The sequence below is a fragment of the Mauremys reevesii genome, linkage group 9, assembly GCF_016161935.1.
Source record: "Mauremys reevesii isolate NIE-2019 linkage group 9, ASM1616193v1, whole genome shotgun sequence".
Lineage (NCBI taxonomy): Eukaryota > Metazoa > Chordata > Testudines > Geoemydidae > Mauremys > Mauremys reevesii.
This window is the reverse complement of record NC_052631.1, coordinates 55,517,727-56,073,735: the sequence shown is the minus strand read 5'-3', so window position 1 is coordinate 56,073,735 and position 556,009 is coordinate 55,517,727. Positions and strand designations below refer to the sequence as shown.

General features: G+C 49.4%; 8 protein-coding genes and 1 long non-coding RNA gene across 30 annotated transcripts; 5 read left to right on the top strand and 4 right to left on the bottom strand.

The window, feature by feature from the left end:
- Positions 1-51,970: 51,970 nt before the first annotated feature.
- Positions 51,971-68,789, top strand: LOC120372609 (allantoinase, mitochondrial-like). 2 transcript variants are annotated; one of them, XM_039489852.1, is made up of 12 exons: positions 51,971-52,136; positions 53,371-53,528; positions 57,553-57,704; positions 59,115-59,229; positions 60,298-60,444; positions 61,271-61,316; positions 61,682-61,775; positions 62,833-63,019; positions 65,149-65,287; positions 66,325-66,497; positions 66,914-66,946; positions 67,421-68,787. In XM_039489852.1, the coding sequence occupies exons 1-12, from the start codon at positions 52,103-52,105 to the stop codon at positions 67,583-67,585; spliced, it is 1,443 nt and encodes a 480-aa protein (XP_039345786.1). In that variant the 5' UTR covers positions 51,971-52,102; the 3' UTR covers positions 67,586-68,787. The 2 variants fall into 2 exon arrangements, with proteins under 2 accessions (XP_039345786.1, XP_039345787.1); XM_039489853.1 differs by lacking the exons at positions 51,971-52,136; positions 53,371-53,528 and having other exon boundaries at positions 56,081-57,613; positions 67,421-68,789.
- An 8,963-nt stretch (positions 68,790-77,752) lies between these two features.
- AGXT (alanine--glyoxylate and serine--pyruvate aminotransferase) lies at positions 77,753-117,918 on the top strand. 2 transcript variants are annotated; one of them, XM_039489751.1, is made up of 11 exons: positions 77,754-78,177; positions 79,400-79,592; positions 81,370-81,434; positions 84,358-84,458; positions 89,052-89,122; positions 109,813-109,897; positions 111,713-111,808; positions 112,757-112,826; positions 113,553-113,648; positions 114,083-114,211; positions 116,827-117,918. In XM_039489751.1, exons 1-11 carry the CDS (start codon positions 77,914-77,916, stop codon positions 116,932-116,934), a joined length of 1,278 nt encoding a protein of 425 aa, XP_039345685.1. In that variant the 5' UTR covers positions 77,754-77,913; the 3' UTR covers positions 116,935-117,918. The 2 variants fall into 2 exon arrangements, with proteins under 2 accessions (XP_039345686.1, XP_039345685.1); XM_039489752.1 differs by lacking the exon at positions 113,553-113,648 and having other exon boundaries at positions 77,753-78,177.
- A 1,578-nt stretch (positions 117,919-119,496) lies between these two features.
- Positions 119,497-140,710, bottom strand: MAB21L4 (mab-21 like 4). The gene is given in 9 exon segments (XM_039488847.1): positions 119,497-119,510; positions 120,069-120,162; positions 120,940-120,980; positions 120,983-121,156; positions 122,240-122,393; positions 124,630-124,783; positions 134,142-134,364; positions 140,240-140,485; positions 140,488-140,710. Coding segments are annotated over 9 exon segments (1,323 nt in total).
- Positions 140,711-149,762: 9,052 nt separating this feature from the next.
- On the top strand, positions 149,763-289,424 carry CROCC2 (ciliary rootlet coiled-coil, rootletin family member 2). Of its 3 annotated transcripts, none has more exons than XM_039486945.1 (36): positions 149,763-150,194; positions 165,662-165,812; positions 166,646-166,791; positions 182,335-182,508; positions 183,712-183,795; positions 185,870-185,976; positions 188,864-189,029; positions 189,730-189,836; positions 191,503-191,730; positions 193,463-193,559; positions 193,697-193,786; positions 195,536-195,751; positions 197,064-197,263; positions 198,807-198,989; positions 199,447-199,570; positions 202,103-202,249; positions 203,281-203,511; positions 203,972-204,165; positions 205,228-205,355; positions 205,584-205,753; positions 225,761-225,940; positions 228,033-228,167; positions 237,822-237,965; positions 248,255-248,493; positions 249,105-249,264; positions 250,404-250,571; positions 251,080-251,431; positions 251,997-252,181; positions 260,344-260,464; positions 261,121-261,284; positions 266,256-266,696; positions 268,732-268,881; positions 275,766-275,966; positions 286,904-287,035; positions 288,104-288,253; positions 288,680-289,424. In XM_039486945.1, the coding sequence occupies exons 1-36, from the start codon at positions 150,141-150,143 to the stop codon at positions 288,761-288,763; spliced, it is 6,003 nt and encodes a 2,000-aa protein (XP_039342879.1). In that variant the 5' UTR covers positions 149,763-150,140; the 3' UTR covers positions 288,764-289,424. The 3 variants fall into 3 exon arrangements, with proteins under 3 accessions (XP_039342879.1, XP_039342878.1, XP_039342880.1); XM_039486944.1 differs by having other exon boundaries at positions 199,447-199,591; XM_039486946.1 differs by lacking the exon at positions 275,766-275,966 and having other exon boundaries at positions 199,447-199,591.
- A 462-nt stretch (positions 289,425-289,886) lies between these two features.
- On the top strand, positions 289,887-432,603 carry SNED1 (sushi, nidogen and EGF like domains 1). 5 transcript variants are annotated; one of them, XM_039487511.1, is made up of 34 exons: positions 289,887-290,515; positions 300,681-300,779; positions 351,967-352,254; positions 360,552-360,692; positions 362,326-362,488; positions 366,087-366,212; positions 367,485-367,598; positions 379,636-379,749; positions 381,401-381,514; positions 381,698-381,814; positions 382,692-382,817; positions 386,085-386,189; positions 386,973-387,086; positions 387,927-388,043; positions 389,647-389,763; positions 389,847-389,963; positions 390,590-390,703; positions 393,409-393,582; positions 399,066-399,179; positions 400,651-400,764; positions 401,257-401,370; positions 401,568-401,681; positions 402,509-402,805; positions 406,561-406,744; positions 409,269-409,381; positions 411,870-412,148; positions 412,778-412,922; positions 417,328-417,410; positions 418,876-418,974; positions 419,331-419,447; positions 422,605-422,692; positions 424,427-424,510; positions 425,115-425,152; positions 432,050-432,603. In XM_039487511.1, exons 1-33 carry the CDS (start codon positions 290,441-290,443, stop codon positions 425,149-425,151), a joined length of 4,317 nt encoding a protein of 1,438 aa, XP_039343445.1. In that variant the 5' UTR covers positions 289,887-290,440; the 3' UTR covers position 425,152; positions 432,050-432,603. The 5 variants fall into 5 exon arrangements, with proteins under 5 accessions (XP_039343445.1, XP_039343444.1, XP_039343443.1 ...); XM_039487510.1 differs by lacking the exon at positions 289,887-290,515 and having other exon boundaries at positions 300,125-300,779; XM_039487509.1 differs by lacking the exons at positions 289,887-290,515; positions 300,681-300,779 and adding an exon at positions 315,538-316,127.
- A 2,965-nt stretch (positions 432,604-435,568) lies between these two features.
- On the bottom strand, positions 435,569-449,174 carry MTERF4 (mitochondrial transcription termination factor 4). Of its 5 annotated transcripts, none has more exons than XM_039487516.1 (4): positions 449,148-449,174; positions 438,393-438,924; positions 437,103-437,287; positions 435,569-436,226 (listed from the first exon to the last, which is right to left on the bottom strand). In XM_039487516.1, exons 1-4 carry the CDS (start codon positions 449,166-449,168, stop codon positions 435,870-435,872), a joined length of 1,095 nt encoding a protein of 364 aa, XP_039343450.1. In that variant the 5' UTR covers positions 449,169-449,174; the 3' UTR covers positions 435,569-435,869. The 5 variants fall into 5 exon arrangements, with proteins under 5 accessions (XP_039343450.1, XP_039343452.1, XP_039343449.1 ...); XM_039487518.1 differs by lacking the exon at positions 449,148-449,174 and adding an exon at positions 447,057-447,076; XM_039487515.1 differs by lacking the exon at positions 449,148-449,174 and adding an exon at positions 446,901-446,936.
- A 3,052-nt stretch (positions 449,175-452,226) lies between these two features.
- LOC120371608 lies at positions 452,227-458,448 on the bottom strand. Of its 2 annotated transcripts, none has more exons than XR_005584485.1 (4): positions 458,383-458,448; positions 457,921-458,026; positions 453,293-453,957; positions 452,227-452,704 (listed from the first exon to the last, which is right to left on the bottom strand). It is a non-coding gene; the product is annotated as an uncharacterized LOC120371608 (long non-coding RNA). The 2 variants fall into 2 exon arrangements; XR_005584486.1 differs by lacking the exon at positions 458,383-458,448 and adding an exon at positions 458,250-458,380.
- A 2,768-nt stretch (positions 458,449-461,216) lies between these two features.
- On the bottom strand, positions 461,217-509,177 carry PASK (PAS domain containing serine/threonine kinase). Of its 6 annotated transcripts, none has more exons than XM_039489347.1 (19): positions 508,984-509,176; positions 508,488-508,580; positions 505,613-505,814; positions 503,415-503,650; positions 501,443-501,613; positions 498,861-499,001; positions 498,129-498,263; positions 497,490-497,783; positions 496,948-497,116; positions 492,475-492,646; positions 490,052-491,358; positions 489,230-489,411; positions 485,863-486,030; positions 485,249-485,374; positions 483,758-483,892; positions 482,333-482,532; positions 471,125-471,258; positions 462,478-462,624; positions 461,217-461,610 (listed from the first exon to the last, which is right to left on the bottom strand). In XM_039489347.1, the coding sequence occupies exons 3-19, from the start codon at positions 505,773-505,775 to the stop codon at positions 461,462-461,464; spliced, it is 4,029 nt and encodes a 1,342-aa protein (XP_039345281.1). In that variant the 5' UTR covers positions 505,776-505,814; positions 508,488-508,580; positions 508,984-509,176; the 3' UTR covers positions 461,217-461,461. The 6 variants fall into 6 exon arrangements, with proteins under 6 accessions (XP_039345281.1, XP_039345284.1, XP_039345282.1 ...); XM_039489350.1 differs by having other exon boundaries at positions 483,758-483,856; XM_039489348.1 differs by having other exon boundaries at positions 508,488-508,557.
- A 7,056-nt stretch (positions 509,178-516,233) lies between these two features.
- Positions 516,234-544,223, top strand: PPP1R7 (protein phosphatase 1 regulatory subunit 7). Of its 4 annotated transcripts, XM_039488822.1 has the most exons (11): positions 516,257-516,390; positions 518,178-518,242; positions 518,399-518,521; positions 526,615-526,715; positions 527,752-527,817; positions 529,095-529,225; positions 530,350-530,512; positions 535,642-535,758; positions 539,190-539,294; positions 540,459-540,545; positions 543,843-544,223. In XM_039488822.1, the coding sequence occupies exons 4-11, from the start codon at positions 526,638-526,640 to the stop codon at positions 544,017-544,019; spliced, it is 924 nt and encodes a 307-aa protein (XP_039344756.1). In that variant the 5' UTR covers positions 516,257-516,390; positions 518,178-518,242; positions 518,399-518,521; positions 526,615-526,637; the 3' UTR covers positions 544,020-544,223. The 4 variants fall into 4 exon arrangements, with proteins under 4 accessions (XP_039344754.1, XP_039344755.1, XP_039344756.1 ...); XM_039488820.1 differs by lacking the exon at positions 518,178-518,242 and having other exon boundaries at positions 516,234-516,390; XM_039488821.1 differs by lacking the exon at positions 518,178-518,242 and having other exon boundaries at positions 516,234-516,390; positions 526,615-526,670; positions 543,843-544,019.
- The last annotated feature ends 11,786 nt before the right edge of the window (positions 544,224-556,009 follow it).

Sequence of the window (556,009 nt, the reverse complement as noted above, 5' to 3'; positions counted from 1 at the left end):
AAACTCTGCCCCTCCCAGGGACTCCGAACCCACCAGACCCCACCCCAACTCTTGCCTCCCCAAGGATCCTCAGCCCACAGCCCCCATCCCAAACCCTGCCCCCCAGAGACCACTAGCCCATCAGCTCTCATCCAAATCCTGCCTCCCAGGGGCGGCTCTAGGATTTGCGCTGCCCCAAGCAGGGCGGCACACCGCGGGGGAGCGCTCTGGCAGTCGCCGGTCCCGCGGCTCACAGTGGACCTCCTGCAGACATGCCTGCAGAGGGTCTGGTGGTCCCGCGGCTTCGGTGGACCTCCCGCAGGCGTGCCTGCGGATGCTCCACAGGAGCCGCGGGACCAGCGGACCTTCCGCAGGCATGCCTGCGGGAGGTCCGCCGGAGCCACCTGCCGCCCTCCCGCAGAACGCCGCCCCAAGCGCGTGCTTGGCGCGCTGGGGTCTGGAGCCGGCCCTGCTGCCTCCACAACCTCCAGAGACCCCCACCCAGCAGCCCTTACCCAAATCCTGCAACCCCCAGCCCTACTCCAAATCCCTCCCCCCTCCACCACACCACCCAGGCACAGCCCTATGCAGATCCCATCCAAAGCCCTCAGCCCAAATCCCACCCCCAGGACCCCCAGCCCAGCAGCCCCATCCTAAATCCTGCCCCTCCAGACCCACAGCTCAGCAGCCTCCACCCCAAATCCTCCCCCCACACTCACCACCCAGGCACATCCCCTGCAACTGCTGCACCTGCTGGAGCCCCAGCATAATCCCCCAAGACCCTCAGTCCAGCAGATCTCACCTGCTGCCCCAATCCCCCATGGAGACAGGGATGGTCTCGCCCCCGCTTCCCTCTCCCAGCCCTTAAAGGAGAAATAGCCTCACAGACACATAGCTGTGTTGTTAAAAAGATGCCTGTATGCAGGGAGCAGCATGATCCAGTGGATGGAGCACTGGGCTAGGATGCAGAAGACTGGACTTCTGTTCCCAGCACTGCCACCCACCTGTTGTGTGACCTTGAGCAATTTCCCCTTTCTGGGCCTCTTTTTCCCTGGTGTATTTAGGCTGTATGCCCTGCCCTGAAGAACTTGTCTCTCACTATGTGTATAGCATCTAGCGCAATGGGACCTCTAGGCCCCACTGTGATACAAACAATACTTTCCTTGGTCTGCTCATATCCTTCCCCCTTTCTCTACCTCCTCTCTTCAAGTTTCATCACCTCACCCTTACCCCAAACACTCTATTTCAGTGGTCCCCAATGCAGTGCCTGTGGGTGCCATGGCACCCGCCAGGGCAACTATGTGCACCAGTGTACTGTCTGGCGGATGAGCATCCGCCGAAATGCCGCCCACAAGCAGTGTCATCCAGAGGCGTCGCCGCTGAAATGCTGCCGTTTTTCGCCTATTGACGTTGCCACTTCTCGGCAGCATTTCGGCGGATGCTTGTCCGCCGGCCATGGTGGCTCGTCATCCAGCACCTGCCAGACAAAAAAGGTTGGGGACCACTGCTCTACTTTAATTCCACCTTGCCAAAATCTCTGACCTTGTCTCTATCACATCCCCCAATCACTAATGCCCACCTACCTTTGTGTGCACCGTTTCAGTGCCTTCTTCCATACCACTCCCATCCACCCAATAACTCCTCCTCATTCTCATTCTTTCTAATGATTCACCTCATCCATGCTGCCTGGGAGAAGTGAACCAAAGAGAACTACTAGTAGGAAATAAGGTTCATGCTTTTAAAGTTCTACTCTACCCTAGGGTTCTGCTCATTGCAATACCCCCACACACACTAAGTCTCTCCTCCTAGGGGAACCCCCAACCCTCTCACCCACCTTGCCTCCGTGGCTACTGCCAGTCATCATCTAGCCCCCACTCACTGGGGCAAACTGCAGTCTGTAAAGACCATTCATCATTGGCAAGGGGGGGTTGGACCTGCTGCCTTTGCCTAACCCCAGGCTGCCCCTCTAAAACCCCTGTACTGGCTTTGGCCTTTGGCAAGGCCTGCAGCCTGGGGATTTGCCAGGCTGGAGTTCCCCAGCTTTTCTTGCCTTTCCCCAGCCCTGCTCTACTTCCCATATCCTGAGTTCCCAGGCAACCATATCCTGAGAGAGACTGACTCCCTGCCTGCTTGCAGAAGCCCTTCTTATACCTCAGGTTTAGAGGTCAGCAGTAAGTGCTTCAGGGCAGGGAACCTGGCTTTTTATCTGCAGTGGCAGGACTTGGTTGTGCCAGATGCTCAGCATTCTGTCCATGCCCTGTACATGAATCATGTCATGGAATTCAGTGGTCACATCCTTAAAGCTGAACATCTGTGCAAGGGTTCTGGAACAATTTTTATAGCAGGGGTGCTGAGAGACATTAAACCAAACTGTAAACCCTGGATATAACGGAAACCACTTAAATCCAGGGGGTGCTGCAGCATCCCCCGCAATCCTAGTTCCAGCACCTATGCATCTGTGTCAATGTTTTACTGGCTCAGGCCCAGCATGCTCAGCACCTGGCAGGATAAACCCCTTGTTGGGAGACTGGCTGTGTGCTTCTGGCCTGCAGTACCACCTAATGGCAATAGTTTGGGGCATAACGCCTAACAGTGAGAGTCCAAGGGTCGGTTCCCCTGGCAGTTGCGGCTTGGGGTAGCATCACCCCTGCTGAGAGTTCCAAGGCTGCCCTGCCTAGCGGCAATAGTTTGGGGTAGCATCACCCCTGGCGAGAGCGGGGGTAGGGGAACCTGGGCCTACCCTACTCCACTGGGTTCCAACCCAGGGCCCTTGAAAGCAGTATCCCTTATACAGGGCCTGAGGCCTGATACCCCTAAACATGCTCCTTGAGTCCCTTCCTACCCTATCATCTTGGGCTAGAATTGGGGTCCCTCCTGTGTACCCTGCTGAGCTGCCTCCTCCACTGGCAAAAGCAAGTTGTCACCTTCAGCTTCCATGGTTGACAGGCTTCCAGTGGCTTGGGTCTGAGGCTCAGTCTTGGCAGCATGGAGCCCTGGTGGCTTCCCAGCAGGGGGCTGCCGCACCCAATTGCTCTCCTCCTGGGCCAGCCCAGACTGAGCTGAGTTGCTCCGCTTTAATTCTCCCTCCACCAGGAGCATGCCCAGCAGCAGCAAGGAGGCATGGCCTCCTGGGCCCAGAGTAGGTCTTTAACCCTTGCCTCACCAGTGTGGGGCTGGTATACCCCATCACATCCCTACAGCACCTAGGCTCTGGGTTCTGTAAATATAAAATAATTATAACAGGACTCCTCCCCAGTACAATCTCATCTCTCCCTACTTGCTCCAATCAGACACAGACAGACATCTTAGGAGCCTTCTTTCCCTGCATTCCTTCACTCAGTCCCAGTGAAGGAGGCAGTGGTAGCCTGTGATTAACCAGCTTGCACATAGGCGGCAGGTTTGTATAATTTTTGGTGGGGCCCAAAATGGTGGTGCCCCCCCGCTCCCGCCCTGTAAGCCGATATAAAATGAAGCTACAACGCGTCAGTGCCACAAGATTACAAGGGTCAATTAAAAGTGGATAGTCAGAAGCAGCACTTGCCTACTTCAATATACAGTATTATATTTTGTTGCATCTGTTGTGATGAAGTGGGAATGTTCTTAATATTTTCTCTGAATACTGTGTGGGTGCCTCAGTTTCCCCTGCAAGATGCCAACTGAAGGTGTTGGGGACAAAGAGATCAGGTGGCCTCCTTGTCCAGAAGAGACACAGAGGCCAGAGGAGGGAGTGTCAGTTTGGAGCTGGCTGGGGAAATTGGGAGAGACCCAGAACTTGGTTCTGGGCTCCCCACCCCCCAAGATGGACCTGACAGAGGGGTTCTGTTTTCTGTACCAACAAGCTCTGTTTAAACTGTGTTCCCGTCATCTAATAAACCTTCTGTTTTACTGTCTGGCTGAGAGTCACATCTGACTGCAGAGTTGGGGTGCAGCGACCTCTGGTTGCCCCAGGACCAGCCTGGGCAGACTCACTTTGGAAAGTGCATGATGTGGAAGGGCATGCTGAATGCTCCGAGGTCAGACCCAGGAAGGTGTAAGCTTCTTGCCCTGGAGACAGTATGCTCCGAGAGAGGAGGCTCCCCCAGAGTCCTGACTGGCTTTGTATGGAGATGTTCCAAAGCATCACAGCATCCCCTTCCACACCGTGCACTTCCCAGAAGTCCGCACAGGCACTGACACTCCCTCCTCCGGCCTTTGTCTCTTTTCCAGGCATTAGGAGGCCACCTGATCTCTCTGTTCTCCAACACCTTCAGTTGGCACCTTGCAGGGGAAACTGATTTGGGAGAAATGAAGTAAAAGCTGCCCAAACCGAGCTTGAGCATTTCTGAATTTTGAGGTGTTCAAATCTGGAAGGCAGGTGCTGGGGGTGGGAGAGGGCTGTGGGCTCCATGGGGGAGCATGGCAGCAACTGTCTGGAGCTGCATGGAGCCAGATACGCTGGTCTGAGTGGCACAGTAAGCAGTTTGGGGGTTGGAGAAGAGGTAGGGACTTCGGGGGGCAGTCAAGGGACAAGGAGCAGGAGGAGTTGGATGGGGCAGAGGTTCGAAGGGGCAGTCAGGGGACAGGCAGCAATTGGATAGGCATGGGAGTCTAAGAGGTTTATCAGGGGACAGGTAGGGGGTGCGGACCTGGCAGGGGCGGCTCTAGACACCAGCGCGCCAAGCAGGCGCTTGGGGCGGCCGTTTCCCGGGGGGGCGGCATTTGGCTCCGGTGGAGCTCCTGCCGGCATGCCTGCGGCAGGTCCACCGGAGCCCGGGACGAGCGGACCTGCCGCAGGCATGACTGCGGCGGGTCCCGTCTTCCCGCGGCTCCGGTTGAGCTCCCGCAGGCATGACTGCGGCAGGTCCGCTCGTCCCGGGCTCCGGTGGACCAGCCGCCGGCATGCCGGCCGGAGCTCAACCGGAGCCGCGGGAAGAGGGGACCCGCCGCGGGACCGGGGACGGGCGGCGCAGCGCTCCGCGCTGCTTGGGGCAGCCCGATTTCTAGAGCTGCCCCTGGGTCCTGGGGGGGGGAAGTTGGGTGGGGTCTCAGGAGGGGGCAGTTGGGGACAAGGAGAAGGGAGGCTTAGATAGGGGCTGAGGTCCCAAGGGGCAGTTAGGGGCAGGGGTCTCGGGAGGGGGTAATTGGGGAACAAGGACCAGTGGGGCTTAGATAGGGGGTGGAGGTTCTGGGGGGCAGTTGGGGCAGGGGTCTGGGGAGGGGGCAATCAGCGGACAGAGGCTGGGATTCAAAGGGCTCTGGGCTGCTGGCAGCCGCGGGGATCCCAGAGCCCTTTAAATCCCAGCCGGGGCCGGGAATCAGAGGGCTCTGGGCTGCCCGCTGCGGCGGGGAGCCCAGAACCCTTTAAATCTCAGCCGCTGCTGGGATTTAAAGGGCTCTGGGCTGCCTGCAACCGCGGGGAGCCCGCAGCCCTTAAAAACTCAGCCGCGGCAGGGATTTAAAGGGCTCTGGGCTGCCTGCAACCGGGGGGAGCTGAGACCCTTTTAAATCCCAGCCGCGGCCGGGAATCAGAGGGCTCTGCGCTGCCCGCTGCGGCGGGGAGCCCAGAGCCCTTTAAATCTCAGCCGCTGCTGGGATTTAAAGGGCTCTGGGCTGCCTGCAACCGCGGGGAGCCCAGAGCCTTTTAAATCCCAGCCGCAGCCGGGAATCAGAGGGCTCTGGGCTTCCCGCTGCAGCAGGCAGCCCAGAGCCCTCTGATTCCCGGCCGCGGCTGGGATTTAAAGGGCTCTGGGCTGCCTGCAACCGCGGGGAGCGCAGAGCCTTTTAAATCCCAGCCGCGGCTGGGATTTAAAGGGCTCTGGGCTGCCTGCAAACGCGGGGAGCCCAGAGCCTTTTAAATCTCAGCCGCTGCTGGGATTTAAAGGGCTCTGGGCTGCCTGCAAACGCGGGGAGCCCAGAGCCTTTTAAATCCCAGCTGCAGCCGGGAATCAGAGGGCTCTGGGCTGCCTGCTGCGGCGGGCAGCCCAGAGCCTTTTAAATCCCAGCCGCGGCCGGGAATCACAGGGCTCTGGGCTGCCTGCAACCGCGGGGAGCCCAGAGCCTTTTAAATCTCAGCCGCTGCTGGGATTTAAATCCCAGCGGCGGCTGGGATTTAAAAGGCTCTGGGCTGCCTGCAACCGCGGGGAGCGCAGAGCCTTTTAAATCCCAGCCGCGGCCGGGAATCAGAGGGCTCTGGGCTGCCTGCAACCGCGGGAGCCCAGAGCCTTTAAATCCCAGCCGCAGCCGGGAATCAGAGGCTCTGGGCTCCGCTGCAGCAGGCAGCCCAGAGCCCTCTGATTCCCGGCCGCGGCTGGGATTTAAAGGGCTCTGGGCTGCCTGCAACCGCGGGAGCGCAGAGTTTTTAAATCTCAGCCGCTGCTGGGATTTAAAGGGCTCTGGGCTGCCTGCAACCGCGGGGAGCCCAGAGCCTTTTAAATCCCAGCCGCCGCCGGGAATCAGAGGGCTCTGGGCTGCCTGCTGCGGCGGGCAGCCCAGAGCCTTTTAAATCCCAGCCGCGGCCGGGAATCAGAGGGCTCTGGGCTGCCTGCAACCGCGGGGAGCCCAGAGCCTTTTAAATCCCAGCCGCCACCGGGAATCAGAGGGCTCTGGGCTGCCTGCTGCGGCGGGCAGCCCAGAGCCTTTTAAATCCCAGCCGCGGCCGGGAATCAGAGGGCTCTGGGCTGCCTGCAACCGCGGGGAGCCCAGAGCCTTTTAAATCTCAGCCGCTGCTGGGATTTAAAGGGCTCTGGGCTGCCTGCAACCGCGGGGAGCCCAGAGCCTTTTAAATCCCAGCCGCAGCCGGGAATCAGAGGGCTCTGGGCTTCCCGCTGCAGCAGGCAGCCCAGAGCCCTCTGATTCCCGGCCGCGGCTGGGATTTAAAGGGCTCTGGGCAGCCCTGGCGGCGGCGGCGGCGGCAGCGGCGGGGGGGCGCTCCAAGCAGGGGAGAAAAAACATTGGTGGGGCAGAGCCCCTGCTTGGGATTTATTCATGGGGCTAAAGCCCCAGAGCCCCATATAAGTTGGCGCCTATGAGCTTGCACTGTAGTACCTGTAGGAAACACCATGGCCAGGCCTTTGTATGAGATTCATTTACCACCAAGCCTTTCATTCTCCTATCCCTGGCATAGCAGAACTGTCTTCCTGACATAGTTTCATAGATTCTAGTACTGGAAGGGACCTCGAGAGGTCATCGAGTCCAGTCCCCTGCCCTCATGGCAGGACCAAATACTGTCTAGACCATCCCTGATAGACATTTATCTAACCTACTCTTAAATATCTCCAGAGATGGAGATTCCACAACCTCCCTAGGCAATTTATTCCAGTGTTTAACCACCCTAACAGTTAGGAACTTTTTCCTAATGTCCAACCTAAACCTCCCTTGCTGCAGTTTAAGCCCATTGCTTCTTGTTCTATCCTTAGAGGCTAAGGTGAACAAGTTTTCTCCCTCCTCCTTATGACACTCTTTTAGATACCTGAAAACTGCTATCATGTCCCCTCTCAGTCTTCTCTTTTCCATACTAAACAAACTCAATTCTTTCAGCCTTCCTTCATAGGTCATGTTCTCAAGACCTTTAATCATTCTTGTTGCTCTTCTCTGGACCCTCTCCAATTTCTCCACATCTTTCTTGAAATGCAGTGCCCAGTCACAGTCTGTCAATTCCACAGAGACATGAATGGGAGATACAAAACCCAAGGAATGACAAATATTAGCTGGGTCTTTTTACTTAAAAACTTGAGTTTTTCACACACATCTGCTTTTCAAAGTCTCCAGAGATCAGATGTGCCATAAACAACAAGCCACAATGGAGCTTCATCCACAGCCCAGTGAAATCAGGAACCCCTGTCCATTCACTCTGCTGGGCTTAGGAGCAGGCCTCTGCCACCTAGTGTTTGCAGATGCAAATTCCGAGGGAGGGTCAAGTTTCTTTGGAAATTTATATCAGTCTTAGTTTTGTTTCAAAGGGCTTTAAAACAAGAGGCAGATCTTCAGCTGTTATAAATCAGAATTGCCCCATTGATTCCAATGGGCTTTGGAGGCCAGGGGCTATGGACCAGATTTCCAACACATCTCAGCACCCACAAGTGCAGCTGGATTTTCAACAGAGATCAACTCCCCTTTGACACAATCGGAGATACTGGGTGTAAGGCTAGATTTGCACATCAACTAGGAAGTGAGTGACCCACAAAGAGACAGTCCCAACAATAGAACACGATGCCATTGTACTTTGATTGTACATTCTTACTTAGGTTTCAGAGTAGCAGCCGTGTTAGTCTGTATCCGCAAAAAGAACAGGAGTACTTGTGGCACCTTAGAGACTAACAAATTTATTTCAGCATGAGCTTTCATGAGCTATAGCTCACTTCTTCGGATGCATAGAATGGAACACACAGACAGGAGATATTTATACATACAGAGAACATGAAAAGGTGGAAGTATGCATACCAACAGGAAGAGTCTAATCAATTGAGATGAGCTATCATCAGCAGGAGAAAAAAAACCAAAGGTTAGCTCATCTCAATTGATTAGACTCTTCCTGTTGGTATGCATACTTCCACACATATATTGGAATTGGAAAAGGTTCAGAAAAGGGCAACAAAAATCATTAGGGGCATGGAACGGCTTCTGTATAAGTAGAGATTAATAAGACTGGGACTTTTCAGCTTGGAAAAGAGACAGCTAAGGGGAGATATGATTGAGGTCTATAAAATCATGACTGGTGTAGAGAAAGTAGATGAGGAAGTGTTGCTTACTACTTCTCATAACACAAGAACTAGGGGTCACCCAATGAAATTAATAGGCAGCAGGTTTAAAACAAATAAAAGGAAGTATTTCTTCACACAACGCACAGTCAACCTGTGGAACTCCTTGCCAGCAGATGTTATGACGGCCAAGACCATAACTGGGTTAAAAAAAGAACTAGATAAATTCATGGAGGGTAGGTCCATCAATGGCTATTAGCCAGGATGGGCAGGAATGGTGTCCCTAGCCTCTGTTTGCCAGAAGCTGGGAATGAGTGACAGGGGACGGATCACTTGATGATTCCCTGTTCTGTTCATTCCCTCTGGGGCACCTGGCACTGGCCACTGTTGGAAGACAGGATAGTGGGCTAGATGGACCTTTGGTCTGACCCAGGAGGGCCATTCTTATGTCATGAGCACTTTATCCACCTCCACATCCTTCCTCAGACCAGATCTTTGCTGCGATGCCTACAAAAAAATTATGCTGACTGATAGTGTCTCATTGTTTCCTTGTACTCTCCTGCCTGTCTTGTGTATCCAGGTGTCCTGAATCCCAGTCCAGTGCTCTATGCACTAGCCCTCCTCACCCCTAACTTCTTGTGGCTACACTGAAAACAAAGTGTACACTTTTCTTACCTGCAAAGGGCACTTCTTTGCTGGACACAGCCAGGTTCTAGATGGGGTTTAAAACTGGCTGAAAAAAAATTATTTTTTTTAAACAAAAAAGCTAGGGATAAATTTTTCATGAAAAAAAGTCTCTCTTTTAAGCCAGCTGTAAGTTTCCTTTTTATAGCACTTGATTAGATGAGTGTGTGACCCAGGCATAATTGTAGATTTATTAAAATATTATTTAGATACCAAAATAAAGATATTTTTATCCTGGGAAACGTCAAATATCTATTAACTGAGAGCACACATTGCCCATGAAGCAGAACTGATACTTCTTGAGAGTAATGTCATACATACAGTTTGGTACTAAAAAGGATATAACCTAAGTTTATGGTGAGATGATGTATGTGGACTTCTATTTCAGAGCAATCAATGTGTGTCATTAGTATACCCATGTATAAATAAATGAATATTAGCATGTAGGGACAAAATCAGGAAAGCCAAGGCAAAGAATGAAATACCGACAAGGAATGTTAGAGACAACAAGAAGGGGTTTTTCAGATAACACAGACAAAAAAGAAAGATCAAGGATCAGGTGGCTTTGCTGCTCAGTGGAGAAGACAAGCTGGTAACGGAAGAGGATAGGAAGGCAGAGCTGCTCAATGTCTACTTTGCTTCAGTCTTCTCAAAAAAAAAAACATTTGACTGCACGACTGGTGAAGTTACCACAGATAATAAAAGGGAAGTGATGCTGATTGGAATAAGTAAAGAACACATCAGAGATATTCTGACCAATCTGAATTATATTAACTGACTGCTGAACATAGCTCAGTGGTTTGAGCATTAGCCTGTTAAATCCAGGGTTGTAAATTCAATCCTTGAGGGGGCCACTTAGGGATCTGGGCAACATCAGTACTTGGTCCTGCTAGTAAAGGCAGGGGGCTGGACTTGATGACCTTTCAAGAAGGTCATCCTAAATAAATAGGATATATTTATTTATTTATTTATAATTCAGATCAGTGGGGCCTGATGCTATTCATCTCAGGGTACTGAAGGAATTAGCTGAAGAAATCTTGGAGTCACTGGCCATAATTTTTGCAGCCTCATAGATGACAGAAGAGGTCCTGGAAGACTGGAGAAGGGCTAACATAGTGCCCATCTTTAAAAGGGGGGAAAAGGAGGAGCTGGGGAACTATAGACTAGTCAGCCTGATTTCGATACCTGGGAAGCTACTAGAGCAATGTATAAAACATTTGCAAATATCTGGAGAATGAAGGGGTGATCACTAGCAGCCAGCATGGATTTACTAAGAATAAATCATGCCAAACCAGCTTGATTTCCTTCTTTGATAGGGTAACTGGTTTGATGGATAGGGGGAACACATAGGATGTAATATACCTGGACTTCAGCAAGGCTTTTAACACAGTCCCACATAGCTTTCTGGTAAGACAGCTGGAGAAATGCGGGCTTTGCAGAACTACCATTAAGTTGATACATAATTGGTTAAACAACTGCAAACAAAGAGTAACTATTAGTGGAATGATGTCGGACTGGAGGGAGGTCTCAAGTGGTGGGTCTGGTGTTGTTTAATCTCTTTATTAATGCCCAGGATGTAGGAATAGAGAGCACACTGATCAAATTTGCAGATGACACAAACTTGGGGGCATTCCCAACACTTTGGAGGACAGCTAAAATTCAGAGGGATCTTGATAAACTGGAGAACTGGGCTATAGACAACAAAATTAAATTCAATAAAGATGCTGATGTGCTACACTTAGGGAAGAAAAACCAAATGCATGAATACAAAATGGGGGCTAACTGGCTTGGCAGCAGCAGTGCTAAGAAGGATCTGGGAGTTGTGGTGGATCACAACCTCAACATGAGTTACCAATGTGATGCTGTTGCAAAAAAAGCAAATGCAATTTTAGGTTGCATTAGCAGAGGCATAGCATGCAAGTCACAGGAGCTGATAGTACTTTTGGCGCTGGTTAGGCCTCACCTGGAGAACTGTGTCCCGTTTTGGTCACCAATGTGTATAGAAAGAATGTGGAGAAACTGGAAAGGATCCAGAGGTGAGTGACAAAGATGATCAAAGGGATGGAATGCAAGCCATACGAGCAAAGGTTGAAGGAACTGGGTATGTTCACTTTGGAAAAGAGGAGATGAAGGGGAACATGATAGCAGTCTTCAGATGCTTGAAAGGCTGCCATACAACAGATGGAGAAAGGTTGTTCTTTCTTGTACACAGGGCAGGACAAGAGGCAATGGGGTCAAACTACAGCACAGTAGATTTAGATTAAATCTCAGGAAACACTTCTTAACTGTAAGAACAGTAGGACAATGGAACAGATGCCTAGAGAGGTCGTGGAATCCCCTTCACTGAAGGTTTTCAAAAGGAGGCTGGAGCCATCCGTCTTGGAGGCTTAGACACAACAAATCTGGCATCTGGGCAGGGGGTTAGACTAGATCAGGGGTGTCCAAACTACGGCCCGCGGGCCAACTGCGGCCCGCGGGTCAGTTTTTATTGGCCCGCAGCAAATTCTGAAAATATAATTGAATATGGCCCGCACATGGCGCTTGAGCTCAACTCTGTTGCACTTCTCAGTTTCAACACTAGATGGAGCCAGTCACAGAAAAGGTGCTTCTCCACTAAACAAAATTAAGCAAAGAAAAATAGTTACCACGAGTCACCAGAAATGGCAGCACCGAAGAAACGCAAGATAGCAAGTGAGTGTAGAACAGGGGTGGGCAAACTATGGCCTGCAGGCCACATCCGACCCACGGGACCGTCCTGCTGAGCCCCCGAGCTTCTAGCCCGAGACGCTCGCCCCCGGCCCCTCCCACACTGTTCCCCCTCGCCCACAGCCTCAGCTCGCTCGCTCGCTCGCTCCACTGCCGGAGCCGGCACAAGGCTCTGCTGTGAGCTCCTTGGGCAGTGCAGCTGCAGAGCCAGGCCTGACCCAGTGCTCTGAGCTGCGCGGTGGCGGTGGTGGCATGTCCCGGCTCCAGCCGGGTGGCGCGGCTGTAACACTGCCAGCCACTGGTGCTCCAGGCAGCATGGTAAGGAGGCAGGGAGCAGGGTGGGTTGGATAGAGGGCAGGAGAGTCCGGGGTGGTGGTCAGGGGGCGGGGGTGTGGATAGGGGTTGGGGGGAACAGGGGGTTGAATGGGGGCAGGGGTCCCGGGGGATAGTCAGGAAGGAGGGGGGTTGGATGGGGTGGCAGGGGGCAGTGAGGGGCAGGGGTTCTGGGGCAGTCGGGGACAGGGAGAAGGGGTGGGTGGATGGGGCAGGGGTCCCGGGAGGGCCGTCAGGAATGAGAGGAGGGGTTGGATGGGGCGGCAGGGGCCCAGGGGCAGTCAGGGGACAGGGAGCAGGTGTGTGTGGATGGGGCAGGGGTCCCAGAGGGACCATCAGGGAATGGGGCAGTTGGATGGGGCAGGAGTCCTGGCCGGGGGGGAGTGGTAGATAGGAGGTGGGGGCTGGGGCATGACCCCCTCCCCTAACCGGCCCTCCATACAATTTACGAAACCCGATGCGGCCCTCAGGCCAAAAAGTTTGCCCGCCCCTGGACTAGATGATCCTTGCGGACCTTCTAACCCTGTGAGTCTATGTTTCTAATACATTTCAGTCAAGACTGGATGTTTTTCTGAAAGCTCTGCTCATAGCACAAGAACTAGGGGTCACCCAGGAATTGTTTTGGGACAGGTCTCTGGCCTGTGTTATGCAGAGGTCACACTAGCTGATCACAGTGGTCCCTTCTGGCCTTGGAATCTGTGAATCTATGAATGTCTATGGATCAAACCAGTGCATCTGACCTGAGTTGGTCTGCCCAGCACAAAGAAGATCCTGAACCCAGTTTTTCAGGCTAATAGAGGGGTCCTGCAGTGTTGGTATAGGGCAGCCACAGCAATTATTATGCCACTTCCCCTCTCAGACCCCACTGCAGGGGATGGCTGTTCCCCAAAGGGAAAGAGGTGTGGCAGGGCTAGGGCCAGGGCCATGGCATCCTGATGACCTAACAATTTTGGCTGCTGGAAGAGTCCTTGGAGGCCACAGGCAGTCAGCATACTTCAGAGCAACCCTGAGGCTGTTCTAAATTACACCGAGAACCTGGCTACCATAGAGGGATCAGGGGTGCAAGCAGCTTCTTTCCACACTCACCCATCTCCTCTATGCCCAGAACAGGCTGGGAACTGCTGAAGCTCAGGCCCTGTGATGCTGTTTCAGAAGGCTTTTGTGCAGCGTTAATGCTTTGAGACAGGCGGCAAATTGTATGGGCCTATGGTGCCTGGGCTCCAGGGTCTGGGGGCCCGGCTCCACCAATGTTGGGAGACGGGTCTCTCCCCTGGCCCTGCGTGCCACCCCCGCATGCCTCCCCTTGGCCCCAGAGCGTCCCTGCCTCAAGCGGGCAGCTGCCCTGCCACTCCACACTGTGCTCCCTCACTGCCGGCGCTGGCCACTGCTGCCTACAACACAAGAGCGGTGCCAGCCGCAGGCTGAGGTGGCTGCTGCACCAGCAGAGGGCAGAGGGGAGGAGGCGCACACATGGCAACCCTCCCCTCCTCCGGCACCCACCGGGAGGCAACGCTGAGGGGGTTTCTGGGAGACGGAGTCTGGACCTCACCTGAGCAGCTGCTGGGGCTTGGGTGAGTGTCCAACTGTGTGATCCGTGCCCCCCACCCCGACCCACCACTCCTGCCCCACGCTGGGCAAGGGGCAGCCCCATCCCCTGTGAGGCTATGGTGAGGGGTAGCAGGCTGCAGCAGGGGAAGAGGCCACAAGTGATGGCAGCCCCTTCCCCGCCCATCACCCACCACAGGGGAGGTGAAGGGGCTTCCTGGACCTGAGAGGGACCCGGCCCCTAGGAGCATGTGCAGTGACACTGCCAGGTGAGTGTGCTGCCAGGAGGGAGATGAGGACCCCTCCCTGGGAGCTTGCTGCTGCCGGCGGGGAGAGGGCTGGGAGGACTGTGGAGTCCTCCTCTCTGGCCCCAGCCCTGGCGCAGCCTGCCTGTACCCCAAACTCCTCATCCCCAGCCCCGCCCCACTCCAGAGCCTGCACCACCAGCCAGAGCTCTCACCCCTGCACACCAACCCTCTGCACCACCCGGAGCCCCCTCCTGCATCATGAACCCCTCATCCCCTGCCCCATCCTGCAGCCCTCACCCCCTCACCTCAACCCTCTGCCCTAGCCCTGAGCCCCTCCCACACTCCAAACCCCTCATTCCCAGCCCCACCCCAGCGCCTGCACCCCCAGCCAGAGCCCTCATCCCTTCACACCCCCCACATTGTGCAGTATAGGGAAACTGTTAAATGCTTACTGTTTCCAGTCCATGTTTACGTTATTTTATATATGTAAGCCTCTCTCTCTCTCTCTCTCTCTCTATATATATATATATATATAAGGCAGGTGTGTGTCAGTGGTGGGGGGACTTGGACCCGTTCTGGGCACCCTCAAAAAATTATACAAACCTGCCGCCCCTGCTTTGAGATGCTGAGTAACTGGCTGCGTTTGTTCTGCTTCCAAGTGAAGGCTCCATTCCTGCAAACATGCACACAAATAACTGGATGCACCTGAGAGAATAGCATGGCCTGGCTAACTGTGCCCGCTGCAGAGCCCTGCTTCGTGTGATGGGCACAGTCACCATGTAGGCAAGGCAACACACAGGGATGTATTGTACAGGACAGCCCAGCCCACCTGCAATCCCCAGTGCTGGCAACAAAAAAAGGCCAAAAAAATAAGTCAGAGTCATGACTAAAGCCTTGGTTTCTAATGAGTGCCTGACCCCTGCATCTCAGCACCTCCCAGCCCAGCACCCCACCGCTCTGTTTGCCCCAGCCTGGTGCCCCACTGCTCCGTGTGCCCCCCAGCTCCACATGCCCCAGCCTGACGCCCCACCGCTCCACGCACGCCAGCCTGGCACCCCAGTGCTCTGCACGCCACACAGCTCCATGTGCCCCAGACTGGTGTACCACTGCTCCACACACCCATAGGGTTGCCAGGTGTCCAGTTGTTGACCGGAATGCCTGGTCAAAAAGGAACCCTGGCAGCTCCAGTCAGCACTGCTGACTGGGCCGTTAGAAGTCCAGTCAGCAGCGCAGCAGGGCTAAGACAGGCTCGCTGCCTGCCGTGGCTCCACATAGCTCCCAGAAGCAGCGGCATGTCCCCCCTTCAGCTCCTATGCATAGGGACAGCCAGGGGGCTCCATGCACTATGCCCGCCCCAAGCACTGGCTCAGCAGCTCCTATTGGCTGGGAACAGTGGCCAACGTGAACTGCAGGGCAACGCCTGTGGATGGGGCAGCGTGCAGAGCCGCCTGGCTGCAGCCTCTGCGTAGGGTGGAGGGTGGGGACATGCAGCTGCTTCCGGGAGCTGCCTGAGGTAAGCACTGCTGGGAGCCTGCACCCCGATCCTCTCCTGGGCCCCAACTCCCTGCCCCAGCCCTAAGCCCCTTCCCCCCTCCAAACCCCTCAATCCCAGTCTGGAGCAACCTCCTGTACCCCAAGCCCCTCATCCCCAGCCCAACCAAAGAGCCACACCCCGGGCTGGAGCCAACCAGTACCTGGCTTCCTGCTACAGGTTTAAAGAAACTCAGACTTTCACACCACTACCATGTTCACTCTTCTCCAATGCCCCTTCCTGAGTTTGCAACCCCCTCCTCTCCCTCCTGGAAGCACACTCACCCACCCCGTGCTCTCTACCCAATCATCCAAACAGCTCCCTTACTACTGCACTCTTCCTGGTGACCCCTGCACCCCAATGCACCTGCTCAGGAACTCCCGATTTCCAAGCTTTTGCCAAGTTTTATCCTAACTCTTGCAGGCTTCCCAGGGGTTGCTTATTTAAACATCAAAATCTGGAAGAGATTTTCCCACTTCAGTAATTGCTATGGGCCTGATTCAAATCTCCCTTACACCCGGTATGATTCCATTGACTCATGTGGAGTTACTCCTGACTCACACTGATGGTAGCAAGATCAGGCTTGAGTCTTTAGAGACTTATCTCCAGCATAAGGAGATTTCCTTGCCTTTTTTGCTCCTGTTTTCAAATTAAAAAGACCTAGCAGCCAGGCCATCTGAAAGTATTTAGACCAAAGAAGACTGTATCGTAGCTGACAGCTGTTTTAGGCAGCATATCTTGGACCTTCTGCTTGCTAGAACAGTATCTGCAAGTTTTTGCATGTATTTTCAGGGTTTTTTTAAAACCTTTTAATGATGAACTACAAAGGGGAAATAAAATTGTGTGCTCTTTTTTTCTCTATATATAATGGACAGAAGCTCAAAAGAGGGTTTTGTTTTGTTTTTTAAGAAAGGTTTCTTTTCTGCTTGCTTTTTATCTTCGAAATATCAAGTTTTTTCTCCCTTGTTTTTTTAAATGGAGATCTCCTTGGAGGACTAGAGATCTGATTTCTTGGCTTTCAGCTGAACGAGTGTTGTTTAATCTTTCAAAAAAAAAAACATTTCCGCAGTGTATTTATTAGGAATTTGAATGGTTAGCAATAATAGAAACCAACGTGTTTTTAACAGTCTGGATAAAACTACTTACCCTATGCCACTGCTCAGGTTTCAGTCTCTTACTAGGTCATAATCCTACTGGTTCTCCAGAATCCATGATCGGGCTAAGACACAGACATGCAGCAGTTTAGACTGGGAAAGGACTTTTCACAAGCATGTTAGAGAAGGATAAGAATATTGTAATCAAAATAGTAAAGATGCAAGACTAACAATGTTATTGGCATAAAATATCATCCTGGGCAACACAATATAGGGAGGAGGTGAGCAGCCCTCAATGGTGAAAGAACAGGTTAAGGACTATTTAGAAAAAACTGGACATGCACAAGTCCATGGGTCCAGATCTAATGCATCCGAGGGTGCTGAGGGAATTGGCTGATGTGATTGCAGAGCGAGTGGCCATTATCTCTGAAAACTCGTGGCGATTTGGGGGAGGCCCCTGATGATTGGAAAAAGGGAAATATAGTGCCCATCTAGAACCCGGGGAACTACAGCCTCACCTCAGTCCCTGGAAAAATCATGGAGCAGGTCCTCAAGGAAACCATTTTGAAGCACTTGAAGGAGAGGAAGGTGATCAGGAACAGTCAACATGGATTCACCAATGGCAAGTCATGCCTCACCAACCTGATTGCCTGCTGTGATGAGATAACTGGCTCAGTGGATATGGGGAACGCAATGGATGTGATATACCTTGCTTGACTTTAGCAAAGCTTTTGACATGGTGTCCCACAGTATTCTTGCCATCAAGTTAAAAAAGTATAGATTGGATGAATGGACTATATGGTGGATAGAAAGCTGGCTAGACTCAACGGGTAGTGATCAATGGCTTGATGTCTAGTTGGCAGCCGGTATCAAGTGGAGTACTCCAGGGGTTGGTCCTGGGGCCAGTTTTCTGGGATAGATTTAACCCTCAGCAAGTTCGCAGATGACACTAAGCACTCAGTCCTGCACTTAGGATGGAAGAATCTCATGCACTGATATAGACTAGGGACCGAATGGCTAGGGGCAGCAGTTCTGCAGAAAAGGACCTAGGGGTTACAGTGGATGAGAAGCTGAATACGAGTCGACAGTGTGCCCTTGTTGCCAAGAAGGCTAATGGCATTTTGGGCTGTATAAGTAGGGGCATTGCCAGCAGATCGAGGAAAGTGATCATTCCCCTCTATTCGACAGGTGAGGTTTCATCTGGAGTACTGTGTCCAGTTTTGGGCCCCACATTACAAGAAAAGATGTGGAAAAATTGGAAAGAGTCCAGCGGAGGGCAACAAAAATTATTAGGGGGCTGGAGCACATGACTTATGAGGAGAGGCTGAGGGAACTGGGGATTGTTTAGTCTGCAGAAGAGAAGAATCATAGAATCATAGAATCTCAGGGTTGGAAGAGACCTCAGGAGGTCATCTAGTCCAACCCCCTGCTCAAAGCAGGACCAAACCCAACTAAATCATCCCAGCCAGGGCTTTGTCAAGCCTGACCTTAAAAACCTCTAAGGAAGGAGATTCCACCACCTCCCTAGGTAACCTATTCCAGTGTTTCACCACCCTCCTAGTGAAAAAGTTTTTCCTAATATCCAACCTAAACCTCCCCCTCTGCAACTTGAGACTTTTACTCCTTCTTCTGTCATCTTCTACCACTGAGAACAGTCTAGATCCATCCTCTTTGGAACCCCCTTTCAGGTAGTTGAAAGCAGCTATCAAATCCCCCCTCATTCTTCTCTTCTGCAGACTAAACAATCCCAGTTCCCTCAGCCTCTCCTCATAAATCATGTGCTCCAGCCCCCTAATCATTTTTGTTGCCCTCCGCTGGACTCTCTCCAATTTATCCACATCCTTCTTGTAGTGTGGGGCCCAAAACTGGACACAGTACTCCAAATGAGGCCTCACAAGTGCTGAGTAGAGGGGAATGATCACATCCCTCGATCTGCTGGAAATGCCCCTACTTATACAACCCAAAATGCCATTAGCCTTCTTGGCAACAAGGGCACACTGTTGACTCATATTCAGCTTTTCGTCCACCATAACCCCTAGGTCCTTTTCTGCAGAACTGCTGCCCAGCCATTCGGTCCCTAGTCTGTAGCAGTGCATGGGATTCTTCCGTCCTAAGTGCAGGACTCTGCACTTGTCCTTGTTGAACCTCATCATATTTCTTTTGGCCCAATCCTCTAATTTGTCTAGGTCCCTCTGTATCCTATCCCTACCCTCCAGCGTATCAACCACTCCTCCCAGTTTAGTGTCATCTGCAAACTTGCTAAGGGTGCAGTCCACACCATCCTCCAGATCGTTAATGAAGATATTGAATAAAACCGGCCCCAGCACCGACCCTTGGGGCACTCCACTTGATACCGGCTGCCAACTAGACATGGAACCATTGATCACTACCCGTTGAGCCCAACCATCTAGCCAGTTTTCTATCCCCCTTACCGTCCATTCATCCAGCCCATACTTCTTTAACTTGCTGGCAAGAATACTGTGGGAGACTGTATCAAAAGCTTTGCTAAAGTCCAGAAATAGCACATCCACTGCTTTCCCCTCATCCACAGAGCCAGTTATCTCATCATAGAAGGCAATTAGGCTAGTCAGGCATGACTTGCCCTTGGTGAATCCATGCTGACTGTTCCTGATCACTTTCCCCTCCTTTAAGTGGTTCAGAATTGATTCCTTGAGGACCTGTTCCATGATTTTTCCAGGGACTGAGGTGAGACTGACTGGCCTGTAGTTCCCAGGATCTTCCTTCTTCCCTTTTTTAAAGATGGGCACTACATTAGCCTTTTTCCAGTCATCCGGGACCTCCCCCAATCGCCATGAGTTTTCAAAGATAATGGCCAATGGCTCTGCAATATCATCGGCCAACTCCTTTAGCACCGGCCCCATGGACTTGTGCTCGTCCAGCTTTTCTAAATAGTCCCGAACTACTTCTTTCTCCACAGAGAGCTGGTCACCTCCTCCCCATACCGTGCTGCAGAGTGCAGCTGTCTGGGAGCTGACCTTGTCTGTGAAGACAGAAACAAAAAAAGCATTGAGTACACTAGCTTTCTCCACATCCTTTGTCACTAGGTTCCCTCCCTCATTCAGCAAGGGGCCCACACTTTCCTTGACTTTCTTCTTGTTAAGAACATAAGAACATAAGAATGGCCGTACCAGGTCAGACCAAAGGTCCATCTAGCCCAGTATCTGTCTACCGACAGTGGCCAATGCCAGGTGCCCCAGAGGGAGTGAACCTAATAGGCAATGATCAAGTGATCTCTCTCCTGCCATCCATCTCCATCCTCTGACGAACAGAGGCTAGGGACACCATTCTTACCCATCCTAGCTAATAGCCATTTATGGACTTAGCCACCATGAATTTATCCAGTCCCCTTTTAAACATTGTTATAGTCCTAGCCTTCACAACCTCCTCAGGTAAGGAGTTCCACAAGTTGACTGTGCGCTGCGTGAAGAACTTCCTTTTATTTGTTTTAATTTCATTTGGTGACCCCTAGTTCTTGTATTATGGGAATAAGTAAATAACTTTTCCTTATCCACTTTCTCTACATCACTCATGATTTTATATACCTCTATCATATCCCCCCTTAGTCTTCTCTTTTCCAAGCTGAAGAGTCCTAGCCTCTTTAATCTTTCCTCATATGGGACCCTCTCCAAACCCCTAATAATTTTAGTTGCCCTTTTTTTAACCTTTTCTAGTGCTAGAATATCTTTTTTGAGGTGAGGAGACCACATCTGTACACAGTATTCGAGATGTGGGCATACCATGGATTTATATAAGGGCACTAATATATTCTCAGTCTTATTTTCTATCCCTTTTTTAATGATTCCTAACATCCTGTTTGCTTTTTTGACCGCCTCTGCACACTGCGTGGACATCTTCAGAGAACTATCCACGATGACTCCAAGATCTTTTTCCTGACTCGTTGTAGCTAAATTAGCCCCCATCATGTTGTATGTATAGTTGGGGTTATTTTTTCCAATGTGCATTACTTTACATTTATCCACATTAAATTTCATTTGCCATTTTGTTGCCCAATCACTTAGTTTTGTGAGATCTTTTTGAAGTTCTTCACAATCTGCTATGGTCTTAACTATCTTGAGCAGTTTAGTATCATCTGCAAACTTTGCCACCTCACTGTTTACCCCTTTCTCCAGATCATTTATGAATAAGTGCTTGTATCTATCCGTAGGGGCAGACTGCTGAGCGGGCAGCCGAGCCCTGAGTAAGGGGCGGAGCTAGGCTGAGGAGGGGCCTATAAAAGTGGCCGCCCAGCCAGGCAGCGGCACAGGAGCTGGCGAACAGGGCTGCTAACAGGGGAATTTGAGTGGGAGTTTACAGGGGGAGGCGGAAGGGGGCGGCACCGTGTTTCCTGTGTTCCCCAGGTAGGAACACCGAGCGAGGCCGAGACAGCAGCAGCCATGAGCCAAGCAGCAGAGGATACACTGAGGATGATAGCATGCAGCAGCTGCGGTATGTACATGGTCCTAGCGGGGGACCCAGAACAGTACTATGTATGCATGAAGTGCTGCCTAATAGAGCTGCTGGAGGAAAAGATCCAGGGTCTAGAGCTGCAGGTAGAAACCCTGGTAGAGCATAGAAGGGGGTTCGAGCAGCTGATGGAGCAATGGCAAGCAGTGGCTGAAGGGGAATGCCCAGGAGTACAGGGGGCAGCAGGGGCTAAGGCCAGTGAGGGGGGACTGCCAGATGAGGAATATGGGCAGTGGAAGCATGTGACCGTGAGAAGCAGGAAGGGGAAAAGGAGAGCCAGTGAGGGAGAAATAGAGCTAAGGAACAGGTTTGAAGGTTTGGAGAATGAGGAAGGGGTACAGCAGGTGGTAGCTGACGGTGGGAGGGCAAGGAAAAAGAGAAGAGTGGCTAGTCCAATAGAAAGAGGGGAGGAGTCGATGGAGGCAGCACCAAGTTTGGGCCCAGGGAGGATGCAGGATGGCTTAAGGGGAACCACAAGGGATGATAGGAATGGAAGGAGTTTGCAACCAGGGGGGATGGAGGATAGGTTAGAGGACCGCACTGTCCCCAGGCAAAGGCAGGTCTATCTGATTGGGGATTCCATACTGAGAAGGTTGGACAGGCCTGTGACCAGGGCCGATCCAGAGAACAGAAGGGTGTGCTGTCTACCGGGCGCTAAAATACGGAAGGTGGACCTGAGTTTGAAAAGGATCCTAAGAGGAGCAGGTAAGAACCCTTGGATCATCCTTCATGTAGGAACGAATGACACGGCTAGATTCTCGCTAGAGAGGATCAAGGGAGACTATGCCAGGTTGGGTAAGACGCTCAAGGAAATTGAGGCTCAGGTGATCTTCAGTGGGATTCTACCTGTCCCTAGGGAAGGGCGCCAAAGGGGTGACAAGATCGTGACGATAAATAGTTGGCTGAGGGAGTGGTGTTACAAGGAGGGCTTTGGGATGTATGGGCACTGGGAGGCTTTCGGGGACAGAGAACTGTTCTCATGGGATGGGCTCCACCTAAGTAGGGAAGGAAGTAGAATTCTAGGAGGGAGGCTGGCTCATCTGATTAAAAGAGCTTTAAACAAGACATTGGGGGGAGACGGTTGGGAGAGGTCCAGGTACTCTCCACGCCAAATTTATACATTGAGAGTGAGAACAACAGGATAACAACAGATATAGCCAGAGGGGGAGGGTTAGGTATAAGGAAGAGGAGGGGGACGGATACTAGACCGACAGGTCATACTGGTGGTACTGTGTCCCTACCAAGTTGGGTGAAAAGGGTGAGAGGAGCCAAACAGCAAAAATTAGTATGTTTGTTCACCAATGCGAGAAGCTTAGGTAACAAAACGGAGGAACTGGAGCTCCTGGTCCGAGAATTGAAACCGGATATCGTAGGAATAACCGAAACATGGTGGAATGGTAGCCATGACTGGAGTACAGGTATGGAAGGGTATGTGCTGTTTAGGAAAGACCGAAACAAAGGTAAAGGTGGGGGAGTAGCATTGTATGTCAATAATGAGATGAAATGTAACGAAATAACTAGCAATGCAATGGATAATACGGAGTCTGTTTGGGCAATGGTGACATTGGGGAAGAAAACTACTAGAGCGTCCTCTGGGATAGTGATTGGGGTGTGCTATAGACCGCCGGGATCTAGCCTGGATATGGATAGAGAGCTCTTTAATGTTTTTAAGGAGGTAAATACTAATAGGAACTGTTTGATCATGGGAGACTTTAACTTCCCGGATATAGATTGGGAAACAAATGCTAGTAATAATAATAGGGCTCAGCTTTTCCTAGACGTGATAGCTGATGAATTCCTTCATCAAGTAGTTGCTGAACCGACGAAGGGAGATGCCATTTTAGATCTGATTTTGGTGAGTAACGAGGACCTTGTTGAGGAAATAGTTGTAGGGGACAACCTTGGCTCGAGTGATCATGAGCTAATTCGTTTCAAAATAAATGGAAGGATAAACAAAATTGCATCTGAGACTAAGGTTTACGATTTCAAAAGGGCTAACTTTACTAAATTAAGGCAACTAGTTAGGGAAGTGGATTGGACTAACATATTTAGGGATCTAAAGGTGGAAGACGCCTGGGGTTACTTCAGGTTGAAGTTGCAGGAGCTGTCAGAGGCCTGTATCCCGAGAAAGGGAAAACAGTTCGTAGGTAGCAGTTTTAGACCGAGCTGGATGAGCAAGCGTCTCAGAGGGGTGATTAAGAAAAAACAGAAAGTGTACAAGGACTGGAAAATGGGAGGGATCAGCAAAGAGACCTACCTTATTGAGGTCAGAGGGTGTAGGGAAGCAGTGAGAAAGGCAAAGAGCCGGGTGGAGATGGACCTAGCGAAGGGCATTAAAACCAATAGCAAAAGGTTTTTTAGCCATATAAATAGGAAGAAAACCAAGAAGGAAGAAGTGGGACCGCTTAAAACTTTAAACGGAGTGGAGATTAGGGATAATCTTGGCATGGCACAATATCTAAATGAATATTTTGCCTTGGTCTTTAATGAGGCTAATGAAGGGCTAAGGAATAGTGGTAGAGGGACTGACGGGAATGAAGATATGGGGGTAGACATTACGGTATCTGAGGTAGAAGCCAAACTTGAACAGCTTAACGGAAGTAAATCAGGGGGCCCGGATAATCTTCATCCTAGAATATTAAGAGAATTGGCAAGTGAAATTGCAAGCCCGTTAGCGATGATTTTTAATAAATCTCTAAACTCGGGGGTTGTACCGTTTGACTGGAGATTAGCTAATATAGTTCCTATATTCAAGAAGGTGGAAAAAAGTGACCCAGGTAACTACAGGCCTGTTAGTTTAACATCTGTAGTATGCAAAGTCATGGAAAAAATTTTAAAGGAGAGAGTGGTTATGGACCTTGAGGCCGATGGCAACTGGGACAAATTACAGCATGGTTTTACGAAAGGTAGATCGTGCCAAACCAACCTGATCTCCTTCTTTGAGAAAGTAACAGATTTTTTAGACAAGGGAAATGCGGTGGATCTAATATATCTTGATTTCAGTAAGGCGTTTGATACGGTACCGCATGAGGAATTACTGGTTACATTGGAAAAGATGGGGATCAAAATTAAAATCCAGAGGTGGATAAGGAGCTGGTTAAAGGGGAGACTGCAGAGGGTCGTATTGAAGGGTGATCTGTCGGGTTGGAGGGGGGTTACCAGTGGAGTTCCTCAAGGTTCGGTTTTGGGTCCGATTTTATTTAATCTATTTATCGCTGACCTTGGAACCAAAAGTAGGAGTGGGCTGATAAAGTTTGCGGATGACACCAAGTTGGGAGGTATTGCCAATTCGGAAAAAGATCGGGATATCCTCCAGGGAGATTTGGTTGACCTTGTAAACTGGAGTATTAGTAACAGGATGAAATTCAATAATGAGAAGTGTAAGGTTATGCATTTAGGGATGACTAACAAGAATTTTAGTTATAAGCTGGGGACGCACCAGTTGGAAGTAACGGAGGAGGAGAAGGACCTAGGAGTCCTGGTTGATCGTAGGATGACTATGAGTAGGCAATGTGATGTGTCCGTTAAAAAAGCTAATGCGGTCTTGGGATGCATTAGGCGAGGTATTTCTAGTAGAGATAAGGAGGTGCTAGTCCCGTTATATAAGGCGTTGGTGAGACCTCATTTGGAGTATTGTGTGCAGTTTTGGTCTCCCATGTTTAAGAAGGATGAATTCAAACTGGAACCGGTACAAAGAAGGGCCACTAGAATGATCCGAGGAATGGAAAGCCTGTCGTATGAAAGGAGACTTGAGGAGCTCGGTTTGTTTTCCTTAACCAAAAGAAGGATAAGAGGAGATATGATTGCACTCTTTAAATATATCAGTGGATAAATACCAGGAAGGAGAGGAATTATTTCAGCTCAGTGCTAATGTGGACACGAGGACAAACGGATATAAATTGTCAGTCAGGAAATTTAGGCTTGAAATTAGACGAAGGTTTCTAACCATCAGAGGAGTGCAATTCTGGAACAGCCTACCGAGGGAAACAGTGGGGGCGAAGGACCTCCATGACTTTAAGATTAAGCTGGATAAGTTTATGGAGGGGATGGTATGATAGGATAACGGGTTTAGTCAATAGGTCAATAACGTGCCACACTGGTAATTAGTACAAAGGGTCAATGTTGGGATATTGTTAGCCTTTTCCAGAGGGTCTGGCTGGAGAGTCTTGCCCACATGCTCGGGGTTCAGCTGATCGCCATATTTGGGGTCAGGAAGGAATTTTCCTCCAGGGTAGATTGGCAGTGGCCCTGGAGGTTTTTCGCCTTCCTCCGAAGCATGGGGCAGGGGTCGCTTGCTGGTGGATTATCTGCTACTTGAAGTCTTTAAATCATGATTTGGAGCATTCAACAGCAGAGTCAAGGGAGAGAATTAGTTCAGGAGTGGGTGGATCGGCTTATGTGGCCTGCATCTTGCAGGAGGTCAGACTAGATGATCATAATGGTCCCTTCTGATCTTGAATTCTATGATTCTATGAAGTTGAATAGGATTGGTCCTAGGACTGACCCCTGGGGAACACCACTAGTTACCCCTCTCCATTCTGAGAATTTACCATTAATTCCTACCCTTTGTTCCCTGTCCTTTAACCAGTTCTCAATCCATGAAAGGTCCTTCCCTTTTATCCCATGACAGCTTAATATACGTAAGAGCCTTTGGTGAGGGACCTTGTCAAAGGCTTTCTGGAAATCTAAGTACACTATGTCCACCGGATCCCCCTTGTCCACATGTTTGTTGACCCTTTCAAAGAACTCTAATAGATTAGTAAGACACGATTTCCCTTTACAGAAACCATGTTGACTATTGCTCATCCAAAGACTATTGTCTACGTGTCTGACAATTTTATTCTTAACTATTGTTTCAACTAATTTGCCCGGTACCGACGTTAGACTTACCGGTCTGTAATTGCCGGGATCACCCCTAAAGCCCTTTTTAAATATTGGCGTTACATTAGCTAACTTCCAGTCATTGGGTACCGAAGCCGATTTAAAGGACAGGTTACAAACCTTAGTTAATAGTTCCGCAACTTCACATTTGAGTTCTTTCAGAACTCTTGGGTGAATGCCATCTGGTCCCCGTGACTTGTTAATGTTGAGTTTATCAATTAATTCCAAAACCTCCTCTAGTGACACTTCAATCTGTGACAGTTCCTCAGATTGTTGCTAACATACCTGAAGAAACCCTTCTTGTTACTCCTAACATCTCCGGCTAGCTGCAACTCCAAGTGTGATTTGGCCTTCCTAATTTCACTCCTGCATGCCTGAGCAATACTTTTATACTCCTCCCTGGTTATTTGTCTGGAGAGGAGATTTGATAGCTGCTTTCAACTACCTGAAAGGGGGTTCTAAAGAGGATGGATCTAGACTGTTCTCAGTGGTACCAGATGACAGAAGAAGGAGTAATGGTCTCAAGTTGCAGTGGGGGAGGTTTAGGTTGGATATTAGGAAAAACTTTTTCACTAGGAGGGTGGTGAAACACTGGAATAGGTTACCTAGGGAGGTGGTGGAATCTCCTTCCTTAGGGGTTTTTAAGGTCAGGCTTGACAAAGCCCTGCTTGGGATGATTTAGTTGGTGTTCGTCCTGCTTTGGGCAGAGGTTTGGACTAGATGACCTCCTGAGGTCTATTCCAACTCTAATCTTTTATGATTCTATTATTCTATAAAATATTGGAGATTCCAGGGTAAGTGTTAAAAAGAAAAAACCTCACCAAACTCATAGCTTAAAGGTACAGTGTTATCTGCACACACTGGGTTTGTTGTGTTAACCACGGGATTGTGAAAGCAGAGGGGCTTTCCTTTTGTGTTTCAAAGGGGGAATACCTGCCCAACACCCAGGCCCCTTGGCCAGAGCATGAGCTTTCATAAATTTGGAACAAAAGATGACTCTGGTGAAGGGCTGTGGCATAGGGCTGGGAAAAGCGTTGTCTGGAAAAGTTGTTTTGTGCAATCTTTTTGGCTTGAGAACCTGAACACAGAGCTGAATTTCAGTTGGTGCCCTGTGTGACCAGTCATCTCCCCCAGCATGCCCCCTTGGGGCCCGGGGTGCTGCTGTAGCAGTCCTGCCTCAGTTTCCCCTGCTCAGCCCACTGCAGCAGCTGTCATGGCTTGCTGTTGTAACCTGATGCAGCGAATAGCCCTGTGGCGAAGTCTTTAACAAAAGTCCACCCCTTCCAGGGAAACAGAGTTTCTGTGTCCAAGTTCAAAACAAAAGATCTTTGTTCTGTCTCAAACTGGGCCCAGCCCCTCTTTCCCAAGGATTTGTCTTCTCTCCTCTAATTCTTCTGCCTACCCTCTAGGCCAGGGGTGGGCAAACCACGGCCCACGGGCCGGATCCGGCCCCTCAGGGCTTTGGATCCGGCCCATGGGATTGTCCCCCGTGGTGCTGCAGGCCCCACACCGGTCTCAGAAGCGGCCGGCACCACTTCTCTGCAGCCCCCCAGGGGCGGGGGGGCAGAGGGCTCCATGTGTTGCCTTGCCGCCAGGCACTGCCTCCCGCAGCTCCCATTGGTTGGGAACGGGGAACCATGGCCAATGGGAGCTTTGGAGGAGGTACCTGGAGGCGCGGCAGGGGCAGCGCATGCGGAGCCCTCCACCCCCCTTCCCCCAGGGGCCACAGCGCTTTCCGGAACGGCGCAGCGTGGGGCCAGGGCAGGCGTGCAGGGAGTCTGCCCTGGCCCCGGTTCGCACTGCTGCCACCCCAGAGCCGCTTTAGGTAAGTGGTACGGGCCGGAGCCCGAACCCCTCCTGCACCCCGCCCCCCAACTCCCTGTCCTAAGCCCTCTGCCTGCACCTCCCACCCCTCCTGCACCCCTGCCCTGAGTCCCCTCTCGCGCTCGGCACCCCTCCTGCACGCCAACCCCCTTCCGAGCTCCCTCATATGCCCTGCACCCCTCCTCTGCCCCAATCCCTTGCCCTGAGCCCCTTCCTGCACAGCACACCCCCTCCCACATCCCATACTCCCTCTTGCACCCCAACCCCTGCCCCGGCCCCGCATACAATTTCCCCACCCAGATGTGGCCCTCGGCCCAAAAAGTTTGCCCACCCCTGCTCTAGGCTCACCTTTCAGCTCTTCCTGGGCTCTTTTCCATCTCTCCTCTCAGCCCCTCCTTTGGGTTGCTTCCTGCTCTTTCCCATGCAAACCCTCCCAGGAGTCATCCACAGCTCTCAGGCTACCTTGTGCTCTCCACTGGCTCCACACAGCCTTTCTGTGGTGTCCTCCACCACTTCCTCTTTCTTCCCAGGGCCAAGCCTCTGGGCTAGGTAAGGGAGAGGCCTGACTGAGTCAGGTCAGATGACCCACCAGTCACCAGACCATCTTCATTTCCCCCACTTGGAGCCAGCCCACCTGTGCCACCCTGCTACATGGCTCCATGGGCAAGCTGCCTCGCTGCTTCTAGTGTTGCAGCTGCCACAGTTCAAGGCAAACAGGCTTTGAGGTGTGTCATGACTAAATCAGTCTAGGTGGCTGACATTTTTGAACAAAAAGTGTTTAGTTGAACATCACCTTTTCCCTGCCTTGGAAATGTTCTGCCCCAAAGGGCCATTTGATGACATATTTAATGAAAATGGCATCTAGGCTTTGTCATCGTTTTCCATTTAGTATTTTTCAATTCTTAAAATTGCCCACTGTCCAGATTGATGCCTGTTATTTCAAATAAACCAATTTTGAACCATCAGCAACAACAAAAAATAGTTTGGGTTTTTTTGCTTTTATATATATATAAATATAAAATAGCAATAAAAAAAGCTTCTTGGGGAAAAAAATCATCCCGGTCAGAAAAAGAACAAAACAAAAATTAGTCTGAAAAATATTGAGAGCTTTCCCTTTGTTTGACTAGCTTTAGAAAGCAGCCTAAGGAGAATAGCCTGACTCTGCCCCTCTTTTCCCTTCCAATGTGAAATTAACCAACTCCAGTGTGATGGGTTCAGTCACAGATACCGCCTTGGGACTGTCACCTGATGTGCTGAGATTATCCCTGAGCCCGTTTTCTCTGCAAGCTTGGGACTTCCAGAACCCTGCCTTGTTGAGCCAGACACTCTAGCCTGCTGCAACACAGATCCAGGGTCCAGGCCACGCCCCCAAAACTGTAGTCTTTAAGTGAAAACAGCTCTGCAGGTTACCTGACTCCAGCACCCAGACAACTAACTCCCAATGGGATCCAAACCCCAAATAAATCTGTTTTACTTTGTATAAAGCTTTACAGGGTAAACCCATAAATTGTCCATCTTCTATAACACTGATAGATATGCACTGCTGTTTGCTCCCCCAGGTATTAATCACTTACCCTGGGTTAATTAATAAACAAAAGTGATTTTATTAAGTATAAAAAAGTAGGATTTAAGTGGTTTCAAGTAATAACAGACAGAACAGAGTAAGTCACCAAGCAAAATAAAGCAAAAACACACAAGTCTAAGCCTAAAATACATTAGGAAACTGATTACAGATAATATCTTATCCCCAGAGATGTTCCAATAAGCTTCTTTCACAGACTAGACTCCTTCCCAGTCTGGGCCCAATCCTTTCCCCAGTACAGTCCTTGTTAGTTCCAGCAGACATCTTAGGTGGAAAACAGGTGGGAATCTTTTGTCTCTCTGGGTCCCCACCCCTCTTTCTAAATGGAAAAGTACCAGATTTAAGATGGATTTCAGCCTCAGGTGACATGGTCACATGTCCCTGTGAGACCTCATTCTTCATTACCATGGGCTGGCCCACATGTACACAGGAAGGCTTGCAGGTAAATAAACCCATTCACAGCCAATTGTCCTAGTCAATGGGAGCCATCAAGATTCTAAGCCACCATTAATGGCCCACACTTTGCATACAAATAGGATGAACACACTTGGTAGATTATAAGCTTTGTAATGATACCTTACAAGAGACCTTTTGCATAAAGAATATTCCAGTTACATCATTCACATTCATAAGCATATTTTCATAAAGCATATGGAATGCAACATCACATCCAGATCCTTCTCCACTGTGTGCTTGGAGACTGAGCAATACCAGCTGGGATGGTGGGCTTCCTGTCACCAGCTCACTAGGGGCTCACCTCATCTCCCTGCCTAGTATCTGTAAAAGTAGATGGTTGGATTCAGGGGAGAACACTGCAAAGTGTCTCCTGCTCACTCCACTGGAGCAGCAGGCAGAGGGGGCTGTCTGTAAAGAAAGGTCTCATCAAGAAATAAGGCATTCCCAAGGGAAGCGGTCTGAGGTGTCTTGACAGGGGAAAGCTGGCACTGTTCATCAGAATACAACCAGGGCAACAAGGAAGGGAAGTCATAAATCTTTAAAGCAGTGTCCATATCTTTATGGATCGCAGCACTTACAAGTTCAATAACTAGCCTGTTTCTCCCGTTACCATAACAACCACAGGATATGCATCTCCACTCTTCTTATTTTGGAATTTGACTGCATTTTGTCAGAAGGCCAGTCGTCATGGTAACACAGGCCTGCAGTTTCTGGCTTTCTTGCTGAAAAGCTCAGCTACCTGCCCTTCATTCAGAGGGGCTGAAGGGACAGATTGGGCTAGGAAAACATCTGGAAGCAAGTGAGATCCCTCAGCTGGGGTCAGCGTGGGATGGATGGGTCCCACCAGAGTGAATGGTGGTGCCTCAGTACAGCATCACGTGCACAGAACTCACTTGCCTGTTCTCAGCACAACCATGCTGTCCAGCTCCTAAAGTCTAAGTACTTTTTGTTAAACCCAAGACCCCAACACCCACATGGGCTTGATTCTTTGTTGCCCAGCATCTTTACACCTGTAAAAATACACCACCACTCCGACTTCATAGCACTTCCCCCACACACTGTGGTAAATGAGTACATGAGGCATCGGGCAACAGAGAATCAGATCCATAGCCATTGTAATGACATCAAACAGTGCCTGGCTGGTTTTCTTTATATACTCCACTTTGTCAGCCACTGGCTGACATGCCTGTGGCATGAATCTGATAGCAGGGATGTGCGTGTCACATACATGCCAGCCAGGATACATTTGATGAAATGGAATGTTTGACATGCATGTGTCTCTGCTGTACCAATTCCACACTTCATAGAATCACAGAAAGATAGGGCTGGGAGGGACTTTGAGATCATCAAGTCCAGCCCCTTGCACTGAGGCAGGACCAAGCAAACCTAGACCATCCCTGGCAGGTGTTTGTCCAACCTGTTCTTAAAAACCTCCAGTGATGGGGATTCCACAAGCTCCCTTGGAAGCTTGTTCCAGCGCTTAAGTACCCTGAGAGTTGGAAAGTTTTTCCCCTAGTATCTAACCTGAATCTCCCTTTGCTGCAGATTACGCCCAGGGGCGGCTCCAGGCCCTAGCACGCCAAGCGCGTGCTTGGGGTGGCATGCCGCGGGGGGTGCTCTGCCAGTCGTTGGGAGGGCGGCAGGCAGCTCCGGTGGACCCCCCGCAGGCATCCCTGTGGAGGGTCCGCTGGTCCGGTCCACCGGAGCCGCGGGACCAGCGGAGCCTCTGCAGGCACGTCTGCGGGAGGTCCACCAGAGCTGCGGGACCAGCGACCGGCAGAGCACCCCCCGCGGCGTGCTGCCGTGCTTGGGGCAGCGAAATGGCTAGAGCCGCCCCTGATTATGCCCATTACTGCTTGTTCTACTTTCAATGGACATGGAGAACAACTGGTCCCCATCTTCTCTATAACAGACCTTCACATATGTGAAGACTGTTCTCAGGTCTCCACCCCCCCGCCCAGCCTTTTTTTCTCAAGACTAACCATGCCCTGTTTTTTTAACCTTTCCTTACAGACCAGGTTTTCTAAACCTCTTATCATTTGATAAGAATTTATCATTTCATAGTCATAAGGAACTTCAGACTGGCTCAATAATCCACAAGGGGCTTATTTTAAGCATGGACTTCAAAAAGTTCCCAATTCTGGGACTGGAGCACAGGATTTTATTCAGAGAACACTGTGTGCCCACATTTCCACCTGTTTACACCACGCACCAAGACTGCCCAGCACCAACAGACGGACAGGTCATCCTTTGCCATGTTCCTTTCCTTCTGTACCAATAGCTGTTCAGGTTCTAAAAGTCACATACATCAATACTGAGGCTGCCATGGGGGAGAGAAAGAGAGAGAGAGAGACCTCATAATGGAAAGGTGCCAGAATTTGTCTTTACCTTGACCCTGCCTCCTATGCAATCTGTGCATTTGGTGTTGAGGACTGCATTCCCTTCTGTGCTTCTCCTAAAGCCCCACCCTTTGTAGTTCAGGGAGCATGGTCTCCACAGCCAACCTCCTGTCTCTCTCTGAGAAACAGGACCAGTGACCTTCCCTGGGTCCTGGGAAATTTCCCTACTGGTGTCCAAAATGTTCAGAGGATTTCTATACCATGCTTCCTAATCCTGCTCCCCCACAGCCTGAGCCAAAGCTCATTGAAATCAATAGGAGTCTTTCCACTGACTTTGATGGGCATTGGATCAGGTCTCCAGCTCTGCCCAGACCCTTTCCGTTCTTTCCCCTTGACTCTTCACAGGACTCTGGGGAAGTGATTCACTACTGCTCCCTGATTTATGGCCCCTGTGGCCATTTTGCCTCCAAGCTTCACTTCAGCTTACAATGGACTCTGTGTCATGGTGCAGTGAATTAAGCGATACACAGATAAACAGTTTTATAATATAGTTCAGTCCCTCTGCAACAGAGGGAAGTTTTTAGAAGCTGAGTGAGTAACCGTGGTCTTTTGAAAAACTGGGACTGAAGACTGAAAATGTCATTTTCAGTCTAGAGGGAATAAGATTGTTCTTCTCATTGCTTCTCCCTCTCAGAGACTTGATGCCCAGGGGCATGGCAGGACACAGGGATTAGCAACTCATAAAGGCAAACGCATTCTTCTCAAAATAGATCAGTAAACCACGCTGACAGGGATATCAGTTGGCAAAGCTTCTTTTTCCCAGAGAGTCATTTTTGTCTTGGTTCAATATTACCCAGGAATGTTGATGTGATTCAGGGGTGGACTTGGATGGAATGGGTTTCTGAGAAACAATTCTCAGCATTCATTGAATAACAGAACACATCTCTCTTATCCAGCACTTTTCACCCATAAGTCTCAAAGGACTTTGTAAAGGAAGATAAGTATTACTGTAGATGGTGAAACTGAGGCACAGAGAAGCCAAATGACTTGGCTGGTTCTGTTCTGTTCTTCTGTTCAGGTACTTTTATCATGGCAATCACCATGGCATGTGGCCATTTTCTAGAGTTAAGAGTAAACAATGACAGGAACATCTGTCCCCATTCTAGAGGAATGAAACTGGGTTATTAGTATGTATTTGTATTAGAATAGCACCTAACGACCCCAATCAAGACAAGGCAAAACAAGAGCCTTGTTGTGCTTGGTGCTGTACCTGCCTTAAAGAGCTGGAAGGAAAATCAGAGTTGTCACTTGCCCAAGGTCTCACAGCAGATATGAGTAGGGTGACCGTATTTCCCTATGCTGAATACGGTACACCTGGTAAAATAACTTGTATTCAAGCAAGTTCAATGGCAATCAGAACTATGTAGTACAAACATTCAAATTAACATCAAGTTGACTGAGCCCCCGGTAAAAAGAAATACTGAGTAGTTGGATTCTTTTTATTTATCTTAGTATTTTTAAGGCTTTAGGGTTCATATGGGGAGAGGTGACACACACACACACTCCCATTCACCCCTCACATAGAGGGAGGAGAGGGGTGTGATCGACCGAACTGACCCTCTCTGCCTGCTCTCTTCGCTCTCCCATGCCCCTGGGATGGACCCGCATCTCCTGGTATCTGGCACCACATCTTCCTGAGGCAACATGTGGGGGGGGGCACTTTTTCAGTACGGCACTTAGCCATGGCATCCCATTGGCTCCTTTGCTGACAAAAATGCGCAGAGCAGAGGTAGCTCATGGTGCTGTTTTCCATTTGTGGCTGGCCAAGAGACAGCTGTTTTCACCTTAGCACTTGTCACACTTAGCCTAGCCCTTTCCTTTGCATGCTGGGTTACTGAGATGCCCTCTCTGCACAGCCTTATGGAGCCTCTGCAAGCTGCTGGAGGACTCAGGAATGTCTGTTGTTAGCAAACAAAGGAATAGCTGAAAGACAGGAGAATCATAGGATATGTCTACACTATGGGATTATTCTGAATTTACATAAACGGGTTTAGTAAAACAGATTGTATAAAATCGAGTGCACGCGGCCACACTAAGCACATTAAATCAGTGGTGTGCATCCATGGTCCGAGGCTAGCGCCGATTTCTGGAGCGCTGCACTGTGGGTAGCTATTCTGTAGCTATCCCATAGTTCCCACAGTCTCCCCCGCCCCTTGGAATTCTGGGTTGAGATCCCAGTGCCTGATGGGGCAAAAATCATTGTCGCTGGTGGTTCTGGGTAAATGTCGTCAGTCATTTCTTCCTCCGGGGAAGCAACGGCAGACAATCATTTTGCACCCTTTCCCCCTGGATTGCCCTGGCAGACGCCATATCATGGCAACCACGGAGCCTGTTTTGCCTCTTGTCACTGTCACCGTATGTATACTAGATGCCGCTGACAGAGGCGATTCAGCAGCGCTACACAGCAGCATTAATTTGCTTTTGCATGATAGCAGAGATGGTTATCAGCCGTACTGTACCATCTACCATGCCATTGTAAATTGGCAATGAGATGACGGTTACCAGTCCTTTTGTGCTGCACCATCTGCTGCTGTCATAGGTGCCCCTGGCTGAGATCAGCCGGGGGTGCAAAAGACAAAAAGGGGAATGGCTCCCCGAGTCAATCCCTCCTTTACGGTATCTAAAAATAGAATCAGTCCTGCCTAGAATATGGGGCAAGTGCACTAGAGAACCAGTGTATCAGAGAACCAGAGAGCACAACCGCTCCGTGTCAGATCCCGCAGAAATGATGAGCTGTATGCCATTCACAGGGGGTGCCCCTGCAACAACCCCACCTGTTGATTCCCTCCTCCCCCAGCCTTCCTGGGCTACCGTTGCAGTGTCCCCGCATTTGTGTGATGAAGTAATAAAGAATGCAGGAATAAGAAACAGTGACTTGTTAGTGAGATATGAGGGGAAGGCAGCCTCCAGCTGCTATAATAGTCCAGACAGGACATTAAGCAGTGTGGGGGAGAGGAGCCCAGCATCCCGCTGCTATGATAGTCCAGGCAGAACAGAATCTTTTCTTTACACATGAAGGGTGGGGGCTGATGGAGCTCAGCCCCCTGTTGCTATGATGAAGATGGTTACCAGCCATACTGCACCATCTACCGGGAATGATCAGGAGTTTTTTACCCAGGCGCCCCCAGCCGACCTCACCGGAGGCCAGCCAGGAGCACTCACGGGCTGATGATGGGGACAGATACCAGTCCTTTTGCACTGCACCATCTGCCACAAGGCTGATGATGACAATGGATATCAGCCATATTGTACCATCAGCCACCCATGGGGGTGGGGCGAGGATGCTGCCGTTGACTGCTGCAGCATCGCGTCTATCAGCAGCATTCAGTAAACATAGGGTGACATTTAAAAGAGTCAAGAGAGGATTTTTTCCCTTTTACTTCTGGGGGTGGGTGAGGGGAGTAAATTGATGAGCTATGCCCTGAACCACCACGGACAATGTGTTTGACACTACAGCCATTGGGAGCTCAGCCAAGAATGCAAATGCTTTTCGGAGACTGCAGGAACTGTGGGATAGCTTGAGTCCTCAGTCCCCCCTCCCTCCCTCCATGAGCGTCCATTTGATTCTTTGGCTTTCCGTTACGTTTGTCATGCAGCAGCGTGCTGAGTCCCTGCTGTGGCCTCTGTCTGGAGATTTTTTAAAAATGCTTTGGAATTTCGTCTTCTGTAACAGAGCTCTGATAGAACAGATTTGCCTGCCCAAACAGCGATCACATCCGTACGGTCCACTCTGGAGATCTTTTTGGATTTTGATTTCGGACTGCATCGCCACCCGTGCTGATCGGAGCTCCACGCTGGGCAAACAGGAAATGATATTAAAAAGTTTGTGGGGCTTTTCCTGTCTACCTGGCCACTGCATCCGAGTTCTGATCTGATTGCTGTCCAGAGCGGTCAGTGGTGCACTGTGGGATACCGCCCGGAGGCCAATACCGTCGATTTGTGGCCACACTAACCCTAATCCGATATGGCAATACCGATATTAGCGCTACTCCTCTCGTTGGGGAGAAGTACAGAAACCGGTTTAAAGAGCCCTTTATAAAGGGCCTCTTAGTGTGGACGGGTGTGGCGTTAAATCGGTTTAATGCTCCTAAAACCGGTTTAAACGCGTAGTGTAGACCAGGCCATAGAAATTAGAGCGAGAAAAGAGGCAGGGAAGTGGGGAGATTTCAGTTACTCAGTTCCCTCCAGCCACTTTTGCAACCGAGTTCATCCGACAAGCTTTATTCTTTATGGCCCCAATTCAGGAACATATTAAGCACATGTTAGATGCTGTCCTGAACAGAGAGAGTTTTATTATCCTCTATGTAGTTACAGATTTTTCCTTTCGATATGTTTTCCATTATTGTTTTACAAGAGCAGAAGTTAGAATGACTGGACAGTAGTTGCCAGGTAACACTTAGTTCCAATTTTTTCTAAATAAAAGATCTTAATTGTGATGCTGGCAGACCAGGTGCCAGCTCATGCCAGAGCCCCAGGCCAATTCTCTTGTGTATCAGCATAGACCAAAGAGGTTGTTAAATGAATGAGAGTGTATTTGGTGTTTGAACTTCATGAAAACTAGTGGGAAGTTACTTGCATTGTTTTCACTTATCTGTATCTTCTTATAATGTAGTCACAAACAGTTTGTAGCCCCAGCACCTCTGGGTTTGCCACATCAGTTATGAATGTAAAACAATTGCTTGAGCCCTGGCACATCTTGCATTACAAATTAAGCGCTGGTAACAAACATTTACATTGTGCATAACCCTGTAACTAAATAACCCATCAAACATGAAAGCAGCTTTGTGGAATGCAAATGAAGAACTGTAACAGAAATGTGCTAATGTCAATGCAAGTGACAAATTCAAAGCAAGTGTGTGTAATCATTGGAGGTCACAGACTCTAAGTGCATTCCTCACTCACCGTCATCAAAGGCAAGGCCCACATGTGAGTGATGCTGTCAGCTTGTTTTCTGGGAGAAGCAGCTGTAAGTATGGATTCAAGGATGGATCCTGCATCTCTGGACTGTTTGGACTCTTATTGGGAAGGGTACCAGATGCAAAGCAGGGAGCCCCAGAGACAATCTGGGTACCCTGAAAAGTCTATTGGGAAACTGGCAGTTTATTACATCACTGCCACCATTTGGAATTACAACTGTGACTCACTTGTCCATATATTTTACCTGCTTTAACCTCCCAATAACTTCCATTTCCTTTTCTTAGCTAATAAACTTTTAGTTTGTTTACTATAGAATTGGCTGCCAATGTTATCTTTGGTGTTGGATCTCGGGTACCAATTGATCTGGGGGAAATGATTGGTCTCTTGGGACTAGAAGCACCCTGATGTGGTGTGATTTTTGGTTTAAATGACCTTTTGTCACAAAGTCCAATTTGTCTGGATGGCAAGATAGGCTGGAGAGTCTACGGAGACTGTGTGTGATTCCATGGTGAGACTGTTACAGTGATCCAGAAGTTCACATCTGTACTGGCTTGAGGAAATCTAGTTGTAGAACACACCACCAGCTTGGGGTGTGTGCCCTGCTTACTGACAGTCTGCCCTGAGGTTGGCACTCACAGTTGTGAGCCACTCCAGACAGTGTGACATCAATAATGTACTGGCTTTTCTGGTATCTCCCTGGCTCTCAGTGACTTTTCAAAAATAATTGTCCAGATTCTTCAAGTTCATTCATTCATTAGCTACTAATGCCCTCCACATTCGAGAAGGAATGATTCCTCCTTTAGAAGAGGGGCTTTATTATGTTTTTAAAAAGACCCAATGGAATCTCCAATCTTGAAATAACTAATGAAACAATTAGTATTTTGGGGCTATTCTCCAAAGCCCAAAACCAGCAAAGCACTGAAGCACATGTTGAAGCCCCAGTCTGAAAGGACTGAAGCATGCGCTGACTTGCTTTCCTGCATAGGGAGGGATGGAAGATGATAAATGCTTTGCCAAAGTGGGACTTAATATATTGTAGTAAATAGGCAGCAGGAGAACTGTGCCTGGTACAATCTGATCATGGGAGCAAAGCATGGCAAGGCCTCATTTCAGATTTTGCAGAGATAGGAAGCTTGGAAGCTTTTTATTTTGTCTCTGGCCAGGAAGGGATTCTCTTAACTGCTCCAACCGTTCATATCAAAAAATCCCAACATATGCCTGAAGCCCTGCTCTCTATTCTGTCCAGACCTCCAGAGCTCTGCAGGACTGTGCTGCTGCTTTAATGTGATCTCTTTTCAGGGTCAAGGTCAAGCACAGCCTTTGTGGGCTAGACTCTCCATCGCCCTGCACATTGTGTAATTGTGTAAAACGCTACTGAATCAGTCTTTGCCCCTGTGCAGTGTGAAAAGACGACACAAGGTGTGGGTGTCAACGTGCCTGTTCTGTGTATCTCAATACACTTTTGCAGCATCAGATGACAGATGCTGTAATGCCCTGGAAAACTCTCCCTATCCCACCTCTACACTGAGCCCAGAGTATGTGGGGACAGCACTGTGGGCATTTAGCTATGTTTAGTTTTGGGGCAGATTCTCCCAGGCTCTGCCCCTTGTGCAGCCATTTGTAAAGCCAATGTAAAATGCTACCAAATCAGAATGTCAAAAAGTTGCCGGAGTATGACTAATTATTCACATTCAGTGGCCTCTCAGCGGAAGCCTGGGAATGGGAGTGTTCAGCACTTGCTGCTGGTGGGAATCCCATAGTTTTACTTTTATTGCAGATCACCTTTGATTACTACTGAGTCAGGCAAAGGAGAAATCTGGTCAATAATGTGTGGTAAAGGTCTGGGCAAAGCTGCATTTGTAGGAGATAATAAACAAGAGATTGTGTTTCTGTGGGGAGGGCAAGCTGCCAACCACAATTAAGTCAGCTGCGGCTAGCTCCTGGCTCAGGAAACCATCTTTGGGCATGAATACCCTTGCTGATTACCCTCCCACCTCAAATATTTTGGAGAAGGTGGTGATGGGGCCACTCCATCTATAACTGGATCCTATAGATAAGACAGAAGAGCTCCATCACAATGTTATCAAGCAGCAGCAGTCTTTGTGATATAGTTGTTCTGGCTGTGGGATCCTGACACTTCATATCCCCCAAGGGCCCCGATATATGTGGGTTCAGCAGGGTTCATTTGGCCATCCCTCCTGTTCAACAAGTCCAGTGACTATGGGTGATGATGATACGCTTTTGGCTTCAGTATCATCCACCTGATGCCAAGAGGTGCTCAGATGCCATGGGAATGATATAAGTGGCTAACTAGACAGATGAGTAGACAAAAACATCAATGGTACTCTCCTCTACATCTCCTTTTCATTCCACTCACATTCTGCAGCTTCCTGGCTTTCCTGCTGCCTGAGCACCAGACAAATTTGCCTGTGGCTTACAGAAGTGATGGCTTTTGGCAGGGGATATCAGTAAGAGGAATGGGCAGAGGCAATGTTTGCACTGCCTCTCAACGATGCGTGTCCTTCTCCAGGGACCTCCAGAGTCCATTGCAGCACCTGGAGTCTCAGGCTGTGCCTCTCTCATGTGGATCTTCCAGTGACAACTCACATCTTTGTCACCCACAGACTAATATAAATCTACCCCAGGCCCAGGTTGTGCAGAACACCACAGTCTGTCTCCTAACCCCAGGGCTCTTAGTTGTGCAGCACTAGCTTCCATCACCTCCTGGATGAATAGTCTAGGGAGTGGTTATCTGTACCTCATCCGTTACTGCAGCTAACAGATCCTCTGGCCTAGACTGGCTGCTACAAGTCTAGCAGCAGGACCTCCTCAATACAGGGCTTCCAGCTTTGAAATTCACTCCCCGTGGCCAGCTGCCAGAGTCCAAGCTGCATGACCTTTAAGGGCAGGATGCGCTGCATATCTATTTGCTTTGGCTTTTGTTTGCTTTTTATTTCTTATTTGTTGTACTCTGGTTTAATCTCTTGTCCTGGCAATAGGATAGCTAACATTTCTGAAGGCAGCAATCATGGGTTTTAAGTGCTACCCACTGGGGATGGCTTTGGGTATTTTGTTTATGGTTAGCTTTGTACATGAGCGTGTAGATGCTGTGGTGATAGGCACTGTAGCGGGCCGCTGTGGCTCCCCTCCTCCCCAGAGAGGGTTGAGCCCCGGACACAGGAAGAGGCGGGGTTACAGAGTGGTGAGCCCGCCCCTCAAAGGGTCAGGCGGCGACCCGGAAGGATAAAAGCCAGCCCATCCAGCTCAGTCAGGCCCCAGCCACCACGGGGAGCAGACCTGCCTGAGGTTGCTCCTGACGGGGAAGCCGCTGGAGCCCAGAGCCCTTGCCCGGACTGGCCGGAGATACCCCCGACTCGCTACTGGGAAGACCTGCCGGAGATTCCCCGCGCCACCTATGAAGAGGAGCCGCTAGGAACCTCCCCACCACCGTGCTGTTACCCTGAGGAACCCCCGGAGCAGAGTTGGCCGGACTTCCCCGAGGACCTACCCGATCTACCCCCCAGCCCGGGGGGTGAGGAACCCATGCAGTGGGACTTCCCGGGACTGGACGCCGAGGTCCAGGTAGGACCCGAGGGGGATATTGGAAGTGGCCCAGGGGCAGCCGATCTCAGCCAGGCTGCTGACCAGGCAACCCCCATGTCAGTGTGTTGCGGTCAGGATCCCCACTGACCGTCAGCGGTAGCAACCGCTGCTTAGGGCCCCGGGCCGGGACACAGTGGAGTGGGTGGGCCTGTGTCCCCCCTGCCACCCCACTCACGGGTGGCAGTTATCCCCCTCACGTTTATTTCTCAGCCCTGCTGCAAGAGGCCTGAGCTCCCCTGTACTGTTTAGTGCTCAGTCCTGCCACAAGAGGCCTGAGCCTTCCTTGAACTGTTTATTGCTCAGCCCTGCTGCAAGAGGCCTGAGCTTCCCCCTGTACTGGTGGTTGCTCAGCACGGCTATAAGAAGCCGGAGCCGTCCTTGTACTGCTTATTGCTCAGCCCTGCCACCAGGGGCTCGAGCCCTCCTTCTACGGTTTACAGCCCGCCTTGTAGCCCAAGGCCGGAGACTCTGACTCTGTCGCCTAGCCTTAAAGGGACAGGACAGAGCCCCCCCCCCCCCCCCCGGTGAGACCAGCGGGCCGGTGTGGCTCCCCTCCTCCCCGGAGAGGGTTGAGCCCCGGACCCACCTGTTACAGGCACATATATAAAATATATAGTAGTTCTGCGTTTATTATAATTTAGTGATTATGGCCCTGATTCTCATTACACTACGATTTCTTTACACTTTACAGATACTGAATGGCACTGCATATAGACGTACAATAGATCTTGTAGCTGATTCTACAAGGACCTTTGTAAATGTAAGCAGAGTCTGAATGAGCTGACATCTAGTGATGAGCTGTGGAAGAGGACTTCAGGAGCTGATCTCGTTTGCATGGGCACACCCACCCTGCCTAGGTGCTCAGCATGATGGGATTGCTTGCCCAAATTATCACTTTTGGCTGGTGTTGTATCCCCAGTCTCCTTTTTATTGGGGCAGGAGAATAAAGTGTTGTTATCCTTATTGTGTGAATCGAGGGCAGCAGAGCTGTACTTGGCATATCCATATGGAGGGACTCCCCCTCACTTAAACAGCACTTGCTAGGCAGGTGGTGGTGGCTGACAGGGTATTTGTTGTGTTGCAGCCCTGCTTAAGGACCTTAGGTACAACTTGACCCATCCTCTCCCCATTGTGTAATAAAAGAGGTAATTTATACTCAATTGAGAGTCTTGTTACATACCACAGAGCTGAAATCACTGATATCTAGGTCTAAGCATTAGATCTGCTGTGGGACAGAGTCTCTGATGCAAGAGACTGTGCACCAGCAGTGAGGCTCCCCCACTAACAGCAGAAATCACTGAAAGCTGTATTAAGTGGTAGGACCTGAAGACATCTTGGTGATCATCTGGCAGGGTGGCCAGTGGAGAGGTGTGACAATTAGCTGGCAAGGGAGCTAGTGGAGAGGGCCAGAGCAGAACCCCACAGAGAGGCTCTCTCTTGATCGGAGTCACTCCTTTAAGAGGCCACACTGGGCTTTCCCCAGCCATTGGGGCCCCCAAGTAGCCTAGGAGCTAGGCTGTTCTCAGTGGTGGCAGATGACAAAACAAGAAGTAATGCTCTCAATTGCAGTGGAGGAGGTCTAGATTGAATATTAGGAAACACTATTTCACTAGGAGGGTGGTGAAGCACTGGAATGGGTTACCTAAGGAAATGGTGGAATCTCCAGCCTTAGAGGTTTTTAAGGCCCAGTTTGACAAATCCCTGGCTGGGATGATTTAGTTGGGGTTGGTCCTGCTTTGAGCAGGGGGTTGGACTAGATGACCTCCTGAGGTCTCTTCCAACCTGAATCTTCTATGATTCTATTATTCTAATTTCCCCTTTCTCTCACAGCCTTTAGCTGCATCCCAACTGTTTTCCTGGATGCAAACAAATTTGCATCACCACTCCCAGCAATGCAGCCTGAACAGTAACCTGTAAATGGTGGGAGATGGGCAATGCTAATCCATGTAGGTAACTACGAGTGGTGCTTAGGAAATAGAAGGTCTTACTTCAAAGCCACAGTGATGGCCTATTGTTCACCCAAGGACTGCATGCTGTCAAGAGCCTGCAAGAGAACTATACAAGGAACTCTTGGGCCCTGATCCTGTTATCTCAGATCTGCTTAAGCTTCGTCAGGGGAAATTTGAGTCACAAGCCTGCAGTCCTCAGCTCCACACTGGGTCACCCTGATATTGGATGTTGGACTATGACCCCTGGAACTAATTCTGAAAGAACTCTTTGCAACTCTAAAGCGCACCATCTATACCATGAAACTGACCTAAGAACTTTATTCATGTCTGTATGAATAATGATCTTTTAACCAATACTCATTTCAGACAGACACATCCCTTAGCGGAGGATTTATTAAATGGGAGACTCTATAGTCTAGTAAAGAGGAGAGGATAGAAGTCGACAAAATACAGGTAGGAGCAGAAGAGAAACAGTCATATGAAAATGTTCCATTCAATGACATCACATGAAGGCAGACAACTAAATATTGTCACATTTTATAAGTGCTGCATACAAATGCGAGAAGTCAAATACTAAGATGGGTGAACTTGGGTGCCTGGTATTTAAGAAGGATATTGAAATAATCACAGAAACTTGGGGGAATAATGATAATCATAGACTCATAGGCTTTAAGGCCAGAAGGGATCATCATGATCATCTAGTCTGACCTTCTGCACACTGCAGGCCACAGCACCTCACCCACCCACTCCTGTAATAGACCCCCTAACCTCTGGCTGAGTTATTGAAGTCCTTAAATCATGATTTAAAGACTTAAAGTTACAGAGAATCCACCATTTACTCTAGTTTAAGCCTGCAAGTGACCCATGCTGCAGAGGAAGGCAAAAAAACCCAGGGTCTCTGCCAATCTGATCTGGGGAAATTCCTTCCCAACCCTAAACATGGCAATCAATTAGACCCTGAGCATGTGGGTGAGACTCACCAGCCAGACACCTAGGAAAGAATTCTCTGTAGTAACTCATTGCTGTGTCCCATTGATGGGACATTAGATGGGGAGGGCTCTATCAGGGTACAAAAAAATATAGGAATGATAGAGTCATGCTGGTGGAGGATTGGCACGTTACGAGACAGAAAGTATCAAGTCAAATATAGTAAAAATCTTGAATGAACCAAACTGTACCTTAGAATCTCTCCAGATAGAGACTCTGTGCTTGAATAATAGGAGTAGAACAGTAGGAATAGCCTACCAACCACCTGACCAGGATCATGATGGTGATTCTGAAATATTCAGAGAGAATAGAGAGTCTACAAAAATAAGAAAACCCAACAATACTGGGGGATAAGAAAACCCCATACTGACTGGGAACATGTCTCCTCAGAATGTGATGGAAAGATAAGATTTCTAGACAACATAAATGACTGTTTCTTGGAACCCTGAAACCCACAAGGAGTGAGGCAATTCTTTATTTAGTCCTAGGTGGAACACAGGATCTGGTCCAAGAGGTGAATATATCTGAACCATTCAGTTTTAGCAAGCATGATTTTATTAAATTTAACATCCTTGTTAAGGGGCATATACCAAAGAAACCCACCAGAATAGCATTCCACTTCAAAAAGGGGAACTATACAAAAATGAGGAAGCTAGTTAAAGAGAAATTAAAAGGAACAGTCATAAGAGTGAAATGCCTGCAAGTTGCATAGAAACTATTTAAAACAGCATAATAGAGGCTCAAACTAAATGTATACCCATAGCAAAGTGAGACTCACCCGTGTGGCGCCTCCTGCTGATTATTCTGGGAATTAGCTCAATTTCAGCCCAGAGCACCCTCTGCTGGCCAGTGGCTCACTTGCCTCAGGCCCCATGTCCCACCCAGACCCCGGTGCCCTTTACCTCAGGGTTCTTCTCCTGCAGTATCCCTGCTCTGGGTCTCCCCTCCCAGGGGAACCCCCACCCTCTAAACCCATCTTGCCTCAGTGGCTACTGCCAGTCATCATCTAGCCCCTGCTCACTGGGGCAGACTGCAGTCTGTAAACCACACTGCCTCTGCCTAACCCCAGGCTGCACCTTTGCAACCCAGTTTTGGCCTTTAGCAAGGCTCGCAGCCTGGGGATTTACCAGGCTAGAGCTCCCCAGCTCCTCTTGCCTTTCCCCTGTCCTGTCCTGTCCTGTCCTGTCCTGAGAAACTAACCTAGCTCCTGGCTCACAGCCCTTTTATAGGGCCAGCTCTCTCCTAATTGGGCATGGCCCCAGCTGTGTCTGTCTTCCCAATCAGCCTATTCTTATTGGCTCTCAGCCTCAGACCTCGCCAAGGGCTGGCTTTTAACCCTTTCAGGGCCAGAGTGGCATGACTGCCCCACTATAATACCCCAAATCAAAGAGAGAGTTAGAGGACCAAAAAATGTCACCATGGCTGTTTAGCCATGTTTTAGAGTAAAAGAGGTGGTTAGAGGCAAAAAGGCATCCTTTAAAAATTGGAAGTCAAATCCTACTGAGGAAAAGAGAAAGGAGCATACACTCTGGCAAGTCATGGGTAAATTTATAATTAGGCAGGCCAAAAAAGAATTTTAAAAGCAACTAGCAAAAGACACAAAAATGAACAGCAAATTTTTTAAAGTACATCAGAAGCAGGAAGCCTGCCAAACAATCAGTGGGGACATTGGACAATCTAGGTGCTAAAGGAGAACTCAGGGAAAACTAGATTGTTGCAGAGAAGCTAAATGAATTCTTTGCATTGGTCTTCACTGCACAGGATGTGAGGGAGATTCCCAAACCTGAGCCATTCTTTATAGATAACAAATCTGAGGAACTCTCCCAGACTGAAGTGTCAATAGAGGAGGTTTTGGAACAAATTGATAAATTAAACAGTAAATCACCAGGACCAGATGGTATTTACCCAAGAGTTCTGAAGAAACTCAAATATGAAATTGAAGAACTACTATGTGTGGTGTGTAACCTATCGCTTAAATCTGACTCTGTACCAGATGACTGGAGGATAGCTAATGTGAGGCCATTTTTTTTAAATTCTCCAGAGGCAATCCTGGCAAATACAGGGTGGTAAGCCTAAATTCAGGCAAATTGGCTGAAGCCATAGTAAAGTACAGAATTATCAAAGACATAAATGAACACAATATGTTGGAATAGAGTCCACATGGCTGTTGTGAAGGGAAATCATGCTTCACCAATCTATTAGACTTCTTTGAGGCTGTCAACAGGTATGTGGACAAGGGTGATACAGTGGATATACTGTACTTGGACTTTCAGAAAGCCTTGGACATAGTCCCTCTCCAGAGACTCTTAACCAAAGTACGCAACCAGGGGACAAGAGAGAAGGTCCTCACATGGATCAGTAATTGGTTAAAAGATAGGAAACAAACTTTGTTTTGACAGTTTTGACAATGAGGAGGAATAAATAGCTGAGTCCCTCAAGGACCTGTACTAGGACCTGTGCTGTTTAACATATTCATAAATGACGTGAACACTGAGGTGGCAAAATTTGCAGACAGTATAAAATTACTGAAGACAGTTAGGACCAAAGCTGACTGTGAAGAGTTACAAAGGGATCTCACAAAATTGGATGACAAAATGGCAGCTTTAATTCAATGTTGATAAATGCAAAGTAACGTATATTGGAAAAAATAATCCCAACTATACATATTCGGTGATAGGGACTCAACTAGCTGTTACCACTCAAGAAAGAGATCTTGGAGTCATTGTGGATAGTTCTCTGAAAACATCTGTTCAATGTTTCACGGCAGTCTAAAAAGCTAACAGAATGTTAGGAACCATTAGGAAAGGGATAGACAATAAAACAGAAAATAACATAACGCTGCTATATAAATCCATGGTATGCCCACACCTTGAATACCACATGCAGTTCTGGATGCCCCATCTCAAAAGAGATATATTAGAATTGGAAAAGGTGCAGAGATGGGCAACAAAAATCATTAGGGACATGGAACAGCTTCCATATGAGATGAGATTAAAAAGATAGGGACTGTTCATCTTAGAAAAGAGATGACTAAGGGGAGATATGATAGAGGTCTATAAAATCATGAATGGTGTGGAGAAGATGAATAAGGAAGTGTTATTTACTCCTTCTCATAACACAAGAACCCAATGAAATTAATAAGCAGCAGGTTTAAAACAAACAAAAGGAAGTACTTCTTCACATAACACACAGTCAACCTGTGGAGCTCATTGTCATGGGATGTTGTTAAGGGCAAAACTGTAACTAGGTTAAAAAGAAGAATTAGATAAGTTCATGGAGGATAGGTCCATCGATGGCTATTAGCCAGTATTGTTAGGGACATGCTTTGGGTGTCCCTAAACCTCTGACTGCCAGAAGGTGGGAGTGGACGATAAGGGATGGACCACTTGATGTTTTGTTCATTTCCTGGCACTCATCACTGTTAGAAGACAGGATACTGGGCTAGATGGACCATTGGTTTGACCCAATGTTGCCGTTTTTATGTTCTTAATAACAAGATAATTAAAGCTAACAGTTTTGGAGGGGGTTCCCCAAATTTTAGTTCTAGGTACTACCACAAGTTCAGTATTGAATATAATTATACACACGTACATACATACACTGTCCTAGGGCTCTTCTCTGGGAGGAAATATTTACCCTTCACCGTCTCTGTGGAGTGGTATTCAATCCTTCTGTAGGGCATGCTGGCTCTTTAAAGTTGAGAAACAAAGGAAAGCCCCACAATCTCCTACAAACTCCCCTTGAGTCTGTGCAACAACAGTCTGCAATTTGCTCAATCTGCAGCCATCCTAGTCTTCATCTTCTCCAGAGGCGTTAGGGAGCCTGCTGTCTAATTCAACAAAACTGGCAAAGCCCCTGAATCCCAATCCATGCAGCAGCACTCTCGGGTCCTTGCGCTGCTCCACCACTGAGATTTCCACTCTGGTTCCCACCCTTCCTATTTATGAACTCCCCTCCCTCCCCTAGAATTCTCATTCATTCTCAGAGAGGGACTCAGGCAGTATCCTGTCAGGCTACTTACCCACAATGGAAATCAACCAAGCAGTTTCAAACAGCTAATGAGCATGCCCTGTGCTCACCATACCCTGTGCCTGCATCATTTAGGCCCACCCGGCAGAGTCACCAAGTGGCTTAGTCAAGTCTTCAGGCACCTAGAGCTCACCCCAAAAAACAAAACCAAGAGCCATTTGTCCTCCCCACTGTACCTCCTCTTATTCACACCATTACATGTTGCGACGCAAGCAGGAGGGTGACAGAAGGACTTCACAACCCAGCCCCTAACACTTTTAGCTTCTATCCTTCTGGAGAGTCTGGAGGTGGAAGGTGAAAGAGAAGCTCCTCTGCTGGCGTGACAATCAGCTAAACTCTTGCTAAACTCCGCGGTTCTTTTTCTAACCTGTCTCTAGATCTTTATTAACAATTGCTCCAAACTGAACCACTAAGCATCTCCCTGCACTAGGCAAGTGCCTGCTGTGCATATATTGTTGGAGCAGTTCTAATGAATAGCCATTTCCAAGTCTGTCAATCAGCCAGTTTCACAGAAGCCTTCAGCTGCCTTTGCTTTTAAAAAAAAATCATCAAAAACACAAAGCAAAAAGGGAAAGCTGCCAAGATCATTTTATAATTTACAATTTACACGGAGCCAATTGTTTGCCACCCACCTCAGCCTTCTACAAACAGATATTAACCCTCTCCAGCCCAATCAACCTGGAACACTCACTAAATATCTATGTCTCTCTATCTGTCTGAGCTGTCACTTTAACATCTATCAGCAGTGTATGGCGTTCTGAAGAGGTGAGTTATTACTGGATGGGTCCGTGACAATAAATTATAAACAGAAGCACAATATAAAAAAATCCAGCACACGTTTCTCCTTTGAGAGCACCGGTTCCAGCCGCTTTGCCTAGCGCAGCAGCACCACGGTGGGCAATGGGGCATTTGCACAGGGAAATGGCGCAGAGGAACTGGGCTCCACAGGAGCTGTCTCTGGCGTAGCCCAGCAGGAGAGATGGACAGGCGATGGGTCAATGGATAGGTTCACATGTAGATGCGCTGCACAACCCCCGCACCCATTGAGAAAGGGTGCCAGAGCTAGTACTGCAGTCCAGGGATCACACTAGCAAAGCAGCAGCTAAACTGATGTTCTGTGCCCTGGTGGGGAGGATTCCATCTCCCTCACTGATGTGAAAATCCTCAGATAAAGGCTGCACTCAGGGTTCAGGATTTAGGCTGTCAAACAGACTCAGCTAATAGTGTGGTCAGTGGATAGAGCAGTACAGTGGGACTTGGGAGACCTGAGTTCTGTGGGAGGGTGAGCTTGGATAAGTCACATCCCCTGCCTGTGCCTCAGTTTCCCCATCAGTACAATGGGGATTATGAGGCTTCTTACCTAAAATTGGGCCAGCTAGTAAGCTTAGGGAGAACTAATGACCCACCAGAGTTTGGAAGAAAGCAGCACGTTTATTATACTGATAGCTAAGCTCAAAAGAAGCGGGAGGGGGTCACACTCATATATTCAAGCTCCCAGGACAGGCACAGCAATGGAGATGTCAGGATCCTTCAAGGTAAGTGTCCCACGCGCAGCAATGGACGGTGCAATGGAGGTAAGTTTTCCTGAGGTATGATGAAATGCAACGCAGTGAACCACTGGCCAGGCAGTCCGGGCGAAGGGCCTTTATGGGAGGTACAAGCTTGTGAGTGCACTCCTGAGCACATGGCCCCTTCCCCTTTTAAGGACCTACTCCTCATGGCCTGCGACTAGAGATGACTTGGCCGCATCTGGTTGGTCACACTCCACCTCGGGCAGTGTCCATGCACTGGGTGTGTGAGCGCTGCCTAATTAGAGTCCCAGATACCTTGTCTACCTGGGAGCTCTTCTGATCTTCCAGCTGTTCAAGCAGCCCATTCATTCCACAAGCATTCCAGGAGGAAGGGGGAGGGAGAAAGCCACTTCATGGGTATTCAGAGAGGGAGAGGAGACAAAAGGTGGGGGGAGGTGTAACAGATCCTTTGAACATACAGGTTATACAGAGCATACCGATCACTGCTGCTCCTACAACAAGGCTGACCTCCTTTGCAAAGCACTTGTGAGATCTACTGATGAAAAGAGCTACATATTATTAACTTTTACTCCTGTCCAGTATCCTATACGCCAGGGATCGGCAACCTTTGGCATGCAGCTCACCAAGGTAAGCACCCTGGCGGGCCAGGCCGGTTTGTTTACCTGCCGTGTCCGCAGGTTCAGCTGATCACGGATCCCACTGGCTATGGCTTGCCACTCCAGGACAATGGGGGTGGCGGAAAGCGGTGGCCAGCACATTCCTCGGCCCGCGCCACGCCGCTTCCCGCAGCCCTCTTAGCCAAACCTGTGGACGCGGCAGGTAAACAAATGGGCCCGGCCCGCCAGGGTGCTTACCCTGGCCAGCCATGTGCCAAAGGTTGCTGATCCCTGCTATACACTAATGGTATATGAAATGACATGGAGACGTTCTTTTAAGAGGGACAAGGATTTTTTTTAATGTCTCCATATTTTAAGGCTAAAAACTGTAGCACAGTTCAAATGAAGGCATCAGCTGGGGATGGCGATGGTGCTTTCTGGGGGAGTATGGGAGGAGAGGGGTTGGTAGGCTGGTTTGTTAATTGGATTCTGGCCCATCAAGGGAAAGTACAGAGCTACAAAATCATTTGTATTTTTGAGAAACGCAAGAGCACAGCTCCTCAGCTGGTGCAGATCTACATCGCTCCGCTGATTTCCATGGAGCTGTGCCTGCTTTTATGATATACTTTCTGACTTCTTATTAACGGCCAGCAGGATGCAGTAGCGACGCAACATGGTCCAGTGGATCAGACATGGAAAATCAGGGTTATACTCCCCCCACCCAGCCTGTCATGGGTGGCCTTAGCCAAGGTATGTTGCCTTTGTCTGGTGTATTTATATTGCAAGCACCTTGGGGATGGCCCTACATGGTTGTACAGCATGTACTACAATGGGGCCCTGATCTTGTTGGGGCCCCTTTCTGCCACTGTACTAATTACCGTGAGAAAGGATAAGTAGGTCAGCTTCAGTATGGCTTTCCGGGGTGTTTTAAATGCTCATTTTGATTTGTTAGGCCTGGGTATTGCTTGTGTTAGACTCTCTCTTCCTACAGTTGGGGAAATTATTTGCCTAACTAGGGGGACAGGATAAAGCCTAGGTTGGAGGTTTATTATTAATTCATATATTTCCAAATCTAGACTAACGTGGCATTAGGGCTGAACGTGCTTTTGACATTATGGTTGCTTAATAGTGTAAGAAGAGAGTGCAGCGTTTATGCAGTATTGGTTTCCTTGCCATGCCAAAAAAAAATCAATAAAAATAAAGCAAAGGCACTGGATGGTGCAGGTGCTAGATAATGGGATGTAGTGCCTGGAGTGCTTTTATACCATGTAATGTTTTTGTCTGCTTGCTTTGCCATATCCCTGAAGCAGCATTGCACCTAAGGAATTATTCAATCAGAGAGACTAAAGGAAGTAAACAAACATCATCAGTGACATGCACAGCTTCTAAAATGATAGTTAATAATCAGCATTTCTCCAAGATCTAACTGCCTACAGAGTCAGTCAAATATATTGTGGTAGTACATAGGAACCTCAGCCATAGCCCAGGAGCCTGTGTGCATGGTGTTGGACAAACACAGAACAGTCCCTGCCCCAGAAAGCTGACAGTCTAATCAAGAACTTGATCTCAGAAAGTTCAGATTCATGTAACCCTCTGCAGCCGTCTCCAAAGAATGTACAATGGAAGACCTGGATAAGCAGCAAGGCTGAAGCACTCCTGGAGGTGCTCTTCCCAGAACGTGCTAAGGCTCACTGGCTGGGCTGCGAGGAAGCTGGCACTTGTCCCCTGTTGCACTGTCATCAGTTCAGGGGCTTTCCACAGCACAAAAGTTATGCTAAGAAATGAAACAAAATAAATGAGTTCAAAGGTCAAAGCCATGGAAGTACTGAGCCTGCACTGGGTAAAAGTGGCTGTCTGTTTGCAAAGCTCAGAGCTCATCAAATATTAACTATCCCCTCCCTGCCACATCCCTGATGAGGGAGTGAGGAAAATCCCCACTGGGATCATTTGGAAAGTTTCTCCTGCTCGAGCTTCACTGAAAAAGGAGCCATTCGCAAGTGTGAGACAGGGAAGCGGAATCAACAAATCAACATCGAGGAGGTGCCAGGTAGAAGGGCAGAGCTTAGGATGTCTACAAAACACGGGGAAGCTTCCCAAACAGGTGAGTAAGGAACAGATCCAGCCTCCAGGTGAAAGAACGCTTAGGACTAGCTGGCAGAAATCCTCCTCCAGTAGGGCTCTGTTCGTAGGATTAAAGGCAGCAATTCCACAGGGATAAACTGCCAGTGAACATTCTGGTCAGGGAGCTGGGCCTCATCAATCCCTTTGGACATTAGCCAACCCCACTGGTCTCTCGTGGTTCCCTGTCCTCACGCTTGAGCTGGATTGGTAGCCAGTTTTAGCTCCTCAAGCTTCCAACCACACCCACTGAGCACTAGGAGGAGAGGTCTCTGTGTCATAGGCCGCTTGAGCTGTTGTCTTGGGTTCTGCATGCAGTTAGCAAGTGGATGGGGTGAGAACCCCCAGCAGCAGTGCAATGGGATGAGAAGTCTTCAAATACTGTTTTCCTGGGGGCTAGAAGAGGTGGTCTCCATTGGATAAAGGCCTGCACTCACACACACACATACACACCTGCATATGCACACATCCATGAGAAGAAAAACACTTCACAAGGAAAGCGAGAGGAAAATCTGCAACTGTAAAGGGGTGGGGCCAAATTCTGCTCCTATTAAAATCAATAGCAAACTCCCACTGACTTCACTGGAGCAAGACTGAGCTGTAGACATAGGAAGGAATTAACAAGCACCACTTAGTCTGGCCGGGTGTTTGGGACTATGCAGGGGGTAGAGGTGCGCAGAGAGCAGAACTTTAGAAAGGAAGGGCGCTTGGGCTTCAAGCACTAGCCTCAGAGCGCTGGCTCAGTTCAGGGTCTGCCTGGCTTACTAGGTGACCTTTGGCAAGTCACTCGCTCTCTATAGCTCCCCATCCATACAACAGCGATAATGCTCCTCCCTCTCCTCCCTACCCCCGTGCCTTTCTGGTCTATGGAGATGGTAAGTTGTGGGGACAGGGACAGTCTCTGACTCCATATATGTTCCAGGCCTTGTTCCATGAGATCTCCAGTTCAGGATGGACCTCTGGGCTCTGCTCTAACAATAAAGACCATAAGCAGGCAGAGGAGGGAATCAAATTGTGTTTTATCTCATATATAAGCCCCCTCAAAATGGCTTACTTTGGGAGCAACTCCCTTCTCCCCAGCCTGCCCCCGACAACAATATTCCACTGTCAATTTACTTCTCTTAAACGCAAAGAGTCCAACTGCCTGGTCTTCTCCTTAACTGCACTATGTCCTTGGATTCTAAGTATGCTCCCCTTCTCTTCCCCATCCCACTAAGGGGCAGCCAAAGTGGAGGTGGGCTCGGAGGTCATGGCTGTGAGAAGTAACAGGGTGGTGCTGGATAATACCATCTGCCCAGCTGAAATCATCATCTGCAATGGCAAGATAGCTGACATTCTGCCCAAGAGGAGCTGGGCTTGTGCCAGCAGAGAGAAGGCAAGTATGGGCCAAAGTGCTAGATGAACTGGTATTGAGGAAACAACCATGTATCAAAGATGAGAGAGAAGGCAGAAGGAACAGCTATCAGGGATAGAGTAGTTGCATTTAAAAATCATTCCAAAAAGTGAAATCTTGAGGCAGATCCTCAGGTGAATCCACAAGACTCCAAAGACTACAGAGGTATATGTAGATTTACACCACTTAGGGTCTAACCCAGTGGATTATACTGGTGGAAGTGAGATCAGGCCCCTGGAACTTGGGACAAATAATGTAGAGGCAGCCCCTGAAGTACCCATCCCTAACTGTAGGAAAGATGCTGGGCCATTTTATTAGTTCCATATAGACGGCTAGCCTGTGACCTCCGTGACCTAAGAGTAACTCCATTCATTTGAATGGAACTACTCCAGAGTTGAACCAGCATCACTGAAAGTAATCAAGCTGTTCTTTCTTTACTTCAGTGCTGACCCTTAGTGTAGTGAGCCAGGGCTCTCAGAGACCAGAGTAATTGGTCAGCACACATTTCCTTTCAAGTTTCCATAAACATTGTTAGTAAATACTCTAGTTGTGCTCCGTTATCACAATTTCAGGTGTGTGTAATGGGGGAAAACAGATGTGTCCTTGTTGCCAAGAAGGCTAATGGCATTTTGGGCTGTACAAGTAGGAGCATTGCCAGCAGATCGAGGGACGTGATCATTCCCCTCTATTTGGCATTGGTGAGGCCTCATTTGAAGTACTGTGTCCAGTTTTGGGCCCCACACTACAAGAAGGATGTGGAAAAACTGAAAAGAGTCCAGCAGAGGGCAACAAAAATGATTAGGGGGCTGGAGCACATGACTTATGAGGAGAGGCTGAGGAAACTGGGATTATTTAGTCTGCAGAAGAGAAGAATGAGGGGGGAGTTGATAGCTGCTTTCAACTACCCGAAAGGGGGTTCCAAAGAGGATGGATCTAGACTGTTCTCAGTGGTGCCAGATGACAGAACAAGGAGTAATGGTCTCAAGTTGCAGTGGGGGAGGTTTAGGTTGGATATTAGGAAAAACTTTGTCACTAAGAGGGTGGTGAAGCATGGGCATGAGTTACCTAGGGAGGTGGTGGAATCTCCTTCCTTATAGGTTTTTGTCAAGTTTGATAAAGCCCTGGCTGGGATGATTTAGCTGGGGATTGGTCCTGCTTTGAGTAGAGGGTTGGACTAGATGGCCTCCTGAGGTCCTTTCCAACCCTTATATTCTATGATTCTATGCTTACTGATGTCTGGATAAGGAGAGGGAAGCCAGAAAACTTGACTGCTTTGGGCTAGATCCCCAGATGGTGTAAGTTAGTGTAGCACTGTTTAAGTCAACGGGCTATGCCAGTTTACACCGGTGGAGTATCTGGTCCAGAGATTGGCCTGAACCAGAAGAGACACAGAAATCACACCCACACACAGATCTGGTGAAGTTCACAGCGTGGGCAAGCCAGCTGGGCCCAACTCATCAAGATCACCTCTGTTCTGTCAGGTAAGTGCTAGAGCATGCAGAGGGGAAATCCTCCTCAGAGGGGACAGGGTCCCTCTCCCCCCAGATTTGCTGCTTGAACACGGCTGAAGCCGCTTGCCCTCACTCCGCCCCTCCCCGCACACTATCAGCAGGCATGAGTCACCTCTGGTCCTCCTTAACAGTGTATTTTCAAACATGCTGAAGCCAAGCCTCCCATTCTGTAGGTGCAAATTGCACTTACAGTGTTGTACTTCTTAGATGAACTGAAGGTGCACATCAGAGCACTTGCACCTCTAAAGTAGAGGTGCGAACTTGGCCAGTGCAAATTTCACCCACAATTGGAAGAACACCCTTTTGTAAGTTTGGCCCTTGGTATCAGGGACATGAACATGTGAAGTCAGCCATAAAATCTGTTTGGCATATTTTTAATACCTGATTAAAAGATCTTAGCAGGATCTAGTGCACAGGAGCAAACTGGACACATGAAAAGAATAGCCAAGTAAATCATTGATTAACTGGGACCATCAGACTGGCATGTCTGAGATTAGGGAGCTGTTTTGAAAGTCTGTAGGAATTGTACCTGGGTGCAGATGACCTTTAGAACATTTGCTACTTCACTGCAGGGCCGCCCAGAGGGTGGGGCAAGAGGGGCAATTTGCCCCAGGCCCCGCGTCCCGCAGGGGCCCCCACGAGTGTTTTCTGGGGCCCCTGCGGTTCCGGTTGAGCTCCCGCAGGCATGCCTGCGGCAGGTCGACCGGAGCCCGGGACGAGTGGACCTGCCGCAGGCATGACTGCGGAGGGGGCGCTCGTCCCGCGGCTCGGCTGGACCTCCCGCAGGCATGACTGCGGCAGGTCAAGCGGAGCCGCGGGACCACGGCACCCGCCGCAGTCACTCGTCCCGGGCTCCGGTCGACCTGCCGCAGGCATGCCTGCGGGAGCTCAACCGGAGCCAAATGCCGCCCCCCAGGTCTTCGGCGCGCTGGAGTCTAGAGCCGCCCCTGAGCGGGGCCCCCCGCCGCCGAAGACCCCGGGCCCCCGGAATTCTCTGGGCGGCCCTGCTTCACTGGCCTAGTATATCCATTGGAGGTATTCACAGTAGCCGTTGGGAAATCCACATTTTCCCATCACTCTGGAAGTCACTTCCTTACGGTGAAGCCCTGCACGGGACTATTTTTAAAATCCTGATCAGCGCCCCACCCTGTAATACACTCCCACCCACTCCCACATAGTTTCTTGCATTTTTATCCCACTCCCACCCGCAAAAACCTTAGATCCTGCAAAAGAGACAGATTTTTTATGCTACTAAAACAACAATTTTACCACTAAAAGAATAAAACAAATCTTGCTTAAACCATGTAAAAATACTTTAACTCCCGTTATAAGAGACATCAAATCTCTTTCTATCCCTTGCTTAAATTTAAGTATTAAAACCTTTATTTTAAAAAAGAAAAACTTGCTGTACATTGCTCAAATTCTATATAGGACAAGGTGACGAGAAAGTTAGTGTTTTCCTGAAAACCCCCCCAAAACTGGATTTTTTCCTCACCCAATCCCAACCGCAACAAAGTACATTTTACCCACTCCCACTTATGGCAGTAGTCCTGGGATCCACGGGATCCCACCCAGTCCTACTGCAGGGTTCTAGCCTGCATACAAGAAAGTGAGTTTAGCAGGGACATCACCTCTAGAGTACCCGCTCATGGTAAAGGGTGGCCCTGCAGGCACCCCGCATTCCCCTCCTGCGCCTCCTCATGACTTTCCATAGTCTAGAGTATTTAATATAAAAGGTTCCCCTTCTGGAGTCCGATTTATTGCAGTTGTACAGTTTCCAGTAGCCCTCTCCTTTCAGACCACTTCTAGCACTGCCTGAAGTGTGTGTGTTTGTGTATGTATGTGTGTGTTTGTGCATGTGGGGGGAGCAGTAATGATAATCTGGAGGCAGCTGCTGTGGTAACACAGTGCTTAAAATGCACCCTCAGTAACCCAGCTCAGTTTGTATTTGCTTTGCCAGGTCTGCACCATGCCCTTGAAGCCCGGCCTCCAGGCCCAAAGCCTTCCCGCTTTGCTAAGAGACTCCACCACCCTCCTGCCATAGTTACTTCTGTGCTTCTCCTTGCCCTCCAGCAGCTCCGCCATGGCGGGCAACAAAGTCTTGCAAGAAACAGAAAGAAACAAAATCATCCTGACAACAGGGCTTCCTTCCAGACAGCTCTCCTGGGGCGCCCGCAGCCTGTCAGCTTAAACACCCAGCCAGCAGCCTCCCCGGCTAGATCTCTCTGGGACTCCTGCAGGAGACTTTAGCTCATCCTTGGCTCCATCCAGACAATCCCTATCTACCCCCAAGATCTGATTGGGTCACACGGCTTACCTCATCTCTCCTCTCCCACCAGGAGAGTGGCTGGGGCTGAACCCATCTCCCCATAAAGGGCCAGCCACCCTGGGACACTGGGCCTTTTCAGTGCTAATCGCAATGTTGATGTGGTGCTGAGAGGATTCTAACATGACCTCCCCCCCAGGATTGTCTGTGAGTTCCTTTCTCCCCGCAGGTGCTGGATGTTGGCGATCTCGTGGTGATGCCTGGGATCATAGACACTCATGTCCACACATGTGAGCCAGGGCACACAGACTGGGAGGGTTACTCTTCTGCAACCAAGGCTGCTGCTGCAGGAGGCGTCACAACCCTGGTGGCTATGCCGCTGTACGGTACCAAAGGTGGGGTGGGAGCAGCATTACTAGGGTGACCAGACAGCAAATGTGAAAAATCGGGATGGGGGTGGGGGGTAATAGGAGCCTATATAAGAAAAAGACCCCAAAATCGGGACTGTCCCTATAAAATCAGGACATCTGGTCACCCTACACATTACTGCATGCACCTATGGGTTACCTCCTTGTTGCCATGCATTGGAAGGGGCCCATACAATGATAGCATGACCTTTGTAAAGGGAAGGATGGAGCGGAGAGTGAAGTGGCTCCTCACTGTGCATTGCACTGGGTTTGATGGGTCTTGGAGACCTGCCTGTCCTGCGTGTGGATAGTTAGGCGCACGCCATCTCCCACTGAAATCTGTGGGCATCTTTCCATCACCTGCAATGGGAGGTGGATCAGGGCCCCTGCAGAATGGGGCAGACCCTCCGTTGGTATAAAGGATGAACCTAAGCAAATTTACACCAGCTGAGGATCTGGCCCCAGGACTTCAGCCCACTCTTTGCAGGTGTTGAACATGTGCTGTTTGGGTTGCCCTTTCCCTCTGCAATGCTGCTGAGTTATTCTGTCTGTGAAGGGTATGGGGTGACAAAAGAATGGGAGCTCAATGGGTGCATACTATTTGATAAGCTCCTGCCAGGTCAGGGAAAGCCCAGCCTTTGCTGGGGGAAGCTATTCTCCACCACCCCACGCAGCTTGGAATGCAGGACAAATCCCCTACAAACTGCAGCTCAGAGCTTCAAGGGAAATAAACTGCATCCAAATCTGCCTGTTCCCAGCAAGCACTGCCACTTGGCCCAGCTCCTGAGTGACAAATGTGGTCTAACAGTGCTCTCTACTGGCCACACCTAGTACCCTCAGGACGAAAAGAAAAAGGATTTATAAGCAGAAGTTTATTCTGAGAGGAGGGGCAAAGATCCTCATTCTGATGTCCATCCCAAGGCTGACCTAGCGGAAGTAGGGATCCAGGCATGGAGGGTCCCAATAGCAGAAGGAGACCATCTACAGGGGATGAGAACATAAAGGGGCTTGTCGCTGTCAGGGGACTAGGAAGTATAATCCATTTGTAGGGGCTGAGGGCTTTGGAGGAATTGTCTGGTGGGGACGAGTGATCTAGGAGAGCACCAAAGTGTTGGTAGCTCTGGTCCCCATTTTGTTTTAATCATCCTCTGTCTACTCCCATCCCACTATATTATTACCCGCTTTTGCTCCCAGCGCCACACCGGGAAATGAGATCTGCCTATGATCCTCTATGGGAGCTAGCTGCGCCCCTGTCTACCCTGCACTCTCTTCATCCCACATCCCTTGTGCACTCTTTCTCTATATCTCTGTAGCATTCTCCCTTCCAGTCGAGAAACGGTTCTGGGCCTCGCTAAGCTGCTCTCTCTCTCTCTATGCCCTCCAGGAGCTATCTTCCCCCAACCACAACTCTGGCAAACTTTGAGGACAAGCTGCAGTCTGCCGAAGGGCAGTGCTACGTGGATGTAGCCTTCTGGGGTGGAGTCATCCCTGGAAACCAGGTCAGTGGCTGTCATTCAGCAAATGCAACAGCATGAAATACCAGCTGGAATGGTGCAAGGGCAGATACCCAGGACTCATCTCCTCTCTGGGGAGTTTCAGTGCTAGGAGCTAACGGGCTTAGTGCTTCTGGAAACCTGGCTGCAAGTCACTAAAAAATTGCTGCACAGTCAGTACAGACTGCGAAATAATGCAGAGGAAACTGATCAGTCCAACAAAGTTGTGGTGAATGCCTCCCACTCAGCTGATCTGCCTAACCACACTGGGGTCTCTTGGGGAAGGGACACAGAACAACGTCCAAGGGATGCTGCTAACGAATCTGCAACCACTGGCAAGGCTCCCATTGACTTCAATGGGGCCAGAGTTTGGCCCTGGCTCCTGTGAGGCTGATGAGAGAATCCCAGTCCCTGCTGTTGTTAGAAGGGGCACCTGGGCTGGGTCAGCTTGCAGGTGTTGGGAGGTTTGTGTTGGTCCAATCTATTAGCAATGGGGCAGTAAATATCATAATAATCATAGAATCCCATTGTCCTAGCACAGGGGTCAGAGGTTAGCGGGCATTGGCTGAGCAAAGTTGTTGGGTAACCACTAGCACAAATACAGCTTTGATCTGTTGAAATGAAGGATTTGCCTACTAAGGGGCATCTTGACCTTCAAAGTCCATTGGAATTTGACCTTCTGTGGAGGTAAATGTTGAAGAAACTGATGGCCCTATCCACTGTGGAGCAGAGCTGTCCCATATGCATGCTGAGTTATTGGCTAGGACGATGCCTCGTGAGGCATATGGACACTAGTTTAGGTGCTCGTCCTTTGGCAGATTTTGCTTAAATGTGGCTCTCATAGCTGGAGCCATCCAGAAGGGCTGGCTGAACCTGGTGCCTGATAACCTGCAAATGTAGAACATAACATCTATCTCAGTCACTGCCCTACTTTCATCATCTCAGATGGCTAGGCTATCATTCTGCAGCAAATGCTAGGGTTGGAATGCACTCCCTGCACAGGCTGCATTAGGCAGAACTGGTGCATAGTGGGATGTCCAGGCCTGAGTGCATCACTTCTGTTACCTGCTTTAGGATGAGCTCCTGTCCATGCTGCAGGCTGGAGTCCCAGGCTTTAAGTGCTCCCTGATTGCAAGTGGAGTGGAGGAATTCCCCCATGTCAGCCTCCAAGATCTGCACATGGCAATGAATGAGCTGCAAGGCACAGACTGTGTCCTCTTGGTAAGTGTCACTGCTTATGCTCAGCTACCCTGGTCCCATGAAGTTCAGGTCCCTGCTTTCTCTCTTCAGATTCAAGACCCAGTGCTACTGTAACCCACACACCTCCTGGGCGTGGTGTTCTGTCCCATCGAGTGGCACCGAGATCACTTAGAGAGAGATAAAATGAGTCTGCTCTACAGCCATATGCCTTTTAGCTCATGCAGTAGAGGCGCATGCATTTAGCTCCCGAGGTCCCAGGTTTGGTCCCGCCCACCAACGACCGGGGTCTGTCGGTGTTACACTACCAAATCAGAACAGCAGCATCTCCTATGCACTTGGCATAGGTGTAACTAACTGCACAAAGGGAAGGGCAGGGGAGGGCTCACATAGTTCAGTGGGCAGCATTCCTGCCCTGGAAACTAAAAGCAGATACTGGTTTCCAGCTTCCTCCTTCAAATATTACCTTCACAGACAACCATCCCCATGACAAGCCTCTCCCTCTGTGTGATCCCATGTGTGAGCACATGGAGACCCGGGGGACAAGCATCCCAGAAAAGCCATTGATAGATTAGGCAGAGCCAACCTTTCCTGGCACCCCAGAAAGGGAGGAAGTTGCCATCATTTGTGTGTCATCTCAACCCCCCAGGACAGGTGGTTTCTGAGGATTTTCAATCCCCAGGAGACAGCAGGGCTCTTCTGATATATGGCTCAGAGTGTGACCCACCAGGCCCTTCCATTTCCTTCCACAAATGGGAAAGAAGGGTAATGGGAGGAGTAGCCTTGGAAAGGGCTTACCTCCCCAACCTGTTAGCATTAACCCTTCCCTCCATTTGGATTCGCTTTCCAGTTCCACGCAGAGCAAGAGCTGGGCCAGTGGAAGCCGGCACTAGAGGGTACGTGGTGACGACTCTGGGATGGAAACCTACGGCAAGCACATCTCTCTATGTACACAGCCTGCAGGAGACATATGGGCCTGACTCTCACTTTACGCTGCCAGGGCAGGGCACACACAGACACCCCATGACATCGATGAATGTTGCAAGCAAGAGCCTACTGACAGGGGAGTCACGGAATAAAATTCCCCTAGCTGTTACCCTTTCTGGGCAGTTAGCCACTCTGTACACATCCCGGGCCAGGTCCTCCACTGGTGTAAATAGCCCACAGAGTCCAGGAGCACATCACTATGTCCCTTAGGCACAAACCTCCTGCACCTCGAGATGCAAACCTGACTCTATTTCCTTCTCCGGTGTCTGTGCAGACCCCACAGAGTACAGAGCACTCCTGGACTCCCGCCCCGATACAATGGAAGTGGAGGCCGTCCAGACCATTGCTAATCTCTGCCTCCAGTACACGTAAGGAACCATTCTCCTTGGGGTTGGGAAGCAGGAGGAGACATGTGAGTGCTTTAGTGGGAGTGACCTTTGACCTCCAGAAAGTTGCTCTCTGCAGGCCCCCCCATCTGGCTCTCTGCTTTCATTGCACAAAATGGTGTGTGGCCCCTATCCGTGCCAAGAGAGCTGTGGCAATGTAAACTGAGGGCAACCCGTCACTGGGCAGAAAGGTGCACACACACCCGGGCTTCCCCTCCAGCAGGGAAGCCAGTGACCCCCTTCCCTCACCCATCTCATAGGTACGGTGAGTTGGCGTACGCACGTGTCCTTGCCTCTCGGGCACCCCCCCCCCCCCCCGTCCAGATGCAGTGTTGCCTGGGATGTTGCCTCTCATACCCCTCTGGTGGCCACTTCCTGTGTTGTGGAGGCCACGCCCAGCTGCTCTCTTCCCCAGACTGCCTTGCTGGGTCTCCTGTGGCTTGGCTCTCTGGCCAAGTCACACGCTGGTTCAGTCCCCTTCCAGGTATCAAAAGGCCCAACTAATAGTCCTCCTGCCCTTCTCAGGTGCCACTAAAGGCCTCTGCTTCTTGGCCTCTTCTCCTGGCCCTGCAGAGCTTCTCCCGCAGGGTTCTCCTGCCTCCTTTCCCCAGGGATCTCCCTGTTGCAGAACTTCTCTTTTAACTCACACACCTCCTGGGCGTCTCCTCTATTCCCTCAGCCTCACACACCCTAGCTTGGGGCTCCCCTCTGCTCCTTGTGCAGCTCGCATGCTGGCTTCTGCAGGCTCTTCCCAGAGGGGACCCTCCTCCTTAGCTCTGGTGCTTCACCACCACAGCTGGGGTCAGTTTCTCTTTAAGCCTCAGGAGACGGAGCTGGAGTCACTAATTATCACTTGTGTTGCCAGCTCATCAGTGAGGCTGAGGACAGTGGCTAAGTCATGGGCAAGGCCCTCCCCCTAACCCACAGGTGGTGACATTTCAGCTCTGCTCTCAACCATCACGAGATGAAGAGTGAAGTCACGAGCCTGAGGACAGCTGCCCAGCCAGCAGGATAACGGTCTCATGCTCTCTCCTAATAGGGTGCCCTGCCACATCCTCCATCTCTCCTCTGCTCAAGCCCTGCCCATCATCAGAGAGGCTCGCCAGAAAGGGGCACCACTCACTATAGAGACTGCCCACCACTACCTCACCCTGACCTCTGAACGCATTCCACCTGGGGGCACCTACTACAAGTGCTGTCCTCCTATCAGGGCCAAAACCAATCAGGTAATGAGACCTAGAGGGGCTCCAGAGGGGAATTTCAGCCCAAGTCATCAGATGCCATGAGCATAACCGGGGCTGGGGGAAGGGGGCACCAGCAAAGGAGGGAAATGAGGCCACCATCTAAGAAGATACATTTCAGGAGCAGCAAAAGTCAGACTGGCCCAGCTCTTCAATCTCTGTGGAGCCCATCCTCTTGCCCCTCACTCCCATTCTGCAGAATCCAGGCAACTTTGTCAGTCATGTCTCCTCTGCTTCATTCACCTGGTGGTGAATCCTTGAGTGTGGCCTCGATCAGACACGGTCCACTCTTGGGATGGGCTGTTGTGGGACATGGTGAGGTTCGGAAAGGAGTGGCCAAGGCTACAGTGGCCAAGGCTCTAGGTGACCAAGGCCCAGACAAGGGGTTTAGTCGCAGGAACAGAAAGGAATGGGTGGGGTTTGGACATGTTATGGAGGGAGAGTGGCAGGGGTTAGAGATGGTCTGAACAGACATGATTGCTCTTGCTCTGAACAGAGGACAGGAAGGTAGGTCTGAGGGTCACCAGCACAAAACTCTCCTAGCTAAACCATGTGATTGGTGCTGAAGTTACGTGGGATGGAGCAGGCCAAGGAAACTAACAGAGGGAGGAGGGGAGGTACTGCCAAAGGAAGTACCAAAGGAGCCTCAGATAAGCAGTAGAAGCAGGAAAGTGCAGGCTCTGCAGCCTCAAGAATGGAGTGCTTCCAGGAAGCTGAAGTGCTCCATGGTGCCAAAGGCAGTGCTCCCTAATGGCTAGAGCACAGGCTTGGGATTCAGAAGACCTGGGTTCTAGTCCCAGTCAGCCTCTAGGTGACTGGGGGCATGTTGTATCCCCTCCCTGTGCTTTTGTTTCTCTCTCTGTTCGATGGATGTAATGATGTCCCCTCCTTTGTCAAGTGCTTGGAGACTAACTGGTGACAAGTGTTGGCTAAGAAGTGTTACGATTATTGTCAGTTAAAAGGACACAAATGAAGAGGCCATGAGCTCTGCGTTGGTGTCAGCTCTCTTGAGTTTCAAGATATCTGGTGTGTTTTGTAAAGCCCAGCTCGGGAAGTCAGAGTCTCACAGGAGAACAGTGGCTGTGGGTTGTGGTAGTTCAGTTTCTAGCCCCCGAGATTGTAGAGGAAAGTTTGAAAATGTGAAGCAAGTGCATCTGACGGGTTCAGAGATCAAGGACAAGTCAGCAGGTCCCCGAATGGATTGGGGCTTGGCCACACTGGATTTGGCTACAGAAAGGTAGCTGATGACCTTGGCAAGGGTGGCTGCTGTGGAGTCAAGGGAGCAGAAGCCAGACTGCCGGGGCCCCAGGAGAAAGGCAGGGCTGGGCAGTTACCCGTCTGGCTAGAGCAAGGTCCAGGTACTGAATAAACCAGCCTGGGTTGTGGGTGTCCAGGACGGGAGGCTATTAAAGCTGTGATAACCAAGGCCTCTCTTCAGTCAGTGAGGGATGTTTCCTAGCTTCCGTCTCCACACTGCTCAGTTCACAGCAGCCCCCTGGAAGATGGTGGAGCCCATCTTGGCAAGCAGGATGTCCCATTTAATGTTGTCAGGTGGAACCACTTCACTGTCTTATGAAAGACATCAGATGAAGCTTGTCAGGCCAGGAACATTCCAGCCCTCCAGGACAGAGCATGAAGGGCAAGGGGGTGTGAAGAGTGCATGTGGCTCGCTGCTCCTTCCGGTGGCTCTGGCAGGGCCTGGTGTGCCATCAGCTAGGGGGAAGCTGGCTTTGGACAGTTGCAATTAATTGCTATGGGATGAGATGTACTGATAAGCTATGGGGCTGTGTGCTATTCAGCCACTAGCTGTTTCGTACACTGGACACGGGTCCAGGCAGGGAAACAAAGCTGGAACAGGAGCTGTGTAGAAACCTTCTTGTTTATGTTTATATTTAGTAGTTTAATTTAATCAGTGTCTGTTATATAAGTCCATATCATGACTGTAAGTCCATATATCATGACAGGATGACTCAGACTAATTTAAGATTTTCTGCACATAATAATGGTCCTGTCAGACTAGCTGGCAGAGCAAATATCCTCTTCCGTACAGGAAAGAGTCCTCCACCCATCCCAGCCTGCTGTGAGGTTAACCTCTCTCTTTCTCTTGCTTCCAGGAGCAACTGTGGAGTGCTCTGCAAGAGGGGCTGATCGATATGGTGGTGTCAGCCCATAACCCCGGCTCACCAGATCTCAAAATCTTGGATGATGGAGACTTTTTCCAGGCACAGGCAGGCATTGCCTCACTGCAGTTTGGTAAGAGGGGTGGGTCAGACCAGACTGGCTGTACTGAGTGTGCGAGATATGGTGTGCAGCAGGGCTTAAATTCAGCCAGAGCCCTCCAGAGCAGAGCTCCGGTGAATGTTTTCAAAACCTTAGGAGCCCTGGTGCTTCCCCACATGGGGCAGAAGCCGTGAGTCCCAGTGCCTAATCCCCATCTAAAGCCCCAAGTCACCCTGCCCTGCAGTTGAAGCCCCGAGCCCTCAAGGTGGGAGGGGGCAGAGGTTCTGGGAAATAATCTCTGAGAACTTAAGCCCTGGTGTACACTCATGGCAACTCAGTGCTTGGTCATCTTCCGAGGGGATGGGGGCTGCTGCAGACTCCAGTTCTGACCCTCCCCCCCGGTGGTTTCATTAGCTGTACTGTGCCTTATCTACGGCCCAACCCCTCCAAGCCTCAAGATGACTAGCCCAGTCCTTCTGCATTATTCTATTCATGTTCTCCTACCATGTCTGTCACTCTGGTATCTGAGCACTTTCCAGTAGTGCATTAAGCGACAGGCCTAGCATCTGCCACATGTGGTCCATTCCTTCTTCCAAGTCCCAGGGGAAATAGTGCATGTGGCTGTTTTGTTGTTTAATGTTCAGTTCTGGGTATTGCATTGTCTGTTTTTATCAGCAAAGGCCAGGCGGAAGGAGTGCATCTTGCACTTGAAGGGGACAGCGATGAGAGTCGTGGGCATGCATTCCACACAGCCTCTGTTGGCTAAGGCATGTGGAAGAAGGCTGCAGTGGCTGTCCAAGCTCTGGCTAGCTCTAGCCCCTGTTATCAGCCCCTGTAGTGTAATGAGAAATAAATGCACTCACACTTACAATAAACAGAGACCCTTGTTCCCACTACTGATGGAGAAACATGGAGGGTGACTCTCAAATGTGGTAGAGACCTCTCCAGCTTCAGTTGCTGAATCTCAGGAGCCATGTGTGACCTTCCATGAGCAGGAGATAGAGCTGACCCATCAGTAACAGCCTTGACCCCCCTACACATGTCCTGATTACTGTTGGAACTACACGCAGGGCTTCCTCTGTTCTGGACCTCAGCAAAATCCAAGGGATTCTCCCTTCATGACGTGGTGCAACTGATGTGCAAAAATCCTGCCAGCCTGAGCCGACTGGATGACCGCAAGGGGGCGCTGTGCACAGGGATGGATGCTGACTTGGTGATCTGGGATCCAGACAAGGAGTTTGAGGTAATGATGGGAAAGGTAGCACAGAGTTGGAAATGCCCAACATTGGGTGTGTGCACTATAATAATCAATAGGGAATTAGGATGAGTCTTTGGCTTGATATGATCCATGACATAGGCTGAGATATACAATAGTATATACATAATGAATGGAAGGGCAGTCTTGATAGACTATGATCGGACACTTGTAGAATAAAATTTCACCTAACTTTTGGTTGCCACTTTCGTTCATCTCCTGTGACCTGTTACCCTGAAAAGGAACACGAGCCTCTGTTTATTTCCCTACTTGGGTAGGTCCAGGATGATGCTGGTTAAAAGAGTCCCATTCGTAGGTGGTGACAGGGGGCAGGCCATATTTGAAGACATTCTCAATTCAGCAGCCATAAAATTCATTGGTTTTTTTGTTGTTGTTGTTTTTAGGTGAAGAAAAACATGATTCAACATAAAAGCCAGGTACAAGAACAGTTCATACTTTCTATATTCACACAGTACATCCTCTTTCTCCCAACCCCCTCGGGAAAGTAGTAAGACTTTAAACTAACCCCCTTTTATTGTTGGTAACTTGCACCCTCACCTACTGTAGAACACACTGCTCCTTTGGCTTCTAGTTGTAAGAAAATCTTACAGAAGTACAAATGGTGTCTCAGACCCTGTAGGGATTCTAATTGCCATCTCTGTTTAGTCAGGGAGTTCCTTACACTGCCCAACAATGCACCTGAAAGGACACTGTCTTGTAGCGAGAGGATATTCAACCTTCATGTCGACTGTATCATTGGTTTCCTCTTGCAGAGGAAGATCCATAGCAATGGCCTACAGGAATGAGCATGGGGCTTGGGAGTTATGTCAATATCTGGCAACCTGTGGCTTGTAAATGGAAACTTGTGGTAAGAGTTTGCATTGCAATGGCTGGTGTGTTTTTTCTCCTAGCTGACCCCATACCTTGGCTTCCAGCTTCGTGGAGAGGTTTTTGCCACTCTTGTGCATGGCAGGTTGGTTTATCTGAAAGGAAAGTTCTCACCCAAGCCGGAAGGAGTCCTGCTTGTAACTCAGAGAAAGATGTCCACAACAGTCTCCTCCTCACCCTACTACTGACTAAGAATGGAGGAGAGAACATGACCATGAGACCAACCAAATTATTGAGAGCCCCCTGTAGACCTGGAAAGAGAAGAGAAGCATGTGGGGGTGGGGGTGGGGAAAACAGTCATGGAAGCAGAGGGCATGGCCCATTCCCTAGTTCACTTCCATAAACTCACGCTTGCAGGAAAAAGGGTTTGTGGGTGGCTGTAGAGACACTGCCTGATCTTTGGCTCAGCTGCTGGAGGAGGTCTCCAAGAGGAGAAGAGAAGTGAGACCAAAGGCGGTCAATGGAGAACAAAAAATTCCTCTCCTCTTGTTGCCTAGCACTGAGCCCCACACATCCAATTTACAACCCCAATGGGCAATCATTTTGCGGGGAGTTTCAAAGGAGCCTAAGGGGCTTAGGCACCCAGCTTCCCTTGCCTTTCAATTGGATTTGGGTGCCTAATTCCTACAGGATCCTGTTCAAATCCCAGCCTTGATGTTGCAATGACCTATGATGGCAATGGACTGAACTATGCCATGTATGTTAGAGTGACATTCTTTCCCCTTTGGTGCAATGGAGAGCTTTGCAGAACCACTGGAGTCCACCCCAAAGACAGAACTGTAAGCCAGCAAACCAGACCCTGAGGCAATGCTTCTGGCTGAGCTATGGAACATTGGACTTGTATATGAAAGCTTTTATTAAAGCAGCATGCCAACCTGTGGGTGTGTGAAGAGGTGTATTCAGTAGGTATTGGAATGCTTAGCTTTGGGCCAGAGGCAACAGCTGTGCCAATAGAATGTAATTAGTCCCTTTAGTCAAATACAGCGAAATCTAACTCTGCTGGGTGTTGCTAGAGGGCAATGGTAGAAGGAGATCCAATGGCTGGAAGCTGAACTCAGCAAAGTTCACAGAGGAAATACAGAGAAAAATGCTTAGACGGGAGTTTAATTGACCCAGAAACAGATTCCCAAGGGCTGGGGTAGTAACCCAAGTCCAGTCAAGCTCTAAAAGACACCGTTCTAAACAAGACAGCCCTTAGTTCCTCCTCAAGCTCCGGGACTTGATGCAGGAACCGCTGGGGGGAAGTTCTACAGCCCTCAGGCTATGCAGGAGGTCAGGCTAGATAATCACTGGCCTCCCTTCTAGCCTCAGCAGCTCTGAACAATCCACCGGTTTGTTGGCTAATATGAAATGTAATTAGCCTTGACTTGCTTTAGGCCTCTGCCGTACCAGTGCCTGGGATGCAGCGGGCTAGCCTGCTGGCCTTCTCCATCAGAGGGGCAGCTGTTGATTTGGGGTGGGGCTGGCTCTCCAGGGAGAGCTGGCACATTGCACATGGGAGAGTAGATATGTGAATTGCTCCCCCTCTTTGTACGGGCCAACCACACTCTTTCCCTTCATGTTGAGGATGAGGAAAGCATGAACAGAGATCTTTGAAATAGCACTGCCCATTGTATGATCTTATTCATCCCTATTTTCCTATGCTAGGCCTGACCCAAAGCCCCCTGCAGACAGTGAAGAGCCTCCTACGGACCTTAGAGGGCATTGGAACAGGGCTGTGCTGCTGCTCTCAGGAAATAGAGCTGGCTGGAAAATGTGGGCTTTTTTCTCATGTGGACATTTTCATCTTTTCATCACAACACTTCCCCCCAATCCCCACCCCCGGGGGTTCAGAGTTCAGGTTTTTCCTGGGAAGCAGACTTTTTCCATACACATTTTTGTTTAGTCAAACCCCCAATTTTCCACCAAATTCACAGTTCCCCTGGAAAAATTCCCACCATACCTCCTGAGTACGTAAAGCCCCTTGCACAACTGTCCCATCGGACTGTGACCATTGCATGGTCTCTGTCCTGCTGGATGTCATCAGCAACTTACACAAGATCTTCCCAAACACAGCCTAGCCCAATGCAGTCTGCTCAGCCTTCACCCTCCTTTTAAAAACCATCAGGAGCAGAGTAAACTGACTTTGGTGCTGTCATAAGAGGGAAGCAAACACTGGTAAAACATCAGCCAGTCTCTCAGCAAGTTATTTTAACCTTATGACTGTGGGGTGGAGGGGGGCGGTGTGTGCGTCTGCATGAGAGAGAGATCTATGCTTGTTACTTGTGTGTATGTATCATTTGAGTTAGGCAATAATTTTTCTTGCCTAGATCACTCCCTCTTGCCAAAAAGCCATGGAGAGGAGGGGAACAGCAGGGGAACTCCATGAAACTTCCCGGGCAGAGTCCGCCCCTGCCCCGCTCACTCTCTTCAGGGGTTTTCTGGCTGGCCTGGGGAGGGGTGTCAGCCCTGAAAACCTATTAGCTCCCAAAGCTCACCTGGCTGCTCTCCCTGGAATCCCTCTAAGGACATCCAGGGGCTTTGGCTCAGCACCTCGATAGTGGCCCCCTAGCTGAGAGGGGGCCCGGCTGCTCAGTGAATTTAACCTGAGGCTGCAGTAAATTAAATGTTGCCCAGGGAATCATGTTAAAAACAGACACTCGAGCATACAAACCCAACAACATGGGATCCCCACATGCACAGCCAGCCGCCATAGGGGCACCTAGGGGAACTCCCCCAGAAGAATTCAGAGACAAGGGGACATGATGATCTCTAGGAACAGCCCCAAACCCCTACATGTGCTCTGTGAAGGAGAGGGATGGACACAATAAGATGCACCAACTTTGCCTGCTCATTCCCGCGCACACCTGAAGGCAGAAAAGAACACCAGGCAGGCATCACTGCTGTTCACACTGCCCACACCACACCAGATGGGATAGGCTGGAGCAAGAGGGCTGATTGCTGGCAAAACCTCATGCATCCTGTGTTGGTTTTATAAATGAAACACCTTGTCCTGCTTTGGATTCACCGGGTATAGGGAGCAGTGCAAGGCTCCTCATCCAGTGAGGCAGAGATTGGTTCTAAGGAAGGTTCTTGGGCTCCCAAGAAGCAGCAGACCATAGGACTCTCTCGCAGATGTAGGACAGCATTAAACCTTCTGCTACAAACAGGTAGGGGAAGTAGAAGTGGGTGGCAACCTGCACAGCAGTGACCATGATATGGCTGAGTTCAGGATCCTGACAAAAGGAAGAAAGGAGAGTAGCAAAATATGGACCCTGGACTTCAGAAAAGCAGGCTTTGACTCCCCCAGAGAACTGAAGGGCAGGATCTCCTGGGAGGCTAATATGAGGGGGCAAGGAGTCCAGGAGAGCTGGCTTCATTTTAAAGAAGCCTTATTGAGGGTGCAGGAACAAGCCATCCCGATGTGCAGAAAGAATAGCAAATATGGCAGGCGACCAGCTTGGCTTAGCAGAGAAATCTTCAGTGAGCTTAAACACAAAAAGGAAGCTTACAAGAAGTGGAAACTTCATCAGATGACTAGGGAGGAGTATAAAAATATTGCTTGAGCGTGCAGGGGTATAAACAGTAAGGACAAAGCACAACTGGAATTGCAGCTAGCAAGGGATGTGAAGGGTAACAAGAAAGGTTTCTACAGGTATGTTAGCAACAAGAAAGTGGTCAGGGAAAGTGTGGGCCCCTTACTGAATGGGGGAAGCAACCTACTGACAGATGATGTGGAAAAAGCTGAAGTACTCAATGCTTTTTTTGCCTCAGTCTTCACAGACAAGGTCAGCCCCCAGACTGCTGCACTGGGTAACACAATATGGGGAGGATGTGAACAGCCCTCAGTGGTGAAAGAACAGGTTAAGGACTATTTAGAAAAGCTGGACATGCACAAGTCCATGGATCCAGATCTAATGCACCTGAGGGAATTGCCTGATGTGATTGCAGAGCCATTGGCCATTATCTTTGAAAATTCATGGTGATCGTGGTAGGTCCTGGATGATTGTAAAAAAGGCAAATATAGTGCCCATCTTTAAAAAAGCAAAGGAGGAGAACCCGGGGAACTACAGACCGGTCAGCCTCATCTCAGTCCCTTGAAAGGAGCAGGTCCTCAAGGAATCCATTTTGAAGCACTTGGAGGAGAGGAAGGTGATCAGGAACAGTCAGCATGAATTCACCAAGGGGAAGTCATGCCTGACCAACCTGATTGCTTTCCATGATGAGATCATTTGCTATGTCGATATGGGGAAAGCGGTGATATACCTTGACTTTAGCAAAGTTTTTGATAACAGTTTCCCACAGTATTCTTGCCAGCAAGGTAATAAAAGTATGGATTGGATGAATGGACTATAAAGTGGATAGAAAGCTGGCTAGATCATTGGGCTCAATGGGTAGTGATCAACAGCTTGATGTCTAGTTGGCAGCTGGTATCCAGAAGAGTGCCCCAGAGGTTCCAAAGAGGATGGAGCTCGGCTGTTCTCAGTGGTGGCAGATGACAGAACAAGGAGCAATGGTGTCAAGTTGCAGTGAGCGAGGTCTAGGTTGGATATTAGGAAAAACTACTTCACTAGGAGGGTGGTGAAGCACTGGAATGGGTTACCTAGGGAGGTGGTGGAATCTCCATCTTTAGAAGTTTTAAGGCCCGTCTTGACAAAGCCCTGGCTGGGTTGATATAGTTGATGTTGGTCCTGCTTTGAGCAGGGGGTTGGACTAGATGACCTCCTGAGGTCTCTTCCAATCCTAATCTTCTATGGTTCTATGACTTTGGAGACATTGGACTAGTAGGTTCACTAGAGGACTCTGTGAAACTGAAGAAGGCTTCCCTTCTTACCCACTCTCTCCTTGTGGTGCAGTGGCCCCACGTGGGCCTGCAACTGGAACCCTGGGGGGCAATGAGTATTACTGCATGGTTTCACCACCATCATGGGCCCAAACTCACAAAGGATCTGTAAAGATTTTGGCTAACCCAAGCTGGAAAATAAGCCCCCGGATCCTGTGAGGTAGGTTTTTAACTCACACTAAATCTTTGTTCCAATCTGGGTTCCCCGACCCAGCCTTGCTGCACACCCAATCCTTGCATGTGGATTCAAGAGCTCAACTATGCTCCATCTCTACTGGACATGCAAACACATTACATGATCTTATAAGTAGATGCAACTGTATCTTCTGCATTCATAAATCAGCCCATTGGTTTGTGCTGACTGAGGCAGAGAGTGTAGTGGAACATAGTCTCATTATTGCCCAAACAAGAACTGTACTGTCCCTTATGAGAGAGGCCAGACAGGTCTCCAGTGCAGTAAACACAGAGGGGCTGTGTTAGTTAAGATGCTGCTGGACATGCACATCCTCTGTAGCTCTCAGACAGGAGACTGTGCTGGGGTGATGGCTGCAGTCTTGGCTGATGCATCCGGGATTGACCTGGGGACCACCAGAGCTGAAAGTATGAACCTTTATAGCCTGGCCAAGGCTCTGTGGCTTGAGGCTACAACAGCCTGACAGCCTTTCTGGATGGGGACACACAATACACACACTGACCAGTGTGTTACATGCTTCTTCCAGACAGAGGAAGCTCATCCTAAGCATCTGACACCCACTGCAGTTTGACTCCCAAACCAGCTCCTACCTCTGTGATGGCTGCCAGCTTGGCCAACACAATCGGCATTGAACCAGGGGGCTCCCATGCTAATTGCATGAGCTGCTAGAAAGCAACCTTTTATAGTCTGGTCAAGTGGCTTCCATGGAACTGGCATGCTGGAAACCTGGGTGAAGCAAAGTGAAGACTCACCAGTGCAGCAGCTCCTGCTGGTTATCAGCTCAATTCCAGCTCTGGAGCACCCTCTGCCGGGTAATGTCTCACCTGCCTCAGGCCCTGTGTCCCTCCGAGACCCCAGTGTCCTTTACCTTGGGGTTCTGCCCAAGCAGTACCCCACCACACTCTGGGTCTCCCCTCCCAGGGGAACCCCCAGCCCTCTCACCCACCTTCCTTCAGTGGATACTGCCAGTCATCATCTAGCCCCCACTTACTGGGGCAAACTTCAGTCTGTAAAGGCCACTCATCGTTGGCAAGGGGGTCGGACCAGCTGCTTCTGCCTAAGCCCAGGCGGCAGCCTCTGCAACCCCTGTACCTGTTTTGGCCTTTTAGCAAGGCCTGCAGCCTGGGGACTTACCAGGCTAGAGCTCCCCAGCGCCTCTTGCCTTTCCCCAGCCCTGCTCTATTCTCTGTACCCTGAGCTCCCAGGCAGCTGGGTCCTTCTCCCTCCAAGGCTGGAGAGAGCCTGTCCCAGCTTCTCCCTAAGCCCTTATAACAGGGCCAAGTGTGGCCTGACTGGAGCATGGCCCCAGCTGTGGCTGCTTCCCCAATCAGCCCAGCCTTTTTTCTAGGAGCGGGATAACTGCCCCACTACACTGGGTTCTAGTCCTGGCTCCACTACTGGCGACCTTGGGTACGTCACGTAACTGCCGTGCCTCAGTTTCCCAATCTGTAAAATGAGGATAGTGATCCTGATCCCCCCCTTGGTAGAGTGCACTGAGATCTACTCAGGAAAAGCCTTGTATAAGAGTTAGATATTATTATTATAGCCAAGAGCTGCACCAGATCCATCTTTTCAGTGGCTCAGCCCCAGCTGCTGCATCACATGCATTGACCAGTGGGTTGACACAGTGAAACCTCACCACACAGCTCTGCCTAAACACTAAATTGCTTAAACAATCCTGGATGGGAGGGTTGGCTCCAACACCATGCTGATTGGGTAAGTTATTGTACACAAACACCCATGCAGTTATCCAGTCAGCTTTCACGTCAAGGGAGCACTCTTTCAACTACACTGTTGCCTCACAAGAAAAAAACACACAGCCCAGCTAAGTCAATAAAGTACAAAAACAGCTGGGGGTCTGACAGAGACTGGCTGTGGTGCTGCTCGAGGCACCATGTCAGCCTTCCCCAGCTGGGGTGAAACGGAGTCCTCCACAAGTCAGTTACACACTCCGTATATTCCATGTTGGCCAGGAAGATGCAGAAGGACCAGGCAAAGGGGGAACTAATTAACATAACAGAGTGAATTCTTGTCCCATAGCCTCACTCTTACAGCCACAGTCTTACATGCACGTTGGGCATGGCTGCCGGTATGACTCTTTGTGATGGTGGTAAATTCCACCCCCACACACCATCATCTGGGCATGCAATATCTTTCCCCAGAGCCAGTCAAATTGGGGTCCTGAGGAAAACAAAGAAAGAAGACTGGTTCCTACTCTTAGCTACCCCAGGATAACTTGGGGGAGATAATAGCATAGGGTATGGCCTGTGGAAAGAGGTGTGGCCAGGGCATCCTTGTATCACATTGATCCCCAGCTGCTTAACTGGCAGTGTAATTGAGAGCAGCTCCCAGGATGCTCTAAATCAGCGGTTCTCAACCAAGGCTCAGTGACTCAGGGGTCTGTGAGCCATTTCAGGGGGTCCACAAGCCCCGTGGCCCCAGCGTCCTGTGGATCTAAAGCCTCAAGTCCTCCTACCCTGCGGGGCTAAAGCTGGGAGCCCAGAACCCCAAGTCCCAGCGCCTCACATGGCAGAAGCCCCAAGCCCTGAGCTCCCCTGCCAGCAGCTGAAACCCAGAGCCCTGAGCTCCCCTCCCACATGGTTGATGCCCAGAGCCCCAAGACCCCCACTCTGCCCCACAGGGCTAAAGGTCCAAGCCCTGTGTCCCCCCTGGCACCTGAAGTCCAGAGCCCTGAGCCTCCCTGTGGCTGGAGCCTGGAGCCCTGGCCTCTCCTGTGCTGGGCCCTGGAATTTTGGGGGTATATTGAGGGGCCTCAGACAGAAAGAGGCTGAGAATCCCTGCTTTAAATTATGCCAAGGCCCCAGTCAAGCACATAGGTGGAGGAGGTCAAAGGCCAAGTTTGTCTCCTACATCCTAAACTGTACTGTGAGCTCCTTGGACATCATAGAGGCTCTGACTGGGCCCATACTCCTAAAGTGTGAAGCAACTGGGCAAAATGCTGTGCACAGTTAAACTGGTGTAAATCTGGACTACACTTGGTTATGCCAGCGTAAGCCCTGAGCGGCTCTAACTCAGCTGAGTTACTTTAGATTTGTACCAGGAGGACAGAGCAGCATTTGGCACCTGATGGATCATAAAAAGGGAAAGAGCTTTGGGCCTGCAGAGCTAAGAGTTTCAAATCTTGTCTTGAATGTTGCTCCTTTCTTCATCCCCTTCCTGCACGACCGCTTCTCATCACTGCCTGCATTACCACTGCGACATCCCTGTCTCTTACTATTGCAAGCTGGGGGCTCCTGTCTCCTGTGGGGGATTATTAGCCATTCTAATGCCACCAGCATGGAGTTCTTGCCATAAAGAGAGCAGAATACAACAGCACTGGTTGCCATTTCTGATCCATGATGAAAGGAAAGAGCCTGGCTTTTAAGCATTTAGAGGAGCCCCCTGGCCTGTGAGAGTGACACCACTCCAGGCTGTCCTCTTGTCAGACAGAGTAGGTTGGACTTGGATGGGTGACCTCTTGGAAAAGCCAGAAAGCAGCAGGAAAAGTTGCTTCCCCAAATGTGGCTCTACCTGTGGACCGAGTACTGAATCAGTGCCACACCATAGTGCTCGGAGCTGGCTTTCTTTTGAGACACACAACTGAGGTCCTGGGGTGCATTAAAGATCCATGGGGATGCATTTCTGTACAAGAGAACATGTGCATTAGCCATGCAGCCCTAGCCAAGTTCCAGGTGGTCTAGTTGCATTCTGCCTTTCTAAATTCCCCCTGAAGGTTCAATGCATCTTTCTTCTTCACTGCTTGTGTATTTTTAAACAGCTGCTATGTTTCAGCCCAGAGACAACTGCATGTCAGTGGAGAGTGACAGGAGTCCTATATACTCACTGAATCAGCTTGTAAAGTGTTTCTGGATGAAGGGGAAAGTACCTAGCCTCTACACATTTTGGTTTCTCTCTCTTTTGTTGTTGTTGTTAAATCCAGGATCCTGCAAAAGGACTCGTATAGAAACTATACAGATTAGTCGACAGTAAATGAGGATTGGGACTTGAGTGAGCAAAATGTGGCAGCATCCAGGAAAATCACAGAAACACAGAGGCACAGCACTGGGGAGGGGACTCATCCAAGAGAGGGAGGCGGCAAACCACATGGGGCAGCTATTGCTTGTGCACTGGTTCATGGAATTTCACTACCAGTAAGTTGAGATCCGAAGACCTGAGAAGTGCACTGATATGGCCAGCTATTAACCCCAGTTAATCCTGCTTCTCCACCTGCTAGTCTTGGCAAACTAGTAATAGTGCTAATTCAAGGTCCTAATCATGCACTACTGAAATCAATAGTAAGCATCCCATTGATTTCATTGGCACTTGATGAGGCCTAGGGGCCTGATCCCAAATCAATGAAATGACTCCTGCTAACTTTCCCAGGCTTTGGTTCAGGGCCCAAGTGAGGCTCAGAGGAAGAGGGGAGGAAGGGAAGGAAAGCAGAGGAAGTGGGGGGAAGAGGGAGAGTAGGAGGGAGAATGTGAGAAGGAAAAGAGAGAGAGAGAAACACCTCATGAGAGTTCAGAGCTCTCCATACTTCACACTCCTCCTCTTCGACAAGCTGTGCTGTGGAGTTCAGGCCACAAACCCACTGCAGCATCTAGTACTTCCCGGGCAATGTCTGTGACATCCCTGACTACAGGATAGGGACTGGATGTCACAAACACATCCCTGAAGGGAAATGCCAGGGAAGAAGCCTGGAACTGTTCACACACCAATATCTGAGTAACCCACAGTGATGAAAAGTGACTTCTTGAACAGGAATGGGACTCGGGAGAGCTGGGATCCATTCCCAGCTCTGCCATTGCCCTGCCGGATGACCTGGGACAAGACTCCCTCACCTCTCTGTGCCTGTTTTCCTTCTCACCCTCTGTACATCTCGGCTATTGAGACTGGAAGATCTTCGGGGCAGGGCTTCTCTGAGTGCTCAGTAGCATGGCTGCAGCCTCTCAGAGCTACCAGAAACCATGGCATGGTAAAAAGGACATAGGACAGGGAGTAAGGACCGGGCCCCAATAGGGCAGTCTGGCAGAGTGCAGCAGTGTATTGTTATCTCACTGAGCTTTAGGGAAAACTGGTCTGACCAAGCAAGTTAAACAAACATGGGGACTTTCTCCTGCAGCAGGAAATTATGTGGCTAAAGCAAGAAGCAGCAAAGCTGTTAGTGCCACATGAGCAGCGGCAGTCAGAGTGCCAGCTCCTACCAGGTGCAGAGTTCACAGGCCAGGAGGGCCAATGGGGCGGGGGGTGTTTTCAAGAGGAGCTCTCTGCATCAAGGAGGAGCCAGGGAGCTGCTGGGTCATTGGGAGGTGGGCTCAGGCTTTTATTGCCAGGACTGTGAAGGTCAGTGTGACAGGAAGTGGGGTTTGACAGGCTTTGAGTCACCACTGCCGGCAGAGGCTCTGTCAGAGAGGAACAGGAGCTTGAAGGCTAGTGGCAGCAGGCCCAGGGGCTGGTTGCTGTCAGGGCGAAGGTTCATTTTGTTATTTCTGGCCCAAAAGATGCACCGAGCAGTGATGGGCAGTGCCTCCCGAGTGCTCCAAGCTACGGCTCGGGCTTCTCTCTGTCTGCCTGTGCTCCCAGCTCCACGTTATCGCGCAATGTCTTCGCAACAGCTGCTGGTGCCACCCCCTGCAGTGCTGCAGCAGCCCCTGGCCGTTCCAGACAGGCTGCTCCTGGGGCCTGGGCCCTCAAACGTCCCTCCTCGGATCTTGAGTGCAGGAGGTCGGCAGCTAATTGGACACCTCCACAAGGAAATGTTCCAGGTGAGGGCTACAACTCAACTTTTCCAGAACATGGTCACTGACTCATTCCAAGTGTTTCCTGCAATCTGCAGCCTCCCCCTCTCCTCAAGCACCAGTGCAATGTTTTAGATAGCAAATGAAACCCACTTTCCCTTGCTCCCGATCTTCTTTTCCCCTCTTCTGGGTTCCATTCCCACATGAGGTCACTTTCTGAGTCTCCTAGGGCCCAGGTACTAATTGTAAATCACTGTTGGGCTGTCATTTCTCCTGGCCTCTTTCAGCTTTTGGTGTCAGTGTGTTTCTTGATATCTTTCCTCTGTGCGTGTGCCTCTGCCCCCAGGGCCACTGGGATGACTCATATGCTTCAGGCTCTTGCAGACTCAGAGCCACAGCTCTGATTCCTCCCCGTTCACCACTCTGGGGCTACTCCAAAGCCCGTGACCCTTTCAGTCAGTGGAAAGATTCCCACTGATTTGAATGGGCTTTGGATCAAGCTGACAAGCAGTTTGGAGAACTGCCTAGAGGACCACCGTCCACTGCCTGTCAGATTCCCAGTTCTCCCAGCATTTGGAGAACTCAGGGGTAAAAACAAAATCCTTTCCCTAACCTCCTTCAGTGCTTCCATGGCAAAGCTCTCCATGAGCGGTGCCAGCAGGGTCTGGCATTGGTTGCGTCTAGCTGTTTGGTGTGGGTCTCTAGCTCTTTAAATTGCTTTCAGAACTGAGTAGAGTATCTGTCTAGTTCAGTAGTGCCCCGTGGGCACCACAAGAGAGGCCTTCCACAAAGGGAGGGCTAGGGATCAGTTTTATTTTTGGTAAAACCAATTTCTGTAAGAAATAGCTAAAAGCTGTAAATATAGTGTGTTTGTGTCTCACAGTCAAATACTCTGCAGTAAGTGACAGCTCTGCTGGATCACATCATGAACTCCGTGATTTCTGCCTATCCCTGTTTCATTAGAAGTACTGCATGTATATCGCCTAGCACAGAGCAGAAACAACAGCAGGCAGACGAGGGCTGGAGCTCTGCACATTCTAGCTCCCCCTTTGATGGCTGATTATTTCCTCTGTATAAGAGTCACTGGAAGGGTGTAGATGTAAACTTTGGCCCACTACCAGCTGCCACATCCTAGTTGTTTTCCTCCTAGCACACAAAGTGTCACTGTTAGTGGGTGCCGATTTCAATGCAGTTACACTGCCAAACTGCAGGTGACTGCTTTAACTCTGATCTTGTCCATTCTCCTCAGATCATGGATGAAATCAAGCTGGGAATCCAGTATGCCTTCCAGACACAGAACCCACTGACTCTGGCCATCAGTGGCCCGGGCCACTGTGCCATGGAGGCTGCGCTTCTGAACACAGTGGAGGCTGGAGAGGTGGTGTTGATGGCAGTGAATGGAATCTGGGGCGAGCGCGCAACAGACATCTCCAAGAGACTGGGTATGGGACTTGGCCCCCTTCCCGTTTGCTGTGTGAGGCCCCCAGCTACAAACAGCTCCAGGATGGCTCAGACCAGGGACTAAGCTAGACTCTTGGTCACCCCGAGTGGCTCTCAGTAAAATGTGCGCCATGGCTAGGTCAGAACCATTATACAGAGACATGCTGCATCTTGACACACAGGGCCAAATCGCTCTGTCCAACTCTGGAGTGATTACACTGACCTAGTGTAACTGATAGCTCACCTGGACTCTCACTGCTCAGATACAGCATGGTCCTGCTCACTCTGTCCCAGATGGGCACTTGGCAGGCCTGAGAGAATTTGGACGAAATAGCCCTCTCTCCCTTTCCCACTGACTGTCTTCTGGGAACTCATAGAAATCAGGGAAGCTTTGGCAAATGCAGATTTGGTTAACAAGGGGCTTGCTGCAGAATAGAGAGAAAGCTTTCAGGCACTGAAGGAGAGAAGAAGTTGGGCAGGACTGATAGTATGTAAGATCCACGAAGACATATATTTCCCACCTGATTTCAATGGGAGTTAGGTGCCTTTGAGGATCTGTCATAAGGCCTTGTCTACACTGGGGTTCTATGCATTGGTGTAATTACACTGGGGTAGCTGGACCATTGTAAGCCCCTAGTGCAAATGCCTGGTATAGACACACTACACTAGGGTAAGCCATGAATTTTATCAGTGGAGCTAATCCCAGTTGCAAGCCTGGGTAAATTAAACCAGTGCAAGTGATGTATTACACTAATACAAGCATCACTAAGGGTTTGCTTTGGGCACATCCATCACTGTAGCTACCCTGCTGCAAAAACCCCAGTGCAGAGCAGCCTCACTGAGTAGAAGTAGGTCCAGGGGCCCTGCCATCAATACAGGCCTTTGGGGGTAGTGAAGGGGAACTGAATCCACCCAGGAAGCCTTAAAAAGAACAGACATCTCACGGAACCGTCACCCTTGCCTTCCTCAGAAATGCATGGAGTCCCTGTATGTGATATCCCAGTGGGAGCCATGACAGCTGCAGTTCTCGGTCTCTCAGTGAGAATCTGACTGCGCTGTGTAACACTGACACAGTCTTTGGGCTCCATGCAGGGATTCCTGGGCCAAACTCTCTGGCCTGCATGATACAGGAGACCAGACAAGATGATCCTGATGGCGTCTTCTGGCCTTTAGGTCTCTGACCCACACAGAGAAGCTTCTATTTCCCCTATTTCTAGTGAGCCAGTGGTTGGGACGGGGGATAGGGAGGCTGCTACCCAGGAGCACAGCAAGTCCAAGTTTAATCAGTGATATTGGGAGGGCTTTCAGCATTTTCCCAGTTTTCAACTGGACAAATTCCCATGAGGCCAGGCTGGACTTTGACAGGCATCTCCACTTTCCAGTTAATACATGACTTATTACATACCCAGAACAACAGCTCGAAGTTGGTCATGGTCCATCCGCTGATGAGTGGAGGCTTGGCACCATGGTGACCCCACCTCCCCACCCACCCCCTTTGGGGAGCTTTGTGCAATCAGACATGCTAATTCTCCCCAGGTCATTGCACCAACCCTAGGATGCTGGCTGCACTGTGCCAAGGTGCCCATGGGGAAGGGCTCTGTGCAGCCTCTCCCACACTTGAATACCGCAGCACAGCCAGCACAATCTGTCCCTCATTGTTTAATGTTGGGGGTTCAAGGCTACTGGTGCTATTCAGGGCTGTTGTTAGAGATGGGACTGCACAGCAGGGTCTGCTAGGGCATTTCTGTTAGGTCACTGACTCTGTCCCACCCCTTTCAGGAGCTGATGTCCACCAACTGGTGAAGCCCCCTGGAGAATACTTTGCACTACAGGAGATCGAGGAGGTGAGTGCTGCATGTATCAGAGCAAGGACGGTGGGACTAGACTGCAGTGTACAGGCGCTGGCTAGAACAGCCTGGGTGACTGTGGCCTCCTGGGACATAAGGAGAGGCAGGAATCCTTATGTTGCTGCAATGGCAGGCAGAGAAAGCAAGAATGGGCTATGCGAAGAGGAGAAACCATTCTCAATAGTCCCCTGATTGCATCCTCTGGGCTTACGAGTAGCTGCCCTGCCCAGGAGAACCCTGCAGCTCACCAAGTGGAGGGCGGGCAGCTACTCATACTATCAGAGCGTGTCTGCAGAGCCTCAGCTCCCTGCCCATCTCTGCCTACAGCCCTGAGAAATGTTGGGAAAAGGAGCATTCCCCATCCTAGCAGACAGTCAGGGGCACTGTGCGTCTCCGCTGGCTCCTGCCAAACGCAGCCCTCATGTGGGAACTCGTCCTGCACTGCTAGAGGGAAAGCAAAGGGCTGAGCCCCAGCTTGGTGCAATGGAAGCAATGCTGGTTTACACCACCTGATGACCTGGCCCTAAATCTGTTATGCTGCCACCCACACACCCTTTGCTTTGTTGTATAAGTGTTCGGGGCTGAGGGTTGTCTCCTTGGCTCTTCAGAGGAAAGACATGAGGGAGTACAGGAGGAAAGCATGGAGAAGTAAGAGAGAGAACCATGCACTGTTTCCACTAGACGCGCACGTATTTAACTGCAAGCGTATACAGTGAGCATTTTCAGGCAGGACTCCTTCACCCTGAGATTGCTGTGTAGCTTCCTAGCAGACCTGAATGCCTGGTACACCTACAGTGTCCAGAAGAGGGAGAGCGTTCATCACTAACAAGCCCACCTGGTTTTGTAACAGCATTATTCATTTGTGTTGTGTTAGCACAGGGATCGGCAGCCTTTGGCACGCGGCCCAACAGGATAAGCACCCTGGCAGGCTGGGCCGGGCCGGTTTGTTTACCAGCCGCGTCCACAGGTTCGGCCAATCGTGGCTCCCACTGGCCGCAGTTCGCTGCTCCGGGGCAATGGGGGCTGCGGGAAGTGGCAGCCAGCACATCCCTCAGCCTGTGCTGCTTCCCACAGCCCCCATTGGCCTGGGACGGCGAACCACAGCCAGAGGAAGCTGCGATCGGCCAAACCTGCAGATGCAGCAGGTAAACAAACCAGCCCAGCCAAAGGGTGCCAAAGGTTGCCGATCCCTGTGTTAGCACCTTGGAGCTGCCATGGACCAAGATCCCACTGTGCTAGGAGAGGTACAAACACAGCACAAAGAGAGCCTTCCCCAAAGAGCTGACAGTCCAAGTGTAAGATAGGAGACAACAGATGGCTACAGAAGGACAGGGGAGCACAAGGAAACAATGAAACAACAGGCAGGGTCTCGGCTCACCAGCCATCCCCAGAGTTTTGGCAGGCCCCACAGCAAAGGAGAGTTATAAGGTGGATTATGAGGTGTCTTTGTAGGGGTTTATAGGGAGCAGCCCCAAGAGTCAGAGGTAGGTTGGAAGAAGCATGAAGGCGCTAGTTTGAGGTAACAAGTGGGAGATGATGATGGCACATGCCTACAATAAATAGGAGCACCTTGTGGCACTGCTCTCATTGCACAGACACACCTGTCTTCCAGCAGGTGTGCCACCTCTGCAGCCCACCAGTACCTACACCTGACAGCAGCCACAGGAGAGCTCCCAGTGCACCACTGCCCATGCAGGCATCTGACAGTGTCTTTGCCAGCCAGTGCCATCTCAGTGTGGTGTTGCAGAAATTCTGCCTCACTTTCCCGCAACAGTCATTGGCCTTGTGCTGGGTGGCTGCTCCTATGACTCCAGCCTAGTTATTTATAGTCTCTCCCCTGCTGGGGCAATAAAGAGTCTGACTGACCAGGAGTCCAATGAAGGGTCAGTAATTCCAGGCCCCTGGGGGAGCACTCTGACCCCTTTGCTCCAAGAAGTTGCTGGAACCCCAGCCTGCCCACCCACTCCTCCAGGGTTCAGTCCAAGTGACCATACATTAAACAGTGGGGACTGTCTCCTCACAAACCCTCACTGCTTCCCTGGGCTGCTACCTACCTCAGCTCTCCTGGAAGCCTTTGCCAGACTCACACTCTGCTTCTGCCTCTCTAGAAGTCCAGTTTCCTGCCAGTCTGCAGCTGAAGGCAACTCCTTCTCTGTAGTCCCTCTGCAGCCCCCCTCTCCTTGGCCCTGCTTGCCTTCTTATCCCCCAGCTGTTGCCGCAGCTGAGAAGATGGCTAGCCTACCCGTTAACCCCATAGTGACAGTGGTAGAATGGGATCTCTACACCCCATGACAGCAGGTTACTCTCTTGGTGTGAGGACTAAGGGGGCTGCCCTTGCCCGCAGGCACTGCCCCTCCTCCCCCCGCAGCTCCCATTGGCCGGGAACAGAGAACCACGGCCAATGGGAGCTTCAGGGGTGGTACCCACAGGCCAAGGCAGCATGCTGCAAAGCCGCCTGCCCCACCCCACCCCCAGGAGCCACTGCGGGGATGCACGAGGTAAGCGGCACCGGGCCAGAGCCCACACCCCGAACCTCTCCTGCACCCCATACCCCAACCCCTGCCCTGAGCCCCCTGCCACTCTCCAACCTCCTGTCCTGAGCCCCCTAACCTCCTGCCTGGAGCCCCTGCCACACCCCTCCTGCACCCCAATTCCCTGCCCTGAGCCCCCCTAACTCCGTGCCTTGAGCCCCTTGCTGCACCCCTCCTGCACCGCAGCCCCCTGCCTGGAGCCCCCTCCCACACTCCGCACTCCCTCCCGCACCCCAACTCCCTGCCCCAGCCCTACATTCATGGCCCTGCATACAATTTCCCCACCCAGATGTGGCCCTCGTGCCAAAAAGTTTGCCCACCCTTGTGCCAGAGCCTCCTCAGCTTGGATGGTGTATTTAATTCTCTCTCTCTGTCTCTTGCCCCTGTAGGCTCTGGCGCAGCACAAGCCCTCACTGTTCTTCATCACACATGGAGAATCATCCAGCGGGGTGCTTCAGCCCCTGGATGGCTTTGGAGAGCTCTGCCACAGGTCAGTGGGATCCCCCACATGGTGCCCTGTGGCTGGACAGACTGTCTGGGCCATGGAAGGCAGGGATATCAGGGTGTGTTGGGAAACTGAAAACAATCACTACACTTAGGCCTGGTCTACACTAAGGGGGAGGGTCGAACTAAGGTACGCAAGTTCAGCTACGCGAATAGCGTAGCTGAACTCAAACTACCTTAGTTCGAAGTACTCACCTATCCAGACACCGCAGGATCGAAGTCCGCGGCTCCCCCATCGACTCCACCACCGCCGTTCACGGTGGTGGAGTTCCGGAGTCGACGGGAGCGCGTTCGGAGTTCGAACTATCGCGTCTAGATTAGACGCGATAGTTCGAACTCCGAGAATTCGAACGCTACGCGTCGACCCGGCAGGTAAGTATAGACGTACCCTTACTAACAACATCCAATGAGCATCATGCTCTGTAGAAACCACAAAGCTCAAACACCACCAGGTTACCACACCTGCATTTTATTCTTGTTCTAAGTCATGGGAGAGCAGCAAGTGGCCCTGTGAGAGCCCAGGGAACACACATTATTGTTTGCTAAGTGCCGCAGAGAAGAGATGGGTGACAAAGCAGCAGCAAGGGGAGCAAACGTCTATCAACAGCCTCTACTCAGGGGGACTGAATGGCGGGGGGGGCAAAGTGTCAAACAGCGCATTGGTCAGGAGATGGTTCTGCAGTCAGGCACAGCACAACAACCATCAGCCAGGTCATTGCCAGGCATATAGGCGCCGACTTCCCCGCTTTCCCCTGGGTGCTCGACCCATGTGCCCCTGGCCCTGCCCCCACTCCACCCCTTCCATGTGACTCTGCCCTGCCCTGCCTCTTCCCACCCCTGCCCCACCCCCATTCCAACCTCTTCCCCAAAGTCCCCGCCTCAACTCTGCCCATTCCCTGCTCCTATTCCGACTCCTTCCCCAAATCCCCACCCCAGCCCTGCCTCTTCCCTGCCTCCTCCCCTGAGCGCCCCACGTTCCCACTCCTCCCACTCCCTCCTGGAGCTTGCTACGCTCCAAACAGCTGTTTGGTGGTGGCTGAGTGGAAGCACTGGGAGGTAGGCAGAGGAGCAGGGACGCAACATGCTCGGGGGGGAGGTGGAGGAGGAGGTGGGGCGAGGGGAGGGGAGCTTAGCTGCCAGTGGGTACAGAGCACCCACTAATTTTTCCCTGTGGGTGCTCCACCCCCAGCGCCTATGAACATGGATTCACCAAGGGCAAGTCATACCTGACCAACCTGGTTGCCTGCTATGATGAGATAACTGGCTCTGTGGGTATGGGGAAAGCGGTGGATGTGATATATCTTGACTTTAGCAAAACTTTTGATATGGTCTCCCACAGTACTCTTGCCAGCAAGTTAAAAAAGTATGGATTGGATGAATTGACTATATGGTGGATAGAAAGCTGGCAAGATTGTCGGGCTCAACAGGTAGTGATCAACAGCTCAATGTCTAGTTGGCAGCCGATATAAAGCAGAGTGCCCCAGGGGTCAGTCCTGGGGCCGGTTTTGTTCAACATCTTTATTAATAATCTGGATGATGGGATAGATTGCACCCTCAGCAAGTTTGCGGATGACACTAAGTTGAGGGAAGAGGTAGATACACTGGAGAGTAGGGATAGGATACAGAGTGATCTAGACAAATTGGAGGATTGGGACAAAATAATTCTGATGAGGTTCAACAAGGAAAAGTGCAGAGTCCTACACTTAGGAAGGAAGAATCCCATGTACTGCTACAGGCTGGGGACCGACTGGCTAAGCAGCAGTTCTGCAGAAAAAGGACCTGGAGATTACAGTGGATGAGAAGCTGGATATGAGTCAGCAGTGTGCCCTTGTTGCCAGGAAGGCTAACGGCATATTGCCTTCTATGATGAGATAACCGGCTCTGTGGATGAGGGGAAAGCAGTGGATGTGCTATTTCTGGACTTTAGCAAAGCTTTTGATACAGTCTCCCACAGTATTCTTGCCAGCAAGTTAAAGAAGTCTGGGCTGGATGAATGGACGGTAAGGCGGATAGAAAACTGGCTAGATGGTCGGGCTCAACGGGTAGTGATCAATGGTTCCATGTCTAGTTGGCAGCCGGTATCAAGTGGAGTGCACCAAGGGTCGGTGCTGGGGCCGGTTTTGTTCAATATCTTCATTAACGATCTGGAGGATGGTGTGGACTGCACCCTTAGCAAGTTTGCAGATGACACTAAACTGGGAGGAGTGGTTGATACGCTGGAGGGTAGGGATAGGATACAGAGGGACCTAGACAAATTAGAGGATTGGGCCAAAAGAAATATAATGAGGTTCAACAAGGACAAGTGCAGAGTCCTGCATTTAGGACGGAAGAATCCCATGCACTGCTACAGACTAGGGACCGAATGGCTGGGCAGCAGTTCTGCAGAAAGGGACCTAGGGGTTACAGTGGATGAAAAGCTGAATGAGTCAACAGTGTGCCCTTGTTGCCAAGAAGGCTAATGGCATTTTGGGTTGTATAAGTAGGGGCATTTCCAGCAGATCGAGGGATGTGATCATTCCCCTCTATTCAGCACTGGTGAGGCCTCATTTGGCGTACTGTGTCCAGTTTTGGGCCCCACACTACACGAAGGATGTGGATAAATTGGAGAGAGTCCAGCGGAGGGCAACAAAAATGATTAGGGGGCTGGAGCACATGACTTATGAGGAGAGGCTGAGGGAACTGGGATTGTTTAGTCTGCAGAAGAGAAGAATGAGGGGGGATATGATAGCTGCTTTCAACTACCTGAAAGGGGGTTCCAAAGAGGATGGATCTAGACTGTTCTCAGTGGTAGAAGATGACAGAACAAGGAGTAATGGTCTCAAGTTGCAGAGGGGGAGGTTTAGGTTGGACATTAGGAAAACCTTTTTCACTAGTAGGGTGGTGAAGCACTGGAATGGGTTACCTAGGGAGGTGGTGGAATCTCCTTCCTTAGAGGTTATTATGGTCAGGCTTGACAAAGCCCTGGCTGGGATGATTTAGTTGGGTTTGATCCTGCTTTGAGCAGGGAGTTGGACTAGATGACCTCCTGAGGTCCCTTCCAACCCTGAGATTCCATGATTCTATGATATTGGGCTGCATTAGTAGGAACATTGCCAGCAGATCGAGGGAAGTGATTATTCCCCTCTAATCGGCACTGGTGAGGCCACATCTGGAGTATTGCGTCCACTTTTGGTCCCCCCACTACAGAAGGGATGTGGACAAATTGGAGAGAGTCCAGCAGAGGGCAATGAAAATGATCAGGGGCTGGGGCACATGATTTATGAGGAGAGGTTGAGGGAATTGGGCTTGTTTAGTCTGCAGAAGAGAAGAGTGAGGGGGGATTTGATAGCAGCCTTCAACTACCTGAAGGGGGTGTTCCAAAGAGGATGGAGCTCAGCTGTTCTCAATGGTGGCAGATGACAGAATAAGGAGCAATGGAAACACTATTTCACTGGGAGGGTGGTGAAGCACTGGAATGGGTTACCTAGGGAGGTGGTGGAATCTCCATCCTTAGAGGTTTTTAAGGCCTGTCTTGACAAAGCCCTGGCTGGGATGATTTAGTTGGTGTTGGTCCTGCTTTGAGCAGGGGGTTGGACTAGATGACCTCCTGAGGTCTCTTCCAACCCTAATGTTCTATTATTTTCAGGTTCTCTGTCTGGCACATCCCTGCTCCCCAGCTCAGCTTGGGCCCCTACCCTCTTCTTAGCTCGGCCCCAGTCTGTTCCAGGCAATTCCAGCTCACTCAGAGGATGGGAGCCTCCCCTGTTCTCCTGACTCCCTCATTGGCCTGCCTGACTTTTCAGTCAGACTCACCTGGAGCATGGGTCTCTCCCCATTGCTCCTGGGGACTGTCAATCTCAGGGTCCTGGTTTCCCATTGGCCCTTCCCCTTACATTTAGTACTGGGAGCTAGCCAACCACAAAAACCTCACTGAGTTTTAGTAAGGGACTAACAGTCCCTTACATATACACTGAAATGTAAGTATAATATTTATATTCCAATTGATGTATTTGATAATTATATGATAAAATGAGGCAGTAACAATGTTTCAGTACTAGTGTGCTGTGACACTTTTGTATTTTTATGTCTGATTTTATAAGCAAGTAGTTTTTAAGTGAGGTGAAACTTGGGGGTATGCAAGACAAATCAGACTCCGGAAAGGGGTACAGTAGTCTGGGAAGGTTGAAAACCACTAGGGTTAGGGTTCCAGAGGGTAGGGCTACCTGGGCTTGGGTTAGGGTTCCAGGGCCCTCCCAGGCAGCTGTTGCAAACGTAGATCTTCTGTGGATCATTTGCCCAGAGGGGTGCTGAATACTTATCGAACAGTGGGGCATAATAGCATTCCCAGGTAAGGAAAAATTGCATGTTTCTCTTTCACCACTGCCCAGGGGCAAAGCAATGGGCCAGTTAGTGACCCTGCTAGAGCTGTTGCAGTGGTGCTTAACACATTTCAGGGGGTCCTGGGAAATCCAAGACTCTGGAAAAATATTGTTTGGTGAGAGAAATGATAAGAACCAGAATGAATGAGAAGCTTTCAGACACCAACACAAACAGGTTGACATTTGCTAAGTAATATCTGCTCTTCCTTTCCCTCTGCTAGATATAAGTGCTTACTACTGGTGGACTCTGTGGCATCATTAGGTGGAGCTCCCATCCTCATGGACCAACAGGGTAAGGAGCAAAGAACTCATCTTCTTAACTAGAGTATTCACCAGCCCCATAGAATAAACAAGAAAAAAAGTATGTGTGGCTAGAAAGTTCCCCTCTACAGGGGAGGCTGGGGAAAGGGTAACTCTGATTGCCTTAAAAGCCAGAGCTCTTGGGCCATTCCAGATGGTGCGTGGGGGCGGGGAAAGTTAGCGGAAGGTTCATCCTGAACCATATTCTCTAGAGTCATTTCTTTTGGGAGAAACTGGGTCTAGGGTAGTGATGAGACCTTCCACTGCAGATGCTCCCCCAGCTATGGTTAAGCTTCCAGAAGGTAGTGCTATGGCCAGGTGCTGAACCTGAATGTCCAAGGGTAGGACATCTCGGGGTAACATTAATGTTCCACATGGTAGGACCGTCTGGGCTATAAGAACGATTCCAGAGGACAAGGCTCCCAAGCTAGGGCTATGTTTCCAAGGGTAGGGTTACCCAGGCTTGGGTTAAGGTTACAGTGGAGAGGACTCTCCAAACTACGCTTAGGGAAACAAAGCATGGGGCTCCTTGAGCTGTGGGTAGGGTTTCAAAGGGTAAGGCTCTGCAGGATAGGGTTGGTGTTTTAGCACTTTGGGTTGCACAGGCTAGGGTAGGCCTCCCGAGGCTCAGGTTAGGGTTCCAGAGGGTAGGGCACCCTGGATTTGACTTAGGGTTGTAGAGCCTAAGGCTACCAGGGGAGGGATAGCCATTCCAACAGACAGGGCTCCCCGAGCAGGGGTTAGGCTTCCAGTGTAGGGCTTCTCGGGTTAGGATGAGGGTACAAATGTTAACAGGCAAGGGTGAGCGTTCAAGAGAGTATGACTTCCCTGTCTAGCATTAGGGTTTCAGATGTTACGACTCCCCAGGCCAGGCTTAGGGTTTCAGAGGGCAGGGCTCTCCGGCCTAGGGTTTGGGATCCAGAGTGCAAGGCTCTCCCTTCTAGGGTTCTGGTTCAGAGGGTAGGGCTCTCCGGCTTAGGGTTCGAGATCCAGAGGGTAGGGCTTTCCGGCCTACGGTTTGGGTTCCAGAGGGTGGGGCTGTAATAGCATTTCCGGTTCATAAGAACATAATAGTGTCCATGCTGGGTCAGAAAAATGGTCCGTCCAGCCCAGTATCCTATCTTCTGACAGTGGCCAATGCCAGGTGCTTCCAAGGGAATGAACAGAACAGAGCAATTTATTGAGTGATCTACCCCCTGTCGCCCTGTCCTAGCCTCTGGCAGTCAGAGGCTTAGGGACACCCAGAGCATAGGGTTGTGTCCTGACCATCTCAGCTAATAGCCATAGATCGACCTATCCTGCATGAATTTATCTAATTCTGTTTTTAATCGACTTATACTTTGGCCTTCACAACATCCCCTGGCAATGAGTTCCACAGGTTGATTTTTTGTTGTATGAAGAAGTACTTCCTTATGTTTGTTTTATATCTGCTGCCTATTAATTTTATTGGATTACCCCTGGTTCCCGTGTCATGTGAAGGGGTAAATAACACTTCCCTTTTCATTTTCCACATCATTTATGATTTTATAAACCTCTATCATATCCCCCCGCCAGATGTCTCTTTTCTAAATGAAACAGTCCCTGTCTTTTCAATCACTCCTGTCATAGGTTTAGTCCCCACTTGGAACTTTAGCATCCACAAGATGGGGTCCTGCATGGGGTCCTCTAAACCTAAATCCTAGTTTAGATCTGGTAATGCTGCCACCAGCTAGAAATTCCAGTGTCTAGCACATTCCCTGTTTCCCCAAAACTTTCCCGGGGAACACTGATCCAAACTCCTTGGATCTTAACACAAAGGGAAATAGCCCATTCCCCCACCTCTCCCTCCCTTAGCCGTCGGGAGAGATCACCTTGATTCAAACTCCTTGAATCAAAACAAAGAGGGATTCACCTTCCCCCCCCCACTCCTCCTCCCCTGAGGTTCCAAACAAGGGAAGAAATCAATCAGGTTCTTAAAAGGAAAGATTTTATTAAAATAAAGAGAGAAAGTAACACTATCTCTGTAACACCAGGATGAAAAATATTACAGGGTCTAGCTTATAAACCTAGAGGAACTCCTCCTGCCCCACTTTCTCAGAATAATCAAAAGTAACAGCAAACAGAAATAAAGATATTTCTCCAGCAAACACACATTTGCAAATACAGAAATTAATCACAAAACTAATCCACCTTGCTAATACTCACTATACTGAAAAGAAGGAAATATTTCAGGAAGCTTGGAGAGCCTGGATGTACGTCTGGCCTCTCTTAATCCCAAGAGAGAACAACCCCCAAAACAAAGAACACAAACAAAGACTTCCCTCCACAGAGATTCGAAATTATCTTGTCCCTTGATTGGTCCTCTGGTCAGGTGTCCGTCAGGTTACTGAGCTTGTTAACCCTTTACAGGTAAAAGAGACCTTAACCCTTAACTATCTGTTTATGACACGCCCCCCAAATCGCAGACAGTGGGGGAAACCACATTGGCGGCGATTTCTTCCTAGAACTTTAAAATAAACAGATTAATAAAACACATGCACTGTTACATATACTACTAATTATGTAAACAACAAGATTTTTTTACATTTCAAGAACACTTTTTAACCATTTGATTCTGGGAAACTCTCACGAGAGAAAAAAAAACAAAACAGGAGTACTTGTGGCACCTTAAAGACTAACAAATTTATTTTAGCATGAGCTTTCGTGAGCTAAAGCTCACTTCTTCGGATGCAAGTGAGCTTTAGCTCACGAAAGCTCATGCTAAAATAAATTTGTTAGTCTTTAAGGTGCCACAAGTACTCCTGTTTTGTTTTTTGTTTTTTTTTGCGGATACAGACTAACACGGCTGCTACTCTGAAATCTCACGAGAGAGTGCATCAGCTACTTTGTTGGAAACTTCTGAAATGTGTTGAATTTCAAAATCAAAATCTTGGAGAGCTAAACTCCATCGAAGCAGTTTTTTGTTGTTTCCCTTGGCAGTATGGAGCCATTTTAGCGCAGCATGGTCGGTTTGTAGCTGGAACCGACGTCCCCAAACGTATGGACGTAGCTTTTCCAGGGCATACACAATGGCGTAGCATTCTTTTTCACTGATGGACCAGTGGCTTTCCCTCTCAGACAGTTTCTTGCTGAGAAACACGACAGGATGGAAGTTTTGATCTGGTCCTTCCTGCATTAAAACTGCTCCCACACCATGCTCAGATGCATCGGTGGTTACAAGGAAGGGTTTATCAAAGTCCGGGGCCCTTAGCACAGGGTCAGACATGAGCGTTGCCTTAAGTTGGGTAAAGGCTTTCTGACACTCATCAGTCCACTTAACTGCATTTGGCTGGGTCTTTTTGGTTAGGTCAGTTAGTGGGGCAGCGATTTGGCTGTAGTGTGGTACAACTCACCTGTAATACTTGGCCAAGCCTAAGAAGGATTGGACCTGTTTCTTAGATTTTGGGACAGGCCACTTTTGGATAGCCTCCACCTTGGCCTGTAGGGGGTTTATGGTTCCTTGACCCACCTGGTGCCCTAGGTAAGTCACTCTGTTTTGGCCTATTTGACACTTTTTGGCCTTAGCAGTGAGTCCGGCCTGCCTGATGTGCTCAAAGACCGTTTCCAGGTGTTCTAGGTGTTCGGGCCATGAATCAGAAAAAATGGCCACATCATCGAGGTAGGCAACTGCATATTCTCCCAATCCTGCTAGTAGACCATCTACCAGCCTTTGGAAAGTGGCAGGTGCATTTCGCAGTCCGAACGGAAGCACATTAAATTCATACACCCCTGCATGGGTGATGAAGGCTGACTTTTCTTTAGCGGGTTCATCTAGTGGTGCTTGCCAGTACCCCTTGGTTAAATCTATTGTAGAGATGAACTGGGCACGTCCCAATTTCTCCAATAGCTCATCGGTGTGTGGCATTGGGTAGTTGTCGGGGCGAGTTACAGCATTCAGCTTACGGTAGTCCACGCAAAAGCGTATTTCCCCATCTGGTTTGGGAACTAGAACCACTGGAGATGCCCATGCACTGGTAGAGTGGCGGATTATACCCATCTGTAGCATGTTTTGGATCTCCCGTTCAATAGCAACTTGGGCATGAGGAGACATCCGGTAGGGTGGGGTTCTAATTGGGTGAGCAGTACCTGTGTCAATGGAGTGGTATGCTCGTTCAGTCCGTCCTGGGGTGGCTGAGAACAAGGGGGTGAAGCGAGTGCACAGCTCCTTGATCTGTTGCCGCTGTAGACATTCCAGGGTTGTGGAGAGGTTCACCTCTTCCACACCACCATTACTTTTTCCTTCGTAGTAGACACCTTCAGGCCACTCAGCATCATCTCCTCCCTGGGCTGTAAACTGACAAACCTGCAAGTCTCTGGAATAAAAGGGCTTTAGAGAGTTAACATGGTACACTTTAGGCTTTAAGGAGGAATTAGGAAATGCTATGAGGTAGTTAACAGCTCCCAGGTGCTCTTGGACCGTGAATGGCCCTTCCCATGATGCTTCCATCTTATGGGCCTGTTGCGCCTTTAAGACCATAACCTGGTCTCCTACCTTGAAGGAACGCTCTCTGGTATGTCTATCATACCAGGCCTTTTGCTCTGTTTGAGCATCCTTTAGGTTTTCTTTAGCAAGGGCTAAAGAATGTCGGAGGGTGCTTTGTAAGTTGCTTACAAAGTCCAGAATGTTAGTTCCTGGAGAAGGTGTAAACCCCTCCCATTGCTGCTTCACCAACTGTAATGGCCCCTTAATTTCGTGGCCATACAAAAGCTCGAATGGTGAGAACCCTAAACTGGGATGTGGTACAGCCCTGTAGGCAAAAAGCAACTGCTGCAACACTAGATCCCAATCACTGGAGTGTTCATTCACGAATTTACGTATCATGGCCCCTAAAGTTCCATTAAACCTCTCCACCAGGCCATTGGTTTGGTGGTGGTAAGGGGTTGCAACCAAGTGATTCACCCCATGAGCTTCCCACAGGTTTTTCATGGTCCCTGACAGGAAATTAGTTCCTGAATCTGTAAGGATGTCAGAGGGCCAACCTACCCTGGCAAAAATGTCAGTTAAGGCCTGGCACACAGTTTTAGCCCTGGTGTTGCTTAGAGCTACTGCTTCTGGCCATCTGGTAGCAAAGTCCACGAAAGTCGTTATGTACTGCTTTCCTCTGGAGGTCTTTTTGGGAAAGGACCCATAATATCCACAGCTACTCGCTGAAATGGGACCTCAATTATGGGGAGTGGCTGGAGAGGGGCCTTGACCTGGTCTTGGGGCTTTCCTACCTTTTGGCATACCTCACAAGACCGGACATAATTGGCAACGTCCTTGCCCATCCCCTCCCAGTGGAAGGACTTCCCCAACCTGTCTTTGGTTCTGTTCACCCCAGAATGGCCACTGGGATGATCATGGGCCAAGCTTAAGAGCTTTTCCCGGTACTTAGTTGGAACTACCAACTGTTTTTGAGGATGCCAGCCTTCCTGGTGTCCACCAGAAAGAATCTCCTTGTATAAAAGTCCTTGTTCTGCAACAAACCGGGATCGGTTAGAAAAGCTGAGAGGCAGTGGGGTGTTCCATGCCGCCGCCCAAGCTTTCTTAAGGCTGTCATCTGCTTCCTGCTCAGTCTGGAACTGTTCCCTTGAGGCTGGAGACACCAGTTCCTCCTTAGACTGTGGACTTGGGCTTGGTCCCTCTGGAAGCGATGTAGGTGATGAGGTTGTTTCCGTTGACTGTGAACCGCTCTCCGCTGGTGCACTAGGTGATATTTCAGGCTCTGGTTGAGCCTCTTGGGTAGGGTTGTCTGCTGCTTCTGCCAGTTCAGGCCCGCTGGTGCCCTCTGGTGATGGGGTTGGAGACAGGTTTGCAAGCTCTGGCGTCAGTGCTGGCAATGGTTCTGCCGCTGGTTGCTCTTTCAGTTCCAGTTCTGGGACTGGATGTACTATGGCGGTTTCAGTTGTTGGCCTGGAATCCGGTTCCACCACCTCTGTCTGAGTCTCTGGTAACACAGACGGGGCCCTGGTGGACGGCTCAGGAACAGGAATGGGAGTGGAAGCTTCTTTGGCCTGGCTGCGGGTGACCACTCCCCCGCTCTTGGCCAGCTTCACATGGTTGGCCAAGTCGTCCCCCAGTAGCATGGGGATGGGATAATTGTCATAGAGAGCAAAAGTCCACCTTCCTGACCAGCCCTTGTACTGGACAGGCAATTCAGCTGTAGGCAAGGTGACAGATTTTGATATGAATGGGGAAATTGTTATTTGGACCTCTGGGTTGATGAATTTTGGGTCCACTAAGGACTGGTGGATAACTGACACGTGTGCCCCGGTGTCTCTCCACGTGGTAACCTTCTTCCCACCCACTCTCAAGGTTTCCCTGTGCTCCAGGGGTATTTGAGAGATATCTGGGCCTGGGGATCCTTGGCATGATGGTGGTGTAATGGACTGTACTCGATTGGGGTTCTTGGGGCAGTTGGCCTTTATATGCCCCAGTTCATTACATTTAAAACATCGCCCAGCTGACAGGTCACTGGGCTGAGGTGGGTTGCTGGAGACTGGTGAGGTCGGACCATGGGTAGTCTGGAGCTTTCCTTGGGTTGTAGCTGGGGTCTTGGATGGCCCCCGGGGGTAGGGTTTATTGTCAGCTGGCCCCTTGTTATATTCACTCCCTTTGATAGTAGCTTTTTTCTTTTCTGCTATTTCCACCCATCTGCCTCCAATCTCCCCTGCCTCTGTTACATCTTTGGGCTTTCCATCTAGGATGTACCGTTCTATTTCCTCCGGAACACCATCTAAGAACTGTTCCATTTGCATCAGGTGGGCCAGGTCTTCTAGAGATTGAATCGTTAGTCCTGACATCCATGCATCCCAATTCTTTCTAATGTAGTAGGCGTGTCTGGGGAATGACACATCTGGTTTCCACCTTAGGGCTCTGAACCGCCGATGGGCATGCTCAGGTGTTAGCCCCATTCTGATTCTGGCCTTTGTTTGAAACAGTTTATAATTGTTCATGCTGTCCTTAGGCATTTCAGCCGCCACCTCTGCTAAGGGTCCACTGAGCTGTGGCCTCAGCTCTATCATGTACTGGTCTGTAGGGATGTTGTACCCATGGCAGGTCCTTTCAAAATTTTCTAAGAAGGTCTCAGTGTCATCACCTGCCTTGTAGGTGGGAAATTTCCTGGGATGGGAAACAGTGCCTGGAGAAGGGTTGTTAGGGTTGGCAGGAACATTCTGCTTAGCCTTTTCTAATTCCAGGATCCGCTGGTGGGCCTCCCTCTGGAGCTCCAACGCCCTCCTGTGGGCAGCTTCTTCCCTGGCCATTTCTGCATTAATTAGTTCTATCCGTCTCTGATGTTCTTTGTCTTTCTCTGCTGCTTCCAGCCTAGCCAGTTTGAGTTTGTCAATTGTTTCACTGATGAGTATCAGTGGTGAGCTCCAGCCGGTTCGCAGCGGTTCGCGCGAACCGGTTGTTAAATTTAGAAGCCTTTTTAGAACTGGTTGTTCCAGGACAACCAGGTTCTAAAAAGTTTTTAAATTTAACAAAGCTCAGGCAGCTGTCCACCCGGCCTGCAGCCCCAGCTCACCTCCCCATCTCCCCTGAACACTCCGCCCTCCTTCTCCTCCCCCTCCCCTGCTTCCCGCGAATCAGATGTTCGCGGGAAGCCTGAAACGAGGAGCAGGCAGGTAAGCCAGGCGGGGCGGATGGCGCGCGTGGCCCAGTCCAGCTCCACTTTGAGCGGCTCCCCCTGGCCCCGGCCAAGCTCCCCAGCCCGGTCCCGACCAAGCACCCCTGGCTCAGTCTGGTCCCGGCTGAGTGGCTCCAACACGGCCCAGCTCAGGACCCGAGCGGCTCTGGCCCCGGTGCCAGCCCGGGGAGTTGGGCCCCGCTGCTGGCCGAGCGGCTCTAGCCCGACCCGGCCTGGAGAGTCGGGTCCCGCGGCTCCGGCCGAGTGGCTCGGCCCCGGCCCGGGGAGTTGGGTCCTGCCGTTCCGGCCGAGCGGCTCCGGCCCCGGCCCGGCCCGGGGAGTCAGGTCCCGCCGTTCTGGCCAAGCGGCTCCGGCCCCGGCCCGGCCTGGGGAGTCAGGTCCCACCGTTCCGGCCGAACGGCTCCAGCGGAGCCGCTCGGCCCCGGTGCCGGCCCGGGGAGTCGGGCCCCGCGGTTCCGGCCGAGCGGCTCCAACCCGACCCGTACCGGAGAGTCAGGCCCCGCGGCTCCGGCCAAGCGGCTCGGCCCCAGCCCAGCCCGGGGAGTCGGGCCCCGCAGCTCCAGCCGAGCGGCTCCGGCCCCGGTGCCGGCCCAGGGAGTCGGGCCCCGCAGTTCCGGCCGAGCGGTGCCTGATCTGGTCCCACCGGGCTCGGGGAGTTGGGCCCCGTGGCACCGGTCGTGGTCCTGGCGGAGTGGACTCGGTCCCGGCCCCAGGCAGTGTGGTAAGGGGGCAGGGAGGGGGTGGGTTGTGGGGGGGTGGATAGGGGTCAGGGCGGTCAGAGGGCAGGGAACAGGGTGAATGAATGGGGGCAAGGGTCCCGGGGAGCAGTCAGGAAAGAGCAGGGTTGGATGAGGTGGTGGGGGCACTCAGGGACAGAGAGAAGGGGTGGTTGGATGGGGTAGTGGTTCTGGGGGACCATCGAGAATGAGAGGTGGGGTTGGGTGGGTGGCAAGGGGCAGTCAGGGGACAGGGAAGGGGTGATGGGTCAGGGGTCCTGGGGGGTGTGTGACAAGGAACATGAGGGGTTGGATGGGGCAGCTCATCACTGATACTCATGTTTGTGTGCTTTCTGGTGCTGGCCACACCCCTCTGCAATTTTCTGAACTGGAAGGTTTCAGCTCAGGCTGTGTGATTTCACAGCTTCCTAATCTTTCTCTTCCCGATTGGATTAAAACAAAACAAACTTACTTATTTGCAAATGTTTGCTGGCTGAGAAAGGACCAGAAAAACTCGTTTGTCCTGTCTCTTGCAACTTGTTAATTACCTTCCAGCTTAGCCCAGCTGGATCCAAACTCCTTCTAACAATACCTTGTTAGAAAAACCTCTCTCTCTGCCCCCAGGCTGTTTTTCCAAACAGCCAAAAAGGAAAAAATTCTCTGCTTTGGTTTCTAAAAAAAATCTCCACCGCTGCCTACCATGTCATGGGTTTATTCCCCACTTGGAACTTTAGTGTCCACAAGATGGGGACCTGCATGGGCTCCTCTAAACTTAAATCCTAGTTTAGATCTGGTAATGCTGCCACCAGCTAGAAATTCCAGTGTCTAGCACATTCCCTGTTTCCCCAAAACTTTCCCGGGGAACACCGATCCAAACTCCTTGGATCTTAACACAAAGGGAAATAGCCCATTCCCCCACCTCTCCCTCCCTCAGCCGTTGGGAGAGATCACCTTGATTCAAACTCCTTGAATCAAAACAAAGAGGGATTCACCTCCCCCCCCCACTCCTCCCCTGAGGTTCCAAACAAGGGAAGAAATCAATCAGGTTCTTAAAAGGAAAGATTTTATTAAAAGAAAAAGAGAAAGTAACACTATCTCTGTAACACCAGGATGAAAAATATTACAGGGTCTAGCTTATAAACCTAGAGGGACTGCCCCCCCCCCCGACTTCTCAGAATAATCAAAAGTAACAGCAAATAGAAATAAATATATTTCTCCAGCAAACACACATTTCCAAATACAGAAATTAATCACAAAACTAATCCGCCTTGCTAATACTCACTATACTTAATAGAAGGAAATATTTCAGGAAGCTTGGAGAGCCTGGATGTACGTCTGGCCTCTCTTAATCCCAAGAGAGAACAACCCCCAAAACAAAGAACACAAACAAAGACTTCCCTCCACAGAGATTTGAAATTATCTTGTCCCTTGATTGGTCCTCTGGTCAGGTGTCCATCAGGTTACTGAGCTTGTTAACCCTTTACAGGTAAAAAAGAGACCTTAACCCTTAACTATCTGTTTATGACAACTCCTCATACAGAAACTGTTCCATACCCCTAGTCATTTTGTTGCCCTTCTCTGCACCTTTTCCAATTCTAATATATATTTTTTGCAATGGGGAGACCAGCTCTGCACTCAGAATTCAAGATGTGGGTGTACTATGGATTAATATAGGGGCATTATGGTATTTTCTGTCTTATTGTCTCTCTTTCCTAATGGTTCCTAACATTCTGTTAGCTTTTTTGACTGCTGCTGCACATTGAGCAGATGTTTTCAGAGAACTATCCATGATGACAGGGTAAAGAATGTCCATGAAGCCAAACGGCAAAAATTAAGATGTCTGTACACTAATGTGAGGAGCCTAGGTAACAAAATGGAGGAACTAGAGCTACTGGTGCAGGAAGTGAAACCGGATATTATAAGGATAACAGAAACATGGTGGAATAGTAGTCATGACTGGAGTACAGGTATTGAAGGCTATGTGCTATTTAGGAAAGACAGAAATAAAGGCAAAGGTGGTGGAGTAGCATTGTATATCAATGATGAGGTTAACTGTAAAGAAATAAGAAGTGATGGAATGGATAAGACAGAGTCTGTCTGGGCAAAAATCACACTGGGAAAGAAAGCTACTAGAGCCTCCCCTGAGATAGTGCTTGGGGTGTGCTACAGACCACCGGGATCTGATTTGGATATGGATAGAGACCTCTTTAATGTTTTTAATGAAGTAAACACTAATGGGAATTGTGTGATCATGGGAGACTTTAACTTCCCAGATATAGACTGGAGGACAAGTGCTAGTAACAATAATAGGGCTCAGATTTTTCTGGATGTGATAGCTGATGGATTTCTTCACCAAGTAGTTGAAGAACCAACAAGAGCGGATGCCATTTTAGATTTGGTTTTGGTGAATAGTGAGGACCTCATAGAAGAAATGTTTGTAGGGGACAACCTTGGTTCAAGTGATCATGAGCTAATTCAGTTCAAACTAGATGGAAAGATAAACAAAAACAGATCTGGGACTAGGGTTTTTGACTTCAAAAGGGCTAACTTTAAAGAATTAAGGAAATTAGTTAGGGAAGTGGATTGGACTGAAGAACTTGTGGATCTAAAGGCGGAGGAGGCCTGGAATTACTTTAAGTTGAAGCTGCAGAAACTATCAGAAGCCTGCATCCCAAGAAAGGGGAAAAAACCATAGGCAGGAGTTGTAGACCAATCTGGATGAGCAAGCATCTCAGAGAGGTGATTAAGAAAAAACAGAATGCCTACAAGGAGTGGAAGATGGGCAGGATTAGCAAGGAAAGCTACCTTATTGAGGTCAGAACATGTATGGATGAAGTGAGAAAGGCTAAAAGCCATGTAAAGTTGGACCTTGCAAAGGGAATTAAAACCAATAGTAAAAGGTTCTATAGCCATATAAATAAGAAGAAAACAAAGAAAGAAGAAGTGGGACCGCTAAACACTGAGGGTGGAATGGAGGTTAAGGATAACCTAGGCATGGCCCAATATCTAAATAAATACTTTGCCTCAGTCTTTAATAAGGCTAATGAGGAGCTTAGGGATAATGGACGGATGACAAATGGGAATGAGGATAAGGAGGTAGATATTACCACATCTGAGGTAGAAGCCAAACTCGAACAGCTTAATGGGACAAAATTGGAGGGCCCAGATAATCTTCATCCAAGAATATTAAAAGAACTGGCACATGAAATTGCAAGCCCATTAGCAAGAATTTTTAATGAATCGGTAAACTCTGGGGTTGTACTGTACGACTGGAGAATTGCTAACATAGTTCCTATTTTTAAGAAAGGGAAAAAAGGTGATCCGAGTAACTATAGGCCTGTTAGTTTGACATCTGTAGTATGTAAGGTCTTGGAAAAAATTTTGAAGGAGAAAGTAGTTAAGGACATTGAGGTCAATGGTAATTGGGACAAATTACAACATGGTTTTACAAAAGGTAGATCGTGCCAAACCAACCTGATCTCCTTCTTTGAGAAGGTAACAGATTATTTAGACAAAGGAAATGCAGTAGATCTAATTTACCTCGATTTCAGTAAGGCATTTGACACGGTTCCACATGGGGAATTATTAGTTAAATTGGAAAAGATGGGGATCAATATGAAAACTGAAAGGTGGATAAGGAACTGGTTAAAGGGGAGACTACAAAGGGTCGTACTGAAGGGTGAACTGTCAGGCTGGAAAGAGGTTACTAGTGGAGTTCCTCAGGGATCAGTTTTGGGACCAATCTTATTTAACCTTTTTATTACTGACCTTGGTACAAAAAGCGGGAATGTGCTAATAAAGTTTGCGGATGACACAAAGCTGGGAGGTATTGCTAACACAGAGAAGGACCGGGATATCATACAGTAAGATCTGGATGACCTTGTAAACTGGAGTAATAGTAATAGGATGAAATTCAATAGTGAAAAGTGCAAAGTCATGCATTTAGGGATTAATAATATGAATTTTAGTTATAAATTGGGGACACATCAGTTGGAAGTAACAGAGGAGGAGAAGGACCTCGGAGTATTGGTTGATCACAGGATGACTATGAGCCGCCAATGTGATATGGCCGTTAAAAAAGCTAATGCAGTTTTAGGATGCATCAGGCGAGGTATTTCCAGCAAAGATAAGGAGGTGTTAGTACCATTATATAAGGCACTGGTGAGACCTCATCTGGAATACTGTGTGCAGTTCTGGTCTCCCATGTTTAAGAAGGATGAATTCAAACTGGAACAGGTTCAGAGACGGGCTACTAGGATGATCCGAGGAATGGAAAACCTGTCTTATGAAAGGAGACTCAAAGAGCTTGGCTTGTTTAGCCTAACCAAAAGAAGGTTGAGGGGGGATATGCTTGCTCTTTATAAATATATCAGAGGGATTAATATTAGGGAGGGAGAGGAATTATTTAAGCTTAGTACCAATGTGGACACAAGAACAAATGGGTATAAACTGGACATTAGGAAGTTTAGACTTGAAATTAGACGAAGGTTAGACGAAGGCACAAACGCTGCCAACTTAAGTGCAAGAGTGTAATAAGAAAAGCCAAAGAGGAGTTTGAAGAACGGCTAGCCAAAAACTCCAAAGGTAATAACAAAATGTTTTTTAAGTACATCAGAAGCAGGAAGCCTGCTAAACAACCAGTGGGGCCCCTTGACAATGAAAATACAAAAGGAGCACTTAAAGATGATAAAGTCATTGCGGAGAAACTAAATGGATTCTTTGCCTCAGTCTTCACGGCTGAGGATGTTAGGGAGATTCCCAAACCTGAGCTGGCTTTTGTAGGTGACAAATCTGAGGAACTGTCACAGATTGAAGTATCAGTAGAGGAGGTTTTGGAATTAATTGATAAACTCAACATTAACAAGTCACCGGGACCAGATGGCATTCACCCAAGAGTTCTGAAAGAACTCAAATGTGAAGTTGCGGAACTATTAACTAAGGTTTGTAACCTGTCCTTTAAATTGGCTTCGGTACCCAATGACTGGAAGTTAGCTAATGTAACGCCAATATTTAAAAAGGGCTCTAGGGGTGATCCCGGCAATTACAGACCGGTAAGTCTAACGTCGGTACCGGGCAAATTAGTTGAAACAATAGTAAAGAGTAAAATTGTCAGACACATAGAAAAACACAAACTGTTGAGCAATAGTCAACATGGTTTCTGTAAAGGGAAATCGTGTCTTACTAATCTATTAGAGTTCTTTGAAGGGGTCAACAAACATGTGGACAAGGGGGATCCAGTGGACATAGTGTACTTAGATTTCCAGAAAGCCTTTGACAAGGTCCCTCACCAAAGGCTCTTACGTAAATTAAGCTGTCATGGGATAAAAGGAAAGGTCCTTTCATGGATTGAGAACTGGTTAAAGGACAGGGAACAAAGGGTAGGAATTAATGGTAAATTCTCAGAATGGAGAGGGGTAACTAGTGGTGTTCCCCAAGGGTCAGTCCTAGGACCAATCCTATTCAATTTATTCATAAATGATCTGGAGAAAGGGGTAAACAGTGAGGTGGCAAAGTTTGCAGATGATACTAAACTACTCAAGATAGTTAAGACCAAAGCAGATTGTGAAGAACTTCAAAAAGATCTCACAAAACTAAGTGATTGGGCAACAAAATGGCAAATGAAATTTAATGTGGATAAATGTAAAGTAATGCACATTGGAAAAAATAACCCCAACTATACATACAACATGATGGGGGCTAATTTAGCTACAACGAGTCAGGGATAGATCTTGGAGTTATCGTGGATAGTTCTCTGAAGATGTCCACGCAGTGTGCAGAGGCGGTCAAAAAGCAAACAGGATGTTAGGAATCATTAAAAAGGGGATAGAGAATAAGACTGAGAATATATTATTGCCCTTATATAAATCCATGGTACGCCCACATCTCGAATACTGTGTACAGATGTGGTCTCCTCACCTCAAAAAAGATATTCTAGCACTAGAAAAGGTTCAGAAAAGAGCAACTAAAATGATTAGGGGTTTAGAGAAGGTCCCATATGAGGAAAGATTAAAGAGGCTAGGACTCTTCAGTTTGGAAAAGAGAAGACTAAGGGGGGACATGATAGAGGTATATAAAATCATGAGTGATGTTGAGAAAGTGGATAAGGAAAAGTTATTTACTTATTCACATAATACAAGAACTAGGGGTCACCAAATGAAATTAATAGGCAGCAGGTTTAAAACAAATAAAAGGAAGTTCTTCTTCACGCAGCGCACAGTCAACTTGTGGAACTCCTTACCTGAGGAGGTTGTGAAGGTTAGGACTATAACAATGTTTAAAAGGGGACTGGATAAATTCATGGTGGCTAAGTCCATAAATGGTTATTAGCCAGGATGGGTAAGAATGGTGTCCCTAGCCTCTGTTCGTCAGAGGATGGAGATGGATGGCAGGAGAGAGATCATTGATCATTGCCTGTTAGGTTCACTCCCTCAGGGGCACCTGGCATTGGCCACTGTCGGTAGACAGATACTGGGCTAGATGGACCTTTGGTCTGACCCGGTACGGCCTTTCTTATGTTCTTATGTTCTTATGTTTCTAACCATTAGAGGAGTGAAGTTCTGGAACAGCCTTCCAAGGGGAGTAGTGGGGGCAAAAGACATATCTGGCTTTAAGACTAAGCTTGATAAATTTATGGAAGGGATGGTATGATGGGATATGAAGGTCTCTTTCTGGAGTATGTATAATTGGGATTATGTTTTCTAATATGCATTACTTTATATTTATCAACATTGAATTTCGTCTGCCCAGTCACCCGGTTTTGTGAGATCTCTTTGTAACTGTTCACAGTCATCTTTGGACTTAACTATATTGAGTAATTTTGTGTCATCTGCAAATGTTGCCACCTCACTGTTTACCCCTTTTTCCAAATCATATATGAATATGTTGAACAGCCCTGGTCCCAGTACAGACCTTTGGGGAGCCCCATTATTTACCGCTCTCCATTGTGAATTAAATTCCTCCCAAAACTGGAAAAAATGTAGTCAGGACTGTAAACCCTCATAGTTTGTGATCAAAAAGAGCCTTAACTCTGACCCATAGCCCTCTCCTCAATGGACCTATGATTAGTTTGTCATGTCACTATGGTTCACTAGGGATACTGTCTTCTGGTGTAGTTTCTATTCACTTTCAGGAGTAGTTTGAGCCAGATCACAGGGTGACTAAGAGGCACTAATGGGATATTAAAACCACTCTATCCTTAGGATGATGGCTGATGAGTTGAGAATAGTGAATTGTGCATTATGCAGATTGGCCTGGTTGGCTGGCAATGGAATAGTCATTCTAATGTAACATATGTGCAGCATGAGATGAGATGTCCTGTGTCTTGCAGTGAGTGGTTGAAGTGCAAGAGGGTATGTGTTGGAGCTGCTGGCCCATATGTAATGAGACATGAGGCATTTTTGAGGAAATGATAGGGTGCAGACAAGCCTGGATTAACACAGGGGCTTTAGGGGCAGCAGTCCAGGGCCTTGGGCTAAGGGGAGTCCCTGCAAAAATAAATCCATAATTATATACATGAAAATATATATATATAAAAAATGTATGATCTATGGTTTGGGATAGAACAAATCTATTTTACTAACATATCTTATTAAAACAACTTCCTGATCATAATTATCATGTGATAAAATCCAATCATGTGCCATTTCTTATTGCTTGGATCTGTGCGCCTGTGCAGTGGTTTTATAAAAATGTCGGATAATGGTGCATCTAGAAAATATGACAGCGGAGCTCAAAAGAGGAAAGTGCAGAAGTTAAAAATGATTCGTCGGGAACAGTTGTTAAACAAAATACCAAAATTGACAGGCTATTTCAGTAAACCACCAACAAATGCACCAGATATTAATGATTTGGAAAATAAGTCAACGAGCGTCACAAATCCATGCGAGCAAACAACAGCAGCCACAACAGCCAGTCCAGACACAGTCAGCCAGTTTTGGATGAGAGTGAAATAGCTGCATGTGATGAAGGCAAAAACGCAGCTAACTTTGACCCATACAGCACTGATGCAGCACGTTGGGCCCAATAAATGAAACAGCGCACTCTTATTGGATCACAAAGGGGCCAACACTATATCAAAACAAACATTGTGATTTTTCAGTGTCTGAAAAACAGTACAAACACCAGAAATGGTGTTTATTGAAAACCCTCTTCACACATACTCTTCAAAATGGGGAATCTGTACCTCTTGAGTGGCTTCTTTATTCTCCATCGACAGAGTCTGGTTTTTTGTGTGTGTGTGTGTCGATTGTTTGGAGATTCATCCTCTCATACAAGGGCATTTAGTGGTTGTGGCTTTAATGACTGGAAACATGATGCAGTTTGTGTTGTCGAGCATGAGAGTAACATTTGTCACAGAAATGCAATGCTTACCAGGATTTCTCCGACACAAGCCAAAAGGCAAATTGACTCGGAACTGGAAAAATAGTTTAAAACTGACCTTGCTTATTAGAAAAAGGTCCTCAGACGGGTTGTTGCAGTTGTTAAGTTTCTGGCAGAGTGTGGGCTTTCTTTCAAAGGAGACAATGAAACTGTTGGATCCCCCAATAACGGGAATTACTTGGGCGCCTTGGAATTATTGAGTCAGTTTGATCTTTTTCTAAAGGATTAATGATCTGGATGATGGGATGAATTGCACCCTCAGCAAGTTCGCAGATGACACTAAGATGGGGGGAGATGTAGATATGCTGGAGGGTAGGGATAGGGTCCAGAGTTGGAGAATTGGGCCAAAAGAAATCTGATGAGGTTCAACAAGGACAAGTGCAGAGTCCTACACTTAGGAAGGAAGAATCCCATGCACACTACAGACTGTCTTAGCAGCAGTTCAGCAGAAAAGGACCTGGGGATTACAGTGGACGAGAAGCTGGATATGAGTCAGCAGTGTGCTCACGTTGCCAAGAAGGCCAATGGCATATTGGGCTGTATTAATAGGAGCATTGCCAACAGATTGAGGGTGTACAAGTGTTCACCAGGGCTCGACCCTCTCCGGGATGAAGGGGAGCCACACCAGCTCACTACACACCGGGGAGTCCGGGGAAATAGTCCGGCCGGGATCTCCCTCGGCAGTCCTTGCGGCAGTCGCCTGCCCTGCGGGGCAAGAGGCTCAGACCCTTCAGCAGGGCTGAGCCGTCACAAGAGCTATGACCCTGGCCCTAGGTGAGGGCGGGGCAACAAACGCTGAGTCAGGAAGCTCAGGCCCTTAGGCAGGGCTGAGCAACAGTAACAGGCTTCGGCCTCCTCAGGCCAGGGAGAGGGGGAGTCTGCGACCCCGGAATGGGGTGGCAGGGGGGATGCAGGCCCTCCCACTCCACTGCGTCCCAGCCCGGGGCCCTAGCAGCGGCTGACGATCCGCTGGTCAGTCAGTAGGGATCCTGGCCACAACACACTGACATAGGCTCCAGTAATGCTGCAGCCAGACTGGGGTTGGCTGCCCCCGGGCTACTTCCGTACTCCCCCTTGGGACCTACCTGGGTCCTGACATTGGTCTCTGCAGGGTCCAGGAGCATGGACTCGTCGCGGCTGGGGCTTAGTGGCAGGTCCGGCAACTCCTCCGGGAAGTCGGCACAGGGTAGCTCCGGCAGCTACTCCGGGTAGCGGGCGCGGGGGAGCTCCGGCAGCTCCTCCGGGTAGCGGGCGCGGGGGAGCTCCGGCAGCTCCTCCGGCTGCTGGCGCCTGACTGAGCTCTGAGGGCCGGCCTTTATAGTTCCGGGTCGCCGCCTGACCCTTTGAGGGGCGGGATCAGAGCTCCCTAGCTCCGCCCACTCTGGCCTCCGGCTGGGCTCTTCCTCCTCTGGGCTGGAGTGGAGCCACACCACCTCACTACAGAGGTGGTTATTCCCCTCTATTCGGCACTGGTGAGGCCACATCTGGAGTATTGCATCCAGTTTTGGTCCCCCCACTACAGAAGGTATGTGGACAAATTGGAGAGAGTCCAGTGGAGGGCAATGAAAATGATTAGGGGGCTGGGGCACATGACTTACGAGGAGAGGCTGAGGGAACTGGGGTTATTTAGTCTGGAGAAGAGAAGAGTGAGGGGGGATTTGATAGCAGCCTTCAACTACCTGAAGGGGGATTCCAAAGAGGATGGAACGCAGCTGTTCTCAGTGGTGGCAGATGACAGAACAAGGAGCAATGGTCTCAAGTTGCCGGGGGGGAGGTCTAGGTTGGATATTAGGAAACACTATTTCACTAGGAGGGTGGTGAAGCACTGGAATGGGTTACCTAGAGAGGTGGTGGAATCTCCATCCTTAGAGGTTTTTAAGGCCTGGCTTGACAAAGCCCTGGCTGAGATGATTTAGTTGGTGTTGATCCTGCTTTGAGCAGGGGATTGGACTAGATGACCTCCTGAGGTGTCTTCCAACCCTAATATTCTATGATTCTATGAACATTAAAGAAATACGGGAATGCTGGTAAGGAAGGCCTTCATACCTTTCTTATATGATTTGTGAGGAATTTATAACTTTAATGGAACAAAGGGTGCTTTCAGAAATAAACAGTCAGTTGCAGACTGCAAAGAACTTTTCAATTATTGTAGATTCCACTTCTGACATATCCCACGTAGATCAACTTATGTTCATTGTCCGCTATGTGTCACAAGAGGGGCAGATTCAAGAGCGTTTTCTTAAATTTCTCGCAATAACAAGTCAGTTTTGACAGTTTTGCAGAAGATGGACATTGACATAACAAATTGAGATGTCAGTGTTATGACAATGCTAGTAACATGTCAGGGGCATACAAAGGACTGCAATCACAAATTCAGGAGATAAACCCTTTAGTAGAATGGGTACCTTGCACAGCTCACACTCTCAATTTGAGCTTATGCTCAAATAAATGTGTTAGTCTCTAAGGTGCCACAAGTACCCCTGTTCTTTTTACTCTCAATTTAGTTGGGGTTATGAGCATAAACTGCTGCTTGGAGGCAAATACTTTGTTTTGTTCCGTCACTTTTAAATTTCTGCTTGAAATCAACCACTCGCTGGCAAATTGTTACTGCAAGATTAGAGCCAAATGGCAATAAGCGAATCGAAATGTGAAAGCTCTTTCAGGTACAAGGTGGTCAGCACATGCCCAGGCTACAAAAGCACTACAGCTGAATTATGAAAATATTCAGGAATCTCTCCGAAAACTAGCAGACAATCCAAATCGGAACCCAAATATGTGCAACGATGCTCGATTACAGGTCATGAAAATGGACAAAGCTGGAAATTGTTTTTCTTTGCAACCTCTGGAACACATTTCAAGCAACAAGCACTGCACTTCAGGCTTTTGACCTTGACTTGCCTAATGCTGTAAAGTTGGTGGGCTCTTTAAAGGCTTGTGTGGCTGGTCTACAAGTTCAGTTTGACAGCTTTGAAACTACCACTAAACAAATGACACCTCGAGTTTCTCAACAGTATAAATCGGAAAAACACTGTGAATTGAAGTGTAAAAAACAACAGAACGAGTCTAGGGAGCTGGACTGTAAGCTGTCAGGCCTAGAGAAATCTTGCGTGGAGCTTTTCAATGTTATTATTGATAAATCTGTTGCAGAGCTGCATTGCAGGTGTAAGGCATACAAAGGGGTATGCGGCAACTTCAGATGTATGAACTATCTTCATCTACTTTCTGCATCAGAACTAGATGATTCAGCTGTTAAACTACAAAACAAATATAGTACCAACTTACAAGAGGATTTTGCAAATGAACTGGTTCAATTTAGGGAGTTCACAAAACACGAGGAAAACAAAATAGCAAAGACACTACTTCTCAATGTAGATATTGCCTTACGGATTTTTTTGACACTGCCGGTAACTAGCACTGGAGGAGACCAATCGTTTTCAAAACTGGCGCTAATAAAAAACAAGCTGAGGTCAAGAATGGATCAGATGAGACTGAATAATTTGACTCGAATGTCAATAGAGTATGACTTGCTTCATCAGCTGGATTTCAGTTACATCATCGAGGATTTCTCAGCCCTGAAGACCAGAAAGAAACTAATATAACAGCTGTTCTAAGGTAAGAAGTAGGCTATTTTGAATTATCTTAATGATATTCTACATGTTTTAAGACTGAAATGTAAACACAGAACGGCTTTATGTTAATTAAAAGGCAAGTTTAGTATAGAATGAATAGCTTCGATGCCATAATTGTGATCCTTTTCTTTTAAATTAGGATAAAGGCTTGTATACAGGGGCCCCACAAAATCCGGCCCTGGGTGCAGAACTGGGCTCCTAATGGAAAGCTAGTTGCTAGTCAGGACTGGAAGGATGGTGTCACTGCCTTTCCTCCACAATCAATCTTAAATGGCTGGGTTTCTAACACTACTTTTCCATTTAACACAGGCATTGACATCTTGTACTCAGGATCTCAAAAAGTCTTGAATGCTCCCCCTGGCAGTGCCCCTATCTCCTTCAGTGAGCGAGCCAGGTGAGGACAACACCGCCATCCCTGTAGATTGTGAAACATGTGCACGGGGCCAGGGAGGGGTGCTCATGTACACAACACCAGGGCGAGGCAGGCTAAGCAGCCGGTGACTCAGGTCCACAGATGTGTAGAAGCACCTGCACAGGTTGAACAATGTCCCTGTGATGGGTCTGACACCCCAGCACCCCCTTGTGGCAGGGGCAGGCTGGGGGCCTAGCGCCGTGCCACTCACTTGTCCTTCGGTCTGCCCCTGGCAGCCGGCGTATTACGGCCTACCGGCCGGAGTCCATAAACACCCCCTTCGGGGCGGGGCAGCGCGGCCTAGCGGCCGGAGTCCATAAACGCCCCCTTCGGGGCGGGGCAGCACGGCCTAGCGGCCGGAGTCCATAAACGCCCCCTTCGGGGCGGGGCAGCACGGCCTAGCGGCCGGAGTCCATAAACGCCCCCTTCGGGGCGGGGTATTAAGGGGTGGGGTAGGGGGACTCGGGCCCGCCCTCTCCACCGAGCCCCGACCCAGGGCCCTGATTGTGGCAAGCTCTCCTTGCCACCTGCTCGGCGGGGATCCGCCCGCAACACGCCGAGCGGTACTGCAGCTTTAAGGCTGTCAGTCTCTACAATCCCCTGGGTCACTTCCTACCCTGTCTAGCCGGACGTCGGCGTTGTGGGAGCGGTTCCCCCGTAGGTCCCCTCCGGCCGGCGTCCCTCTCCGGGGTCTCCGGTACGGCCTCTGCTCGGCTGACGTCCCGGTCCAGGCTCACTGGCTCTCCTCCCGCAGGAGCTGACGGTCTGCGTCCTTCTCCCCCGGTGGTCAGCCCAGACTGAGCAGACCTGCAGGCTTTTATACCGGTCTGCCAGTTGGAGCATGCCCAGCAGAGCTTCCTGGGCGTGGCTTCCTCTGCTAGCAAAGAAGGGTTAACCCCTGCTGTACCAGTGCGGAGCTGTCCCGCCCCGTCACAGTCCCTGAAAGAGGGGAAAGGTGGCCCACATTCAACCCTCTGTTACACATGGGCAAGTCCAGCCCAAGGTGTTCAAGCACCCAGAAATACCCTCTCTCCCAGTGACTGAGACCATTGATTCCTAGGTGTACAGAAGGGTGATCACTCAGCCCTCCAGCAGCAGGGCTGTCACCCCTGGGGGCAGTGCCGCTGGAATCTAGGGGACCCCTCCCATGAGTCAGCATCACGCCACAGGAGGAAGGGTGGCAGGCTCGGGCCCTATATCATATGAGGGGGGGAGTAAAAGCAGCCGCTGACCAGGCCTGACAACTTCCAATTAAGCCTGAGGTGCAGGCATTACCCCTGCAGCCCCAGCCTGTCAGAGCGTCCCCAGTACACAGGAGCTCTCTGCGCCCGCAGCCGGTTCAAGCTGCAGGAAGTCAGGCACTGGCACTGTCTCACTGGGTCGGTTCTGGCCGGTGCAGTGGCTGCCTTTTTCCCCATGGAGCAGTCAGCGGGATTCCTTTCCATCTCACCATTATCTAATCTGTTGAATCGATCTCGGTCCCAGCGGTTCCTCCGTCAATGTCACATCTGCGTGCTACCCAGGCAACCCCTCCCTTCCCTAGCCAGTGGGAGTAAGCGCGACTAGTTAACAATAACCATATCTACCTCATATATAGCACTTCCCTTGGCAGGTATCAAAGTGCCTTACAGGAGGGCAGTATTGTTATCCCCATTTTACAGGTGGGGAAACTGAGGAACGGAGGGGCCAGGAGTGTATCTGTGTGGTGCATGTAGTGGGAAAACTAAGTAAAGGTTCTGGCTGGAGGGCAGAACTCCTCAGATCAGTTACTCAGCTTTGTCATATCCATGTTGTCAGGAAGAAGATTTTCAGCAGGAGGACGAAGCCACCTTCCTTCTTCCTGGACATGGGCTGGCTGGCCAATTACTGGGGCTGTGACGACAAGCCAAGAATGTGAGGGGCAAGCTTTGGGGTGTCCTGGAAGCAGCTCTCTGACCAGGGATTTAACACACCACGACCTGAGTCCAGATGGGCTTTCATCCAAATCACAAAGCATTTCCACTTCAGTCCAAATTGAAATCCCACCCAAATCCCATCTGAACCCAGCACTCACCCCGGCTCCATAATTGACATCCATTCAGACCTCACAACTTACCTACTTCTCATCTAAACTTCAACCTGACCCCAAACCCCTTGTGTCCACCCTCACCCTAACCCTGAGCTAATCCTCATTCTTCCCCCAAAACTAATTCATGCCCCACCCCCATTACCTCACTAGAAGAGGAGAGGTGAACCAGCGAACACAGTACTTCTCACATAGCACCAACTTACAGCATCCTGCTATCTGCATCCTTGGCATCAGCAGATTCTGGGCTGCTGCTTAGTCTTCATGCAGTTCCAACCTCTGATGTCAGTGTAGTGCCAGGGCCGGCTTTAGGCCAATTCCCCGGAATCAGGCCCCGTGCCTAAGGGGGCCCCACTCCAGGGGTCTTCGGCAGCATTTCAGCAGCGGGGGCCTGGTTCTGGGGGTCTTCGGCAGCATTTTGGCAGCAGGGGGCCTGCTCTGGGGGTCTTCAGCGGTGGGGGGTCCCTTCGCTGCCGCAGAAGACCCAGAGCGAACCCCCCGCCGCCAAAGTGCCCCAAAGCCCTGGATGCCGAGTATTCGAATCGGGCCCCGCGGGTCATAAATCCAGCCCTGGTAGTGACCTCACTTCATTTCATTTTCCCCTTGCTATGATGGGATAGAAAGAGGAGGTCAGGCTGAAGTATGGTTTTTGGTGGCTTAGCCTCCAGGATCTGTCTAGGTTTCAGTATTGATTGTAATGTATTGATGTGATCCAATAATGTATTTAGTCAATGTGGTCATGAGGCCTTCTCCAGCATGTCGCATGTATATTACAGATACCATCATACTGCACCGATCAATAGCTTCTTCAGCCTGAGGGAAGGCTTGGCAATCCTTGCGGAACAGGTGAGCAATGGCAGGAGACACTCGGGCCAGGCAGGCTGGGGAAAAGCAAAGAGAAGGAACATGAGTGGGAAAACGATACTGGGACTATCATCACCGAGCTGGTTGCTGGGATTGCTATTTAGAAATGCAGTTGAAGATAACACTGCTATTTTTTTAAAGTATTTAGGTGCTTAAAGATGCAAACGTAGGCCAGGTGGGATTTTCAAATGGAGCTAGGTATCTGTCTGCCTCTGTAAGCACCTAAATGCCTTTAAAAATCTGTGCTTGGTGCTTATGGAAGAAACCAGCTGGACAGCCCTGGAGACTGAAGTATTTTATTTAACCACAGTATGGGCAGCTGCCAGGCAAACATCCAAGTGTGTGCCTAGTGCCTCTCCAGTTCAATCTCCACCGCCATTCAGTCCTGGCCTCTTGGTGAGCCTGCCAGGCAGGAGACCAACCTTGGGGGAGCTGCTTTTTGTTTTAGAGACGCCCCCAACGACTGGGCTCGGTTTGTGCAGCCACGAGCGGGTAACAAATTGTGGTCATTCCAGACATAGGCTAGATGGAACTGGTGCTTGGGAGGTGAGAGGCCCCATCAAGGGTCACTTGAGCTGCCTTCTCCCCATCAAGATGAAACGTTAAATCGACCTATCTGACCCGGGATTTGTGTCTGCCTGTCACATGCCTGGCCCTGGGATAGTAACCTCCTAGCTAATGGCTGTGCTCTTCTCCCCATTGGCCCAGGGGCTGGAGAACTCCTGGAAGCGTCACAAGGAGAACAGTCTCTACCTGTGTGCAGGGCTGCAGGAGCTGGGTCTCCAGCTCTTTGTGAAGGAACAGGTAGGACTTGGGCTGATATTACTGGACACTGTATAGGACCTGCTGGATCTCACTGATGTTGGTAGATTGACACTGTGGATGAAGTGTCGTCTAGCTGGGCTACAGAGAAAGAGAGCTAAGAGGATAGTTTGGGACAGATGAGGCCAGATCCTCAGCTGGTGTAAATCTGTGTAGCTCCACTGACATTGGCAGAACTACACTGATTGACACCAGCTGGGGATCTCGCCCAGCTCTGAATTTCTCAGGAGGTTTCACATGCTGGGAGATTCCCAGCCAACCCAGGATGGAAAAGCAGGATCGTCCCCATAGAAAGGAATCTTTGTTCCAGACGGCAAAGTTTGCAGCAAGGTACAGAAGGAGTGGGGAAGAGTGGGAAGAGGACTGTTTGCACATGCTCAGAGGAGACCTCCTGCATGGATCTCTCTATTTTTCAGGAGGTGCGGCTCCCGACAATCACCACCTTTGTACTGCCTGAGGGATATGACTGGAAGGAGGTCACAGAGTTTATTATGAATAAACATGCAATTGAGATCTCAGGGGGCCTGGGACCATCAGCAGGGAAGGTAGGTACAAGCTGCCAGCCAAGGTCTGCGAGTGTCTGTGGCTAGTCAGGTACTTGAGCTTGCTACAAATGCTCATATGGATCTCAACAGATTATGGGCCAGGTTCTTTTCTCAGTTCCCTCTGTTATATCTAAAGCAGCTCCATTGACATCACTGGAATGATACTGGTGGAACATCACCCTAGTGCTACATTATATGTGTTTTATGTATCCAACCAAGAACTTGCCTTGATCCTGATAGTACCACCAGTGCCATCAGCCTCCTGGTTCCCTCCTTGCTGCTTAATAAGAACCTCAGGATCCATTGCCCGCAAAGGAACTCCCAGTCTGGTGTCAGGAAGGTACCAAGTGAGCCAGTTTCCTTGACAGAAATGGGTCCTTTCACGTGGGGCCAAGGGATGATTTGGTATCTGAGGATTTCCTTTGCCTTTCGTCTGCCTTTGCTGAGTCCCAATGACTTTCAGCACTGGTCTGGATAGGTTTGTGAAGAGTAGAGTCCAGGAGATGTGCTGAACTCCCAGCTCATCCAATCACAGACTTCTTTCCAAATAGATCCCTCGGGCCTTCCATAGGGAATGCCGCCCAAGACTGATACAAACTGCTGCATCAGGGCTTCATGCACTGAGATCCAGAAACAAGCAAACTTGGAGAAAAAGCTGTCTCGAGATAAGGCCTGGTATGCTGTGCTCTTACAGCCACTTGCGAAATAAGCAGTGACTATTGGGAACCAATAGCAGGGTTTACCACCCTTCTGTAGCAACCACAGTGATACAGATGAGTTGTGCTCCAGTTTCCCTCATGATCCCCAGGGCTGGCCAAGTTGCTCTTCTTCACCTTCCTGCTGCTGCTTCCTACTCCCCTTTCTCAACTGCTGCCAGGGTCTCTATAGAGGTCAGGTGCCCTCCATCAGGCAACTAACTAGACACAGGTGAACTGGACCGATTTCCTCTTAAAGAGGCCAGTTGCTCTGTGAGGGAATTCTAACATAGACATCTGTTTAATTAGGGGCTGTAATAACAAACAACCTCCTCCCCCCCCCCCCAACATACAACATTATGTATGTGGTAGAAGGTGTGTGGCAGAATAGAAGGTGTGTGGTAGAAGGTGTAGCATTTGTAGGTCTTTCCAAGAGAGAATGGAATTGCTTGTAGAAAAAAATTGTGTAAGCAAATTTCGGAGGAGAAGAAAAGCTAGTCTTTGTTCTTTCCATGTTTTCCTTGTTTGTGTCAATGAATGCAAATTAAAAGAGAATACCTAAGGGCTAGTCTACACTTACCTGTCGGGTCGACACGGTGAGTTCGACTTCTCAGAGTTCGAACTATCGCGTCTAATCTAGACGAGATAGTTCGAACTCCCCGCGCGTGCCGGTCGACTCCGGTACTCCACCACTGCAAACGGTGGTGGCGGAGTCGACCTTGGAGCCGCGGACTTCGATGCTGCGGCGTCTGGACGGGTAAGTAGTTCGAACTAGGGTACTTCAAGTTCAGCTACGCTATTCACGTAGCTGAACTTGCATACCCTAATTCGACCCCCGCCCTTAGACAGCTGCATTGAAAAGTCTTTTTCTGTAGGCTTGTTACTAACCAGTCGTTACCCTAAACTGGAAGAGACTAGGGAAAATGGGAAAGTTCAAATGCAATCATTTATTAGAGGAGAGGGAAGCTCCAATAACAGCATGAGATTTATGCTGGCTTTAGGTCAAGTGCTCTGAGCACTTTTTCCAAGCCTCAGTAGAAAGTATACCTTGTTCTGGATTGGGCATAACACTTGTGAGAAGCTTGCAGACTTACAGGGATGAGTTTTTAAGCAAAGCTATTCTTGCAGGGCCTTGGCTAGGAGGACCTAGGTTGACCATTGGTTCCTTATTTTAAGAGCTGTTCCTTATTGGAGGCATGATCCAACTCCTACTGAAGTCAATAGAAAGACTCCCATTGATTTCAATAGGAATTAGATCAACCCAAGTCAATATATGAGGTACTTTTCTCCAGTAGTCATAAGGAATAGTATAACAAGATACAAAGGGATGAATAAAGCATTGGGAGGGGCGGCTCCTTACAAATAAGCTTTGTTTTAGTGTTCATATAATGTCATTTATTATCTCTAACTGTAGGTGGTCACCCTAGGAGGAAAGTTGCTCCTAGGGTGTATTTTATCTTTGGCATACTAGCCAGCAGAGCTAAAGCAGGTGCCACCAAAGAAACTGAAGATTTCTTGTGTTTTCATTTTACTTGTATTTGCTTAAATTACTGATAACAAAAACAATTACATCTACGTGGTCTGATTCCCCCACTGCCATGCACCTTCTGCAGCGTACACTACTGCAATGTGGCTGTGAAGGCAGCTTGACTCCATTTTGATCTGCTACCTTTTTACACCTCCTTTGCATTCACTTTGCCCAGGCATAAGTGACCATACATAGTGCAGGGCACTGGAGAATCCAGCCCATTGTATGGTATGTGTTTAGGAAGTCACTGGTATGGGTCTCACCTCCTCCATGAGCCTTGCATCCCCTGCAGACATGCAACCTGACGTGTCACTGGGCCAACCCTGGAGAACCAATTTGATCTCATCAATATTTACTACATTCTACTGAGTTTCTTTTTTACTCAATTTCAGGTTCTTCGAATAGGACTCATGGGCTATAACTCCACCAAATTCAATGTGGACCGAGCCCTCCATGCCCTGAAAGATGCCCTCCAGCACTGCCACAAGAACAAGCTGTGAGCAGCTCCTAGTGCAGCTGCAGACACAAGTACAGAGAGATCATTTCAGGCCTTGCTAATGCCACTGTCTTCTCCTGAACTCAAGCAGGAGGCTGAAGTGGGGCCACTGCTCTCATTTCCCTCATGTCTGTTGTACCTGTTGAAATATTGATGAGTGCCTGACCAGCTGCAGCACCCTACAGGGGAAAAATGAACCATGCCATACCCAGGGAGCCATGCTCCATTGAGAATTGACTATTTGCAGTGTCAGGTGGATCTGCACATGGATATTGAGAGTTTTTGCTTTATTGATGAATGACCAAGACGTGATCTGGCAGCATTCAGGTGAAGGATGAGGCAAAAGGGATGTGGAGGACTTGGGAGCACAGTGGAACCTGAACCTGCATCAGTGAGAGTGCTGCTGGACACCTCGTTGCTCCCGCCTAGCAGAGACAGCAAGGCCAGAGAGGTGAGCACCAAGCTAAAGTTAAGTCCTGGTCTCCTCAGCCAGGCCCATTCTCTTCCTATGTCCTCCCCCTTTCACACCCTGCCCTCTTTTAAGACAGCAGACATGCAGGCGTGTGCTGAGTGCCAAGGGCTGGCCTGGTGTTTATCTATGCCCTCTGTGCCTGCTCTGTTCACACCTGCCCTCCAGCACAACAGCTTTGCACTCCCTGCTGCACACTGACTTGCAGGCCCATGGATTCCTGGGATCAAGGGTTCATATTCCTCCTCCTTCTTGCCCTCTGCCATGTTAGTCCTTTCAGCATGAGCACAGCAGCCTGGACGGCCTCACAATCCTGCTTACAGTGGTCCCACAAACAGGAAACTACATCATCAAAGCAGACATTACAACCAATCAGGAACTTGGAAGCTCCCTTCAACAGCCAAGCTCTACTGGCACACCCATGCAAAAGCATATGCTATATACATGTGTAAATTCACTGGTGCACAGGGCATGACCCCAGAATAGATCATACTGTGTTAATAAACAGCGACATATGGCACAGCACAGCTTGTGTGTGACTCTGATTTGCTACAGAACAGCATACTTCCCATAGCAGAAGACACGGTACAAGTGACCAGCAATACTAGGAGTAATTCCAGGGGTCATGGCTTACCCTGCACTGACTGGAGCTCAGCTATGCAGCCATGTGGTAGTAGTGTATTTGAGTGTGTCATACACAGAGAACTGTCCTGTGTCCATTCACCTAGCGATTCAAAGGCAGAGGACTGAAAAGGGTCTATGTGCCATGGGTAGCCCCTTCACCTCTCCTGTTCTGGTGACACTCTGGTGTCAACACCTGGCCTCCACCACAAGCTTATTTCAGCTCTGTCCCAACTGCTCTTTTTCCCATTTGTGCAATGTGAAACCAATGAATGTTGGGTTCCCAGCACAGCTGCTGTGATCAAAGCAGTAAAGGCAAACATGGGGGCAACCCATTCAGTTTATGGGTTCAGGGCGTGATCATGTGAGATGAGCTGGCTCAGCTCTGGTCATTAACCACACAGGGCCGGCTCTAGGTTTTTTGCTGCAACAAGCAAAAAAAAATTTGGCTGCCCCCCGTTCCAGCCCTGGGCTCCCCCCTGCACTCCCCTACTGCCCCAGCCCTGGGCTCTTCCCCCCCACACCCACACCCCCTGCCGCCCAGCCCTGGGATCCCCCCTTCCCCACCAGTGCCCCCCCCACACCTCCTGCCACCCCAGCCCTGGGCTCTCCCCCCCCCAAACCTGCACCCTCCTTCTGCCGCAGCCCTGGGTCACTGGTAACTCGCTCCCAGGGTGGGTCATTCAGCAGGAATTTTGGATGTGCGCAAAACACAGACAGGATTGGTTCCCATATGGTTACAGAGCTGCAGTAAAGTGGAACAATTTTCAGCTTGTGTGATTGGAGGATATCTGGATGCATATTATAAGACTGTCCTCCATAAATGAGGAAAAGTTGAGGTGCCTTCATTATTCTTTTGTTCCACTCTTTCTTTCCATGGGGAATTTGCCAATGCAATATCACTGTCTTCCTTTTAAACAAACAAACAAACAAACAAGGTAATGGCTGTTGAAAATAACAATTCCAGTCCTAATAACCCCTGGGAAGCATTTCTTGCTCAATTTTATCCTACTTTTTCTACAGCAAGTTACAGTGGATCAGTATATTTGATTTGGGAGAAATGAAGTAACAGCTGCCCCAACTGAGCTTGAGCACTCCTGAATTTTGAGGTATTCAAATCTGGAAGGCAGGTGCTGGGGGGCGGGGGCTGTGGCTCCGCGGGGGAGCACAGCAGCATGTATGCAGCAGCGTGTCTGGCGCTGTGCGGAGCCAGACACGCTGGTCTGAGTGGCATGGTAAGGGGGTTGGGGGGTTGGAGAAGGGTAGGGGTTCCGGGGGCAGTCAAAGGACAGGGAGAATGGGGGTTAGATGGGTCAGGGGTTCGGGGGCAGTCAGGGTCAGGGAGAAGGGGGTTAGAGGGGTCAGGGGTTTGGAGGGGCAGTCAGGGGACAGGCGGTTGGATAGGCATGGGAGTCCCAGGGGTTTGTCAGGGGACAGGTAGGGGCTGGGATCCTGGGGGGGAAGTTGTGGCGAGTCTCAGGAGTGGGCAGCTGGGGACAAGGAGAAGGGAGGCTTAGATAGGGGGTGGGGTCCTGGGGGGCAGTTAGGGGCAGGGGTCCCAGGAGGGGGAATCAGGGGACAAGGACCAGCGGTGCTTAGATAGGGGGTGGGGTCCTGGGGGGCAGTTAGGGACAGGGGTCCCAGGAGGGGGTGATCAGGGGACAGGGAACAGGGGGGTTGGATGGATTGGGGTTTCTGTGGGGGGCAGTCGGAGGGAGTGGATGGTGGCAGGCTGGGGCTACCCTCCCTCCCCATGGAGTGTCCTGTTTTTTAAATGTTAAAATATGGTACCCCTACCATTCACAGTGCAACTCTCCACTCACAGCACGCTGCCGCATGAGGGCCCCCTCCTTCCTTTCCAGTTGGTGGTGGTCACGGGAATGCTGGGAAATGTAGTTCTTTCCCTGCTCCAGGGCTGGCTCTATAGGCAGGGAGCTAACCAAGGAACTACAGCTCTCAGAGCCCCCTGTTGGTTCTCAGCTCCCATGCTGGATCCCTGCTGCCCCTGCAAATGGGCTGCCCCAAGCACCTGCTTGCTTTGCTGGTGCCTAGAGCTGCCCTTGTAACCACCTTCTTGGCCTTTGACAAGATGTCCGACAGAGCAGAGATTCGCTGTTTGTCCTGCATGTGATAGGCCTGGAACTGAACAGCAAGGAAAGAGGAGGAGTTAGATGGAAGGCCCACTCTGATCATGAAATGCTGCCGATCAGAGGCATTTCTCAGCCCCAGAGAGCTATGTGTGGCTCTAGAGCAGTGGTCCCCAAAGTTGTTCCGCCACTTGTGCAGGAAAAGCCCCTGGTGCGCCGGGCCAGTTTATTTACCTGCCGTGTCCGCAGGTTCGGCCAATCGCAGCTCCCAGTGGCTGTGGTTCACTGCTCCAGGCCAATGGGAGCTGCTGGAAGTGACAGCCAATACGTCCCTCGGCCCACACCGCTTCTAGCAGCTCCCATTGGCCCGGAGCAGCAAACTGTGGCCACTGGGAGCCGCGAACCTGCAGACATGGCAGGTAAACAAACCGGCCCGGCCCGCCAGGGGCTTTCCCTACACAAGTGGCAGAACAAGTTTGGGAACCACTGCTCTAGAGCCACAGGTTAAGTGCTAGCACTCTAGCACCATGCTGACCTATTTGGATATTTCGGAGGAATCCTACCTCTAACCACACGACATGTGTGGGCATGGCAAGGAGCTTCAGAAATCCCCAGCTGGTGGAAGTTTCTCTGAGGACCACACTCAGCTAGCACAGATTAGAGCATCTCCTAACCCACTCTATCTTGCACCCAGGGCAGAGAATCAGGGAGCTGTAACCAGCTTTCTTCTCTCCTTGTCAGCTTCCCCCCGCCCACTGGGTCCAGTTTATACTACAGACAGCTGAGAATCCAGGCCTCCAGCTGTTCCGGCACTTTAATGGGATCCTTGAGCATGATTCTGAATTATCTTGCTAAGCAGCACATCAAAGTAGGTGTGTCCCAGTAGGCTCCAGCCTGAGCTGGGAGCTGCAGCCAGGTCTTGGTGCCATTGTCTACCCACTGGTGATTGTTCTGCCCTGCTTGGGTGAAATGGCACTTGAGGAAATGCTCTGGTGAGCTGGCAATCCCCTCCACTCTGTGGTACAAAGCACTCGGGTCTAGATCCTCTCCTTGTATGATGATGCTGCCCATGGGAGCCAGCTGAGGTCACTCAATTAGGGTGAACTGCAAACAGAACGGAGCAGACAAACCCCAAAAGCTGGTGGATATTCCAATACTTAGATTTACCAAGCCAGCACAAAACAGCTTCTATATTATCTCACTGGTTACTCAGCAGTCCAAACAATGCAGTTCCCTTAAAGTACCCAGCCTCAGGCCTCCATCCAGACGCACATGTCAGATATGATGATGATTACTGAAAATCTTATCTCATCATATAAAAGAAAAGGTTCTCCTGATCCCAAAGGACCAAGCCCCAAACCCAGGTCAAATGATAACTTAGATCTTACCCAAAATACATGCTTATAGCCAATTCTTATTAACTAAGCTAAAATTAATTAAAAAAGAAAAGAGAGTGTTGGTTAAAAGATCAATATACATACAGACTTGAATTCAGTTCTTGAGGTTCAGATACACAGCAGAGATGAGCTTGTAGTTGCCAAAAGTCCTTTTAGATATAGTCCATAGGTTATAGTCCAATGTCCATATTCAGGGGACGCCCCAGGGTGACTGGGGATCTCAATCCTTATGGCTTAAGGTTTCCCCCTCTTGAAACCCAAAGCAGATCTGAGATGAAGAAGGACCGTGTCCCAGGGTTTTTATACATTTCCTGCAGCCTTTTGGCCTGAGAAAATAATAGCTTTCCTTCTCCTAAACATCATGGCAATTAGCATGGGGTAATTAATCCTTTAAACAGTTCAGATACAGGTTACCACAATCTTCAAAGAGACATATAGACAATAATACTATTTCACTCAAGTATCTTCCTAAATATTAGTACTCCTTTTTTGATCTTTGAATCAGAGCTATAGCAATAGACAAGACTTGCTTGCTTATATCACAAGACCTGAGCAAACATTTACCCTTCTACCTCTAACAATACAGGCCTGCATTTCAAAGCTGTATTCATTTACATATCTTCCTAACCAGTATTTGAAGTTCGGCCATGGGTCAGGTCAGTCTGTGAGTTAATTAACTCTTTCTGGCCCTTTCACCTTTCAATGAGATATTATATTACACTCATAATGCCACACCTTGGAAAAGATTTTCTTCTGGATACAGGAAGTGGGGGAGATTTTTGGTTGCTAAGCAACAAAGCAGGATCACCAGGAGCTGATAGACTGACCCTTCCAGGTCCTCCCAATCCTCAGGGGAAGGGAACAGCTCAGTGGCCCACAGCAGCACCATCTAGAGGAAACTGAAAGGATTTATTCAGAGAGGGAGAATACAGAATATGCAAACTATCAGGGGTTATACAGCTATGGCTAGGATGTTCAAAGCTGCCAAAGGGATTTAGGCACCACTAACGTTAATGGGAATTGGGCATCCAAATCCCTCGGCAATGCTGAAACTTCCATCCATTATTTATGTTTGTAACTGTGGTAGCCAAATGCTTAATGAGGACATTTAAATGTGGACAAACTTTAGTTTTCATCCCATTGACTTGACAGGTGCAGTTCTGTCTCCCAGAGCTGCAGACTCCAGCAGACATCAGCACATCAGGGACACTCGGTTCATATTCTTAAGACTTTCTTCAAATTAATAAGTATCTTAATTTTTGTCTAATGAAAGCTTGATTCAAATTATTCAGCAACTTGAAAATAATCAGCACTACTGTGGCAATTTACATGGAGGCATCATCACATTGAAACTATCAGCAAGGCCAGGGCAGAATTCCATACCAGCCATCACTGGCAGGTTACTCCTCTACTAACACTCTTGTGTCTATAATTAGCATAGCATAGCCCTATCGCCATGCTGGGATACTGAGAAACGGAGCACTGGTCACAATGGCTAGTACCTTCCAATACCATGCTATAACATGAAGCATACACAAGTCATAAAGGTTATCACTGCCCAAAGTGGGCACCCCAAACTGCTGTGGAGTGGTGTATTAACTGGGTTCAAATCTGAAGAACAAATTCCTCAACACCATCCGCGGTTCTGGAGGACAGAACGTATCCCAACCATGAAAGGAAGCACATCCAAGAGCATGGTGCCTCGTAATACCTTAGCTACGGTCCTGTGAGATGGAGCATGTCCAAATTATTAAAGATGGTACTGCCACTAGCACAACATCCTCAGCACCAGGCTGCAATGTTAGCAGCTGGTGCATGCTCAGGCTGTGAAAAACAAATTCAGCAGCTCAATCTTCCCTTTCCTAAGGTGTTGAAAGATGAAGTTTGTCCAAAGCATGACACATGACCCTCCTAATGGCATGTTGGGACTTGGTAGAAAAAGCAACATCTCAAGTTGTAGTAGGATTCTCTTGTACCAAATCAGTAGCCACAAAGAATTGACACTGCAGTTGCTGGCTGAGCCCAACATGTGTAACCCCCATCTATAGAGCCTTGGCTGTTTAGCTCATCTCGTGCTCTTAGTTCTGGAGGTCCCTGGTTCCATTCCCCATGTATCAAGCATCACTAGGGCTGAACATTTGTCACAGTATTTTTTATCAAAAATCCCAGAGCAGTCACAGTAACTGTAGTAAAAGGCATGGGTTGCTATACTTCCAGTACCTGCTCCCTGATTTTTTAAAGAGCAAACTCTCCTTACTGCCCCACCAACAGGGCCCTGACCACCACTGCAGCACCCTCTGCCCTGGTACTGCAACCCTAATCTTGGCCCACTATAGAGGAGAGTCCCTGGGGGGATGGAGGCTGGAGAGTGAGCCTGCCCTGCACTCCCCCAGCACTGAGCGCACTCTGCACTCCCCCAGCTGTGGCGGCTCCTGCGGTTCCTGTGTTCCATGTGGCTGGGCATGGTATTGTGACCTGGTGTGTGGGGTCACGGTGCTGCTCAGGTTTGGGCCCCCTCCCAATCATTATGGAGGGTCAGGTGGGCCAAAGCTGAGCAGCGCTGCAACCAGATGCACCAGGTTGCAACACCTGGAGCGGCTGCAGGAACAGCTGTTGTGGGGTTTGTCATAGACATGGAGAAAAGTCACAGATGAACAGGAAAATCACACTCTCTGTGACAGTTTCCCAGCCATGACAAATGTGCAGCCCTAGCCATCACACATGGAGCACAGGGAATAGAACACAAGATCTTCAGGGCTGGAAACACAGGCCCCTGTCACATGAGCGGAACAAGAATCACTATTAGCTTTAGTAGTATTAAGGCTTATGTACCCTCTCTGGCTCATGGGCACAAGAGAGTGACGTATTCTGATACACCTAACCAGGCCTGACATTCTGTTCAGCATAAGACAATGGTACAAATACACACCTAGCTATATTATTCCCATCCTGTTAGGTTCATATGCCAAGGTTAATTGAATGTTTCTTTCAGTAAAGATGTGTAATGTGCACAGTTCTCATAGAGTCAAAGTGACCCAGGTTGGAATACGGTGCCATACACCAGAATACGAGCTATTCACAGTCACAAGTACAGTGTCCCTAGCTGGTCTCTCAGGAAAACATACCTTCAAGTAATTAAATGTGAGCCCTCCTTTCCTGCCCTCTTCTTTCCAGTCCTCACTGTTGACCTGGTCCAGTAGGTGAAGGCTGTCCAAATGATGGCCCTTCAGCATTCCCACAATATGGAGTAGTTTCATGACAGGGCGATTGGTGGAGTACCTGGTGAGAGAAATGTATAGGCTGCAGCTGAACCGCTCATTGCCTTTTCAGGGCTTTTCTAGAGCTGGTATGGATTGAATCGACATTAATATGAGCAGGTTTGCCCTTTCTCCTGGATCCTTCCAAGCAAGGGGAAGATGCCAGGGAGCAGTGGAGGCCAAGGAAGTCTACAGCACCATGGCACCCTCTGTTAAGGTTCCTCCTCAGATCAGGTCACTATGTGAATTGTTGTGCTCATCCCTGCACTTGTTTATACTTTGGTGTCCCTAAAATGGATTTTGGAGGGCATCTTTCTGAAATAAAAAAAGTGCATTAAAAAGTGCCGTCCTTTCAGAAGAAGGCCATCAGCCCTGTGAACGTCACTTTGGTCCTGCTAATAGGGCTGTCGGAGAAAATTGAAATCCCCTTCAAATCCCTGTCAGTTCTTGCTCTACTTCCACAGGGTAGTAGGCCAATTGGAAGTTGTCTTCTTTGACCCCACCCTTTTTGGCAGAGGTGAGTCAATTTCTGGCAAGTTTCATCCTTTAGTTGTTCATCACTAATTTGCTGAAGTGAGCTGGCTGATGCTGGAATTGCTGCCGGAACAAGTTCAATGTAGACTTAAACCAAAGTGGCCTGATCTGAAGGAATTTGAAAACTGAATGCTGAAACAAAAATTCAGCAGAAATAAAACTTCAGTGTTCAGCACAGAAGGAAAGCACTGCCTGAACTGAGCCCAGGGAACAAAGTGTAGATAACAGCTCCTCACTTTTGGAACTGTTCAAAACTCAGCAGGAACTCCCAGATCCTCCCAAGTGGAGACTCCAAAAGGACTTCTCCAGAGCAATTGGGTTCACTCTCAGTATTCTCCAGCACAACAAAGAGAGGCTCTAAAACTTGCAGGTACTCTGTCAGGAACTAAGCGCTTTCCTCAGGGAATGCCACACAGGAACTCAGCCAAAGTGAGAACAAGGTTTGGAAGGCTAATGAGAATCCCCGCAAGATGTGATCTATAGAATAATGTTCAGGGCTATTTAAATAGAATGGATAAGGGGACATACATGTGTAAATAGTATTAAGGAATTTAAGTTTATTTTGGGTTGTGGTGTGAGTACACACATTGGTTTATAAGTTAAGTTTTAATCTTTTATCATAAAGGGAGATGTGGAGTGGCTATAGCGTTCCTGGTCCTCCACAGTTACCAGAGAGGACCAGGATGTGTTGCAACAGGAAGCTTAATAAACATGAGTTCTTCCTGGTTCAGGGAGGTCTCCAGTTGCTGCTTAAAGCATGGCTCTTTGTGTTTCTTCTCACACTGCAGAGCCATTCAGAACTGGGAGACCCAGCCTTGCCCAGTGCTTCATTTGTAAAGAGGTGCTGGAGCTCAAGCAAAACAAAATGGCAACTTCTCCACAGCATGACCTTTCACACACTGTACGTGCAAGGTCATGCCTTGCATGCAAGTATAGAATTTCATGCCTTACTAAAGGCCACTGACAGAAGAGGTGCCAAGGCTGTACCCTGGCATGAAAAGAGGTGCCGGGCAGAGCCCTGGCAAGCCCCAGCTCAAATTAAATTCTGGCCATGACAAAACTCTAGCCAGAGGATGATCCCACTGTTGGGGATTCGGTCACAGAGATCCCTTTGGGACTGTCATCTGATGTGGTGAAGTTACCTTTGAGCCCATTTTCCCTGCCAGCTTGACACTCCAGAACCCTGCCTTGTTGAGCCAGACATGCTAGCCTGCTGCAATACAGACCCAATCTGGTCCATGCCCCCAAAACTGCCAACTTAACTGAAAACAGCTTAGCAGATTCCCTGCCTCCAGCACCCAGACACCCAGCTCCCAATGGTATCCAAACCCCAAATAAATCCATTTTACTCTGTATAAAGCGTATGCAGGGTAAATTCATAAATTGTCCACCCTCTATAAACACAGCTGTTTGCTCCCGCAGGTACTAATAACTTACTCTGGTTTACTAATAAACAAAAATGATTTTATTAAGTATGAAAAGTGGAATTTAAGTGGTTTCAAATAATAACAGTCAGAACAAGTAAGTCACAAAGCAAAATAAAACAAAACACGCAAGTCTAAGCCTAATACATTAAGAAACTGATTAGAGGTAATATCTCACCCTCAGGGATGGTCCAATAAGCTTCTATCACAGACTAGACTCCTTCATAGTCTGGGCCCAATCCTTTTCCCTGATACAGTCCTTGCTAGTTCCAGCAGACATCTTAGGTGTTAACTAGGGGTTTTCTTATGACTGGCCGCCCCTTTGTCCTGCTCCACCCCCTTTTATAGCTTTGGCACAAGGTGGGAATCTTTTGTCTCTCTAGGTCCCAACCCCTCCTTCTAAATGGAAAAGTACCAGATTTAAGACGGATTCCAGCATCATGTGACATGGTCACATGTCCTCTGAAACCCCAGCCTCCATTCTTCCTGGGCTGGTCCACACATACACAGGAAGGTTTGCAAGTAAACAGAGCCATTTATAGTTCATTGATTCTGAAGCACCCTTAATGGCTTCCACTTAATATGTTTACATTGGTAATACAAGTGTGTATCTTATTCTCCTAACTCCAGACATAGAAATAATAAATGCAAACAAATAGAATGAACACACTCAGTACATTGTAAGCTTTGTAATGATACCTTACAAGAGACCTTTTTCATAAAGCATATTCCAGTTACATCATATTCACATTTATAAGCATATTTACAGAAAGCATATGGAGTGCAACGTCAAATCCACCCTCTCAGAGGGGAGGCAGTCTGGTGGCTTTGTGGCACCAAACTTCTTGCCTACCCCTCTGTGGCATCTGAGACCTCAATTCCCAAAAGAGCACTGGAGCTAAGACTGGGCTGGTGGTGGATCTCCAATATCCCCGTCTGAGAGGGGGGTTCCTGTGGTTGGCAACAGGGGAGACAGAGCAGGATAAGTAGCCCAAAGAGAGACCCTCACTAACAGCTCAGTAACAGCACTCCCAGCTGGGGAGCTGACAATGGCCACCAGGAGAGGATCCCCCCATGGAGATGTTCATTGTATTTATTGTTTTTAATGTACAAACCCCTTCTGGCTGTTGTGTCTCCCAAAACATCTGCCCAAGCTCTATGGCCTGCAGGAGGTGAAGGGCGCCAGGAGGTGCAGAGAGCAGCTTATGGTTCCTGGCAATGGAGCAAGCCTGAAGACCTTTCATCCTTCTCCTCTTCTGCACCACTCATAGGTCCCGCCGGGCTGGTGTGGGAAGAGGTCCTAGGGGAACAAGGCACCTTTGTGTAGCAGGGCTAGAGACTTGGGTCCTTGCCTTTATCCAGTGATGTATTAATAATAGATCTGTAACAGACACACCAGATTTAGCCCTGCCTCTCCAGGAACAGAACTGGTTCGATTCCTCTCACACAGGACAGTCGCACCTTGTACGTCCCTAGATTAGGAACATAGCAACAGATTTAAAAATAGTGCTCGGTTCTGTTTTTAAATGAGCACCATCTGTGCAGCCAATGCTCTTCCAGAATTCTTACCAGCCACAACTTTCCCAGGCAGAAAAAGCTGGTGGATCCAGCCCACTGAGGCAACAGAATCTGCCCTGTGCTCCAGGGTGAAGCTAGTAGTGATCATGACAACTCCATAGAAGAACCCAGGAGTGGCCAGCATGGCATGGCAGCTGAACTCAGCAATAGATCTTGTGGTTCACAATGTGTTACACTGGTAATGAACTCCATTGCAGAGTCCTCATTTTATGATGACTTTTCTTCCTAGTGAAAGGCTGAATTTTATTTAGAGCTGTGTAGTGAGGCGGCCTGGCTCCCAGCCGCGCCTGAGACGGTTGAGCCAGAACAGATGCCAAGGTGGGTGGAGCCACTGCTGCCTGTCCCCGCCCCCCAGAAGTCAAGGGGCAGGACAGGAAGTATAAAGGCCCGGCCCCAGCACTCAGTTGACAGCTGGCCGCCAGAGAAGCCAGACGCTGGTGCCCAAGCTCCCGCTGGGCCGAGCCTGCCCCATGCTCGCTACTCTGAGGAGGACTGGCCGAGCCTGCCCCGCGCCCGGTATCGTGAGGAGCTGCCTGAGCTTCCCCTCACCCAGTATCCTGAGGAGCAGCCCGGCTTACCCAGAGCTCAGTACCCTGAGGAGCCCATGGTGTGGGACACTGCGGAAGACGCTGGGGATACACAGGTACCAGTGGAGGGGGAGATTGGAAGTGGCCCGGGGGTAGCTGACCCTAGTCTGGCTCCAGGGGACCCCGAGCCAATGTCGGTGTGTTGCGGCCAGGATCCCCACTGACACAGCAGCAGACGGCCTGCCTCTGTTAGGGCCCCGGGCTGGGACACAGTGGAGTGGGTGGGCCTGCGTCCCCCCTGCCACCCCCACTCATGGGTGGCAGTCTCCTTCTCGCCCCAACACTCAGGGTCTGAGCCCTGAACTGCTTGCTGCCCCGCCCTGCCCAAGGGCCTGGGCTTATCTACTGTTTGTTTGCTCAGCCCCTGCCTAAGGGTCTGAGCCCTGAACTGCTTGGTGCTGTCGCCCCGCCCTGCGTTAGGGCTCGGGCCAAAGTATTGACTGTTTGCTCAGCCCCTGCCTGAGGGTCTGAGCCCTGAACTACTGTTTGTTGCCCACCCTGACCTAGGGCTTGGGCTTAAATTACTGTTTGCTACTCAGCCCCTGCCTGAGGGCCTGAGCCCGGAACGGCTGTTTGTTGCCCACCCTGACCTAGGGCTTGGGCTTAAATTACTGAACTGTTTACTCCGCCCCTGCCTGGGGGTCTGAGCCCTGAACTGTCGCTTGTTGCCCCCTGTAATGAGGCGGCCTGGCTCCCAGCCGCACCTGAGACGGTCGAGGCCCCAACACTGGACCCTTACAAGCTGATTGAAATTTTTTAAATTTTGAAGATAAGATTTTCAAATTTTGATGAAAATTTTCACTGAAACTTCAAATTTGGATGAAAAACAGCAAACAAATTCATCAAAATTTACAGAATCAAGATGTTCCCTCCATTTTTCAGAGTGGTAGCTGTGTTAGTCTGTATCAGCTTAAACAACTAGTACCTGTGGCACCTTAGAGACTAAAAAATGTATTTGGGGATAAACTTTCGTGGGCTAAAACCCGCTTCATCAGATGCATGGAGTGGAATATACAATAGGAAGGAGGTTGACAGACAGACCCCCAACCTGAAGCAAATACTCACCAACAACTACACACCACACAACAAAAACACTAACCCAGGAACCTATCCCTGCAACAAACCTCATTGCCAACTCTGTCCACATATCTATTCAAGGGACACCATCATAGGACCTAACCGCATCAGCCACACCATAAGGGACTCGTTCACCTGCACATTTACCAATTTGATATATGCCATCATGTGCCAGCAATGCCCCTCTACCATGTACATTAGCCAAACAGGACAGTCTCTACCCAAAAGAATAAATGGACACAAATCAGATGTCAAGAATTATAACATTCAAAAACCAGTAGAAGAACACTTCAACCTCCCTGGACACTCAATAACAGACTTAAAGGTGTCAATTCTTCAACAAAAAAACTTCAAAAACAGACTCCAACGAGAAACTGCAGAACCACAATTAATTTGCAAACCGGACACCATCAAATTAGGCCTGAATAAAGACTGGGAGTGGATGGATCACTACAAAAACTAAAAACTAATTTCCCCATGCTAATTTCCGTCTACTGTTACACATCCCAGCAATCCCTGTTTTTCCGTCCACGTTTGGCACCATCTTGACTCTCTCAACGGTTTCTGTGCAGCGCGATTTCTGTGGGAAATGGAGCCCGAACTGCTGAGGAGTATGCTGATGAATCTCGCCAGCACATCACGTTTGGCAGTTGAGCTATTCCTTAAGATCCAAAGTGATGAGGAGTCTGACGATGATAGCGAGTCGCCTGACGCGTATGACACTAAATTGCTTCTGGCATTCACGGAAATGCTCAGCACCGTGGAACGCCACTTTTGGGCTCGGGAAACAAGCACTGAGTGGTGGGATCACATCGTCATGGAAGTCTGGGATGACGAGCAGTGGCTGCAGAACTTTCGGACGAGAAAAGCCACTTTCATGAGACTGTGTGCTGAGCTCACCCCCACCCTGCGGCGCAAGGACACAAGACTGAGAGCTGCCCTGACGGTGGAGAAGCGGGTGGCTATTGCAATCTGGAAGCTGGCAACTCCAGACAGCTACCAATCGGTTGGGAACCAGTTTGGAGTGGGAAAGGCGACCGTTGGAATCGTGTTGATGCAAGTTTCCAGGGCCATTAATCGCATCCTGCTAAGAAGAACTGTGACTCTGGGGAACGTGCAGGACATTGTGGATGGCTTTGCACAAATGGGTTTCCCTAACTGTGGAGGGACGATAGATGGGACACATATTCCTATTCTGGCACCACCCCACCTAGCATCCGAGTACGTTAATCGGAAGGGGTATTTCTCTATGGTTCTCCAGGCACTTGTGGATCACCATGGGCGTTTCATTGACATTAACACAGGTTGGCCTGGAAAGGTGCATGATGCACGCATCTTTCGGAACACTGGCCTGTTCAGGAAGCTACAGGCAGGGACTTTTTTCCCAGACCGGAAGATCACAGTAGGGGACGTTGAAGTGCCCATTGTGATCCCTGGAGACCCCTCTTCCCCCTTAATGCCGTGGCTCACCGTGGTATACAGGGAAGCTTGACAGGAGCAAGGACCGGTTCAACTACAGGCTGAGCCGGTGCCGAATGACTGTGGAGTGTGCTTTTGGCCATTTAAAGGGGCGCTGGCGATCTCTGTATGGGAAGCTAGACTTGGGGGAAAGAGACATCCCCGCAGTTATATCCGCGTGCTGTACCCTCCATAATATTTGTGAAGGGAAGGGTGAAAGATTCAGTCAGGCATGAACCTCCGAGGTTCAACGCCTGGAGGCTGAATTTGCACAGCCAGAGAGCAGGGCTACTAGAGAGGCCCAGCAAAGGGCTTCAAGGATTAGGGATGCCTTGAGGGAGGAATTTGAGGCTGAAAACCAACAGTAATGTTTGGTGCCTTGCACGGGAGTGAAGTGCAGTGGTTGCAATGTTAGTAGGAATCTGTTTTTCCTAAGCTGATTTGCAGTGCCTGTTTCTTTCCTGGGCTAAGGTATCTTTGACTTTCTGCAATAATAAAGACTGTTTTCAAAGCCAAGAATTCATTTATTGAAAAGAAAACAACTTTATTGACAGACACACAACATTTTGGGAACCTAAAAGGGCAGGGGGGTGGGGTGGGGAACTGTGCAGTCACAGGTTTGAATATGTCCTGTCTGGAGTGCTGTGCAATGACTGCTGCACTTCAGGATGCCTATACTTCATGGTGATGGGGGTTGAGTGCAGAGGGTAAGGGTCGTAGTTCTCAGGGCTGGTTGGTGAACGTACAGGTGTTGGAGGCAGCTGGTGCTGGTAAGAACCTGGATGCTGGAGAAGGGGGTTTTGAGCTGACATTGGGGCACAAGGGTAAGAGCTTTGGGATGGAGGGGAGGCTCGGTAGTGCTCTGCCTGCATGGCTACGAGCGCCTGGATAGAGTCCGCTTGGCGCGCCAGGATGCTTATCAGCTGCTTTGTGCTTTTCTTCCTGGCCGCTGCGTTTTTCTGGCGGATCCTGCTTTCCCTTTCCCTCCAGTCCTGCACTTTTTGATTTTCTCTGGCAGAGTGATCCATAACTGCTTGCAGCAGGTCTTCTTTGCTTTTTCGCGGCTTCTTACGGAGGTTTTGGAGTCTTTGAGCTGTTGATAACACGGGCAGCCCAGAACTCAAGGTTGCTTGTGGAAAGGCAAAAAAGGCAACACTTAACAGAGGCAGCATTGTTTATATCTCAGACAGTTATTCCCACACAGTGAAGGAGTAACATTCTTCACAATAGCATAATTTTCCCATACCAAAGAGAGCACACATAACCCACAGGAGCCCCAAAATGGTGAGTAAGGGGGACTGATTGCTTCAGGGCAGTACTGGGGTTTCTGTGCGTTGGGGGAAGCAAACAGCTGCAGGGGGCACCTACACTGAACACTCTCCCAACATTTTCCACAGGAGTTGATCCTGGAAGATATCTCGCTGCTGCGGGTCACCTGGGAAGAGCAGGAGGGTCTTCTACAGCAATGTGGATTCCGCCCTGGCCCCTATGCAGCTTGCCTGTGTGCAGCAATGGTCCCCCCACCCCTCGCAGCACAGTGGCGCGGATGCATTAGCCTGACTGGGACAAGGACCACGGTGGCTCTCCCAATAAACTTGTGCAAGCGCATTGCCCACGCTCTGACTGAAACTTTTGAAGAGATTACCGAGGCCAATTACCACGATGTGATAGACCACATCAATGCGCTATTCCACATCTAGGCATGCATGCAGAACCCTCCCTCCTCTCCCGAAAAATTTCCATCCTGAAAATAAAAAGCCGCTTACCGGGAACCCGCTCCTCCGTTTGTCCTCCACCAAGTACCGACTGCTGCGACAGGCTACCTTCCTCCTGGCTTGAGAAGAGCTCCTGGCTGCATGCTTCCAGGGACTCCGGGGTGTCTCCCCTCACCCCAGTACCCTCACTCTCGGTTTCGTCCACCCCCCTCCTCCTTCTCCCCCCCCCTCTGAAGTGTCCATCGTGGTCCTTGGATTGGCGGTGGGGTCACCCCCATGTATCGCGTCCAGCTCTTTGTAAAAATGGCAGGTTGTGCGGGCAGCGCTGGAGTGGCGGTTTCCCTCGCGGGCTTTGCAATTAGCACTTCACAGCTCCTTCACTTTAACCCTGCACTGCAGCGCGTCCTGGTCATGGCCCCTTTCCAGCATGGCCTTTGATACCTGCCCAAACGTATCGTAATTCCTACGGCTGGAGCACAGCTGAGACTGCACAGCTTCCTCCCCCCAAACACTGATGAGGTCCAGCAACTCGCCATTGCTCCATGCTGGGGCTCGTTTGGTGCATGGAGGCATGGTCACCTGGAAAGATTCACTGATTGCACTCCACACCTGGCTGAGCAAACAGGAAGGGGATTTTTAAAATTCCCGGGGCATTTAAAGGGCGGGTCACCTGAGGCCAGGGCAGTAGAGTTCGAACTGATGAGCAGAGTGGCTGAACAGGCATTCTGGGATACCTCTGGAGGCCAATAACAGCGCTTTTGGTGGCCACACTGGCGGAGCAGTGCTGCATCACCAGTGCTGCCGTCGTTATTCCCCAGGCCGAGGTGGAGTACATGCAGCGCTGTAGCCAGGGAGATACAGCGCTGTATGTGCCTTGCAAGTGTGGACGGTGAGTGAGTTGCAGCGCTGTAAAGCCACCACCAGCGCTGCAACTCTCCAGTGTAGCCAAGCCCTCAGTAAGGTTTCAGGAATGGGTGTGGATGGCAGGAGCATAGCTTGGTGTTTACCTCCAGTGATTGTAGCTGCTGGGGATGAAGTCAGCCCACTGTGTTACTTTTTGCAGGCTGCCTTCTGGAAAACCTCCTTCTCTGCGTCTGCTGTGGAGTTTCAGAGCACCCTGCTTTCTCTGCACCACAGGGATAATGTTGAACCTGATCATTTTCCAGCCACTGGACACCAGCAGGGACAGCTGCAGACCTTCTTCCTTTAGGCTCTCAGTGCTGAGGTCACCTGGGCAAGGGCAGAAGTTCCTTTTAGAAAACAATAGTCAGAGATCTCCCCATCCTCATCTCTCTCCCCCTGTCTTTAAGCCTTGCCTGTCTTGGAGACACGTCCCAGTTCAGCTGAGCAGGACCCTCAGACTGGTAGCTCTTACCCTGTTCTTTAAAATAAAACCTCCTTTCCTGGATGGATGCCTAACAGTTATCCAGTCTTCACTGCATACCAGGGAAGACCGTCTGGGAGAGAATGAGAATTCCCCTTGTTTCAGCATCTATGTGCAAGGGCAACATACCACGGCAATGGCTGCTGCTGGAATGAGATCAATGGATGAAATTTTTAAAAAGTTTTGAAATGAAGAACCTGGCATCTCTGCTTGGATACCTGTGAGTTCATTCTTCCCCCTCCAGACATCATACAGTGGCTGCTTGGTTTGTTAGTTAAAAGGACCCAAAACTAATAAGCAGGTCAACATTTCCTAGATACTTATCACTGGTGCAGAGCAGGAGACAGGGGACAGGGCCTGTAGCACTGAGGTGGTCTTTGCTCCAGACACTCCCTTTCTGTATCTGTCCCCCTATTTGGCAGACCAAGAGGCCAGGTTTGAATGCTCCCCTTTCTGAACACTGGGCTGTGACTGGGCAGAAGAACAAGGACATAATGCTGGTGATGGGGTCAGAGAGGCAGGAGCAATCAGAGTGATAAAGAGTACAGTCGGGAGATGGACATAGCTGTCACGCTGCCTGCATGACTCAAGAGCATGAGTACCAACCACTGCGCAAACTGTTAGGAACCAGGGCACAAACCCCAAATTGGTGGTGAGTTCTATGCTTAGATTTCACCAACCAATTATCAATTGTGAGCTCCCCAGGCACTACAGCACTTAACACGGAGCAACAGACAGTTCCCCTGGGTATGCTGATCTGTTTAGCCACCCAAGTGAGCGTACATTTGTGATACCTGGTCTCTTACACCAAGAATCACAGCAGTATTCAGAGTACTCCCAGTGCCAAAGGACCAGTCACTTACCCCAGGTCAGTTGCATCTTATATCTCACACCAAAGACAACACTGATAGCCTAGCCTATAATAAACTACATAAAGATTTACTAAATATGAAAAGGAAACAAGAAAGTTATTTACAAGGTTAAAGCGGGTAAACAATAGACACACAAATGAGTTACAATCTTAAATTTCAAAAGGTAATAGAAGCTTCTTTAACCAGCAAGCTCTATACGTCCTTTAGGGCTAACCCAGGATAAGCAGCTGGGGATCTCTTGCTTATCCCTAAAAATATCTTGCCCCTCACAGTCCAAGCAACATAGAAATAATCAGTCCCTTCTGGATAGGGGTTTTATTCTCTTCTTCCCACATACTTTCCATTGCAAAGCTCAGCTGATGGGAAGAGTCATCTTCATGGGGAGGATGCACAATAACAAGGAAAGTCTTTTGTCCTCTTGTTGGTGGTACATACGGAAATTCCAGTTGCAACATCCCACAATGGTCTATCTGGTATTGATTGACCTTCCTTTTGGGAAGGGTGTAACACCTTCTGTTGGGATCAACCCTTCACACTAATTAATGTTACTCTCCTGTCTGGTGATTTACACAGTCACAGAGGCTCACGATACAACTGCTCAAATATAACCTCACACTATGGGATACAGATGTGATAAGTAAGATTAATGCACACAGCAGCTCACCAGCATTCCATAAAGTCTAAAAACTAAACACATTCTTAGCATTGTAGCCCCTGTTTTTTAACCATACTAACTCCCAGGTGAGCCAGACTGATTCCAGCTCGGTATTTGTCAGTTTTCGAGTGAGCGAAGGGGCTCTTGGCATGAGCTGGCACCTGACAGAAATGTGTGTTGTTGGAAACATGGAGAAGGATGCTTAGCTAGACAGATAGGTGGGTGTTTGGTGAGTCAGATGGTTGGACAGACAAATGGTTGTTTGGGTGTGTGTAGAGGAGTGACTCACTGGCTGGCAACCCCTTGTGGCTGGGCACAAGATAGCAGTCCCTCCTCCTCTAACACCCCTGCCAACAGCAGCTTCGGCCTTGCAGCAGTCTGCCTCATCATATGACTTGGCCCTCTGACCGGGTAACATTCAATCCCAGCCCTTCGAGGGTAACATAATTCCATGAACAACTGTCCAGTGACCTTATGCCAGGTCCTCTGACCCAGCCAGGCTTGTCACCTCTGAGGTACAATCAACTGGGACATCTGAACCATTTCATCCGTATCTGCTACCTCAACAAAGGGGCAATCCTGGGAAAACCTGGACAGGTGGCAACCCTGGCCCCAACTTTGGGCCCAGTTCTCCTTACACCCCTTGTCCCCAGGGCTTCCAACAGTCCTTACCCCCTTGTATCAGATAGGTTTTCATAGCCCCTTCCTTAGTGGCTGATAGGGGAACCTGGGCCCTCCCTCTTCTCTAGGGTACAGTCCTGGGTGCTCGTGGTAAGCAGCTATGTTTTAACTGCCTTCCTGGACCACTTTCTGCCTCAGCCTGCCGCTAGGCCCTTTCCCCAACCCCTGCCTGGGCTCACCCTCTGCAGACTCTTTGCCTTTTCCCAGACCCTGCAGAGTTCCTTCTGGCTCTTGTATCAAGTGATTCCCCCAGCACCTTCTCCCTGCAGGCCCAGCTCTCCTTAGATTCTCTGTGTGTGCCTGGCTTCTTCCTCACAAGCTGACCTGCTCAGGCTGACTCCAGGAGGTCTTACCCTTTTGTCCAGGTTCACCACAGGAGCTTGCTCCATCTCTGTGGCTTCCAAGTGAATCTCCTGGCCTTTCCCAGGAGGCGCTCCCAAGGCCCACTCTGCCCCCAGGCTTCCTGCCTCTAGTTCTCCCTGGCTGCTGTGTGCTCCTCCCTTTCTGAAGGCCTAGCAGGACCCAAGAGATTTTGTTTGTCCTTCAACAACATGAGGAGGAAGTGGGATTCTTTATTTAAACCAGATGCAAAACTACAGTGGAACAACTGTTTTCTTGCAGCACAGCTATGTAGGAACCTCCAGCCCTGAGATAGGATTGCATTACTTCCCCTGTGTTACTGCACAACATCACCTCCAGCAATAAGAATCGCATCACTCTACACCAGAATGACATAAAACTCCCTGCACACAGACACAACTGCATTACTATTTCACAGGTCATCCAGGATTACCTAAAACCTGGTAAAAAGAACAGGAGCACTTGTGGCATCTTAGAGACTAACAAATTTATTTCAGCATAAGCTTTCGTGGACTACAGCTCACTTCTTCGGATGCATAGAATGGAACACACAGACAGAAGATATTTATACATACAGAAGCAACAAAGAATCCTGTGGCACCTTATAGACTAACAGACGTTCTGCAGCATGAGCTTTCGTGGGTGAATACCCACTTCTTCAGATGCAAGTGGTGGAAATTTCCAGGGGCAGGTTTATATATGCAAGCAAGAAGCAAGCTAGAGATAACGAGATGTCTCCTTATTTCCTCAGTGCAAATAATTGATGGACACATTAACACCACTAAGGAGATCAGACACACAGCCAGACGTGTACCCCAAGCCCTCCTACTGCAAAGACAAACCAAGAAAGAAACCAAACAGGACTCCACTGCATCACATACAGTCCCCAGCTAAAAACCTCTCCAGCATCATCAGGGATCTACAACCCATCCTGGAGAATGATCCACTGCTCCCAACCAAACCCATGCAACAAACCTCGATGCCCAATATCACCACACACTACACCACCAACACCACCATCACAGGATCCCACACCATCACACACACATTCATTCACCTGTCCACCCACCAAAATATATGCATATATATGCATGCATGCATGCCCTCTGCTGTACACTCGGCCAAACTGGGACAGGAGTCTCTAAGGAGGATAAAAATGGACACAAGAGATTAGAATGGCAATACATAAAAAACCTGTAGAGGAGAACACAACCTCCCCTGCACACACACAGATCTTAAGGTGGCCATCCTGCCAGCAAAAAAAAAACAGACCAGACTCAAAAGAGAAACTGCTGACTCCAGTTTAAATAAAGACTGTGAATGGCTTGCCAATTACAGAACTCCTGATTGAAAACCTCGTTATCTCTAGCTTGCTTCTTGCTTGCATATAACCCAGGTGTGAGAGAGAACATAGGAAAACTGCAGGAGAGAGGTGTTGGGGAAATGCACTTGGTTAATGCTTAGCACAAGCCACATGTGGTGAGGTTCAAACCAAGCCCCCTGGCATGACCACATGCTGAAGAGGCTCTAGCCCTGGAGTTGGCGGAGGATGACTAATGATGCCTGTGATGGATATAATGAGAATATGATGCTGAGTTGTTTTCTTTGAAAAATAAATCTTTATAAGGAAGAGGCAGTGGAGGTCACCAAAGAGGGATTTGCATCCTGGTGACTTTCTTATATATCGGTGGATCTCCACTGTAAACACTTTCTTCTCCCTCTCTACTGCTTGCATTTCAAAAAGCAATGTGCTGACATGCAGCCATTCACATTGCATGTGTCATACCCAAGAAGATGGACTTGTTGCTCAAGTTAGCACTGGATCAGACAGAGGGGTGAACTGTAGCCTGAGAGTCATTCTCCTTTTAAGGAAAGACTGGAGTTGATGTTGATCTGACAAACTCATGTAATCACCCTGTTTTCAGCCCTGCTCTGCCAGGGATGGGGGTAGCCTGGAACAAGTGTCCTGCTTAGCTGAGCTTGTAGTAAGCCCACTTTGAACTGGTCCCACTCATAGTTCTATTTCACAGAACAGAGAGGTCAGCAATACCTCACTAGCCTATGACTAACTTCAGCACAGTCACTTCTTTATCATACCACTAGCAGTGATGTTTTTAATTCAGAGAGCAAGACCTGAGACCAGGACAGTGTCCACAGTTTAATAGTCATCTGATCATTGAGAAGCCTTTTATTAGGACATCCTTAGTTACAGTGGGGAAACCCTGGCCCCTTTCAAGTCAGCGGCAAAACTCCCATTGACTTTACTGGTGTCAAGATTTCACCCAGCAACTTTATTTCAATGTGGTAGTGAATTGTAATCAAATGGCATATCTAGCCCTTTCCGCCTGAAGAATCCCAAAGCACTCTAGACTATAGCCACTCCATGGGGCTTTCTCACCTACCACTGAAATGCAACCACCTCTAGAGTGAAACACTGAAGATATCCTGTGCCAGGAGCATTGCACAAATTGAAGAAATTTACCTCTCTAGGTGAAACCTAGGGGTTTGGTTGGTTTGTTTGTTTTTCCCACTCTGCAGAGTATGTAACTAACTAATTCAAAGTTTGGACAGACATTGGGATCCAAAGTTGGCAACCTCTTGTTTATGTCTCCATCAATGGGCCACTCTGTTCTCAGTGGACCAATCAGTGCATCTTGGGATGAGAGGGGAACTGAGTTTCTCTGTTATTGCTCTGGCTTGTGCTTCACTGATAGATTACAGTTCTGACTGAATAGCTTCTCCCTTTTCTGGCATAGGTGGGGGTTCAGAATCCAGCCTTTCAGTTTATGTTCATTTTGGGGTAACAACAATCACTTCTATATAGTTTATTGACCCGTTATCGATCTGAAACCTATCAAAGACCTTTCTTGTCATATCACCATTTAATATGGTCTGAATAACCTGATGTGTCTTTTCCAACTTGTTCCATCTTCTTCCTCTCCCCTTCTCCTCTTCCCATTTCCCCCACCTCTCAGCCTCTCTCTGTGCCTCTCTTCGTTTCCCTTTTTGTCTCTTGCCATCTGCATCTCTGTCCCCTTTCCCCCTTCTGGGACAGGAGCAAAGAGGTAGCAGGCCTCTAGTGAAACCACAGAACCCCCTGCGATCCCTCTGCGCCCTGGCCCACACCCCCGTGGATGCAGTTGGCATACAGACCTGGCTTGATGAGGAACTAGTGCCTGCAGTGGACAATGGCAGCGACAATTAGCTCTTTCAGGAGCCTGAGGATCTTGCCTGGCACTATGTGCACCCTGCACTCAGCGCTGTCCACCACACTGGTCCAATTCTCCCAGCCAGTTCCTTCTTTGGGCACTCCTAGGTGGCAGCAGCCTGACATCTGATAGTGCCCATTGGTAACTGTCTCTGACTGACCCTGTTTACTGGAGCACTCCTGCAGCAGGACAGGGGAACCCCCACAGTTACTGCATCCTCTGAGGTGCAAAGGGCAAATTCAAAAGCTTCCAAGTTTCTTGAATAATCAGCTATAAATCTGGGGTCCATGGCAGTGATTTTCTCTAGCACAGTCAGCAGGATGTTCTCTGCCTTCTGGAAGTGCTCCATCCTCTGACCTTCGCAGGACAGTATCACTCACAGATAGCTGTGCCAATGAGAAACCTTCACAGCCATGGCTACAAAGCCAGGGCAAAGACCCCCTCCTGTCTGCAGAGCTCCTTTGGTGGTGCAAGCCACACCCTCCCCAGTACAGCCAGGTATGCATGCAGGTGGGAGGGGAAAGGAAGAGAGGGCTGGGAGCAGGTGCCCTGTGGGAGAAGCAGCCAGTGGAGAGACATTCTAAAACATTAATAAACCCAGTGTTTTTCTCCTACATAGCTGAAAGAGTGCCAAATCCTTCTGAACTATTCATTGCCAAGGTGGCTGCCATGAACATACAGCTAAGGGTAGCATAAAATCCCTTATTTACCTGTAAAGGGTTCAGAAGCTCAAATAACCTGGTTGGTACCTGACCAAAAGGACAAATAAGGGGAGAAGATACTTTCAAATCTGTGGGGGAAGGTTTTTGTTTTGTGATCTATTTGTGTGTTCTCTCTGGGTCAGCGAGGAACCAGGGCAGGGAAAATACATCTCCTAAAGCCATACCTGACCTAAGCATCTAAGATTACAAATTATAAGTAATAGTAAGGAAATGCATTAGATTATCTTTTGTTTTAGCTTGTGAATTTTCCCTAGGCTAAGAGGGGCAGTTTATTTGTGGTTTTTGGGGGGGGGGGTTGTAACTTTAAAGTTTTGCTTAGAGGGGAATCCTTTGTGTTTTGAATCTGATTACCCTGAAAACTACCTTCCATCCTGATTTTACAGAGGTGCTTCTTTTACTTTTTCTTTATAATAAAGTTCTGCTTTTAAGAACCTGATTGGTTTTTAGTGTCCTAAAAACCCAAGGGCTGAACCATGCCCACCTTGTTAACCTATTTGGTTGGTATATTATTCTCAAGCCTCCTCAGGAAAGAGGGGGAAGGAGCTTGGGGGGATATTTTGGGGAAACAGGAACTCCAAGTGGCCCTTTTCCTGAATCTTTGTCTAACTCACTTGGTGGTGGCAGCGATACCGTTCCAAGGACAAGGAAGAATTTGTGCCTTGGGGAAGTTTTTAATCTAAACTGGTAGAGATAAGCTTAGGGGGTCTTTCATGCGGGTCCCCACATCTGTACCCTAGAGTTCAGAGTGGGGAGGGAACCCTGACAGTGGCTACTTAACAATCAGATGTATCCGGCAAGAGACCCAGCCAGGCAGATAAGTCTGAGGCATAGCACATAGCTATCCTGCTCAGCAAACAGGAAATGGCCGGGCCAGATCCTCAGCTGGTGTAAAGAGACATCACTCCATTGATTTCAGTGGAAAGATACTGATTTATACCCTGCTGGGGATCTGGCTTCAATGGAGAGATGCTGATTTACATCAGCTGGGGAGCTGACTTAGTGTCCATTGCAGTGCGTTGTTTGCAGTATTTATATGAAACACAAAGAGGCAGTGAAGGATTTCCCTGTGAGCTCAGTTGCAGAACAGCCCTCTGTCACTAGGGAGAAGGAGCAGGGGTTCAGTACACACAGAGGTTTGCTTGGGATGTTTTCTGTTCATTTGACTAAGTCACGTGTCTCCTCATGGCCGCAAGGCAGCCAGCCCACTGATCACTTGGACTCTGTGCCCATCCATTTCCTCATGCACCATTTAGGAAGCCTTGGTGTCAGATGATGGCAATCTGAGGTCCTACCCACAATCCATGTGAGACCCCCCCCATTACCCCTCCCCCCTTGTTATGGCTCTGCCCCTCCCTGGGATGGCAGCAGGTGTCAGAGTTAAGATGAATCGGCCAGTTTATACCTCTGTTCCAGGCTGTCTGCAGTCATCAGTTATTCTCAGAACATATTTTCAAGTTTTCTTTGCATCTACGAGGGCTCGAAGCATAGTTGTTTTTTAATGCAAACAGAATTCCGATCTCATCCTGTAATTACAGGAGCTGGGGCCCCAGGCATGGGCCTACCGAGCCTATGCCTTAATCCAGACTGAAAAGCCTGCAGATAGCTCCCTATGATTTAGGGAGTATAACAGGGTCAGCTGCCTCCTGAATGCCCCTTGTGACCTGGAGTGGCTGTGCAGTGCACTGCCTCAGTTTCCTCTCTTCAGGCTCCTCAATAAACTCCACACGCAAAGGACTTTCGTGAGTGCAATAGCAACAACCCTTCTTGGGGTCTGGCTGATTAACATAAAGGTCAAAAATAAATACAAAAAGGTCTTTCACTCCAGCCCCTGTTCCCTGAGAGCTGTCTCTTCCTCCTCTTCTGAGCAGCTGGAGAAGACACAAGGCCTGGCCTGTCTTCTTTGCCTTCTCCCCAAAAGGAAAACTAAACTTCGAGCCAGGGGTTTCTTTCTACCCAGCCACAACTCCCTTCCTCAGGGACCATGGCAGGAGATTCTCTCTTCCTGCAGCCTCACTCTGCCGTTCCCCCCTACCTCTCCCCCCCCCCGTCATGAGAAACTGGTGGGCTGGACCAATTCCCTCAGAAAGGACCCAGTCCACCCCCCTGACAGGAGTTTGGAGGCTGTGTCATCACTCCACTATGGGCCACATGGGTAGGAACCTGTACTTTTCACTCTGGAAAATGTCCATGCTCTGTTTCCTCCTGCCACAGACTGTATGGCAGGGGGTATGAGCTGCCCTGCAGTTATCCACACTGCCCACTAGTACAGTCAGTGTTATTTTCTATTTGCTAGTCTAAATCTGTGAGCAAATGAAAAAGAAAAGCTTCTGCTCCTGCCCAGAACTGCATTGGGCCCAGAGTAAAGTTCAGAGCCTGATCCAATGCCCATTGAAAACAATGGAGAGAGTCCTGTTGACTTCAGTGAACGCTGGATCAAGTCCCCAGTGAGCACTGTGCTGGGGTCTGCTCTCTTGGAGTGCTCTGTGGTTGAGAGGAGGAAATACAGTCAGAATCCAAGACCTGGGGCCTGTATTAGTGAGCAGCCTTGAAACAAACATCCCCCAGTGTGACATGCCAGACTTCACTCTTCCATTTGCCACTGGCAAGTTGCCATTGATGCTTGCTGCTTTAAAACCACTTCAGGCTGGCTCTCTGCCAACCAGCCCCACAGCTGGTATCCCATCAAGGCAAGAAATGCCTTTGAGGTGAATGTTCATTGAGGACTCTGGCCAACCCATTGCATAACAATGAGATGATTAAAACACCAAGCATGTCAAAAATTAGCATTGGATGCCATTTGACATCCTCGAACTTGAAAAAAAGTCAGGTGGTCCCTTCAGAACAGGGAGAGTTTCTTCTCTTCATGTCGTCTGTCAGCTCACTCTGATACATTCTTTCAGTGAAATTAATCTCTGTTGCACAGATCATCCATGCCCCATATGCCAGACCAAAAATGCACTGAACTGTCACCTGAGTACAATTCCTGGGTTTTGTACTGACAAGTAAATGTAAAGTACTTTGAGATCCACTGATGTAAAGCACCATGTCAGAGCTAGGTATTGTTCCTATTATATTGTATCTGCCTCTCTCTCTGCCAATTTCTAGTTCTTGCATCTTGGTCAATGCAGAGGCTGGAAGCAAGGCCATGATTAACCCACTAGCACTCCATCTAGAAAAATGATGTGCAGTGTTTTCCAATATGTCCTATGTGTCCTAAAAAGATACCAATCATATAAGAAAAGGCACTACAAATTAAAGGGCCTGGTTCTCATTTACACTAAGGCCCCTTTCTGTTCACCTTTCCGGCAGTGAAAAGAGGGTGAAAATTACAAGAAAAAGAAAAGACGAGGGAAGGGAGGTGCAAATGCATATTAGCAGGGTCTGATGCTGCACTCATTCTAAGTTTCCAGTTCACTGCCAGAGAGAGGCCTTAGTGTAAATGAGAACCAGGCTGTAAAAAATGTATGTCCAACTTTCATATGAAAACAAAATGACCTAATACAGTCAGCACAGAAGTATGTATTAATATTATTCCAGCAGTGCCTGGCAGCCCCCATCATGTTCAGGAGAACATTACATTAGGTGCTGCACAAACAGAACAAACAGCTGCTCCCTGCCCCAAACAACTTGCAGTCTTTCCGAAGGACCCTGAAGGAGTTAGGCACCCACACCCACTGAAAGGTTCAATTGGGTCTGGATGCCTAAATCCCACAGACTCCTTTGAAAGTCCCAGCCTTATGGTTTAATTATCATTACTACACTGACCCATGACAGAAAATGTCTTTAGATACCAGCTCATACTTTTAAAGCCAGATTTTCAAAAGAACTCTGCTCCCCTTTAGTCACCTAATGTAATGGCCTGATTGACTGTAGTTCTCAGTGCCCCATTGTTCTCTTTATTCTCTCCTGTTGACCACTATATTTAGGTGATGAGCTCTTTTGAAAATCTGATCACTGATTTAGAAGTCTAAATGGGAACTCTTGGGTCTGAGCTCTTCTGCAAATCCATTCCTTTAAGTATATTTCCAGATGAAAATCTATGTTCCTGCTAAAAGCTATGGGCCCAAATCATGCCTCTCTCTCTCTCTCATGGGAAAAGAACCATGGGACTGGGCTAGAAGGGAAGGAATACTAGCCACTTTGCAGTTCTTTACAAAGTATCCCTCCCCCTATTGTGTAATATAAAAATGGCAGTGGAGTGAACTCACTCTTTCCAAAACATTCGCCTTTGGGAGCAAATCAGTTACGGGTTTCCTTGCAAAGGGCAAACTTTGCAGAAGTTTGGACCAAGTGTAGATAAGGGTTAGAGTGCAAGCAGATTTGCAACCTTTCATCATCCCAACCAGCACAATGAGCAACATAATAGTACCGCAAGTGTAACGCTGACAGACCCCAGCAGGATCGAACATGGGATTTCTGGAGCTTAGTGCATGAGCCTCTACTGCATGAGCTAAAAGCCAGCTGGCTGTTAGCTAAAGTTGTAGGGCAGACTCATTTTATCTCTCTCTCTAAGTGGTCTCAGTGCCTCTAGATGGGACAGAACACCACACCCAGGAGGTGTGTTGGTTACACAAGTCCTGTCTATTATTACGCCACACTGCTCTTTGCAGTCACACAAGCTGATGAGAGGAAGATTCAGGCCTTGTCTACACAGAAACTTCTACTGCAGGGATCTGCAACCTTTGGCGCGCGGCTCGTCAGGGTAAGCGCCCTGGTGGGCTGGGCCCGTTTGTTTACCTGCTGCAGGTTCGACTGATCATGGCTCCCACTGGCCGCGGTTCCCCATCCCAGACCAATGGGGGCAGCGGGAAGCGGTGGCCAGCACTGGCGGGCCGCGTGCCAAAGGTTGCCAATCCCTGCTCTATATCAACATCAGCTAAACCGAAATAAGCCTAATTAAACTCAAAAAGAGGATCCACCCAGCCTTCATAGAATCATAGAATTTCAGGGTTGGAAGGAACCTCAGGAGGTCATCTAGTCCAACCCCCTCCTCAAAGCAGGACCAAACCCAACTAAATCATCCCAGCCAGGGCTTTGTCAAGCCTGACCTTAAAAACCTCTAAGGAAGGAGATTCCACCACCTCCCTAGGTAACCCATTCCAGTGCTTCACCATCCTCCTAGTGAAAAAGTTTTTCCTAAAATCCAACCTAAACCTCCCCCACTGCAACTTGAGACCATTACTCCTTCTTCTGTCATCTGGTGCCACTGAGAAGAGTCTAGATCCATCCTCTTTGGAACCCTCTATCTGGTAGTTGAAAGCAGCTATCAAATCTCCCCTCATTCTTCTCTTCATTCAACTATGTAAAGTCACACCTTTAGTTAAACAGGTGTAACTCTGTGTGGACAAGCCCTGGAAGAGACCTCCTCCAAAGGGTTACCAATTCAAAGGCACCAAATGAGAATGAAGGCCTGATTCCTTTGTGCAATCATTTCCATCAGTGCAATGTGGATGTGGAATGGTGCCAGATCTGAGCATTTTATGCTCACTCAGCTCTGGTGGGAACGACCATACAAGGAGCAGAGCAACAGCAAACTATGTCCACAGGGCCCAGTCCCATTACCGCTGAAACCATTGGCAAAAATCCCATTGCCTTTAGTGGGATCTGAATGGGGCCCCAGCCACTCTTTGCTATGTACTGTATGTCTGAATTCCATATTTTATGTGGCTCCAGGGTTCTTGCCCCTTCTTCCCCGCCCCACATTCTCTTTTAGCAGAGTAAATAGGGGACATTAAACACAGAGTGCAAGTCAATAAAGGCTTCCTCTGTTCTGTGTCATGGTCCCTCACTTTCACCTTGGGGCATAGATAAGCAGAGCCAGGCATGCAGCCCCATGGCATTCCTTCCATCCCAGATGCAGACTTCAGCTACTGCTTCAGAGTTACTATTCCAGGAAATAGAAGCACCTTTGTCCACTAACTACTCTGGAATAACACCCCAGCTTTCCTCACATCCTGCTCCCCTGCCCCTCCAGAGCAAACAATCCAGCTGAGTCAGCTCTTCCATTAATTAGCAATCCATTAACTCACCAAGGAATGGCAGATACCCCTCCCCCCACAACCCCATGCACCACCAGTAAGCAAATATTCAATCTGGGAAAAGGGTTGGGAAGCTTTTTAGAGTTCAAAAGAACATGCTTGATTTAGCAGTGTCACTGATTCTGGACATGTTTTTAAGGCTGGGATCAGGTCCCAACTCTCAGCCATAGTATAACTGAGGTTATCAAGGGCCTCTTGCTTCCATTGAATTTAATGGCAAAATTTTCATTGACTTCAGTGGGAACTGGATCAGGCCCCAAGAGAGCAACAGAACCAGATAAAGGAAGAGAACAAGAAAAGTGAAAGAGGGGAAGAAAGAAATATCAGCAGGTGCCTACTTTTTCTTCATAGACAGTGCAACCCTGTTACAGATGAAAGTGTATTGGGAAGGCCATCATCTTAGGGACTGAACTGGGGATGCCCAAAACTGAAAGAAAGAGTCTCTAGGGCTTGAGCTAAAGAGCGAGCCCCTGTCAGGAAATGTGATTGGAGTATGTGTAGGCAGATCAAAGCTAGCTCAGGTTACATTACACCAGTGGAAGCCACTCAAGTATGTACCCAGAATCTTAGGGGGGTGGGGCTACACCATGCTGCCACAGCTTCACTGCTGTTGCTCTGTCTCCAAAAGGCAGCCATGTCCCCCAGTTGCAGTGCAGGTGTACCCTGTAGCTGGGGACTGTCACAGAATCACATCCTTTGTGAATCCAGCACACTAGGGGAATGTGTAACATACACTGCCCATTGGGTTACACAGAATTCAGCTTGGAGTACTGGTCTGGCCAAAGACTGTCCACAGTACTGCTCTGACAGTTTGTCTTAAATCTATTTGAATCCAAAGTGAGGCCACTAAGCCTTCCTGGAGTATGTGTAGCATGGCCAACTCCTCTGCTTCAACACAGATTGAAGTTCTGTGTTGTGAATAGTGAGGTTTGTAAGTGGCAGGAGAGGAAGGATGTGGCAGCCTTAAAGATGGGGTTGGAAATGTAATAGTGAATGGCCTGACTTTCGAGTGTGTTGTTTAAAGGACAACTTTTTAAAATTCTTTGTCTAAGAGTGAATAATGTCCAGAATACTGATCATTCCCTTATGAGTGCTCATTTCAGGCCAGGTTCCAGGGATATCCTCTGAGACAGGGTGCTGGAGATCCAGATAAAACTATCTATCTCAGTAAAGAATCCCCTTTATTTTCATTACAAGCCTTATCTTATCTTGTAAATACTAACTCCACCTTAGTCAGAAATTGTAGTATTGTTGGGACCTGACTCCAGTCCCTAAAACCACATAGACAAGGCTGGTCCTTGGCAGATAAACAACTCCATTGGGTTTCATTGCAGTGGGGTGTAGTCTGATCTAAAGGAAAAGGTGTGTTCCTATGCAAGTCTGATCAGTGTGGGTGTAGGAATGTAGTTATGGCTCCTGCAGAGCTGCTGAAGATAGCTACTTTCTTCTCATGAGAAGACACAACTTTGCGTTAGCTCAATTTTAGGCTTGTCTAGTCTAATTAATGTGCATGTGGATACAGGGTGTAGTATCTTTAAAGACAAATTATAGTAACAGATTTTACTATGTATATTTTGTATAAGAATTTTACATCCATTTGCAGATTATTTAAGACAAAATGGAGAGGAAAGGGTGAGACTTGTGTATGGGAAAGAAATGTATTCACCTCTTTGGAAACTCCAGTGGACATTACTCATGTGGAAGGAGGGTCCATAACAACAGAGCAGCCCTTGAATATCTGTGGGCTAGGAGGAGTGAAAACTTCCACATTAGAGACATCCCAGATACCATGATTATCTCACATTTATTATGCACCCAGACTGACTGAAGAGGTTCAGATACAGCAGGTACAATAAAGGCTGAGTAGGCAGATGAGCTGGAAATATGCTGACTGCTCGAAGAATCGACTGAAGAGGAGGCGTCTATAGCAGTTGGCACTTGTGTGCTGCTGAGAGGCAAAGCTACCAAGCAGAGCCTATGTCTGATCCAAGCCAGTTATTCTCTCACTCGCAGAGGAACAGAAGTTAGGATTCCACCTACTCAGGTTTATAGGGATCCTCTTGGATTTCTGACAAATATGTGGAGAGTGAATGTGATAAAGGAGCATCTCTGGCCTATATTTAGGGTTTTTCTACATGGTAATTAGACACCCACGGCTGGGCCGGGGCCAGTTTGGCCTTGAGGGGCTTGGGCTAAGGGGCTGTTTAATTGCTGTGTAGGGCAGGGATTGGCAACCTTTGGCACGCGGCTCGCCAAGGTAAGCACCCTGGCGGGCCGGCCCCTTTGTTTACCTGCCGGCGCGTCTGCAAGTTTGGCGGATCGCTGCTCCCACTGGCCGCGGTTCGCCGCTCCAGGCCAATGGGGGCTGTGGGAAGTGCTGGCCGCCAGTGGGAGCTGCGATTGGCCTAACCTCCGGACGTGGCAGATAAACAAACCTGCCCCGCCTGCCAGGGTGCTTACCTTGGCCAGCCGCGTGCTAAACGTTGCCGACCCCTGATCTACTTCTTCCCCCCCCCCGCCCCCGCCGGTCCCCGAGTCTCCAGGAGACAGCCCGGGCCGGGCCGCGCCGCGTCCTTTGGTCCCTACGGCAACCCCGGGCCCGCGTTCTATTTCCATGGCAACTCTGGGCCTCGGCGTCCCGGTTTCCACAGCAACCACGGCCGGGGCTTGCCGCTTCCGCTCCGCTCCAGGGAGATACAACCGCGGATCCCGAGTAGCGACCAGCGGGGGCGCCTGGCTTGAGCCTCCCTTCCCCCCCCTCCCGGAGCCCGATCCTCCGGGCCTGGGACACCCGCCTTCCCCCGGGACCCCTGTTCTCAGGCCTGTGGCCCCCAGGACCCCAGATCTGTGACATCCTCCATCCACCCAGGACCCCCGTCCTCTGGGCCTGAGACCTCTCTACCACCTCCCCCAGGTCTGAGATCCATCATCTCCTCGAGACCGTCCTTCTCCCCATTTCCACAAGCCTGAGACCCCGCCGCTCCCATCGGCCACTCCGAGCCATGCCCTCTGTGTTGCATTAGGAGTTGCTGTACAGAGGTTAGAAAGCCCGGCATGCGTTTGAGTTAGACTCCGACTTTGAGCGATGAGTGAGTGGGCTGACAAGAAGCCAGGACTGAGGCTGGAGGCTGCGATCCAGGTCAGTGTGTGGCTCCCCGACCTCTACTCTGACCCCCGCCCCCATTGCAGAGACCAGTGTGGGGAGGAGGAAAGGGTTAAAGCAAGACAATCCCCCGCCCCTCCCCCCTACAAAGATCAGAGCTAGGCAGGGGGGGAAAAAGAGTTAAATCTTTCTATTCCCCACTTCTCTCCCCAACTGCAAAGACTGGGCTGGGGAGGGAGAGTTAAATCAACCTCATATCCCAAAGTACTGCAAAGATCAGGAGATGGGGTGAAAAGTTAAATCAATCTCTTCCCCCCACCCCCAATCCCAGCTGTTGCTCTCAGCTGAGCTGTTATTGAGAGCATAGCACTCCTTTGCCAAAAGAGACAGGCTGTGAGGACACTCTAGGAGTAACACAGCAAACATTTACCAATTTAGGACAGCAGAAAATAAAATGAATTTAATGTCAATAACACTGGGCTGGAGTGAGGAGTATTGATAGTGAGAGGGCTGTGGGGGAGAGGGGTGGAACAATATAAGGCTGTGGCTCTGCTGCATGGTTTGGGCATCTCTTCCACCTAACTTTGGTTTAAGGTGCCACATAATGCCTTGTGTGGGGCCCTGGGGCCCTCAACAGGAAAGGGAGCCAAAAGAAGGTTTGACTTTCCCCAGCTGAGGAGATGGAGACTCACCAACTCTCACTTACCTAGAGGGAGAACCTCATTTTGTGCTCCTTTTGAGGCCATTAAAGGAGAATTTCCTGTGTGTTTTGGTGAGTCTTGCTCAGTCTGATCTGAAATATCCCTCCTCCCACTTGCTGTAGATTGGCAGATGGGCACTCCGAACAGACACTTGGCAAAATTCGCCTGCATGGGCACAGGTAGGGAGAAGAGTCTGAGCCACAGCAGCTCCTCAGACAGCTAAGAGCTCAGGCCTGTCTTCCCCTGCAGCCCATTGCCTGTGGCCAGTAGACCTACATGTTGGACCCCTTGTCATGTTTAGTGCTGTCTGTTGCATAGATGCTGCTGTCACTAGTACCACCTACGTTGACTTGCACATATTCAAGCTGCTGTTACTAGTACCAACCTACGTTGACTTGCTCAGGTGGGTTGTGGGTCATGTTAAATGGTTTTGGCTGCAAATACAGGACCTGGTGTTACATCAAGTATGTTTGGCTTGAGAGCAGATGCTGGGATGGTGGTGCCTAGTGGCCCAGGTGCCAAAATGGATGTGGTGTAAGCTAAATAAATGCAGATGCTTATCTGATAATTCATGCATGTCTCTGGTGCTGCACTGAAACTTTGCTTACATTCCCCTGCAAGCCCTTTGAATGCTTTCTGCATAAATGTTTGGATTATGGCATGCAGAGTGAGGCTATGTCTACATTACACACCTTTTAGTGACACAGCTGTGCAACTAAAGCTGTGCCACTAAAAGGCGTGCAGTGTAGCCGCTGTTTGTCGGCAGGAGAGAGCTCTCCCACTGACAAAAAAACTTCTACCCCCCAATGAGCGGCGGTAGCTTTGTCGGCAGGAGAGAGCTCCTGTTGACAAAGCGCTGTTCATACCAGAATTTTTCATCGACAAGACTTTTGATGTTCGGAGGGGTGTTTTTGTTGTTCAGGTTCCAGTGTAGACAAAGCCTAAGAAATAAAATATCAGTATAATGGACACCGAGATTTACGTTGAAATAACTGAAAGCTGCAGAATTGGGGAGGTGGATGTTTTTTAGAGCAGTCATCACATCCAAAGGCCACTAGAGGGCAGTAAGATCTCAGGAGGAGGAAAGGAAAAGATGCTCAGGAGGCAACAGGATTCAAGAGGAGTTGGGAGCACCCGCTGAGGTTTAGGCTCTAAGGGTGAGCAGGGCAGTGATGTGCTGGGGTGGCTAAAATTCTGCCACAGAACTGAAGGGAATGTTGAGCTAATTTCTCTGCTTGTCTTGGGGCTCACACCTTTGGCTGGATGCTGCTAATCTGCCCCTGCCAGGGAGAGCTGATCACTGGGATGCATCACAAAATTTTGCGGATCAGTCAAGGGCCAGGTTGTTCCCAGTAACTGATTTAAAACTGAATAAATATGGTTAAAAATGAAACAATTGTATGAGGCTCTTATGACCATCAGCACTGCCAGCCTGCGCTCTGCATTTTAACGGACAAGCTGCAATGTCTTTGAAATCCTGGAACCAATCTCAGAGGCTTTGAAATAGAAGCTCCACTACCTGCACTAAGAGATGCAGAAGAATCTTATTCTTGTGTTGCTGGCTGTGGCCCTGACTGCTAATATGTGTGCTGGCTCAGGCTGCTGTGCCTGCCTAGAGCCCTACTGAAGTCAGTAGGAACCCATGCTAGCAAGGGGTTGATATTAGCAGATAGATTTGCAGGACTCTGATTGTGCTGCCCCCTAAGAATGTAACACTCCCTCGGTACAAGGTGTCACTGTCCTTAGGCAGGTTTCAGAGTAGCAGCTGTGTTAGTCTGTATCCTCAAAAAGAACAGGAGTACTTGTGGCACCTTAGAGACTAACAAATTTATTTGTGCATAAGCTTTCATGGGCTACAGCCCACTTCATCAGATGCATGCAGTGGAAAATACAGTAGGAAGTTAGGCAGTTTCATCTCGCTCCAATGGATTGCTCTGTCCTCCACTCAGTGTCAGCTCTGTCCCTCTGTTGTTTTCACATGGTTATCAGTGTTATGATTCTATCACCCGTTGTCAATAGCACAGCAATGCCCCGCTCACGCTGCTGCTGGTCAGACCTCTTTAGAGCACTGAAACTCCCTAGGATCACCAAAGCAATATGCAGGAGTCCTGCAAGAGACTAAACCACGGGCAACATTCCCCTCAAATCCTGATCTTTATATTGTCTTTTTAAATAAAACATCCCCCTGTTCCTGAAACTCCTGATGATCCTTGTGTTCTAGGCAGCTGGGTCTTTTTAACAGTGGGGGGAATTTAGGTCTCTTTGGACTCTGGGGCTGTAAATTCTGGGATGTCAGTTCACACCCTTGAGTGAATCTGGCCTGTAGAAAAGGGAATGACTTGGCCAGTCAGCTGAGGCTTGAATTTGAAAGCCAGGGTAAAGAGATGAAACTCTATCAAAAAGTGGCCAAAGTTCAAGTTAAGACAATTTCCTGCTGGGAGTAAATTCTTGGGCTCACTACTGAGAAGTCCCTGCTTCTGAAAGCCATCACCTTGACCCCTGGATGCTTAGATCCTGCATCCTGGATGAGCAAAGGTTGGACAGCACCTAGGCGATGGAGAGTCAGTCTTTTAGGGGCCACAGCCATTTAGGACCTTGAAACTGGTGGCCAGCCCTTAGACTTTCATTTGGGAGTCTCTTTGGCAGCCAGGCGAAAAGAGTGGAATCAGGCAAGCTGCCTGCCTCATTCAAAAGGAGAAGGGTTGCATTGTGCCCAAAGCCGACTTTCTGGGGGGCTTTGGTGGGTAAAGCCAGGCTAAGCCCATTGCAGTAGCCAAGCTAGAGGTAAAGAAGTCATGGATAGCTGAGAGGAGGAGGCATCATCCCTGCAGGCTGAGGCAGTTTGTGGTCATACTTAACTCTTTACAACCACCTAGGAGAGGAAGTAGGTACAACTGGGGCTTTGTGATGCAGAGGGTCCAGTCCTGTAAGCTGCTAAGTGCTAAGCAACCTCAGCTGGCAGTGAGATCAGTCTCCCAGAAAGTGCTCAGCTCCTGGCAGGATGGGGCTGAGCATTTGCTACCCTGCACTGCTGATTTAGGACACTGACATCTTTCCCTACCACAGCAAACCCCCTTCATGTAAGTGAGGGTCCCTGTATTCCAGCCTGCTTTAAGCGCAATGGCAATGATAGTTTGAAAATGACCTCACTTGCCCTTGGCCCTGTTGGCTGAAAGAAGTGCAGCATCAGCTCAGCACAGGACACATCCACCATCAGGGCCTCGTTTCCTGGCTGTGCGAAGAAGATGGGATCAAGGAATCCATTTTGAAGCACTTGGAGGAGAGGAAGGTGATCAGGAACAGTCAACATGGATTCACCAAAGGCAAATAATGCCTGACCAATCTGATTGCCTTCGATGATGAGATAACTGGCTCTGTGGATATGGGGAAAGCAGTGGACGTGATATATCTTGACTTTAGCAAAGCTTTTGATACCGTCTCCCACGGTATTCTTGCCAGCAAGTTAAAAAAGTATGGACTGGATCAGGGATCGGCAACCTTTGGCATGCGGCTCGCCAGGGTAAGCACCCTGGCAGGTGGGCCGGTTTGTTTACCTGCTGCATCCACAGGTTTGGCCGATCGCGGCTCCCACTGGCTGCCGTTTGCCATCCCAGGCCAATGGGGGCTGCGGGAAGTGGTGCGGGCTGCAGGATGTGCTGGCCACCGCTTCCCGCCACTCCCATTGGCCTGTAGCGGCGAACCGCAGCCAGCGTGAGGTGTGCTCGGTTGAACCTGCGAACATGGCAGGTAAACAAATGGCCTGGCTGTCAGGTGCTTACCTTGGCGAGCCGTGTGCCAAAGGTTGCCGATCCCTGGATTGGATGAATGGACTATAAGGTGGATAGAAAGCTGGCTAGATTGTCGGGCTCAACGGGTAGTGATCAATGGCTCGATGTCTAGTTGGCAGCCAGTATCAAGCAGAGTGTCACAGGGGTCGGTCCTGGTGCTGGTTTTGTTCAACATCTTTATTAATTATCTGGATGACGGGATGAATTGCACCCTCAGCAAGTTCGCAGATGACACCAAGCTGGGGGGAGAGGTAGATACACTGGAGGGTAGGGATAGGGTCCAGAATGACCTAGGCAAATTGGAAGATTGAGCCAAAAGAAATCTGATGAGGTTGAACAAGGACAAGTGCGGAGTCCTACACTTAGGAAGGAAGAATCCCATGCACCGCTGCAGGCTGGGGACCAACCGGCTAAGCAGCAGTTCTGCAGAAAAGGACCTGGGGATTACAGTGGATGAGAAACTGGATATGAGTTAGCAGTGTGCCCTTGTTGCCAAGAAGGCCAAAGGCACATTGGGCTGCATTAGTAGGAGCATTGCCAGCAGATCGAGGGAAGTGATTATTCCCATCTATTCTGCACAGGTGAGGCCACACCTGGAGTATTGCGTCCAGTTTTGGTCCCCTCACTACAGAAGGGATGTGGACAAATTGGAGAGAGTCTAGTGGAGGGCAATGAAATTGATTAGGGGGCTGGGGCACATGACTTACAAGGAGAGGCTGAGGGAACTGGGGTTATTTAGTCTGGAGAAGAGAAGAGTGAGGGGGATTTGGTAGCAGCCTTCAACTACCTGAACAGAGGGTTCCATAGAGGATAGAACTTGACTGTTCTCAGCAGTGGCATATGACAGAAAAAGGAGTAATGGTCTCAAGTTGCAGTGGGGGAAGTCTAGGTTGGATATTAGGAAACACTATTTCACTAGGAGGGTGGTGAAGCACTGGAATGGGTTACCTAGGGAGGTGGTGGAATCACCATCCTTAGAGGTTTTTAAGGCCTGGCTTGACAAAGCCCTGGCTGTGATGATTTAGTTGGGGTTGGTCCTGTTTTGAGCAGAGGATTGGACTAGATGACCTCCTGAGGTCTCTTCCAACCCTAATATTTTATGATTCTATGAGTCTGTGATTCTCAAGCTGCTAGTTTTTGTCCTTCTCTCTCCTTCTGTGATTCACCCTGGCAGAAGGGAAAAGGCAGCGTCAGGCAGAAACAGCACCATTCAGATACTGCACCCAGGGCTGCTCCTTCTCCAGTTGCCCCAGCTGTGTTGATATCCCTGGCACCAATGGGAATCCCTGTCTCCTTGGGTCCCCCCATTCACTGTACTGCAGCAGCCTCCAGGCTCCAGCTGGAACCCATTACCCAGCCGGTGCCAAAGTGTTTGCATCAGTTCTGGAGCTAAGAGGTGGCCTGAAAGTTATAAATGACTCAAGTTTTTGTGTGTCTTGCAGTTTCCTTGCTACGATGTGGCATGTGTGTGTTAAAGGGGAAACCCCAGAACAGCTAGGAGTGAGTTGAGGAGGGATGGGATTGTTGTTAAAGGGACACCATGAGCCTAAAAATCACACTGCTCTCTGCACATTTTTTACCTGCTGTTGTTACTGACGATGCCTCGGGGCCCCAGAACTATAGGAGATTAGGGGGGAAACCCCATATTTATCTCTCTAGATCACAGTTTGGTTGCTACATGCCTTTGGCAGAGAAATTTTAGAGTCAGTTTAACTGTTTCCCTCGAACAGCCAGCCAGGCCCTGATCCTGCAAACACTGAAGCATGTGCAGAGCTTGACTCATCTGAGCAGCCTCCATGACTCCTAGGGGCTATTTCCATGAGTAAAAGGTTAGGCATGTGCTTAAGTGTTTCCAGAACTGAGGCCTTAGTCAGTCTGGTTCCCCTCATGTTGTGTGGGTCCCTAGCTATTAGAACAAGCAGCTGCTGGTGATGAGAGATGAATGAAGTGCTTGAACTATTCTGGGGGCCTTTGGCCTGCTTCCATTTCAGCCTCTAGAGGGTGCAGTTGCTAGTTTCATACCCTGCTTTAGCAGAGATTTATATTTGTGGGGGGTGGATAGTCAGCTGACCATGAGTCTCAGTGCAAAGCTGTGGCCAAATGGGCTAATAGGATCCTGGGCTCCATAAACAGGAGAATTGCAAGCCAGAGCAGAGGTTATTTTACCTCTATATTTGACACTGGGGTGACTGGTGCTGGAACACTGTGTCCAGTTCTGGTGTCCACAAGTCAAGAAGGATGTTGATAAATTGGAGAGAGGTCAGAGAAGAGCCACAAGAATGATTAAAGGATTAGAAAACCTGCCTCGTAGTGATTGAGTTCCTGAGGTCTATCTATTTGGCTTAACAAAGAGACTATTAAGGGGTGATCACAGCCTATAAGTATCTACATGGGGAACAAATATTTAATAATGTGATCTTCAGTCTAGCAGACAAAGGTATAACAGGATCCAGGGGCTGGAAGCGGAAGCTAGACAAATTCAGACTGGAAATAAGTTGTACATTTTTAACAGTGACAGTAATTCGCCATTGAACAACTTACCAAGGGTCATGGTGGATTCTCCATCACTGGCAAGTTTTAATTCAAGACTGGATGTTTTTCTAAAAGATCTGATCTAGGAATTATTGTAGGGCAGGTCTCTGGCCTGTGTTATACAAGAGGTCAGACTAGATTATCACAATGGTCCTTCCTGTCTTTGGAATCTAGACTAGCTGGCATTTCCGCGTTGGGGAGGTTTTCTCTCATTTTGTAGCAATTCTCGAGCCCTTCTCAGTCACAGGTTGCTGTTGAATGGGGCAGGAGGACTGCTCTGAGGGCTGGGTCACAGGTAGAAATGGGGATCCCTTTGGATCACGGTTCAGTTCAACCAGTATGAGTGAGATAAGTCTGGTGGCCTAAGCTCAGTGTCAACAAGAGAAATGGCCATACCAGCAAATGCCATTGGGCAAACTTTACTCCACAGAGTCGTGGGACTGACTTACGAGGAGAGGCTGAAGGAACTGGGGTTATTTAGTCTGCAGAAGAGAAGTGTGAGGGGGGATTAGATAGCAGCCTTTAACTACCTGAAGGGGGGTTCCAAAGAGGATGGAATTAGGCTGTTCTCAGTGGTGGCAGATGACAGAACAAGGAGCAATGGTCTCAAGTTGCAGTGGGGGAGGTCTAGGTTGGATATTAGGAAACACTATTTCACTAGGAGAGTGGTGAAGCACTGGAATGGGTTACCTAGGGAGGGGGTGGAATCTCCATTCTTAGAGGTTTTTAAGGCCTAGCTTGACAAAGCCTTGGCTGGGATGATTTAGTTGGGGTTTGGTCCTGCTTTGAGCAGGGGGTTGGACTAGATGACCTCCTGAGGTCTCTTCCAACCCTGAGATTCTATGATTCTATTACTGTGCTTTCATGAAGGTGCAGAGAAGGGGATCCTATGGGGTGGTGTCCAGGAGCAGGGCAGCTAGAGTTGCCAATGCTCCATGGAGTCTCCAGGAATTAAAGATTAATCTTTAATTAAAGATTGTCATGTGACAAGACCTCCAGGAATACATCCTACCAAAACTGGCAACTCTAATGGGCAGCATGGGCAATCTCATAGTTCATCTACACAGGAGCATGCCCCTGTCCATTGCTGCTGGGTTAGTAGCCTTTAACAGCACAGAGGTCTACTTAGCAATTCTGGGGCTTGATGGGGGCCTCATTGGAGGCCTCCTTTTCCTGCCACTTCAGCCCTGAAAAGTCTTCTGCTTGTGACAGCCATTTTTAGCTCAGCCTTGTGCATTAGTACAAGGCCTTCACTTCTCCCTGGGCTACGTGCAGGCCCAGGAGTGTCACTGGAGCAGTACTGGTTGTTTTATAATATCCTGTAACTATAAAATTCCCTCTGTGATCACATCTGCTGGTACAGTTTTTAAGGCATTGGAAGACAGTAGGGAGGTATCTTTAAAGTACAAGATTCTGCTCTTGGAAACTTGAGTGTAAATCCTGAGTTGACTCCAGCAGAGTCACTCTGGTTTTACACCAAAGTAACAGAGTAGAAAGTGGCCTTAGCACCTGTTTGTTGAGCTCAACACAAACTAGGGAATTGTTACTGTCAGTTTCCCATTACAAACATACAATTCTTGCCTGTTGCAATGGAAGGAAGAGATTTACAACTTCTGAAGAGGTATTTTGTAAGGAGCAAACTTTGTGGTACTTGTGTCTGTCTACCTGCAATGTATTTTGCCCTCCTTCTGCATGCGGAGCACTGTAAATCAGCAGAACGTGTCCAGAATAACTGAGCTTTCTGTCTGAAATATGCATTGAATCAAACATAGCTGGTTTGGGAAATCTCTTTGGTGACTCTGCTATAATTGGTTGTCCTTTATAATCACACCCATTGCTCTAAGCAGAGTGCTCTGCTGACATCAGCCCAAGGAGTCTTCTCACTCATCTGTCCTCTTCCTTATCACCTTCCCAGTCCCCTACCTGCTCTCATGGTATGAATTATAAGGCTAAAAATATTATACTGGCCTGAGGTCTGTGACTCACTATGCTAAGTCCTAGGCCTGGGTCAGAATAGTTCTGCTGCTCCATGGACCAGTGATCATTGTATGTTCCAGTCTGTAATAGAATCATAGAAATGTAGGGCTGGAAAGGACCCTGAGAAGTCATCAAATCCAGCCCACTGCGCTGAGGCAGGATCATGTAAACCCAGACCAAGGGTACGTCTATACTACCCGCTGGATAGTGTTCGATGTATCGGGGATTGATTTATCGCGTCTTATCTAGATGTGATAAATCGATCCCCAAATCGATGCCCGTACTCCTCCTCAGCAGGAGGAGTAAGCGGAGTCGATGAGGGAGCCGCGGTGAGGACAGCCAGGTAAGTCAAACTAAGATACTTTTACTTCAGGAATGTGAATAGCATAGCTGAAGTTGCATATCTTAGTTCAAACCCTCCCGCTAGTGTAGCCCAGGCTTTCTTAAAAACCTCCAGTGATGAGAATTCCACAACCTCCCTTGGAAGCATGTTCCAGAGCATAACCACCTGTATAGTTAGAAAGTTTTTCCTGGTATCGAACCTAAATTTCCCTGGCTGCAGATTAAGCCCATTACTTCTGGTCCTGCCTTAATTGGGTATAGAGAACAGTTGATCACAATCCTCTTTGTAACAGCCCTTCATATGCTTGAAGATTGTTATCAGTTCCCCCCCTTAGTCTTCTTTTCTCAAGACTAAACATGGCCTGATTATTTAACCCAGGGATCGGCAATGTTTGCCATGCGACTTGCCACGGTAAGCACCCTGGCGGGCTGGGCCGGTTTCTTTATCTGCTGCGTCTGTAGGTTCAGCCGATCACGGCTCCTGCTGGCCGCGGTTCACCACTCCAAGCCAATGGGGGCGGCGGGAAGCAGCGGCCAGCACATTCCTCAGCCCGTGCCGCTTCCCGCTGCCCCCATTGGCCTGGGACGGTGAACTGCGGCCAGTGGGAGCCGCGATCGGTCAAACCTGTGGATACGGTAGGTAAACAAACGGGCTCAGCCCACCAGGGTGCTTATCCTGGCAAGTGGCATGCCAAAGGTTGCCGATCCATGATTTAACCTTTCCTCATAGGTCAGGTTTTCTGAAGCTTTTATACTTTTGATGCTGTCCTCTGGACTCTTTCTAGTTTGTCCTCATCTTTCCTAAGGTGTGGGGCCCACAGCTGGACACAGTACTCCATCTGCAATCTCACTAGTGCCAAGTAGAGTGTGACAATTACCTTCCATGTAACACTCCTGTTAACACACCCCAGAATATTAGCCTTTTTTGTTACTGCATCACATTAAGTCATTTTTGATTTGTGATCCATGATAACCAACACAGAGCTTTCTCAGCAGTACTAACCACCTAGACAAATAGTTCGCCATTTTGTAATTGTGCATTAGATTTTTCCTTACTAAGTGTAGTACTTTGCCACTTATCTTTATTTATTTCATCTTGTCGAAATTCAGACCAATTCTCCAATTTGTCACGGTTGTTTTGAATTCTAATTCTGTCCTCCAAAGTGCTTGCAACCCCTCCCATCTTGGTGTCTTCTGCAGATTTTATAAGGTTACAGTCTGCTCCATTATCCAAGTCATTAATGAAAATGTTGAATTGTACTAGACCAAGAACTGACCCCTGTGGGATCCCACTGAATATATCCTCCCAATTTGACAGCAAACCATTGATAACTGCTCTTTGGGTACAGTCTTTCAGCCAGTTGTGCACCCACTTTATAGTAATTTAATCTAGACCACATTTCCCTCGTTTGCTTATGAGAATGTCATGTAGGACTGTGTCAAAAGCCTTATTAAAATCAAGATATATTATGTTTCCTCCTTCCATCCATCCATCCGGTCAGTAATACTATCAAAGAAGGAAATGAGGTTGGTTTGGCATGATTTGTTTTTGACAAATCCATTCTGGCTGTTCCTTATAACTGTTATACTCTGGGTGCTTCCAAATGGATTGTTTAATAATTTGTTCTAGTATCTTTCCATGTATTGAAATTATAGGTACTATGTTGGCCCTTCTTCAATCCTCTGTGACCTCACACATCCTCCATGAGTTTTCAAAGATAATTGCTAATGGTTCCAAAATGGTTTCAGTTAGCTCCTTCAGTACCCTAGGATGAATTTCATCAGGCCCTGCTGGCTTTAATACATCTAATTAATCTAAATATTCTGTAACCTGTTCTCTCCCTATTTGGGCTTACATTCATTCCCCCTTGTCATTAATATTAATTGTGCTGAGAATCTGGTCACCATTAATCTTTTTAGGAAGACTGAAGCAAAATAGGCATTAAACACCTCCACTTTCTTGAAGTCATCAGTTATTAGGTCTCCTTTCCCGCTAAGTAGAGGACATACATTTTCCTTCATCTTTCTCTTGCTCCTAATGTATTTAATGAACCTCTCCCCATTGCCTTTCATGTCCCTTGGAGGTGTAACTCACTTTGTGCCTAAGTCTTTCTGATTTTCTCTCCATGCTTGTGCTATTCCTTTGTACTCCTCCTTAGCAATTGGTCTGTGTTTCCACTTTTTGTAAGATTTCAAGAACCACCAAGTCTGGAAATAAATGGTATGTCATGAGAAGGGTGGACTTCCCAATTCTTCAATGCTATAGCATCTCTTGAATTGGAAACAGGAATGCCTCATGAATCTCCTCAGGAGCCTGAGACTCTGACAGTCTGTCTTGCTTTGCTGAGAAAAGGAATCCGAGCAGAGGCACAACGTTAACTACCCTTTAATGTTTATAAAACTGTCCAAATTTCCCATGTTTAATATATAGGCCTTAATTCTGCAAGTCTTTCCATGATGGTCCAGCACCACCACCACCGGTAGAGGCAGATTGTGGTCTTGAACAATCCATAGTCCTCTGCGCTGAGCGGCTCTGAGGCCTAGTCTTCACTGCTCCAAAAGGTTTATTTTACCTCAGGGTAACTAAGGGCTAGTCTACACTTACCCGCCGGGTCTACGCGGTGAGTTCGACTTCTCGGAGTTCGAACTATCACGTCTAATCTGGACGCGATAGTTCGAACTCCCCGCGCGCTCCGGTCGACTCCGGTACTCCACCACTGCAAACGGCGGTGGCGGAGTCGACCTTGGAGCCGCGGACTTCAATCCCGCGGCGTCTGGACGGGTAAGTAGTTCGAACTAGGGTACTTCGAGTTCAGCTACGCTATTCACGTAGCTGAACTTGCATACCCTAGTTCGACCCCCGCCCTTAGTGTAGACCTGCCCTAAGGTGTTTGAGCTGTCCTACGGTAAAAAAACACAGTGAAGACCAGGCATTGTAGTTTTACTGTGGAGTAAACCAGGCAAGTTCAACCTCAGACAGGGTTTTTCTGCCCTGCAGAAATGTCAAGATATCAAAATAATTTCCCATCCCAAATCAGTACAAAAAATAGAAGTCTTGAAAAATGTTGTGACTTGAAAATCTGTTAAAAGTTGGTTTGGCTCAGTCAAAATATTTTGCTTTAATAATTTAGAAATGTTTCATTTTGATTTTTGACATTTTTAAATTAAAAACTTTTTTTTTACTATAATTACCTTAAATTTTGTAACAAACATGCATTTTGAACAGGAAAACTGGAATTTTCCATTTTGAACATGTCACGAACTATTTTAACAATTCCAACCCCCCCCCCCCAAAAAAAAACCCCAAACCCTTTTGAGAGCAGAAAAATTTGTTAAAACTGACCATTTCCTGCCAAAAGTTTCGTTTTGATTAATCAGCATTAATCAGTTTTTGTTGGAAGATTCCCAACCAGCTCTAGTATTTTTTTTACCTCCGGGTAACTAATGGTGGGAGCTAGCATAAGGGAAAACACAGTGAAAACCAGGCCTTTCAGTTTTACCACTGAGTCCTATACTATACCTATACCTTTGTCTGGGGTTGACCTTGCCTATTTTACCTCATGGTACAACTAAAGGGCATGGTCTTCACTGAGCTTTTTCCCTCAGGATGGCTCACATGCATTAGTTAACCAAGGTGTGTTTTTTACCTCAGGGTAACAGTGAAGAAAAGGGTTGAGGCCTGGTCTACACTTAAAAATTAGATTGACCCAGCTACTTTGCTCAAGGCCGTGAAAAATTTTGCGCCCTGAGCACCGTAGTTAGGTTGGCCTAACACCCCAATGTATACACAGCAAGGTCAATGGAAGGTTTCTTCTGTTGACTTAACTACTGCCTCTTGGAGAGGTGTATTGACTACATCAACGGAAAAACCCCTTCCATCGATGCAGGAAGCATCTACGCTACGCTGCTACAACAGCACAGCTGCAGCGCCGTAACTACACCACTGTAGAGTAGACATGGTCTGAGGCTCCCAACACCCTGCACGTACACTATCAAGAGTGGGGTGCGTGGGAGGAGCTCACAGGTCTGAGGTGATGTGGAGTCAAGTGTGACACTTATCATGCTAATAAGGGCCAGATTTTTAAAGGCATTTTTGGCACCTAAAGAGGCAGACACCTAGTAGTCTCCTTCAAGTGCTTTAGGCACTTTTGATATCCCACCAGGTGCCTATTTCCACTTTAGACACCTAAACACCTTTAAACATATGGCCCTTAGCTACATGTTCCTCAGGCTGGGCTTGATTCTGGCCTTGTTCACCTTGAGGATCTCACTCAGGGCTAGCCTATGATTAGCCCTTGCTACAATGGACTGGGGAGCAAGGCTTCCCCTGGTGTGGCTGCATTATAGCCACCAGCTATGTGCACAACCCGCCTGCTGGGGGTTGTGCACCAGATGCTCCCTTTAGGGGAGCAGCTCAGTAGGTGGAACCATGGGCTGCCCCAACATTGGCCTGCCAGTGCTGCTGGATGAAGGTATGGTGAGAAGCGAGCTTCACCCTGAAAAGGGGTATGTGATGGGGTGAGACTCACCACACTAGTGCCTCCTGCTGGCTGTCCTGGGAATTAGCTCTGCCAGCCAGTGTGCCCTCTTATGGTGGTGTCTCACTGCCATACCTCTGCTGCAGCACCCATGTCGCTCCAAGGACCATGGCATCCTCTTCGTGACACAGCCCTCTGGCCCTGTCATGCTCTGTTCTCCCCCATTCCAGGGGAACTGCAGTCTGCTGCCCAGCCATTTCCCTCAGTGGCAACAGCAGCCAATTGTCTGGCCACTTCCTCCCTGGCAGGGTGAGATGGGGGGACCTGGGCCCTCCCACTACTCCAGGCCCTGACACAGGGACCCTGTAGATGACCGCCACTTGCTACATCCACTCCAACTCCTCAGATAATTTCTCTGGGCCACCTCCCAATGGCCCCCCAGCACCCTTTTTGTTCTTGCCTCAGGGCCTCAGCCTGCAAGTCCCTGCAGCCACCCAGGAGCAGTCTTTAGCTCCCTGCTCCCTCAGTCACTGCTAGTAGCACTGCTTTGTCCAGGGTGCTGGCACTCCTTCTGCCTGCTAGGAGCCTGATATTTCCTTCTCAAACTCCAGGCAGCTACTGAGGGTGCTCTCCCCTGCCGCTCTTCTTATATGGGCCTGCCAGGCCCTGATTGACTACTCCTCTCAGCCCTTCTCTATTTGGCTGCCTCTTACGCAGCCTCCCTAGGGCTCTATTAACCCCTTAGAACCCAGTGTGGGGCAGGCGCCCCATTACAGGCTGTAACAGATGACCCAAACCACAGTGGTATAGGGGTGCTCCCAGAGCGCTCCCTGGGACAGTGCAGCTACACCCTCCCCCAGCCCAGGGTGGTGTCCGAAATGCACCGTCTTGATGTAAACAGGTCACCCCACTGATCTCAGCAGGAGGATGGCAGAAACAATCTCGTAGGCCTTACTGCTGACAGGATGGAGGGACTAGGTAGTCATGCAGCAGCGCTTTTGCCAGTGCAGCATTGGGGTCCCCTGCCTTCCCTGTCCTGCCCAGCCCTTTTACATTGCCGCTGTATGCACAACACTCGGCCCCTTCGCTGGGCAGCATCACTTCAATTGAGCTTTAGGCTCTGATATCGTGCGACTTGCTTCGACTAGAAATCCTTTGCTGGGCCAGTGATCACAGACCCCTCCAGTTCCAGGTGGAATAAAGGGTGTGTATCTATGGGAGAGAGGAATCTGGGCCAGTGTTACACCCGTTAGAGCCTTCAGCCTCTGATGGCCATTGCTGCAGGGGAATGAGTGCCTCTAAAGGAGATCTCCTCCTCTCCAGAGTTGTCCTGGGCCAGGGGGGTGGCTGTGCCATGCCAGAATTGCAAAGGTTCATGGCCTCTGCTGCTGCTGCTCCTGGCAGTGTAAGGCAAAGGCCCCCTTAAAGGGGCAGACCTGCAATGGAAGGGAGCAGCTTGGCTGGAGTCACCCCGAAATTGTAGCCCCCGCTAAAGAGCTGCCTATGTGGACTGCTGAGGGTGTGTGATGGAGTATGCGTGTTTCTCAGCCAGGGTATGCTAGCATCCATTGACAGTGTGATGGGCTCTGCCAGCCCCCTGCACTCTGGTTTGGTTAATGTCTACTCAGTGTGAATGATTGCCTGACCAGGAACCAGCCAAAGGGTAATATCCACCTATGTTGCAGAAACTAGAGGACACGGTCCTGAGCCCAGAAGCCAGCAAGGAGGATAAGACATTGACTGTGCGGGGAGAAGGGGACCGAGCCACGCCCACCCCAGTTCCAGCCAGGATTCGGCAGATCATCACTGAGAGCCTGACAGAAGAGTCATCCCAAGGTACAGGATGGGCATGAGCTCTTCTGGGCCAGGGGAGGGGCCATGGGGTGCCCAAGAAGCATCCGTCTTAGCTCTGAGAAGGCATACAGGGAAGTCAGCATTGCAGTGGGGAATGGATTGAGTGAGCAATGGGGCTGGTGGAGTAGGAGAGATTGTTAAGGGGTCCATTCAGCTAGCTGGAATAATAATAAAAAAATAATTTTTAAATGATCCAAACCTGCCCCTTGGATCCTGCAGAGAAATGCTTTAAATGTTAAATAATTTAACTGAATTCAACTCTCACTATCCCAGGTTAGAGTAACCAGCCAGTTTATTCTGAGTGTGTGGAAAAAACGAGGGAAGTGTTTTTAGGTGGTTTGCTGCAGGGCTGGGAGAGTCACAGGATCAACTTTGTACCTGATTGTCAGCAACATTGTACACAGGAGAGTGACAGCAAACAGTAAAAAGGGAGCAGGTATCAATCACCATTGTAATATGTATATACTGTCGCATGTAGGGGCCCCCAGGTGAGATCAGAGCCCCACTGATGTAGGTGCTGTACATCTAGTTCCTGCTTCAAAGAGTTTGCAATCTAAATAGACAAAGGAAGGATTATTCCCATTTTACAGAAGAGAAACTGAGGCACAGGGAGATTAAATAACTCACCCAAGGGCGGGCATGAATTCTGTGGCAGAGCTGGACAATGACCCCAGATCTTCTGATTCCCAGTTCAGTAGCTTAACCACAAGGTCATTCTTCCTGCCTCGAAGGCTGATGCCACAGCTAGCTCTCCACGTGGCCTGCTTGGTTGGGACCTTCTCACACTACTAATCCACATTTCTTGTTCCTTCCAGCTCTGTGGGAAACAAGCTCTTCACTCAATATGCAAGAAGAAAACCGTATGCTGCAGAAGGAGCTCTCACGCCTTGAGGACCTGCTGGCACAGACCCGGGCAGAGAAGGATGAGCTGGCAAGTAAGCACCATGCCATCAGTGAGAGGGTGAGTGCTTGGCTTAAATCCATCTGAATCCCTTTGGGTGTGGAACAATCTCTGCGGCTGGCCAGCTGGTTTCTGGGGTGGATGCCCCATCTTTATATGGCATTTCATGAGTGCTGATGGGCAGCCACTGAGAGACAAATAGGAGGGAGGTGTGGAATTCATTGTGGGTACGCATAACATTGAGGCAGATTGTGAACTGGTGTGAATCAGAAGCCAGTGGAGCTACACTGATGCACAACAGCCAAAGGTCACACCCAGGGCCGCCCAGAGGGGGGGGCAAGAGGGGCAATTTGCCCCAGGCCCCGAACCCCACAGGGCCCCCAACCAGAGTTTTTCGGGGCCCCTGGAGCGGGGTCCTTCACTTGCTCCGGGGGGCCCGGAAAACTCTTGCGCGGCCAGGCGCAGGAGCTTCTTCTGCTCCCGGTCTTCACCGGCGGGGGGTCCTTCCGCTCCCGGGCGGAAGGACCTCCCGCTGGCAAATTACCGCCGAAGACAGAGCGGGACCCGCTGCCGAGTTCAGCTCGGTCTTCGGCGGTAATTCGGCGGCGGGGGGGCCCTTCCCTTCCGGGACCCGCCGCCGAAGTGCCCTGAAGACCCGCGGCGGGGGCCCCCCACCGCCGAATTACCGCTGAAGACCGGGCTGCACTTCAGCGGCAGGTCCCGCTTCGGCGGTAATTCGGCGGCGGTGGGCCCCCGCCGCGGGTCTTCGGGGCACTTCGGCGGCGGGTCCCGGAACGGAAGGGCCCCCCGCTGCCGAAGACCCCAGGCCCCCGGAATCCTCTGGGCGGCCCTGGTCACACCCAGCTCTTACATTTAAACTACCCATTGACCACACCTCCTGTGGAGCCTCCGGCAGGATGATTTCTCCCCAGTTCTTTCAGTGCGTGATGATCAGTCAGTTTATGTCCATGGATGTAGGCACCCGGCTCTCAGACTGGCTTGGCACAGTAACTGTACCTGCAGCTAGCACAGGGGAGGAAAAACTCGGGACAAAAATCTGTGCACTTACCTGATTTCCTGAGACTAGTCTTTCTAGCTCTGCAAGGAAATGTATCATCTCCCTTATCCTGGCAGAAGGGTATTCTGTAACCCTGAGAGTCATAGAGGCAGTCACTCCTCCCTGCAGAGGCAGCAAGTACAGCTACTGGTGAAGATGGGAAAAACTATTGGATAGATCAGGGAGTGATTTTTAGGGCTTTTGGTGGCTACTGCTGTTCTGGAAGTGCAATCAGAATAAGACAATCAGCAGGAGTGGCCTTTTATCCAAGATCTCAGCACTGACATTCACAGAATGGTAGAACTTTAGGCCAGAAGGGACCATTGTGGTCAGCTCATCCTAGCTCCTGCATAGCACAGGCCAGAGAACTTCACCCAGTAACTCTGCCTCAAGCTGCTCTCCAACTAGTAGCATCTTGGATCCTCAAAAAATGGGATTACATGCTTGCTGTTTAGGAGCTCTCAGTGCCCTTTGGGGCTTGTGAGCCACTTAATTCACTCTGGCAATTGGTTCTCCTAACTCCCACAGCCTGGCATTTCCTTGGCAAGGCCTGGGCTTTGAGAACATTGGAGCAAGACCTCTGTGAGCTCTCCTTTTCAAAAGGCCCTTTATGCAATTACCCACCGTCAGAGCTGTCTCCTCCCCACTGTTAACTGCAGGGGCAGGGCCTCTACTCAGCAGAATGCTCCCCAAGACCACCCAGGGAGGAGAGAGGGGCATTCCCATGGTGTTCCTGGGACCTGCTCTCCATGCCTCTGTCTCTCTTTGCTGCAGCTGAGTGGAGTGGGCATTTTAGCAGGGGGCAGACACAGAAAAGTGCCCCGTAGTGGGTTCATCACAGATTCCATAGCTCTGGTTCCCATGGTCCACGGGGGACCCATGTTGCCCCAAAGCCCCAGGTCACTAATATGTGAGTGGTGCACTGTCATGTGCTCATCTGGCCACACACTCCTCCCGTTGCCAGGCACTGGTTTATTCAGTGTGCTGGGACTAAACCAGGCCAGGCTGTTCCTGAGGGCTACACACCTTTCATTGTCCCCCAGGCACAGGCTCAGGGAAGGAGAGAGACACATGTGGATCTGCAACAGCAAACCTGCATTTTCCATACAAGTGAGAGTCTCTGAACCAGATCTCCATCTGTTCCCAAATCAAGGAGGGGAGTGTGGGGGTAAGAGATGGAAAGGAAGAGCAGCTTTGTTGGAAAGCATCTAGCCATGTTCCACAGCAGCAAAGGCCTCTCTCTCTCTCCCTCCCGCCCCCCCCCATCACAAAGGGGAGAGTTTTGGGGACTTCCGGGAACCACATAGTGATGTGCAAAGGTTGGGGATTGCTGCTTCCAAGCATGGCCCACTGATGTCTCCTCAGGCATGCCGAAGCAGGAGGGACAATAGCTGTTGGCCACCCTCTGGTGCCCGAAGGTCCAGCTGGCCCTGTGCAGAGCTATCCTGCCCCTCCCCAGGAGGAGACGCTCTGTGCTGTGCTCCCTGCTCTCAGTGTGCTGTGACATTCTTCACTAGACAAAGGTCCCCACCAAGAAGAGCAGAAATAATTGTAACTCCAAATAATTCCTATTACTTTCCTCCACAAACCTGGTGTGTTAGACATAGAGCTGCTGGCCTGGCCTCAAGACGTCCCCTCTGAACAGCTACTCAAACAGACCCATGACCTTCCCCATTGTGCTAGGCTCTGCTGGTGGCTGTCTGTGGAGATGGAGCTGGTGAGGATGTTGCCAAGGGAGAGAAGGTGTCAGGAAGGGAGGTGCTGGAGACCTTTTTTCTATTCGCTCTTTGGGTCACAGCTCCTTGGCTGCTGCTGCAGAGCTACTAGTCTCACGTGCAGATTACCTTACACTGGGACATGGCCAGCACGCTCTGATTGGGATCTTCAGAGGAGCCTATGGGAGCGAAGCATCCAACTCCGCTGTTCTAGCCTCTGTATCTATCTGCCTCCCTGGAACGTTCATGGTCCAGCTGTCCTGAAAGGCATTTGATACGGTCTTGCATGATATTCTTATCAATAAACTAGGCAAATACAATTTAGATGGGGCTACTATAAGGTAGGTGCATAACTGGCTGGATAACCATACTCAGAGAGTAGTTATTAATTGTTCCCAATCCTGCTGGAAAGGTATAACAAGTGGGGTTCCACAGGGGTCTGTTTTGGGACCGGCTCTGTTCAATATCTTCATCAACGACTTAGATATTGGCATAGAAATTATGCTTATTAAGTTAGCAGATGATACCAAACTGGGAGGAATTGCAACTGCTTTGGAGGACAGGGTCATAATTCAAAATGATCTGGACAAATTGGAGAAATGCTGTGAGGTAAACAGGATGAAGTTTAACAAAGACAAATGCAAAGTGCTCCACTTAGGAAGGAAAAATCAGTTTCACACATACAAAATGGGAAGAGACTGTCTAGGAAGGAGTACGGCAGAAAGGGATCTAGGGGTTATAGTGGACCACAAGCTAAATATGAGTCAACAGTGTGATGCTGTTGCAAAAAAAGCAAACGTGATTCTGGGATGCATTAACAGGTGTGTTGTGAGCAAGACAGGAGAAGTCATTCTTCCGCTCTACTCTGCGCTGGTTAGGCCTCAACTGGAGTATTGTGTCTAGTTCTGGGCACCGCATTTCAAGAAAGATGTGGAGAAATTGGAGCGGGTCCAGAGAAGAGCAACAAGAATGATTAAAGGTCTTGAGAACATGACCTATGAAGGAAGGCTGAAAGAATTGGGTTTGTTTAGTATGGAAAAGAGAAGACTGAGAGGGGACATGATAGCAGTTTTCAGGTATCTAAAAGAGTATCATCAGGAGGAGGGAGAAAACTTGTTCACCTTAGCCTCTAAGGATAGAACAAGAAGCAATGGGCTTAAACTGGAGCAAGGGAGGTTTAGGTTGGACATTAGGAAAAAGTTCCTAACTGTCAGGGTGGTTAAACACTGGAATAAATTGCCTAGGGAGGTTGTGGAATCTCCATCTCTGGAGATATTTAAGAGTAGGTTAGATAAATGTCTATCAGGGATGGTCTAGACAGTATTTGGTCCTGCCATGAGGGCAGGGGACTGGACTTGATGACCTCTCGAGGTCCCTTCCAGTCCTAGAATCTATAAGGGGCAGAGTCTGTCCTACAGGAACTCAGTGTTATTGAATTGACAGGCAATCGCTAACAGCTCAGGGAAAGCCCAGGCCGCCCAAGGGACAAGCTTGTACTTGAGGCTCTGGACAAGGAGCCAGCAGGCTTGAGTTCAATTCCCAGCCATGGACTCCCTGTTTGACCTTTGGCAAATCACGTTATCTCTCCGGGTCTCAGCTCCCCACTGGTACAATGGGAATGAGACTCCTTCTGTTCTGTCTTGTCTATTGAGGCTGACAGATGTGTAGGGCAGAGACTCTCTCCCGATGTGTAGGCACAGTGAGGATGGATCTCAGCTGGACTGATAATACACATACTCAATAGTAATTCAGCGGTACTGTCATGGTTATGGGGTTAGCTGCACCTCTGTCCCCTTTCTGCTCTCTCTGAGGGCATCACCTCAGGTGTTCGGCTTCTTGCCCTTACCTGTCTAGGGTGTGATCTCATGATTCTCCCACTCTGAGACCAGGAAGCAGCTGCACCACCTTGTGAGTAGGACCAGTGGCTTATCCCACTGCAGGGCCAACTGGGACTTGGGCTCTTGCATTACCATAGTCTTCTCACAACAAAGTGTGTGATTTAGCAGCGGGAGCAAAGCACTGAATAGCGACCAGCCTACATGCACATTTAGTTTCATCTAGCCTTGTGCTTCACTCCAAGCTCGATTGGCTTCCCTCTTCAATCACAGGACCAGAACAGAACCAACTCACCTTCTCCTAGCAGAGCCCAGATCCATCTGGGTGTCAGTCTGTCTCTCCCAAAGGACATGCTTGTTAAGAAATCCCCACCCCGCAACCCCCACGCCTGTCTGGGCTCAGTTATAGTGTTGCTTAATAGTTCTTTGTTTTGTACCTAGAGTGGACGATAATTCCCTAAACTGAAAACAGGACACTGGGAGTAAATATAGATCCTTCTGCCTCCATCCTTCTCCCTCCTATTTTATCTCATCCCCTCCTCTCTGTCCTTCTCTCTGGCCCACTCTGCTCCTATTTCCCTCCTACCCTGCCCTCTCCTCACCTCTCTGCATTGAGAGAATATGAGCCACCTGGTGTCACCACTCGCCCGAGCCCCACCATGTGAGTAGTCCTTAATTTTTGCTGGGGCTTGCCAGGGCTGAGCCCCAGCATCTCTAGGCTTGGCAGTTCATAGCTCTGGCACCTCTGGGTTCCTGGACAGCAGCTGCCGCTCTCCAGCTGCCCAGCTCTGAAAAGGCAGTGCCACTGCCAGCAGCAACACAGAAGTAAGGGTGTCAATACCATGCCCCCCTCTTACTTCTGCACTGCCGTATTGCCACCCTTACTTCTGCACTGCTGCTGGCTGCAGCGCTGCCACCACAAGTCATCAGTTGCAAGAGCAAATGGGACAAAAGCCCAGTTTCCCCCCAAAAATTATGATGTCCAGGACAGAGGTTAAACCATCCCAGCCAAAACAGGACATATGGTCACCCTATTCATATCCCAGGTGTGAAGTTTCCTGATGCCTGAAACAAAGCACCCAGCAAGCCCGATCTAGAAGAATGCCCCCCAGGGGGAGGGGAGACATTGTCTGGGCAGTTAGACCCATTCAGTACCACTGGGTTATCATCATTGGCCTGAGGGCTGTGTGTCCCCTATGGGTGAGGCTGATGAAACTGTCTGATCCCTTGTGTTAGTCTAGCACAGAAGTCAAGCACATCTTCCCTGTCACTTCTTAGCACTGAGGTGTATTAGCCAAGCCATGTGGAGACCTATGCCTCCATCAGGAGAGGCATTCCACCTCTGGGTGGAGAATCATTGGCAGAGTAGTGTGTGGGAGCAGCTAGCAGAGTGCCTGCCTGCATTATGCCTGTCTCCAGCTAGTGTGATCAGCCCCTTGTTTTCATTAGCACGGCACATAAATCTTTAAGCAAGAATTTTAAAAAGATTATTTATAACAGGCCCAATTCTCCTGCCCCAGCTCTGCCAATAGCCCTGCTAACTCACAGTGTTCTCCATGAATCTCAAGGAGTCAGCAACTTAAGACCACGAGTGCCAGCCTCAAGAACAGGGCACAAACCCCAAATTGGCGCTGAGTTCTGTGCTTAAATTTCACCAACCAATTATCATGTAGAAACTCCTCAGGCACTATAGCAGCCTTAACATAGAGTGACAGACAGTTCTCTTGGGCACTCCAATCTGTCTAGCCACCCAGGTGGTATTAGGTCCCTTATACCCAGGATCAGAGCAATAAGGATAAGCGGGAAGGTGCTCTCATGGATTGTTAACTGGTTAAAAGATAGGAAACAAAGGGTAGGAATAAAAGGTCAGTCTTCAGAATGGAGAGAGGTAAATAGTGGTGTCCCCCAGGGATCTGTACTGGGACCAGTCCTGTTCAACATATTCATAAATGATCTGGAAAAAGGGGTAAACAGTGAGGTGGTAAAATTTGCAGATGATGCAAAACTACTCAAGATAGTTCAGTCCCAGGCAGACTGTGAAGAGCTACAAAAGGATCTCTCAAAACTGGGTGACTGGGCAACAAAATGGCAGATGAAATTCAGTGTTGATAAATGCAAAGTAAACATCCACTCAATGTGCAGCAGCAGTCAAAAAAGCAAATAGAATGTTGGGCATCATTAAGAAAGGGATAGATAATAAGACAGAAAATATCATATTGCCTCTATATAAATCCATGGTATGTCTACATCTTGAATACTGTGTGCAGATGTGGTCGCCTCATCTCAAAAAAGATATATTGGAATTGGAAAAGGTTCAGAAAAGGGCAATAAAAATGATTAGGGGTATGGAACGGCTTCTGTATGAGGAGAGATTAATAAGACTGGGACTTTTCAGCTTGGAAAAGAGACAGCTAAGGGGGGATATGATTGAGGTCTATCAGATCATGTCTGGTGGGAGAAAATAAGTAAGGAAGTGTTATTTACTCCCCATAACACAAAAACTAGGGGTCACCAAATGAAATTAATTGGCAACAGGTTTAAAACAAACAAAAGGAAATATTTCTTCACACAGTGCACAATCAACCCGTGGAACTCCTTGCCAGAGGATGATGTGAAGGCCAAGACTATAACAGGGTTCAAAAAAGAACTAGATAAATTCATGGAGGATAGGTCCATCAATGGCTATTAGCCAGGATGGGCAGGGATGATGTCCCTAGCCTCTGTTTGCCCGAAGCTGGGAATAAGCGACAGGGCGGGGATTAATTGATGTTTACCTGTTCTGTTCATTCCCGCTGGGGCACCTGGCATTGCCACTGTCAGAAGACAGGCTACTGGGCTAGATGGACCTTTGGTCTGACCCAGTATGGCCGTTCTTATGTTCTAATATTCAGGTTACTCCCAGTCCCAAAGCACCGGTCACTTACCCTGGTCAATTGCACTTCAGATCTCACACCAAAGACAACACTTGTAGCCAGTCCTGTAATAAACTATCTACAGATTTATGAACTAGGAAAAGGAAATAGAGTTATTTACAAGGTTAAAGCAGGCACACACACAAATGAGTTCCAGTCTGAAGTTTCAAAAAGTAACAGACACTTCTATAATAACCAAGCTCTATATGTCCTTTAGGGCTGATCCACTTTGGATCTTTTGCTTATGCCGAGTAATTCTTCCCCCAGAGTCCAAGCAGCATAAAGATACAGTTCCTCTTTGTTAGGGGGATTTATTCCCTTACCCAAAGGTGATGCGGGAGGGCATGCAGGGGCATGTAGCCCTCTCCCCCCCCCACCCCCCGCAATTTCTACAAGCACTGAGCTGCCTTTGCAGGGTTTGTTATGCTCAGCCTGCTGGGAGGAAGGGAGGCTCTGTGCTTCTCACGCTGCCCCCCTCCCGGCACGTTTCCAGCTCACTTGGCTCCTCTCCCTGGCAGCTGCACCCAGGCAGGGAGCGGAGAGGGCGGGACAGAGCTGCTTTTCCTGCAGGATGAGGGTGGCTGCTCTGGGTTGCTGCCTCTGTGCAGCTGCCTGCTAGAGCCCGGCTGGGGAGGCGGCAATAGCCAAAGTGGCAGGTAACCCTGGCGCTGAGAGCATGGCAGCCCTGGGCTGGGTGCAGGGGGTGAGGTCACTGGGGAAGGCACCGGAAGCAGGTTCCCTCTGCTCAGCTTCAATTAGGGGCATTGCCCACACCCCTCCCCCTGCTGAGATGTCCCCGAGGGTATGGGAGCTCCGGGGAGAAGCTTTGTTGCTGTGAGTCCTCTCCACCCAGGGCTGGGGCTGGCCCAGAGGTATGTGCTCCCTGCTCCTGAGGCCCCAGCTCCCTGGGATCCGGCAGGATTGGCTGCTCTGGGCCAGAGAGGTGGGGCTGAAAGGTTCCTGCACCCTGAGTCAACACGTGGGGTGGTCACATGCTCTTCTCCAAAAAACTTTAAATTGTGGCCCCCACTCTCAACAGTTACATGTAGCCTGTGCCCTTACTCACTTCTGCTTTGAGCTGCAAACTCAGCTGGTGGGAGGAATTCACTTGCAAGACTCATCTTCATGGTTGGAGGGAGAGTAAAGAACAAAGGCTTTTGTCCTCTTTAATGCTCCACTCTAGTCTGTGTGATGTCGATGGGCCTTTGTTCTCTGCCAGGACGTAACACCTTCTGTTGGAGACCAGCACTTTACACTCATTAGTGGCTCTCTCCTGTCTGGTGATTTACACAGTCACAGAGACTTACAGTGCAAACACTCAAATATTACCTTATAACACAGGATACAGATGCTAGAAGTGAAATGAATGCATGCAGTCATTCACCACCAGTCCATAAAGTCTAAATACTAAACACATTCTTTTCATTCTAGCCCCTGTTTTAACCATACCAACACTCAGCTGAGCCAGACTGATTCCAGCTCAGTATTTGTCAGTGTCCGACTGAAACAGGGGGACCTTGGCATGAGCTGGCACCTGGTCTGCCAGCATCACATATAAAGGGCCCAATTCTCCACCCCAACTCTGCCAGAACCCCAGCTAACTCATGGTGTTCTATGTGAATATCAAGAAGTTGTGGGGCTTCTCTCAACATCCACCACCAACAGATCAAATCCAAATTCACAGAAGGCAAAAATGCTTCATTCCCATCACCTTGTGTGCTAATACTGTAAATATTTCCGTCGATATGGGAGCCTGGTCCCTGGGGTGAGGCAGGAATCCTCCTGGCATGTGGAGGATAGTGTCATCAAAGGAGAGAGGATGTTTATAACAAGGTTCAGTGGATATAGAAGCCAAGAGAACCTTATAATTGGGTTACTGTGCCTTGTGAGTCAGACTCAGCACTGCAAAGTACACTGCACGCAGACGAGATCAGATCTGTACCGCACAGCTGGGAAGACACATACACTGATATTCAAGGGGACCTGCAGCAATATGAAAACAAATTTAAAGATGAGTGTGTGGCTATGTTCTACTAAACCAGGATTGTGTCCTTCTGCTCCTCCATCTGTTCATCTAGCTGTAGCCACGTGTTGTTTCTTAGGCTATGTCTACACTAGAGACCTTACAATGGCACAGCTGTACCACTGGCATAATTAAATCACCCTCAACAAGCGGCGGTAGCTCTGTGGGCAGGAGAGTGTCTCCCACCAACATAGTGCTGTCCACATCAGTGCTTCTGTTGATGAAACTTAGGTCAGTCAGGGGGGTGTTTTTTCACACCCCTGAGCTACATAAGTTTTACTGACAAAAGTGCCACCATAGACATAGCCTTAGACATACTTAACTTGTCAGCTTTTTGGGACAGGGTCTGTCTTTTTGTTCCTTGCTTGTAGAGCACCTTGCACTGGGGGCCCTGGGTGTTACAATAATAATAATAATAACAACAAATAACGTATAAATCATCAGCTCCTCAGTGTCTGTACAGCAGCATGCGCAAGGCACTAATAAACAGGAGACACTGCAAACATTGTCTGCACTACAGGGTTGGTTTGTACAGCCCCTAACTCTGCACCCTTCCACCCACACAAACCTGTCACCCATTTTGTGGTGCTTTCAGCCCAGACTGGCCGGCCTGGCTGGATTATTTGTAGAGACCTGTCAGGGTTCCTTCCCCACTCTGAACCCCCTAAGCTTATTTTTACCAGCTTAGGTTAAAAACTTTCCCAAGGCACAAATTCCACCTTGCTTGAACAGTACGCTGCCACCACCAAGTGATTTAGACAAAGAATCAGGGAAAGGACCACTTGGAGTCCTATTCCCCCAAAAATATTCCCCCAAGCTCCACACCCCCTTTCCTGGGGAAGGCTTGAGAATAATATCCTCACCAATTGGTACAGGTGAACACAGACCCAAACCCTTGGATCTTAAGAAAAATGAAACACCAATCGGGTTCTTAAAAGAAGAATTTTAATTAAAGAAAAGGTAAAAGAATCACCTCTGTAAAATCAGGGTGGTAAGTACTTTACAGAATAACAAAAGACTCAAAAACACAGAGGATTTCCCCTCTAGGCAAAACTTTAAAGTTACAAAAACAGGGATAAACCTCCCTCTTAGCACAGGGAAAATTCGCAAGCTAAAACAAGAGGTAATCGAACGCATTTCTTTGCTATTATGTACTATTTTAGCAAGACCAGATGCTTAGTTCAGCTGTGGCTTAGGGAGATGTATTTTCCCTGCCCTGTTTTCTTGTTGACTCTGGGAGACACAGACAAAAAACCTTCCCCTACAGATTTGAAAGTATCTTCTCCCCTTATTGGTCCTTTTCGTCAGGTGCCACCCAGGTTATCTGAGCTTCTTAACCCTTTACAGGTAAAAGAGGAATTAACCCTTTACAGGGAAAGAGGGATTTTATGCTACCCTTAGCTGTATGTTTATGACAAGGCCATATGCTGTTTTCACTGTGATAGCCACCCACTTTGCAGCAAGGATGCAGGCTAAATCCCTCAGAGCGATGACAGTCCTTCAGTGCCTTCCCACAATATGGGAAAGTAGAAATGGGTGGCAACCTAGGTAGCAGTGACCATGAGATGGTTGAGTTCAGGATCCTGACAAAAGGAAGAAAGGAAAGTAGCAAAATACAGACCCTGGACTTCAGAAAACCAGACTTTGACTCCCTGAGGGAACTGATGGGCAGGATACCCTGGGAAGCTAATATGAGGGGGCAAGGAGTCTAGGAGAGCTGGCTGTATTTTAAAGAAGCCTTATTGAGGGTGCAGGAACAAACCATCCTGAAATGAAGAAAGTATGGCAAATATGGCAGGCGACCAGCTTGGCTTAACAGTGAAATCTTCGGTGAGCTTAAACTCAAAAAGGAAGCTTACAAAAAGTGGAAATTTGAACAGATGTCTAGGGAGGAGTATAAAAATATTACTAGAGCATGCAGGGGTGTAATCAGGAAGGCCAAGGCACAATTGGAGTTGAGCTAGCAAGGGATGTGAAGGGTAACAAGAAGGGTTTCTACAGGTATGTTAGCAACAAGAAGAAGGTCAGGGAAAGTGTGGGACCCTTACTGAGTGGGGGAGGCAACATAGTGACAGATGATGTGGAAAAAACTGAAGTACTCAATGCTTTTTTTGCCTAGGTCTTCACAGACACGGTCAACACCCAGACTGCTGTACTGGGCAGCACAGTATGGGGAGGAGGTGAGCAGCCCTCAGTGCTGAAAGAACTATTTAGAAAAGCTGGATGTACACAAGTCCATGGGTCCAGATCTAATGGATCCGAGGGTGCTGAGGGAGTTGGCTGATGTGATTGCAGAGCCATTGGCCATTATCTTTGAAAACTCATGGTGATTGGGGGTGAGGGGTCCCGGACTATTGGAAATAGGCAAATATAGTGCCCATATTTTAAAAAAGGAAGAAAGAGAACCTGGGGAACTACAGACGGGTCAGCCACACTTCAGTCCCTGGCAAAATCATGGAGCAGGTACTCAAGGAATCCATTTTGAAGCACTTGGAGGAGAGGAAGGTGATCAGGAACAGCCAACATGGATTCACCAAGGGCAAATCATGCCTGACCAACCTGATTGCCTTCTATGATGAGATAACTGGCTCTGTGGATATGGGGAAAGCGGTGGATGTGATATATGTTGACTTTAGCAAAGCTTTTGATACGGTCTCCCATAGTATTCGTGCTAGCAAGTTAAAAAAGTATGAGCTGGATGAATGGACTATAGGGTGGATAGAAAGCTGGCTAGATTGTCGGGCTCAACGGGTAGTGATCAATGGCTCTATGTCTAGTTGGCAGCCAGTATCAAGCGGAGTGCCCCAGAGGTTGGTCCTGGTGCTGGTTTTGTTCAACATCTTTATTAGTGATCTGGATGATGGGATGAATTGCACCCTCAGCAAGTTCGCAGATGACACTAAGCTGGGGGGAGAGGTAGATACGCTGGAGGGTAGGGATAGGGTCCAGAGTGACCTAGACAAATTGGAGGATTGGGCCAAAAGAAATCTGATGAGGTTCAACAAGGACAAGTGCAGAGTCCTGCACTTAGGAAGGAAGAATCCCATGTACCGCTACAGGCTGGGGACCGACTGGCTAAGCAGCAGTTCTGCAGAAAAGGATCTGGGGATTACAGTGGATGAGAAGCTGGATATGAGTCAGCAGTGTGCCCTCATTGCCAAGAAGGCCAATGGCATTTTGGGCTGTATAAGTAGGGGCATTGCCAGCAGATTGAGAGACATGATCATTCCCCTCTATTTGACACTGGTCAGGCCACACATGGAGTATTGCGTCCAGTTTTGGTCCCCCCACTACAGAAGGGATGTGGACAAATTGGAGAGAGTCCAGCGGAGGGCAATGAAAATGATCAGGGGGCTGGGGCACATGACTTACAAGGAAAGACTGAGAGAACTGGGGTTATTTAGTCTGCAGAAGAGAAGTGTGAGGGGGGATTTGATAGCAGCCTTCAACTACCTGAAGGGGGGTTCCCACAGAGGATATAGCTCGGCTGTTCTCAGTGGTGGCAGATGACAGAACAAGCCATAATGATCTCAAGTTGCAGTAGGGGAGGTTTAGGTTGGATATTAGGAAAAACTATTTCACTAGGAGGGTGGCGAAGCACTGGAATGGGTTACCTAGGGAGGTGGTGGAATCTTCATCCTTAGAGGTTTTTATGGCTCGGCTTTACAAAGCCCTGGCTGGGATGATTTAGCTGGGGATTGGTCCTGCTTTGAGCAGGGGGTTGGACTAGATGACCTCCCAAGGTGCCTTCCAACCCTGATATTCTATGAATTCCCCCTGTGTGCCCAGTACGACAGACATGGGAAGCAATCATAGAGCCACTCAGCTTAGTGCAATACTAACAACCATGGGCTGTGCCCCAGCAGTCCGAGCAACACCCACGGGAGCCAAGCACCAGTGAGGACCCAGTAACCAGAGTGTGGCTGCTCACACCTGCCCTATAGACGACTTTTGCCTCCCTATACTGGGGGGAAGGGGCAATCTAAAGGGGAGGACATGTGACTGCCCCACATGTCTCCTCTGCCCAGAGACCCCCGCTCTGCGCCCAGCACAGGGCCGCCATGCTCTCCTCACCCCATTGTACCTGTGGGGGAGGGAAATGGGGGCTCTGTCCTTCTCCTGCTGCGTCCCCCCAGCACATTTGGTCGCTCTCCCTGGCAGCCAGGCCCAGGTGGGGAGCGGGCCCGGCTACCAGGGACCTCAGCTGAGCAAGCCGGAAACATGCTTGTGGGGGGGAGGGGATTCCAGCTCACTAGTCCCCTGTCCCTAGCAGCTGGGCCCAGCCAGGCTCTCAGGCAGCCGCGCATGGAGCAGCGACCCAGAGTAGCCAGCTTGAGAAACGGCTGCTTCTGCCACCTCCACTCCCCACCTGAGACGGGCTGAGCATGTCAGAGGCAGGCACAGCAGGAGGACAGAGCCCCTCTCCCTCCTCTCACCCCCCAGCAGGCCAATCTGAAGGGGCATTTGACCCCACATGTTCCCCTATGCTTCACCTCTGTAACATGGGTGCAGATGGCCTGGGCTAACTCTGCAGTGAAGCCACACCCTTTGGCACATGAAGTACCTTTATGCCTATGAGTGGTCCCACTGTGGGAAAGTGTTTGCAAGCTCAGGGCCTTAGTGTGTTGATGCCCCCATAGCAAAGCAGAAGGGGCTTTCAGCACTTAAATGGTTCTAAATGGATCTCATTACCTTTATAGGTTCCCCAGAGTCATGAATCACTGTATGAAATGCCCCAGAATACCACTATTACACACACACATCGTCAAACTCAGCTGTTGCATGAGGCTAGCCGATAGGAGAGGCTGAGTGTTTCAGGAAATTACTGCTGGTTACTCCATGGTGCCTACTTGGAAAGTTTGTAGTAGTAGCATTATGGTCAGCACCAAAGGGTCTTGCTTTATGATGTATTTTTCTAAAAATCTCCTGCTCTGTGGTGGTAAAAAAAAGAACCCAGCTCAGTTCCTGCCTCCCACAGGTCAGGCCGCACATGTTCTGCACATGGCTTATGCTTTCCTTACCCCTTGCAGGGCACCTTGAAATCTAAACCCCCCCAAGTCTGCTGTGTCTGAGTGTGAAACACTTTGCTAATAGCTCAGCAAGGAGTAGCCATGTTGTTCTGGCCACATGCAAGGGAAACATTCTGATGCCAGAGACTAGGCATGCAGGAAATTCCTGGTTGTTAATAGTGCCGCATGTATTCATGTGGGCAGATACAGAGATTGGAATAGGGTGAGGGATCTGAGCTGGAGAGTTGTCAGGAGACCTGAGTTCTGAGCTCAACTCTGCCAGTGGCTTGGTGAGTGGCCTTAGGCAAGTCCCGTAAGTTCACATGGCTCTGCCTGTGGAATGGAGATAGTGACATGAACCCATCTTGGAGCTCTACAGAGAGATGCACTACAGAGAGGCTAAGAATTATTATTATTACTAGTATCATTTCATGGCTATTGCAGTCCTCTGAATTACAGCACTGCCCGTCTCTGGCTGAATTCCTCGCAACCATCATTCCCTGGTCCTCAGCAAAGACCAACTGTAAAGAGGCTGTTCTCCAGCTCCCTGCAAGAGTGGCAGTTTGGGGAGTGCTAGTACTGGAATGGCTGGGGGAGGGGAGAGTTTGGCCTTCTCTCCTGCTGCAGAAGAGCAGGGAGTGGGGGGATGGTGTGCTAGACCCTTGCGGAGGGTTCAGCCAGAGGATTAAAGGAGCCAACACAGGTCGACCAGCCAGCTGCACCAGTGAATCCTACCCCCAGAGCTCTGCAAGAGGAAGCCACCTGCCTTGCACCAGGGTGGGGAGACCATGCAGTGTCTGAGGCCCAGGGGAGCTCCTTGAATCAAAGACCGAGACTGAGGATGGCTACCTGTGGTAGGGACCAGGCCTGCACCGGGAGGGAGTGCACACAACTCTGGCTGTTTCCTTCCTATCCCTGCTGCCCCCTGGAGGGGTTTATTATTCACGTGGCTCGCACAAAGTGTCTACCCATGTGCTGCTGCCTCTCCTTCTGCTGTGGGGGCTGCCAAGGGCAGAGCAGAGCTCAGTTCTCGGGCGTCTCTGCTTTTCCAGCTGGAGAAGGCGCTGCAGGTGGAAGCAGCCCAGCGGGAAGGGGATGGTAGCCTGGCCCTCATGGAGCTGAGGCAGCGGTTCGAGGATGACGAGAAGGCGTACAAGTGCAAGCTGCAGGCCTATCAGGAGGGGCAGCAGCGCCAGGCTCAGCTGGTCCAGAGGCTCCAGAACAAGGTAAGTACCTGAACCCGTGCCAGCCTCTCAGTGTGCAAACTACAGGGTACCTAGGATGGGGCACAGAAAAAACTGACTGTCTAGCTTGCCCAGCCATTGCTTTGGGTATCTGGTCTGAATGGGGTAGCTGTGGTGCCACCCCAATTCACACCACCTGGGCGCTAGGCTCAGTCTGCTGAATGTCCAGGCTGTGACACAGGCACGTGTTGGGCAAGGAAGGAGCAGGAAGGGATGTGCATCATACTCTTAATTTCTGTTAGTGTTATGAACAAGGCAGCCTTACCTCTGGGCAACTTCCACCCCACTGCACCTCTGAGAAACCCCCCACCTTGTTGCACCTCTGGGTAACACCCCCATTGCACCTCTGGGCAAACCCCTCCACTGAACCACTGGGCAACCTTCCCCACCCTGGTGCACTTCTGGGTAATCCCTCCTACTCCCACTGCACCTCTGGGTAACCCACCCCACTGCACCTCTGGGCAACCTTCCCCACCCCTGCTGCACCTGTGGGTAACCCCTCCTGCTCCCATTGCACATCTGGGCAACCCCCCCTCCACTGCACCTCTGGATAACCCACCCCACCCCCCAATGCACCTCTGGGCAACCTCCCTGACCCCTGTTGCACCGCTGGATAACCCCTCCCATTTCACCTCTGGGCAACCACCCCCCAACTGCACCTCTGGGCAACCTTCCTCACCCCTGTTGCACCTCTGGCTAACTGCCCCCCCACCTCCCCCGTATACGTCTTGATAACCCACCCACCCCCCCACACACACACTGCACCTCTGGGTAACCCCCTGCCCTGCTACAACTTTAGGAAGGGAATATGCATTTCTGAGACAGAGTTTGCTTGGCACTCTGCTCGGCTGTGTGGGACTGGATTCTATGTCACATTAAGATGCCTCTCCTGTCTTCCAGGTGACAGTTTCATATTGCATTAAAGGCATGATCCAAAGCCCACTGAAGTCAGTGGAGTGATGTTGATGTTAGTGGGCATTGAATCTGACCCTCTGTCAGCAGTAAGCGTCATGGATTGACAGAGTAGTAGCCCCATGGGTGATCATTTTACCCTGAGTGCCTGTAATGCTCCAACTAATTATCTTAATCCAGGCTTCTCTTGCCCTCTTTTCTCGCTCTCATTTTCTGTTTTTTCTAAATCTTTCATTCCCTTCCCCCAATTCTCCTTTCTGCCCCTCGGCCTAGGTACTACAGTATAAGAAAAGATGTGGGGAGCTGGAGCAACAGCTGCTAGAGAAAACATCTGAATCCAAGCACCAGAAACAGATGGTCAGTACAGCTTTCATTGTCCTGGCAATGCAGAAAAATGGTATGACAAATCATGCAATGGTTTTACTCTGAACTTTGCAAGAAATTTGCATAGTAGTATCTCATCATGCCTTTGTGTTTAATTTCTGTGTTCTTTTGGCAGTCAGCCTCACCTAACAAAACAGCTGTTGCAAATGCCCCTTTGTATATGGTTCTCTTAGTAAAAGTGGATATAGTTGAAAAGGTTCTAGGGGCTTTCCAAGCAGCCTGGTGTGGTGGCGTGACAACCGGATCCCATCACCATCTTTCGAGCAAACAGCCCAAGCACTTCAGACAGGGCAGTGCAGAGCGGGATGGGTGACAATGGGATTTCACTGCAGTTTGAAAACCACAAAGCCCTGTGCATTTGAGATCTGCGAGAGAAGGGGATTGCAACCCGCAGAGGAGACAGCACACAGCAAGTCACTCTGCTCTGGGACTCACCATTCCCCAAGGAGTGCTGCTGGACTGGGCCTTTCTCAGCATTTCTCCAGGAGTTCTGGAAGAAGGAAAGAGATCACAGCACGGCCCTGTGGTGGCCCATGGAAACACAAGAAAGCTGCAGGATTGGATGTGTTCCCTTTCTCCCTTTTGGAAAATGGGAAATATGGTCAGTCCCCAGCATATCATAGAATCATAGAATATCAGGGTTGGAAGGGACCTCAGGGGGTCATCTAGTCCAACCCCCTGCTCAAAGCAGGACCAATCCCCAGCTAAATCATCCCAGCCAGGGCTTTGTCAAGCCTGACCTTAAAAACCTCTAAAAATGGAGATTCCACCACCTCCCTAGGTAACCCATTCCAGTGCTTCACCACCCTCCTAGTGAAAAAGTTTTTCTTAATATCCAACCTAAACCTCCCCCACTGCAACTTGAGACCATTACTCCTTGTTCTGTCATCTGGTACCACTAAGAACAGTCTAGATCCATCCTCTTTGGAACCTCCCTTCAGGTAGTTGAAAGCAGCTATCAAATCCTCCCTCATTCTTCTCTTCTGCAGACTAAATAATCCCAGTTCCCTCAGCCTCTCCTCATAAGTCATGTGCTCCAGCTCCCTAATCATTTTTGTTGCCTTCCGCTGGACTCTTTCCAATTTTTCCACATCCTTCTTGTAGTGTGGGGCCCAAAACTGGACACAGTACTCCAGATGAGGCCTCACCAGTGCCGAATAGAGGGGAATGATCACATTCCTCAATCTGCTTGCAATGCTCCTACTTATACAGCCCAAAATGCCGTTAGCCTTCTTGGCAACAAGGGCACACTGTCGACTCGTATTCAGCTTCTCATCCACTGTAACCCCCAAGTCCTTTTCTGCAGAACTGCTGCCCAGCCACTCAGTCCCTAGTCTGGCAGTGCATGTGATTCTTCCTTCCTAAGTGCATGACTCTGCACTTGTTCTTGTTGAACCTCATCAGATTTCTTTTGGCCCAACCCTCTAATTTGTCTAGGTCCCTCTGTATCCTATCCCTACCCTCCAGCGTATCTACCACTCCTCCCAGTTTAGTGTCATCTGCAAACTTGCTGAGGGTGCAATCCATGCCACCCTCTAAATCATTAATTACAGGCAGCATCACAGCATTAAGTCCCAGTGACATGGGGGCAGAAATGGGAGCCCCAGAGTCCAGTCAGGGGTTTCTGGGGCAGATCCTCACCTGGTGTAAATCGGTTTAGCTTAACTGATTTCAGTTGAGGTATGCCTATTTACACCAGCTGAGAATCTGGCTCTTTGCATTTATCTGGAATGGACTCTGAATGCAGCTTTGGGAAGAAAAGACCTTAAATAAATGACTCTGGCTCCCTGTAAATGCAGGTAACAGTCTATCCAAGGTGGCCCAGTTGGCTGGGAGGCACAGCCCCCGGCTTTAAGGACCAGAACTGGTGTTCTCTGTCTCATGGAAGGTCTCTGGTTGTACCAGCTACTGGTTCTTTTCCATTTGTCTGTTGGTTTGTGTCTGTTTATCAGTTTGTTTCTGTCTGTCCTGCGTAAAGTTCTTTGTCCTCTGGGAGCCATTCTGCTCCCTCTCCTTGCCCTTTTGATGTGTCATTCCTCTCTCCCAGCTGCAGACTCGGCTGGAGTCCACAGAATCCCGCCTGTGCGGCTCAGAGCACGACCACAGCACAGAACTGGAGAACACTCTTATCCGCCTGGAGGAGGAGCAGCAGAGGTGAGGCTGTCATCTGTGTCCAAGGAGCACCTGGGGGTCCTCGTTATCCCTTGTACAAAGGAAGGGAGAGAGCAGGTTACACTAGAGCAGCGGTTCTCAGACTGGGATCTGTGGGGCCCTGGGGATCTGTGAGGGTACTCCAGGGGTCCACAAGTCATGTCTGGGATCACCAGCCCCGCTGATCAACTCCCCCCTCCCTCTCAGTGCTTCCTGCATGCTGCTGAACTGCTGTTCCATGGCATGCAGGAGGCACTGGGAGGGAAGGGAAGGGAAGGAGCAGGGATAGGCTGCGCTCGGGGGACGGGGCGGGAAGAGGAGGGGCAGGGGTGGAGCAGGGGTGGGGAGAGGTGGGGCAGGGTGGAACCTCGGGTGGAGTGGGGGCAGGGCCTGGGGCTGAATGGGGGTTGAACACCCCGGGCGAAAATTAGAAGCCGACTTGGGGGTCTGTGAAAATTTTTAAATCAAAATGGGAGTCCTCGGGTTGCTAAAGTTTGAGAACCGCTGCACTAGAGCATTGCATAGAGCTGGGTGTTACTCAACTGCCCTCTGATGGTAACAGCTTGCAGTCGCCTGAGCTGGATTTGAACTGGGGACCTGGAGGCAACAGGCTCTGTATCCCATTAGCTGTCCCTTGAACTCTCCAGCCCTAGCTGTAATTTTGGATGCAGGTGTGCAACATGTTTTCAGTTTGAGATTTCAGAGCCTGGCCATGTGGTGCAGCGTGGTGCTTTGATTTCTTTGCTCAATTCTTAGCTCTTTGCTATTCTCTGCAGCAGACGGATACACTCACATGTGTCTTTCCTCTCCTCCTACACTGCAAAGCGGCTGGGGAGGTTGTTGTTGTCTGTGACTCAGCCCTGCTGTGATCTTGCCCAGGGAGCTGAGTCACCCAGCAAACGCAAATGATGGGGGGTTGCTGTTCAGAAATACCCCCACACATACAACAGTCTCCAACCAGATCCATCAGCCAGCACCCACTGAGATCCCTTTCTACCACCTGCTGCCTTGTAATCTCCAGCTATCAAAGGGCTCATCTTCAGAAACTAGGAGATGAAGTAGTGGCTGTTTTGGAGGCATTGTGGGGGCCAGTCCTGCGCATATTCCTACTAGGCACCATGCTCAAGTACCGCCTTTCTCAGTGTGTTTTCACCCAGGATCCCAGATCTACCTGTGGTTTCTTGCTGGGACCCATCAAGATGTGGGGTTGTGTCTGTGGTGGGGCTGTAGCAAGGTTCCCTGGGTGGAGTTTGGATGGGCTGCTGGTGGGAGGTGGCAGAAGGGAGGTCCTGGGGGATCCTAAGATGAGAGAGTTTAGCAGCTGGAGGAGGCACCTAGAGAGCATTGGGAAGCATGAGCCAGCACAGGATGTGGTTACCCATTCATAAATGGGGTGTGTCATGCTGCAGACACATAGCGCAGGGGGCCTGAGGTCTGCCCTGTTCCCTGCTGCTTTCGGAAACGACTTCAAGGCATTGATTTAAACGTATACGGGGTTTGGAGTGATAGTTGTCTCTGTGCCAATGTGGGGTTTGGGGTGACTTCTCTCCCCATGCCAGAGTGGGGTTCAGGGTGCCGCTGACGTCAGTCCCCCTGCTGATGTTGGGTTTAGGATAACCCATGACTGGTGTCCCTGTGAGGATCTGGAGTTTGGGGTGACCACTGACCGCTGTCCCCATGTGGATGCGAGGTTTGGGATGACTGCTGTCCCCGTGCCCAGGCAGGGTTTGGGGTGACCGCTGACTGCTGTCCCCATGCCGATGTTTGTTTGGGGTGAAAGCTGACTCTTCTCCCCATGCTGATGCAGGGTTTGGGGTGACATCTGACTGCTCTCCCTGTGCTGATGGGAGGTTTGGGGTGACTGCTCTCCCCATGCTGATGGGCGGTTTGGGGCGACTGCTTTCCTCATGTCATACTGCTGCTTGTGGGATGTGCAGAGATGGGTCCCGTTGGAAAGGTGCTGCAGGCAGGGTGTTCTGACCTCAGCTCCAGAATGTGCTCCTTCCTTGGCCCCGCGGAGTCAGGATCTGTGAGCCTCTCAGGCCCACTGCAGAGCCCGGCTCTTTCCTCAGGCACTTGAGGATAAAGATGTCTTTCTAAAAATGTGCTCTAGCTCAACCGGAAGTCGTGGGCTTGCTACAGGAATCACTGTGTGAGCTGCTCAGGCCTGTGCTCTGCAAGAGTTAGATTAGATAGCACGACGCTCCCATCTGGCCTCAGTGTCTATACATCTGTGAGGACGCAGCTCTTGGGCTAGCTGAGGGATCCCAAGTTGGGTCGTTGTCTGAGCTGTGGCCACTCCATTTAGTTCTACGAATAGTGTAATATTTGTATACAGGCCCCTGAGCAGGGGATGGTGTTTCTCAATTGTAGCCCAAAGAAATTAATTCTCATAATGAGATGGGGATGATCATTCCCTACTTCCCAGGGCTGAAGGGAGGAGCAATGTGTTAACGTTCATACAGTGCTTTGAGAAATGCAGTGCTCTATACAGGTGCTAAGCATTATTATTGCCTGATGTCCTCTGACTGTGTGGCCATTAGCTCAGGCCCACTCAAAGGGCCTGGAACGGTAAGTGCAGTGAAATAGGTTTGGCGTCGCCACACCTTTGCTTCTGAAGGATGGTCTGTTGCTGGAGCAGCACATGCCACACAGCTGTGCTCTGGAGATCAGAATCCAAGGCATGGAGACTATTCTCTTCATCTCCTTCCATAGGGGGGTAAATGTCCAATGGACTGAGCCTGGAGACGGAGTGTCCCACGCAGGAGAGGGTGTTCCTTCTACTGGGGCAGGATTGCTGGAGCACAGGGAGTACCTGGAGATCGGAGCTGCCCTCTAGTGCCAGTGCTGCAGTGCTGAGGAAACCAATGTCTGGCTTGTTCTGCCCTAGGAGCACCAGCCTTTCCCAGATGAACATGCTGCTGCGGGAACAGCTGGACCAGATGAAATGCTCCAATCAGAGACTGGCTGGGGAGCTGGAGAAGGCAACATCAGACCTGCACAGGCTGAGAGGCGAGCTAGAGCAGAGAGCATCCCAGTGGGGCAACAGCAGGGGGGTGAGTTCTTCTGCTGGGCATTGTGGTTTGTTTTTTTATTGTTGACTTCAGGGAGTGATGCCAGTTTAGACCAGCTGGGGGTCTGGCCCCCTGACGTCAATGGAGCTGTGCCGATTTACACCAGCTCCATTTCTAAATCTGCCCATGTAGCCTGGTACTAGTCTAGCTTAAACACAGCAGGGTGGTTCAAAGAGGGTGACTTCCCTGGAGCTGAGAGCTGAACGTTCTGTTCTAGAGCCAGTGCAGTTTAATAGATGTATTAATGACTTGGCGGGGGGTGCAGACCAGTGAGGGACACAGTCTGCAGATGACATGCAGTTATTTAGGGCAGTGAGGAGCAGAGAGCAACGTCAGAGAGACCTGAAGAAGCCAGGGGAGTGGGCAGCGCAATGGGGGATGAAAAACAGTGCTGATAAATACAAAGTGATGTACATTGGGGGGAAGATGGAACGGCGCGTACACCTTGCAGGGTTCTCCATTAACTGTATCCACTCGGGAAAGGGGGCTGGACGTCACTGCTGACAACTCAATGGAAACCTCAGTTAAGTGTGCCATGGGGGTGCACACACACCGAGTTAGGCTGCAGAAGGGATGTGATGGAGCCTGGGCCTCAGCCATGATGCTCCCTTGGTAAACTCCTGAATTCTGAGACATCACCTCTGCCCTCACAACCCATCATGTTCTGCTCTTATTTCCTCAGAGCTCTGGCATATACTTAAGCAATGAGCACAGCGGGATCCTGCTGCTATGGCGCCAAGCTGCCACGCTGCGCAGTAACTTGGCGGAGCTGCGTGCCACAGCAGAGCGGTGAGTACTGCCTGGGCGATGTTCTGCTGGGAGATTTCCCCGCTATCCCTGATGGCCCTATAGGTGGAAGCAGGAAGATGACGAGTGTGTGGATCTCGATAGCTGGTTCCAGCGCCGGCTCTGAGTAACAGGGCCCTAACCTGAATCCCCTCTAGAGGGTATGTAAATCTGATCCCGGGGACTGCCAAAGAGGAACGATACCAGCTAACCACAGCCAGAGGGTCCTTGGATCTCTCAGCTGACCTAAGCAAAGTCAGAAAGTGCCTGTGCCAACTAGGCATGATCTCTGCAGCAAGTTCCCAGGATGATAGCTGCACAGCGGTAATGATGCGGCCTCGGGTGGAACACTACTGAGAGTATCAGCTCAGGACAAATTGTTTAGAGCAGGGCAGTAACAGCCCAAAGCTGGAGTTCCTTTACTATTAAGGCAAACCAAACCAGCCAAACAGAGAGGACTTTGGTTATACCCCACTGGCTAACTAGAAGTCATACAAGCAATTCCCTCAGATACTCCAGTTCCCTTGTATCACCACCAGCACCGCTCCTTATGAGGATGAATGGCTATGAAAACCAATAATCCAATAAAAGAAAAAGGGTTCTCTCAATCCCAAAGGACCAAGCCCCAGGACCAGATCAATATACCAATTAGACCTTACCCACAAATCACACTGCTGCCAATCCTTTAGAATCTAAAATCTAAAGGTTTATTCATAAAAAGAAAGAAATATAGATGAGAGTTAAAATTGGTTAACTGGAATCAATTACATACAGCAATGGCAAAGTTCTTGGTTCAGGCCTGTAGCAGTGATGGAATAAGCTGCAGGCTCAAATCAAGTCTCTGGAGTATATCCACAACTTGGATGGGTCATTCAATCCTTTGTTCAGAGCTTCAGTTTGTAGCAAAGTTCCTCCAGAGGTAAGAAGTAGGATTGAAGACAAAATTGAGATGATGCAGCTGCCTTTTATAGTCCTTTTGCCATGTGACTTGTGCTTGCTTTGTTCCAAAGACAAGATGTCCATCACATGGCATGGAAAAACCTTAGAGTTCTGTCCATAGGCATGTCCCTGCATGCCTTGCTGAGTCACAAGGTGTATCTGCTTCTTTCAGTGGGTCAGTTGTATAGCTGATGGTCCTTAATTGGCTATCAAGCAGGCTAGGCAGTGCTGACGCCAAATTGTCTGGGGTGTCACCCAGAAGCGTAGCACAAGTTTGACATACAGAGAGTATAGAGCCAATACTTATAACTTTAAATACAAAAATGATACATGCATACAGATAGCATCATCATAACCAGCAAACCATAACCTTTTCATGGACACCTTACGTGACCTCCTTTGTACAATATTTGGTGCCACTATAGGACCTTGGTTGCAACAATGATCTATATGGTCACAGTTCATATTAATAACGTCACAACAGCCAGACAGGGGATTGAGCTTCCAAAGGAGAGGCACTGGATCTGGTGCCCCCAGGAAGTGAGTCATGCCAGGCTGTCCTGAGTAGGTTTCCATTGCTGGGGCCCTGGTAGTTTCTGGGAGGAGGCTCAGACAGCTGTTGGCTGGCTGGGTGCTAGGAGCCCTGGCTGGGCTTTCAGGTGACGCTCTCTAAAACCACAAGGATTTCTGTGTGATTCTTCACATGGGGCGATTTCTCTCTTGTTGCCAGAGGCCTGGCTGAGACCCAGAAAGACATGGCAAGGACTGCACGCCGCCTTCAGACTGCCTGCCTGAACCTGGACTCGAACCTGCGTCTGTCCGAGAGTGGCGCAGCTTGCTCACTGGAGAAGCAGGCTCTGCAGAGGGCACGCTTGGAGCAGCAGCTTCGGGAGAAGGTCTGGGAGATGATTCAGCTCCAGAGTCGCTGGGATGGCGAGAAAGTAGAGCTGAACTCCAGGTGAAGATGTGATGGGACCTAGTGAGCCAATGGGGTAATCCTTGGAGAGGTCTCCAACTGGGGTCGTGTTCCGGCTCCCTGCCTCTGGCTTTTCCTAAGAGCTTCCAAGGAATGGCCAGCTGCAGAGCTGATGTAAATTGGCATAACTCCATTGAAGCTCATGGATCAGCTCCCCAGCGGGTGTAAATCAGCATAGCTCTGTTGAAGCTAAAATGCCCAGTCATCGGTTGGTGTCAGTTCTTTTAGCATCATTGATGTCAGTGGGACCCAGGGGGCTGGGCTGATTTAGACCAACTGAGGATCTGAGTTCAGAAAGCAAAATCTCCTCTCACCCAAGGAAAAGGTGCTCTGCCCAGGGCAGGAGGGGTTCCACTTCAGGGGCATGGTGGAGCGCCTGGGACTGACTTTAACTAAAATCAAACACCAAACCCTCCTTTGATCCTGTTGTTTTCATCATCCTGTTGTTTTAAATAACCAACACAGATTGAAAGGGGAAGGGGGGCAGCGGTTCACGCTGCAGGCAGGCGTGGGAGTGATCTTGGCTGCACTCTGCATGTAAATAATGCCACTGGTCTGTCAAGGATTCTTCTGAGATGCTGATCACTAGGTTAGACCCAGGAAACAAGTCAGTGACAGGATGCCATCTCATCCCCTCCCCCTCTTTCAATGGCATGTTTTGGGGACCCAAGGTGAACTTGCAGAGGCTAAGAGGGCCATATAACCACTATACCTAGGTAGACAGGTTGTGATGCATTAATGGAACCCGACTTCTGCTCAAAGTGATGCAGCCACGAACAGATTAAACCCACAGAAGTGTTTTCTAAGAAGTAAAAGGCCCCAAACTAGAGAAAATAAACACCCCTAATCCATTGGTTAGAAGCTGAAAGCCAGAGCTGATCTGGATGACTGCAGAGCCCTCCCCGACTGCAGAGCCCCAGGGGGACAGCTGTCCAGTCAGGAGTGGGTTTTGTATCCAGGTCAGGGTTGGGATCACCAGTGGAGCTCTGAGGGGAAGCCTAAGACTGAAAGGTGTTGGGCCCAATCCTGCAACTGACCCAAAGCTCGTGTGGAACGCTGCTAAAGCCAATGGATGGCTCTATGCTAGCACAGAAGCCTACCCACGCCCAACAAATTGTGGGGTTGGGGCCTTTGAGACAACGTTCCCCTCCCATTCTCAGCCAGCCAGGCCAGGGCTCCCAAGCTTAGGGAAAGAGAGTGAAGAATGATATTGGCTGCAGCTTCTTCTTATTCCTCTGATATTGATGTTGAGAAATGTGCTAGAAAAATAACTCAGTAAACACCATGGAATATTTAACACACTTCTTCTCATGTTCCTGGAAATGACACAGTAGATACCCTGGAAATAGCATTCTGTGGCCCAGGAGGTTGTTGTTCAGCAGAATTATGGTAAATCAGTGACAAATTTCCCAGCTGTGTAAAGCTTTAACTCTCCTCATTCCACCCTCCCTTCCTATCGCTCAACGATTCTCCTGGCTGGGTGCCTCTTGGGTTCAGGTCATTACCTCTGAAATGTGTCAGGTGTTCACCCCATCCATCCAGTTCCTGTGTGTAGATCTTGTCGTGTACGAGCAGCTGTTCTCTGCATTGAACTGTCTCTGAATGCCCTGGAGGGACTGAAAGGTGCTGGGGAAATGTCAGCTTTGCCATTGAGCCCCTGGTGCTTTCTTCACTCTGCTCAACCTGCTCTCTGTGCCCGGCTTGTATCTTTCAGGATAACAGAACTGACTGCTTTAGGACAGAAACTTAAAGAACAGAATGCAAAGAAAGAGAAGACCATCTCTGCTCTAAAACTGGACATTCAGAAACTGGTACACATATCCACAAACTCCTCTCTCTCAATTAGTCAATCTCACACGCACACACACACACACACACTCTCTCTCTCTCTCTTTCTCTGATCTTTCTGTATGTTCATCACTAAGAAACCACTTCTCTTTGAACACAGGAAATCATTAAAACTGGAGAGCTACTGGAGGTGCAGGACCTGAAAGATGAAAGTGAATCTTTGCAGCGAATCATGAACAGCATCACACAGGTGTGCTATTTCACTCACAGCAAAGTGCAAGGATGTGGCTAAGGCACTCGCCTTGGACTTGGAAGATCTGCATTCAAGTCCCTGCTGTGCCATAGACTTCCTAGGTGACCATGGACAAGTCACTTAGCCTCTCTGTGCTTCAGTTCCCCATCTGTAAAATGTGGATGCCCTGTTTCAAAAGGTTGCTCAGCTACTACAGTAATGGGAGCCATGTGTACCTTAGATAAATAGAGAACTAAATCCAGTAAGGGCCCCTTATGTCTATATTGTGAATGGTTTTAATTTGGTGATTCAGACCATATGGCTCAATAGTGGAAATTTGATGACTAATTGTGTATTAAAAACAACAGTCTAGTTGATGGTACAGGTTCTTTGCTTACCCATGTGTCGGAAAGGAGTATGTCAGGTATCTAAGAGAAGGCACTAGAGCAGAGTTGTTAGTACAGGTTCTGTTATTGTACACTTTGTTCTTCTGAAATTTGACTCAGTGATTGTCTGAAATCAGGCCTCCCATCTGGTGCTCAGCTCATGCTGTTGTTAATCTGATGCATGCACTATGTCGTTCCACAGCTCTTCAGGCTCTGATTGTCAGTCTCGTTTCTAGAGCTGGTGCTTGCTTTTGTAACAATAGGCCGTGATTCAGCAAAGCACTTAAGCGTGGGCTTAAGTCCCATTGACTGCACTGGTATTTAATGACTTTGCTGAATTGGGGCCATCGTACTGACGCTCTTATGCAGGCACCAGTCACAATTTCAACAGCTGTCCATGGAACCCTAGCATAGGAACTCTATGAGGCAGTGTTGCCTAGTGCATAAAGCACTGGACTAGGACTCAGAAGACCTGGCTTCTATTCCTAGCTTTGCCACTGACTGGTTGGGAGACCTTGGGCAAGTCCCTGTCTCATTCTCAGCCTCAGTTTCCCCATCTATACAATGGAGATAATGATACTAATCTCCTTGGGAAAGTGATTTGAAATCTCTGAATGAAAAGAACTAGGCATTATTATTTTGAGCTGCCCATCTAGCAAAGCTACAGATGACTTTATGCATGTACAATTGTGTGCCTAACTGAGGGCCTCCGGACTATGGATGTTACTGGGAGTTGCAGATGCTCAGCGTGTCTCGTGATCGGGTGCTGAGAGCGCGGTTAGGTTGGCAATTGGGGATGCAGAATCTCTTATCTCCATGTGCACTGGACACTAACGTTGCTCCTGGTTTGGGTGCACAGTTCTCTTCACCGCTTGTGTTTGTTTTGGGGCTAAAGTGCATTTCCTGATGGTGTAGCCAAGGTCAACATTTTCAAATGTGGAGCCCCAAGAGCTGGGCACTAATTACATAGGGCCTGATGCAGGAAACCATTTCAGCACATGCTTCACTTTAAGGTCATTGACTTCATGTACTTAAAGTTCAGCACATGCTTATGTGCTTTCCTGGACCAGGTCCTTCTGTAGGCCGCAAGTGCTCATGTCAGAACCAAATTAGGCTGGTTAGTGCCTAGGTCAGCACGGAGATGTCTACAATAGCGATCTGGGTTTAAATAGCTTTGAGGTCCTCCCATTCAGAAATACTGAGCATCCTCAGCTCCCGCAGCTGTCAGCAGGAATGGGGGTTCTCGGCACTCGGGGCCTCATTTCAGGCCTCCCACTTGGCAGTGGTGGCTGGGTTGCTCCAGTATAGCTGGGAGGTTGAGCGCAGAAGATAACGGCAGTTTGGCTTTGTTGGGATTAACCCCCCACCCTTCTCTCTCCAGCTGGCTCTGGCCGATGCTGAGAGTGCAGGGCCCCTCTCACTGGACAGTGTGAGGGCGACAGGTGCAGAAGACCTTGGCAGACAAACCTCCCCTTTGCGCTCTAGCTCTTCACATCACCGGCGGGCGTCGCCGTCCCGCGCCCACTCCCCATTGCACCAGGATGCTGTGCTGCAAGCCGTGCAGAGTGCCCTCCAGAGGCGACAGCAGCGTGAGCAGGTGAGGACACTGCCTCAAGCTCTGGGCAGCCCCTCTCATTCCACTCAGAGTCAGCATCCCAGGAAGTCTCTGCCGACAGACTGGGGCTGGTTTCCCTGAGGAGCAAAGTGATGGCATTGCATCCAGTGGACGGCTGCATCCCAAAACGTCTGGGGGGGATGAAAAGAGGAGAGGCAGCTCCGTCAGTCTCAGAGGCGGGGGCTGGGAGGGCAGGATCAACAGCTAACGGAAGGGCAGGCATGAAGGGAATGAGCGTAGACATGATTTCTTGGAGTGTCGTTACTGTGCTGGATGGACTGGCCAGCCACAGCCTTTAGTAGTGGACCAGGCATATTGACCTGCAATTCCTTGTCATCTCCAACTTCCCTATGTTCACCCACAGAACCACCCACAAGGGAAACTGGGGAGCTCAGGAGCGTCTCTCCAGATAAGAGAACCTGCTTGGGGCCTTGTGCTGCTTAGGTGCTGACAGGGGGACAAATAACATGGGAGGAGCAAAGGAACACGCCAAAGGAGAGAGCATGAGATGGAGAAGGAAAAGGAAAGGCCAGAGCCATGAGGGTGCCACTCCAAGGGGCTGTGGAGAGCCAGAAGATGGGGCACAGAGGTGTCAGTTACAGTAGACTGGGCCCAGCTCCTGAGTGTGTGGCTCCGTCAGCCCCCACTCCCTTTCGCACCAGGGGCAGGTGTCAATAGACATGCAAGGAGGGTCTACTTTACAGCACCTTGCAGGCCACCGATGACCTCAGCCTGAAGGCTCCAGCCAGGGTTGTCTCAGCATCTCCATGTGAGCCCCAGCCCTAGTCTCTTGTTGCCTGGAGCAGCAGGAGTGGGAAGCACCAGCCCAGAGATGGGAGCGTGTGCTGGGTGGGGCTGGGCTATCCCATGAGTGGTGATGGAGCCCCCAGATAGAAGGGTAGTGGTTGTACCACCATGCCGTGAGGGTGAGGGGATGTAACACTGGGGCACAGGGGAGGGTCTGGGGGACTTACTAGGGGTGAAGAGGAGCCATGGAGCAGCCCTTCAGCCAGTGCAGCTTATTGTTTGGGCCTGGTTTGAAAGTGGCATCAGGCCTGGCCTTGGAGGGGAGAAGGTCAGCAAGGCACAGCTGCTAGCTCAGGGGTCGGGGGGGCTGAGTTTAAGCCATGTGATGCAGCCTTGAGTAAGTTAGGTACCTGCATCTCAGGATCTGCCTTTCACTCACTCACCAGGATAGCTGGGCTCTGGCCCTGTGTGCGCATGCACTGTGCCATATAAAGCAGCGTGTAATTTGCTCTTTACCCTTGTGCCTTATTTTCCATTCTGTGGCTAGGAATTGCAATTGCAACTGGAGTCCGCCCAGGACATGCTGGGGGCCGTCAGGAAGCAACTGTCCAATTGCCAGCAGGAGGTGCAGGTGGCAGAGCAGCAGCTGCAGGAGCAGAGGCAGGAGCGTGAGGAGCTGGCCAGAGCCCTGCAGGATTGCAGGCGGGACTTGCAGCACTGTAAATCCTCAGTGGAGATTCTCAGCAGGTGCACATGGGAGCAGGATACGGGGGATCAATAATTACTGTCAGGAGCCACCATACCCCTGGCGTGGCCTGGCTGAGGACGGAGTCACTCTTCCACCCCCAAGAGTAATGCACGTGACAAGCCTGTGGTATGGTCCAGATTGGAAAGGGTGTCACTCCATAGTGCTGTGTTCAGGATTAAACAACCCCTGCAGATGTTCAGCCTTTGGAGTCTCAGTCCAAGCAAAAGGGAACCGGCCCATTGCAGGTCTCTGGCATTTTGGGCTCACTCAGACTGCTCATATTACTGGAGCTGGTCTAAACATTTTGCTCCAAACTTTTATTGGACAAAAATATGGCTGTCTTTGGAAATTAACATTTTCACGGAAAAGTTTTGTTTTCTTTTATTAATCTTCTGGGTTTTTAACCAACAAAATCCAGTTATTTCAGCTTTGGGGCTTTTGATTTCTTCCTTTCCCCTTCTCTCCTTTTCCCCATATGGGGAAAAAGGGGAGAGAAAGGGGAAAAACCTCCAACATCAAAACCTCAGCTTCCTGCTTCAAAAAACAAAACAAAGACATCATTTTTGTTCTTTGTTTTTGACAAAAAAGGAAAATTTCAGATTAATTTGTGAAACACGTTTCAACATCCATTTGTGAGCAGCTCTCCATTTTAAGGAGACATAGGTAATGAGACCCAATCATGTATACAGACATGCACTGGTGAGCAGGCAGAGAGGAGAATGAGTCCTGTCCTCCATGCAAGCAGAAGGTTCTGAGGAGCTTCCAGTCTGAGGACTGGGGCTGCAGATGTGACTCCACCAGATGTTGCATCCTCGCAGACCCTCCCACCTGCCTCCTCTGGTCACCAGCCCGTAAGAGAAGGTTCAGAATAGTCATGCCACTGAAATTCCTGATGGGAAGAGCAAAGAGATTGAAACCAGGATGTTTCAACAAAGTTACCCTGCATGGTTTCGTTGTGTTGGGTACTCAGAGCGATCTGCACAACAGAGCTGAGACATAAGGATGTTTCTGTAGGTTCTTCCTTTGTTCTGGGGAGCCCAGAAACCTCACCAATCCTGGATCTCGGAGAAACGGCAGCTCTGTGCAGTGCTGGGATGCATCATTCTCTTATGTCTGGCTTGTGCACCAACCTTTTTTCCAGGGTGAAACTGGTGGATGCTGATTGTTCCAACATTTAATTCTGTGTCAGTGTCACGGGCCCGTGGATGTGTTATCAGCTGGGATTGAACCTAAATCCAAGGGGATGTCTTCACTGCAATAATGGGGTGTGACAGCAGTCGAGCAGACATCCCCATGCTGCTCAGGTACAAAGGTGCAAAGCTGCAGCAGCACACATTGTACAGGCCTGCCCAGGGTTCTGGGTAATTACTCGTGGGGCTAGCCTGTGCTGAGCTTCTAACACCGTTGGTCTGGAAGCAGCAGGGGAATCCAGGACTCTTACTTGGTCCAGCCACTGGGGGGGCAGAGAGGCCCACCATCGATGTGGGTGACATTATCACAGGGCCAGATTGGTGACTCACAGTTTCCCTTCCCCCCCCTCAGGGAGAAGGAGACCAGAGAGGCCATGGTGGGAACTCTGAGCGAGCAGGTGGACTCCTCCCATCTGGAGGTGGAAAGGCTGAGGACACGCACCATGGAGCTGCAGAGGCAGCAAAGCCTCCTGGAGGAGCAGAAGGAGGAGCTGGCAAAGGAGCGGGAGAGAGTGAGAAAGGAGCTGGAGCAAGGGTGAGGTGCCTCACATCTGCCCACATTACTATGGCATGCAGGGCAGTCCTGCTAGGCGGAGAGGGTGCTGATTCCCCACTCCACGCTGATGTAATGGACAGTGCTAGGGGAGATGGCCCAGCATCCCCCTGGTAGGGAACCCACTTGGAGCCATGCCCACCTGACACTGAAGTGATGCAGGACTGGGGCTCAGCCTTGACTGAAAGGTAGCAGTGAAGCAGGCGTGGCTGGGGAGCTGCTCACAATGTACATGACTGTAGGTTTCATTGCTATGGGGGAGTAAGCCCAGCTAGTCATTTACAACGATGCGAAGGAAGCGTAAACTCCTCCCAGATCAGAGTGGCAGCGTTCACAGCCACACAGCGCTCGCGTGGCAAATGGCGCAGGCCAGCGGAGAAGTAAGGCCCTAGACTTCGCTGGAGAAATCATTTTCCTCCCTTTTGCATGACTCCTGTAGGCAGAGGTCCCTGGAGCAGTTAGAAGAGAAGACCTCAGCCTTGAAGAAGGAGCTGGTGGTGGTAAAGGAGTCCTTGAACCAGGCCATCCTGGAGAAGGACGTGCTGGAGAATGAGAAGGAATGTGTAAGCTGTGCTCTGTCTAAAGTAAGAATGGCGATGGTGTCCTAGGAGCTTGGCTAGCAATCAGCTGTTTCATGCACTTCACAGGCCAGTGTGTTCCCTTACCAAAGGCATTTTTCCTCATCTACCCCACTGTTACTTCTCCTGTCAGTTCACCTCCTCTGGGGAACCGAGTTTGGGTTTGTACCGCACTGTTCATGCTCAGCTTTTCCAAAAGCACTTAGAAGTGATGAGCTAGATCCTATTGCCAGGCCGTGGCCGGCAGGCAAACAGAACAGCTGTAACTTATCACCCAGAGAGCCCTGGGCCTGGGGTCATCAACCTGTGATCCCATCTCCAGTGGGAAAATGCCAGTGGATCCTTACTTCCCACCTGGATTCCCACTAGAACGTGACTGATGGAATGCTAATGTGTCTGGTATGAACGACAGCATCTCTGACGGCGAAGCATCACTCTGTCTCTGAACCGCATTATCAGCACAGACCATGAACCCAAATCCTAGTAGGAGACCTGAATCCATGGAAGTGGGATTTTCAAACCACCCACCTGCTTTAGGAGTAGGAGTCCCATTTCCTTTCAGTGAGACTTGGGCTCCTAAGTAGAACCAGATGGGTTTTTTGTCTGAAACTTGTTTCAGAAAAAAAAATGCAGATTTGCTGACGCCAAAATGATTTGCAGATTTGTGTCAGCGACGCTGAATTGCTTGGGCTTGAAATATTTCCTTTTGAAAAAGTTGAAATATTTTGTTTCAACATTTTTGAAGCGAAACATTTTGATTGTTTGAACTGAGTTTTCACTGAGAAATTTTGTTCAATTTAATTTTTAAAAGATTAAAAAATGTGAAACATTCAAAATGCAAATGAAATGTTTCATTTGACCAGAAATGAATTTTTCCCCCCACTTTTCTTTTTGTCAAAAAAATTTCATTTTTGGGTCAACCCAAAACAATTTTTTTTCTGATTTTTTGGAACCTAAATGAATAGGTTCCGCCCTACTCTGAAGTCACTGAGGCTATGTTGGAATCCCACCCAGTCTTCCAGCCTGAAGGCGGGAGTGACACCGGCTGAGTTGTATGGCAAGCAGGAGGCGCAAAGTCCTTGTCCATTGGCATTAGTTTCTCACACAGCCATAGGGGCTGGGAGGACAGGGCTCTGGGAGAGTGGTGGGTGAGATGCCAGTGCATGGCATGACATCATTAGGAGCTGATATTTCAAAATGGAAAATGTGTTACAAGTTCATTTCTTTGCTTGGAAATAACATGCCCACCACAGGCATGACTCAATGCCTGTTGAAGTCAGTGGGTGTTAAACTGGGCTCCAGTGAATAACTACTGAGCAGCAGCCATCCCTATGACAATAGCAGAATTATCTGCCCAGAGCTAAATCCATGCACCAATAATTCTGTTAGGCAGCATTTTCAGAGGTACTAACTTTTCCAAACTAGTATATTCCTTGCCACATAATAATAGCACTGGCTTGCAACAACTGTGTCAGATCACACTTCACCTTCAGTGGGGTGGGGGATGTCCCGACTGGGGAACATGTTTTTTTTCCCAGGAAAGAAGGGTTTCCCTGTCTCACTCAATAGTGTTCGCTCTTCTAGGAAATCCTAGAGAGCAACTAGCAGTGAGCTGAGGGTAGAATGGGTGGGAGAGCTTTTTAGAAATGTCCTAACCCCAGATGAGTAACATCATATAGAGCTTGCTGTCAACAATTCCTTTGCAGGGGCTGAAGTACCGTGCCCCATCACTGTAGGTGCAGTCTGCTGGATTGCTTGCTGACCCAGCAGAGTGGACCTTACCCAAAGGGTCCGTCAGGAAGCATGTGCAGGTCTAACTTATGGCACTTAGTAACAGTGGCCGGGCTAGCGAAGGAGTCTGGCACCCATGTGCTGGTCTTGTCTGTGGGTGAAATGAGCTATAGGGTTCAAGTGTGGCACAGCTGGCATGGGAGGCAAGCCCCCAGGAGGAATTCTCGTTAATGTATCAGTAGCCATTGGCCTGGCTGAGAATTTCAGAGGCTCCACAGTGACAGTAGGAACCTGGGAACAAATCTTGTTAGTATTTGATACAGCCTTGCAAAGACCAGAAAGCTGTAGCATCCCAGTCCGAACTGGCACTGTTCAGCCCCCATCGGGATGTACCCTGTTGTGGGGACATGAGTTGCAGGAGGCATTGGGCACTCATTGGGGTGAGTTCAATGGGAGTTTTGCGTGAGGATGGACTGTGGGATTTGGCTCACAGATTGCCCGGGTCTGCTCCCTATGAACCACATAGTGGGATCTGCAGCTGTAGCAGCCTAACCACTAGCTTCCCACCAGATGAACTCAGAGCATCCCAAACCCTTCTGATATCAGTGCTTCAACCCTAGCGTGAATTGCAGAGCCCAGGCCAGAGACTTCCTTGCACTGTGCCTCAGTTCATCACTAGAGTGGAGCAGAGGCGCCTGAATCTCGGGGACAAGGAAGGTTTTACCTCACTGTGGTTGGAAAAACTCCCAGCCAGTGTTTAAGTGCTGAGGTCTCCCTTCTCCCCAGGCCAAGACCAACAGTGCTAAGCTAGAACTAGCCATAAACAAGCTGAGATCGGAGGACTCTGAGCTGAGAGACTCACTGGCCAAGATGGGGGCTCTGGCTGAAGGTCTTGCCCAGGACAAGGTCAACCTCAACCACCTTCTCTTGCAGGTAACAGACCTTACCCTGCCCATGGCCTCCACAGCAACACCTACACTCACCTCACATGCGCTCTGCCCCGTGCCCCTCACAAACACCCCAGCCTACACCCTCCATGCTACCCCTGTGTCCATCACACAGCCCTGCCCACGCACCCCCTGTGCCCATCACAAACATCCACCTACATCCTCTGTGCTGCCCCTATGCCGCTCACACACCCCTGCCCTGCACTCTGCCCTGCACTCTGCCCCTGTGCTGCTCACACGCCCCCGCCCTGCGCTCAGCCCCTGTGCCCATCACACACCCCCACCCTGTGCTCTGGCCCTGTGCCCATCCCAAACACCCTAGCCTACGTCCTGTGCTCTGCCCCTGTACACCTCACACCCCCACCTGCACTCTGCCCGTGCCCCCACATGCTCCTGCCCTGTGCTCTGCCCCTGTGCCCCTCACATGCCGACCCCCAGCCCATGACCTGCGTTCTGTCACTCAGCACTGGCCCACAGGAGCTGGTTCCATTATTCCATGCCAGAGCACTGTTAGGTACCCAGCCAAGATGTGCCAGCTGCAGGGCATCACCACAGCCCAGCCCAGGGAAGTGCCTCTCACTCCTTTGAAAGGGGCAGTTCCTGAACTTGGCTACAAGGTGCATGTGTCTGGGTGGGAAGGGTTAGGTCCCTTTGAGTGGGCTGTGCCCCTCCCTTCTCCACGGGCCCTCCCCGCCCCCCCCATCCCCCACTCCCCAGAGCATCTCCCCTCCCTGCTCTCATTCAGCTCCTCTCTCCCTGGCCTCCTTCTTGCTTCTCCCACTGCCAGGTCTGAGTTAGGGTTGGGGATATATTCCCTATCCAGGGAACATCCCCAGGCTGAGAACGGATCCCTCATGGCAACAGCAACTGTCCTCTCTGCAGCTGAGCTTCTAACAGCAGGCTAGCTCCAACTCTAGACCCCCCTGCCCTTCACTCTTGTCAAGTCTGTAGGGTATTTCCTCCCGGGGCTGGCCCCTTATCCCACTGCCCTCTCTTTGGCTTTTGGGTGTGGTGAAGCTGGAGGAGGAGAAGAGCTCGCTGCTGGAGCAGAGACGGGAGCTGGAGCAGGAGCGAGCTGGCCTACGAGAGCAATTGGCACACCTGGAGCAGGAGCTGGCATGGATTAGCGCAGCCAGGCAGGAGCTGGAGCAGAGCTTCCAGGTGGCAGAGGAGAGGCAAGAGGCACTGGGGGAAGAGATGAGGTTGCTGCGCAGGGAAAAAGCCCAGCTGCAGGATCACCTGACGCAGGTGAGAGCAGGCCCAGGTGGGGACCTGCCCCAGATAACGCTCCCTCCCTGCACACTGCTGTGCAAGAGCCAGGCTTCCCTTTGTGGCAAAGGTCTTCCTCCCCCATGCCTGCTCTTCTCCATTCCTTGCTCGTGGTGGCTTTGCTGTCAGCCAGCTGGTTCCTGGGGAAACTGTGAGCCACAGGAGCAGACTGGGAAAAAGTTGGGGACGCAGAGAGCAAATCCCACCAAGAAATGACCTACCCCACCTGTATCCCTGGCGCAGAATACTGTCCTGGTGTGCCTGGCTGGCAAGGTGAGGAGGGTCCGAGGGGGACTAGCCCTCCCATGGGCATCTGCCTCCCTCCCTCTCTGCTGCCTGCAGTAGGGGTAGCCAGCAAAAGGGACTCCGGGAGCGTGGAGGGCCCAGTCACACCCTTTGCTCTCTAGCTTTGCTCACCTTCCTTTCTCGCTCTTCCAAGGCGAGCAGCCAGCAGCACACTCTGAGTGAGCAGCTGGCGCACAGTCACCAGGAGCTGGAGATTCAGGCCGATGCCCTGCTCCGCACTGCCCAGGAGAAGGAGGAGCTCGCTAAGGAGAAGGCACAGCTGGCTGTGGAGTTCAGTGTACTGGAGAGGCAGAGAAAGGGCCTGCTGGAAGAGACAGACATGCTCAGGTACCCCCTCGTTGCTCTTCAGATCCTGGGAGACTGGCAGAGTCCTGTGGGTCACCTGGAGGCTGGCTAGTCTCTTATTTTGGGGAGGGAGGGCTGTTAAGGGGTGCCATGGCAGGGGAGAGAAGGTCTCTTCTCTGTGCCAGGAGCTTCTTGCTCTGGTGCTCCCAGGGCTACCTGCTGGTAAGAGGCTGGGAACAGCCCAGATCAGTAATGGAGATAGACCAGAAGGGGCCATTCCCGATGGGGGAAGGCAAGGAATGCCAGGAGCCCCGCTTCTGCCCAACATGCTCCCCATCCCTGCTGCTGCATCCACTCCTCTCCCTCCTGCTGAGGGGCACAGGGGGGCAACTGGTACCCAGCAGCAATGCAGAGCAAGGGAGAGAGTTTCCAGCTAAGCCCACACAGCCAATGGCCAGCTGGGAGGGTGGCTGTTCTCAGCCACTACCAACCTAGGTGGGGAGACATGATGCCCACACTCCCTTGGGCTGGTGGGAATGCCATGCCAGCTGGCCTGAGCAGTCATTCACCATGCAGAGGCCTCGCTCCAGCTTCCTAGGCAGTTTGAATGAAAGGATTGTTAATGCTTCACAGTCCTGGTTCTCCTCTGCCACACCCTGGTGGAAATGAAGCCTCACCTGCACAGGAGGAAGTGGAGTTCTGCCCCCCAACCATAATCTCTGGGCGAGGAGAGCCAGCCCCGTGCCCTGGTTCTGCCCAGACACGCTGACACAGCCATCACATGTGTGACAGCCAGTATCAGCCACGCTCATGTGGAATTGCTCCCATACTTAGTGGCTGGGGGCAGCTCCACAGGGCCTGCTGCTGGGAACACATGTGGTGAATGGAGAACAGGAGAGAGGCCCCAAGGAAGCCTGTTTGTGGCAGATGTTCATACAGGGCACACACGGCATTCAAGCTGTGGCTGGGACAGCGCTGCATGGCTCATAGCTGAGCCATAAAGGCCTCGGGGCTCAGCACAATCAAAGCTCCAACTAATTCACTGGAGATCAGGGAAGTGATAGCCTCCATCACTGGCCCTGATTCTTTGCTGTTGTGCCACAGAGCTGAAAAGGACTCACTGGAGATCAGCCTTTTTGAGATGCAGGAGCTAGCAGCACAGCTGGAAGTCCAGAAGGAAAAGCTGGAAGGGGAGAATCAGAGCCTTGACCAGACAAGGCACATGCTTCAAGGTAAAGTGTATGTTACTGCCAACCCCCATTTCCCTTCTGTCTGTGGCTTCAGCTCCTGAGCTCAGTACCCCGCCCAAGTGGAGCCATGCCCATGTCCCCTGCCTTGTGGTATCATGGAGCCCCAGGCCCCATGGCCTGCAGCAGAGAGTAATGCCCGCATTGCACACCTGAGTGCGCTTTACGCAAGCAGGACCCTGGGAGCCTCACAAGGGTTTCTTTGGTCCACAGTGGAGGTGGAGAAGGCCCAGCAGGAGCTGGAGCTGCAGGACACCACCCGGAGGCAGGATATAGAGTCACTGAAGCAGCAGCTGGCGCAGATGGAACAAGAGACTCAGCTGTCTCTGAAGAACCAGAAGAAGGCCCATGAGGAGGACCTGGCATGGCTGAAACAGGAGAAGGTGAGAGCTGCAGCCTCCAGCCTCAGTGAGAGAGGAGCCCTACTGGGCTGCAAACTGCAACTAGACATATTTGCAGTAGAAATGAGGCAAACAGGTAGCATCGAGGATAACGTAACCATGGGTTGTCTTACCCAGGGCATGGCGAACCCTGGGTAACGTATCATCAGGCTCCCTACCCAGGGCATGGTGACCCCTGGTTAACATACTATGGGACTCCTTATGACAGGCCCGGCGACCCCTCGGTAATGTACCATGATGCGCCTTACTCAGTGCACAGCGACACATGGGTAATTTACCATGGGGCACCTTACCCACGGCACGGTGACCCGTAGGTAATGTACCATAGGGTGCCTTAGCGCACGGCGCCTCCTCGGTAAGGTACTATGGGGCCCATTACCCAGGGCACAGCAACCCCTGGGTAATGTACTATGTGATGCCTTACGCAGGGCACACTGACCCCTGGGTAACATACCATGGGGCGCCTCACCAGGGGCACAGTGCCCCATAGTTTAGGTACCATGCTGTGCCTTACCCAGGACACGACGACCCCTGGGTAACATGCCCTGGGGCACCTAACCCTGGGCATGGTGACCCCTGGGCAACGTATCATGGGGCCCTGTAGTGAGGCTGAGTGGCCTCCCTCTGAGCAGGAGAGAGAGAGGGACGCTTACACGCCCCTTGGAGGGCAGAGCCTAGATCGCCCCGTCCCCCTCACCGGAAGTACCGGGGCGTGGCTGGAAGTATAAAAGGCCAGCCCTGCAGCACAGTTGGGGAAGAGCCGGCGAAGGACGACGACGCTCGGCCTGTTCTCCCGAGGCCCCAAGAGGAACCTGCACCTGGCTGTTCCCGATTTCCAGACGCGGCCAAGGACTGGCCCGGACTACCTGCTGCGGTTTACCCTGAAGAGCCGGAAGAGGCCTGGAGGCCGCAGGTATCAAACCCCGGGGAGGCAGGAAGTAGCACACAGGCAGCCACAGAGCAGCTGACTGCAGAGCCCGGCGTGGCTCAGTTGGTGGGTTGCGGCTAGATCCCTGAAGGCGCAGGGGCAGCCAATCCTGCCCCTGCCAGGGCCCTGGGCTGGGATGCCATGAAGTAGGGTGGGCCCGCGTCCCCCTGCCACCCCACCCTGGGTGGCTGACCCCCGACACGGTGCAAGGAGGCTCTAGCCCAGGACAGGAGCCCCCTTATCACTCACCTGGAAAGACTGTTTGCTGGCTGCCTGGGCCCCGCCCAGGCTAAAGCCAGCCCTGTATGGACTGTTTGTTTGCTGGCTGCCTGGGCTCCACCCAGGCCAGAGCCAACCCTTAAAGACTGTTTGGTTGTTGGCTGCTTGGGCCCTGTCCAGACTGGGGCCACCCCTGATAGACTGTGTTGACGGGCAGACTACTTGAGCTACCCTAGCCCAGGCCAAAGCCTGGTAGTGACGGTTGGTCGCCCAGCCCTATTGTGGGCTCCAAACTAACCTGCAAACCCTGGTCCTGACCAGACTGAGCCAACCTGAGTGGCCTCCCTCCGAGTGGGAGAGCAAGGGACGCTTACACGTGGTGGAGAATGTGGGCATTGTCCCCTCCCCTGAGATAAGGGGACGAGCCGACTGCAAAACTTCATAGAACACCTCCACCCTCCACTGGTATATAGAGGATGGAGGTGGAAAAGTTAATCAAGTGGCTAGCTGAGAGCCAGCAGCAGCAACAGCTGCTGCAACAACTTGGCAGCTGATCCGGGAGTTGGGGGCCCAAAACTGCGAGCAACAACATCAATGCCTGCAGCAGCTTGCAGCTCTTTGGCCAACTCTGGGACCACCCAACCCCAGTGGGGCTACCGGACCTCCTGATCCCGTGGTGTCTGTTCGCCTGACCAAGATGGGGCCTGACGATGACCCTGAGACATTTTTAATTACTTTTGAGAGAGTTGCCCCTGCCACTAAGTGGCCACTGGCCCACTTTGCTGGCACCGTACCTAACGGGCCCGGCCCAAGCTGCCTATAGGGCGCTCCCTGTGGCCGAAGCCCATGACCACACACATCTGAAGGCCGCAATTCTCGATGCCTTGGAGATCACTCTCGAGACATTCCGGAGGCAACTACACAAAAAAACACACACGCCAGTAGCCCGACCTAGGGTGGTCACCCAACAGGTGAGAGGCATGCGGGCGGTGGCTACAACCTGAACAGCGTACGGGGGCTGAGGTAGCTGAACAAGTGGTGCTCAAACACTTTCTGCATATCCTTCCAGCACGTGGGAGGGCTTGGGTCATGCGCCACCAACTGACTACGCTAAGCAAGGCTGTTGCTTTGATGGAGGACTTTCTGGTGGCTGAGACCCCTGTAGGGCCAGGGGCCCGTCCTCCAACCACCAAGCTGGTCCAGTCTCGTAAAGAGAAGACCCAGAGGAGCAAGCTCCAACCTGGCCTAAGACCCTTGGATGGATGGGAAGTTGGCCCAGCCTGACAAAGGCCCCAGGGAGAGTGGGGCCCACTGCTAGATGCCCCCACCGAAAGGAGACTCGAGGCCACAGAGGCGCCAGCCTCAGCAATCCCTGCACTGGACCCGCCCTGACACCCTGGACTCGGCCCCTGCTTCACCTGTGGTCGCTTTCGACACCTCCGTCAGGAGTGCCCGATGATGGACTGTACTTCTGGGCAGGTCTGTTTGGGGAAGGCCTGGGCCCATAAACAACCCTTGGGTAAGTTGACTGTTCTCATTACAGTGAATGGAGCAACCGTCTCTGTGCTCATTGACTTGGGGTGTGGGCAGACACTTGTCCGCCAGGGTCTCACCCCCCTGCCCGAATCACCCCTAGGGGTCATTCAGCTCCAGTGTATCCACGGGGATGTTCCCCCGAGAGCAAAATTATGCAGTGGTTGAGAAGGAAGCACTGGCTGTCAAGTGCCTTAAGATATTATCTTGTAGGCGGCCCCTTCATACTAGTGACTGACCCTGCAGCCTTATGTCTTCACATTTTGACATCGAGCAGGTAAGGACCATGTCAATGCAGACTTTTTCTCCCAGCTGGGGGAGGAGGAGGGTGCCATCTCCTGGTTCCCAGAGATGGACTTGGCAGGGGGGGTGTAGCGAGGCTGAGTGGCCTCCCTCTGAGTGGGAGAGAGAGAGGGACACTTACACGCACCTTGGAAGGTGGAGCCTAGATCTCCCCATCCCCCTCGCCGGAAGTACCAGGATGTGGCCGGAACTATAAAAGGCCGGTCCTGCAGCACAGTTGGGGAAGAGCCGGCCAAGGAAGACGACGCTCGGCCTGTTCTCCCAAGAGGAACCTGCACCTGGCTGTTCCCAATTTCCAGACATGGACAAGGACTGACCCGGAGTACCTGCTGTCTGGCCCGGAGTACCCCCAAGAGCTGGAAGAGGCCTGGAGGCCGCAGGTACCAAACCCCAGGGAGTCAAGAAGTAGCCTAGGGGCAGCCACGGAGCCAATCCTGCCCCTGCCAGGGCCCTGGGCTGGGACACAGTGGAGTAGGGTGGGCCCGCATCCCCCTGCCACCCCACCCCAGGTGGCTGACCCCTCTACACGGTGCAAGGAGGCTCTAGCCAGGACAGGAGCCTCCTTATTACTCACCTGGAAAGACTGTTTGTTTGCTGGCTACCTGAGCTCTACTCCGGCGAGAGCCAGCCCTGTGAAGACTGTTTGCTCGCTGGCTGCCTGGGCTCCACCCAGGCCAGAGCCGGCCCTTAAAGACTGTTTGGTTGTTGGCTGCTTGGGCCCTGCCCAGGCCGGGGCCACCCCAATAGACTGTGTTGACGGGCGGACTTCTTGAGCTACCCCAGCCCAGGCCGAAGCCTGGTAGTGATGGTTGGTCGTCCAGCCCTATTGTGGGCTCCTGGCTAACCTGCAAACCCTGGTCCTGACCAGACTGAGCCAACCTGAGTGGCCTCCCTCCGAGCGGGAGAGCGAAGGACGCCTACACGCCCCTTACCCAGGGCATGATGACCTCTGGGTAACGTACCATGGGCACCTCACCTGGGGCACGGTTGTGATGGTTTCAGTCACAGAGACCCCCTTTGGGACTATCACCTGATGTGCTGAATTTACTTCTGAGCCCGTTTTCCCTGCCAGCTTGGGACTCCAGAACCCTTCCTTGTTGAGCCAGACATGCTAGCCTGCTGCAACACAGACCCAGGTCTGGTCCATGCCCCCAAAGCTGGAGACTTTAACCAAAAACTGCTCAGCAGGTCACCTCTCTCCAGCACCCAGCTCCCAATGGCATCCAAACCCTAAATAAATCAGTTTTACTCTGTATAAAGCTTATACAGGGTAAACTCATAATTTGTACACCCTCTAACACTGGTAGAGAGATATGAACAGGTATTAATCACTTACTTTGTGTTCATTAATAAACAAAAGTGATTTTATTAAGTATAAAAAGTAGGATTTAAGTGGTTTCAAGTAGTAACAGACAGAACAAAGTAAGTTACCAAGCAAAATAAAACAAAACACACAAGTCTAAGACTAATACATTAAGAAACTATTTACAGGTAAAATCTCACCCTCAGATGTTCCCATAAGCTTCTTTCACAGGCTAGACTTCTTCCTAGTCTGGGCCCAAACCTTTCCCCTGGTACAATCTTTGTTAGTTCCAGCTCAGATGGTAACTCGGGGATTTCTCATGACTGGCAGCCTCATTTGTTCTGTTCCACCCCCTTTTATAGCTTTGGCACAAGGCGGGAATCTTTTGTCTCTCTGGATTCCCATCCATCCTTCTAAATAGAAAAGCACCAGGTTTAACATGGATTCCAGTATCAAGTGACATGGTCGCATGTCCTATGAGACTCCAGCCTCCGTTCTTCCAGGGCTGGACCACACACACCCAGGAAGGTTTGCAAGTAATCAGAGCCATTTACAGGCAATTGTCCTACTCAATGGGAGCCATCCAGATTCCAAACCACCATTAATGGCCCACACTTTGCATAATTACAGTAGGACCCCAGAGTTATATTTCATATTCCTAGTTTCAGATACAAGAATGATACATTCATGCAAATAGGATGAACACACTCAGTAGATTATAAGCTTTGTAATGATACCTTACAAGAGTCCTTTTGCCTAAAGCATATTCCAATTACATTATATTCACTCATTAGCAAATTTCCATAGAACATATGGAGTGCAACGTCACAATGGTAACCCCTGATTAACGTACCATGGGGCGCCTTACCTGGGGCACAGTGCCCCTGGGTAATGTATCATGGGGTCCCTTACCCAAGGCATGGCAACCCCTGGGTAATGTTGTGACAGGTTGGATCACATGTGTACCTTAGCTAAAGGTGCAAGGACTTTGTAACCTCCCACCAGTTCTAATTCTGCCATTTTCCCTGGCAACAAATCCTTCTCATGGATCAGGTCCCTCCAGACCACAGATATCTCTGCACCTGTGTCCCTCAATCCCAGGAATACTTTCCCATTCAATTTAACAGCATGCATATGCTCACTGCTTGGTTTTGTAGAAGCAACCTTTACAAATCTTGTGTGGAAAGAGGCAGCCTGGCTCAGAGAAGCAGCAGCTTCATGTGTTACCTGCTGCCTATTCCCATTCAGCTAGGGAGATTTATTCCTCAGGTGGTCAGTGGATTTACAATTATAGGCCCTCTAGGGCTCCTCTGCTTGTACAGGAGATTTGGGATGAGTAACAGAGGAATGGGGAGGTGAACGCCCAGCCTCCTTTTCCCCCCAGGGGGTAAAATGGTGATTCTGCTTTCCACTAACCCTGTACCCCTCTGCCAGTGGTTTATGTTTAATTGCAGATTGTGACTGCTCAAAAGAATTGCAAACTCAGTCAATCCACCCACTGCATCCACCTTTTTGTCTCACAAATACTGTTTTACATCATCATTACACATATTCAGGACTTGTTCCCAAGTAACCAAATCACACATTTCTTCCAAGTTGATAATGCCTTTTCCCCCTCACCTACTTATCTAACAAATCTCTCATTTCATTTACATAAGCCACATTACTCAATCCAGATCTGCTCTTAAGACTCCTGAATTTACACCTGAAACTTACAGGGTTAATCTGAAACTGTATCAAAACCAGTTCCTTAAATTTACTATAGTTTGAGGCATCATCAATAGGCATTTTATTGAATATGGCCAGAGCTCTTCCAGTCAATTTTTGCTACCAATGTGGTCATTTTTTGTTTGTCAGGAATTGTATGGAGGGTGCACAGTCTCTCAAAGGTGATGAAATATTTGGCAATGTCACTGGATTCATCATACCGTGGACATAGTTGTTCCCATTTGTGGATTTTTGGGGGAAGTGGGGCCAGCTGCTGGAGGGTTTTGTCTCTTCCACTCCATAACAGCCAGTTCATGCTTCTGTGCCTCAATCTCAGCCTGTATTTCTCTGTCTCTTAACTCCGGGGCTCTTTTGTCCCTGGCTGCCTCTGCTTCCATAGCTCTTTTGTGAGCAGCTTCCTCCCTGGCTGCCTCTGCTTCTTTGAGCTTCAATTGAAATGCCTGGTCCTTTGCCTTCTCTTCTGCTTCCAATCTGGCCAGCTCTAGTTTAGTAGCTGCCTCACTGGTTGTCATTTTCCTGCTTTCTTGTGCTGGGCCACACCCCTCTGCAGTTCACTGAAACTGGGCTGCACTCAGCTCAGGGGCTTCTTACTTAACAGACACTTGTCTAGTGCCCAGTGTTCAGCCTTTCTGGGCAATTTACAACTTGTGCAGTTCTAGTTTCTTCTGATCTTCACTCTTACTTATTTTGCCTATTTTTCTGTCCCTATTGCCCTTATCCGAAATAAGCAAACAGAAAATAACAAACCACTTTGTCTGTTCTCCAGCCAACACACTTAAAACTCACTTAAAATCACTACCAGTATTTCAAAGCAATCAGCTGTGCACAGACCCAGCTCGGTGCGCCACTATAACAGGTTAGGTCACAGAAACCCCCGTGGGACTGCCACCTGATGTGCTGGGACTACCTCTGAGCCCGTTTTCCCTGCCACCTTGGGACTCCAGTACCTTGCCTTGTTTGAGCCAGACACGCTTGCCTGCTGCAAACACAGATCCAAGTCTGAACCACGTCCCCCACAAGCTGCAGGCTTAACTGAAAACAACTTAAGAAGTGCTCCTGTCTCCAACACCCAGACACCCAGCTCCCAATGGGATCCAACCCCCAAATAAATCTGTTTTATCTGTATAAAGCTTTATACAGGGTAAACTCAAATTGTTCGCCCTCTATAACACAGAGAGATATGCACAGCTGTTTGCCCCCTCCCCCCCCCCACACACACCCCGGTATTAATACTTACTCTTGGTTAATTAATAAGTAAAAGTGATTTTATTACATACAAAAAGTAGGATTTAAGTGGTTCCCAGTAATAACAGACAGATGTAAAATACCAAACAAAATAAAATAAAATATGCAAGTCTAAAGCCTAATACAGTAGGAAACCAAATGCAGGTAAATCTCACCCTCAGAGATGTCCCAATACGCTTCTTTGACAGACTAGCCTCCTTCTAGTCTGGGCCCAATCCTTTCCCCTGGTAGAGTTCTTATTCCAGCTCAGGTTGTAGCTAGGGGATTTCTCCTGACTGCAGCCTCCTTTGTTCTGTTCCACCCCCTTATATAGCTTTGGCACAAGGCATGAATCTTTTGGCTCTCTGGGTCCCCACCCCTCCTTCTAAATGGAAAAGCACCAGGTTAAAGATGGATTCCAGTTCAGGTGACATGATCACATGTCACTGTAAGACTTCATTGCCCACTTGCCAGCACACACATATACAGGAAGACTTACAAGTAAACAGAGCCATCTACAGTCAATTGTCCTGGTTAATGGGAGCCATCAAAATTCCAAACCACCATTAATGGCCCACACTTTGCACAATTACAATAGGACCTCAGAGTTATATTTCATATTTCTAGTCTCAGATACAAGAATGATACATTCATACGAATAGGATGAATACATGCAGGATAACATAACCTTTGCACAGATATGTTACATGGCATATCTAGCATAAAACATATTCCAGTTATGTCATATTTACACTCATAAGCATATTTCTATAAAGCATTATGGGGTGCAATGTCACAAACACATCATGGGGCACCTTACCCAGAGCACGGTGATCCATGCGTATCATACAATGGGACGCCTTACCCGAGGCACAGTGCCCTGTCATGTAGGTACCATGCAGCGCCTTACCCAGAACACAGCAACCCCTGGGTAACGTACCACGGGGAGCCTTATGCGGAGCACTGTGACCCTTGGGTAACGTACCACGGGGTGTCTTATGCAGAGCTCGGCAACCCCTGGGTAACGTTCCATGGAGCGCCTTACACGGGGCACCACGACTCCTCAGTAATGTACCAGGCACACCTTACACAGGGCATGGTCACCCCTGGGTAACGTACCATGGGGCACCTTATTCAAGGCACAGCGACCCCTGGGTAACACACCATGGGATGCCTTACTCAGGGCTTGGTTACTCTTGGGTAATGTACAATGGGGTGCCTTACCCGCCACACGGTGACCCTGGTAACACACCATAGGGTGCCTTAGACAAGGCATGGGGACTCTTTGGTAAGGTACCATGGGACGCCTTACCCAGGGCACACCGACCCTTGGGTAATGTACCATAGGGAGCCTTACACAGATCTTGGCAACCCCTGGGTAATGTTCCATGTTACACAGGGCACCGAGACCTCTGGGTAACATACCATGGGGCACATTACATGGGGCACGGCGACTCCTGGGTGATGTAGCATGGGACACCTTACCCAGGGTATGGTGACCGCTGGGTAATGAATCATGGGGTGCCTTACAAGGAGCATGGTGATCCCTGGGTAACGTAGCACAGGGCCCCTTACCCAGGGCATGGCGACCTATAGGTAATGTACCCTGTGGCACCTTACCTGGGGCACAGTGCCCTGTGGGTAAGGTACCATGCGCACCTTATGCAGGGCATGGTCACCCCTGGGTAAGGTACCATAGAGTGCCTTACCAAGGGCATGGTGTCCCCTGAGTAATGTACCATGGGGCGCCTTTCCCAGGTCTCTGTGACCCCCAGGTAACGTACCACGGGGTTCCTTATGCAGGACACGGAAACCCCTGGGTAACATACCATCAAGCGCCTTGCCCGGGGCACGGTGACCCCTGGGTAACTGTGACACTCCTCTCTAGTGTTATATGGACCCATGATCTACTAGGTCACTCCAATTGTTTACTCTGGGAGCCAGCCTTACCCTGCTTTGCTGTGAGAACCCCCACTCCTGGGCTGTTCACACACAGCCTCTGCCATGTAAGCTGCTCCTTGGATTGTGCAACCGAATGACACCAGCCAATATCTCCGGTCCCAGACAAAACTCTAGGAACTTCTGTCTTGCAGTGTCCAGTTATGCCCGCTGGACGCTGCAAGCTTATATGAGTTTGTCAATTTAACAAAGAAATTGATATGTACCAGGCTTGTTATCCCAAGGGGAGTCTCTGACATGCTTTAAACCAAACACACTGCTTCAGGTAGAATAAACAAACACATTTATTAACTACCAAGATAGATTTTAAGTGATTATAAGTCAGAGCATAACAAGTCAGATTTGGTCAAGTCAGAGCATAAGAAGTCAGATTTGGTCAAATGAAACAAAAGCAAAACACATTCTAAGCTGATCTTAACACCTTCAATCCCCTTACACACTTAGATGCTTCTCACCACAGGCTGGCTGGTTGCCCTTCAACCAGGCTCTCCACTTTGATCAGCGCTTCAGTCACTTGATGGTGATGTCTGTAGATGGAGGTGGAAGAGAGAGGAAGCATGGCAAACATCTCTCCCTTTTATCATGTTCTCTCCCCCCGCCCCTCCCAACTTCAGGGTCAGGTGAGCATTACCTCATCAGAGTCCCAAACTGACCAAAGGAAGGGGGGTGACTCACTCGAGAGTCCAACAGATCCTAGTCTAGTGTCCTTTGCCTAGTCCAGTTGCCTAGTCCAGTGTCCTTTGTTCCTGTGAGGCTGGGCTGCGTTTGTCCCATACATGCCCTGATGAGGGGTGAACTGACCCTCTGCTTCTGGAGAGTTTTTTCCTGGGCTTGCTTTAAGCCATGAGGACACATTTTCAGCCTCAACCACTGCCATAGACTTTGATCTGGGGTCTGGTTCCACCACCTCTGGCTGGGTCCCCAGGCCAGTGGTATCAGGGGACACAGACTGAGTCCTTGTAGGAGGCTCAGGAATGGAATTACTTGTGGAGGCCTGTTTAGCCTGGCTGTGGGCGACCATCCCCAGCCTTTTAGCTAGCCTCAGATGGTTGGCTATGTCTTCTCCCAGCAGTATGGGAATGGGATAATTGTCATAGCCTTCAAAAGTCCATATTCCTGACCAGCCTTTGTACTGGACAGGCAACTTGGTTGTAGACAAGTTAAAAGAGTTGGCCTTAAAGGGTTGCACCATCACTTGGGCCTCTTGGTCGATGAATTTGGGGTCCACCAGGGATTGGTGGATAGCTGACACCTGTGCTCCAGTGTCTCTCCAGGCAGTAAATTTCCTCCCACCCACACTCACAGTTTCCCTTCACTCTGGGGGTATTTGCAAGGCATCTGGGTCTGAAGGCTCTCAGTTGGACCCTGGGCTGATGAGTTGCAGTCAACTGGTGCTCTTGGGGCAGTTGGCCTTCACATATCCTAGCTCATTACATTTAAAGCATCGCCCAGCTGACCATGGGCTGGGGTGAGGTGGGTGGTTGGAGAGTGGGGTGGTGGGATGAGAGGGCATCTGAGGTCTCCTTGGATCTGGGGAGGGGTCCTCCTTGCAAGGTGGGGCCTTGGGCTGACTCTGATGGTATTGTCTCGGGTTGCACCTCTAAGAACTGCTCCATTTGTATTAGGAGAGACAGATCTTCCAGAGACTTAACATTTGCTCCTGATATTCAGGCATCCCAATTTTTTACAATGTGGTAGGCATGTCGGGAAAATGCCACGTCTGGTTTTCACCTTAGGGCTCTGAACCGCTGGCGGGCATGCTCAGGTGTTAGCCCCATCCTAATTCTGGCCTTTTGTTTAAAAAGTTCATACTCGTTCATGTGTTCTTTAGGCATTTCAGCTGCCACCTCTGATAAGGGTCCACTGAGTTGTGGCCTCAGCTCCACCACATTTTGGTCTGGAGGGGTGTTGTACCCAAGGCAGGCCCTTTCAAAATTTTCTAAGAAGGCCTCTGTATCATCGCCTACCTTGTATGTGGGGAATTTCTTGGAATGCAGAGTGGTACCTGGAGGAGGACCGTTAGGGCTACCCACGTAGCCCTTTCCAGCTCTAAGCATTTCTGCTCCATTTCCGCCTCCAAGCGCTTTGCCTCTGTCCTCCACCTCCAAGCGTTTCCCCTTTGCTCCTGCCTCCAAGCACTTCGCCTCTCTCCTCTCCTCCCACTCCAAGCACTTCTCCTCTGCTTCTAAGGACTTCTCCGCCACTTGCACCTCCAAGCACTTCATCTGTAGGAAGAAATTCTTGTCTTCCACAGTTAGAACTTGGTCTGGGTTAAGGGCATCCCTCCATCTTGGCACCTGGATCTTGGGTTGAGGAGAGCTATCCATTCCCTCAGGGAAATTTCCGGTCCCCCATTCCCTCCCTGCATTTCTGTCATGGAGGTGGATGTCTGGGCTTGACCTGAGTCTCTCTTCTCTGTGGCGTGCTGCTTTGGGAAGACTGATTGCTCTAGATTTTCAGTGCCCAACCTCATGCACAAGGCTGCCCTAATCTAGCCTAGCTATTCCGTTGCCACAAAGCTAAGAAAAAAATCCTGCTCATTGGACTCCCTGGCTTTGCAGGATGAACCCTTTGTGTGCCTGTTCCTCCTCAGGCAGAAAAGGAAGGAAGGAACTCCCTGATTTTGCAGACTACCAAAAGGAAAAATGTGTCCTTTTAAAATCCTGAGGTCTGTGCTTCTGGTTCAGAATGATCCCACCGCTCTACCACCATGTCAAGGCTAATTCCCCACTCTGGCACTTCGAGTGCAGAAGGCGGGGGCCCGAAAGGATTCTTAAAAATTAATACTGGCCACTCCAGGCTTGTATTAAACTCCCAAGGTTACAGCTTCTCTCTGACCTCGGTTTGGTAGATGCTGCCACCACCCAAGTGCAGAACTCCTTTGAGAGCCCAGGAAGGTGCACTTGGGAATTCCTTCCTGTGAGGTACCCTTAAGCCTTTTCACCCCGCTCCGGGGAAGAGCTGAGAAGGGCAGGGGGGAAAGGAAATCAGCTGTTTTCACCAGCTAACTAAAAAACATGTGCACAACCTCTTAGGACACAGAAAATCAATCTTGTTCTTAAAAAAGGTAAATTTTATTTAAAAGAAAGTACATTTGGGAACTCAGGCATTCGCTAGATTTCAAAAGAGTAACTACAAGGATTAAGCACCAAGAATAGTTTTCTTGAGGTCCAGCTTAAAGGTTACAAGCAAAACAAAAGCACCTGGGGTTAGCACAGAGGAGTCCATAAGCCATAAAGAAATAAAAAAGAGATAAACCTAATCACATCTTCCTAGACATTTCCTGATCTACTTACATATCTGGGGTTTCAAATGAGTAGTTTCTAGGTATGATATCGGGGATTTTTCATACCAGGCCCCAAGCTTCTTACAGCATAGTTGTTGCCCTGTTCGCGTCTCCCCGGGAGAACAAACAGACAGATCAAAGGGGAATATTTGTTTCAATTTTTAAAAGTTCTAGTCTTCCCATTGGCTCTTTTGGCCAGGTGCCCACTCAATTCCTTGTACCTATGCATAGCAGTGAAATTTTGTAATCCTTTACAGGTAGAGCATTAGAGAACAGCTACTAAGAGGGATTTTATAGCTACTGCCTGGCTGGGTGTCCATAAAAGGGAGCTACCCCCCCCTTTTCATTTATCACAGGGCGCCTTACCCGGGGTACGGTGACCCCTGGGTAATGTACCTTGGGGCACCTTATGCAGGACACAGTGACCCCTGGGTAACATACCATGGGGCACCTTACCCAGGGTACGGTGACCTCTGGGTAACATACCATGGAGCCTTTCCTGGGGCACAGTGACCCCTCTGTAATGTACCCATGGGGCACCTTACCGTGGCATGGTCATCCCTGGGTAACGTCTCATGGGGCACCTTTCCCAGGGCACGGCAACGCTTGGTTAACATGCCATGGGGTGCCTTATGCAGGGTAGGGTGACCCCTCAGTAATGTACCATGGGTCACCTTACCTAGGGCACGGCGACCCCTGTGTAACATACCATGGTGCACCTTACCTGGGGCATGGTGACCCTTGGGTAATGTACCATGGGGCTTTATCCAGGGCACGGTGACCCCTCGGTAATGTGCTATGGGTCACCTTATCGGGACACGATGGCCTGTGTGGCCCTTGGAGTCTTTCAGGGAGGATGGGTGTCATTCGGAAAGGGACTCTCTAGCTCAACACAGGGTCTGGGCTTGATGCAGGAATGCCTGTGGGAGGCCCTCTGGCTTGGGCTGAGTGGGGTCAGACCTGCATCACAAATCTGTGACTCTGTGGACAAGGCAGTGAGAAAGGAATTGTGCTGATGGTGCTGAGCAGTACTGAGCTGCCAGAAGGGACACCCTGCAGCTCCTGATGACCCAGTCTGACTGCCATCCTCCTGAGATCTTTTGTGTGAGACTTTTCAGCAGAATGTGGCATGGCAGGACACCAGGTCTTGTGCTCCTCTCACAGATACCCAATTTATGCTGCTGTATCTCCATTGACTCAGTAGGAGTAGTTCCTGATTTACACTACTGGGTGTGAGAGAACAAACTTTACAGTGGAAACAAGATCTGCTGCAAGTGAACTGGACCACATCAATGAGTGCAGTGAACTTGTGCTGCCACTGTTGAAGAGTGATCTCTGATCCACCGCCCATTGAACTTGATGCAAAGTCTTCCATTGACTTCAATGGGCTGTGGATCCAATCTTGATTGCCCTACAGTTGGTTATACATCCAAACTGTCCTGCCCCTAATAGTGGCACTATAGTAAGCAAGTAGCACATAGAATCATAGAATATTAGGGTTGGAAGAGACCTCAGGAGGTCATCTAGTCCAACTCCCTGCTCAAAGCAGGACCAACGTCAACTAAATCATTCCATCCAGGGCTTTTTCAAGACAGGCCTTAAAAACCTCTAAGGATGGAGATTTCACCACCTCCCTAGGTAAACCATTCCAGTGCTTCACCACCCTCCTAGTGAAATAGTGTTTCCTAATATCCAAAATAGACCTTCCCCACTGCAACTTGAGACCATTGCTTCTTGTTCTGTCATTTGCCACCATTGAGAACAGCCTAGATCCATCCTCTTTGGAACCTCCCTTCAGGTAGTTGAAGGCTGCTATCAAATCCCTTTTCACTCTTCTCTTCTGCAAACTAAATAAGCCCAGTTCCCTGAGCCTCTCCTCATAAGTCATGTGCCCCAGACCCCTAATCATTTTTGTTGCCCTCCGCTGGACTCTCTCCAATTTGTCCACATCCCTTCTGTAGTGGAGGGACCAAAACTGGACACAATACTCCAGGTGTGGCCTCACCAGTGTCAAATAGAGGGGAATAATCACTTCCCTCGATCTGCTGGCAATGCTCCTACTAATACAGCCCAATATTCCGTTGGCCTTCTTGGCAACAAGGGCACACTGCTGACTTATATCCAGCTTCTCATCCACTGTAATCCCCAGGTCCTTTTCTGCAGCACTGCTGCTTAGCCAGTTGGTCCCCAGCCTGTAGCGGTGCATGGGATTCTTCCTTCCTAAGTGCAGGACTCTGCACTCATCCTTGTTGAACCTCATCAGATTTCTTTTGGCCCAATCCTCCAATTTGTTTTGGTCACTCTGGACTCTATCCCTACCCTCCAGCATATCTACCTCTCCCTCCAGCTTAGTGTCATCTGCGAACTTGCTGAGGGTGCAATGCATCCCATCATACAGATCATTAATAAAGATGTTGAACAGAACCGGCACCAGGACCAACCCCTGGGACACTCCACTTGATATCGGCTGACAGCTAGACATCGAGCCCTTGATCACTACCTGTTGAGCCCGACGATCTAGCCAGCTTTCTATCCACCTGATAGTCCATTCATCTAATCCATACTTCTTTAATTTGCTGGCAAGAATACTATGGGAGACCGTATCAAAAGCTTTGCTAAAGTCAAGATATATCACATCCACCGCTTTCCCCATATCCACAGAGTCAGTTATCTCATCATAGAGGGCAGGGCCGGCTCTACTGTTTTTGCCACCCCAAGCAGCGCGCTGAATTGCCACCGCAAACAGTGAGGGCAGTCAGTGTGCCATTAGGGCGGCATGCTCGTTTCCGCGGCGGCAGCAATTCGGCGGCAGCTTCTGTCTTCAGCCGGAAGACAGAAGCTGCGCCTCTGTGGACAGCTGAACATAGAAGCTGCCGCTACCACGGAAATGCACGTGCCGCCCTAACAGCACACGGACTGTCCCTGCTGTCTGCAGCGGCAATTCAGCGCGCTGCTTGGGGGCAAAAACACACGGACTGCCGCCCCTTGCAGATTGCCGCCCCAAGCACCTGCTTGGAATGCCGGTGCCTGGAGCCGGCCCTGATAGAAGGCAATCAGATTGGTCAGGCATGACTTGCCCTTGGTGAATCCATGTTGACTGTTCCTGATCACCTTCCTCTCCTCCACCATGATGTTCGTCCATCGTTGTTGATGAAGACCTCAAGAACTCATTCATTCAATGACCGGGCTCTGTGCGTCCGAAGATGACTGATCAGTCCGATTCGGGCGTGGAACGTCCTGTCACACGTCGGACAGACATGTGATGGCACTGTCGATGATGTGCGGGCAGCTCTGGACTTGCGCAGCTCACGCTTTCTTTCAGCCTCAGCAGTGCACCTCGCCTCAGAGGTATTACTGCCTGTGTAAATGAGGCTGCGCCATGCTGGACGGTTCAGTGCGAGGGTTTTCCATGTGGCGGTGTTAATCTCAAGGGACTTCAGAGAGGTCTTCAGCGTGTCCTTGAACCGCTTCTTTTGTCCTCCATGGGAGCGCTTTCCCTGGGTGAGTTCTCTGTAGAAGAGCTGTTTAGGAATGCGCTCGTCTGACATTCACACAACATGCCCGGCCCATCTGGTCTGGGCTCTCATCAGCAGTGTGTGAACTGACGGCAGACTGGCTCTGATAAGGACTTCAGTATCGGGCACTTTGTCCTGCCATCTGATTTTTAGAAGCTTTCGCAGACAGGAAATGTGGAAGTGATTGAGCCTTCGTGCATGACTCCGATAGACAGTCCACATCTCGCAGGCGTACAGCAGAGTTGGAAGCACCACTACTCAGTAGACCTTCAGCTTAATTGGTAGACTGGTCCCTCGACGTTCCCAGACGTTGGCGCGCAATCGGCCAAATGCAGAGCTGGCTTTAGCAATTCTGCAGTTTACTTCATCATCGATTGACACTGCTCGAGAAAGGGTACTGCCCAGGTACATGAAGTGGTCCACTGCCTGAAGTCTCTGTCCATTTACAGTGATGGACGGTTCTGAGTACGGAGCGTGGGGAGCTGGCTGGTACATGACCTCAGTCTTCTTGATGTTAATGGTGAGACCAAAGTTGTTGCATGCAGATGAAAACTTGTCCATACTGGCTTGCATTTCTGGCTCTGTACTAGCATTCAGAGCACAGTCATCGGCAAAGAGAAAGTCTCGAAGTACAGTTTCCTTCACCAGTTGCCTCAAATTGAAGTACAGTTTCCTTCACCAGTCGCCTCAAATTGAATAGTTTCCCGTCAGTTCTGTACTTCAGGCCTACCCCTTCAGTGCAGTGTTGAAAGGCATCAGTCAGAGTGGCAGAGAATATCATGCTGAATAAAGTGGGTGCTAAAACACACCCTTGCTTGATGCCGTTGGTGACTGGGAAGGCCTCAGATGTTTCACCGTCATCCAGGACACGAGCCATCATACCGTGATGAAATTGACGTACCATTCGTATGAATCTGTCTGGACAGCCGAATTTCGACATGATCCTCCACAGGCCCTGGCGACTGACAGAGTCGAATGCTTTCGTGAGGTCCACAAAAGTTGTGTAGAGTTCATGATTCTGCTCTTGACATTTCTCCTGTAGCTGATGCGCAGCGAAGATCATGTCAATAGTCCCACGTCCCTTGCGGAAGCCGCACTGTGATTCTGGCAGTAAGCCCTGCTCCAGGTGAGCGATCAATCGGTTCAACAGAACCTGTGCAAGAACTTTCCCCGCTGTAGAGAGCAGCGAGATTCCATGGTGATTGTCGCATACCTGTCGATTGCCCTTCCTCTTATAGAGGTGCACGATGGACGCGTCTCTAAATTCCTGTGGAATGGATCCGTGCTTCCAGAAGGACTGAAACAGCTCAGTGAGTTTCCGTAGCAGCACGAGTCCACCGACTTTGTACACTTCTGCTGGTATGGCATCTGACCCTGGGGCTTTGCCACTTGACAGCTGGTTGATGGCTTTCTTCACTTCGTCCTCTTCTGGTGAAGCATCCATGGAGTCATTGACTGCAACCTGGGGCATCTTGTCAATGGCCTCATCATTGATGACTGAGGGGCAGTTGAGAACTGCTTCAAAATGTTCAGCCCATCTCTGGAGAATCTGCGTCTTCTCTGTAAGGAGCACAGTGCCATCAGAGTTCAGGAGGGGAAAGCTCCCAGAAGACTGTGGACTATAGAGTGTGTTGAGGGCTTCATAGAACTGCTTATAGTTGTTCCTGTCCGCATACGCCTGTATTTCATCTGCTTTGGCGCTCAGCCACAATCCTGCATTTTGCACAGTCGGTTCTGTACTGTTCTGCGAGCCTTGATAAAGGCGGTCTTCTTTGCCGCTGAGGATGGGTCGTTCTGATATGCACGATGCAGGCGGTGCTTCTCAGCAAGTAAGGCCTGGATTTCTGCATCATTTTCGTCAAACCAGTCTTGCCGCCTGCATGTGGAGGGCCCCAATACCTTCGATGCAGCTGTATGGACAGTGTTGCAGAATCGCTCCCAGTCTTTCTCAGCGTCATCCTCAATACGAAGATCAGCAAGCTCATTCTCTAGGTCTTCCGCTAGATTTTCAGTGATGCGGCTGTTCTTCAGCTTCAACACGTTGATCCTTTTGAGAGCCTTACAGCCTTGTGGTCGTCTCTTCGGCATGATACGGAGCTTCATTTTGGATACTATGAGCCTGTGATCCGTCCAACAGTCAGCGCCGCACATAGCTTTTGTAACCCTGACATCTTGTCTGTCCCTTCTCCTGATGATGACATAGTCGATCAGATGCCAGTGCTTGGAATGGGGATGCATCCACGAAGTCCTGTTATGGGTAGGGAGGCGGAAGACCGTATTGGTGATCAGAAGGTCATGTGCTGCACAAGTTTTCAGCAGTAACAGGCCATTGCTGTTACACTTTCCCACTCCATTTTTCCCGATGACTCCTTCCCAGGCTGCGGCATCGCATCCGAATCTTGCGTTAAAATCGCCAAGCAGGATCAGCTTGTCTGTGCGGTGCACTGATGATAGCAGAGCATCTAGTTCTTCATAGAATTTATCCTTCACATCCTCTGGGTTGGTCATTGTGGGAGCGTATGCGCTGATCAAAGTAGCTTGTTTTCCTTTTTGAAGCGGAAGCTGCATTGTCATGAGTCGGTCATTCACACCCTTGGGACTGGCAAGTTTCCGAACAAGATGATTCTTGATGGTGAAGCCAACTCCAGATTCGCGACGCTCATCACTGCTGCGGCCACTCCAGAAGAATGTATAGCCTCCTCCTGACTCGGACAGCTGTCCTTCATTAGCAAGGCGAGTTTCGCTAAGGGCTGCAATGTCAATGTTGTAGTGTGTGAGCTCTCTGGCGACAAGTGCTGTTCTTCTCTCCGGTCTGTCTGCCGTGATGTTGTCCAGTAGCGTGCGCACATTCCATGTGCCAGTGGTGATCGGTGTCACTCTAAGTTTTGTTTTTGTTCGACCGCTTTTATGGGATCCCTGCCAGCCGTGGTATGCTGGCCAGGGTAAGGTGAAGCAGACAATGTTTAGGGCACCTTTTCTAGCCCCCTCCTCATTCTATAGAGGTGAGCAGTGCAATCCTGAATAGAGCTGCTCAGTCGCTCAAGAAGACGCTGAGCTCCACTGCTGCTTCGGTCAGTGAGGAACAACCATTATAACTGAGCCGCCTGTGTGCAGGTCCGCGGCTACAGCTCCCAGTGTATCCACACCTGCTGCTTCGTCACTCGCCCATCGCCACAGGACTTGATATGATGTGATATGATATGATGTCGAGACTTGCACGTGAATTGGATTAAAGTGAGGGAGAGTTGCGCGACGTCAACCTCACTCTCTCTTCCCAGTTCCTATCTGTATCCAGTGGCAGGACAAGAGTCGAGACGGCTGGAGATAGGACAGGGCGCAGTGGATGACCAGGACGCCTACGTGTCTTGTCATGCTCTTGAGCGTTCCAGAACGCTTGCTGTCACCGCCTTCCTGACCGTTGAACCGGGTTTCCTCAGTCAGCCGGATCCAGCCTTTGCATGCAATGGGTAGACAGGCCCTAACTCACCGAGGGTCTCAGACTCATCGACTACCCTCACCTGGTTTAGCCCGCCAGTCGAGACGGTTTCCGGGGTGTGGCCGCTGTCGCATGCTGACGGCTACTTGGAGCCACAGGTGAGAGCTGGGTGTCAAGTGGGGACCAAAGTGGATGAGCTACTCCTAGGAGTACGACTGCTCCCCCATCAGAGATACTACCCCTCCCTGACAACCCCATACACCCCTCCTCCACCATAGTAATATGGTGAAGACTCCAGATCACAGGCAGTCCTGGGAACCTAGCTACATTGTGTATTCTTTGTCCTAAGTGTTCTCCTCTGTGCTGGCTGGAAGCATGACATGTACAGTAGCTGGGCCATCACAGCGTTAATGCTCTCCCTGACCTCTCTGTCAGGCAAGCCCTGTATGGAGTGCCACATGGCTCTGCAGCAGGGTGAGGGATGTAACTGTTCAGGAAGGTCTGTCCCCATCCAGACCTGTCCTAACGGCCTGCTCTGCTCTTGCTCGATGTCAGGAGAGTCTGTGTCTGGCACTGAGGGAGGAGAAGGAAGAGACTGTGCACCGGCTGCACCAGGAGAAGGAGGAGCTGCTGTCCAAATGTGAGGCTGAGAAAGAGGAGCTGGCTGAGGAAGTACTGAGTTTGCAGCAGGAGCGGGATGAAAGCCTCCTCCTGTTGGAGAATGACAAGCAGAAGGTAAGCAGGGAGAGCAATGGTCCTGGAGGAGCACTGGCTGCAGGAAAGGTCCAGTCCCAGCCTCTCCCAGTGGAAGGCGCTGTGGGGAGTGGTATAGCATGCTGGCTGTGGAGAACTCAGAGAAGGGCTCTGGGGAACTCAGAGGCATGGAGAACATACTTTACAAAAGGAGACTTAAGGAACTTGGCTTGTTTAGCCCTAACCAAATGAAGGCTGAAGGGAGATATGATTGCTCTCTATAAATACGTCAGAGGGATAAATACCAGGGAGGGAGAGGAGTTATTTAAGTTAAGCGCCAATGCAGACACAAGAACAAATGGCTATAAACTGGCCATCAACAAGTTTAGGCTTGAAATATGCGAAGGTTTCTAACCATCAGAGGAGTGAAGTTCTGGAAGAGCCTTCCAAGGGGAGCAGTGGGGGCAAAAAATCTAACTGGCTTCGAGCCTGAGCTTGATAAGTTTATGGTGGGAATAGTATGTTGAGGTTGCCTACAATGGCATGTAGCCAATCTGCAACTGCTAGCAGCAAATATCTCCAACGGCCCGAGATGGGACACTAGATGGGAAGGACTTTGAGTTACTGCAGAGAATTCTTTCCCAGGTGTCTGGCTGGTGAGTCTTGCTGAAATTCTAAGGGTCTAATTTATTGCTATATTTGGGATTGAGAAGGAATTTCCCCCCAGCTCAGATTGGCAGAGACCCTGGTGGGGTTTCGCCTTCCTGTTGAGCATGGGGCAGGGTGACTTGCAGGTTTAAACTAGTGTAAATGGTGGATTCTCTGTAACTTGAAGTCTTTAAATCGTGATTTGAGGACTTCAGTAACTCAGCCAGAGGTTCGGGGTCTATTATAGGAGTGGGTGGGCGAGGTTCCATGGCCTGCGATGTGCAGAAGGTCAGACTAGATGATCATGATGGACCCTTCTGACCTTAAAGTCTGTGGGTCAGTGAGTCTACTTCAGGCCCAGCCTGGGCCAGCGGGAGGCGCTGTGGGGAGTGATATAGAGTGCTGGGTGTGGGTAACCCCACAGCTACTACAGGCCCAGCCTGGGCCAGCGGGAGGCACTGTGGGGAGTGATATAGAGTGCTGGGTGTGGGTAACCCCACAGCTACTACAGGCCCAGCCTGGGCCAGCGGGAGGCACTGTGGGGAGTGATATAGAGTGCTGGGTGTGGGTAACTCCACAGCTACTACAGGCCCAGCCTGGGCCAGCGGGAGGCGCTGTGGGGAGTGATATAGAGTGCTGGGTGTGGGTAACCCACAGCTACTACAGGCCCAGCCTGGGCCAGCGGGAGGCACTGTGGGAGTGATATAGAGTGCTGGGTGTGGGTAACCCCACAGCTACTTCAGGCCCAGCCTGGGCCAGCGGGAGGCACTGTGGGGAGTGATATAGAATGCTGGGTGTGGGTAACCCCACAGCTACTACAGGCCCAGCCTGGGCCAGCGGGAGGCGCTGTGGGGAGTGATATAGAGTGCTGGGTGTGGGTAACCCCACAGCTACTACAGGCCCAGCCTGGGCCAGCGGGAGGCACTGTGGGGAGTGATATAGAGTGCTGGGTGTGGGTAACCCCACAGCTACTACAGGCCCAGCCTGGGCCAGCGGGAGGCACTGTGGGGAGTGATATAGAATGCTGGGTGTGGGTAACCCCACAGCTACTACAGGCCCAGCCTGGGCCAGCGGGAGGCGCTGTGGGGAGTGATATAGAGTGCTGGGTGTGGGTAACCCCACAGCTACTACAGGTCCAGCCTGGGCCAGCGGGAGGCGCTGTGGGGAGTGATATAGAGTGCTGGGTGTGGGTAACCCCACAGCTACTACAGGCCCAGCCTGGGCCAGCGGGAGGCACTGTGGGGAGTGATATAGAGTGCTGGGTGTGGGTAACTCCACAGCTACTACAGGCCCAGTCTGGGCCAACGGGAGGCTCTCTATTGAATGGCATAACAGAGCTAGCTGCAAGAAAGCGTGCAGCCACTGCAGTCCTAGCAGGGGGCACCTGTGGAGAATGTTCTTCTGTCCCAACATGCTGAGTTCCTGCACCTGTCCTTCCACGTGTGCCATTCTTGAATGATGGCTCCTGTCTGTTGCACCCTGCCAGGCACTGTCCCTGAAGGAAACAGAAAAGAGTCTGCTGTCAGAGAAGCTCAGCGAGGCCCAGCGGGAGCTTATGAATGCCAGGATGGAGATCGACCGGGTGAAGCTGGAGGCTCTGAACCGCCAGGAGCAGGATAAGGTGAGCTCAGATCCTTCTCTAGACACCATGTGGCCCAAACAGTAATGTGCCCTGCAGGATCCTGCAGGCTGGAGTTCTGCTGTGGCCAGCCCTGCAGCAGGAAGGTACTTAAGCACATGTCGAATTCCAGGCATGTGAGTGATCCCATTGAAGCTGATGAGAGTCAGTAATGGACAGGATTGCCTGTTTATCCTCCATGTTGCTAGCCAATTGTTTGAAAATGGCCTGGGTCAGCAAGCTCCAGATGAATTCTGGGATACAACAGGAGGGATGATAAGAGTTGAATCCATAGTCGGACAGTTCCTCTGCACGCTGACTGGTATCCCCTAATCTGCTGTGAAAAGTACCCAGAATGCACAGTGCCTAGAAACAGCAGTTGGTGCCTGGGATACCTACCTGCAGTGCAACATGCTTCTAGCAGTACAGCACTGTAAAATGTGGATGTGAAGCTTCAAAGGGGAAGTAGCTTTAACCTGAGGCATGTGCACGGTGTGGACACAGTCAGTGCAGCTACATTGGTCCACTTACATCGATACACACTAGACTGCCACAACTTCTGCATTTAGACAGAGCCTTGCTATGAGAATAAAAACCCTCTTGGGTGGAGAAGTCTTTCACTGCCTCTGTTAAGGCTAATTCCCCACTCTGGCACTTCGAGTGCAGAAGGTTGGGGCCCACAAGATTTCCAAAAATTAATACTGGCCACTCCAGACTTGTATTAAACTCCCAAGGTTACAGCTTCTCTCTGACCTCAGATTGGTAGATGCTGCCACCACCCAAGTGCAGAACCCCTTTGAGAGCCCAGGAAGGCGAAAGTTGGGAATTCCTTCCTGAGGGGTACCCTCAAGCCCTTTCACCCACCCCTCCTCCAGGGAAGAGCTGAGAAAGAGGAGGGGGAAAAAAGGAAATTAGCTGTTGCCACCAGTTAATTAAACAACATGTGCACAAGCCTCTTAAGACACAAAAATCCAATTTTGTTCTAAAAAAAGGTTAATTTTATTAAAAAAAAAGAAAGAAAGAAAATACATTTGGGAACTCAGGCTATTGCTAAATTTTAAAAGAGCAACTACAAGGATTAAGCATCAAGAGTAGCTTTTTTGAGGTCCAGCTTAAAGGTTACAACCAAAACAAAAGCACCTGGGGTTAGCACATTACAAGCAAAACAAAAGCACCTGGGGTTAGCACAGAGCAATCCGCAAGCCATAATTAAATAAAAGGGATAAATCTAATCACATCTTCCTAGACATTTCCTGATCTACTTACATATTTGGGGTTTTAAATTAGTAGTTTCTAGGTATGATACTAATGATTTTTTCATATCCGGCCCAAGTTTCTTACAGCATAAATGCTGTCCTGTCTGCTTGTCCCCGGGAGAACAACAAGACAGACAGACAAAAGGGGAGTCTTGGTTCAATTTCAAAAAGTTCTAGCCTTCCCATTGGCTCATTTGGCCAGGTGCCCACTCAATTCCTTTTACCTATGCATCTCAGTGAGACTTTTTAACCCTTTACTGGTAGAGCAATTAGAGAACAGCTACTAAGAGGGATTTTATAGCTACTGGCTGGCTGGGTGTCCATAAAAGGGAGCTACCCCCGCTGCCTTCATTTATCACAGCCTCCTACATGCACTGAAAATGTGACTGATCTTACAAGTCAGATGGCTTGGCCAGTCTAAATCTACTTTGTTGTTATCAGAGACACATCACTCTGCATGGAGTCCCGTTACTGGCCAAAATTAAGGCACATAGGCACCGCTGTGTACTTGACCGTTGCTTATGCTGTTGGTTCCTGCAATTTGCTTGCAGAAATCCATTGTGAGGTTTCAGTGAGCTAGCATAATGTTGGGTGGTTTGGTTTGGTTTTACAATCAGAAATGTATGCATGACATCAGCGGGGGCTCAGCCACCAGATAGATCATTCCAAAGGAGAGCATGCATATTAAAGAATAGTCCCTTAACAACAAACAAACAGTACAAGAAGGATATAAAACTCCAACCAGAACTCATCTGCAAAGCATTGACATTGGAAAGATTGGTTGGGAACCAAAGGGAAATCAAATGCAAAGAATAACTTTCCTCAATGACTGTAAACAATCCCCTACCCCCAAATATCACTGAGTGGGAGGAATGGAAATAACCTGCTGTGGTGTAGTGGTGTGATCAAAAGGGGAGAGACTTTGTTCCCTTGGAAAATGTTCCATTTGATTCCCTGGGTCCAGTTGTATTCTCACTGAAGTCAACAAAAAAAGTTCCCTTGATTACTATGGGGAAAGGATTGGACTTTCATCTTTAACCCCTATGTGGGATGTGCAACTGTGTGAATAACTAGACTGTAAACCCTTTGTTGCTGGACCTGTGTTTTTAGCTACCTCTAAAGATTAATGCACACACACCTTACGTGACATTATATAGACAATAATAATAGTCACTAATACACATTCCCTGGTGGTCTAGTGGTTATAATTAGGCACTCTCACTACTATAGTCTGGGTTTGATTCCCAGTCAGGGAAAGGGGAGTATAGCTCAGTGGTTTGAGCATTAGCCTACTAAACCTACAGTTGTGAGTTCAATCCTTGAGGGGGCCATTTAGGGATCTGGGGCAAAAATCTGTCTGGGGATTGGTCCTGCTTTGAGCAGGGGGCTTGGACTAGATGACCTCCTGAGGTCCCTTCCAACCCTCATATTCTAAGATTCTAGCATAGGGATTGACATACCAAGGAGTGCAGGCCAGAGAAGGCACAAAACACCTCTCATTACTGCCTTCCCTTCCATCACCTGTGAGAGAAGTAGCAAAACAGGATCTAGTCAGTTTCACCTTCCTGAGCTCTTCTCAAGACTAGCCCAGAAACAAGATGAAACTGACAGAGCTGGTTTGCTTTGCTTTATTGCTGGCTCATACTGGGAAGCAGAGTGGAGGCTGAGGATAATCCAGGCAGAGCAGTGAAGGGAAAGAATAGAGAGGGGCCAGAGGTGGAGGGCAAGGAATGGGGAATGAAACCATGGATGAGCAGGTAGGGGAGGAGGCAACATGGAGTGAGAGCAGGAAAAGAAGCAAAGGACAAAATTGAGAGAGCACAAAAGAGGGAGATGGGGAGGGGGAAAGGGAGAAAATCCTCAGGAAGAAAGGAGCATTCTCTGTGTGTGACACCCATAGTAATGCCATACACTGTACAGCCAGGGCCGGCTTCAGACCCCAGCGCGCCAAGCAGGCGCGTGGGGCGGCATTGTCGGGGCAGGGCGGCATTTGGCTCCGGCGGACCTTCCGCAGTCATGCCTGCGGGAGGTCCACCGGAGCCCGGGACGAGCGGACCTGCCGCAGACATGACTGCAGAGGGTCCCCGCGGCTCTGGTTGAGCTCCCGCAGGCATGACTGCGGCGGGCGCGCTGGTCCCGCGGCTCGGACGGAGCTCCCGCAGGCATGCCTGCGGATGCTCCACCGGAGCCGCGAACCAGCGCACCCTCCGCAGACACTTCTGCCCTGGCCGCGGGACCGGGGAAGGGCGGCACAGCGCGCCGCCCTGCTTGGGGCGCCGTAATTTATAGAACCGCCCCTGTGTACAGCCATCTTTCCTCAGCACCCCACATTCTCACACACAGAGATTTATGCTGGGCTTGGGGCATAAATCAAGGCTGTTAAAGCCTGCTGTGGAACATTCATCCACTGGAACATCAGGCATTTTGAAGATTTGTGATCAGGCCACAAAGCAGGATTTAATTAGGTCTTTAATTACTTGATTGGCTTTGATTATGGTTAGAAGACATCAAGTGCCATGGATGTGCTAAGGACAATTATCCCTCCCCCATCATGTCTGCTCTCCCACAGCATTCTCCCTTTCAGAGAGTCACATTAGACAGAGAGGGGAAGTGACACCCCTTAGGTCACACAGCAAGTCAGTGGCAGAGGCAGGATCAGAAACCAGATCTTTTGAGCCCAGTCCCATGTGGTATCCTTTAGCCCAGTGGCTTTCAACCTTTCCAGACTACTGTACCCCTTTCTAGAGACCAATTTGTCTTGTGTTTCCCCATGTGTCACCTCACTTAAAAATTACTTGCTTACAAAATCAGACATAAACATACAAAAGTGTCACAGCACATGAGTACTGAAACATTGCTACTGCCTCATTTTTACCATATAATTATCAAATAAATCAGCTGGAATATAAATCTTGTACTTACATTTCAATGTAAGTATATAGATCAGTATAAACAAGTCATTGTATGAAATTTTAGTTTGTACTGACTTCGCTAGTGCTTTTTATGTAGCCTGTTGTAAAACTAGGCAAACATCTAGATCAGTTGATGTACCCCCGGGAAGACCTCTGTGTACTCCCAGGGGTACGTGTACCCCTGGTTGAGAACCACTGCTCTAGCCCATATCTCAGCCCAAATCCCGCTGCACTCTTGACCTCCCTTGAATGCACCTTAATCCATCCCTCTTCCTTGTCCTCAGATATTGCCGGTTACCTGGTTCCTGCACTCTGCCTCCAACCAATCTGCTGTCTTCCTGTCCTCCGAGATATTTCCTTGACCCTACCTTCCTCTTTAGCTGCCAGCCCTCCTCCATACTTCCCAAGCACATGCTATACTCCCACTGTCTCAACTTCCCCCATTTACACCTCCTGCAGTTTGGCTGCCTGCCCCTCTTCTTCTCAAGCTGCCCTCAGCCAGGTCACCAACAGCCTCTCCCTGGCCAAGCTGCATAGCCTTTTAGCCTAGCTGTGTGCTCCTCTAGACACAGCTGATCATGCTCTCCTCTGGCTAGAAAGGCCCTGCTCACCTATCAAACACTCCTTCAGGGTCACCTTCTGGGTCCTCTTCTGATGCCCACAGTGCTCTGTCATTGACTCCCTCCAGAATTACTTCCCTGGCATTGCCATGGATTTACACTGAGAATACACTGCTGAGGATGTACTACACATAATTCATTAATTGGTGTGCTCTTGTTGCTGCTGGACTCAGCAGCCAAGGGGTTAAGGCAAAGATGGTTTGATTATATAAGTTCTCTCCTGTTTGTGTGCTATGGGCAGTGCCTCACAGTCCTGTAAGGAGGGGGCTCTACCAAAGAGAGAATGGGCAGGGCAGAGAGTGAGTCTAAGCCACAGAGGCATCTCCAGGGAGCCCATGTGTTGCAATGAAGTGCTGGAAGCTGCCTTGTATTTCTTCATCCTGCTGTATGCATGGCTCTGAAATTGACATTCCTTGGAGAAATCATATGTAGCCTGCAACCCAGTAAAAGAGCTTCTGGCACCAGAAAAAAAGACCTTGCCTAAGAGTCTCATTTCCTGGAGCTTCCCCACCCCTCCACCCCAGATGAGTTCTCTGCTCAGATAGCAACTCATGGGCCAGTGTAGCCTTAAGGACTTATCGACCCAGCACCGCAGTGTGAACTAGAGGGGTGTGAACTGTAGAGTGCTCTAGTGTGTAGTGCTCTAACTGCCCTATGTAGACTCTACTGACAAGTTTTAAAAGGCAGCTAGTTTGTGCCAATGCAGTCCTGCTTCAAACAGAGCTATGGTATGCGCACTAGGTACTACTTAGAGCACACTAGCAGGGTCACCAGGGGGGCAGTTAGAGTGCTCTACAGTTTATGCCCCTCTAGTTCGCAGACAAGCCATTCAAAACACAGAAGGGAAGTGGAATCCTGTTCAGTCCAAGATGCTATGTGCACCGTCTGCATCTTTGCCTGCAGCTTGAGGCTTTGGTTTGCTTTTTCTCCACCCATCTCTCAGAATTTTGCTGGCCAGGCTGCATGTGGCAGAACAGCAGAGCAGGGAGTGGAATAAAGGGCCCATTGGGAGCACTTAAGAGTCCCTCAGTGAAACATGAGGCCAGATCCCCAGCTGGTGTAAATTGGCATAGCACCATGAAAGTTAATGAGCCAGAGCCCCAGATGATGTAAATTGGCATAGTTCTGTGGAAGTCAATGGGCCAGGCTGGTGTGAATCAGCAAAGCTCCATTGACGTCCACTGGTCTGTACCATTTACACCAGCTGAGGATCCATCCCTTTCTTGGTAGCCCCCCAGATCTTTCATCTTTGCTTACTTGTCACCGTTATTGTTGGTGGAATGCCCCAGACTGGCAGATGTCGGGTCCAGCTCTGCTCACTCACTTGACTGAACTCCATTGACTTTGCTGGAGCTGTCCCTGATTTACACCTGGAAAACTGCAATCAGAATCCGGATTATAGAGAGCTGATGAGTTGTGTGTCCTTCTCCCCCACCCCCGCTCCATGTCAGAGGATTGCAATAAAATGCTGGGTTTTAAAGAGACAGTTTATAATCTAGTCAGCTTCCAAAAAATGAGTTCAGTGTAGTTTGAGGTGCTGCCCCTGCCCATGAAACCCCCTGACAGGTTTGTGCTGTCCTCGGCTCAAGTGAGGTTTTGTCTCCTCTTTTGCTGTGTGAGAGACCCACACAGATCTCGGGGAAACCACTGACACTAGCCCTGATCCTAGCCACGCTGACTAGAGTACGGTTCCACAGAGGCCTGATGTCAGTGTGGACAAGGGGCCGTTTGGGAGAACTAGCTGGCAGAATTGAGGCCTCCCTTTAGTACACAGGAGAAACATTGCAAGTGAGCGAGTGGTCAAATGCTTTTGGCTTTGGGCGTCTTTGGGGCTGCTTGTAGCAATACTAGGTATACTGTAATATAGACAGAAATGGGTAGGGTGAGCACATCCCTTTAAAGCACCTCCTAAGTCGGAGTATCTCGATACAGGCTATTTCTTGCATCCAGAACAGAAAGCCCTAGTTTGTGAGGAGCCCTAGGAAATGCCAGGGGATGCTTTGTGTATGCTTTATGAGTAAATCTGCTGTAGCCGTATAAATGCTGCTGGTGGGATACCACACAAATGAAGGTGTTTTCATGCAGATATCCCAGGAATCCCCACTGCAGCCTGGATAATATAAAACCAATGCAAACATCCAGGAGGCTGCAGAGAAAATATACATGGACGCAGAGAGAGGCGAAAAATGGGCAAGGATTAACCAGCTTTAACTTCGAAAAAAATCTCAGTGGGCCCCAAGCTCCCGAGTGCTTGCACAGCTGAGGAACCCTGCTAAGTTCAGTAGCATTGCTCATATGAATAAAGTTAAGCACTTGAGTTTTCCAGGATCAGGGTCTAGGACCTTTTGGGGGTCAGGGGGAAAGTATAAATCTACAAAGCAGGGAGGAGATGCTGAGGCGTGACAGTGGATAGCAGCCTTTTTATCCCCTTACAGCATGTTTTGGGGACAGAAACTGACCATGGTGGGTGAAAGTCTGATCCTCCTCCTGTTGGAGTTGATTAGAGTTTTCACAGTCACTTCCTGGAGCCCAAAGGCTGTATCCCCATGGGCTATATCTTCAGCTGGTGCAAATCAGCATAACTCCATGGACATCAGTGGTGCTACGTTAATTTACACCAGCTGGGAATCTGGCCCGTAATGTCCCAACCCAGAGAGGTAACGGGTTAGTTCAAGCACCTTTGGAATTCTGCATGTAGCCATTTTGGATGCCCCATTTCAAGGAAGATAGGGGCAAATGGGAGTCAATTCAGAGAGAGGCAACAAAAGAAATTGCAGGTTCAGAGAGACTGACCTATGTCTGGGAAAAGGCGACAAGAATGAAATCTTTGTATAGTACAGTGCAAGACCCTGAAGGGGTGCAAGGAGAACGGTGCAGTATTAAAGGATGGGAACATGACAGAGAGGGATGATTGTATAGAGTAGTTCAGGGAGGAGTGACAAAATAATGAGATCAAACTTCACAAACAAAAATTTAGGCTAGACATCGGGAAAAATTTCCTAACAGTAAGGGCAATTAAACCATGGAATAATTTTCTCAGGGAAGTGCTGGAAGCCCCTTCGCTGGAGCTGCTCATACTTGGTCTAGACAAGTCACTCGGGAATGTTCTGCAGGGAGCAGTTCTGCATTGGCAGGGGGCTGGGGTGGATGATCTAATAGGTCGCCTTCCATCTCTGCATTTTATGATTCTACGAATTTTAGCTCCATTAGAAATGCAGGAGAGAAAAAATCCTGGGCAGATCATGGGACACAGTAAAGAATCAAAACAGGCATCCAGCACAATGGAAAGGGAAAATGAGAACATATGGAAACAGCTGACGATGCCCTTTAAACCCTTCCTGGCTAAACGCTATGGGCTGCCGTCCCTTTGCTAGGAGCCCTGGTTAAGAGGAATAATTTCTGCCCCCTTCCCCCTGGCTTCTAGAAGGGGGCTGGCCCAGGACAGATTGCTACCTCCATGTGCCAGCATTGCTGTGCTTGCAGGCATGTTGGCAGTGGAGCTCAGCTCAGTCCCTACCCCTCTGCCTGCTCCTGCAGTGGGAATGTGGGGAGGCCATGCCCCTGCTCAACTGCATGTGCATGGCCAGGCTGTTGTCTGGTCCTATGGGGGGTGGGGGAATTCACCCCTTTGTGCAAGCACAAGTGTCAGGCCCCCCTGCAGGAGGAGGGTGCCCCCTGCAGGCACAGAGCTGGAATAGCTGCCCTGCATGATGCCCTGCAGGAGCCCTCTGGTCCAGAAGGTGTGCTGGGGGCATGGCTGAAACAATGCTAAACCCAGCCATTCCCAGCTGCTGGGGGGACACTATACCCAGGAGAGGCTGGCCTGTGAAGCTGCTTGGACAGGCTGGAGGCTAACCAGCCCCAGCAGTCCAAGGATCAAGGGCACACATTGGGCTCAGTACAGGCACAGGGGTGAATCCCCCTGTGGGCCTGATTCTCCTCTGACTTACATCTACATGGATGGGGAATTGGCCCGTGGAAGCAAATGGCCCTCACTGTGAACTCACACTGCTTTCACTCCACTGCAGCACCACACAGTCCCTCCCAGTGCACAGTACTGGGGGTGAGATGGGAGCCAGGCCTTGCTGTGACTGTGTTGCAAGGTGCATGGAAACATGTCAGGAAGGCAGGGAGGGGAGTTGCGCAGCGTGAGAGTGCAGGAGCTGGGCAGAGGAAGACAGGGGTGGCCTGCATGTGTTCCATGCCCCTTGTGTCTGATGCACGGAGGATGTAACTGGGCCCTTAAGCAGCATGGGCACTGTCTGCCACCAGTGATTACCTGGCTTAGGGAGAGGGCAGCGGCCCTTTGGCATCACCCACTGGTTTACAGAGCCTTGTCCTGCAAACCAGCACACTCCTCCCCACAGGCCTTATGCTCCAGGCCAGGCTCCCAACCCCTCCCATTCCCCGAAACCCCCCCCCGGGGCCGGGCGCGTCAAGCCCAGTGAGAATCTCTCTAGAGGCACTTTTTTTTTTTTTTTTTTTTTTTGGCGGCGCTGGCGCTTCTTGGCGGGCGGTGGTCCTTCAGCCGCCGCCAAGATGGAGCAAGTGAAGGCTGCGCTGCCTGCTGTGCTGACGAACGAGCACCGCCCCGTGAGTACAAGCTCACATTTTTTTTTTTTTTTTTGGGTTTTTTTTTTTTTCTGCTGGGCTCCTCCAAAAAACTTTTTGTTTGGCCCCCACTTCCTACAGCCGGCCCTGCTCCAGGCTCTGTGGGGCCAGCCGACAGTGAGTGTGTTACACATGGGGGTTTGCTGGTTGGAGCATGAGTGCAAGAGGTAAAGCAGCATGGCATGCAGCCAGCCTGGCACACACGGGCACGCAGACTGAGCATCACTGACAGCATTGTCCCCTCCTGGTCCCCCCCAGAACACAGTCACCAGTATCACCGGAGAGCTGCACACCTTCCAGGCTCAGTTTGAAGACGCGGTGGCTGCCCATCAGAGAGAGGCCAAGAGCTTGAACGAGCACATAAAGGAGCTGGCAAGAGAGAGGGACTCTGCGGGGAGGGAGGTATGTATGGCTGTTCTGGGTCATCTGTGGACTGTGGATTAACTCTCTGCTTGCCAAGAGTCTGAGCAAGCCAGTCTGACAGAGGAGACCAGTTCGGTCTCACCTGCACTGGGGCTTTGCCCTGAGTCCAGCCATCAATGTAACTGTCGCCCACAGGGGAGTGTGTTACAGGCCCCATGCCTTGCCCACAAGAGAGGAGAGGAGTCCTCGCAGCAGCAGCTCTAGCCATGAGGTGCTGGCTCTTTAGCTCAATCTGTAGCAGCTTGTGCTTTTAGTCTGGGGGTCCTGGGGTCAGTCCCTGGTGACAGCCATCACATAACACTAGCACAGCATTGGTAACAGACCCAAAACACATTGTAGCTGTGCGATCTGGTCCCGTGCAAACACGGGGAGCTTCCCACAGCCATCGCTTCTACACCAGCCATGCAGATGGCACAAGCTGGCTCAAACCCTGGGGGAGTAAGGGCCAGGTGCAAGCCCTAGCCCAGTGCTGTCTGCGATGTGGGCTCTGCTCCCTGGCTAACAGCTCTGGTGAGTCAGCATCAGAGCGAGAGAATGGCCCCCACCACAAAAGGACAGGAGAGTGGGGGGACAGAAAATTAAAAAACATGAAAGAGGAGAGAGAGTAATTTAACATGACAGGCTGTTTATTTTGGCAACAATGGGCTCCTTTCAACAGATTTCAAAGTCCGACCCTGGGAGGGACCACACAGGCAAGCAGGAGAAGGGGATTCAGAGCCCGGGGAGGCAGAGGGAGCTGAGGGAGGAGGGGGCCGCACTGGTATACGATAAGGGCTGAGGAACCGTGGCACAGAAAGAGGGACCCAGGAGCCAGTCCCAGTGAAAGAAGGGGGTGCAAAACTTAGAGATAAAGACGGATGGTGGGGGGCTGAGGGAGAGGGAGAAATTGGCAGGGAGTGGGAAAAAGACAATTACAGGGCTTATAGAACAAGCTGAGGGCAGAGAAACAGAGAAATCCTAGCAGACGCCTGCTAGGGCCCACTTATCGCCATGGGAACCATAACATTTTCACAGCCTTTTAACTTGAGAAAGTGTCTCAGGCCGGTTCTGCAGCCATGCCTTCCCAACGCAGGCGTGCACACGCACACACACACGCATGCACACACTCACTCTCTCTCCTCCCCATGCCTTCCTCTGCTCTGTCCTTCCGCCCAGGACTCAGCTGGAGATTTGGCTCTCTGAGCGTGGATTTCAAAAGAGGCTGTTTATAAAAATTTCTAGTAAAGAAATAATTATGATAATCATATTAAGAGCTTTGGCTGTCACATTCCTGCAAATGGGGAAGGTTGTCTTTGCAGAGAAGGAGCTGGGGGTTGTTTTCTTTTCATGGTTTTGTTCTTTTTCTCAATCCCAGCCCCCTCCCCTTTATCCTGGGAAATGAAAACAGTTTGTTTTATGATGGATCGTCCCTTTCTTTGGTCATTGACCTTCTGGGTGAATTTCTGCTGAGCTCGGTGGAAAATGCTAGGCGCATTTGTGGATCCCATATGTGGGTGGGGGGATGGGAGGGGGAGCTCACCCTAATCCTCCTCAGAAACAGAACAATAACAACATGGAGTGGGACGGAGTGATCCAGGCCAACAGGGAGGATCTGGACAGTGTTAGGGTTTTACAGATTGAAGGAAGAAGAAGGAACGAAAGAAACTGGTGACTTTAAGTTTCTGCGGAAATTTCTATCCCACCCCCACACCTCAGCCCCCACCTCAAAGGTCACCGGGGCAGAACTGGAGCAACAGGATAAACTCGAGGCAGCTTTTTACTAAAGGGGCAGAATCAATGGGCTCAACACTGGGAGATTTCCCAGCTGGCCCCCACCCCGTCCCGCACCAGCAACCCTGTGCTAAGGAGGGAAACAGCTGACTTATTCCCAGGGATGCTACACAACCTTCACTCCCCTCCTTTTGTCAATGAGAGAGGGGACGTGATTAGGCCATGTCTGGGCTAGTGAATAAGACACTGACCTGGGAGTCAGGAGACCGGGGTCCATCCCACCTTGGACACTGACCTTGGGCAAATCATCTCACATCCCTGGCCTCCATTTCCCCTCCAGCCCTGTGCCCATTTAGCTGCAGAGGTCTCTGGGGTAGGGACAGTCTCTCCCTGTGTGTAGGTGCAGCACCCAGATCTAATCTCCACTGGCACCTGCGGGGGCTACTGTGTTGTAAACAGCCATAAGTTATAACATTCATTTATTGGCATCATTTGCTTTGAATCTGAAACCCCCTGTGTAGGCTCCTCCTCCCTTGAGTACCCTCCATGTCTTGGTGGTAGCTGTGCTGGCATGTGAAGGAGGGTGTGGGATCACTGTTGCTGATCCTGGTGTGACCAGAGAGGTGCAGCTGAAGCAGAGCAAGCCTGCATGCTGTCTGGGAGCAAATCTCTCCCTGGGCCCTGTTTTCTCAGGGATTCCCCAGCTATGATCCCCTACGGGCACGTCGCTGTGCCAGAATGCTAAAGGCATACTGGGCTGCATTAGTAGGAGCATTGCCAGCAGGTTGAGGAAAGTGATTTTTCCCCCTCTATTGAATATCAGGGTTGGAAGGGACCTCAGGAGGTATCTAGTCCTACCCCCTGTTCAAAGCAGGACCAATTCCCAGACAGATTTTTGCCCCAAATCCCTAAATGGCCCCCTCAAGAACCAAACTCACAACCCTGGGTTTAGCAGGCCAATGCTCAAACCGCTGAGCTATCCCTCCCCCACACTGGTGAGTGCCCACTGGGCACTGGTGAGGCCACATCTGGAGTTTTGCATCCAGTTTTGGGGCCCCCCACTACAGAAAGGACGTGGACAAATTGGAGAGAGTCCAGCGGAGGGCAACAAAAATGATTAGGGGAGTAGGGCACATGACTTCTTCTTCGAGTGCTTGTTCATAACGATTCCAATCAGGTGTGTGCGCGTGCACATGCACGGTAGCCAGAAGATTTTTCCCCTAGCAGCATCTATTGGGTCGGCCTGGGTACCCCCTGGAGTTGCATCTTCATAACGCTCAATATAGAGCCCTGTTGACCCACGACCCTTTCAGGTCCTTCTTACCACCAGTGATGGTTAGCTGGAACTTCCCTGTGTTCTTGTCTTGACAAGCGCATTTAGCAGTTTCTTACATTGTTCTCCATTGTTTGTTAATAGTTAGTTGTTCATTAATGTTAGATAAGTTTCCTTGCGGGGTGGGAGAATCCCCTCCTACCCTCTCCCGACAGCGTCTCTGGGCTGCAAAGCCTGCAGCAAGTGTATACCCAGAAGCAATCCTCACACCTCATGTGTAAAGTGTTTAGGAGTGGGCCATCGAAAGGATCGTTGTGCCATTTATAAGACTTTTCAGCCCTGGACTGTAAAAGATAGAGAGCAGTGCCTGAAGGTCCTGTTGATGGAGGCAGCACTCTATCCCCCAGTCCGACCCTTTGTCGATGGACCCTGCGCCGAATACCTCCTCCTCGGTGCAGAGTGCTCTGGCACCATCGGCACGAGCACCGTGCTGGGTAAGGATAAGGACTGATGGCACCGTCCCGGCTCCACTCGTGGCTCACATGCCACACGCAGGCACCCTTCACAATTGTCAGTGCCGCAAAAGAAGAAGAGGCCGGAGAACGGTCACTCTCCCCTAGCTAGGCCTAAGGAGCCTGCCGCTGTGAGACCTGAGTCAGGCCACACTAGTGCTGCACCACTGGTGATGGTCACACCAACTCCTGCCCACGTTGAAGGGCTATTGAGTCCAGATCCTCCTCGCTCGCCAAGGCCAAGCCGGGAGCTGCACCTCCCTTCGACACCGGAGGCGTTTGAGGCGGCCCAAGAACTGCTTCACCTTGTGGCACCGTTCTTTCCTCTCAGAGGGGACAGGGTTGCCAGCACCGGACATTCCCCGGACTCCTTTAAGGGGAAAGCCCACTATGATGGCCTGCCGATCTCTGACCCCGGCGTGCCACTCCCTGACAGCGGAGCACACCCAGCAGCCACTCTGATCCCACTTGCAGCAGCTTGCCCAGAAAAAGTACACCCCCCGTGGTCATCGTTTTCAACCCAGTGCGAGCTTTGCCCAAAGTACCGCTCCCCCGTGGTCATCGTTTTCAGACACCTCAGAGTCGGGCTGCTATCATTCCCAGAGGAGTAGGAGCAGACGGTCCATGTCAGCTTGGCACCGGCATCCTTACCCGGCACCATGGCCCGTCCAATGGCAGCCCCTGGCACCATGGCCATTTTGGACTCCCTGGACATTTCAAAGGAAAGCCAAGGTTGCAGCCAAGGATCTCATTCCAGGGCGACATTGGTAGCCTTGGCCTTATTTGTATCTCTGCCAGCACCATGAGCACCAGCAGGATCAGGGTAGGCCCATTACCACCCTTCGCTACCATCTCAATGCCTCCAGTGCAGCCAGCACTGGGCCTGGGGGTCCTGGCGACCCCAGCACTGGCGGGGACTCCAGCACCAATGACGATTCTGGCACTGGCGGCGATTCCGACGTCGAGGATGACATTGGCGCTGATGGCACTTTGGGCACCAGCATTGCTTGCGTCAGTGTATGCAGCCCCTACACTGATGGGCGCAACACCATACGGGTTGGCACCAGCCCAAGAAACCCAGGTGCCGTGGGATCCCTTGGGTACAGAAAGAAGGGAGCAGCCACCTCTCATGGGGGTCTCTTCCTCGTCCTCACCAGATGAGGCATTGGAGGGCACAGTGACAGCCCCAGCCTTGGAGGACAACAGGGTTCTGCAGCAATTTTGTGGAGGGTTTCCCAGGGCCTGGGCATTCAGGCGGAGGAGGTAGTGGAGGATGCAGATCCAATGGTGGACCTCCTTGCACCTTCTGGACCTGCATAGATTGACCTGCCCCTCATAAAGACCATCTCTGACACCACAAAAACTCTGTTGCAGACCCCAGCCTCGTTGCCCCCTACGGTTAAGTGCAACAAAAGACGCTACTTTGTGCCGTCCAAGGGTTACGAGCATTTATACACACATCCTACACCTGACTCTCTCATGGTCAATGCTGCCAACCAACACAAGCATCAGGGCTTCCAGGGACCCTCCCCAAAGAATCGAGAGACGAAAAGGCTTGACTTTTATGGGAGAAAGTTCTATTCCACTGCAGGCTTACAGCTCCGCATTTCAAATCAGCAGGCCATTGTCAGGAGGTACTGCTTCAGCACATGCGGGGCAATGGCTAAATTTGCAGAGCTGTTGCTGCAGGACTCCTGTGCCAAGTTTTCAGCTCTTGTGGAGAAAGGGAAGCTCATTTCTAAGGCTTCACTACAGGGCGTACTGGATGCAGCAGATGCGGCTGCTCATGTCATGGCCACAGGCATAGCTATGAGGAGGGGCTCCTGGCTCCAAATCTCGGGCTTGCCATATGAGGTCCAACAAACTATTCAGGATCTCCCCTTCGAGGGTTCGGCTCTATTTTCTGAAAAGATGGATAAAGGGCTGCATAGCCTGAAGGATTCAGTAGCCACTCTCAGATCGTTGCGCCTCCATACTCCCGCTACACAGCATAAACATTTTAGGCTGCAACCTCCTCCACGGTTCTATCAGCCACAGAACTGTCAGGACGGCTCACAGAGGAGGAATAGGAATGGCAGAAGGCAACTGCACCCATCCTCAGGCCAGGGCTCTGGCCAATCTAAGCCACCTTCTGGGCTGAAACAGGCCTTTTGAAGGTGCGGTCAAGGACGGTGCACCAGATCCCCAACTGGATCCAGCCCGCCTTACCTTCTCATCCCAACTATCCTCTTTCTACCATGCGTGGTCCTGTATTACCTCGGACCTTTTGGTGCTCCGCACTGTAGAGAGGGGATACTCCATCCAGGGCCAGTGCAAGGAAGTTTCGTGCCCTAGGCGAAACTTCCACCTTGCACCCCGCCACCCAATTAACCCCGCCCCCACCCACAGCAGCTAATTCAGCCCCCCACTGAATTAGCTGCTGGAAAGCCCATGCAGCGGCTACCCCCACCGTGACAGCTAACCCCTCTCCCCTCCGTCCCCGTGGCTGCTAACCCTGCCTGGGGAGACTTCCCCCGCCCCGCCCCGCCACAGCAGCTAACCCTGCCTAGGGAGACCTCCCCTCCCGCACCCCGCCACGGCAGCTAACCCTGCCTGGGGAGACTCCCCGCGGAAGCTAACCCTGCCTGGGTAGCCCGCCCCAGCTCACCTCGGCTCCGCCACCTCCACTGAGCACGCAGGAGCTGCTCTAATTCTCCTCCCCGCCCAGGCTTGCGGTGCTGATTGGAGGAGACTTAGAGCTGGGCTGTGTGCTCAGCGGAGGAGGCAGAGTGGAGGTAAGCTGGGGTGGGGAGTGGTTCCCCTGTGTGCACCCCCCCCTTACTGCAGGCAGCCCTCCCCGCGTGCCCCCCGACCCAGCTCACCTCCACTCCACCTCCTTGCCTGAGGGGACTTTTAGGTGCCCCCAACCACTAGGCGGCCGTTTGCCTAAATGGTTGCACCGGCCCTGACTCCATCCAGTTCTGTGCCCACCCACCCTTCCATCCCCCTTCCCCATCCCTCTTCAGGGACCCTTCTCACAAGCAGCTTCTTATCCAGGACGTGAGGTCACTCCTGTCTCTAGGGGCAGTGGAGGAGGTTTCTTAGGAGTACAGGGGCGAGGGCTTTTACTCCCAGTATTTCCTTATACCAAAAGCCAAAGGCGGCCTCAGGCCCATCCTGGACCTGCAAAAACTCAACAAGTTTGTGAAGAAACTCCAGTTCCGCATGGTCTCTTTGGCCTCAATCATCCCATCACTGGATCCAGCAGACTGGTATGCCGCCCTCAACTTGAGGGATGCATGTTTCTATATCGCAATTACTCAGCCCCACAGGAAGTACCTAAGGTTTGTGGTGACTGGTACCCACTACCAGTTTACAGTCCTTCCATTTGGCCTGTCAGGAGCACCTCGAGTCTTCACCAAGTGCATGGCTGTTGATGTGTTCTTGCACAGTCACCATGTCACCAGGTACAGGTGTTTCTGTACCTCGACGACTGGCTGATGAAGGGCCACTCCAGGACCCAAGTGGAAGCTCAGATCAGATTCATCAGAGCCACCTTCGACAACCTGGGTCTTCTTCTAAACAAAGCAAAATCGACTCTATCCCCTATCCAGAGGATAGAGTTTATAGGGGCAGTACTGGGCTCGACCCAAGCCAGGGCATACCTGCAAGAAGCAAGGTTTCAGGCCCTGACAGATATCATTTGAGGCATCAGACAGTTTTCCACCACCACAGCAAGAAACTGCATGAAGCTTCTCGGACACATGGCTGCCTGTACCTAGGTGGTGCAGCATGCCAGACTCAGGCTTCGACCTCTTTAATCGTGGCTTCAGTGTATCACCCAGCCCGAAACAGCTTGGATAGTATCGTGACCCTGCCTCACCGGGTCATCGACTCCCTCATCTGGTGGCTCAACCCTCAGGAAGTGTTCTCAGGGAGTCCCCTTCACCAGTCCACAGCCGTCTCTCTCGCTAGTGATGGATGCATCAGACTTGGGCTGGGGAGCTCATCTGGGAGACCGCAGGACTCAGGGTCTCTGGTCTCAGGCGGATCTGGCTCTCCACATCAACGTCAGAGAGCTGAGAATGATGCATGCCAGACCTTCCGTGCACACTTAACGGGACATTGTGTATCAGTTATGATGGACAAGACAACAGCAATGTTCTATATCAACAAATGGGGGTGCACGCTCCTCTCCCCTGAGCCAGGAAGCCATGCTGTGGGACTTCTGTGTGAAACATTCAATACACCTGCAAGCATCGTACCTCCCCAGGGTACAGAACGAGCTGATGGATCATCTCAGCGGGTCGTCCCTTCACCCGGACTTCATGTTCTCAATCTTCCAGAGGTGGGCCTTTCCCCAGATAGACCTATTCACCACACAACACAACAGGAAGTGCCAGCAGTTCTGCTCCTTCCAGAATCACAGCCTGGGCTCCAGAGCGGACGCATTCCTCCTTCCATGGAGAGGCCATCTCCTTTACGCCCGTACCGCTAGTTCACAAGGTACTCCTCAGGATCCAGAGGGAACGAGCTCAGGTCATATTAATAGCACTAGCCTGGCCCCATCAGCAGTAGTACACATCTCTCCTAGACATGTCCGTGGAAGCCCAAGTCACCATTCCACTCTTCCCGGACCTTCTGACACAAGAATATGGTCGTCTTCAACATCCGAAACTCAAGTCGCTTCACCTCATGGCGTGGAAGCTCCATGGTTGAACCTGATGTAGCTTTCCTGTTCAGACCAGGTTAGACAAGTCCTCCTTGGTAGCAGGAAACCCTCTATGAGAGCCACCTACTTTGCCAAGTGGAAGAGATTTTCAATCTGGTCTGTGCAGTGCCATTTGTCCCCCGACGTTAGCCTCAGTGCTGCTCATTCTGGACTACTTCCTCCATCAAAAGCAGCAGGGGCTTTTGTTGTCTTCAATAAGGCTACACTTAGATGCTATGTCGGCCTTCCATCTGGGTGTGGGGGGCCACTCGGTGTCTGCTAACCCTATGGTCAGACGATTTTTAAAAGGACGACAGACTGTATCATCACGTCTGTCAGCCTGTCACCACCTGGGACCTCAACCTGGTCCTCTCTAGGCTCATGGGACCACCATTTGAACCATTGGCAACAAGTTCCATGCTCTACCTCTCTTACAAGGTGGCATTTCTGGTAGCAATAACCTCAGCCAGGAGGGTGTCTGAGCTCAGGGCCCTAACGTCAGAGCCTCCCTACACCTTGTTCTATAAGCATAAGGTTCAGCTGAGGCCTCGTCCTGCTTTCCTCCCAAAGGTTGTATCTCAGTTTCACATTAACCAGGACATCTTTCTCCCAGTATTCTACCCTAAGCCTCATTCCAGTGGCAGGGAACAGAGACTACACTCTCTGGATGTCTGCAGGCCTCTAGCCTTCTACATGGAGAGAACAAAGCCATTCAGAAAGTCAGTTCAGTTATTTGTGGCAGTAGCGGACAGAATGAAAGATCAGCTGGTATCGTCACAACGCATCTCGTCATGGATAGCGTCCTGTATTTGTGATTGCTACAACCTGGAGGGGGTTCCTGCACCTCCAATCACTGCACACTCCATCAGGGTGCAAGCTTCATCAACAGTGTTCCTGGCTCAGGTTCCCACTCAGGAAATCTGCAGAGCAGCGACATGGTCCTCCATCCATACTTTCGCCATGCACTATGCAATTACCCTGCAGGCCAGAGACGATATGGCCTTCGGACAAGCAGCGCTCCAATCAGTGGAAGACTCCGACCCTACCACCTAAACTTGGGCTTGTGAGTCACCTGACTGGAATCAACATGAACAAGCACTCAAAGAAGAAAAGATGGTTATTCACCTTCTCATAACTGTTGTTCTTCAGGGCTCTATATTGAGCGCCATGAAGGCGCTACTCCAGGGGGTGCCCAGGTTGACCCGACGGATGCTGCTAGGGGAAAAATCTTCCGGCTACCATGAACATGCGCACGCACACACCTGATTGGAATAGACATGAACAACACATCTCAAAGAACAACAGTTACGAAAAGGTGAGTAACCGTTTTTTATGAGGAAAGGATGAGGGAACTGGGCTTATTTAGAGTGCAGAAGAGAAGAGTGAGGGGGGATTTGATAGCAGCCTTCAACTACCTGAAAGTGGGTTCCCACAGAGGATGGAGCTAGGCTGTTCTCAGTGGTGGCAGATGACAGAACAAGAAGCAATGGTCTCCAAGTTGCAGTGGAGGAGGTCTAGGTTGGATATTAGGAAAAAAACTTTTTCACTAGGAGAGTGGTGAGGCACTGGAATGGGTTACCTAGGGAGGTGGTGGAATCTCCATTTTTAGAGGTTTTTAAGGCCCGGCTTGACAAAGCCCTGGCTGGGATGAATTAGTTGAGGTTGGTCCTGCTTTGAGTAGGGGGTTGGACTAGATGACCCCCTGAGGTCTCTTCCAACCCTAATCTTCTATGATTCTATGACTGCAGCGCTCGCAGCCCGGGCTGGCAGCATGCTGCACTGTACAAGGACTTCATATTCCTCCTTCCCACACTGGAATGTGAAACAAGCCAGCTTCTCAAGGTGCCAAGTGCCTCCTGCTAGGGTGGAGTGCCTAGTCTCCCCATGACTGTAATGGGGAGCCGAGCCCCGTTTGCAAAGAGCATCATGCTGGCTTAGCAGCTGCCACCTTCTCCTGTCGGGATGGACTGGCATTCACCCATCCTAGATGACAAGCAGCAGAGCCCAGCTCTGCTCCTCTAGTAGGGCTGAGATCCTGGGTGAGATAGCGCAGGGCGTGCATGTCTGTGTCTCTCCCCAAAAGGCAGAACAGTTAAGGACGCAGTTGCGGCTTGCAGAGGATGCCCGCGATGGGGTGCACAAGGACCTGATCGAGTTGCACCGCAGGTTGCGGGAGGGTGAGGAGGCCCGAGAGCTCCAGCGCAAGGAGATGTTGGAAACCCGCAGGGCTCTGGGGGACGAGACCAGGGAGAAGGAAATAATGCAGAAATCCAATACTGAACTGCGAGATGCCATCAAGAAGATGGAGAACAAAAGGATGAGGTAGGCTCAGGGCAGTACCAGGCGGGCTGCACCCTGAAGCAGACATTACTTGGCACTGTGATAGCCTGCCAAGGTACAGGCATGGCCAGGGACTGTTAGCTGGGCCCCAGATCCAAACCAGAAAGTGCAGAACAGTAGCAAAGACCTACCAGCATGTCCACCCAAAGCCACTCCAGCCAAGAACTGGGCACTGTTCAGGGCTGGGGTGGACAAGTAGGGCTGGACTCTGCAGCCATTCCAGGCAGACTCAAGGCAGCTGCTTCTCCCATAGCTCAACCCAGAGCCACTCCATCCAGTCCATGTCTCCTTCCCCAAAAAGCTGGGCCCAGAGGCCAGTCCCAGGGCTGCCCTGGGGCGCATTGGAATGGGCACAGTAGCATGGTCTGACCTCTTCTCTGCCTCACCCACTTCCAGCCAGTGCAGAACTTCCAGCCAGTGCAGAACTCCCTGCGGGTTCTTTCCCTTCCAGACCTGTCCCCAGACAGCCCAGAGCTCCCACTCACACCGTGACGACAGCTGGGTGACTAGGCGGGCAGTGCCCCCTGCATAGATGTCTGCTCACAGTCCTTCAGCATTCCCCATCCAGGAGTGACCATGCATGTCTGCTTCAGCTTGAAGAAAGGCCTAGAGGAGAAGGAGCAGAAAATTGCCATGCTGGAGGAAGCCAAGACTGCAGCTCAAAAGGAGGCAGGAGAGCTGAGGGCAAACCTGCGGGAGGTGGAGAAGTCTCAGATGGAGGCCCGCCGGGAGCTGCAGGAGCTGCACAGACAGGCGAGTGCAGATGACTCCCAGACAACGTGCCAGCCAGGTCCCTTTGCTGTCCCAGCTCCATCAACCTCTGCAGACGCATTCTGCCCCACACCTCTCCTTCTGGGAACTTCCTGACTGTGATGCCTCCTTGTAGGCTGCCCATTTGGGCCACTGAATGGGTCCCATTCCCCTGTGGCAACCTGGATTTCAGTGCCAGGCTGAGAGGAAGAGCTGGTAGCAGCCAAAGCCGCCTGGGGCATGCCCAGAAGTGCAGCTCCCAGCAGGGCCGGCTCCAGGCACCAACATTCCAAGCAGGTGCTTGGGGCGACAATCTGCAAGGGGTGGCAGTCCATGTGTTTTTGCCCCCAAGCAGCGTGCTGAATTGCTGCCGTGGACGGCGGGGGCAGTCCGTGTGCCGTTAGAGCGGCACACGCGTTTCCGCGGCAGCGGCAATTCAGTGGCAGCTTCTATCTTCAGCTGTCCGCAGCAGCGCAGCTTCTGTCTTCCGTCTGAAGACAGAAGCTGCCACCGAATTGCCGCCGCCGCAGAAATGCGCATGCCGCTCTAACGACACATGGACTGCCCCTGCCGGCCACGGCGGCAATTCGGCGCGCTGCTTGGGGCAGAAAAACAGTAGAGCCAGCCCTGGCTCCTACGGAGGTGAGGGGCATCTCCCTCCCAAATGGAGACCATGTCCTGAACACCCCCTTGGGTAGAAACTGGAGGCTTCAAAGCTCCCCAGCCTCAATCCCCCAGTGCAAGAAGCAGAATGGCCTGGTCTCATCCCCCATCCCACTGGCCACAGGAGTGGCTGACTGCAGAGGGGAGCATGCTACACAGGCCTGCTCCCCATGGGCTGTGCCATCACCGGCCCAGGCCTGGCAGGCTGGGGAAAGGCAGCTGGAGGAGCCTGCTAGCGACCTAGAGTGAATCAGTGGGTTCCACTCTGTGCCACTTGGCCAGCTCCTTCGGAGAGGCGGAGGAACCAAACTAAGAAGGGATCATTTTGTCCATCCTCAAGCAGTCATTGCCGGGGGGAGGCAGCCTTGCCCCCAGTCAGGGCAGCAGCAGTGGCTTGCTGTGGCTGAGACGGGCCTGCCAGCATGGCCCGTCCGCCCCAGGCTGAGCCCAGGACCAACCCAAAGAACCGCCCTTTGCAGGTGAAGATGCTGGGGGATGAGAACAGCAAAAAGGGAAAAGAGGTGAGTGAGTTGCAGGCCCGTCTCCTGCAGCAGGAGCAGCGCGAGCAGCTGTGCCGCAGGCAGTCCCTGGAGCTGAAGCAGAGGATCGCGGAGATGGAGGGCGGCCAGGAATGTGTTCGCAAAGAGGTGAGCTGAGTAGGCACTGGAGCTGGCAGGCAGAGGCAGGCAGTGAAGGAGGGGGGCAGAGAGAAAGGATGGTGTTGAGAGAAGGGTACAAGGCCATCTCTAGATTAACCCAGCTAGGTCCACCAGGCCCCTGTGGGAGACCTCAAGGACTGTCTCCCTCCCCTCCTGTTCCTTCCCATCACCCTGAGGGTGCAGCCCTGAAGCAGAGGGGAGGGCAGTCTGCTCCCTGGCACCTGCCTGTAAACACTGCCCTGAGGTCTCCAGAGAGCGACCCAGGGCTCTCTCTGCCAGTGGGGTGGAAAGCAGCAGCTCAGCCTGGGAGCCTGTGCACTGAACTGTGGGTGCTCCCGCCCTGCAGAGAGGGCTCTCTTTGGGTCTGTGGTGGGAAGCTCCTGGGCACTGTGTGTGTGTCAAGGTGGTGCGCTCCTCCTGGCCCTTTCCGCGTGCTCTCTGGTGGACTGTATGCAGACAGGGCCTGGCGGTTACTCTGCAGTGCCCTCCCTTCCAGGTACTGAGCCTGCAGAGGAAGCTGGTGGAGGTGGAGTGGGAAGCCAGAGCCAGAGAGAAGGGGCTGACCGACAGCCTGGGTGAGAGTCACAGCAAGGAGAAGAAGCTCCGGGATGAGCTCCATAACATGGAGCTGAAGCTGCAGCAGGCCAGCGGGGTCAGCGATGGCCTACAGCTGCGCCTCAGCACCTCCGAGGGGCGCCTCCAAGGCCTAGAGACAGAGCTGGCCAAGGCGGAGGCTGCCAAGAGGGAGGTGGAGTCGAAGCTTGGAATGCTGCATTCTGCCCTGCGCCGGACACTAGGGCTGGGTGGGCGGAGCCCCTCGCCACAGAGACCCTGCTCCCCTAGCAAAGGTCAGCAGCTTTGGAGGGCTCAGCTTGGTTTGGGAGACAGACTGATTGGGCCAGATCACAGAGTGCCGTGTGTGTGACTGCACTGGAGCACTGATTGCACGTCACAAGAGCTGCATGACATTTCCTCAGTGCTCAAGGGTGAGGGCTGCTCTGGCGGGCCTGTAGCCTTACAGGGTGGGGGCAGATACAGCACAGAGGGAAAGGTGTTGCCATGGCAGCAGTCACTTTGAAGAGGAAGAGAGTGGCGCTTGAAGGAGCTGAGTGTCAGGCAGCTATCCTTGCCCTGAAAGGGGAAAGCCATGGACGGGGCAGGGGTCTGCCTGGAAATCCAACCTAGCAGCAATCTCAGGAGAGGGTGGTTCTGAATCTCTGTGTGGATTATCCCCAGGCTGGGCTGAGGAGAGAACCACAGTTCTTGGACTGTAGTGATACGCTTGCCTTGCACCAGCTAATCCATATTGCCTCCTGCCATTATCACATGGGGATGCTGTAGGCCTGCCTGATGGTCCCTCTCCCAACACACCCACCTGGCCTTCAGGCTTTGAGAGCTTCTCTACCACCACAGGAACTGACGGGCAACGGACTCCGGCCTCCCGCACTGGCTCTCCAGAGAGGAGTCGTTCCCGCTCCCTCTTTGGTTGGGTTTCCCCTTTCCAAGGGGAGCACAGTGCCAGCGAGCCTGACCCAGACAGAGTCCGAGATGCTTTGAGAGACTTCCTGCAGGACCTGCGAGACACTCAGAGAGAGAGGGTAAGAGCATCTCCTTTCTGCTCCCATGGTGTCCCCCTGTCCCTCCACAAACTCCCCGCTCTCTGCTCACACCCAGGCCGTGCTCAGCGTCATGGTCACTGGCAATGCTGGCACAGATTTGCCCCCACATCGGATTGCTGCATTAACTGAAACAAATGTACAAGGACATTAAACTCCTGTCCATTTCAGTTAGAATGAGCCCAGAAATGAGGCCTTGGTGCCCAGGACTGCACACAAGCTTTACCCTCATTCATTTAATCTCCCTATGTAGCTTCCAATCTACGCCTTGTCCACCAAGCTCTAACCAGCACAGTCGCTCTCAGTGCTGCAGCGTGGGACACAGCCCTCAGAACATGAGGCACTGCACAAAGGGGCATGGAACTGGCACACTGGACCAGAGCGGGGCTCCAGCCAGCCTGGTGTCATGGCTCTGACAATGGCCAGCACCAGTTTCAGTAGAAGGTGCAAGAGCCCTTCAGTCTCCTTCCCTCCCCCTGTCAGTTACAGGCCAGTTCAAGCCCTGTAGCAGGAAGGTTTAGATCCTTTCCAAAACACTTGGTTATTTTTTTATTCCTTGTTATAACACTGGAGATTCTTGTTCTCCACAGAACTGTCTAACGTTTTGCTGAATCCTGCTGAGCTCTTGGCTTCAGTGATAGCTTGAGGCAATAGGTTCCACAGGTTCATTGCATGGAAAAATATTTACTTGGTCGCCACTGCTTGCTGAGTGTCACTGAACGCCCCCTTGTTCTGGTGCTGTGGTCTGGTTGTAGGGTATGGGCACTGGCAGTGCCAGGGAGATGGTGGGATATTATTTCTCATTCTTCTCTGCCCTCCCTGTATTCCATGCCTTGGCCTTCCTTCCCTGACCCTTTGTGTTACTCCTTCCCCAGCTGTCTCCCTATCCCTCCCATCAGTTCTTATCCCCAGAGAGAGAGGACTCTGCTCCAGAGTCACAGCACCTGGTCCACCCCTTCTGCCTGTACGACGGGGTGGCGTAGGGAGCAGAACAGCCATAGGAGGCGTGGAAGCTGCATTCCCACCCCTGGGCTGACTCGGGGAGGAATATGGTCAGTTCACAGTGTGTCCTTCCCTGTTAGTTGCTGGGGGAGCAGAGGAATATTTCCAAGGAATGGCACATGAGATGCCACATGCTTGAAAAGCAAGTCAGGCATTGCTCACTGCTGTAGTTAGCTCAGTGCAGCCGTGTGGGATGTGTGCACAACCTGGGCAGGAAAGTGGGCCAGACATGGTATGCCAGGCCACGTCAGGCCATGGAAGAGTTAAACTATGCCTCCAGACACTGCCCTCCCCACACACTCCACTGCCAGGGAGCCGAGCACCCATGCAGTGCTGTGGTTTGCCAAGCTCTGTCGCTGGGCAAGGAGAGTCAAGGAAAGAGGACATGGAGGGGCAGGAGCACATGGAGAGCTGCATTTCCTTAGACGATATTGCCAGCTGCCCTCCCGGCCACCCCTACAGTGCCCTGGCCTGATCTGCAGCTGCTGTAACTTGACTCACCTCCAGCAACTCACCTCCAGCAGAGCAAGGCTGGTGACCCTCTGGGGATCTGGCCTGCTGACTCCAGTGGAGCTAGGGCTGATTTGCACCAGCTGGGGACCTGACCCCAGTGACTCCAGTGGAGCTAGGGCTGATTTACACCAGCTGGGGACCTGATTCCAGTGGAGCTAGGGCTGATTTACACCAGCTGGGGACCTGACCTCACCAGGATGGTTGCCACCTCTGTCTTAGCAGGGCTGCATGCTGCTCCGTCAGTGAGCCTGTCTGTGCCCCTGCAGGCACTGGGCAGACAGCTACTCAATAGCAACGGGAGCCTAACACCCCCACCAGCACTCCGTGGAGCGAGGGACCCCTGGCAAACCACCAGGCCAGCTCAAGGACATGCTCAGCATCACATGACCCCACCAGCTGAGCTTGACCCCAAGTTGACCTTAACAGCATTTATATAGCAACGTTCTCTGGTCCTTCAGCCCCCTCCCCTTTGGCCTTCCTCTGTTGTGTCCTATTGCTCAAAACATGATTCTTATAAAGATGCATAAATATTTATACAAGCGTAACGTAAAAAACATTGACTGTCATAATAATCAAAGCCGCGGCGCAGCCAAAGGGCTTTCTCTAGGACTGGGAAATCAATTAATACTTTATGGGTCTAAGCTATCAAGTTTGAGGCGCTCCTGCCTTCCCCATCCCATCAGGCTGCAGGGGTTTGCTGGAGTTGAGGTGAGCAGCTGTGTCCAGTTGTGTGTCTCAGTGAACACAAGGGAAGGTGTATTCCCTTACAGTTGAAGGAGGTTTGATGGTTTGATTAACATTCTGTATGTCATTTTCATATGATTACTGTGTACAGCCCTTCCTTAAGACTCCCACTGACTGTCCAAATTATCAGCCTGCACCAGTGCTCACTGACATCAATTGAAGGATTCCCATTGATTTCAGTAGGCCTCAAGTCCCACAAGTTCTACCGGGTGGTTGGCAGCAGCCCACCTCCCTATTAAAGACAAGGGGTAACATTTTCCACAGCACCTAAGGGTATGTCTACACTACGAAATTAGGTCAATTTTATAGAAGTCGATATTTAAAAAACGATTTTATACAGTCGATTGCATATGTCCACACTAAGCGCATTAAGTCGGCCGAGTGCATCCTCACTACCGTAGCTAGCATCGACTTACGGAGCGGGGCACTGTGGGTAGCCATCCCACAGTTCCTGCAGTCTCCACTGCCCATTGGAATTCTGGGTTAAGCTCCCAGTGCCTGATGGGGCAAAAACATTGTAGTGGGTGGTTTTGGGTACATGTCGTCAGTCTCTCCTCCCTCCGTGAAAGCAACGACAGAGAATTGTTTTGCGCCTTTTTTCTGCGCAGACGCCATACCATGGCAAGAGTGCAGCCCACTCAGCTCAGCTCACCAACACCACCACTGTTGTGTCCTGGGTGCTACTGGCAGCAGACAGTGTAGTAGGTCTGCAAACCATTGTCATACATCGCTTCCGCTGCAACTCTGCTCTGCTGCTATTGGCTCAATAGCGAATTTCTCCATGTTGTCTGTCATGGGCTCCCAGGTATGTGTGTTCTTCTTCGGGAAATGTGTGGGGTGCTAACCGTTGTCCTCCACTGCTTCCGCTGCAACTCTGCTTTCCTGCAGACGCCATACCATGGCAAGCATGGAGCCCACTCAGATCACCGCTGCTGCTGTGAGCATTGTAAATACCTAGCGCATTATCCTGCAAAATGTGCAGAACCTGCAAAAGCAGACGAGGAGGCGACGACAGCACGATCATGATAGTGATGAGGACATGGACACAGACTTCTCTCAAAGCACGGGCCCTGGCAATTTGGACATCATGGTGGTAACGGGGCAGGTTCATGCTGTGGAATGGTGATTCTGGGCCTGGGAAACAAGCACAGACTGGTGGGACCGCATAGTGTTGCAGGTCTGGGATGATTTCCAGTGGCTGCAAAACTTTCCCATGTATAAGGGCACTTTCATGGAACTTTGTGACTTGCTTTCCCCTGCCCTGAAGCGCAAGAATAACAAGATGAGAGCAGCCCTCACAGTTCACAAGCGAGTGGTGATAGCCCTCTGGAAGCTTGCAATGCCAGACAGCTACAGGAATCAATTTGGAGTCGGTAAATCTACTGTGGGGGCTGCTGTAATCCAAGCAGCCAACACAATCACTGAGCTGCTGCTATCAAGGGTAGTGACTCTGGGAAATGTGCAGGTCATAGTGGATGGCTTTGCTGCAATGGGGTTCCCTAACTGTGGTGGGGCGATAAATGGAACCCATATCCCTATCTTGGGACCGGACCACCTTGGCAGCCAGTACGTAAACCACAAGGGGTACTTTTCAGTGGTGCTGCAAGCACTGGTGGGCACTGGTGGATCACAAGGGACATTTCACTGACATCAATGTGGGATGGCCGGGAAAGGTGCATAATGCTCGCATCTTCAGGAACTCTTGTCTGTTTGAACAGCTGCAGGAAGGAACTTACTTCCCGGACCAGAAAATTACGGTTGGGGATGTCGAAATGCCTATAGTTATCCTTGGGGACCCAGCCTTCCCCTTAATGCCATGGCTAATGAAGGCGTACACAGGCACCCTGGACAGTAGTAAGGAGCAGTTCAACTATAGGCTGAGCAAGTGCAGAATGGTGGTAGAATGTGCATTTGGACCTTTAAAAGCTCGCTGGCACAGTTTACTGACTAGGTTAGACCTCAGCAAAACCAATATTCCCATTGTTAATGCTGCTTGCTGTGTGCTCCACAATATCTGTGAGAGTAAGGGAGAGATGTTTTTGGTGGTGTGAGAGGTTGAGGCAAATCGCCTGGTGGCCGATTACGCGCAGCCAGACACCAGGGCGATTAGAAGAGCACAGCTGGATGCCCTGCGCATCAGAGAAGTTTTGAAAACCAGTTTCATGACTGGCCAGGCTACAGTGTGACAGTTCTCTTTGTTTCTCCTTGATGAAAACCCACCCCCTTGGTTGACTCTGCTTCCCTGTAAGCCAACCGCCCTCCCTTCCCCCCTTCAATCACCGCTTGCAGAGGCAATAAAGTCATTGCTGTTTCCAAATCATGCATTCTTTATTAATTCATCACACAAATAGGGGTAGCCCAGGAGGGGTGGGTGAGGAGGGAAGCACCGGGTGGGGTGGTGAATGAGGGGAGGAGGGAAGGACAAGGCCACACTACAGTTCAAAACTTATTGAATGCCAGCCTTCGGTTGCTTGGGCAATCCTCCGGGGTGGAGTGGCTGGGTGCCCATAGCCTCCCCTCCCGGCATTCTTGGGCATCTGGGTGAGGAGGATATGGAACTTGGGGAGGCGAGCAGGCGATTATACAGGGGCTGCAGCGGTGGTCTGTGCTCCTGCTGCCTTTCTTGCAGCTCCACCAGACACCTGGGCATGTCAGTTTGCTCCCTCATTAGCCTCAGCATTGCATCCTGCCTCCTCTCAGCGTGCTCCTCCCTCCTCTCATTGCATTCATTTAACGCTGTCCTCGACTCTGCCATTGTTTGCCTCCACGCATTCAGCTGACCTCCTTCAGTGCGGGAGGACTGCATGAGCTCTGAGAACATCTCATTGCGAGTCCGTTTTTTTCATCTTCTAATCTGCGCTAGCCTCTGGGACGGAGACGATAGGGGGAGCATAGAAACGTACAGCTGTGGGAGGAAAAAAAGGGAGAGTAGTATTTAAAATGAAACATCTTAGAGAACTAAGGGAAGACTATTTCACACTGAATCAAGCGATTCACATTACATAGCACAGGTGCTTTTGCTACGAGGTCGCATTTTGCCTCTTATATTGAGTGCCTCCCGGTTTGGTGTGAGACATCACACACGCTCGGCTGGGCAACAGAATTCAGCTTGCAGGCAAAAGATTTCGGCTTCTTCAACCTTCATAACATGTGGGAGCGGTTTCGAACAGCAGCGCACGCCCTCCTTTCCCATACCAAGCAAAGCCCGTTGGATTGGCCATTTAAAAGGAGGGGCTGCAGTTTTAGGGTAAATGTGCAGCACAATCCAACCCCCTCACACCTAATTCTCTGGGATGATCGCTTTTCCCCCTTCCCCCTCCCCCCCCCCAACCGCATGGCTAGTATCAGGGAAGATCTCTGTTAACCAAACGCGAACAGCTCAGCATGAACGGGCCTCCCCGCACCGCATGGCTAACAGCAGGAATGATTTATTTTCAGCCAAAGGCAAACAGCCAAAGCCCGGGCACATTCGCTGCAAGGTTTTGTTCTGCAATGATTCCAGACTGCTTGCTACTGGCTTGGCGTGGTAAATTAATCATTAAACACACTTGCTTTTAAACCCTGTATTATATTTACAAAGGTACACTCACCAGAGGTGCCTTCTCCGGCTTCATGGTCCGGGATCCCGGCTTGGGAGGGTTGGGAGGGTATTGGCTCCAGGGTGATGAACAGTTCCTGGCTGCCGGGGAGAAGGGATTCTCTGCTTGCCTGCTGTGCGCTATCCTCAACCACCTCCTCATCATCATCTCCCTCATCTTCAAACTCCTCATCCCTGTTGAGTGAGACTCCCCCCTTGCAAGTGTCCATGGACAGTGGTGGGGTAGTGGCAGGGGCCACACCTAGAATTGCATGCAGCTCATCATAGAATTGGCATGTACGGGGCTCTGATCCGAGCGACCATTTGCATCCTTTGTTTTTTGGTAGGCTTGCCTCAGCTCCTTAACTTTCACGCAGCACTGCTGTGTGCCCCTGTTGTAGCCTCTGTCTATCATGCCTTTGGAGATTTTTTCAAATATTTTGGCATTTCATCTTTTGGAATGGAGTTCTGCCTGCACAGATTCTTCTCCCCATAGAGCGATCAGATCCAGTACCTCCTGTTCGGTCCATGCCGGAGCTCTTTTGCGATTCTGGGACTCCATGTCACCTGTGCTGATGAGCTCTGCATGGTCACCTGTGCTGATCAGCTCACCACACTGCCCAAAAAAGGAAATGAAATTCAAAAGTTCTCAGGGCTTTTCCTGTCTACCTGGCCAGTGCATCTGAGTTGGGAGTGCTGTCCAGAGCAATCACAATGGAGCACTCTGGGGTAGCTCCCAGAGGCCAATACCGTTGAATTGCGTCCACACTACCCCAAATTCAACCCACAAGGTTGATTTTAGGGCTAAACCCCTCGCCGAGGAGGAGTATGGAAATCGATTTTAAGAGCCCTTTACGTCGACAAAAGAGACTTGGTCATGTGGACGGGTGCAGGGTTAAGTCGACCTAACGCTGCTAAATTTGACCCTAAACTCATAGTGTAGACAAGGGCTAAGTGACTTTTGAAATTGGGATGTAGGTCACTTAGGTGCTGTGGAAAATGTTATCCCTTGTCTTTAATATGAAGGCTACAGACCCCTGCCTGCTGTACTCCATTGTGGCCACAACAATCAAGATGTAGCATTGCATGCTGGAACCAAGGGTCTCTGCAGGGCTCAGCTCCATACTGAAGAGGAGGATGGCTGCAATCTGTGCCATTTTGTGCAAAGTAGGTTCCCCCTTTGGGCTCCTGGCAGGGTGCCTGTGAAGCCTAGCTTGGCAAAGTTTGGGCACCTGTGGCATGGATGACAAAGAACATAATGGAAACTAGCAGGAAATGGGGAGCTGTCTTTGACCAGGAGACTACAGACACTCAGGGCTGTTTGTGGCCAAGAGTACAGGCTGGGTTTGATAATATTGTTCTTTTGAAGGTAACTGGATTGTGATTCACAAACCAGCAGCCAGACTCTGCCTCCCATTACACTCCTGTTGCCGTGCTGACCTGGAGCCGGATCCTGTTTTGTTGGTGTTTTAATGATGGTTTATGTCATGCACTTTGGCAGCAGCTTCCATCTGAGGATATAAAGCCTTTACAAACAGTGCTGTCTGTAGCCTCGTCACAGGCCCCTGGCAAGTGGGGACACCTCCATCATACAGATGAGGGAACGGAAGCACTGAGTGGGTGGGTGAGTTGCCCAGGGTAGCAGACCTGAGAGTAGGATTCAGGAGAGTCAGGTTCTACTTTTGCTGCCCTGGGCAAGTCGCCCCTCCACACACCAGGAAGAAGGATGAGGCCGTTCGTAATCCCTGTACTTTAAGAACAACCTCATCTGCCTTCCTGGCGTGCAATGTGAGGTGGAGGTTTGGTGTGTTTTAGGTGCTGGGTATGAGATTGCTACTGAGTCCTCCTTTCCCATTTCCCACACTGGACTCTGGGGTGTAAATCAGGATAGATCCACTGCAGAGTCAGTTATGCAGCTAAGGATCTGTTAGCACACGTTGCTTTCATTTGCTGAGCTTGGCAATTTAGTGATGTTTAAAAATGCTCAGAAGACTTTGGGGAAGGGGACACTGAGATTAAAATGGTCTTTTGTTGGGACCATCGTGTAGACACATTTGTGTATGTGTGTGTCAGACATCACACTCACAAACTGACATGACACCAATATTTACAGGACGCCATTAGAGCTCTGGCTCCAGGGATGTTCTTATTTGCGTCAGGAAGTTCCCATTGTTAAACTTAGTGTTTCATGTACTTCTTTTTCTCCTTTCTCCTTCTCCATCCCCACCCCCTGCCCCTTGTGTCTCAGCATATTCCTCTTTCTCTCTGGCCTGCACTTAAAAACTGACACTATTTTTCCTTCTCCCAGGATGATTTAAGGACACAGGTGATGAACCTGAACCGTCGGCTGAATGAAATGGCGAGCGACCGGGACCAGACCAGCAATCGCATCCTGCAGCTGCAGAAGTTGCTGGCAGACTCTGAGGAAGGCCAGTCGTTCTCCTCTTCTCCCCCTAGATTCCATAAGGCTCAGCTGATGCAGCTGGAGCACTCTGTCACTGGGACAGCAGGAGCACACAGGATCAGCTCTCCTCTCTTGTCAGAAGGGGCTAGCTGGTCAGGCAGAACTGCTGAAGTTCTAGTTTGCGATTGAACAGTGATGCCAGGCAAGCCCTGACCTCATAGCCAGGATGCAGCCATCCCAACCCGAGGGATGGAGGGTGTGTGTGACTAGAAGGTTAGCTACAGGTGTAAAGCTACAGGGGCTTGCCAAAAACAGCTCCTCTGACCAGATCCCAAGAGTCATGTGACCATAAGCAAGACACTTCTGCTCTCAGTGCCTCTTTTTGCCCTCCCAGCCTTTATGCATAGGGATTGCAAGCTCCCGACCTTGGGGCAAGGCCAGTCTCTCTTTGGCTTCCTGATGTGGTCAGCCCTGCCTTGCCGCATGGAGTCCAGGGCTGGGTTCCTGGCCCATGGCTCCTTCAGGGTGATGTCCCCATGCACTGATGCAGCAACCCTTAGATCCAGTGGCTGAATTGCTCCCCCAGCCATTGCAGAGATCTACTAGGGAAGCAGTGCTCTTCTGCCTCCCACAGATCAGAGCCCATTCCTCAAACCCCTGCCTCTCCTTTCCCATACCCAGGCAAGCGAGGCATGGATGGGCGCCTGAGCAGTGCGCAGATGGCCCTGGCACTGCAGGAAGAGACCATTCAGAGAGTGGAGAGGGAGCGCCATGCCTTGGCAGAGCAGATCGCTACCCTGGAGTGCAGCATGCATGCCAGGGAGGAGAAGAACAGGGAGCTACAGGTGGGTCTGAGCCTGCAAGGAGAAGGAGTAGGAAGTGCATGTTGTGGGGCAGCCACCCATTAGGAAACAGAGAGGGGGAGCTCTGTAAAAGTCACCAGTGGAAAGGGAGAGTCATAAGAATATAAAAACGGCCATACTGGGTCAGACCAAATGTTCATCTAGCCCAGTAACTTGTCTTTGGACAGTGGCCAATGCCAGGTGCCCCAGAGGGAATGAACAGAACAGGGAATCATCAAGTGATCCATCCCCTGTTGCCCACTCCCAGCTTCTAGCAAACAGGCTAGGGACACCATTCCTGCCCATCCTGGCTAATAGCCATCGATGGACCTACTCTCCATGAATTTATCTAGTTCTTTTTTGAACCCTGCTATAGTCTTGGCCTTCACAACATCCTCTGGCAAAAAGTTCCACAGGTTGACTGTGCATTGTGTGAAAAAATACTTCCTTTTGTTTGTTTTAAATCTGCTGCCTATTAATTTCATTTGGTGGCCCCTAGTTCTTGTGTTATGAGACAGAGTAAATAACACTTCCTTATGCACTTTCTCCAGAGCAGTCATGATTTTATAGACCTCTATCATATCCCCCTTTAGTCGTCTCTTTTCTGAGCTGAAAAGTCCCAGTCTTATTCATCTCTCCTCATACAACAGCCGTTCCATACCCCTAATCATTTTTGTTACCCTTTTCTGAACCTTTTCCAAGTCCAATGTATGTTTTTTGAGATGGGACGACAAAATCTGCATGCAATATTCAAGATGTGGGCGTACCATGGATTTATATAGAGGCAATATGGTATTTTCTGTCTTATGATCTATCCCTTTCTTAATGATGCCCAACATTCTGTTCCTTTTTTAACTGCCACTACACACTGAGTGGATGTTTTCAGAGAACTATCCACAATGACTCCAACATCTCTTTCTTGAGTGGTAACAGCTAATTTGGACCTCATCATTTTATATGTATAGTTGGGATTATGTTTTCCAATGTGCATTACTTTGTATTTATCAACACTGAATTTCATCTGCCATTTTGTTGCCCAGTCACCCAGTTTTGAGAGATCCTTTTGTAGCTCTTCACAGTCTGCCTGGGGCTTAACTATCTTGAGTAGCTTTGTATCATCTGCAAATTTTGCCATCTCGCTGTTTACCCCTTTTTCCAGGTCATTTATGAATATGTTAAATCGGACTAGTCCCAGTACAGACCCCTGGGGGACACCACTATTTACCTCTCTCCATTCTGAAAACTGACCTTTTATTCCTACCCTTTGTTTCCTATCTTTTAACCAGTTACCAATCCATAAGAGGACCTTCCCTCTTATCCCATGACTGCTTACTTTGCCTAAGAGCTTTTGGTGAGGGACCTTGTCAAAGGCTTTCTGAAAATCTAAATACACTATATTCACTGGATCCCCCTTGTCCACATGCTTGTTGACCCCCTCAAAGAATTCTAGTAGATTGATGAGACGTGATTTCCCTTTACAAAAAACATGTTGACTCTTCCCCAACAAATTATGTTCATCTATGTGTCTGACAGTTTCATTCTTTACTGTAATTTCAACCAGTTTGCGCGGTACTGAAGTCAGGTTTACCAGCCTGTAATTACTGGGGTCACCTCTGGAGCCTTTTTAAAAATTGGCATCACATTAGCTATCCTCCAGTCATTTGGCACAGAAGCTGATTTAAATGATAGGTTACAGACGACAGTTAGTAGTTCTGCAATTTCACTTTTGAGTTCCTTCAAAACTCTTGGGTGAATACCATCTGGTCCTGGTGACTTATTACTGTTAATTTATCAATTTATCAGATTCACATTCATAAGCATATTTTCATAAAGTATATGGAGTGCAATGTCACATCCCCTTTCTGAAATTAAATGCTATTGTGTTGGGCTGCTGTGGTGTTTTCCCCACCACAGGGATGTTACATTTAATTATATTACGGTCACCTCTTGGACCAGATCCTGTGCTCCAGTTAGGACTAAATCAAGAATTGCCTCTCCTCTGGTGGGTTCCAGGACTAGCTGCTCCAAGAAGCAGTCATTTAAGGTGTCAAGAAACTTTATCTCTGCATCCCGTCCTGAGGTGACATGTACTCAATCAATATGGGGATAGTTGAAATCCCCCATTACTATTGAGTTTTTTATTTTAATAGCCTCTCTAATCTCCCTGAGCATTTCACATCACTATCACCATCCTGGTCAGTTGATCGGTAATATATCCCTACTGCTATATGCTTATTATTCAAGCGTGGTATTACTATCCATAGAGATTCTATGGTACAGTTTGGTTCATTTAAGATTTTTACTTCATTTGATTCTACACTTTCTTTCACATATAGTGCCACGCCCCCACCAGCATGACCTATTCTGTCCTTCCGATATATTTTGTACCCTGATATTACCGTGTCCCATTGATTATCCTCATTCCACCAAGTTTCTGTGATGACTATTATATCAATATCCTCATTTAATATATCAGTATCCTCAATCCAGCTCAGGACTCCGTGGGCAAGCAGAGCACAATCTGCTACACTCCCTGGAACAGTGCCAGGGATGGATGAGCATGGGAGACTGCTCCGTGGCTCCCTCCTCCATTGCCCAGGACAGAGAAGGTTCTGCTGCACTGCTCAGGAGGGGTGGAGGGAGGGCTGCAGATGTTCTCATTGCACATCCTAGAGCTGAGCCCTTCCCGAGGGCCATGGAAGCTCCAGGGCACTTGGGAACAGCAGGTGAGTAGGGGGGATCAGTCTGCAGGGCATGGCCATTAAAGGAAATGGGCTGCCCATCAAAGAGCCAGGCCCCTTTACTGAGGGAGGAGCCAGCAGGGCGGGTGCCCTGCCTGGACAGTGAGACTCGTGACACCCTCAAGTGCCTGCGCCTACCAGGCAGGACCCCACTCTATATCTGGCTGCCTGCTGCTGCTTCTCTCTCCCTGGTCTGGGAAGTGGGGGCTCGCCAGTGCTCACTGGCTCTGCTCCTACCTTGGAGTCTGGGTCTTGTCCTGGATGACTCCTAGGGATCAGCTGGCCTTCAGAGACAAACGTGCTTCTCTAGGGAGCACAGAGACCCCTGGAGTGCCTCCAGACAGGGCTCATCCATACACCTTTATTCCCGGGCAGGTGGCACAGCTCCAGGCCAGGTTTATACCTCTGTAGAGTCCCACAGGCATCAGCTGCTGTGAGCTAGCTAAACCGGTGCCACCTCACACCGTTAGTTGCCCTGGTACTGTTCTGTGTGTAGAGCAGGCCCTGGTGATTGCTCCCACTCCAGAGCTGCCAGGCTGCCCAGGACAGGGCCATCACAGCCCCCAGAACTCCACGGAGCAGCCAGTCCTGGCAAATTCCCCTTCCTGTTATCACCAGTCACACTGGGAGCCTGATTCCCAGCCAGCACTCCCCTTGAGCTGTCTCCTCCCATCTTGCACCCCATACCCTGCCCCACTACACAATCACACACCTTCTACCAATCTCTAGGCACCACGCAAGGCCAAGAACCCTCCTAATATAGCACCCGGGGCTGTCCCTAGACAGCACTGGGACGTGGGCTAGGCACCAGGCTATTAGGCTAGTTCAGGGGGGGTGCGGCTGGCTTTTAACAGGGCATTGGGTGACCAGACAGCAAATGTGAAAAATCAGGACGGGGGTAATAGGAGCCTATATAAGAAAAAGACCCAAAAATCAGGACTGTCCCTATAAAATCAGGACATGTGGTCACCCTAACTGGTGACACTTAAAGAAAGTGTGGCAGAGCAGTGCCCAGGGCAGGGAGCTGGCCTGTGTGGGGGAGGGAGCAGGCCAAAGCAGGTCAGGGGAAGCCTGTGGTGGGGTGGGCAGGCATGTTGGGGGGAGCAGGGCAGGCTGACACAGGGAGGGGGCAGCATGCATGAGGGGAGAGAAGTTGCGCGAACAGGGAGTGAGCCAGTTCGTGAGGTGGGAGCAGACGCATGAGGGGGAAGCGTGATGGGCTGGCGCATGTATGGGGGGAGCAGGCATGCGAGGGGGGGAGTATGATGGGCTGGCACATGAGGGGGGAACAGCCGCGCGAGCAGGGAGCGTGGAGGGGTGGACCGGGCTGGCGTGTGAGTGGGGAGTAAGCATGCGAGCAGGGAGCGTGGAGGGATGTGTTGGCGTGCGAGCAGGGAGTATGGGGTGGGGTGTGCAAGCAGGAGCAGGGAGGGTGGGCTGGCTGGCGCATGTGGGGAGCAGGTGCGGGGAGCGTGGAGGAGTGTGTGAGGGGGGAGCAGGCGCAGGAGCGTGGAGGGGTGGACCGGGCCGGCGTGTGAGAGGGGAGCAGGCATGTGAGCGGGAAGCAGGGACAGGTGGGCCAGCATGCGAGGGGGGAGCAGGCATGGGGAGCGTGGCAAGACATGCGAGGGAGGAGCAGGCGTGGGGAGTGTGGAGGGGCGAGCCAGCGCATGAGCGGGAAGTGTGGAGGGGCGGGCTGGCGTGTGAGGGGGGAGCAGGCATGTGAGCGTGGAAGGGCAGGCTGGCATGAGAGGGAGGAGCAGGCGTGAGCGTGGAGGGGCGCGTGAGGAGGGAGCGGGCGCAGGAGTGTGGAGGGGTGGGCTGGCACGCATTGGGGGCGGGGTGGGGCAGCATGTGAGCAGGGAGCGTGGCAGGGCTGGGCGGGGCGGTGCATGAGGGGGGAGCAGGCGCGCAAGCAGGGAGCGTGGAGGGGCGGGCCGGGCCGGCATGCGAGGGGGGAGCGTGGAGGGGCGGGCCAGCACGCAAGCGGGGAGTGGGGAGGGCTGGACCGGGCCGGGCTGGTGCAAGAGGCGGGAGCGTGGAGGGGCAGCCGAGCCCGGCACACAAGGGGAGTGTGGAGGGGTGGGCCGGTGCACGCACAAGCGAGGAGGGGTTGGCCAGCAAGTCGGGGGAAGCGTGGAGAGACGGGCCGGAGCACGAGGGGGTAGCACGCTGCAGGCAGTGGTGGAAAGGATGGTACATGTTGCTGAAGTAGGTCGCCTTTGTTTTTCAGGAGAAGGTCACTAGGCTGAAAGCCAAGGATACCAAGCTGGAGACGGACAAGCGGAGGCTGAAGGAAGTCCTGGAGGCAGCCGAGAGCAGGGCCACCAAGCTGGAGCTGAGCCATCGCTCCGTGGAAGGGGAGCTTCAGCGTGTCCGGCTCAGCCTAGTGGACCGAGATACTGAGATCCAGGCCCTGCAGGAGCAGGTCCAGGCCCTGCGCTGCCAGTTGGGGGACAGCGAGAGCAAATCAGCCAAGCTGCAGCAGGAGCTGGGCCGCCTGGGTCACTCACTGGCCCAGACAGAGGACAAGGAGAGCCACCTGAAGGACAAGGTGCAGAGCCTTTCCCAGGCACTGACTGATGCCTCCACGGGGTCCTCCACCCTTCAGGAGAACGTCTTCCAGCTGCAGAAGGCTCTGACAGCAGCAGAGCAAGATCGCCGGGTGCTCCAGGTAATGGTCCCACCCCTTCTCCTTAGCACTGAGCAAGCAGACAATGTAGGGGTGGGACTAAGCAGGGGGAAAGGGGTGAGCGCAGCCTCTGGCCCTTTGGACACAGTCAGGAAGGCCGTTCCACCTGCTGAGCCCACCAGTGTACATCCCAGTGGGGTCCAGTCCACCCCACAAACACCTGGTGCTGCAGGATGCACCATGCCCCACCAGAGAGCGGAGCACTGGGACCAGCACCAGGTGGAACTCAGCTTGAACAGGGGCTTGTAAACACTCCCTTTGGTTCCAATGCACTGGGGTTTGCCCAGCCTAAATATCGCAACGTTTTGGAACAAACTAGTGTTTGGGTGAAGCATGGCCCAAGGGGAAGCTGCCCTGTTCAGAGATCACAGGGAAGCCAGCTGGCTGCAGGACCTCCCAGGAGGAAGTTTGCAGGCCTGAGTTGGGAGGTCAGGCTAGATGGGCAGAATGGGCCCTTTCAGCCTGGAAATCCACAAACCTGTGAATTTAGCATGATGTCAGCGCAGCCTTGTAATGAGCCTAGCCTGCTTGGGGCTGGGCCCTGGCTCTCCTCCATGGCTGCAAACATTAGCAACCCTTTCAGCCAGCTTGGCCTGAGGTTTGAGTTGGTGCACAGCATAACCCGGGCCCCAGGAAGATGGTAATGCTGGCCATGCTGTTCCTCTTCTGTGGGGTGATGTGTTGTCAAGCTAGAGCTGCCATCAGCAATCCATTGCAAAGAAAAAGGGAACTGTGACTCCAGATCAATTCCAGCCGGTACATTCCCCTCCAAAGCCACAATGTGCCATCCACAGCTCTGGAATCCCTGCAGAGAGTCCATCCACACAGCTGACTTTGAGGGAGTTACTGTGGTGTTTTGTCAGTGTGAGCACAGACTCAGGCTCAGGATATAAGGACAGATGGCTGAGAGGTTGGGGCTGTCGCTAGGGCCTCAGAGCCTATGGTCGCTGGTGTGACTGGCATGCAGAGGCTAGCTAGAAAGAGAGTAACTCCATGGCCTGCCCCCAGTCCCTTCTGATCCCTCTGAGAACAGAGGCTCTTGGCTGGCAGTAACTCAAATCTTCAGCTGACACTTTTCAGTGCAAGGTGACTGGCTAAAAGAGGTGATCTCCATCCCTGATGTGAGCTGGGTGAGGCCCATGACTACGGACGTGAGCTGGGAGGATTCAGCAGGCCTGTGTGCATCCACACTTAGCTACAGAGCTGTACATCCCACAGGCTTTTCTGGACCCTGGATTCCCAGCTGATGAAGGCTGTAGTCTTTCCTCTTGGGGCTGAACCTCACCATTGTTCAGCCGCTCTGGCATCAGTCATCGCGGGAGGCGCCTGAGCGCGAGCGCGGCGGGACGGGCGGGGACTGCCTGGCAAGTCCTGCTGTCGTCGCGGCTCTGCGGCTGGACCGGCTGGACGGCGCGCGGCGCGATCGCGCGGCTCGTCGGCGCTGAGCGTCAGAGTCATGCCGCTCATGCCAGCGAGCAGCGCGACGGGCGCCCCCCGCGCCCGCCATGTCGCAGGCCGGTCCGTCCCGGCTCCGGGTGAACCTCCCGCAGGCCGCAGGCATGGGTCCGGCCGCCCCAGCCGCCGCCCCCCCCCCTAGATTTGGCGGGCACAGCTTGTTTTTGCTGGTGCCTAGAGCCGCCCCTGCCATTGTTATCTACACATTTGACCCCTCAGCATTGCTTTCTCCTGAATATGTGCAATGCCATGCACACCCATGGCACTGCCTCATCAAGAAAAATAAGAGCATAAGAATGGCCTTACTGGGTCAAACCAAAGGTCAGTCTAGCCCAGTATCCTGTTTTCCGACAGTGGCCAGAGGGAATGAACAGAACAGGGAATCATCAAGTGATCCGTCCCCTGTCGCCCATTCCCACTGGGATATATAATACATATATCTTGTTGCACATGCCAGCTAACGCGTGCAGAGCATTAAGAACAGGCAGACCTGGCAGAACTGAGGTAGCAGTCAGTTCCTGGGTTCTGAATGCTTCCTCTGAGTGACGCATTCCTTTCTCAGGAGCGCATGGACTCCGTGCGGCAGGCACTGTCAGACAGCAAGAGGCAGAACCACAGCCTGACGGACACCATGCGCATGCTGCAGGACCAGCTGGGAGAGCTGGAGTTGAGGTGCAGGGAACTGGAGGCTCAGGTCGAGCACCTACAGGAGGTGAGTAGGGGAGAGAGGAAGGATGGCCTTGAGCTAAAGGCCCTAGACGCAGCCTCGGGAGATCTGATTTTAAGTCCCTGCTCTGCCACAGATTCCTGTGTGCCCTTGGGTGAGTCACTTAGCCTCTCTAGGCCTCCGTTCCCCCTCATAATACTGCTTCCTTTGCCTGTTTAGATATGGGGCACGTGTACAGCACCTCCTATGAGGGGCCCTGATCCCAGTCGAGGCACCGGGCAGTGTAACATAATTCCCAAGGAGAAGCTGAACCATAGCAAGGGGGGGAGTGCCAACAAGGAGGGGAAAGAAGATGGGAGGAGGGAAAAGAGCTCAGACCCTCCCATCCAGCTAAGTAGGGTCAGTATCTGGATGGGAGCCCTCCAAGTAACCCTACTGTGGGAAATGAGACTGGTGACTCAGGAGATAGCATGCCTTCCTCTCAGTTAGTTAAGCAAATGTCCTCCCATGGGGCAGAGGGCCCTGTGCCACTGAAGAGACTGGGCTCTCATTGAGACACAAAACTGTGGCCCCAAGTACCTGTGTGCATTAATGACCCTACGTCCCTTTTACAAGAGGAGGGGAGTCAGCTTCAGTGGAGGGGCCTAGTTGCAGCTGGGGGAAGTAGATGTTGGCTAGTGCCATTTCAGCTGCATATAGTAGTCTACACTTCCCACAAGCCTGTTGTGTAGTGTAGCTCTAGGCTGTTAACCAGCTGCTGTGTTCTGCCCCAGATGTGCCTGACCCTTTTACCAGGTTGTCTAGGCAGCACCCCCTTTTGTGGCGCATCAAGACACAACTCACTCCAGCGCGGGTCTCCAGTGGTCAGGTGTTGCCCCTCCTGGAACTGATGCCATGGTGCCTTCAACCCCCTCCTATGGCACACTGAAGTCTTACCGTTTCTGGTGTGTGAGAGTCCAAAACAAAAAAGAAAACAGTGCACTTCAAAACCAGGGCTCCACCCCTCTGGTCTGGGCTTGTCTCCCTGAGGCTGGTCCCTTTTTGTCAGTCTGCCTGGCCCTGGTCGTCCTGTCCACCACATGGCTCCTCCATGCCACAAGCTGCCTTAGGCTCTCGTCTGTAGCTGGTGCCCTCCCCAAGGAAACAGCAGATCTCTACTCTCCTTCCCGGGGCTAGGTCTCTTCCACCTTTCGGCTCTTCTCTACACACCTGCCATTGGTTGCAGGTATAGCAGGATGGGGTCAACTGGGTCCACAGGCTCTCCTTAACCCTGTCATTGCCAGTGTGGGGCCTGTCTGCCCCATCACAGCTTCCAAGACACAAGAGAAGTAACAGTTGTTTATACAATGGTTAGTAAAACCCTGTGGGATGAAAGGCGCTATATACATGTAGGGTATTATTTAATAACATGTTGGTTATTATGTATTTATTTATTATGGGAAAGAAGACAGCAAAAGATGGAATATTAAAAACAGCAAGAGGAAGCAAGATAGAGACACAAATGTAGACTGGTAGGGACTGTGGTTTCAGCTGTGTGGTGTAAATCTAGTAGAATTATTCCAGATTTACATTGCTGGACTGAGAGCAGAACTGGGCCCACAGAGAAAAAGTCGAGAAGAGAAACCAGATATACAAACATTGAGGGAGCCACAAAGCCATCCTCTCTGAAACTGTTGGGACCCATTTTCTGGTGGTGTAAATCAGCACGGTTCTTCTTCAAGTGATTGCTCATATCCATTCCAATTAGGTGTGCGCGCGCTGCGTGCACAGTCATCAGAAAGTTTTTCCCCTAGCAGCACTCGTCGGGTCAGCTGTGGAGCCCCCAGGAGTGGCACTTTCGTGGCACTTGTAGCAGGGTGGTCACCCCGCTCCTGCCCTGAAGGGCTTAAAACAGCCCTGGGAAAGGTCTGTGGCAGGGGAAGAGCTGGGCTGATTGGGGGAAGCAGCCACAGAGGGGCACCAGGGTCCGGGAGGGACACGGGGGCCAGCGGCAGGTGAGACACCAGCCTGCAGAGGGCGCTCCAGGCCGGAAAAGCTAATTCCCAGGACGACCAGCAGGAGGCGCCATGCTGGTGAGTCATCACCCCACCACAGCGCTCAATATATGACCCTGCCGACCCGGTGCCTCCTCGGTTCCTTCTTATTGTCAGTGACGGTCGTTGGAACTATAGCGTCTTGCTTAGCAAGTTCTCCATGTTTCCCTAGCTCTTGTTTTTCTTGTTGTTTCTTATATCTTTTTACTTAGTTTATTTTAGTAGTAGTTTGTAGCAGTTGGGCTTGGGGGGAGGTTACCGTCTATCCTGACCACTTTTTCTTGGGAGGACTTTCATGCCCAAGTCCCAGGGGTTCAAGCCCTGCAAGTCCTGCTCCAAGCACATGCCAACGGGTGACCCCCATGACGCTTGTCTAAAGTGTCTTGGGGAGGCTCACGAAACCGATCAGTGCAGGATTTGTAAGGGGTTTCACCCCACAAAAACAAAAAGGAGCAAGACTTTCACCTTAAGCAGCTCCTTATGGTGGCGGCACTTAGACCTCAGCCTCCTTCGGTGCTGCAGGACCCGGCACCAAGTTCATTGGTGCATAGCGCCCTGGCGGCAGTGGTGGAAGTGACACCACTGACAGACTATAGCCTGAGAACTGAGAACCGCCACTCCCCCGCGCCAAAACCAGCAGGATCGACCTAGCACCGCTCCCACTCCCCAGCGCAGAAGCAGCACTAGAAGCAAGGGAGGAGTGGCTCTCCATCCCAGAGGCCCACACCTCTGGAGCCAGCCAATAGGGCGCGTCCTTGGGAGGAGCACCCAGTGCCGAAGCCTGTGGAGACGGCACCATTGATTTCGGCCCTGCAAGGGGGACCGTTGAGTCTGGTGCCGTTGGACTCCCTGGCCCACATCATCGAGGAGTTGGAGCTGTCATCCACTCCGGACACCTTTGCGGCAGTGAGGAACCTCATCGCCTTGACAGCGCTGAGGTCACCTACGATTCGTACCAAGCCTCCAGTACCACATCGAGGCAAACCAGTGATGATCCGGCTGTCGGCACCGCTGATTGAGTCCTGGCAATGCTTGGAGTCCCGGTGCCACTTGCAATCGCAGCACCGGTCGGACTCGCGACACCGATTGGACTCATGGCACTGCTCCAGGTTGCACCAGCACTCCTGATTGCGACACCGATTCGCACATTGGTCCCCTTCATGAAGCAGGTCCTGGACCTGGCAACGGTCCCGATGCCACTCGACGATCCTGTGTAGCTCCAAGTCCCGGCACCGCTCCCCACCCTCACAGCACCACTTGCCAGCTCACCTCTGCTTGGCTCAACCCTGGCCCTTGTGGTCCCGATCCTGGTCCTCGTACTTGGAAGTGGACTCTAGGTACTCAGAGCAGGACCGGCACTGGTCCGGCCGTGGACACTCTGAGGTGGGGGCAGGACTGTGGCCTGTGCAGTGGCAGGGACCAGCACAGTGGCCATTTTAGATCCCGTGGGTGAACCACTAGGCCCAGGGCTCCCAGTGTAAAGGCTCCCAATCAGCCACCTCTGAACCAAGGGTGCTGGAGGCCTCAGCCAGTCACCCCACCCCTAAGGGTGCTGAGGAGGCACCCTGCCCCTGTCCCGCCTCGGAACCAACTCCAGCTCCGGTTCCTGAGCCTGGGGCTACCAGCAACGCAGGTAGTCAGGCTCCTGATGAGCAGGAGGGGAGGGAGGACCTTGTTCCCCCATTATCCTCTTCGTCCTCCTCCCCAGATGAGGCCATCGCAGGCACTTCCATCTCTGGACCGCCTCCTGTAGGCAGCCGCGCACACCAGGACCTCCTGTGCAGTGTGGCACGCAACATGGGCCTGCAGGCTGAGAAGATGGTGGAGTCAGAGGACCCAGTGGTCAACATTTTGGCCCCAGAAGGTCCTTCGAGGGTGGCTCTGCCCCTCATCAAAACTATACAGGCCAATGCCAAGACTATCCGGTAGACTCCGGCCTCCGTACCTCCCACAGCCAAGGGTGTCGAGAGGAAGTACTTTGTGCCCTCAAAGGGGTACGAATAACTCTTTACGCACCCGCGGCCCTGTTCATTGGTGGTTGCGGCTGTAAATGAGAAAGAGAGGCAGGGGCAGCAGGCCCCAGTGCCCAAGTCCAAGCGTCTGGACTTGTTTGGGCATAGAGTGTACTCTACAGGGGGACTCCAGCTCAGAATTGCCAACCAACAGGCAATTCTGAGCTGATATAACTTCAACTCCTGGAACTCAATGCTCAAGTTCAAGAGCTTGTGCCAACTGAATCCAGGGAGGAGTTTGGGGCCATAGTAGAGGAGGGCAAGGCGGTGGCACGGACCTCTTTACAGGCCTCACTGGACGCTGCGGACTTGGCAGCATGCACCTTGTCCTCAGGTATTGCCATGAGGTGCACCTCACGGTTACAAGCCTCGGTCCTACCACCTGAGGTTCAGCAGATAATGCCGGACCTGCCTTTTGATGGGGCGGGCTTGTTCGCAGAGCAGACTGACTCTCGGCTGCATAGACTAAAAGACTCAAGGGCTACTATTAAATCCTTGGGTATACACACCCCAGCAACCCAACAGAAACATTTCAAGCCCCAACAGCCGCAGCAGCGTTTCTACCCTCCTCAGCCGAGGCTGGACTTTTACAGATGAAAGGGCAGGAACGGCAGAAGGAAGCCTTTGAACCCCTCTTCCAGACAAGGCCAGGGCCCGACCAAACCTTCCTTGGGTTCCAAGCAGGCCTTTTAAAGGGACGCCTGAGGACGGCACACCAGTCTCATTCCCAGATCCTTCCCTACCCTTTTTGAATCGTTTGTCCCACTTCTACCATGCCTGGTCCCAAATAACCTTGGACTGCTGGGTCCTCCGCACAGTGGAAGCAGGATACTCTCTCCAGTTCTGCTCCTACCCTCCCTCCCACCCCCCTTCCCCGTCCCTCTTCAAGGACCCCTCTAACAAGCAACTCCTTATCCAGGAGGTGCAGGCCCTCTTCACCATGGGAGCGATGGAGGAGGTTCCTCAGGAACTAAGGGGCAAGGGTTTCTACTCCCGATACTTCCTAATCCCCAAGGCCAAAGCGGGCCTCAGACCCATCCTAGACCTACGTGGGCTCAACAAATTCATGGTAAAGTTGAAGCTCCGCATGGTCTCCCTGGGCACTATTATCCCCTCCCTGGATCCAGGAGACTGGTTTGCCGCCCTCAAGATGAAGGACGCGTACTTTCACATAGCAATCCATCCAGCACACAGGCACTTCCTGCGCTTCATGGTTAAACATGATATTATCAATTCATTGTCCTACCATTCAGCCTCTCAACAGCCCCACGAGTGTTCACCAAGTGCATGTCGGTCATGGCTGCTTTCCTCCATCACCAGCAGGTGCAGGTATACCCTTACCTCGACGACTGGCTGCTCAGGGGCTGCACCAGGGCACAGGTGCAGTCCCAAATCCATTTGGTCAGGTACACATTTGAGTGACTGGGTCTCCTCCTCAACTTGGGGAAGTTGACCCTGGAACTGACCCAGAGAATAGAATTAATTGGGGCAGTGTTAGACTTGATCCAGGCATGGACCCTTCTACCGGAGTCCCGATTCTGAGCCATCACAGACATAATTTATTTTTTTTTGCTGCCTGGGGCGGCAAAAACGCTAGAGCTGGCCCTGCTTGTGAGTCACCTAATTGGAATCGATATGAGCAATCATTCGAAGAAGAAAAAATGGTTACTAACCTCTCGTAAGTGTTGTTCTTTGAGATGTGTTGCTCATGTCCATTCCAAACCCGCTGGCCTTCCCCTCTGTTGGAGCAGCCAGCAAGAAGGAACTGAGGAGGCGCTGGGTCAGTGGGATCATCATATATTGAGCGCCATGAAGGTGCCACTCCAGAGGGCTCCACAGCCAACCCAACAGGTGCTGCTGGGGGAAAAACTTTCCGACGACTGTGCACATGGCGCACACACACCTAATTGGAATGGATATAAGCAACGCATCTTGAAGAACAACAGTTATGAGAGGTGAGTATCCATTTTTAACTCCTGTGGCTGCACCTCTTTACACCAGCCTCAATCTGCACAGCACCAATCCCAAAGCAGAGTTGGCCCCCATAGCCTAATAGTGTGTGAAAATGTGTCACCTCCCAAACTGCAGCTGTGCAACGAGGGACATCTGGTCAGGGGCAGCTCCAGGCCCCAGCACGCCAAGTGCGTGCTTGGGGCGGCATGCCGCGGGGGGTGCTCTGCCGGTCGCTGGGAGGGCGGCAGGCGGCTCCGGCGGAGGGTCCGCCGGTCCCGCGGCTTCGGTGGAGCATCCGCAGGCACGTCTGCGGGAGGTCCACCGGAGCCGCGGGACCAGCGACCAGCAGAGCACCCCCCGCGGTGTGCCGCCGTGCTTGGGGCGGCGAAATGGCTAGAGCTGGCCTGGTGAATGTTGGGTTCCAGTATTGGCAGGTGCCAGGGACAATTTTACAGATAGAAAATATCTGCTCCAAGAAAGAGTAGGTCAGCATTTTTCAGACCTGGGCACCCAGCCCATTTTCCGTGGGCCTAGCTCCCGTAGTAATCATACCATTTATTTAGGTGCCTACCTATGGATTTTGGTGCCTAGCTTTAGGCACATGACATTGACAATGTTGGCTGTAAATCATAGGCCTACATGTCACTATTCTAAGGAAACTGGTTCTTGTAGTTGCTTCCTGTAAGAGCAGAGCACAAAGGTACAGGCATCACACTGTTATTAACGCTGAAATGCAACTGCTCTGCTCAGCTGGTGCCTGGATTTGAACTCTCCCTAGGCATAAGAATTCCTTAAAGTCTCTTCTCCTCCGACAGCCGTGGGCCAGACCATCTGGTGGTGTAACCTGGTGCAGCAATGGAACTACACTGATTTACACCAGTTGGGGATCTGGCCCCAAAGCCTTACAGTCCATCTCTTGGGTATGTCACAGATAGTCTGTCGTCAGCAGCAGAGTGAGCAGGAGGCTGCAGCATTGCTGCAGAATGTGCAGGATGAGAACAGCATTCTCCAGGAGAGACTGATGACACTGCAGCGAGCTGTAGCCCACCTAGAAGGGGAGAACAAGGAGCTGGAGCGATCGGCCTTCGAGCTGAAGCAGGACAATTCTGCCCTGAAGAAGACCCTCAGCAAGGTACTGTAGGGGGAGTTGTGAAGACACCAACGGATGTTAAATTTGACACATGCAATGATGCACATGTATGCAAACAGGCACAACCTGTCTCAGGCCTGGAGCTGTGTATTCCATCTGCAGACACTAGTTCACGGCCTGCATAATACTAGCAATGTCCAGGGTTGGATCCTCAGCAGAAAAATCATTGAGACCCCCAAAGAGGTCAGTGGAGCTCTGCTCATTGACCTCAGCTGGGAATCTGGCCCATTCATGGGTATCTATGAACAGATATACAAGCAGCAAAGTCAGTGAAGATCTGTAGGAGGCAGGTGGGTCAAAAGCTCCTCCCCTCCCCCTGCTGCTGCTGCTCCCCACCTTCCTCCTCCCCCACAATACAACACTGTTCAGTTCTTCTCTCATCCCCCATCTGTCGCTGCCAGCTACCATGCACCGGACCCTCCCAAAGTACCTTCCTCTCAGACCTGGAGTCCTGGCTCTCTTCTCCATCCCTGATCTTGTCCTCAGTGACTCCAGCTTCCACTCTGGTGTCCCCTCCCACTCGCTAGCCCCCCACCTCCTCGAGCCCTTGCTCAACTAAAGGGACACTTGCTCCACCTTGCTCACCCCATAGTATTGCTCCTTCTGTGACTTCGCACCTCCGTGGCCCCTCTATTCGACCACTGCCTCGTTGCTCTGGTGCCCCCAGCACCCACCCCTTTGCTCAGCACTGTTATGAGCTGTATTCCATCCATGTCCATGACCTCTCTTCTGCTCTCAGTCCCCTGCTCCAGACCCCCTTCCTTTTTCTGACTCACTTGTTGATTCCCTCCCCTCCAGTCTGGACTCCTGGGCCTCTCTCTCCATCTGCAAAGTCGCTTCCTCCAGCCCCAGACCCTGGCTCTCCCCATCATCTGCATCATTCACTCCTGTCCCATGGGGATATTCCTCATTGTGTGTCTACACAGCACGTGGGGCCCTGAGCTTGGCCAGGACCTCTGGGCACTACTGGAGTATAAATAGTAAGTAAAACCAGTGATGAGAACCTGCCAGTGGTGCATTTAGTGGCATATACATCCGGAGAGCAGGCTTGATTCTGCATTCTCCTGCCCTTTGCATCATCATGTCCACCAGTGCAAAGGAAGGGCAAAATGCAACCCTGCTGATCTGGAAAGAGTCTAAGTGAGAATACAAGGTGGAGTGCAAGGGGAAAGGGTTGTCTTCTTCATTCTGATTTGTGTGCAGACGTGCATGTTCACCAACATACAGACATGGGAGCAGATCCCCAGCTGGTGTAAATCAGCCTGGCTTTGTTAGTCAAGAGAGCTGTGCCAATTTACCCCATTGATCATGTACATAGACACACTTGCCTTGGATCATGTCGTGTCTGTGTGTGTGCACAGTCATGCCTCTAGCTAGACAGATAGAGATATTACAGACATACACACACATTTGCCTCTGACAATGTATATTCATGCATATAGACCCCGCATCAGGAAAGCATCTCAATTCAGCAAAGCACTGCTTAACATTAAGCATGTGCTCAAATCCCACTGAAGTCAAACACATGCTTAAGCACTTTCCTGAACCAGAGTCATAGTGTAGTATAGATGTGAGCTTTCCCTTCCATCTCTGCCAATTGAAGTCAGTGGAGACAGACTTCTGTGAGAGAGAGGAGAGTCAAGCTCTGTGCATTCCCACAGTCACATAACATGGAATAGACATAACCATGCGAACACAAAAGCCCAAGCAAAATCCTGTGAGTGGGAGAGAGAGAGAGTGCTGGCTGTGTGTTCCAGTAACCTTTGTTTTCTTGGCCCCCATCCAGTCACTTCCCACCACATGCATTTATGTACATGATTATTGCTCTCGCATTCTTTGAATGTAGTCCAGATAATGAGTTCAAAACTCTTCATTCAAATGTTCTCTCCTCCAAAATTCCCTCAAACACAAATGCACAAGCACACATGCGTGCACACACATACATGTGCACGCCTCTTGGCTACCTGATTTCTTCTCCTGCTTAGAGAGGGGGCTAATGTTCAGCTCTGAGGCGCTGATTCCAGTTTGAAGGAATAGTTTGTGTCACGCATGTGTTAGGTATCAGCAGGGGCACTCTGGGATTGGTCTAATTAGCTCTAGTGATGGGGGAAGCAAAATCCAAACCATGTGCTAAAGCCGTCTTCTAAATTTAATACAAGTAGTTTCAGATTGACTTTTGACCCCTCTACCCAAAAAGATTGGTGTCTAAAAGTTTTTGTCTCTTTAATCAGCTGGTATTCCTTTCCCCCGCTGCCCCAAACACACACACACACACACACATTCTTTCATTCAGAACTCTCTTTTTTGATGGTTTCATAGTTTTTACTGTTTCATTTCCAACCAGTTTGATGGTTTCTGAACTTGACCACGGCACGTAGAGCTGTGTGCAGAAGCAATCCCATGGGAACTGACCCAGAGTAAAATATCAGGGACTGAATGTCCTCAGAGACTGAGCTACCCACTGCAGAGAGGATGGAGGATGATGGGATGTGTTTGTCCCCTTAGCATAGTCTGCACTGAGTGCATGATTGGGAGCCAGGATCTCCTTAGTGCTGTCCCTTCCTCTGCCACTGACTTGCTAGGTGACTGTGGGGGAGTGACATCAGCTCCTTGTGTTGTGTCTCAGTTTGCCTATCTGAAAGATGGAGGCAATCATAGGTCCTTACTTGTGTGCTGTGAGCATCAGCTGTGCTGTGAGACTTCATCTCATGGCTCTTTCCATAAGAGGATGGGTTTGCCACAGGGCCAAATTTTCCCTTTCATCCAGTGCTACACAGCATGCTTGTCTGCTGATTGGCCGTCTCCTCCACCCCAGAAATGGCTACACGCCATTGATATTCATATCTGTACAGCCCAGTACCTCAGCTGCGGATGAGATTCACATGGCATAACTTGAGTCGACTGCATCACCTTTGCACATCCCCTGACCCTGGGCTGGCTGTGCTTTGGGATGGTCCCCAGTATAAATCCCGTGAGGGCTGCTCTAACCTGCACCAGCTGCCAATAGTCTGAAGGGGCCTAGGCAACAGCTGTGGATCACTGGGGTGCAAGGATGCCCTGGCACCATCTCCAGTGCTGGCCACAGGGAGGTGGGCTGGCATAGGAGCCATTCTGTCAACTCTGCACCACCTGAGGATGCCCTCCCTGGGATGATCCTCCAGCAGGCCAGCTGTTTGCAGTGCTCCACCAGGAGAAGCTGAGCCAGGGAGTGTGAAGCACTGGCCTCTGACTGGGAGCCTTGGAGAAGGAAGGCACTATGCCTTGCAAAGGGAGACACCTTTCCTCACAGGAGAAGGAAGGATGGGCAGGGCATGGGGTGGGGAAACCTGCCATTGTCAAGTGATTGAGATGAGCTGCTGCAGAGCAAACACAGACTGGGTCCTGCAGCTACTCTCCTCTCAGACACACCAGGGCAGCCCACAGAGACATCCAGCCAGATCCTCAGTGGGTGTCAATTTTCACTGACTTCAGTGAAGCTATGCTGATTGGCACCCACCGGGGATCTGTCCAGGGGCAGCTCTAGGTATTTTGCCGCCCCAAGCACGTCAGACAGGCTGCCTTCGGTGGCTTGCCTGGGGGAGGTCCCCAGTCCCGCGGATTCGGCGGCATGCCTGAGGGAGGTCCGCCGAAACCGCGGGACCAGCGGACCCTCCGCAGGCATGCCGCTGAAGGCAACCTGCCTGCTGCCCTCGTGGCAACCAGCAGAGCGCCCCCCGTGGCTTGCCGTCCCAGGCACGCGCTTGGCGTGCTGGTGCCTGGAGCCGCCCCTGGATCTGTCTCATTATCATCAACAGAGCTACACCCATTTATGCCAGCTAGGAATCAGGCCCATTGACCCCAGTGGAGCTACACCCATTTACATCAGCTGGGGATCCGGCACTGCAGGTCTCAGAATGCAACACTCTGCCTTGATCTGCACAGTCAAGGTATGAAAGATGAGGGTGGCTGCAAAGGGCTCTATTTGATGTAAATTCAGAGAAGCCCATGAGCTCACCGTGATTTGCCAGAACTGGGTGGAGACTGGGTGCTGCTGATATATTGACAGCTCCAAACAAAAGGGATCAGAGGTTGTTCAAAACTATTCCACCCTGAGCTTCTGTGAACTACACTGGCTAACAGCAGCCATTAGGGGGCACTGTGCTGTCCAGGGATCAGCAGGAGCCATGCCCCTCATGCAAGAAGGTGGCTTAGAGGTGCTCCAGCAGCCCCTATGTCACCCCAGGACCCCTAAGAATATGTTTCCTCTAGTGTTGCAAAGACCCTTCAGCAGACCAAAAACCTGGCCACAAGTCTGACTTCACCCCATCTAACTCAGCGACCAGTGATTTTCCAGCAGCAGGTTCATGCTCTTATTGGTGAGGCAAAGTAGGGAAGCTCAGGACTGAGGGATCCTGGTGCTGAACATCCACGTCCCTCCAGAGAAGCCGTCTCCCCTTTTCCAGCATCAAGAACCCTCAAGGAATCCACGAGGGCCTCACAAATTGGGCATTGGCTGAACTAACCCCCAGGGCAGCCTTGCTTCCTGCTCCATTCTGCTTGGACAATGCAGCCAGCTTGGCCCCATGGGTTCCCCTGTGGGTGTCCCCATGAAGACAGAGCTTAAAGCTGCTCCCCTGGCAGAACAGATTGTCCTGCTCTGGAAGTGAATGTTTCCTTGGCATTGCTGCCCTTGCTCCTGTGGCCCTGTGATTCCAGGGTATGTTCAAATAAACTGGACCTTAACAGAAGCTGAGAGCTGCCTGGTAGAATGATGCAACTGACCCCACAGATGCCAGAGGAAGCAGTGGGCGCTCCTGTTCAGATGTTAGTGACAGCCTGAAAGGGGTGACTACCCTAATGTTAGCCTCTCCATCAGGGACATCCATAGCTTTGTTTAATGTGGCAGCCAGTGCCTCATTTGGAGCACCTTACAAATCAACAAGCTGTAGCATTAACACTGTGTAAGGGAAGCATAGGAGCCAATGTTCAATGCACAGTTGGAATCGTAAAAATGTATTCAATTGTGCTTGATTTGCATGTTTCATCACCCCAAAAAGTGTATGCAGAGTTGGTAACTACATGTGCAAAATAGGCGTTACTACCTCTCTGATGCATGCAGTTGTGCTAAGTGCACACACAACCTACATACACAAGGGAGCACGTGTTTTGCTTGCAACTGCATGGATAATGTGAGTAAAAATCAGGCCCCAGATCTGTTCTGATCCGGGGCTTTATTAGGAGGGGGAAATTCTCTCTGATCTGCTATACCAGTCCAAACATTTGGTTGGAAGGAACAATAACCACTGGTTTAGATGATCTCAAAGAAAGAAGATGAACAGGTGAGGAAAATTTCCCTTTATTAATACCTTGATATTAGCCAACAAGGTGTACCAGAGCCTGGGACTTGGTTAGAAAAGGGGAACTGTTTCTTTTAACATTTTCTCTATTGAAGGTGTCTATAGAGCTGTACAGGAACAGAACAGGCAATAAAGAACCTGGCTGAAGCAACTGCTTAAGGGCTTGGTTACTCAGTAGTGGAGATCTGGTAATAAAGATGGAACAGGTCTATACTCAGCATTCCCAGTCGCACTTGTGGTGCTCTGGTGTCACTTCACTGAAGTCCATGGAGTTACCTCTGACTGAGGCTAGTGTGACTTAGAGCCAAGTTGGCCCAGTACATGTAGGGAGACGTTGGGGTTGTCTCTTAAGAGAAAAAGTCACTAATAAGAGAAAGGTCAGGTTGGCTCTAGCAGATAAACTCTGTACCTGATGGATTGGACACAAGCATGTCCTACAGGGTGTGGATTAAGGTTTTGCTAGGAGCATTAAGTGGAAGGAGTCAGCAATTCACACCCCCTCTGCTCTCCAGCCCCCTCCCATGTCACAGATCAGATGACTGTGTAGGATGGGGTCGACATGGAGAGCCCTGAATGGGGGCCCAGGACCCCTGAGAACAGCTCCATGGGAGCTCTCAGTGTATATGGAGGAGGCCAAGGAAAGAGTGGTGCAGATCTGCCAAGCTCTCCCTCCTGAAGAAGGGGAGGCCAGAGATAACTACCATGGATCATCTCCATGATGTGGGGAAGGATTCCTTCCTGCCAGACCTTCCCAATGTAGACGTGCGGACTCACCCCTGCGGCGCTTCCTGCTGCTGACTTCTGGGAATTAGCTCAATTTCCAGCCCAGAGCACCCCCTGCAGGCCGGTAATCCACTTTATCACTTGCTGTTGGGCCCCATGTCCCTCCCTGGACCCAGTGCCCCCTTTACCTGGTGTGCTGCCCTCTTACAGTAACCCCTTTCTCTCAGGGTCTCCCCTCCCAGGGGAACCCCCACCCACTATCCCCACCTCGCCTCAGTATCAGGCTACTGCCAGTCATTGTCTAGCCCCCACACCCTGGGGCAGACTGCCTTTCCCCAGCCCTGCTCCACTCAGGTATCCTGTCTCTAGCTCCCTGCAGCCAGGCCCTTCTCCCTCTACAGGCAGAGAGAGACTGACTGGGTCCTGGCTCATTGCCTCTTATAGGGGCCAGCTGGGCCTGATTGGGGCATGGCCCCAGCTGAGCCTACTTTCCCCAGTCAGCCCAGGCTTCTTGCCCGAGCCACAGCCCTCTCCTGTGCTGTTTTTAAACCCCTCAGGGCAGGAGCGGGTGACCACCCCGCTACACCCAACATACAGTGCAGTTCCTTGAGCTTTGCATCAGGTCCAGAATTTGACCCAAAGGAAGTCACTTCTGGCTGTGTCCAACAGCTGTTTCCCTAACTATGTCACTGCTTTCCATTTACTGTAGTAAGGAGTTTAATTCACACAAGGTAGTCAGACCATTGTCCTGGTTTTCTTCACAAATGGGCGTGTGTGTGTGCAGTTGTGATTTTAGGTGTGCTGCGTTGCAGAGAATAGAGCCACCAGTTTGGTTTCCTTTTGCAAAATCAGTTGTCGATTGTGGGATGGGAGTGAGCTGAATCTGCTGAATTCCTGTTGGCATACATTGCATTGCATTGGTACATCATCGGGATTCTAAGGGACAGTGTGAAAATGAAGCTCCAGAACAGTTGTTTAAACATCCCCCTCTGAGTCAAAAATCACAAGGCATTTCCCAGCTCCAGGGAGTGTCCAGTACAATTCTGATGATACTGTCGGATAGAGATCTATTTCAGAGGTCCATACTGAACTAATCAAGTTGTTCTGCATTAGCACTGGAATGTAGTCATGACCAAGAGTGGAAGATGAATACTGTATCTTCCACTCTTGGTCATGACTACATTCCAGTTTCCCTTATGGAACCTCAGAGATAAGGTGCAGGAAAGTCAAAAAGATACACAACACTCCATAATACGAGCACCAAGGCTGGCTAAAAGACTATTAGTCCTCTGTTCATGGCTCATTATTGCAGTAATGGCCTTCTGTCCCAAAGGAGACTGGCATCCCATCATGCTGGGTGCTGTACTCATCCATTGTAAAGGACAATTGCTGCACTGAAGAGTGTACAAATGAAAGAGTGGGAGAAAGGAAGGTACATTATCCTCATGAGAACTGAGGCACCAAAACAGATTAAGTGACTTGCTCCAGATCTCACATAGCAGAGCTGGGATTCAAACCCGGCGTTCCTGAGGCTAAAGTCAGTGTGTTAACCACAAAAAAAACCTTCTGCCCCCCTGAGCTATGCCCCTTCCATAGTGAATTGGCTAGAATCTATGTGAGTGACAATAGTACACTCCTGAGAGTGGAGCATAGAAGGAGCATAAATTAGGCTGTCGAGGAAGAAAAGCAAGATGGTGAGAGCTGGTGCATTTTACTTATCTTGTTTAATGCCAGTGAGTGCCTGCATCAGAGTGCAGTGCTTCCCTGGGATTGCCTTTTGATCTCCAGGGAAGATTTGCTCTCTGCTGCAGGGTGATTATACAGAACACTACACAAGAAATGAAAATATGAGAGAAATGAAATCCTCCTCAAAGATCATTTCAGACATTTTAAATTAAACTTCATTTGTCATGAATGATCAAATTCCAAGCAGTAGCTAGGGAAGAAGGAATCATCAATACAGTCCAGTAACTCTGCAAGACTATCCTAATGTTGCAGTCCAGCAGTGGGCTCCTTTTGAACATTGGCATAGCATTCTGTTGAATTGTCACTCCTGGTTCTCACTCCAGAGGTGGAGCCAAGCAACTTTTGGATGGAGAAGGGGGAAAGGTATGTGCAGATGTGTTAGTGGGCAGCATGCATGACTTCGGCACATCAGCTTTGCTGTCTTTGCTTGCTCCTTTTCACTGCTGTAGGTGTTCCCAGCATGTCCTAGTTGGGCCCTTTTGGTGCTAAAGAAGTTGTTATAATGATCAAACCCCCTGGGGTTTGCATTTGAGATCCCAAGAAATATCAGCAAGGAAAGGAAAAACAATCCAATCAAGCAATAATATTTCTTACTGTGGAAGCCAGTCCAAGAGCAGCCATCTTCAATGCAGCTGGGTTGCACCCTTGGAGAAGGAAGGACCATTGTCACTAGACAGCTGTTGGGGTAGAGAACACCAGGAGTTGGGGCCATCTTGACCTGCAGCATTAGTAGAGCTTTGTGTTCCAGGGTGAGAATTATGCAGATAAGTTACATTGTGGAGGCTGGACTCTCTCACCTCTCTCTAGATCACAGCTGATCCAGCTTGAGTTCAAACCATCATTCTAGAAGTACAAGGCACTAGAGGCCATTACTCACCCTTTGAGCTATCCAGTTCCCCCTGCAGAGGCTTTGGTGGGGCTCTCTGTAAACAATTCTATATAAAAGTATGTTTTGTTGTCTAATGTCTTAGTGTTAGCTAGCAGGGAATGCGTGAACTGGGATCCTTGAAAACACGTGCTCCCAGAGGGAGAGGCTAGGAAATGTTCTGCTCTAGATCTGCCAGAGAGGCAGGAAAGCCAGGTATGCCTTTGCTGGCTGAGCTTGGCACTGAATAGGGATTGTCCATCAGGCATCTTAATGAATTTTCTAGCTGCAGAAACTAGGATGAAGGGAAATGTGATATTTTTCTGTTGTGGAAAAGCAACATTACAGGCTGTATGAGAGTCTCAGCAAGCATGAAATAGCTTTTACATGGTGCCCCTTTATTCCCTGTGCTCAACCTCTTCCCCTGGGCTGGGGGGCGGGAGAGGATAGCTAATGAGTTCCAGAAGATCAGCTGTAAATGGCCAGGGAGGGTAATTCATATCGAACTCATAAAACCCTTGAGTAGCGTCTCAGGAGGGGAAATCCGGATGTGGCCGTTTATTTATTTTGGATTTTGCTTTCTTCTCTTCTCCTTTTAACATTTTCTTCCAGGAGACGCTCATTGTTTTTTAAAGGGACAGGCCTGCTTTGGTTATTTGGAGGCTTTTATCTGTTCAAGCAGGGCAGGGACTGCTGGTAACAAAGGCCCCTGACCAGCCAGCAGGCTCCATGCAGAGCATTGCCCAAGCACTGGGCCTTTGAGGACTTTCCCACAGCTGGGGGTTCTAGACACAGCCCTTCTTGTACCACCATGCCATGCCCAGCCTCCAGATGCTGCCCTGAAGATGGTTGTGCCCTTCGGGAGCTCAGCGCTGCAGCGCGGTCCTTCCTGGCCCACCTTCGTGCACTGTGTGCACAGATACTGAAAGTGCTGCTGGAGGAGAGGTATTCACTGCACCGTCCTGGCTCATGCAGCTCTGCTCCACCGCTGGTCTCACCTGCCCAAGGGCCCCTCAGACCTCAACAAACTGCCAACAAGTTGATTTGTGTCTAGAGCTCTGGGCTGTGAGGCCAGTCCCTGACAGCTCTTTCTTCCACTGAAAAGTGACCTGCGTGGTGTCCCCATTTCAGCTGCAAACCCTCAGCCTTCCTCACGATCCACTGCTTCCCCCCCATCCCACCATCTTGAGTCCTTCCCTACCTCCTGGGGTCTTTCCCCCACTCTGCCTCTCTCCTGATCCCATCTGCCTTTTCCTCCAAACACCTCAGATGTGCTGTCTCTTCCCACGGCCCGGGCTCTGCCCTTTCCACTCCACTGGTTTTTCTCTCCCCAGAGTTCCCCGGCTTCTTCTTAGCCAGGTCTCAAGGTCTCCTCTCCATCTCTGTCATAGAATCATAGAATCTCAGGGTTGGAAGAGACCTCAGGAGGTCATCTACTCCAACCCCCTGCTCAAAGCAGGACCAACACCAACTAAATCATCCCATCCAGGGCTTTGTCAAGCCAGGCCTTAAAAACCTCTAAGGAAGGAGATTCTACCACCTCCCTAGGTAACCCATTCCAGTGCTTCACCACCCTCCTTTCCTTCTCAATCTACACATGCCCTTTGACATGGCTGCTCCCTCGCTTCTGGAACCACCCTCCCCCTCAGACTGCTCCCTCAGCATTGCCTCCAGTGACTCCCTTGTTTCCCTCCCAAGATTCCTCTGCTGTCACTCTGCCCTCTGGTGAAGGAGGTCTGCCCCACACTGCCCTCACCCACAGCACAGAATCCTGGGAGATAGAGAAGTCCTCTGCCTCAGTTCCACACCTTGATGCAGCTGTTCTCATAGGTACTGGGGTGGTCCAGTGGGAAGAGTACTGGACTGGGAGGCAGGGGATCTGGGTCCTAGCCCTGCATCTGCTAGTGACCTTGGATGAGTCACTTTCCCTCTCTGTGCCTCAGTTTCTACTCTGCACCTTTTCTCTGAGTTGTCTGTTTAGATTGAGATGGGTCACTAGCTGTTGCTGTAATGATGAACTCAGCAAGCAGACACTCCAGAAGGTACCCTGGCTTCAATGAGCATGCCAGCTCCAGGCAGCCAAAGCCAGCTATGTGTGCCAGCTGGTAGGGCTAGGTTTTCAGGGGTGCAGTGGGACTCTTTTGAAAATCAGCCCAAGACCTTGAAAATCCCAGCCCACTGGGAACTGCTGAGCAATGGGCGTACCAGAGGGGAGGTGAAGGTCCCTGCCATGCGACTTGTCCTTGCAGGCAGAACGGGAGATGCTCAGGAAAGAAGACAATGCCACGCGGTTCAGTGCAGAGAAGAAGCAGCTGGACCTGCCACTGAGCAGTCTGCACCAGGAGGTGGAGGACACCCTGAGACAGAATCAGCCGCTGCAGGTCAGTCCACTGGTAATGGTGGTTTGTCACAGGAAATGGGGGCGCCTTAGAGGGTTATTCTGCCCTGGGGTGAGGAGATGAGATGAAGGCTCATGGGAGTAGAAAAAGGGAGAGAGAGGAGCACAAGGGGCGCAGGCAGAAGGAGACGGGCCAGGCAGGGGATAAGTAGGAGCAAACAGGAGCTTAGCAGAGTCCAAAGGATGCCTAGAGTCCCAGCCAAAGGAAGCCGTAGCCCATGGCATCATCTGTGGCCAGGGGTCTTGGAAGGTGCCTGCTGGGAGGAGGCCCATGAAACTTCTTCCTCCCCAGTTCCGTGGCTGGGGAGGAGGAGGCCAGGTGCCCAGGAAAGGGGTCTCCCAGTTTCCAGGCCTGGTGGAGTGAGGAGATCTTCTGGTTCCTGTTAGGGCAGGGAAAGTCTCTCTGCCACTGCAGGGGGCTCTAATCCATGTCCTGGCTCCCCTGGCTAGGAGATGGGGTGCATGGGGTCTTGTGGCCTGGGTGCAGGCAGAGGCACTGACAAAGGCCAGTTCTCCTCACTCCCCAGCCTGCTGCTCCCCATGTGGCATTCCCCAGAGAGCAGATCTGGCAGGACACGGTGCTGTTTGGACACAGTCTCTCTAAGAAGCGAGGGGATCCAGGGACAGGGGGGCAGGACATGGTGCACTGCAGCCCAGACACTCACCTCTTCGAGAAGGTCCAGGCAGCTGTGAAGGAGCCTGGGGAGCAGGTGTCCACATGCTGGCCCACACCCTGCAAGGGGTCCTTTGAGAAAGGAAAGGGACCTGTCTGCAGCCTGCACAGGGGAGCTAAGGGTCAGGCACCATGTGAGTGCTGCAGAGTCACTAAAAGGGGAAATGGCTCTTTGTGAGCCCGCACACGGGTACCAGAGCCCCACGTGGCTGTTGGAAACGGACGGTGCTAGCTCAGCACTGCCCTGTGGAAATGACCTGAGGGAAGGCTAAAGACAAGGAGCGTCTGGGTCCAGGCCCTTGTCCTGCACTGCCCAGTGGCCTAGTACATGATTCCAGTGGGATTTGGCTGACGCCCTGCCCTATGTTTCTGTGCTAGGCCCAGATCACAGAGATGGAGCGGGCACATGCCCAGCGCCTGATGGAGCTGGAGACAGAGAGGCTGCACAGCACCCAGCTCCAGGCTGAATGGTCCCTGGAGTCCCGGGAGAGATCCCACAAGCAGCGTGTCAGGGACTTAGAGGATCAGGTAGAGGGGTTAGACACACAACAGTAACATCCTTAAAAGGAGCCATTGGGGAGGCCATGCCCTGGCTGCTGGTGCGGGCACCATTGGGCACCAGGTTTGAGTGAGCTCATGCAGAGGCCTCGTCGGGCAAGACTGGGGCTGGTGGGGCAGAGTGGGGTGCTATGGCTGGTAAAGTGTCTAGTGCCAAGGGGAGCTGAACACTTGGGTGGCACAATTCTGATCTCAGAGCCTCTCACCCCTGCCATGCAGTGCCAGAGGTCAGGGCCACAGGAATCGGATCCCCAGAGCAGGTCCGGGGAGGGTATTATTTTCTGCCTCAGTATTCCCTTGGGGAGATGCCCAGGCCCCATAAGGAAGATCCCTGTACAGACCCCTGGGAAATATTACCTTGCCTCTCCGTAGTCGTAATGGCCCCATGCTTCCCAGGTGAACTCGCTGAAAGAGCAGTTGGGCCAGGAGGTGCGGAAGAGACAGTCCTACCTCACTCAGGTGCTCCGGACAGGGAAATGATTCTGAAATAGCCCCTGTGTTCCAGCCTGGTAAGACCTAGTCAAAGACAACACTCAGGACCAGCTTTCAACAGTGACTCTGCAGCCTGCAAGCTGGACTCTGACATCTCCTCCTGTGCCAGGACGCTTGACTGACTCATGGCCAGCACTGCTGTGGGGAGAGGTTTCTGGGAGGAGCCTGCACCACACCAGTGGCTGGAGCAATGGGGACTGTAGGCCTTACACAGCCAAAAGGAAACCCTGCAGTGAGGACAGCTGTTCCCTTGGCGATGGCTGAATCCCAGGCCACTGATGCATAGCCAATTAATGTAGGCCATTTGGCAATGAGGGATTTCTCTGTCATTAGGGCTACCAGGGTGATTCTCATCCAGGGGCTGAGGGGTCTGGCTGGGGATTTGTGTGTTTGTTGTAACCATACTAATGGGTCCTGGCTTCCTATGTTATCTCACCCCTATTGTTTAAATAGCTCCGCTCTCCCAGCAATCGGGGCCACTCTTCTCTCCTCAGGAGCAGTGCCATTTGGGCCTGTCTAGCTGGTGGAGTGACAGACCCTCCCAATCTCAGCAGCATCTTCTCATTATGCTAGACGGGGTCTGTCGCCATCAGACAGATCTGTGCAGCTTGAGGAACCGGCCCTTGAGTGCACAGAACCTCAGGGCCGCCCAGAGGATTCCGGGGGCCTGGGGTCTTCGGCGGCGGGGGGGGCCCTTCCGTTCTGGGACCCGCCGCCGAAGTGCCCCGGAGACCCGCGGCAGGGGGCCCCCCGCAGGCGAATTACTGCGGAAGCGGGACCCGCCGCCGACGTGCAGCCCGGTCTTCGGTGGTAATTCGGCGGCAGGGGGCCCCCACCGCGGGTCTTCGGGGCACTTCGGCGGTCGGTCCCGCAACGGAAGGGCCCCCCACCGCCGAATTACCACCGAAGACCGGGCTGCACGTTGGCGGCGGGTCCCGCTTCCGCGGTAATTCGCCTGCGGGGGGTCCTTCCGCCCCGGAGCGGAAGGACCCCCCGCCGGCGAAGACCGGGAGCGGAAGAAGCTCCTGGGCCCGGCCCCGCAAGAGTTTTCCGGGCCCCCCGAAGCGAGTGAGGGACCCCGCTCCAGGGGTCCCGAAAAACTCTCGTGGGGGCCCCTGTGGGGCCCGGGGCCTGGGGCAAATTGCCCCTCTTGCCCCCCCCCCTCTGGGCGGCCCTGCAGAACCTGCAGGGGACTGTATCCACCGACATTAATCAAAAACCTAGTGTACGCTAACGAGACGCAGGGAGAGAGCACATCGCCACCACGCCTGGAGACTGGACAAGCTCTTCATCCTTTCAGGAAACGCAGGCCTTTTTTTAATGGTGGCAGGTGGCTGGGATTAGCTCAAAGCCAAGTCATCTTGTGACTCACTGGCCCTGAGAGGCGTCAAAGTGTAAAATTCAACGTTCCACCCACTCGGCCAGCCACAGGCTCCAAGCAAATCCCTGAAGGAATCAAACTGTGGTTTCCATGGCAACAGAGGCAATCATCTTGGGACCGCTTTGGCCTTCACCTGTTAGCATTTTACATGTTTTCCCATGACTGGCTGGTGGGTTGGGGAGGTAATTTGTCCCAACGTTGGGGTTTTTTAAGCACTGATTTTAAATGCTGAGAATAGAGGGTGTTTGCTAAGGAAATCAACAGTGGCATTTTCAAGGCTTTGGATGGATCTTCCTGCATTTCATCTTTTAACAATATTTGATAAGCGACATCTGATTCTGTTCCTTCCCATGATACAGGTAAATCTTCCCCTCCCCTCCCCTCCCCACCCCAACCCCATGCTGCCTGGCTCAATGCAGCATACAGGCATGTAGAGCAATTCTGCTCACACACTGGCCTAACTCCAGTGACTTCTGTGGTGTTACTCTGGTCTTACACCAGTGTCAGTGAAAGTGGGACCAGACCTACACAGGGGCCCAGTTCTGTCAGCTTATGAGCACCCTTGAGGGTGACCCCACAGCAGGCAGGAGGTGCTCAGGTCCTCATAGGACTGGGCCCTCAGACTCACTGGGCCAGATCCTCAGCCGGTGTAAATTAATGTGGCATCATTGATCTCACTGGAGTGAGATTGGTTCATGCTATTCAAGGAGCTGGCCCATTGACTTCAATGGAGCTACGCTGATTTACACCAGCTGGGGATCTCGCCCATTGATTTCCATGGGTCTGTGCTGATTTATGCCAGTGGGGGAGATGGTCTGTTGATCTCCACAGAGCTAAGCTGATTTACACCAGATGGGGATCTGGCCAATTGACTTCAATGGAGCTACACCGATTTACACCAGCCAAGACTCTGGCCCACTGGGGGTGATTCTTTTCTCACCATGCTGTATATCAGGAGTAGCTCCCTGAAGCCAATGCAGTGCCCCAGGGGTGAGTGAGCGGATATCTCACTCTGTAGCTGGCGTTTCTGCCCCCTCTCCAATGGGTTGTTTACATGGAGTTGGATGTGGCGGCAGGAAAGACCATGCAAGAACAAACCACCATCTCCATCAGGAGGGTGGGAATCATCACGCCCACATTCCAGTGCCAGTGCATTTCAGGACTGGACCCTCTGGATTGGGAAGATTGTGTGGGCGTGGATCTGGGCAGCCCAGAGAATACCCTCACATTGATGGCACAGCTGGGTCTCACTGAGGGAAATGTGCCATGTTGGTTTTCACATAATCCCTTTGCTGTTGATTCTAACTGAGTCCTGCTGTTGTTTTCGGCTCCATTTCAGTCCTTACATAACATGTTCCTTGGCCTGTGTTCAGTATTAAAATGTACCTTGCAATCATTGCAGTGGGGAATATTTATATTGCATTTCTATGAATAAAAACATACATTATTTTGAACCATGATTCTGATTTTTATATTTTCAAAGCACTGAGAGCTGGATGCTTTTTGGCACCTCTTACAAATTGCTGGGGTTTGAAGTTTTGTCATAAATACTGAATGCATCAGAGCAGGGAGTGATGGCTATTACTCTGTATTGGTCAAGTGACGACCAGTGCCCAGGCCTGATCTGAAGGAATCGGAATAGATTATTGGCTGCATTTACCATAGCCCCACCCCCTCCTCCTTGGGCTTGAGAGGGAGTTATTCTGGGTGGTAGTTCTCCAACGGGTGTAAATCAGAGGAGTGCCATTGGATTTAATGGTGCTACCCTGATCGACACCAGCTGGGGATCTAGCCCATTTACTTCAGTGCAGCTACCCTGATCTATACCAGCTGTGGATCAGACCCACTGACTTCAGTGGAGCTACACTGATTTACACTAGCTGGGGAACTGGCCCATTGACTGGTCTCAATATGGAGATGACATGGGCAGTGAACAAGTTGCCTCCCCAGTCAGCAATCTCCATGCCAGTCGGTCACTGGGGAGCCAACTGGAAAACCAAAGCCACGCTCAACCCCTAGAGATTGTGAGCATTCGGCTTGGGCCAGGCACCTCCAGAACAGGTCAGCCGGGAATGGGGTTTTCAGTGGAGGCCCAGATGAGACTTGAATGGGAAGCAAACAGACATGTACAAGTAATAAGAGCCTCAGTCCTATATCAGCAGACAGATAGCAGAACCCACCATGTTAGGCTTGATCGCTTACTGACAGAGAGCAAATATGCCTCTACCTTAGGACAGCAGCATTTCCACTTTTCCAGCCATACTCAGGGGCGGCTCTAGACCCCAGCGCACCAAGCAGGCGCTTGGGGCGGCCGTTTCCCGGGGGGGCGGCATTTGGCTCCGGTTGAGCTCCCGCCGTCATGCCTGCGGCAGGTCCACCGGAGCCCGGGACGAGCGGACCTGCCGCAGGCATGACTGCGGCGGGTCCCGTCTTCCCGCGGCTCTGGTTGAGCTCCCGCAGGCATGACTGCGGCAGGTCCGCTGGTCCCGGGCTCCGGTGGACCTGCCGCAGGCACGCCGGCAGGAGCTCAACCGGAGCCGCGGGAAGAGGGGACCCGCCGCGGGACCGGGGAAGGGCGGCGCAGCGCTCCGCGCTGCTTGGGGCAGCGTGATTTGTAGAGCCGCCCCTGGCCATACTGTATTGCTCCTCCTCTCAGATTGCCCAGTGAGATGTTAGATTATAATCCATGTCTTCCACCCTTATCATCTACACAGCAAGGCATTTGTAGAGAATGGGTAGCTAGCCCCAAACTCAGCAAAGCATTTAAGCACATGCCTAACTTTACACTAATTCTGTATTTAAAGTTAAATGTGCTTAAGTGCCATGCTGCATCAGGGCCTGCCTGTAGAATAAAGTCTTACATAGAGTTTAGGTCATAGTACACCCTAGCTTCAGCTTCTTGACCTTGGATTGTTTGTTTAAACTCTGATTCTTCCCTCCCCCATGCCCTACATCTTTCTTCAGCTTCTGTTATTGCAGGGATGTTGATGCAGTTTTGCTTGGCTCTGTAAAGGAAGTTCTCTGAGTTTCCATTTTCCTTCCACCAGAGCTGAAGACCTTAAACTGAGAGACCAGTCAAAATGTATTCTCAACGAAGGGAAGAGGAGTTCTCGCAATGACTTTAGATGCCAGTGTTGCCAGGTCCCCCGATTTTATCCCAAGGCTTGCAGTATTTGCTGTTTTTCTCAAATGCCCAGCTCCTGGAGTCAGATGATTATATGAGAATCTCAGTTTTCATTTAAAAAGAAAAAAGTTACTTTCTAGCCCTCATGGTCATAGAGAAAAGCTTCAAAACAGGAACCCAAACAGCTCAAAAACCAGAGGCAAATAAAATGAAAGAAATAATAAATTCTGGGTCATAGACTCATAGACTTTAAGGTCAGAAGGGACCATTATGATCATCTAGTCTGACCTCCTGCACAATGCAAGCCACACAATCTCACCCATCCACTTCTATAACAAACCCCTAACCTATGTCTGAGTTATTGAAGTCTTCAAATTGTGATTTGAAGACCTCAAGCTGCAGAGAATCCTCCAGCAAGTGACCCGTGCCCCATGCTGCAGAGGAAGGTGAAAAACCTCCAGGGCCTTGTTAAACCAATCACAGGATTTCTCCGGGCCTGGTGTATGAGTCTGGAACTTGTGTCACTGGCAATACTGAGGTGGGCCTGAGCAGCTGATGTATTGAGAGAGTTACTACATACTGAGTAACCAGTACATGGCAATATTTGACAGCTGTGAGCAAGGACATACAATCAGGGAGAAAAATGGAGAGACACCTTTGAGCTCTGTAGAAATGTGTTGCTCTAGGATAGGGTCCTGTTCTGCCAAGATTGACATATATGCTTACCTCTGTGCATGTTAGTAGTCTTCACTGCAGCTACGCACATAAAATTAACCTCATGCATACAACTTTGCCAGATTGGGGCTGTAGTACTTTAGAAGAACAGGAGGATGGTTGGTAACCATTTGGCATTAATAAGAGCTAGGCATTATTTAATAAGAAAGAGAAACTGTCCCGCCTAACTAAGTATCCTTGATCCTGCGTGGATCAGACTGCAGGATTAGGGCCTTTAAATGTGTATGCTTATGTAATAGATTTGTAAATCTGTACCTATGTTATGATTATTATCTGTCTTGTTTTACATAGTTCATATTTAATAATCAAGTAGTGAGGCATTCTGCATGAAATAGCCATCTAAATTGAATGCATATTTAGGCATCTTAATTGCCAGCGTCAGAGGGTTTTTCTAGCTCTGTCAGGGAGCTTTGTGCTGCTTTGCTGGGATAACTTGAGCTTTCTTGATAAAATGATTTGCTGATGATAACTGTGGATTTTCTCTGTGGAGACAAAGAGGCCCTTGAGTCTAAAATGTAACCTAAAACATAACATTGCTGAAAAGAATTTCCTGATAATATTTTTAGCACCTTAAAAAAAAAAAACTCCACACCGCTTTTTTCCTTCTTTGCCTGTGGGGGATTTTAAAAGAGAAGAAGAAATGTAATGCCCAGGGTGAGGTCTGAGGATTAACCTTTTGGGTGCCAGGATCTAGCAGCAGCAACAAAACACAGGCACTAAAGAATCCAGGGAACAAGCAGGGCTGAAATCCACTCCTACAGAACTGAAAGCCAGAAGCTTCCCCCTTCCCTTACCTCACGGGAGGGGAAAGGCCCTCTGCTTGGTTTCCTGGCACTTGAAGATCCTGGGAGAATTTGGCAGTATTTGAAAGGGACTCTGGGCCGAGGCAAAGTTTCTTGGGCGGTTGCATTTTGCTGCACCAGAACTTTGAAACTCTGACTCGTCTTTTCTAATTGTACAGAGAGTCAGTGACAGAGGGGAGGTGAAGGACCTGACAAGTGGTTTCTGTTCAGCTTCTTTCATCCCAAACTGTCACTCCTCCTCTGGACCAATAACGAGAATAATTTCTAAGAATTCCGAGCTTAGGGGTCTAACAGAAACCCCTTGGTGCTTCTCACCTTCTGTGGGGCATGTGCAGGCACGAGGGCAGGGCATGTGCAGAAAACTGCTGCGTACGGATCGATGTGCACCAGGCCACCCCCGGAAACAGGCAGATGGCATCACAGCCTGGGTCCTGCTTTCAGTCGCACACATGCAGCTTCCCCCTGATGTCAATTGCTGTTGCAACAGACTGGCTGGTTGTGTAGCCTCATAGGAAGAGCCCTGGCCTGGGACTCGAGAGAGCTGGCTTTGCTTCTGATGCTCTGTGACCATAGGCACCTCCGGATCCCTCTCTTTCCCTGTCTGGCTTGTCTGTTTAGAGTGGAAGCTCTTCAGGGCTGGAACTGTCTCTCCCTAGGTGTGTGTACTGCTCCTCGCACAGAGGGGCCCTTATACTGGAAAGGCCCTCTAGGCCCTGCTGTAATACCCTATAAGGCCAGGCTCCCAGGCGGCTCAGGAAGCATAACTCCTGGGATCGCACAGCACAGTAAAGACAAGCTGATGGTGCTGTTGTAATGGTATTTCAGGCTGGGGCTTGCGCTATAGGCATCAGCTGGGATGGCAGCTAACCTGGGTGCCAGGTATGTGGGTACCATCTTAGACAGGTGGCCATCTTATTGCACACCCATTTATGTTGGCACCCAGCTGTATTCTAGGGGAAGAGCAGCCAACTGCCCAAGCCTAGGTCCCGCCTCCTGAATGAACCGGCTGGGTGTTGTCCTGTCCGAGATGTTATCTGAGTGGACATTTTCTCCTGCCACTGCAGCCCCAGTGGCTCAGGCTCCAGACTGCACCTGTCCGAGCACTGGTAACAGAGGAAGGGAGCCTTGCCAAACATCAGATCCTTGCTGTACAGCCAGCCTGGTCCTCACTGCTCACGTTCACAGAGCAGAGACCCCGCCCCCAGCACCCTGCCCCCCACACCTGCGGCCGCTGAGCCGCTCAGCCTGTGAGAGGGGGCTGGAGAGCCAGAGGGGCCAGTCTGACTCACCCCCCCAAAGCTGGCCAGGCTACTCGCTCCAGACAAAGCAACCCCTGTTCATGGATGGCACAACAAACACTGCATCCGTGGGCAGTCCGGGCCTGTGGCTGAGGCTCTGCATGGCTTAATGTGCCCTGGTCACCAGGGGGCAGACCCGGCAATGACACAGCTACAGCCCTATCCCGGTACCCAGCAAGGGGCCCCATGTCAGCTCTGCCTGGGGGACCCTCCCAGATTGGTTGGCATCCCCAATCATCTGCCATCTAGTGTGTAAACAGCCACTTGGATCTGCTGCAGCAAGCAGGTGGAGCTCTGGCCCCTGCCCTCAGGAGTCCACGCTGTTCTCACGGGTGGGATGAGGGAGCTAAGGAGCCCCACAGCTCAGGGCAGCTCTGCCCCCTCCCCTTTCCCCGCAAGCACTCAGCCTGAAACAAGGAGAGGGGCCCTGCTCCAGCTGCCCCCCCAGGCCTGGGAGAGGGGGGTGAAGAGCCTCAGGAGCAGCAGAGGGGAGGCCATGGGGCTGAACTGAGGGAGCTGGGGGGCAGGGCTCCTTGCTGGGCAGACGTGGGGTGAGAGCTGCTGTAGGTGGCCAGTCTCCCCTCACCCAGTATGTGTGGGAAGGGGGCAGTGCTGATTGCTGCCCCACATGGAGGGGCAGGACAGTTCAGTCTCAGAAGACGGGCCATAGCTACACCTGCAGGGCCGACTGCGGAGGCAATCTCTGGGCTGGCCATAGTGAGGGTGTGCAGAGAGCTCCACGGTCCTGGTGAAGGGTGAACATTGCTCGGGGCTGAGTGCTTGCATAGAGCCACCCCCACCATTTGTGTATCTAAATGAGAGCAGAGCACCTTTGAGACTCTGGCCCTTCACCTCTCTGGACCCAGTGCCACCAGGTGCCCAATGGCGCTAACAATCCTTCCTTCCACTGGGGTCTGTCCGGTCTCTTTATGTGGGACCCTCTTTGGGGCAGGGCCTGCCCCGCATGTATGTGTGCAGCACCTGCCCCGTGCGGCCTGCCCATCATACAAACACTAACTAACACCAGAGTGGGGTGTTCTGGGCAATTGCTGCTGCAGCCTTCCTGTTCTCCCTCCTGCATTATGCCTCATGGCCTATCTCCCTGGGACTGGCCAGGCACTCCTGGGTGAGTAGTGCTGGGGGGCTTTAGACAGAGGAGCCTGGGGCTGCTTTACTTTGCACAGCATCAGCTCTATCCTGCCCATGTGTCATCATGGCACTCGGGGCACCATTCCCCCAGTGTGCTTGCATTCCTCTTGGTTCTGACCTGGCTGGACTTAGCTCCTGCCCAGGCAAGCCTGGCCTCAGGGTATAGCCCCAGCACATCTCTCCACACTTCAGCCTGCACACAGGCGGGGCGGGGGGCATTTGCTGCCTCATCAACATCTGTTCCTTTATGATCCCCTTACTATAGCCCAGAAGCACAGTAGTGTGGCCAGGAAGCACAGCCGCTTGTTTTGGACTGTAAGTTGTATAGCACCTCCCACAATGGGGGGCCCAATCCTGAATGGGCACCAGGGTGACACCATAACAGACAATAAGAGGCAATAATACAGAATGATAAAAGCTCAATGAGACCATTCCAGCCCCAGTGCCCCAAGGAATGCTGGGCTGTGCCATTCGGCTGCCTCTTTCCTACTGCTTGCATCATGGAGAGACTCTCCATGACACAGCCAGCCAGATGGGGCCAGGGGCCTGTGAGACCAAACCCCTTTGTGGTTCATTCATTTCTGTGTTGCCACATGGTGAGGTTTAACACCTGGACACTAATGGACAGCAGGAATTCAGGCAATGGGAAAGAGAAAGAAACCAGCAGCCACCAGAATACAACGTCTCTCTTATAAGGCTGGAGTTCTGATGAGAAGCTTGTTGTTGGAGGAAGGGTAACACCCATGCACACGCACACTTACACACATGCATATAAATGCACACATGCAACACACACACACACACACACACACGCACACAGGCATCCATATAAATGCACGTACACAGCACACACACACAAACATATTGCTGTGTAGCATGTTGACACGCACACATTTACCAGAGAGCAGTTTTCATGGGATGTTTTTTAGGCATGCCAGTCATTAAACCAGGAAAAATTCATTAAAAAGCGGGAGAACATGGACATCAAGCTCCAAAATCCACTTGAAATGTTCATTTGCTTTGCACAGCCTCTTGGTTGCTCACTATCAGTGTTACGTTCTGGGGTGTTCACAGGTTTGGCCCTCAAAGAGTTAATATAAAAGCCTGCGGAGGGTTCAGTGTGTAGCCTTTATAAAAAAAAAATTGCTTCCTGCAGGGAGTTTGTGTTAAGTTGTGAGAATCTGTCCCCAGCTCAGCCTCTAAAATTAGATTTTGCCTCTTTAACCTCTTCACTCCCAAATCGGACTAAAGGCAAGCTGGTTTCTCATCCGTGTTTCTGTGTTAGCCACGGTGACCTCAAGGTGATGCTGCCAAGGGGATGCTGGCATCAGCTCTGACCATAGGTGCTGGAACTAAGGGGTCTGCGGGGGGGCTGCTGCACCCCCTGGTTTCCATCATATTCAGGGTTTGCAGTTTAGTTCAATGGATCTCAGCACCCGCACCATACAAATTGTTCCAGCACCACTGGCTCTGTCCTCCCCACATAGTCTGTGCCATCATGTCTCTATGCCCGGGGGGCTGGTCTGAACAGGACTCTCCCGCTCCAACTTGGCTTCTCCCTTGCAGGATGCTGTTCCTAGAAGCCAATGATCCCAATTGCCCCTTCTGGCCTTGGAAGCTCTGGAAGCTATAATCCTGCCAGCAGCTCAGCGATGAGACTTCTGGCCTTAGGATTTGAACTACATGCCTCCTGTGGCTCCTACCCCATGGGGTCCTTCCCCCCTAACCTCTCCAAACCGTGGGACTCCAGTACAGCTGTGAAGCATGGGGTGCTCAAATTCCTAACCTTGACTGATGAACAGGACGATATGACTCAGACAGGGTCACCTTTGAGGTGCTGTACTCAGGGGTGGCCTTAAGCATAGTCAAAGCAGATGGCCATTTCAGGGGTGCTGCAAGCTCTGCCAAGCCTGGGCCAGCTCCACATCACTCTCTCACTGGGAGCAAATGGCTCCTTGCCAGCCCCTTCCCCCAGCAGCAGCACCAGAAGCAATGACAATGTAGACCCTGATCTCCCCTCCTGAACTCCCCAGACCTCAAGGCTGGCCCCGGACTGTGTCTGTACGCTCCATAGTCTGGACCAGCCGCTGAGAAGCAGCTGCAGGAGACTTTTGCTCTCTATGCTCTCCATTCTCAGGGACCTCTAGATGCTGCCAGCACAGCCAGTCAGAATGAATGGCGCTCATCAGTAATGTGGGTGAGTGGCTGGCTAAGTCTCTAACCCCAGTATGCTCTGCTTTGAGCCCCAGGACACATAATTCTGCCCTCCCATGCTCCAAAGGAAGGGGACACCACCAGGGTTCTCAGGGGGGTCATGATGGGCGTGGCTTAGCCAAACACCAGAGCCCCAGGCCCAGTGGGGTTTGGGGCTGCACATGTGAGTGTGGGCTCTGCCCCTGGTGGGAAGCAGACCCATGCTTCTGCTAGCTCCCTGTGGCTCCTGCCTGTTTGAGATCCCTGCAAACCCTGAGGCTGTGTCCGCGCACTCCGTGTCTGCAAAGCCTCCAGAGTATTTCATCCCCACTCCAGGGTGACCCATTGCACCCTCCCTCTATGCCCTGTTCCCCAAGCATGATCACCCCGACCCCTGGCACGTGCTACATGCCCTTGGGAGAGGAGGCTACATGTCCCCTTGGGGCACCCTGCCCCCATCCCACTGCAGAAGCAAGCCACGCGGGGGGGGGCACCTAAAAGTGAACCCAGCCCTTCCTTCCTCCCCAGCTGCTGGCCCTGGCCCTTGCTCTTTAAGAACAGCCTTTCATTTACATAGCCCCACCTCTAAGATCCATGATTGGCTGGCCATGTCCTGAGTATTAAAGGATGGCCAGCAAGGGTGGAGTTTGCTCTGTGAATGAGACCCCCCCCCCCATCCCACACCCAGCTAAACAGAGACATCAGTGTAGCCGAGAGAGAAGAATCAGTGGAGAGAGACCCACAGCGACTGGCCTGCGACTCTGGGACCTTTCTGTTTATACAGAGATTCTAGCTCTCTTCAGTGGTGCCTAACTCTCCCCACGCTACACTGCCTAGGAGGGGGGAAGCGGGGGGACTCTGGCTTTTGCACCATTGAGATCTGTGCCTTTTTATTCCTGCTAGGGAGTTTGCAGCTCAGCCTGTTTTTTTATCACATTCCCCTCCCCACTCCATCCCCTCCAAACAAAACCAAATCATACCAGCATTAAAAACCCAACCAGCCCACGCGAGGACAGATAGCAGGGTTTTGCAAAGTTCTGCTTGATGAAAGCCAAAAAAAAAAAAAGCCCCGGTGTAACTCTGAGTTGAACTAAGCGACAGCCGGTGTGTTGTGGAGATGCAGGGCCTGGCTGGATGGATGGTGATCCTAGCCCTGGGGAAATGGGTTTGGGTCGAGGGTGTTGTGCTTCTGGCTGACTTTTACCCCTTTGGCTTGGAGCAGGGGGACGCTGTCACTTTGAAACAGGATGATGGAGGCTCCGGGCTTCAGCCAATCTCAGTGAAATTTCCTTTCTTTGGAGTGGGACACACAGGACTGTATGTAAGTAGTGGTTTCTTTACTTGGGTTCTGGGGGAGGCTGAGGGCTCTGAGTGGCTTCATGGTTAAGGGGCTTTGCTGGGGCATCACATTGTGCTGTGCAAGCTGCCAGTTCCTGGCACGATTGTGTGGCCAGCCCACTGCCCATTTTGGGATGCTTATGCCCCCACGGTGAGTCCTCTCCGGAGCTCACCCAGAGGGAGAGAGAGAGACTCAGGGCAGAGTTTTAGTTCTCTTGCATCCCAAGCTGAGTAGAGAGAAAGAGCCAGGAGGGAAAAAGTGGCATAGAGTGAGTGACAAGTTGCTTTTGGCATGGAAATGGCTCCCAAGGCAGGCGAAGGGCTGGAGCCGGGCAAGGTGGCACTGGGGAGCCTACAGTTTTTTCCCAGACTCTACTCTGACTTTTTCTTTCCATAAGTCAGAGCCTAGTGCCTGTGAAAGGGAATGAGATTCAAGGGGAGAAACTGAAGTTGTGCAGAGTCTGGGTCCAGTACAGCCTGCTGCAGTGCCACCCTTCCCCGCAGCTCCACCACTCCTGGAACTGCAGGGAGAGAATCAGTCCATCTCCATGGCCATTCAGCCCTTGACGTCTCTGCAGCATGCCTGCACAGGCACTGGACGTGGACACCTGTCCACTGGGAACCAGACTGAAACTGCCACCTTACTCCAAACAGGCTACTGACGATACAAAGGCTCTGTGACTGAAGCCCAGTCTAGACAAGGAAGGGTTTGCCAGGAGAGCTATATAGCTATACCAACAAACCCTCTTAGTGTGGATTCTGCTTACAGTGGCAAAAAAGGCCTTTAGCCGGGATAGTTTATACTGGTTTGGCAAGCGAAACAAGCTATGCTGGCAAAAGGCCTTTTAGGCCAGTGTAACTGCATGGACACTAGGGCTTGTGCCGGTATAGAAATGTCCTTTCGAAATCACATCCAATCGGCGGAGTTGCGCCAATGAATGTTTTGAATGTAGACCCGGCCTTAGTGTGTCTGAGGGCATTGGGGGGGCGGGGGCAAGTTTATGAATGATTGGTAGTGATTTGGGGGGCAGTCAGGTCCGGCCTCTGTGTTCAGGCAACATTCCAGGGGCGTCAGTGTGGGTTTTGCCAGAGTATGGACAGTGTCACAACCTCCGGCCAAGGCACTATGTTTCTGAAGGGCACCTGTCCAGCATGTCTCAGACGCTGCCCGGCTTCGTCCTCTCCTACTATTCAAAAACTATCATGAAGCAAGATGATTAACACTGGCAAGGAATAAGATGCAATGGGCCAGTTCTTCTGCAGATGTAAATGGGCTTTGCTCTGCTGAAACCATTGGGGTGACACTGATTTACACCAGCTCAGGATCTGGCCCATTAAAAGTCCAGCTCAGGAGGAGGTGGGCAATAAATAAATGTGCAGCAGGGAGTGTATCAGATCTGAGCAAGTGGGGTCATATTAAGAGACAAGCCCTGTGAGCAAAGCTTTTGGGGTGCTGGTTCCACGCTGAGCTGGTGGTTCCGAGTTGTTCCCAAGTTGGAAAGTTTGAATTCGCAAGAAAAAATGTTCACGTACATTTTTTTGAATTATTTTTTGTAAATGTAATTCACAAAGGTTGATGGGACCTGGTGCCTTATTTTTCACTTGTCCCCATTCAGTGAACAGCTGTAGGACAAGAGGATGGAAATGGGTGCCAAAGGGTCTATAGGCCAGGCTCTCTCTTAGCAAAGGCCAATCTCTCACGAAAAGGCTGGGGCGGGGGTGCAGATGGGGTGACAATCTGCAATGCAGGTAGAACCTGCACCTGCAAATCCTGGTGCTCTCTCCTCATCTCACCTGCCTCTGAGTGCTCATTTGGACTGAAAGATGGCCCTTGACCAAATGCCATGCATGGATGGTAACTCAGCAGGTCTAGGAACAGGCATATCTGCTCACTGTATTGCTATGGGAGGGGTTTTAGAGAAGCTCTTATCACTTGTATATGTTTGTCTGCTTCCCATTAAAGTCTTGTATCTGGGTCACCATTAAAAAAAACCATTCATTCCCTGCTGACCTGGTGTGGAGGTGCCTGGCCCCAGCCGAACGCTCCCGATCGCTACATGTTGATAGTGGCTTCGGGTTGCCCACTTGGTTCCCCGGTGACCAATTGGTATGGAGATCACTGATCAGGGAGGCGCTTGTTTCACTTGGGGCAGCTCCCCTCCATCTGTTCCCTTAGGACCGGCAGGCAGAGGGGGTCAATAGGGAGTGCAGCGAGTGGAAGGAGCGATTCAGTCGCTCATCCCATTTCCATCTTCTTGTACAAACAGACAGAAGGTGAATATCCCCCAATCCCTGTGTTCCAAAAATGACCTTTAACCTTTACATCAGTGCAGAATTGGTGGGAAGGTACACCAGAGAACCCCCACAAAGTCTCTGTGGCAGTCTGCACTATGGACTGGAACATAAGAATGGCCAGACTGGGTCAGACCAATGGTCCAGCCAACCCTGTATCCTGTCTCCCGACAGTGGCTAATGCCAGGTGCTTCAGAAGGAATGAACAGAACAGGCAATCATCGAGTGTAGTCCAGTCCCAGCATCTGGCAGTCAGCTATTTAGGGACACCCAGAGCCCCTGGTTGTGTCCCTGACCGTCTTGGCTGAACAGCCCCTGTGGAACATGGGCTAAAGCAGTCCTGTGACCATTGTCGTTACTGTCACTAGACCAGGGCCCCCTTGTGCTAGGTACAAACTCTCAGTGAGAGACAGTTCCTGCGCCAGAGAACTTGCTATTAAAGAGACTAAGGGTGGGAGGAGAAGCAGAGGCCCAGAGAGGCAGAGGGACTTGCCCATAGTCAGACTACAAGTTGGTGGCAGAGCCAGGAATGGAACCTGAGTCCCCTGTGTCCCAGTACAGCACTAGGCCAGAGGTTCCTAAGCCTTTTTTTCTTTGCCCCCCTTCTCTGTGGGAGTCGCATCACAGTCTCCCCTCCCCCCAACTCCTGCCCATCTTGAGCAGAAAAGGACTCACTGAGGGGAACGGGCAGCTCATGGCCGGGGTGGCAGCAGGACCCAGCTGGCTCCATCCCTGGAGGAGCCCATAGCAGCGTGGTGCAGGGCGGGCTGGGGCACCTCACATTCCCTCCCCCTGCCCAGAGCCTCTCATTCCTGCAGGCTGTGGAGGGTTTGAAATATGCAGGGCTGCAGTCAGGCCAGGACAGCAGGGAGAGGGTACAGGGAGTGCCCAGCCATCTGGGCGGAGAGGAGGGGGAGCAGCAGGCTGCTGTCAGGGTGTGGCTGGGCAGGGTGGGGCTGTGCTCTCGCCAACGCTGATGACTCCCTGCGTGCCCTCCCTGGTGCGGCACGCAGCCGGCCGTGGCCCTGTGTCCCAACTTCCATCCCCCTGATGTCTTGTCGCATCCCACAGTGTGAAAAGCAATGCAGTCGCCACACTGCCTCCTTACAATCAGTCTGTGCAGTGCTTGACAAGCTAGGGCCTGCTCCTCTCCCATTGATGTCAGCATGAGCCATGCGCCTGGGAGCTTGCTGAACTGGGCACGTGGCATGAGCCACATTCCCTGCCATGAAGGGCTCACAGAGAAGGCCCCATTCTTGGACAGGGTTTCATGAGCAAGGACCTTGTGGTCTCCAAAAGGACTCTGTCTAGGGCTAAGGATCCCTACTTCAGCTCTCTGGGCAGGTGCAGGTAGTCAGGAAATTGGGGGAAGCATCGGTGAGAAGCGACGGCTAGCTAGGACTCCTGACAGTGGTGGGGGGTGAGAAGGGATGGGAGGGAGAAGAGAGGGTGTGTGCTCCCAGGGTAGAGAGACCAGACTAGAAAGAACCAAGCTGAGAGTGGCCAGTTTTGTGGCATTGGACAGAGAATGGTTACGTCTCCATATGGCTCAAACCACTCCACGCTAGCCTATTCTCTGTGAAAACCTGAAGGTTTGGAGAGTAATGTCTCAAGACCCCTCTTCCCTTTCCATAGCACCCTCGCAGGTTCCCTATTATTTCCTGTCAGACTTGTCCGTCAGGGGTGCGACTGACGAGAAGGAAGTGAGCTCGGAGGCATAGGTGGAACGAGGGGATTTAGGCCCTTGAAGGCGGGGGAAGGAGGTGCTGTGAAGTGGGGGTAGCAGCAGGAGGAAGCTGATGGTGATGGCTCAGAGCCTTGTGGATGTTACCAAGGGCAAGCTGGGAGGAAGGAGAAGAGGGGAGGCCAACGGGCACTACTACAATAGTGAAGGCAAGCGGGGATAAGCAGTGGGGGCAGTGAGAGGGCGGGAGCTGAGTGATGTTAAAGAGGAAGAAGTGCTAGCATGTGAGAGGCTGTATCATGAACACATGGTTTGGCTTGCTGTGCATGCACCACATCTGACACAAAAGCAAGGAGTGACCTAATGGTACATGCCCTCTCTGCCCCCCGCCCCAAACATCCCCTTCCATTGCCACAACTCTGGCACATCACGCACCACAGCCTGCGCTCTACCGCTGCCCTGAGAGCTCCCTCTTCTGCACACACCCACTGGCCACCTACTACTTTCAGAGAACACCAGGCATCCTCGCTCCCTGTGGGGCCCGCCCAGTGTAGAAGGCAGCCCAACCACAGAGTCTCTGCCAGGGGCCTCCATAATGAAAACACCAAGGCTGACATCCCCAGCAGCCATTTCCTCATCATCTTGCTGTGGGTGACTGTTCTTCTTGCCGTTTCCCATGTTGAGGCATGTTTTCCTGCCACCCCCTGGGAGCTGAGCAGCACCCCTCGCAGACTGTCCAAACCCACCAGGAACTCCCTTCCCTGCACCCAGGATTGAAATGGGAAGGCTAAGACTCAGCTGCCTTCCAGCTTCATTTTTCTCCATCCTCCCCCACCTTTTTAATTCAGTTTAAATTGTTCCAAATGCATCTGGATTTACTTGGGGACAGTTGAATAGTTCTAATTGAATTTAAAGCATCAAAGCTATAACAGGATGTTGAGTATCAGAATGCCTTTGGTATTTAAGGAAAACACAGGCAGGAGCCATGTGAAAAGTCCTGTTGGGCCGGAGATCTGGGTTCAAGCAAATCTCACAACTCACTTAGGCCTGGTCTGCACTAAGTGGGGGGTCGAACTAAGGTACGCAAGTTCAGCTACGCGAATAGCGTAGCTGAACTCGAACTACCTTAGTTCGAACTACTCACCCGTCCAGACGCTGCGGGATCGAAGTCCGCGGCTCCCCCGTCGACTCTGCCACCGCCGTTCGCGGTGGTGGAGTTCCGGAGTCGACGGGAGCGGCTAGCGGAGTTCCGGAGTCGACGGGCGGCTAGCGTTAGAGAAGTCGAACGCTAGCCGCCGACCCGGACAGTAAGTATAGACGTACCCTTAGCTTCCCCCTGCTCTTCAGATCAGCTGTCCCACTAGTGACCTCCAGAGTAGCATTGTCCAGGCTGGTGGAGATTAGTAACTTGTAGTGGAGCTCCTGAGGCCTGCAGGCCTTGGACAGACAGACACCAGAGGCATCTCTTATATGTCACCTTTCTGCCGGTGAAGTTCAGCTGTCTCACGTGGGCTCAGTTCCACCAGAACTTGGGCCACAGAAACCAGTTGAATGGTGGAGCTGTCCTGAGGACTCATTTCTTGAATTGGTGAAGATCAGACACATCATGGAGGTAACCTCAGGAATTACATCCCCTCCACCAGTCAAGAGTGTATGGTATTGGCTGGTGGTTAGACATATCCCAGAGGTGACCTGAGAACGTGCGTTGTTGGGCAGTGGTGATGTCATGATTCATGGATGTGAGCTCAGAGCTCATGCTCTGTAAACTCTGGCTGTAATATGTGGCTGTGGGGCGGATACCGTAGGGCCTTGGGTGCGATGTAGAATAAACATCTCTGGGTTGAACTGTAAGACAGTGCCTGGGAATGCTCAGAGTCCTTCTAACAACTCAGATCACTTTCTGGAGAGCATTCCATTTATAGACCAGTCTCCTTACATAGAAGCAACTTTCTGTATTTATCTCTCCTCCACTATTGTTAGCAGAGTCCTCATGAAAACATGTCCCTTAACTGTCCCTCCTCTGCTGTCTCCGGCCCCTCACCTAAAGGCACATTCACCGGAGTTTGGAACCTCCATCTGCTGCTGTTGAGATGCTTGTGCCATAATCAGAGGGTGAGGGTTTCATGTAGGGATGACCACTCAAGCAGATAAACTCTTCAGAGACAAAGCTCTTGTTTTCATTCCAAATGTCCCTGAGGGAGAAGAAATATAAAGATATGACCTAAAAATTATAACCTAGAAGTTTGAATGGGGCCTGATTCTCTGCTCCTTGTGTTGACATTTACATCAGTGCAAAGTGATTGCTAGCAGAGCAGAATGGCAGAGAGTTACGCACTCTCTGCACCAATCTAAATGACAACACCAGGTGCAGGGCAATGGAGAATCACACCCACATGTTCCTGATCCACCAATCCCACCATGTCATCACAGGTCTGGAGATTCAGCACCAAACCAGATGACTCTCCTACTTGAGCTAAAGGGATAACTTTATTAGCTGGTAACAGTAATAGGCTCTTGTCCTCCATGTGGAACCAGTCACTGAGTGGACTGACACTCCTAGCTAGCATCTAAGTATTTAACAGTGAAGATAATTCATCACTGGAACAACTTACCCGGTGATGTGGTGGGTTCTCCATCATGCAGTCTATCAGTTAAGATGAGGTATGTTTAATGGAGATACTGTAGCTCAGTGAGAAGCTCCAGGCTTGATGCACAGATTATGGCTAAGGTTCTCTGGCCGATATTACACAGGAGGTCAGACTAGATGTTAAGGCCAAAAGGGACAATTGCCATCATCTATGAGTCTATCTGAGGCTCACAGGAGTTCAGATCTCCATACTTTGCTGCCACCTGCACCACCAGGGACCAGAAAGGAGAGAACCAGGGCCACTGCCCCTTGTGTTAAAGGATTTCCTTCATTGGTGCAGCAGGTCTTCCAGCTCCAGGGTCAAGGGGCAGAACTAGAACTCAGTCCCTGGTGACGACCCAGTCCTGGGGTGGGTAAACTAACAAAGGTTTTGTCTAATCTGCGTAATTTGTTAGAAATCCAAGATGATGGCAGCGACAGAAAGGGCTGATGAGCTGGGTGTTTAAATGCACGTATCTCTGTGATCGCTTGAAACCCCAACTGGCGCTCAGTCTCATGTGAGAGCTCAGCGTTTCTGCATATCTGTGGGAATGTCAGCATTTGAGCAGATGTCATAAGGCTTTTGCAGTTTTGAAAATTGACATGCAGATGTTGAGGGCTGGGGGAAGGGCCTACCAATCCACAGGGAGAGACCAGAACCAAACTGGGAATCATAGAATCATAGAATTCAAGATCAGAAGGGACCATTATGATCATCTAGTCTGACCTCCTGCAAGATGCAGGCCACATAAGCCGATCCACCCACTCCTTAGCCAGCGACCCCTGCCCCATGCTTCGGAGGAAGGCGAAAAACCTCCAGGGCCATTGCCAATCTTCCCTGGAGGAAAATTCCTTCCCGACCCCAAATATGGCGGTCAGCTGAACCCCGAGCATGCGGGCAAGACTCTCCAGCCAAACCCTCTGGAAAAGGCTATATCATACCATTGACCCATTGTACTATTTACCAATGTGGCACTTAATTGACCTATTGACTAAGCCCGTTATCCTATCATACCATCCCCTCCATAAACTTATCTAGCTTAATCTTAAAGTCATGGAGGTCCTTCGCCCCCACTGTTTCCCTCGGTAGGCTGTTCCAGTATTGCACTCCCCTGATGGTTAGAAACCTTCGTCTAATTTCAAGCCTGAATTTCCTGACTGACAGTTTATATCCGTTCGTCCTCGTGTCCACATTAGCACTGAGCTGAAATAATTCTTCTCCTTCCTGGTATTTATCCTCTGATATATTTAAAGAGTGTAATCATATCTCCTCTTATCCTTCTTTTGGTTAAGGAAAACAAACCGAGCTCCTCAAGTCTCCTTTCATACGAAAGGCCTTCCATTCCTCGGATCATTCTAGTGGCCCTTCTTTGTACCTGTTCTAGTTTGAATTCATCCTTCTTAAACATGGGAGACCAAAACTGCACACAATACTCCAAATGAGGTCTCACCAATGCCTTATATAACGGGACTAGCACCTCCTTATCCCTACTAGAAATACCTCGCCTAATGCAACCCAAGACCGCATTAGCTTTTTTAACGGCCACATCACATTGCCTACTCATAGTCATCCTGCGATCAACCAGGACTCCTAGGTCCTTCTCCTCCTCCGTTACTTCCAACTGGTGCGTCCCAGCTTATAACTAAAGTTCTTGTTAGACATCCCTAAATGCATAACCTTACACTTCTCACTATTGAATTTCATCCTGTTACTAATACTCCAGTTTACAAGGTCATCTAAATCTCCCTGGAGAATATCCCGATCCTCTTCCGAATTGACAATACCCCCCAACTTGGTGTCATCCGCAAACTTTATCAGCCCACTCCTACTCTTGGTTCCCAGGTCAGCAATAAATAGATTGAATAAAATCGGACCCAAAACCGAGCCTTGAGGAACTCCACTGGTAACCCCCCTCCAACCGGACAGTTACCGCTTCAATACTAACCTCTGCATTCTCCCCTTTAACCAGCTCCTTATCCACCTCTGGATTTTCATTTCGATCCCCTTCTTTTCCAATTTAACCAGTTATTCTTCATGCGGTACCGTATAAAACGCCTTACTGAAATCCTGATATATGCGATCCTCCGCATTTCGATTGTCTATTACATCTGTTACTCTCTCATAGAAGGAGATCTATTTTGTTTGGCACGATCTACCTTCGTAAATCCATGCTGTAATCTATCCCAGTTGCCATCGGCCTCATGCTCCGGAACCACTCTCTCTTTTAAGATTTTTCCATGACTTTGCATACTACAGATGTTAGACTAACAGGCCTATAATTTCCCGGGTCACTTTTTTTCCCCTTCTTGAATATAGGAACTACATTAGCTAATCTCCAGTCAGTCGGTACAATCCCCGAATTTAGGGATTTATTAAAGATTATCGCTAACGGGCTAGCAATATCCTCGCCAATTCCTTAATATTCTAGGATGAAGATTATCCGGGCCCCGATTTACTTCCGTTAAGCTGTTCAAGTTTGGCTTCTACCTCAGATACCGTAATGTCTACCCCATATCTTCATTCCCATCGGTCCTCTATCACTATTCCTTAGCCCTTCATTAGCCTCATTAAAGACCGAGGCAAAGTATTCGTTCAGATATTGTGCCATTCCAAGATTATCCCTAATCTCCACTCCGTTTAAGGTTTTAAGCGGTCCCACTTCTTCTTTCTTGGTTTTCTTCCTATTTATATGGCTAAAAAACCGTTTGCTATTGGTTTTAATCCCCTTCGCTAGGTCCATCTCCACTCGTCGCTTTGCCTTTCTCACAGCTTCCCTGCACCCTCTGACCTCAATAAGGTAGGTTTCCTTGCTGATCCCTCCCATTTTCCACTCCTGGTACGCTTTCTGTTTTTTCTTAATGACCCCTCTAAGACGCTTGCTCATCCAGCTCGGTCTAAAACTGCTACCTACGAGCCGTTTCCCTTCTCGGGATACATGCCTCTGACAACTCCTGCAACTTCAACCTGAAGTAACCCCAGGCGTCATCTGCCCTTAGATCCCTAAATATGTTAGCCCAGTCCACTTCCCTAACTAGTCGCCTTAATTTAGTAAAATTAGCCCTTTTGAAATCATACACCCTAGTCTCAGATGCACTATTGATTATCCTCCCATTTATTTGGAAACGAATTAGCTCATGATCACTCGAGCCAAGGTTGTCCCCTACAACAATGTCCTCAACAAGGTCCTCGTTACTCACCAAAATCAAATCTAAAATGGCATCCCCCCTCGTCGGTTCAGCAACCACTTGATGAAGGAATTCATTAGCTATCACGTCTAGGAAAAGCTGAGCCCTATTATTATTACTAGCATTTGTCTCCCAATCTATATCCGGGAAGTTAAAGTCCCCCATGATCAAGCAGTTCCTATTAGTGTTTACCTCCTTAAAAACATTAAAGAGCTCTCTATCCATCTCTAAGCTAGATCCTGGCGGTCTATAGCACACCCCAATCACTATCCCGGGTGAGGCTCTGGTAGTTTTCTTCCCCAATGTGACCATTGCCCAAACAGACTCCGTATTAATAGTCTGCATCATTGGACTGTTAAAGCATTGTGCTGCTTCCAAGAAAACTGCAAGAGCCATTCCTTCCTGTGCCTGGGTCACCTCTCAGTCACACCCACTTCTCCTACAGCCTCTGTCCAAAGACAATGTCTGGTCCATCACAAGGTGCACATGTGCCATCAGCACTGCAGATGCCCTTCCATGCATTCAGTCTGCCACCTCCAATCTACTTCTTCCATCAAATTGTACAGCACAATTGTAGGCCCTGAATCGGCAGAGGGATCCACTCTCATGCCTGTGTGGAGCTCCACTGGCTTGATGTTTAGGTCTAAGGCACCAATTCAACAAGACTCTGATTCAGGAAAGCACTTGCCTTAAGCATACATGCAGTCCTGAGCAGAGCTGCTTTTCTGAATCAGGTCTGTTTGTGTAACCTGAAGCACATACTGGCGCACCTTGCTGTGCTGAAGCCCAGGAGAGGGGTGCCAGAAGCTTGTACTTAGGACAAAGCATATGCCTGGAAATTAGGTCCTGAAGGTTTGATGCGCCCCCCTGCCGCCAGCGTGTTCAGGGACTTTGGATATGTCACCCTGCCAGTCTCTGTACCTTTGTGTCCCATTGGTAAAATGGGGCTCAGGCTGCCCTATCTAACAGGGTTTGGGCTGTTGTTTCTGAAGTGCTTTGAGAGCCTTCAATGGAAGAAATGCCTGGTGTTATCTTTATTACATGTAGGAGTGCTCCCCCCAGCCCCTGTATAGGATCCACACTGCTCTGTAGAACCCCTCCAGTCTCCTGCGAGGTCCTGCCACGCTCCACAAAGATTGTTCTGTTTGTATGGTGACTAGCACCACAAGCACCACCTTTACACTGACTTTCCAGGGCAATAGGAGACATGTAATTATTCAGATAGCTCTGGGCTGGATCCAGCTACCCTTCCTTGTGTGGAATAATGCTTGTGTGACATCCTGTCCCTGCTGAAGTCAATGGGAGTTTTGCCATTGATTTCAACTCATGAGAGCAGCTATGGAGTAAGATGCTACCTAGCATGAGTAAAGGTCTCAGAATCTGGCCCTTCAAAACCAAGCAGCAGAAGAGTTAACTGCTTCCAGAGTACAGATTTGTATGTTCTGCTGCTTTCGCCTTGCCACTTAGGAGAGATACTAGGCAGGGTATTAAAATACACAAGGACAAATGTTGGCATCATCCAGTCCTTAATACTCAGGGAAACAAGCATGAAAATCAGCGTTCCCAGCCCTGGTTCCATTGATGCCAGTGACAAAAGTCCCTTGACTGTGATGGGACCAGAATTTGGTCCAGTGAGACTTTGCCTGACTAAGGACTAAATCCAGATGGAGTCCGGACATCAGGACTTTGCCCCTGGAGATGATGGCAGGGCACTGGAGGGAAATGTGGGGAGGGAAGACACATGGGGGCAGACTTTTGGGTGCTCCTTATTCAGCATGGGGGTCAGCTTTTCAATATCTCAGCTGCCATTTGTCTCTGTAGGGGGAGTCTCTGTTTGTCTCAATGGGGGATTCTCCATTTGTCACAATGGAGGATTCTCCGTTTGTCTCAGTGGGGGCGGATGGGTGCTAAGCTCTTGAAAATTGCCCCCAGTTGTGAGTGCTGAGCCTGTCTGAAAATTCTGGCTTGATCCTGCTCCCATTAAAGCCACGGGCTAAAATCCATTGAACTAATGGTGCAGGATCAGGCCCCAGGTCAGTGCTGGTTGTGATTCGGTGGCATGGGCAGTGCCTGCTTGTTGTGCTGGCCTCTGCAGGGGTCCTAGGGCTTCTCCTTTCCAAACTGTTGAGGCTTCTCATGCATTGGGCAACACTGACTCACCCTGATGCAAGGAGCCACCCTGCTGTTGGACCACACACTACATGGGTGTTGCTAATTGCCAGGGTAGTTACTCATGTCAGGTAACAGCTTGTCACTGAACTGCTCAGAATTAGCAGATATGATGTGGCAAGCCAGATTCCCCTGCCATTTCATCTCAGGCCCAGCCTACAGGACCTAGGAAGCTTGTGTCACTGAGCAGCATAATCAGGGCTTACACTGGACTGCAGGAGCACAATCCTGGGGGCTCGGCGAGGAGGAGCAGCACAGGGAAAGAGACAAGTGTACAAAAGGGAAGGGGGATGACATGATTTGCAGAGAGTGTGTCAGATACTGACCCCAGTAGGTCATGCTCATCAGCTGGGCTCCAGCTCCAGCTGTCTGCTCCCTGCTTCCCTCCCTTCCTTGATTTCGGCTCTTGTTGAGTGCCTTGCATTACTGGCCCTGTACCCCACAGCGGGCAGCCTGAATCAGCCAGCAACCAAGTTCAGGCAGGGGATTTCTTTCTTTTTTAACCTCTGGGATTAAACCTCTGACTGTTTCAAACCAGTGCTCTGGGGGAAGACGGGAAATCAATGTGTTTGGAAAACCAGTGATTAACTGAAACCTGAGCCAAAACATTGCAAAGCAGCTGCAAAGCAGCAGGGAGCCTTGGCAGAGACAGGCTAGGGGGTCCCCCAGGGAATGCTGATACAGCCCAGATAAGTAGGGACAACCCTTCTGTGCAGAGGAGCCTATGAGCAGACACAGCACCGCATCATGCCTGCCACTGCCCTCTTAGGTTTTTCTACTTGCCCCGATCCTGTGCTTTGCCAGCTGGGGGTTATAAAACCAGGTCCCGTTAAAGAGCTCCCGGAGGTACCACAGGTGGGGTGGGGGTGAGAGAGTTTTCACTGAGCTCTTAGGTTATGTAGAACTCTGAAGCCATCAGGGCATGTGGCTAGCAGAAGAGGGTGGGAGTGCTGGCAAATGGAGGGGGCCCACAGGAATGGCTAGGCTTGCAGTCTTTGGGGACCAAGTTGCCAGGTGATGAGTTGACAGCAGGCATTCTCAAGTCATAGAATATCAGGGTTGGAATGCTCCTCTTCTCTTGGGTCTTAGAGTTCAGTATCCATAGAAGTGCCTGGGAGGTCCCAGAGCCACACGACTCCTAGAGGCCAGTGATTTGGGCACATACCTTACATGCACCCAGTTGAAAATGCACCCTGAATCATTCCCTGCTTCTCATTATTATTCAGCCATCAGTCTGTGCCTATGAAAATCCAGCTCCGTGATGGCTCAGGTCTGCTGGTGACCCAGAACCTACCAGGCCTTCTGTGCTTGCAGATTGGTCAGCGTCAGAACTGAGTTTTAGAGACACAATTCACTGGGTCAAATCTAGCAGACACAACGCCACTGACTTCAGTGGCATGTTACTTGCTTACACCAGGTCTGAATTTGGCCAGTCATGTAGCATGGGAAGAAACCTGTCCCGCTTCCAAGCACCACCTCCTTCCCATGAACGATTCTTCTGTTACTGGAACGGGAGGTCGCTCATCCCTGTGGTGATGTGCTGGGGTGGCAGCACTAAAGTAATACTTCTAAAGAGCCAACAAGTCTCTGTGATTGGAACCTGCATCCCCCTCCCTTGAGGGGCCAGGGCAAGGTTCCACAATGTTATTTCAGGCTTTCGTGACTGTGAGGGTCAGACCCCAATGCCAGGGGCTTGAACAAGGCTGAGGCAACACTCAGCATCCTACTTAAACACTAAAGAATCCTGTGGCACCTTATAGACTAACAGACGTTTTGCAGCATGAGCTTTCGTGGGTGAATACCCACTTCTTCGGATGCAAGTGGTGGAAATTTCCACCACTTGCATCCGAAGAAGTGGGTATTCACCCACGAAAGCTCATGCTGCAAAACGTCTGTTAGTCTATAAGGTGCCACAGGATTCTTTGTTGCTTTTACAGATCCAGACTAACACGGCTACCCCTCTGATATTTGACTACTTAAACACTGTGGGCCCCAAGTAAGACCTAAGTGGGGCCTCAGCCTTGCACTGGTTCAGTGCAGGAAGAAGGCATGAGGTCCATGATTGCTACTGATGGCCTCAATGGGCCAGATCCCCAGCTGGTGTACGTTAGTGTAAAACCATTGAGATCAATGTACACCAGCTGGGGATCTGGCCCATTGACTCCAATAGAGCTGTAGATGGTTTACACCAGCTGGGGAATCTGGCCCCAGGCATCCAGAAATTTTTCTATACAAGAGCGAGGGCTCAATTTTGTATACAAGAGCAGAGGTAATTGGGTGAAATTCTCTGGCTTGTGATATACAGGAGGTCAAACTAGATCAGTGATACTCAGACCTCAGTGGTTTAGAAGCCAATTTAGCAATCAGCATTACCCAAAAGAGCCACAGGGGTGTGAGTTCATTGTTTATTTTCTATAGTACCGTATATTCATATTTAAACAGTACAGCAGGGAAATATTTAGAATATATATACATATATTATTCTCCCTGCAAAATGACTGACCAAGTATTATTTTATCAACTACAATTGGTTAATAACATAGGAAAAGCACATCCTGACTGGTTAATAACTTAAATTGGTCAATAATTAAATCCCACGGGGCTTTAATACCATGTGCTGCAAAGAGCTGCAGGAGACACATTAAAGAGCCACCTGTGGCTCGTGAGCCTCAGTCTGAGGATCACTGAACTAGGTGATCTAATTGCCCCCTTCTGGCCTTAAAATCTAGGAGCAATAACATGACCTTGCAGCTTGGTGCTTTTGAACAGGAGGGGAGTCTACCCTGCCGGGGTTAAAAGCTTGGTTCAGGTGTCCTAGCTCAGCTCTGCCTGATTTGATGTTTTCCACACCTGCTGAGGTGACCAGCTGTCTGGTAGGGAGATTACAGCAGGGGTTGGGCTTTATCTCCTGAGAAAAAGGGGAATGACTAGGATTTTTTATTTTATTTTTTTGAGTGCTGTTTTCCAATTCCACATGCCTCTCTTTTGAAAAGTGCTGCAGGAGGGAACAAAATTCTGAGAGCAAGCTGAGAGCGAGACTCCATGTCCCTGGTTAATGAAGGAGATGCCTAGATGAGAATCTTAACCAGGCCACATTCCAGCCAGATATGGGATTTAATGTGGCAGAGATAGAGCTGTGCTGGATGAACCCTTTTGCCAGAAAGACTCATGCACCTCTATCTGTCATGCAGTGTCCACACAGCACTAAAAGAGATGCATACACATGTGCTATATCTGCCTGCCCTCCACTTCCACAATGGACAGGCAGAGACAGCTTGACTCCTTGCTCCAGTTCAGGAGCCAGTCCCACCTTGTCATTCTGCAGCTCTACCACCTGCCTACTTTATGAAAGTCAGCCAGCTCTTCAGCAGAGAGTAAGTGGGTTTACCATTCAGGTCATTGCTAGCCAAAGTCAGCACAACAGGGAATGATCCCAGATTCCAGCTGCTTACTCAGGCTGAGAAGTGAAGGTGCTGTTCCCAGGGGGTTGGTTCACCCTGAAGTTTACTTTAATCACTGATTGGGAGGTCTTAAAATCACCAGCTTCGCTATGGCCTTTTTACATCGTGGGACAGAGTCCCCATTGGTGTAAAGCAGTGTCACTCCATTGTAGTCAGTGAGGCCAGATCCCCAGCTGGTGTAAATCAGGGTCACTCCACTGAAGTCAAGGCTGATTTATACCAGCTGGAGATCTGGCTTTACAGTTATCTCCCTCATGGGGAAGCCAATCACAGCCCAGTTGCACCTAGTCTATGTTCTCACCCACTTTGGGTTTGCCTGTGTAGACCAAAGCAAACTCTTAGAGCACCATCTGCAGCCTTACTACACCCAGCCATGGCACACTTAGGACAGCACTTACTGAGGCCTCAATGTCCCCCTGCTACCACTTTCTAAAGGCAAAGGCCATTGGTGAAGGAGCAGCTCCTCCTCACTCTCCCCACCTGTCTTGCTGGCTCTTGTTCTCTTTTCCTGTTATCTTACTTTGGGCAAAAGTCTGTGTGTAAGTGGTTGCAGTGCCATTGGCTCTGGAAACATGAGAGAGAAAGATACTTTCAGCCTTTCTTCCCCTTACCTTTGTTTCCTTTGTCTCCTCACACCCATCTCATTTCCCCCCTCCCCAGCACCCTGACTTGTTCCTGCCTTGGTCCTTCTCACTGCAGCACCAGGGCCGTGCTGCTGTCCACTTCATGCGTCTTGCTTCCTCATAAGGAACCCCTTGATGCTCTGGGCTGGGACAACAGAGGATGCTGGGATGGCAAAGGAACCTCCACTCAGCTACACTTCCATTCTAGTTTTCTTCTCTTTGTATCTGGAGAGGCAAAGGGAAAGGGGGGCGGGGTCTGAGCTGTGCGGGGGCCCAGTGTGCCAGTGGCATAGGCCAGTCTTTGGGGAAGGTGAGAACGTGTCAGTTCTTCAGAGGGAAGCTGGTGGCTTTCTCAGGACTCTCAAAAAGACAATAACGGAGAACCTGCATTAGAGAAGATAAGGTCTCCCTGCTTAGGGGGAAATACATTCCTGAGGAGGAGGATGTTCTGTGCCCCCTGAGGAATACACAGGGTTATGCTTTCAATACACATTCCCCAAGAGAGGGATTTTCCCAGTTCTGTGTGAGACCTTGTTTCCTTACCCGGATCTCCCCCTGCAGAATACAAGGGATTAAAAACCTTCAAACCAGGCATTCCCGCGCAGCATCGGGTTTACTCATCCACCTTCAGTTAAGAGTACTTTTCCCAGCTTTTGTTCAGGGACTGTTTTCACCAAATGGTCTCTTGCTTCAGCACAGAAGGGAAACATCTTAATTTCTCCAAACCAGAGAGAGGTTTCTCCCTTGAGAAGAAAGGGGATGCTTTTCACAGGCTGGCCTCTCCTGTCAGAACATGGGGGGGTAAGCTTTCCACCCTGAATTCTTCAAAAGGAAGGTAAGGCTGTGATTCAGTCAGGGGATCCATCTTAATCCCAATTTCTCCAGAAAAATATTCCCAAAACTGGCTCATTCTGGTCCAAACAGCATTGACAGGCCATCTTCAAGGACATCCCAATGGACAATTGCATCAATGCATTCCCTGCCTTTATAGAGTAAAGGCAGAAAACTTTGGCTAGCTCTATGATGGGACCCTTAAAGGGACACTATCCATTTGAAAATCCCAATCTGTTCTACCTACTAGTACATGTACAAGTAACACCTAATGCCCATGCTTCATCTGTGAGTTTGCTCTGTGTTGTGCAATGGCTAGCACAACAGATTCAATGATTAGGGCCCCTGGGTACTACAGTAATACAACTGATAAATACAAATCCCATTGCAGCCAGTGTACGTGTGTGTGTGGGTGGGTGTTACGCATGCCTGTAAATTTTGGCAGGACCAGGGCCTAAGATGCTAAAAGGCGTTAGGAAAAAAAAGAAATGGTCTCTGGATTTTCCAGTTTGTTTACTTGGTGTGTTTGACAGCCCTTTGGCCCAGATCCTCAAAGGTATGTAGGCTCCTAATTCCCACTGAAATCCCTGGAAGTTAGGAGCCTGAAAACCTTTAAGGATCTGGGCCTTTGTGTCTAACCAGTTTCATGGTTTCTCTGGCAACTGGTTAGCAAAAGACCCTTTTAAACATCAACCGGGGGGGGGAGCAGGAAACCCCTTATACAAAGTTGAAGGGAATTTTAAAAATCCAATTTAAAGGGCACCCTCCCAGAAGAGCCTGGAAATTAGTTAATATTTTAAAATACATGGAAGTTGGTCCCTTTAGCTCTCTGAGTAAGGTTGGGGATTTTATTATTGCATGGGGATTTCCCTGGATTCCTGCCTTTTAGATTTCTTTGCTCCCTTTTCTTTTAGGGGAGATACAAAACAGCCCCTGGAGCAGAAACACGTGGGAGAGCCATGTGTTTCTGGAAATGTGCACGTGCTTTTGGGGCTGGGGGAGCAGGGCCAGTGGATGTGCATTGCCACATTGTCAGCATTGGCCTGTTTGTTCACGGGGCTCTGCCCCATTTCAGGCCAGTGACAGGGTCATTGCCCTGCCCAAAGGGGGACTGGATTAATCTGTTGCATTAGGGATTCTAAAGAGGCCTGTCAGGAATAAGAGGGTCAGGACATGGGAAGGAAGGGGTGCTAATTTGTAGGACCTTGGTGCTCAAAAAGTTGATCCAGCCCTGCTGGCATGACTCTGTCCCCTGACTCATGTGGGCAGCCTGGGAGAGCTGAACTGTCTTGGCAGATTGCTACAAGATGCCATTAGTGCGGGGAGGGATTCTCCTCCCGGGGAGCCTGGCGATTTAGCAAGAACCCAACCCTGGGCACACACAATGAATGCTGTGTGCTTGGAGATTAGGAGATTCCTGCAGGAGCACAGCACCCCTAATCATATCAAGGACAAAAATTCCTCACTAGAGAAAAACTGCTAGGTGCAGTGCAGTCCTCTGAGGGAGCTCAGGGTGACAGAAAGGGCAGGGGTGAGCTCAGTCTGGGAAGCAGGGGATTTCTGTGGAGTGGGACAAAAGTGCTGTCAGTAAGCTGCCGCCTAGCCTTTCTCTTCTCTGCTCACACGGGAATAACAACAGTGCTTAGCATTTATAGAGCACTTTACCATCATTCAGCCCTCACCACATCCCTGAGATCAGCCCTGGCAGGGATCTGACTTGACTTTCTCAAGGCCATGCAGTAAATTAAGTGGCAGGACCTAGATTCGAACCCCCCAACCCAGTATTTATTCCTTCAGATCACACACATACTCTCTCTCGAAGCTTGGCACCCCATTGCATAACTAGTCTTAGTGCCCTCACTGTGCATGCAAAATATCATCTTGGACTCAAACCATCTAAGAAACATTGGGCTCATGCTGGCACATGGATCCCAGGTGGCTGATGACACACAGCACATTTCCCCACCTGTCTGTGGCCTCATTTGCATCATGTTAAAAAAAAAAACAACTAACTCTTCCTTCCAATCAGTTAGCCAGAAAGAAAATTAGCAGTAGACTGTTTGTATCTATATTGAGACCTTACAACATTCAGTGGTTTTTCTCCATATTCCTTTTAACTCTTTACAGGCACGCTAATTTGGCAAAACTAGGGCTCCATCTCACAGTTCTTATTCAGGCAAGAAGCCATTAGTTATTGGCTCCAGCCATGTCCACTCTTGCATGGATGAATTTGCTAGCTCAGGCCCCTAGTTCTCTGAAATGCTTGCTCAGTTGAACGAGTTAAAAGAAACCCCCACCCTTTACCTGCTGCCCTGCTTGCAGGTTACAAAATGCCCTGTCACTCATAGTTTCCAGTACACACTGCAAGGAAAACATCTGAGATTAAGACTGACATAGGCAGATCTGGCAGCCTTTCCGTGTTTCCTTGAATTGGGAGAGATTTGAATTTGGTCTCTCTAAGAATGACTGTTGCGTCACTGCTATCTGAATAAGTCTTTGTTATGGATCAGGCACAGGTCTACAGTGTGTTTGTCAGATAGGGCAGATCTTCAGCCTAGATTGTGCAGGTCCGCTTTTCTGCACGTGCCACTGCACCCTGAGATGTGAACACGTGTCGGGTTGCGTGCACGACCCTCCCTATAGTTGTCCATGTAAATCAGATGCTGGGATTTTCCTACACCCCCCGTAGAGGGGGTGTACAGCCCCATGAATTTCCCCAACACCCCTCCCCACCCCATTACATGCAGTGTTGCCAATGTAATCATTGGTTGGAAATTTTAATTGAAATAGAAACATTTATACACTTTAAAAGCATATACAGTATATGAGAAAATACTTGTGCCTGAGAAAGCATAATGGGTTTGAAAAGTTATGAACAAAGACTAGCTTCTTCATACAGCTGTTATTTACGACAATGTTGGCACATTTCAAATGATTATTTATAAACAAGGTCTGAATGAGCTCTCCCCTGACAGCTAGTGATGAGCCAGTGGTGGGTGGAAAGGCTTCAGGACCAGACTGTCTTTACATGAACATACCTACTCTGCCTAGGTATCCAGCAGACAGAGCTGTGCTGCCCAAGTGATCAGTTTTGGCTGGTGTTGGGTTACAAATCACTTAAGTATTAAATGTGGGGGTTATGAAACGTTGTTATCCTTATTGTATGAGTAAAGGGCAGCAGAACTGTACTTAGCCTGACTGAATAAGGGGGTCTCCCTCAGTGTTTAATTTGTGCCAGGGCTGAGCCCCGGCATCCCTAGGCTTGGCAATTCATAGCCCTGGGACCTCGGGGCTTGTCACATCAGTTATGAAAGTAACAAACTTGCTTGAGCCCTGTCACCTCTTTCATTACTAATTAAGCACTGGTTACCCCCAACTGAACTGCACTCCCTAAGCAGGAGGTTTGGATGCCATACCCTAGTGAAGTGAGAGAGGGTGGGGCATGGTGTTTTGCTTGGTGGTGTGGGCTCTGCCTAAGAGTCACAGGCATTATTTGACCTGCCGCTCTTTCCTGTTTAGAGAGAGAGCTGATTAGGCTTCATAAGTGACCACTAGAGCTGAAATCACTGATAGTCAGGTCTAAGTGCTTAGACCTGCTGTGGGACAGTGTTTCTGGGGAAGAGACAGCCCAAACTGCACTAGCAGCGAGGTTCCCCTGACCCTGTGAACTGAAATCACGGACAGCTGGGTGGTACCGTGAGAGACTGACTTGCAGAGGTTACAGTGGCATAGGGTGACCAGACAGCAAGTGTGAAAAATCAGGACAGGGGGTGGGGGGTAATAGGAGCCTATATAAGAAAAAGACCCCAAAATCGAGACATCTGGTCACCCTACAGTGGCAGGTGGCAGAAGAAGGTGACAGTGCAGGGCCATTGAGGACAGAGAGGTAGCATGAACGGTGGCATGACAAAAAACAGCAGCCAGAGCATTGGACTATGCTTTAGTGACTTCACTATAGAATGTTAGATTTGTGACTGGGAAACATATATAAATACGTTTCCTAGTAGGCCAGGATTTTTAAAATGCATTATTTGCCAAGGTCATTATCTTACATCATCGCTATCTCAAGAGGTCATTATCTTGGGGAGTTTCTGTACTAAACTTTTTTATTATAATTATTTTTATGTAAGAACAGCTACATTGGTTCAGACTAATGGTCCTCTATCCCAGTATCCTGTCTTCCGACAGTGACTATTCCAGGTGCTTCTGAGGGAATGAACAGAACAGGGAATCATCGAGTGATCCATCCCCTGTCATCCACTCCCAGCTTCTGGCAAACAGAGGCTAGGGACACTCAGAGCATGGTTTTGCAACCCTGCCCATCCTGGCTAATAGCAATTGATGGACCTAACCTCTAGAAACTTATCTAGTTCTTTTTTTAACCCTTTTTATAATTTGGGCCTTTACAACATCCCTAGCAAAAAGTTCCATAGGTGACTGTGCGTTGTGTGATGAAATGCTTCCTTTTGTTTTAAACTTACTGCCTATTAATTTCATTGGTTGACTCCTGGTTCTTGTGTTAAGTGAAGGGATAAATGACACTTCCTTATTCATTTTCTCCACACCAGTCAAGATTTTATAAGTCTCTATCATATCCCCTCTTAGTTGTCTCTTTTCCAAGCTGAAAATCATTTTTGTTGCCTTTCTCTGTACCTTTTTCAATTCCAATATATCTTTTTTGAGATGGGGTGACTAGAACTGCACACAGTATTCAAGATGTGGGCATATCATGGATGTATATAGTAAAAGTGGAGGAGCTTGGCTTGCCAGACTGATCCGCTAAGCCAATATTGACAACCTGTATGAAAAGGCTGCAAAACACCATGCCTCTGGACTGCATCAACATGCAGAAAGCCTTATAAGCCAGTCACTGTCAAAGCCAATTTTAGAAGAACTTAATGAGGCTGTTCAACTGAGTTGTCTCCAGCATTCTTATGTGAACCAACATGGCTGTTGCACCATCCTTTCTATTTAAGTAAAAGATACCACACACTACAAACTGGAGGCCAATATTAAGTGCATTGTCTCTTGTTAATCCTGAAGTTGGACACTGGTTTCAAACAAGACTGACAAATGCTCGCTATCTTTCTGAAAAAACTCAGCTGACTCTCTAGAACAGGGTAGGGTGACAAGATGTCCCGATTTTATAGGGACAGTCCCGATTTTTGGGTCTTTTTCTTATATAGGCTCCTATTACCCCCTACCCCCTGTCCTGGTTTTTCACATTTGCTCTCTGGTCACCCAAGAACAGGGGTAGGCAACCTATGGCACGCGTGCCAAAGGTGGCACGCAAGCTGATTTTCAGTGGCATTCACACTGCCTGGGTCCTGGCCACCGGTCCGAGGGCTCTGCATTTTAATTTAACTTTAAATGAAGCCTCTTAGACATTTTTAAAACCTTATTTACTTTACATACAGCAATAGTGTAGTTATATATTATAGACTTATAGAAAGAGACCTTCTAAAAACATTAAAATGTATTACTGGCACGCAAAACTTTAAATTAGAGTGAATAAATGAAGACTCGGCACAGCACTTCTGAAAGGTTTCTGACCCCTGCTCTAGAAGCATGCAGTGCGACAATGAAAAGACTCAGCAGTTGAAAAAGTGAAGAACTCTCTCACAGTATTCAAAATATGTGCATACATGACTGATGAAGCACCAATGCAAACAGGCATCAAGTATTAAGTCATTGCATATGCTATCTTGATGTCCGTGGTAGGCCAGTAGATGCATTCTAGATGTTCAGATTATAGAAGACACATCAGCTGTATCTGTGACATCTTAGAAGAGTTAAATGCTTGTAAATTGAACCCCAAACAGATGGCTGCTTGTGCATTTGATGGAATTACAAACTTCTCTGGAAGACATGGTGAAGTACAAGCTTTGCTGAAAGAAAAGTGTAACCCTAATGTCTCCTATACACACTACAGAGGCCATGTACTCCAGCTAGCGCTAGTACAAGCTGCAGAATCTTAAAAAGTCATTAAAAAGCCACACATTTAATGGCTTTTTTATACTCTTTTTTTCAGCAAGATTCCAAAAGGACTGAACATCTTGGAAACAAATAGAAGATACACTGGGATTGAAGTTCAAATTAGTCCAACCTGGGAAAACATGTGCTTTCTCATGAGTGTTTCTTGGCTGTTGTCTTAAAATTACTGCAACTGTTATTACTGGCTTTGGAAAGTATCCACCAAGATAGGACAGATCTAAGTAGTGAGGCTGGTGAATTACTTTTGTTACTAAGTTCAGAGAAGACTATCGCGATTCTCTCTCTTGTAAGTCTACTGTTGAAACCACTTGGGTCATTAAACAATGTCATCCCAAGCTTCTGCTTCAACAGTAGTAGATCTTTATCCAGCAATAGAAATTGCCCTTGGATCACTCAGAAATATCCATTGAAATTGTACTAGAAGAGGCAAAGACTTCAGTCCAGAAGTTGACTAATGAAAGTACTTATATTGACTCCTTAAGTGAAGAGGACAAGAAGTGCTTGTTAAGCCAGCTGAAAAAGTACCCAGACTTGATTCTTACAAATCTACAATAGCGATTTCTGGATTCTGCTCAACCTTCATGTAGCTTTTACAGATGCCTGTTTTATAAAACACCTACAGTTCAGTGGAGTGAGGCACTACCAGCAATAGGGCTGCTATGTGATCAGGACAGAATAGAGAATTTTGAACACAGAGTGGAATATCATATGACGAACGAATGAAGATTTAACTTCAACTTCTTTCTTATCACTAGTGGTTCAACCCAATCTTTGTGCTATGTTTCCTGGGATGAAAGAAGTAGAAATTCATCTCTTGCTATTCCCAATAACAACATCTACAGTTTAGCATACTTTTTCCTCATTGAATAGAATTTTGTGTTCTGAAAGAAGTCGCCTTTTGCCTGATCATGAGCATATCATGAAGGCCTGGAAGTAATGGACACACAAGACGACAGCAAAGAGTGCAAAGTTACTACAAGAAACCAAGACGGATGTAGATGTAGTGCTTTGTAGCAGGTTTGAGTAGCCAACTTTAATTTTTGTGATGATTTTAAAACATGAGTTAAATCTAATAAAATGGTCATGAAACAGTTTTCATTTACAGTGGTGCCATACAGCCCACCTTTGCCCTCACAGTCTCAACTTTCGTCGGCGCATGCACGCACACACACACACACACACACACACACACACACACACACACACACACACACACACACAAATATTCCAACACCCCCCTAATTTCAATTCCTGAGGAAAACACTACTGGTTATCCTGCCACCATCTTTACATATGGTTTGGTGACCAAGATGGAGGTAGTATGCACACTTTGAGTGTGCCATTAGTTGCTCATGCAAATATAGGTGTAGTACACACTGAGTGGGTGGATCTTTATCCCAGTCTATTGGCTGGTGCATGTAGGAGATTTCTGAGTCTACCACCACTACTAGGTACCGCAGCAAGCTCTGTAGCTGAAGCAGCAGATGCTCATGCTGTTAGTTCTGGAGGTTCCAGGTAGAGGTCCTGCTGCTGTCCTGAGTGGGGTCAATTATACAGGCATGCTAAAAGGCCAGCCAGAACTAGGTATTTGGCCCTCTAATTGGGTTGCTGCCCCTGCTTCGTCCCAGTCAGGGGTTTTGTTGGTTATGTTTTTAACGTTTTAAAACTTTAAAACAAAATAAATTGGAAGTACCAGGTAGTTGCTGAATTTGGATGCTATGTATGTGTGTGAGTGCTTAACCCTGGGAAGCTTGAGGAGGAATTTACTTGTCTTGAGGCCTCTGTGTTGTAGATGGAAGCTGAGTTGATATCAATGAGAGTTAAGCGCCAAAACATCTTTGAGAATGTGGGCTATGACTCCTCATTCGCTCCTCCTGATTCCTTTCCCTGTGAATATGGGCCACTAGCAGAGCTGTCCTATGTTAGAAGTCATTGGCAGCTAGAAGGCTGGGAAGACCTATGGAACCAGTGCCATTGTTGCTTGTGAATGAACTCTGATTAAATGTTGTGCATGAGCACCATATTTTTCTAATCATCCATGACACACGCCTGATTTGTCTGATTTTTATCTTCCTGTTTAGGCCCTTGCTTTCTGTGGAGTTATACTTGCTGATGAGCTGGCCCAGGCAGTGTTTTGGGGCTCCCCTAGCGTCGGTTAGTAGCTTTCATACCGTGAAGAGTTACTTGCTGGAAATGTTATATGGCTAAGCCTGCTACAATAAGGACAATCAAATCGACCACTGCAGGGCAAGCTGGTTGCTGCAGGGATCAGGAAGGAATTTTTGCCCACACACAGTGTTGCATAGTCGGCCAGGTGCATTTGGAGAGGTGCTGACCTAGGGAAGAGTGAGCGATGCTGGCTGCAGGGAAGGGGACAATTTGGGACTCCTAGGACCAGTGAGCCTTGACCTGACCTGCCTCTGTCCTGATGAGAAGCCTCTTTCCTTGGCCTGCCCTCTCTCGTGACCTGCCTTCCTTAGCTGTTGGGCCCTGAGCACTCCCTTGGCCTGGGAAGGAGCTGGGAGGGAAAATCAGGAGCTGATGCCTGCGGGAGCTGGCATGGAACCCAGGAGCATAGCATGGAGAAGTCAGCCAGTCTACTAGGGGTGGGGGCAGGGACTTTGACCCTCAATGAAGGGATGGGGCAGGCTGGGGAAGACAGAGGTGCTTTTGCTGATGGAGCACAGGGGCTGGACCAGACTCAGCAACATATATTCCACTCCCATCCCTCCCTAAAGAAACCTGGAGTCACAAACACTCATCCTGAGGGATGGAAGAGTTAAATATACACTGGTATAATTGCACGCTTAATGGGTTGAAAAACTGTGTGCAGTCGGGCAGGCATCACAGCAATTTCCAAAATGTAGCCCCAGGCGACTAAAGGGTATTGATGGTAGCCTGGGAGCAGACTGCTTGCCCGGCTAAGTGAGTCACTGCTATGTAATCACTAGTACTGGTGGGAAGGGGCTCTTTTAAATGTTTTTTTCACTGAAAAAAGGCTTTTTCATCCCAAGCGACAGATCCACAGGAAATGGCTGTTTTCAAGTCATTCTTCCCCCCCAACCCCCCCACCTGGGTATTGCTGAAAAATGTTCAGCTTTTGGTGACCAAAAATGTCTTGAAAAAACGTTTTGGTTTCTAGCAACCTAAAGCTGGAATTTCAGCTGGTTGGGCCAAACTTCACTGAAACCAAATCCTCCAAAAGCCTCTGTAGGAAACTTGCCAAAATTGATCATTTTGTTATTTTTGTCAAGATGTCATATGGGGGGGAAAATCCTGAGCAGCTCTAATAATCCAGTGATTCTCTTGCGATAAGCATGGGCGAGGGAGGTTTGGGCTTAGCAAGGAAAACAAGGCTATAATGCAGTAAGGAATTGACTATATATATATTAGTTGCTGGTCAATTTTTTTGCATCTGTATGAGGTTTGCACATTTCGCTCTTCACCACTACCTAGAGACATCTAACTCCTTGGCTTTGGTGAGCTCCTCCCCTTCCCTCATGGCTCTCTGTTATTGCCCCCCACCAATTAGCAGCAGTCCTGGCTTGTGGGCGGTGCTGACATTTCCACTTGCAGCGCAGCAGCATCTCCTGCTGGGGGGCTGAATCCATTATCCGTTCTCTGCTATTTGAAAGAAGCAGTGAGGGCAAGTGACAGCTGCTCAGTGATGTCTTGGTGGGGTAAACACTGCACTGGGAGACGCTCGACCTAATCTGAAGGGATGGGCTGTTTTCCAGAGCTCTGGCGAAAGGCAAGTTCCCTGAGAGGTGTGCACTGATACCAGTCCTAGAGATGCTGCCCTTCAATTGCAGCTGCAAACCCAGGCTCCTGGTTGGTTAGCAGAAAGCTGCCTCTGCCTGCCCTGCTCAGTGAAGCGAGCTCAGCATTCCCCTGGTGGAGAGCGCTCAGCATGGACTGGGCTAGATCCTCAGCTGCTGGTCCCTTGAAGTCAGTGGGGCTCCGTGGAGTTAAAGCAGCCGAAGCTCTGTGCACAGTTGCCAGTTACATTGCCAGTGGTGCAGCTGGTGGCCGTCGGCCTGCCAAAAAGGCCCTTGTTTTGTGCCATTGGCAGTGTTGGGGCCCCAGGGCAGGGAGCTGTCACGCAGTTTCCATCCTGCTTCAGCGAGCCAAAGCACAGGAGAGTGAAAATGCAAACACACTGTGTGCATGTGAATCCTGGACAGTTGTATTTGGTTCACTAACCCAGCATTGCAGCAGGAAAGAATGCAGGGGTCAGCTTTTCTGTTAGGGAACTGGCATCTCTGTGAGTTTAGCCCCTTGGGGCCAGCTTCCCGACTGCCATGTGCAGCCCCCGACCCCTGTGCACAGTGGGTGTAAAATGCTCCTGCCAGGGGGAGTGAGTGGAGTGTTCAGACTGTGCCTGGTGTAAATCGCAACACAAGGTGCTGGGCAGCAGTGAGTCAGAGCTAGGGAGTCCCCACTGTTCACGTCCCATAGATCAATGGAGGAGCGTGGAGCGAGGTAAGTGTCTGAGCACAGGCTTGTCCTTTCCCCCTTTTGTCGAACTCCTGGGACTTAGCATTTTTCTTACAGCCCCAGCTCCAAGAGTCATGTGATCCTGTGAGAATCCCAGCGTACTGCTCTTTTCTACATACCCCTCTTGCCCTCCATGCCAGTAGAGAAAAGTGTGAAAGTGAGAACCCCAAAAGGCAAATTTTATTGATTTTCTTTCTTTTAAATCTCATGATCTGTAAGACAATTTCATGACTTCTTTGGACCCTCATATAGAATTTTTGAGTGCTTGGAGTTAGTAATACGGGACTTATTCCCATTTGTTGTGATCCATACATAGGAGGAGAGATGACCAGGCAGGCTATGGTCTCCTGTGCTGCAAGCCTAGAATCTGTCACCTTGTACATTTGGTGACTCCATTTAATAAAAGAATGAGTGATTGTGGAGAAGCTACTTACCAGGCATGTGTGTTTTAATGATAGCTCAGTGTTCTGAGGAACTAACAGAGACAATTCAGTGTAAATTCAGATACCTATTCATTTGGGGTGTTGAAGAGAACTGCACTACAAAGTGGTGACTAGTCCTGAGATTCATGTTAAATACCCCTCTTTACCTGTGTGAAATCTCCACTTCAATCTGTACATAAGACATTTTGGGGGGTAGTGGATTCTTTGAGTTGAAGTAAAGGTCCAGGTTCTTTGGTTTGGTATGATTGAATATAAAAATGAACTACATAGTAAAGAGAATAGCTGGCCTCAACAGCCGGAGGAGTGTAGTGGATATTTACTAGCGGTCCCTGTTTGTTGGGTGTTTCATGCACAGAAGAGGTGCCCAGAGGATAGTGTGGTGGGGGTGTAGATACTCCTTATAAATTTGAACAAATATATAAATGAATGATTAACTCTCTGTATTATGGTAGCACCAGAGACCGTGACTGAGATCAGGGCTCCAGGTGCTTGGTGCTGTACCTAGTAATAGCAGCAAAGAGTCCTGTGGCACCTTATAGACTAACAGACGTTTTGGAGCATGAGCTTCCATGGGTGAATACCCACTTCGTCGGATGCCTGCATCCTGCATCCATCGTCGGATGCCTGCATCCTGCATCCAACGAAGTGGGTATTCACCCATGAAAGCTCATGCTCCAAAACGTCTGTTAGTCTATAAGGTGCCACAGGACTCTTTGCTGCTTTTACAGATCCAGACTAACACGGCTACCCCTCTGATACTTGATACCTAGTAATAGACATTCCCTGCCCCAAAGAGCTTCTAAAAAGACATCTAGAAATCTAAGTAGATAAAAGGTGGGAGGGGAAACTGAGGCATAGAGGGGGAAAGTGACTTGCCCACAGTCCCACAGCCAATCACCAGTAGAGCTGGAAATAGAACCAAAGCCTCCTGATACCCAGTGTCCTATCCACGCTGCCACTCTGAAGTGAAAAACCCTTGGATCTGTCTTGAGGATGGTTGCTCCTAGCTGCCATTACTACTGGATGTCATGGGACATACTGTTAGTGGTATTCTCTAGGGGATAAAATAGTGATGTTACTAAGAATAGTGGTAACATACTGGCTGTCCAAAAGATGAGAAGCACACCAGAGCCTTATGGCATTGTTTTGTCAGCATGATTCAGCCAAGAGACATTGGGACTACATTCCATAGAAAATAACTTGGCGTGGGGGTGGGAGGAAGCAATAGTGAAGAATTGTAAATTGCATCTTGCACATAGTGGCGCATTGAGAAACTCTGGACTTCCATTTATTTCATGTGGATGTTTGTCCCTACCAGTCCCCATGCCCAGCTCTCCAGTTGATATTATTTCTAGAATTCTTATTCTGGAAATAAGGAATTCAACCCTCTGCTATAGAAATCAGGGCTTCTGAGAATAATGTTTGCGGTACTAATTTATATTCTGATGGCACATGAACCTAGGTCTGAATTTCAAGCAGGGAAAGCAAAGGTCTGGTCCTTGATTTCTATTAATGCATGAATCAAGGGCTAAATCCTACACTAAAAAATTCACGCTTCAGTGGTGTTTGGCTTGGCAGCAAGCAAACAGGACAGCTTAAAGGAGCTAGAGTGCACTAAAAGGAAGAAAGGAGTGTGTTGAAGGGGCCCTCTGACTGGGTGTAACTTGAAAGGAAAGCTTAGCCTTTCATTAGCATAAAGACCTCTCCCTGCCAGCTCTGGGTGTGGCACGAGTAGCCATCTGCTGGAACTGTGCAATTGCATTCTGTCTCTCTGTGCTGCACGGAGGAGCATTTGGTGAGCTGTGTTCCTTGAAACATGGAGTATTTGGTCAGCTTTCTAGGCACAGTCCAGCCTCGCTCGTGCACTAGAGACTTTGTTTTGTATATTCATGTGGTGCTTAGGTGAGAGTCCCTGAAGGACAGCTCTGTGAGCATATGGCCAAAGCCCAGCCTGCTGTTGGTCCCAGCAGCACAGAGCAGTAATGCTTGTGTAGACAAGTTGCCAACAACTTTTCACCTGCAGTGTGCCAAGCTGGGACACCTGCTGCCTTAATGGCAGAGGTGCCAAGGACCTGACGTTCCTGTTGACTTAAGTTGGAGCTGTGGATCCTCCCCTCTTAAAATTAGGCACAAGGGCTCCACTGAAGTCAATGAGAGTTTTGCCATTGCCTTCAAATTGAGACATCTCGGGTGAAATCCCAGCCCCAAGAGGACACCCTAAATTAGGCTGGACCCTGGACTCTGATAGGCCTATGCAGAGTCCCCTGGACTCTGATAGGCCTATGCAGAGTCCCCTGGACTCTGATAGGCCTATGCAGAGTCCCCTGGACTCTGATAGGCCTATGCAGAGTCCCCTGGACTCTGATAGGCCTATGCAGAGTCCCCTGGACTGACGGGTCTGCCCACAGGGATCAGACTGCCGGATCAGGGCCTTAGCACTGCAAATCCAACCTGCGCCTTCTCTGTCCCTTGCCACAGGTACTGGCCATGTGCAGCTGTCATTTTGCTTGATATGATATTGACTATGCCATTAAGGGGAGATTTCAATAGGCATTTGGACACTCAGTTCCCATTAATCAATGGCACCAATTAGGGGGAGGCGATTCACTTGCTCATACTTCCACAGGCCACGGAGCTGGGGGTGGCCGTGGCCCAACCACTTGTAAGCAGTGGTCCCGTACTAAATCCAGAGCATTGCTCTGGCTGTGTGAGCGCAATGCCACTCAGATTTGACCTGGCTGTCCCTCCTTCCAGACAGAGGTGAGGCTGGGCCAAATGGCATTGTGACCTGGTGCATTGGGAGTCTGTTCCTGTGCGGTGGAGCATAGGGGAGGCTGCCCAGAACTCGACATCTGGCAGAACTGGCTCATGCACTGTGTGGGTAAGAGAGTGGGGAGACTCCCTGGCTGAGGGAGACCCAAGTCCCTGTGAGGTGCAGGGGTGTGGGGAGACAGAACAGAGTCCCTGCCGGAGGGCAGAGACCAAATCTCCCCCCCCCCGTAATATCTGAAATGGTACCATTGCTGTTAATAGACCCTTCTCAGTAAAGTTGACTATCATTCCTACCTCTCAGTAGGCTGGGTCTGTATTTCACAGGGGATGGCCTGATGCACAGCTTAGCTCTGGATTCGCTGCCGATTGAAGGCTCTATTCTGCCACCCTTCCCCTTCCCCGTTGTGCTCAGTGGAGGGCATTACTAGTCAGTGGGAAGAATGGTGGCAATAGGATGCCAGTAATACCTAGCTCTGACAGCCATAGTTCTCAAAGCGCTGTACAAAGGAGGACAGCATCACTAGCCCCATTTTACAGGTGGGGAAACTGAGGCATAGAGAGGTAAGGTGACTTGCCTATACTCACCCAGCAGGTCAGTTGCAGAGAAGGGGGGGGGGGGGAAACAGGTCTCCTGAGTCCCAGTTCAATGCTCTATCCATTAGGCCATGTAAAACCTGGCCCTGATTTTTCTGAAACATGGTAGCTCCATGGGTCTGGAAATGATACTCCCTTTTATCTCCCTTTCTTCAGCTCCCAGTGGTGGGGGATAATCTACATTGCTCCCCCCGAAGACTGGGTTGAGTTGTTTGTTTGCGCTCCCAGATGGAGCTCGGGACCATCCTATTTATAGCTTTAAAGCTGTTCGCCAGGACACTCCAAGGGATCATCTGGAACCAGTAAAGGAGTTTATTGGCACCCATGCATTTGTAGCAATGTGACTTTTTCCAGATAAAGACGGTGGTTCTAATTAGGGCTGTCAAGCGATTTAAAAAAATTAATCATAATTAATCGCGCAATTAATCGCACTGTTAAACAATAATAGAACACCATTTATTTAAATATTTTTGGATGTTTTCTACATTTTCAAATATATTAATTTCACTTACAACACAGAATACAAAGTGTACAGTGCTCACTTTATTTTTTATTATAAATATTTTCACTGTAAAAAACAAAAGAAATAGTATTTTCAAGTCACCTAATACAAGTACTGTAGTGCAATCTTTTTATAATGAAAGCTGAACTTACAAATGTAGAATTATGTACAAAAAATAACTGTGCTTAAAAATAAAACAATGTAAAACTTTAGAACCTACAGGTCCCCTCAGTCCTACCACAGCCAATCGCTCAGACAAACAAGTTTGGTTACAATTTGCAGAAGATAATGCTGCCCATGTCTTGTTTACAGTTTCACCTGAAAGTGAGAACAGGCGTTCGCATGGCATTGTTGTATCCGGCATGGCAACATATTTACGTACCAGATGCGCTAAAGATTCATATGTTCCTTCATGCTTCAACCACCATTCCAGAAGACATGCGTCCATGCTGATGATGGGTTCTGCTCGATAATGAGCCAAAGCAGAGCGGACCGACGCATGTTCATTTTCATCATCTGAGTCAGATGCCACCAATAGAAGGTTGATTTTTTTTTTTGGTGGTTCAGGTTCTGTACTTTCCACATCAGAGTGTTGCTCTTTTAAGATTTCTGAAAGCATTCTTCACACCTCATCCCTCTCAGATTTTGGAAGTCACTTCAGATTCTTAAACCTGGGCTTGAGTGCTGTATCTATCCTTAGAAATCTCACATTGGTACCTTCTTTGTGTTTTGTCAAATCTGCTGTGAAAGTGTTCTTAAAATGAACATGTGCTGAGTCATCATCCGAGACAGCTATAACGTGAAATAGCTGGCAGAATGCAGGTAAAACAGAACAGGAGACATACAATTCTCCCCCAAGGAGTTCAGTCACAAATTTAATTAATGCATTATTTTTTTAATGGGCATCATCAGCAAGGAAGCATATCCTCTGGAATGGTGGCCGAAGTATGAAGGGACATATGAATGTTTAGCATATCTGACATGTAAATACCTTGCAACACCAGCTACAAAAGTGCCATGCAAACGTCTGTTCTTACTTTCAGCTGACATTGTCAATAAGATGCAGTCAGCAGTATCGCCTGTAAAAGTAAACAAACTTGTTTGTCTTAGCAATTGGCTGAACAAGAAGTAGGACTGAGTGAACTTTTAGGCTCTAAAGTTTTAAATTGTTTTGTTTTTGAGTGCACTTATGTGACACACAATAATCTACATTTGTAAGTTACACTTTCACAATAAAGAGATTGCACTACAGTACTTGTATGAGGTGAATTGAAGAATACTATTTATTTTATCATTTTTACAGTGTAAATATTTGTAATAAAAAATATAAAGTGAGCACTGTACACTTTGTATTCTGTGTTGTAATAGAAATCAATATATTTGAAAATGTAGAAAAACATCCAAAAATATTTAATCAATTTCAATTGATATTCTATTGTTTAACAGTATGATTAATCGCAATTAATTTTTTTTAATCGCAGTTAATTTTTTGAGTTAATCGCGTGAGTTAACTGCGATTAATCAACAGTCCTAGTTCTAATTGTAGTGGGAGAGGTCCTCTGATTCCTAATCACACTGCTTGCCATGGCATATTTAGCTTGAATGGATAGTTTGTATTGCCTGAGCAATTGATGTCTGAAGTGTGTTTGTCTGAATGGTTCTTGTTTGATCGTTTTTCCTGGATTTTTTTGTTTGTGGTTTGTTTTTTGGTTTTGGGGGTTTTTTTTGGGAAGGGGGTGGGTTAATTGTTCCTGGGTTTAATTGGGAATTTTTTTCATCATTGTTTTAGTTTTGTCTGTTGTTTTTACCCTTTCCCTGTGTTTGTTTTTATAGTTTATGAAACCAGTTTCTGAATGAATGAGTCATCCATGCCACATGTAATCACCGGGTGGCTCTTTGGAGTTCAGACATATGACAGCAATTAGAAATGTGGCATTCTACCTGCGAAAGGTTGGAAGACCCTTTCAGAAATGGCCACATAGGGTGTATTTGTGGAAATGTGGCCCTTGGGTTGCTTAGTCTGCTTTGCCTGCACAGTGAATGTGCATTAAAAAGGAATCTGGGTGCAAAGTTTTTGAGAAGCAGCTGCTGTTAGTAACAGGCAGACATTTTTCCAGAGTTTAACATCTTGGTTGTAGTGCTTTATTTTTTAAAACTTCAGATTGATCCTAGACAGCTACATTCTTTGTATTATGGAGATTAGTATTCCATTGCACTAGGCACTGTACATAAACACAGCCTGAGGCAGTCCCTCCCCCAGAGCACTTCCAATCAAAATAGACAAGACAACAGGTGGGAGGGGAAACTGGGGCACCGAGCAATGCAGGGATTTGCCCAAGGTCACATGGCAGCTCAGTGGCAGAGTCAGAATTGGAACCCAAATCTCCTGATTCCCAGTCCAATGCCCCATAGACCAAACCATCCTGCCTCTGTGTGGATCATTGTCCTCTTCCAATGCTAAGTGCCTGCATCTCCTGTTGATTGCAGTGGGAGTGGTGAATGCTGGATATCTCTCAGCAAGAGGGCCCAGCAGCCTGCTGTGGTTGGCTCTAGGGGAGCTCAACAGCACAGATCTCATAAACTGTTTGTCACGGTGCCTGGAATGACTCACAGCTGAGAATGCCAAACTCAGAACAGGTTGTCAGAAAATAGAGCAGACACCTCAAACTGGTGGTGTATTCAATCATTAGATTTCACCAAGCCAGTAACAAAAGTTCACTCCTGGACCACTATACTAGTTTTACCATGGAGTACAGGCAGTCCCCTTAGGCATCCCCACCCCCTTGTTCCACCCAGCCAAACTGGACTTTATGATAAAACCAAATTCACCACACATTAGATTCTTCCAGACCCAGAGGGATAGTCACTAACCAGGTCAATGGATTCTTCAGATCACACACCAAAAATAACGCTGTAGCCAATCCTTAGTCAACTAACTAAAGATTCATTAACTAAGAAAAAGAAATGAGTCATTAAAAGGTCAAAGCAGATAAAATATGTTACAGTGAATCAGATATGAGTCCAGTTGTTAGCAGAGATAGAATGTCTGCTAATTCTCCATATGTATATCAGAGTCCTTCCATGAACCTGTAAGGGTGTCCTGTAACGGGTTGGACTCACCCCAGCAGCACCTCCTGCTGGTGTCTCTGGGAATTAGCTCTTTCCAGTGGAGCACCTCCTCCTGGTGGTGTCCCGTCCGTCGTTCTGTCCTCTGTTGTTAACTCTGGACCCGCGTTGCTGCGTGCTCGGCGGCGTCCTCTTTGAGGCCACTGCCCTCCAGCAGTGCCCCTTAGTCCATCTGCACCCCCTTCCGGGGGTCGGTGCTCAGCAGTCCCACACCTCAGTCACTATGTTCAACCGCCCTTTGAGTCCAATCCCTTTTGTCAGGGATCTGGCGTAGCAAGATAGCCGCTCCCTACGGCCAATGGCTGGGTGCACTGCAAGGAGTGAAGTGGGGGGACCCAGGCCCGCCCTCTACTCTGGGTCCCGGCCCAGGGACCCTCTGGCATCAGCCTCGCTATCCTTCTCTCCCCTTCGGCTGTCTGTTTCCCTGGGCCGCTTCCCCTACGGCCCCTTGCACCCGCTAGGCCCTTCCCTTCAGGGCCTGCAGCCTGGCAGGCTACGGGTTCAAGCTCCCTAGCCTCCCTGAGCCTGGCCAGCACTGCGCTGTCCGCGGTGCTAGTCTCCTCCCTTGGAGACTGACCTTCCCCTGTCAAAGGCTTGGGACAGACTGACTGCTCCTGCTCTGGGCAGCCTTTTTATATGTCTGAGCCTGGCCCCGATTGGCTGTCTCCAAACTGGGCCCTGATTGGCTCACAATAAGCCCTTCTCTGTTTGGCTTCCTGTCTGCACAGGCGCCCTGGCCTGCCACAGCCCACTCTCACAGGGAGTGGGGCAATCCGCCCCACTACATGTCCCAAAATGGCTTTTTGGGATCTCAGTCCAATGGCTCAAAAGTCCCCCTGTTAGAGTTCAGCAGGTAAGAGATGTTGGATCAGTCCCATGAACCTGTATTTATCGCTCTCTGGTACAGGGAGCAAGCCGACCGCTGTTCTCCCAGAAAGCCCATCACAGCATGTTTGTTCCTCTGGTGAAGAACAGATACTCGAGTCTGTGAAAAGTTCCAATGGCACTTGCTTTGAAGACAGAGGCGGCTCTAGTTTTTTTGCCACCCCAAGCACGGCAGGCAGGCTGCCTTCGGCAGCTTTCCTGCGGGAGGTCCCTGGTCCTGCAGATTTGGCGGCTTGCCTGCAGGAGGTCCGCCGGTCTCACGTCTTTGGCGTACCTACCGCCGAATTGCCACCGAATCCGCCCTCGCAGGAACCGGCAGGTGCCCCCCGCGGCTTTCCGCCCCAGGCACTTGCTTGGAGCGCTGGTGCCTGGAGCCTCCGCTGTTTGAAGAGTAAATGCTTCAGCCCTCAGGCTTCTGTCTTGTAAACACAATTGCCAAACGTTTCTTCAGTAAGTAAATTCACACTGAAATGTTAAATTAGGTACCTTTTGATCTAACAACAATTGAGTATAGTTGCATACATAATGTAAAGGTAATATAGAGTTATAAGACATGAAAAGGATTTAGCAACTCCAGGTTAATTTGGTTACTGCTGGTATACATCTAACAGGATGTCAGTAAATACAATTAACATCTGTTCTTGACTTTTATCAACACAAGTGAATGGGCTTGTGCTTGCTAGCCTATTTAATATCCCTTTGTTATCCACACCCAGTGAATTAACATCACTTTGAGGTTGTGCCCTGGGCTGGCTAGTTGTCACAGTTTTATAGCATCAGCCACAGATAGGCCCCAATTCTGCCCACACGTCTGCCTACCTTGGCACACAAATGCAGTCCTGGGGATTGGGGCCTACACCACAGACAAAGCAAGATCAGCCCCAGGCAGGAGAGGACCCTAGAAGTCAGAGTCCAGGATGACAATACTGACAAATCCTTCACTGTAGTGCCCCTGTTAGCCCAGGAGCACTGTAGACATCACGGAACCTCATGTAACAACTTGTATGGTTAGGGCAAGATTTTTTTTTAAGTGACTGCCAAAAGTTAGGCTCTTACCCCAACATGGGCACTCAAATCAGTGGCCTGCTTTTCTAAAGGGCTGGGAGCTGCTGGATGCTCAGCACTCTTGAAAATCAAGCCATTTACTTAGATGCTGTAAATATTGAGCATGGGTTGAGATTTGTCACAGAAGCTGGGGGGGTTTAGACACCTTTTCCCTTAAAAAGAATGCCAGGGAAGCGTCTCAATCCCCCAGACTGATCTGAAATTTTCACTGTAGGGGCCTGACATTAGGCACCCACCCATCCTTTAAAAACCTTCCCACCTTGCTACAATAATCAGAAGAATGTTGCTCTGTGGACATTGAAAGGTTACTAAGAATTTATGGAGCAGTAATCTTATTCCCCTTAGTTATGGCAATAATTCACCGTGTGTTTACACAGGAGGGGCTACCTCAGCCAGAATGCTGCCTGGAGAGCTCTCCACACCAACCCCCAGCACTGCCATGTGCTCTGCTTGACTGTAGCCCTTTCACAAGGAACTGTAATGAGCAGGCTGGAAAACCAGACTAGAGGGAATTAACCATTTCCAATGCTTAAACATCTCGTCTGAGGAAACAACCATGGATCCAGCTCTAACACTATTAGGCACTCTGGGTGTGCCCAAGGGAGTTAGGAGCATACATCACATTGATTTTTCAGTTGGACTCATGTTCCTAACTCCTTTTGTCTGTTTTTAATCTCCGCCCCTTGTCTTTATCTTCTGGGTATTCTTCATTTCTATATTTTCTCCTTATGTCTCTGAAGGAGGCAGGGATTCTGTTCTTTGCTTGGCCTGTGCTAGCTACTGGAAAGGGCCATGTGCAGTCCCATTATATAGAACGGCAGAGTTTGTCACAACTGTGAGCAGTTTTTTGGGTGCCCAACTGGAGATGCCTTAGAGCAGCATTCCTCTGAAATCAGGCTCCTAGGCGTCTCTTGTTAGGCACCCAAATCACTAACTGCTCTAGAAAATGGGGGCTGAGATCTATGTTGAACCATACCTTCCAAGACCCCACATTAGGAAGCCATCATCTAGTCTGACCTCTGCACAGGCCATTAAACCCCACCCAGTTACCCCTGTGTGGAAAAATATAAAATAGTCAATTTAAAAACCTGTGTAGAAAGAGCCCTATATTTGCAAAGTGTAGCAGGAAATACCAGCATTGAAATTGCCTGGACCACCTTAACTCTGCCCCCTTACGTGTGTATGCTAGGAGAGAAGGCCCAGCCCTTGAGTATGGCTGAGCTGTGCTCATGCAGAACCCAGGTGCTGAGAGGACAAATCTGGCTATATCCTGCCTTTGCATTAGTGTAACATAGAGCAGCCTCAGAGTTGCTCTAATTCACACTAGCTATTAATGGCTCTCTACGGACTGTTATGCTAGCTGGGGATCCTTTCCACCACACCTCCTAGGGCAGAGAGGATTGGAATGGGTGTTATGCAGGTATATCAGCCCTACACTAGCAAGGATTCTCCTATACTTAGGGAAGCTCTCCCACCTGGATCTGCCCCCAGGTATTAACCAAATATTGTGCTTTCCCCAGAACTCCACCGGCAAGTTGGACAGAGTGCTGGCAATGCACCAGCTGCTCAGCTTATCTTTGTAGCCCCTCTGTGCAGCATGTAGGCAAAGAGCACCAGCCCTGATCCCATGGACTTATAAGGTGGATAGAAAGCTGGCTAGATCATCAGGCGCAACATGTAGTGATCAATGGCTCCATGTGTAGTTGGCAGCTGGTATCAAGCAGAGTGCCTCAAGGGTCGGTGCTGGGGCCAGTTTTGTTCAATATCTTCATTAATGATCTGGAGGATGGTGTGGACTGCACCCTCAGCAAGTTTGCAGATGACACTAAACTGGGAGGAGTGGTAGATACACTGGAGGGTAGGGATAGGATACAGAGGGACCTAGACAAATTAGAGGGTTGGGCCAAAAGAAATCTGATGAGGTTCAGCAAAGACAAGTGCAGAGTCCTGCACTTAGGATGGAAGAATCCCATGCACTGCTACAGACTAGGAACCGAGTGGCTAGGCAGCAGTTCTGCAGAAAAGGACCTAGGGGTTACAGTGGATGAGAAGCTGGATATGAGTCAACAGTGTGCCCTTGTTGCCAAGAAGGCCAATGACATTTTGGGTTGTATAAGTAGGGGCGTTGCCAGCAGACCGAGGGACGTGATCATTCCCCTCTATTCAGTGTTGGTGAAGGCCTCATCTGGAGTACTGTGTCCAGTTTTGGGCCCCACACTACAAGAAGGATGTGGAAAAATTGGAAAGAGTCCAGCAGAGGGCAACAAAAATGATTAGGGGGCTGGAACACATGACTTATGAAGAGAGGCTGAGGGAACTGGGATTATTTAGTCTGCAGAAGAGAAGAGTGAGGAGGGATTTGATAGCAGACTTCAACTACCTGAACAGGGGGTTCCAAAGAGGATGGATCTAGACTGTTCTCAGTGGTAGAAGATGACAGAAGAAGGAGTAATGGTCTCAAGTTGCAGTGGGGGAGGTTTAGGTTGGATATTAGGAAAAACTTTTTCACTAGGAGGGTGGTGAAGCCCTGGAATGGGTTACCTAGGTAGGTGGTGGAATCTCCTTCCTTAGAGGTTTTCAAGGTCAGGCTTGATGAAGCCCTGGCTGGGATGATTTAGTTGGGGACTGGTCCTGCTTTGAGCAGGGGGTTGGACTAGATCAGTGGTCCCCAACCTTTTTGTGGCCAGTAGCACATTCATGTTTTCAGAAGAGTGTGGCGGGCGCCAACAATTTTTCAAGGCTTATTTTGTATTTGTACATTAAATAATACAAAAAATATCATATTTAATATAACATAATATATAAATCCAGAGAGAAGAGAGAAGCTGTGAAGACAGAGAACACCAGCGCCCACAGCCTGCAGCCCCGGAGTTCTCTGACCCCGTCAGGCACGGGGCCACGGCTTGTCTTCCCTGCTGGGCACTAGGCGGGCCCTGCACCTGCTGGGAACAGAGAACACCGTGCTCACAGTCTGAGTTCTCTGTCCCCGTCAGCTGCGGGGCTGCGGCTTCTCTCCCGTGCTGGGCACTAGGCAGGCACACATAAATGCCCCGGTGGGCGCCATGGCGCCCGCAGGCACCACGTTGGGGACCACTGGACTAGATGATCTCCTAAGGTCCCTTCCAACCCTGATATTTTATGATTCTATGATTCCCCTGCTGCTCTCATGGGGCCCCACCAAGCCTGCTGACTGAGGCTGGGTTGGACCTAGCAGACACAGTCTGTTTTGGGGCCATGAGGAGCCCAGAGTTGTGCAGGCAAGGGGAGTCACTTGCAGTAATGGCCCTTTTGCAGGGTGCAGCGTGCTCTCCCCCACTCCCCGCCCTCCTGAGGCATTGGAGAGGTGGGATCCAATCCATGGCTCTGTCTACTTACAGCTTCCTTTTGGGGGAGCAGTTCAGAAGCACCCTCCCTTCCCTTCTTGCCCAGACTTGTAGCCCCTTCACTCAGGGAAGCAAACATTTCCCTGCCCGTATTTGACCTTACCCAGAGTGCTGTGTTACTCAGGGAAGAATTCCCCTCCTCTCTAGCCACCCCTCGCCCCCCCCAACTCAGTCCTGGACCAGGATGAGGCCCTTGGCCCTTCCTCTGAGTTCTGTCAGCCCCTCAGTAGCTCCCTGGGACAGAGTGTAGGCCTGCCTGGTTCTCTGGACATTTGTCCTCAGGGCAAGTGGCTGAAATATCTTCATAGAATCATAGAAGATTAGGGTTGGAAGAGACCTCAGGAGGCAGGGCCAGTTCCAGGCACCAGCTAAAGAAGCAGGTGCTTGGAGCAGCCAATACCAAGGGGCGGCACTCCGTCCGGTTCTGGGGCAGCACGTCAGGGTCTTCGGTGGCAATTCGGCAGTGGGTCCCTCAGTCCCTCTCAGAGCGAAGGACCTGCCTCCGAACTGCCGCCGAAGAGTGGAGCCGTGCGATCACGCTGCCACGCCTTTTTTTTTTTCTGCTTGGGGCAACAGAAAACCTGGACCCGGCCCTTTCAGGAGGTCATCAAGTCCAACCCCCTGCTCAAAGCAAGATCAGCACCAACTAAGTCATCCCAGCCAGAGTTTTGTCAGGCAGTAGGAGCAGGATTTTATAATTGTACTATGAGAATTAATATATGATTTGATTTGATTTGATTTTGCTAGCCACCCTTTTTGAATAGCAGAAAGGAATGACCCTTTGGGATTATGGGGTTTTGTTTTTTATATGCATTACAAATTGGGCCTTTTTTAGTTTTTTGTTTTAAGGTTTAGTTAGTAAGGGAGAGGATTTTGTATTCTGTCTATGTTAAATAGATTAGAGGAACGTTGAAGGCCTGGGCCTTAATGTGAATTGTTTTTGTTATAAAACTTAGCAAGGTTTAATTTATGACTTTTTGCTCAATATAAAATACCGCTCTTTGTATTCTCAAAGGTCTCTGTAAAAGACTGTTTCTGTGGATGAGGAATGCATGCATCAGGAAAAGATAAGGTGTAAAGGCCATTGTTAACCAAATGGTCAAGAAAGAAGGAGCGAAGACACTTATACAAACTTATTGACGCCAAAAAACCATTAACGTGCATCCATGATTAAGAAAGGGCAAATTAACGACCCTAAGATGGAGGCTGGCACCCCTAAAAACAATTAATTAAATCAAATCCAGGAAAAAATGACCCTCTCAGAGGTGTTTTAAAATGTTTACATAAAAAAATAACACCAATTAAAAAGTAACCGGTCATAAACTGACACATCAAAATCCATAAACTTCAACAACAACAAAAAACTATAAGAACAGGGTGCTTTGCCATGGAACTTTGGGTTCGTCTTGCCACTACTCCAAAAGCATCAAATCGCAACCAGCAAAGCCCGGCTCCCCTCTGCAACCAATCCGGCTGGCCACTAAATTAATCCAAACTCTAAACTAGTAACTATAAACATCAACTGGCAAAACTGTGTGCATAATGTGTGTGTATAACTAAAAAGCATAAGCTAACTGCTGTATTCTCAATAAATGCAGCATGTTGCCTCCTCCCCTATACAAAATCTTGTGTGCTTTGTTTAAGTATAACAAAGCCGGGCCTTAAAAACCTCTAAGGATGGAGATTCCACCACCTCCCTAGGTAACCCATTCCAGGGCTTCACCACCCTCCTAGTAAAATAGTTTTTTCCTAATATCCAACCTAGACTTCCCCCATTGCAACTTGAGACCATTGCTCCCTTGTTCTGCCACCTGCCACCACTGAGAACAGCCTAGCTTCATCCTCTCTGGAACCCACCTTCAGATAGTTGAAGTCTGCTAACAAACCCCTCCTCACTCTTCTCTTCTGCAGACTAAATAAGCCCAGTTCCCTCAGCATCTCCTCGTAAATCAGGTGCCCCTGCCCCCAATCATTGTTGTTGCCTTCTGCTGGACTCTCTCCAATTTGTCCACATCCTTTCTGTAGTGTGGGGCCCAAAACTGGACACAGTATTACAGATGTGGCCTCAACAGTGCCGAATATAGGGGAATAATCACGTCCCTCGATATACTGGCAATGCTCCTACAAATGTAGCCCAATATGTCGTTAGTCTTCTTGGCTACAAGGGCACACTGTTGACATATATCCAGCTTCTCGTCCACTATAATCCCCAGGTCCTTTTCTGCAGAACTGCCACTTAGTCAGTCAGTCCCCAGCTTGTAGCGGTTCATGGGATTCTTCCATCCTAAGTGTAGGACTCTGCACTTGTCCTTGCTGAACCTCATCAGATTTCTTTTGTCCCAATCCTCCAATTTGTCTAGGTCACTCTGGACCCTATCTCTACCCTCCAGCATATCTACCTCTCCCCCCAGCCTAGTGTCATCTGTGAACTTGCTGAGGGTGCAGTCCATCCCATCATCCAGATCATTAATTAAGATGTTGAACAAAACTGGCCCCAGGACAGACCCCTGGGGCACTCTGCTTGATACCAGCTGCCAACTAGACATGGAGCTGTTGATCAATACCCGTTGAGCCCGACGATCTAGCCAGCTTTCTGTCCACCTTATAGTCCTTTCATCCAATCCATCCTTTTTTCACTTGCTGGCAAGAATACTGTGGGAGACAATATCAAAAGCTTTGCTAAAGTCAAGGTATAGCACATCCACCGCTTTCCCCATATCCACAAAGCCAGTTATCTCACATAAAAGGCAATCAGGTTGGTCAGGCATGACTTGCCCTTGGTGAATACATGTTGACTGTTCCTGATCACCTTCCTCACCTCCAAGTGCTTCAAAATGGATTCCTTGAGGATATGATTTTTCCAGGGACTGAGGTGAAGCTGACCGGTCTATAGTTCCCCAGATTCTCCTTCTTCCTTTTTTAAAGATGGCCACTATATTTGCCTTTTTCCAATTGTGCGGGACCTCCCCCAATTACCAGGAGTTTTCAAAGATAAAGGCCAATGGCTCTGCAATCACATCAGCCAACTCCCTCAGCACCCTTGGATGCATTAGATCCGGACCCATGGACTTGTGCACATCCAGCTTTTCTAAATAGTTCTTTCAGCACTGAGGGCTTCTCACCTCCTCCCCATACTGTGCTGCCCAGTACAGCAGTCTGGGTGTTGACCTTGTCTGTGAAGACCTAGGCAAAAAAAGCATGGAGTACTTCAGCTTTTTCCACATCATCTGTCACTAGGTTGCCTCCCTCATTCAGTAAGGGTCCCACACTTTCCCTGACCACCTTCTTGTTACCCTTCACATCCCTCGTTAGCTGCAACTCCACTTGTGCTTTGGCCTTCCTGATTACACCCCTGCATGCTTAAGCAATTTTTTTATACATCTCCCTAGCTATCTGTCTAAGTTTCCACTTCTTGTAAGCTCCCTTTTTGAGTTTAAGCTCTGTTAAGCCAAGCTGGTCGCCTGCCATATTTGCTATTGTTTCTGCACATCGGGATGGTTTGTACTTGCACCCTCAATAAGGCTTCTTTAAAATACATCCAGCTCTCCTGGACTCCTTTCTCCCTCATATTAGCCTCCCAGGGAATCCTGCCCATCAGTTCCCTGAGGGAGTCAAAGCCTGCTTTTCTGAAGTCCAGGGTCCATATTCTGCTGCTCTCCTTTCTTCCTTTTGTCAGGAAGGCAAATATCTTGTGACTGATCTGGTGCTAATGGAGGAGGGGCATGGCACTGTAGTCCTCTTTCGCCCTCTTGCTGCATCTGCTGGGAAAGGCCATAGCACTGAATCCATTTCTTAAACTTCAGCAGGGCATCTCGGGAGGAGATGGGCTCTCTCTCCTAAGCACAGAGTGCAAAGGTGCTAGGAGCCAGAAGATTGCCTTTCCCTGTGAAATAATTCTCTCCTCCTTCCAGCTGCATGCCCTTCGCAGGGTTCACTTCCCCTTTTCCCCACTGCGGTATAGCCGCCCGACCCAGCCCAGGCATAGTGTGCTCAGTGCCTCCATACCCATTGCCCCATTGGTGTCTAGCACTTCCCAGGATTGGGCTATTAGCTTGTAAACAAGGCAAGGACCATGACTCGATCCAGTTTCCATTCATCGTAGTGGAGCTGGATCAGGCCCCATGGAGCTCTGTCTTCTTGTACAGCACCATGCACAGCCCCATGCTGTCCTGACTCCCTCAGTACCCTTCTTGTAGCACTTCAGCTTTGTGCACCAGCCAGCTCCAGGAAGTATGGGCATGTGTCTCCTCTACACCATGGCCTATACGCAAGAAGGCGGGTCTTAAAAGGACAATTAGACTAGCACCTGGTAGTTTTGTGGCTCTTCGGTGCACAGTGCGAACTCCCCAACAGCGTGTGTTACACCTAGTGTGATAGGCTGGGCAGATCAGAGTTAGGTTTCTTATTGCCCTTGTATAGAGCCGCCTCCTAAACGCAGCAAGTCATCGGGTTAGGGTAAGCAAGACAAATGTGTCACTAAATTCCCAGTAAGGTTAACAGAAGTTTTGCAGCATGAGCTTTCGTGGGTGAATACCCACTTCTTCGGATGCAAGCATCCGAAGAAGTGGGTATTCACCCACGAAAGCTCATGCTGCAAAACTTCTGTTAGTCTATAAGGTGCCACAGGATTCTTTGCTGCTTCTACAGAACCAGACTAACATGGCTACCCCTCTGATACTTGACACCAGTAAGGTTAGTTGCAGAACAAAGCAAACGTACAGGAAAGTGCTTCCATATGTCCTCAAAGCTGATGTTCCTTTCTACAAATCTTGACTCCTGCTCTTCTATTTAGGAGACTGTCCCCAGCTCTGTGTTGTCAGTAAGAGCACTGGCTGAGGACCCCACTCCTCCTTCCCAACATGCTCTCTAGATGAGTCCCAAGTCCCTGAAAACACAATCTAGCCATGTGCCCTGAAGGCAAATTCAGTTTCTTTCAGCTAGGTCTTGCCTCCTAGTGAATGTGTTAAACCCCAGCCCTGCATCATAGTGGGTTACTTTGGCAGCCCCACCATTTCACTCTCACAGACCATCCCAGGCCTGTAACTTTCATGCCATCAAAAGTCAAAGTCTAGTTCAGGGAAAATTTTCTGACCTCTTTGAAATCTAAAAGATCCCAGTTTGGCCCAAAGGTCCAAGCTGAGACACCCATCCCTTCTTTGATGCCTCTCTCTTGTTGCCGTTTTACCGAGAGTGGGAACTTGATAGTCTTTAAGTTGCTCAAGAAATAGAAGCCACTGTCAGGAAGGAGTTGTGCTATGTGGGCAGCTGTTAGGGGCTCAGGCAGGAAGGAGAATTAAGAGAACTTTCCATCACTCTCACACTCTGCCTCTGGACTAATCACCAAAGTGCTAATCAAAGGGTCAAGAAATAAAGTCAAACCCTCTTGCATTTCAAACACTTCAGGGACAGTTCTTAAGTCGGGGGGATAGCTCAGTGGTTTGAGTATTGGCCTGCTAAACCCAGGGTTGTGAGCTTAGGTTGGGGGCCATTTGGGGATTTACCTGGGGATTGGTCCTGCTTTGAGCAGCGGGTTGGACTAGATCTCCTGAGGTCCCTTCCAACTCAGATATTCTACTATTCTAAATCATTTAAGTCATCAGGGCTATGTTGATTTGTGCCAACTGAGGATCTGACCCCAGCCTTCTTTTTGCTCTCGCTATGCACTTATCTGCACAATGCTCCTGTGATTCCTAGGACATGGCCAGCCACTCGCACACAAACATTTACTTGACTCCCAAGTTTGCTCAAAAGGGCTAAACAAACCCCCAAATGTAACACCTGCATGTAAGGTGGCATTCCATCTACAAACAAGGCTTAAGCTTCTTTCTCCTTCTTTTACCATTCCGGAGCTGTGAGTGATCTTTGTGTGGACATGGCACACAAGGAACTAGCAGTGCAAGAGGGACTTCCTAGGGTGGCAAGTGGTTGCTTTTCTCCTGGGCCTGGCTGCTCTTCCCAACATGGTTACATCTGATCAAACTCTCTCTGGGGTGGAAAGTGAAATCTGTCTTGCCAAAACATTGGCACACATGGCATGGCAGCACATTCAGTGCTGGGTTGGCTCCTTTTCTAACTTAGGCCTGCTTGGAGAAAAGCTGCACTCAAAGGCAGGGGCTGTGTGATCCGCAGCCCTCACAGTGCACTCCCTGACCTCAGCACACCCTGGCATTCTCATTGGTGAGACTAATTTGTCACTTTTTCTCCCAGAGAATGGCCATGCGCCAGCATGGAGCTTTGCTGTGGCAGAGTACTGTTGTTGAAGAGCTGCCAGGGGTCATTTTTTAATCCTTGTGCATCTGGTCATTGCTGAAATAATGAAGGGGAGGGGTTCGTGCTGGCCCCTTCAGCCACCTGAGACCAGCAGGGTGCTGCAACTTCTCAGCAATTACAAGAGGCTTAATGAGTTGGTAATTTAGTGAAAGAGAGAAGCTGAGGGGCTCGGCTAGCCTGGGTTACTACCCAGGACCTGGCCACATTGTCCAGGGCTAGAAGAATGGAAATGAGGGGAACACAGCTGAGCTCCAAAAGTGTATGTTGGTAACATCTAGGTTGGACTATGGTAACTTGCTGCTTTTTGAGCTAGCAGATAAACCGGGGACCTCTGGAGCTTAGTGCATGAGCCTCTACTGCATGAGCTAAAAGCCAGTTGGCTGTTAGCTAAGGCTGTAGAGCAGACTCATTTAACTCTGGGAGGTCTCGGTGCTACTAGATGGGACAGAACACCATGCCCAGAAGGTGTGTGGGTTACGCATGGGCCTCAGTTTTTATTCAGCTCAGTTTCACTACCAGGGTGTCCTGGGAAAGGTCACTGCCCAGAAGAGTTTGGTTAACACTACAGCTCTGGGTGAGGTCCTATGTGCCTTATTGACTCCTCCTATGCCACCTGGGGTGCTCCGACCTAGACAGGCTCCTGGAGGGCCTCGTGGGAGCCACCCAGCTGAAAGGACAATTGGGGCAGCTTGCCAGGCTGTGGCAGAGTTTCTCCCTGGTTGAATATTGGAGATGGTCTCTTCCACACAAGACTCTTAGCCCAGGGCTAACGAAAAAATGTGTGAAGAGCACCGTTCTTGCCGGTTGGAGCCCAGACTGCACCATGTGACAGGACTTTTCCCAAGGCCCTCCCTGTGCAGGTTGTGCACAGAGTCCCCTCCAAGCTCTCCCCTATTCTGACACCAGCTGAGCGCTGTGCTTTCCCATCAAGAGAGGCAGTGGAGTTTTCAGGAACACAGCATCAACTCTTCCAGCAAAGTGGGGCTTGCTGTGGGCTGCTTTCCCAGTGGGGCTGCCTCCCCTCCTTGCAGATAGTCCTGAGAAAGTGTGTGTGTTGGAATGGGAAAACAAAGGAAGAGCTTTCCCCAGCTCCCCGCCCTTTGCAACATAGGGACCTGGCGCACCTGTGGCTTATTATGAGCTGGGGGAGAAGGAGCATTTTGGCTCATCCTCTTGCGAGTTTGAGTCCCAGGCTGGAATTCTTTTTCCTGATTTGGGCCAGAAGATTCTGTTTTCAGGGCTAGCATCAAGACACCCACAGCAGCCACTCTGCCCCCCAGCCAGGAGTGATCAAGACCCCAGCGCCCATTCTTGCCCCCCATTCAGTTTTTTATGGTGTTTCCAGTTCTTCAGGGATTTGTTCTGAAAGGGTTCTGGACAGTAAAGCACTTTGGGGCATGTGACACCAATCTCCTCCTGGGATGTAAGAGGACTAGACCATATTTTAAACAAAGCCTTGTTATTTCAATCTGTCAGGGCCAGATTCTAAGCCAAGGCACTGCCAGGACCCCTCAGGTCCTCTGGGGCCCAGCAGGGCACCATGGCTGTTTGCCCCTAGGCTGAGGGGAAGGCACCCATTTTGCAGTGACGCATAACTCCACCGTCCCATCTGACAGCCCTGTGGACAGCTGCCCATCAGGGCAGTGGTGATAACCCTGGGGAAAGCAGTGAGATGGGCAGGGCAGGATGCCTGACCATCTCTCCTGAACAGAAGCTGCCACCCCATGGCCTGGAGACAGGCAGTGCAGCCAAAAGCTTCACCCTTCTCCTCTAGGACATTTGGGGAGGGGTGCAACAGAGAGCCCCCAGCAGCTACACTTCCCCCACCACCAGCCAGGAATGATCAAGACCTCAACCCCCATTCTTGGCCCCTCCCTGCCTGTCCGGGGTTAAACTCCAGAAGGAGAAAAGCCTATTAACGTGATGTGGGAGTGGGTCTCTGCTCCTGAGGCATCGCATCATTGGCCACGTTCTCCCCTCTTGCGGCATTAAAGCAGTGCTGTGCTCCATTCTGCTAGCTTGACGTTGGCCAGGAGTTGGTCTCTAGCCATCACTAATTAATTCTTTGGAAGGCCAACTTGAAAAAGCAAGTGACCCTGGAATACAGTGGGCTGCCAAGATGAAGCCATGAGCCATGCCTGACTATCCTGGAAGTCATGGTTGCTGGTTGGTTTTGATGAGATGGAGGGAATATGCTGGGGAAATGTACTGCCTCTTTGGAAGGTAGCTTGGCCTAGTGGCTAGGACACTGACTAGGACTAATGAGCCCTGGGCTCTGTTGCTAGCTCTTGCCTGCTTGGGCAAGTCCCTTTGCCATGTGTGCCTCGGTTTCCCCACCTGTAAAATGGGGATAGTGATACTGACCACCTTGTAAGACACTGTTGGGGTCTACCCCTGGAAAGTGCTAGCTAAGAGTGAGGGGGGGTATTATGGTTATTTGATTGATTACTATTGTGTGTCATTTGAGCCCCCAGTAGTTCCGGCTCATGACTGATGTCTTGGGACACCAGTGTATTTGCGTTTCAGGGTCTGGTCCTGTGCAGGCAAAACTCCCTTTTGGCCGTAATGAGGGTTTCCCATGCAGGAGCGGAACTCTTCTGTGCGCTGAGAACACGTACGGCCCAGTTCTCCCATCAGTTAAACCCTGATGGAATTGCCACTGGAGTCCATGGACGCTGCCCTCCTGCAACTCTTCGGCTTCGTTAAGTGTTTTTTGGTTCCTGTTGGGTGGTGGAAGGTGCAGGGCTCAGTGACAGACACTCCTGTTGTCACTAAAGGAGAGGCAGATGCCAAAAGAGCTGAGATGTACAAGCAATGCCCACTGATGGAGAACGAGGGGCTCCTTTGTAATACCTCTGCTCCTTGCCCTGTGGCTGCCAGGAAGAATCTGTTTGGACTTGGAGGAGGCCATGGGTCTGCTCCAGAAATTCAGAGCTGGAAAGGAGGTGAGGCAAATGCACCAGCCTCTCCACCCTGTGGCAGCAAAGCCCAAATCCAACTTTCTAGCAGGCATTGCTGAAAGCTGAGCGCAGCCTTGGAGCAGCCTAGATGGAACTGGTAGCAGCTGGCACTGCTGCTGGGTCGTACACAGAACGCTGTCGAGCGATGGGCTGATGATATAAGGGAATGCATTGCTCTCTCCTATTAGTAGCCTCAGGATTTGATTGGTCTCACAGCAAAGGTGAGATGAGATTGGTTTTGCTCCTGTCACTTGGGGGTGTTGGCAAAGCTGTGCTGTGATGCAGCGCTCTGTGGGACTCAGTACTAGACTAACGGGTGTGGATCAGGACTGCCAGGGTTCAGCAGGGCAGCAGAAGGCCCAGCTCTGGCACGGCAGAGATGTCTGAGGTTCAGGCGTGCAGCTGGGGAACCTGGGGCTGGAGAGCGGGGTCAAGTACAGCAGGTCAGCACTGAGACGTCTGTGGGGATCTGAGTGTGCAAGGGCTGAGCAGCTCTCTGCTGTGCTGCGGCGGCTGCTGGGCAGATCCCCATCCCAGCAGCCAGCCTTGAACAGGGAGAGAGAGAAAACCTCCCCCTCACACTTCAAGATGAATCCCAGCCTATTTAAAGCAAGGAAGTGAAAGCCAGTTCCGCTGGCACCAACGCCTTCCCTCCCGGCAACACGCAAACGACCCAAGTGAACTGGGCGCTGTTTGTTTAAACTGCTGTGGCTGCTGCAGTTTTCTCAGCTGTTGCTCCTTCCTCTGGCCCATCTCCGGCAGGAGAACAGAGCCCGGTTTGTTCTAGCCTCCTTCCCAGACCCCCAGGCTATGGCTTTGCAACCCGCCCCTCAGTCACAGCCAGCGAGGGGCAAGGCGGACAGCAGAGTGAGGGGGTGACAGGGAGGGGCAGCCATTCCCTGGCAGGGCCTCAGCACGCCGTTTTTCATCTGCAGCCCATCAGCACCTAAGTGAGGGGCAGTCTGTGCTTCAAAGGGCAGGAAGAGGAAAAGCTCAAATGTTTATGGAAAAAACTCTCTAAAATAAGAATCCAGCCCATGCCCTGCAGCCATCAGACCATTCAGTCAGCCACAGCAAGGGAAGGCAGCTGTCTACTCCAGAAGGTCAAAGCATGAAAGAGTCACTTAATGGCTTGTAGGGAATGATTTATGTCAGGCTCTTTGGCCCTGATCTGTGTATCTAAGGTACGTATATGACCCCCATTACCATAGTAATGAGCACCTCACAATCTTTACAACATTCCTGGGAGGCAGGGCAGTGCTATCACCCCATTGTACAGACAGAGAACTGAGGCACAGATAGTCTAAGTCAGTGGTTCTCAAACTAGGGCTGCCATTTGTTCAGTGAAAGCCCCTGGCGGGCCGTGCCGGTTTGTTTACCTACTGTGCCCGCAGGTTCGGCCAATTGCAGCTCCCAGTGGCCATGGTTCACCACTCTAAGCCAATGGGGGCGGCAGGAAGCAGTGGCCAATATGTCCCTCAGCCCACGCCGCTTCCTGCCGCTCCTATGGGCCTGGAGCAGCGAACCGCTGCCACTGGGAGCTGCGATCACCGAACCTGCGGACACGGCAGGTAAACAAACCAGCCCAGACCACCAGACGCTTTCCCTGAACAAATGGCAGCCCTAGTTTGAGAACCACTGGTCTAAGTGACTTGCCCAAGATCACACAGGAAGTCTGTTGCAAAGCAGGGAACTGCACTCAGGTCTCCCAATTCCTAGGCTAGTGCCCTACCCACTGGGCAATGCTTCCTCTCTCACACTGGCTGTCTCTTTCTGCCATGTCTAATTGTTCTTCTTCCGCTAATAGGTAAACAACAATGGAATCATCTCTTTCTTGAAGGAGGTTTCCCAATTTACGCCGGTCGCTTTCCCAATCTCCAAAGACCGGCGTGTGGTAGCAGCTTTCTGGGCTGATGTGGATAACCGACGGGCAGGTGAAGTGTATTACCGGGAAAGTAAGGACCAGACCATCTTGGAGAGAGCCACCAAGGACATCGGACAGTATTTTCCTGAATTCCTGGAGTTCTCTGCCGTATGGGTTTTTGTGGCCACCTGGTACCGGGTGACCTTCTTTGGAGGAAGTTCCTTTTCTCCAGTGAGTTGTTGGCATTCAATGCTGGGTGGAGGATGGGATGGGAAAGGGTCAAGGTATGGAGTCCTAGATTATGCTCTCTGAGTTGCCCAAAGTAATTAAATTTGACCTAGCTAAGATCCTCCCGAGTCTCTAACTCAAAGGCAGACCCCTCTCACCTGCACAGCTGCACTTAGGGACTAAGGAACTGTGGATATTAATGAGGGAGTTTATATCAGAAATTTCATCAGAAAAATGTGAGTGATAATTTGGAATAATTTAAGAACACCTTACTACATGCCTAAAAAGTCACAATCCCACAACTGAGAAAGATGACCTATTAGTCAAAAATCAACCTGATTTAGAGCAGAAGTGAAGACAGCAATTATATATAAATGGAAGAAGAAGGAAGTTAATAGTAACAAATATAAATCAGAAGTTAGGAATTGTAGAAAATGTATAAGGGAACCAAAGGGACATAAGGAGAACGTATGGCCAGCAGAGTTAAGGACAATAAGAAGCCATTTTTTAAATATATTAGGAACAAAAAGGATCCTGACAAACGTATTGGTCCATTACTAGATGGAAATGGTAGAATTATCGATAATGATGCAGAAAAGGCAGAAGTGATCCAAAAATATTTCTGTTCTATATGTGGCGAAAAAACAGATGATATAGTCTCATCATATGGTGATCTCTTTCTATTCTTCTAGTATCTCTGGAGGATATTAAACAGAAGCTACTAAAGTTAGACATTTTTAAACTAGCAGATACAGATAACTTGCATCCAAGAATTTTAAAAAAGCTGGCTGAGGAGCTTACTGGCCCATTAATGCTGATTTTCAATAAGTCTTGGAGTACTGGGGAAGTTCTGGAAGAAAACTAACAATGTGTCAATTTTTACAAAGGATAAATAAGGTGACCAGGGTAATTATAGGTCTGTCAGCCAGACATCGATCCCGGGCAAAATAATGGAGCAGCTGATACGGGACTCGATTAATAAGGAATTAAAGGAGGGTAATGTAATTAATGCAAATCAACATAGATGTATGGAAAACAGAGCCCGTTAAACTAGCTTGATATCTTTTTTTTATGAGATTACAAGTTTGATTGATAAAGGTAAAAATGTTGACATAAATTGCTTAGACTTCTTTGAGACAGACAAGACGAGTGAGTTAATATGTTTTGTTGGACCAGCTTCTGTTAGTGAAAGAGACAAGCTTTCGAGCTCACACAGAGCTGCTCTTCAGGTCTGGGAAAGGTACTCAGAGCGTCACAGCTAAATACAAGGTGGAACAGATTCCTTAGCATAAGGACTTAACACATATTTCAATGGGCCATTCAAGGTGCAGTGGCCTGTTAATGCTCCACCATTCAGAGAGGGCAAAGGAAAGAGGGAAGGCAGGTGGGAGGAGTTGTTAATGGGTTGGGGGGAGGGATAGCTCAGTGATTTGAGCATTGGCCTGCTAAACCCAGGGGTTGTGAGTTCAGTCCTTGAGGGGGCCACTTAGGGATCTGGGGCAAAAATTGGTCCTGCTAGTGAAGGCAGGGGGCTGGATTCAATGACTTTTCAAGGTCCCTTCCAGTTCTAGGAGATTGGTATATCTCCAATTATTACCTATTACAGATGGTTGTAATGAGCCATAAATCCAGTCTGTCTGTTCAGTCCATGGTTTTAAGTGTCTAGCAAAGTTATGAATTCGTATGTAGCCTACTAACAGCCCCCACAAGCTGTGTCACTTCCTTTCCCCCCTATACCTGGAAGGGAGTTAACGGGCCACTTCACCTTGAATGGTGTCATAAGAACATAAGAACATAAGAAAGGCCGTACCGGATCAGACCAAAGGTCCATCTAGCCCAGTATCTGTCTACCGACAGTGGCCAATGCCAGGTGCCCCTGAGGGAGTGAATCTAACAGGCAATGATCAAGTGATCTCTCTCCTGCCATCCATCTCCATCCTCTGACGAACAGAGGCTAGGGACACCATTCTTACCCATCCTGGCTAATAGCCATTTATGGACTTAGCCACCATGAATTTATCCAGTCCCCTTTTAAACATTGTTATAGTCCTAGCCTTCACAACCTCCTCAGGTAAGGAGTTCCACAAGTTGACTGTGCGCTGCGTGAAGAAGAACTTCCTTTTATTTGTTTTAAACCTGCTGCCTATTAATTTCATTTGGTGTCCCCTAGTTCTTGTAATATGGGAATAAGTAAATAACTTTTCCTTATCCACTTGAAATATGTTAACTACGTGGGGATAAGAGGCTTGGGGAGGCTAAACCTCCGCAAACAGGGCAAGAAATGCCAGATGCAGCACACCTCCCTTTGGAGGCACGCCACCCGCTGCCTTTGGAGCACCATCGCCGGAAGCTCCCAAGAAGTGTGGGGGGGGCAGTGGAGTCTGGACTGTGGCTCTGCCTGCGCTCCGCCCCCTTTCCACCCTGAGGCCCTGCTTCCACTCAACCTCTTCCCCCCAATGCCCCGCCTGCGCTCAGCCTCTTCCCGCCTTTGTTCCACCTCTTCCCCCCAGGCTCCCCTGCCTGCTGCTCACTCCTCTCCACCTTCTTCCCCCACCCACCATCGCTCACCCTTAAGGCAGGAGGGGGTTGAGAGGAGAAAGTGGCGGGCAGTGGCGGATTAATGATTTTGCTCCCCCTAGGCCCTGAAATAATTGCCACCCCTGGCCCCATATGAACTTGTTTTAGTTTTTTTACAAATTCGTTTGAACTAAAATGAATCTAAATATCATTAAAATAATTGAACATTTACAAGTTTTATTATAAATAAAATTACAAGCACAGCGGACCCTCGCTTGAACATGCATCTGTATAGCGCAGTTTCACTTATAGCATGGGACCGTGCATGGATCCAAAACTGAGAACTGCTTAATTTCTTCCTTCCAGTCATATTATTAACATTTAGGATTCTCACGAGTATGTTTACTAAATGGCGCCGCGCCGTCATTGGTGGTTTCAATACACGCTATGATTGGTAGAATCGTGGTGTCACTGATGCCGCAATTACAAAAATGCTGCTATTATAAATTTGCCGTCCCTGCAAATTTGCCACCCTAGGCCTAGGCCTTGTTGGCCTAGGCGATAATACACTGCTGGCGGTGGGTGCGGGGCCTCAGGGGAGGGGGCAGAGAGGAGCAAGTGGCAAGTGGGGGGAGCCTCAGGGGAAGAGGCGGAACAGGATGGGAAAAGGCAGAATGGGGGTGGGGTCTTGGGGCGCAGCCAGGATGGAGTGGGTGCAGGACCACAGTTCTTGCACTGATGGGTCCCACACACACTTCTAGGGGGCTTCTGGCGCTCACATCCAGCATCCCCAAATGCAAGAGTCATGTGCCACCTATGCGTAGGGTTGCCAGTTTTGGTTGGATGTATTCCTGGAGGTTTCATCACTTGACATAATCTTTAATTAAAGATTAATCTTTAATTCCTGGTGATTCCAGGACAATCCTGGTAGGCTGGCTATGCTTGTGCTAAACCAGGGATTGGCAGCCTTTGGCACGTAAGCACCCTGGCGGGATGGGCCCATTTGTTTACCTGCCGTGTCCGCAGGTTTGGCTGATCACGGCTCCCACTGGCCGCGGTTCACCGCTCCAGGCCAATGGGGGCAGCGGGAAGCGGTGGCCAGCACATCCCTCGGTCCGCACTGCTTCCCGCAGCCCACATTGGCCTGGGACGGCGAACCGCAGCCAGTGGGAGCTGTGATTGGCCAAACCTGTGGCAGATAAACAAACTGGCCTGGCCCGTCAGGGTGCTTACCCTGGCGAGCCACGTGCCAAAGGTTGCCGATCCCTGTGCTAAACAATCTGATCCAACTGGTATTTAGCTGCGACATTGAGTCCGTTTCCCAGACTTGAAGAAGAGCTCTATGTAAACTTGAAAGCTTGTCTCTCTTGCAAACAGACATTGGTCCAATCAAAGATATTACCTCATCTACTCTCTTTCTAGTATCTTGGAACCAACATGGCTACAACAACACTGTAGACTTCTATAAGGCATTTGACTTGGTATCACATGACATTTTGATTTTAAAAAGCTAGAACTATATAAAATTAACATGGCGCACATTAAATGGATTGAAAAGTGGCTAACTGATAGGTCTCAAAATGTAATTGTAAGCAGAGAATGGTCATCAAGTGGATGTGTTTCCAGTGGAGTCCCACATGGATCAGTTCTTAGCCCTACGTGTTTTAACATTTTATCAATGATCTAGAAGAAAACATAAAATCAAATCATCACTGATAAAGTTTGCAGATGACAAAACTTGGGGGAGTGGTAAATAATGAAGAGGACAGGTCACTGATTCAGAGAGATCTGGATCGCTTGGTACGGTGGGGACAAGCAAACAATATGTGTTTTAACATGGCTAAATGTAATTGTATACATCTAGGAACAAAGAATGCAGGCCACACTTACAGGATGGGGGGCTCTATCCTAAGAAGCAGTGACTCTGAAAAAGATTTGGAGTTGTGGTGGATAATCAGCTGAACGTGAGTTCCCAGTGTGATGCTGTGCCAAAAGAGATGCATAAATAGGAAGAATCTTGTGCAACCACTGCTGGAATACTGTGTCCGGTTCTGGTGTGCACAATTCAAGGACACTGATAAATTGGAGCCACAAGAATGATTAAAACAACGAGGAGTCCAGTAGCACCTTAAAGACCAGGGCCGGCTCCAGGCACCAGCTCAGCAAGCAGGTGCTTGGGGTGGCCAAGGGGAAGGGGCAGCACGTCAGGCTCTTTGGTGGCAATTCGGCGGCGGGTCCCTTGGTCCCTCTCGGAGGGAAAGACAGGCCGCCGAATTGCCGCCAAAGAAGAAAGTGGCGCGGTGGAGCAGGCGCCGATCGCGATCACAGCTTTTTCTTTTTTTTTTTGCCACTTGGGGTGGCAAAAACCCTGGAGCTGGCCCTGTTAAAGACTAACAGATTTATTTGGGCATAAGCTTTCATGGGTAAAAAACCCACTCCTTCAGATGCATGGAGTGAAAATTACAGATGCAGGCATAAATACACTAACGCATGAAGAGAAGGGAGTTAACTTACAAGTGGAGAACCAGTGTAGACAAGACCAATTCAGTCAGGGTGGATGTGGTTCACTCCCAATGAGGAGGTGTCAATACCAAGAGAAGGAAAATTGCTTTTGTAGTGAGCCAGCCACTCCCAGTCCCTATTCAAGCCCGAATTAATTGTTAAATTTGCAAATGAATTGTAGCTCCGCAGTTTCTCTTTGAAGTCTGTTTTTGAAGTTTTTTAGTTGAAGGATGGCTACTTTTAAATCTGTCATTGAATGTCCAGGGAGATTGAAGTGTTCTCCTACTAGCTTTTATATGTTACCATTCCTGATGTCTGATTTGTGTCCATTTATTCTTTTATGTAGAGACTGTCTGGTTTGGCCAATGTACATGGCAAAGGGGCATTGCTGGCACAGGATGGCATATATCACATTAGTAGATGTGCAGGTGAATGAGCCCCTGATGGTGTGGCTCATGTGGTTGGGTCCTCTGATGGTGTCGCTAGAGTAGAGATGAGGACAGAGTAGGCAACGGGGTTTGTTACAGGGATTGGTTCCTGCATTAGCATTTCTGTGGTGTGTGTAGTTGCTGGTGAGTATTTGCTTCAGGTTGGGGGGCTGTCTGTAAGCAAGGACTGGCCTGCTTCACAAGGTCTGTGAGAGTGAGGGATCGTTTTCCAGGATAGGTTGTAGTTCGTTGATGATGTGCTGGAGAGGTTTTAGCTGGGGGCTGTACGTGATGGCCAGTGGTGTTCTGTTATTTTCCTTGTTGGGCCTGTCCTGTAGTAGGTGACTTCTGGGTCCCCGTCTCGCTCTGTCAATCTGTTTCCTCACTTCCACAGGTTGCTATTGTAGTTTTAAGAAGTCACCTACTACAGGATAGGCCCAACAAGGAAAATAACAGGCCCCAACAAATCACAAGCAAAGCCAGGAGGACTGCACTCAGCTTTCTCCATAGTTTCTCAGTGCTGCTGCAGCTTAGTGTGTCCCCTTCCTTAGCCAGCCACTCTACAGAGCTATCTGCAATGATGCCATCATGCTCTTGGGTACGCCTACACTACCCGCTGGATTGGCGGGTCGTGATTGATCTATCAGGAATCGATTTTATCGCGTCTAGCGTAGATGCGATAAAATCAATCCCCAATTGCTCCGCTGTCAACTCCGGAACTCCATCATGGCGAGAGGTGGAAGCGGAGTCGACAGGGCAGCGGCGGTGGTCGACTTGCCGCCATCCTCATGGCCAGGTAAATCGACCTAAGTTAAGCTGACTTCAGCTACGCTATTCGCATAGCTGAAGTTGCACATCTTAGGTCGACCCCACCCCCACCCCAGTGTGGACCTAGCCTAAGTCTCCACTGGCCCAAGAAGCAAGTGTCATCTCTGAACCTGTCTGCCTGTCTCTTTCATTGTTTCTGTCTCACAAACAAGCTCCCAGCCAGGGAGCAGGGACATGTAGAGAGCCAGAACTGAGCCATGGTCCTGTGATCCCTGAAACACTCGGGTGACAACCAAGCCAGCTGGGTTCTACCTCTTTAGATTAGTTATTTATTTTACTATACCCTTATTGTGACAATGAAGGTTTACAGAAAAACCTCCCCATCTAATTGAAAAGCAAAATCCTGACCAATTAAAAATTCCTCCCTGCCCCTGCCCCCCAGAGAGTGATTGGTTACTTCCAAACACCATCTCTTTTAACTCAACTTGATGTCGTCATCCAGTTTTCACTCTTAGGCTATGTCTACACTAGTATGTTTGTTGGCATAACTTTTGTTGGGCAGGGCTGTGAAAAAACACACCCCTGACCAACGTAAGTGTCACTGATAGAAGCACCAGCATGGACAGTGTTATGTCAGTGGGACGCCAGTTGTAGGGGGTGTTTAATTATGCCAGCGAGAGAGCTCTCTCCTGCCGGCATAGAGAAGCTACACAGGAGACCTTACACTGGCGCAGCTGCAGCAGTACAGCTGTGCCACTGTAAGGTCCATAGTGTAGCCATAGCCTTAGATGCAGTGATAATTCTTTACTTCAGCGGCAAGTCTGTTCCACCTATTCAATACCCTCCCTGTGACATAATACCAAACTGTCAAAATCTACCTTTTGCGTGCCCCAAACTGGTGTGAAAATCTCAGTGTTCTCAGCTTCCAGTGGGTGTGCTGACTGAGGTTTGTCTGTCTAAACCCCCGACTTGCGCAAGGACACAAGGAGTGCGTGCACTGGGAGTTGCGCACATGTTAATCAGAGGATTAATGTTGGCTTTTACAAAGCTGATCCTAAATTCTTCCTTCTTAACTTAGATCTGTCTCATCTTATTCTGATCTTCCCAATGACCTCAAATACTTTTTTTGGTAGTAATCCTTATTTTATAGCCAACACTTAATAATAACCCTTGGCCAGCATATTTAGGTTTTGGTTCCAAGATCTAAGCATCCAAACCCAAATTTAGGTACCTATGAAAGTAGCTTTATTCTCAGAGTGACTGAGTACCCACAAATCCTAGAGAACCTAAAGGTGTCCTTATCTTTCCTCTCAAGCCCTAATTCATATGCTTTGATCATGTCCCCTTTTAATAGTCTCCTCCCAAGACTAAATAATCCCATCATTAATTTCCCTTTCCATGTAAAACACTCCATTCCAGGATTCCTCTTTAGTTTTTTTTACACTGAATTCCTGAGAGCTGATTGAAAAATGGAATTGCCATCCCGTGGAGAGTGTTGATAAATCAACATTTGTTTTCATCCCAAATCAGGTCAAAAAAGTCTAAATATCAAAGATTTTTACACAATGAAAAGTTCCAAAGAGTTTCATTTCAGGAATGTCAAAACTTGTCAACTGAAATGAAATGTTTCGACATTCCACAGGCAGAGACTGCAGTGCATCATGGGAGATGTAGTCCAGCCAGGGAGCAGGGTCCATAGGTTAGAATGCAGGCACAAAGGACCCGGAAATACAATTCCCATAAGGCACTGAAGCAGCAATGCAAGAAGACTCGATGCTTAAGGTCAATGCAAAACGAAACATAACATCTCATTGATTTTCTTGATGGAACGTTCTGTGGAAATCTATCTTTTCCCGTGGAAAAAAATGAGTGTCAACAAAACCCCATTTTCTAATGGCAAAATGTTCCACCTGAACAGATTCCACTAGCTTTAGTCCTTTCTAAAGGCAAAGTGTCTTTCTCCAATGAGTTCTCTCAAATTAAACAGTCTGATCCAAACGGGTCAGCCGTTTCTTTATCTGCCAGTCTCCCTCCTCTGCTCTAGCTCCTCCTCCCTTAACCTGGATGTTTCTCCTGCTCTTGTAGGTAAACACCTTCCAGATTGTCCTCATCACTGACAGTAAACTCTCCTTTACCATCTTCAACTATGAGTCTATCACTTGGACCACAGGCATGCATGCCAGTAGCGGGGGAGATTTTGCTGGCCTGGGAGGCATCGCAGCACAGGTAAGCTCTGCCCATTGCAGACGCTGCTTCCTTTCTAATGTCTGGTACCATAAGTCTTCAGAGCCTCTTGGTGCTATTTCTTTTACTATATTATTAATTTCTTGCCAGGATCATGAAGCAACTGAGGAAATGTTGATGGTGGTTGTTTTTTTTTTTAAGTTCTTAAATATCCATGTGTTCTCTCCCTCCTTGATGCTAAGTCCATATAGGGGGCTTTGTTATAGCAAAACCACAGTTCTTTACATTGGCCAATGCCTCTTAATTCCTTTCCTTCCTAACCTCAGACTTCAAGAGCAGCTGCTGCAGCAAGCATAGCTTTCCATTGTATTTTTATTCCAGCCCTGTGTGGTGGGGTGGTGGTGTTTTTTTGAAATCAGTGCCCGCTCGTATGTGTGAATTTCCCACCAGTTGCTCTGTCCTTGGCCCGTTGCCTGCTCTTGTTTGAGAGTCTCCAGAAAGCAGGAAATCGCAGGTGTAAAGGAAACGGACACGTTTCAAATCCCAGAATTCAAAAGTGCAGATTTTATGTCTGTAAACAGAGCAGTAACCACATGCCTTGGAAGGCAGACAGTGCTCCAGGAACACCCCACCCTAACACTGGCCAAAGAGAAGGGAAGTCTCAGAAAAGTCTCACCCAGTGGCAGTTTGTTAGTGAGTTTGCAAGAGTGAACTGCAGCCACTTAGAGTGAGACACAGTGACTGGGCTCTGTGTAGGAACAGCAGGACTCCACATGGCAAAGGAGCCTGCTTGGCCTGTGCTAGCAGAGCTGTTCCCCTGGACTTCTTTCCGTCCAAAATTTGTCTGGGCTCAACCTGCACACACAATGCCAGGCGCAGAGGAGAATGAAAATAGAATAGACATCACATGCTTTTTCCAAGGAGTGAGTCATCAACATGAGGAGATTGCTAAGGCAACGAATGCTTCCGTTTGCTGAGGCTGCTATGCTGAGCCACGCAGGAGGAGTGTTTCAATGGGCAGGCCTTTGAATTCCCTTTCTTTTAAAGCTGTCATCAGTAGGTAGACCGGCCCTGTTTCCTGCTTTTTATTCATAACCATTCTGTGTACAGCCATGCAGGACTTCCTACCAGCCAGGATTGTGTACTCCTTACATTGTTGTTTGTGTTCCTAAGCTGAGATCAGGGCTTTGTTGTGCTGGGTGCTGTGCAGACATGCGGGATACACCTGCAGTGCACTGGGAGGTGTAATTTCCAGGCAGGTAGATGTACATGCACTAGCTTTGATGGAGCTAGCATGCTAAAAATAGCAGTGAGAGCTGGCAGCACGGCCTAGCCACCTGCATACAATGGTACTCAGGTGGCTAGATCAGTGACAGAGCCAGGATTAAAATTTAGGTCCTCCGAGTCCTAGTACTGTGCCTTAACCACTAGACAACACTATTTCCAGGGCCTTGTTGTGCTGTGCCCTGTATACATGTGGCCAGCACCCCAGAGCAAAAGCTAATAGTGAGATGATAGTGAAATAAACAGCAGTCAAAGAAACCAACTTCTTCCCTTTTTTATTTCCTTGTGGATTTCTTCTTCTCAGGGTGCTGGACCATGGTGGAAAGTAAGCATCCCAGTCTCTTTCCCTTCCCTCCACTAGAGTTTTCACTTTCCGCTCTTGTCTTCCTAGGCAGGTTTCAATGCCGGTGATGGAAAGCGCTACTTCAACATCCCCGGATCCCGCACTGATGACATCGTCGACGTGGAGATGACTACAAATGTGGGTATCCCCGGGCGCTGGGTATTCAGAATCGATGATGCCCAGGTGCAAGTGGGGGGCTGCAACAACACAAGTAAGAGGACAGCAGTTAGGTTTGTTTAAACAAACAATTCTTCACTCCCTTCACTGGGTTCTCTTTCGTTCCCTGGGTAATGCCAGTGCCCATGAAAAGTGGGAAGAGAGCAGCCATGCAGTGGGACTTACCAGGAAAAAGAGCTAAGGGTATTGTGGGAGGAAATCCTAGAAACCACCAGCCCAATGAATGGCTGCAGTAAAATAAATGGCCAATGGAATACTGGATGCATTGACATAAGGCCAGAGTACCAAGCAAACCAAAGTGAGGTGGTTACTGTACCACGCACTGGCTGAGCCAAGTTCAAGGCCATACTCCTCTTGCTGAGGTTGATGGGAGTTGTCCTTCTATACCATGGCTGAGTGGCTCACTGTGTTTGCTCATGGGAAGGCTGCTCTCGCCCTTGAAGGGGTGCACCATAGAACAATAAAGCTACATCTTTAATGAGAAAAGGGCTAATGAAGTCCTGCCAAATTCAACTCCCTTAAGCAAGGCAGGGCTCTGTTGCAATGAATGGAGTTGTGCCTGCTTCTCCTAGGGCTGCATTTGGCCCGTTGGCCCTCTCTGCATTGGGGAAAAGACAACTGTGTGGTGTTGGGAGTGAAGTATTCACCATTATGAATGTGTTTGATAAGGGGGGAGGTGATAAATGTCTCTTGCTGATGAGATTCAGAGATGTACATAACCACTGTGGGTGCTGGAATGAGGGTCTCTCTCTTGAGTGCCCGGGATTGAAATTTGGGCTCAATGTCTCTTAAAAATGGGAAAACAATGGGAAAACTAACGGGAAATGGGGAATTCCAGCAGGACAACTGTAAAATGTAATAAGCAAGGTGGAATAAGGAAGAAATATAAGAGGAAGGACCTGGGAGAGCCAGGTTCAATTCCCTATTCTGCTACCTTGGACAAGTCACTTAAGGTTTGTTTACATGAGAAATTATATGGGTATAGTTGTGTGGCTCCAAAAGCGACATAAGCTAAACTGTAAAAAGGCCACTCAGCCACTCTTATATTGGAATGAGAGCATCCGCATGGGGACTGACAGGGTATAACGCTCACAGGTCCTAGCAAGCACCCTCCCATTTAGGATTGCTGTGAGGGGAATCCAAGCCTCTGTCCTCTGGATCCCTGGGGCGTTTCAAGCTCCTGGAGCCTGATTGGAGTTCAGCCATTGCCCCAGTCTCGGGGTCCCTAGACACACAGTGAGGGCGCAGACCTTCTATCCAGCACCCCTCTTCCAAGGGGTGGAACCTGCTGTCCAGCGCCTAGCCCTGACCCTTTGACTGCCCCATGCTCAAACACACCCCTCCCACAGAACTGCTCCCCAAAGGACTGTCACTCTCTCTGGGGCATGGAGAAGTTGTGAAGTAGGTGCGTGCACACACACACACACACACACACACTTGGTACTACAATCTAACATCTTTATACTCTATATTTAATCTGGTAAAGCACAGAGCACCCAAAATAATAAAGCACCCTAAACCCTCACTAGCTCACTCTTCCCTTGGGGGATCATCTCTATTCAGACAGGCAGAGTCCTCCATCCCATTGCCTGCCCAGCCCCTGCAGCAGCCTCCCTCAGTGTCATCTGGTACAAAATGGCTCTCACCCCCAGCTCAGCCTCCCCCTGTGAGTCCCCTTATGGACTACTGCAGGGGTCACCTGCTTCTTTTGTTCTGCCATTTGGTGACAATTGTTACTCCCAATCCCCACACAGGTGCGCGCACACACACACACACATACTCACACACACACCCATGAGACAAGAGGAAGAATTGCCTTCTCCCAGGCAGAGCAAATGCATTTTCCCAAGATGTACTTTGAATAGAGAGCACTGAATGCTGATCATTCACCATTGCCTCTCACCTGGCAGAGCTATGACACTACACGGACAGCTCATGAGGGATTCAGGTATATACATGATATGGTCATTTCATGAGACAATTTCACAAAATCATCCAAAATTCAGAAGTGGTACAGACAAAACCCCCAATTCATCACAATAACTATTGCACTTCAGAGTTGCACCATACCTTATGTAAGCAGGGGGATGGTCCTGCTATTGTGGGGAGCTTTCCTAGCTTCTGCACTACCCCGGTGGAATTGGCTAGCGAATGGATCTGAGTCCTCGCTCCCACTTCCTTTACCCAGAGACCTGCCTGACCACCGGACTCCCCTTCCTCCCTCCCATGTGGCAGAGTCCTCATAACCCCTACAAGACTGGGCCCAGGATTCCTGGGAGGCTGAACCCCCAGTCTTATCATGGTCACTTAGGATAGGGGCTAGGGTGTCCCCACTCCGGGGTGCTCACTTCACACCAGCCATGTCCCTGGCCTGGTGAACACTACATTAAGTTCAAACCAAATACAAGTCAGCAAACAGAAACAGTAATAAAAATAAGGAAAGAAATGGAAAAGGTTAAAGCAAACAAGGATCCTGCCCTGTGGGCATGGAGATACCACAACCAGCCCTCTCTGGGATGTAAGGGAAGGTCACAATCTGTTCCTCACCCATCCCAGGCCTCCCCACAGGCCTTGGCTGTTCTGCGGTGACACCGTGGGTCAGACCCTGCTCTGGAAGTGACCACAGGCCCTCAGGCGCTACGTGGCAGGGACCCCTCTCCCCAGTAGTGCCTCTCCCATTGGGATCATGTCCCACCTTTGAGTCAGGCCTGCAAGGCCTCTTGTCCAACGACGTCTCTCTGCGCTGGGCCCTCTGCCAAGGGCTCCCCTCATTCTCCACAGCTGCTAGCCATACTCAGCTCTGGTGTTACTTGTGGCACAGCCGGCACCTGCTCCCCAACTCTGGGCCCGCAGCTCCTGCTATAGCTCAGCCCTGGCTCCCCATTGGCGTGGCTGGTCTGTTCAGTGCCAGCTCCCCAGCTCTGCCTCCTCTGGCTCAGTGTTGCTGCTCTGCCCCCAGCTCAGTCCTGGCTGCTCCTCTCCCCTTAGCTCTGCCCTACTCTGGCTCAGGCAGCTCCCGCTCACACATAGGATGGTCCCTGGACTCCTTACTCCCTCATTGGCCTGCCTGCCATGTCAGTCAGGCTGACCTGGAGTGTTGGCCTCTCCCCATTGGCCCTGGAGACTGTCAATCTCAGGATCTTGATTTCTCTTCGTCCCTTCCCCTTTCTTTTGGTACTGGGAGAGGGCTGACCAAAAACCCCACTAAGTTTCAGTGAGAGGCCAACAGCCCCCTGAGATTTATACTGGTATAAATGCTGATCATATAGAGAGGCCCCTAGCCAGTCTGTGCCTCAGTTCCCCATCTGTACAAAGGGGATAACAGCTCTGCCATGCCTCCCAGAGGTGCTGTGAGGATAGCTACATTAAAGACTGTGAGGTGCCCAGACACCATGGTAACAGGGGCCATATGAATACTATAGCCAGAATGTGTTGCCAAAAAATGCACTGAAACAAACCAAACAGCTACATTTAAGAGCCAGTGGCACTGGTATGCCATGGCTGGGACTGGAAGTCCCTGGGAATGCAGGAGGAAGTTGGTTCAGTCCAATGCTATTGTTGCTAAGACATATGGTAGGAGTCCTGTGGCGCCCGTTCTCTTCCATTAAAAGGTGTGCTACCTTGGTTTGCAGCCTCCGTGTGTTTGACGTTACGCCCCTGTTTGAATGGGGGGAAGTGTATTGAGGACTGCATCACGGGAAATCCTTCCTACTCCTGCTCCTGCCTCGCAGGCTTCACGGGCAAGAGATGTCATCTTGGTAAGTGCTCTCTGTGCCATCCTGCATGGGCAAGTTGATGGAGTACAAACATTTCTCCTCCCTCTGAAGCTTGCACCTCCATGTTAGCGTCTTCCCTTCTGGAGATCTGCCTCAAACTAGCTGCCATTATCCTGTGCTGCTTTGCTCCCTCCAGGAAGAAGAAAATTCTCCCAGTCCCAGGAACAATTATCCAACAAAAGGGCACTTCTGTTCCATAGGAAGGCTGATCTAGTGGCTAGGGTGTTAGCCTAGGACTCAGGAGACCTGGGTTCAGTTTTTGTGCTCTGCCTCAGACTGCCTGTAGAATCTTGGACAAGTCACTTAGTCTCTTTGTGCCTCAGTTCCCCATCTGTACAATGGGGATAATGGCACTGCACTGCCTCTCGGGGGGAGGGAGGGGTTGCAAGGATAAATAATGAATGATTGGGAGGTGCTTGGGTATCATGGGAATGGGGCCTGTATACGTACCATAGAGTCTGAGAACAGGGGTCTGAGAAGAGATGCCTAGGATGGAATGATGCTTTCTGGTCAGCCAGCCACAGGCCGAGAAGAGAACATGCCAGCGATGCCCTGCTCACCCTTATGGCCTCTGTAGTCTGTGGCTGACATATGACGGAAATGGGGACAGTTGTGGGGGTGAAGCAGAGTCTGTCTGTGGCTCTCTTCTGCCCCAGGCCATGGGGCGCTCTGTCCCAGTGTTGGTGAGCGTGGGCGGCAGGCTTCCCCTGAGGGAGGCTAGCTCCCTGTCCTGCCTCTTCTGCCCATGGCCCCTTGCCACTTGCCCCCCACAACTGCCACTTGCCGCGTCCCTCCTCTCCTCTACATCCCCTTTTACCCCAAGGCCCCCACCCCGTGCACTCTCCATTTCCCTCCTCTCCTCTATCCTGCTCCACCGCGAGGCCCCCACCCCTGCCCACAGGGACACAGCGAGCAGCAGGGACCTCCAGAGAGCTGGCGTGGAGTGGAGGAAAGGAGGCACTCAGCCAGGCAGTGGCGGGTGGTGGGAGCCTCAAGGAAGGAGCAGAGAAGGGAGGGGAAGAGGTGGAGTGCAGGCAAGGCAACCAAGGCCCAGGTGACTAGCGGTGGGTCAGCAGCGGCTGTGCCAGGGGAGGCTTAGCCTCCCCTAGCCTGTTATACCCACCACCTATGTTGGTGAGCCCTCCTGGCCATGGGGCTGCTCTGGTGTTCCATGTTTCTTTGCTGCTTTTCCTCTCGCCGCAGGGGGAGTGTCACGTGCCCCTAACCCTCGGCTCGACCTCTGTTCTCTTTCAGATGTGGATGAGTGTCTTTCCCACCCATGTCAGAACAGTGCCACCTGCATCAACGGCATCAACAGCTTCAGCTGTCAGTGCCCACCCGGGTTCAAAGGAGCCATGTGTGAGACAGGTGCGTTGGGCTGCCCAGCTAGACATGTGGCCCACAATGCATTGCAGATGGGCTAAAAACCAAATGCAGCTTGGCTGAGAGAATACAAACTCGGTGCACTCTGGGAGAGGATCCATCATTCTGTTCACACATGGGAACTTGGGGTGAGGGACCTCCACCAGTATCTGCCCACCTGGGATGGACTCTGGGCACTGGCTCGCTTTCTGCACATGCAGCTGGATTCAACAGCTATTCTAGCCAATGGAAAGACTTCCTTTGGCTGCACAGGGCTTTGGGTCAGGCCTTTTCCATGGGAACATGGAAATGCTCTCCCAGTGAAGTCCTCTGCGTACAAATTGGTGGAGTGGAAACACACACGAAGGAAAGCCTCAAAGGCTGCGTTGATTGTATTCTAAACCTTGGCTTCCAGTTCTAGTCTAGAGGCAGGATAATGGGATGGGGAGGTAGGAACTCCTGAGTTCTGATCCCAGCTCTGACGTTGACTCCTGCTGGGGCCTCAGACAAGTTGCCTAGCACTACGTTCTCCCATCCTAACTCTCTGTGACATAAATAGGAACACTCCCGGAGGGAGGCACCAGTCAGCATGGGTAAGAGTGATTGGAATGGGCCTTTAACCTCCCACTGTCAGTCCTCTCTCTGACAGAGGAGGATAACAGGATGTACCTTACAGAGCGGACAGGCAGCCCGTGGAACTCACTGCCAGGGGATGTTGTGAAGGTCAAAAGCATAACTGGATTCAAAAAAGAACTGGGTACATTCATGGAGGATAGGTCCATCCATGGCTATTAGCCAAGATGGGCAGGGATGCAACCCCATGCTATGGTTGTCCCTAAGCCTCTGACTGCCAAATGCTGGGAGTGGATTACTGGGGATGGGTCACTCAATAATTGCTTTGTTCTGTTCATTCCCTCTGAAGCATCTGGCACAAGCCACAGTCAGGGAGAGGATACTGGGCTAGACGGACCATTGGTCTGACCCAGTATGGCCGTTCTTATGTTCTTATGAGTGTGAGGGACAAGGCTGGGGCTGGGCAACTCCCTTTGGCTCCCCTGAAGAGTTAGGGTCAGATCCTCCCCATCCCCCACTCTCCATTGAGTAATACCTACCTCTGCAAATAACCCCACTGAATCAATGGACTTGTGGAACTAAGTGCAGCTGCATGAAGGGGCAGGATCTGGCTCTTGAGGCCTGTCAGTGCTCTGTATTTTTTATCCAGCAGGGACCCTCCACTGGCTTAAAGAAATACCCACCAAGCTCAATGACAAGGGTCCAGAAGCAGTTCTGAGCTCCTTGTAGAGAGCTACATGCATCCTGGATTTGGACCTTGCAAATCCAAATGAAACTGGTATGGCTGCAAGTGCCTCTTATCTGACACCGATGGCGCATTTCTGAACAGTCTGGGTGTTAGCACAGTGCACGTCAGCAAGTCATTTTGAAGCTCCCTCCGCTGTCAGTAGGTCCTGCTTAGTGAAACAAGCTAGGTGCTGTTTAATTAGAATGCAAGTGACCCTGCTCTTCGCAAGACTTTCACCAGTTCGGGTTTGGTCCAGAGCCCTTTGAAGTCAATGGGAACCTTTCCCCTTACTTCAGTGAGCTTTGGGTACAGCCCTTGGTCGTACTGAGTCGATGCTAATCCAAGCAGCAATATGATCAGGAGCTAGCATATCCACCCAGTCATGTGACATGTGTAGACTCCTCTGGGCATGAGGATGGCAGCAAGGGCCATATTTCAAGAGCTCAAGGGCGGATGTTCAAGTTCTCAGCACCCACAATCGGAGCCAGGTTTTCAGAAGAGCTCAGCTTCCCTTTAGAGACCTAAATAAGGGGCAGAGTTTCAAGAGTGCTCAGCACCCAGCGTGGCCCTGAGTCTGCATCCTTTGTCGTGGAACCCCATCAAGACACCCCAGCCTCCATACTGGTGAGGGTATCTTATGTGCCCTGGGACAACTAAGCCAATAAACAGTGAGGGAAATTCTGAACGAACCTACTGAAAAATCAGCCATCTTATAAAATAAGCCTGTGTAAGCCTCTACAGAGCTGTATTTAAAGGGGAGACCAATTCGCTTAGTTCTCAGAGATCTTAAAACAAAGAACAGGAGCTTAGCTCTGAACTGTTCAAGTCTGGACACATCAGTGTCCGTGTCCTCGCCATCCTGTCTGATTTCCTGATCCCTTGGGATGGGAAGTGGTCGGCATTCTCTAGAGAGACAAAAGATATTACAGCCCTGGCTGAGTTCTCCCTTGCAGTTGGACATCAGGCTGCTGTATTGGATCCAACCTTTGGATCTCATGTACTTCCAAGCCTACTGAGTCTGAGCAGTGTCCAGACTCTGTCTCTAATTCTGGCTTCTCCGGAACCCTTCCAAGGTACAGTCCCCCTATGTCTAGTTCCCCTTCTCAGGAGGTCAGATCCCGTGGTCCAGCTGCCTAGACTCCAAGGCCAGTACTGCTCCATAAGTCTCCCCAAAACTTAAGCATGTCCTCCCCATAGTTTTTCCTAAAGTTTTTCCTAATATGTAACCTAAGTCTCCCTTGCAGCAGATTAAACCCCTTACTTCTTGTCCTACCTTCAGTAGACGTTGAGAGCAGATAATCACAGTCCTTTTTATAACAGCCCTTAACATATTTGATTACTATTGTCAGATCCCCCTCAGTTGTCTTTTCTCAAGACTAAACATGCCTACGTGTTTTAGGTCAGGTTTTTAGAACCTTTTATCAGAACTGGACACTCTGCTCCCACTGAGGCCTCAGAAGTGCTGCGTAGAGCAAGATAATTACCTCCCGTGTCTTACATACCACACTCCTGTTCTATAATTTCCTGGGTCTTCTTTGGTCCTCTTTTTAATGATAGGTACTGATTGCCCTTCTTCAGTCCTTGTGACCTCACCCGTCCTCCAGGAGTTCTCAAAGATCATTGATAACAGTTCCAAGTTTACTTCAGCTAGTTCTTTAACTATCTTAGGATGAATTTCATCAGACCCTGATGACTTGATTATATCTAATTTATCTAAGTATTTTTTAAACTGATCTATCCTTATTTTGGCTTCTGCTCCTTCCTTCTTGTTGTTAATATTAATTGTGTGAGTATCTGGTCACCATTAACGTTTTCAGTGAAGAGTGAAGCAAAATAGGCATTAAACATCTCAGCCTTCTTGATGTCAGTCGTTACTACATGGGCAGTGCATGACTCCTGCATTTGGGCAGGCTGGGCACCATCGGAAGCTCCCAAGAAGTGGAAGGACCCCACCCCCGGCTCTGCCCCAAGACCCCGCCCACACTCCACCCCGCTCTGCCCCTAGACCCTGCCCACACTTCACACCTGCCACATCCCGCCCGTCTCTTATGTTTCTTGGCCCCCTCCCCTGAGGGCCCTCCCAGCCTGCCTCTCACTCCTCTCTGCCCCCTTCCCCGAGGTCCCCCCTGTGATGGGTTGGATCACAGAAACCCCCTTAGAACTGCCAATTGATGTGCCAAGACTACTTCTGCCCCTGGTTTCCTGCCCTGGCAGCTTGGGACTTCAGTGCCCTGCCTGGTTTGAGCCAGATCCGCTAACCTGCTGCAAACCCAGACCCAGGTCTGAGCCACGTCTCCTAACAGCTGCAGGCTTAATTGAAAGCAGCTAACAGAAGTGTTCCTGTCTTTAACACTCAGATGCCCAACTCCCAATGGGATCCAAACCCCAAATAAATCCGTTTTACCCTGTATAAAGCTTATACAGGGTAAACTCATAAATTGTTCGCCCTCTATAACACTACAGAGAGATATGCACAGCTGCCCCCCCATGTTAATACATACTCTGAGATAATTAATAAGTAAAAAGTGATTTTATTAAATACAGAAAGTAGGATTTAAGTGATTCCAAGTAGTGACAGACAGAACAAAGTGAATTACAAGGCAAAATAAAATAAAACCTGCAAGCCTATGCCTAATCCAGTAAGAAAACTGAATACAGATAAAATCGCACCCTCAGAGATGTTTCAATAAGCTTCTTTCACAGACTGGACGCCTTCCTAGTCTGGGCACAATCCTTTCCCCTGGTATAGCTCTTGGTCCAGCTCAGGTGGTAGCTAGGGGGTTTCTCATGATTGCAGCCCCCTTTCTGTTCCACCCACTTATATGGCTTTGGTACAAGGTGGGAATCTTTTGTCTCTCTGGGTCCCCTCCCCCACTTCTAAATGGAAAAGCACCAGGTTAAAGATGTCACTGTAAGGCTTCATTACCCACTTGCCAGCACACACCTATACAGGAAGACTTACAAGTAAAACAGAGCCATCTACAGTCAATTGTCCTGGTTGATGGGAGCCATCAAGATTCCAAACCACCATTAATGGCCCACACTTTGCATAATTACAATAGGCCCTCAGAGTTATATTTCATATTTCTAGTTTCAGATACAAGAATGATACATTTGTACAAATAGGATGAACACACTCAGTAGATTGTAAGATTTGTAATGATACCTTACAAGAGACCTTTTGCATGAAGCCTATTCCAGTTACATTATATTCACACATATATGCATATTTTCATAAAATCATATAGACTGCAACATCACATCCCTGCCTGCCCTCTCCTCTCCACCTCCTCCCCCAAGGCCCCCACCCACCCACCATTTAATAGTTTCATCATCAGTTAGGTGAAGAGCCAGTAGCTCGCTGTCAAAGTAAGTCAGCGAGCACTTGTCAAGGATATGCGACAGTCTGACATTGACCACATCTACATGACAGATTGTTAGAGAAACCCCATTTGAAAAGATTGGCCACACAATTACCCTGTCCTATATGAATCCAGGTCAGGGATGACCACTGGTACCTTGGCAGGTCAAAACTTGGTGGGCAGATGGTTGGGTCAGTGACGAGAGAGTGATTAATGACTGTCATTGCTGACCACTCGTTATGCTGAGCAGATTTCACCGCCGTGCCCTGTGGTGGCATAAGTGGCCAAAAAGGGTGTCTAGAAGACAGGCGAACTAGCGGGTGGTTGAACAGGTCTGAGTACAGAGGCAAGTTGCTGTTCTCACAGATCTTGGCCAGGAGTATGATGGAGGCCCCCTCATGGCGAATATGGGGCAGTGCTATGTTACTAAGTATTGGCAGCCATGCAACAGAGTTGCATGTAAAGTCCCAGTAACAATGCACATAGCTTTGTTAGCTCTACATTGATCAGCCTCGTGTGAGACGAGTGACCCCAGACAGGAACACAGTACTCTGCTGTTGAACAGCAGAGAGCAAGGGCCGATGTTCTCAGCGTCCAGGCACTCACACCCCAGCTTGAGCCAGCCAGTTTTCTGAGCAAATTGTTCTGAGTGCTAATTTTGGCTACTGTCTTCATCAAGTGGTGTGTCAATGACCTATCCAATATCACGCCGGGGTAAACCAGGTTTGGGTCGTGCTGAAGGCATTGGCCATTTAAGAAAATATTTAGCTTGTGGCTTGTGCTTGCATTATGCAGATGAAATACACGAGAAACCATCTTGGAAAAGCTTGGCTGCAGGTGCCATCAACTACAGTAGTCTGCCATGAGCTCCACAGCATCATTCAGAACCTTGTCAATTTCTGAGAAGCACTGAGCTTGGTAGCTGCAGCAGATGTCATCAGCATAGATAAACTTGGGTAAGAGTATCAGGGGGTAGCCGTGTTAATCTGTATCCACAAAAACAACAAGGAGTCCGGTGGCACCTTAAAGACTAACAGATTTATTTGGGCATAAGCTTTCCTGGGTAAAAAAACCTCACTTCTTCAGATAAACTTTGATGTACACTGAACAGTATTGAGAATAGAACTGAACCTTGAGGAACACCGTTAACATGACACTTCCAGGAACTGAAATGGTCACCCATGAGTACTCTGAACTGCCTATTTTGAAGTAAGAGCTCTACTACTTCGACCACCCAATGAGGGGCAACTCAAGAGCATTTATACAGATGGCCGCTGTGCCAGACTGTGTCATAAGCAACAATCAAATCCAGGAAGACAGCTGTTGTCTTTAGATTTTGTTGAAAACCATTTTTGATAAAGGTGATCAAGGCTAGAACTTGATCACAGATGCTACGTCCTTTTCTGAACCTGCCTGCTCAACCTGCAAGACATCGTCCAAATCTGGAGCAATTTGTTGAAGGATCAAATGCTCAAATACCTTGAAATGTGCTGACAGCAAGGATATTGGGCAGTAACTCACCATATTGTAGGGGTCCTTGCCTGGCTTGAGAATGGCTATAATCTTTGGTTGACGCCAAATGCACGGGAGCGTCTTCTCATTAATGACCCATATACAGAAATTAGTGAGCCACAGTGTCACCTTTGATCCAAGGTGCTGAAGGAATTCCGGCCAGATGTTCTCATACCCATTACTTTTCCAACCAACTTCTGGATAGTTAAAGTCCCCCATTACTGCCAGGCCTTGTGTTTTAGATATTTCTGTTGTTTGTTCAGAAATGCCTCATCCCCCTCCTTTTCCCCAACCCCTACCACAATGTCATCCCTATTTTTCCCCCTTTTATCTTTACCCAGAGGCTCTCAACTGGTCTGCCTCTCCCCTCCTTCTGGACATCAGAACAAGTGTGTATGGTTTTGATGTATAATGCAACACCACCTCCCTTTTTACCCTGTCGGTCCTTCCTTCCATAGAGAACCATACTTCTCTGTGTCAATATTTCAGTCATGACATTTATCCCACCAAGGCTCTGTGATGCCAATAAAGTCACAATTTACCTTATGTAGTAACATTAGCATTGTATGTCAATAATGAGGTAAACTGTAATGAAATAACTAGTAATGGAATGGATAATACGGAGTCTGTTTGGGCAATGGTCACATTAGGGAAGAAAACTACTAGAGCCTCCCCTGGGATAGTGATTGGGGTGTGCTATAGACTGCCGGGATCTAGCCTGGATATGGATAGAGAACTCTTTAATGTTTTTAAGGAGGTAAATACTAATAGGAACTGTATGATCATGGGAGACTTTAACTTCCCGGATATAGATTGGGGAACAAATGCTAGTAATAATAATAGGGCTCAGCTTTTCCTAGACGTGATAGCTGATGAATTCCTTCATCAAGTAGTAGCTGAACCGACGAGGGGGGATGCCATTTTAGATTCGGTTTTGGTGAGTAGTGAGTACCTTGTTGAGGAAATGGTTGTAGGGGACAACCTTGGCTCGAGTGATCATGAGCTAATTCGGTTCAAAATAAATGGAAGGATAAACAACATTGCATCTGAGACTAAGGTTTACGATTTCAAAAGGGCTAACTTTACGAAATTAAGGCGACTAGTTAGGGAAGTGGATTGGACTAACATGTTTAGGGATCTAAAGGCGGAAGACACCTGGGATTATTTCAGGTTGAAGTTGCAGGAGCTGTCAGAGGCCTGTATCCCGAGAAAGGGAAAACGGTCCGTAGGTAGCAGTTTTAGACCGAGCTGGATGAGCAAGCGTCTCAGAGGGGTGATTAAGAAAAAACAGAAAGCGTACAAGGAGTGGAAGATGGGAGGGATCAGCAAAGAAACCTACCTTATTGAGGTCAGAGGGTGTAGGGATGCAGTGAGAAAGGCCAAAAGCCAGGTAGAGATGGACCTTGCGAAGGGAATTAAAACCAATAGTAAAAGGTTTTTTAGCCATATAAATAGGAAGAAAACCAAGAAAGAAGAAGTAGGACCGCTTAAAACTGTAAACGGAGTGGAGATTAAGGATAAGCTAGGCATGGCACAATATCTAAACAAATATTTTGCCTCGGTCTTTAATGAGGCTAATGAAGGGCTTAGGAATAGTGGCAGAGTGACTGATGGGAATGAAGGTGCAGGGTTGGAAATTACAGTATCCGAGGTAGAAGCCAAACTTGAACAGCTTAACGGTAGTAAATCAGGCGGCCCGGATAATCTTCATCCTAGAATATTAAAGGAATTGGCGAGTGAAATTGCAAGCCCGTTAGCGATAATTTTTAACGAATCTCTAAACTCGGGGGTTGTACCATTTGACTGGAGATTAGCTAATATAGTTCCTATTTTCAAGAAGGGGAAAAAAAGTGACCCGGGTAACTACAGGCCTGTTAGTTTAACATCTGTAGTATGTAAAGTCATGGAAAAAATATTAAAGGAGAGAGTAGTTACGGACCTTGAGGTCAATGGCAATTGGGACAAATTACAACATGGTTTTACGAAAGGTAGATCGTGCCAAACCAACCTGATCTCCTTCTTTGAGAAAGTAAGAGATTTTTTAGACAAGGGAAATGCGGTGAATCTAATATATCTTGATTTCAGTAAGGCATTTGATACGGTACCGCATGAAGAATTACTGGTTAAATTGGAAAAGATGGGGATCGAAATGAAAATCCAGAGGTGGATCAGGAACTGGTTAAAGGGGAGACTGCAGCGGGTCGTATTGAAAGATGATCTGTCGGGTTGGAGGGAGGTTACCAGTGGAGTTCCTCAAGGTTCGGTTTTGGGTCCGATCTTATTCAATCTATTTATCACTGACCTTGGAACCAAAAGTAGGAGTGGGCTGATAAAGTTTGCGGATGACACGAAGTTGGGAGGTATTGCCAATTCGGAGAAGGATCGGGATATCCTCCAGGGAGATTTGGATAACCTTGTAAACTGGAGTATTAGTAATAGGATGAAATTCAATAGTGAGAAGTGTAAGGTTATGCATTTAGGGATGACTAACAGGAATTTTAGTTATAAGCTGGGGATGCACCAGTTGGAAGTAACGGAAGAGGAGAAGGACCTCGGAGTCCTGGTTGATCGCAGGATGACTATGAGTCGGCAATGTGATGTGGCCGTTAAAAAAGCTAATGCGGTCTTGGGATGCATTAGGCGAGGTATTTCTAGTAGAGATAAGGAGGTGCTAGTCCCGTTATACAAGGCGTTGGTGAGACCTCATTTGGAGTACTGTGTGCAGTTTTGGTCTCCCATGTTTACGAAGGATGAATTCAAACTGGAACGGGTACAAAGAAGGGCCACTAGAATGATCCGAGGAATGGAAAGCCTGTCGTATGAAAGGAGACTTGAGGAGCTCGGTTTGTTTTCCTTAACCAAAAGAAGGTTGAGAGGAGATATGATTGCTCTCTTTAAATATATCAGAGGGATAAATACCAGGGAGGGAGAGGAATTATTTCAGCTCAGTACTAATGTGGACACGAGAACAAATGGATATAAATTGGCAGTCGGGAAGTTTAGGCTTGAAATTAGACGAAGGTTTCTAACCATCAGGGGAGTGAAATTCTGGAACAGCCTACCGAGGGAAACAGTGGAGGCGAAGGACCTCTCTGGCTTTAAGATTAAGCTTGATAAGTTTATGGAGGGAATGGTTTGATAGGATAACGTGATTTAGTCAATAGGTCAATAACGTGCGACCACTGGTAATTAGTACCGAGGGTCAATGTTGGGATATTGAAAGTCTTTTTCCTGAGTGTCGGGCTGGAGAGTCTTGCCCGCATGCTTGGGGTTCAGCTGATCGCCATATTTGGGGTCGGGAAGGAATTTTCCTCCAGGGTAGATTGGCAGTGGCCCTGGAGGTTTTTCGCGTTCCTCCGCAACATGGGGCAGGGGTCGCTTGCTGGAGGATTATCTGCTACTTGAAGTCTTTAAATCAGGATTTGGGGACTTCAACAGCTGAGTCAAGGGAGAGAATTATTTCAGGAGTGGGTGGGTCAGCTTTTGTGGCCTGCATCTTGCGGGAGGTAAGACTAGATGATCATAATGGTCCCTTCTGATCTTAAGTTCTATGATTCTATGCTTTCCAGTTTTTCCTGTTTATTCCCCATATGCCTTGCATTTGAGTATAGACATCTAAGTTACCAAGCAGATTTCCCCACTGATTTCCCTCTTGTTGCTCCTGTGATCCATGCATTTCAGTATGTCAGCCTTCAGCTGTGCTGATGCTTCTCCCCTTCAGGGCAGATGACACAGGCGTCTTACACCTTAGCATTGATTCAGGACATTACTCCCTGCAGAAGGCTGAAGACATCAGTACTCAGAGACACAGTCTCTGATCATGATTGCAATGTGCCACGTCCTGCCAAATTTGCGTGGGTGCAGATGAGGGTGTTCAGAGGCCCAATTTTGGAAGGGAGAGGCTCTTGTGATAGATCAGCTGAGCTGTGATGGGACAGCAGAGGGCAATGGGGTGAATCTGCAAGGTGTGAATATGCCTCTTGCCTTCCAGCTGGGGAGAGTGAGAGCCAGCCAGCAGGGGCAATTCGGTGGCAATTGGAGGAGGGTTCACAGAGGCCAGGTGCCTAGGGCCCTGGGAGGAATGTAGCAAATGGGGATAGGGTGACTACATTTGTTGGCTTGAAATAAGGGAGAACCACATGAAAAATAAGGGACAACACTTTATTTTAAGGGACATTGCAGGGAAACACCATTTCTCTTAGCATAGCGTGCATTTGTCTCTCAAGTATACACTTCTGCTGCCCTCAAGAATACAATGCAATTGTCATAAACTTCAATTTAATATTTCAAATGGTAAAGGGACAATCCCTTCAAATAAGAGATGGATGGTCACCCTAAGGGACAAATCAGTGATTTAAGGGACAGTCCCTTAAAATAAGGATGGCTTGTCCCCCTAGCTGGGGTGTGCATATCTGTCCCATGACCCCTACAGCACTTGCTTCAGCTTTGGCCACCTGGGGCTCTAGAGGGGCTGTGTCAAGCCCATGTTTAGCACCCTGCCCCAAATGAGTACGGTTCCCACATCCAGGATATAAAAGACCAGGACATCCAGGATGATCCAGAGTCCATACAACTGAACAGCTGACAGTGTGTACTGAGCACCTGTCCCAGGTCAGCTGTCTAAGAAGGTATGGTGCTGCTCAGGATGCACAATGGTGTGGTGGGGCCCATAGTCATTCTATGAATCCAAGCTGGAGGGGTTGGGGTGCACAAGAGCTGTAGGATTGGGATCGGTTATATACAAAGCATGCTGCCATGGCAGATGATGATTCTGGTATTGGGGCCTCATCTGGAGCCGACTGAAATCCAAGGGGTCTTTACATTGACTCCAATGGGCTTTGGCTCTGGTCCTTACTGAGAGCCAGCAGGCAGAAGCTGGACAAAAAGCTACACCTGCCTGGCAGGCAGCTGTCACTTAGGGTCAGAGAGAGCCAAACACGAGGGCTTCCTTCCAGAAATGCTGAGCAGGGCAAATTGCAAACAGACACTGACCAGAGCTTCCACTGGGGGCTGTTCTCAGAATGACAGATAGCTGCGCCTGCCCAGCTCAATGGACTCTTCTGGATGAGCCACCTCAGTCCGAGCACAGGCCCATGGTACTACCACGGGCCTCAGCAACTTGCCCTAAATAGCTGCAGTGTCTTGGCCTCCAATAAGAAACCTTGTCCTAGGGAGCGAATAAGAAAGTGGATGTTTACTAAAGGAAAACACATCCAAGAGCAAACATGGCACCAGCACCAAAAGGAGGAAGGTAAATGAACCAGCTGAACTGTCCAAGCCAGGGAATATTGTCTGATTTGCCCCAATGTAACAATAGCATCCTACATGGTATACATCTCTGTATAACTCCTTCCTCCTTGCATGTCACTGTTGAACCAGACTTCAGGGGAGCAAGTGCTAAAGGGGAGGGAAATGTAATGAAAAGGTACATGATTTACTTAAAAAACCCCTAATGTGCAAGAATTAGAGAGAATTAATTAGTGCTGCCCCCTGCTGGTGTGATGGTGCTTGGCTCCCTGGGATGGTATGATTTTTGATGGTAGGGCTAGTGGCTGCTATAAAGATGAGCAAAGACCCTTCATTTTGAGGACCTGTCATTCCATAAAGGCCCTGGGATTCACAAGCTGTCCTCCTCCCTTTCTCCAGCAGCAGGACTTGAATGGGAGGAAAAACACCAGCAGTCCAGTTCCCTTTCCAGCCAAAGGATCTGATGTGGGGGCAGTGCCTGGGAAATGTGTCCTTACAGCAACCATGAGGGTGGGCTTGGAAGGTGTGATGGCTCCAGGTTGGGAGGAGAATGTTCTGAGCTTTGCGTGTCATTCCCCAGCACCAGATTCAATCTCTCATTTGTTTATTTTGAACATTGCAGTGGAGTCGCCCTGTGAAATGAAGGAGTGCCAGAATGGCGGGCAGTGCCAAGTGGCAAACAAGACAGCGGTGTGTGTTTGTCAGGCAGGATATACAGGAGACTCCTGTGAGATAGGTAAGAAGCCAATTGGATGACCACGTGTTGGACTAGCCTCAAGTGAGAGGTGAAGTTTAAGGGTAACATCTCATATGTTCCACTTGAACTGAGGTGAATTTATGGGCCTCCTAGCAGATGTTGGATTGTACCCACAGAGGTAGCCCTGCATGTTTGGGTTTGCTTTTCCTACCTCCCTAATTCCTCAAATTAGCAGTTTTTGGAGGGCGAGGTTCTGTGTTGTTATTGTACATTTAGTTGATTTTCAACTCCATCTCTGCGCACCTGGATCCATATAGATTATTACTCTCCTCTGAAAGCATTCACAAGGATCTTAGAGGAAGTAAAGATGTATGTGTAGGTCAGAGATGAGACCACACCTAATACCAGACAGGTCCACGTGGCGGGGTGGGTTGGAGAGGGTCAACGATGAAAGTGGAGTGAGCTAGACCAGGGATTGGCAACCTTTGGCACATGACTCGCCAGGGTAAGCACCCTGGCGGGCTGGGCCGGTTTTTTTACCTGACACGTCTGCAGGTTCAGCTGATTGCAGCTCCCACTGGCCGCTGTTCACGGCTCCAGGGCAATGGGGGCAGCAGGAAGCGGTGGCCAGCACATGCCTCGGCCCATGCCGCTTCCCGCAGCCCACATTGGCCTGGGACAGTTAACCACGGCCAGTGAGAGCCGCGATCAGCCAAACCTGCGGACGCGGCAGGTAAACAAATGGGCCCAGCCTGCCAGGGTGCTTACCCCGGTGAGTCGTGTGCCAAAGGTTGCTGATCCCTGAGCTAGACCAACATGTGGCTATGAGGGCAGAGACAAAGAAGTGCACTAGAAGTGCACTTAGTGGGGAGGGATAGCTCAGTGGTGTGAGCATGGGCCTGCTAAACCCAGGGTTCTGAGTTCAATCCTTGAGGGGGCCATTTAGGGATCTGGGGCAAAAATCTGTCTGGGGATTGGTCCTGCTTTGAGCAGCAGGTTGGACTAGATGATCTCCTGAGGTCCCTTCCAACCCTGATATTCTATGATTCTATGACACATGAAGCAAGCATCTGGGACTTGGAGAAGGGCAGAATGCTAGGTTTCCCCTAGGAGAGAGTGCAGAGGTCAGAGACAAGTCAGAAATCTAGAACCTAGCAGATACATTCGTCTGGAGGAGGAGCTGGAGAAGAGATCTATCCCTAAGGAGATGCACACACCTGGAGTTAGAGTCAGAATCAGGGGCGGCTCCAGACCCCAGCACACCAAGCGCGTACTTGGGGCGGCATGCCGCGGGGGGCGCTCTGCCGGTCGCCGGGAGGGTGGCAGGCAGGCCACCTCCTGCGGCATGCCTGCGGAGGGTCCGCTGGTCCCGCAGCTTCGGTGGAGCCGCAGGACCAGTGGACCCTCCGCAGGCACACCTGAGGGAGGTCCACCGGAGCCGCGGGACCAGCGACCGGCAGAGCGCCTCCCACGGCATGCTACCCTGCTTGGGGCGGTGAAATGTCTAGAGCCGCCTCTGGTCAGAATAGGGATAGAACTCTAGGCGAGGGCTTGCCTCTCTATTTCCAGTGGTAAGAGACACAGCTAACAAATAGGAGGCCTTAACCACATCCACAGATGTGTGTGTTGGGTTTTAGCTAGTCCTGGACCCAGGGTTAGCCCTGAGCCCCTTCCTGTTCTTCCCCTACAGAAATAAATGAGTGTGGATCCAGCCCCTGCTTGCATGGGGGGCGCTGCATCGACCTGGTGGATAACTACACGTGTGTGTGTGTGGAGCCCTTCGTGGGACAGCGGTGTGAGACAGGTGCCCTTCTCTTATCTGCGCACGTCAACATCCCCTGGGTAGGGCTGGGATCGGTCAGTGGCTGACCCTTCACCGTTCCTGCCTGCCCATGTGTGGCTGTCCCTCCCCAGGCTCCATCCAGCCATGCTCTTAGCACTCCTGAGTCAGCGTGGCTGAGCCGAGGCTCCCTCTCTCCCACTCCAGACCCCTCGCTGTGTGAGGACAGGAGCTGCAGGAACCGGCAGACCTGTAACTACATCCGCCCAGGACGCTACATCTGCACGTGTTCGCCGGGCTACTATGGCAACAACTGCCAGTACGGTGAGCTCGGCCTTGCTCCTTCCCCCTCAGCCGAGGACATGGGGCTCGACTCTGAGCAGCTTTGTGCTGCTTCCGCTGGAAACCTCTTTGGGATTTACCCTGGGCGGGAAGTCCCCAGACAGGACAGAGCTCTATGTCACACCACCTCCCAGCACTCAGAATCAGGCCTGGCCAGGGAGAAGGAGACTGCCGGGCAGTCCCCAGCCCTTGGGGTGCTCTTGGCTGCAGGCTGTATGCCATGGATTGGATCAGCCCCCAGCTGACCTCAGGGGAGCACAGAAGGGATCCTCCCCAAGTCCTACCCCAACCACCACTCAGGGGAGCGAGCAAATTTGGTAGAACTTCCTCTAGACCGTGGCAGGAGCTGAAGGTGCAGGGCCAGAGGGACTCATCTGAAATGAGCCTTTTCACCAAGGCTCCTGCCAAGACACTTGTGGGAAGTTATCGGAAAAGGACTATGGCCGGGGTTCTCAAACCCCTCAGGGGGTCACGAGGTTATTTCGTGGGGGTCATGAGCTGTGAGCCTCCATCCCAAACCCCACTTTTCCTCCAGCATTTATAATGGTGTTAAATATATTAAAAGGTGTTTTTAATTTATAAGGGGGGATCACACTCAGAGGCTTGCTATGTGAAAGGGGGCACCAGTACAAAATGTTGAAGTCAGCTGGGGACTGATCCAATCTGTGGCATGGCAACCAGTGTTTTCCGGCTGGACCTGCCTGGCTGTTGGAGCTGGCTGCTGGCCATCTGACCAGATTCATCTCTGGAGTTACTCCCGTTAATATCCTGGAGGATACTGGGGGCTGTTTTGGCCCCTCCTTAGCTTAAATGACTGACTTTTCCTGCCCAGTCTTTCACTGATGTTCATTCTTTGCAGGTGGGCCCAGAATGCCAAGTGCTTGTCTCTCTAGTCCATGCCAGCATGGGGGGAACTGTCTGGAAACTGAACAAGGCTATGTCTGTGAATGCCCAGAGGGATATACAGGCACTGACTGCAGAGACAGTAAGTAGCAGCGGTGGGGGTTTCTTGAGCCAGAGGCTGATCTCTGGATAGAGTTTGTCTTGGACAGTTTTACTGTTACATTTGAGAGCAGGTCAATTAGATCAAGGGTTGATCAGAATTCAGGATGTGCACAGACAAGTGTGGAAAGTGTAGGGGACAATTTCCTGGGGCAAGTGTTGGAGGAACCAACTAGGGGCAGAGCTCTTCTTGACCTGCTGCTCACAAACAGAGAAGAATTAGTAGGGGAAGCAAAAGTGGATGGGAACCTGGGAGGCAGTGACCATGAGATGGTCGAGTTCAGGATCCTGACACAAGGAAGAAAGGAGAGCAGCAGAATACAGACCCTGGACTTCAGAAAAGCAGACTTTGGCTCCCTCAGGGAACTGATGGGCAGGATCCCCTGGGAGAATAACATGAGGGGGAAAGGAGTCCAGGAGAGCTGGCTGTATTTTAAAGAATCCTTGTTGAGGTTGCAAGAACAAACCATCCCAATGTGTAGAAAGAATAGTAAATATGGCAGGCAACCAGCTTGGCTTAACAGTGAAATCCTTGCTGATCTTAAACACAAAAAAGAAGTTTACAAGAAGTGGAAGACTGGACAAATGACCACAGAGGAATATAAAATATTGCTCAGGTATGAAATCAGGAGTGAAATCAGGAAGGCCAAATCACACTTGAAGTTGCAGCTAGCAAGGGATGTTAAGAGTAACAAGAAGGGTTTCTATAGGTACACCTCTACTGCGATATAATGCAACCCGATATAACACGAATTCGGATATAACGCAGTAAAGCAGTGCTCCGGGGGTGCGGGGCTGAGCACTCCGGCGGATCAAAGCAAGTTTGATATAATGCCGTTTCACCTATAACGTGGCAAGATTTTTTGGCTCCCGAGGACAGCATTATATTGGGGTAGAGGTGTATGTTAGCAACAAGAAGGTGGTCAGGGAAAGTGTGGGCCCCTTACTGAATGGGGGAGACAACCTAGTGACAGATGATGTGGAAAAAGCTAATGTACTCAATGCTTTTTTTGCCTCTGTCTTCATGAACAAGGTCAGCTCCCAGACTACTGCACTGGGCAGCACAGTATGGGGAGGAGGTGACTAGCCCTCTGTGGAGAAAGAAGTGGTTCAGGACTATTTAGAAAAGCTGGACAAGCACAAATCCATGGGGCCGGATGCGCTGCATCCAAGGGTGCTAAAAGAGTTGGTGGATGTGATTGCAGAGCCATTAGCCATTATCTTTGAAAACTCATGGCGATTGGGGAAGGTCCCAGATGACTGGAAAAGGCTAATGTAGTGCCCATCTTTAAAAAAGGGAAGGAGGAGGATCTGGGGAACTACATGCCAGTCAGCCTCACCTCAGTCCCTGGAAAAATCATGGAGCAGGTCCTCAAGGAATCAATTCTGAAGCACTTAGAGGAGAGAAAAGTGATCATGAACAATCAGCATGGATTCACCAAGGGCAAGTCATGCCTGACTAACCTAATTGCCTTCTATGATGAGATAACTGGCTCAGTGGATGAGGCGAAAGCAGTGGACGTGTTATTCCTTGACTTTAGCAACGCTTTTGATACGGTCTCCCACAGTATTCTTGCCAGCAAGTTAAAGAAATATGGGCTGGATGAATAGACTATAAGGTTGCTAGAAAGCTGGCTAGATCATTGGGCTCAACGGGTAGTGATCAATGGCTCCATGTCTAGTTGGCAGCCGGTATCAAGCGTGCCCCAAGGGTTGGTCCTGGGGCCGGTTTTGTTCAATATCTTCATTAATGATCAGGAGAATGGCATGGACTGCACCCTTAGCAAGTTTGTAGATGACAATAAACTGGGAGGAGTGGTAGACACGCTGGAGGGTAGGGATAGGATACAGAGGGACCTAGACAAATTAGAGGGTTGGGCCAAAAATAATCTGATGAGGTTCAACAAGGACAAGTGTGGAGTCCTTCACTTAGGATGGAAGAATCCCATGCACTGCTACAGACTAGAGACCGAATGGCTGGGCACCAGTTCTGCAGAAAAGGACCTAGGGGTTACAGTGGATGAGAAGTTGGATATGAGTCGACAGTGTGCCCTTGTTGCCAAGAAGGCTAACGGCATTTTGGGCTGTATAAGTAGGAACATTGCCAGCAGATCAAGGGACATGATCATTCCCCCCTATTCGGCGTTGATGAGGCCTCATCTGGAGTACTGTGTCCAGTTTTGGGCCCCACACTACAAGAAGGATGTGGAAAAATTGGAAAGAGTCCAGCAGAGGGCAACAAAAATGATTAGGGGGCTGGAGAACATGATTTATGAGGAGAGGCTGAGGGAACTGGGATTATTTAGTCTGCAGAAGAGAAGAATGAGGGGGGATTTGATAGCTGCTTTCAACTACCTGAAAGGGGGTTCCAAAGAGGATGGATCTAGACTGTTCTCAGTGGTATTTAGATGACAGAACAAGGAGGAATGGTCTCAAGTTGCAGTCAGGGCTGGCTCCAGCCTTTTTGCTGCCCCAAGCGGTGAAGAAGAAAAAAACGCCACAATTGGCAGCACTTCGGCGGCAGCTCTATCGCACCATTTCATTCTTCGACGGCAATTCAGCGGCCGGTCCTTCCCTCTGAGAGGGACAGGGGGACCCACGGCCAAATTGCTGCCAAAGACCCAGACGTGCCGCCCCTTCCCATTGGCCGCCCCAAGCACCTGCTTCCTGCACTGGTGCCTGGAGCCGGCCTTGGTTGCAGTGGGGAAGGTTTAGGTTGGATATTAGGAAAAAAAAATTCACTAGGAGGGTGGTGAAGCACTGGAATGGGTTACCTAGGGAGGTGGTGGAATCTCCTTCCTTAGAGGTTTTTAAGGTCAGGCTTGACAAAGCTCTGGCTGATATGATTTAATTGGGGATTGGCCCTGCTTTGAGCAGGGGGTTGGACTAGATGAGCTCCTGAGGTCCCTTCCAACCCTGATATTCTATGATTCTATGTCCTCAGATAAGCAGTGGCTCTCCTCTCCAACAGGAAGGTGCAGCTGGCTGGGGATTTGCCATCTCCTAGAGGTTAATTAAGTTAAAGTTCTGATGTCCTAGATGAAGAAAGGAGAGGTTCTGCTGGGAGGCTCTTGTAGCTGAATGGAATCTAGGCTCCTCGCACAAGGGAATCTGTGCAAGCCTCGTGTTTACTCCTTGTCAGAGTCACTTGGTTGCCACAGTGATGGGCAACCTGATAAACACCTAACTAGCTAGCTAGAGCATGGACTGTCCCAAAAGAGCCTCCGTTTGCCATCTCTGTTTGTCACAGAGCTCTCTGAGGACTGCGAGTGTCGGAACAGGGGAAAGTGTCTGGATGGAAACTTCACCATTTGCCAGTGTCCGCCTGGATATTTTGGACTTCTCTGTGAATTTGGTAAGAGCAAAGATCTCCCAGTTTATCAGACTCCCACATTTCCTTCCTTTCCCCTTTCTTTTATAATTGAAAATAGAGAGAGAAGCTAGCAGCCCTGCTGGTCCCACAGCCATTGATGGAGTGCTAGCCCTCAGAGACTATTCCCTATCACAGCATCTGCTGTTCCACCAATCAGCCTCTGCTCTGCTCTAGAGCCAATGGGAGGCTACATGCCCAGGTCCTCCCCTTCCTACTCTTCTCCACCAGAGCCCCCTACTCAGCATCAGAGAGTCACCTGCTCTGGGGAAAAGGAGAATGGACTATTTCCATTTGTTCAGTCCTTAACTCCACACCCTGCAGCCTGTGGACCCTCCCTAACTTGGCTGCTGTCTCCTGGAGGAGAGGGAGGTTTGGGGTTTCATACACATTCGCTCCTGAGCTCTCCACACCGACCCAAATAAAGCTGCAATAGCCTCTCCTTGGCAGGAGGGATGAAGGGATTCGGACAGGGTCACTTCCCCCTCCAGCTCCTCCTTGGCAAACAAAGAGTAAAAAATCTCTGTAGAATGCCCTTCCCAGGCCCTGAGCTGTCTGAGCAGCTGGCTGGACACTGGCTTATGGCTGGCACACCACGGGGGGATCACTCACCGGACGCTGACCTCTGGCTAGCACACCACGGGGGGGTCACTCACCGGAAGCTGGCTTCTGGCTGGCACACTCTGGGTCAATGACCAGACGCTGGCTTCTGGCTGGCACACTGAGGGATCACTCACAGCACACTGGCTATTGTCGCTGTTCTCACAGAAGTGACCACTACACCATGCAATATGAACACACAGTGTCCGGACGGGGGCTACTGCATGGAGTACGGTGGGAGCTACCTGTGCGTATGTCATACGGACTATGGCACCAACCACTGTGAGTCTGGCTGGGTCTGGGCACATGGAGGGGCTGGGGTCGATGGAAAGAGGGCGGGGCAGGCACTCGTAGTGTGGCTGAGGGGATCCAAGCTGCAGTGCTGTGGGGGGGGGGGTGTCAGCAGTGCCTACAATGACAGAGGAGTAGCGGAGGAGGGGAGGGGTGGGGGGTGTCAATGGAGGAGGTCAGGCATTTGTGACATGGCTTGATGAGCTGCTACAGCACAAGGCATAAGCAGGGAGCACTTCAAGGGGATGAGCCGTGCCAGTGGGACGGCAGGGGATACCAGGGAGCCAGACTCCTAGCAGTTCCCTTAGGGAGTAGATCTCCCCTGCCCCACTCGTTCAGGGGTGTCAGAGACCCTCTTCCTCCCTCATATCCCCCGAGTGGTGTCCCCGAAGTGGTGGTGATGACAACGCCTAGTTCCTATCTGGACACTCTGGGTCAGCTCTTTGTCCCCATTGCACAGCTGGGCAGAGCAAGGTGCTGAGTCCTGCAGAGAGGGCCTAACCCACAGCTCAATGGGGAGAGTCTCATGGGCTTTGGGTGATTTGCCGTGTGGCACCCAGTCACGCCACTGCAGGAATGCTGGAAGCTCCCCTAATCCTAGCAGCCCTGTGAATGACTAGAGCGCAAATGCTAGTGGCCCACAGCAGGGTGCAGGCCACAACAAGCCCTGCAACGATACAGCCAGGGAGGAATGCCAGGGAGCCAGCCAGCCCTGCCACAAGGAAGGAGCAGACTAGATGCACCTGTGGGGTTTTGCCACTCAGACCTGCTCTGCCTGGTAGGATTTATATTGACCATCTTAACTGTGTGGTCCCATCCGTGGTTTTTCAGCTGTGCCATCTCCCTGCGACTCAGAGCCCTGCCTGAACGGGGGGTCTTGCGAAGCCCACGACGACTCATACACCTGCGAATGTCCCCGGGGCTTCAACGGCAGGCACTGTGAGAAAGGTACTCCTGAGGCATGGGCTGGAGAGATGGGGCAGGGAGGGGCCTTTGGCATGTCCCACCTGCCATGCACTCTGGTTAGTCTGTGTTCAGGAGACTCCAGCCTCATGCAGAGTAGCAGCACAGGTGCAGGAAACAGCTGCATCCAGCCTTCCAGCTCCCCTTCCTGTCACTGTGTTGGGTAGCTCGGTCAAGCCGGGGAATGGTCACCTAGAAAGAGTTCCGGCTACATCCAAGAGATTGGAGCAAAATCCAAGCTCCGTAAGGCAGATGAGCAGCCTAGAGATCCTTCAGCTGTAAGAGCCAGTGCAATATCTACTGGCTCTTCACAGTGGGGAAATTCCACTCCTGGCTATGGGGGCAGTGGAAGGTGAGAGATCGGGGCAGAACTAACAGCCTTGGGCTCTAGGAAACCCCTGAGGAACAGAGATGCTAATTGGGGCAGTGAAATCAGAATGGCGCTTCGGCCTGTTCAGGTCTCTTCCCTTCAGGACATCTCTTGGGACTGTCTGGCTTCCCCAGCGCTGAGCAGATTCTGTAGCTCATTTCAGAATGGAGTTAATCAGCTCTGGTGTCTGAAGCTGTGCATGGCTCATGTGCTATGCAATCCAGCCAAGCAGCCTTTGCCTCACTGGGGAGCAGTGGGTGACTTGCCCAGTTCATGCAATAGACAGGTGGTAGCCAGGGCCGCCCAGAGGATTCAGGGGACCTGGGGCAAAGTGGGGGCACTTGTACTCACTGGGTGGTGCTCCAAGTCTGCGGCGGCAGCGGGTCCTTCACTCACTCCGAGTCTGTGGCGGCGGCGGGTCCTTCACTCGCTCCGAGTCTGCGGTGGCGGCGGGTCCTTCACTCGCTCCACGTCTTCAGCAGCACTGAAGGACCCGCCACCGAAGTGCCGCTGAAGACCCAGAGCGAGTGAAGGGCCCACCGCCAAAGTGCCTTCAAAGACCCAGTCCGCCACCGGGTGAGTAGCCAGGGAAGGGATTCTCGGCCAGGGCTCGCAGGGCCCCTGCAGGGCCCGGGGCCTGGGGCAAATTGCCCCACTTGCCCCTCCGTCTGGGCGGCCCTGGTGGTAGCATTGCTGTGCAGGGCAGATACATGGGAGTCTGCAGCTGCTTCTGGCGTAGAGCACAAGCTGTGTCAAGGCACACAGCGACGCTGTGGAACAGCTTAGGCCAAGAGTGGATGTGCTGATTTGCCAACACTTTCAAACTTAGGCAGGGCCTAAAGTCAGGCTCTTAAATCCATATTTAGGCTCCTATGTTTAAGTGGCCTGTGTTTCCACGGTGCTGAGCTCCTACCTGCAGCGCCATTGGCTTTGGTGGGGCTGTGCCTGCTCTGCGTCATTGACAATCAGGCCAATCAGGTGCCTGACTGGATTTCTTTAAACCTGACTTTGAGCCCCCAGGGAGGAGATTGTGGCTGTTTCTGAGCAGCTGGCGAATGGAGCCCTTGGTGGCCCAGTCAGGAGGGGGTGGCTGGGGTGTGAGAGAAGCAGCCAGCCCATGAGAGGGGGTGAATCAAAACCATCCCCACTCCTGTTGACGAAAGCACAAGGGGTGATGCTTTCACACGTGGCTCCTCTGCCTGTGTTCTCTTTCCTCAGTCAGGCCAAGGCTGTGCAGCTCCGGGCCGTGTCGGAACGGGGGGACATGTAAGGAGGCAGACGGAGAATACCACTGTGCCTGCCCCTACCGATTCACCGGGAAGCACTGTGAGATAGGTACCCACAATGCTGAGCACTAGTGAGGGGAGAGCTGGGAAGGCATTGGCTGCTGCTTAACATGGCTCTCTTTGTGCTCACAGGTAAGCCAGACTCCTGTGCCTCTGGGCCATGTCAGAACGGGGGCACATGTTTCCACTACATCGGCAAGTACAAGTGTGACTGTTCCCCAGGCTACACGGGCCGGCACTGTGAGATAGGTACGAGCATGGCAAACTGGCAAGGAGGAAAAACTAGGGGTCTGGTGCCAATGCTCAGCTCAGAGCCACTGGCCAGAGACCCAAGGTCTGCCGTTCAGTGCTTGGCTACTAGGCCGGCAATCAGTGGGCTTGGATTTGTTCACAGGCTCTACACATTAACCAGGGGAGCATCCTCGGCTGGGGAAGCCACAGTCAGGCAGTTTGGGGTACTGGGTGCCATTGCCCTGTCAATGGTGTCTCTGGCCATTTAGCAGAGGGCGTGCGTTCAATCCCTGATTGCTGGAGCACAGCAAGCAGAGATCTGTGCTCAGTCTGTAGTATCCACAGAGACTGAGTTCAATGGCTGGCTAGTGTAATCACTGCCCAGTGAATCCAGCACCCGTCCAGTCGTAACCCAACTCCTCCATGGGCCTGGTCGGGTTCCCTAGAAAATCCTCTGAGAGCTGAGCAGGCTGGTGCTGGTTTGTTAGTGGGGTTGGAGGGCAGTTGATTTAATGCTCCTGGGAGCTCATCCCTACATCCCCATGGTTTGGCACCGTATCCAGGTAGCACTGTAGATGTGGCACAAAGAGGGAGGAAGGGCTCCAGGCAGCATGTCCATGGCCATTTGTGATACTCTTTTCCAGCCCCTTCTCCTTGCTTCCTGAATCCGTGTGAAAACGGAGCCACCTGTGAGGACCACGGCAGCAACTACACCTGTACGTGCCCTGCGGGATACGTGGGAAAGCTCTGCCAGTCAGGTAATAGCCAAGAAGCCTCAGCACCAGGAGCAGCCCAGAGAACTAACCCTGCTCTTGAGCAAGGCCAGCTTAGAGCACGTCTCAAGCCTGCCCCTCAACAAGGGGAGAGTCCTGAACATCAGCTCTCTGGTGTTAGACCGCCCAGCATGGTTCCATCATCCTGGCTGAATGAAGGGGACAGGGCGGGGGGTGCTTTGCTGGAGAAAGAATGGGAGTTGGAAGACACGGCTTCTCTTTGCAGTTCTGCACAAATCCCCAGGCAATCTCGGGCAGTCCCTTAACTTGGCAGTGGAGTTCCTCTGAACTGACCCCTGCATAACAAGCTGCAATTTGGCCCAGACTTCATACTAAAGGTGCCATCTTCTTAAAGAAGAAAAGTTCTTAAAACAAAGGGATCATGGAAGCGAAAGGCTCTGTGAAGATGCATCTCAGGAAGATCTCATGTTGGTCTCAGCCCTGTTGACACTGTAACTTCAGCCCTAGAAAGGCTGTTCTGTGTATCCCCTTCCTTCACTGTGGCATGGCTCCCCCTCCCCCAGATCATTGATGGCCTGGTGCAATGGCATCATGTACTGAACAGTTTCCTCCCTGCAAGTAATGTCTTGGGCACCCATCGGAGGCGCTGGGAGAGGGTGGGAACCGAGGCCACTGGTGCTGTTCCTGGATCCCCACAACCCTACCAACAGCGGTAGGTGATTAGGAGCATTAGTGAAGGCACGTGAGTTCCTAATGCCTGCTGCTGGGCTTTCCCATGCCTCCTTCCCACCGCCCCCGCTTGCCTTGGCATATTTCAGGGCATGGGCATGGTGCCAATGTCAATGTGACAGGTTGGATCACAGAAACCCCCTTGGGAACTGCCACCTAATGTGTCCAGACTACCTCTGAGCAGGGGCGGCTCTAGTAATTTCGCCGCCCCAAGCACGGCGGCACACTGCAGGGGGGCACGCTGGCGGTCGCCGGTCCCGCGGCTCCGGTGGACCTCCTGCAGACGTGCCTGCGGAGGGCCCGCTGGTCCCGCGGCTCCGGTGGAACATCCGCAGGCATGCCTGCGGGAGGTCCACCGGAGCTGCGGGACCAACGGACCCTCCGCAGGCACGCCTGCGGGAGGTCCACCGGAGCCGCCTGCCGCCCTCCCGGTGACAGGCAGAGTGCCCCCCACGGCATGCCGCCCCAAGCACGCGCTTGGCGCGCTGGGGTCTGGAGCCGGCCCTGCCTCTGAGCCCATTTTCCCTGCCAGCTTGGGACTTCATACCTTGCCTTGTTTGAGCCAGACATGCTAGCGTGCTGCAAACACAGATCAAAGTCTGAACCACGTCCCCCACAAGCTGCAGTCTTAACTGAAAACAGCTTAAGAAGTGCTCCTGTCTCCAACACTCAGATACCCAGCTCCCAATCGGGTCCAAACCCCAAATAAATGTGTTTTACCCTGTATAAAAACTTATACAGGGTAAACTCATAAACTGTTGCCCTCTATAACACTGACAGAGAGATATGCACAGCTGTTTACACCCCTCCCTCCCCAGGTATTACTACTTAGTCTGGGTTAATTAATAAGTAAAAAGTGATTTTATTAAATATAAAAAGTAGGATTTAAGTGGTTTCAAGTAATCACAGACAGAACAAAATAAATTACCAAACAAAATACAGCCTAATACAGTAGGAAGCTAAATGCAGGCAAGTCTCACCCTCAAAGATGTTCCAATAAGCTTCTTTACAGACAAGCCTCCTTCTAGTCTGGGTCCAGCAATCGCTCACACCCCTGTAGTTACTGTCCTTTGTTCCAGTTTCTTTCGGGCATCTCTTTGGGGTGGAGAGGCTCTCTTGAGCCAGATGAAGACAAAATGGAGGGGTTTTCCCAGGGGCATATATAGTCTCTCTCTTGTGGGTGGAAACCCCTCTCTCCCCCTGTGTAGAATCCAGCTACAAAATGGAGTTTTGGAGTCACATGGGCAAGTCACATGCCTATGCATGATTCAGTTCTTACAGGCCGATGCCATGGTTCACTTGTTAGCCCGAACATTCCCAGCAAAGCTCAGTTGTGGATTGGCGTCTATCAAAGCCCTTTGACAACTTAAGTGTTTCTTGATTGGGCACTTCCTGAGAACAGTCTTTTCTCAAGAAGCTGACCAAATGCTTCACTGAGGCTACTTAAAATCAAACAAGTACATAGCCAATATTCATAACTTTGAATACAAAAATGATACATGCATACAAATAGGATGAATATATTCAGTAGATCATAACCTTTACATAGATATGTTACATGGCAAATCTAGCATAAAACATATTCCAGTTATGTATATTTACACTCATAAGCATATTTCTATAAAACATTATGGGATGCAACGTCACAGTCGATTCCTTTAAGGGGATGCTGTAAAAGTGCCCTGGGTTGCAGCCCCAGCCTTGGGGTCTGCAGGGTTGTCTCCAGGCTCAAGCTGCTCTCTGAGGCCAGTTCTCAGGCATGGCAGGGTTCGCCTCCCCAGGCAGAGCCAAGGTTCTGTGGGCTGGAGCTGGAGAGCTCTCTGGAGCTCACAAGCACAGCCCTGGATGGCAGAGCCATCATGCTCTCTGGACTTGGCCCAGCTTGCCGCCTCTCGAAGAGACAGGGAGTGACTGCTTCTTGGATGCCCAGGCTACAGCGCTGGCTCAGGGATGCCTGCTGTTCACATGCCTTGTCATTCACACCTCTCCTCTTTCCCCAGAGGTGGACTGCGGCATTCCCAACGAGGTGAAGCATGCCCGGGTGCTGTTTAACTCCACCCGCATGGGCTCTCTGGCTGAATACCAGTGTGAGCGAGGCTACATCTTGCGCCCTCAGAACAACCCCCGCATTTGCAGCGCACAGGGCGTCTGGAGCGACCCCCCGGAGTGTGACGGTAAGTTGGTGCAATGAGGAAAGGGGCCTACACAGCCTAAGCTATCCTGCCAGAATGGCTGCTTCCTGGGGCCTAGGTGGGCCTGGAGCCCCCTTAGCAGCCATGAGATGTGGCCATTTCTCTTGTGGCACAGCCTGTGTGGTGCCCCTGGGGATGCTTGGGAACACCCCTCCCTGACTAGACCAGACTCTTTTCAGCCTGTGCTAAAATACCCAGGGCCCCATACCCCCTTGGAGGCGCACAACTCCTGGGGGGACATAGGGTCTGGATGCGGACTTCATGCTATCCTCAAGCCCTCTGCTCAATTCACATCTCTACCTGGTAGCCACACTTCTGGGATGTGCAGCACCTGCAAAGGACATGCAGCCGCTGGGAAAGGAGAGATCAAGCCACTATTCTGTGTGGTACCAGGGAGCGAGAGAGGAGCAACATTGTGGGGGCAGATTGGGATCAGCAGAGAGCAAGTGCCTGCAGCATGGGAGACAGAGGATAGTGCTGACATGGCGTCAATCAGAGCTTCCAGAGGAGGGAGAGGACGGGCCTCCTGGCAGGAGCGCAGCACTGGGGGATGGAATGTCACTCCAGACCAATGGCTGGTTCACCGTCACTAGCCACACTCCCCTGGGAACCACCTCCCTGGCCTACTCCTGAGCTGGCTAGCTGGCGTCTCTGCAGCTGGCATGCGTGCTAGGCAGCACTGCGCTTTACCCTCTGCTCGGTCTCTGAGCTTTGGCTCTGACTTGGCCCTATCCGAGCTGCCATCCACATCCATAATTACTGTTACTACAATCCCTTAGTGATCCTGGTGAGGTCCTCAGCCAAGTGTCTTGCTCCATTTGTGAGTTGTCCTCCCAATTTCTATACTTCATCCAAGAGACAATAGACCAAATACTGCATTGCCTTCCCTCTGCCCATCCCACAACTCTCTCCTCCTTCTCCCCTTCCCTTGGCCCAGTGACTCCATCCCATCTCCTGATCTCCCTGTGCCCACTCTTATCCCTGTTCTCACTGTGTTCTGAAACCTCTCCCCACCTGGCTCTTCCACTCACAAAACAAACATGCTTTAGCCTCTCCCAAAATTACCTTCCCATCTCCCTTATCTCTTCCACCTCTAAGCTCATTGAATGTGCTGACTACAATGGCTGTCTGGAGTTCTTCCTCTCCAATTCCATCTAGCCCTCTACTCCAGGCCTGTCTCCATCTGTCCAAGCTAAAACCTCAGCCTGTGTCTCTGACATCTCGTCATGGGTGTCCAAGACATCAGCTCAAACTCAACATGGCTAAAACAGAGTTCTTAATTTTTTCCCCTCCCAAGTCCTCCCCATTACCTCCTTTCTCAGTCACTGTGGACAACACCATCATCCCTGCCTGTCCTTCAGGCCTGTAACCTGGGCATCCTCTTCAACTCAGCTTGGATGTGAGTGTGACGGGTTCCCCCCGGGGTGTCACCTGGAACTGGGGTACCACTGAGCCCTCTGACCCACCAGCCTGGGCTCCCTCTCACACTTAGCTGCTGTGACAAGCTGCAAAGCCCTCCAGCCTGCACTTTCACCAGCATTCACACAGGTAGAGACACACCCTGCTGCAGTTACAGGCTCTCTAACCACCAGCTTCCCAGCCTAGGACCACAGAGCAGTACCATCCTGCCCTGGTCAAATCTGGCCAGTATATGGTCTTAATGCCCAGTCTGCTGCTCCCTCAATGTGAAGAGGACAATGCACACTTTGAAACCCTCTTGGGAGCTGCCACCTGATGTGCCCAGACTACTTCTACCCCTGCTTTCCCTGCCAGCTCAGGACCCCAGCACCATGTCTTGCTGAGCCAGACACTCCTGTCTGCTCCAACAAAGACCCAAGGTCTGAATTACTTGCCCCAAAGCTGCAGGTTTACCTGAAAGCAGCTAACAGAAGTGTACCTGTCTTTAACACTCAGATGCCCAACTCCCAATGGGGTCTAAACCCAAATAAATATGTTTTACCCTGTATAAAGCTTATGCAGGATAAATTCATAAATTGTTCGCCCTATATAACACTGATAGAGAGATATGCACAGCTGTTTGCTCCCCCAGGTATTAATACATACTCTGAGTTAATTAATAAGTAAAAAGTGATTTTATTAAATACAGAAAGTAGGATTTAAGTGGTTCCAAGTAGTAACAGACAGAACAAAGTAAGTCACCAAGCAAAATAAAATAAAATGTGCAAATCTATGTCTAATCAAACTGAATACAAATAAGATCCTCACCAGTTCCAGAATGCTCCCTTTTCCAGACTAATCTCCTTTTAGCTTGGGTCCAGCAATCACTCACACCCCTTGTAGTCACTGTCTTTGTTCCAATTTCTTTCAGGTATCCTGGGGGGGTGGAGAGGCTTTTTCTTTAGCCAGCTGAAGACAAAATGGAGGGGTCTCCCAGGGGTTTAAATAGACTTTTTCTTGTGGGTGGAGACCCCCTCCTCACTCCTATGCAAAGTCCAGCTCCAAGATGGAGTTTAGGAGTCACCTGGGCAAGTCACATGTCCATGCATGACTCAGTTTTTACAGGTAGTGTCCATTGTTCACATGCTACCTTGAACGTCCTCAAGTAGACTTCTTATGCGGATTGGAGCATTCCAAGACTTATTGTCCTTTAAGTGTTTCTTGATTAGGTACTTAATTTCAACATTCCTTTCTCCAGGAACTGACCAAATGCTCTACTACGGTTATTTAGAAATCAAGCCAGTACACAGCCAACATTCATACCATTCATAACTTTGAATACAAAAATGATACATTCATACAAATAGGATTAATACATTCAGTAGATCATAACCTTTGAGATATGTTACATGGCATATGTAGCATAAAACACATTCTAAGCATATTTCCATAAAGCCTTATGGGAGGTACCGTCACAGTAACCAAGCAGAGATTTTCCCTGAGCACTTCAGTCAAAGCCCACTGGTTTAGATTAAAACAAAAACAAGTTTATTAACTACAAAAAATAGATTTTAAGTGATTATAAGTGATAGCAAACAGATCAAAGCAGATTACCTAGCAAACAAACAACAAATGAAAACTAAGCTTAATATACTAAATAGAGTGGATATGAATTAGCAGATTCTCACCCTGAGAAATTATACAAACAGGCTGCAGATTCTTAAGGTACAAACTACACTTGCTTTGCAGCTTGGAATTCCCAGGTTTCAGTCTTTGTTCCTCAAGTTTTTCCAGGAGTCTTCTTGTGTAGGGAGTAAAGAACCCTAGATGACGTCACTCCTTGCTTATATAACTTTTATATAGGGCGGGAACCCTTTGTTCCAAAGCTGTGGACAAATACTGACATTCCAAGATGGAGTCCAGTATCATGTGGCCTGGTCACATGTCCTTGTACAGTCATAGCAGCCATCACTCACAGGCTGTCTGTAGTGTTCTCAGGAAGACTCACCAGGTGGGAGATAAGCTTCTCCTAATGCTATTGTTTTTTCTAATGGCCCATTACTATGAATAGGTCTTTTACAACCAGCTGTTTAGACTGAAAGCATCTTGTCTAGGGGCTGTTACCCAGGTGTAACTACATTTGAAGTATAGATACATAGTGAGTATTTATAACTTCAGATACAAAAATGATACATGCATACAAATAGGATAATCATATTCAGCAAATCATGACATTTCCAATGACATCTCGCATAACCCATCTTGCATAAAATGCATCATAATTACACTATAACCATATCATAATAATGTCACTATGAAGAGTATGGTGTGCAGTGTCACAGTGAGGACCTAGAGAGAAGTCTAAATCTTCCTGATTCTCTCTGCATAACCCCTAAGGAACAGCCCTTCCTACCCCTCCACACAACTAAGGCTCTCATCGACTCACGCCTGAGTTACTGCAACATCCTTTCGCGAGTGGAGTCCTGCCCCGCTCATGTCCATTCAGACTGTTGCTGCAAAGATTGTTCTCCTAGCCCAGCCTTTTTCCATGTCATGCCTCTCTTTGCATCCCTCCCTTGTCTCCCCCTTCTCTAGTGCATCGAACATGAACTACTTCTCTTCATTTCCAAGGCCCTTCACAGCCTATCACCAGCCTGTGCATCATCTCTCATTCACTATCGAGTGGTCGACTCCCACCACCAATGGGTCCACAAGGCCAACCTTCACTGCCACCAGTTATGTTTTCAAACTAGTCCCATGGGGCTGTCTCCCTCCCAGGCTGCCCCAGCCCCTCGCACATGGGACAAGCACCTTATAAACGTGTGACGCGTTCCATCTTCATCCCCTTCAGAGTCCTCTTCAAAACACTCATCTGCAGTGAAGCCAACAAAACACTCGCTGGTGGCTAGGCCACGGCTGCCCACAGCATTGACTCATAGCCTCTCATAGTTCCTTTGTGCTCCTCCATTGTTTGTCTACATCTGCTGGGTCCTGTCTTAGATTCCAACTCTTTGGAGCAGGCGCCATCTTATTGTTCTCTTCTTGTACAGCACCTGGTGCAATGAGATCCTAAGCCATGACTGGGGCTCCTCAGTGATACCATAATACACCTAATAAATAATATACAGCTCCTGGTGCAATGGGGTCCTGGACCATGGCTGGCGCTCCTACATGCTACTGTAATATTTCTAATAAATAATGTGCAGTACTTGATGCAATGGGGCCTGGGCCATGGCTGGGGCTCCTAGAGACTACCGTAATATGAGGGGTTTGGAGCTCCAGGGCTATGGCGGGAGAGAGGGCTCCCTCCAGCTCTCTCTCTCCGCAGCAGCACTGGAGCTGGGGAGGAGAGGCACCTCTCCCCACAATGGCAGATCCGGGGCTGGGGCCACAGGATAGGTGCCTCTCCCCAGGCCATGGCAGATCTGGTCCGTGGCAGAGTTGGGGCTCAGAGAGGGGTGCCCTGGACCGCGGCAGAATTGGGGGTGGGGGAGGGTGCCTCAGCCATGGCGGGTGTGGGCCGGACTGTCCCTCCCCTGGCCACGGCAGGTTGGGGGCCAGGCTAGGTTGGGGTTGGGGGAGGGACACCCCTCCCCCGTCCGCAGCAAGTTCCTGGGTGGGTTCCCTGACCACCTGTGCGGCTCTTAATAGGCTGCTGCATGGCCATGCAGCTTACAGGGATATTAGGTCCTAGGCCAAGACTAGGGCTCCTAGGTACTATGGTAATACACCTACTAAATAATGTACAGCACCTGGCACAACAAGGTCTTGAGCCATAACTGGGGCTCCTACGCGCTACCGTAATACACTTAATAAATAATAATGGTGCACAGGTAGGGAGACTCCACTCACCCACTCCCCACTGTAGGCCCAGGCAGCTCTCTGGTAGGCTGTCAACATGGGCTGTGCTTGCTCCTTTAGGCATGGTTAGCAGTGCAGCCTGCTTCACTGAATGCACCTCTGTGTGGGATGGGACAGTCATGGCCATGAGAGACGGTCCTGTGTGGCTTGGATATTTCATTGACTATAATCCCTTCTCTCCCCCCCCCCCATGCTTCCCTCCCCAGAAATTAACGAGTGCCTTTCTCAGCCCTGTTTCAACAGGGGCTTGTGCAAGGATCGTATTGCTGAGTTCCTGTGCCTGTGTGAAGCAGGATACACAGGCCCCCACTGTGAGTTGGGTAAGAGAATGTGAAAAATACACTTACGGGGACCCCATCCAATGGTGAGCATACCTCTGCCTGAATTGACCCTGAAAGCTGCTTCAGAAATGGCCTGGGAGGGAGGTGTTACCCAGGGATGGCCTCGCCCAGCAGCCCATCTGGAAAGCATCACAGCCAGGGCAGCCAAAGGCCAGTGAGGCAGCTCCAAGATCCATACCACTGGTGCTGCTCCTTAGAGTCATACCCTTAAAGTCATGCGAGAGCTACAGCACTCATCCAGCATACGGCCCTGCTAGCAGCTAGGGCAGAAAGAGTTCCAAGGTGCTTATCATCATGGATCTGTGCCTTACGGGGGATGAACATCCATGCCACTGCGCATGTGTGTGATCAGTCTCCTAGAGCTATACAGGAGAACGTGGCTGAGTTTTTCAATTCAGCCTAATGGATTTAGATTCACAGTCCCCTTTTAAACAAATGGGAATTGTGTATCTATATCCCCTAGTCAGTTTTAGGTCTGTATGTGTTGGGGATATAAACAGCCACATGTACCCTGCACCCTCTTATTCTCTTTATTGGAGCTGATTGGGACTTTTATTTTTTAGAAATGTTTCATTTTAATAATTGTAATATTTTTGAGATTTCATTTAAAAGAATGGCTTTCGGCAACCAAAAACTGAAAAAATTCAGCAGGTCAGGAGAAAAATGTTCAGTAAAACCAATAATTTTTTGCCCAGTTGTCCAAAATGTTTTGGTTTTTCAATAAAAGTCTGAAAAATGTGGTAAAAATTGGACACTTCCCATGCGTGCGGAGTGAGGGGTGAAGAACCCAAAGCTTTCCCCCAACTCAGTTCCTTGTACCTGCCGGGCTTGTGCCTGTGCCCAATGCACTCGTGAACAGCAGTAGCCCTCTTAAATGGGTACCAGCCTAAGGGCGCAAATGCTTTCTGTGTGGCAGGAGTTTTGGCAATGCCTTTTGAACGGGGCATGTGTATATTTTACTGGCATGAATTACACACACAGCTGAAGGGGAGCTATGAAAAGGAAGAAAAGTGGCTGTGTTCTCTAGGTGTAGCATAGCGCACACAACCTACTGTCAAACCCACAGCATATACCAGCAAAAATACACACCAATATTCACAGTGACCCCCCTGAATAACAAGGCATTTGAATGTGTTTCGAACCACTCCTTCCCTATGTGAGGCTCTTGTTGTTCAGACTGCCCAAGCCTGAAATCAGAACTGGAGTAATGCACGTGCCAGGGGTTCCAGCACAGCAGCCTGGCCTTTCAGGATTGACCTAGTTGTGCAGTTCTTACTCATGTTGGTGAGCACTTAAACAAGTAGCCCCAAGCCAGTGAGGCTACTTGTGTGTGTAAGCGCCCAGGGCAGTGAGTAAGGGCCACCCAGTCTAGCTCTGTGTTGTCAGTGCATGCTGTGCTGAGGATGGGGTTCTGGTCTGCACATGACTGTTTCCTTTTGCTTCTACACAGAGATTGATGAATGTCAGTCCGACCCCTGTAAGAATGGAGGAACTTGCAAGGATCTCCCAGGATCCTTTGCTTGTCATTGTCCCGATGGCTTCGTGGGAATCCAGTGTGAAATAGGTAGAAATTTCACAGGGTAAAGCTCAACCCAAGTCCCTCAAAGGCAGTGCTGGGATTTCCAGTCTGATGCCCCGGACTAGTCTGAGAGAGAGCCATGGGGGCAGTACTGGCCTGCCCAGCCTGGTCCATCCTCACGAACCTTGACAGATATGCCCTGGAGTTCCCAGGCATGCTCGCGTGTAGGAGAACTATCTTGTCAGGGCTGGGATGGGAATTCAGCTTGGATATGCTGAATGTAAGGGGTTAAAGGATGAATATGTGTCCTGCATTTAGCCCATGGTCTGCACAGTATGTGCATCTGGACTATCTTGAGTGAGTCACCAATTTCACTTCCCCTCGAAACAGATGCATGTTCTGTGCATGGCCCATGGTTTGCACATATACTTCACCAGCTGCATCTGCAGCAAGAGTCCCCGCAAGGGATCCAGAGTTTCCTCTAATGTCCATGCTGTCTCTGGCAGATGTTTGACTGAGTGTATCTGTGCCCTCTAGAAGTGGATGCCTGCGAATCAGCTCCCTGCCGTAATGGAGGGGACTGTGAAAACTATGGTGGTTCCTACCTGTGTGTCTGCCCAGAGGGTTTCTTCGGCTACCACTGTGAGACAGGTAAGCCTTGGCTAGGTGTAAGAGATTTAGCTAATCACCTCCCAGAGCCCCCAGTACTTTAGCACTGGCTGGTTAATTCAATGTGGCTGCATGCACTGAACCTGGCTCGTTTGCCAGCCTTGAACAGTAATTAACATTTTTTATTCGGCTTCTGGGCAGCGTGAGCCATAACCCTTGGTCTTGCTCCTCTCCCCCAGCCAGCGATCCTTGTTTCTACAGCCCGTGTGGGAGCCGAGGCTACTGCCTGCCTAGCAATGGATCCCACAGCTGCACCTGCAAGGTGGGCTACACAGGCAAGAGCTGCGAAAAAGGTAAAGGGGCTGGATGGCGACTCAAGTGAGTCCTGTCTGTCACCACAGACAGCATAAGCTGCCACGTGCACTGCTAGGACGCAGCCATGTGAGCCCACTGTGTGTGTGGGGGGTGGGGGAACCTATGTCTGGGCGAGACCCACTCGCAACAGGCTGGCACTGCCGGGCTCAGGCATCAGGGCAAATCGCCGCCTCGTCTTAGAGTGTGGTGATACCTGCAGACAGAAGGTGCCAGAGGGGCTTGATCTTGCTGGGTGCTGAGCAACTCCTGGAGGTGCTGAAGTCAGTCTGAGAGAGGAAGGATGGCATTGGACTGGCACTCGTGAAGCCTGGATTCAGTTCCCAGCTCTGCTGCACCCTCCATGCAGACACACTCTGTGTCTGGCCCTCAGGTCTCCGTCTGTAAAATGGGGATTGATAACCTCTGTCTGGCTCGTCTGCTTTTAAACTGCCAGCTCTTCAGGACAATGCCCATCTCAGACTGAGTGGGCAGTCCTAGCACAATGGGGCCCTGATCCCAGCTCATGCCCCAGGGTCCTTCTTCAGGACTCAGACAGGATGATAAGGAGCAGCAGGCACCAGCCTTTGGGCCTGTGTCAACCCCCTGGGAGTGGAGAGTGCTCAGCACCATGCAGGCTCATGCCCAAGCAGCACACACTCCCTGCACTGTGCACGTCTGTTGTGCTGTATATCAGGGCTGCCCTCACAGCTACCTTGACACAGTCCTGTCAGCCAGTGTTTGTGTGCTGGAGGGTCAGTCCCAGGGGTCTGGTGCCTAAAGATTTACCATGTTACTTCTTCCCTTTGCTTTGATTGATACCCTGAAGAACTGCTGCCACCAACATCATTAAAGGTGGTCAGGGTGGAGGACACAGGGGTGTCGATTTCTTGGTACCCCCCCGAAGACCCAGTCGCCAGGCAGATGATTGACGGCTACGCCGTGACGTACGTATCCTTCGACGGCTCTTACCGCAGGACAGATTTTGTGGACCGAAGTCATTCTGCCCACCAATTACGGGCACTAGCCTCTGGCAGAGCCTACAATATTTCTGTCTTTTCAGTCAAACGCAACGTGAACAACAAGAACGACATCAGCAGGCCTGTCATGCTCATCACACGCACTAGTGAGTAGCGTCGGAAGGGGAATAGAAACGTGAGCATGCACGCCTCTGTCCAACACCTAGGTTAATGCTCCAACGCCAGCTGGGGGCTGCTACTGTACAGACAGCTCATGGAGACCCACCAGCCAATGCTACCTCCTAACGGATGGCAGGACCTGCTTCCCGGCTATCCCAGCTTGCTTTCCACCACCTAACGCTACAGCAAAATTTTCAGCTAGTTGTGCACTGGTCTAAAAGCCCCCTCAGCCCACAGGACAATCCATCCTGCACCACAACCCACTTTGGAGTGTGTTAGGCAACATGGGAGCTCGGGGGTGGGAGTGGCCTCCAAGGACCAGAAGCTGTATGAAAAAAACATGTTTTGCATACAGATATTTTCTTGCATCTATGAGCTTTATTTGGGAAATATCCATTTAGATCTAAAACCAGCATCCTTATGTATACATATTAACCTCTTAATGAAAAAGGCCCTCCCACCAACCTAATGGCCCAGTGGCAAGCCTCTGGCAAGGAAAATCTCCTCAGTCACTGACTGTGTCAATAGACAAGGAGAACTGATTGAGATGATTTAGTTGGGCTTTCAAAGTGTCTATTAAGGAAACTAAGTAGCCACAGAGTGAGAGGTGACCTTGAAATGGATCAGGAACTGGCTAAGAGACCAGAAGCAAAGGAGGACTAACAAGTCAATTTTCATATCCTTGCTGGGATCTGCAGTTAATATTATTTATTAACGATTGGGAAGGAGGGGCAGTGAGGTGGCATAGTTTATTTAGGTCAGCCAGGACCAGAGAGGACTGAGAGGAACATCAGAGACCTGAGCAAGACAGGGGAATGGGCACCACACCAGCAGAGGAAATTCAGTGTTGATAAATGCAAAGTAATGCCAATTGGAAGGAGTGATTTGAGTTACTCCTGCGCTGCACAGGGTTGTAAGCTTAGTGTGCCAACTCAGGAAAGGGACCTAGGATCACTGTAGACAGGTCAATGAAGACCTCTCTGCTCAGTGTGCAGCAGAGGTTGAAAGAGCAACAAAATGTTGGGGTGCATAAGAAGTGGGATGGTGAATCTGTAAAATAGTCTCCTGCCTTTACACAACTCAGTGGTGCGGCCTCACCTGGGTACTGTCTCCAGGACTGGTCATCCTCTCTACAAAAGGGTATTACAGGACTAGAGGGGAGTTCAAAGCTGGGCACTGAAAACAATTAGAGCCCTGGAAAGAATTCCCTATAAAGAGAGGGTGCAAAGATGGAGGAGACAAATCAGAGCAGGCATGGTAAAGGTGCATAATGAGTGGTCTAGAGAGGGTATCTCAAGGAACTTCTGGTCACCCTATCTCCTAGCACTAGAACAAGGGAACGTTCAAAGAAACTGAAAGGCAAGAACTGTAAAAGTGACTAGAGGATAGGGTGACCAGACAGCAAAGGTGAAAAATCGGGATGGGGGTGGGGGTAATAGGAGCCTATACAAGAAAAAGACCCAAAAATTGGGACTGTCCCTATAAAATTGGGACATCTGGTCAACCTACTAGAGGAAATACTTTTACCCACCACATAACTGACTCTGGATTCCCTGCTACAGGATCTCATTGAGACCAAGGCTTTCCTAGGGTTTGAAACAGGCCTGGACCTCTTAAGGAGAGTGAGGGGATCAGAGTTACATTACAAAGCATAACAGACTAATGTAGAAGGGATCAAAATCCTCCTCCGTCAGGGCATAAGTCAATCACCAAGTGACAAAGGCAGGAAAACACTTCCCTCAGGGCAGCTGATGCCATGGTTGTCCATTCTGGGGTTTCCTGTCCTCCTCTGAAGCAGCTGGTGCTGGCCACTGTCAGAGACAGAGTAAATGGACCACAGGGCTGATCCAGTCTGGCAGAGTTCAACCATCCAGCTGAACTGGGGCACAGAGAATGGCTCCCACCTTGAGCTTTCACCCCCTGGCATGCTGTCTGGAGAGAGAAACAGCATAGCCAGCTTTGAGCAGGCCCTAGAGGGGAGGGCAGCCCTCCCAACTGGTAGGGCAGGGGCACCGAGGATGGTAGGAAAGGGCGAGTGAACATTGCACAGCACCCTCCTGCTTTCAGCAGACTGATTCATTCGGAGTCAGATGGGAGACTCCCTTGGCACATATTTAGCAGGGGTGAGGCCTGGGTCCCCTGCAGAGACACTAAGTCAGTAGAAATCTGCATGTACTGAGCACCATGTCCGCATTGGCTGGGAAAGGCTCCTGGTTGGTCTGGTCCCGCAGCAAGCTGCAGGACTCCTCCCAGCTGTGTGTTAGGCCACTGCACAGCAGTGCAAGTACAGTTCTGAGCTGCATGTGAACATTAGCAGGGTAGAGCCTGGGTCTCCTCTGGGAACAGAGTAGCTGGCCCTCCTGGCTGATTGCTGTGTTCTCACTCCCTGGCAGGCTCACAACTCACAGCTCCTTCCAGCTGCTGTGTCTCCCATTAATACGGAGTCGGTTTTGCCCTGGGTCGGGCCTGTGCTCCCTCAACTCCTACTATGTATTTTACAGTAGCACCTAGAGGCCCCAGCTGAGGTTGGGGTCCCCTGGTGAGAGACAGACAGCAAAGAGCTTACTGAAACAGCTGAGATGGCCAAAAGGTGTGTGCGTGGCGGGTTTGAAACTGAGGCACGGGGAGGGGATGTACTCACTCAGCCAGGAACAGGACCCAGGTGTCTCGAGTTCTAGTCCAGTGCTCTACCCACTGGACCACACCATCTCCATTGCCCTGTTCTAGGAAACTCCTGGCCTTTTGAAAGACAAGTATTTCAAATATCAGAGGGGTAGCCGTGTTAGTCTGGATCTGTAAAAGCAACAAAGAATCCTGTGGCACCTTATAGACTAACAGACGTTTTGCAGCATGAGCTTTCGTGGGTGAATACCCACTTCTTCGGATGCAAGCTTGCAAGCTTGCATCCGAAGAAGTGGGTATTCACCCACGAAAGCTCATGCTGCAAAACGTCTGTTAGTCTATAAGGTGCCACAGGATTCTTTGTTGCTTTTAAGTATTTCAAAGATTGGGAATAAGCTTTCCTATCCTACAGCCACTGTCTGGCGCATGCACCACAAACCAGAGCAGCCTGCTAGGACTCAGTGAGGGTGATGCCTACCTGATTAGCATAGCCATGTGCCCATGTCCAAACTTTACCCAGCTCTCCTGCTGGAGTGCAGAGAACCCCCGCCCCCCCCCACACACACACACAGGCCTGTGCCCTGGGCTGCTCTTTCTCTCTCTTACCTGGAGAGCTGAACTTGGTCCTGAAAGTCCTTGGGAAACATCAGAAACAGCTGATGGGTTCTGGGTTCTCTGTCATTGGTGCCGTTAAGTGCCAAGCTGGCAGGTCCCAGCCTGGTGCTTGGGGGATGGGCTCTGCTGCCTTGCGGGCACTAAGGGCCAAAACAGTGGGGGATAGGAGCCTGCCCAGCAGTGTCACTATGTGCTGGCCTGGCGAGGATCAGGCCCCAGCCTTTGGCTGTGGTGCTGGTGCTCCCTGACACCCAGTGGGAGCAGGCCTCCCGCTCTGTCTGTCAGAAGCACTGCAAGCGCTGGGCAGCCCAGGGAGGCCAGGCCAAGCAGCTGGGCTGAGATGCGATGCTCTGACAGGAAGATCTCAAAGGGGCAAGAGAACAGTCGTGGAGATGCACACACGGGCACAGGCCCCATAGGGATGAGAGGTAGCACCATGTCTGGCTTCTGAGGGGCTCTCGAGGCTATTGTTCACCCCCCCGCCTTTGCTTCCTCCTCCCCACAGAACCTCGCCCAGTGGAGGGATTTGATATAGCCAACGTGACGGCCAGCACCATCACGGTGCAGTGGGCTCTCCACAAGCTCCAACACTCCTCCATCAGCAAGGTGCGCATCTCCATCCGCCAGCCCGGGGACCTGGAGGACCGCACCGTGGAGCTGAACAGCAGTGTGGCCAAGTACACATTCAGGTGAGGGAGGGCATGGCACAAGCTAAGAGATGGGGCTAGACACTGGGAGAAACAAGGGGAAATAATTCCCCCAGTTCTGGGCTGTGACTGAACTGAACTTGGCACAGACCTGGGGCTTTGAGCAAAGGAGGCCATCCAGCAGATAGCACGACTGGAGATCAGTGTTCTCTAGCCAAACTCTTCTCTCCCTCAGCTGTTCCCCAGCCCCTCCATGGGGACTGCAAGTCGAAGGTGGCATAATGCTTTGGCTAGGGTTGCCCCTGGTGAGGATCTGCTGGCTTCACATACCCAGGATACTGCACATGGGACTGCAGCCTAGGGCAGAGTGTGGACCAATGAGAGCAGGCAGTTAATGATCCTAGGCGAGATTTAAAGGGATGCTGCTGACTTAAGAACCACCCTGTTGCCTGAGCATTGCTTAACCCACTTCTGTAACAGGTATCACTGAGGAGCATCTGTCTCTCTCTCTTCAGTCCATTTGCTTCATGCATTTTATAGCACTTTATGTCTAATCAGTCCCATTGCTTTCTTTGGTAGTTAGTTACTGTTTGTGTGGGTAGTTCCTACTTCCAACCTGGCTGATTCCTAGGGGAACTCCTGCTTTGTATGGGCCTTTTCACTCAGCAACAAGGCAGAAAGAGAGAACGTGATTGTAAAACAGAGGAACATGTGATTGTAAAACCCACAAAACTAGCAGGGGGTTCAGGGTACCACCTTCTTAAACTGACCACACTTCAATGTGATGGCCTCCCATTGGACACAAACTGAAAACAGCTTCAGTATACAAGTGCATTTATGGTCTGCAGACAGGGAGAGATCAATGCTAACCCAGGGGTTTACCTTTCACCAAGTTTCTCTTCATTCAGATTTTTTTAACCTAGTTTTTAGTAGCTGTTGGCCATGTGAGGCTGTGAGCACTGGTACTGGCCAACCTCAAAGGGGCATTGTGAATGAATGTCTCAGATGAAAGGTGCTGGATAGCTACCAAGTATCAGCACTAGGCAAGTTTCAGGATGAGGTGAAGAACCAAGCAAATGCCATGATGCTGTAATTTCTGCCATGCTGGCAGACAGCTGTGTCCAGGGACAGCCCCACTAACTTCGATGGGACTCTCTGCGGGTATGTTGTAAATTGCAGGATTGAAGTCCAAGCTGTTACATCCCTCGATATTGTTAATAAGCAGACACGCTAACATGCTAGTGACACTGACAGCGGCCTCTCTACCTACCAGTGACAGACACTTCAGACCCGGCAGTCAGTTTCGGTCCTTGAGAACAAATAATATGTGACAGATGTTAGTCACATTGCTCAATACCCTACTGGAAGGTGCTCAGATCCTACAGCAATAAGTGGTGTATAAGAGTGTGTATGCAACAGAAGAGGGAGCCCTACAATCAGACAGTTGTGTCATTCCTGACCCTTACCTATTTGCCACACTTGGTTTCTGGAACTCCTTACTCAGCTAATCCAGCTGAGCTCGATGGAGATCTAGTGGGGTCAGGATCATGCTATGAATTGTGTGCTCAGGTTTTTCACAAATGTTATCAGTGTAAAGTCCTTTGCAGGCTCTCATCACCCAGGATCTCAGGACCTGTGTGTGATAAGTTACATATTCAGTGGGGTTTGATTGACATGTTTGTAAAACGCTCTGAGACTTAGGTGAAAGGTCCTGGAAGGGTAAAGTGCTGTTTATGGGTTCTGTCTGTTGTCACGGTAGTGATGGTGAAACCAGCCATCGCAGTCCCTGCAGCACATGCTCCCTGCGTTGTCCTGGCCATTGGTGGCAGTTGCCAGAGGGAACTGACCTGGCTCCTGCTCTAACTCCCACTCCTTTGCTCTCAGCTCTGGACCCTGCTCTTCCATTCTAGGGGGATGCGTGACAGGCCCCTCTGTCCACCCAGCCCAAACCCACTACAGTGCAGACTGCAGTGTGAACACCACACCACATCTGCAGAGAGCAGCACACACCGGCAGAAACCTACATCCCACATGCTCAACACCCAGGGCCCTCCTCGCCCCTTCCATGGGCTCTCATTGCAAGGGTTGTGGGGAGGAGCACAGCTGATGGTGCTAGCTGTGATCGCATGCCCACCGATGCTGGTAACTGGGAGAGTGGGCAACCTGGCTTTCCCTGCAACACTACGGATGGCAGTAGTTTAAAACCGATCCCCCCCCACACACACACATCCATGGTGCAGGGGCTGAGTGACTGTGTGGTCACTGATAGCCACAGAGGGGTTGTGTAGTAAAGAGTCCATCACACAATAGAGTCAGATTTCTGCCCCACCCTAGGCTCCTTGGAAATCACATCAGTGCTCCTGCTTTCTTAGCTTGGGGATTGCAGTCACTAGGGGTGGGGAAGCATAGTGAGTATTTCTGTCAGGGGCCCAGTCAGGAGTGGGCTCCGTTGTGCTGGATGCCATCCAGACATGGGAAAGATGCAATCTCTGCCTGGAAATCTCTGCCATAAGAGCTAATCAACCCTACGTTCCTACGTTCCTTCCCTCTGCCTCCTCCGCCTCAGGGACCTCCGGCCAGGGGAGAGGTATCTCATCCACGTGTCAACCCTGAGCGGGCTGGAGACGGAAGATCCTCCCTCAGAGAGCCAGGCCATGGCACCCTTCCACGTGTGGACTCGTGAGTGCGACCAGACATTCCCTTGCCTCTTCCTCAGGGCCGGAGCCTATGGCCATTCCCTGAGAAGGAGCCTGTGATGTCCTAAGGGATGTGAAGGACTCATTCCAACCCCCTGCCCTTAGGGGTCCCCAGCCAGCATAGAGCAGCCCAGCCCCAGATGGCCTGTGTGGCTGAGGGTCAGCACGGAGTGGCTCTGTTTAGAACATGCTCACCACGTTTTGGCTGGAAGCAAATGGGAGCATAAGGCTAAGACAATGAGCCCACAGACAGCAGCCTCTGCTTCCAGCTGGAGAGTGGGCACCTGCTCCAAAGCCAGCCTCCCTCCCAGGGAAGGGGAAATTCTCACCAATGGTCAAGACATCCAGCATGGTGTACAGACCCAGCCAGCACTCGCTTGCACCATCCCACTGCCTGGAGAGCAGCGACAGCAGCCGCTGCTTCTCTGGGCTGTGTGCCTCTCCCTGGACACAGCGTGGTTGCCTGCATTGTGGAGTGGGGGGGCTGGTCGGACTGATGTCATTGGGTCCATGCTGCATCCTGACAAACCAGCCTGGGTCCCGCTTCTGAGCTAGGGCTGGTGCTGGAGGGTGGCAGGAGCATGCTGTGGCTGTGTATTGCCCATGGGCTGACGGGGGCTGGCCCACTAACCCATGCTCAGAAGTACCCTTTATTTCCCAAGGCCCTGGCTGCTCCTTGACCATCAGCAGGGCTGTTCCACTGGCTGACCTGCCATGCCTGTGCCCGATCTCATGTGCACAGTGATAGACAGAGACAGGGGCAGCCCCATCCTGCCACTGGCTGTGGGACCATGTGATGCTCCCCGGATCCCCAGGCCAGATCATGGCAGAAGCACATTGCTTGCCAACTGGAATAACATCAGGGGGAGCAGCCACTCTCTGAGATAACCAGCCCTTGGCTCGCTCCAGCTTCGTTGTCTTGCCTAGGGGCCCGATTCACCCCTCGAGCCTGCAGGACCAACTCCATCAGCCTCAGCGGAGAAGGCCCTGTTCACAGAGGCTCTGATTTGATACTAAGTGTCAGGGGGCAGAAGCAGGTGGTGGGGATTGCCTTAAACTAGGAGCTGTGTGGCAGATTCTTCATACGCATTTGTTAGTTATAGTCAAAGAAGGGGAGAACCTCTTGGTTCGCTCCTTGCTGTGCCCAGTGAATGCCAAATGCAGCTGCTTGCAGCTCTCTCTCTCCCTCCCTCGCTCCACTTGGGGCTGATTCTGCGCCATCCCTGAATATAGAGCCATGCTGGAGCTATGGCCAGCCTGCAGCTGGGCTGAGCATCACCCACACTCTGCCCCAGGCCCCGGGGTGGTGGTGTAGGAGCTGACCCTATAGGAATTCCCTGCCAGGGGCACTCACCAGGTAGCCCTCTAACCTGGCTTTGCAGCGCCATGGTGCCGCTGGCGCAAGGCTGAGGATCTGGCCCTGCATTTTCAGCTCTAGACTAGAGATACCCCGGAGAAGGGGCTGAAGCAACAAACCAGGAGTGCTGCAGAGGTCTGGAGATGGGCCCCGTCCTAGCAAGTGGGGTGCTGGAGGGGCTCCCTAGAGCTGCCACCCACTGTGGGCCCTGGCTGCAGTCAGGACACTTGCCCCATTGGAACTACATTGCTGTCATTAGCCTGGCACAAGCTGTATGTGGCCTGGATGCAGCAGTGCAGTGGGGTTTACCAGATCACCCCATGCTAGGATCTGCCCCAGACGCAGGGGCGGCTCTAGACATTTTGCCGCCCCAAGCAGGGCGGCATGCCGCAGGAGGCGCTCTGCCGGTTGCTGGTCCACACCAAAGCCGCGCTGGACCAGCGGACCCTCCGCAGGCACGCCCACGGGAGGTCCACCGGAGCCACCTGCCGCCCTCCTGGCGACCAGCAGAGCGCCCCCCGCGGCATGCCGCCCCAAGCACACGCTTGGCATGCTGGGGTCTGGAGCCGCCCCTGCCCAGACGGTTACACTGGTGCCAGGCTCACAGCTAGCCCAGGCCTGAGCATCCAGGTTAGCCTAGCCTGGGGGTGAGCAGCCATGCTGCACAGCCAGAGCCTGGTTACTGGGTCCTCACTGCTGCTGTGTGCCCCTGGGGTGTCACTAGGACTGCTTGGGCCATTCCAGCAGTGAGCTGAGCCCCTCTCTGAGTTTGTCCCAGTGAAGTGGGGTAGAACTGGGCACCTGGCAGGAATTGTAGAAAGGCATCAGAGGACTTTAGCCAGTGCGAAAGCAGCACATGGACTCTAAGCCCCGCCCCGCACCAGGCCAGTGAGCTGAGGGGTTCTGGGTGTGGGCAGGAGGGGGATAGTGGCAACGCCTGGGTTAACTGCAGTGAAGTCAGACCCTGAGTAAGCAAAGTTAAACACAGGCAGACAAGGCTCAGAGCACCGAGCGGTCCCAGAAGCAGAGATCACAGGCAGCTTGAGCCATGTAATCAGCGAAGGGACGCTCCATTGAAATCATTTGGACTGATGTTTCCTTCCCGCTGGCACAGGGCCTCTTCCTCCCCAGAACCTCACTGCCTCCAGAGTCAGCACCACCTCTGTCCACATGACCTGGGACCAGCCACTGGCAGGATCCGTGGAGGGTTATATCATCAATGTCACCACCAACCAGAGCATCAAGAGCCGCTACGTGCCCAATGGGAAGCTGTCATCCTACACAGTGCGTGACCTGCTTCCCGGTCAGAGGTATCGCTTGTCCATGATGGCCATCCAGAACACCGAGCAAGGGCAAGGGCACAGCGAGCCGGCCCATGTCTACATCTTGACCTGTAAGTCCATGATCCCGCCATGGCCTCCCTGGATCCTGGCGGGGGAATGTTATGCTGTGGGGGGCAGAGCATACACAAGGGAACAGGTGCCTCTGCTGGAGGAGGTTAGCGGGGGGAACAGGCATTGAACTAATGATGTGACAACAGGGCATGGGAACATCAGCACGTCCATGAGAAGCAGCGTAGCCACCTGGGGATGTAAATGGCCCACGATCTGGAGCCGCCATGCCCTGCAGGAGTTTCACTGAGCTGGAGGAAATGCTGCTTCCCTGCAGTGTTCTCCACTCGAAAGCCAGCGGGGACCCTGCATAGTTCTTCCTTTGCTACACTGGGTGTGGGTGTCACCCCTTCTGTATCTGGACACGCAGTGACATGGGGGAGCTGTCTCGCATGGCGCGTCTGGCATGGGGTGGAGGCAGAGCCATCGTGGGGGTCCGGGCATTTCCCGGGGGCATGCTGGCTGTACACACACTGATTCCCACAAATGCCATCGCTGCTCAGCGGGAGAATCCCTGGCCAGCTGGGAGTGGGCTCTCTCGGGGGCTGTGGCTTGATGGTAGAATTACACTCCATTTACTCCACTGATTCACTGCTTCGTCCTGGCTAAGCCTAACCCTTTGTGCCTGCAGTGCAGAGGGATGGAACCCCAGAGAGGCGATGGGGCCAAGCAGGACAGCCACGGGTGCTCAGGAACAGGCTCCCCCCAGCATTACTGCCGGAACTGCGTCTGCTTGCTGATCACAATATCCCGGAGGAACCCTCGCAGGCTCCCAGGTAGGGACCGGCTCAGTGGCAATTACACCAGCCTTGCTTGAAGTCTGAGCACTAACAAATAACATGTGGTGTTGGGAGCTGGATGAGAGCGGGAATGGGCCACTTCTGCTGAATCTTTGCATTCCAATACAGATCAGGTCACATGTAAGCCATATTTCCTGGCCTTGCTCTAGTTCTCAGTGTATATTTGGCCACATCACAAATCCACCGTATAATCGCATGATTGGCAGCCTGCACTTGGAAGGGACCCAGCCCTAGAACAGTCTGGTTAGTGCATGGGGGATGTTCCCAGAAAATCCCCTGCTGCCCTGGCTTTGACCCTTGGGAGCTGGAGTGCACCTGCCTCTCCCATGTGTACAAAGGGTGGGTGGGATGTTCACAGTTGGTGGGTGGCTCTGGCTGCCTGATTTCCTTTAGGGGACTGAGCATCCAGCCCCACTTCCATGACAGGTTTCAAAGTAGCTTTAAACAGCCCACCCAGAGTGCTGTAGGGATCTATTATCGACCACCTGACCAGGACAGTAATAGTGATGATGAAATGCTAAGGGAAATTAGAGAGGCTATCAAAATTAAGAACCCAATAATAGTGGGGGATTTCAATTATCCCCATATTGACTGGGAACATTTCACTTCAGGACGAAATGCAGAGATAAAATTTCTCGATACTTTAAATGACTGCTTCATGGAACAGCTGGTACGGGAACCCACAAGGGGAGAGGCGACTCTAGATTTAATCCTGAGTGGAGCGCAGGAGCTGGTCCAAGAGGTAACTATAGCAGGACCGCTTGGAAATAGTGACCATAATACAATAGCATTCAACATCCTTGTGGTGGGAAGAACATCTCAACTGCCCAACACTGTGGCCTTTAATTTCAAAAGGGGGAACTATACAAAAATGAGGGGGTTAGTTAGACAAAAGTTAAAAGGTACAGTGACTAAAGTGAAATCCCTGCAAGTTGCGTGGGCCCTTTTTAAAGACACCATAATAGAGGCCCAACTTCAATGTATACCCCAAATTAAGAAAAACAGTAAAAGAACTAAAAAAGAGCCACCGTGGCTTAACAACCATGTAAAAGAAGCAGTGAGAGATAAAAAGACTTCCTTTAAAAAGTGGAAGCCAAATCCTAGTGAGCTCAAACACTGCCAACTTAAGTGCAAGAGTGTAATAAGAAAAGCCAAAGAGGAGTTTGAAGAACGGCTAGCCAAAAACTCCAAAGGTAATAACAAAATGTTTTTTAAGTACATCAGAAGCAGGAAGCCTGCTAAACAACCAGTGGGGCCCCTTGACGATGAAAATACAAAAGGAGCGCTTAAAGATGATAAAGTCATTGCGGAGAAACTAAATGGATTCTTTGCTTCAGTCTTCACGGCTGAGGATGTTAGGGAGATTCCCAAACCTGAGCTGGCTTTTGTAGGTGACAAATCTGAGGAACTGTCACAGATTGAAGTATCACTAGAGGAGGTTTTGGAATTAATTGATAAACTCAACATTAACAAGTCACCGGGACCAGATGGCATTCACCCAAGAGTTCTGAAAGAACTCAAATGTGAAGTTGCGGAACTATTAACTAAGGTTTGTAACCTGTCCTTTAAATCGGCTTTGGTACCCAATGACTGGAAGTTAGCTAATGTAACGCCAGTATTTAAAAAGGGCTCTAGGGGTGATCCCGGCAATTACAGACCGGTAAGTCTAACGTCGGTACCGGGCAAATTAGTTGAAACAATAGTAAAGAATAAAATTGTCAGACACATAGAAAAACATAAACTCTTGAGCAATAGTCAACATGGTTTCTGTAAAGGGAAATCGTGTCTTACTAATCTATTAGAGTTCTTTGAAGGGGTCAATAAACATGTGGACAAGGGGGATCCGGTGGACATAGTGTACTTAGATTTCCAGAAAGCCTTTGACAAGGTCCCTCACCAAAGGCTCTTACGTAAATTAAGCTGTCATGGGATAAAAGGAAAGGTCCTTTCATGGATTGAGAACTGGTTAAAGGACAGGGAACAAAGGGTAGGAATTAATGGTAAATTCTCAGAATGGAGAGGGGTAACTAGTGGTGTTCCCCAAGGGTCAGTCTTAGGACCAATCCTATTCAATTTAATCATAAATGATCTGGAGAAAGGGGTAAACAGTGAGGTGGCAAAGTTTGCAGATGATACTAAACTACTCAAGATAGTTAAGACCAAAGCAGATTGTGAAGAACTTCAAAAAGATCTCACAAAACTAAGTGATTGGGCGACAAAATGGCAAATGAAATTTAATGTGGATAAATGTAAAGTAATGCACATTGGAAAAAATAACCCCAACTATACATACAACATGATGGGGGCTAATTTAGCTACAACGAGTCAGAAAAAAGATCTTGGAGTTATCGTGGATAGTTCTCTGAAGATGTCCACGCAGTGTGCAGAGGCAGTCAAAAAAGCAAACAGGATGTTAGGAATCATTAAAAAGGGGATAGAGAATAAGACTGAGAATATATTATTGCCCTTATATAAATCCATGGTACGCCCACATCTCGAATACTGTGTACAGATGTGGTCTCCTCACCTCAAAAAAGATATTCTAGCACTAGAAAAGATTCAGAAAAGGGCAACTAAAATGATTAGGGGTTTAGAGAGGGTCCCATATGAGGAAAGATTAAAGAGGCTAGGACTCTTCAGTTTGGAAAAGAGAAGACTAAGGGGGGACATGATAGAGGTATATAAAATCATGAGTGATGTTGAGAAAGTGGATAAGGAAAAGTTATTTACTTATTCCCATAATACAAGAACTAGGGGTCACCAAATGAAATTAATAGGCAGCAGGTTTAAAACAAATAAAAGGAAGTTCTTCTTCACGCAGCACACAGTCAACTTGTGGAACTCCTTACCTGAGGAGGTTGTGAAGGCTAGGACTATAACAATGTTTAAAAGGGGACTGGATAAATTCATGGTGGCTAAGTCCATAAATGGCTATTAGCCAGGATGGGTAAGAATGGTGTCCCTAGCCTCTGTTCGTCAGAGGATGGAGATGGATGGCAGGAGAGAGATCACTTGATCATTGCCTGTTAGGTGCCCCTGAGGGAGTGAACCTGGCATCGGCTACTGTCGGTAGACAGATACTGGGCTAGATGGACCTTTGGTCTGACCCGGTACGGCCTTTCTTATGTTCTTATGTTATGTTCTCTATTCAAATGTAACCTCTCCATGAAGTTGCTACAACCTATGCTGTGTGAGCATGGAATCTCTCCTCCCCCTAGGGTGACCAGACAGCAAGTGTGAAAAATCAGGATGGAGGTGGGGGGTAATAGGAGCCTCTATAAGAAAAAGACCCAAAAATCGTGACTGTCTCTATAAAATCGGGACATCTGGTCACCCTATCTCCCCCCCTACCCCCACTCCCACCCCTGTGGAAACTGGCTGCCTGGCTCATGTTTCAGATCTTCAGCCATCTCCTTACTGCTGTTCCCACCTTGGAACCAGCCTGCTGCACCCCTTCCTGGAGCCAGTAACACAAACCAGGCCTGCTCCTCCTGCTCAAGGGAGAGATCTGCATTTTAAATAGAAGCTCTTCAGATTTTTTAAGTGGGTTGAGCAGCTGGAGGAGATGGGACACAATAAACCCAGAGGAGAAAGCGGACACTGGGGTGTAGACTGGCTGAATGCCCTGGAAATGCATGGTGGGACACAGGAGAATGTAGTAGAGGTGCCCTCTGCTGCTCAACGCATCTGTATCGTGGCCACACACACTCCTCCTGCTAATCACTGCAACTCCTCAGACAGGAAACTGTCACGGGCAGTGAGACTCCAAAACCTACATGAAGCGCCAGATTCCGCAGTGGGCTATGTGGCTACAAAGCCAGCATAGCCACCATGGGATTGGCTCCCCATGGCAGTTGTACCCGCATCACTGAGTAGAATGTGCCCCTAGTTATTTCTCTGCATCTCAGTTCCCACTTGCTGTGGTGTTAATGCAGCACTTTAGGAGTGTGCGCCACAGGCTTCCTGCACTGATGCTGATTGGTGGTGTCCCAGTAGTGCCTTGAAGCCCCACTTGCTATCGGAGCCCCTCTGTGCCTGCATGTCACCAAGAGGAACGGTACAGGACTTTGCAAACAGACTTCACTTTGCAGGCTCCAGGAAAGCACTGGAAACAAAACAAATTTAAACAAGATTTTGCAACACCATTGGCGCAGTTTAAATGACCAGCGTATTCATCCTCTGGCTGATGCTACGCTCAGCGTGGTCCATCACAATTCCTTTCCACAGGCTGCTCTCTGCACTCAGAATGCCACTGCTACGGCCCACCAGCTGAACGAGCAATTCTTGTCAGCAAGCCATATAACTGTGTGCTGTAGCCCACTGATTTTTGTGTGGGGGAGCACCCTCTGGTACGAGGGCTAGTAATTCTTTCCCTTTCCAGGTTTACTGAGCTGGTGGATGGCAGACGGAGGATCAGTGCCAAGTTCAGCAGCTTGCCGAGCAAATCTGTCACTGTGAGAACACGTAAGTACTCTCCATCCTCCCCAGCCCCCTTGTCTGTCACCCAGGCCTCTGTCCCACATAGGGTGTGAGAGCAACACCGGCACGATTGCCTGCTGGACTGCAGGAGGTGTAACTGAGATGGTTTGACGTGTGCAGCACCTGCCCCACAGGGGTGTGAAAAGTCTCTGTCTCGCTCTCTCTACACACAGCCCTCAGCCGGCTTTGGAGAAGGGGCCAATCCCACAGCCCAGCACAGATGTGGACGTGACTCCGCGGGCAGAACAAAGCCGGGGGAAATGCTGGCAGGGGCAATGGCTCAGCTCTCTAGAAAGAAGATCCCTGGGTTGGAATGGCCAGGGGTCCCGGCACCGCATGTGCGAGGCCACAGTGCCCTGGCAATGAAGCAGCACAGGCTGACCCTGAATGCCACGGAAGAGCCCCAGAGCCATGCTGCTTCCCCACCAGTCTGTGACTTGCTGGGGCAGGGGTCAATCCCAGCTGACTGCTGCAGGGCCTGGTCCACACCTGCTGCTAACAGCATTGTCAGATTGGCCAGACTGGTGCTGCCCGAGGTGCAGCTCTCCCTGTATCCTGTCTTGGATGGTGGCCGGCTTCAGCTGCCTCTGAAGAGAACCCTGCTGTAGGCAGCTGCCCCATGTAACTCCCAGTCATGCTCAGACACGGTAACCAAGGCCTGGGATGCAGGTGCCATGACCAGCCCCGCCTCCAGCCCAGCCTGGGCTAAGGGATGGAGACTGGAGAATGAGAGAGGAAATGGGCAGGGTGCTCGAACGAGCGGCTGTGCTGAATACAGCCCTGCAGCCATCTCTTGACTCCCTGGACCATGCACATCACCAGGAGGTTTTGCTAGCGGTAGCTGTGCTGGGGTTTACATGCAGGGATTCAGATCCTGTGGCCCCACATGGTGAAGGGGGAAGGAGTTAACCTGTCTAGAAGAATGTAAATCCTATTCAGAGGACCCCTCTGAAATGGCACCTGGCACTGAGTCACCTGAGTTCTAGTCCCAGTTCTGACACCTGACTCCCTGGGTGACTGTGGCTAAGTCCCTTCCTTTTCTGCACAATGGGACTAGTTGTACTCCCGGGCCTGGGGAAGTGCTGAGTGATCACTGTGGGAGAGGGGCTTTGGAGAGGAGCTGAGCTTAGCGGGGTTCCTAAACAGACTGGACATTCATATGGATAAAAATGGCATGAATGACAGGAGCCAGGATTCAAAAAACAAAAACTAAGCATTTTGGAAGGAATAAATCTTAATGCTTTAGGCCTTAATGCAGCCTCTGCTTGTTGGGGTTTAGGAAGAAAGCGTCTTTCTGGGCAGATTACAGCTGCCTCCTGTGGGGTCCTTCCACCTGCCGCTGAAGCAGCTGGTGCTGGTGACTGGGCTGGATGGCCCTTGGGGCTGATCTTGTCTGGCACTGCCTAGGTTCCAGTATAAAAGGGATAAATATTATTGGTTGTTCTCCTAGAACCTGAGGCGCCGGTGAAGCTGGAAACCATGGAGGAATCAACCAATCGGGTTGGCCTGGCACTGCAGCTGTCGGAGTCTGAGAACCAGAAGAGAGAGCGTAAGTCTGGCGAGAGGGGGTTTTATGTTCACAGATGGGACCCAACCATTAAAGCTGGTCACAAACTGTATCCCCTGCGCTAGACAGCCCCAAACTTTGGGGAGATTTGAAATCCAAACCTGAATCCACAGCCCCACTTTGCAAGTGATCCGAATGGTTATTATGGGTCAGACCCAAACGCCAGGGCCGCCCAGAGGATTCAGGGGGGCTGGGGCAAAGCAATTTCAGGGGCCCCTTCCATAAATCCTCTGGCTGGGCATGCTATGGCACTCTGCCCAGGCCATACACTTTGACCCCTGAATGTGCATCCTCTGCCAAAGGCTGGAGCAGCCTAATGCTAGTGTTTGTGTTTGCAGACGACAGCCAGAACTGCTCTACAAACCCCTGCAAAAATGGGGGGACCTGCATCCCAGGTGTCGAGGTCTACCTCTGTGACTGCATCCCCGGCTTCAAGGGCAGACGCTGTGAACTAGGTGAGGCTACAGCTGCCCCCCCCCCCCCGCCAGCCCTAGCCCTGCTGCCCGCCAGCAGTGAGACCAGCGAGTGAGAGGCGGGAAGAGCCAATGCTAGGGCTGCAGCAGTCAGTCACACCAGGGAGCAGGGCCCAGCCAGCAGGGAGTCCCTGTCTTGTAGGCTATGGGGGCGCCAGGAGCAGCAGTGCCAAGGCAGAGCATGGCATGCGGGGTCAGTAATGCCCAGCAGCAGGCTAGAGGCCAGGAGAGGCCCTGGCATAGTGCCCATGTGACTGAGGGCAGGCTGCTTTGGTGCTGGCTGGGCCAGAAGAAAACAGAATTCCACCCCTCAAGCTCCATCATACCGAGCAGCCCCCAGCCCCCTCACCTCTCCTCCCAAGCGGCTGGGGGCCAGAGTCGTGAGGCTCCTGCTGCCTGAGGTGAGAAGAGGCTGCTCCCTGTTAGCACTCATTTGTGGGAGGGCAGATCTGAGACCCAGCCTGCCCCTCCGTCCCAGGGAAAAGCTTGCTTGTCTGCCCCTCCCCTGCTGTCTGGAGCAGCCAGTCACTCCCACGCTGCCCCTGGAGCACCAGCGTCTGGGCTTTGCAGGAGCTACTGCCTCCTGCCCTAGCTCTGCTAAGAGAGAGCAGGGCAGCGCTGCAGCCCCCAGGCAGCGGGAGCAGAGCCATCGCCCCTGAAATGCTCATCTCCGCTGTGGGAGGTGAGAGCAGCGTTTCAGCAGAGGGGGAGGAAACCTGAGCCAAGACTAAGGGCAGGCACAGGAGCTACTTTCTCTGCGCACAGTGGGGCCTGGTCCGATAGCAAGCGCTGTGTGCTGCTGGAGGGGTCAGTTCATCCCCCACGCTGGGGTGCACTGCCCAAGGGGCTAGAGCTCTTGGAGATGGTGCCCATAAGAGCTGAGGCTAAGATTTTTCAAGCGTGACCAGTGACTTTGGGGAAGGAGCCAGAGGCACCTCAGACGGGCCTGATTTTCAGGCCTCCCTGTGTGCCCCAAGTCACGCACTGCTTTTGGAAACCTTCTGTCAAAGTACCGACGTGGTCCCCGTCCGGGAAGCATCCAGGCGCCTCCCACGTGGTAACGGCCATACCGTCCCAAGGCCCCTGGGAGGCGGGGCTCATACCGGCCAGTTCCATACCCATGTGGTGCTCGGGCACCAGCAATATCCAGAACCAGGGGCCCAGCTCCAGCAATATGTGGAGCCGGGTGCCGCCCCCCACCTGCCGCGCCTCCCCCGAGTGTTCCGCGGCCCAGACTTGCTGCCCCCGGGACCTGCCCCCCGTTCGTCTTTCCCGGGCCCAGGAGCAGAGAATCACTGACTGAGCAGCTCCATGTTGCCTCCCAGCAACTGCTGCTACAGGGTCCTAGTGCCCCCCTACTCCACGGCCAGGACAGACTGACTGAGCCTGCCCTGCCCCCTCAAACGCTTCCCTTTTCTGGCAGGACCCTCAAGCAGCACAGGGGGCCCCCTCTGCCCGCAATCACCACTCCTGCCCCATGCAAGGAGGCAGCCCCATCCCTCACCCCCAGTGAGGCTACAGTGACAGTGTGCTGCTGAGGGGCAGGAAAGGGGGGCCCCTCCCCCAGAGCTTGCTGCTGCCTGCAGGGAAAGGGCTGGGGGGAGTCCTCTCTGGCCCCTCTCCCAGAGCAGCCTGCTTGCACCCCAAACTCATCCCCAGCTCTGCCCCACCCCAGAGCCCCCCCACCACACCCTCAACCTTCTACCCTAGTCCTGAGCCCCTCCAGCCCCCCCAAACACCTTATCCCCAGTCCCAGCCAGAGCCCTCATCACCCACACTCCTACTCTTGCCCTGAGCCCCTCCCACACCCCAAGCCCCTCATTGCCAGCCCCAGAGCCCTCACCCCCTACACCTCTACTCTCGCCCTGAGCCCCTCCCACACTCCAAACCCCTCATCTGCAGCCACACCCCACAGCCTTCACCCCTGCACCCCATCCCTCTGCACCCCTCCCATCCCCAAACTCCCTCCCAGAGCCTGCATCCTGCATCCCAATCCCCTGCCCCGGCCTAGGGTCTGCACCCCAGACCTCCTCCCTCACCCAAACTCCCACCCAGAGCCTTGGGCAGGTGGGGGGCGGAGTTTGGGGGCTGGGTGGAACTTGGGCAGGGGCGGGTTCTGGGCACCACCAAAATTTCTACAAACATGCCACCCATGGCGGGGCTGTGCTGGTGGCCTCACTGCAGATGGGAACCTGAGGCAGGCTGAAGCTGAAGTGACTTGCTCAATGTCACACACGGCATCTGTGGATGAGCTGGGATGGGACTTGAATGCGGGTGGGCCCCTTAATCCTGTGCTCTAGCCACTAACTCCTCTTCCCTGCCCTTGGGCCCGAGGTCTTACTTGGATTCCAGTTCTATCCACACACACCCCAGCCCCCCAGATACCACAAAACTCCGCAGCGGTAGCCATCGCGAACGTGGAGCTGGTGCCTTACGGGCACTACCATGGCGCCTTGGGAAGAGCAGCAGTGCTTTGGTCGCCATCAGCCACTGTGATGTTAACACACACATTATATGGCCCCCTGGCTAAAGAATACTCAGCCAGCCTCACATAACAAATCCTGCTGGGCAGCGAGCCCCATGGGCTGACGGCCCTAGGAAATGCCACAGAGCATGCACTGCCATCCAGGGCAGGAGCCTGGCACTGCTAAGCCACGCTGTGCAACCTCAGATGTCAGGCAGGCACTGAGATGGTCCAGAGTACAGCATGTATGAGGGCAAATATTTCACAGATGCACAAAGGAAATTCAGCAGGGGAATAAACTCAGCTGCCTGATTTCTGATTTCCCCTCATGCATTGCTGCCACTAGGATTCTCACCCTCTGTTCGGTGTCAAGCAGAAAGCAGGAACAGTTTTCCTGTCCTCAGCTGCTAAGTCCCCATCTCGCTTTCCCCTTTATAGCCCTGCTTTAAAACCCAGCCCCCAACTGCCACCCACCCAAGCTGGGGGTTGGCTGGCTGGCTTAGCAGTTCCTGGTGGCAGGGACCATGCCTCGCTTGGGATAAATGCATGCTGCTAGGGAAGTGGATTTGAGCAGTTAGTGTCATTCTTTTAATGACAGATTTTTCCTCCATAATTGGGGTGTCCTGTTGCTAATAGGGCTTCAAATTAACCCTTTCTCCCCTTCTCTCTGCCTAGCCTGCAAGAAGCTGCCCCACTCCTGCACTCGGCTGTACTCAGAAACCAAGTCATTTCCTGTCTGGGAAGGCGGCATCTGCCATTACCTGTGCGTATAGCTTGCCTCTTGCCCTTCCCCCTTCCTATTTACACTGGGCCCCATGGAGAGCTCGTGGGTGATGGCTGAGGGTACACTGCAATTCAGCTGGGTTTGGAACCCCAAGGAGGAGGAACGAGGATCAGCTGCTTCCGGATGTATTTTGTCCCTGTCTCATTTCTGTTATCTTGTCTGGCTATGTCTTATGGGGGGGTAGGGGGAGCTGCAGTATGGGGGCAGCTGTAGCAGCCAGAAACCATTCCACATGCTGTCCTAGCACCTTCACTGATGTTTGGCGTAGGTGTGGTTCTGCACTCGAGGGGCAGCTCCAGGCAGTGCTGCAGTAGCTTGGGTTTTTATCAGTGTGATGAAGGCAGGTGGTAGGCTAGGGCGTGACACTAGACATGTTGGCTCTTCTGGAGCATCTAGAAAACATGACACTGTACCCACCCCTCACCTTTACCAGACATTGGGGTGTCTGCACGTGTTGTGCTTATGCGAAGGCAACCAGTGCCTTTTCCCCCGAGAGTTGGGCAGGGAGGAGGGAGAGTGAGCTGGCTGGAGGGGGGGCTGGCTGGCTCATCTTCTTCAGTTCCCCTATCTCCCTTACAAGCAGAGATTTCTCTCTCTCGCCATCAGTTAGGGCCACAGCCAGTCTGACAGTGAGTATTTCCCGTCTGCTGAACCCATCTCAACGTGCTCTCCCCCTCCAGAACGCAGCTGGCACTGCTGTTTCACTCGGGGGCAGTGCTGATGCTCTAGTTGCTATCCACGGGGTCAGTTACTCAAATGTTTCTGGGCTGTAGTTTGACACCCTTGGTCCATTGTCTGTCTGTCTGGCTCCCATGAGCTATCTAAGTGCTATGGGAGAGGCTGGCCATTAAGCGTGCAATAGCAGAGCTGTGTTTGAGTTGAACGGAGCTGTGGTGCTTAATGTCTTTCAGCATTTCCACCTATGTAAGGCATTGTTAATCCCTCTCCTCTTCACAGAATAGAGAAATAAAGCAGCAAAGAGTCCTGTGGCACCTTATAGACTAACAGACGTTTTGGAGCATGAGCTTTCGTGGGTGAATACCCACTTCGTTGGATGCATGTATTCACCCACGAAAGCTCATGCTCCAAAACATCTGTTAGTCTATAAGGTGCCACAGGACTCTTTGCTGCTTTTACAGATCCAGACTAACACGGTTACCCCTCTGATACTATAGAAATAAAGTAGCTGACAGTGCAGTCAAGCAGGGTGATAACCACTGGGTCTTTAGTGGCAGCCAGTCACAGCACATACTTACTGGGCTCTTACCCACCAGACCCTAGACTCCAGGCTATGTTTGTTAACCGTGTTACTCTCCATACCAGCCACCTCTTAGCTATGCGCCAGACCCATGCACCATTTCTGGAAGGGTCTCGTCTCACTCCCCAAACTGTGCTGCCCTAAGTACCAGCCAGAAAACTGGCTCCCTCCCCGACTCTAACAGTAGCTGGGATTCCACTAAGGATTAGGAGTCCATTCTGAACCTGGCCAATAGACCCTGCAGCTGGTGGTTGAGTGGCCAGTGCTCTCCCCTCACTGGGCTGATGGTGAGCTTGATCAACATTGGACGTGACACCAGTCTTTTGATCAGGATTGACCATCTCCCACTCCACAAGCGGACACAGGGATCCAGCGCTTGCGGCCAGGCAGATCTCTACCCTTTTCACTGTCTGTCTACAGCAAATTGTTCTGCTGTGTCCTCTTTGTGCTAACAGATACAAGAGGGTCTACAAAGTCCACCAGGACATCTGCTACAAGGAGAGCTGTGAGAGCACTGCTTCAAAGAAGCCAGGCAGCAGGTAGGGTCGGTTGACAGCTACTGCAATGGCTTTGCAACACTGCAACGTATAGACACATGGGAAACCAGGGCTCACATTTTCAATAGAGACTAGTCATTATTGGTGCCCAGTCTGAGACACCATTACAGGGGGCTGATTTTCAGAAAATGCTGAATGCCTACCTTCTAGAAACCAACCCCTTTAAAGCAGCTCAGCCTGGGCCCCCCAAATCAGTCACAGCTGAAAATTTAGGCCTAGATGCCTGAAGCTGTAGCAAGGGCTGGTACACTGAAATGGTTTGCATGAGGGGCTGGTTAGGATCAGTATGTGTGTGCTGTCGCTCCTCCTCAGAGCATGGAAACACAGAGCTGAGTCCTAGGCTGTCTGGATGTTAGTCACCTTGGAGACGACGTTTGCGGGTGTCTGCCATTGTGAGCAACATTAGTCCTTTAGAAATGATGAGTTGGGTTTATGGGATAACTTTCAAAGTCATGAACTCTGGGGGTCCCATTAATACAGGGACTGAACTGCACCTCACTTCTATGGAAACATACCAGTTAGTGTGAACAAAAAGAAAAAGGTCAGCTGTCTTGTATACCGAGACCTCTCTCTTTCCTTCTTCCAGAAAACAAAGTAACAGTCACGCACTGAAGAAGCCATAGAGTAAGTGATCTTTCTCCCTGAGAGTCTTTTAGAAGGTTGCTGCACTGAGGAGTCTGCCACCATGCATAGGACCTGCCAAGGACAGATGGTTTCACAACGGGGTGGGGTGTGAGACGATCATTCTCCAGGGTTAAAAGGGCAGTCAGGCAGCCTCCTACCTGGAGAGCTGTAAGAAGCACGGCTGCTAGGGCCTTGCCCCAGTCTTTAACCACAGTGAGCACGTCCAAAACCCACGACATGCTGCTCATTGGTACCTGTGATGGACCCCCAAACTACTCCCATGCAGAAATGGCACATGGGCAAGACCACCTCGGCCAAAGGTGGCAGAAAGCTGAAATCCATTGCTAGAATAATGCGGAGAGCCCCGGACTGAACAAATAGTGCCCTGGCTCCCTGGAAATGAGGGGGCCCTTGAGTCATCAACAAGCTTGTATTTGCAATGGATTCTGGCCCCACTGATTTTCTATGTTGATTTCCTCCCCGCACTGCAACACCAGGATCAGCCTCTTACAGACAAACATTTTCTTGCTAAAGCAACAAAGAATCCTGTGGCACCTTATAGACTAACAGACGTTTTGCAGCATGAGCTTTCGTGGGTGAATACCCACTTCTTCGGATGCAAGTGGTGGAAATTTCCACCACTTGCATCCGAAGAAGTGGGTATTCACCCACGAAAGCTCATGCTGCAAAATGTCTGTTAGTCTATAAGGTGCCACAGGATTCTTTGTTGCTTTTACAGATCCAGACTCACACGGCTACCCCTCTGATTCTTGCTAGCTTCAGATAAGAGTTAAGCCCTTGGTTTTAAGATCTTAAACTTCACTTGTGTGTGTCTGTTCAAGGCTAATGTAAAGGCATAGCTGGGGGTCAGGTAAGCCACCCTAGACGGATGGCTTTGAGAGCTCTTGGCCGCATTCCCCTTCTCATTGTGCTTAAGCTGGTTAAATATATTGCCACAGATACCAGCCAAATGATATAAGCATGCAGTGCCTACAAGGAAGAGTGTGCACTTACTTTATTTGGAGTAGACTCAAAGTTAGACCCCTCAGTTCATCTTTGTTTACTGTAGTTGAGTGCTGCAAGGTCTTTGCTTCCTATTAGCCTAGGGCTTTTGTCCTCCTTGTAAGAGAATGCTTGCTGTGCTGTCGAAAGTTAATCTAACACCTTTTACAAATCTGCCATCAGTTGTTGGGGACTATCCTCTAATGAGCCCAACTCTCACAGACCCATCCCTGGCTTCTGACAAAATCTGCCATGCCATGGGTGCAGCAGCAGCCGCCACCCACAACTCCAGCTCTGCAGTTGACTGATGGAGCCTTTTAGGTGGGAACGGGCAGCCTGGAGATGCAGTGATCCAGCTTCTGTTGGCAGGACTCCTATAGAGCCCCGCGCCTGTCTATCTACCCTCCGTTAGGAGAATGCCCAGCCCAAGGCAGTAGTACATTATTGTTGTATTTGTATTATGGGAATACAGATCCCTAAATGGCCTGTTGTTTTTGATGTTAGAATTAGCCAGACAGTGGCCTGGTCTACACTGGGTGTGTGTGGGTGGGTGGCGTGTGGGAGGCTGAGATTGCGTATCTTACATCGACACCCCACCCACACACGCTTATTTATACCCACACACGCTTGGGATCACAGAAACCCCCTTAGGTTGCCAGCTGATGTACCACGACTACTTCTGTTCCTGCTTTCCTGCCCTGGCAGCTTGTGACTTCAGGGCCCTGCCTGGTTTGAGCCAGACCCACTAGCCTGCTGCAAACCCAGACCCAGGTCTGCACCATGTCCCCTAACAGCTGTAGGCTTAACTGAAAGCAGCTTAAGAAGTGGACATCTGAGCATTAAAGACAGGAACAACTCCCAATGGGGGTCCAAACCCCAAATAAATCCGTTTTACCTTGTATAAAGCTTATACAGGTTAAACTCATAAATTGTTCATCCTCTATAACACTGACAGAGAGATATGCACAGCTGTTTCTCTCCCTCCCCCCCCCATGTATTAATACATACTCTGGGTCAAATAATAAGTAAAAAGTGATTTTATTAAATACAGAAAGTAGGATTTAAGTGGTTCCAAGTAGTAACAGACAGAACAAAGTGAATTACCAAACAAAATAAAACAGAACATGCAAGTCTATGCCTAATACAATAAGAAAACTGAATACAGATAAAACCTCACCCTCAAAGGTGTTCCAGTAAGCTTCCTTTTACAGACAAGTCTGGATCCAGCAATCACTCACACCCCCTGTAGTTACTGTCCTTTGTTCCAGTTTCTTTCTGGTATCCTTGGGGGTGGAGAGGCTATCTCTTGAGCCAGCTGAAGACAAAATGGAGGGGGGTCTCCCAGGGGTTTAAATAGACTCTCTCTTCTGGGTGGACACCCCTCCCTCCCCCTATGTAGAATCCAGCTATAAAATGGAGTTTTGGAGTCACATGGGTAAGTCACATGTCCATGCATGACTGAGTTCCTTACCAGCCAAGCCACATTCCTGGGAAAGCTCAGATGTGGATTGGTGTCTCCAAGTTCATTGTTGGCTTAGGTGGTTCTTGATTCAGCACTTGCTGAGAACAGTCTTTTTTCAGGAAGCTGACCAACTGCTTCACTGAGGCTATTTAAAATTAAACAAGTACATAGTCAATATTCATAACTTCGAATACAAAAATGATACACGCATACAAATAGGAGGAATGTATTCAGTAGATCATAACCTTTACAGAGATATGTTAAATGGCAGGTGTAGCATAAAACATATTCCAGTCATGTCATATATATATATATATATTCATAAGCATATTCCCATAAAGCATTATGGGTTGCAACGTCACATACACACAGTAAATTTCATAAATATAGACAAAACTAGCCAGTCTGTGAACCACTCTAATATCACGTAAACAGTTACTAATGTAGCCTTGGATATGCTAGCATAGCTCAAGTTTTTCCTTTTTTTCCTTCCTCTTTCCTGTTAATTCTGAGAGAAAATATTTCATATAAGTTTCTTCACAATTCTTCTCAAAATTTCAAATTTTTCCATTCCAGGTCTTGAAGGGGCATCTAAAAGTTTCCACTTGTTTTCCAAGCCCTTCCCCAAGTCAGCAGCAGAGCTGAGACTTGATCCCAGTCTTCAAGGCCTGTCCCTATGGCCTTTCCACTCCCTACCCGTGCCTCGTTGTGGCAGAGCTGCCCCAGGCACAGACATTGCAGGCTGCTACACAGGGGTGAATCTCATAGACTTTGAGGCCAGAATGCACCATCATGATCATCTCTGACCTCCTGCACTAGTTTAAACCTGCAAGTGACCAGTGCCCCATGCTGCAGAGGAAGGCAAAAAAACCCCAGGGTCTCTGCCATTCTGACCTGGGGAGAAATTCCCTTCCAACCATAGAATCATAGATTCATAGAAGATTAGGGTTGAAAGAGACCTCAGGAGGTCATCTAGTCCTGTGGGGCCCAAAACTGGACATAGTACTCCAGATGAGGCCCCACCAATGTCCAATAGAGGGGAATGATCACATCCCTCAATCTGCTGGCAATGCCCCTACTTATACAGCCCAAAATGCCATTAGCCTTCTTGGCAACAAGGGCACACTGTCAACTCATATCCAGCTTCTCGTCCACTGTAACCCCTAGGTCCTTTTCTGCAGAACTGCTGCCTAGCCATTCGGTCCCTAGTCTGTAGCAGTGCATGGGATTCTTCCGTCCTAAGTGTCCTTGTTGAACCTCATCAGATCTCTTTTGGCCCAATCCTCTAATTTGTCTAGGTCTCTCTGTATCCTATCCCTACCCTCCAGCGTATCTACCACTCCTCCCAGTTTAGTGTCATCTGCAAACTTGCTGAGAGTCCAGTCCACGCCATCCTCCAGATCATTAATGAAGATATTGAACAAAACCGGCCCCAGGACCGACCCTTGGAGCACTCCGCTTGATACCAACTGCCAACTAGACATAGAGCCATTGATCACTACCTGTGTTGGCCCAATCCTCCAATATGTCTAGGTTACTCTGGACCCTATCCCTACCCTCCAGCGTATCTACCTCTCCCCCCAGCTTAGTGTCATCTATGAACTTGCTGAGGGCGCAATCCACCCCATCCTCCAGATCATTAATGAAGATGTTGAACAAAACCGGCCCCAGGACCGACCCTTGGAGCACTCCCCTTGATACTGGCTGCCAACTAGACATTGAGCCATTGATCACTACCCGTTGAGCCCGATGATCTAGCCAGCTTTCTATCCACCTTATGATCCATTCATCCAATCCATACTTCTTTAACTTGCTGGCAAGGATACTGTGGGAGACGGTTATCAAAAACTTTGCTAACGTCAAGATATATCACATCCACCGCTTTCCCCATATCCACAGAGACAGTTATCTCATCATAAAAGTCAATCAGGTTGATCAGGCATGACTTGCCGTTAGTGAATACATGTTGACTGTTCCAGATCACATTCCTCTCCTCCAAGTGCTTTAAAATGGATTCCTTGAAGACCTGCTCCATGATTTTTCCAGGGACTGAGGTGAGGCTGACCAGTCTGTACTTCCCTGGATTCTCCTTCTTCCTTTTTAAAAGATGGCCACTATATTTGCCTTTTTACAATTGTGCGGGACCTCCCCCAATCACCAGGAGTTTTCAAAGATAATGGCCAATGGCTCTGCAGTCACATCAGCCAACTCCCTCAGCACCCCTGGATGCATTGCATGGACTTGTGCATGTCCAGCTTTTCTAAATAATCCTTAACCTGTTCTTTCACCACTGAGGGCTACTCAGCTCCTCCCCATACTGTGCTGCCCAGTACAGCAGTCTAGGAGTTGACCTTGTCTGTGAAGACCCAGGCAAAAAAAACATTGAGTACTTCAGCTTTTTCCATATCATGTCATTAGGTTGCCTCCCCTATTCAGTAAGGGTCCCACACTTTCCCTGACCACCACCTTGTTGCTAACATACCTGTAGAAACCCTTCTTCTTACCCTTCACATCCCTTGCTAGCTGCAATGCCAACTGTGCTTTGGCCTTCCTGATTGCTCCCTGCATGCTCAAGCAATATTTTTATACTCCTCCCTAGTCATCTGATGAAGTTTCCACTTCTTGTAAGCTTCCTTTTTGTGTTTAAGCTCACTGAAGATTTCTCTGCTAAGCCAAGCTGGTCGCCTGCCATATTTGCTATTGTTTCTGCACATCGGGATGGTTTGTTCCTGCACCCTCAATAAGACTTCTTTGAAATATAGTCAGCTCTCCTGGACTCCTTTTTCCCTCATACTAGCCTCCCAGGGGATCCTGACCATCAGTTCCCTGACGGAGTCAAAGTCTGCTTTTCTGAAGTCCAGGGTCCATATTCTGCTGCTCTCCTTTCTTCCTTGTGTCAGGATCCTGAACTCGACCATCTCATGGTCACTTCTGCCCAGGTTGCCACCCACTTCCACTTTCCCTATTAAATTCTTCCATTTGTGAGCAGCAGGTGAAGAGTAGCATGGCCCCTAGTTGGTTCCTCCAGCACTTGCACCAGAAGTTGTCCCCAATGCTCTCCCAAAACTTCCTGGATTGTCTGTGCACTGTTGTATTGCTCTCCCAGCAGATGTCAGGGTGAATGAAGTGCCCCATGAGAACCAGGGCCTGTGATCTGGAAACTTGTTAATTGTCCTCAAAAAACCTCATCTACCTCATCATCCTGGTCTGGTGGTCTAGCAGACGCCCACCATGATATCATTCTTGTTGCTCTCGCCTCTAAACTTAACCCAAAGACTCTCAACAGGCTTTTCTCCAGTTTCATACTGGAGCTCTGAGCAATCATACTGCTCTCTTACATAGAGTGCAACTCCTCCAACTTTTCTCCCCTGCCTGTCCTTCCTAAACAGTTTATACCCATCAATGACAGTGTTCCAGTCATGTGAGTTACCCCACCAAGTCTCTGTTATTCCAATCACATCATAGTTCCTTGATTGTGCCAGGACTTCCAATTCTTCCTGCTTGTTTCCCAGGCTTCCTGCGTTTGTGTACAGGCACCTACGATAACTAGCCGATTGCCCTACTTTCTCAGTATGAATCCGGAGGCCTCCCTTGTTGCACCCTCCTCCTTGTGTTTCCTCCCCGGTATCCCACTTCCCCACATACCTCTGGGCTTAGGTCACCATCCCCTGGCAAACCTAGTTTTAAGCCCTCCTCACTAGGTTAGCCAGCCTGCCTGCAAAGATGCTCTTCCCTCTCTTCGTTAGATGGATCCCATCTCTTCCTAGCAATCCTTCTTCCTGGAACAACATGGTCAAAGAATCCAAAGCCCTCTCTCCGACACCACCTGTGTAACCATACATTTACCTCAACAATTCGATGGTCCCTGCTTGGGCCTTTTCCTTCAACAGAGAGAATATGGTTCTTTCAACCCCAAATATGGTGATCAGTTAGACCCAACACCAGACATCAGGGAAAGACTTATCTGTAGTAACTGAGAGCCCTCCCCATCTAATCTGCCCCATTATCTTTATTTTAAATATTACTTGTCGAACGGGGGAAGCACAAAATCAAATGCTCCACCCCACCCCTTGCTGGTGCGTATGACCCTGAATCCCATAGCTTTGCCTTTCTATGCTAGAGCAAATAAGTGTGCACTAACAAACACTAGGGGGCAGATTTACACACTTGTCAATTGCAACTAGAGAGCTAAGCCCTATAAAAAGCGGCAGCCCAGAAATCTTTAAGAACCAAAGGGCCAAAACCACCACTGACTTCAGTATGGAAAAGGGGACACATAGGAAAGCATTAATACTGTTTCCAAGCTCTTATGGGGCAAGTACTCTCCATCAGCCAAACCCCATGGGAGCAAGAGTGGGTCACTCCCTCAGGCCAAAGGGAATTGAAGTTGGAGTGCTTTCAGCTGATTCTAATGTTCTCTCTCTCTTTCATAGGGTTCAAAGCACTAAGAGCTTCCATCTTACCAGGTCTAAGGGCTTTCAAACACCAGGAAGATTGGATCTACAAATAGCGGGGGAGACCTTCCTACATGGAGTCACTGCCCTTCCCTCTCCTCCAGCCTGTTAGGGATACACTCAGACTGGCACTTCCCCTCCCGGTAGCAGGCGCACCAGAGCCCTCACACGGGCTTTGCTTATTGCGGATGCCCTTCTTCCCATCACCAGACCCCATCCAGGGACAAGCAACATCACATTAGAATGGCTGACTGTCTCATACGGGGGTTCGCCTATCTTCGTAACCCAGGCCTGTTCATGTGAGTCCCTCCTCTGCATGGGCATTTACAGGGCTGAAATCCAGCCCCCTTACCAGCATATGCACCAATCTGTTAAATTACAAATCAAGTTTAATGCAGCACTACATTCCTTAGCTATGAACTGACACCTGACCTACAGAGCCCCGGCAGAGAAGTAAAATATTCCCCTGCACAGTCAAGTAAAAAAAAATCCTATTTCAACTGATGAGGGTGGAAAATAAAGAAAGTAGATGACACATGTCCCCTTCTTTTGTACCTTAAATGTTTGGTTTTTAAGAACACTGTGCTGAATAGCAGGCAATATTGGCTATTTTCCTCAAGTTATTAATGTTTTAACTGAGTTTCAGTGTGTAGCTTAGAAAAACATCTACAGCACCTAACAATGGTGAACTTTTTTCCTCAAAAAAAAGGGTGAAGGCTTAGAAATGTGTTTGCTCCCATACTCATTTTTATAGCACATCAACACACTGGTCTATGAAATCATTCCAGGGCACTGTAGCTGTGTTCAGCAAAGAAAATGTTTAAAGTCCTTATCTCCAGCTGAAACAGATTTAGTAAGTGTCCAGAGCATTTGTCAGCTGTAATCCACTTCTCTGTAGCTGTGTATTTTAAACCAAGCAGTACCAGGAAACTGACACACACACTGATACAACTGTGACACCAACTGGCATCCAAGCACTAATTCCCTGTATTACTGCAGTGGTGCTTAGGTATTGGCAGCAATACCAGCTGGGCAGGCTCAAGGAAAGCATGTCTGGCTTTTAAGATTTCCTAGCTTTTGAGAGTTTGTATGAGTATGACACTAGTTACACATAGATTTGTGTATTACTATACACAGTGTATATTATAAATTAATACACACCAGAGATATAGCTTAGCAATGGTACTAGAGTGTTGTTTCAGGAGCAGTATATGGGTGCACCTCTAGGAGGCTGTGACTCATGGCGCAGGATACAGCAGCCTTTCCCCACCACCTAGACCTAATAGTCAAGGGGGTGTGAAGTGTAAATACAGTTTCTTTAGCAAAGGAAAGAATGGTTCTGAGCAGAACACAGCGCAGGCGTTAAGCAGCTCCCCTCAGCAGGCATCCTCCCTGTTCTGAGCATCTTGCCAAACACCCCTCTGAGCAAGAGAACGTCAGGGTGCTGAGGAACCTGGCCAGCCACAACAGCCAACTGGAAAACCAGGCTCCTTTCCAGGCAGTGGTGGTAATGCCATTACCCACAAGGGATGAGGAAAAACCAGTTCACAGATCTCTGCTGCAGTGGACTATTCCCTTTGCCTCCCAACTCCATCAGGCCACTGCCATAGAGATCAGGCACAAAAACGACTCACTTGAGAGATGCTGTCGGAAACCAAACTGGGAATTGGACGGGTTGACAGGTAATAAGGTTTCCTAAGGACCCGCCCCACAACTCTAGAGTCCCAGTTATCCTGAGCTCATTTCACATGGGAAAGCTTAGAATCCCTAGCCCTTAAACACCCTTCACGTGGCCATGGGGGAGGGGTGGCACTGCTTCTGGGACGTGGGAGGAGGTTGTCAGAGATCTGGAAAGCCCTTGTCATTACCTGGGGAGAGAAGAGAGTTGGGACCAGAACACCAGGGGTCAAATCATCCAACGTTCGCAGTCAGAATGACAGGCCCCTTTCCCCAGGTGTTCTGTCACCTGAGTCCAAGCTGGCGGCGGACGAGAAGGACGTCCAACCCTTCTGCGATGCTGCCTGGAAAACGGGTCACTGAATGCATCCGCAGACAGTGAGGTTCAAAAGAAGCCAGCAGCTTGTTAAAATCTCGAGTTTTCATGCAAACCTATCCCTTTAACTGGAAACTAAAGCAATCCTGCAAGCAGGCCATGCATGTTCCCTTTCAGTCCAGCTATAGCACCCTTTGAGCTATAGGACAGGAGAGTAGATCTCTGGCTGCAATCCCAGGAGTTGGCGCTCTCACCCTCCTCATGTTCCCCCAGCAAGACCAGCATGTTTACATGCACCGTCAGCCTGAGAGCTGCTGCCCGGAACAGATCCATGGCCTGGCAGCAGCAAGGCAGGTGCAGCAGCTTGCTCCCCTTCTGCCATACAAGGAGTCTCCACTCTTGGTATGCGTTGTAATGTAGCTACCTGAGAGCTTGCGCAGCAGCGTCCAGGTCAAACCATATGCTACACAGAGACTAAGCACAGTATGTAACGCAGCAGAAAAAGATTTTATCTTGTTCAAAAAAGTTAGTTGTTTTGTTTTTTAAATAAAATTACAATTGCTAGCCATTGGGTCCTTTGTTCAGTGGGTGGTGGGGAAGAGGCAGAGGGAAGGGGAGAGTCAATCCCTTTTCCCCAACCCACAGGGCCCACCTGTGCCAGAGGCATCTCCTCAACAGCAGCCACAGACACGTGCCTCACATCAAACCAGTCTCTTGCCCCCCAACCTACTCACCAGCCTCCTCAGCCCACAACCAAACCACTTCTCTTGAACCAGCAGTTCACTTGCTCACACAACCTGTCTCCTTTCCTGGGCCCAACCCCGAGCTCTCTCCTCTCTCTTGATCATTCACCCCACATCCGTCTCCTCTCCTGCCTCTGAAGCTCAGTGGACTCTTTCCTTCCACAGCCAAAAAATCCATCATCTTGTCCTCCTGAACTCTGATCCCAAGCTCCCCCATCGCCTCCCCTCATTAGAGAGCTCAGGTGTCTCAGTCTCCAACCCCAAAATCCAGCTTCTCTCCAGGACCCCACACAATCCTGCCCCTCTACTTGGGGCCATGCTAAACATTTACACTCCCTATGGCAGCAGACAGCTCTCACGTTTCTGGTTCCTAGCAGGCGCAGCCATCCCTTCCTCCCCTGACAGCTGTCTTTGTGGGGGAAGGTTTGGGCAGGACAGACCTGTGCTTGAGGAGCATTTCCTAGCACTGGCCCTGGCCACCATTGCTCGTGTAGCAGTGCTATTGGTGGGGTAGCCCCACCCCATCAAAGCAGGCTGTGCTGCAAAGGGTGAGCAGGCGTGAGCTACCAATGCCCTCTGGTGTGTGGCAACCAGGGCTCGTCTTCCAGCTACACCAACTTTGGGCAGCAGTCCCCAGCCTAGAGTTGCCTCTTCCCCTTGCTGAGCCCATCTGGCAATGAAACAGCAAATCCCTCTTGAGCTGGGGTGTCCCACCGCGCTTGAGTGGGGAAATCAGGCCAAGTGACAGAGAAGGGCACTCGCTTCCTGAAGGGTCTGAGCTTTATTGGTTTTACACAGCCACCTGAAACAAAGGCCTCAGCTCACTGAGGAAAACAAGGACAGAACTGCCTGCCCCCAGGCAGAAGTCAAGCCCCAGGCTGTGGCCCAGGGGAACCTGTGTCCAGTGAATGTTTCTGAACTAGTGATGTCATGGCAACACAATTAAACACACAGGTCAGAAGCACACAGGTCTAGGAGCAGCCAAGATATGTGGTAACCCCAGCAGCTGGTTTCCACCAATGACTCTTTGGCCAAGTCCTTAGTGAAGCTTGTGGGTAAGAGTTCAGTTTCCTTCCTCGCTGTCAGACATTTCCCCTTCCCCTTCACTGGCTGAGTCTGTCTCTTCAGACGCTATATCCTGATCCCCCTCCCCCTCCTCCCGAGCCAGCAGCTTCTTAAAGACCTCAAACTCCTCCAGGGAGGAGTGGGCTATCTTGGCCAGGAAGTCCCCTTCCGAGACTTGGACGATCTCCTTCAGTTTCGGGTTGACGATCTGGGTCTGGCCTTTCTTGTCAGGGGTTTGATAAAGGCCCAGGCGTTCTAGGAAGATGTGCCGGTTCTTCACCTCAGCTATTGGAGTTTGGAAGAGACCAGATTTCACCACTGCTTTGTGCTTTACTCCCATTCTGAAGTACACGTACTGCAGGAAAGACAAAGGGAGACAAAAATACACCCTGCAAAGCGGAAGGAACAGACACCTGTTTAGCTGATGTCAGCACATCCCAGGAAATACACTGGGTTGGAGCTAAGGGGATATAAAAGCTGTGCCTCCCTTTTCCTATAGACGTACCCAGGTAACTAGCCGCAGAGAAATCTGAATTGAGGACTTCTAATGCACCTACTGCAAATAGTTATTACTGTGCACACTGGCAGTACATTTACCAAGACACAGTCTCTGCTCCATAGAGCACTAGGTGACGGACGAACTCAAAAGCAGAGCAGAAGTCTTGACGGGATCACTGCTGATGAGGGTGTTTTGAGGAGGGTGGAAGAGTACATGCATTAAACACAAGTACACTTCAGATGTTACATTTTGGAGGTCATCCTTTTTTTAGGAAGGCTGGGGGGAGGGGGGGGGGAACAGTGGAGCAGACACCAAGCAAGTAAAATACTGCAGCTCAGTCCCTCCAACCTGGCCTCTGTAAAAGACGACAGCACTCTGAAGTGTTAGCATCAACAGTACAGTCAGATCCAGTTAAGCAGAACCTGTTTGCACACTGCATGTGTATCTCCACTAAATACACATGCATGCTGCTCCACGCAGGCCAAGAAACTGGTCTCTCCTTCAGATCTCTCAGATTGCGAGGCACGAGAGAAGCCAATCCCATGACACTCAGATGTCAGTGTGCGGCACAAGACAGATACATGTGGGGAGATAAACCTGGTGATTCCTACTCTGGTTTGATTTATCCATGTGCCCTGGAGTCCAAACCACCAGCCAGACTTTCAGATGGGTTCATGCTACAGCAGGCCCTTAGGGAAGGAGTTCTGCAGCCCCCCAGAGGCCCAGCCTCACCTGGAATTTGTACTCCAGGTCATTCGGTTCCTCCAACAGGACATTGGGGCAGCGATGCAGAATCTCTGTCACTTGATCCACTGTGAAAATACACTTCTCCTTGAACACCCGCACCACTGCATCTATTTTCTTCCAGGACAAGGTGAAGATACTGGGGCAGTGGCTCACCACTCGCTGAAGGTTCCCTGCATCAGATGAAAGGGCAGACAGTGAGACATGCTCAGCATGCAGGAGAGGATGATTTACTGGGGACAGGGATTCAAGCAGTAGATATACACAGTCAGATTTGAAGCAGAGGTGGATTGGTCTGCCTCTCCCTTCTCACAAGCAGCATATGGGATCAGGAGTCTCACGCAGGACAAACAGCCTGAGCCACCTGCTTCTCCCAGCAGGGTGCTCTGTGGAGGAAAGATGCAAAGCTGTAAACAGATCCTAGACTTTCTCTCAGTCATCCGCTAAGACCTGGACAGCTCCCCTGCTCTTCACACACACTGGCAAAGACCCCCTAGAGGAACAGGTTGGCTAAGCTGCAGGTGAACAGGCAGTTTGCTACTATGTCTAATTAGTGGCAGAAGCACAAAGGGGAAATTTTCAGCTATAGAAAATTAGTCCCCATCAAATGAAACACATTCCTGTCAGGGCAGGCGGAGATAGGGGAAGAGCTCTGCAACACACAAGTAACATAGAGATTGATCTGTCAGCAGCAATTCAGTTGGGACAGAGATGCTTGGGGTGGCAGAAATGGTCTGATAACAGAAGCTTTTCTCCCTGGTACAGATCAGCATTTGCAGAGGGCTGGAGAGAGATTGCATACATTTCTGGGAGGCAACAGGCTGGAGCTGAGGGAAGAAATTTAAAACATTCTTGCTAAAATGTTTCACAGAGCTGGGATAGTGTTAATTAATCTGCTGACTTTCCTTCCCATGATCCTGACTCTGTGCAATTTCTGGCAGCTGAAACAACTGCTGAAGCATTCAAGGTGCAAATACCTTCAGACTGGGTGATTTTATGAACCCCACCAAAGGCAGAGCTACAAGCTGCCTGAGTTCTTGTGCATCATTTTGGTAGGTAACATCCCTCAGGTCAAATCTCCCATCTCTTACACCAGAGGTTTTTCCTATCATCCTGCAAGAGATCTGAGGGTGTGCTGCCAGGACACCAGAGTTAAACAGCTCTCACTCCAGAAGAGCATAACTGCAGAGAGGGGATCGTCTGAGGGCACGAGGTACTTTTGGCAACACTTCAGCATTGTATCTCATGTAAGGCAGTAAGCACGCAACACCATGTTACCTTCTCCGAGGTCCAGTCTCCGCAGGTAGTCTGCACGATGCCTCAGCTGCTGGGCCGTCATCCTTAGCACCTCAGGGCTCTTCTGCAAGACCTTCAGCGTGGAGTTAGCATCCAAGCCCAACAGGAGGAGCTCGGAAACCACCGCCAGCCGTGTCTGAGGAGCCAGCTTGGGCTGCAACCCGAACAGCTGCATTATCTGGGTGTTACTGAATCCCATGTCAGAGAATGAATTCAACATCTTCCCCAGCTCCGAGTTCCCTATATCAGCTTGTCTCTGCTGTGCCGCCAGGGACAGACGGACAGCTTCCAGGAGCTTTCCACTGGGTGCTGGCTCATTGCTATCCTGCTCCCAACTAGCGGAGGACAAGCCCCCACCACTCCATTCTGATGAGGCCACAGACGCTAGTCTACGCCCACTGCTTAACAGAGGGCAGAAAGAGGCAGGCAATCCAGCAGATGGAAAGGCACACAACCATGACTGTCTTGTAACAGGGAGATGGGTGCTGGGAACCAGTCTGCATCCCTGCAGGACCTGCAGAAAGATACCACAAAACAAGCTGATTGCAAAGTCGGTACAAAAGGATCAGAGAGGTCAGAAACAGGAGAGATCTTGTAGATCACTGAGTCCATCCTCCTGCAGCGTGGAAAATGTAACCCAATAACTGACATTAAACCAACACTCTACTTAGGACTAAGCACACAACACTCGTTGGCTCTCTTGCTCGTCTTAAAGGGTGACTGTAACAGCACAGATTTTAATTAGTCATCACTGGCTGCATCCCACTAGTGCCTAAGTGCCTCAGACAAAGATCTTGTTGCAACTGATTTCATTTTGTTTAAAAAAAAAAAAAAGTTAAATAATTCTTTACAAATCTGGGATGTTGAAGGAAGCAGCAATGAAACAACTCACTCTTCCAACGCTATTACCTACAAAAGAGTTTCCAAAGTCCCCCTGTTCAAAAATACAAAGCGGTTTTTGTTTAAGACAACAAAACTAAAGGGAAATAGAACCTCCTGTGGTTTGTTTTTCACAATTTTGCCTTACATGAAGTATCCAAGTCAAAATAAAATACATCCTTTCTGAGGTCTATTATCTAGTTTATGCAATCGGAAACCCTATCAGACCAGAAGTCCAATAGTTAAGATGACTGAAACTGCTCCAGTAAACACTAGATTATACAGACTACTACATTACAAAAAAAAAGAAAGGAAAAAAAGTTAGAAGTTCAGGTTGCAAAATCAAACACTCATAAATTAGGAAATGCCTGGATTAAGGATGCCCCTGCAATTTTAGTTTGGCCCCCTTGTGCATACACGTTATGAAAGTCTTTAATTACATGATCACATGCTATTTTTTCCACAGGACTCCTGCTTCATTCCATGCACAGGATGGATGGTGCTTGCTGAAGGTAGCTATTAGGGCTCTCAAGAGATTAAAATATTAATCATGATTACTCATGCAACTTAAAAAATTAATCACGATTAAGCACACTTAAAAATTAACAGAATACCATTTATTTAAATATTTTTGGATGTTTTCTACATTTTTAAATATATTGATTTCAGTTACAACACAGAATACAAAATGTACAGTGCGGACTTTATATTTATTTTTGATTACATATATTTGCACTGTAAAAAAATGAAATAGTATATTTCAATTCACCTAATACAAGTACTGTAGTATAATCTCTTTATAATGACAGTTGAACTTACAAATGTAGAATTATGCACAAAAAATAACTGCACTCAAAAATAAAACACTATAAAACTTTAGAGCCTACAAGTCCATTCAGTCCTACTTCAGCCAATCCCTCAGACAAACAAGTTTGGTTACAATTTGCAGGAAATAATGTTGCCCACTTCTTGTTTACAGTGTCACCTGAAAGTGAGAACAGCCATTCACATGGCACAGTTGTAGCCGGCACCAGAAGATATTTACATGCCAAATGCGGTAAAGATTCAAATGTCCCTTCATGCTTCAACCACCATTCCAAAGGACATGCGTCCATGCTGATGATGGGTTCTGCTCGATAACGAGCCAAAGCAATGTGGACCAACACATGTTCATTTTCATCATCTGAGTCAGATGCCACCAACAGAAGGTTGATTTTCTTTTTTGATGGTTCAGGTTCTGTATTTCTGCATCTGAGTGTTGCTCTTTTAAGACTTCTGAAAGCGTGCTCCATACATCATCCCGCTCAGACTTTGGACGGCACTTCAGATTCTTAAACCTTGGGTCGAGTGCTGTAGCTATCTTTAGAAATCTCACATTGGTATCTTCTTTGCGTTTTGTCAAATCTGCAGTGAAAGTGTTCTTAAAATGAACATCATGTGCTGGGTCATTATCTAAGACTGTTATAACATGAAATATATGGCAGAATGTGGGTAAAACAGAGCAGGAGATATACAACTCTCCCCCAAGGAGTTCAGTCACAAATTTAATTAACGCATTATTTTTTTAACAAGTATCATCAGCATGGAAGCATGTCTTCTGGAATGGTTGCCAAAGCATGAAGGGACATACGAATGTTTAGCATATCTAGCACGTAAATACCTTGCAATGCTGGCTACAAAAGTGCCATGCGAACATCTGTTCTCTCTTTAGGTGATATTGTACATAAGAAGCAAGCAGCATTATGTCCCATAAATGTAAACAAACTTGTTTGTCTTAGTGACTGGCTGAACAAGAAGTAGGACTGAGTGGACTTGTAGGGTCTAAAGTTTTACATTGTTTTGTTTCTGAGTGCAGTTACCGTATGTAACAAAAAATAATCTACATTTGTAACTTACACTTTCATAGTAAAGAGATTGCACTACAGTACTTGTATGAGGTTAATTGAAAAATACTTTTTCTTTTATCATTTTTACAGTGCAAATATTTGTAATAAAAATAATAATATAAAGTGACCACTGTACACTTCGTATTTGGTCTTTTAATTGAAATCAATATATTTGAAAATGTAGAAAAACAACCAAAAATATTTAATAAATTTCAACTGGTACTCTATTGTTTAACAGTGCGATTAATCGCGATTAATTAATTTTTTTTCAGTTAATCGAGTGAATTAACTGCGATTAATCGACAGCCCTAGTAGCTATTCAATATTTTGCTTTATCCTCATCATTCTATGTATGGTCCCATGTCTTAATTGCTGCACACTATTCAAACCCTACACTGAGTACAGAATTATTCCCTCAGAGGCTTTTTGTAGCGCTCCACAAACACTAATGAATTTAACTTCCCAACATTCCTGTGAGGTACAGTTTATATCAGTATCCTCATGTTACAGATAGGGGCCTGAAGCACAAGAGATTAAGGTCAGAAGTGTCCACTAATTTCAGGTGACCAACTGGAGAGACCTGGGACCTGATTTTCTTGGTATTACATAGCAGTCTATGTTCAAAGCACAGCTCCCACTGACCAGCTGCAACAGTGAGTGCTCTGCACGGGTGCAAATCAGACCCCAGGGGTCTCAAGTTTGGCATACAAAAAAGGAAGAACACCTGTGAAAATGTGCATGTAAGTGACTTGCCCAGCATCACATAGAAACTCTGTGGCAGAGGCAGGGATAGAATCCAGTTCCCCAAGGCAGCATTCAAGTGCAATGGGACCATTCTTTCTCCTTCTGGAATCCCATACTTCATTCCCTACACACCTTCCAACTTCTGTAACAAAGGAGGCAGAGGGCCTGCAGGTCTCCTTCACTATACAACCGAGACGCGGCCAACCCATGGAGCTGTCCACCCCATGCGACCTGTCATGAGCTCCAGGTGGTGAGGGCAGCCTTGCCTCCTGTCTCTCTTGCTTTCCCTTAAGCAAGCCTTGAAGGAGTGTGCTCCCTGCCCACCTCTCACTCCTGGCCCCCCAAAGCATGCCATTGATGCCACCCCGCAAGCCTCGCCAGCCACCTCCAATATGCACAGTATCCAGCCAGTCCACCTCCAAACCGTGCCCAGGAAACATCTGTACACACCTCTCCTCCAGCCTATTCACTTCCTCACCCTCATGTCCCCCCCAACACCAAGCAATGGGGCCTGCTGCCACCAGCGGAGGGCAAGGAACCCAGTACGCCAGCCTATACTCCACTCTGATCCCACGGCCCACTGGGGATATCAGCTGTCGGCTTCCTCACGGAGCTGTGAGTGCAGGCACGTACCTGGTGTGGTTCACAAACTCCCCTGACCCCTGCCTCTTTTGTGTGTCTTTTGTGCTGCATCTACGTAGGGTGGGCCAGGCTGCAGCCCCTCTTCCGGCTCCTCCAGAACCTCCTATTGAGGTCCTGGCTGCACTGTCCCCTGCACCTCTGAATTCATACACACCCTTCTTGGCCCCACAATTTGAAAAACCTCATCAACCTACCCCTGGTACTGGCCAAGACAGCCATCCACCACTCTAGGCGGAGAAAGCTGCAGGGGTGGAGGGGGTATTTCCTTTTCCTGGTAAAGTCACGTCTCCACGCAGATCTGCTCTGGACAGTGTCCACTGGACTTCTCTGAGGAGCAGTGGCTGTTGTCGGGGTTTTCTGCTCCATGTCCCCCTCTGGATCCCTGAGTTTTGCCCTGTGACCTTCACTCCCATTCCTGTTTTTTCATTTGTTGCCCCCTGTAGTCAGGGGCGGCTCTAGACACCAGCGCGCCAAGCAGGCGCTTGGGGCGGCCGTTTCCCGGGGGGGCGGCATTTGGCTCCGGTGGAGCTCCCGCCGGCATGCCTGCGGCAGGTCCACCGGAGCCCGGGACGAGCGGACCTGCCGCAGGCATGACTGCGGCGGGTCCCGTCTTCCCGGCTCGGTTGAGCTCCGCGAGCGACTGCGGCAGGTCCGCTCGTCCCGGGCTCCGGTGGACCTGCCGCAGGCATGCCGGCAGGAGCTCAACCAGAGCCGCGGGAAGAGGGGACCCGCCGCGGGACCGGGGAAGGGCGGCGCAGCGCTCCGCGCTGCTTGGGGCAGCCCGATTTCTAGAGCCGCCCCTGCCTGTAGTCAAGTGGAGCCTGAATGTAGTGGTTCTTCCACTTCGTGAAAGGGGAAGGCCTTTAGTTTTTGGCAGGCCTAGACCCACCTGTACCAGTATTTCAAATAGTGCACAACGCTGATTCATCCACAGTGGTACCAACCTTGGTACCACATTCATCTATTCCTCTCTTGGCTGTCTCTGTGCCACCCACCCACACACAGCATGCCCTCCCTACTGCAGGCCCAGGCAGGGCCGGCTCTACGGTTTTCACCATCCCAAGCAGCACACTGAATTGCCACCGCGGGTGGTGGGGGCAGTCCGTCTGCCCTTAGGGTGGCAGGCGCATTTCCGCGGCAGCAGCAATTTGGCGGCAGCTTCTATGTTTAGCTGAAGCCGCCCCAGACAGCTAAACATAGAAGCTGCCGCCGAATTGCCGCCACCGTGGAAACGTGCCTGCCGCCCTAACAGTGCACGGACTGCCCCCACCACCCGTGGCTGCAATTCAGCGTGCTGCTTGGGGGCAAAACAACAGGGACTGCCGCCCCTTGCAGAATGCCGCCCCAAGCACCAGCTTGGAATCCTGGTGCCTGAAGCCGGCCCTGGGCCCAGGCTCCTTGCTCAAGACTCCCATCATCTGTGATAGTGACTAGAAAGGAATCAAAACACATTAACAATGTATTTTTTAAAAACCATGGGCATTCCTTCCACGGCCCATGCACTCTCACTCGGGCTTGTTTAGACTGGAAGCTCTTTGGGACAGGGAAAGGCCTTTATATTGCAAATCATGTCTAACCCTCCTGGGAATAACGTCCAGAATGGTTCAGTCCCTCCTAAGGTGACCAGATGTCCCGATTTTGGGCTCTTTTTCTTATATAGGCTCCTATTACCCCCCACCCCCGTCCTGATTTTTCACACTTGCCCTCTAGTCACCCTAGTCCCTCCCTGCGACGGAATGTCAGCGGGCCAGGCAGATGGGTACATCTTTCCATATAGAATAGTGAGTTCAGGAAGGATTCAGCAGCCAGCAGGCAGGGGCGGCGCTATGTTTTTTGCCACCCCAAGCACGGCAGCCTTCAGGGGCATTTCTGCGGGAGGTCCGCCCCGGTCACGCAGATTCGGCGGCAGTTCCGCAGGAGGTCTGCTGGTCCCGCGCCTTCGGTGTACTCACCGCCAAATTACCGCCAAAACCACAGGACCAGCGGATCTCCCGCAGAAACGCTGTTGAAGGCTGCCTGTCTGCCGCCCCCCGCGGCTTGCCGCCCCGCCAGCCTGTGCTTGCTGCGCTGGTGCCTGGAGCCGCCCCTGCCAGCAGGAACGGTGAGTACAGGTCAGGGGCAGGTGGAGGCTGAGTTAGCAGCTGGTGCTTAGGGGCTGGGCCCAGAATAGTGAGACAAGAAGAGCCCCCCCGGACTGTCACGCCCACGCGTTCAGAAATCAAGGAGGGGAAGTGACCTGCCCCTCTCTCCAAATTCCGCGGCCGGGCCGCGCCGCTCACCCTAGCATTGTCTCACTCCCCGCGAGTCCTGCCCTGCCCCCGCATGGCCCGGCCCCGCTACCCATTCTGCCCCCGCGCTGCACGGCCGGGCCCCGCCGCTCACCCTACCCCGGTTCCCCCCGCGTTGCACGGCCGGGCCCCGCCGCTCACCCAGGCCGCACTCCCCGCGCGGCCGGGCCCGGCCGCTCCCCGCGCTGCAGGGCCGGGCCGGGCCCCGCCGCTCACCCAGGCCATGCTCCCCCGCGCGGCCGGGCCGGGTCGCTCCCGCGCTGCAGGGCCGGGCCCCGCCGCTCACCCAGGCCGTGCTCCCCGCGCTGCACGGCCGGGCCCCGCCGCTCACCCAGGCCGCGCGCCCCGATAACTCCCGTATCGGGCCCAGGCTGCTGCTGTGCATGTCGCCGGGCGGATGCAGCCTCCGGCCCGCCTGGAACCAGGAAGCGGCCCGTTCCGCAGCCCCGGGCCCAGCTCTCTGCCGCCGCGGCTCTCCCGCTGGGCCACACAGGCCGCTTGCGGCTCCTTCGGCGGGAGCGGCCGCGCGCGCCGGCCTGGAGGCGCCTGTGTTACAGCCCTGGGCCTTCGCTCGGCTCCCTAGGAGCTGGCACGTCTCCGCACCGCCCCTGCCCCACGGGGACTGGACGGGGTGAACAGCCCCGCCGAGCTCGCTCGGCAGCGGGCCGGGAGACACGGGGTGTGAGGGGCTGCACTGAGATCGCATTGGCAATTGACCCAGCAGGCTGGGCCCACATGGTGTTGGGTGGCCGGAGAACACCAAGCCATGGCCCTGGGTAGCACAGCTTACAGCAGTGTGCCTCTCTACCTTTTCCTGCTGGCCACCCTCTTTGGACTTAAAAAAAAATGACCCCCTCCTCTTCCCCCCCCCCCTCCAGAGTTCAGCAGCCCCACAGGGTTCTGGGTTTCAGCCCAGCATGGGGCTGAAATGTACATTAACTTTCTGGGGGGCAGGTAATTGCCCTGCTACCTACCCTCTCATGCTTGGGACCCCCCCCCCAAAAGTTCCCCTCCTGCATCCCCCAGATTGAGAAATACTGGCTTAGAGAACATACATAAGAACAGCCATATTGGGTCAGACCAATGGTCCATCTAACCCAGTATCCTGTCTTTGGACAGTGGCCACTGCAAGGTGCCCCAGAGGGAATGAACAGAACAGGTAATCATCAAGTGATCCATCCCCTGTCACTCATTCCCAGCTTCTGGCAAACAGGCTAGGGACACCATCCCCGCCCATCCTGGCTAAAAGCTATTGCTGGCGATGGACTGAGCTGCCATGAATAACTAGCTCTTTTTTGAACCCTGCTATAGTCTTGGCCTTCACAACATCCTCTGGCAAGGGGTTCCACAGATTGATGACATTGTGTGTTTGTTTTAAACCTCCTGTCTATTAATTTCATTTGGTGACCTATAGTTCTTGTATTATGAGGAGTAAATAACACTTCCTTATTTACTTTCTCCACACCAGTCATGATTTTATAGACCTCTATCATATCCCCCCCTTAGTCGTCTCTTTTCCAAGCTGAAAAGTCCCAGTCTTATTAATCTCTCCTTATACGGAAGCTGTTCCATATCCCTAATCATTTTTGGTGCTCTTTTCTAAACCTTTTCCAATATATCTTTTTTGAGATGGGATGACCACATCTGCATGCAGTGTTCAAGATGTGGGTGTACTATGGATTTATATAGAGGCAATATGATATTTTCTGTCTTATCTATTTATCTCTTAATGATAAACATTCTGTTCGCTTTTTTGACTGCCGCTGCACATTGAGTGGATGTTTTCAGAGAACTATCCACAATGACTCCCAAGATCTCTTTCTTGAGTGGTAATACACCTCTACCTTGATATAACTCTGTACATGATAGACCCAGATTCTTAAATAATTCCTATATAGGGCTCTACCTGATCAGACCAAAGCCCCTACGAATGCTCCACAATAGCCCTGGGAGAGAGGAAATTATAACCATTAAATAGAAGGAGAAACCTGGAGCACACAAGTGAAGGCATTTACCAAGACGGTAGAGCTGGGATAATTCCCACCCCTCACCTGAAGGAGAACACCTTTCATGTTGTGCAGCTGGAGATACAGGCAGCAGGACAAACTGGGGAAGAGGTTTTGAACCCAGCAGCATTTTCCCTTGGAGGATTATGGGAAAGTTTGGCATCTAATGGTCATCATCACTGAAGGGGAAATGTTTATTACCTTCATCTGCTCCTGCCCATCCAGTCTCTAAACTCCTAAGCCCCTCCCCATCCACCAAGAACCAGAGGGGAGAGATCCTCCCTAATGACCCTCTTCATTCAGCAAAATCTGCTGTCCTGGGGCTTGTACAATTTCCTACTCTACATGCAGCATGGCAGGTGCTCTGTCCCATCATACAATGCGGGGGAGGGGGGGTACAACAAATGTGTAAGCTAGAAAGGTGGCTGACAGAGAACCACCTAGGCAGCTGTTGAAAGCAAAAGCCTACAGCACCTGGTATTGCCAGGAAGTCTCCTAGCCAAGCGCTAACCAGGCCCAACCCTGCTTCCAAGTGCATTTGGCCTGCTAGGGCTAGAGCCACCCTCCGCTTTAACATTTGCCCTGTTCTGCCAGATCACACCTTTCCCCTGCCATTCACACAGCTACAAGCCCCACGCCCAAAACAACTCTGTGATAAATGAAGGGGGGGGGGGGAGGGGTAGCTCCCTTTTATGGACACCCAGCCAGCCAGCTAGCTATAAAGTCCTGCTTGGTAGCTACTTGCTTTACCTGTAAAGGGTTAAAAAGTTCCCCAGGTAAAGAAAAGGGCGTGGGCACCTGACCAATAGGAAGGCTAGAACTTTTTAAAAGGGGAAAAAAGCTTTCCCTTCATCCTCCAAACCTAGAAGGATTAATTGGGACAGGGAATGTTTAGATACATGTGATTAGGTTTATTTCTTTTATTTTCTGTAAGGCTTGTGGACTCCTCTGTGCTAACCTCAGATGCTTTTGTTTTCTTGTAACCTTTAAGCTGAACCCCCAAGAAAGTTATTTTGGGTGCTTAATTTTGGAATTGCTCTTTTAAAATCTAGCAAAAGCCTAAGTTCCACATGTATTTTATTTTTGTGGTTTTAATCAAATTTACCTTTAAGTACCTGATTGGTTTGTGTGTCTTAAAAGGTCTGTGCATATGTTTTTCAATTAGCTGGTAGCAACAGCTGGGTTTCCCTTTTGTTTGTTTTCTTCTCAGCTTTCCTGAGGGAGTGGTGGAAAAGCCAAGGGACCTCAGGGAAAACTTCCCAAGTGAGTTTTTCTAGGATTTGCAAGAGGCAGCTTTTCACTTGAGTGGTGGCAGCGTTTACCAAGCCAAGGTCATAAAAAAGCTGTAAGCTTTGGGGTTTAATACAAGCCTGGAGTGGCCAGTATTAATTTTTAAAATCCTTGTGGACCCCCACCTTCTGCACTTGAAGTGCCAGAGTGGGGAACCAGCTTTGACAAACTCACTTGTTCCTTTTACTCACACGTTTGCCACGTACACTATGCTGCACAACTGCGGCAATGGCTCAACACATTTGTTACAGCTCTTGGCTACATTTCACTGCCTAAATGAACTAAAGGAACAGATACAGGGCAAGACCCAAAACCTTTGACACATTACATGGTTACACTTTAAAAAAAAAAAACCTCATACATGCTAATCACCATCTGTTAAGGCGAAATCCCCACTCTGTCACTCCAAGTGTGGAAGGTGGGGGCCCGCAAGGATTCTAAAAATTAATACTGACCACTGCAGGCTTGTATTATGCTCCCAAGCTTACAGCTTTTCTCTGACCTTGGCTTGGTAAATGCTGCCACCACCCAAATGCAAAAAACCCACTTTGAGCCCAGGAAGGAGCACTTGGGAATGCAGGGACCCTCAAACCCTTTCACCCCCACTCTGGGGAAGAGCTGAGAAAGAAAACAAAGAAATTAGCTGTGGCTACCAGCTAATCAAACAATATGCACAAACCTCTTAGGACACCAAAAATCCAATCTGGTTCTTAAAAAAGGTAAATTTTATTAAAAACAAAAAGGAGAAAAATTACATCTGAAACTTAGGCTTTTTGCTAGATCTTACAAGAAACAATTACAAAAATTAAGCACCCAAAATAGCTTTCTTGGAGGTTCAACTTAAAGGTTACAAGCAAACAAAAGGATCTGGGGTTAGCACAAAGGAGATTCACAAGCCAAAAAATAAACAAACAAACCTAATCATGTGTATTGAACCATGCCCTGTTCAATAATTTCTTCTAGGTATGGAAGATGAATTTTTATACCTGCTTTAAACCTTACACAGCATTGCTGCTCCATCATCCTTCTCTGGAGAACAAGAGACACAGACAAAAGGAAGTTTCCCCCCCCCATTTTAAAAACGTCTAGCCTTCCCATTGGCTCTTTTGGTCAGGTGCCCACTCCTTTTCCTTTACATGGGGAACACTGTTAACCATTTACAGGTAAAGCAAGCAGAGAATAGCCACCACGAGGGACTTTATAGCTAACTGGCTGGCTGGGTGTTCATAAAAGGGAGCTACCCCCCTACACAATTTATTTATCACACCATCCCAGGTGTGAGAGCGAGCACATGCAGGGCCTTGGCAGGAGGGAGACAGAGCAGAAAGATTCAATGTGAAATGTTTTTCTGGGCTGCCCTGCTCTAGAGCAGAATCAGAAGGGAGGGAATGGTCATATCCTCCTCCACTAGGACTTTCATCTAGCAGTGCCACGTGGGAGCAGGTGTGATTTCCAGTGCTGCGAGGAGCATGGCAGGAGCTTTTGATGGGAAATCAGAGAGTAGAGTTTGTACCAACTGCAAGGCACACAGGCAAGTTGCTCTTCCAGACTGTGAAGTCTTTATTGCACCCACAAGACATTGCCATTGAAAACTGCAGTGCACAAGTCAGTCATACGATAACACTCCTGCAAGTTACACACTATTTCCAGACAGTCACACAATTAATGCTGGCTGAGCCCTCCCTACAGCAGTGCTGCCTGCTGGGGCCGACCCTCCTTGCACATGCTGGTGCTAGCCACAGCCCTCGGTGCCTCACCAGCAGGTGGCTTCAATTTGGAGACCTGAAAGGAAACCCCTTTCACCCCCACCCTATCACAGATGGGTCAGCAAATTTAGGTCTTGGCAGGGTCAGAAGCAGAACCCCCCAAACCATATGAACCCACCACATTCCCTTAAAACTATCCTTGCCCCCCCCGGAGGCTCAATGTGGAAGGCATCCCTGGGTCACTTAGCTCTACAACCAACAAGGAGGAGAACCTGAGCTGAGAGACCCTCCTTCAATCAGCAGAATTTGTGGCTGGTGCATACTGCAAGCAGGTGTGATCTCCAGCTGTACATGCCATTGTTGCAGGCCCATTGCCCTGTCACTGAAGCAGGAAAAGAGGGGAAATAAAGGTGGTCTATGAATAGGGCTCCTAGGTGCTACAGCAATACAATAAATAAATAATAATAAATTAGGAAAAGAGGTTGGAGAGGCTGTATGGGTGGTTGTGCAAGGGAAAGCAAAAGCCTACAGCACGTGGTGTTCCCAAGCAGACTTCCATCAAGGTACTAACTAGGCCCAACTCTATAGCTTCCAAACTCAGGTGTATTCAAGGTGGAATGGCCATAGACAGCCTTTACTCTAACTGCACTCCTTTTCAGGGCTTGTTTACACTGGCAAGTTTTTTTGATTAAACTAACATCGCCAAGGAAAAATCGACAAAAGCAAAGTTGCCAAAGCGTGTCTTCATTTGCTGCCTCTGTTGACAGAGCGTGTTCACATTCGGGGCACCTTTGTCAATAGCGAGAGCAATGGACTGTGGGGTATGTATCCCACAGTGCCTGGCAACACCATCCGTTGCTACATCTTGTGGGAATATGGAAACTGAGTGTGGCACATCCTGGGATACGCAAAATGTTCCATCATGCATTGCTTTGTGTCCCACCCCTCCAAAGTTTTCTGGCTTCCTTTCACGCCATTTTTCCAACTGTCATTTCTTTGTAGTGTGCGCCAGCATCTGTCGTGAGGATATCGCGCATGGCAGCACAGTTACACGCAGAGTTACTCGCAAAGTTAGAGGATGTATCGCAGGCACCCGAGTGTGATATGGACGGCAGCAACTTATCAGTGTTTTGTGCATTCACAGAGCAGCTGCATACGGTAGACCGTCACTTTTGGGCTAGGGAAACAAGCACTGATTGGTGGGATTGCATTGTCATGCAGGTGTGGGATGAAGACTAGTGGGTACAGAACTTTAGGATGCATAAAGCAACCTTCATGGAGCTATGTACTGAGCTGTTCCCCAACCTGCGGCGCAAGGACACCCAATTGACAGCTGCCCTTTTGGTAGAGAAGCGTGTTGCAATCGCTGTGTGGAAGCTGGCGAATCCAGACTGCTTCCGGTCAGTTGCAAATCAATTTGGAGTAGGAAAGTCCACTGTTGGGGCTGCATTACTCCAAGTGTGCAGGCAATAAATTGCATCCTGCTGCATAGGACTATGACTCTGGGAAATGTGCATGAAACAGTGGATGGCTTTTCAGAGATGGTTGTCCCTAACTGTGGCGGGGAGATTGATGGCGCACACATTCCAATTTTAGCACCAGACCACCTTGCCTCTGAACACATCAGTAGGAAGGGATACTTCTCCATGGTTTTGCAGGCACTTGTGGATCACCAAGGGCATTTCATGGACATCAGTGTAGGCTGGTCTGGAAAGGTGCATCACACACGCGTCTTCTGGAACAGTGGCCTGTACAGAAAGCTGCAGGCAGGGACTTTCTTTCCAGACCACAAGTTCACAGTGGGAGATGTGGAAATGCCATAGTAATCCTGGGAAACCCGGCATATCCCTTACAGCCCTGGCTCATGAAACCTTACATGGGGCATCTGGACAGCAGCAAGGAGCGTTTTAACAACAGGCTGAGCAGGTGCCGCATGGTAGTTGAATGTGCCTTTGGCCGTTTGAAAGCTTGCTGGAGGTGTTTAAATGGCAGGCTAGACCTTGCTGAGGATAATATTCCTGTGGTCATAGCTGCATGCTGCACTTTGCATAATCTGTGTGAATCTAAGGATGAAATGTTTGCTCAGGTGTGGAGCACTGAGGCAGAGCGCTTGGCTGCATAGTTTGAACAGCCAGATGCTAGGCCTGTCAGAAAAGCCCAGAGGGCTGCTATTAACATCAGAGAGGCTTTAAGGAACCACTTTGAAAATAAGGGGTAGTAACACGTCTGCTTTGGAGTTGCTTCCCTGTTGCATCCATGTACAATTTTGGGGCCTAAGATCCAGGTAACACAATGCTTTAGGAGCCTGTTCCCGAAAGTAAATTGATTGTTATACACTTTTGTAGAACACAGAATAAAAACGCTGTACCATTAAATATCTTAGCCTTTATTTATTGTTAAAAAGGGTAAAACCTCACAACTGTGTGTAGCTCCAGCTATCACTGTGCAACTTGTGAGAGGGGGTGGAGTGATGGGGAAACTCAGGAGTGCTGTGAAGTGAAAAGGAATGTGTGGGCATAGAAGGGGGTGAGATTGGCAAAGAATCGTGCATGTTCTGCAGTGGCAGTCGAGCCCGGATCTGCTCAGTCTGCAGCTGTATCAAAGACTTGAGCATCTCTGTCTGATCCTCCATAACTCTTATCATCCGCTCTGTCGCTTGCCTAGCAAAAGCAGCACTCTCTTTTCTGTCCTGCCTTTCAGCTTTCCAGCACTCTTTCCGTTCCCGTTCCCTGGTCTGACTCTCATCGTGCTGCAGCCCCTCGCGAAACATGTCTTCTTTGCTGAGCCTAGGGTTTTTTCTTATCTGCCAAAGCTGGCCCGCAGGGGTGCATGATGTGTCCTTCAAGGTCTGTGCTGAACAGAAGGAGGATTGTTACATTCCAGCAAATGATTGAAACATTGTAGTAAAAAGGGCATTTTGCTAGTAGAAATCACTTTCTCTCTGAGACTCTAGACAGGCACACAGCTCCACGATCACCCCAATCGTGGTGAGTGTCGGGAGTCGGGGGAGGCGGTTGTGTGTATGGACAAAAAGGTCACGGCTTGCAGGGCAGCTTTGCAGGGAATTCATTCTAAAATAATCCTACACTTTTTCACAGGTGGGCAATCTGCTGACTGACATCTCACTGCTGCTGAATGCTTGCGGTTTTCACCCCGGTCTATATGCAGCTCAGCTATGTGTCACTTTTGTCCCTGCTCCAGTGATTGCTAAATGGCATGGTACAGTTTCCTACAATGGGGGAACTAACAAGGCTGCAATTCCTTGGAATCTGTGGCAGAGGATTAACAAGTCCTCCTGGAAACTTTCCAAAGCCTCTCTCTGGAGGATTCCCTACAGGTCTCGATGTCCATCGACACCCTGCTTGGCCATGCAGATTAGCTACACAGAAAACACTCCTGCTTGCCACTTTTTGATTCCCTACCCAAGCCACAGCAACTTACCTGGTATCTCATCTGCTTCCTGCTCCACATTGAGCACTTCTGGAGTGGAGAAAAGTTCCTGGCTGCCTGCCCCAGGCGACCCTGCTGGGAAATCCACTTCCTCTTCTAGCTCCACTTCTTCATCCAGAATTTCAGCCTGTGGGTAACCCCCTCTTTCTGTTGCCTATGAAGAATCCACGGGGCTATCGGTGATGGAGTTGGGATGACCACCGAGGATAGTATTCATCTCCTTATAGAAGTGGCAGGTCTTAGGTGCACCACCAGAGCAATGGTTCGCCTCCCCTCATGCCTTATGGTACGCCTGCCTCAGCTCCTTTATCTTTGCTCTGCACTGCTGCGTGTCCCGATCATAGCCCTTTTCGCACGAGCCTCGAGAAATTTGCCCATATGTATCCTGATTCCGGCAGGTCACTCGCAGCTGCGACTGAACAGACTCTTCGCCCCATATACTGATCAGATCCAACAACTCAGCGGTGGTCCAAGTGGGAGCGCGTTTGGTGCAACAGCCAGCCATGCTCACTTGGGAAGCTCCTCTGGAAAGCCAGCAAGCAGGAAATGAGATTTAAAATTCCTGGGGCTTGCAAGGGGGAGGGGCGAGTTGGCTGTAGCACAGCAGAGTTCAAAACGCTGACCAGAGCGGCAGCATGGGAATTGAGAGAGACTTTCTGGAAGCCAATAAAAAAAAACGGGAAAAAAACCTTGTGGTGTCTACACTGCATGTTTGTCAACAATAAAGGGAGGGGAAAAGAAAAGTCTCTCACGGGGTGGAAGTTTTTTGTCGCCAAAACTTACCAGTGTAGACAAGCCTTCAGTCTCATCCCTACCACTCACAGCACATCCTGCAGAGCATGTCACTACACACATACAGCACAACTCACACATGCTGCCTTTGCCCACCCGCTCTCCACATTCCCTAATCACCACACACAACATGCTTCACAACGACAATTTGCAGCTCTTGGCTATAATTCACCTCCTAAATAGGGCTGTCTGTTTTGGTTGGACATATTCCTGGAGGCTTCATCACATGACAATCTAATTAAAAATGAATCTTTAATTAAATTCCTGCAGACTCCAGGACAATCCTGGAGGGTTGGCAACCCTACTCCTAAACCAACTCCATGAACACTGGGCAAGACCTTTCAATACTCTGCAGCACTGTATTTCAAAACAATCCCTCTCCCTCCTCAACCCCTCCCCCAACCTAATTCAAGACATACACGTGATTAATGTGGCTTGCTCCCTACCCTCCCATATATTTCACCCACCATACACACAATTCATAGTGCTTGCTCCATGCCCTCCAAAATTAACACACTTACACACACAACGCTTCCACCCCTAATGCACACACAGGTCCACACATATTGCAGTACCTTCACTCACACACAGTGCTGCACCCCACCCCCACAAAAACAACCATGCACAATAAATGTTGTTTGATCCAGTTCCTCCCTAAAACATACCTGACACATACCCCTCCCCCACTACACCCACCCACACAGTGCAGACCCCCCCCAACCTCACAGTTAATACACACAGACACACACACTCTCTCTCTCACACACATATACACACACACACAAATTTGTACAACCTGCAGCTCCCTACACTCAATTTATACACACCCTCTGCAGACCCTACACAGTTCTGTCTCTCTCACACACACCACTTGGTGCTGCTTACTGCATTTCCTCTATAGTTAAGGCTAAGATTTAGTCATGGGTATTCTTAGTAAGAGTCATGGACAGATCATGGGCAATAAAGAAAAATTAATGGCCCCTGACCTGTCCATGACTTTTACTATAAATACCCCTGACTAAATCTTAGCTGCTCCTAGGGCGGTGCTGCTCTGGGGGACCCTGCGGGCCGACGTCTGGCTCCTGCTCCGGCGACAGGGACCAACTGCCTCCAGCCACCCGCTGCTCTGAGGCCCCCGCAGGGGCTGCTCTCCAATGGTCTCTGGGGTCACTGCTCTGGCTGCCCCCAGGACTGCCCACTGGTTGTGGCTCAGGTTGCCTCCGGGACCACTGGTGCTCCAGAGGTCTCCGGGCCATCCCTGGGACCGCTGCTTGGCTGGTCCCTGGGACCAACAGCCCCCAGGGCCGCCCAAGCAGTGGCTGGTGCGGCTGGCCCTGGGGCCACTCCAGCAACGGTCGGTGCAGTTGGCCCCAGGACCAGCCGTACTGGCCACTGCAGCTACGGAAGTCACGGAACCCGTGAATTCCGCGACCTCCGTGACAGACTCTCAGCCTTATCCATAATGAAGGCCTCCCTCACATACTCTGCACCACATACACACACCACTCTGCACACAATTAATACATCCTACACACTGTCATCGTTCCACCCCCAACTGTCATAAACTGCATTCCTGCTCTTCCACAATTGATGCATCCTCACACACTTTGCAAACCTCCTCCCCCTCTACACCCACTTATCCCTGCCCCAGAGGAGAGAGCAAGGGAGCGGCAGGACCTCCGGAGATGGAGAAGAAAGAGGGGAATCTGAAGGGAGGCAGTGGTTATGTTCTCCTTGACAAGAGCTTTCCTCTGCAAGCAGGTGATATTTCCAGATCTGCATGCAGCATTCCAGTTGCTTTTGACTGGAAATTGGGGGGGGGGGAATGGCAAGGGGGAAGCAAGAGAATTTGTGAGATAGAAAAGTGGGTTTTAGAAGTGTAGGCAAAAGCCTCCTATCCAAGTACTAACCAGGTCTGACGCTGCTTTGCTTTAGAGGTCAGACAAGAGCGGGTGCACCTGGCAATAGACAGCCTCAGCTTTAAACTTTGCCCCTTTTTAGACTGATTTCGGCCTCTCCTCTGCCATTCACACAGCGCCCACTGCAGGACACACTGCGACACACACAAAAATCTTCATTGTTCTCCTTACCCATGCACACCCCCCATTCTTTACACACTTCCCACATACACCAGACTTCACAACTGCAACAGCAGCAGCTCAAACACATTTCTTGGCAGCTCTTGGCTACAGTCCACTGCCTAAACCAGCTCCAGGAACAAATCCTGGACAAGACTCAGATCCTTCAACACATGACACGACTACACTTAAAAAAAAAAAATCTCATACACAATCTAAACCCACTGCATCCTTCAAACCTGTCACAGGATGCACACAATTGATGCTGCCCTGATCCATTCCCTATTTTAGTCTATGTAGGTTCTTATACCATGCTCTTCACCCTGGTATCTGAGCACCTTCCAGCAGTGCGTAAAACAATGTCACTGCACATGTCACACATTGGTTGTTCTCTGATCCTCTCCCCAGAGGAAGAAGCATGTGCAGTGGAGTGTCTTCTTTTGATAAGCGGGGGCAGGGGGAAGAGGGTTCTTGTTTTTGTTACATAACTATACCCTTGCAATGTGTTTGGTACAGGAGGCAGGTCAAAGAAACGGACCTTGCACTTGGAGCAGAACATGAGGAGGTTTGGGACAAGGCACTGCCATCTGGAAGCAGGTGTGATTGCCAGTTCTGTATGCAGGTCGGCAGATGCTTCTGATTGGAAATCAGAGGAGGGGGGAGAAATCCAAACAACTTTGGAGGTGGCTGTGCATGCAGTTTATGGAAGTGAGGGCAAAAGCCTACCCATCCAGTATTCCTAGGCAATCTCCCATCCAAGTACTAACCAGGCCCAACCCTGCTTGGATTCTGAGACCAAACAAGATCAGGGACATTCAGTGTGGTACGGCCATAGATCCGGGTGGGCAAACTTTTGGGCCAAGGGCCACATCTGGGTGGGGAAATTGTATGCAGGGCCAGGGCAGTGGGTTGGGGTGCGGGAGGGAGTGCAGGGTGTTGGAGGGGGTGCGGTGTGCAGGAAGGGGCTCAGGGCAAGGGATTGGAGCAGAGGAGGGGTGCGGAGTGTACGAGGGGGCTCAGGGAAGGGGGTTGGGGTGCTGGAGGGGTGCAGGTGCGACATGGGGCTCAGGGCAGGGAGTTGGGGTGCAGGAGGGGTGCGGGGTATACAAGGGGGCTTAGGGTAGGGAGTTGGGGTGCAGGAGGGGTGCGAGGTGCAGGCAGGGGGCTTTGGACAGGGAGTTGGGGGGCAGGGTGCAGGAGGGGTTTGGGCTCTGGGGTGGCAGCGGCGCACACCGGAGCCAGGGCAGGCTCCCTGCATGCCTCCCCTGTCCCCACCCTGTGCCGCTGCAGGAAGCTCTGCAGCCCCTGGGGGACGGGAGGGCAGAGGGCTCCGTGTGTTGCTGCCCTTGCTGCGCCTCCAGGTACCTCCCCCAAAGCTCCCATTGGCCATGGTTCCCTGTTCCTGGCCAATGGGAGCTGGGGGGGGGGGGGGCGGTGCCTGGAGACAAGGACAACACATGGAGCCCTCTGCCCTCCTGCCCAGTGGCTGCAGGGACGTGATGCCAGCCGCTTTGAGAGCGGCACGGGGCCCGCAGCACCATGGGGGGCAATCCTGCGGGCCAGATCCAAAGCCCTGATCCAGCCCACAGGCCGTAGTTTGCCCACCCCTGCCATAGATGGTCTTAGTTCTAACTCTTCCATTTTTCAGCTCCTACACAGCCTCTTTTCTACTATTCTCACAGATGACCTTGCATAGTACATGGCTACACATACACTACACCGCACCCTTCTCATTCATGCACAACTTACTCTTTTTCCATAACTTTTGGCCTTTCCTCTTTCAAGCAGCAATTAAACATCAAGTGGAGCTTTGCAGTTTTTTCAGCTCTGTGTTATATTTGACCTGCAAAGGAAACTACAAGAAACAATAAGTAAGCATGGCCAGAAATTCTTCGAGTCTGTCCTGGCCAGTACTGAGGGCATGTCTGAGCCAGAGTATAACATCTTTTAAGAAGGTCATCAGAAATCAATGCAGCGATATTAATGTGTGACCAATATCTATAAACATAGTAGCCATATACACATAGCCACGTTTGAATGTTCCCTAATTAGAGATTTTGAACCAAAGGCAGTCCAACCTCAGTGTTGTGCTCAGGCTACAAATTTAACCCTCTTTTTTGTGGATTTCTGAGCCGTTCAGAGTGCTCAGAACAAAGTCACACATGACAAAGATGAAAACAGCTGGGACTGAGAGCTTTGTGTTTCTTTAACCTTTTAGGTAGTCTTGAAAAAAAAGGATTATAAATCTAGACATTCAGTTCTATCCTACTGAGTTTTTCCCAGCAGAGTCTATGAATGACTAGAGAACTATTAAGTTTATGACATCACAGATACCAAGTGGAATTATGGTTGAATTGAGAGAGGAAGTAATTTTTATTCTGCATGTGTCAACATTTGTATTTTGGTTAAAATCAGGTTCTCTGTTAGAAGGAAGAAAAAAAACCCAAAACTTAAATTTAACATCTAGCATCCCTACAAATTAAGGGCTAAAAGCTTCCAAGTGAGGAGCCAGTGGAGTCATCTGGCAAAAAGAGGAAAGAGAAAAAGAGGATTTTTTTATTCTTTTTTTTAGGAAACAAGCCTTTCATTGTAAGTCAATAGTTCACACAGCAACACAAGTGAAAGACACAGCCAAAGAGATACTTCAAGAACTAAAATGTTTATTCTGTTCACTTTTAGAAAACAGTGATACAGCACAATTTTGATAAAAAACCATAGCAAATAAAAATATACTTTGTATTGCCAAAAACTAAACAGGGTGTTAAAAATCCGTCACTTTACATTTTAATATGTAATCCACTCAGTAGAATTAGAGACACACATTGGCTATAGGATTTTCCTGAAGAAACCTTTTAGGTGCAGCTGTAGTCAGTATAAACAGAGTTATTTTGCTACAGGAGAACAAGGTCCAGTGAGGTTTCTCTCTGTTACCCTTTCATTTGTGTGCACATCTCATTTGCATCTGTCCAGAATCGTTCAAACCTGCAGCATCACACACAAAGCATCTACTAGTGAGGGCAGCTATACAGAGTTCAGTGATCAAGCCAGTCCCATAACACTGGAATTATGTACTGCAACACAGCATCAACAAATACATATTTAGATGTATAAATCCTGTTACTGCTGTGGGCTTTTGCATCCAATTCCACACACAGTGCACTAAAAACAGGTCCTTTAAATACTCACTCTCTCTCTCTCTCTGTATCTACCATACAGAATGACAGCTCCTAGGCGATGGGGAGAAGACGGTACGAGTGAGATTTTGCAGCACAGCCAAAATCTGGGAGGTCACTCTGGGGAAGTTCTGGCCCAGATGAAAAATTAAAAACAGAATTAGGGGAAAAGTCTAGTTCAGTAAAAGACTCAACTGATGGGAGTTATATTATTGAGGCCCTGACCTCCTGTGCAATTTGCCCTAAACAAAGCCATGCATGTAATCTCTTTTCAGCCGTGCACCCACCACCTTGTTTACAGAGCAGTAAACAAGCATTCAGGCTTGATTCGATTTTGTGGTGCAGCAAGGATCACTTGAAAAAACCAAGCTGCATTTCTGAAATCCTTAAACCAAGGTTTACAAGAGAACTACAAACCAAGTAGGTCAGTTTCCAAGCTTGACAACATCTCAGTCTTTCTGTCTAGAGAAAAGCACGCTCAACAACAACCACCACCACCAGCTTGCCCATACTCCAGAACCAAGTGCTATTAAACAGAGAAACAAAGTCAAAACCAACTGACCACGCTGGGGTTTTCCACTGTATGTTTCTTTCAATATGAATTCTGTCAGAATCCAAGCCCCTTGAAAAATGGGCTGACTCAGCTTCCCACTGCCATTACAGGGATAGAGGATGATGATCAGCTGGGGTTCTTTCAATCCTCAGCTTCCATCAGCAAACATTAGGACTCCAGATTCTAGATGTGAATGAGCTAAGAAACAGATATAGTAGCAAAAGTAGTCTTCCCATTCGCAAGGGAATGCTTGTCTCAAACCACATTCTAACAAGTGCTGCAGGAAGGCTCATCCACAACCACTGTGCGAAGCCTTGTTCACATGAATAGGATTTCAACCAGAGTCCCAGCTCCTGGGAGGAGTGCATGCCCTGAAGTCTCCTGGCTTGAGCTAATTTTACTTCTAAACAGTTACCAGGGAAGTGCTGCAGTTTCAGATAAGCAGAGGTTTGGCCCAGACTGGAAACTGTATGAGAGTGTGTGGTGGTCTCCTGAATAGGACTCAATTTTATACTAGGAGGACAAATCCTAAACTCACATGGGAAAATCTGGTAAGTGTACTGCTGGATTCTGTTTCATTAACACTATAGACTTCTCAGGCTCACAGGGCCTTTCCAGATGAAGTGCTGATGGCTCAAGGACAGTAAGAAAGAAAAGGCACATTTGGATCCAATCACTGCTAGGGATATCCAGAAAAGCTCTTCTGGAGAAAGTGAAAAGCTTCTGCATTTAAGAGTCTAGAATGGATCAGCCTGAAGTCAAAGACTGGCTCTTTCACATCACTCTCAAACCCCTTCATATCACAGGCCTCTGTTACAGTAAGTGCATGAAGCCAACAGTGTACCAGTGGAGAGATTTCTCTCAATGGTGAGCAATTCCTGTCTTCTAGTACCTAAGGCTAATCTGTCTGTTAAAACAGAAGTGCTTAACGGGAAGCTTCTTTTAGTTCTTGGCAGGGCCGCCCAGAGAATTCCGGGGGCCCGGGGTCTTCGGCGGCGGGGGGCCCCCGCTCAGGGGCGGCTCTAGACCCCAGCACGCCAAGCAGGCGCGTGGGGCGGCCCTTTCCCTGGGGGGCGTCTTCCCGCGGCTCCGGAGCCCGGGACGAGCGGACCTGCTGCAGGCATGACTGCGGCGAGTGCCGTGGTCCCGCGGTTCCGGTTGACCTGCCGCAGTCATGCCTGCGGGAGGTCCAGCCGAGCCGCGGGACGAGCGCCCCCTCCGCAGTCATGCCTGCAGCAGGTCCACTCGTCCCGGGCTCCGGAGCCGCGGGAAGACGCCCCCCAGCAAAGAATTGTCCACCTGCGGGAGCTCAACCGGAGCCGCGGGAAGACGGGAAACACTCCAGGGGCCCCGGAAAACACTCGTGGGGGCCCCTGCGGGCCGCGGGGCCTGGGGCAAATTGCCCCTCTTGCCCCCCCCTCTGGGCGGCCCTGGTTCTTGGGAGGACAGTAAGTGCTGTCCAGATGATGACTAGGGAGCTGTTCTCCAGCAGGTGGGGAAATCTGCAGTATGAGTCCTCCGCATGTCAGTCCCAACACTGAAGATTGGAACAAGATCTCTTGGCCTAAGCAGTGGCTGTTCCTTCCAATTGGGGATCTGTGAGCTCACTGTCATAGGCATCATGGATCAGTCTCTGCTCACTCTGCAAGCAAGGAGCTGGCTGGCTGGCTCTGTGGCTGTGCTCAATACAGTGATTTCTGAAATTATTGCTGTCTGAGAAAGAAGAAAAACAAAGGATGGAACAGGAATTTAGGGATGAGTCATAAACACTATTAATCAGCCAGCACGTACATAGGTGATGAGTTTTTCTTTTCCCTGGGGAAGCTCTACCACTGCTCTGCCCTAAATACCCACCCCTAGTCCATCCCTCCCCAAGGCTCCGCCTCTTCCTGCCCCCACTCCTCCCTTCAGCCAAAGCCTCACTCCACCTCTTTCCACCCCCTGCTCTGTCCCCTCCCTGAGGCACCTGCCCACTCGCTGCCCTCCCCTCAAGCCTCTCCCCCAGCCACCAAACACATGCTTGGGGCACCGCCAAACAGCTGTGGTTGGTGGGTGCTGAACACCCGCTATTTTTTTCCTTGGATGCTCCAGCCCCAGAGCACCCATGGAATCAGCGCCTATGAACATGTACCTCAAACACAGAGGCACAGATTCCAGAAACTAAGCCTTAAACTGCAGTCAGGAAGCAGATAGGAGCCAAATCTCTGCAAGCACTAAGGTCTAGCTTAAAGCAATGACAACTGACATGGCCTAGTTATTAGAGCTGTACTAATACCAGCTATGATTCTAGTTATACGAGCTTCCCCACTACACTATCTTCTCCACGCCAGCCAAGATTCCACTAACAAGATGACTGTACCTAGTCTGCACCATTTAGGATTTCACTGGCAAGTGTTTAGCAGAAGTCCATCTATCAACAGCAGCCATATTTGAGACAATCACAAGAGTAACCACCAAGTTATGATCTGACTCCACACAACTCCTAGTCACATTTCCACCTCCTCTTGTAAATCTTATTCAAAAGATACTTCAGGGGGAGGAGGGGAAGGGAGGGGAGTCATTTTCAGACCGATGTCTTACCTGGCCTGGCCGACACATACACTTCTTCCCACGTATAATTAGCCAAATTCACAGGCTGCAGCACCCAAGGATCCTCTACTAGCTTTTCCAGGGTTGTGCGCTGCTCTGGAGCAGCATGCAGGAGCCCAGACACCAGAGCCATCAGATCTAAGCAAAAAAAAAAAAAAAAAAAATTTAAGTTAGAGACAATAAGAGGTGTTGCTCTGTCTCTGTCCTAGGTGATGTCTACACTGCACAGCTTACAGTGGCACAGCTGTGCCGCTAAAGCCTTGCTGCTGTAAGGGATGCAGTGTAGCCGCTAGTTATCGGCATGAGAGCTTTCCCACCAACAAAGCACTGTCCACACCTGCCCTTTTTGTGGTTAAAACTTTTGTCAGTCAGGAGGGTGTTTTTCTCACACCCCTAACCAATGAAAGTTTTAACAACAAAAGTGCAGTGTAGACATAGTCCTACTTACTCTGATACTGCTGTATGAGGTCACAAGGCACTCTAAGGCCCTGTCTACACTGGCAAGTTTCTGTGCAGTAAAGCAACTTTCTGTGTTGTAACTCCCAAGGTGTACACACTGCAGATAGTGTGCAGAAACTGCAGAGTTGCAGTGATGTAAAAAAACCACCCTGACGAGAAGCATCCAGTCTTCTGCACCAGGGGTACAGCACCACAGTGCCAGTGTAGACACCCGGGTTTACTACAGCACTGTGATTGGCCTCCGGGACATGTCCCACAATGCCAGTTCTTGCCTCTCTGGTCATCATTTTGACCTCTACTGCCCTGCCCTCAGGTGACCAACCTTAATCCCGCCTCATAAATTCCTTTGGAATTTTGGAAGTCCCCTTCCTGTTTGCTCGGTGATGCGTGCTGTGGTCTCAGCGCATCTTTCCAGATGGCCACACCAGGCAATCCCCTGCTTGGAGCAATGCAGAGCTGCTGGCCCTCATCAACATTTGGGGAGAGGAGGCTGTGCAGTCCTAGCTGCGCTCCAGCCGTAGCAATTATACCTATGGACAGATTTCACATTCCATGACAGAAAGGGGCCATGACTGGGACACACTGCAGTGCAGGGTCATAGAATATCAGGGCAGGAAGGGACCTCAGGAGGTCATCTAGTCCAACCCCCTGCTCAAAGCAGGACCAATCCCCAACTAAATCATCCCAACCAGGGCTTTGTCAAGCCTGACCTTAAAAACCTCTAAGGAAGGAGATTCCACCACCTCCCTAGGTAACCCATTCCAGTGTTTCACCACCCTTCTAGTGAAAAAGTTTTTCCTAATATCCAACCTAAACCTCCCTCACTGCAGTCTGAGACCATTACTCCTTCTTCTGTCATCTACCACCACTGAGAACAGTCTAGATCCATCCTCTTTGGAACTCCCTTTCAGGTAGTTGAAAGCAGCTATCAAATCCCCCCTCATTCTTCTCTTCCGCAGACTAAACAATCCCAGTTCTCTCAGCCTCTCCTCATAAGTCATGTGCTCCAGCCCCCTAATCATTGTTGTTGCCCTCCGCTGGACTCTCTCCAATTTTCCACATCCTTCTAGTAGTGTGGGGCCCAAAACTGGACACAGTACTCCAGATGAAGCCTCACCAATGTCAAATAGAGGGGAATGATCACTGTGATTAATCTCTGAGCAAAAGTATTGCCAAGCTTAAAATGAACAAAGGTATTGTCAATGTTAGGCCTCAAACTTCCGCTTTGCAGAGGTAAAAAGGGAAAGCTTTGCAGAAGTATAAACTAAGACTTGTGGTCAAAATGCGCTGTAACCAGACAACACATTCTAACTCCTATAAAGCGAGGTAGGTTGTACCCCTGGGCACAGCTTGTCTAACCCACATTTAAAACAATTGGCTACAAGAAAATAAGTAAGCATAAATTATACGGTCAAAGCAACACAAGGAGATACGTAAGCATAAATTATATAGCCAAGTCGACAACGCTAACCACATTAAAGATTTGGCTGACCCTAATTGGTCAGCCTGTTTTAAGACACGGCCGACAGATCAGATAAAAAGTACAAAGGCATGAGACTGTGTGTTTCGGTCATAAGGGAAACCTGACCCACATCTGCTGAACCGAAGGGACATGCACTTCACGACTGTCTGGACCTGGCCAGTGCGCAAAACGGCCGACTGAAGGGTAACATATTTTTGGGTGAATGTAGGGTAAGGTTATGGAGTAAAGAACTCTGGTTGCTCGAGCAGAATTGATCTCAAGTTGTATCAATACTATAGTGTTAAGATAGTAGTAAGTAGCTAATGAATAACAACTTTATATGCACTTGTGCTTGTCTTCAGTATAACTTGCCATTTATATTAATCCTTATTCAGTGCTGGTATTTAATCTTGCTTTTCTTATTTTGTCTGTGTTGCCTTTATAGTCAACAGTCATTAAAAACCTTTTTGAGGAATAATCAGTAGATTTAATTTTTCTTATACGGGCAATACTCAACCTCATTACATCTGCGTTGGGTGGTGGGAAGTAGCGATCACCCAGGGCCCAATTAGGGTCCTGACGAGTGCCTCCCTCTTCCTTTATCTCCGCAGTCACGTCCCTCGATCTGCTGGCAATGCCCCTTCTTATACAGCCCAAAATGCTGTTAGCCTACATGGCAACAAGGTCACACTGTCAACTCATATCCAGCTTCTCGCCCACTGTAACCCCTAGATCCTTCTCTGCAGAACTGCTGCCCAGCCATTCGGTCCCTAGTCTGTAGCAGTGAATGGGATTCTTCCGTCCTAAGTGCAGGACTCGGCACTTGTTGAACCTCATCAGATTTCTTTTGGCCCAATCCTCTAATTTGTCTAGGTCCCTCTGTATCCTTTCCCTACCCTCCAGCGTATCTACCACTCCTCCCAGTTTAGTGTCATCTGCAAACTTGCTGAGGGTGCAGTCCAGACCATCCTCCAGATCGTTAATGAAGATACTGAACAAATCCAGCCCCAGGACCGACACTTGGGGTCAAAGTGAAGGAGCTGCAGAAGGCAAACTGCCGCTCTGGTGCTGCACTCACGAGCTGCCAGTTCTACAGAGAGCTGGACGCGCTACTTGGTGGTGACCCCATCTCCACTGTAGATAATTTAGTGGCTCACACCAGTCAAGAGTGGACCAAGGCAAGAAGATGAAATCTTGGATGAGGATGTGGAGGGGGACTCAGAGGCAGAGAATGACTCGGAGGTCAGAGATGCATGCAGCCGGGAGCTCTTTTCTACCCCAGAGGAGGCTAGCCAGTCACAGTTGTTGGATCTTGGAGAAGCGCAAACAGGAGAAGAGGCCCTGGTAAGTGGATTTGATTTTGGGAACTGCTGAAGCGAGTTGTTGGGGGCAGAAAGCAGGCTTGTCTCTGTATGATTCACGTAACACTACATGCCTAGTCTGAGCAGCAGAATAGGCTGTTGATAGACTCCCTCACTTCACGGGAATCTGCCTCAGATCTCCAGGAAACTCACAGAGATACTGGCAATCCACTGCCACAGGTTCTTTGGCAGAGCTGCTTTGTTTCTTGCCCCATTAATGGTAACTTTCCCGTGCCACTCTGACGTCACGGGGACGGGGGGTAGGGGGCATTGCTGCACACAAGCGAGCTGCATAAGGGCCAGGGCGGAAGCCGCAGTCTTGAAAGCCCTCCCTTGATTCCCTGCTCACCCTCAGCAGTGAGATATCTTCCATAATGAACACAGCCTGTGGAAAACATGGGGACAGGAATGATTATCAGCCCCCCTCCAGTGCTGGTTTTCCCCAAGAGCCATGTGCCCAGCGTACGGCAGGGTCCGGGAGCACTGATTTACCCTGCCCCTGTGGCCACTCACCATTTTGGGGGTCTTGTGGCTCATATGTGCTTCCCTGGGGTCAGCCAGTTAGTGACTTGTATGTGAACAGAGGCTGTGTTTTAAATCACTGAATCAGTGTTCTCTGTGTTGCAAACAATACTGCTTCTGTAAAATGTTGCATTTTGGCTTCACAGAGATGACCTTGGGAGCCCAGCCTCCCTCTTTGTCATCACTGGCTGAACAGCTGCACAGAATTAGAAAGCGGTCACGAAAAACTAAAGACTTTCTGTGTGACGTTATGATGCACTCCACAGCTGAAAAACAGGAACCGAAGGAGTGGCAGGACAGCAAGAAGAGAGACTGAAAGAACGCAGCAGGCAAGAATGAAGCCATGGAGCAGCTCTTAAAGGTTATGGGGCATCAAGCAGACACGCTCCAGATAATACTAGCTCCGCGCCTGCCCTTCCCTACAGCTGCTGTTGCAAAACTCTTTCCCATGCATCCCCCAGACGGCACCAACACACTCTTATCAACCTCCTGGCTCCAGTCTGTACCCGCGGCATTCCACTCTTCCCCTGTCACAGTCCAGCACTGCAGACCCCCAGTACTCAACACCCATCCCTCTGCAGTTTGGCACTACTGAAGTACAGTATCCGCTGCACTGTACTCCAAAGGAGAAAGTTGGACATGATCCCTTGACATACACAAATCTTTAACTGTCCCGGGACCCCACCTCCTCCTGGGACCTTCCCTCCCCCCATTCCTCTCAGTGCTGATGTGGTTTTTTGTTTGACTCTGTCCTCCGGTTGTTGTTTTTTAATAAAAGAATTGTGTTGGTTTGAAAGCAATTTTTATTCTATTAATTGAAAGCAAACAGAGCCCTGCAAAACAACAGACAACTATCTTAAACCTTCATATTGCACCATCTGCACCAATCACAATCACCTCCTAGCATTACAAGCACTGCACTCCTGAGCGTAGCAACAAATATTAGTGGCTTTCAGCTTCAAATTACTGCCTCCAGGCATCCCTGATCTTTATGGCCCCGCGCCACACCCCTCTAATAGCCCTGGTATCTGGCAGTTCAATTGCAGCCTCCAGGTGCTGAGCCTCAGCAGTCCAGCCCTGAGTGAAGCTTTCACCCTTCCCTTCACAAATATTATGGAGCGTACATCACACAGCTATAAGCATAGGAATATTTTCATCAGCCAGGTCCAGCTTCCCGTATAGGCAGCACCAGCCGGCCTTTAAACAGCCAAAAGCACACTCAACAGTCATTCTGCACTTGCTCAGCCTGTTGTTGAACTGCTCCTTGCTGCTGTCAAGGTGCCCCATGTATGACATCATAAGCCACGGCATTAAGGGGTAGGCAGGGTCTCCCAGGATCACAATGGGCATTCTGACTTCCCCTACAGCAGGGGTAGGCAACCTGTGGCACACAAGCTGATTTTCAGTGGAACTCACACTGCCTGGGTCCTGGCCACCGGTCTGGGGGGGCTCTGCATTTTAATTTAATTTTAAATGAAGCTTCTTAAAAACATTTAAAAAACCTTATTTACTTTACATACAACAATAGTTTAGTTATATATTATAGACTTACAGAAAGAGACCTTCTAAAAATGTTAAAATGTATTACTGGCACATGAAACCTTAAATTAGAGTGAATAAATGAAGACTCGGCACACCACTTCTGAAAGGTTGCCGATCCCTGCCCTCCGGTGATCTTCTGGTCCGGGAAGAAAGTCCCTGCTTGCAGCTTCCTGAACAGGCCAGTGTTCAAAAAGATGTGTGCATCATGCACCTTTCCAGCCCAGCCTGTTAATGTCTGTGAAATGCCCATGGTGATCCACAAGCACAAGGAGGACCATTGAGAAATACCCCTTCCAATTAATGTACTCGGTGGCTAGGTGGTCTAGTGCCAGAATTGGAATGTGCGTGCCATCCATCACCCCTCCGCAGTTAGGGAAGCACATTTGTGGAAAGGCATCCACAAGGTCACGCATGTTGCCCAGACTCATAGTCTTTCAGAGCAGGATGCGATTAATGGCCCTGCACACTTTCGTCAACACGAGTCCAACAGTCGACTTTCCCACTCCCAACTGGTTAGCGACCGATCGGTAGCAGTCTGGAGTAGCCAGCTTCCACAATGCAATCGCTACACGCTTCTCCAACTGCAGGGCAGCTCTCATTCTCATGTCCTTGTGCTGCAGGGCTGGGACCAGCTCATCACACAGTCCCATTAATGTGGCTTTCCTCATCTGAAAGTTCTGCTGCCACTGCTTGTCGTCCCAGACATGTATCGTGATGTGATCCCACCACTCAGTGCTTGTTTCCCAAGCCCAAAAGTGGCATTCCACAGTGGACAGAAACCTCCGTGAATGCCACAGGCAATCTCGTGTCGTAGCTAGTACACATGGCGAGATCAATGTTGCACTCCTCTTGCCTTTGTAGTTTAAGCAGTAACTCCACTGCCACTCATGACATGTCAGAGCGAGCAGCATACTGGTCAACAGTTCGGGATCCATTTGGGCAGACCGAAGAGGCAGAGCGCACAGTACACAAACCATTGAAAGATGGCACCAAATGCAGATGGAAGCATAGGGATTTCTGCAATGCGAAGCAATGCATCACAGAGTATTGGGACAGGACCCAGGATGCCCCACGATCCCCTCCGCCTTCCCACAACTCTTAGCGACAGAAGAATCATAGAATCATAGATTATTAGGGTTGGAAGGGACCTCAGAAGGTCATCTAGTCCAACCCCCTGCTCAAAGCAGGACCAATCCCCAACTAAATCCCCAAATCCCTAAATGGCCCCCTCAAGGATTGGGCTCACAACCCTGGGTTTAGCAGGCCAATGCTCAAACCACTGAGCTATCCCATAGAAATGCTCTGTGGGATAGCTGCCCAGAGTGCACCGCTCCACATACCGCAAGTGTGAACACGCTATTACGCCAGCAGCTGACAGTGTGAACACACAATAGCAGTTTCCCTTCAATGCTCTCTGAGCGGCTCTATAACTCTGCCAGTGTAGACATACCCTTAGTAAATTAGGTTCAATACCCATAAGTAGGTAAAATTGTAATCCCAGATCCCTCCAGCCCTTCTGCCAGGATCTCTCTGTCTTGTTTCATTCACTCAGGGCTGTGTTTGCCAGGCTTGGAGAATGATCTAAGCCTTCCACATTGTATAAACAGTGAACTGAAAAGAGGTAAGAATAGAAAGAAACAGAATCTATGCATGGAAGACTTTTTTTTCACACCATTCTTTTTACAACTTTGGTGCCCCTGATGGGCACCCACCCACTCCAAGACCAGTCCTTTTGCAGAAATGGGGTCTTGTGTTTGTTTTTCTTTTAAGGGCATATACCGGTGGCTTGGGGAAAACACCAGGAAATTCCTAACTGCAAAGCTATAGAGGCTCTGTATGGGACTAAAATATTCCTAAAACCACCTACAGAGAGGTTGCTGATGAAAGATTTATCAACCCAGGACATGCTTGTTCTCTTCAACACCCCCCCCCGGAAGCAAGTCCAGATCATGAAACCAATTCTGAAGCTACAAATGCAAGCAAACACCCTTCACATTCCTATGGGCCTCACTGAGGTGAGGAAGTTGCCAGCAAGACCTCTTAAGCCAACAATACAGGTTGGAAATGGTTAAGTGAAGCAAAGCCTGAATTTGCATTCAAGCCTCCTGTGGACCACTGGTAGTCATTGGACCTTAAATTTATCTAGTAGGCTGAACTTTCCGATTACATTATTTGTTCCAGCTCACTCAATTTTTAACTCCTTGGTGGTTTGGGATAATGAATGAAGGAGTGAACTCATAGAGTTCAAACACCATAGAGAAGGTCTGGAATTTGAAATATTGCCAGTGCAGGTAATACACAGATACTTCCATATGTGTAAAGAATTAGAGTACTTTCCTTAAAGCAGGTGAATATACAGATTTGCATGTCATAGCTCTTTTTCAGATGAGAACTGATGTTTAATAAACTAAGCATGTGTGAGACAGACTCCCAAGAAGAGGGCAAAACCTGGAGAAATTAATATACACTGTGTTCTTCCAGCTACACAAAGGTTCTTTCTAGAGCAGTGGTTTTCAAACTTTTTTTTCCTGGTGATCCAGTTGAAGAAAACTGTTAAAGCCCACGATCCCACGGAGCTGGGGGATGAGGGGTTTGGGAGGGGCTCAGGGCTGGGGCAAAGGGTTGGGGTGCAGGAGTGAGGGCTGCAGGGTAGGGCCAGGAGTGAGGGATTGGAGTGTGGGAGGGGGCTCTGGGCTGGGGCAGGGGGTTGGGGTGCGGAGGGGGCCAGGGCTCCGGGTGCAGGCTCTTGGGTGGAGCCGGGGATGAGGGGTTTGGGGTGCAGGGTTAGCATGCAGGCTTACCTCGGGTGGCTCCTGGTCAGCAGCGCAGCAGGGGTGCTAAGGCAGACTTCCTGCCTGTCCTGGCACCGCAGACTGCACAGCACCCCGGAAGCAGCCAGCAGCAGGTCTGGCTCCTAGGCGGAGGCGTGCAAGCGGCTTCACACAGCTCTCGCCCAATGGGAGTGTGGAGCTGCTGCTCAGGGCAGGGGCAGCACACGGAGCCCCATGGCCCCCCCCTGCCTAGGAGCGGGACTGCAGCTGGCCGTTTCCAGGGTGCAGCATGGTGTCAGAACAGATAGGAATTAGCCTGCCTTACCTGGACAGCACCGCCGACGGGACTTTTAACAGCCCAGTCGGCGGTGCTGACCAGAGCTGCCACGACCCAATGCCTTACATTCTGCGACCCAGTACTGGATCGCAACCCGCAATTTGAAAACCACTGTTCTAGAGCAATCTCTTCAACTATGGTCAGTTCCACTGGCAATGAATGGCATGAATAAATGAAAACTCACCTTCTGACACCCTGTAAGGAGGATTTAGTACAGCCTCCATGGTCTCCTCTAATTCACAGAAGGGATTCTCTCCAAAGAGTAGGGTATAAAGGGTGATGCCAAGTGACCACATCTCCAGCTCTGGTCCCTGGTACCTACAGAAAAATACAGAAGCCCACATAAATTCAAAGTACAAATACACTAAGATATATGAAAGAACACACATTTATAAGGTGTGTATATGTGGTTCTGAATTTAATTTCAAAGTTAGGAAAGATAATATGCAAATATTTTAGTTCTACACAACTATATAAATGCTTAAGCAGAAAAATATATATAAACACTTTTAATTGTCCTATGGTGCCTTCATGCACACGCACACAATCCCTGACCATCTCCCACCCTCATTTCCCCAACACTTGGTATTCAGTTTCGCAAGTCGGTGCTTTCAAAAGTGAGAGCACTTATCACTTGCAATCACTACACAAGCTTTCTTCATGCATCTCTGTATTTTTCCTCACATACAACACTTCCAGTAATTTTAGTCGTGGGCCTCTCCTAAATAGAAACTGATAAATTATGCCAAACTGCAAACAAATTATGCAACATGAATTAACAGCCACTAGAGGAACAGCCACCTCATCATAACTAGTGTCTAGATGAAATCAGAACCTAGCCTTCCTGAACAAAGAGGGCTAGTATAGCTACAATATATATCTGGTGACCAGAAGAGCGGACTAACTACTGAACCCAGGCCAAAATTAGAGCTTGTGTACACTTACAGCACTGCAGGTGCACCAGTACCACTGTAGCGCTTAGTGAAGACACTACCTATGCTGGTGGAAGAGCTTTTCTCGTCAGCACAGGTACTCCAATTCCCCATGAGGCAGTAGCAATGTCAATAGGATAAGTCCTCCTGTCAATATAGCGCTGTCTATGCCAAGAGTTTGGCCAGTATAGCTGCACTGCTCATTCCACACCCCGGAGTGATGTCATTATACCTACATAAGTTTGTAGTGTAGACCGGGGCTTACCAACCAGAGTTTCAAACTACAGGTTAGACAGCTATGGGGATACCCCTCATCATCCTGAAACACCCTCTCCCAAGAGAAGAGTCCTACCACTTGACATCCCATCTGGGAAGGAAGGTAACTTGCTTCACACAGGGCTAGAAGTGTGTGTCACTCTGTACCTCGGGGGAACACCCTGCACCCCCATGTTCATCCTTATAATATGACTGTGGGGTATCCAAAGCAAAGTTTAGTCATGTTGGGTGTCTTTGGAAGGTTCATGATGCACTGAGCATTGCTGTTATAGTAATGTTATTAGTTGTAATTTCATATATAAAGTTATGAGGCTGAAAATGTGTCCTCATGGCTTCAAACAAGCCCAGGCAAAGCTCTCCAGGATCAGAGGGGCAGTTCACACCTCATCAGGGCATGAATGGGACAAACCCAGCCCAGCCTCACAGGAACAAAGAACACGGGCCTAGGCAGCAACAAAGGATTCTCCCACAGTATTCTTGCCAGCAAGTTAAAGTATGGGCTGGATGAATGGACTATAAGGTGGATAGAAAGTTGTCTAGATCATCGGGCTCAATGGATCGTGATCAATGGCTCCATGTAGCTGGAAGGTATCAGAGCGCCCCAAGGGTCAGTCCTGGGGCCGGTTTTGTTCAATATCTTCATTACAAGGCAGCTGCACGCGCAGCGCAGCGCGCCAGGCGCTAGTGCTTAAGTGCTAAGGTGAGTCGAAGCCCTCCAGGAAACTCTCGCCCTCCAGCCTCCGTGGGGAATCCTGTGGGAATAGCCGGACAGCGCTGCAGCGCAGCGCAGCGCGCACACTGACACCACTGGCGCTTTGCACTTTGCAATTTTTTGCATGCAGTGTGTGGTTCACCCTGCCACGCGCTGCAATGCGCTGAAATGTAGCCAAGCCCTTCATTAATGATCTGGAGGATGGCATGGACTGCACCCTCAGCAAGTTTGCAGATGACACTAAACTGGGAGGAGTGGTAGACACGCTGGAGGGTAGGGACAGGATACAGAGGGACCTAGACAAATTAGAGGATTCGGTCAAAAGAAATCTGATGAGATTCAACAAGTACCAGTGCAGAGTCCTGCACTTAGGATGGAAGAATCACATGCACTGCTACAGACTAGGGACCGAGTGGCTAGGCAGCAGTTCTGCAGAAAAGGACCTAGGGGTTACAGTGGATGAGAAGCTGGATATGTTACCAAGAAGGCTAATGGCATTTTGGGCTGTACAAGTAGGAGCAATGCCAGCAGATCGAGGGATCATTCCCCTCTATTCGGCATTGGTGAGGCCTTATCTGGAGTACTGTGTCCAGTTTTGGGCCCCACACTACAAGAAGGATGTGGAAAAATTGGAAAAAGAGTCCAGCGGAGGGCAATAAAAATTATTAGGGGACTGAAGCACATGACTTATGAGGAGAGGCTGAGGGAACTGGGAAGAGAAGTCTGCAGAAGAGAAGCATGAGGGGGGGATTTGATAGCTGCTTTCAACTACCTGAAAGGGGATTCCAAAGAGGATGGATCTAGACTGTTCTCAGTGGTAGCAGATGACAGAAGAAGGAGTAATGGTCTCAAGTTGCAGTGGGGGAGGTTTAGGTTGGATATTAGGAAAAACTTTTTCACTAGAAGGGTGGTGAAACTCTGGAATGGGTTACCTAGGGAGATGGTGGAATCTCCTTCCTTAGAGGTTTTTAACGTCAGGCTTGACAAAGCCCTGGTTGGGATGATTTAGTTGGGGATTGGTACTGCTTTGAGCAGGGGGCTGGACTAGATGACTTCCTAAGGTCCCTTCCAAACCTGATATAAGACGGTTACTCACCGTAGTAACTGTTGTTCTTCGAGATGTGTTGCTCCTATCCATTCCAGTTAGGTGTGCGCGCCGCGTGTGCACGGCTCTTCGGAACATTTTTACCCTAGCAACTCCGGCGGGCCGGCTGGGCACCCCCTGGAGTGGCGCCGCTATGGCGCTGGATATATACCCCAGCCGGCCCGTCCGCTCCTCAGTTCCTTCTTGCCGGCTACTCCGACAGTGGGGAAGGAGGGCGGGTCTGGAATGGATAGGAGCAACACATCTTGAAGAACAACAGTTACTACGGTGAGTAACCGTCTTTTCTTCTTCGAGTGATTGCTCCTATGCATTCCAGTTAGGTGATTCCCAAGCCTTACCTAGGCGGTGGGGTCGGAGTGAGACGTGGCAGAGTGTAGGACTGCTGAGCCGAAGGCTGCATCGTCTCTTGATTGCTGCACCAACGCGTAGTGGAAAGCGAAGGTGTGTACAGAAGACCAGGTGCCCGCTCTACAGATGTCCTGGATAGGAATATGGGCCAGGAAGGCGGCAGACGAGGCCTGCGCTCTCGTTGAGTGAGCAGTGAGGCGGCATGCAGGCACGCAAGCAAGCTCGTAGCATGTCCGGATACATGCCGTCACCCAGGAGGAAAGCCTTTGAGAGGAGACCGGCTCGCCTTTCATGCGATCGGCAACCGCTACGAACAGCTGGGTCGAACACCGGAAGGGCTTCGTCCGCTCAATATAAAAAGCGAGAGCCCTGCGGACGTCCAGGGTATGAAGCTGTTGCTCCCGAGGGGAGGCGTGCGGCTTCGGGAAGAAGACCGGAAGAAAGATCTCCTGGTTGAGGTGGAAGGGCGACACCACCTTAGGGAGGAAGGCCGGGTGTGGTCGAAGCTGCACCTTGTCTGCACCTTTCCGTATACAGCGGACCGACCGTGAGGGCACGGAGCTCGGACACTCGACTTGCCGACGTTATAGCGACGAGGAAAGCCGTCTTCCACGAGAGGTAGAGCAGGGAGCACGTGGCCAAGGGCCCTTAAGGAAGCGGGAAACCATCTGGTTCGAGAAGATGGATCGACCGTCTATGGATGGACGAAAGGCGGACATGGCTGCCAGGTGCACCTTCAAGGAGGAGACCGCGAGTCCTTGTTCCTTAAGGTACCAGAGGTAGTCCAAGATTGTAGAGATAGGGACTAGGAAGGGATTAAGGCCGCGCTGGTCGCACCAGAGCGCAAAGCGCTTCCATTTCGCGAGATAGGTGGAGTGAGTGGAAGGCTTTCTGCTTTCAAGCAGGACTTGCTGTACTGCCGCCAAACAGTCCCTCTCTGCGTGGGTCAGCCACGCAGGTACCAAGCTGTAAGATGGAGGGACTGTAGGTCCGGGTGGCGGAGTCTGCCGAAGTCCTGCGTGATGAGGTCCGGCCATAATGGAAGAGGAATGGGATCCCGAACGGAGAGCTCGAGCAGCAGGGTGTACCAATGCTGCCTCGGCCAGGCCGGAGCAACGAGTATTAGGTGGGCCCTGTCCCTCCGAAGCTTGAGTAGCACACGGTGTATGAGTGGGAACGGAGGGAAGGCGTAGAGGAGGTGGTCCGTCCATGAGTAAAGGAATGCGTCCGACAGGGAGCCCGGAGAGCGACCCTGGTAGGAGCAGAACTGGTGACACTTCCTGTTCTCTTTGGAGGCGAACAGGTCTACCTGGGGAAATCCCCACCTTTGGAAAATCGTTTGTACCACATCTGGACGAAGGGACCACTCGTGGGCGAGGAACGACCTGCTGAGATGGTCGGCCAGCGTGTTCTGCACTCCTGGAAGAAATGACGCTTCCAGATGAATCGAGTGGGTCACGCAGAAGTCCCACAGGAGCATCGCTTCCATGCAGAGGAGGGAGGAGCGGGCTCCGCCCTGCTTGTTCACGTAGAACATTGCCGTCGTGTTGTCCGTGAAGACTGCCACGCAGCGGCCTTGCAGACGGGCGCGGAAGGTGTGACACGCCAAACGGATCGCTCGTAGCTCCCGGACGTTGATGTGGAGAGCGAGCTCTTGGGGCTACCAGAGACCCTGGGTGTGAAGGTCGCCCAGGTGAGCCCCCCATCCCAACACCGAGGCATCCGTGGTCAGGGTAACGGATGGGCGAGGAGGGCGGAACGGGACTCCTGCACACACGACCACTGGGTTCAGCCACCAGCTGAGTGAAGCGAGTGTCGGTTTTGTGACGGTGACTACCATGTCTATCAAGTCGCGGTGCGGGCGGTATACCGACGCCAGCCAAGATTGAAAAGGGCAAAGGCGGAGCCTCGCGTACGTGGTGACGAACGTACAGGACGCCATGTGGCCCAGGAGGCGCAGGCAGGACCGAACCGTTGTCGTGGGAAAGGTGAGAAGGTCCTGGATGATGGAGACCATCGTCTGGTGCCGAGATCGAGGGAGGCAGGCCCTGGCCAAACTGGAGTCGAGGACCGCTCTGATGAACTCCACCCGCTGCGATGGAGCTAGGGTGGACTTCTCGGCATTGATGAGAAGGCCGAGGAACCGAAACAGGGATAGTATCTCTGACATCTGGTCCTTTACCAGCTGTCGGGATGTCCCGCGAACCAGCCAGTCGTCGAGATACGGGTATACGTGTATGCGACGACGGCGGAGGGCTGCGGCAACCACTGCCATGCACTTGGTAAAGATCCTTGGCGCGGTGGACAGGCCGAATGGCAGCACTGCAAACTGGTAGTGCGCGTTGTTGACTACGAACCGCAGGTAGCGTCGATGGGGAGGGTAAATTGCGATATGGAAGTACGCGTCCTTCGTATCGAGGGCGGCAAACCAGTCTCCCGGATCCAGGGAGGGAATGATGGTCCCCAAGGTGACCATGCGAAACTTGAGCTTGAGCAGGTACCTGTTGAGCTCCCGGAGGTCCAGTATAGGACATAGACCTCCCTTCGCCTTGGGGATGAGAAAATATCGGGAATAGAATCCCCTGCCCCGCATGTCGTGAGGCACCTCCTCTATGGCACCCAAGCTCAACAGAGTCTCGACCTCCTGTAGGAGGAATTGCTCGTGAGAGGGGTCCCTGAAGAGGGACGGGGAAGGCGGGTGGGAAGGAGGAGGCGAAACAAATTGAAGGCGGTAACCAGACTGGATTGTACGAAGCACCCAGTTGTCCGTTGTTATTTGGGACCACGCCGGAAGGAAGTGGGAAAGGCGGTTGTAAAATAATCGGGAAGGATCCGGTACAGAGTCTGATGGGCCGTCCTCGGGCGTCCCATCAAAAGGCCTGTTTGGGCCCTTGAGGGGCCTTGGAAGGCGCCTGGGTCTGGTTGCGCCTGTTGCCCGACGGTCTACGGCAATTCAGGCCGGGTCGCCGGCTATTATAGGGTCGCGACCTGGGCTGATTAAAGGGCCGGTAGGGTTGCTGCCGGAATGACCTTCGCTGGGTAGCCGGTGTGTGCATACCCAGAGTGCGAATGGCAATTCGACCGTCCTTGAGGGTCTGAATTCTGGAATCCGTCTTTTCCGAAAACAGACCCTGAGTGTCGAAGGGGAGGTCTTGTAAAGTGTACTGCACCTCCGGTGGCAGGGTGGAGGACTGCAGCCAGGAGATGCGCCTCATGGTCACTCCTGAGGCCAGGGTTCTGGCACCCGAGTCCGCCGAGTCCGGAGCGGCCTGGATGGAGGACCTGGAGGATTTCTTGCCCTCTTCCAGGAGGGCCGAGAATTCCTGGCGTGAGGCTGTCGGGATCAGCTCCGAGAATTTCGTCACGGACACCATGATGTCGAAGGTGTATCGGGCAAGGAGGGCCATCTGGTTGGCGATCCTGAGCTGGAGACCCCCTGCTGAGTAGACCTTTCGGCCCAACAGATCCATGCGCCTAGCTTCCTTGGATTTCGGCGCTGGAGCTGGCTGGCCATGTCTCTCCCTGTCGTTGACCGACTGGACCATGAGTGAGTCTGGTGAAGGATGGGTATACAAATACTCGTACCCCGTGGGGGGAACGGAGTACTTCCTTTCTACACTGTGAGCGGTGGGAGGGACGGACGCTGGTGACTGCCAGATGGTAGTGGCGTTCTTTTGAATGGTGCGGATGAATGGTAAGGCCACCCGCAGTGGGGCCTCAGCCCCAATTACATTAGTCACCGGGTCATCATCCTCAGCGACCTCCACCACGGGGAGGTCGATAGCCTTCGCCACCCGGCGAAGAAGGTCTTGGTGGGCCCGCAAGTCAATAGGTGGAGGGTCCGCCGTAGACGCCCCTGCCACCGCTTCATCTGGCGAGGATGATGAGGACCGACCTTGGACCACGGCCTCCGAAGGTGGTTCCTCTATGGGGTGGGCAGCTGTCTCGGAGCGCGGATGCTCCGCAGGACCAGGAGGCGACTGGGTTCCACCTGGTGGTGATGGGGGCGGCCTGCTCACTGTGGCCTCCGGCACCCTGCGTTTGGAGGCTGGGGTCCGCGGGGGGCAAGGGAGCCCTTGAGCTTCGTACTGGGCCCAGGCGACCCAAAAGCCCCACTGCTGTGCACCGTGGACTTGTCCTTGCGGGGCAGCCTGAAGATGGCCATAGCTGTCTGCCCGCGAAGCAACCGAGGAGTGACGAGACGGCCACGGAGGGGTGGAGGCACTCACGGACTGCGCCGTCGATGCTGGCAATCTGTCCCCGTACGGTGCCGAGGATCGGTGCCAGTCGTCGCGGTGCCGAGATGGAGAGCGGGACCATCGACTGCCGCAGTGCCAGGAGCTCGACCGGTGCCGGGAGCTCGACCGGGATCTTGACCGCGGTGCTGGGAGCGGCTTCGGGAGTCACGGTGCCGGGAACGGTGCCGGGAATCGGACCTTCTGCGGTGCCGACGGGCTGGCGACCGGGACCGGGAGCGTCTCCGGGAGTGCGACCGGTACCGCGATGTTGAGCAGTACCGGGACTGCGACCGGCGCCGAGGTGGTGAACGGTACCGCGATGGTGAGCGGTGCCAGGACCTGGAGCGGCGTGACGGTGACCGTCTTCGGGACCGGGATCGAGACCGAGACCTGGAGCGCCGTCTATCCCGTCCGTCAGGGGAAGGAGGCCGCATCATAGTCGGCTTACCCGCTGACTTAACAGCCCGCACCGGCGGTGCCGGGGGCCGGAGGCTCAGTGCCTCTGTGAGCTCGATGAGCTCTCTTGCCGTCGAGAACGTCTCTGGCGTGGACAGGAGCTGTAGCTCGACCTCGGTTGGCACTGGGGAGCAGGGTGGTACCGGACTCAATGGCCCTTGCGGCGCCGGAGTCAACGGTACCGTGCACGGTTTGTGCACCGCCACAGCCGGTACCGGAGGCGTCGGTGGTGGCTGGGCTATTGGTCCCGGAGGATGCGGCTTCGAAGCTGACTTCGCCGGCTTACGTTTCCTCGTTGGGGAGAGGGAACGGTGCCGGGTCGCCGGTGCCGGTTGCAGAGGTCGAGGAGCCTCGGTACCGGAGTGGCTCGGGGCCGCCGGTGCGCTGCGCGCCGATGACGACTTCGGTGCTGCCGGGGTCGGTGCAGGAGGCTGGAGCGTTGCCTCCATAAGGAGCTGCTTTAAACGACTGTCCCGCTCCTTTCTTGTTCTAGGCTTAAAGGCCGTGCAGATAGGACACTTATCTGGATGGTGGGTTTCCCCGAGGCAGCGCAGGCAGGAGTCGTGTGGGTCCCCGACAGGCATGTGCCGCTGGCAAGTCGCACAGGGCTTAAACCCCGGTGCCTTGGGCATGAGCCCGCACCGGTTGCGGAAGAAGAGGGGTAAACCCCCCTTATTCCCTTATTCTATACTATAGCTAACTAAACTTATTCAACTAAACTAACAACTAAGTAAACTAAACTACTATGTACACTCAAGAGTAGAGAAACGCTAGGGCTGTGGAGGAAAGGGAGCACTCCACTGTTCCAACTGGCCGTCATGGGCGGTAAGAAGGAACTGAGGAGCGGACGGGCCGGCTGGGGTATATATCCAGCGCCATGGCGGCACCACTCCAGGGGGCGCCCAGCCGGCCCGCCGGAGTTGCTAGGGTAAAAATGTTCCGAAGAGCCGTGCACACGCGGCGCGCACACCTAACTGGAATACATAGGAGCAATCACTCGAAGAAGAATCTATGATTCTATGAAAGGATCTGTTGGACTCTCGAGTGAGTCACCCCCCACCCCCCTTGTTCAGTTTGGGACTACGATAAGGTAATGCTCACCTGATTCTGAAGAGGTGCGGGGCAAAGACAAGAGGGAAGAAAGAATGATAAAAGGGAGAGATGTTTGCCATGCTCTCTCTCTTCCACCTCCATCTACAGACACCACCACCGAGAGAGTGAAGCGCTGATCAAAGGGGAGAGGCTGGCTGAAGGGCAACCAGCCAGCCTGTGGTGAGAAGCATCTAAGTTTGTAAGGGCACTGAAAGTGTTAAGATCAGCTTACAATGCTTTTTGCTTTTATTTCATTTGACCAAATCTGACTTCTTGTGCTTTGACTTATCACTTAAAATTTATCTTTTGTAGTTAATAAATGTGTTTGTTTATTTTACCTGAAGCAGTGCGTTTGGTTTGAAGCATGTCAGAGACTCCCCTTGGGATAACAAGCCTGGTACATATCAATTTCTTTGTTAAACTGATTAATTCATATAAGCTTGCAGCTTCCAGTGGGCATAACTGGACACTGCAAGACAGAGGTTCCCAGAAGTCTGGGACCGGAGATATTGGCTAGTGTCATTCAGTTGCACAATCCAAGCAGCGGCTGACCAAAAGTGCTCACTCACATAGCTGGGAGCAACGTACATGCTAGCAGCCATGCAGGAACAACCTGAGAGTGGGGGTTCTCACAGCAATGCAGGGTAAGTAAGGCTGGCTCCCAGAGTCAAGGATTGGAGTGACCTAGCAGATCACAGGTACATTTAACAAAAGGGGAACATCACAAAGTGACATTTGTTAATTCATTGGTAACACAGCTTAGTCATCAGTCTACTCAAAGCAGCTGTTCCTAGACTGTAGACTGCACAAAGCACTTGCTGCTGCCCTGGAGAAAGGACTGGCTCACCTCCTTTTTTCCAGCTGCTGCTATACACGTCAAGTTTTTTCCATTAGAAAGAAGAGCCTGGGGAGGGGACTCAGGTGAACAGCTAGAAACAAGGAGGAACAGCTAACCTACATGTCCCTAATAGTAGTCCTTGCTCCCAGGAGGAGGAACTGTAATTCTTCTTCAGGGGCTGAATCCATAACCTGCTAACCTCCACTTGGAAAGGAACATTCAGAGGACATGGGGAATGAGAAAACCCAATGCCTGGACCATGTGTCTGGGGGAGCAATGAACCAATCATCAGGGAGATACATGTAGTGGGAGAGGAAGCCCAGACTACAGGACAGCATGATCAAGGAGAGGACAATAAACTGATCAAGCAGCAGAGAAGTATGTGCCAGAAAGTAAGTAGAGAAGGGGGATAGACTAGGATAGGAGTGGGAAATGACAAAATTTCTTTCAAAATAAGGCAAGTTAAAGGACAGCTACAACATAAATACTTCCCTGATACCCTGTTTCTCCATGTAAACAATTGTTGTACTTGCCAAAGAGATTTGTGTTCATAAACAGGCTTGAATGGGAGGGGTGGTGGGTCACCAAGACCCATCTATTAAGATGTAGATTGTGAGAAACACAGAACAGATTAAGTTGTAATATGACTCACCTAGACCCTACCAGCCTAGGGATAAAAATCTTAAACCTGCTCCTTAACTTGGTTGTACAGCATGGCAGCCAGAAGCTCACCCGGCATGCTATTTTTAATAAAGCACTGCATGAGCACCACTAGTTCAGCTTGAAGTGGCACTTGCATTCTAATCACAGCAGGCAGTTAGTCCCCCTTTGGCTGGGAAGGTTCATGCTTGTGCTGAGTGCAAAGGAGAATTCCTTTATGATCTTGTATCAGAGGGATAGCTGTCTTAGTCTGGATCTGTAAAAGCAGCAAAGAGTCCTGTGGCACCTTATAGACTAACAGACATATTGGAGCATGAGCTTTTGTGGGTTGCATTTGGCCAACTGACAAAATTTAAAGCAGTATTTCCCAATGTGAGGGTGCACCCCGTTGAAGGGGCAAGAAAGACTAATGGGCAGGGGCCCACAGATAGATTTCTCAATTGTTACCCAATCTCAGCTTTCATTTGAAAGAGAGGAATGAAGTCTCTGCAACAGTAGTGAAGAAAATCTTCAAAAGATGTGAGCCAAGTGCAACCCGTGCAGCAATGTCTGTGAGTTTGCAGAGTACCTGAAAGAAGAGCTTTGAGGTGTGAAATACCCAATTTATTTCAATGGGTCTAGCATAGATGCTAATGACAATAGTTTAAGCATCATTCTGTCATTCTTCTGCCCCGGCCTTACAAGTGCATTGCTAACAAGGAACATAAGAGCAGTTTTCACAGGTCCAGTACATACGGATTGCCCAAGAGCACTTCTGGTGAGCAGTACTCAATTGTCCCACAGAAGGTGTAGAACAGCTTGCCAGGTTCCAAGTAAGCAGCTGAGCCAAAGTCCACCAGTTTGATTGTGAAATCTTCAGCAATGATGATGTTCTCATCCTTGATGTCTCTATGGAGAATATTTCTGCAGTGGAGATATTCCACTGCTGACACTAGCTGAAGCACAAAGAGTGAGGTCACAATACAAAGAAGTTTACATGAGGGACACTTATCCAGAACACAACAGAACTCTGATAGGCATATTTGGGGGGGTTGTTTACATCTCATCTATACAAGATGAGGAGCTGCATCCAACTGGGGATGGCTGTCATCGTATTACAGTAATACTCTCTGGGAAATATATTTGGAAGCAAACTAAGGTTTTGCCCTCTCCAAATGTGTAAGGTTAGGGTGCCCTTTAGCCATGTTGTTTGTTCATCCCCTGGGGTTAGGAGCACCAGTGATTAGTCACAATCCAGCAAGTTAATTTTTTTTTTTATCCAAACTTTGACCAAAGAACAATTTAGTATTCCCACATTTCCTTCCCCATCATTGCAGGCTTATAAAGTCTGAGTATTTGGGAGTGAACTTTTATATAAATAAGATAACTCACTCCTAAATACTGAGGCCTGGTCTACACTAGAAAATTAGGTCATATAACTACGTCGCTCTGGGATGTGAAAAATCCACATCCCTGAGCAACAGTTAAGACAACCTAATTCCCCGTGTAGACAGCACTAGGTCGACAGAAGAATTCTTCCTTGCAATCCACCTGCCCGAGAGGTAGTAAACTACACTGACGGGAGAACCCTGCCTCTTGACACAGGTAGTGTCTATGCTCAAGAGACACAGCGGTGCAGCTGCAGCTCTGCAGCGTTTCAAGGGTGGACAAGCCCTCAGTCACTTCCTTCTGCACAATTAATTCTGCAATGCCACAATTAAGTACAGCATCACAATTTGCAAACAAACAATTCTGATAAAGTGTTAATTTTGTGACACCACAGTCCAATCAAGCAGGCAGAGCAGAAAAGTAAGGAGGAGTTTCAGTTTTCATAAACCTTTGTGTGACAGCAGTAAAGGAAAAGTACATAAAATACCTGATTTATTAATGGGACTTGGGGAAACCTCACTTAATGTTACCCCACTTGTGGCAGCAGTCTTTTAAAGGTTATTATGGGTGATATTTCAGACCACTAGAAATCAGCCTTCCAAAATGTTCAAGTGGGACTCTCTAAATACTGCACACTATCATAGAAACAGAGCAGTGCATATAGATTAATTGACTAATCTTATCTCAACTTTCCAATGAAATTGGATTTTTGTATTAGCCAAGTTTCCCCCATCATAATTGTCAAACTGGCACATTCTCAGAAACACGCTTTACTTCAAAAGTAGCTCTCACCTGTCTGAATATATAGCTTGCCAAGGGCTCATCCAAGTCAGGCTGATTATCAATGAATGTGAAAAGATCTAGACCCAATCCATGCTTCTCCATCACTAACTGGAAAAAACGTCCATTTTCAAATACATCCAGCACCTATAAATAACAGGCACTTCTTATAATACTTTTTATCCTTACAGCATTCTACAGACATTAACCTCCACGAAGGGCAGTGATAAAAACATATTATAATCTTTAGGGAATTAAATCTCTCTAAACATACAGCTTGTCAGCATTAATTGCCCAACTTGTAAAATCATCCAGGGTAAGCGGGGCAAGAATTTAGAAAGGGAGCATCAGTTTCTGGTCTAAAGCTTTCTTGTGTCACCAGATCACTGCCACCAGAAATAAAGTCTCCTCTGAACACTGAAGTCTGAAGTATACAAAAAATTCAGAGGAAGGCTTCCTCAGTCTTGTGACAATCAGCATGAACCTCCCGAGAAGGGTAAATTTCAACAAAATAAGCTTCTCATGTCTTGTGGAGAATTAGCTATCTTCTGCATACTCCCAAAACCTAAATAGCAGGTAAAGGAGTTAGGAATTCAGTCCTGAATCCTTTACAAGATAAATCAAAACCTTCTGTTTAATGGTATTAGCTACTGTTCTCTAACTGCAGGGACAACCAAATGAAGGCTTTGATGATCGTGACAGACATCTCAGACTAATTAAAAATCCACTCTTAATTGAAAATGGTCTCTTTCATGTCACTAAGTCAGCATGTCCTGGAGGGAATTCTGAACACTGACAGAATCAGAGAACCCCTGTATGGTCTGAACATAGACACCACAGAATTCAGTAAGGCAATGTTACAATGCCTCTAATTCTCCAAAGACTGTTGCAACAATCTAGCTCACATCTATATCATTGTCTCTGAGTAAAGACTGCAAGCCATGCCAAATTCTTCTGACCTGAATAGTTAGAACGCAAGATTTTTGAAGTGAGCCATGTCTAATAAGACTGTAACAGACTATGGTTTATTGTGATGAGAGTGGGTTTGGTCACTTTGCCATAATCCTACAATCAATTTAGTAAAGCTAAGTTAGTGTTTACATTTTTGTATACAATTATGATCATTACTAAAAAAATCAGGAAGGATTCAGAGTTCCACATGTGGAAGACTTTATTCCCCATATACTGGATTTTCCTTGTGGGGGGTTAAAATGGTACTTAAAAAGAATCAACTATTAGTTATCTTTCATTGATAATTTTGATGAACTAATCTGACCAGATAAGTGTCTTGGGTGTATTTTAAAGAGTCAATACTATATATTAAGCAAGCAATTTTACAGCATTTATTATATAGTCTACTTTGCATTAAGAAAATGTCAGTAAGAGTTATTAGCTACTAGACAACAGCCTGATGGAAGATCAGTTTGAAAGATGGAAGGAAGTGAAGAATAATTCAAACTATGACTGTACCTTAAAAGCTGTGTGCTTTGAATTATACTATACCTTAATAATACTGGGGTGCTGCAGCTTTAGCAGGATTGCGATCTCCTGAGTAACTTTCCCCAGCTCAGGATCCTCTACCCAGCAGTCTTCCAGCACCTTCTCCTTCCAAATGAACTTTACTACAACCTACACAAATAATATAATGCAAGAGGGCCCTGGATGATTAAGATGAAAATTATTTTCTCTATGAGTTCACTAAAAGGCCATTGCCAGCAGGATCTGAGCCATCATTTGCAATTTGTCCTCTCTGCTTACTGATAACTTAATTCTACGGCATTGTTAAGATCTGCAATATCACTGCTCTCAGACTTTCAGTGGGCTGAATTAGATACAAAATGGTTACCAGTCACAAAATGAGGCTGGCCACATAGAGAGATTAATATATCCTTTTCCAAGAACCTATTACATCAGTGTCAATACCTTTCTGTTACTTCTTTTGTATGTTTCTGTTTGTCTTTTTAAAGAGCTAAGAACTTCAGATTTAATTTTGTGTTTTTGATAGTCTGAGGTTGACATTTCATTACAGAATAACCTTTGCTCTTGCAATAAATGGTCATATTATAAAAGAAAAAAATAACTAGAAGAGTAAATTAAGGAAATTTTTCCTCCTTAACCTCCTTATTATCTTTCTTGCATCTGGCAGTCCAGACAAAGCCAAAAGCTCCTTTGCCAATGAGATTGACAGTGTCGTATTTCTTTGCATATTCTCCCTCACATGCCCTCAATCTTTCCAGATCTTCAGCTCTTTGGGAATTTTCAAACAATGGCATTGTTCTGATCACCTGGAATAAGAAGGAAGAGACACCAAAAAACTGAAATGAGCCAGTGAGTGAGGTTTATAAAATAAAGAGATATAAAGAAATAAGATATTTAGAGGAAGATGCTTTTTCACAGTAGTTGTGAAAATGTGTTACTTTAACTCCAATGAATCATAGAATATCAGGGTTGAAAGGGACCTCAGGAGGTCATCTAGTCCAACCCCCTGCTCAAAGCAGTACCAATCCCCAACTAAATCATCCAAAAGCTGTCATTGTCATCAGAATCACCAAAATGAACTAGAGTGATGGTTCATCTAGTTCAGCAACCTAACTCCGGCAGTCGCCAATACCACACACTTCAGTGGAAAGAGAAGAAACAGAAGAAAATGTACCTAGATAATTGTAAAAGCAACAAAGAATCCTGTGGCACCTTATAGACTAACAGACGTTTTGCAGCATGAGCTTTCGTGGGTGAATACCCACTTCTTCGGATGCAAGTGGTGGAAATTTCCAGGGGCAGGTTTATATATGCAAGCAAGAAGCAAGCTAGAGATAACGAGGTTAGTTCAATCAGGGAGGATGAGGCCCTGTTCTAGCAGTTGAGGTGTGAAAACCAAGGGAGGAGAAACTGGTTCTGTAATTGGCAAGCCATTCACAGTCTTTGTTTAATCCTGAGCTGATGGTGTCAAATTTGCAGATGAACTGGAGCTCAGCAGTTTCTCTTTGAAGTCTGGTCCTGAAGTTTTTTTGCTGCAGGATGGCCACCTTAAGATGCTATTGGAGGGAGGTTGAAGTGATGGCAGTGGAGTCCTGCTGGTTTCTTCTCAAACACCAGAAAGAAACCAACAGGACTCCACTGGCCATCACATACAGTCCCCAGCTAAAACCCCTCCAGCGCATCATCAGGGATCTACAACCCATCCTGGAGAATAATCCCACACTTTCACAGGCCTTGGGTGGCAGGCCAGTCCTCGCCCACAGACAACCTGCCAACCTGAAGCATATTCTCACCAGTAACTGCACACTGCACCATAGTAACTCTAGCTCAGGAACCAACCCATGCAACAAACCTCGATGCCAACTCTGCCCACATATCTACACCAGCAACACCATCACAGGACCTAACCAGATCAGCCACACCATCACCGGTTCATTCACCTGCACGTCCACCAATGTAATATATGCCATCATATGCCAGCAATGCCCCTCTGCTATGTACATCGGCCAAACTGGACAGTCTCTAAGGAAAAGGATAAATGGACACAAATCAGATATTAGGAATGGCAATATACAAAAACCTGTAGGAGAACACTTCAACCTCCCTGGCCACACAATAGCAGATCTTAAGGTGGCCATCCTGCAGCAAAAAAACTTCAGGACCAGACTTCAAAGAGAAACTGCTGAGCTCCAGTTCATCTGCAAATTTGACACCATCAGCTCAGGATTAAACAAAGACTGTGAATGGCTTGCCAATTACAGAACCAGTTTCTCCTCCCTTGGTTTTCACACCTCAACTGCTAGAACAGGGCCTCATCCTCCCTGATTGAACTAACCTCGTTATCTCTAGCTTGCTTCTTGCTTGCATATATAAACCTGCCCCTGGAAATTTCCACCACTTGCATCCGAAGAAGTGGGTATTCACCCACGAAAGCTCATGCTGCAAAACGTCTGTTAGTCTATAAGGTGCCACAGGATTCTTTGTTGCTTTTACAGATCCAGACTAACACGGCTACCCCTCTGATACTAGATAATTGTGAAAACTTTCTCTGTACACAGCAGTTTTCTTCTTCAACTACCACCAAGCACAGATTATGTTACATTCTGAGCAAGAATTTAGATTATTTTTCATGTTTTAACTTGACCATTAGGATCAGAGTCACACAAGTGTTTAAACTCAGTCACAATAGTTTGTCTCACTAACCTAAAACTCAGCAGTGAATTCCACAGCTATAAACACCACATCAAGAGTGTTCATAAGAACGGCCATACTGGGTCAGACCAAAGGTCTATCTAACACAGTATCCTGTCTTCCGACAGTGGCCAATGCCAGGTGCCCCAGAGGGAATGAACAGAACAGGTAATCATCAAATGATCCATACCTTGTCACCCATTCCCTGAGTCTGGCAAACAGAGGATAAGGACACCATTCTTTCACTAGTTCTAAGTTTAATGCCCTTTAAGTTTCATAGACTGTCACCTTGTTCTCCTGGGAGACAAACAGATACTGATGAATTTTGGGATACATTTCAGCCTTCCCTACCCAGGTGTAGTGTATTAAATTGCTCCCCATAGGCATGTGCTACTTACTGACAGCTGCCAGTGCCGGTGCTCCATAAGTAGCACATTCCTACAGGGAGCAATTTAATACACTACACCCAGCACCAGCAGGAGTTCACAGCTCCGCCACCCAGAGCACTGGTAGCACAGTGACCTGAGGCTGCAGGGGAGGGGCCGGGGACTAGCCTCCCCAGCCAAGAGCTCAAGAGCCGGGAAGGACGGTCCCGCAGGCCAGATGTGGCCCATGGGCCATAGTTTGCCCACCTCTGCTCTAACCGATACACTTTAAATGGTTTAGGGCATTTATATTAGATGCACTTAGACCATTTTATGTTATCTTTGCATTAATTTAGCTTAATGCAGTAAGTTACCAAGTCTGAACAAGAGAGGTCCTCTAAAGCATTACGGTGCACCAAGAAAAAATCCAAAAATGAATGAGTAGTTAAAACTACTTTGTTTTGTCCCTCTCGTTACAGTTAAATACTTCCTGCAATACACATTACATCAAAAAAATTCTCACTTCAGCTTCACCCTGAGAAGGGTGCAGTAAGAACTGAGAAGCATTTTCAAACACTAAGTCAGGGGTGGCCAAACTTACTGGCCCTCTGAGTGCATCTGCCAGGGCTTGGAGCTTCAACCTTGTGGGGAGCGGGGTCTCAGAGCTTCAGCCCCGTGGGAGGTACCTGTGACTCAAGCTGTTGGGGGAGCCGAACCTTTAAATTGCGTCCCCCGCACTCTCAGCAGGCACCAGTCATCTCTGGCAGAAGCCCCTATCCCCACCATCCCACCGCAGGACAGAAGCCTTGAACTCTCCCCCAGGTCCAGTAGGCGGAGAATGGGGGGGAAGCGGGCTCCGCAAGCCACACTTTAACTGTAAAAGAGCCGCATGTGGCTCACAATCTGCAGTTTGGCGACTCCCACACTACGTGATGGCAGAGATACTCACTTCTCCCAGGCTGAGTGTGGAGAGATCCGCTATAGACTGGGAAGAACTGGCTAGACTGGAGAGCAGAAGCTGAGTCCTTGCTGCTGCTTCTTTCTGGCTCTGAAGGAGGTCTCTCACCACCCAGACACAGAAGAGAGCTGCAGGGTCCTGCAATTCTACACGCTTCACTTCAAAAAGTATACCTTCAGAAACACAAATCCCAGCAGAAAGATATTCAGACCCATTTAAACAGTGAACATGGATAAAGAAAAAAGTTACCAATGCAGCAAAAGCATTGAGACCAGCTTTATAACTCGCACTCCTAAGTTTAGAAGATTTGAAATGATGGCTTGAGGTGCTCTATTTTAGGGCCCCTACTCAGGGGAACTCCCATTGACTCCAGTGGGAGTTTGCCCAAGTAAGAAATAAGTGAAGCCTAACTAAGGGTTTGGCCATTAGAAGATGGCAGGCAACAGTGCAAGTGTTCTAGAGACTCTTCAAATAACCACCCACAGAAGAGCAGTGACTGCACCTTTAGAAGTGGCAGGTTAAAGAAAATAAAAATAAAAAGATTCCTTGTGTTTTGACCAACACCTGAGATTACTAAATCAGTGAATTTTAAGAGAAATTTACTCTTCATCATTTATGCTACTTACTTTGCATTTCGCTCCATTTGGACAATGAAAACAGACTGGCCCACAGATTAACCTTTTTCCTCCTGCAACTCCAAAGCCTCCTCCCATCCTCTATCCCAGAATCATTGCATTCTTTCAGAAAGGAAAAGAAGTGTGTCTAATCAAAAGCTTCAGAGGGTCAGAAATGGTCATTTGTTTAAAAACTTACTTAGTCGTGAACCATCTCTGTGATAGCAGTTCCCAGAGTAGCTGCCTTCCAGGATCTCGGAGTCAAGCAAAGGAACTGACCGAGATAATGTAGCTTCTGGTTTCACAGGGGTGGATATTACTTGCATTTTCAAGTTCTGCTGCTTGAACAGCAGAAAGTCTTCTTGGGGATTCACATCACTGTTCAGAGGGCTTCTGTTCAGATGAACCCCCATGTTCTCTGCAGCACTTTTAGGCACTGAATGAGATGTTCTGGAGGAATCCTCTTGAATATTTTCCAAATGTGTGACGAAATTCAACCACCCCTGGCCACCCTTTGGGGAATTGCTATTCAACAGGAGCTCTTCCTGTTCAATTGTAGAGGAATTAGTCTTCTGGGCCAGGAGGCTGTCCATATCTAAGTCACAATCCACCACACCAGGCAAGTGTGTCCTCAGAAGATCTGAAGTAGTATCTGAACAATTGGCTGAAGTCAGCTCTGCGCCAGTGTTCAGGTCCAGTTCCTTAAGACCTTCACAAATGCAATTTACCTTAGTGCCCGGTTCTTGGATTTCTTTTAAATTAATGGCAGCCCCCAAAGCAGAGGCATCACAAGCTGGTCGACTTTCTGAACAAACATCTTGGCTATTACTCCTTCCAACGGGAAGGAAGGATGAACAGTCAGTCAGTTTGGAGTTTTCTATTGTCATCTGCTCAAAGCTGGAGTTCCTTGTCCCACTCATTGACTTTGTATTTGCAAACTGCTCTGTAATCACATGGGCTTGCACATCTTGTCTGAAGTAAGATGTTGCCCCAAGCCACGGTTCATCTAGTGTTGGTGTCCCAAATGAGAGACAGGTAGCATCACACAAAGATCTATTCAAATCATTGGTCTCAGTTTCTTCTAATCTGCAAGGAACAAGCATCTGAGGGTCCAGTAGTAAAGTAGCCTTTCCCTGAGGTTCAGAGGAAGATTGACACTTCATGGTTTGATATGGTAACCTAGAGCTCAGTTGGCTATCTAAATCCACAAGGACTTGTGGATGTTCTTCCTGCAGCAGGTCAGAAAAGCTACCGGTCACATCAATGTTCACCTGCTGAGTCTCAGATGGTATTGGACCATCACAGTCTCTCATTGGGACTTCAGTATCCTGACCAAAAACTGATTGTTTTGAATCAGATGGTTTGGGATTGTCTGCTGCAGAGAGGCTCTGGGGTGAGTTATTAGTTTCTGCAGTTTCCATCACCGTGATGACTCCATCATGCTGGCTCTCAGACAATGGCTGTTCATCTGTGGCTGGCAGGCCACCAGTAGCAACACAGTCCACACTATAGGGATTCAAATGTGTCATTAATGTCAGGGCCAGAAAAGAATGAGGAAGAATTCCTCAATACACAACTTGCACTTTTGTTGTTGTTTTTTATAAGATTCAGTAGGAAACTCTTGGTGCAGACTTCCCAGTTCATGGAAAATCCAGTCTTAATGCAAAGGAATGGCTAAAGTTAGTATATGGAACAGGCTGCTAAACATTGTTCCAATAGATTGTCTAAGAAATAGATCTAGAACAAGAGTGAATTTGCCACAATGAAAAGAAAACAACCTACAGCATACGGCAGGACAGATGTTAATGAAAGATCTGTATTGGGTTCCCGGATATAGTTTTTATATACAGTTTTATCTATGATAATACAAAATGTTCTTTAGATTATTGTAAATTTACAAAGGCAGTAACAATTCTAACTCGAGTTAAACATTAAATGAGGGATAGTGCAGATATAAAAAGGTTTTAGAGTCTGTACTTAAACTATGGATGACAAATACAGTTCTGTTAATGTAGAATTATCATTCTTGTAGTGAAAAGAAAAGAGAGAAGACTGACCTAAAGAGATGCAGCAGAGACAGTTGGGCTGTTATACTAATAGAGTGCAAAGTTCTACGGGAAGACTAAGTACTAAATGAACCAAGACTTTTACATAGCGTATAGTGACTCTGAGAAGGATGGAACACTGTTTAAAACATAGTTTCAGCTAACCTAGCTTCTAGAACACTTTTGCTGGATAACATAAATGGGGCCAAGCAATGTTAGAAATTGGTTTACCTGGAACTGTGTTTAAACACTTCTTTAAATCTATTCCTGACCTAGTGCAGACAGAAGCTAGGTATCACTTCTAGCTGGGGAGAAAGTGATCCTTGCAGCGCAGAGTGGTGGTAGTGGGTATTCTAACAGGCTGAGTATGGGTAGGACTAAAGAAGCAGCAGAGATGGGCAAGATGCTTTACCTGCCCTGCAGATAGCAACTCAGCTGCAGAAAACCAAGTACAGGAGGCTAACACTCTCCTGACCCCTCCTAGTTCAGTTTTACAAATAATGGAACAATATTTCTTGCAGTTGTTGCTAACTGGTTTGGTTTATAGAAGCGGTGACAGTGCACATATAAGACTTACCCATTTAAATGTGTGAATGTCACTGCAGGTGATGAGAGAGTAGATCGCAAACTGCTCCCACTGTTCAGCCAGGTCTCTGCACTAGTGAAAATCTCTTCTGCCTGGCTCTTTGCTAGTTTCTGCTTCTCGTGTAGCTTGCTGGAGATGCAGTCCTCCTGCAAGAGGCTGGCATCTGTACCAAACAAGATGAGACAATTCTTCAGATTTAGTCTTTACTGCAGATATGTCAGCTTTCATAGCTCAAGAAGCCTGGGAATGGCCTTGCTCTGTATCTAGTACCTAATTGTTTAAAGAGTTGAACTGACCCAGGTGACAAAGGGGGGGGGGTCACAACTTAGCTTCCCAGAAAAGCATGGTAGAGTGCTAAAGCGTCAAACACATAGGTGGATTAAAACAGAAGAAAGCATCAGCTCTGAAACCACTGGGTAGGTGAAGAACCTGAGCACTACTTTTGGATTTACCACTGTGTTCAAACCTGGGACAGTGAATCTGAGCTCATGCTCAGATCCCCACAAAAAGCCTATGACAAATGCAATACAAGAGAATTTACATTATTTAACATTAAAATTATTTCAAACCACTCCAAAATCAAGGATAAAAAAAAACAAAGTTCTGTTTGCTATGGTAACCTTAATTCACCCAAATTGCACATCTAGGATAGAAAGGAGAACAAAGCTCCAAGATTTAAGGAAAGACTCAGAGAACAGAAACAGGGGTCTGTTACAGGGCAAAAAAATCCAAAGGGAATCAGAATGCAAGTGAGGATGCGAGGTAGAGAATCATAGAATAGAATATCAGGGTTGGAAGGGACCTCAGAAAGTCATCCAGTCCAACCCCCTGCTCAAGGCAGGACCAATCCCCAACTAAACCCCCAAATAGCCCCCTCAAGGATTGAACTCACAACCCTGGGTTTAGCAGGCCAATGCTCAAACCACTGAGCTATTCCTCTAAAGTAAACACACATTGCCAAAACTACATACAGCTAAACTAGGCTGTATACAGCTACAGAATGAAGATACAAAGTGACTAAATCTAGACTAAACAAGAAAAGTTCCTCCCAGAATCTATTTGGCAAAGACTGACAGTCCACAAATTCCTTTTGGTTCCAGTCACCACATCCAAAAGGGAACCAGAGGACAAAGCTGAGAACTAGAGGGAAATGTGAAGCCAATACCCGTAAGTCCTCAAACAGCTGCCATTTGCCTTGTGCAAATGATCAACATATAATAGTTCACTCATCTCAGATCTCTAATTATTATTTAGGACCAAAATTCTCTGCAGGCATAACTCCATTGGAGTTACTCCTGTAGCTAATTTAGCCCTTAATGGCTTACCAAAGGGTGTAGTACCAAAATACTCCAACACACACTCAAACTATAATTTGAACCTCTACAGTTTGCAGAAAGGGAGAAATCAGAGTCCTTTGTCTTGGATTATAACATGAATCAATCTGGAATTTACTGTAGAAAAGCCAGCCTTCTGAAACACTTTAAGACTTTGTTTTGTTAAATTTCTAAGTTACTTCTCACCTGCACAATACACACACAAGGTCATGTTTGTCCACAAAGGTTGTATTATGCTCAGACGCTCCTTAAAATATCTTCATAAGAACGGCCGTACCGGGTCAGACCAAAGATCCATCTAGCCCAGTATCTGTCTACCGACAGTGGCCAATGCCAGGTGCCCCAGAGGGAGTGAACCTAACAAGCAACGATCAAGTGATCTCTCTCCTGCCATCCATCTCCATCCTTTGATGAACAGATGCTAGGGACACCATTCTTTACCCATCCTGGCTAATAGCCATTTATGGACTTAACCACCATGAATTTATCCAGTTCTCTTTTAAACACTGCTATAGTCCTAGCCTTCACAACCTCATCAGGTAAGGAGTTCCACAAGTTGACTGTGCGCTGCGTGAAGAACTTCCTTTTATTTGTTTTAAACCTGCTGCCTATTAATTTCATTTGGTGACCCCTAGTTCTTGTATTATGGGAATAAGTAAATAACTTTTCCTTAGCCACTTTCTCCACATCACTCATGATTTTATATACCTCTATCATATCCCCCCTTAGTCTTCTCTTTTCCAAGCTGAAGAGTCCTAGCCTCTTTAATCTTTCCTCATATGGGACCCTCTCCAAACCCCTAATCATTTTAGTTGCCCTTTTCTGAACCTCTTCTAGTGCTAGAATATCTTTTTTGAGGTGAGGAGACCACATCTGTACACAGTATTCAAGATGTGGGCATACCATGGATTTATATAAGGGCAATAATATGTTCTCAGTCTTATTCTCTATCCCCCTTTTTAATGATTCCTAACATCCTGTTTGCTTTTTTGACCGCCTCTGCACACTGCATGGACATCTTCAGAGAACTATCCACGATGACTCCAAGATCTTTTTCCTGACTCATTGTAGCTAAATTAGCCCCCATCATATTGTATTCATCTATCTTTGCATTGAGACCAGCATGGAAAATACCCATGCAGAAGGAGAATACTTTTAAAAGTCTGAGATTATGGAGACAGCAGTTATAATGGAAACTTCGACATTACTTTATCCAGAATCTTCACAGAAGCAAATGCTATCCAGAGCAGGATTTGGAAGTAATTCTATGAGTCAAGTCCACTGCACTAATAAAAGCTTGCATTGGAGGTCATGGCTTTGCTTTCAAAAGGAAAGCGCTAAGTTATTTCATTAACAGTTGACAATAGCACTTTTGAAAAGCCACTGATCCTCATCAATATATACATAATTGGTGCCAGAGAGCAGTTGCTACAGAGGGAAAGGGAAAAGAACAGAATGAAAGGAAAAGAATAGAGACAAAACACAGAGTGGGTGGGAAGGCATACTGCTGAAATGTGATCAGAGTAAGCAGCCGGAAGTACTTTTAAATATAAGGAATCTTATAGAATGGTTGTGTGTATCAGTGACAGCTAGAAGTTTGCTGAACACAGTAACCAAAACCATTCCCCTCTCCTTTTCTTCTTCAAAAAGAAGCATGCAAAATAAAGCCACACACCTTAAGAATTTGCTATAAAAAAAAAATAGTGTGATTAGCAAGAATGCCTTAGATTACAGTAATTGCACATTTGTTAGATAAAAGTATTTCAGCCTATTAAAAGTGAATTTCCAGGAGAATTTTTAAAAATACTCACCAGTGTTTCCAGCTAAGAGTGATCACAGTGGTAGTTGCCATTGCATAGCTATTTCTCAGAAGGAGCTCATTTTGGAAGATGTAGACTATGACTTGGGATATACAGCTGATTTCAATGCATGAAAAAGCAAGGAATTTAGCAAGACACTGTAATACCAAGTCTAATATTTTAACAGCTCCATTAAATAGTAAAATTAACTAACCAAAACACCAACAAGAGCTCTTTTGTTAAACTAGAAGTTTAACTACAATGACAAAAGGACTGAACATACCTTACAGCAACTTGATACATTTCTTGTTTCCCCCACCCCAGGTATTCAGCTCACAGATGCATTCTCCAACCATGCAACTCTACTTGATTGAGAATTCTTCTGTCATATTTAAAATACTTTTACTGTTCTTTTGTAGTAGACTTATGCTGGAGGATGTTGCTAGCTGACAACAAGTGTGTATTTGATCCATAGACAATCACATACTGCTGAAGGGCATGCCAGCTGCCCTTTATTCTGACTGAATGGAAGAAGCAATTAAACTCATTTATGGAGTAAGGTAGCTGAAACAATAGAAGCCACCATCCAAAGCACAGGCCACACTGAAGGCCTGAACACGAACTAACTCGGGGAGAAGGAGAAGAATACCCCTGGGAACAGATTTCAAATGAAGGGGCTGGAGCATTGTTCCGAATGCCACTGTGTGTCAGAGCAAGAAAAGCCATGAGAAAGCCAGAGAAGCAGTGATAGCAAAGAAGCCTAGAAAGAAAGAACTTCTTGTAGACAGCGCCCTGATTGGAAAGGTACACTTGGAAACTGTGAGCAAGAAAGAAACTGTCTCCTTTTTGTTCCTACTGTGTTGAAGGGAACAGGAATGTGCGTCTATTCTTTATAAATAGACAGGATTGCACCAAATAATATACCTGACTCATCAGCACTTTCTCCTCTTAACAGAAATAAACCAGCAAAGCTCCAAATATTGGCTAACCAATATTAAGGTTCTCCTTTAAAACGCTAATACAGTAGACTTCTGCATACCGACACCTCTGTCAAGCCAGTTACATTTCAAACATTTTAAAGTGCTTTGAGAAAAAAGGATGCTATACATGCAAAGTATTATTTATTCTTGGTATAATTATTTCTGAACTGGCATGTTCTTTGGTTTTTTGCCATTAGAAATGCAGAGGGAAGTAGAAGTAAAATCAAGTTTCCATCCATGCAATGTAACTGATTATTTAAAACGTGGTTTCAGCTATACAGAAATCCAATGATTTCATAGCACACACAACCATTTTCAGTGACATGCTTCTCCCCTTTCAGGTCATTTTACCTTCACTATTATCTGCTATACAACAGTCTCCCCGCTGGGCTCTTTTAATATCTCCAGAGGCTCGTCCATTTTCTGTCTCCATGCAATCATCGAGAGGGGGAAATGGCAAGGAGGATTCATCAGTTCTATCCATGTGGCTACAGAAACCAGGAATCAGGAAGGTGATGTTCTAAAATACAGAGTGCAACAGTATGAACCAGACTGACTCCTTACTGGTTGGTGACAGATGCCAATAACCTGTGCTGGTGGAGAAAGCAATCCAATCTGAAACTTGTGGAAAGTCAGACAAACATGATCCACAACAGTGATGGAAGAAAAGAGATTGCATAGTCTTCTCCCGCATACTTAAAATTTGTTCTAATCCTTTGGCAATCCTTTGTTCAGAAGTTAACTTCTGCACCAATGACCACCCCACACTTATTTGTTGAAAACAGCAGTTCTAACTGAGCAAGTGGAATAGATTCTTTTGCTGGCAGACTTGAGATCATTAAGACACACCAATCATTTTTGGGGGGAGGAGGGGGGGAGAATTCAGTCCTCACCTTTCCCAGCAGCTCCTTTTTCTCATAGCCAAATAGCATTAAAGCAAAGCTGTTGTTGATGCCACAGATGGTCCCATCTTGTTGGAGTGTGATAAACCCACTGATGGCAGTGAAAACCCAGACAGTGGCAGAGTAAGAATAGTCTGTGGAAGATCCTGTCTTGCACTCCTGTTGGAGTCCATCCTCAACCACTGGGACTTGGTCCTCATCAGGAAGGCTAGCCCTCAGCTTTAAACTGAGAGGAAATGTTGTGCCCTCCCTGGCTCGACCTACAGATCTCTGGATCTTGAGATTCTAAAAAGAGAAACACTGTTTACATTACAGCATGCACATCAAGTTATGTACAGGAAAGCTTTCCAGTTGGTGGGGGCGTAGAGGGAAGAATGTGTTATTTCATTAGGAGAGATTCTGCATTGAAAGCCCTAGCTCATTACCTAGCTAGGAAACACCTGAACTGCAATCAACAACTCCATAGCCGTTATCAGGAGACTTAGGTCTCAGGTGCTAGTTCTGCCACCAGAGGCTCTATTTGTTACCCAACTAGAGAAAGCCAACGCATATGAAATATGAAGACTGTGCAGTATTTATATCACAAGTGATAAGAGCAAGGAACAGCTTAGTTGATAGACCACACTGTACCTTTGGAATTTTCCTGCCAGGAGGAGGGATCTGCAGCGAAGGAATCAGGTCTGTTATGTAGTGCCCAACTACTTCTTCCAATGATGTGTAACCATGGAGATGTGCAAAAAGAAGGTCACACGATGTAATCTCTCCCTTAAAAAGAGTTCACATGACCCTCATAATTGTAATGTTTTAACCACAGGCCACACCATTCCCAAACAGCAGTTTATGCTAATATCAAACAATATGGCTGGAAGTGCCCATGAAGAGAGACAATACCAATAACAACCACTGATTCAGTAACCAGATGCGGCATAATACAGTGCCACTCTGACACTATTTTTATGCACAGAAACCACATGTAGCTAAAATCCACGTGAGGCAAGTGGAAAAACAGAATCTGAGATTTCCCCCAACAAAAAGTGCTTATACACAAAGATTTACAATCATGTCTGCTAATTCACTTGCAGTATTTCATCTATTCCACTGCAAAGTGTCCTTTGAGGAGAGACCACTCAGCTAATCTTGTTAGAAAGTGCACATCAAGACTGAGATGAACTGGCACGGCTGCGTGGGAGAAACTTGCAGAGTCTGCCCACACTACACCTGGCTCCAGCCAGTACTACATACATCTTTCATACTCATGAGTACTAAATTGTCTGTTAAGGCTTTTAAGACCCCCTCACTTGCACAAAATCTCTTATATCCAATTGCTCTGACATTCTGTGACTAATAGAACCGAACACTCACATCACTTCTGAAGGAAACAGAGGCAGAGAGCCTTTCCACTGGTTCCAGCACAACCACACAGCATCGGCTGTCCTTGCTTCTCATTCTCCTCATCCAGACTGAGACAGGGATCTTCTCATTGCTATGTCCTATAACATCCACCTGTTAACAGAAATCAGCATTAAATACAGTATACCAACATGTCTCTTTTTACCTACCAACAGCTTCAGGGCAATGAGAGCTGAATAAGATATGCAAGATAAAGGATCTTTCTATTAATTTTTCAAACAGGGCAAAGTGAAAAAGTCTTCCTTAATAGTGCCAATTCCTCTTGCATTCTCCAAAACATTCAGTTAAATGGGAACCTCCATTTGTACTATAGGGGGTTTGACAAACAGTTTGAGCAGGACTATAGGATTGCAAAGCAAAGCTGAGCTGTCATATCTGAGATGAACTACAAGTGAGACAAAGTGGTAATCTTGGGGCAATCCCACTATACTTATAAGGCACTAACACATGAAGGAACAGTTAAATCAGTGGTTCTGAATCTTTTGTACTGGTGACCCCTTTCACATAGCAAGCCTCTCAATGCGACCCCCCTTATAAATTAGTAACACTTTTAACACCATTATAAATGCTGGATGCAAAGCGGGGTTTGGGTTAGAGGCTGACAGCTTGCGACCCCCCATATAATAACCTCGCAACCCCCTGAGGGGTCCCGACCCCCAGTTTGAGAACCCCTGAGTTACATCAAGCATCCTCTTTTTGTGTAAACTAAAAACAGAAGAAAGCAGTTGGCACCACACAATGAGGCACTCTATGGCCAATGTTACTCTACCCTTCTTGGGGGCATCTTTGAGTCTGTTCTAAGTTACAACAGAAGCCTGGACCAGTGAAGGATTACAGGAGACAAAAGCAACTCCTTCGTGCGCACTGTTCCTACACTGCACTTGGTGCTCTTTGGCTGCAGCCAAAGATCTGACCTAATGCCTTTATTTCCTGAACTATTTCTTATCTTCCCTTTCAACGTATAATAGACATGCAAATAGACACTAAAAACGAGACCACAGCACATTCAGTGCATGCATAATATCAATATGCAAGCTGCATATTTATACATTTATATCTCCAATATTGCGGCTTTGCTGAAATGCTGTTACAAATAAAGTTGTTTAAGTTACTCAGCCATTGAAAGAGCATGCAACATTAAAACTTCTTTGTGCTTGGATAACAGCTTTGTTTTTAAACCTCATACCTGACATGCACAATCAACATGGAGTCCTCAGTAAGATCCAGTGCTTTTGCTTTGTTAGAAGAAATATGGCTTTAATATAAAGGGCCAAAGATTTGCAAATAGCTCACTGGTCACACATACTATGTTGTTCTCTTCAACCTCAGAAAAATGATCAAGGTGTTTCCCAACTTTTGCATGCATTTTTAAAAATGATACTCTAACACCATACATTCAAAGATGCATTCCTTATGGGAATCTCAGTAAGTTACAATAACCAAAACAGCAGATGGATCCTTGCAAGAAGAGTTATCGGTGGCATTACTGTGGAAATAAACCAGCAGACTCAACTTCAACGGTAGCTTTATTAATTTCAACTGTAAAAATGCCAGTTTCATTTCTCCTTGGAATAGATTCCTCTCAAATAAGAGGATTATTTCATATGAGGTTTACTCACTTTTTCCCCCTGCCCTGTTCATATCAGGGCTTACTAGTTTTGTGATAGAAAGGGTTAATGCATTTATACTACACCACAAGAAGTCTCTAAAATACATTTAATAGCACAAATTTTGAGTTGAACAGCTGCCAGAAATGCTAATTTTTGTTCTGGGGCCTCAGAAAACCAAACCTTCACTTTTCTCCCCAAACTTGTCTGAGGACTGAGAAAGCTGTAGTTGTGAAGTGCTGTAAATCTCTTTTAAAAGAGAAGACCCACTGAGAGGATATGAGCTCGTTTTCCCCCCAGAATATTTGCACACGCATTAACTGTGGACAATAGCAGCAAAAAAAGGCTTTTTTTTTTTTTTTTTTTTAAAAAGACATTTCTCTCAGACAGTTCCACATACTTTATGGCTTATTATATTTCCTTGAAGGCAAGATATCAATTGTTCTTTCATGTTCAGTTAAGTGTTTTGTCATATATATCCTCAGATATTTCATGGCATTTGACTGCTTTGATAACTATTATAATTCATGGAATGCAATTTAAGAGTTTAATTTTTTTTTAAATTACATTGAGGCAGCCCTTGGGAATCTTGCATTAGTATTAAACTGCTCTATGTTGAGCCATTAACATTGGTTCTCTCTCTAGTGTCCATTATGAATTCACTTGAGCAAAAGTCATCCTGACTATACAAGTTGACACAAGGAAGAATCTTATGTGTGCCTCCCAAATGGACTTCATAAGCCAGAATTAAAAAGGCAAAACATGTTTATAAGCTTCTTTTCAAAAAGAAATGCCTCCACTGTCAAACAGTGACAAAAGGTTACCTCTAACCCAGGGACATGTACTGGAGGACACTGAAGAGTTAAACTGAAATAATCACACAAGGGTACTTCTGTAAGGGATTATTTGCTTGAACATCTCACACACCACTGTTCCAGAAACCACAGCTGCATATCCATCAGCCTCCACATGGTCCTCCCCTAGGGCCTCCACTATACCCTGAGTAGATTTTGATATCAACTGGGATAGCTTCTGACCAATCAGCTCGTGACTACTGTACCCAAGGAGCTTGCAGGCTTTGTCATTGGCAACGAGAATCTAGAAGAGACGAAAAAGAATGCAGTAAGAATTTTATTTCTAGTTCTCCTACCGGGGGCTGGTCTAATATTTCATTATGTCATATCTTCTCTCAATGGAAGTTGGAAATGATAGGTCTTACTTTTATTCTGAAACCTGTTATGTATTTCACTTCATACTTAGTAGTACACCTCTACCTCGATATAACGCTGTCCTCGGCAGCCAAAAAAATCTTACCGCGTTATAGGTGAAACTGCGTTATATCGTACTTGCTTTGATCCGCCGGAGTGCACAGCCCCACCCCCCCAGACCACTGCATAACCATGTTATATCCAAATTCCTGTTATATCAGGTCGCATTATATCGGGGTAGAGGTGTATTCCTATGTCTGTTTCAATTTTATGATAATCTGCTGCTGCACACTTTGTCTACACTGCCAGTTGAATGACAAAACTTTTGTCATTCACAGGTGCTTAAAAAAGCTCCCCGAAAGACAAAACTTTTGCCATGGCAAGTGGCAGTGTAAATGGCTCGTTGTCAGCAGGAGCGCTCTCCTGTCGACAACGTGAACCCCGCTCGTACGAGGTGGAAGTATTTTGCTGGCAAAAGAGCTGACAAACAGAGTTTACGCTGCCCGACTTTTAGCAACAGCCATGTCGCTAAAAGCCGTGTAGTAGAGACAAAGCCATAGTCACGTATCTGGTAAATGAAACAGAGATACTGCTTTCCTTTTATCTTTCCACCCTTCTTATATTCCTCTCGGCACTCTCCAGCTGTTTGGCTTCTGAAAACAAAACTATCTAGTGGAATAAAATTATGTTATATTTACAAGTAAATCCTAAATAGGACTATAGTTTTAAATATATCTAACAGAAGAAACAATTGATCAGCAACCTGCAGATTAGTATCCAAAAATCCAATTAGCCAACCCTTGCTCTTAACTTAATTACAATTCCTTTAAATTGATTATAGTAAAATAATCCAGTTAGCACAGTGAAAGGGTCCTTCTTTACAAGCTACATCAAGCCACAGTTGTCTCCAGCTTACTGCGGCTGCAACTGCTGCTTGCAGCTGACCAGTCTTTTTTATTTTAAATAAAGTGACCTGCTCCAGACCTTCAAAAGGTGCATTAACCACACAGTGTTTACAGTTCTTAAAGCAATTTTGTACCACAAAGAGCATTTTACATACTCAGTGTAGGACCTATGTCCGCATGAGAAAAGCCTAAACTTTCGGTCACCTAGAAACGCTGGTCATAAGCTTAAATGAATATAGCACTAAGTACAGAGAACTCCAAGTATATTTAAATTTTATAATTTGTATTAAAGTTTGTCCTAAAGTTTTATTTTCCCCTACTCTGCTTGAAAAGGGCTCAAGAGATCAGTGTTCTGTCTGATCTTGTCTTGTGCATTTTGCAAATTATAAACTATACTTGGGATACATAAATCTCACATATTTTTAAGACATGATAATGACTACGAGTTCTGTTACATATACAAGTAAAAATTACACAAGTCTGCATCTACATAAAGCTATGTGGTTTATAACAGAACTATACAAAGCTCATTTTTAGTGGGTGGTCCTGCTACAGCCATGGTAAAAGGCTGGAACAGGCAGTCCTCGAACTTAAGACACAATTGGTCCTGAAAATTGCGTCTTAAGTCGAAACATTGTAACTCAGAACCGCAATCCACTCCATTCTGGGACGGAGCGTCATAAAGTCGAAACCAATTGTCGTAAGTCAAATCAAGGTGTCAATTCAGAAATGTCTAAGTGCCGTTCATCGTAAGGCGAACGTCATAAAGTCGAGGATTCCCTGTACCTCTGTTGTCCTGACATCCACAGTGAAGATGGCTTTATTTGGGTTGCACACAGCAGCTGGGAACGAATGGAGGGATTTCTCTACACTCAGAACATTCAAGGAGGAACAAGAAGAGGTGCTATCGACTGAACAGGATAAGGAGGCAAGTTCCAAATGAGCCCATGGGTTACCAAGTGTGCCAGAACAAATGTTGTGAGCAGCCAGTGAAGATAAGCAATAGGAAGTCCATCCATCCGCTAGAAGAAAAGGAAAAAAGATTAACATCTCTGTAGCTAAAGAAGTCTGATATAAAAGAACATTTAGTGGGAACACAATTTTCAGGGAAAGATCTATCACCCACTGAAGCAACTGTCAAGTAGTTTAGTCGAAAAATTTAAAGGTTTTGAAAAATCTTTCTTTAAATACAAAAGCCTAGTATTACATAGAAATGTTTTCAATATTTTTTAATGTTAATAAGAACAGTTGTTTGGATCAGATTTAAGTATTCCAGTACCTATGACTCAAAAGCTGGAAAAATGCGATGTTACTGGTTCCCATGCACTATTTCACTAGTCTATTTTCTTTTGGCCAAGCTGAGAAAAGAGCAAATGATGATTTTAAAAATTCTCTCAGTTTTAATAATCTAACCTATTATTAATGATTTTTACATAGACACTGTCCCATTAAATATTTGTTTAGTCAGAAACTAGTTAATTAGCTGCTTATAACTACAGCAGCACTGGAACTGGTGAGGAAGCACTGTTCACCCACCTATACTTTTGACTACTAACAAACAAACAAAAACAAAAAAAAAATCTGTAGGGCACATCTTGCCAAGTGACTGTGCTGAAATTCTCAAAACTCCTACATTGAAAGAGAGGTACTTCAGGAAATATCACAGTGTCACCTATAAAGTCATTTTACTCCCAAAAGAACAAGGAGCTTTCAGGGGTAGGCAGCACAGGAGAAGGTGTCTAAAACAGTGGTTCTTAAACTTTGTTTTCCCCACGGACCACTTGAAACCTGCTGAGGGTCTTGGCGGACCACTTAATGATCTTTCCAAATGTTGTTTGTACTGTTAGCTAACTATTGTAAAGTGCTTTGGATAAAAGCATTATATAAAAAAAAAACCTTAATAATAAAAGGTTTATTTGTTCTACAAATAAAAGCACACAACTCATTTTAATATCAGTAGTCTTACCTTTCTAATGTGATGGATGTGCCCTTTCCCCCCTGTTGCAGCAGCCCCCGAGCTGGGCTGGGAAGGAGGGGAGTCTCTCCCACTCTCCATTGCCGCGGCAGCCCCCGAGCTCGGCTAGGAAGGAGGGTCTCTCCCTCTCTCCCCCACCAGAGCAGCCCCCAAGCTGTCTGTGTCTCTCTCTAGACACAGAGCTGAGGCTGGGAAGAAGGGCCGTCTCTCTCTAGCAGCCGCAGTCCTGGAGCTGGGGAAAGTCACCTCTTTCTCTGGCCACCGCAGCTCTGCACATCCCAAATTCCTCTCACCCCCTCTTCTCACCTCACTGCCCCCTCCCAACTACCCACTATTCCTCCCAAGGCCAGCACCTCACCTTACATGTGCATCTTCTCCAGGGTTCAGGCACCTAATTAGTGGAGCCATGCCTGCGCAGCTCCACTAATTAAGTGGGTGGCCGTTCATTCTCTCATGTGCAGCCACCCCAAGGTTCGCACCTTAGAGGGAACTATCTGCGGACCACCTGAATGGAACTTGGACCACAGTTTGAGAACCTCTGGTATAAAACAAGGCAACATAAGGGTACATAAACCATTATGCTGGTAATAGTCACCATGTAGTAAGACCTTCATCCAACCCATGTATATGCTCTGGGTTCAGAAGTAGTCAAATTCCTTCCACATCCCTATATCTGTTCTAGATTCAACCACCTTCTCCTCCTCGCCCCTTTGGTACAACTTCCTGAACACGTTATTTTTTTTATTTTTTTTTCCAATTACTTCTTTAACTGTATCAGAGGGGTAGCCGTGTTAGTCTGGTTCTGCAAGCATCCGAAGAAGTGGGTATTCACCCACGAAAGCTCATGCTGCAAAACGTCTGTTAGTCTATAAGGTGCCACAGGATTCTTTGCTGCTTCTTTAACTGTGTCATTTCTAATTTATTGGGAAAGTCTTAAGGCATTGGAAAGAACACATATCTTGATTCATAAGTTCACATTGCCAAATTCAGAGTGCTACACGATAATCACCAGACAAAGAAGCTTTACTCCGGCAGAGTCTGGAAAGCCCACTTCTTCTACTCTTATTGGTCCAAGGGTAGGATTTGCTCAGCTCATCAGAGTCAATTGGTCCTGGAAGGGGTAATCCTAATGAGGTGCCCTCTTCAGAGAAGACACAATCCTTGGTTGCCATATTCAGACCCTGTCTGGAACACCACAGCTAGGAATCCATCTATAATGGAAATATAGAAGAGACCAAGGAGATCAATGATTGAGAGAACACTACATGGCATACTGACAGCCATCAATGTTCCCCAGTTTGCACCACGAAAAATAAAGACAGGGTGAGGTGAAGACAAGATTTTCCATGGAGAGATGAGCCTTTGGTGTGGCTCTCTGCTGCTCATATAATACTTTTACTGTTGTTCCAGTATTAGTATTCCTTAAGGAGACCCATCTTTCCCTGAAAGATTAATTTCTCAGCAATCTTTATTATGTATAACTAGCTATTTAGTAGTTTCCAAATTCACAATGGAAGAGACAAAGTAAATGCTACACTCTACATTATGTGTCTCTCCTCTACTGATATCACTTTATTTAAACAGTAAAAGTCTTAGGGCTTAAGAAAAGTTGTAGAGGTTTTGCACTATCCATAGAGAGTACAATCCAGCCACATCAGTGTTAGTCTGATAGCTTCATCAATCAAACAACTGGAGACACAAAAGAGGTACACATGTCCCCCACAGAATTCATGTGCTTAATCTTAACACACACATCTATATCTATGCAAAAGAGAATTAAATCGGGCAGTTACATATAGTTAAAAATTAGGGCTGTCGATTAGTCGCAGTTAACTCACACGATTAACTCAACAGAATTGATAGTGAGTAATCGCACTGTAAAACAACAGAATACCAATTGAAATGTTTTAAATATTTTTGGATATTTTTCTACATTTTCAAATATATTGATTTCTATTACAACACAGAATACACTATTATTTTTTATTACAAATAATTGCACTGTAAAAATGATAAACAAAATAAGTAGTATGAGGTGAATTGAAAAATACAAGTACTGTAGTGCAATCTCTTTAATGTGAAAGCATAATGTTGATTTTTTTTGTTACATACCTGCACTCAAAAACAAAACAATGTAAAACTTTAGAGCCTACAAGTTCACTCAGTCCTACTTCTTGTTCAGCCAACCACTAACACAAACAAGTTTGTTTACATTTACAATTCTTATTTACATAACCTGAAAGTGAGAACAGGCATTCACATGGCACTTTTGAAGCCGGCGTTGCAAGGTATTTACGTGCCGATATGCTAAACATTCGTATACCCCTTTATGCGTCGGCCACCATTCCAAAAGACATGCTTCTATGTTGATGATGCTCATTAAAAAAATAGCGTGTTAATTAAATTAATGACTGAACTCTTTCGGGGAGAATTGTATGTCTCCTGTTCTGTTTTACCCGCATTCTGCCATATAGTTCATGTTATAGCAATCTCGGATGATGACCCAGCACGTTGTTCATTTTAAGAACACTTTCACTGCAGATTTGACAAAACGCAAAGAAGCGTGAGATTTCTAAAAATAGCTACAGCACTCAACCCAAGGTTTAAGAATCTGAAGTGCCTTCCAAAATCTGACTGGGACAGGGTGTGGAGCATGCTTTCAGAAGTCTTAAAAGAGCAGCATTCCAATGCGGAAACTACAGAACCTGAACCACCAAAAAAAAGAAAATCAAACTGCTGGTGGCATGTGACTCAGACGATGAAAATGAATATGTCGGTCCGCTCTGCTTTGGATCGTTATCGAGCAAAACCCGTCATCAGAATGGACGCATGTCCTCTGGAATGATGGCTGAAGCATAAAGTGACATATGAATCTTTAGCGCATTGGCATGTAAATATCTTGTGACACCGGCTACAACAGTGTCATGCAAACACCTCTTCTCACTTTCAGATGACATTGTGAACAAGAAGAGGGCAGCATTATCTCCTGCAAGTTGTAACCAAACTTGTTTGTCTGAGCCATTGGCTGAAGTAGGACCGAGTGGACTTGTAGGCTCTTAAGTTTTACATTGTTTTATTTTTGAAGGCAGGGGTTTTTTTTGTACATAATTCTACATTTGTAAGTTCAACTTTCATGATAAAGAGATTGCACTACAGTACTTATAGTAGCTCGGGGTTCTCAAACTGGGGGTCGGGACCCCTGATGGGGTCACAAGGTTATTATGTGGGGGGTCGCAAGCTGTCAGCCTCCATCCCAAACCCCGCTTTTCCTCCAACATTTATAATAATGTTAAATATATTAAAAAGTGTTTTTAATTTATAAGGGGGTTCGCACTCAGTGGCTTGCTACATGAAAGGGGTCACCAGTACAAATGTTTAAGAACCCATGTGTAGATTAATTGAAAAATACTATTTGTTTTTTACTGTGAAAATATTTATAATAAAAATATAAAGTGAGCACTGTACAGTTTTTCTTGTGTTGGAATTGAAATCAATATATTTTTTGAAAAAGTAGAACATCCAAAAATATTCAAATAAATGGTATTCTATTATTTTTAACAGCACGATTAATCACAATTAATTTTTTTAATCTCTTGACAGCCCTATTAAAAATACATTGCTTATGCATTATCTATTTGCTAATGTGGAATTTTTATAGTTGCCCTCCAAATGCCCTTGTTTCTTTATACATCATTAAGAAACAAAGACTGGAAGGATTTTTTTCCCACCCTAGAGGGCTGGTTTGATGTTTCAGACATAAATTGTTAGCCCTCGCACCTTAACTGAAGGAGTTAGGATGCTTTAATAAAAGCATGCTTTCTCCAAAACATTAGTCACTGAAGTTAACTAGGCATTATACACACAAAACAAACTCCCCATCTCACCTGCTCAACTTGTGCTCTCGTATTACCTCCCATTTCATCCTCTCACTACTTTTCCAGGGCTGAGTCTTGTCTATGCCAAGAAAAGCACCCACCCTGTCAAGGGGATCAAGAACAGGTGCCGCGGAGAAAGGAGGGGTGGGGGGGCGGAGGAGCATAATTAAACAGCGCCCCCTTAGCCCGAGCCCCGCGAACCCGCGCCAGGCCCCAGCACAGCCGTACCCCGAGGGTAACCCGTCCCCCGCCCCAGATCAGAAACCATGGATACAATAGGCGCCACAGGAACCTGCCCCCAGGAACACCCACACCAAGGGAACGTGAGGCCAAACCAGCAGAGATCCGGTCCTGCCCCTCGCAACGCCCCACTCCCAGGGAGCATCTTTCACTCCCCGCCCCGCTCACCCCCGCCTGGCGACCCACACTCTCCCTCCCCGGAGCCCCGCCCCGCCCCGTCCCTTCCCCCCGTGGCCAATCTCCTCCCTACAGGTCCTGGACTCACCACCACGGGCACCGTCCTTCGCTTCATCGTCCCCCGGGGGCCATAACTACCTCGGGCCCAACACGGCCGCTCCCTGCCCTGCCCCCACCTCGGGGAGCCGGTCACCGGGACCTGGTGGCGCGTGTTAGCGCGAAGGGAAGGCGGGAAAAGCACTGTCCCCACCAAGGCCAATCAAGATGGTGAGAAACGCGGACTGTACAGATTGACAGCCAGAGGAGCCAATCAGCTCCCGAGTCTGTGCCCACCCGGCCGCTGAACGGCAAAAACCCGGCGTAAATGGTTGCTAGGGCCCCCTTGGGCCCGGCCCACGGGATGTCAGAGGAGGCAAAATTAATTAAGCATCTCGAATCGCGCTCCCCGCGCCACGAGAGACTGCTGCAGCCAGGGTTGCAAATTCTGGTTGGATGTATTCCATATTGATGGGTACGTGCAGGGCCGGCTCCAGGCCCCAGCACGCCAAGCGCGTGCTTGAGGCGGCATGCCATGGGGGGTGCTCTGCCGGTTGCCGGGAGGGCGGCAGGCGGCTCCGGTGGACCTCCCGCAGGCGTGCCTGCGGAGGGTCCGGTGGAGCCACGGAACTGGCAACCGGCAGAGCGAAATGTCTAGAGCCGCCCCGGGTACGTGTCACCTGGGGATGGGATGCAGAGATAGAGTTTCTTGACACCTTAAATGACTGCTTCTTGGAGCAGCTAGTCGTGGAACCCACCAGAGGAGAGGCAATTCTTGATTTAGTCCTCAGTGGAGCACAGGATCTGGTCCAAGAGGTGGATATAGTTGGACCTCTCGGTAATAGTGACCATAATATAATTAAATTTAATATCCCTGTGGCAGGAAAAATACCACAGCGGCCCAACATTGTTGCATTTAATTTCAGAAAGGGGACCTACTCAAAAATGAGGAGGTTAGTTAAACAGAAATTGAAGGGTACAGCACCAAAAGAGAAATCTCTGCAAGCTGTGTGGAAACTTTTTTAAGACCCCATAATAGACGCTCAAAGTTACATGTATACCCCAAATAAAAAAACATAGCAATAGAACCAAAAAAGAGCCACCATGGCTAAACAAAGTAAAAGAAACAGTGAGAGCCAAAAAGACATCCTTTAAAAAGTGGAAGTTAAATCCAATTGAGGAAAATAGAAAGGAGCACAAACACTGCCAAATGGAGTGTAAAAATACCATTAGAAAGGCCAAAAAAGAATTTGAGGAACAGTTAGCCAAAAACTCAAAAAGTAATAGCAAATTTTTTTTTAAGTACATCAGAAGAACAATCAGTGGGGCCACTGGACGATCAAGATGCTAGAAGGGCACTCAAGGACGATAAGGCCATTGCGGAGAAACTAAATGAATTCTTTGCATCGTTCTTCATGGCTGAGGATGTGAGGGAGATTCCCAAACCTGAGCCATTCTTTTTAGGTGACAGATCTGAGGAACTGTCCCAGATTGAGGTGTCATTAGAGGAGGTTTTGGAACAAATTAATAAATTAAACAGCAATAAGTCACTAGGACCAGCTGGTATTCACCCAAGAGTTCTGAAGGAACTCAAATGTGAAATTGCAGAACTACTAAATCAGCTTCTGTACCAGATGACTGGAGGATAGCTAATGTGACACCAATTTTTAAAAAGGGCTCCAGAGGTGATCCCAGCCTAATGGGTTGCGCCGGCCCTGCCTCTGCCCCCCAAGCCTGGGGAAGAGATGGAACAGTGGGGAATGGGCATGGGATGGGGAAGAGAAGGGGCAGGGGAAGCAGAGGCAGGGTGAAAGAGGCAGTGGAGCCGAAGGGGGTGGGGTGGGGAGGAGATAGAACAGTGGGGGAAAGAAGGGGGTGGGATGGGGAAGAGAAGGGGATTTGGGAAGGAGGCAGAGGGGAAGAGGCTGGCAGAAGGAAGTGGCTGGCATGGAGAGGAGATGGACCAGTGGGGAATGGGCATGGGATGGGGAAGAGAAGGGGATAGGAAAAGCGGGGGCGGGATGGGGAGGAGATAGAACAGTGGGGGAAAGAAGGGGGTGGGATGGGGAAGAGAAGGGGATTTGGGAAGGAGGCAGGGGGGAAGAGGCTGGCAGAAGGAAGTGGGTGGCATGGAGAGGAGATGGACCAGTGGGGAATGGGCATGGGATGGGGAAGAGAAGGGGATAGGGGAAGTGGGGACAGGAGGGAAGCTAGAGCCCAGCATGCGGCATCTCCTTGGCAGAAGCTGGGGCTCCCCTGTTAAGCAGGCCCATCGAACCCTCACCCTGACAAGCCCCACCTCCCCAGCATCTAGACCCCCCCCTGAGCCCCAAACAGCTTTACCTGGACCCCTGCAGAGTCCCATTGCCCCTGGAACCCCTCAATGAGCTTCTGTGCATCCAGATCTCCCACTGAGACACCTGCACCCAGATTGCCCCACAGAGAACTCTCTTACCCCCACCTGGATCCCCACATAGTAAGTCCCTCTGCACTTGGATCCTGCTGCCGGGCTGAGCCTGTTCACCCACACCTGGTGTGCCTAGCACAGGGAGGCAGGGCCCCAGGGTTTTTCTGGGACAGGCCTGGCCCTTGCACTGTGTCAGGGTCAGGTGCAGCCTCACTGCTGAGTCCCTGTCCCAGGGTGGGGTGGGGGGAGGCTGCAGAGTAATCTCCCATCTCCATGCAATCCGTGGCCTGTGCTCTCCACTACCATGTTGGAGCCTCCACATTTATTTATTGACAAATAAAATGTGCAGAATTTTAAAATATTTGTACACAGAATTTTTTGGTGCAGAATCCCATCTGGGCTATGGGGTGCTGTGCAGCTGTGGTGGTGGGACTCTGAGGAAGGTGGTGGGTAGTGAGGAAGTCTATGGGCGAGGGACGCTGGGCGAGCGGTGTGGTGTGCAGGGTGCTGTGCAGTTGTGGTGGGAGGCTAGTGGGGGAGGTCTCTGGGAAGGGTGTAGGCTGGGCATAGAGATCTGTGGTGGAGGCCTCTGGGCAAGGGGGCATTGGGCATAGGTGGGGCACTGGGCAGGGGGGCAGTGTGGTTCGGGCCCGCCCTCAAGGGGAAGGGGCATACTGGTAGCACACGGCTGCGCAGGCCAGTGTGCATCTGGCAGCTGCTCCCGCCGTGCTGTGCCTCATTGCCCCCAGTCCACCCTTCACTCTGGAGACTGATGATCCCGCCCCCCTGCACCTTGCCCCATGGGGGCCCACAAATATGTTTGGCCCCAGGCCCATAAAAAGTTAATCTGGCCCTGGGTCTGACCCAGTAGGACCATTCTTATGTTATTTTCTTATGAGGTTTCATCACATGACATAATATTTAATTGAATATTAATATTTAAATTCATAGAGACTTCAGGACAATCCTGGAGAATTGGCAACCTTATGCGCAGCACTGCTGAGGTTAAACCACCTTCAAAATCTAAATGCTGCCCCAGGGTATAGCTACCCTATCCTAGTGTCACACTCGGGGGGTGGGGGGAGCAGAGCTACCCCATCCCAGTGTCACACTCGGGGGCGGGCAGAGCTACCCAATCCCAGTGTCACATTCTGGGGGAGAATGTGACATTATTGACATAAACTGTGACCGTATAGATAATTGTTGCAACCATTGTTATATATTTGCAGCAAATATTGTACAAAGGTTGTCGTGTGAGGTGTCTATGACAAGGTTATGGTTTGCTGGTTATGATTATGTGATCTGTATGCATGTATCATTTTTGTATTTAAAGTTATAAGTATTGGCTCTATACTGTCTGTATTTCAAACTTGTGCTATGCTTCTGGGTGACACCCCAAACTGTTACCCAAAATTGGGCCAGCTAGTAAGCTTAGGGAGGACTAATGACCCACCAGAGTTTGGCAGAAAGCAACACTTTTATTATACTGATAGCTAAGCTCAAAAGAAGTGGGGGGAGATCACACTTACACTTGCACACTCACGCTCCCAGGACAGGCATGGCACTGGAGATGTCAGGATGAAGGTAAGTCTTCCCGAGGCACGATGGAATACAACACAATGAACCACTGGCCAGGCAGTCCAGGCGAAGGGCCTTTACACAGTGGTGAGCTCCAGCCTGTTCGCACCAGTTTGCAGGAACCGGTTGTTAAATTTAGAAGCCTTTTTAGAACCGGTTGTTCCAGGACAACCAGTTCTAAAAAAGCTTTTAAATTTAACAAAGGCTCGGGCAGCTGTCCACCTGGCCCCGGCCCCAGCTCACCTCCCCCTCTCCCCTGAACGCTCCGCCCTCCTTCTCCTCCCCCTCCCCTGCTTCCCGCGAATCAAAGCACCCCCGGCTCGGGCTGGTCCCGACCGAACGGCTCCGACCCGGCCGAGCTCGGGGAGTCAGGCCCCGCGGCGCCGGTTCCAGTGCCGGCCGAGTGGCTCCGGCCTGGCCTGGCACGGCGAGTCAGGCCCCGCGGCGCCGGTCCCGGTGCCGGCTGAACGGCTCCGGCCCGGCTCGGGGAGTTGGGCCCCACGATGCTGGTCCCAGTGCCGGCCGAGCAGCTCCGGCCCAGCCCGGCCCGGGGAGTCGGGTTCCGCGGCGCCGGTCCCAGTGCCAGCTGAGTGGCTCCAGCCCGGCCCGGCTCGGGGAGTTGGGTCCCGTGGCGCTGGTTGCGGGCCCTGCGGAGCGGACCCGGTCCCAGCCCCAGGCAGTGTAGTAAGGGGGCAGGGAGCAGGGAGGCGGTGTTTGGTGGGTTGTGGGGGGGTGGATAGGGGTCGAGGCAGTCAGAGGGCAGGGAACAGGGGGATTGAATTGGGGCAAGTATCCTGGGGGGCAGTCAGGAAGGAGCAGGGGTTGGATGAGGTGGTGGGGGACAGTCAGGGGACAGAGAGAAGGGATGGTTGGATGGGGCAGGGGTCCCGGGGGGCCATCAAGAAGGAGGGGAGGGGTTAGATGGGGCGGCAGGGGACAGGGAAGGGGGGGGATGGGTCAGGGGTCACTGGGGGGGTGTCAAGGAACATGGGGGGTTGGATGGGGCACAACCCCCCAGGGGGGGCACGACCCCCTCGTGAGGTGAGGAGGAGGGAACCTGTTGTTAATATTTTGGCAGCTCATCACTGCCTTTACAGGAGGTACAATCTTGTGAGTGCACTGCTGAGCACATGGCCCCTTCCCCTTTAAAGACCTGCTCCTCATGGCCTGAGACTAGAGGTGACTTGGCCATATCTGGTTAGTCACACTCCACCTCGGGCAGTGTCCATGCACTGGGTGTGTGAGCAGTGCCTAATTAGAGTCCCAGACACCTTGTATACCTGGGCGCTCTTCTGATCTTCCAGCTGTTCAAGCAGCCCATTCATTCCACAAGCATTCCAGGAGGGAGTGGGAGGGGGAAAGCCACTTCACAGGTATTCAGAGAGGGAGAGGAGAAAAAAGCGGGGTGGGGGTGGGGGAAATGTAACAGACCTTTTGAGCCTACAGATTATACATAGCTTGCAGATCATGGGTGCTCCTACAACACAAACAGTGTGGTGTCAGCACTGCCTAGCCTGCTTGATGGCCCAATAAGGACCATCAGCTATACAACTGACCCATTGAGAGAAGGCAGATACAACTTGTGACTTGTCAAGGCAGGCAGGGATATGCCTATGGACAGAACTCTAAGGTTTTCCCATGCCATGTGCTGGGTGGCTTGTGATTGGAACAAAGAAAGCATAAGCCACATGGCAAAAGGATTATAAAAGGCATCATCGTCATCTCCATTTTGTCTTCAATACTGCTTCTAACCTCTGGAGGAACTTTGCTCCACTGAAGCTCTGCACAAAGGACTGAATGACCCATCCAAGCTGTGGATGTACTCCAGAGACTTGATTTGAGCCTGCAGTTTATTTCATCACTGCTACAAGCCTGATCCAAGAACTTTGCCATTACCGTATACGTATGTAATTGATTCCATTTAACCAATTCTAACTCTCATCTATATTTCTTTCTTTTCATAAATAAACTTTAGATTTTAGATTCTAAAGGATTGGCAACTTCATGATTTGTGGGTAAGATCTGACTTGTATATTGACCTGGGTCTGGGCCTTGGTCCTCTGGGATTAGGAGAACCTTTTTTTTCTTTTACTGGGGTATTGGTTTTCATAACCATTCATCCACATAATGAGTGGCACTGGTGGTGATACCAGGAAACTGGAGTGTCTAAGGGAATTGCTTGTGTGACTTCTGGATAGTCAGTGGGGTAAAACCAAAGTCTTCTCTGTTTGGCTGGTTTGGTTTGCCTTAAAGGAACTCCAGCTTTGGGCTGTAACTGCCCTGCTCTAAGAAATTTGTCCTGAATTGATACTCTCAGTTGTGCCCCGCCAGAAGCAGCATCGTTACAGGGGGATGGAGCTACCCCATCCCAGTGTCACACTCAGGGGAGGGGGGAACAGAGCTACCCCCATCCCCGTGTCACACTGAGGGTGGGAGGCAGACCAACCCATTCCAGTGTCACAGTCGGAGGGGGCAGAGCTACCCCATCCCAGTGTCACGCTCGGGGTGGGGAGACAAAGCTACCCCATTTCAGTGTCACAGGTTGAGGGGGGCAGAGCTACCCCATCACAGTGTCACACTCAGGGTGGGGGCAGCTACCTCATCCCAGTGTCACACTCAGGGTGGGGGGCAGAACTACTTCATTCCAGTGTCACATTGGGGGAGGGCAGAGCTGCCTCCCAGCCCCCTGGGAATTCCTGTTGGAATTATCTATCGCACGGATGGCTCTCCAGGTTGCATGTACACTCTCCTCTCCATACCCATCCACTATGGCTCCTAATCACTCTGATGACAAATAAGAGCCATACAGGTGCAGAGGAAATGCTGGATCTTATAGATGTGTAGTAAAGCAGCATCAAGATTTAAATACATTTACCTGTTGCCTAACAACCATCAGATATGCACCATAGAGTAAAATAAAACAAAACATTACATTCAGAAACAGAGATCAATTAGCCCACTAGGTCAAAGAAAAAGAGAAAAGCAAACCATTTCCTCTCAGGCAAAGCACCACTGATCAACGTGAAAAGTAGACAGCTGCACAAGATGTAAATTGATGCACCATTTGGCCTTAAACATTTTCTTGGCAAATTCGTTTGATCTCTTTTTAATATGGCAAATGGCAGAAGAAGCAGCCGCCGGAACCCTGCAGCAGTGATAGCGCTGAGGCTGCTGCTGCTGCCAATGAAGCAGCGTGGGTGGTCACCATCCCCTCCTCTCAGCACGCTCGTCAGTGCCTCCCTAATCTAGCCAGCGGAGAACTACATCTCCCATGAGGCTGCGGAGACTACACGCATGCGCCTGGGGTCATACGAGGCCTCTGCGAAACAGCAGCTGAGCTGATTGGCGGAAACCCGTGCCCCGCTGAGACCGCTGATTGGTTGTTCCCGTTGCTGCGAGGGGGAGTGGGTGGGGGCAGGAAAAGCGACATGGCGGCGGAGAGAGGAGAGGGGCCGCTGCAGGAGATGATGGAGGGTAAGAGCCCGGCTGTGTCGGGGCGGGGGATGAGCCTTCGCCCGTTCGCTTGCTCGCAGCAGCCGGAGGCGAGACGGGGCTGGGCCCCCGGGGCACCCGGCGAAGGGGGCCGGGGGCCGGTGGGGGGAAGCCCGTGGGGCCGGGCGGGAAGGAGGCAGCTGATGGCGGGGGGCTCGGGCCGGCCCCGGGCAGCCTGAGGTGACAGCCCAGGCTGGGAATGGCGGGGGGAGCCGAGGTCTGGGGCGATGCTCGGGGCATCAGGCCAGCTTCCCTGCCGGGTGCGGTCGGGCTGGTCCGGAGTCCCGGGCCCGACGCGGACTGACCCGGCTGGGCAGGGAGGGGGGTAGCAGGGTTGGGCCTGCGGGGACGGCTGGCTGGAGGGGCAGGGTCTGCCGGGGTGATGGTGCCCGGAGAGCGGAAGGCTTGTTGCCGGGGTCAGAGCCGTAACTAGCTATTTTTGCGCTTGAGGCAAGAATATAAAATTGCGCCCTCCCGCCTCCATATAATTTCATAGTAGTTACTTTGTTAAAAAACAAAAAACCCAACCGTAAATAACAAGAATAATAATGATACTAGAATGTTTGTTTATTTGAATCATAAGTTCCGCATACAAAATCAACTAATACATATATGGTGTGCATCATAGTGCATGTAACCTACTATTTAAATAATCACAAATAAAATTTAGCTGTAGAACCATATCTGATATGATTAATGATTATTTTTCAAAATTGTACTTTTTGTGCTTTTAATGAGGCAAATTCATCGATAATTGCATGAAAATTAATATTATTCACTACCGGTACTTCATGTTCTATTGACAAGATGGACATATTTGTTAATCTCTCCTGACCCGTAGTTGCTCAAAGGTAGTTTTTAATTAATTTGAGTTTACTGAAGCTTCTTTTGCAAGAAGCCACAGTTATTGGCAAGCAGAGAAATATTCTTAATGCAATTTCATCTTTTTCTGCGCCCCTCAGCTTTGCATGCCCGAGGCAAGTGCCTCACTTGCCTCACCCTTGTTACGGCACTGGCCTGGGTGCTGGCAGCGGGGGGCAGGTGGGGCCAGGTCAAGCTTTGGACTGGCAAGAAGGGAATGGCTGGGGTGCCGAAAGGGAGACCAATTCCGAAGCTGGTTTGAGGGATGGGGTTTGAAGAAGTACTTTGTGTTAGTTTCCTACTGGGAGTAGTTAGGGCTAAACTTGTTAAGGATTTTGAGATCCTGCACTTGCGGACTGGAGATGAACATAGGGTAGTGGTTAAAATATGGGATTTGCAAGGGAACTGGGTCCTATTCCACCTCTGGATCTGGGTGTTCTTGGCTAAGTTGCTTGACCTTTTTGTGAATCACTTAAGCTATTAGTAAAATGGGGAGTGTTGTGAGGCTAATTAATCACTGTACAGTGTCTTTTCATCATCAAATGAAAGGTGCAATAGAAATACAGCTTATTTGTAACCATGATTGAATCATCTTTCCCCTACTCTCCCCGCCCTTCCCCCTCCCCCCATGGGATAGTGTCATATTTAAGGTTGTTTATAGTCACATAAAATTCTGTCCAAACCTTTGAGCAAGATGGATCTCAGTGCTCAAGAGGCCTTAGCTCTGCACTGAATGAAATTATGAACGGGTCTCATGAGTTGTTGCTGGGGAGATGAGGTGGCCTTGTGGGTTGCAACAGGGAATGGTTGGTCTTTAAATGTCACAGTTCTAATTCCATTACCTTAATCTTTGGATTTACACTCCATTGATCTAAGAAATTTCCTTTTTCCTCCGGTCTTCTTCCCAGATTGTTGGTTTAGGAAGATGTGAAGGGAGGAAAAAGTGCTTCAAAAATCAAAGTAAAAACAAGGGGTAAGAGGACTTTTATTTAAGACTAAACCTTTAATTTAGTAAATTTAGGCTCTCTACTAACCTCATAGTGGTTTATATGACTCTTGGTTATTGTACCTGCTTACTGCTGCTGTTTTCTGAAACTAGCCTAACCCTGCTGTTATGTATCTTACACAGTTGACAGGCGGGTAGAGTCAGAAGAGTCAGGAGATGATGAAGGGAAGAAGCAAGCAGGTTGCATAGTAACAGACCTCAGTCAGCAGAGCCTGAGAGATGAGCAGAATGGGGAGAACTTAACAGGTACCTAATTGAGCCTAATCGTCATTTTAAGAATGGACTTCTTAATGCCATGTGTAATAAAATGTTTGTACCATTCCCAGTTTTGCAGTTACTCTGATCATGTATTATATTTTAGTTAATTAATCACATCTGCTCTATGGATCTATATTTTGAGATTCACTTTAATTCTGGTCCTTTGTAGTATCTTTGTTTTTATTTATCTGCAAACATATTTGACTTAAAAGGAATCTTCAAAGAGTTTACAGTATCAAAGAGAATAGGATTTTTCTGATGTACTTCATTATTACTTTTTACTGTGGAGAGGTTTCAGGCATTGTTCCTTTTAAAGTCCTATTTTTGCTCCTCTCCTGAATCCTCTTAGCTCAAAACTAGCACCATTATTATTTATTATTGTTTGTAATAGTGCTTAGAGGCTTTAGTTGTCCTGATGGGCCTGCAGGAGAGTAGGTCTTCTTTAGCAGTCCATTTAAGAACTGTCAGAGCAGATCCCTTTATGCAGATCTCATATGCCAACATCATTTAAACTTTTGGGACTTTTTTTTTTTTTAAAGGAGGGAAATCCTCCAATAAAAACTTGTTCAAGAAAGAATTACAGTCTGAAGTGTTTCAGTGAGGTCCAGATAATACTCAGAAACACAGTTACACTTCTTTTGGTAGAAATTCTACACACGCTTTTCTAAAAAATTAGGGGTTCCAGCCAGTTCTCCATTGCCATATAATCCTTCCTCTCTGACTAACACATCACTGGTTATAGAGACCACCCAATCTTAATATTACCCCTTAACATTTGCAAAGGTATACTCAGTTCAAAATAGCAAATTACTAGGAAAGTTTAAAAACCCATGTCCCATTCAAAGGATCCATTCCAATATACTGTGTAACTCTGCATTACTTGCTGTAAAAAGTACATATGGGAACTGCTGTACAATTTACATAAACTTTCAGCACCTTATAATTAGGGCTTTTATTTTTAGGGGTTTATTAATTATTTGCAGGTTATTTTTTATCAATCTTTGAGTTTTATGTATGTCCAAAAATGGGAAGGTTTGGGGTTTTTCTTTTTATATCTGTAATGTTACATATATTATACATTATTAATTACAGTAGGACATACTGTAATGCAGGGTAGGCAATACATGAACTGTAGTCCAAATCCAGGCAGCCAGATGCTTTACAGTGGACCATGGGGGCAGAGGCAATGCATGGGTGGGGCTGGCGGAGTCACGGCCCCCCCCCCCCCCCCCCGATTGTTCCGGATGCCCCTGGAGGATATGCCCAGAAGCGAGGAGACAGCACTCCCTCTGGCAGCTGCACTCTCCCTGTGTCGGTGCAGTGCAGGTAGGGAGCAGGGGAGCTGGCTGAGCTCCTCCCTCCCCACCCACATGGGGCTGTTTCACCTTGCCTGCTGCTGGAGTTTCAGCACTGCTGCCTGCTTTGCAGACCATCTGCAGGTGAGAGGCAATGCAGCCCCATGGTGGGAGGAGCTCAGCCAGCCACCATACTCCCTCCCTGCACTGCACGGACACACATGGAGAGTCCTGCTGCCAGGGAAGCACTCCCTCCTTGCTTTTGAGTGTCTTGAGAAAGGGGGTGGGAGGGTTACGTGACCCCCCAGAACCTTTCATTTGTGCCTCCCTCCACTAGCTACAGCTACATGTTGCCTCTGTGTGCAAGCTGAAGCTGAGCTGGAGCCAAGCGGAGCCATACTTGTACTCCAAATAGTCCCTGGAGGCCCCCGTCTCGTGCCCCCTGCTCCCAAACAGTTCCTGGAGTCCCCACCCTGGCCTTTTGCCCCCTGACCCTGAGTGGTTTCTGGAGCCTCCACCATGGCCTTATGTCCTCCCCAGTACCCAGAGCCCTCTCCAGCTCCAAGTCCCCCACCCAGCCGGTCTCTTTCCTTCCCCAGTCCGCTTCCACCACATCCCGGCTTCCTCCCATCTCACCAGGGCTGCTATCTGGAGTCTCCTTGGGCCCTCCCACTTAGGGTGACCAGATAGAAAGTGTGAAAAATCAGGACAGTGGGTGGGGGGTAATAGGTACCTATATAAGTAAAAGCCCCGAATATCAGGACTGTCCCTATAAAATTGGGACATCTGGTCACCCTACTCCCACTACCTGGAGCCTCCTTCCTGCCCCTCTGCTATCCCAGCCCTCAAAAAGGCATTGCACCACTAGCTAGATCATAGTCCAACAGCTTCACCTCCTGGCTCCAAGCTCAAAAGTATTCATGCACAGTCACACACTGCTTTGCTGCCCAGATCCCAGTCCATACCCTTTCCTCTTACCCTCTGCCCCATTTCTCCTACTTGGCTTAATTCGGGACACAGAGGAACGTGTGTGTTTATGCCAGGTGGCTGAGGCCAACCCCTTGCTTTCTGTTTTCAGTTTAGGGAAATAAGGTCACCTTACTCTCCTGGCAGGGCAGGCGGGGAGCTGGCAATCAATCAAGGAGCTTGGTATGTGGGCAATCAGAGGATTAGGGGAGAGGAGCTAGGTGGCGGTCTGGACCTTGACCAAGAAATTTGGACCTTGATAAAAAATAATTGACTATCCCTGCTGTAATACTTGCAACACTTTAGTGCTTGTTAAAAATCACACCCCCAAAGTCCACATGTAGGCAAACCTGTAGATATAAGTAACCATTTCCAGTGTATTTCTGGTTTTAATTGGATAAACACTGATTTTTTTTTTGTAGTATCGGGAGTGGTTATCACTATTTATTGGTTAAAACCATAAATCAGAAGCCCTACTTTTATAATCAACATACTTGATAATGCCAAACAGATCAATCTTTCATAAAATTCTTCTCTGCTAACACAGTACATTATGATTGTATATAGAACTGACATAGCTTAATTGTACCCTGGGACTAGATTTTATGTGTTTGTTTCTTTGGACATCTTTATTAAATAGTTAATAAACAGTATATATCAAACAGCATATTTCCACTACAGAACAAAACAAGGAGACAAAGTTTAGATTGGATGGACAGTATAAATTGGGAGCTTATTTAATGTTTCCATCTAGATTTCATCTTTCCATCCAAAACTGTCAGTTAAAAAATAAAAATACCTGTTCTCTGCCTTGGTTGAAATATTTGTAGTTAAATCCAGCCAACCAGTTTGAGTTACACAACTGAAAGGTAAACTTAAACCTGGATAGCTCAAACAGCTGAGATTTCAAATTTCACATGCAATCAGTTCTCCAAGGAATAGCATACATGTTTTTAAAGAACATAGTTATAAGTAATCTAATATTTTTTCATGCATTTGGAGTTAAAGAAAAGTGCAGTTATGCTTGTAATTACAAGTGCCTGTGGTACTATGGACTTACATAAACCAGTCGTTTTGTAATGTGGAACTCAATCTTGCAGAAAAAAACCTACATATGGACTCTCCAAGGTACAAAACTCTACAGTCAGTGAAGTTGCACAAAAGCTCAGTTGTGCAATTCTACAGAGTTGGAGTTTTTTTATTTTTTCCTCAGAAAACACAGTTAATATAAAATAAAAACTGTGCGAAAGCAATATTAACATATTTTAATACACATGAGTTAAAGTGCAGTTCTACTCTTAGCAATGACTGTAAAAATACCAGTATAGGGTTATGTGTTTGATGCCTGTTAGTGATGCTATATCACTTTTGCTCAGTTTACAAGTAAAAACCTGTTGTTTTTCTATCTAGTGCATTGATTCTGAAAATCAAGCAGGGTTCTTTCTGGCTCCAGTACCACCACAGATATCAAAAGATTCTGCAATCAGAACATAATAGTTCTGGTGATGATGCAGGACCCAGTATTGGATATAAAGTGCTAACAGGAGGAAAGAGCAGTAAAAACTTATTTTTGTTAGAGAAATAAGAAGATTACAGACAGACTACCTAGGAAGTAGATCTGTTAGTACTGTTTTTATTACTTACTTTGCAGAGTCAAAATACATTTTAAGGTTCCTATAGCAATGTTATGTCACCTGTGTTGCACATATATAGAGATGTCTGATTAGACTATTAAATGTGTAATCCATCTTAATATGTAGGATATAGAATGTTGGGGGGGGGGAGTCAGCATTGATATGTAAATCTTAACTGTTTTACATTTCCTGACTTTTGTATATTTGGTTTTAAATTGCATGTCTGTAGGCTGTTACACTTGATATATATTCACACGTGTATTTCGTAGTTGTCATCATCACAATTTATATTTATTTGGCACCTTAGGACTTCTCATGTGCTGTCTGCCTGAACTATTTAAAAAATACCAACCCTGTTAGAAGAGTGTCAAATAAATAAATAAATCTGTCTTTATTTATAATTTCCCTTTTCTATTTGTGGCAGCTAAAAAGTCCCCCAACTTCTCCAGTGGTACAGTGGTTCTTCCAGCCCACTCTGTCTCTCTAAACCCATGGGAAAGTAGGTCGTGTACAGCTTCTTTGCTGTAACTACAGCGGGGATGAATGCGTGTGGGCGAGGATAGTAGAAGGAGGAGGAAATGAGAGGGTTTCTTGCTGTCTCCTTTTGAAAAACTACTTTTGAATCATTTTAGCTGGCTTATTTATGTACTGATAACTCTTGCTCTGGCTCTAAAGCTGGATTGCTTTAAATAGCATGACTTAAAGTAACTAAGGCAACCCAGCTTTGCAAGCAGATAGATACAGAACATACAGGAATATGTTTAACATATTAAACATTGTGTTTAATATGACGTGTTAATCCCAAGCCTAAGTAAGATTTAGGAATTCTAAAGATTGTCTCTAATGTGCCATAAACCAGCAGTTCTCAACTGGGGGTCCGTGACCCCCTAACGGTCCATGAGCCCTTTCAGGGGGGCTGCGGAGCCCCACGGCTGAAACCTGGTGCCCCAAGCCCCAGAGCCGAAACGTGCAGTGTCGCGGGGCTGAAGTTGGCACCCCTTGCCTCCCCAAAGCCGGGAGCAGACCTCCTACACTCCCCCCAGCCCGGGAGTGTTGTGGGGCTGAAGCCAGCTCCCTCCATACCCACCCCCGAAGCCAGGAACATCACGGAGCTGAAGCCAGTGCCCTCTCCCCCCCACCCAAAAGCGTTGCAGGGCTGAAGCTGGCACCCCACCTTCCCCCCTCCCCCCCCCCCACACCCCAAGCCGGGAGCAGCGTGGGGCTGAAGCCTGCGTCCTCCCCTGTCCCCCCAAGCTGGGCACAGGGCTGATGCCAGCACCCTCGCCTTCAAGCCCCCCAAGCCAGGAGCAGCACTGGGAGCCCGCCCCCCACCTGTACACAGCCACTACCTACCTCCTGCCTGCACCCTAAGCTACTTCCCTGCCTGCACACAGCCCCAGTTACCCCCTCCCTGCATCCTGAGCGATTTTCAAACTTTTTGAACTGAGTCCCCCCTCCTTTAAGTTCTATTTTTTTGATTGCATCCCCCCATAGCCCAGACAGGCCGAGTGGCCTCCTGAGTGAGTCGGGGTGGAGGTAGTGCTCCCTCCTTGGACCCCGCTTTGCAGACCTGGCTTGAGCCCCCCCAGCTTTTAGTTCTTTTAGAGCCCCCCAAATAGAAGTAAAACTATGCTTATGCCCAAGAGTTCCCCCCCACACCCTGGCTCAGAGACCCGCGCTTCTGCCCTCCCCCGGCTGGGCCCTGATGTTTTATTAGCATGTTGAGGGGGGCCTCAGTAAGAAAAAGGTTGAGAACCCCTGCCATAAAATAAATGCTTGTGTGGCCACAAGTTTTATTGGCACTTGTTTGGGATAACATGAATTATGTATGAGTAGCAAAATCAGGTGGGCAGCCATGTTCTTCTCAATGAAATCTTTATTTATACTCATGGTGTTAGCATAACATATACAAGTTCTGGGAAGGCAGACTTTGTCATTAAGAGGTTCCATTACCTTATTGATTTAAGTACAAGACTGGGAGTCAGATGTGGTTTCTGTTCCTGGCTGCGCCACAGAATTTGTGTGTGACCTTGGATAAATCATCTAACCTGTCTGTGGCTTATTTTACCCAATGTCAAATGGTGACAGTACAGAGATTTGGGGGTTTTTTTATTAATGCCTGTTTAGTGCACTTATGTCGAGCCTTCCAATCAGGGCTCGTCAGTTAAAGTAGTATTGTATTAACTCATTGCTACCAAAGAAAGCACATGTGAATGGGTCAGTGCCGAGGTGATCCTGAGGGAGCTTGTCATGGAACAAAGCACAGTAAGATTTTGAATAATACTAGTGTTTGTTAATCACAATGATCTACCAGCTGTATCGCTTTGGCAATGTTGTCATTGGAGAATTGTGGAGATACAGTGGAGTGGCCTCCTGTACCTTATGCCTTGCAACAGGCTCTTTATACTTCTTAATACAAGGAGAATGTGTTAGTTTCAAGTGAGATCTCAAATAATTGTTTTTACAGTCTTGTCCTGCAGATCTGTAGTTGGCTGGCTGTAAATTCAGTTGGGCTGTTCGTTGCAGCGTAATTTGTTTGGGCTGAGGCTGTTGGCAGTTTGGCAGCCTTTTTTACTCTAGGCATCCATAGAACGTGTACAGCTTTGGCAGTGACAGAGCATGCTTCTCCACACGGCTCTACCAAGGTGTTTCAATCCAAACAAGAAGGGATTGCCTGGAAGGATCACAGGGTAATTCATCCTTTGGCATCTGCTGAGGCTGTCAACCAGCATACTGATTGGTGTCAGTTGTGGCCGTGTTTTTTGTGATGCTACTCAGAACGGCTCCCAAACCACAAGCTTGTTTCACATCAGATGGCTACAAGTTGTTGTGGTCACTGCTGATTTATGCTGTATTCAGATTAGAAAGATAGAGGGCAAAGGCTCCATATCAATCACCAACTCCCCTGAGTCAATCAGTCCTCCCATTCTGAATTGATGAAATAGGGGCAACAGTAGAAGTAAAGCAGGCAATGTATATTACAGAATTTGAGAATATTAGCATATCGGTCTGCTAGACTCTATTGAGTTTTAATTCTGTACCATGAATCCCTTCAGTACTGGAGTGTGTGTCAGGTACGTCTAAGAAATGCACTTTTCCAGTGTAGTTGGATATTAGTCATTTGAATGGATGCTTGATTGAACCAAAAAAAACAAATAGGATCAGGTATTACTGAAGGGGCTAATAAAGTGAGATTGCATTAATCCAAAGTCTGTGTGCTCAGCAGTAGTTAATTCCTGTAGGTTTCCTTCAGCATAAAGGACCATAGGTTTGAAATGTAACCTATTCCTATGTTGAATATCTGTCTTTTGAAATCGTATACTGAAATTGATACACCCAGCCCACTCACTTCACCAAATGGGAAACACACATGAATTATTCAACGTGAATCTCTCCACTAAATACCCTCTAATGTTGTGCTAGAAGTGCATGAAAATACTGGGCTGTGTTCCAGAGATGTAAAAGCGTTTCCCAGAACAACATACCCCACATAACAAATGCTGCATTCTAAAATATTGGTGTGCTCATTTAAACAAAAAGGAAAAACCATTCAAGAAGGCACGCAAACCAGTAACATATGCTTTCAGTATTCCAATAAGGGTGGAATTCTTCAGGTAGTTGAACATGCAGGTCAATATGTTTCCACCAGACAACCTGTGTGTGCTAGTTTTTCCCCTGGGAATATTATACTGGGTTATTTGAGGAGAGTAGTTATTTCAGCAACTGTGACTGTTCACAAAGGAAGATGGAGAATGTGCAGGAGTAAATCAGCTAAATGTCAGGGTAGCTGAAAAATCAACAGTCCTGCTAAAACCTGGCATCCCAGTATTAGTCACTACTTCAACCAGAGACCTCCATCATACCTGGGTGTTGATCCAGCAGCATTTACCAGCTTCACTAGAGCTAGGCTGGAGAATTATAATTATTTTCTGCACTGTGAATCAAAGTACGAAATTCTGTTGTTAGTGACGTTTGCATTCTCAACTAGATGGACAATGTTGACATTCATGTAGTTGCAGCTTCTGTCCAGTGCAGCAAAGACTCAAAGTAGTATATTTCTCACCTTCTTAGATTGCCTAAAGAGCATTCACTTCCGCACCTCTCCGCCCAGTGGAGAAGCACTGCAGCCTTTCCATCAGTTGATGTATAATGTGAGTTTATACTGTATGTTCTCATTCTGCTGCAGGAGAAGCAGAGACACCAGTTGATATGGAGACAATTAACCTGGACCCGGAAGCTGAGGTAATGCTGGTTGCATTCATATCGGACTTATTTAAAGAAGGAAAGGTAGGCAAAGGATGACTAGTTCTGTGAGAAAGTATCTGAACTTTGGACAAGAGGAATAATTCTTCCAGAAGTGTTGGCTGTCCAGATCGCCCCAAAATTGAATCTGAGTTTTGCAGTCAGAAGCAGAGATGTACTTTTTTAATCAATAGCTGGGATTTTTTTGTTAACAACCTGGGATATTAGGACAAGCATGGAGTCATTTTAAAGCAGAGACAGTATAAACATAAAGCAACAGGTTGTAAGCATTTGTTAGACTGTCTTTAAAGATCTCCTTGCTGTTGCAAAACTTTATTCTGTCAGCACACACAGGAAGTTATCCACTCAGCCTGTCAGATAAATGAATTGTGAGAGACTGTTTACAGAGAAATTTGCTGAACTTTGGCAGGTGTTGTATTTACATTTTGTTTGTATGTTTCTCTGGCAAAAACTGAGGAGCAGGGGCTAGACAGCACAGATGGTAAATGTATTAGCTGTTCACCTATTCACACCTGTTGTCACAAAACCACCAAATAATTAGACACAATTGGCAATCTCTGCCAGCAGAGGCCCAGGACTGGAATAGCAAAGGATGCTCTAGTTAGGATTGAGGTAACACTAGAAAGGTATGTATGGGAATCCTGTGCAGTACCTAGCTCTAGCCAATAGAATTAGCACTTTATCTTCATAAAAGCAAAACTCATCCAAAAAACTTCCCTTCTGTTAAATGAACCAAACACATGCAGGTTGCTATAACCACTAAAATATTCTCTAGTTCAGACTTTTTCAGCTGTAGGCAGACATGCCATCTTGGGCAACAAACCCAAGTTCCCCGCATACTTAATGGCGCTCAGCTGCCTGCAAGACCAGAGTTTTGCAAGCTTTTTAAGAAGAAGGGGTCTTATTGAGGTCTATATATTCTATGAACCTACAGTCTCCCTTTCATGGCAAGGCACAAGCAGCATTTGCACTCTGGACTTGGAAGACACTATCATGAAACAGACCTTCAACCCCAAACAGCCAGTGAATGAGTCAGAGTCTTCTCTCTTTTCTCTTTCAGGATGTTGACCTGAATCATTTCCGAATTGGAAAGATCGAGGGATTTGAAGTGCTCAAGAAAGTGAAGGTGAGACTCAGAAGGAATGGTGAGCATCAAGGTACAAGCAACTCTAGGAGCTGCAAATCTTATGTCATTTATCTGTAAGTCAGCCAGTATGATGAGTCTTTCTCTAGCTGGGAACCGGCAGAGATTCTAATGAGCAACCTTTTAAGATGTGTGGCTGTGAAGAATGTAACTGTCCCTCTGCCAAGCAGTAGCAGATGTCAGGGCCTTGTAAGTCTGCTTCCCAGTGGAGGAGAAATCAGTGACATGGAATCTAGGTTTATTCAAAGTGTAACTTGCTTTATTTACACCTACACACCAGTCCTGGAACAGAAGTGCAGGCAACTCTCTTCTTTCAGGAATCTCATCTCAACACAAACTCTGCTTCAAGATTTGACATTGAGGCAGAGAGCAATCTCTCCTGCTGCTTCCACAACTCCCTCTCTTCCCAAAGCTGCCTCTACGCAGAAACTTGCACAACCAAAACCTAACACCACTACAAGCATTTCTTCCAAGACTAAAAATTTGCTTGCACACCATCAAACTTGGAAGACTTTTAACAGTGTGACCTGGTGACATCTGCCATAACAATAACTTTTGAGGGCTTTCTGAAAATCACTGTTGTGCATTTTGAGACTATAGTACACTCTATGATAGGCTGAAACATAAAATATGCCCTTGTTGAGAGACTAGTCAGTTGGAAGTAAGTTCTTTGGACTAGCAAACTGTGATGCTGAACCCTAATTTGAAGTGTAACTAGCTCCAGCAGGACAGCTATTAACAAAACTGGAGAAGCAAAATTCTGTAGAAAAATTTGACTATTGCTTTTTTCAGCATTACAAGGATTGTTCCTGTGTGATGGTCCATCCTTTCAGCTAGAATGACCTGTCCTTATTTTGCAAGTCTGTGGCATAACAGAATCCTTTCAACAAGATAATGGGAACGAGGTCCCTCCCTGCTTCTAGAACGTGACTCCCTTTGGGCTGAAGTCTGCAATCCTTGAATTCCATGACTAAATTCCTATTGACTTGAATTGGGCCTTTAGTTAATGCGCTAGCCACAGCATCAGTTCCATGCGCTCCTTCCCCACCCTATACCTGGCATGGCTGTGCTTTTCTTGTCCTTAAAGAAACTGGATCGACATTTCCTTCTTCTCATGGTAATGGGGATGAACTATAAAATGGAGTCTGATGGTAACTCCAAAGAAGGGGTGCATATTGTCATTTTCAGATGCATTTTTTTTTCTCATGAGGTTTTTCTCACTTTGTTGTGGCTTTTTTTAACTTATCCCCAATACTCAGACTCTGTGTCTACGTCAGAATTTGGTTAAGTGCATCGAGAACCTGGAACAGCTGCAGACTCTCAGAGAACTGGATCTCTATGACAATCAGATTCGGAAGATTGAGAACTTAGAGGCCCTGACAGACCTTGAGTGAGTATCCAGCGAGGAGGGAATGACCAGGACTGCGTGGTGATGTAGTAAATGAGGCTCCAGTCTGCAGGCTTTCTATAAAGTGGTCGTCAAGCAAAATGTGTCATTAGGCATTTAAAAAAAACCAAACCAAAACCTTAATTACGCACGTGGCACTCTCTGCTTGTAGACTCTTCTTATGGAGATTCACATGGGTGCTACATACACACTGTCTTATGTTCTTCATTGGAATTTAGGTCTTGCTGTAAACTGGTTTCATTAGAGGCGATTAGGGACAATTTTTTGTTAAAACCAAAAATTAAACGTACTGTAGATGTGTGGCTAGAGTGCTGCATTACGGCAATGGCCTTCTACCCCAGAGAAGAGGAGTGTAGCCTCCCACTGTTCTGTGGTGACCACTGTAACTAGGATTTGCATTATAGAAGCAGCTATTGGCCATGAGTGAGATCAGAGCCCCTTTGTGCAGGGCACTGTGCAAACACAGTTCCTGCCCTGAAGAGCTTCCAGTCTAACTAAGCAAGGCAGACAAAAGGTAGCAGAAAGAGAGAATATTGTTATCCCCATTATACAGTGGCTCGCTCAAGGTCACAGTGGAAGTCTATAGCAGGGAACTGAATCCCAGTCCAGTGTCCTAACCACAAACTCATCCTTCCTCCTCCAAGCAGCTGAATTCTGTCCTGTCCTCCTAGCTAGAGGACATGAGGCCTTGCAAAAGGTGATAAATTGTTGAGGATACTGAAATTCAGCTTAGTTTAGACTGAGTACACAAACGCCTCCACATAGGGACATGCTGGGTTGGGAAAGGGATGTTGTAATAGCATTTTTAAAATTGGGGGCCTGAGTGCCACTGTTGGGTTGGGTTCAGGCGGTGATGTGAAAGTAGTGCCAATTCTTTTTGTTTCTTCAGACCCTGTTTTAAGCATGTATTTAATTTCCTGTATGGTAAACAAATGCCATTTCTGACTCCCTATAGCTCAGTGTGCTAACAAAGTGCTTGAGCTCCATAGGTGATATAAAATTTGCTTTAGATCCCCTTCCTCCCCAATATGCAAGTGCCCTTTCCATGGTCTCCCTTTGCTTTTGCCTTGGATTGACAAGGTCTTTGTTTGCTTTGCTTATGGCAGGATCCTGGACATCTCTTTTAACTTGCTGCGACACATTGAAGGACTAGACTGGCTCACCCAGCTTAAAAAACTCTTCCTGGTCAACAATAAAATCAGCAAAATTGAGAACCTGAGCAACTTACAGCAATTACAGATGTTAGAGCTGGGATCCAATCGAATCCGGGTAGGCACGACTGCAAAATGTATAGTAGTAGCAAAATTAACATCTACTCTATGTGGTGAAAGTAGATGGGGATCTAGTAATAGCTGGCTAGATACAACTGAGACAACTCAGTCATGTCGCATAGAAATGTGGAAGGGGCAGATAGAAGGAATGCACATATTTTTGGAGAAAAAAGGAGTACTTGTAATATCTGCTATGCAAGATCGAGAGTGGTAGGGAATGGCTTAGTCTTTTCCAAGTCCTCTTCCACACTCACTCATTTGGATGCTGACCAGTCCCGTCTCTAGAGATGAGGTCAGAAGCCAGCCTAGAAAGGGAGCAGCTGCTCCTCCCTTCTGTCTTGTTCTGCATACACCTTGGAGACTGGAAAGCTCTGTTCTAGTTGAACTATCTGAGACAATCCAGCCATGCTGCTTTCCTTTGATTGGGACTTTTTACTCTGATTACTTTAGCTCTTGTATAGAACTGATTAGGCGTAATTGAAATGGTCCATTTTATTTCTTGTGTGCTTTTGAAAATTTTACCCAGAGTTGTATTTTCAGATGTCACTTAGGAGCCTACATTCTGTTGACTTAGTGCGTCAATAGCTTTTTGAATTAGGATTTAGATGCACTGTGCACTTCTGAAAATGTTACTTGCAGTGACTCACTTTGTTCCATAAAGGGACAGTGCACCCTAGGAAAAGAAGATCATGGGCATCATAAGAGAGAAGCTGATTTCTGTCTTGAAAATACTCAGGTTCTTATAACAATGTAATCATAATGGAATAGTGCCATGAGCTTGCCAATAACTTAGGCAGTAACACTTTTGATACAAGAATCAAAGCTGTCTCACAGGAATACAGCAGGGAAAGCCAGCCTCCCACCCAAGTCTTGTGTTGGTTGTGGAGAGGGACTCAGATGTCCAATGTGTCTTCAGTTTCCTTTCATCTTTTTGGAGCAAGGCACTCTGTTCAGGTATACATGTTTAAGTATTGAAATCTGTTAAGCTTAGATCTGTTTTTTCACTTCTGGTTTATGCTGCTTCATGCAGATGTTGCTAACCTATAGTAAGAATTAGTTATTTTAATTCACTTATAGCCTAAAATGCCTGTACATCTCCTATCCTACAGCTGACTTTTCCTTTCTATCATTTGTTTTCACCCATGTGGTTCTCCTGACCTTAGAGACCATGGTCAACTTCAAGAAGATGAATGAGTGATTTCAGATACTACATACCCCTGCCAATTGTGTGTTCTCTTGCTGTTGCTCGGTGTGAGATCCACACAAAAAGGGAACATGGGAAATACTGAAGCTGACTATACATAAAGTGTTGTCAAATGCTCAAGATAAATAATGTGAAATAGAGAGAAATACTTCCCTAATCTCTTTCAGGATAGGAATCTTAGGGAATGCTTGTAACAATAGTAGGTAGAAAAGTGTCAGTCAGAACGGTGATTTCTAAGTTGATGGTATCCCTTTAACTCAGCTTCTTTGGTAAACCAGCTGTTGTGCTGAGGGCGATAACAAGAAAAGAAGGAAAGCATCTGAGGTGGGGAGAGTTCTTGAAGTTTTCTTTTTTTTATCATAATCACCTGGGAGCACGTTTCTCTTCATGGACCCTGGGTGCAATTCCTTCCCCTTCCCTGTGTTTGGCCCCTTTTTTTAGGCTGAAGGAGAGGAGCGCTTTGCTTGCATTATAGAGTCAATAGATTTCCCTTCACAGCTAAGAGAGCCCCGTTCATTTCTCCCCAAGAGAGGGAAGTATTACTTGTGAAATGAAACTGCTGTGGGGAATAACACTGCAGTTTTGGGGCTCCAGCCAGTTAAATCATTGGGAATCTTGGACTTTGCACAAACAGGGCAATGGGATCTTCATAGGTGACCTGGAGAGACAAGCAGGAATCTAGCAAAGTGGACTAGCTTCTGTCCCACAACTATGGGTACGTGAGGCAATTTGAAAGACAGGTAGAGAAAGACAGAGAGGATCCAGTTATGTTCTTAATACTGTATTGCTGCAGATAGGGACTACCCAGACAATCTCTTCCAACAGCTTAAAAATAAATAAGTACAAATTTGGGTGCATTGTCCTCCATGGTAAAGGACTGAAAGGTATGTGGAGATAGGTCACATCAGATTATGTAACCTCTAAAGCTTATTTTAATGCCAAAAAAAAAAAAAGTAGAAACATGGTACTTTATCCTTGTAGACTGATTGTATTCTGACTTCTCAAAGTGGCCCTGTCCTAAGTGGCTGGCTGCTGCAGCGCAATGATGAGAGAACACAAGGCAGACACAAGGAAATAGCTCCTGTCCCTTTTGGGTTTGTGGGCAATAAAAACCGTTGATAGCTGTGACTCTCTTCTGCAGTGTAACTTGTGTCTTGTGCATCACAGATGGACAAAATTCCTGGAGATAAATCTGTAGGGTGAAAATATAGGAAAGGACCTTTTGAAATTTCAATTTTAAACAAGGTCATATCAATATTTTGATACTCGGGACTTCTCTGGCTTGCTGACAGAGGGTGCATTAGAATGAATGGCAAGAACACTGGAATTTGAAGCCACAGGTCATTTGCCTTGCAAAATTCTTTCACTTGATGTCAAGTAATTCTTCTTTGTGATGGGTGGGTAAAATGCTGCTAATTCTCTGATTGGTGGTGTCATGGTAAGTGTGGGCAAGTAAGTTTATTTTGTGCCTGCTCTGGTAAATTTTCTTGCTGATTTTTTGCAAGGCTGGCCTAAGCCAATTATCAAACAGATGTTTAACTGATGACCTACCTCTTATGTCTCCCATCTGCACTTGTTCTATAATATTCTCACTAAAATAAGCATCTCGTTGACTCAGTGCTTTAAGGAGAGAGATTCCCCCACACACACACATTTTCTTCTCCCCAGAACTCTAAGCATTTTCTTCCCCATTACCACAGCAGAAGTTGCCAGTGAGGGGGTATCAGCTGGTTGTATCAGAGGTGGTATTAGCTGCAAGTTTCTCACACTGCTGAGCTGAACTCAGGGAACAGACTGCCCAGGGACCTGGCAGAACACAATCATTGGCAGGGACTCAGGCTGTGAAGTGTAATAGAGTCCCCATTTGAGCTGTTACCAGCATGTATTTATCGGTTGATGGCTACATGGCAGATATCGAAAAGCCTTTTCAATTACGACACTCTTGTTGTTTGAATATTTTTCGGAGCTACTTTAGAGTCCATTATAAGTTGTTGTATATGGCTTGTCTGATCAGTATCGTATGCCTTTGAGGCTCCAGGAGAAGAAAAAGAAAATTTCTTCAATTATTTATGTGCTGAAGTTCCCTATTTTTTTTATTTTATTTTAAAAGCTTGCCTGTGTTTCCTTTTCTTTATGGGAGTCTCTGGGATCCCCCCTTTCAACTGCCCTCTGGTACTTTCTCTTGTGAGGAGGGCTGGACACATCTCTTTTTGGAAACAAAGAATACAGTTCTTTTGATCATCCAGAGGGAAATTTCCTCATTCTTCCCCTCATCCCCCTTCACTCCAAGCAGTTCGGTACTTAAACTAGAATGGCACATGTACTAATAGTTAGTATTAATAATAATTAGTTGTACTAATAATATTTGGCACATGTATAGCATTTCGGTCTTCAAAGCACTGTCTCATTATGAACTAAACATGCCTGCGAAACTAAAAAGCATTATTATCCTTATTTTATTATAGGGAAACTGAGACACAGGCTGAATGACTTGCCTCAGGCCACACATCACAACAATGGCAGAGTCAGGATTAAGACTCCTAGCTCCCACTCCTGCATTGATTCCATGAAAGCATGCTGGCATTTGTGCTGCTCCTGCCCCAAGGCAGGCCCCAGCTCATGTGAACTACGCGTTGCAGAATCATTCGGGGTTGTGATTCTCAGCAGCACAGCTGTGGATGAATGCTATAGTTAAGCTCAATGGAACGTGGTGTTTGTAATATTGAAAATGCTGCCATCCTCAGAAACCTTTTTAAAAACAAGTCCAATGTATCTGCCAAGGACAGTAACTTCCATTCTCATTCAGTTGGCTTGGCTGTAATGTGTTTGTCTGCTGAAGTTATTTATTATGTTAAGAGTGAGTTTTCTAAATGGATTCAGCTCACTATTTGTTCTAGGTGATGTGGGAAAATGGCTTCTGCCTTCTAAGGAATTGCTCATCAGACTATTAAATTTCTTTGGGGATTATAAAGAGTAATGTGAACTCCACCAGAAGAATTGGATCTTTCCATAGATTGTCTCCCCTTTCCTGCTCCCCTAGTTAGGGATGCCAGATTCACTAACACAGCAGTTCTCAAATTGTGTGTCTGGGCCCCAAAGTGGGTTGCGATCCCATTTTAATAGTGTCACCAAGCCTAGCATTAGACTTGCTCTGACCCAGGGCTGAAGCTGAAGCCCAAGCTCCACCCCCGGGCTCCAGCCACCTCCTTTCCTCTCCCATCCTTCCGGGGGGAGGGGGGTGTCGTAGTAATTTTGTTATCAGAAGGGAGTCATGGTGCAATGAAGTTTGAGAACCGTTGTGGGAACATCTCTAACATCTAAGATTGCTTGCTTTCAAAGCTCCAGGTGGAAAAACATCTGGATCAGTGGTCTCCAACGTGGTGCCTGCGGGCACCATGGCGCCTGCTGGGGCATTTATGTGCGCCTGCCTAGTGCCCAGCAGAGGAGAGAAGCTGCGGCCCCGTGCCTGCCGGGGACAGAGAACTCCGGGGCTGCAGGCTGCGGGCACTGGTGTTCTCTGTCCTCGCGGCTTCTCTCCAGCTTCTCTCTTCTCTCTGGATTATTCTATTATGTTATATTAAATATGATGTTTTTCATATTATTTAATGTACAAATACAAAATAAGCCTTGAAAAATTGTTGGTGCCCGCCACACTCTTCTGAAAACATGAATGTGCTACTGGCCATAAAAAGGTTGGGGACCACTGATCTGGATGGTATGGTGTAAGTTCTAATCTGAATATGAATAGTCATTTTAGGACTCCATAGATCCAGAAGGACAGAATGCTTAATTTGATCAGGAGATCTAGGTTTGCTTGCTGTGCTCCCACCATCTGAACACTCTTTAAACGAATCTGGTGGTGGCACCTAAGGCTGGAAGTAGTGCCCAGAGCAGTAACACTGCCTTCTTTGGTCATTTTACAGGCAATTGAGAATATTGACACATTGACTAACCTTGACAGCCTATTCCTGGGAAAGAACAAAATCACCAAGCTCCAGAACTTGGATGCACTGACAAACTTGACAGTGCTCAGTATACAGGTATTGATCCTCCTTGGATTCCTCATTCCACCTTGACAAGGGAGCATGTAAACCACAGCTCAATTTAAAGCATGAGACAGCCTGAATCGGCAGATCTGCACTCTTTCTTCAGCTAAATTTTTTTAAAGACTGACTTTCTCTGTGCTCGGTATTTTGTTTAATGCCCTTTGAAAATGGAACTGCAAGCACTTCATAAGTTCATCAAATGTGTGTCTAGTTCTACATTGGTTGAGGGGAGGAAGAAAGAAATACTTCTGCATCCTTGGCTGAAATACGTTTACTAACTTCTAGTAATTGTAATGAAAGAGGTGCTGGGGCTCAAGCTGTTTTTTTTACTTTTGTAACTGACATGGAAATCCCAGAGGTGCCAAGGTTACAAACTGCCAAGCCTATAGGCTCAGCCTTGGCAAGCCCTAGCACAAATTAAGCACTGGGGTTGACCTTACAGCAGCAGTCCCCACAGGATGATTTCCTCTTGCTGCAGCAGTGGAAAAGAAGAAATCTCTCCAAGGCTGTGCTAAATGAGGGGATTTATCCTTTTTGCCCTGATACCAAGTGTCTCACTTTTAGGGTGACCAGATGAGTGGAAGAAAAGTGACCTCTCATTAGGGTGACCAGAGGAGAAAATATCGAGACAAAAAAAAAGCTGTGAAATTGCGTCCCGGCCAAACATCAGTCGGGACGTGGGACAAACGCCTAAATATCGGGACAGTCCCAATTTTATCGGGACGTCTGGTCACCCTACTCACTTTTAACAAGCAGAGCTAATAAAAGTAGTAAACATTTGACTATAAGAACAGCCATACTGGGTCAGACCAATGGTCCATCTAGCCCAGTATCCTGTCTTCTGACAGTGGCCACTGCCCAGGTGCCCCAGAGGGAATGAACAGAACAGGTAATCATCGAGTGATTCATCCTCTGTCGCCCGTTTCCCAGCTCCTGGCAAACAGAGGTTAGGGACACCATCCCTGCCCATCCTGGCTCATAGCCATTGATGGACCTATCCTCCATGAATTTATCTAATTCTTTTTTGAACCCTGTTAATGTCTTCACCTTCACAATATCCTCTGGCAAAGAGTTTCACAAGACTGACTGACTGCGTTATGTGAAGAATTATTTCCTTTTGTTTGTTTTAAACTTGTTGCCTATTCATTTCATTTGGTAACCCCAAGTTCTTGTGTTATGAGGAGGAGTAAATAACACTTCCTTCTTTACTTTCTCCACATCAGTCATGATTTTATAGACCTCAATCATATCCTCCCTTAGTAGTCTCTCTTCCAAGATGAAAAGTCCCAATCTTATTAATCTCTCCTCATACAGAAGCCGTTCCATACCACTAATCATTTTTGTTGCCCTTTTCTGTACCTTTTCCAATTCTACTATATCTTTTTTTAGATGGGGCAATCACATGTGCACACAGTATTCAAGATGTGGGCGTACCTTGGATTTATATAGAAGCAATATGATATTTTCTGTCCTATTATCTATCCCTTTCCTAATGATTCCCCACATTCTGTTTGCTTTTTTGAGTGCCGCTGCACATTGAGTGGATGTTTTCAGAGAACTATCCACAATGACTCCAAAATCTTTCTTGAGTGGTAACAACTAATATAGACCCCATCATTTTGTATATATAGTTGAGATTGTTTTCCAATGTGCACTACTTTGCATTTATCAACACTGAATTTCATCTGCCATTTTGTTGCTCAGTCACCTTCGTAACTTTTGACAGTCCGCTTAGGGCTCAACTATCTTGAGTAGTTTTGTATAATCTGCAAATTTTGCCACCTCGCTGCTTACCGCTTTTTCCAGATAATTTATGAATAAGGCTACAATGTTGTCACGAAATCTGTGACTTCTGTTGACCTCTGAGACATTTTTGGCCCAGGGGCTGGAGCTCCCAGCCAGCCCTACTGCCGCAGCTCCCAGCCCCCACCTGACCCTGCAGCTGCCCAGCCACAGCGGGGGGCAGGGGAGTCCCCACAGCTGCCCAGTCACAGTGGGGGGTGAGGGTGGGGGAGAGACCGGGGACTCCCAGCAACAATGGGTGCTGAACCCACTTACCCCTTTTGTCAGGGATATTTTTTGTGAAAGCCAGGGACAGGTCACGGGCTTCTGTGAATTTTTGTTTATGTCCCGTGACCTGTCCATGACTTTTACTAAAAATATCCATGACAAAAACTTAGCCTTATTTATGAATATATTGAACAATTCTGATTCCAGTACAGACCCCGGGGGACACCACTATTTACCTCTCTCCATTCTGAAAACTGACCATTTTTTCCTACCTTTTGTTTCCAATCTTTTAACCAGTTATCTATGAGGGCCATCCCTCTTATCTCATGACAGCTTACTTTGTTTAAGAGCCTTTGGTGAGGGACCTTGTCAAAGTTGTTCTGAAAATCTAATACACTATATCCACTGGTTTCCCCCTTGTCCACATGCTTGTTGACCCCATCAAAGAATTCTAGTAGATGGGTGAGGCAGGATTTCCCTTTACAAAAACCATGTTGACTCTTCCCCAACAAATCACATTCATCTGTGTATCTGAAAATTCTGTTTACTTTAGTTTCAGCCAGTTTGCCCAGCACTGAAGTTAGGCTTACTGGCCCGTAAATGCTGGGATTGTGTCTGGAACCTTTTTAAAAAATTGGCATCACATTAGCTATCCTCCAATCATCTGGTACAAAACCTGATTCAAATGATAAGTTACATATCACAGTTAGTAGTTCTGCAATTTTACATTTGAGTTCCTTCAGAACTCTTGGGTGAATACCAGCTGGTCCTAGTGACTTATTACTTTTTAATTTATCAGTTTGTTTCTCTGACCCAAAGGAGGTTTTGGAATAATCTCTTTTCCCCTGCACACCGGTATAGTAGCCTGGCAAGTTCCAGCAGGGGGTATAACAACCAGACATTAGTACACACACAGTGTTTCACTGCCAATAAAAACTTCACATGTATGACAGACACAGTAAGCACATAACAGATGTATTTGGGAGTCTGTTTATAATTGCTACATCGTTCTCTTTTCCAGCTCGTAAAAGAGCAATATAAAATGAGTGCTGTTGAAGTCCTTGCCTGGTCTTCTAAACAGACTAAATAGAAAAGGCCTTCAGGGTTGCAGCTGTCATAAGTAGGGGAAGAATCCGAGATCCTGCGAGGTTTGAAGGGACTGTGGCTCACCTGGAACTTGCTTGCGAGTTGGTTACAAAAGTTTCAAAGTAATTGAATGTCCCAGATCCATCAGGGTACAGTGTTGTACAGTTCCTTCCTCTGTTACAGGCAAAGTCCTTCCTCCCCATGCACTTTATTTCTATCTAAATGATCTGTGCTCTGTAGAAATATTCTTGAAATTCTTTCTTGTATAAGAGTTCACTCTGGGTTCATTCCTTTGGGCTGGACTTTCACTCCCTCCTGTACAATTTCAGAGCAACCGGCTGACCAAGATTGAGGGTCTACAGAACCTGGTGAATCTGCGTGAGCTGTACCTTAGCCACAACGGCATAGAAGTCATCGAGGGACTGGAGAACAATGTGAGCGTCTCATTGGCTTTCTTTTAAGAAGTCGTCAGGGCTGGCCTCACAATACTTCCCAGGATGGCTGGGTTCGTCTTACATTGGTGTTGCTGGGAAGTTCCTGTTTTCCTTAAGTTACCCAAAGAAAGTTGAACTTCTCAGAAAACCGTATACATTCTTTATCTATTATACCTAAAACAATAAAACAAAACATAAGCCGCCTCCTCTTCTGATGGGAACTTGCATGTTTCTAGTCAGTCTGGAATGGACTCTCAAACTGTACGAGGTAGATGGAGTCTTGAAGCAGTTAATGTAACCATTTGACTGCTAACTAGCACAGGGAGGCCTAACAGCACTTCTGCCAGTTATCTCTGCTGCTAAACTCCTGAGTTGAAAGATGAATTGGATCTGTAATAGGTAGCCATGAGTTTCTCTCACACAGGCACCAGAAATGACTAAGTGAGTTGTCATGGGTCAGAAGAGGCAAACCATGCCATCTTGCTCTTTTAAATCAGTCCAACTTTCTGTATTTCTGCCTTGGATTGCCCTGATGGAAAAGCCTGTGATGTTTCCATGCCCTTTTACCAATAGGTGGCATTGTGAGGCACCCCTGGAGATCAGAGCAATCAGAGTACTTTAGCTGATCTCCTGCATATGCAGGGATACGTTTTCTAAAATTCTTGGGCTTCCTAATGCATAGAATTCCTGTCTTTAAACCTGCCGCCTTAGAGAGTTGTTTTTTTAATCAGATTTTTTGTAGATTCCAAAACGTCTTGTTGGAATGTCTGATTACTAATTTTAAAATATTACAAGGAAAGCTCACTGCTCAGGAGCAATTGGTTCAGCTAGCAGACTGGCCAGCTAGTAATTGTTTTCAGTTGTTTCAGGGAGATTGGCAAGCTGTCTTGATTTAAAAACTATCTTCTCTGCTGTAGTTAAGCAGTGAGAGTTCTTGCACTGAATTTATTTTTTCTCATATTCAGAAGTTTCATAATCCTGGGGAGGAGTTAGGACAATACTAATTAGTCCCTAATTAGCCAATTGTATTTTTGCTAGCTAGCAATATAGCCAGCTGGCAGTGGTGTTACTAGTGCTTCTCAAAATTTTCAGCTCTGGGACTCAGAGTGGGGTAGAGGATGAGATGAGGAAATCCAAGCTAAAGTTTTCATTTGCTTGTTTCAGAACAAACTTACAATGTTGGACATTGCATCCAATAGGATCAAAAAGATTGAAAATGTCAGCCATCTAACAGAACTGCAGGAATTCTGGGTAAGTGCAGGCCTTGCTGAAACAGATACATACTGAAAGAAATCCTTCTCCTTGACTGGGTGTGGTGGGGAGGGTTTAAAATCTTGAGTTGTACATCTCTTAGATTCCAGCTCCAGTGCTCATTAGAGCTGATGTGGACTGAGTTTTTTTTTTTCAAGTGTTCCCTTTGTTCTGGAGACAAGGTTGTAAGCCCTTCTTCTCCTTACCTGTCCGCATAGGGGAGGGATTATGAGAAAAGTCATCACAGTTCATTCATTTTACAGGTTTTTAGTGATAGCAGGCCCTTAATTATGTCAGGTGCCTGTCTCCTTAGAATACTGATCTTGCCACTGTGCTCGGGCTATAGCCCTAATCATGATGGCTTTGAAGTATAGAGCTCTGCTAGCTTTTCTGTACGTTACAGTATGGCTGTGTAATAGAAGTAGATATAATGCATTTTGGTGCAGAGGTGAGCCAAAGTTTTTAAAAGCAGTTTTAGAGCAGAGTCAGTCTGGTCAGTTCCTTGTAACCATTCAGGAAAAAATCAGCTGTCCTCTGGGTGTTTCCGCTCCTGCTAGCCAGATCATAATACTGAGCTGGCTCTGGTTGGTGGCGTCCTGGATGGCTAAGCCCTGCATTTTGTTTCTGCAGTTTCTGTCAGGAAGGGAAAGAAGTTTGAACAGAGGAATAGATAGCCACCTGGAATCTCAGTGCTCCAGCCCCCATAGTGTACAGTGTTTCTTGCTATGTTCAGTTAAGGTGTGTCAGCACTTGCTCTTCTAATGCTTAATAAATAGAAGCCATAGAAGCCACATTTTTCTGTTTCACGTTTTCATCATTTGGAACTTTTCACTGTCTGAGCCCTTGGATGGAGGCTTTGGCTGCAGGACTGGGAAGTATCTGGACATGAAATCAAGCTAGAATCCAGTATAGAGGCTTCTTGGACGGTGCTTTTCCAACCCTTTAATGTAACCTTTCAAAGGCCGTATTAGTCAGTTTTGTGGTTCCCATCTGAGCCTACTCATGCCAGAATGAACTGCCTTTATACATCAAGGAGCTCAGGCTTCCTATGAAGTGTGGCCTACTACAGGCCTCAAAGTGAGACTGTACAGATTAGTTTGTGTGTGCAGAATCTGGTGCGATTCTTTTCAAATTACTAGAATCTTTGAACCAAATGGAGAAATTTACAAAGTGTTTTGCTCCCAGAAGAAAAAGTTGCTCCAGTTGCTGGTGTTTCCTCCTCAGGAAGGAAAGGGGGAGCAACCTAATTCTATAGGACTTTGACTTTATGAAGAGGCCACTACTGAAACGGAGAGCAGTGCATTGGTAAAGGTCTGCTCATGATCTCCAACTCCCTTCCCCATCTAAGCCTCAGCTTTCCCGTTTAATATTCTTTTAACTTGGCCCTGTATCCCTCCTGATGGAGAGAACTGGGCAAAATTCTCTTCAAAGCACATCAGTGTTGCTCCTACTCTAGGGTGCCACAGGATTCTTTGCTGCTTCTACAGAACCAGACTAACACGGCTACCCCTCTGATACTTTACAGTTTCATGAAGCCCACCTTAAAGAATTATTTTTTAATTACCAGTAATTGCAGGGTTCTAGTTCCTAAATGCTGTATGCATCCTTCTGACCCTATTCAGTGCCCTAAATAAAGAGTATTAAAGTTAGCACAGATGTAGCATCACTTGTTAAGTCCAGGAATGTTGCAGATAGTTTGTCCTACTCTAACTAGGTATTCATATGGCTCCTGGCACAATAGTATATGAATGTCTCTCTATCACCCTTCTGAGTAGGGAAAAATGACTCCCATATTATGGATGTGGGCAGGAGCGATTGAGACACCAACAGATTGACTTATCTGAGGTCTCACAGACTCTGTGGCAGAGCTGAGAAGTGATTTCCAGAGGCCCAGTGCAGCGTCTTAACCCCACAACCATCCTTTGGTGACACATGGCCCCTGTTGTTAGAGCAGCTGTCTTTCCCTGGGGTGGTGGGAAGTAGGCACTTCAAGGAAAAACACTGCTTTTCCACTTCACAACTGCAATTTTGGCAAGTTAGGAGTTCTCAGTGCTGCTTGCCTTGGTTGCATGTTGTGAGTGGGGAGCAGTGCGCTGAAAGAGGTCTGGTCCGTTATTTTGAGTGTAAAGATATTGCTGGTGCTGTAACTTGTGAACCTGCAAGCTCTGCTTACAGGAGCAAAGGAGAGCTGAAGCTTTCACATCTGGGATAGGGGAATTGTGGCTGCATAGTGTGCTCCACTTTTTCTGTGACACCCCTGCTGGAATTCGGCCAGGATCCAAATGTGGGACAGAATGGTAATAAGACCGAACTGTGTGTTTGTATCCCTCCCCCTTGCCAACTGTGGTTCAGAGTACTGCCAGCTGCTGCATATTGTCTTCAGTGACACGCATGGAGTCTCTACGCTATGGAAGCCATCCTGCCTTCCAGTGGGTGTATTTTGGGGAGCAGTGTTCAAAGGAGCCGAGCTGTCAAGAGACCATAGTTAGCCCTGCGGGGGGGTTGGTTGCAGTGGCGGGGTATGAGGCCTCTGTTGTAGATGGCATTGAGATCTGAGCAGGCCTTAGGTTTATAGCTTGAACCATGCAGCTTTTTCTGTGGGAGTCAGACTGCCTCCCAGTGAAGACACGAGAGGAAACCTGCTGAAGCGAGGCTCACAGCATTTCTACCCCTACATGAGAATGTCCGCCTAGGAGAGGTTGGTGCCCTTAGACTGGAGAGCTCAAGCTTTGCCTTGTCGGGCAGGGGATGGCTTTAGGGGAACAATATTAAAGGGGAACCCGTGAATCTATCCTTGAGGCCAAAACTGCAGCAATGTGGTGAAGGGACAAGTCACGAGGGTGTGGTGTTTGCAGTGAGTAAGGCATTCCTGTGATGCTCTGTAGACAAGAGAGAGCTAATAGGGGGCATTTCCATGGTACGTTAAAACCTGTCGAGTTGAATTCTGGTTACACATTACCTGGGGGCGGGTGTTGTGGTAGATATTGCTGCAGAATAACTGTGCTTGGAGTAGGGAACAGAGAATGCTTAGCAAGGCTTCACATTGAGGAAGCTCATATGGTGTCATTCTTTCTAGCTAGATTCATAGAATATCAGGGTTGGAAGAGACCACAGGAGGTCATCTAGTCCAACCCACTGCTCAAAGCAGGACCAAGCAGATTCTACCAGGATGGTAACCACACAGCCTAACTGCCCCCTGGTTCTTGGTAACGGGTGACTCCTCATGAGCGGTGTCTGTCTGGGTTATGTTCTCACTAATGAAGCTTTGCTGGGAGTGTTCATGTGTGTGCTTCACAGATGAATGATAATCTCGTTGAGAGTTGGAGTGACCTGGATGAGCTGAAGGGAGCCAAGAATTTGGAAACTGTATATCTGGAGAGAAACCCCCTGCAGAAGGATCCTCAGTACCGGCGCAAAATCATGCTGGCTCTTCCTTCTGTCCGGCAGATTGATGCCACGTTTGTCCGATTCTGAACCTCCTGCCTACCCTCTCTCCTTCCCTCCTTGGAGAAATGTCCCATCTGGGTTTTTTATCCACTTACCACTACCCAAATACACTGGCACAGAGCAAACGGCCAATAAAAAGCACTGAGTACCAGATCTTGTGTATAATGCACTCTCTCTCATTGTTTTTGAAATATTATTATGATTATTATTATTAAATCTTAACACATGATATTTCCTGGTTGTACGAGTGTTTATTTGTATTGGGCATTTCGTCAGCAAGCTTCTGTGTTCAGTTTGAGCCAGCGTCTCAGAATCAAGTAACCATGTTGGTAAACAGGAGTGAAAAGTCTTCAAGTCAGTAACAACCCTGTGAATAGAACTTCAGTTTTTGTAGTGGGGGAGATGGGGGTGACAATCCTTTACAGGCACTGAACTGTGTTAACACTCCTACCCTTGTCCAGAGTTTCCATCTTTTCTGATTCTTTTTGAGATAAGCACTCATCGGTTGGAATATTGCTTAAAAACCTGCGTTTAAAAACATTCTCAATATAAAACAAAAGACTGAGCTAAGTAGGATGTGTGTGTGCGAGCAGATGGATGAACTGCCAGTCCACACACTGTTATGGTGATGGGAAGTGATAACTTGTTACATGCTACCACTGTGAGTAGGTGATTGGGGAAGGAGCTAGAAGCTAGTGTCTGGACTAGGGTGGGAGGGACTATGAATTTGACTTTTGAATCTAAGGAGGCCTAAATCTGTGCCTTACATTATTTCCCACACATTTGTGACTTAATTTGCCTCATGACTTCCCCAGAATTAGCCATAACAAAATATAGCTTACAGTAAATATGGCAACTCCCTGCTAGGCTGAGGCAGAGGCATTCGGAGATCAACGAGAAGGATAGTCTTCTTTAAAGTAAAGGCATCTTCAACATTCACCCTACTTTGGTTTGTATACCATATCCACTGTTGTGGTATTGGAGCCCATCATTTGCTAAAGCTAGGATGAGTGGAATTCAGAGGGCACTGTATTGTGTACATACCATTCTGTATTCTGTTTTTGTTTGGCCTGGTACCTCACTATCTAATGCAGTTAGGATTTTACCATTACACTTTTCCATTGTTTGAATAATGCAGTTATACAATAAGAAAATGTTCTCCAGATTCTGTATTCTCCTTAGCATACTCAGAATGTAAATCCTCATGTTCTAAACTTTACACGTAACCAATCCTAGAAGAAGTCTTGGCAGCACAGTTACCATCAGGAAGTCTTCTAGGTGACACCAAATAATGGGATCCAGTGGACCCATTGCTTCAAGCAAAGTTTTGAAACATCCAGCAACAATGAAGTTGCAAAGTTCCTGATGCCATGTTCTCCAGTATGCCAGCCAAGCAAAAATATCTCCTCCTCTCCTTTGGTTTTGAGGTAGTCTACTCTGTGGCACAGAACTGCACTGTCCTTGTTAATTTGGGTGACTGTAGCATCATACCCTAATGCAGAACCCTCCAAATCACATGGAGCTATAACTCCCAAAGCTGGCAGTTTCCTACTGCTTCCACCTTCCTTTTCATAGCAGAAATGTCATCCATATGTGTATGAATAAGAGCAAAGCTCTGGAGCAAAGGATTTCAGTTCAACTGGTGCTGATTCCTGGGTGACTTCCTGAGTCAGTCTCAAAGGTGTGGGTATAGCCTTCCTCTATGACATTCAGGACTTCAGAAGGATTCTTAACGCCGATTCTTCAGTCTGGGTTCTTCAGTCTTTCTGCCAGGTTGCTACAAAATGCTGAAGGTGACAGAGCCTGATGTAATCTAAGAATCATAGAAATGTGGGGCTGAAAGGGATTTAAAAGTCATCAAGTCCAACCCCGTGTGCTGAGGCAGGAACACGTATATCTAGACCATTCCTGACAGGTGTTTGTCAAACCTGTTCTTAAAAGCCTCCGGTGACGGGGATTTCACAACCTCCCTTGGAAGCCTGTTCCAGAGCTTAACTACCCTGAGAGTTGGAAAGGTTTTCGCAGTTTCTAACCTAAATATCCATTGCTGCAGATTAAGCCTCTTTCTTCTTGTCCTGCCTTCAGTGGACATGGAGAACGATTGATCCCTGTCCTCTTTATAGCAGCCCTTTACACATTTGAAGACTGTCAGCCCTCCCACCCCTCCAGTCTTCTTTTCTCAAAACTAAACATGCCTATTTTAAATAACTTTTTCTGATAGTCCAGGTTTACTAAACGTTTTATTGTTTGTGCTGCTCTCTTGACACACTTCAGTTTATCCACTTCTTTCCCAAAGCGTGGCACCCAGAATTGGACACAATACTCAGCTGAAGGAAACTTCAAAGAAGAGTCTAGAGTAAGAAGGTGCTCTCCATAAGTGAATCATACCTAGTATTGGACTGTAAAGGGGGATAGGGGATTTCACTACCTCAGGTAGAGTTCACCCCACTCTTTGGATATTGCTAAACTGTTACTGCCAGAGAGATCTCTTCTTTCTTGTGCCTAAAGATTCTTCAGATAAGCAGGTATTTTCAAAACCTTTTTCCACAGGAGGGTACCACATCTGAGAGCTTTATTCCTATAGTCTGCCTCTGTCATAGAATCATAGAATATTAGGGTTGGAATTGACCCCAGGAGGTCATCTAGTCCAATCCCCTAGGACCAACACCAACTAAATCATCCCAGCCAAGGTTTTGTCAAGCCGGGCCTTAAAAACCTCTAAGGATGGAGATTCCACCACCTCCCTAGGTAACCTATTCCAGTGCTTCACCACCCTCCTAGTGAAATAGTGTTTCCTATTGTCCAACCTGGACCTCCCCCACTGCAACTTGAGACCATTGCTCCTTGTTCTGTCATCTGTCACCACTGAGAACAGCCTAGCTCCATCCTCTGTGGGAACCCGTTCAGGTAGTTGAAGGCTGCTATCAAATCCCCCCTCACTCTTCTCTTCTGCAGACTAAATAAGCCCAGTTCCCTCAGCCGCTCCTCGTAAGTCATGTGCCCCAGCCTCTTAATCATTTTTGTTGCTGTCTGCTGGACTCTCTCCAATTTGTCCACATCCCTTCTGTAGTGAGGGGACCAAAACTGGACGCAATAATCCAGGTGTGACCTCACCAGTGTCGAATAGAGGGGAATAATCACTTCCCTTGATCTGCTGGCAATGATCCTACTAATACAGCCCAATATGCCATTGACTTTCTTAGCAATGAGAGCACACTGCTTACTCATATCCAGCTTCTCGTTCACTGTAATCCTCAGGTCCTTTTCTGCAGAAGTGCTGCTTAGCCAGCCGGTCCCCAACCTGTAACGGTGCATGGGATTCTTCCTTCCTAAGTGTAGGACTCTACACTTGTCCTTGTTGAACCTCATCAGATTTCTTTTGGCCCAATCCTCCAATTTGTCTAGGTCACTCTGGATCCTATCCCTACCCTCCAGCGTATCTACCTCTCCCCCCAGCTTAGTGTCATCTGCAAACTTGCTGAGGGTGCAATTCATCCCATCATCCAGATCATTAATAAAGATATTGAACAAATCCAACCCCAGGACCGACCCGCTTGCCAGCTAGACATCAAGCCGTTGATCACTACCTGTTGAACCTGACAATCTAGCCAGCTTTCTATCCACCTTATAGTCCATTCATCCAATCTATAATTTTTTAACTTGCTGGCAAGAATACTGTGGGAGACCATATCAAAAGCTTTGCTAAAGTCAAGATATATCACATATCTACAGAGACAGTTATTTCATAGAATGCAATCAGGTTGGTCAGACATGTTGACTGTTCCTGATCACCTTCCTCTCCTCCAAGTGCTTCAAAATGGATTCCTTGAGGACCTGCTCCATTATTTTGCCGGGGACTGAAGTGAGGCTGACCGGTCTGTAGTTCCCTGGGTTCTCTTTCTTCACTTTTTTAAATATGGCCACTATGTTTGCCTTTTTCCAGTCGTCCAGGACCTCCCCTGATCACCATGAGTTTTCAAAGATAATGGCCAATGGCTCTGCATTCACATCAGCCAACTCCCTCAGCACCCTTGCATGCATTAGATCTGGACCCATGGACTTGTGCATGTCCAGTTTTCCAAATAGTCCTTAACCTGTTTTCTGAGGGCTGCTCACCTCGTCCCCATACCGTGTTGCCCAGTTCAGCAGTCTGGGAGCTGACCTTGTCTGAAGATGGATGCAAAAAAAGCATTGAGTACTTCAGCTTTTCCACATCATCTGTCACTATGTTGCCATTCAGTAAGGGTTCTACACTTTCCCTGACCACCTTCTTGTTGCTAACGTACCTGTAGAAACCCTTCTTGTTACCCTTCACATCCCTTGCTAGCTGCAACTCCAGTTGTGCCTTGGCCTTCCTGATTACACCCCTGCATGCTCTAGTAATATTTTTATATCCCTCCCTAGTCATCTGTCCAAATTTCCACTTCTTGTAAGCTTCCTTTTTGAGTTTAAGCTGACCGAAGATTTCACTGTTAGCCAAGCAGGTCGCCTGCCATATTTACTATTCTTTCTGCACTTCGGAATGGTTTGTCCCTGCGCCATCAATAAGGCTTCTTTAACATATAGCCAGTTCTCCTGGACTTCTTGCCCCCTCATATTAGCTTCCCAAGGGATCCTGCCCATAGGTTCCCTAAGGGAGTCAGTCTGCTTTTCTGAAGTCCAGGGTCCATATTTTGCTACTCTCCTTTTGTCAGGATGCTGAACTTTACCATCTCATGGTCCCTTTCTCTGCAAACTATTGTTTGAGCTGTTGCTCAATGTCTTTGCTTAGAGCCATCACATGAGTAATATTTATGGTTTGGTCACATGGCCCTGAAAAGTAAGTGACGTTGTTCCTTTAAAAGTGTCTACTTTCTGATTACTTTAGAACCCAGGAAACACAAAATTGTTTGTTGGAAACTGGATGGTAAATCCTACTAGTTAAAAAAATTATGGGGCCAAATACAGAGCAGCCATCACTCACTTGGATTTCAAGGAACACAGCGCTGTTCTGCTCTGACCCTCAGTGAACCTTCTATTAGCTGCCACACAATCTTTTCATTGACAAGCTTGCTCAACTTTGCTATAGACTGTGCACAGGAGCTCTCTTTTGTAGAAGCCACACACAAAGGAATCCTGCCCTGGTGCCATATGGCTTGCTCATAATGATGATGGACATGCAGTGGCAGAAGTGCTGGTGGTGTTCTGTACATGAGGCAGGTTCTTGCCCCAAGAGACTTACAGTTGGTTCGACATGACACAACAGGGGTCACCAATAAACAAAGGATGTGGGACTAGAAGGATGAGGGTTACCATGGTGAAGATCATGAAGTATCTAATTGTAACACACACTGTTAGTTCCTCTTACATTTAAAATGTGAAATATAACTAGAATGGGGTTTCTCAATCTAGGGGTCACAAATAGGGTAGAGGTTATGACCACACTCTCCCAACTGCAGAATAGGAGGGGTTTCTGGCTAGGTCCCAAGTAGGTGGGGGAGGTCCCAGGATGGAAAATATTGAGAACCACCAATCTAGATAAATTAGTTTGTTGGGGCAGGGACTGTCTCTTACTGTGTTTGTACAGTACCCCATGCAACGGTCTTGGTTCTGACTGCATTGTTGTAATCTATTTTTATAATCTAAAAAATAATAGTACCTCTGCAGCTAGCCTGCTGGCTGTCTTCACGCAAGCTTCTTGCCTCTCTATGGCCGTGTCAGCACTGGTTCTCCACTTATAAGATAACTCCCTCCTCTTCATGTACCAGTATATTTATGCTTGTATCTGTAATTTTCACTCCATGCATCTGAAGAAGTGGGTTTTTTTACCCACGAAAGTTTATGCCCAAATAAATCTGTTAGTCTTTAATGTGCCACTGGACTCCTCGTTGCTTTTGCCTCTCTGTTCGGCTTCTCCAGCTGGATAATGATCTGACCTTTGTAAAGCACTGGAGATCTATGGAAGGAAAGAGTTATAGAAGAGAGAAATATTATTTAGTACTGTCGTCTTTTGCTATCTAGACATTTGTACATCTCTCACCATCATGGTATCTGAGCATCTTGCAAACAACCATGTATTTCATCACAGGTTCCTTTACCCCATCCAGAAAAGTGTTTGATGTTTTCAGTCTCTTAATTCACGGGTAGTTGTCACCAGTAGTGAGAACTTCTCAAACCAGAGCCGACTGGTACCTCATTTGCAATTCTGCAACCCCACCGATCTTATGCACAAGCTTTTAAATGGTCACTGAAGGCAATAGGGCTGCATGAGTGTACCAGGGGGCACAGTGTGGCCCAGACTGGTTTTCACTTAGCCAGAAACTGGATTTTCTGGTTGGAGTGGGGTTTATTTTTAAACAGGGCCTGTGAGTTAAAAATCCAAAATAAGAGGACAGTCAAACCCCAGGTGAGCAAAGAGTTAACTGAATATGTGAGCCAGACAGTAAACTCTGTACTACTTGCTCCAAGCTGCTTTCAGTTTCTTGATCAGCAAGGAAAGAACTTGGTGACATTCTGCACCTGTCAATATTTTCACTCAGAAAGCATCATGAATCACATCCTGGTTCCTATTAAATACAGACGTGGCTTTGTCATTCAGATACGCCTATGTTTACCCTAGTGTATTGAATATCTGATCTGGTAAATTTAACTTCTTCGAGTCTTACTGTGAAACCAGTTAGTTACCATATATTAATGTATTGTACAATACATGTAAAAAATATTTATATAACTTATCTCTCACCAGTAAAATTCAGTGAAGTAGAGACAGCCTGAGGCAGGTCAGTGTGGAAATTGAATTTGTGCTAATTGGTGCAAGGCACGGGCTGTGAGAAATATACTATGCATGGGAATGACCTGTTCTCCAATATACTTGTGACTGAATTCTGACTATGTGGGTGTATCTTTAACAATGCTTCTATCTACCAATCCCTTCACTATTTGTAATGCATTTCTCTTGCGGGCTCCATGCACACAAGCATTGATAAAACCAGTAAGAATGGTAAATGTTTTTAATATCAAAGCCCCAATTGTTCTAAGCCCAGAAGGGGAGATAACTCATTGTGGACAGTCACTCCTGTGATTTTCCTCTACTGAGGCTGCAAACAAGGATGCTGATTGTGATGGTGGCTCTCTTTAACAGAACCCATTGAGAAATGGGCTGAGACCACTAGCTCCCGTCCCAAAGGCAACTGAACAACTATTATTTGTATTGCAGCAGCACCCTCAGTCACAGTCCAGAGCCCCACTGGGCTGTACAAACAGAACAAAAAAGTGCTTGCCTCATACAGCTTATGATCTAAGCCAAGGGGCAACAGGTGGCGACAGACAGCTGAGGGAGCACAAGTGGACAGTGAGACAATGCTGGTCACAGCACACGGTTATCAGTTTTTTGTAGGCAACACAGCAGAGGAGAGTTTTAAGGAGGAATTTGAAAGGGGACTAATGAGGTAACTTTGCAGGGGTTTATGGGAAGCTCTTCCCATGTACAAGGGGCCACAGGAAAGAGCTTGTTTGAAGAAGTGAGGAGAAAAAGTGTGAAGTTGCGTGTATGAAAATGTAACATTATATTTGTTTAACATTTACAGTAATATCTGGCTAATACTAACCTGAAGAGGATTTGAACCCATGAAATGAGATGCATGGCTCTGTCCCTTTAGCAGGCCTGCATAGCCATCCAATTCCATGATTGTAAGTGGTATTCACTGGCAGCTTCTAATGGCCTCAGTGGCCAGCTGTGAGTGGCTATGGAGACTGAGCACCCCTTTCCAGGATGAGTGGGGAAGTACATTGGTGGAGCAACATGAGGAAGCTCCTGTTTGTGCCCTGTCTGCTTTGAGCGGAACGAGATTTGGTGCTGGCAACTTAGTATTCCTGAGCCCTAACATCACTTCAAGATAAGCTTTAAACTCCTCTTGGAGATGTGGAATTTTTAATTGAGGAGGGGCTTGTGGTATTGCAGTGCTATGCAAACTGTCCACAGATACAGGTGTGGTCTATTGCAGGAGAGGACAGGAGTTGAGGTTCACCCACCATTGTCCAGTCCTAAGGCCAGAAACTGCAGGGCAGCTTTATGATGTGCCTACATGAGGATGAGGGTGAGAGTACTAGGTTCATTTTCATGTGTGAACAGAATTAAGATGACAACTCCAATTCACAGCAGCTAGGTGCCCCGTTATATCACTCTGCACTGCTCCCCACCAATCAACATGCCTTGTCTCCATCCTTGTCAAGAACTCACTGCAAGCATATGTCCCACTCATCCAGTACCATCCACCTGAGGATATCAACAAATGGAGATAATTCCCCTCTTCAAGACTCTCCTTCCATGTAGCCTTCTGGAACTAACCCTCCACTCTTACCTTAAATTATACTAGCTTATATTACAAATTATAAGAGGCACTAACAAGCCATGTAGACACCAAAAAGCATATCTTGATTTTACTATCATCACTCTCATCCCTTCCCATAAGCCACCCGTTCCCCTGCTCTTTGGGCTGTGTACAGTGAAGGTGGGGACGGGGACCTGGCTTTTTTACTCATCTGTAAGTCTCTCTACCTACCTGTGGTACTGCATAAATATGAATAAAATGCTGAAGCTTGTGGTATTTCACACACTGAAAACAGACAAAGTAATATCCTTGACAAGTCGTGAGATACGTTGGCATAGCCATGAATGGATATGATGATTCTCTGATTGCCTGCAGACTATTCCTCCGTCATACACTGTAGCTAGACTTGCTGTGTTCAGTTTGAAGGCCATTTTAACTTTTAACAGAGCCCCTTCATGCAGTGGGAATTCATTCTGGGGTGGTGGTGGGGTGCACCAAGGGCAACAGCAGACCAAGGAATCCCCGAGGATGTGATACTGACTCCCTGGCAGCATGGAACAGCCAGTAAGGGACAGCCAGAACTTGTCACAGGCTTTGTATGGATGGCTTTAACCTCCCCCCCAATGTCCACACAGATCTCCGGGGAACTGTATATTCTGGAGAGCATCCTCTGCTCGTTTCCTAGTGAGAGGCAAATCCTGCTTCCGTAGTAAAGTGATCTGGTGAAAATGCTCCAAAATAAAGTTCCTCATGTTTTCTTGGCTCCCTCCTGTGTTCCTTTTCTGCAGAAGAAGGCAGTCTGGATCTATGGACCTAATACTGCTCGATCTGATGACACCAGTTGATTTTACCATGAGCAGCCTTGGATTTGCAAAAGCTTCCCGCACTCTGATTTGTGAGAGACGAGTTCAAATTGTGCTTTGACGGTTTCAGTGTCAATTAGTTCCCCTAATGGCATGTTTCATTTCCCCCTGCATTATGATATCACAGATGACAACATCAGAACTTGCCAGTAGGACAGCAGGAGGAGGTAAGGTTCTGATTGCACTGAGCAGGGTGGAAGGCTGGGCTTGTGGTTAAGACACTGGACTGGAAGTCGAGTTGAGATTAATCCCAGCTCTGCCAGTTTTACTGTTTGAATCTGGACAAGCCACTTAGTCTCTCTGTGACTCAGTCCCTATCTGTAAAATGGAGATAATAGCACTGCCCTGCCTCCCAGGGGTGTATTGAGGTGCTGATAGTACATTGATTAGGGGGGCCGTGTATGTATGTAGAACTGGCCTAAAGCCTTCATGTCTAACTCCCTTCTTGGGGTGCTGATCTCTGTTCTTGCCAATGGAAGTTGTCTCAAGCCTGGTCTATACTAGGCGTTTAAATCGGTTTTAGGAGCGTAAAACCGATTTAACGCCAAAACCGTCCACACTAGGAGGCACCTTATATCGATTTTAATGGCTCTTTAAACCGGTTTCTGTACTCCTCCTAACGAGAGAATGCGCTAGTATCGGTATTAACATATCGGATTAGGGTTAGTGTGGGCGCTGATCGATGGTATTGGCCTCCGGGAGCTATCCACAGTGCACCAGTGACCGCTCTGGACGCAATCTGAACTCGGATGCAGTGGTCAGGTAAACAGGAAAAGCCCGCGAACTTTTGAATATTTTCTGTTTGCCCAGCATGGAGCTCCGATCAGCACGGGTGGCGATGCAGTCCGAAATCAAAATAAAAAAAGAGCTCCCGCATGGACCATGCGGATGTGATCGCTGTAAGGGCAGGCAAATCCGTTCTATCAGCGCTCCGTTACAGAAGATGAAATTCAGAATCCTTTTTTAAAAATCTCCAGACAGACGCCATAGCAGGGACTCAGCGCACTGCAGCGTGACAAGCGTAATGGAAAGCCAAAGAATCAAATGGATGCTCATGGACTGGAGGACTGAAGCTATCCCACAGTTCCTGCAGCCTCCGAAAAGTATTTGCATTCTTGGCTGAGCTCCAAATGCTTCTAGGGTCAAACACAGTGTCCGCGGGTCAGGGCATAGCTTGGCAATCTACTCACCCACCCCCCACCCACCCCAGAAGCGAAAGGTAAAACAATCCTCTGACTCTTTTACATGTCACCCTATCTTTACTGAATGCTGCAGATAGACGCGATAGTGCAGCACTCAACACCAACATCCTTGCTCCCCCCCCCCCGCCATGGGCGGCTGATGGTACAATACGATGGAAATCCATCCTCATCATCAGCATCAGCTGATCGTACAAAAAGATGGAAATCCATCCTCATCATCAGCCTCAGCTGATGGTACAAAAGGACTGGTAACCGTCCTCGTCATCAGCCTATTGGCCCTAATTTTTTCTGGTGGATGGATGGTGCAATATGGCTGGTAACCATCCTCATCATAGCAACAGGGGGCTGAGCTCCATCAGCCCCCACCCTTCATGTGTAAAGAAAAGATTCAGTTGCCCCTGGACTAGCAGTGGGATGCTGGGCTTCTCTCCTACACACTGCTTAATGTCCTGTCTGGACTATCATAGCAGCTGGAGGCTGCCTTCCACTCATTTCTCACTAACAAGTCAGTGTGTCTTATTCCTGCATTCTTTATTAATTCATCACACAAGTGGGGACAATGCTACGGTAGCCAAGAAAGGCTGGGGGAAGAACGGAATCAACAGGTGGGGTTGTTACAGGAGCACCCCCTGTGAATAGCATACAGATAATAATTTCTGCAGGCTCTGACACAGAGCAGCTGTGCTCTCTGGTTCTATGATACGGTGGTTCTCTAGCACACTTGCCTATATTAGGCAGCACTGATTCTATTTTTAGATACCAAAAAGGAGGGATTGACTCAGGGAGTCATTCCCAATTTTTGCTTTTGCGCCCCTGGCTGATCGGCCAGGGGCACTTATGACAGCAGCTAATGGTACAAAACGATGGAAGGTGCAATATGGCTAGTAACCAATCTTGGCTGTTGCGCTGGCTGATTGGCCAGGGGCACTAGCAGCAAATGGTACAAAAGGACTGGTAGCCATGATCATCCTCAGTTCCAATTTATGGAAGGGTTTGGATGGTGCAATATGGCTAGTAACCATCTCTGCTGTCATGCAAAAGCAAAAGCATGCTTCTGTGTAGCGCTGCTGAATCGCCTCTGTGAGCGGCATCTAGTACACATACGGTGAGAGTCACAAACGGCAAAACAAGCTCCATGATTGCCATGCTATGGCATCTGCCAGGGCAATCCAGGGGAAAAAGGCGCGAAATGCTTGTCTGCCGTTGCTTTCCCAGACGAAGGAGTGACTGACGACATTTACCCAGAACCACCCGTGACAATGATTTTTGCCCCATCAGGCACTGGGATCTCAACCCGGAAGTTCCAAGGGGCGGGGGAGGCTGCGGGAACTATGGGATAGCTAGGGAATAGCTACCCACAGTGCAACGCTCCAGAAATCGACGCTAGCCACGGACCATGGACGCACACCACCGATTTAATGTGCTTAGTATGGCCGCGCTCCACCCGATTTTATAAATTCTGTTTTACAAAACCGGTTTATGCAAATTCGGAATAATCCCGTAGTGTAGACGTACCCTCAGTGTGAACGGGGGAATCCAGCACTCAGCTGGGCTACTACTGGATTCTTGTTTTTCAGAGGGTTTGCCTCCTATGCTCTATTCTTTGGCAACTGGGAATCTCAGCTGTCTAGTAACTCCCACAC

Coding starts and splice junctions, on each gene's coding strand:
- LOC120372609 (XM_039489852.1), top strand. CDS start 52,103: ATGTCTACAAAACACGGGGAAGCTTCCCAAACAG. Junction 53,529..57,552: donor CTTGTGCCAGCAGAGAGAAG/GCAAGTATGGGC, acceptor TTCTCCCCGCAG/GTGCTGGATGTTGGCGATCT. Junction 66,947..67,420: donor TGATTCAACATAAAAGCCAG/GTACAAGAACAG, acceptor TTTTTCTCCTAG/CTGACCCCATACCTTGGCTT.
- AGXT (XM_039489751.1), top strand. CDS start 77,914: ATGCACCGAGCAGTGATGGGCAGTGCCTCCCGAGTGCTCCAAGCTACG. Junction 113,649..114,082: donor AGCTCTTTGTGAAGGAACAG/GTAGGACTTGGG, acceptor TCTATTTTTCAG/GAGGTGCGGCTCCCGACAAT. Junction 114,212..116,826: donor TGGGACCATCAGCAGGGAAG/GTAGGTACAAGC, acceptor ACTCAATTTCAG/GTTCTTCGAATAGGACTCAT.
- CROCC2 (XM_039486944.1), top strand. CDS start 150,141: ATGAGTGAGTGGGCTGACAAGAAGCCAGGACTGAGGCTGGAGGCTGCG. Junction 205,754..225,760: donor CATGGCTGAAACAGGAGAAG/GTGAGAGCTGCA, acceptor GCTCGATGTCAG/GAGAGTCTGTGTCTGGCACT. Junction 237,966..248,254: donor GGGACTCTGCGGGGAGGGAG/GTATGTATGGCT, acceptor TCTCCCCAAAAG/GCAGAACAGTTAAGGACGCA.
- SNED1 (XM_039487509.1), top strand. CDS start 315,861: ATGGGATTTAATGTGGCAGAGATAGAGCTGTGCTGGATGAACCCTTTT. Junction 389,764..389,846: donor CGGGAAGCACTGTGAGATAG/GTACCCACAATG, acceptor TTGTGCTCACAG/GTAAGCCAGACTCCTGTGCC. Junction 401,371..401,567: donor CGGCTACCACTGTGAGACAG/GTAAGCCTTGGC, acceptor CCTCTCCCCCAG/CCAGCGATCCTTGTTTCTAC.
- MTERF4 (XM_039487514.1), bottom strand. CDS start 445,234: ATGCACAGCAGCAGCCTGGGCCCGATACGGGAGTTATCGGGGCGCGCG. Junction 437,288..438,392: donor GAGACTGGACCTCGGAGAAG/GTAACATGGTGT, acceptor CATCTGATGCAG/GGAACCTTCAGCGAGTGGTG. Junction 436,227..437,102: donor ACCTGGAGTACAAATTCCAG/GTGAGGCTGGGC, acceptor TCTTTCCTGCAG/TACGTGTACTTCAGAATGGG.
- PASK (XM_039489347.1), bottom strand. CDS start 505,775: ATGGCAACCAAGGATTGTGTCTTCTCTGAAGAGGGCACCTCATTAGGA. Junction 492,647..496,947: donor TATAGCAGATAATAGTGAAG/GTAAAATGACCT, acceptor TGTTTGGTACAG/ATGCCAGCCTCTTGCAGGAG. Junction 486,031..489,229: donor CCACACTCAGCCTGGGAGAA/GTGAGTATCTCT, acceptor TTCTTATTCCAG/GTGATCAGAACAATGCCATT.
- PPP1R7 (XM_039488820.1), top strand. CDS start 516,345: ATGGCGGCGGAGAGAGGAGAGGGGCCGCTGCAGGAGATGATGGAGG. Junction 527,818..529,094: donor AAGTGCTCAAGAAAGTGAAG/GTGAGACTCAGA, acceptor CCCAATACTCAG/ACTCTGTGTCTACGTCAGAA. Junction 540,546..543,842: donor CAGAACTGCAGGAATTCTGG/GTAAGTGCAGGC, acceptor TGTGCTTCACAG/ATGAATGATAATCTCGTTGA.